General features: G+C 43.9%; 2 protein-coding genes across 4 annotated transcripts; one reads left to right on the top strand and one right to left on the bottom strand.

Annotated features, from left to right (window-relative positions):
• Nucleotides 1–88,584: 88,584 nt before the first annotated feature.
• On the top strand, nucleotides 88,585–101,678 carry EIF2S2 (eukaryotic translation initiation factor 2 subunit beta). Of its 2 annotated transcripts, none has more exons than XM_073681161.1 (9): nucleotides 88,585–88,788; nucleotides 94,925–95,105; nucleotides 95,978–96,078; nucleotides 97,530–97,665; nucleotides 97,758–97,858; nucleotides 98,582–98,730; nucleotides 98,828–98,884; nucleotides 99,931–100,016; nucleotides 101,182–101,678. In XM_073681161.1, exons 1-9 carry the CDS (start codon nucleotides 88,774–88,776, stop codon nucleotides 101,355–101,357), a joined length of 1,002 nt encoding a protein of 333 aa, XP_073537262.1. In that variant the 5' UTR covers nucleotides 88,585–88,773; the 3' UTR covers nucleotides 101,358–101,678. The 2 variants fall into 2 exon arrangements, with proteins under 2 accessions (XP_073537262.1, XP_073537261.1); XM_073681160.1 differs by lacking the exon at nucleotides 88,585–88,788 and adding an exon at nucleotides 88,820–89,035.
• Nucleotides 101,679–144,259: 42,581 nt separating this feature from the next.
• RALY (RALY heterogeneous nuclear ribonucleoprotein) lies at nucleotides 144,260–482,230 on the bottom strand. Of its 2 annotated transcripts, XM_073683763.1 has the most exons (10): nucleotides 482,089–482,230; nucleotides 347,614–347,685; nucleotides 239,001–239,270; nucleotides 174,108–174,180; nucleotides 169,912–169,959; nucleotides 157,048–157,208; nucleotides 156,850–156,960; nucleotides 150,090–150,238; nucleotides 148,171–148,210; nucleotides 144,260–147,153 (listed from the first exon to the last, which is right to left on the bottom strand). In XM_073683763.1, exons 3-9 carry the CDS (start codon nucleotides 239,254–239,256, stop codon nucleotides 148,175–148,177), a joined length of 834 nt encoding a protein of 277 aa, XP_073539864.1. In that variant the 5' UTR covers nucleotides 239,257–239,270; nucleotides 347,614–347,685; nucleotides 482,089–482,230; the 3' UTR covers nucleotides 144,260–147,153; nucleotides 148,171–148,174. The 2 variants fall into 2 exon arrangements, with proteins under 2 accessions (XP_073539864.1, XP_073539865.1); XM_073683764.1 differs by lacking the exon at nucleotides 169,912–169,959.
• Nucleotides 482,231–576,716: the final 94,486 nt, after the last annotated feature.

The raw sequence follows: 576,716 nt of genomic DNA, 5'->3' as shown, positions 1-576,716 counted from the left end.
GTCTATTTCTTTGTGATTCTCCTTGAGATGGTTCTACTCCTTCATTGGAGTCCAGCTGTGTTTAATTAAACTGACAGGACTTGATTTGGAAAGGCACACATCTGTCTATATAAGACCTCACAGCTCACAGTGCATGTCAGACCAAATGAGAATCATGAGCTCAAAGGAACTGCCCAAGGAGCTCAAAGACAGAATTGTGGCAAGGCACAGATCTGGCCAAGGTTACAAAAGAATTTCTGCATTACTCAAGGTTCCTAAGAGCACAGTGGCCTCCATAATCCTTAAATGGAAGAAGTTTGGGACCACCAAAAGTCTTCCTAGACCGGCCAGTCCAGCCAAATTGAGCAATCGTGGGAGAGGAGCCTTGTTGAGAGAGGTAAAGAAGAACCCCAAGATCACTGTGGCTGACCTCCAGAGATGCAATAGGGAGATGAGAGAAAGTTCCACAAAGTCAACTATCACTACAGCTCTCCACCAGTTTGACCTTTATGGCAGAGTGGCCCGACGGAAGCCTCTCCTCAGTGCAAGACATATGAAAGCCTGCATAGAGTTTGCTCAAAAACACACGAAGGACTCCCAGACTATGAGAACTAAGATTCTCTGGTCTGATGAGACGAAGATAGAACTTTTTGGTGATAACTCTAAGCGGTATGTGTGGAGAAAACCAGGCACTGCTCATCTCCTGCCCAATACAATCCCAACAGTGAAACATGCTGGTGGCAGCATCATGCTATGGGAATGTTTTTCAGCTGCAGGGACAGGACGACTGGTTGCAATTGAAGGAAACATGAATGCGGCCAAGTACAGAGATATCCTGGATGAAAACTTCTTCCAGAGTGGTCTAGACCTCAGACTTGGCCAAAGGTTTACCTTTCAACAAGACAATGACCTTTCAACAAGACAATGACCATAAGCACACACCTAAAATAACAAAGGAGTGGCTTCAGAACAACTCTGTGACCATTTTTGACTGGCCCAGCCAGAGCCGTGACCTAAACCCAATTGAGCATCTCTGGAGAGACCTGAAAATGGATGTCCACCAACGTTTACCATCCAACCTGACGGAACTGGAGAGGATTTGCAAGGAAGAATGGCAGAGGATCCCCAAATCCAGATGTGAAAAACTTGTTTCATCTTTCCCAAGAAGACTCATGGCTGTACTAGCTCAAAAGGGTGCTTCTACTCAATACTGAGCAAAGGATCTGAAGACTGTAACCATGTGATATTTCAGTTTTTCTTTTTTAATAAATTTGCAAACATTTCTACATTTCTGGGGTTTTTTCAGTCAAGATGGGGTGCAAAGTGTACTTTAATGAGAAAAAAAATCAACTTTTTTAAATTTACCAAATGGCTGCAATGAAACAAAGAGTGAAAAATTTAAAGGGGTCTGAATACTTTCAGTACCCACTGTAGTTCCTTTCTTGAGAATAGATGCAAGTTACATATAACTGTACATGGCAAGACCTTGAGGCATTAATAGATTCAGATGTGCAGGAAATGGGACAATCAAAAGAATATCTAGTTATTAGATATGGGGCTGAGTATTGACATTTGTTAGCATCAGGGGAAGAGTTCTGTAATGTCCTGCAGTGTTGGGGTCTAAAAAAGCAGAGAGAACAATCTGTAACCTTAAAAATGATAACTCAGGAGAAAGATGATAACTAGTGTTGAGCGATACCTTCCGATATCAGGAAATATCGTATCGGATTGGATCGGGCCGATACCCAAAAAGTATCGGATATCGCCGATTCCGATACCGGAAACCAATGCAAGTCAATGGGACACAAATATCGGAATGAAAATAAACCCTTTCCTTCCTTGTAGGCTAATTCTACATGAAGTAAAACAACTAAGAATAATGTAGAATGACATGAAAAGCCGGCAATTCATCAGCGCATACACCGGTACCCGACAATTTACAACAGAAAGAATAGAGCTTCACACATAGATTAGATAGATAGAAACATGTCAGTCACATATATATGAAGTACAGTGACAGTGTTGCTTACTGTACTTGTCATTTAGTGTAAAGGATTTATTTTAAAAAATATTAGTGTTTTCATGCACCGTCTCTTTAAAAAAGCCGGCCGGCAATTCAGCAGCGGTACCCGACAATTTATAACAGACAGAATAGAGCTTCACACATAGATTAGATAGATAGAAACATGTCAGTCACATATATATGAAGTACAGTGACAGTGTTGCTTACTGTACTTGTCATTTAGTGTAAAGGATTTATTTAAAAAAATATTAGTGTTTTCATGCACCGTCTCTTTAAAAAAGCCGGCCGGCAATTCAGCATCTGTACCCGACAATTTAGAATAGAAAGAATAGAGAATCATACATAGATTAGATAGATAGAAACATGTCAGTCACATATATATAAAGTACAGTGACAGTGTTCCTTACTGTACTTGTCATTTAGTGTAAAGGATTTATTTAAAAAAATATTAGTGTTTTCGTGCACCGTCTCTTTAAAAAAGCCGGCCGGCAATTCAGCATCTGTACCCGACAATTTAGAATAGAAAGAATAGAGAATCATACATAGATTAGATAGATAGAAACATGTCAGTCACATATATATGAAGTACAGTGACAGTGTTGATTACTGTACTTGTCATTTAGTGTTAAAAATAAAGGATTTATTTAAAAAAAAATTGGCGTGGGGTTCCCCTTAATTTTAGGCTCTAGCGGAGGTTAAGCAGACAGCTGGGGCAAATGTTTGAAGCCTGGGAAGGGGGTAATACCCACGGAGCTTCCCAGGCTACTAATATCAGCCCCCAGCTGAATACCTAGCCTTTACTAGCTATTAAAATGGGGGAACCCCCCCCAAAAAATAACGTGGGGTCGCCCCTAATTTAATAGCTAGCAAAGGCTAGGCAGACAGCTGGGGGCTGATTTTAATAGCCCAGGAAGGGTGCCATGAATATTGGCCCCCTCCCAGGCTAGAAACACCAGCCGTCAGCCGCCCCAGAAATGGCGCATCCATAGGATGCGCCAATTCTGGCACTTAGCCTCGCTCTTCCCACTGCCCTGTAGCGGTGGCAGTGGGGTAATAGGGTTGGGGTTGATGTCAGCTTATAATGCCAGCTGACATCAAGCCCAGGTTAGTAATGGAGAGGCGTCTATAAGACACCCCCATTACTAACCCCATAGTCAAAGTTAAAAAAAAAAAACACAAACACCCAGAATAAAGTCCTTTAATTGAAATAAAGACACAATTCTTTATTGTTCTAAATTAAACCATACTTACCATCACGCCCATTCCAGCTGAAGCCAACGATCTCCTGCAATAAAAGAAAAATAATAAAGCAACCTCATCCTTACCTTTCCATGGTTCCCACGACAGCTTCAGCTCTGCTACATCGAGATGACAGGCTGGACCGCAGCAGAACGCTGCCATCCAGCCTGTCATCCCGCAGACACTGAGAAGCGCAGGCATGCTTGCGCTCCTCAGTGTCTCTCTGTGACGTCATCCAGATGAGCCGAGTTCATGTCCAATGAACTCAGCTCACCTCATGCACGTCACTGACAGCGTGGGAAAATTCTCACGCTGAAGTGCTGAGTGCAGGAGAATTTTCCCACGCTGTCAGTGACGTGCATGAGGTGAGCTGAGTTCATTGGACATGACCTCGGCTCATCTGGATGCCGTCACAGCGAGACACTGAGGAGCACAAGCATGCCTGCGCTTCTCAGTGTCTGCGGGATGACAGGATGGATGGCAGCGTTCTCCTGCGGTCCAGCCTGTCATCTCGATGTAGCAGAGCTGAAGCTGTCGTGGGAGCCATGGAAAGGTAAGGATGAGGTTGCTTTATTATTTTACTTTTATTGCAGGAGATCGTTGGCTTCAGCTGGAATGGGCGTGATGGTAAGTATGGTTTAATTTAGAACAATAAAGAATTGTGTCTTTATTTCAATTAAAGGACTTTATTCTGGGTGTTTGTGTTTTTTTAAATACTTTAATAGAAATTCATGGTGGTCATGTCTAATATTGGCGTGACCCCATGAATTTCGGGCTTAGGGCCAGCTGATAATGCCAAGCTGGCCTTAACCCCTTTATTACCCAGTGAGCCACCGCACCAGGGCCCTGGATGAGTTGGGTACAGCGCCAGAAGATGGCGCTTCTATGAACGCGCCATTTTCTGGGGCGGCTGCGGACTGCAATTTGCAGCGGGGGTGGCCCAGAAAGCTTGGGTCTCCCTGCGCTGCGGATTCCAGCCCCCAGCTGCCTAGTTGTACCTGGCTGGACACAAAAATAGGGCGAAGCCCCCCGCATTTTTTTTTTTAATTATTTCATGAAATTCATGGAATAATTAAGAAAAAAAGGGCTTCCCTATATTGTTGTGTCCAACCAGGTACAAAGAGGCAGCTGGTGGTTGGGGGCAGCCCGTTCCTGCCTGCTGTACCTGGCTGGACACAAATATAGTGCGAAGCCCCACGTCAATTTTTTTTTAATTATTTCATGAAATAATTTTTTTAAAAAAGGGCTTCCCTATATTGTTGTGTCCGGCCAGGTACAAATAGGCAGCTGGTGGTTGGGGGCAGCCTGTTCCTGCCTGCTGTACCTGGCTGGACACAAATATAGGGCGAAGCCCCACATCAATTTTTTTTTAAATAAATCCTTTATTTTAACACTAAATGACATTTGAGGAGTTAATAAAGATGCAGTCCCTAAATTATTATTTATTTTTTAATTAATTTTTCCCAAAACTTTTGATGTGGGCTTCGCCATATTTTTGTATGCCAGCCAGGTACAGCATCCAGCTTCTATGAACGCGTCATTTTCCGGGGTGGCTGTGGACTGCAATTTTCAGCGGGGGGGGGGGGGGGGGGGGCAGAAAGCTTGGGCCTCCCTGCGCTGCAGATTCCATCCCCCAGCTGCCTAGTTGTACCTGGCTGGACACAAAAATAGAGAGAAGCTTCACGTTTTTTTTTTTTTTAATTATTTCATGAAATTCATGAAATAATTAAGAAAAAAGGGCTTCCCTATATTGTTGTGTCCAACCAGGTACAAATAGACAGCTGGTGGTTGGGGGCAGCCCGTTCCTGCCTGCTGTACCTGGCTGGACACAAATATAGGGCGAAGCCCCACGTCAATTTTTTTTAAATCATTTCAGGAAATTCATGAAATAATTAAAAAAAATTGATGTGGGGCTTCGCCCTATATTTGTGTCCAGTCAGGTACAGCAGGCAGGAACGGGCTGCCCCCAACCACCAGCTGCCTATTTGTACCTAGCCGGACACAACAATATAGGGAAGCCCTTTTTTTCTTAATTATTCCATGAATTTCATGAATTTAAAAAAAAAATACGTGGAGCTTCGCCCTATTTTTGTGTCCAGCCAGGTACAGCAGGCAGGAACAGGCTGCCCCCAACCACCAGCTGCCTATTTGTACCTGGCCGGACACAACAATATAGGGAAGCCCTTTTTTAAAAAAATTATTTCATGAAATAATTTAAAAAAAATTGACGTGGGGCTTCGCTCTGTTTTTGTGTCCAGCCAGGTACAACTAGGCAGCTGGGGGCTGGAATCTGCAGCGCAGGGAGGCCCAAGCTTTCTGGGCCCCACCCGCTGCAAATTGCAGTCCGCAGCCGCCCCGGAAAATGGCGCGTTTATAGAAGCGCCATCTTCTGGCGCTGTACCCAACTCATCCAGGGCCCTGGTGCGGTGGCTCACTGGGTAATAAAGGGGTTAAGGCCAGCTTGGCATTATCAGCTGGCCCTAAGCCCGAAATTCATGGGGTCACGCCAATATTAGACATGACCACCATGAATTTCTAGTAAAGTCTTTAAAAAAAACACAAACACCCAGAAAAAAGTCCTTTAATTAAAATAAACACACAATTCTTTATTGTTCTAAATTAAACCATACTTACAGTCACGCCCATTCCAGCTGAAGCCAACGATCTCCTGCAATAAAAGTAAAATAATAAAGCAACCTCATCCTTACCTTTCCATGGCTCCCACGACGGCTCCAGCTCTGCTACATCGAGATGACTGGCTGGACCGCAGCAGAACGCTGCCATCCAGCCTATCATCCCGCAGACACTGATAAGCGCAGGCATGCTTGCGCTCCTCAGTGTCTGGCTGTGACGGCATCCAGATGAGCCGAGGTCATGTCCAATGAACTCGGCGCACCTCATGCACGTCACTGACAGCGTGGGAAAATTCTCACGCTGAAGCGCTGAGTGCAGGAGAATTTTCCCACGCTGTCAGTGACGTGCATGAGGTGAGCTGAGTTCATTGGACATGACCTCGGCTCATCTGGATGCCGTCACAGCGAGACACTGAGGAGCGCAAACATGCCTGCGCTTCTCAGTGTCTGCGGGATGACAGGCTGGATGGCAGCGTTCTGCTACGGTCCAGCCTGTCATCTCGATGTAGCAGAGCTGAAGCTGTCGTGGGAACCATGGAAAGGTAAGGATCAGGTTGGTTTATTATTTTACTTTTATTGCAGGAGATCGTTGGCTTCAGCTGGAATGGGCGTGACTGTAAGTATGGTTTAATTTAGAACAATAAAGAATTGTGTGTTTATTTCAATTAAAGGACTTTTTTCTGGGTGTTTGTGTTTTTTTTAAATACTTTACTAGAAATTCATGGCGGTCATGTCTAATATTGGCGTGACCCCATGAATTTCGGGCTTAGGGCCAGCTGATAATGCCAAGCTGGCCTTAACCCCTTTATTACCCAGTGAGCCACCGCACCAGGGCCCTGTTTGAGTTGGGTACAGCGCCAGAAGATGGCGCTTCTATGAACGTGCCATTTTCTGGGGCGGCTGCGGACTGCAATTTGCAGCGGATGGGGCCCAGAAAGCTTGGGCCTCCCTGCGCTGCAGATTCCAGCCCCCAGCTGCCTAGTTGTACCTGGCTGGACACAAAAATAGGGCGAAGCGCCACACATTTTTTTTTTTAATTATTTCATGAAATTCATGGAATAATTAAGAAAAAAAGGGCTTCCCTATATTGTTGTGTCCGGCTAGGTACAAATAGGCAGCTGGTGGTTGGGGGCAGCCCGTTCCTGCCTGCTGTACCTGGCTGGACACAAATATAGTGCGAAGCCCCACGTCAATTTTTTTTTAATTATTTCATGAAATAATTTAAAAAAAAAGGGCTTCCCTATATTGTTGTGTCCGGCCAGGTACAAATAGGCAGCTGGTGGTTGGGGGCAGCCCGTTCCTGCCTGCTGTACCTGACTGGACACAAATATAGGGCGAAGCCCCACATAATTTTTTTTTAATTATTTCATGAATTTCCTGAAATAATTAAAAAAAAATTGACGTGGGGCTTCACACTATATTTGTGTCCAGCCAGGTACAGCAGGCAGGAACGGGCTGCCCCCAACCACCAGCTGCCTATTTGTACCTGGCCAGACACAACAATATAGGGAAGCCCTTTTTTTCTTAATTATTCCATGAATTTCATGAAATAATTAAAAAAAAAAAAACGTGGAGCTTCTCCCTATTTTTGTGTCCAGCCAGGTACAACTAGGCAGCTGGGGGCTGGAATCTGCAGCGCAGGGAGGCCCAAGCTTTCTGCCCCCCCCCCCCCGCTGAAAATTGCAGTCCGCGGCCGCCCCGGAAAATGGCGCGTTCATAGAAGCTGGATGCTGTACCTGGCTGGCATACAAAAATATGGCGAAGCCCACGTCAAAAGTTTTGGGAAAAATTAATTAAAAAATAAATAATAATTTAGGGACTGCATCTTTACTAACTCCTCAAATGTCATTTAGTGTTAAAATAAAGGATTTATTTTAAAAAAAAATGGCGTGGGATCCCCCATAATTTTAGTCTCTAGCGGAGGTTAAGCAGACGGCTGGGGCAGATGTTTGAAGCCTGGGAAGGGGGTAAAACCCACGGAGCTTCCCAGGCTACTAATATCAGCCCCCAGCTGAATACCTAGCCTTTACTAGCTATTAAAATGGGGGACCCCCCCCCAAAAAATGACGTGGGGTCCCCCCTATTTTAATAGCTAGCAAAGGCTAGGCAGACAGCTGGGGGCTGATATTAATAGCTCAGGAAGGGTGCCATGAATATTGGCCCCCTCCCAGGCTAGAAACACCAGCCGTCAGCCGCCCCAGAAATGGCGCATCCATAGGATGCGCCAATTCTGGCACTTAGCCTCGCTCTTCCACGCTGCCCTGGTGCGGTGGCAGGGGGTAATAGTGGTGGGGTTCATGTCAGCGCCAGCTGCCATGAAGCCCAGGTTAGTAATGATGGCCGTCTATATGACACCCCCATTACTAACCTACAAAGTGTTAAAAAGAAAAAACACACTACACCCAGAAAAAAATAATTTATTTGAAATAAAACACACCATTTTATTTAATTCTTAGTTTACTAAAAAAAAATAGTTACCTGTCCATGTTCCTGCGCTGATCTCCCATGCACAGCTGTCACATCTGGAGAAGGTGACAGCTGTGCATGGCTGCTGTAAGCTCACGCTGCCGGGAACACGTCCGCTCCCGGCAGCAGGAGCCACTGACTGAGGTCACCGGAGTGCATTCAGGCAGCGCAGCTCCGGAGACCTCCTTTACGGCACTGCTGTACCGTGGGAATTTCTCACGATACAGCAGTGCCGTAAAGGAGCTAACCGGAGCAGCGCTGCCTGAACTCCGGTGAACCCTTACGGCCCCGTCATTCTAGCGGCGGCAGCGGTTCAGAGCGGTCACATTCTATGTGGCTGCTCTAAACTGGAGATCTTCGTGGGACACTCGTGGACTACTACGGAGGGGTAAGGATAAGGTTGTGGTTTATTATTTTATATTTTATTACAGGAGATCGATGGCTTCGGGGAATTAGGTGTCTAGGTGAGTATAGGTGTATTTTTTTATTTTTTACTTTATTTTAGGTGGCGATCGGCGGGGACAGGTAATGTATGAACTAATTTCTTTTAGGTAACCACTGGCCACCAATGACATGTATCTAACATTTATTGGGGACACAGTAGGGCAATTTAAATAGCAGGATCAGGCTGATGGGAACTACTGCTCCCATCAAGCTGATCCTGCTGGCACGAGTGGACGGGGGACAGACATAGGCCGATGGGAGTAGTAGTGTCACATCGGCCTATGTCTGCCTGCACGCACAGACACCCCGCACACACACACCCCGCACACACACACCCCGCACACACACCCCGCACACACACACCCCGCACACACACCCCGCACACACACTAATCATGACGGGTCCGGGAGGTGAGGCTGACCTGTGCGGCCGTGGGAAAGTTCATGTGAGTTCATGCAATGCAGTCAAGCATGAACTCACATGAACCCTCTGAGGGCACCGCGGCGACTTCAAATGAACAGCTGATCGGCATCACCTGATACCTCAGCTGTTCATTTGAAATAACCGGCGGGAAAGCGCAGCACAGAACGGGAAAGCCGGCGGTGAAGTCTTTTCACTGCCGGCTTCCCCGCCCGGGTCCTTCACTCCTTGGTGCTGCGCTCCCCGCCCGGTCCTAATTTACGATTGGGATTGGAGGTGGTGAGGGGAGCGGAGGATCGGGGTGGGAGGCTGCGGGGAAGCAGTATGGGGCTGTGTGATTGTTTAAAAGCCGGCGGCTTTTTACCGCCCGCCGGCTTTTAAACAATCAGGAGAATTCTCCCACGCTGGGATGGCATTCTGATGACAGGCTGGATCGCAGCTGAGCGCTGCCACCCAGCTTGTCATCCTTCACAGACACTGCAGAGCGCAGGCATTATGGGAACTTCCGATTCCGGTATTCGATATTATAAAAGTATCGGAATTAAGTATCGGAATTCCGATACAGTGAATATCGGCCGATACCCGATATTTCAGTATCGGAATGCTCAACACTAATGATAACTGCTTTTGTGGATGGACTAAAGAAACCCATTAACGAGGGACTTGTGAAAGTGCACCCAGAGTAGAGAAGGAAGGACCAAAAAGACCATGTGTATTTAGCTAAAGGGTTAGAGCAGGAGTTGATTTAGGCTCATAAGACAAAGGGAGTGATGTCTAACCAAAGAGAAGAGGGGGAGAGAGGAATAGGGACTGAAAGCAGCAGCCCCTACTCACTTAGCAACCCCCACTTATTCAGCAGATAGCTGTGAATGATCCATTCTCACCTTAGAATTTTGGCAACTCAGTAGCTAGCATACATCCTATAATAGTTTCGAATTCTACTGGTCCTACCCCAATGGTTAAATTAACCGGTACAGGACCACCCACTGTACATAAACGTCGGCGCTGCCTGGGCTCTGTGCAGCGCCGACGTTTAAAAACGGTGGGTGGTCCCGCAGCGCTCAGGACCCCCAGGGCCCTGCAAGTGCTGCGGTTCCGGTGCAGAGCGATAGCTCTGACAGGGGACATCATCGGGACCTGATCCAATCAGGTCCCAATGATGTTAACCCTTTGCTATCTGAGAGTGGAGATAGTGAGAGGAGAGGTGAGAGGAGAGTCAACTTACCTCTCCGACGGCCCCCTGATATCTTTCAGGACCAGCCGTTGTTATGGCAGCTGGAGGTCACATGACCGCCTCCAGATCTGCCATATATGGTGTCCTGCTAGGCTCAGCCTGCAGCTGAAGCCTGGCAGGAGACACTGACTGTGAAACAGTCAGCAAAGATATCATGCAATGTAATACATGTCTATTACATTGCATGACATCAGTGATTAGAAAAATAAAAATTAATGTCCCATACAGGGACTAAGTAAAAATGTAAAAAAAAAGTCAAAAAAATGTTTTCAAACTGTTAAAAAAAAATCACAAAATAAATAAAAATAAATAAATAAAATATTAAACCAATAAATCCGTATATTTATGCAAAAACAAAAAAGTACACATATTTGGTATCGCCACGTCCGAACAACCCGATCTATAAAACTGTCACACTAATTAACTCCTTCTGTGCACACCGTAATAAAAATAAATAAAAAACGGAGCAAAAAACTATGCTTTTTCATCATATCGCCAAACAAAAAGTGGAAAAAAATGCGACCAAAAAGCAAAATGGAAATAAAAATGGTACCGCTGAAAACGTCATCTTGTTCCGCAAAAAAAAAAAGCCGCCATACAGCTCCATCAGCCGAAAAATAAAAAAGTTATAGCGCTCAGAATAATGCGATGCAAAAAATTTTTTTTTCTATAAAATTGTTTTATTGTGCAAAAGCGCTAAAACATAAAAAAAATATACAGTAAGTGTAGTATCGCTGTAAATGTACTGACCCGAAGAATAATGCTGCCTTATCACTTTTACCACACGCAGAACGGCATAAAAAAAACCTCAAAAAAAAATTCCTGAATTGTTGGTTTTTGTTAATTTTACCTCCCAAAAACCGGAATAGAAAGCGATCAAAAAATGGCACGTACCCAAAAATGGTACCAATAAAAATGTCAACTCGTCCCGCAAAAAACAAGCCATCACATGACTCTGTCGGCCGAAATATGGAAAAATTATAGCTCTCAAAATATGGCGATGCAAAAACTAGATTTTGCAAAAAAAAGCGTCTCTTAGTGTGTGACAGCTGTCAATCATAAAAACCCGATATAAATCTGGTATCTCTGTAATCGCACCGACCCAAAGAATAAAGTAATCTCATCACTTATACCGCACGAGGAACGGCGTAAAAAATAAATAAAACCAATTCTTCACCTGCTACTGATTTGTGAGTAAGGCTCTGCTCACATTTATCCTGCGCTCTGCGCTGAGCACTTACACCAGAGTTTCCATGTAAATCTCTGAAATACGTGATTCAGACGGAACCCATGACGGAAGATTCCCTGTGATGAGGCAGATATACGTAGGCCACTGTGGATGCCATCTGGCCTGTGATCCCACAGTGTCAGTTTTTTTAGTCGTGCATAAAAGTGCGGTTGGCCACAGTTTTGTGCACTTCAGAAAAAAAGGACACCGCTCAACAGAGGCCAGACGGAGTCCAGAGTAACTCTTCTGCCTCATTACAGTGAATGTATCCCGCAGGGGTTTCATCTGAATTACATCACTTGGAAATTTAGATGGAAAGCCCGATGCAAGTGCTTAGCCTAGAGCGCCGGATAAATGTTACGTAAAAGGTTCCCAATAAAAGGTTCAACTCAGTCCTCAAAAAAAGCTAGTCCCCACTCAGGTCCGTCATCTGTTAAAAATATTCCAAGTTACTGGTAGCAGAAAGGCTCTGGAAAAGCGAAATAGCCCTTGCCTCCCAAAAGAAATTCAGAAAATGTTGTGCTCCCAAATCCAAATGCCTATTCTACAATAATTTGTTCTCCAATTGTCAACTAGCGCTCCGTCCCGCCCAGATCTCGCCGTATGGCTAAGTGGTACGATACAGCCACATATGGGGTATTGCCACTTTTAGAAGAAATTGTGTGACACATTTTGGCACCATTTTTACCCATTGCCCTGTGTGAAAATGTAAAATCTGAGGGTAAAACATTTTTTTGTGGTAAAAATATAATTATGTTTTTTTCACTGCCCAATGGTATAAATTTAAAAATTGAAAAATACTCACTACTTCCCTAGATGAATTCCTTGAGAGGTGTAGTTTACAAAATGGGGTCACTTGTGGGGGTTTCTGCTGTTTCAGCATGTCAGCGACTCTTCAAATGTGACATGGTGTCTGCAACCTATCCCAGCCAACATAGCGCTCCTTTCTCTTCCGAACCCTGCCGTACACCAAAGCAGTGGTTTTCCCCCACATATGGGGTATCGGCGTACTCAGGAGAAATTGCACAACAAATTGCATGGTGCAATTTCTCCTGTTATCCTTATGATAATGCAAAATTAGGGAATGAAAAACATTTTTTGGGGGAAAAATGTGAAAATTTTATTTTTACAGCTCAATATTATAAACTTCTGTGAAGCACCTTGGGGTTCAAGGAGCTCACCACACATCTAGATAAGTTCCTTAAGGGGTCTAGTTTCCAAAATGGTGTCACTTGTGGGGGGTTTCCACTGTTTAGGCACATCAGGGGCTCTCCAAACGCAACATGGCGTCTGCTAATTATTCAAACAAATTTTACATTCAAAAAGTCTAATGGCGCTCCTTCTCTTCCGAACCCTGCAGTGCACCCAAACAGTGGTTTTCCCTCACATATGGGGTATCATGAGAAATTGCACTACAAATTGTGTATTCCATTTTTTCCTGTTACCCTTGTGAAAATAAAAAAATTGGGTCTAAAGTAACATTTTTGTGAAAAAAAAGTTAAATGTTCATTGTTTTCTTCCACGTTCCAAAAATTCCCGTGAAACACCTGAAGGGTTAATAAACTGCTTGAATGTGGTTTTGAGCACCTTGAAGGGTGCAGTTTTTAGAATGGTGTCACTTTTGGGTATTTTCTGTCATAAAGGCCCCTCAAAGTCACTTCAAATATTTTTGTAAATTTTGTTGGAAAAATGAGAAATCGCTGGTCAACTTTTAACCCTTATAGCTTCCTAACAAAAAAAAATTTGGGGTCCAAAATTGTGCTGATGTAAAGTAGACATGTGGGAAATGTTATTTATTAACTATTTTGTGTGACATATCTCTCTGATTTAAGGGCATGAAAATTCAAAGTTTGAAAATTGCAAAATTTTCAAAATTTTTGCCAAATTTCCGATTTTTTCACAAATAAACGCAAGTGATATCGAAGAAATTTTACCACTATCATGAAGTACAATATGTCACGAAAAAACATTCTCAGAATCAGGGGAATCCGTTGAAGCGTTCCAGAGTAATTACTTCATAAAGTGACAGTGGTCAGAATTGAAAGAATTGGCCCGGTCACGAAGGCAAAAACAGGCTCTGGCGCGAAGTGGTTAACTTTGCCTGGAGACAGAACTTAATAGATACTGGGGCAGACAAGTCTGTTATGAATGCAAATAATGTTTTTTTCTTCAGAAATCATCAAAGATTTCATTCCACGCATTTTACGATTATAGACTTGGCAAACGTATTCTTTTCCATGCCAATGCACCCAGACTGCAAGTATTTATTTGCTTTCATCCATGGTCATAAATAGCATACAATTATGGTGTTACCACAAGGTGCAAAAAATTCACAGACAATATATACTGCCGCAGTGTCCTCCTTTTGCAAAAATGGACTTCTCTGTGTCCGAAGGTTGTGTTGATTCAGAATGTGGATGATTTATTGATTTGTTGTCCTTATCATATTTCATATAACAAGTCATTTAGCTACTTTTGTGTTTACTGGCAGAACATGGATGTAAGTCCTCTAAAAGCCAACTACAGTTCTCTCAACATAAGAACATAAGGTAGTTTTAGGATTCTGTCTGGCACAAGGCAACAAACATCTCACAGAGAAAAGGAAGGTAGCAGCCTACATGGCCCTGAAACATAACATGACTCAGAACTAGTGATGAGTGAGCACTAAAATGCTCGGGTACTCGTTCGAGTCTAGTAAATTGGAATGCTCGAGTGCTCAGTCCGAGTAACGAGCCCAATGTAAGTCTATGGGAAACTCGAGCATTTTTCCGGCGGCTCCCCCCAGCGGTCTGCAGAGGGCCTAAAAATTGCCCAAATCGATGGGAACAGTGCTCCAATGATATGTGAACAGCATGGGGAAGACCCCTGGAAGCATTTCTGACTCCCAGGTCAATGCTGTCAACAACGTTGTCAGAGGTATTACGCCACTTTTACGGACTCACAATAAAACATACAAAAACGAAATCAAAATGGATTTTCCTGGGAAATATGTGAAGGAACATCCTTTCCAGGGTAATGACTTGTATATAAAGCAAAATAAATATACAAAAACAAAAATGCTCCTCCACACCTTGAGCTATGTTCACACATAGCGTTTTTGATGCGTTTTTTGCACTTTTGCATTGCTTTCAACCAAGACAAATGCATTCACCAGGAAATGTCATTTTAACATTTTACAACCTTATCTGGCCATGTGGTGTGTGACACATCATCAGACACATCCTGTTTCATTTACGGTGGAGGGACTCTGAAAGTCACAAAGCCTATTTTTATAGGGCCATCAGGCGGCCCTTACTATTCTTAAATTTAGTAGTGTGGCTTGTGGGGCATTGGCTGCATATTTGCGCTTGCGTTCCAAGGACTGGGGTAGGGACAACTGAACGCTGCCCTGGGACAAGGACGTGGACGTGCTTGCTAATGGTGCTAATTGAGCGTGTTCAACGACAGGTGCAGGGCGGGAGGCATCTTGGCATGCGCCATGGACAGGGGATTGGCTTGCACGCACAACAGCGGAACAAGCAGTTGTGTCACCCGCAGACACTGTTGCTAGACCCTGGGGTTCGGCCTACTTAGTCAGGTGCTTTGCTGCCATGTGCCTGATCATGCTGGTGGTAGTCAGGCTGCTAGTTTTTCTACCCCTGCAGATGCTTGCCCGGAAGGTGGTGCAAATGGCCTTTTTGGGGTTATCTGCAGAGTCTTTAAAAAGTAACCAGACTCAGGAAGACCTAACAGTTGTACTGGCAACTTCCGTTGCGTTGACGTAACGAGGAATGCTTTCCTGCCTTGTGTCTGGGGCTACCACACTGCTTCTTCCTGCCTGTTGAGGTGCTACGCCTGCCTCCCCCTGTGTGCTGCTGTCCTTGCTCTGTATGTCTCCCTGCCAGGTTGGGTCAGTTACTATATCATCCACCACCTCATCTTCCACTTCCACACCCTGGTCCCCCTCCTGACTTTCTGGCAATTGTGTCTCATGATCATCATCATCATCCACCTCTTGCGACAGTAATTGCACTTTCCCACGTCGCATTCGTGTAATTGTGGCAGCGCCAATATTTGGGCATCGCTACACGCGTTCTCCTCTTGATTCGCTTGAAGATGGCCGAATCTACAATGGAAAAGTGAACAGCTCTTCTAAGTGTCCAAGTGTGGGATCAGTTGTATCCGAGCACTCGGCATGGTGGGGGGAAGGAGGATCAGGGTGAGGAATATGCGGTCGAGACTCACGGCTACAGAAACTTGACCGTGTGGAAGACAGGGTGGTGGTGGTGGTGGCTAAGTGACTGGAAGCATTATCTGCTATCAAACCAACAACCTTTTGACACTGCTGTGTTCAGTAGTGGTGTTCTGCCATCCCCTAGTAACTGGGACAGGAAGATCGAGCGACAAGATGTGGGTGTTTGTTGTGGCACAATTTCAGCTTGCCCACGGCCACGTCCTCAGCCTCTGCATGCACCATCACTATCATGTCCACTTCCCAGTCCCTTGCCACGCACTTTGCCCATTTTTAATGGAGGACAATATTTTCCACGTTACAAGAAATGGCTGATTTTGGACGCAGTTATATGTGATACATCTGACAGAGAACCACAATTTTAAATAGTAGACCTGTAATTTACTAATATTATTCTACACAGAGCTAGTGTGAGTAGCTTGACCGACACACTGCAACGGAATGAAAATGGAAGAAATGTCTGATTTTGGAACAGTCTTATAGGTGATATGTCTGACAGAGAACTACAGCTTTAAATAGCAGGCCTGTAATTTACTAATACTATTTTTCACAGACATCTAATGTGAATAGCTTGACCGACACACTGCAACGAAATTAAAATGGAAGAAATGGCTGATTTTGGAACACTCTTATAGGTGTTATGTCTGACAGAGAACCACGGTTTTAAATAGCAGGCCTGTAATTTGCTAATACTATTCTTCACAGACACCTAGTGTGGGTAGCTTGACCGACACACTGCAATGAAATGAAAATTGAAGAAATGGCTGATTTTGGAACACTCTTATAGGTGTTATGTCTGATAGAGAACCACGGTTTTCAATAGCAGGCCTGTAATTTGCTAATACTATTCTTCACAGACACCTAGTGTGAATAGCTTGACTGACACACTGCAACAGAATGGAAATGGAAGAAATGTCTGATTTTGGAACAGTCTTATAGGTGATATGTATGACAGAGAACCAGAAAAGGAGGCCAATATTTTCCACGTTCAGTTTAAATTTCTGGGTTTTCATCTCTGAAATATAGAATAGATCTGGCTTTATTCTGCAGTGAGTACAAGCAAATGGAGCAGAAAAATGGTGCACTCTGGATTGCTTTTTAAGCAAATAACTAGGATTAAGATGAAAAAAAAAATTTGCCCTGGCCCCTGATATCTGGGGCTATGTGTACAAATATCTGTAATTATTATAGCAGCAGAAAGGACTTTCAATGGACCCTCTTGCGCTATATGCACTGCAGTCTGCCACATACACTGCCTGCCTGCCTAGCACTGATTATATGCAGCTGGATTAGTCCTCAGAAGGACTGTTAGTTCAGATGAATATATATATATATATATATATATATGTTATAGAATACCTATACTAACAGGACGTTCAATGGACCCTCTTGTGCTGTATCATGCACTGCAGTCTGCATCATACACTACCTGCCTGCCTATCTCCTGCTATCACCACTGAATATATGCATATGGATTAGTCCTCAAAAGGACTGTTAGTTCAATTGGATATATATGTATATATATATATGTTGTGGAATACCTATACTAACTATAAAGAAGCAAATCTCTCCCTGATGCAGCAGCACCTCTCCCTACTCAGCCTGATTCCGGAGTAGACTGTGACGAGCAAGGCGGCGCCAGGTCTTATATACACCTGATGAAGCTATGCGGCCAGCCAATCACTGTAATGCCCACAACCAACATGGCTATGGCATTACAGTCCATGGCAGGCAATGCCTTCATGTTCATTGATACGTTCGCTCATCACTACTCAGAACCTTTCTGGGTCTAGTGTCATACTGCAGACCATGAATATGCATCATGTCTCATGCAGCCACTGAATGATTGTCTGTCTTCAAACCTCTTCCATCTGACCCCAAAAATGTAACACATTTTTTTAGTATTTCACTCTATAGAACTCTTAATTACCTCTACGCTGGTCTTTGGTTAACCTAACCATTATAGACCATTTTATTTGTTCTGCACCAAGATGAACAGCCATGTCACTTCAGTAAATACTCAAAAACACGGCCGACAACATAGCACTGTGACTTATTATTCAGCCAGACTGGATCCCGCCTTCAAGGGTGTGCCCTCTTGTGTCAGAGTCATTTCTGTGGTTCAAGACATACTAGAAAAGGCCACAGAAGTAGTTTTTGATTACAGGGATACCCTTTACACTCAACAAGATATTCTTCAGTCAGGTGCAACCTAAACAGATTACAATGACTCTGCAACTTTGACTTCAATGTGCCCTTCTCACGCCCCCAAGTGTAGAAACAAACGATGCACAGTCTTGTTTCCAGTGATGCTTCTGCCACTGGATTTAAAAGGGGGAAAGATGTGGAAGGTGACTCATTTTTACAAAGGTGACTTATCTTTACAACCCTTAACAGAGGAGGAAATAGCAGACACACATACACATCAAGGTTGTATGGCTCTGATGGCAACAGGAAACGGCAGGGTTTGATCATGTCTCAAATGAGCCTATTTCTAACGAAGATTTTCAGTTTTTGTAGGTGGATCCAGATACCAAGATGCTGGTGATTCTACATTGGATATGCTGTGGTTACGCAACATGAGGTAATAAAAGATGAACCACTTCCTCCTCACCTATCAGCACAGGAGGCAGAGCTGAAGACACTCACTGAGGCGTGTAGAGTGGCAAAGGGTAAAGCAGCCAATGTGTATATAGACAATAGATCTTTACTAATGTCGAATGGTAAATCCATAGAAAATGTAGAGAGCATATGAACCCTGATGGAAGCTATCCTTTTAACAACTAAGCCTGGCATAATGAAGATATAAGCTCACACCAAAGCTGACCCCAATGATGCCAGGGAAAATGCTGGAGCAGACGCAACCACCAAGGAAGCAGCGAAGAGGCCGAGAGTCGAGAGTCTGGCACCAATACAGACCATGACCTCAGTGACACCTGTCACTCCTGATACTGAGACTGACAAGCCATAGACTGAATGCTTGCTTTCAGCTCTTTTCTCAATAAGATACACTCCAGGTAAAAAAAGAGGTTCCTTGGGAAAGCTGTAGGCGAAACACACATTTGGCATGTGGAAGTAACTGTGGGGTCAGAATTTATATTTAATTTTTCAAATTCATGTAATTTATGTACCTCATGTTCTTTATGTGATTTTATGTAAATAAAGTTTAGACTCTCTCCGGTTTACATCTATTTGCATGTTTATTAGTGATGAGTGAGCACTAAAATGCTCGGGTGCTCGTTGCTCAGGTCGAGCAAATCATAACACTTGAGTGCTCAACCCGAGTAAAGAGCCCAATGTAAGTCTATGGGAAACTTGAGCATTTTTCTGGCGGCCCCCCCTGGGGATCTGGAGGGGGCCAAAAAAATTGGTCAAATCGATGGAAACAGTGCTGCAATGACATGGGAACAGCATGGGAAAGACTCCTGGAAGCATCTCTGAGTCCCAGGTCACGGCTGTGAACAATATTGTCAGAGTATTATGCCACTTTCATGGACTGACAATATAACATACAAAAACTAAGCAAAAAAGGATTTTCCTGGAAAAAATGTTAAGAAACATTCTTTCCAGGGTAATGACTTATATATAAGGCAAAATAAATAACCAAAAACAAAAATGCTCCTCCACACCTTGGGCTAGAGTTTTTGATGCGTTTTTGCACTTTTGCATTTCTTTCAATGGTGAAAATACATTCAACAGTAAATGTAATTTTAGGCAGTGGTGTCACCCGCAGACACTATTTCTGGACCCTGGTGTTCGGCCCAACTAGTCGGGTGCTTTGCTGTCATGTGCCTGAGCATGCTGGTGGTGGTTAGGCTGGTAGTTTTGCTGCCCCTGCTGATGCTGGCATGGCAGATGTTGAAAATGGCCTTTTTAGGGTTAACTGGACAGTCTTTAAAAAAGTGCCAGACTTGGGAATACCTAATAGTTGGACTGGCAACTTCCCTGATATTGGTGTTTTGGGGAACAGTTACCCGCCTTTTGTCTGTGGCCACCCCACTGCTTCTTCCTGCCTGTTGTGGTTCTATGCCTCCCTCCCCCCTCTGTGCTGCTGTCCTCGCTATGCATGTCACCTTGCCAAGTTGGGTCAGTGATTTCATCATCCACGTACGCACCCTGGGCCTTTCGTGTGACCGTGGCTGCTCAAATATTTGGGCATCGCTGTATGCGTTCTCCCCTTTCCCCACTTGAAGCGGACCGAGCGAGAGGCCTGAATATACAAATGGAAAAGTGAACAGCTCTTCTGAGTGTCAAAGTGTGGGATCAGTTGTCTCCGGGAGCTCGGCTTGGTGGGAGGAAGGAGGATCAGGGTGAGGAATATGTGGTCCAGACTCATGGCTACTGAGACTGGACCGTGTGGAAGTGGTGGCAAACTGACTGGAAGCATTATCTGCTATCTAATCAACAACCTTTTCACACTGCTCTGGCTTCAAGAGTGGTGTTCCGCAGCCCCGTAGAAATTGGGACAGGAAGGTAGGTCGACATGCTGTCGGTGTTTGTTGTGCTCCCTCACCAGGCACAGTTTCATCTTGCCCATGGCCTCGGCCTCTGCGTGCGCCATCAGCATCACGTCCACTTACCCATCCCTTGACACGCGCCATGCCCATTTTAAATGGTGTACAATATTTTGCAGCTTGCAAAAAAAAGTCAGGATTTATACTGCAGCAGTTGATCATACCTGATGATCAATTCTTTTGCCCAGTGAGAGTATAGCGATGTTATTGGTCAGCGAACAAGTGTGAATATATTTTTGACACACAAGTAGCAGACTTTAAATGGACTATTATATTTTGGAGCTTGCAAAAAAAATCAGGATTAATACCGCAGTTGTTGATCATGTCTGATGACCAATTTTTTTGCCCAGTGACGGTATAGCGATGCTATTGGTCAGCGAACAAGTGTGAATATATTCTTGGCACGCAAGTAGCTCTCTGCAGGATGATCTTCTCCTGATGAACCATCAAACAACGGGGAAACGCGTCGAGGAGTTTGGAGGAATGATGGGGGCAACCTGAATACTTATATAAGATAAGTCCTATTTTTTGATCATGTCATTATCATGAAAAAGTATCTGGAATGGAGTATCAGTTTACCACATAAATGCAAATTGTGAGTGGGTTTAGCATTGCAAACTATAGGAATATTATACTGGAATATGTGAATATATTTGATTAAGGACTACTGGTATAAGGCTGCACCCTTGATATATAGATGTGATATATTGATGTAGCTTGGGAAATAATAGATATGCATTCATAAGCCCCATCTACAACAACCTTCTCCTGCTATTTTTAAGTTTAGTGACTTGTTGTGTATAGGCTGTTTTTGCCTAAGTTCACACCTATAAAATTACATATCCAGTAGTGGAAGACTATCGTCGTCAGCAATAAGGTGTGTAAAAAGAGACAAAATAATCATAAAAATAATCATGATAAATGAACAGTTCTACCTGCACTAGGTCACTTTTTATGGGCACTTGTTGTATGTTATATGTGTCAAGTATGACTATTAAAGATTACCTTTTAAGATAAATAGACAAAGGGTTTTTTGTGTTAGCCGGTACAATTATTCCCTTTTTACATGGAGTTAAGACTATGTGATCAGACTTTAAATGGAGCATAATATTTTGCAGCTTGTAAAAAATCAGGATTAATAAAGTAGTATTTGATCACATTTGATGACCAATTTTTTGTCCAGTCACGGTATAGCGATGCTATATTTTTGACACACAAGTAGCAGACTTTAAATGGACTATAATATTTCCATATTGCAAAAAAAACAGGATTAATACTGCAGTAATATTTGACCACCTGAGATGATGGACAAGTTTCTCTGCTTCCACAATACAGCAATGCTATTCAAATCAACCAAATTTGGCTGTATGCTGTTTACAAGCAAATGAAGCAGTAAAAATGGTGTATTATATTACTTTTCACCAAAATTAGCAGGGCTAAGAGCAAAAAGAATATTATCATCCCTGATATCTATGGCTATTGATAGGCGTTCCAGCAGCAGAAAGAATGTGCAATGGGACCTATTCTGTACTATACTAGCTCTCCACAAACTGTTGAACTAGTGCTATCAGCAGAATTTATATTTTCTTCAGAATTAGTCCTTAGAAGGACTGTTAGAGTAGATTTCCAATAGTGGTGTGGAATCTCTTTCTAAAATAACCGCCAATTCTCTCCCTGATGCAGCAGCACCTCTCCCTACTCTTGTCTTTGACAGGTATACTGTGACAAGCATAGGGTCCCAGGTCTTATATAGACCTGATGACACTGTGCGGCGAGCCAAACACTGTAATGCCACAACCAACCTGGCTACGGCATTACAGTGATTGGAAGACAATCCCTGCATGTTATTTGGCTGCTTAAAATGTGACCAACATGCGGAGCAGGGACTCGAGCTCCCATCTGAACATTTCAAAGTTACTCGCCGAGCACCGAGCATCTCGGGCACTGTGATGCTCAGGCAAGTAACAAATAGTGGCGAGCATGCTCGCTCATCACTAATACTTATCCATAACTTATTGTGAAACACTTGTAACTTTATTGTATGTATACTATACCACTTAGTCTATTATAATTATTAAAGGTGACCATTGACATTAACAATATTAGCTATTCTGATATTTATACACCGGAATGAGGACACTATTTATTCAGATTATTATTTATGTTTACTACTTAATGTAGACTCACATTTCTATGATGCATATATATGTGAGCATGTTCTGGATACATAAATATGTCATTTATATATATTTAGTTATGTTTACATCCCAGCATGCCGCAGGAATCTTCATTTGAGTGATAAATGTTTATCAATGTGTATGACTACATATATTATACTGTGATACCCGCCCCCCACAGACTGCTTTTTATCTTGTTGAAGTTTTACCTATCTATTTTTAATACATTTTGTGATTACCGTATTTTTCGGACCATAAGACGCACTTTTTCCCCCCCAAATTTGGAAGGAAAATGGGGGGTACGTCTTAGGGTCCGAACCTTACTTTACCGGTGGTGGTGGAGTGGGGATCGCAGGGTCCTCCGGCGGCAGCAGAAGTGACATGCGGCTGGAGCCGGGGTCTGAACCTATGCTGGAGTGGCTGGTGAAGCAGACGAGCCGGGGCCTGTGCCGGGCTGTGAACGGCGTCCGGCGGTGCGGCAGAGGAGCGTGTGAGGCTTCCGGTGGCCGCGGCCATCTTTCGGTAGCCGCGGTCATCTTCCTGAGGCCGTGATCTACAGGAAAATGGCAGGCAGAACCGGCGCATACGCCGACCGGGAGCTTCGGCGGCCATTTTCCTGTAGATCATGGCCTCAGGAAGATGGCTGCGGCCACCGGGAGCCGCACATGCTCCTCTGCCTCACCGCCGGACGCTGCTCACAGCCCGGTACAGGTCCCGGCTCCTCCGCCTCACCGCCAGACGATGCTCACAGCCTGGCACAGGCCCCAGCTCCTCTGCCTCACCGCCGGATGCTGCTCACAGCCCGGCACAGGCCCCGGCTCCTCTGCCTCACCGCTGGACGCCGCTTACAGCCAGACTTCAGACAGGCCCCAGACTTCAGACAGGCCCCTGCAGGGGACAGGCCCCAGCAGGTGACAGGCCCCAGACTTCAGACAGGCCCCAGCAGGTGACAGGCCTCAGCAGGTGACAGGCCCCAGCAGGTGACAGGCCCCAGACTTCAGACAGGCCCCAGCAGGTGACAGGCCCCAGACTTCAGACAGGCTCCAGACTTTAGACAGGCCCCAGCAGGTGACAGGCCCCAGTCAGAAACCGGCCCTGCAGCATTTCACCTCTTCTGCTGTCGCCGATGGGTTCCTGAGGCAGGGAGCAGAGGAGCCTGCGACCCTGCTGTACCACCACCGCAACTCACAGCTGCTGGAGCACCGGCTTCATGTATCCAGGGTCCGCAGCATTCCTCCACTTCCGCTGGGCCAGTTTCCTGAAGGACTCTGCCTCCTGTGACACCCGCTCCACCACCCCCCAGGTAAGATACCATACCTATTCAGACTATAAGACGGACCCCCATCTTATAAAAAATATTTTTTTCCTATTTTCCACCCCAAAATTTGGGGTGCGTCTTATGGTCCGGTGCGTCTTATAGTCTGAAAAATACGGTAATAAAAATTTCTGATTTTCTACTTATACATCTGGTTGTGTGTTATATTTATAGGTCTAAATATGCAGTGGATACACAGCGTTTATTGATTTGTTTATTCAGTGCTGACGTTGTACAAACAAGCTGCAGACAACAATCCCAGACCAAATGGTAAACCCCATCTTGTAGAAATGGGGATGGCAAATAAAATTGTAAGTATCATATTCATTTGACAGTTCATAACTCAGATGGGGATAAGCTAGTAGAGGCTAATGATTACCTAGATGACCAGATTTTTCAGGTCCTTGAAGTCCTAAATGCATTTGTTATACAAAAACAGCTAATTGTAGTCACTAATCAACACACTTTAGAGCTAGACTATCTGACTGCAAAAGAAAATGGGATGTGTCAAATAATAAGTCCTACATATTGTCCATATTGTCACTATATTTGCCTTATGGAAATCTCTAGGTGAGGGCTGATGTATAGAAAATAGTCAAAATAAGGGAGAAATGGTTACAGGAACACAATGCGAACAAAGACTCATGGGATGAAACATTCTTTTCCTGGAACCCAGTCAATTGGCTGATTCAAGATTCACGGTTCAAGAGTCTAAGCAGGTGGGTCTCAGAGATCACACAAATTTGGATGCAACTAGTATTGTTTTGTTTGTTGGTACAGGTGCATCTCACTAAATAAGAATATCATCAAAAAGTTCATTTATTTCATTATATAGAGTCATTCCAAACAGAGTGATCTATTTCAAGTGTTTATTTCTGTTAATTTTGATGATTATGGCTTACAATAATATGTGAGTTTCACATTTTGTATTGAAGAACTGAAATAAATTAACTTTTTGATGATATTCTAATTTAGTGAGATGCACCTGTATATGTAGCTGTAAAAGCGGAAAAGTGTGTTATACTCAAGGTTATCAAGTCCATGTGTAATGGAAACTTCAATGAACACCTTGTTGTATATTATGGACCAAAAACAAGAAGAGATCCATTATTGTGATACAATTATGTGTATTTAGGTAGGGACCTGAGGTGAAGCAGGTAGGAAAGACCTAGGATGCGGATTGCACGCTCCTATATACCTCCTGAAATACCCATAATTGGTCACAAAAGGAGGGGGAATGTGAGAGAACATATTCCATTTTGTCTCTGTATATCCATCTTGACTCATAAGTCCAGTTTCATGGTTATCAATAACTAACACTTCAGGATGGGGAAGCTTCACATTTCTATTCATGCCCTTAAATTCCTATTAGCTACTGTTAGAACTCTCCTGTTAGGTTTTTTCTATCTTGCTGGTCACATGACATTTTTTGCCTATTTAATTCTGCTCCGCCCTCCTGGCCTTGCTGGACTTCATTGTAATTTCTACTCTTAAGCTAGCCTGGTGCTTAGTTACCTTTCTCAGTCAGTTTAGCTAGGTCTTCGGACCTTTATGTTCTATGTTGTGTGTTTGTCTTTTACTGCTACAATTTCTGCTAGGAGGTGTCCAACTTTATCCTAGTCCCTAGTTCTTGTAGGGATCCCTCCCTTGCATCTATAGGTCTTTGTACAGACTAGCCGAGGACTTTAGCGGGTCTGATCGCAGGATCAGGTTCCCCGTTACATCGTAGGGATCTAGCTTAGTTCTATTGTAGGGACAGATCTCCTTTCTTTCCTTAGTGCTTGTAGCAGATCATAACAGTAAGTCCAGCCCAAAAATATCTCTAAGGAAAGACCTCCAGTTTCCATCATGGTGTCGGTTCAGGATTTGGCTCAACGCCTGCAGGGACTCTCTCTGGAGGTGGCCGAGCTCCAACAACACGTGAGTAGCTGTTCTGGAGCACATTTTGTGGAGCCAAAGGTACGTTTGCCTGATTTATTTTTTGGTGATCAATAATAATTTTTTTCCTTTAAAAATGCTTGTTTGTTGTATTTTCGTTTGAGACCCAGATCCTCTGGTGATGAATCACAGCGCATAGGGTTCATAATGTCACTTTTGCGCAAAGAACCTCAGGGATGGGCCTTTTCTCTCCAACCTAGTGATCCATGCTTTAGATCAGTGGATAGTTTTTTTTCTGCTTTGGGTTTGTTGTATGATGATCCTGATCGTGTCTCATCAGCTGAGACTGAATTGAGACGTTTGAGGCAGGGATCAGGTAATGTGGAAAAATATTGTTCTCACTTCCGTCGGTGATCTGCCCAGGTGGGGTGGAACGATTCAGCTTTGAAAAGTTTGTTTCTTGCGGGGCTAGGTGAAAGGGTTAAGGATTTGCTGATTGCTTATCCCACACCTGGAAACTTGCAGGAGGCAATGCAATTAGCTATACGGGTGGACAGGAGACTGCGTGCAAGGGTTAATGAGAGTAAATCCTCTGCCATGTCAGCTCCGAGTCTTGAGAGGGTCTGTACTGACATTGGAGAGCCGATGGAGATTGGGGCGATGGCACCCCGCTCTCAGGAAAAAGACCGCAGGTCTTCTGAAGGTTTGTACTTTTATTGCGGGAAATCTGACCATTTTATTAAGAACTGTGTGCTTCATATGAACAAAGAAAAAAAAAGGTCAGTTACGCCCGTATAGCCTGTTTAAATACTAAGGGGGTATTTCTTTCTACTACTACTGCTGCTCAGGAAGAATTAATTGAATTTCGGGTATTTGTGGATTGTGGTTCTACTCTGAATGTGATTGATGGGGGATTCTTGGAAAAACTTAAATTAAAACCTGTTATGTTCTGCTACCAGAGCTAAGGAAAGAGAGGAGATCTGTCCCTACGATAGAACTCAGCTTAATCCCTACGATGTAACAGGGAACCTGATCCTGCGATCAGACCTGCTAAAGTCCTAAGCTAGTCTGTACGGAGACCTATAGATGTGGGGAAGGAATCCCTACAAGTACTAAGGACTGGGAGGAATATGGGACACCTCCTAACAGAAATAGTAGCAGACAGACGAACAAACAAAATATATAGAACATAGAGGTCAGTAGACCAAGCAAACTAACAGAGCAAGACACAGAGCACAGGCTAGCTAGAAAGTAGATATACAATGAAGTCCAGCAAAGCCAGAAGGGCGGAGCAGGATTAAATAGGCCAACAAGGTCATGTGACCAGCAAAGGAAAAAAAACCTAAGAGCAAGGTTCTAACAGTACCCCCCCTTCTAAGAGGATCCTCCGGATCCCCTAGGACCAGGCTTATCAGGAAATCTCCTGTGAAACGCTCTGATAAGTCTGGACGCGGAAACATCATCCGACCTCACCCAAGAGTTATCCTCGGGACCGAAACCTTTCCAGGCCACAAGATACTGCAAACTACCTCTATACCGTCTAGAGTTAAGGATGCGAGAAATTTCATATTCCCCGTCCTCCACCACCGGAGGAACAGAGGCAGAGGCGTCACAATCCGATACAACAGCTTTTTTCAACAGAGAGACATGAAATACCGGATTAATTCTCCAGGAGGTAGGAACCTCCAACCTAACAGCAGATTGATTGACAACCTGAAGCACCTTAAAGGGCCCTACAAACTTGGGACCCAATTTCTTAGAAGGAATCCTCAACCGCAGATTCCTAGAGGACAACCAAACCATGTTACCAACAGCGAACAAAACCTTCTGTCGTTTCCTATCAAAGTAGTCTTTAGATTTTCTGTTGGCCTCCTGAAGATTACCACGCACATCCGTCCAAACTCTCTCCAAATCACCGGAAAAATTCTCCTCCTCAGGCACGGCAGATCCCAACTTGGAGAACGACCCAAACGACGGATGTCTCCCAGAACAACAAAAAAAAGGCGAACAACCAGCAGAAGAAGATGTATGATTGTTCAGAGCAAATTCAGCAAGTGGCAGAAACTCAGACCACCCCTCTTGATTGTCTGCCACAAAACAACGCAAGAACTGCTCAACATCCTGGTTTTTCCTTTCTGTCTGGCCATTAGATTCAGGATGATATCCGGACGAGAACGACAAATGAACTCCCAACCTATCACAAAAGGCACGCCAAAAACGAGCCACGAACTGAGGACCCCTATCAGAAACAATGTCAGTAGGAACGCCATGAAGTCTGACAATTTCCTTGACAAAGGCCTTAGCGAGAGTTTTAGCGCAGGGCAGTTTGACGAAAGGAACCAAGTGACACATCTTGCTAAAACGGTCCACGACCACCCAGATGACAGTAAAACCCTCAGAGGGGGGAAGGTCAGTTATAAAGTCCATAGCCAAATGTGTCCAATGAGCACTGGGAACCTCCAAAGGACAAAGCAACCCCGCAGCAGGAGTATGTGAGGACTTAGATCTAGCACATATAGTACATTGACGCACCCACTTAATGACTTCCTTCTGCCATCCAGGCCACCAAAAACTGCGACCCACCAGTCTCTTGGTCTCAGAGATTCCGGGATGACCTGCCAACCGAGATTCGTGACACTCAACAAACAAATCTCTCCTAAAGGTCCCAGGCACAAACAACCTCCCATGAGGAGTGTTAGAAGGGGCATTCTCCTGTGCTTTAAGAATCTCATTTTCCAAAACGGAGTCCAAAGCAGCTATCACAACACCTTCTTGTAAAATGTTCTCCTCTTTCTCAGCACCGACTATGGGAGAAAAACTGCGAGACAAGGCATCCGCCTTAACATTCTTAGTACCAGGGATGTAAGTAACGGAGAAATTAAACCGCGAGAAAAACAGTGCCCACCTAGCCTGACGGGCATTCAGGCGCTTGGCAGCATCAAGATATATCAGATTTTTATGATCCGTAAGAACCTGAACGGGAAATTCCGCACCTTCCAAGAAGTGGCGCCAGTGTTCAAATGCGAGTTTAATAGCCAATAATTCCCGATTACCAATATCGTAATTCAGTTCAGTCTCCGAAAATTTTTTTGAAAAAAAGGCACAGGGATGTAATCCATCCCCGTTATCCTGAGACAATACTGCGCCAACCCCCACAGAGGAATCATCAACCTCAACCAAAAACGGCCTAGTCACATCAGGCTGCATAAGGATGGGAGCAGAGGTGAACCTCTCCTTGAGATACACAAAAGCTTCAATGGCCTCAGAAGACCACTGAACCGCATCAGCACCTTTCCTGGTGAGATCAGTCAGAGGTTTGACAATACTAGAAAAATTTTTTATGAATTTTCTGTAGTAATTGGCGAAACCCAAAAACCTCTGTATCGATTTCAAACCAATAGGCCTAGGCCATTCCTGCACAGCCTGAACCTTAACCGGATCCATCTCAAAACCTTTGCTGGAGATAATGTAGCCCAAAAAACTAATTCTCTGTACAGCGAACTCACATTTCTCCAGCTTAGCAAAAAGCGAATTGTCCATTAATAACTGTAATACCTCACGCACGCTCCGCCAATGAGACTCCAGATCCGGCGAATAAATCAAAATGTCATCCAAATACACAACCACATTTTTGCCGATCAAAGGTCTAAGGATGTCATTAATCAGATTCTGAAAAAATGCAGGAGCATTAGTAAGACCAAAAGGCATAACCAGATTCTCAAAATGACCCACAGGAGTGTTAAAAGCAGTCTTCCATTCGTCACCCTCCTTCATGCGCAACAGATTGTATGCCCCCTTAAGGTCAATTTTAGAGAACCACTTGGCCCCCATTAACTGGTTAAACAGATCAGGAATCAATGGCAGTGGGTAAGGATTGCGTACAGTAATTTTGTTAATCTCACGAAAATCCAGACAAGGACGTAAACCGCCGTCCTTTTTTTTTACAAAAAAAAATCCAACCGCCACAGGAGACTTAGAGGGCCTAATGTGACCGGCGGCCAAACTTGTCTGTATGTATTCCTCCAAAGCCTTCCTCTCAGGAATAGTAAGGTTAAATAAACGACTTTTAGGAAGAGTCGCTCCAGGGACAAATTCAATAGAACAATCATAGTCTCTATGGGGAGGCAAAACCTGCGATTCCTTCTCAGAAAAAACTCTCCAAAAATCCTGAATAGGAACAGGCAATTCTCCCCTATCCAAAGCTGCAATACGCCCGTTACAACACTTGTCATAACATTTATGGCTCCAGGATTTAATTTCACTGGTAGACCAATCCAGTACAGGATTGTGAAATTTTAACCAGGGCAATCCCAATATTACTGGAGAAGGCAAGTTATTCAACACTACCAAATCCAATTTCTCATGGTGAACACCATTAATAGTGAGAGGAAATTCACAGACCTTGAGAGTAATATTCTTCAAAGGGGAACCATCCACAGAAACCACAGCAATGGGGGATGATAAAGGTTCAGGTTCTAAATTGAGTTTTTCCACGAATCCCCCATCAATTACATTCAGAGTAGACCCGCAATCAACAAACACCCGAAATTCCATTAATTTTTTCTGAGCAATCGTGGAAGCAGCTAAAAATATACCCTTGGAATTTAAACAGGCAATACGGGCGTGACTGACCATTTTTTTTTCTTTCTTCATACGAAGCTCACAGCCTTTAATGAAATGACCAGATTTTCCGCAATAGAAACACAAGCCTTCAGAAAATCGACGGTCTTTTTCTTGAGAGCGAGGTGCCACCGATCCAATCTCCATCGGTTCACCACTGTTAGTACACACATTCTCATAACCAGAAACTGACATAGCAGAGGATTTGCTCTCATTAACCCTAGCACGCAGTCTCCTATCCACCCGTATAGCTAATTGCATAGCCTGTTGCAAATCTTCAGGTGTAGGATAAGCAATTAGCAGGTCTTTAACCCTTTCACTGAGCCCAGCAAGAAATAGACTTTTCAGAGCAGAATCGTTCCACCCTGTTTGAGTAGACCAACGACGGAAATGAGTACAATATTTTTCCACATTACCTGATCCCTGTTTTAAACGTCTCAACTCAGTCTCAGCTGATGCGACACGGTCAGGATCATCATATAATAGTCCCAAAGCAGAAAAAAAACTATCCACTGATCTGAAGCATGTATCACTAGGTTGCAAAGAAAAGGCCCACTCCTGAGGCTCTTTGCGCAAAAGTGACATTATGAACCCTACGCGCTGGGATTCATCCCCAGAGGACTTAGGTCTCAAACGAAAATACAATAAGCAAGCATTTTTGAATGAAAAAAATTCTCGGTGTTCACCAAAAAATAAATCCGGCAAACATACCTTAGGCTCCAAGAAATGTGCTCCAGGACAGTTACTCACGTGCTGATGGAGCTCGGCCACCTCCAGAGAGAGTCCCTGCAGGCGATGAACCAAATCCTGAACCGACACCATGATGGAACAGAAAAATCTTTACTTAGAGAATTTGCTGGCTGGACTTACTGTTATGTTCTGCTACCAGAGCTAAGGAAAGAGAGGAGATCTGTCCCTACGATAGAACTCAGCTTAATCCCTACGATGTAACAGGGAACCTGATCCTGCGATCAGACCTGCTAAAGTCCTAAGCTAGTCTGTACGGAGACCTATAGATGTGGGGAAGGAATCCCTACAAGTACTAAGGACTGGGAGGAATATGGGACACCTCCTAACAGAAATAGTAGCAGACAGACGAACAAACAAAATATATAGAACATAGAGGTCAGTAGACCAAGCAAACTAACAGAGCAAGACACAGAGCACAGGCTAGCTAGAAAGTAGATATACAATGAAGTCCAGCAAAGCCAGAAGGGCGGAGCAGGATTAAATAGGCCAACAAGGTCATGTGACCAGCAAAGGAAAAAAAACCTAAGAGCAAGGTTCTAACAAAACCCAAGCCTTTGTCATCCCCTATTGCTGTGGTTTCTGTCGATGGCTCCCCCTTGAAGAGTGTTACTCACAAGGTCTGTGAATTTCCCCTCACTATTAATGGTATTCACCAAGAAAATTTGGATTTGGTAGTATTAAATAATTTGCCTTCTCCAGTAGTTTTGGGGTTACCCTGGTTAAAATTGCACAATCCTGTACTGGATTGGTCTACCAATGAAATTAAGTCCTGGAGCCCTAAGTGTTATGACAAGTGTTGTAACGGACGTATTGCTGTGGTGGAAAAAGGGAAATTACCTGTACCTATTCAGGATTTTTGGAGAGTTTTTTCTGAGGAGGAGTCACAAATTTTGCCTCCCCATAGAGACTATGATTGTACCATTGAATTTGTCCCTGGAGCGACTCTTCCTAAAAGTCGTTTATTTAATCTTACTATTCCTGAGAGAAAGGCTTTGGAGGAATACATACAGACGAGCTTGGCCGCTGGTCACATTAGGCCTTCCAAGTCTCCTGTGGCTGTTGGATTTTTCTTTTGTTAAAAAAAAGGACGGCGGTTTACGTCCTTGTCTGGATTTTCGTGAGATTAATAAAATTACTGTACGCAATCCTTACCCACTGCCATTGATTCCTGATGTGTTTAACCAGTTAGTGGGGGCCAAGTGGTTCTCTAAAATTGATCTCCGGGGGGCATACAATTTGTTGCGCATGAAGGAGGGTGATGAATGGAAGACTGCTTTTAACACTCCTGTGGGTCATTTTGAGAATCTGGTTATGCCTTTTGGTCTTACCAATGCTCCAGCATTTTTTCAGAATCTTATTAATGACATCCTTAGACCTTTGATCGGCAAAAATGTGGTTGTGTATTTGGATGACATTTTGATTTATTCACCGGATCTGGAGTCTCATTGGCGGAGCGTACGTGAGGTATTACAGTTATTAATTGACAATTCGCTTTTTGCTAAGCTGGAGAAATGTGAGTTCGCTGTACAGAGAATTAGTTTTTTGGGCTACATTATCTCCAGCGAGGGCTTTGAGATGGACCCGGTGAAAGTTCAAGCTGTGCAGGAATGGCCTAGGCCTATTGGTTTGAAATCGATACAGAGGTTTTTGGGTTTCGCCAATTATTACAGAAAATTCATTAAAAATGTTTCTATTATTGTCAAACCACTGACCGATCTCACCAGGAAAGGTGCTAATGCGGTTCAGTGGACTACTGAGGCCATTGAAGCTTTTGTGTTTCTAAAGGAGAGGTTCAGCTCTGCTCCCATCCTTATGCAGCCTGATGTGACTAAGCCGTTTTTGGTTGAGGTTGATGCTTCTTCGGTTGGGGTCGGTGCGGTGTTGTCTCAGAAAAACAAGGATGGAGTACATCCCTGTGCTTTTTTTTTTACAAAAATTTCTGAGACTGAACTTAATTAGTTACAATATTGGTAATCGGGAATTGCTGGCTATTAAACTCGCATTTGAACACTGGCGTCATCTCTTGGAAGGTGCTGAATTTCCCATTCAGGTTTTCACTGATCATAAAAATCTGATCTATCTTGATGCTGCCAAGCGCTTGAATGCCCGTCAGGCTAGGTGGGCACTTTTTTTCTCACGGTTTAATTTTTCCGTTACTTACATCCCGGGTACCAAGAATGTTAAAGCTGATGCTTTGTCTCGCAGCTTTTCTCCCATGGTCGGTGCTGAGGAGGGGAGCATTTTACAAGAAGGTGTTGTGATTGCTGCATTGGACTCCGTTTTGGAAGATGAGATTCTTAAAGCACAGGAGAATGCCCCATCTAACACTCCCCATGGGAGGTTGTTTGTGCCTAGGACCTTTAGGAGAGATTTGTTTGTTGAGTGTCATGAGTCTCGGTTGGCAGGTCATCCAGGAATTTCTGAGAACAAGAGACTTGTGGGTCGCAGTTTTTGGTGGCCTGGATGGCAGAAGGAAGTCATTAAGTGGGTGCGTCAATGTACGGTGTGTGCTAGATCTAAATCTTCACATACTCCTGCAGCGGGGTTGCTTTGCCCTCTGGAGGTTCCTAGTGCACCTTGAACACATCTGGCTATGGACTTTATTACTGCCCTGCGCTAAGACACTCACTAAGGCCTTTGTCAAGGAAATTGTCACACTACATGGCGTTCCTACTGACATTGTTTCGGATAGGGGACCTCAGTTCGTGGCTCGTTTTTGGCGTGCTTTTTGTGACAGGTTGGGAGTTCATTTGTCGTTTTCATCCGGATATCATCCTGAGTCTAATGGCCAGACAGAAAGGAAGAATCAGGATGTTGAGCAGTTCTTGCGTTGTTTTGTGGCAGACAATCAGGAGGGGTGGTCTGAGTTTCTGCCACTTGCTGAGTTTGTGACGCGCCCCCTGGGCCATGTTTGCGGAATACCCGGAGCCGGATCCGTTGGGGGTGGTAGTCCTCGTGGCGGTGACCCGGTCCGTGCCCAGGGTGTCAAACTAAGTGGCGATGTTTTTAGTGGCAGATGTGATATTGTTCGACTACGCCACCCGTTGAATGCGGTTACGAAACCGCCGCTGCAGGGCAGACCGCTGAGGCCGGTGGTACAGTTGTGCAGCGTGGGTAGTATAACCCCCAACGGGAGGGGTATGGCCTCAGGGCAGCGGACGTGGATGATGGGGATGGTAGAATTGCATGCAGGCACCAGGAACCACTCAGAGACGGTGCGGTGTAGTTCAGGGTCTTTACTGGTGACAAAGATAGACCCTCTCAGGAGTACTGGCTAGCGGTCGGGGTCTGGTCAGTCCGTGAGCAGACAGGATCTCCCCTGGCCAGGCGGAGTTGTAGGCCTCCCCAACTAACTGTACTCTTCTTGGCTACCTTGCTAGAAGCGGGTAAAAGTAGCCCACGTCCCTGAGTGTACCGTGTGGTGCTCACCCGTATGGCCGGTGACACGGGGTCTTCTGGTAGCCTCCGCTCCACGACGGCGGTGTTGGTCCCTTGCGTGTGACCGTGCCTTCGGGTTTCTTGGCCAGAGGACCTGAAATCCCCTGCCGGTCGGTTTCTGCTGCTGGGTATGGAACAGTCCCCACAGCCTCGGACTCCGTGTCCGGTGAGATCTCTTCAGCCAAGGCGAGCTATCTAGCTTCCAGCCTCTGGCACTCACTCCTGCTCCTACAGAGCTCCTGTTGTCACTTTCCCTGCAACTGCTCCACACCAGACCAGACTATGTCCCTGTCTGTGTTCTTTTCTAACCCCACCTCAGCCCCAGTTTTTTATAGGGGAAGTTCTTCCCCTCCCAGGACTGGGCAGGAGGTGTGGCATGCTTAGGATTCCTGACCAGGAGACCTCCCACCTGCTCACAGACGTAATATTGCTATTACTGTGGTAACCAGACCCCTGGGGTTCCACATTCCCCCCTAGTAAAATTTAGTACTCCGGGACTAAACATATTTTTTTGAAAACATAACAGGGTATAAACAGGAACAATACAATAAGGAAAAACATGTTAAAGTGGTCACGGCGTGTCCGCAACCGGGTGCAATTTTTGAAACAAAAAGGGTGTCCATTTCACCAAAGAACAGGGAGCTGTAACCAGGTAGGGGTCTGTCCTGCCCCGAGTCTTTAACAGTCTTAGTCCGTTCCTGGGTTACGCTCCAAACATATATACAATAGAGTTCTAGTAAATCCACAAAAGATACCTATAAAATAACTGGAAAAACATAATTATTTACAAGCAACAGTAAACAGGTAAATATTAATAAAACAGTCTAAACACTTTAGATCCTCCAACGTACGGGCAACTGGCCTCTAGTGGCCCTAGTAGACCTACGGAGCTTACTGACCGGTCCTGAGCTACAGGGTGTAGGAGCTGTCAAAGGTAAGCTGGGCAGCTGTCTACGGACTCTTTGGCTTATTAGGGGCACGGCAGGCTCACTATAAGCAGAGAGTCGATTCTCCTGGTCTGCTTGTGTGGGGTCTTCTGCCTCCTGGACCGGCTGCTCTTCCAGCTCTACCTGTCTTTCCGTAGGCACTTGGGATGCTGGCTGGAGGAAGGTGAGGACGGGTACCACAACAGCGCCATTTACTTGTGTCCAAGACCGAGGGAAGTCTCCGAGTACAGTACTGACCATCTCTTCCCTTTCCTCTGCGGGTCGAGGGTTTTCTTGATCTTCTTCAGGGTTTCGTAGTTGCTCGGGACACTTCTTCAGGTGATCTCGGGAGACAATGGCTGTGGTTTCTCCTCCATCCTTACTGATTGTGCAGATTTTTGGGTTTTCATGGCTTGATGGCAGTACGGTGTACGGGTCCTTCTCCCACTGGTCGTCCAACTTGTGGAGCCGTCTTTTCCTCTTCAAGACCTGCTCTCCAGGTACCAGGGGAACAGCGGGACCATGCTGGTTGTAAGTCTTCTCCTGTCTTTCTCTTGCTTGACAGAGACTTCGCTCAACGCTCTCCTGTACTTTCCGGTACTGCTGCTGCCTCTCTGTGTCCCAGTCTGCTTCTGGTGAAGTGTCCTCGGGTGTCAGGACTCCCATATCCAGATCAACAGGCAGCTTACCAGGTCTTGCTCTCATTAGGTAAGCCGGGGTACAATTGGTAGAACCTACAGGGATGTGGTTGTATAGGTCCACCAGATCAGGCAGTTTCTCAGGCCACAGACTGCGTTCTTCCAGGGGCAATGTTTTCAGAAGGTCTATCACCACCTGGTTCATCTTCTCGCAAAGTCCATTGGTTTGCGGATGAGAGGGTGTTGTTCTTATCTTCCGGCAGCCATACAGAGTGCAGAACTCCTGGAAGACTTCCGCTTCAAAGGCAGGTCCTTGGTCCGTCAGCACCTGCTCTGGGTATCCGTGTGGAAGGCAGAAGTGCTGCTGGAAGGCTCTAGCTGCTGTTTGAGCCGTTAAGTCCTTGATGGGGACTACAACCAACAACCGGGAGTAGTAATCCACGATGGTTAACGCACAGACGTAGCCACTTCTGCTGGGGGTCAGTTTTACATGGTCCAAGGCTACCAGTTCCAACGGCTGCCTGGTGACGATGGACTGCAGGGGAGTCTTCTGGCTGGCACGGTCCTTCCTTCTTAGGTTGCACGGGCCACAGTCTCTGCACCACCTCTCGATGGTTCCTCTCATGCCTACCCAGTGGAACCGCCCGCGCAGCAGGAACTCCAGCTTCTTCCATCCGAAGTGCCCAGCTCCGTCGTGGTATGCCTCCAGTACCATTGCCGCGTCTCTTCTTGGCACCACTACTTGCCAGACCAGTTCATGCGTCCGGGAGTTTACCATTCTGCGGCACAACTTCCCCTTGTAAAGGAACAGTCGACTCTTCTCAGCCCACAGTTGCTTGGTCTCCTCCGGAGCGTCTGGGTTAAGGCGGGCATCTGGCTGAGTCAGCATCTCCTTCACCAGTCGGACGGCGGGGTCACTGTCTTGAGTTTCTGCCCAGTTGTAATGAGGTAAGGGGTTGAACGTAGCGGATTGCTTACCCCTTACACGGTGGGAATACTGGGTAGTCCCATGACGGTGAAACGCGGGGAGTTCAACTTCTTCCAGTTCCCCTGGATCTTCCCCTACGTCCGGTAGGTTTGGCATTCTGGACAAGGCATCCGCGTTGGTATTGGAGCGTCCTGCCCGGTATTTGATCGTGAACTCATAGTTGGACAGGCGGGCCATCCATCTCTGCTCCAGGGCACCGAGTCTTGCAGTGTCCAGGTGTGTCAACGGGTTGTTATCCGTGTACACGGTGAACCGGGAAGAGGCGAGGTAGTGCTTAAAGCGTTCGGTGACTGCCCACACCACTGCCAGGAACTCTAGCTTGAATGAGCTGTAATTCTCAGGGTTTCTTTCGGTGGGTCGCAGTTTTCGGCTGGCGTAAGCAATTACCCGTTCTCTCCCCTGCTGGATCTGGGACAGTACGGCTCCCAGCCCGATGTTACTTGCGTCGGTGTAGAGGATAAAGGGCTGGCTGTAATCAGGGTACGCCAGGATTTCATCCCCCGTGAGGGCCATCTTCAGCTGGCGGAAGGACTCTTCTTCCAGCTTCTCCCATCTGAAGGGCGGCTTCTGGTTCTTGGCCTTCCTGGACTGGCCTATCAGGAGGTCCTGCATAGGAGCTGCCTTTTTGGTGAAACCGGGAATGAATCTTCGGTAGTAGCCTACCAACCCGAGGAACTGCCGCACTTCCTTTACGCTGGAGGGTCTTGGCCATTCCTTAATCGCGGTGATCTTATCAGGGTCGGGGGCCACTCCGTCAGCACTCACCACGTGTCCCAGGTACTGCACTTTTGGTTTTAGCAGGTGACACTTCGACGGTTTCACCTTCAGACCGTAGTTTGCCAGGGCTTCAAACACCTCCGCCAGGTGTTTCAGGTGGTCCTCGTAGGTTTTGGAATAAACTATAACATCGTCCAGGTACAGCAGGACCGTCTCAAAGTTCCGGTGTCCCAGACAGCATTCCATCAATCGTTGGAAGGTTCCTGGTGCGTTGCAGAGTCCGAACGGCATGCAGGTAAACTCGCTAAGTCCCATCGGGGTGGTGAATGCGGTCTTCTCCCGGTCCGCCTCTGCTACAGGAACCTGCCAGTACCCGCTAGTGAGATCCAAAGTGGAGAAGAAGTTAGCAGATTTTAAAGCAGCCAAAGACTCCTCTATCCTTGGTAAGGGGTACGCATCTTTGTGTGTGATACGGTTGATTTTCCGGTAATCTACACACATTCTCATAGTGTTGTCTTTCTTTTTAACCAAGACTAGTGGAGCTGCCCAGGGGCTACAGCTATCCCTGATTACCCCAGCCTCCTTCATGTCTCTAAGCATCCCCTTGGCGTGTTGGTAGTGTGCAGGGGGTACGGGTCGGTATCTCTCCTTTATGGGAGGATGGTCTCCCGTGGGGATGTGGTGTTCTACCCCCTTTACTCGCCCGAAGTCTAGCGCGTGTTTACTAAACACTCTCTCGTACTCTCGAACCACCTGATAGATTCCCTGTTTCTGGTGTGAGGGAGTGGAGTCAGTACCCAAATGCAGTTGCTGACACCAGTCCTCCATTTGTTGCTTAGAGCCGTTACCTTCCTCTGGATGAGATGGAGGCAAGGGTTCCACGGACTGTACAGAATTTTGGTTGATGGTATACAATTTGGCTAGCGTAGCATACCGGGGCAGGTACACTTCCCTCTTCCCGATATTTATTATGCGAACGGGCACCCTCCCATGGCGTACATCAACCACCCCCCGTGCTGTCAAAATGGTGGGCCTACTGTCTGAGTAGACGGGTTCTACCATTGCTTGGTAGTCTCTACCTCTGAGACCAATAGCTGCCCGGCACCAAATCATCATTTCACTTTTCGGGGGCATGGCAATAGGGAAAGGGTCACACATCCTCACGCTACCAATCTCACCACCGGAGAGTTCCACTTGTTGCCGTCGCATCAGTGCCCGGATCTCTTTTTGGAGCACTCGCTGCTGGCCGGAGCTGGCGTTCTTGGCAACCTGCTGTAAAATGAGAATCACCTCCGCAAGACAATTTTCAATCACATTAGTTCCTAGAGTTATCTTTGGGTGACTCTCGCGCTAGTCAATGTCTACAATGATCAGTCCCTGTGCTGCCAGTTCGACTTTACCGATTTTAATGGTCATCTCTTTAAATCCGATCTGTGGCACGGGCTGACCATTGCTGTCGATGATACTCAAGTCGTCGTCTGGGTGGCGGGTTATATCCGAGTCATTCCAGTACTGCTTGAAGAGCACGTACGGGATGGTGGTGACCTGTGACCCGGTGTCAAGTAGGGCACTCATAGGAATGCCATCCAGTACCACAGGCAAGACTGGACGTCCTCCCACGTATTTGTCACGCCAGTTCGATGGGCCTGGTGATCTTATTCCTAGGGGTTGGCCCTCTACCCCAGGTTGTGCCAGTTTAAAGGACAGTACCTTGCCATATGTCCTGGTTGATTGCAGCGGCGGCAGATGGGTTGTCCGTCCTCGTTGTATCGGTCGCTGGGTCTTCCTCTGGCCGGTGGGGTCCTCCTTGGTCGGCGCCACGGGATATCCTCCGGTCCGGATGCCAGCTGGATCTTCCCTGGAGTAGAAACCTGTAAAGACTGCACAGTTCGGGTTAGCGCGGCAACGCTTTTAGTTAGCTCTTGGACCTGATTGTGCAGGTCTGTAGCCGGGTCATTGTTTAAAGCCTGCGCATCAGCTCCCACAGGCCCTGCCGACAAGGGCGCCGCCTCCTGGTGGTAAGTGGTAGCGGGGCGTTTGTGGGTCACAGCGCCACCTGGTGCCGGTTCTCGGAGCACCCGGATGACTCTGTCCTTGAACTGTGCAAAGTCCAGATGAGGGTCCTGTAAGGCCATTACCCGCAACTGGGTTCGGTGGGCATTACAATGTAGACCCTCTATAAATTGTTCAGTCAACAGTTTGTCTTAGTTTCCCACGCCGTCAGGGTCGGCCTGCTTAATGGCTCTCAGGGCCTCTTGTAGGTTTAGCGCATAGTCCCTTATATTCTCATGTGCTCGCTGCTTGCACCCGTAGAATCTAAGCTTGATCTCGGCTGAGGTACGGGTATCAAAGGTGTCCTTCAGCCGGGCTAGTATCTCTGCGACAGTCCTCCTCTTCCCAAGTGGCCAGGACTTTACCTCCCTTTGGGCTGCCCCTGTTAATTGAGCCACCAGGATGCTCACTTTTTGCTCTTCTGTGAGGGGGTACACCTGGAAGAGGCTATCCAGCCTTTCTCTGAAGTCATTTAGGGTATGTGACTCCCCTGAGTACTGGGGTAGCCAGGCTGCCCCCGGGATATAGGGCATGGTGAAAGGCATGACCGCCGCAGCGGTGGTGCTGGCGGTGGCAGTGAAGCTCTCCTCCGTATCCGACATCCTCCTCCCCCCTAGTGGACCGTGGCCTACCTTGCGATGATCCTCTTCCGTAGGCCGGGGCTCCGCAGTGGATCGTCAGGGTTGAGGACCTTCCGTCGCGCTCCTGTGACGTCGGCGTCTGCTGGGCTCCTTCCAGGACCTTACGCAACGTCCGGACGTGAGGCGGGGCTTCAGTTCTCGTGCGCTTTCGGAGTCCACGCCCCTCTTCTTCCCGCGCGGCGTCCTCAAGATGGCGTCCAATGGCGGGAAGACTCCACGGATGGCGGGAAGAAGGCAAAAGATGGCGTCGGATGGCGGGAAAACTCCACGGATTGCGGGATGAAGGCAAAAGATGGCGTCGGATGGAGGGAATCTTCACCACAGGTAAGTTTAACAGTCTTTTTTCAGGCACGCAGTACCCGGTGGTTGCGGGCACGAAATCCTGCCGACTACGCCAAATGTTGACGCGCCCCCTGGGCCATGTTTGGGGAATACCCGGAGCCGGATCCGTTGGGGGTGGTAGTCCTCGTGGCGGTGACCCGGTCCGTGCCCAGGGTGTCAAACTAAGTGGAGATGTTTTTAGTGGCAGATGTGATATTGTTCGACTACGCCACCCGTTGAATGCGGTTACGAAACCGCCGCTGCAGGGCAGACCGCTGAGGCCGGTGGTACAGTTGTGCAGCGTGGGTAGTATAACCCCCAACGGGAGGGGTATGGCCTCAGGGCAGCGGACGTGGATGATGGGGATGGTAGAATTGCACGCAGGCACCAGGAACCACTCAGAGACGGTGCGGTGTAGTTCAGGGTCTTTACTGGTGACAAAGATGGAGTACTGGCTAGCGGTCGGGGTCTGGTCAGTCCGTGAGCAGACAGGATCTCCCCTGGCCAGGCGGAGTTGTAGGCCTCCCCAACTAACTGTACTCTTCTTGGCTACCTTGCTAGAAGCGGGTAAAAGTAGCCCACGTCCCTGAGTGTACCGTGTGGTGCTCACCCGTATGGCCGGTGACTTGGGGTCTTCTGGTAGCCTCCGCTCCACGACGGCGGTGCTGGTCCCTTGCGTGTGACCGTGCCTTCGGGTTTCTTGGCCAGAGGACCTGAAATCCCCTGCCGGTCGGTTTCTGCTGCTGGGTATGGAACAGTCCCCACAGCCTCGGACTCCGTGTCCGGTGAGATCTCTTCAGCCAAGGCGAGCTATCTAGCTTCCAGCCTCTGGCACTCACTCCTGCTCCTACAGAGCTCCTGTTGTCACTTTCCCTGCAACTGCTCCACACCAGACCAGACTATGTCTCTGTCTGTGTTCTTTTCTAACCCCACCTCAGCCCCAGTTTTTATAGGGGAAGTTCTTCCCCTCCCAGGACTGGGCAGGAGGTGTGGCATGCTTAGGATTCCTGACCAGGAGACCTCCCACCTGCTCACAGACGTAATATTGCTATTACTGTGGTAACCAGACCCCTGGGGTTCCACATTTGCTCTTAACAACCATACATCCTCTTCTGCTGGTTGTTCGCCTTTTTTTTGTTGTTCTGGGAGACATCCGTCTTTTGGGTCATTCTCCAAATTGGTATCGGCTGTGCCTGAGGAGGAGAGTTTTTCCGGTGATTTGGAGAGAGTTTGGATGGATGTGCGTGGTAATCTTCAGGAGGCTAACAAAAAATCTAAGAGGTACTTTGATAGGAAACGGCAAGAGGTTTTGTTTGCTATTGGTGACATGGTTTTGGTTGTCCTCTAAGAATCTGCGGTTGAGGATTCCTTCTAAAAAATTGGGTCCCAAGTTTGAAGGGCCCTTTAAGGTGCTTCAGGTAGTTAACCAATCTGCTGTTAGGTTGGAGGTTCCTACCTCCTGGAAGATTAATCCGGTGTTTCATGTTTCTCTGTTGAAAAGAGCTTATGTGTCGGATGGAGACGCCTCTGCCACTGTTCCTCCGGTGGTGGAGGACGGAGAATACGAAATTTCCCGCATCCTAAATTCTAGACGGTATAGAGGGAGTTTGCAGTATCTCGTCGCTTGGAAGGGTTTCGGACCCGAGGATAACTCATGGGTGAGGGCGGATAATGTTTCTGCTTCCAGACTTGTCAGAGCATTTCACAAGAGGTTTCCTGATAAGCCTGGGCCTAGGGGATCCGGAGGATCCTCATAGAAGAGGGGGTACTGTTAGAACTCTCCTGTTAGGCTTTTTCTATCTTGCTGGTCACATGACCTTTTTTGCCTATTTAGTCCTGCTCCGCCCTCCTGGCCTTGCTGGACTTCATTGTAATTTCTACTCTTAAGTTAGCCTGGTGCTTATTTACCTTTCTCAGTCAGTTTAGCTAGGTCTTCGGACCTTTATGTTCTATGTTGTGTGTTTGTCTTTTACTGCTACAATTTCTGCTAGGAGGTGTCCAACTTTATCCCAGTCTCTAGTTCTTGTAGGGATCCCTCCCTTGCATCTATAGGTCTTCGTACAGACTAGCCGAGGACTTTAGCGGGTCTGATCGCAGGATCAGGTTCCCTGTTACATCGTAGTGATCTAGCTTAGTTCTATTGTAGGGACAGATCTCCTTTCTTTCCTTAGTGCTTGTAGCAGATCATAACAGTTACATATTTCGGCAGTAAGTTTTCTTTGTTTGCGACACTATTTTTACACCATACTAAGGTTGTGCTCTATTGATTTTTTGAGATCTTGAAACATTCTTTAATATATGGAATTCAAAAGGCATAGAAGAAAGTGGATTTCGTTTGCACACATATCTATATAAGTGATAATCAGATGACCACATTGTACATGTACTTCATTGGATAGATATACGTTTGCACACATATCTATATAAGTGATAATCAGGTGACCACATTGTACATGTACTTCATTGGATAGATATACTCTTACTGTCTCACAGCTCATGTACAATGTGGTCCTGTGACATGTCAACATGATCATATTGTTACATGCTATTAATATAAATGCATACAAGATATACTCTTAATTTTCAATTTAGTTATTGTTAACATTGGATCCCAATTGGTCTTGACGACTATTGCTGCACAGAGAAATTTATTTTTGTATGTACTTATCCTTTGACAAAGAATATTAGATTTCAGGAAGTTTTAGTTCATGAAATTACAAAAGCTTCAACGGTACGGAAAAAAGGGACAAAACTTTTTTTAGCAACTAGGCTGTGAAATCAAACAACTCTACAGTGTTCTCTATGACTTGGTCATCACACCGGAGGGAGGAACATGGCATCAGAGAACAGAAGAATAATTCTACTGAGAAGTAAATTGTAAAGTTTTAACTTTCTGTTTTCACAGTTTAAACTTTATTACAAACATTTGGATCCTAGACAATCTATTTGACCTACTAACAAACTAGTCCATTTGTGATTTCAGCTAGGCTTATTGTGCCCTCTTCTGTATTCAAGTGAAATTACAGCCATATTATTTGCTGGATCTATATGAAACATTAGATTTGGTTGTATTTGAATGTAGAAATCAGCAAATTTAATAACACATTTCAAATGAGTCAATGACTTCACTAATGTTCTCTTCTAAAAAAAAATAATGCAATGCATTCAATTACAATTCTAAGTTGTTTTTTTTATATACATTAGGTCTTGTATACACAAACAAGTTTACCAGGAAATATGCTTCATGTCCTTGTGTTGAATCTTTACCGGTACAATTTTTACATTAAAAAAACTTCACACATGAGTTACTAATATCATAATAATGTAAGTTTGAACCAAAACAGGGTCAGAGTACGAAGCCGCGGTCAGGGGCGGATAGCTCAGACAGGATGATTATACAAGACATACTAAAATAAATGGAAGCCAAAAAGCCCATATAGAAAAAAGAATATAAACTTTATTAGAATAAGAAAAAATCAAGTTAAAATTATAAAGGGAGACAAAGTGTCATGGTTCTGGGTTCGAACCATTGTGCCTGTGCTTTGCGGTTAGTTTCTCTGTGCACCGAGCCACAGCAGATACACCTGTTCTTTGGGTGTTTAGTTTCTGTTATCCTTGCTTCAGGCTTTTTAGGGTAAGAGGTGTTTTCAATTACTCATTTGTCTGTCTGATCACCTTTAGGGTTTATCACTCTGCTGTTTATGTTCTTTACCCTGCACTTACCGTCTGTTTCTCTTTAGGAAATAGGCGACATATTCTCTAACAGTACGTACTTAATCCTTTATTTTGTGGTTTGTTTTACTCACTCTGGGATCTCTTTCTGTTTCATCACACTTTCTCTTCTGTGTGTAATTTGAACTTTGCTCTGCCCTCCAATTCTTTAGGAGGAACGTGAAGCACTCGACGGCCTTTCAGGCAGCATAGGTGCGAGTTGCCATCATCTAGTCTGTGGTTAGGGCTATCTCAGCTCCAGCAGGAACCACTAGGGACTGCAAAGTCAGTATCTCTAGTTTGTACAGAAACCGAAAGGGTCAGTTGCAGTTTTAGTGAGTTACCTATTTTCCCGAAGGAGTTGGTATGCTATCATAACACTAAGACAACAGAAATCCTTTTGCTCCAGGATGATGGTGTATATACATAGGTGTAATCATATATGCATGCATACAAAAGGATGAAAACCAGTATGTCTGATGAGCTCAGTGGCCCATATATGAGGATACATACATATAAATCAATCAATATCTAATGGTGGTGAGATCTATAAAATAGAAAGTGCAAGGGCATAAATAAATGGTCCAAGTGGACCTAGGATTCATCCACAAAAAGATATTAAAAATACCATAGAAGTATAATTGTTAGTACAACCAGTCCATTTGGATTTCAATAATATTAGAACATAGTATAAAAAATAAGAAGATAATGCCCTCTGGTGGTCAATTTGCAAAAACATGCATGATAATAAAAAATATATATAATAACCTGTACAAAAGCCTGGAGGGTAGGGAACCAAGACCCTGGCACGTGTTTCGAGAAAGATTCTTCTTTGGGGTGTGTGAAGAACGATTAAACAAGCAGGGTTGGTAACAGAAAGGTCAGAATACAACACCTTGACAGAGCAGTAGCGCAAATGGCAACTAGAAGTTAAGATCAGGCAAGGAGTGGAGGGAGGAGCTGCCTAATATATCCCCATGCTGGCAGAGGAAGCGGAACTCTGCAAGACACAGAAGGGTTAAATTCTTCCAGAGTCTAGCCACATCTTCCTATAGCCGGGTGGAGACAACAGGAAGATGCGGCAGTGCTGCGAGTGCTGCAAGAGCCAACTCAGCGAGACGACCTGACTTGAGGAGAAGCAGAGTGATGACCGCAGTGAGTAGGACGACGCTGAAAACGTGTGTGAATTACTGACATGACAGTGTGATTGACAGGTCTCTAAATATGGGAGAGACCTGTCAATAAGCCTTAGCAGCCAGTACTATTCTTATCTCTGCCTACAGTCCCTGGACTTATTCTGAAAGGGGTTATCAGGGACTTTAAGTATTTTTTGCTATGGGTATAAGTAGGAGCATGCATAGAAATTGTGGGACCCAATAGTGAAAGTCGTGCCATCCCCCAAAAGAAAAACAAAATAAATAAATTATGAAGCTAGGTCATAGAGGAGCATATCTCAAAACTTTGCAGCCCTTACAAAGTAATTTTGCTCATATTAAAGCACTGAGAAGATATGTGAGTTATCGACATGACAATATCCCTCCCTTACACCCACTTCTTTTTTTTTACCAGAAACCTCTCAAGAATAGAAGGGGCGCAGATGTTTTCAGCAGGCTCCCAAGATCTCTACTCAGGACCAAAACCCCTCCAATTGACGAAATAGAAGGTCCTCCCCTGAACCTTTTTGGAATCGAGAATGGCTTTCACCTCAAACACATCCGAAGGAACCTCAAGAACAGACATAGAGGACGGAGTATTGGGTCTAGAGGAAGCGATTCAAGACTAGTGTTGAGCGAATTAGTTCGGCATTTCAAATTTGGGTTTGTGTTCGGGGTCCCGACTTGTTCGCACAAAAAAATCGGCTCCGCCCATGAACATCCCTGATTTGCCATGCTGTCACGCAGATAACATCATAAGTAACGAATGTTGCGTCAATGTCGCAATAGCAGTGACCTCTTTTGTTATATATGTGGAGATTATACCCTTAAAGCCCAGAAAAGGAGTATAACTGCAGTTGTTAAGAAGGTGTATCAGTTATATTTTGGATGCAAAATTGGTGACCAAGACAGAGCATGGGTTCCTCATATATGCTGCTCATCTTGCGCTACGAGTTTGACGTCTTGGCTGAAGGGTGTGCAAGCATTGATGCCGTTTGCCATTCCAATGATCTGGAGGGAGCAGAAGGACCATATAAACAATTTTTATTTCTGCATGACAAATGTATCCGGTTTTTCTTCTAAGAAGAGGAGGTCTATTGAATATTCCAATCTAGCTTCTGCAATTAGATGAAAGTCGGCCAGTTCCAAAACCACCGCCGGTGTGGAGGATAGAAGATGACAATGAAATGAAGGTTGATTCATTAGAGATGGAAGCTGCTGCTGATTGAGATTTCGAACCATCAATATCAACTGCTCCACGTTTAATATCTCAAGCAAGACTCAACGATCTGGTCAGAGATTTGGGTTTATCAAAGAGTCAGGCAGAATTTCTTGGATCAAGGTTGCAAGGAATCTGTTGCAGCCAGGTACAAAAATGTCAGCATTTCGCCGTCGTCATGAAGATTTAACCAAATATTTCAGTCAAGCTGATAGTCTCTGTAGCATCGGCGTCCCTGCCCTCTGTTAGGCAGGGACGCCGTCCCTCTCACCTCCGCGCTCCTCACATGGGCCCCTCCAGCGCTCCTGTCTCTGTCGGCGCAGCGGCGTCCCTGCCCCATGTCAGACAGGGACACCGTCTCTCTCGCCCCCGGCTCCTGGCGCGGCTCCTCCCTGCGCTCCGTTCCCTGCTGTGGCCGGCGCGCGTTCTTCCTCCAGCAGAGTGCTTATGGCGCGCGTGCGCGCGCGCACTCCCCCCCTCTTAAAGGGACAGTGGGCGTCTTCCTAAAGAGTCCCCGGCCAATGGCCAGAGGACTTCCCACATTTAAGGCACCTCCTCCAAAATGGAGGTGCCCGAGCAAAGTTGTTTGCACTGTGTCTGATCTGTGCTTCAGCCCTCAGGTCCCGCTGCTAGCCTGACTTCTCGTCCTGCCTGCCAGCCTGTTATCTGCCAGTTACCTGCCGAGCCTGCCAGCCTGCTCACCTGGTGCGCTCACCTGTTACCTGCCTGTTACCTGCCTTGGCTATCTGTCCGCTCACCTGGGAGCATCCGCCTGCCCTGCCTGTCAGACCGCTCACCTGGGAGCGTCCACCAGTTACCTGCCTGTTACCTGCCTCGTCTGTCAGACCGCTCACCTGGGAGCGTCCACCAGTTACCTGCCTGTTACCTGCCTCGTCTGTCAGACCGCTCACCTGGGAGCGTCCAACAGTTACCTGCCTTTTACCTGTCTCGTCTGTCTGCCTGCTCACCTGGGAGCGTCCACCAGTTACCTGCCTGTTTCCTGCCAGCCTGCCTGGAGACCCTGCCGTCACTTGCTGTGACCACCTTCCTGGTAAACCTAAAGACTGCTACTTGCCCTGCTTTCTCGAACTGTGACCACCTGTCGGCTACCAGAGACTTCCGCCTGCTTGCCGTGTCCATCCGCCATACCGGTCAGTCCCAGCCATCTGACCCGTGGGAGCCACCTGCTCTCTTACAAGGTCGTCCCCAGAGTAGCATCTGGTCTCTCAGCCCGGATCCTCCCTGGTCACGGTGTCGTTAGCTGCCGTACGACCAGGGTCGGTTCGGGTGGATACTTAGTCACGCCCCTCTGGTTCCCTCCTTGCACCTTGGCACAGAGGTTCCACCACCTGGACCCGTAACAATCTCACTTTTTGCAGTGATATTACTGGATTGTTTTCTGTCCTTGGAGTTGACCATCACCCAAGGGAATATCTACTGTTCATTGATTCATCGGTCTTAAGTTTGAAGGCTGTCTTGCTACACAATGGCAATGTCTACCCTTCGATACCTATCGAAGAACAGGTTGAAAGTCTTCTACAGGCTTACAAGTCAATGAAGTGAAACATGTCACTTAAAATACATTTCCTTCATTCACACATTGATTTTTTCCCACCAAACCTCGGCACTGTAAATGATGAACATGGTGAAAGGTTTCATCAATACATTTTCCAGATGTTGAAAAGGTACCAGGGGAGGTGGAGTCCCTCGATGCTGGGTGACTATTGTTGGAATCTTGTCCGTGAATCATCGGACAGTGATTATAAACGAAAATCAATTGCAAAACATTTCTAAACTTGATTGCTGTTGCTGACTTTTGCATTCGGAATATCACATGCCGCTACGAATTTGACAGTATTCAATGCATACATATAATTGCATTTTTCTCAAAAATCTTAGGGCACTCTTCAATTTATCATTGTAATGTTTCAGTGTAGAGTCAGAACATGAAAGGGAGGAGATTATGGCCAATGATGACTGCAAGTTTCTGTGTGTTAATAGCATGTACATTTCTATAAGTATCGAAAGTGGGGGTGTCCTGAGCAGGGTGTCAGTTCTTGACAGAGAATGAAAGTAGGTGGTGGTCAGAGAGCGGGAGAGGGGAGTTAGTAAAATCATTCACTGAGCAAAGCCGGGAGATCAGGTCCAACATATTTCGTATTTATGTGTAGGAGTTAGTAAGCTGTGAAAGGCTGAAGGAGGAGGTTACAGATAAAAGGTGAGGGGCAGATGGTGAGAGGGGATCACTAATGGAGATGTTAAAGTCCCCCATAATGAGAGTGGGGATGTTACAGGATAGAAAATGTGGAAGCCTGATGGCATACACTTCTATCAGTAGGAACAAAAGTCTAACATGGAGGGATGTCTTTAAAGTGAACAGGAGCAGTTTCAACAATCCTATCCAGGTTAATGTGATGTGTTGCCTCTTCAGAATCAGACACGTCAAAAAGATTGAGATAAGGCATCCACTTTAACATTCTTCTCCACGGGACAGAAGTGCCACTCAAAGTCAAAACGGGCGAAGAAGACTGCCCACCTGTCTTGACAAGGATTGATTTAACCATTGGGTGGATTGCAGAAAGGTCAAATTTTTATGGTCCGTATATAGTGTTACCAGAGAGCTGGTACCTTTCAGTAGATGTCGCCATTCTTCAAGCACTGTCTTAATGGCCAGTAGTTCATAATCCCGAATAATATAGTCTCGCTCGGCCGGTGAAAACAGTTTGGAGAAAAAAAAAACACAAGAGACAGACTTCCCCAAAGAAGTTCTTTGCAGACGAACTCCCCCAGCACCAATAGAGGAAGCATCCACTTACTGGGTAAACTGCTTGTCAGGATCGTGGTGGTGCAGCACCGGAGCGCTCACAAAGCCCTCTTTCAGGTGCTGGAAGGCAGATACGGCAATTCAGGCTAGATTCTAATATTATCCCCCTTCTTGGTTAAGGCAGAGATGGGTGCCATGAGGGACGAAACATGCAGAATAAATTGTCTGCAGAAGTTGGCGAAACCCATGAACAGCTGGATGGTCCCTAAGTCTTGGGGACAAAGCCAGGAGAGATCAGCAGAAACCTTCTCAGGATCCATTTTGAGACTCTGGCTGGAAACAATGTAGCCAAGGAAAGGCAAGGAGGGTTTTCCAAAGACACATTTGGACAACTTGACAAACAAATTGTTCTCCCGTAGATGCTGCAGAACCTGATGGACGTGCCTTCTCTGGGAAGGTTGATCAGGAGAGAAAATAAGGATGTCATCCAAATACACAACCACGGAAACATAGAGAAGGGCCCAGAAGATGTCATTAACGAATTCCTGAAACATGGCGGGCACATTGCACAGAATGGCATGACGAGACACTCGTAGTGACCGTACGGGGGTTAAAGGCCGTCTTCCATTCGTCGCCCTTGCAGATCCAATTCAAACTATAAGCCCCTTATATATCCAATTTGGTGAAAATCTTTGCCTTATGGATTTTGTCAGATAGTTCAGAAATCAAAGGCATGGGATACTGGTTCTTTATGGTTATTTTGTTCAGGCCCCGATAGTCAATACAGGGACATAGGTAACCATGCTTCTTTGTGACAAAGAAGAAGACGGCACCAGCAGAAGAGGAGCTAAAGATGAATTGTCACAGGTGTGTCAGATGTGATAGACTACCCTGTAGTTGGTTGCAGGATATTTCTACGTTTGGCATTACAGACATCTTCTTAGAGGCTGTCTCTCTAGGACCCAGCGGTTACCACCCTCTGGCTAATTAACACCCTGCCTGGGTGTATAAATACCTGCTGTGTTTCGGAGGGAGTTGCCGGCGATATTCATTACTCTTAGTGAAGACTTCAGCAAGAGCAGTACTTCCTCCTCTTTGGTGTTTGAGGACGTGTGTGCATATGTCTGGAGTCGTCTACACTGTGTTCCAAATTATTATGCAAATAATATTTTCTCAGATTTTCCCAAATTACCTATATGAATTGCAGTCATTGTAATTTTCCAGTCAAATAACTATTAGAGTACAATTGAAAGGTTTTTGTACAAACTGCCTATGATAACAGTATATTTTTAAAAAAATAAAAAACTCAAACTGCACTCAAAATGCATGTTCCAAATTATTATGCACAGCAGAGTTTTCAACCTTTTCATTTTAATAAAGAACAAAAAAATGGTCATTTTTGAAATTATAAGCATTAGCAGGTTATTACAAACTGAAATCAAACAGTTTTCAACTCAAAACTTTATTCTAGGTGATGTTACATTTGCACATAGGACCCCTTGTTCGAAAGGAGCTTCTGAACTCTCTCGTCCATTGAATTTGTCAGGTTTTGGATGGTTTCTGCTTCAATTGTTTTGCATGAGGACAGAATACCCTCCCAGAGCTGTTGCTTAGATGTGAACTGCTTCCCACCATCATAGACACTCCTTTTGATGATGCTCCAGAGGTTCTCAATGGGGTTGAGGTCAGGGGAGCATGGGTGCCACACCATAAGTTTGTCCCCTTTTATGCCCATAGCAGCCAGAGATGCAGATGTGTTATGTGCAGCATGAGACGGGGCATTATCATGCATGAAAATGATCTTGCTGCGGAATGCACGGTTCTTCTTCTTGAACCATGGAAGGAAGTGCTGTTTGAGAAACTCAACATACATTATGGAGTTCATCTTTACCCCTTCAGAGATCCTAAAAGGGCCGACAATCTCTCTCCCCATGATTCCAGCCCAAAACATTACTCAACCTCCTCCATGTTAGCGCCGTAGCTGTGTTTGCATGGGGTGTCCATCAACCAGCTATCCTCCACTCCATCCATCTGGACCATCGAGATAATTTCATGCATGATAATGCCCTGTCTCATGCTGCACATAACACATCTGCATCTCGGGCTGCTATGGGCATAAAAGGGGACAAACTTATGGTGTGGCACCCATGCTCCCCTGACCTCAACCCCATTGAGAACCTCTGGAGCATCATCAAAAGGAGTGTCTATGATGGCAGGAGGCAGTTCACATCTAAGCAACAGCTCTGGGAGGGTATTCTGTCCTCATGCAAAACAATTAAAGCAGAAACCATCTAAAACCAGACAAATTCAATGGACAAGAGAGTTCAGAAGCTCCTTTCGAACAAGGGGTCTTATGTGCAAATGTAACATCACCTAGAATAAAGTTTTGAGTTGAAAACTGTTTGATTTCAGTTTGTAATAACCTGCTAATGCTTATAATTTCAAAAATGACCATTTTTTTGTTCTTTATTAAAATGAAAAGGTTGAAAACTCTGCTGCGCATAATAATTTGGAACATGCATTTTGAGTGCAGTTTGAGTTTTTTATTTTTTTAAAAATATACTGTTATCATAGGCAGTTTGTACAAAAACCTTTCAAGTGTAGTCTAATAGTTATTTGACTGGAAAATTACAATGACTGCAATTCATATAGGTAATTTGGGAAAATCTGAGAAAATATTATTTGCATAATAATTTGGAACACAGTGTAAAAGCTAAGAAATTTCCCATTTGTCCTTCCTTTTCGTCTTTAGAGTTCAGTGGAGATCGACTAGTGCTCATCTACTCCCTTCCCTAGCCTGAGTCTAACGTCCGGGACAGACAGGGCGAGGAACTCGTGCGGCGATTGGTTAAGAGCAAATATAAGGTCGATAGTTGAGGCAGGGTGACGCTAGACCAGACTAGTAGGTCTCCACTCCCCACTTTCCCTCTTCCCTCTGTGTTGCACTAAGTCTTTCCCACACCTTGTGTGACATGAATCCCTTGGCTAAGTTCTCGTGGATGTATTCTAACATGGCCCGAGTCTCTGGTAGAGATAGGGGATACACCCAGCCCAGGATTGGAGAGGTGCAAAAATGAAGATCGATGGGACAATCGTAAGGTCAATGGGGTGGCAAGTAGAGATGAGCGTTGTTCTACTCGAACTGTTCGCCAATCTCAAATTCGAGCTGTTTTGGGCGGTGTTCGAGCCGTTCGGCGAACACGAACAATTTGAGAAAAATTCGGCTGTTCGAGGTTATGTTCGATAACTGTTCGTGCACCAAAATCATAACTGGATTTTTTCTCAGTAATGATGAAAATTAATGTTAATACGCAGTTTGAGTGTACAGCGGGGTGGGGGGAGGGGCAGGGGATGGATCTCTGCAGGAACAATGAAGATCTCCATTTTTTTTTCTCTTTCCCGCATTTACAGTGGGGAGGTGCAATCTGTCAGCCTATCAGCAGCGCACACACGGAGCGAAGTGCTTTTTTTCACACAAGCAAGGGCATGTGTCATTGGCAGTGTATGTCACATGTCCTTGCCCTATAAGACCAAGCCATTTTCCCCGTCGCCACCATTTTCTCACTGCTGCAGCTGCGTGTTAGACGGCACCGCTGTTGCTGTGTGCGCTATACCTTGTGAATTTCAAGCCAATTTTCGCACAAATATACAGATAGCTTGGGAGTAGGGAATAGTTGTGATTGCAGTCCTTTTAAGGACTAGGTTACAGCATTTCCTACGACTTTTATCAGGCAGGTCTGTGCTCTTAAATAGATAGGTTGTGGGAGTAAAGACTAATTGTAATTGGAGTCCTTTTCAGGACTAGGTTACATCAGTTCCTATCAGTTTTTGCCAGGCAGGTCTGTGCCAGTGCTGTGCAAGTTTTTTTCACAGCATTTGGCAGAATCTAGCAAAGCTAATCCTTTTTGGCCTATTGCAGAGTGTGTTAGTCAGTGGAGTAGCCTATCTGTGTTGCAAGATATACCACCTGTGTATAGAATACCAATTTTTTTACTGCACCTAGTGAAGTAAAATCTTTTGGGCATAGCATCATTCTATTAGTCCATCTATACTGACCTCCATCAGGTTGCAAACTGAATCAAATTTTTTTCTGCATCTAGCTCTGAAAAAATATTTGGCCTTCTAGCAGTGTGTCGGACTTTCTCTATTAGTCCATCTATACTGACCTCCATCAGGTTGCAAATTCAAAATAATTTTTATCTGCATCGACAGTACCTCTGAAAAAATATTTGGGCTTCTAGCTGTGTGTGGGACTTGTTGTATTAGTCCATCTATACTGACCTCCATCAGGTTGCAAACTGAATATATATTTTTCTGCATCTACCTCTGAAAAAATATTGGGCTTCTAGCTGTGTGTGGGACTTGTTGTATTAGTCCATCTATACTGACCTCCATCAGGTTGCAAACTGAATATATTTTTTTCTGCATCTACCTCTGAAAAAATATTGGGCTTCTAGATGTGTGTGGGACTTGTTGTATTAGTCCATCTATACTGACCTCCATCAGGTTGCAAACTGAATATAATTTTTTTCTGCAGCTAGCTCTGAAAAAATATTTGGCCTTCTAGTAGTGTGTCGGACTTTCTCTATTAGTCCATCTATACTGACCTCCATCAGGTTGCAAATTAAAAATAATTTTTATCTGCATCTACAGTACCTCTGAAAAAATATTTGGCCTTCTAGCAGTGTGTCGGACTTTCTCTATTAGTCCATCTATACTGACCTCCATCAGGTTGCAAATTCAAAATAATTTTTATCTGCATCTACAGTACCTCTGAAAAAATATTTGGGCTTCTAGCTGTGTGTGGGACTTGTTGTATTAGTCCATCTATACTGACCTCCATCAGGTTGCAAACTGAATATATTTTTTTCTGCATCTACCTCTGAAAAAATATTGGGCTTCTAGCTGTGTGTGGGACTTGTTGTATTAGTCCATCTATACTGACCTCCATCAGGTTGAAAACTGAATATATTTTTTTCTGCATCTACCTCTGAAAAAATATTGGGCTTCTAGCTGTGTGTGGGACTTGTTGTATTAGTCCATCTATACTGACCTCCATCAGGTTGCAAACTGAATATAATTTTTTTCTGCATCTAGCTCTGAAAAAATATTTGGCCTTCTAGTAGTGTGTCGGACTTTCTCTATTAGTCCATCTATACTGACCTCCATCAGGTTGCAAATTAAAAATAATTTTTATCTGCATCTACAGTACCTCTGAAAAAATATTTGGCCTTCTAGCAGTGTGTCGGACTTTCTCTATTAGTCCATCTATACTGACCTCCATCAGGTTGCAAATTCAAAATAATTTTTATCTGCATCTACAGTACCTCTGAAAAAATATTTGGGCTTCTAGCTGTGTGTGGGACTTGTTGTATTAGTCCATCTATACTGACCTCCATCAGGTTGCAAACTGAATATATTTTTTTCTGCATCTACCTCTGAAAAAATATTGGGCTTCTAGCTGTGTGTGGGACTTGTTGTATTAGTCCATCTATACTGACCTCCATCAGGTTGAAAACTGAATATATTTTTTTCTGCATCTACCTCTGAAAAAATATTGGGCTTCTAGCTGTGTGTGGGACTTGTTGTATTAGTCCATCTATACTGACCTCCATCAGGTTGCAAACTGAATATAATTTTTTTCTGCATCTAGCTCTGAAAAAATATTTGGCCTTCTAGTAGTGTGTCGGACTTTCTCTATTAGTCCATCTATACTGACCTCCATCAGGTTGCAAATTAAAAATAATTTTTATCTGCATCTACAGTACCTCTGAAAAAATATTTGGCCTTCTAGCAGTGTGTCGGACTTTCTCTATTAGTCCATCTATACTGACCTCCATCAGGTTGCAAACTGAATATATTTTTTTCTGCATCTACCTCTGAAAAAATATTGGGCTTCTAGCTGTGTGTGGGACTTGTTGTATTAGTCCATCTATACTGACCTCCATCAGGTTGCAAATTGAATATAATTTTTTTCTGCATCTAACCCAGCCAATAGTTTTGGCCTAATACCACAGTTTGGCCACTCAGCTCTGCTCGGTTACCATCCATTGTTTTTTTGTGCAAACAACTCCAGAGTTGTGAATTAATTAACCACCAAAATGAGTGGAAAAAGGCCTGCTGCTGGTGGAAAGGGGAATAGGCGTGTTGGGAAGGGGAAAAAAGGTTGTGTCCGTGGGGTAGGTGTTAAAGTAACATCTGCAGAAGAAAGACCATCTTCCAGCCAAACTAAAATGTCTACTTCTTTTAGCGGACAATGTGATAAGATCCCTTTCTTACGGCCACGCCAATCGCTACAAATTCCAGATGAGGCACAAAAACAGCAGGTGCTTCAACGGATATCAAGTGCTCCTTTAAGTGGGCTCTCCTCCACATCAACTTCAACATCACAAATACTCCAGTCCTCAAAGGTGTCACCCAAATCGCACTTGCTTCCTCACAGCTCCCAAATCTCCAGCTGCCCGTCTGAGTATGAGGTAGAACAGATGGTTGAGTCTGCAGAGCTGTTTACTCATACTATAGCCTGGGAATCAGAGGTCGACTCCAGCGCTTCTGTGAATCCAGACGAGGAAATGATCTGCACTGATGCCCAGAATCTTTATGAGTCGGATCCAGGACCAGACGCAGAAGGTTCTGACCATAATGTAGACCCTCATTCCCAAACTGTAACTCCTGTTGGTGGAGACAATGAGGAAGACGATGATAAGACTCAAATACCTGATTGGAGCGACAACTTTAGTTTTTTGTCAGGGCAGGAACAGGTTGGCTCTGAGGACGACGGGTGTGATAACACACAGGGTGATGATGATGAGGTTGGAGATCCCACTTACTGTCAACCCACAGTCAGCCAAGAGATGAGGTCAGCAGAGGAGGTGGAGGAAGATGCTAGTGACGACGAGGTCAGGTTGCGCCTTCCTGGACAGAGACGTAGTACTGGAAGCACGTCAACAACTGCATCCTCAAACACAACTCTGCCTCTCACCACAAGTCGTGGTGGCTCTTCAGGTCGCATGGGTGCTAAGCCTTGCATAGCCTGGGCATTTTTTCAGATCGATAAAGATGACCCAACTCGTGTTATCTGTAACATTTGTCAGCAAAAGCTAAGTAGAGGCCAAAAAATACATAGTTTGAGTACTTCATGCATGAACCGGCACATGGACATGAAGCATAAGTTGCAGTGGGAAGCTCAGTGTGCTACAATGCGGCCTAGCCGGCCGGGCCAACCACCGTCTGCCATATCTTGTGCATCCGCGGCCTCTTCATCCTCTGTGACTGGGGGGACAGCAGTCACACCTGTTTTGGGGCGCAGACCTGCCACCTCTTTACCCGCAACAGCCAGCGTGATTGGCAGGTCATCATTTTCTTTGGAGGTGGTAACACCAGCTGGTGTTGAGCGCTGTCCGACATCGATAGCACCACCTTTGGATCAAGGCAACCTAACATGTCCGCCTGCATCTTCCTCACAGACCGGCAGTTTGCCGGGGACACCCTTATCAACCCCGTCTAAGCACAATAGCCAGCCCTCGGTCCCTCAGATGTGGACAAGTAAAAGACCATTTCCTCCTAGCCATGAGAAAGCTAAGAGGTTGAATTTCACCATCTGCAAGCTCTTGGCTACAGAAATGCTGCCTTTCCGCCTGGTGGACACAGAGGATTTTCGAGACCTTATGTCCGTCGCAGTGCCCCAGTACCAGATGCCCAGTCGGCACTACTTCTCAAAGAAAGGTGTGCCTGCGCTCCACCAGCATGTCGCACACAACATCACCGCTTCTTTGAGAAACTCTGTGTGTGACAGGGTGCATTTCACCACAGACACTTGGACGAGTAGGCATGGACAGGGGCGTTACATGTCGCTGACTGGGCACTGGGTAACTATGGTGACAGCAGGACAAGGGGCTGCTGTCCAAGTCTTGCCGTCCCCACGAGTTGTGCGTCAATCCTCTTTATGTCAAAGTTCCTCCACTGCTTCTGCCTCCTCAACCTCCTCTCGGTCTTCCACCTGCACCCAAAGCCTGTCTGGTCATGCCACAAGCTTTCTAACTGCGCAGAAGGGATCCTGCACACCTCCTTACTATGCTGGCAGTAGGGCTCAACGTCATCAGGCGGTTTTTACATTGAAATGTCTGGGAAATGTGAGTCACACAGCTGAGGAGTTGTGGTCAGCTCTGGAGAACCAATTTCATGAATGGTTGTCTCCACTGGACCTGAAACCAGGGAAGGCTGTGTGCGACAATGCTGCAAACCTGGGTGCGGCCCTTCGCCGGGGCAATGTCACACACGTGCCTTGTATGGCTCACGTGTTGAACCTGGTTGTCCAGCAATTTTTAGCCCACTATCCCAGACTAGATGGCCTTCTGCAGAGGGCACGGTCGCTGTGTGCTCACTTCCGCCGTTCGCATCCCGCAGCTCAGCGACTTACATCTCTACAGAAGTCGTTGGGCCTGCCACTTCACCGGCTAAAATGCGATGTGCCTACCCGGTGGAATTCAACTCTGCACATGTTGCAGCGACTGTGGCAGCACCGACAAGCCCTGGTGCAATACGTTCTGACGTATAGCCTGGGCCAACGAGATTCAGAGGTGGGGCAAATCACGCTGGAGGAGTGGTCTCAGATCAGGGACCTATGCACCCTTCTGCACAGTTTTGAAATGGCGACGAAGATGTTTAGTGCTGACGATGCCATTATCAGCATGACTATTCCGGTGATTTACATGCTGGAGCACATGTTAAACAGAATTCGGAGTCAGGTGGTGGCACAAGAGGAGGTGGAGGAAGTAGAGGAGGAGGAGTTGTATGCGGAAGGGCTAACATCTGCAAGGTCTAGACGGTCGGCAGCACCAAGGCGGCAGGCATGTGAGGGTGGGGGAGATGGTTTTACCAGGGCGCATGGTAGCAGCCAAACTAGTGAGGAAGGTGCAGGAGCCCAGGAAGAAGTGGAGGACGAACTGATGGAAGACTCATCAGATGAGGGAGACCTTGATCACATTTCTGTTGTGCGAGGTTGGGGGGAGAGGACAGAGGAAGGAAGCATGATTGTTACCTCGCCACCAACACAACAGGGACTTGGTGCTCCTGGATGCGCAACACACATGAGTGCCTTCTTGCTGCACTACCTGCAACATAACCCTCGAATTGTGAGAATTAGAAATAATCCTGACTACTGGGTTGCCACACTGTTAGATCCCCGGTACAAAAGTAAATTTGCAGAAATTATTCCTGCCATAGAAAGGGATGCACGCATGCAGGAGTATCAGCAGAGACTGTTGCAGAATCTTACATGTGCTTTTCCACAAAATACCAGTGGTGCACGTAGTGAATCTCACAGTTCCAACTTGCCAACCGTGGGACCGTCAAGTGTTCAGCACTCAAACCGTAACAGAACCACAGTATCTGCTGGTAACATCAATTTTGCGGAATCATTTCACTACTTTTTTAGCCCATCCTTTGCAAGGCCACAGGAGACAAGAAGTCTGACACATAGTCAACGCCTAGAGACGATGGTACAGGAGTATCTCCAAGTAAACATTGAAGCCACGACTGTGTCACTGGACCCTTGCTCTTTTTGGGCTTCCAATCTGGATAAATGGCCGGAGCTAGCCACTTACGCCTTGGAGATCTTGTCATGCCCCGCAGCCAGCGTTCTGTCTGAACGTGTGTTCAGCGCTGCTGGTGGTGTGCTGACAGATAAGCGCACGCGGTTCTCCACTGATAATGTAGACAGACTCACGTTCATAAAGATGAACAAATCATGGATCCGAAACGACTTTTCTACCCCTGTGTCATCCTGGGGAGAGTAAAAGCTTGATGATTGGTTAAAATCACCCTACCAACCGTTTTAAGCTTTCAAATTACTAATCATGTTTATCTGTATCTTGACTGGAAAATAATTTGGGCTTTGTAGCAGTGTGCAGCACTGATCCTATTAGGCCATCTATAATAAGCTCCACCAGATTTAAAATTAAAAATAATTTTTAGCTGCATCTAGCCCGGAAAATAATTTTGGGGCTCCGAGATGCGCAAGACACCTAAGTGCCTTCTTGCTGCACTACCTGCAGCATGACCCTCATATTGTCAGAATTCGAAGTAATCATGACTACTGGGTTGCCACACTCTTAGATCCCCCAAACTTTTCGATCAACCTTTTCATTTTAATAAAGACCAAAAAAATGGTCATTTTTGAAATTATAAGCATTAGCAGGTTGTTAGAAACTGAAATCAAACAGTTTTCAACTCAAAACTTTATTCTAGGTGATGTTACATTTTCACATAGGACCCCTTGTTCGAAAGGAGCTTCTGAACTCTCTCGTCCATTGAATTTGTCAGGTTTTGGATGGTTTCTGCTTCAATTGTTTTGCATGAGGACAGAATACCCTCCCAGAGCTGTTGCTTAGATGTGAACTGCCTCCCGCCATCATAGACACTCCTCTTAATGATGCTCCAAAGGTTCTGAATGGGGTAGAGGTCAGGGGAGCATGAGAGTCACACCATAAGTTTGTCCCCTTTTATGCCCATATCAGCCAGAGATGCAGATGTTTTATGTGCAGCATGAGATGGTGCATTATCATGCAGAAAAATGATCTTGCTGTGAAATACACGGTTCTTCTTCTTGAACCATGGCAGGAAGTGCTGTTTGAGAAAATCCACATACATTATGGAGTTCATCTTTAGCGCCTTCAGGGATCCTAAAGGGGCCGACAATCTCTCTCCCCATGATTCCAACCCAAAACATTACTCCACCTCCTCCTTGTTGGCGCTGTAGCCGTGTTTGCGTGGGGTGTCCATCAACCAGCCATCCTCCACTCCATCCATCTGGACCATCGAGCGCTGCACGGCACTCATCCGTGAACAAAACAGTTTTGAAATCAGTCTTCATGTAATGTTTGGCCCACTGGAGCCGTTTCTGCTTGTGTGAAGTGGATAGAGGAGGTCAACAGGATGGCATATGCACAGCTGCAAACCTCTGAAGGACCCTGCATCTTGTTGTTCGGGGGACGTTGGAGGCACCAGCAGCTTCAAAAACTTGTCTGCTGCTATGACAAGGCTTTCTTGCCGCTGCTCTTTTAACTTGACGTAATTGCCTGTAGGAAAGAGTCCTCAATTTGCCCTTATCAGCACGCACACGTGTGTACTGTGAATCAGCTACATACTTCTTGATTGCCAAGACACTTCATCCTGATCATCGCACAATGTTGATTGTAGTCATGCCTTGACCTAAACACTCCACAATTTGTTGCTTCTCAGCAGCAGACACATCCTTTTTCTTTCCCATTTTGGCAGAAAATGTAGGCTGCTTAATAATGTGAGAGAGCCTTCTTAAGTAGTCTTGCCTTTCATTGGACACACCTGCCAAACTAATTAGCACAGGTGTCTGCAATTGCTTACAGTGATATAAAGAGCCCTGACACACATCACCATCAATGAGTTTAACTGACAAACAAACAAATTCTTCCCTTATCACTCCTAAACACTTTTTGCATAATAATTTGGAACGCAGTGTACATGTGCTTTTCCACAAAACACCAGTGGTTCACGTAGTGAATCTTACAGTTCTAACTTGCCAACCGTGGTCTGTATGGAATTGTTCAATAAAGGGCCCAAAATTAAGATAACATAGATGGGAGAGGTCTCTATGAATAGGAATTCCTAAGTATTTGATACCCTGTGAGGGCCAGGCAAAGGGAAAGTTGGACTGGATGGAATCCTATATGGATTTGGGGAGGGAGACATCGAGGGCCTCAGACTTCGCTGCAATGATTTTAAAATTTTACCATGTAACAAAGTGATCTATTTCAGCCATAACAGCAGGGATGGATATATGTGATTGAGTGATATATACTAGGACATCATCAGCAAATAGAGAGCACTTGTACTCGGTGCCTCCCACCTCAATCCACCTAATATTGGGGTTATGGCGAATTGATGAGAGCAGGTGCTCCGTCACTAGGATGTATAAGAGAGGGGACAGAGGACATCCCTGCCTTGTCCCATTGGTGATTGTGAAAGGTGATGAAAATGTTCTGACGCACCCCCTGGGCCTTGGGACACCCGGAGCCGGACCCTTTTTGGTGGATGCTGGTGGTTGTAGTCTTCGTGGCGGCGACCCGGTTCCGTGGCTCAGGGCGGTCAAACCAGTGGCGGAACTATTTATGTGCTTTTGATGTTTAAATGTCCGACTACGCCACCCGTGGATTGCGGTCAGAGTGAACCACCGCTACAGGGCAGACCGCTGAGGCTGGTGTTGTGGGTGCAGCAGAGCGTAGCATAACTCCCCACGGGAGGAGTATAGCCTCAGGGCAGTGTATGCGGAGGATGGGGGTGATGGTGCAGGGCAGCAGCAGTAACGACACGGAGTCAGTGATGCAGTCCAGGGCCTTTACTCACAGTTCTTATTATCCAGACCACGTCGGCAGGTAACGGCTGCCCACGTCATACTGTGCTCACCAGATGAGGGGCTCAGACAACTCCCAGATAACTTTGGAGCACTTCACAGGACCCCCTTTGTGTGTCCTTTGTCTGGCCTTTCTTACCAACACTTCTGTCCGGCTGCCTCGGGCCTCCTCTTGGTAAACTTGGCGCCAGTTTCCCTGACCCTATGTGGTGCCTTCCTAGCGGGTGTAGCGAGGGGCTGCGCCACATAAAATGTCAGAGCCTCCGGTTTCTAGCTGAGGGTCGTTTCCTGCCTCCACTAGTTCGGGGACCGGTCTCCCCCTTTGGCCTGACCCCTCCACGCAGGTGGATTCGGGCGTGCGGTGGCGACTCGCCCGTCCGCACCCCTGGGATCCCTTCATTCCTCGTTCCTGGAGCCTTTTCCGCTCCTCTTCCTTCCTTCTCCCTCTTCCAGGCCTGGGCCTCTGTTACTAGGCCCGCCTCCGGAGCAGAGCTCATGCAGAGCCCCTGCTCCCTGCCACTTCTGCTCAGACTTCTCTGCACTGAACTAAGATGGTGCCCACCTTTTATACTCCCTTCTCAATGCACCCAGGAACTGCTTCCTCCCTGCTCCTGCACTACAGGGTTCCCCTTCCTCAGTGTTCCCTCCCCCCACTCCAGCCAGGGACAGGGACTGTCGTGCCCATCTCAGGGGCATATTGGTCGCCCTGCCCCACGGCAATGTGGTGTAATGCATGCAGGTGTCGGGTCCTGATCCACACTCCATCCTTACCTGAGAGTGAGATATCACACCTCTGGGTGAGGTGCAATACGTCTGTAGCAACCGAGCCCTCAGGGTGCTACAGTTCCATTTATCTTCAGCCTAGGTGACGTATTGCGATACAGGGCCGTGATTTTGGCTATAAAAGGGTCCCCTAGACCCCTACCCCAAGCTTTTTAAGAGAATCATATATGGCGTGCCAGGAGACTCTATGGAATGCTTTCTCAGCATCCAACGAGAGTATCTAATTACAAATTTTTAACTGCATCTAGCCCAGGAAATACTTTGTGCCTAGTAGCAGTGTCTGCTAGTCAGCGGATTATCCCGGCTGTTAAGCAAGCTACACCACCTGTAGTTTAGACACTTAATTTTTTCAAAGGAAATGCTTCGGGACCATGGGATACTTAGTGAAGAGCATCAGGAGGCACCCCAAGGCATAGGGGCTGGGACTGGCAGTAGGATGCCTTGCGGTGGACAGCCGAGCTCGATCCTTATAAAAGCTTTTTAACTGCAGCAGCTTTAGTGGACGCTACTGGAGCTGGAATTACCGCGGCTGCTGGCATGAGACTTGCCCTCCAATAGATCCTTGTAAATGGATTTAAAGTGTATTCATTCAAATTAGAGAGACAATTTAAATTAAAAAGCTTAGAGCTGCCTCCACCACAGGGGGGCTCGCTCGACCCACCAGCGGACAGGCACCAGTATTGGGAGAGGGGGGCTGGCCGTCAGGGTTCACCGCGGCTCTGGCACAAACCCGGCGACACGGAGGTGGCACGGGCAGGAGCGGACTGGCCGTGTCGGCTTCTCACTTTTTGGATTTTAGAAGGGCATGACATGCCTATATCTGTGTCTCCCCCTCCTTTTACTCCTCCACCTCTTTTATTTTCGCATGACTATATGTACTTGTCACTTTTCCATGTGTTAGTTATGTCTTCTGAGCAGTTTGTCAGCTTTTGGACACCTTTGAAGGTGTTTTCTATGTGTTTCTATGTGTTTTTGTTTGCCTGCCATTGGTTTTAACGGTGTTCAAAGGTGTTCGACGAACAGTTCGACGAACAGTTCGGCGAACACACGGGTGTTCGACGAACCGAACCGAACTCGAACACTACGGGGGTGGCTCAACACTAGTGGCAAGACCTTTGCCTTCTTCTTACAAAAGACGTCTGCAAAGACTCGATAATCAGTGGACAGAGAAGAAATGTTTGCAGATACAGAAGGCGAAGACTTTGGCAAGACCTTAAAAGGCAGTTGGTAGCACACAATGGTCCTCACTGAAGCATCTGGCCAGTGGATCAGTTAACAACTGGAGCGTGTAAACGCAACCATAAAGGCCCAGAAGAACAGTTTACGGAATTTTGGTAGCATGTGTAATGGCCTCCAGGTAAGATGCTAGATCTGTCAAGGTGTTGTATTGTTCTGACCTTCTTGTTACCGACGTGGCTTGTTTAATCGTCCTGTCTGACCTCTCGCTTCTGAACTCTGATCCTGTGCTGCATGCCATGACCCCGGACTGTCTGACCACATTTCTGCCTTGGCCCTCTGCACCTTGTGTGCTACCTCTGACCTCTTCTGTGAGCTACTGCGGGACCGGGGACTGCCCTAGAGAGGCACCTGGTGGCTACCCTAAAAGCCAAGCCTATCCTCACAATCAAAGGAATTAGTGAAAACCAGGTAACAACTTGGGAGTGGAGGGAGGACTGCCTAATATATCCTTTGCTAGCAGGGGATAGGCTAGGGAAGCAGAACTATTCAAGACACAGCAGGGTTAAATTCTTGCAGATTCTGGCTGCACCTCACTATATCCGGGTGGAGACAACAAGAAGATGCAGCAGTGCTGAGAGTGCTGCAAGAGGTAACTCTGAAACAGCGTGACACGAAGAGAAACAGAGCGGAGACCGCAGTGAGTAGGATGGCGTTGAGAAGGTTTGAGTGTTACCAGCATGAGTGATTGACAGGTCTCTAAATATGGGAGAGACCTGTCAATAAGCCTCACCAGCATTGGGAAGAGCCAGCTGGGGGCGGTGCGATATTAATTTTGTCTCTGCCTATAGACCCTGGTCTTATCCTGAAAGGGGCTATCAGGGACTTTGCTTTTTTTTGCTATAGATCTAATTAGGAGCATACATACAAAAAAAACATGGGGCCCTATAGCAAAAGACCTACCACCCACCCAAAGAAAAACAAAATAAATAAAACGTGAAGCAAGGTCACAGAAGAGCATATCTTAAAAATTTGCAGCCCTTACCAAGTGATTTTGCACATATTTAAGCCCCTTATTGTTCCCATGCATTAAGATACCACTTTCATGGTCCCCCATAAATTATGATGTCAACAAAAGTGCCCCTCAAACACAGTATGATACCCCAACAGTGATGAAAATTATGATATCCCCACCGTGCCCAGACACAGTATGATGCCCAACAGTGACCGCAACACAGTATGATGGATCCCACACATAGTATGACCGCTCCCACATAGTATGCTAGTCCTTCAAACAATATAATGGCCCCATATAGCCCTCCAAACAGTATAATGCCTATCAAATAGCCTTCAAAATTGTATAATTGCCTTCACATAGCCCTCCAAACAGTATAATGGCCCCAACAGAACCCAACAAACAATATAATTCCCCCTGCATAGCCATTCAAACAGTATAATGCTGCCCACATAGCCCTCTAAACAGTATAATGGCCCCTACATAGCCCACCATTCAGTATGATCAACAAACATAGTCTTCCAAACAGTATAATGGCCCCACATAGCCCTCCAAACAGTAATAGCCCCACATAGCTTTCCAAACAGTACAATATCCCCCACATAGCCCTCCAAAAGCTATAATGGCCCCACATAGCCCACCACACAGTATGATTACCCCACATAGCCCTCAAACAGTATAGTGCCCCCCATAGAGTACTCAAAACAGTATAATGACACCCCACAAACCCACATAACCCTTAAAACAGTATAATGGGCAGCACATAGGCCTCCGAACAATATAATGGCCTTCCAAACAGTATAAGTATCCTAAATAGCCCTCCAAACAGTACAATGCCCCAAGCATAGCTTTCCAAACAGTAAAATACCTCCCACATAGTCCTCCAAATGCTATAATGGCCCCCACATAGCCCACCACACAGTATGATTACCCCACATAGCCCTCCAAACAGTATACTGGCCCCAACATAGCCATCAAAACAGTACAATGCCCCCACATAGCTTTCCAAATACTATAATGCCCCACATAGCACACCACACAGTATGATCCCCCAACATAGCCTCCAAACAGTATAATGCCCCCACCCACATAGTCTTCAAAACCGTATAATGGCACCTCACATAACCCTTAAAACAGCATAATGGCCCCCACACAGGCCTCCGAACAATATAGAGACCTTTAAAACATTATACTGACCCTACACAGCCCTCTAAACAGTATACTGGCCCCCTTTAGCCCTCCAAACCGTAAAATGCCCCCATATAGTTCTCCAAATGGTATAAAGGCACCCACATAGCCCACCATACAGTATAATCACCCCAATGAGTACAATGTACTCAATGATTATTAAATGAAAAAACAGAAAACTACTCACCTCTCTGCTGCTCCAGTCTTTGCAGCGTATGTTCTGAAGCTCCATACAGCGGGCAAAATGTAATGACGTCATCGCGCCTGCTGTGCTGAGATGTTAGCTCTCAGATACACAGGAAGAATGATAGAGGAGGGAGATGATGGCTCTCTGTTCTACCAGTGCTTTCAGCTGATGCTGGGCAAGGGGTGGGCCGGCACTGAGCCAACCCAACTTACAGGCCACAATGCGGCCACATGGTCAGCCACTAATAGCGATATGTCATTGGGCCAAGAACCTACCAGCAGGTAGTTGCTAACTATTTGCCTGTTCTGCCCTTCGACAAACTCACCCGGCTCAGGTTTAGATTCTCCTGTTTCCTTTGCTCTCACGTTCACAGAGCAGTTCTTTCTCTTCTGCTCTGCTTTGTTGACGGGGCATCACTGCCAGTGTCATGCTGACAGCCAGCTTCCCGCAGAAGGAAAATTGGAAGAGAAGAAGCTACTCTTTTGATGTGAAATCACTGGAAGCGGGAGAATTGCCAGTACATGATCATTAGCAATTACTTGCTGGTAAATACTTATCCCCATTGCAAATAACCCCAAAGTCCAGGATAACCCCTTTAAACTTTATTTTCTCTGAAACACGTTTCAGAGAAAAATGTACTTGGCTACAATCATGCATCTAGGCTCTGATTCATGCTGCCTGTGGTTTGGGAACCATGATTCAGATGTCAGGTTCACTTTAGGAGATCAAAATCATGTATAGAGATGAGCGAACCTGTGGATGTTCGGGTTTGCCGAACATACAGTAAAATGTTTGGTTCGAACTTGACCTCGGACCCAAACCCAATACAAGTCAATGGGGACTCGAACTTCAGTGCTTTAGAATGGCTGTAAAATGATCATAATCAGGGCTACCGGGCTGCAAAACATAAATGGGGGTAAGAGCAGGACAACTGCCCAGCAAACAAATGTGGATAGGAAAATGACTTAATGGGGTTCTTTCACCATAGCAATCATGGTAAAATAATAACTAAAATAATAAGTAAATGAAAACCAGCTGCCGAATGTAACACGTGACATGTCAAATGATCTCCTTTGATATATCATGTGATAGGTTCTGTGAGTAATACACAGGTGCTTTGATGCACATCCAGAAATGGAAAACGACAGAGATACTGGCTAGCATAGCGCGCCATGCAAATTTTTCCCTTGTGTACAGCATCATATATGACATGGCGCTATATAAAATAGAGCATGTGAGGGAAATTAATTTTCCCAAGGGGCCACATGAGAGACCATGACTGTTGTGGAGGCCACACCAATAGGCTGAAATTAATTCTGCTCAATATTAACATAATATAACAAAATAATAATTGTACGACTTAATATTGAGCAGAATTAAGTATGTTGACATGCCCCTATACACAGTATGAGCCCCCACAATCAACAACCAAATCTGTCAACCTATGGGGCCCTTATACATATAAAACATAACAAAAAAAACCCTTAAAAAATTCTCTATTTAGTTAATATAAAAACCCAATACATGAAGACATAACTGCACACACATTTGCACAGAAAAACAGTGATTTAAAAAAAATCAGAAATGAGGGGAGACAGGGACTAGTTTTACCTTTCACAATTCCCTTTCTAACAGCGGAGTTTGACACCCTGGCACCCTAAGTTGAAAAAGTATTAAGCCCCCGATCCTCGTCAACTGCCCGCGTAGCCCTCTCACTACTCTAACTGACCAGGCATGCTCAATAGGTGATCAGACAATATGTAACGAACATATATAAATATATACATGTTTGTAAAACTGCGCACACACAAAACCTAATACTGTCCCTTAGCAGATGTACTATCTGTCCCTAGCACAAATAAAAAATAAGAATCTTGAACCAGGAGGAAAAGGTCCAAGTGGAGGAGGAGGTGGTTGGGGCTGTTTAGGTGGAAGACACGGAGTAGGTAGCCAACACAGTTTTTTATTTGGGGAGAAGGCCACAAATGAAACGACTGGCAAATAGAGTTGAAGACTGGCTGGGTGCGGCTGTTGTCTAGTCATCCAAAGGCATGGATAAGTCGTATGGGATCCACGCCTGGTTCATTTTAAGAAATGTTAGGTTACCCACATTGGATGTGGACATGCGGATGCATCTGTCTATAATGACTCCACCTTCCATGCTAAACACACGTTCTAACAGCACTTCCAAAGCATAAAGGACACGCTCAGGCCATGTGTTCAATTTGGAGACCCAGAAGTTAAATGGGCCAGACCCATCTGTTAGTACTTGGAGACATGTGGACAGGTAGTTTTCCACTATGTTGTTGTAATGCTGCCTCCTGCTAATACTTACCGTATCACATAGTGGTGTCAGATTTTGTGGCGTGCTCATAAAGTTTTGCCACATTTCGGCCATGGTAACCCTGCCTTCCGAGGTGCTGGTGGTGCCCCAGCTGCGTTGGAGACATCCTCCGCCTGTATCTTGTTGTTCCACTGAGCCCCCTCTGTCCGGTGGGAAAACCATTAGTAGTTTTTCTACTAGCATGTGCTTGTATTCACGCATTTTGCAATCCTTTTCCAGTGACGGAATTAATGATGGTACGTTGTCCTTGTAGCGGGGATCCATTGAGATGGCCACCCAGTAATCTCCACTGGTAACAATATGGGCAACTCGTTGGTCATTCCGCAGGCACTGCAGCATATATTGCCTCCTCCCCCGCCTCCTCATCATCCTCCCAAACTGTTCCCTGCCTGTACACTTGGGTACCTGGCCGATGTTGGGACAGGAACCCACCCTCTGAGCCCTGTGTGGTCAACAGACCTGATAAGGGTGTGAATTGGCTCTGCTCCTCCTGCTCCTCTTTCTCCTGTGCCACCACCTCATCCATCTTGGCCTGAATAGTTTTTTCCAGCAGGCATATAAATGGTATACACTGTGTTCCAAATTATTATGCAAATAATATTTTCTCAGATTTTCCCAAATTACCTATATGAATTGCAGTCATTGTAATTTTCCAGTCAAATAACTATTAGAGTACAATTGAAAGGTTTTTGTACAAACTGCCTATGATAACAGTATATTTTTAAAAAAATAAAAAACTCAAAATGCATGTTCCAAATTATTATGCACAGCAGAGTTTTCAACCTTTTCATTTTAATAAAGAACAAAAAAATGGTCATTTTTGAAATTATAAGCATTAGCAGGTTATTACAAACTGAAATCAAACAGTTTTCAACTCAAAACTTTATTCTAGGTGATGTTACATTTGCACATAGGACCCCTTGTTCGAAAGGAGCTTCTGAACTCTCTCGTCCATTGAATTTGTCAGGTTTTGGATGGTTTCTGCTTTAATTGTTTTGCATGAGGACAGAATACCCTCCCAGAGCTGTTGCTTAGATGTGAACTGCCTCCCGCCATCATAGACACTCCTTTTGATGATGCTTCAGAGGTTCTCAATGGGGTTGAGGTCAGAGGAGCATGGGTGCCACACCATAAGTTTGTCCCCTTTTATGCCCATAGCAGCCAGAGATGCAGATGTGTTATGTGCAGCATGAGACGGGGCATTATCATGCATGAAATGATCTCGATGGTCCAGATGGATGGAGTAGAGGATGGCTGGTTGATGGACACCCCATGCAAACACGGCTACGGCGCTAACAAGGAGGAGGCAGAGTAATGTTTTGGGCTGGAATCATGGGGAGAGAGATTGTCGGCCCTTTTAGGATCCCTGAAGGGGTAAAGATGAACTCCATAATGTATGTTGAGTTTCTCAAACAGCCCTTCCTTCCATGGTTCAAGAAGAAGAACCGTGCATTCCGCAGCAAGATCATTTTCATGCATGATAATGCCCCGTCTCATGCTGCACATAACACATCTGCATCTCTGGCTGCTATGGGCATAAAAGGGGACAAACTTATGGTGTGGCACCCATGCTCCCCTGACCTCAACCCCATTGAGAACCTCTGGAGCATCATCAAAAGGAGTGTCTATGATGGCGGGAGGCAGTTCACATCTAAGCAACAGCTCTGGGAGGGTATTCTGTCCTCATGCAAAACAATTGAAGCAGAAACCATCCAAAACCTGACAAATTCAATGGACGAGAGAGTTCAGAAGCTCCTTTCAAACAAGCGGTCCTATGTGCAAATGTAACATCACCTAGAATAAAGTTTTGAGCTGAAAACTGTTTGATTTCAGTTTGTAATAACCTGCCAATGCTTATAATTTCAAAAATGACCATTTTTTTGTTCTTTATTAAAATGAAAAGGTTGAAAACTCTGCTGTGCATAATAATTTGGAACATGCATTTTGAGTGCAGTTTGAGTTTTTTATTTTTTTAAAAATATACTGTTATCATAGGCAGTTTGTATAAAAACCTTTCAATTGTACTCTAATAGTTATTTGACTGGAAAATTACAATGACTGCAATTCATATAGGTAATTTGGAAAAATCTGAGAAAATATTATTTGCATAATAATTTGGAACACAGTGTAGTAACTCTGATGATGGCGTCATCAGCGCTGGCCATATTGGTGGAATATTTAAAGCAGCGCAACACGGCACACACGTCCCATATGGAGGCCCAGTCCAGTAATTGGTTGTGAGGTGGTGTTGTTATGCAGTACGAATCAGCCGTGCGTGCTGCAGCTGAAACTTCACTATAGCCTGCTGCTGCTCGCATAGTCTCTCCAGCATATGCAAGGTGGAGTTCCACCTTGTTGGTATGTCGCATATCAGCCGGTGAGCGGGAAGGCGCTGTGATGCTGTAGCGCAGACAAGAGAGCAGCAGCAGGGTAAGAACGCCAAAAGTGCACACACACTGCCCGCACTTTCAGCAGCAGCTCAGACATGTGTGGGTAGTTTTTCAGGAAGCTCTGCACCACTGAGTTGCGCACATGCGGCAGGCAAGGGATGTGCGGCTAGGCCCAGAGCAGCTATGAGATTACACAGGCAGCAATCAATCATCTGTCTGCAGTTTGATCTCAGTCCGTAACTCCTGCGCATTGTGGGATTTGTCCCCCAAACAGAGGAGTTTAAGAACAGCCTGCTGTCGTTTCCCCCTGATCTATTCAAGTTGGTGGTGCAGGTATTCCTTTGACCGAATGAGGAGGCAGTGGAGGAAGAAAAGTAGGAGGAGGAGGGAACCTGGATAAATGTCCAGCAATAGTAAGTGGTGGTAGGACATGAGGTAGAACGCCTTCCGCCTCTGTCCCAGCTGCCACTACATTTACTCAGTGGGCAGTTAGGGAGATGTAACATCCCTGGCCGTGCTTACTGGTCCACGTATTGGTAGTTATGTGGACCTTGCCACTGATGGTGGTGCACAGTGCACACCTTATTTGATCTGCAAAATGTTTGTGCAGGGCAGGGATGGCCCGCCGGGAAAAGTAATGGCAGATGGGAACAACGTACTGTGGGACAGCCACTGAAATAATTTTTTAAAACCACCAGCTGGAATCGCAGCATTTCAAAGGCCTGGAATTTGGTATCTCCTCTTTCTCTTGAGGATTTGGGGGATGGAAAGCTGAACACTTCCATGGGATGGTGTGGAAATGCTTGGTGACACTGATGGTGGTGATGCTGTTACATCCTCTAAATGTGGAGAGGCAGGTGGCCCTGTTGATCGTGAGTGGGAGGAAGATGCTGAGACAGCAGCAGAAGAGGTAGCAGGAGGAGGCTCAGATTTGTCATGGTTTTTAAGGTGTGTACTCCACTGCATCTCGTGCTTGGAATTCAGATGCTTCATCATACAGGTGGTGCTCAGGTTCAGAACATTTATGCCTCGCTTCAGGCTCTGACGTCACAGAGTGCAAACCACCTGTCGCTTGTCGGCAGCACATTCCCTGAAGAAATGCCACACAAGGGAGCTCTTTTGAACTGTCTATGGTGTGCTTATATTAGCGGAGCCATGGGCAGTGGCAGCTGATGTAGTGGCTAGGGGCTGCTCGCTGGGCCTTTGCATGCTGCTCTCTTTTTTGCTGTGCTCCTGCTCCCGGTCTCCTGCGCCGGTCCTGCTGCTGAAAGAAGAACAGAGAAGACTTTGGAAAGTCCATCTCTGATCTCCCCTCATCCACCCCAATTCCCCTCTTCCCACTCCCCACACATCCGTGCGCACATCCAGCAGCCGCCGAGTGTTGATCGGTGACATAGTTCACCAATCCACACTCGTGCCCGCTGTTCGCACCACATACAGTATTTCCTTTTTCCACACACTCTAAATAAAGTACTGACACACACTCTAAATAAAGTACTGACACACACGCACCACATACATAACAAAAAATGTCCCACTCATCCCAAACTCGCCATTCAGCGGAGGAGCCTCCGACACTGACAGTGAGGGCGAGGATCCCACATTTCTTTATTTTTCCGACTCCTCGTCGTCTTCCTCCTCCTCCTCTTCTTCCTATGGCTTCCTCCTCAGGTGCTGCTGGACCGCCCCGCAGTCGTCGCAGGAGAGAAGATGATCCAACGCCCCCCACTACTGATCCCATATGGACCTCGCCCCCCGAAAATTATGAGCCACTGATTCCTGACTTCGTGGCGGAATCAGGAATCAAGTTTGACATCACCAGCATCACACAAATAGACTTTTTCAAAGTCTTTTTCTCTGAGGATTTCGTAAACCTCATGGTGGGCCAAAGTAATTTATACGCTCATCAATTTTTGGAACAAAACCCCTCTTCATCATTTTCTAACTGGTCTCCTGTAGACGCAGTAGAAATGATGAGGTTTTGGGGCCCGGTCTTTCTTATGGGGATCCTGAAGAAGCCAGAACTTCGGCAATACTGGAGTGTTGACGTTTTGTATAACACTCCAGTGTTCCGAATGGTCATGATCCGGAGGCGTTTCAAGGCCATCCACAAGTTCTTGCATTACCAAGATAATATCAAAAGATCCCACCAGATGTTCTATTTGCTCCTGGTGGTAATTAGAAGTGACACAAATTAGTTTAAAAATAGTTTTTTATTTAGAAATATTTTTAAAATTATTAAATTAAAAATACAGAAAAAACGGTGCAGGAAAAAAGGTACAGGAGCTATAAATCACAGAATGTAAAAGCGACAATTTGTAAATATCAACAATTAGGCTGTGTGCCCACGTAGCGTTTTTCAAGCGTTTATGCTGCGGAATTTCCGCAGCGGAAACGCTTGTAAAACGCTAGGTAATCCGCACCCCATGGTCCCCAAGGGGATTCCGCATGTTCTATGCACATGCTGCGGATTTTTCCGCAGCGTTTATGCTGCGTACAAAAATCCGCAGCATGTCATTTAATTTTGCGGAAGTGCAGCGGAACTCCCGCCATTGACTTGCATTGAGACGCACAGAAACCGCGACTGTACATTTTTACAAGCGGCTTCTATGCGTCTCTATGTGCGGATGGTACCCAGTTCTGGAGGAGAGGAGACTCTCATCCAGACCTGGGTACCATTGTACCTGTAAAAAAAGAATAAAATAACAAATAAAGTTTATACTCACCTGTCCGGCGTCTTCTCTCTGAATGCCAGCAGCGCTGAAGGACCTTCGGTGACGTCACAGTCATGTGACCGCAGGCCCTTCACCGCTCTGTCTCGCGATATGCCGGCAGCCGGGAACCAGCCAGGAAGCAGCGCTGCAGCCACGCCGGGGCCGCGGGGGTGAGTATAGCTTTATTTGTTTTAATTTTTACGGTTCACACTGTATAAATCCACGCTGTTTGCATGGATTTATACAGTGTGACCTAGTTGTCAAGCACTTTCCAAGTGATGCTATCGCCTGGAAAGTGCTTGTCAATCTGCATGCGGAAACGCATGTGGATCCGCATGTATTCTGCAGGAAAAACGCATGCACAATCTGCATGCGTTTTTTTTCTGCCAGGGAGATGCAGAAATGCTGCAGAAATTTTCTGCTTCATTTCTGCATCGTGGGCACATAGCCTTAAAGTCCTGATTCGTAATAAATATGTATTTACCTAGACCTCCATTTGCACATTGCCCTTTAGCTTAAATTACTAATGCACAGTGCCCTAGACGCTATTAAGATGCTGTTTTATTGCTAGTCCTCCATGACCAGATACTATTTTGAAGCTCTAAGGCCATAAATTAAATCAGGGAGGTTGAATTTCATACAAATTAAGGTGCTAGTGCAATTGTAAAACAATATTAATCAATATACCTTATTGCATACTGCCCTATAGCCTCCAAATATAGTATACTTTCTCCAAGTTTTCCGTCCTTTGTAACAATAGGACCTTAATGAGGAGTCACATTATTTGGGCTCACAGGTGCATAAAACAATCTAAATATAAAGGTCAAGCTGCATATCAAAACCTACAGGTTATACCCTGCAGGTTTAACCAAGACCTATAGGCATTAACATCTCAGGCATGAAAGTCCTACTTAAATATTCCAAACATAATTAGAATCCAAGTTGTCATTTACCTGTTACAAATCGCTTATGCTGTCGGTGTGGGAGCCCCTGCACTCAGCCCCGACGTGCACGTTTCGCCCAGCTTCTTCAGGGGGCGTGTCTAACTGAGGGGCATGCTGGATTAAATACTGAGAACTGGCCAATGAAAATAGCCACGAATATGGTGTCATCTGTTGCCGGTCAAAAAGGCAGCCAATAGGAAAATTCAAAATGGATAGCATCACCTGTTGCTGGTATTCATGGCGCTTGCGTCGACTGATCAGAATGTATTCCGAAGAGGAGTCCGGAAGATCGGTCACAGGACCCAGTCACTCCACCCCTCCGTGCCCCGGGGCTAGGGAGGAAGGAGTGAAAAGCCTCTTAGGACCGCGATTACGGACCCCCTATACATCCGCAGTCAGGGCATGCACTCTCACCGCAACGCAACACTAGCCATTCCCAATCAATAATAAAAAAAAAAAATAATAATAATTTTACCACAGGATTTTCAACACTAAATTTGTATATTACAAAGTGATGTCTAATCATGGGAAATTCAGTAGATGAACATCCTCACTTTCATAGCCTTTTAAATCATGCAAAATTGACACTACAAATGCATGATAAACAATCATAAAGAGACCTGTCAATATGATGTAGCCATGATATGAATATCATGAAAAATATAATTAAAAGTGGAAATATATATTTAATGTAAATAGTGAAAAAATATATAGTGAAAATAATAAAAAAAAATTGAAATGTGAAAGGTTTTTACTCAGTTTTTGAACAAGTGGTGTTAAAAAGTGAAAATATATCATTGTAAAAATACCGGGTGTGTTGAATTCATACTACTTCATAATACTTGTGCCCCGAACACAAGGTGCACAATGTGATACTAATGTAAAATTAATTAATAATTAATGCTAGTGACACGAAGTGTATCTGTGTGATATGACACCAGTGTAAAAATATAATGTTTTTTTTTTTTTTTTTTCCTGGCAGGATAAGGATCTATCCGGCTATTAGAAAGACTTAATTTATCAATTAACCTGTCACACAAGTTGTTTCCATGGTTAGTCAACACCAGCCGTTTCTATTAGCTTACATAACAATGTCAAAGAAATACAGAAAAATACACATAAGACGACAAATCTTTCATAGGAGTCACTTTGCTGAATATAATCATAAGCATATCCAAGATATCTCTTAAAACCTTAATACAAGACAATGAGAATTGAATTGTCCATTTTTCTTATACATATGCGTAGAGAATTCCTGCTTTGAGACTCCTAATATGTCTTCTGTAATAAGTTTTGACAGTACGCCTTGAATGACCATCAAATGGAATTGACCAGTTCTATTAATGATGCTGAATGCTAAATATAAAGAAAACAAACAGTTAAAATCATAAAACAATAAAAACAACCCCTACATGAAACTAGCACCATAGGTGCGAAAAAATGCAGAAAATACAAAAAATGGCATATGTATATATACATATATTGCTATATATGGTGACCCAAATTATAAGAAGGCCCCAAAGGCGAGACTTTTATTTAGTCCTTGGGGAGCCAGGGCACCCAATTTAAATATCCACCTGCTCTCTCGTTTAGCCAATTTCTTGGTCAAATCACCACCCCTGAATCCCATAGTAACTAAATCTATGCCCTTTATTTTCAATGCGGCAGAATTGCATTTGTGAAATTTCTTGAAATGCTTGGGAATAGTTTTTAGAGTTGAATCATCTGTACATGTTTTTGCTTTTTCAATGTCCAATGTTCTCTAGTTCTTATTTTTAATTCACGGCTTGTAAGGCCAATGTAGATTTTTTTACAGGGGCATTCTGCCTGATAAATGACTCCCTTTGAGGAACATGTGATATGGTACCTAATTTCAAAATCTCTTGACCCATCAAAATGTATACATTTTTTTGCTTTCACCAAATTGGCGCAGGCTTTACACAAACCGCAGGGAAAAAATCCTTTTGGTCCCTCTGTTTTTTCCAATCCTTTTCGTTGTGGATCATAATGGCTATGTGTCAACACGTCACCCAAATTCCGTGACCGCTTAGCCACGATAGAAGGTTTTGATGGTAAGATTTGTTTTAAAATAGGATCTGTAAAAAGAATATTCCAGTGTTTCAAAACCATTTCTCTAAAACTGAACCACTGATTATGAAAATTGGTAATGAGGCGTACCTCACTATTTGCATCTATTTGTCTACTATTGGAATTAGTTTTATAAAGCAGCGAATTTCTTGAGGTACCTTTTGCTCTCAGATAGCCCCTTTTGATGCTTCTGCAGCTATATCCTCTTTCTTTAAATTGTGACAATTGTCTGGCCTGATGTTCAAATTCTGTAGTTTCAGAGCATATTCTCCTAACTCGTAGGAACTGCCCAATCGGAATGCCTTGGATAGTAGAACTCAAATGACTTGACGTGGCATGTAGCAGAGAATTTGTTGCTGTAGGTTTGTGATATAGGGTAGTAGTTAATCGTCCTGCAGGATCTGCTGAAACAAAGACATCCAAAAACTCAATTGATCTTCTGGACTTGTCAGTCAATTTGATGTTATAAATGTTCTTATTCAATTTTTCCATCAATTGATCCAACTCTACCACTGACCCCTCCCATATGAAGAGGACATCGTCCATAAAACGAATCCAGTTGTGGATTTGGCCCACTTCCTGGATTCGTTCCTCTTGGAAAAGTAATTCAAGCTAAAGGGCAATGTGCAAATGGAGGTCTAGGTAAATACGTATTTATTACGAATCAGGACTTTAATTGTTGATATTTACAAATTGTCGCTTTTACATTCTGTGATTTATAGCTCCTGTACCTTTTTTCCTGCACCCTTTTTTCTGTATTTTTAATTTAATAATTTTAAAAATATTTCTAAATAAAAAACTTTTTAAACTAATTTGTGTCACTTCTAATTACCACCAGGAGCAAATAGAACATCTGGTGGGATATTTTGATATTATGTTTGCATTTGAGAAGTGCCAATTCAGTGTTGCCAGGTATTGTGGTAAAAATAAGGACATTTTGATTAAATGATTGTATTTGACTGTTGTTAAACAGGGTCCGACAATTATGGATTTCAAGGCCAGAGAAAACACATGGCTGGCCAAAGCAACGGATATATTTAGAAGGGGTGCAGATGTGGGAATAAGTCACGTCCCCTCCTCCAATCATGAAAATTTGAGAAAATACAAAAATATGTTGTAGAAAAAAACAAAATTATGGTGGACAAAAACATCTCTTCAAAACTATGCAGAACAAAAAATTATACCAAGAGGTTTAAGAATACAAACGTATCCAACATTTGAGTTAGAAGATGATGCACTAATACAAAGATGGATCTCTGCAGCTAATACCTGCTCTCTGGAATTTATCGATATTATTAAAATACCTCTTCATTGAAAAAAATTGAGGATGAAATTGATATATCACAGAAAACCTTACAACAGGAAATGAGGGCAGAGAATTTTCAGGAAATGCTCCTAGGATTGGAAAAGGACTTTGAAAAATGGGAGAAGACTATAAGTTCCGATAAAGTAAAAAAATATGAGAGACATCTGAGTGATTTTCAGAATGATAAAATCTTCAGATGGCAGCTGAAAACAAATCCAGTCAAAAGGAGCCTCTCAAGAAGTTCCTCTATTCAATCCCTTACATCACATAGTGAGGATAATGGATCAGGCACTGAATTTGAACAGCGTCCTAGGACCAGACTGTATCAAAGGAAAAAAACATATGACAGGCCTTCTAAGAATTATCAAGAAGACAATCTGAAGGTAATAAACCTTTCAACTCACACTTTAACAACTACCCAAATAGCAGTGTTACAGAGAGGTTTAACCTTTTCTCCTTCATCCCAAATAGACACGTTCTCGGCGATAAAAGATTTGCATTTATTTGCAAGAAAATTGATTCTAAAAAAATTACATCAGAAAACTGATATTCTGGAAATGTTCGTAACTCATCAGGAGAGAGAAGCACTGAATACTTTACAGTCATTGATTGATGAAAACGCACCAAGTGTAAGTACGTTTCCTAACCATCTTATAAAACAAGTAAAAAAATTTCCCCCATTATCTCTAGTACCAGCGGTAGATACCTTTACCAAGATGGTTAGCAGAGAAATTGAGGATTTGGCCACAAATAATTGCAGTGGATCGAACCTCAATTTCCAGGAAAGACAGGCCTTGAAGGAGTTGGGACAATGGAATGACGTGGTTTTCAAGGAGGCGGACAAAGGCGGTAATATAGTAATCTGGCCTAATCAAAAATATGAAAATCAAGCAAACATCTTGTTAAATGACAAAAAATGTTATAAACAACTCACATTTAATCCCATGTCTAAATTCCATGATGAATTAATATTTATTTTGGAACAAGCCTTTGAAAACCACGTCATTCCTAAAAAACTCCTCGATGCCTGTAAGAAATTAAATCCACGACTGCCCACATTCTACCTCATTTACAAAGATCCACAAAAATGCACTGGATCCACCTGGGAGACCTATTGTCTCAGGCAATGAGGGATTATGTGAAATGGCATGTAAAGTGGTGGATTATTTCCTCAAACCATTGGTAAGTGAGTTGCCTTCCTACATACAAGACACCACGGCTGCATTGGGAAGGTTGGATGATATTTGTTTAAACCAAAATATGCTTCTAGTGACAGCTGACGTAGAAGCGTTATATACCTCCATAAAACATTCAGATGGTTTAAGAGCAGTGAGATGGTTTTTACAAAATAGTAATGTGGAGAAACCAATGATGGAATTAATTTTGACATTGTTGGAGTTTGTCTTAACTCACAATGTCTTCACTTTTAATAAAAAGATATTTTTGCAAATACAGGGAACAGCGATGGGGGCATCTTGTGCCCCCTCGTATGCAAATCTTTTTCTCGGTTTTTGGGAACGGGAAATATTCCAAGAGGAACGAATCCAGGAAGTGGGCCAAATCCACAACTGGATTCGTTTTATTGACAATGTCCTCTTCATATGGGAAGGGTCAGTGGTAGAGTTGGATCAATTGATGGAAAAATTGAATAAGAACATTTATAACATCAAATTGACTGACAAGTCCAGAAGATCAATTGAGTTTTTGGATGTCTTTGTTTCAGCAGATCCTGCAGGACGATTAACTACTACCCTATATCGCAAACCTACAGCAACAAATTCTCTGCTACATGCCACGTCAAGTCATTTGAGTTCTACTATCCAAGGCATTCCGATTGGGCAGTTCCTACGAGTTAGGAGAATATGCTCTGAAACTACAGAATTTGAACATCAGGCCAGACAATTGTCACAACGATTTAAAGAAAGAGGATATAGCTGCAGAAGCATCAAAAGGGGCTATCTGAGAGCAAAAGGTACCTCAAGAAATTCGCTGCTTTATAAAACTAATTCCAATAGTAGACAAATAGATGCAAATAGTGAGGTACGCCTCATTACCAATTTTCATAATCAGTGGTTCAGTTTTAGAGAAATGGTTTTGAAACACTGGAATATTCTTTTTACAGATCCTATTTTAAAACAAATCTTACCATCAAAACCTTCTATCGTGGCTAAGCGGTCACGGAATTTGGGTGACGTGTTGACACATAGCCATTATGATCCACAACGAAAAGGATTGGAAAAACCAGAGGGACCAAAAGGATTTTTTCCCTGCGGTTTGTGTAAAGCCTGCGCCAATTTGGTGAAAGCAAAAAAATTTATACATTTTGATGGGTTAAGAGATTTTGAAATTAGGTACCATATCACATGTTCCTCAAAGGGAGTCATTTATCAGGCAGAATGCCCCTGTAAAAAAAATCTACATTGGCCTTACAAGCCGTGAATTAAAAATAAGAACTAGAGAACATTGTTTGGACATTGAAAAAGCAAAAACATGTACAGATGATTCAACTCTAAAAACTATTCCCAAGCATTTCAAGAAATTTCACAAATGCAATTCTGCCGCATTAAAAATAAAGGGCATAGATTTAGTTACTATGGGATTCAGGGGTGGTGATTTGACCAAGAAATTGGCTAAACGAGAGAGCAGGTGGATATTTAAATTGGGTGCCCTGGCTCCCCAAGGACTAAATGAAAGTCTCGCCTTTGGGGCCTTCTTATAGTTTGGGTCACCATATATAGCAATATATGTATATATACATATACCATTTTTTGTATTTTCTGCATTTTTTCGCACCTATGGTGCTAGTTTCATGTAGGGGTTGCTTTTATTGTTTTATGATTTTAACTGTTTGTTTTCTTTATATTTAGCATTCAGCATCATTAATAGAACTGGTCAATTCCATTTGATGGTCATTCAAGGCGTACTGTCAAAACTTATTACAGAAGACATATTAGGAGTCTCAAAGCAGGAATTCTCTACGCATATGTATAAGAAAAATGGACAATTCAATTCTCATTGTCTTGTATTAAGGTTTTAAGAGATATCTTGGATATGCTTATGATTATATTCAGCAAAGTGACTCCTATGAAAGATTTGTCGTCTTATGTGTATTTTTCTGTATTTCTTTGACATTGTTATGTAAGCTAATAGAAACGGCTGGTGTTGACTAACCATGGAAACAACTTGTGTGACAGGTTAATTGATAAATTAAGTCTTTCTAATAGCCGGATAGATCCTTATCCTGCCAGGAAAAAAAAAAAAAAAACATTATATTTTTACACTGGTGTCATATCGCACAGATACACTTCGTGTCACTAGCATTAATTATTAATTCATTTTACATTAGTATCACATTGTGCACCTTGTGTTTGGGGCACAAGTATTATGAAGTAGTATGAATTCAACACACCCGGTATTTTTACAATGATATATTTTCACTTTTTAACACCACTTGTTCAAAAACTTAGTAAAAACCTTTCACATTTCAATTTTTTTTTTATTATTTTCATTATATATATTTTCACAATTTACATTAAATATATATTTCCACTTTTAATTATATTTTTCATGATATTCATATCATGGCTACATCATATTGACAGGTCTCTTTATGATTGTTTATCATGCATTTGTAGTGTCAATTTTGCATGATTTAAAAGGCTATGAAAGTGAGGATGTTCATCTACTGAATTTCCCATGATTAGACACCGCTTTGTAATATACAAATTTAGTGTTGAAAATCCTCTGGTTAATTTTTTTTTTTTTAAATTAATTTTTTTTTTAATTTATTTAATTTATTTTTATTATTGATTGGGAATGGCTAGTGTTGCGTTGCGGTGAGAGTGCATGCCCTGACTGCGGATGTATAGGGGGTCCGTAATCGCGGTCCTAAGAGGCTTTTCACTCCTTCCTCCCTAGCCCCGGGCCACAGAGGGGTGGAGTGACTGGGTCATGTGACCGATCTTCCGGACTCCTCTTCGGAATACATTCTGATCAGTCGACGCATGCGCCATGAATACCAGCAACAGGTGACGCTATCCATTTAGAATTTTCGTATTGGCTGCCTTTTTGACCGGCAACAGATGACGCCATATTCGTGGCTTTTTTCATTGGCCAGTTCTCAGTATTTAATCCAGCATGCCCCTCAGTTAGACACATCCCCCGAAGAAGCTGGGCGAAACGTGCACGTCGGGGCTGAGTGCAGGGGCTCCCACACCGACAGCATAAGCGATTTGTAACAGGTAAATGACAACTTGGATTCTAATTATGTTTGGAATATTTAAGTAGGACTTTCATGCCTGAGATGTTAATGCCTATAGGTCTTGGTTAAACCTGCAGGGTATAACCTGTAGGTTTTGATATGCAGCTTGACCTTTATATTTAGATTGTTTTATGCACCTGTGAGCCCAAATAATGTAACTCCTCATTAAGGTCCTATTGTTACAAAGGACGGAAAACTTGGGGAAAGTATACTATATTTGGAGGCTATAGGGCAGTATGCAACAAGGTATATTGATTAATATTGTTTTACAATTGCACTAGCACCTTAATTTGTATGAAATTCAACCTCCCTGATTTAATATATGGCCTTAGAGCTTCAAAATAGTATCTGGTCATGGAGGACTAGCAATAAAACAGCATCTTAATAGCGTCTAGGGCACTGTGCATTAGTAATTTAAGCTAAAGGGCAATGTGCAAATGGAGGTCTAGGTAAATACATATTTATTACGAATCAGGACTTTAATTGTTGATATTTCCAAATTGTCGCTTTTACATTCTGTGATTTATAGCTCCTGTACCTTTTTTCCTGCACCCTTTTTACTGTATTTTTAATTTAATAATTTTAAAAATATTTCTAAATAAAAAGCTATTTTTAAACTAATTTGTGTCACTTCTAATTACCACCAGGAGCAAATATAACATCTGGTGGGATCTTTTGATTATATCTTTACATTTGAGAAGCGCCAATTCAGTGTTGCCAGGTATTGTGGTAAAAATAAGGACATTTTGATTAAATTACCAAGATAATGCAAGGTGTCCTGTACGCGATGACCCGAACTTTGATAGTCTTTTCAAAGTTCGGCTGGTCATCGAACACTTCAACAAGTTTGCTGAAGTGTACGTGATCCAAAGGGACATCTGTGTTGATGAGTCCTTAATCGCTTTTAAGGGGCGGTTTGGATTCGGGCAGTATCTGCCCAGTAAGAGGGCCAGGTACGGAATCAAGCTGTATAAACTGTGTGTGAGTACCTCAGGGTACACTCACAAGTTTAGAGTTTAAGGAGGGAAGGACTCCCGGACTGAACCCCCTGAATGCTCCCCTGTTCTGGGAGTGAGTGGGAAAATTGTGTGGGACTTGGTGCACCCACTGCTGGATAAAGGTTATCACCTGTATGTGGATAACTCTTATACCAGTGTCCCTCTCTTCAAGTCCCTCTCTGCGCGACGTACCGCATCCTGCGGTACTGTCCGCAAAAATCAGAGAGGCCTCCCAAAGACCCTAATTGGGCAGCTGCTCAGAAGGGGTGAGAGCAGAGCCCAATGAAGCGACCACCGGCTGGTGGTCAAGTACAAGGACAAGAGCGATGTCCTTTTCTTGACCTCCATACATGGTGATGGCAGCACCCTCAGCACTGTACGAGGTTCCACTACACAGGTCGTCAAACCAGACTGTGTAGTGGGGTACAACAAGTATATGGGGGAGTTGATCTCTCTGATCAAGTCCTCCAGCCATACAGTGCTTTGAGAAAGGCCAAGGTATGGTATAAGAAGCTGGCCGTGCACATTGTACAGATGGCAATGCACAACGCTTTTCTTCTGTCACAATGTGTAGGCTAGACTTCTACGTCGTACCTTCACTTCCAGCAGACAGTTATCAAAGCCCTAATATTTGGCAGCGGTGACAGAGCGGGCCCCAGTACTTCTGGAACTGAAGGACCTCGAATTATACCACGCCAGCATTTCCCAGAGGAGATCCCTCACAGCGGAAAAAAAGGTAAGTCACAAAAGAGGTGCCGAGTATGTTATAGGGGAATACGCAAGGACAGCACTTATCAATGTGACACCTGCCCCGACAAACCTGGCCTGTGCATGAAAGACAGCTTCAAAAGGTACCATACTTCCATGGACTACTAAATTAATTTCTGACGTATGACAACCTGACGAACACTACACAGCTGACGTAGTGTTCGTCAGGTTGTCATACGTCAGTTGTGTAGTGTTCGTCAGGTTACCCTACACAAGTGACGTATGACACTACATTATAGAGTTCAAAAATCAGCTATCACTTCCAAAAAGGGGGCACTTGTTGGACATTATAAGTCAACATTATAATTTTCTGTGAAGCACCAGGGGGATCAATGGGCTCATCACACATTTAGATAAATTCATTGGGGGTCTAGTTTCCAAAAAGGGGACACTTATTTGGCATTTCCACTGTTTAGGCACATCAGGGGCTCTGAGAATGTGACATGACGCCCGCAGACCGTTCCATCAAAGTCTGCATTCAAAAGCATCACTCCTTCCCTTCCGAGCCCTGACATGCGCCCAAACAGTAGTTTTCTTCAACACATGGGGTATCAGCGTACTCAGGAGAAATTGCACAACAACTTTTGGTGTCCAATTTCTCCTAGTACCCTCGTGAAAATAAAAATATTGCGGCTAAAAGATCATTTTTGTGGGAAAAAAATGATTTTTTTTCACGGCTCTACGTCATAAACTTTTGCAAAACACTTGGGGGTTCAAAGTGCTCACCACACATCTAAATAAGTTCCTTAATGGGTCTAGTTTCCAAAATGGGGTCACTTGTGGGGGGTTTCCACTGTTTAGGCACATCACGGGCTCTCCAAACGCGACATGGGGTCCGCTGGTAATTCCAGCGAGTTTTACATTGAAAACGTCAATTGGCGCTCCTTCCCTTCCGATCCCTGCCGTGCGCCCAAACAATGGCTTTCCCCCACATATGAGGTATCAGCGTACTCAGGAGAAATTGCACAACAACTATTAGGGTCCAATTTCTCCTAGTACCCTCGTGAAAATAAAAATATTGCGGCTAAAATATTGTTTTGTGGAAAAAAAATGATTTTGGCTCTACGTCATAAACTTTTGCAAAACACTTGGGGGTTCAAAGAGCTCACCACACAACTAAATAAATTCCCTGAGGGGTATATTTTCCAAAATGGGGTCACTTGTGGGGGGTTTCCACTGCTTAGGCACATCAGGGGCTCTCCAAACGTGACATGGGGTCCACTGTCAATTCCAGCGAGTTTTGCATTGAAAACGTCAAATGGCGCTCCTTCCCTTCTGATCCCTGCCGTGCGCCCAAACAATGACTTTCCCCCACATATGAGGTATCAGCGTACTCAGGAGAAATTGCACAACAACTTTTGGGGTCCAATTTCTCCTAGTACCCTCGTGAAAATAAAAATATTGTGGTTAAAAGATCGTTTTTGTGGAAAAAAATGATTTTGGCTCTACGTCATAAACTTTTGCAAAACACTTGGGGGTTCAAAGTGCTCACCACACATCTAAATAAGTTCCTTAATGGGTCTAGTTTCCAAAATGGGGTCACTTGTGGCGGGTTTCCACTGTTTAGGCACATCAGGGGCTCTCCAAACGCGACATGGGGTCCGCTGGTAATTCCAGCGAGTTTCACATTGAAAACGTCAATTGGCGCTCATTCCTTTCCGAGCCGTGCCGTGTGCCCAAACAATGGCTTTCCCCCACATATGAGGCATCAGCTTACTCAGGAGAAATTGCACAACAACTTTTGGAATCCAATTTCTCCTAGTACCCTCGTAAAAATAAAAATATTGCGGCTAAAAGATCGTTTTTGTGGGAAAAAAAGTTGTTTTTTTTTCACGGCTCTACGTCATAAACCTTTGCAAAACACTTGGGGGTTCAAAGTGCTCACCACACATCTAAATAAATTCGCTGAGGGGTCTAGTTTCCAAAATGGGGTCACTTGTGGGGGGTTTCCACTGTTAAGTAACATCAGGGGCTCTCTAAACACGACATGGGGTCCGCTGTCAATTCCAGCGAGTTTTACATTGAAAACGTCAAATGGCGCTCCTTCCCTTCCGATCCCTGCCGTGCGCCCAAACAATGGCTTTCCCCCACATATGAGGTATCAGCGTACTCAGGAGAAATTGCACAACAACTTTTGGGGTCCAATTTCTCCTAGTACCCTCGTGAAAATAAAAATATTGCGGCTAAAATATTGTTTTGTGGAAAAAAAATGATTTTGGCTCTACGTCATAAACTTTTGCAAAACACTTGGGGGTTCAAAGTGCTCACCACACATCTAAATAAATTCCCTGAGGGGTATATTTTCCAAAATGGGGTCACTTGTGGGGGTTTCCACTGTTTAGGCACATCAGTGGGCTCTCCAAACACGACATGGGGTCCGCTGTCAATTTCAGCGAGTTTTGCATTGAAAACGTCAATTGGCGCTCCTTCCCTTCCGAGCCCTGCCGTACGCCCAAACAATGGCTTTCCCCCACATATGAGGTATCGGTGTACTCAATAGAAATTGCACAACATCTTTTGGGGTTCAATTTCTCATGGTACCCTTGTGAAAATATAAAAATTGGGGTCTGAAATAAAAATTTTGTGATAAAAAGTTAAATGTTTATTTTTTCCTTTCACGTTCAAGTAATTAGTGTGAAGCATGTGAAGGGTTAATACACTTCTTAAATGTGGTTTTGAGCACCTTGAGGGGTGCAGTTTTTAGAATGGTGTAATTTTTGGGTATTTTCTGTCATAAAGGCCCCTCAAAGTCACTTCAAATGTGATGTGGTCCCTAAAAAAAATGGTTTTGTAAATTTTGTTGTAAAAATGAGAAATCGCTGGTCAAATTTTAACCCTTATAGCTCCCTAACAAAAAAAAATGTTGGTTCCAAAATTGTGCTGATGTAAAGTAGACATGTGGGAAATGTTATTTATTAACTATTATGTGTGACATATCTCTCTGATTTAAGGGCATGAAAATTCAAAATTTGAAACTTTCGCCAAATTTCCGTTTTTTTTCACAAATAAATGCAAGTGATATCGAAGAAATTTTACCACTATAATGAAGAACAATTTGTCACGAAAAAATCTCAGCGTTCCAGAGTAATTACCTCATAAAGTGACAGTGGTCAGAATTCTCCCAGGTCCAGACCAAACTTTCTGGAGATCAGCAGTTCTGTAAGGTTTCTCCTGTCATCTATGGGAGATGACGCACTGAGGGTGCGGAGAACGGGTGCGGGGTGGGAGGCTGGTAGTGGAAAGATGGGCTCTATATTCTATAGAACGGACTGTGACAAAGGCAGAAAGGTTTAGTTGATGCTCCGCAAGGGCCACTACAATCGCCCTTTTCTGATGCCAACATCCAATGTGCCAAGCTTGTGACTGCGAAAGTAATAATAGAAGAAGTAAAGCAACCCCTGACAATGTCACCTACAGCCACAGGACTGTCCACCTTACTGACAGCACTAATGAGGGCAAGCTGGTAGCACTGGGATGGTGTGCTCAATAGGAGGGCAGAGGTCAGCTATACACAAAATAATCTGTCACTTAAACGTTGCCAGCTGTAATTCACCTGAGAGGTGGATGGGACAGAATCATTTACCACTACGGACAGTCACATTGCAATGTTGACGAAGGCAGCCGTGCTGAAACACGCATCGGGGTGGGCGGCATTGAGGAACGTGTTCTAGTCCATTGTGGCTGTAAGTATTCACTAGGACTTTTGCTATACTTTTTATGCTGCTGTTAGGAACTACTCCTTTGTTACTAAGGTATACTTTTTCTGGCTTTGACTTATACATACTTTTGCGTTGTAGATGGTGGATCGGTAATTACAGCCACTGGTATTCGTATCGTGGAAGTGGCGTATTTGCTATGTATTAACCATCTTTAAATTTACTGGATATGCACTTGCACCTTATTGAAATGACACACTGTGTTTGCACAGAGAGGTTCTTAACCATGGCAGCTTTATTTGCAATCATGCCTATTAGGTGTTTGCTCACCATTGGCGCTCCTCCATTGTATTATTAATTACTGTCTCTGTATCTGTGATTTTCATTTCTTAATTATCTTTATCAATAAAATATTTTTGTACATTTATTACTGGTTGGGACATTTATAGGAAGTTTTGTTCTCTATGTGTTTCTTATATATTTTCTGCTTCGTCAGTCCTTACTATATCTTTTTACATGTCTGTTATCAGGGTAATATTAGGGAGACATAGATTTATTTCTTACCCTGTTTTCTCTCTGATAGTGTTATTAATGTTACAGCAGAGGAGACTGAAGAACTACACTTCCCAGGTGGCATCGCGGCGTCGCAAGCTTTTTACATTATACTTGTCGCGGTGCTGATGACGTCAAGGTTCCCTGTACGCGTGCGCACAGGCGTGTGAATCGCTGAAGCTGATGTAAGAGTAGAGACCGGGTGAAGCGGGCATACAACGAGGCACAGCACGGCCGTGTATACACTGCCTATCTCCATACCGCAGCCGAGGCAGCACAGGGAATCGACGCCATCATGTCCGGAGACGAGGTGAGGAAAGCGGAAACACGAGGGCGCAGGACACGTGCGCTGCCGGGCGAAGGAGGGGAGGCCTGAGCCGTGCGGCATGGCAGAGCTGTGGTGAGGAGCGGCTCTGTGCTCCCCGCTCCTGGCAGTCTCTGCTCCCCAGGCGATGTGTAAATGTATGGCGATGAGGAGCCTACACGTCCTCAGTAGTGACTGCCGGCCCTACTATGCAGGGGGGAATAGCGCCACCTCCCGATCCAGCCCTGCTCAGGTATTACAGCACAGGTGTGGGGCGTAGGAAGGTTAATTGTGCTGCTATCACATCAGATCCTTTCCTATGTAGCCACTACACTAACAGGGGAGGAGACCCCTTTGGCTCTGGTTTCTGCCCGTTTACAAGCTGGCGAGGGTAGATGTGGCAGGTAGAGGGGGAGGTCTGATCCATAGATACAGGAGAGGTTTGTATATTAGTTTAGGCAACACATCCCCCAATCATGAGGACGGAATGTTATGGTCTCAGGGTATATGGCCAATGCCGAAAATGTCTGGGCCCATTTGTATATGGATGTAGTAGACACCCCTCTTAGCTAGAGAGGAGAGCCCCTGCAGAGGATGTCTCAGAAGACCCCACTTGTCCATAGATTATATGATCTACTGTGGAGGTCTCCTCACTTCACTAAAATCTCATCTATTGCACGTTCAGCTGAGTGCTTCCCGGCCGTCTATGGTGGAATCATAGACAATAAATGGAGTGAGCATGTGAGATCATCAATTCACTCAAATGGGATAGTCCAGTGCCGCGTTCTTGGAATTAGTGAGGGACCCAGTGATCTACAGAATACATAACTTGTAACCTTGGTACAACCCCTTAAAGAGGTTGTCCACTACTTTATCATTGATGGCTTATCCTTAGGAGAGGGCATCAGTGTCTGGTCGGGGTCCGACACCCAGCAACCCCGCCGATCAGATGCTGTCGGTGGCTGCGACTGCTGGTCGGAAGTACTCACTTGCCAAGCTGCTCCATCTTCTCCTAGTGGCTACAGCAGGGTACTACACATCTACCGTCTGTTCAAATTAATACATATCAAATCTGTAGGGTTCGGATGTGAAGTACCCTGCTACCGCCACTATTGAAAGACAGAGCAGCTCCGCAATCGAGCAGTTCCTGCTGCCGACACAGAGGGCAGCTGATCGGCGGGGGTGCCGGGTGACGGACTCCGACCGATCAGACATTGATGGCCTGTCCTACGGATAGGTCATCAATGAAAAAGTAGTGGACAAACTCTTTAAGTTCCAACCAATGGCTGCAATACTATGGCCTCAGACATGTGGCTTCAAGCGACCATATCTTTACATTACAGTTCAGAGAATAGTGGTTGGCATACAGGCACTATATGCCATGAGTACTCGCCTGCATTACAACCACTATGCTACCGTCCTCTAAGTCCGAATGGGACCGAAATGTGGACCCATCCTCATAAATCCTTATGCTGATGACAATACCATCTACATCTAAATGTACAGTGATTTGTTTTTCCCTGCACTCATGGTTGATATTTACCATTGAGCACCCAACAAACTGCCTCAGTGTGTTCATTGGGAAAGTGCGCGGTGGATGCTGGGCTGTGACACGAGGGAAACCCTGCCCACAGCCCATCAGTCAGTGGGGAGTGAGTCACCGAGTCACGCCCGGCTGCAGACGGGACTTGACGTGACATCAGCGGATGCCAAAGCCGGGTCACGTGATACCTGTGAGCGGTCGGCAATAAAGACCACACGTGGTATTTACAAAAAACGCTTATCTCCACCGTTTAAATACATTGGGGCATTTTATATAGTAGTGGACAACCTCTTTAAATGAATGACTAGTGTACAATGACCAGTATACTTTAAAGCAGCGTTTCTCAACTCCAGTCCTCCAGAGTCACCAACAGATCATGTTCATAGGATTTCCATAGTATTGCCCAGGGGATGGAATTATATGGGTAATACAAAGGAAATCTTGAAACCATGATTTGTTGGTGGCTCTTGAGGACTGAAGTTGGGGAACACTGCTTTATAGGGACTTCAACAGGAGATGCCCAAACCAAGGGCATCATGAATCGAACACCTGCTACGTTCCTGGCATAGAATTTCAGAGAAAATGTACCCAGCTATAATCATGCTACCTGTGGTTTGGCAAGCATGAATCTCGTCTCGGGTTCCCTTTAATAAATTCCTCCTCGCTCTCATACTACTGCAGAATGCCTGGAGTGATCAGACTCCGGGTTAGCAGTTCATTGTATTCATGAGGGGCGCCATTTCCAGTGATTGACCCCATTGTATACATGCAGATAAATGACACCCTGCCAATTATTTGTGAAGAGGATACTGCATCTGTATGTTTTCTCTTCTTAGTTACAAGCTTAACTGTTTGCCTTTTTGGCTAATAGATACAATTGGCCCCATACTATGACTGAGCCGCTGTAATCATGCCTATGAAGCAAAATGACAATTTACCAGGCTCAGTCACCAGTTTCTCACTGTCACATCAGTCACCTTCCTGTTGCACTTCATTGTGCAGCAGTGTCATCAGGCTTTGCTTGCACAGTGGATCTGCCTGCATCTAGTCTGTGGTGTCTGGCATTCTCCTTGTGTGGCCATGTATATTGAATATCAAATAAGGAAATCCTTTTTTTTCTTCTTTCTTTTGTACATTGTCTTAGTTTTTGGAGTTACTGCCCTTTGTTAAAGGGACTCTCACCAGACATTGGAATATGACATTTTGTTTCAGGTGTGATTATCTGATCATCTATCCATGTGTTATTCCAAGTATTTATACATATGCTGACATCTATTGGACATCGGGCTGTACTGCACACCAGACCATACAACTGCCTTCAGTGAAGCTCAATGTACTCACTAGAGGTGGAGGATGAGGCCTTATTCCCCTGCCAGTATTTGTAAACCAATGTCAGCAGTAGATCGTACAGAAAATTATCAATGGCAGATTCACTTCTCTTCTGGGTTTGGAGCCATTTGTGGTTTTAACACGCAGAACTGATAAAATGCTGACCTGTGGATAAGTTCTTGGGTTGAGACTCTACGGAAACATCTGCATTTGCATCTTGTGTGTGACTTAGTGAAAAAAAAGCTGAAGGCACCATGTTTAATTCAGTTTTTTTTTTTCCATTTTGCAATTTTCTTCTTCTTGCCGTGGTGATGTTATAAATAATGGTGATTGTGGCGCCATACACGCAGAATGTGCCACCTCTCATGCAGGTACAGGGCAGATTTGGGGCTGGTGATGGCACTCTCCATCTAAAGTTTTCACAGTCATAGTATTTTCAATGAAAATCTGCAGCTTATATCACGGACGGCAAAGTAGATGAGGTTTTAACAAGTGTCATCCACACATTGCGGAGTTTCACCCTTTGTATATAATGTAGAATCCTGTAATAGTGTGTGATTGCTGAAACAACTCCTGCCCCCATGATCCCTTACAGTTCGCAGCAGGGGTCCTGTGCACCATTTCCTCAGACCAGTGCTTACTTGGGGCAACGCTCCACCATATTGCCAATAAAACTACAGGCGTTTCCAAGGTACCGGGTATATTCCTCAAGAAAGCCTCTTTATGGCTATGTGCACACGAAGCGCTTTTGATGCGTTTACGCAGCGGTTTTCCCGCTGCAAAAACGCTTGTTAATAAGTCTGTCCGGTATAGCAATGGTAATGCAGATGTGCTGTGCACATGATGCGGAAATTTCCGCTCCGGATTCGTATTTCGTTAAAAACCGCAGCATGACCATTGTTTGGGCGTTTCCGCCGCAAATTCGCGCCCATTGACTTGCATTGAATCGCAGCAAACCCGCAGGTATAATATCTATACTTGGGATTTGCTGCGTTTCAATTAAATTCAAAGGCCGCGAATTCGCTGCGGAAACGCGGTGCGGATGGTACCCAGGTCGTGAGAGGAGGCTCCTCTCATCCGACCACCGCTCCAACTGATAACAGCGAGAGTGGTGTGGCTGGGAGGAGCAGTAGTCTGCTCTGCCCAGCCTGCGTGCCCGTAGTAAAAAGAAAAAAAAAAATTAAAAAAAAAACCTCATCTTCGCCTGTCCGGCGGCCCCCAGTGTCCTCCTGGTCCCCAGCAGCGATGCACTTCTGATATTAATAGCCAGGGAACATTGTTGGCTAATGGCTCCTTCCCCAGCTACTAATATCAGCCCCCAGCGGTCGGCTTTCCCTAATTTTAAGCTCTGTGCCCACGATCTGTACATAGCAGCGCTTTGGAAACATTTTTTGCTGCATCGAAAACGTTGCATTTACGGACCGTGCACACACAGCCTAAGACATAGAAAAGTTAAGAACTGTGATGTTTTGGCCACAATTGCCTTTTTTTTTCGAGCCATAAATTGGAAAGAGACAATTTTATAACTCGAACAAGGGCTTATGTGGCTGAGATGTCACAACTTTTAACTTTTTGATGTCTTGAACAATAAAGAAGCTTTCTTGAGGAATATACCCATAATCCTTTACCTTCTGAGAACAATCAGAAATTGTACATACTAGCGAATAATAAAGAAAAAACATTTACTCCAAGGTTTGCCCTGAAGCCTTCTCTTAGGGCAGGGGCACATGGGGTGAATATGTGGTGGTGAGTCCACTGCAGTATTTAGTCACTGCAGAGTTGTCCTGTGTGAATGGAAACTTATAGGTTTGGTGATTTGCCCACAATATTCATCTTAAAGAGTTTTTGAGGACAAAATTGAAAATTGAAAGTGTATTATTTACTAACCCATTTAATCGGGAGAGCCATTATTAGAAAAAAGGAATCCAATGTCCCATAACCATAGAATGGCTCCAGAAAATTGACGTTACAGTTATTGGTTTGGTTTAGTCTAGAAACAAGTGAGTTTGGCTTAAGAGAAATGTATCCCAGTAAATGTAGGCTTACCCAGCAGCAATTATTAGTATGTCAGCCCCCAGAGAGCCCGAGGTAGGATTGTCTCCTCATCCTGTCACCAGATCACCATAGAAGTGTTTATTTCCCTGCCTTGCTCTAGACAACTGTTTGACATGTGTGTACATACAAAGGAGAGACCTGTCAATCATCTGGAGTGGGGCGGAGAAAAGCCGGCCAGGGTTGTCATCAGACTAGTCAACTAGTTGGGTCTCTCCCAGTAGTCTTCAGCTGGCTTTTCAAACTATTGTAGTCTATGATATGCTGGAGCTTTTGAGAGAAAACTTGCTCTTTGGATGCAGCTTATTTTTGCTTTGTCCGATCACGCAGGTAAATCTGCATGTGTTCATTGAACACATGCGGAGTTACTGCACCCAATACATTCTATTGTGGAAATTTCTGTTACGGAGACTAGTGTCTCCGCAACAGAAATTGACATGCTGCTTCTCATAAAACCGTGCCCCTAGTTAGTTTACGCAGTGTCCGATAGAAGCACAGTGGGCATGGGATTTCTATAAATCTCATCCACTGTGCTTCTACTGAACAACGCAGCGGTTTGGACGCAGTGCAGGTGAGCTGCGTCCAAACTGCTGCCACTACGGATCGTGGGCACATACCCTAATTCATTCTGCCCGTGGTTTGGGCAGCATGAAGTTGACAGGATTTCTTGCATTTTGCACTTTATATTACCCCTGGTGTGACTTCCAAAAAATGTTATCTGCCCTAAAGCTTCATGTTAGATACATATCTGAGATCTCCTGAGCGAAGCTATCCACAGAGTTACTGCTCATGCCACATTGCCCGGACATTCTGTTTGTGTTGCTCGGGCTCTGTAGATGGTGGTCTCCTGGCCCGAGACAGTCACTGTTAAACTGGATGAATATATGTTGCACCAGGTTTATTAGCTTAATAAATTTGGCTCGACTTTCAGCTTTGTATGCCCCCAAATAATGTTCTCCAGTCATGTGATGTAGAAATACATTGTCTGTTATCCACTTGCAAAGTCTGAACAGGGTGTATTTCTGTATTACTAATCACATCACTGGAGTACATTTTCTGGCGCATAGGCAGCTGAAAGATGCTCCTACCCTGTTAAGCCAAGCATATTACTCCTGTGGGCCCTGGATCCTAATTACCATACTAAATGCCAGTCCTGATAAATTTCCCCTTTTGCTTTTTATATATAGAAATGATAAATTGATAAGTCTTGTCTTTTAGATGATATTCGACCCTACCATGACCAGAAAGAAAAAGAAGAAGAAGAAGCCCTTTATGTTGGATGAAGAAGGAGGTGAACAGCCCGTGGAGGAAACACAGGTTCCCGAAACAAAAGAAGTGGAGCCAGAACCCGTGGAAGAGAAGGAATTTGACCTGGATGAAGAGTCTTTTAGGAAAAAAGGTATTGTAAAGATATTTTATATACTGTGCTGGCCATCAGGCTAGAGACTGCACAGCTCTCCTGTCCATATAATGGCAGCTGATGGAGGAGCATGTGACCAGACCTGTCCATCATCCTCATCCAATAGAAACCAGCTATTCCTTATGATTGTTTTTCAGTTTGAGAAGACTGATGGACAAGTCTAGTCCCATACCACTCCATCAGCAGCCTACTTATGGACAGGAGAGCTATACATCTTGTGAGAAAGGAGGGCAACCTGAAATACGTATATAGTAGTAACTGCCACAAAATAATGTCCCAACACACTTGTTAAAATATAAAGTGACCCATCTCTTTAAGGTGACCACCCACAATTAGAGTTGAGCAAAAGGATTAACAGTACCTCTCTCCCCTCATCCCCCATATTCATAACATAAGCATCCATTTGTGCTAAAATTGGTGGCTTCAACTGATAATTGTCTGAGTGTGGCTAATAGGTTCACTTAACAGATATCCTACCTGACACCTTTAAGGGAATCTGTCAGTAGGATCAACACTCCTTACCCGTCTATATGGGCATGTAGGTCATAGGAAGCTGAATACAATAATACCTTGATATCTGCGATCTGATATCTTATTCCACGTTTTTCTTATATGTAAATGACCCCTTCCAGGCTATGGGCCGGACACTGATCTACCTGGGAATCTGTCTCCTAAGACTATTTTACATAAAGGGAGTGTTACCAGTGTGTTATGTAATGGTTACCAGTGTGAGACATGTTATGGCTGCTCTCACTGCAGAACTGTGCATGATTATAACTGACCATTTCAATTCTGTCTTATCCAAATCTTTTCACACTCATAGTAACTTGAGTCTATTATTCCTTTCCTAGATGCACCAGATGATCTGGATGATTTGAATTTCTTTAACCAGAAGAAAAAAAAGAAGAAAACTAAAAAGTTTGATCTGGATGAAGCAGAGGAAGGTGTTAAGGTACCTGGAAGTATTACTTGTATTTGTGTTATATGAACATTTATTTGGCAACTATATTGTAATTATTGAGATAGCATTATGTTTAATATTTATTTAATGTCTGTGCTGTCTGCAGCAGGCACCAAACACAGCTCAGCCCTCCTTGTCTCAGCTCTGTTTTGTGGACTAAGCTGAGTGCAGGACTCTTGAACTCTGCTGGAAGCTAGCTAACAGATCAGTGATGTATAAACCAAAATGCAGCTATGTAGATGGCTGAAGATAAAATCTTTCAGCCAGAACTGTGTACAGGACCATTCAGTGCACAGAAGAATAGACTATTCTAAAAGTAAATTACATTGTCAGTGTTTGTGGCAGACCTATGCTGCACTCTGCATGATTGACAAGGAGCACTGGAACTACAGTGGGATGACTGCAATGACTACTGAAGGGCATCCTTCAGGGGCATCCTTAGGAGATTGATGTGTGGAAGAGGGGGGCAGAGTTAAAAATTGTTAAATTACCACATTATGTGTTTGCAAATTGCCTCTTCAGAGGGGAAGACTTGAACTCTAGTGCCACCTATTGGAAGTAACAATCCTAAATTCAATATTGGCTCTTTAATGAGCCTTGTCATATGACTTGGGACAAACGCCAAATCAGAATCTCAATTTGCGGACACCTATTTTGGGGTGTTGGCCCTCTTCAGTGTAAAAGCATTAGATGCAATTTGACTGTATGAAAGGGAGATTTATGATTGATGCATAAGGGTTAACGTCTCTTGTGTAGAATGACATGCCAGTATAATGAACTTTACGGCCATGCAAGGCTCGTTAAAGGGTCGATATCTACTTTCACAAGGAGACATGTTGCCACTTTTGATAACTCCCTTAAACGCTGGACATTCTGTGGGTTAGGCTGGGAGGAGTGAGCGGCTGTACTATCATAATTAGTTGATAAATGTCATACGTCTATATAGTCTATCCATGGTGTCTCACCTATTAAGATGATTAGTCTTAAAGGGAATCTGTCCCCAGGTTTTTGCTACCTCATGTGAGAGTAGGAAAATGAACCCTAATTCCAACCATGTAACACTTAGTTTACTGGGTTTATCAGTTGTGACACAGTTCTTAGATGTAGAATGCAGTAGAGCTGAGAAAGCTAACCCCGCCCACAGCACAGCTTTATATGTATGTATGTATGTATGTGTATGTATGTCTGTCTATTGGCAGTGAGCTGCTTATCACAGGAGGGGGCGGAGTCAGTTGGCACGAGGCAGCTAGTCAGGGCAATGATAATCTCTTAGTGATAAAACCTTCATTGTAAGTAAACAGCACACAATCTAATAATTGACACATCATTGCATTCAGTGTTTTAACCTCATGCTGTCCTCAGATTACATAGCAATATCCTGCTGACAGATTCCCTTTTAAGTTCCACTTCAAATTAAAGCCTTCCTAATCTTTACTGCACAGAGTCTGAAGATCGAGTCTGACACTCAGGACGCCTCCGAGTCCCAAGAAGATGATTTGGAATTCATGTTAACAAAGAAGAAAAAAAAGAAAAATGTTAAATTCCCAGAGGTTGATGACAGCAATGAAAAAGATGAAGGTACGTACGTGTGGAGGTATTATCTGAAAACCTTCTTGTGACATGACTGCATGTAATATATGTTAGATGACATTTTGCTTTTCACAATACAGCCTTCGAAGAGGAAGACAATAAAAAAGATGATGGCATTTCCTTTAGTTCTCAGCATGGACCTGCTTGGGCTGGAACCGAAAGGGACTACACATACGATGAGGTGGGTGCTAGGTCACTGTATTCATAGAGGTGACTTTTGTTTTCGGAGTGAGAGGTTTGGCTTACCGACTCCACAGTCCTGATATTTATTTTACTCGCTTATATAGCGCCATTAATTCCACAGCGCTTCACAGACAATATCGGCACTGTACCCATTGGAGCTTACAATTTACATTCCATATCAGGAGTGTAGAAGGAAACCGGAAAAAACCCACGCAAACACGGGAAGAACATACAAACTCCTTGCAGATATTGTCCTTGGTGGGATTTGAACCCAGGATCTCAGTGCTGCAAGGTTTCCGTGCTAACCGCTGAGCCACTGTGCTGCTGAAAGCAAGGTACTCTGTAAATGGCACACCGCTGGAATCAGGATCTGTCTCTAAATTATACTGGCCTCAGATTGGATACTATGAACCTGGTGACAGATTCCCCTTGAACACCATGGATGTTGAACATTTTGTTCATCATTCAGGGTTCAATAGACTGTTTTCACACAGCAAATTAATAAAATGCAGCTAAGACATGGAGAAGACATAGTTTAAAGTAGTCATGCAAAGTACATGGTGCATGTGAAAATCACATTGTCAGTCCTCACAAACTCCTGTAGAGACACGGCCAAAGTTATAGAAACTACAGTAGGTTGCAAAGTATCTGAGAGCATACGTATTTTTTATATTGTGACGTTGACAGCATGTTCACTGACCACAAATTCTATTTCTTTCAGCTTCTTAACAGAGTTTTTAACATAATGCGGGAGAAAAATCCAGACATGGTAGCCGGAGAAAAAAGAAAATTTGTCATGAAGCCTCCCCAAGTAGTCAGAGTAGGCACAAAGAAAACTTCATTTGTGAACTTCACAGATATTTGCAAACTGTAAGTGCTTCATTTCTATCTATTCTATATATTGCATTATTTGCAGTCTCATTTTCAGTAGCCTTTATTAATTCTACGTATGTTTGACTGTTCTCAGATTACATCGTCAGCCGAAACATTTACTGGCTTTTCTATTAGCTGAATTGGGTACCAGGTATGTTTAGGATACGCACATCCTTCCTCCATGGTCTGCAGAGAAACAAATGTGATAAGATTTGAAGAGAAGCCCTCACGTCTTCTGAAATGTCTTGATTAGAAAATATTATTTTCTAACAATATTTTCTAAAATATTAATAACAATTCAGATGCACATTTTCTTATAGTTCTCTAAAATATATGAATAAACCCTAGTGTTACCATTCCACTTGTAAGTGAGGGTGACTACATGGCCTGACACTTTCCAAACTGTGCTGACATTGTCACTGTTTTAGGGACACACGTCAACAAAGGGAAAAGTAACCTATAGTTGATTTCTACATTTCCATGGGGAATAACATAGTGACACAGCAGAATTTTAAGAAAAGTTGCTCAAATCTTGTTACTTTATGGGCAAAACTAGAGTTTACTTACATGACTAGAGATGTGTCTGGAGAGAGATTCCCAATTTGAACCAAAATACTGGCATACTCGAAAATACATCAGAGGGCGGGGGGACTGCAATAAAATTGTGCCAAATTTTACGACTTTTTAAAAACTCTTAATCAGCCGAAAACATCTGGAATCGCTAAACTCTGCCCACAAAATGGGAGAAAAAAAAACAAGCGAGCGCATAAAATAAACTTAAAAAATGGCACAAATAGCAAAATGAATTGGGGTAAACAAAAAAAAAAAAAAGCGCAAAGGCAATGATGAATCGGGGCTTAAGACTTGTATTTGGGAGGGATTGTAGAGGGCCTCTCTCGCAACTAGAAGAACAACATTTTCATGACTCAGAACTAATCGTTTTGGTAACATACAGATAATGATCATTGTTGTCATATCATACAGTTACCATGACTCAGATTGGCACTTCCAGAACAATTGGCAAAATAAAGACCACCGTCACTTGTCAGTATTTTGCATCATGTAACCAGGAGTGGGTTCAAAACATGGAAGAGGTGGCCGAACCGTTTTAAAGTGGCTGGGATGATGATTAGTACATGCAAGTTTCTGCTAACTTATTTTTTAACACCTTGTTTGTTATGTTTCTCTTTTCTGCAGTGGCTCTATAGATGGTAACAACCAGTTAGTCATCAAGGGTCGATTCCAACAGAAACAGATAGAGAATGTCTTGAGAAGATATATTAGTAAGTGCTTTTTAATTACTGATTAATGTTCTGATTGCTTCCATCTAAATATAACACATTAAAGGATTTGTCTGGTCACAAAACTTTGATGGACTCTCATTGATCTGGAATCCGCAAAGACCAGCTCTCGATGTCCTCTCATTGGATAGAGCTGCACTGTGCATCTCCATTTCTTGTGCAGTGACCTCTGCCAGGTACTGCAGAACAGCTCCTATTCGAGAGGCAATCTGCAGTACATGGCAGCGGCCTAAGACAGTAGGAGGTGCTTTGTGGTACACAACGTTGGCCGCTACACATTGAATGCAGTGCAGCTCTGTTTAATGTGTTTACAAGCACCTATCAGTAGACCTTATAACAGCCGATCAGTGGGGTTGCTAGATGTTGAACCCCCACTGATATGATATTGATGACCTACGCTAAGGATTGTTCATCAATACCTTATGATTGGCCAAGCCCTTAAAACCTCTTCTTAATGCCGGTTTCCACATGCCTGGGCAATGCTCAGATCGAAATACCTAGTCCGCCAGTTGGGTCTCCTACCTGCCTAATAGGTGTATAAGAGTCCTTTGGCTCACTTCAGGAGAACCAATTGTCTGGCCAAATGTTCTTAGGATGGTCCATGTTTCACTGATGTTTGAAAACATCTTAACTGCCATGGACATTTATTAATTCACCAGTATTAGAAAAATGCTTAAAAAAAAGTTACACCTATCCACAGGTTGTGTGTGTTATTGTAGCCTTGGATCATATACTTGAGCAGCAATCTCAGACACAAAACTTGGACAGGTGTGCAGTCATTTTTGGGAGAAAGTAGCCATGTACTACTAATCACCGAGAACACCTTTGATGTAAATATCATGCATGCTCCGCCTGGTCCCTTTCTCCTCCTTTTTTTTTTTTTTTACCCAGCCATTTTGCTTAATACAGTGCAATTCTAATAACTTGGTGCGGATTATTCAGCATTCTGTCGTTTCCAATCAATGCGCCAGTTTTAAAGTTCCTGAATCCAATACAATTGCGCTTTTTGTTGTCTTTCTATTTAGACAGTTTTGTGACCTCCTTTGTAATGGTCTCAGCTATGCCCAGCAATTTGCACATTTGTATTCTGGAGCTATCATTTAAGTATGCATTTTTACTAACAAGTTATTTATTTTTTTTCTAACAGAGGAGTATGTGACATGTCACACTTGCCGGTCGCCGGACACCATCCTGCAGAAGGACACCAGGTTATATTTCCTGCAGTGTGAAACCTGCCATTCTCGCTGTTCTGTGGCTAGCATCAAAACTGGATTCCAGGCTGTCACAGGCAAGAGAGCACAGCTCCGCGCCAAAGCCAACTAGCCAGCCTGTCCACCCAGTTGGATTTTACAAGTGCTGTTTATGGATCCAGGGCACAACCTGACAGTCAGGGAGTGGTAACCCTTTATATTGTAAAGAATGATGTGAGACTGGGCAAGAAAATATTGGCTTAATTTTTTTCTGTTCTTGCGCAAAGAATTGCAAAATTTTGACAGTGAAGCTGATAATTTGATAATCGCGTCACTTACAGAAAATGTTTTACCAGCTGTGTTGAGAATAAATGGGAAGAATATGCATTTTTAACCAGACTTCTGTAAAATGCAAAAGTACATTAAAGTTATTATAACATTCACAGAACAATCACATTATATTTGTGTTCTTATATGTATGTGTTTTCTTCTGGTTAGGTGCTTTCTTCAAGTTGTAGATCTCAAGTGTCGTAAAAGGTCACTATTGTTTTAAACTAATTTTGTATTTATCAGTAGTGCAAATGAATATAGGAAACTTTATCAGAAAAATGTTCTTTCTCCAATTACAAGTCACTACTTTTCCACTCTCTCAACTCTCCCACCCTCCCTGAACTCAACATTGACACTGAAAACCGCTAAAATTCATCTAGAACAAAACAAGATACTGATAGCTTACTAAGGGATCAAATTACAGCTGTTTTCGGAGTTTGGAGTCCGTGTTTATTTCACTCCAGTACTGGATTCACAGCTACACTTCTTAGTATTGCTTCTTCATGCTGCTGCTTTTATGTCTGTGCTACAAACACAGGAGAGCAGGAATGTACAGTTAGGTCCATATATATTTGGACAGACAACATTTTTCTAATTTTTTTTTCTAGACATTACCACAATGAATTTTAAACAAAACAATTCAGATGCAGTTGAAGTTCAGATCAGCTTTCATTTGAGGGTATCCACATTAAAATTGGATGAAGGGTTTAGGAGTTTCAGCTCCTTAACATATGCCACCCTGTTTTTAAAGGGACCAAAAGTAATTGGACAATTGACTCCAAGGCTATTTCATGGACAGATGTGGGCAATCCCTTCGTTATGTCATTCTCAATTAAGCAGATAAAAGGCCTGGAGTTGATTTGAGGTGTGGTGCTTGCATTTGGAAGGTTTTGCTGTGAAGTAAACATGCGGTCAAAGGAGCTCTCCATGCAGGTGAAACAAGCCATCCTTAAGCTGCAAAAACAGAAAAAACCCATCCGAGAAATTGCTACAATATTAGGAGTGGCAAAATCTACAGTTTGGTACATCCTGAGAAAGAAAGCACTGGTGAACTCATCAATGCAAAAAGACCTGAGCCCCCACGGTCACTAGTGTTTATTGATGATGTGACACAGGACAGAAGCAGCTGAATGAATTCTGATGTATTCTAAGCCATACTGTGTGCTCAAATGCAGCCAAACTAATTGGTCGTCGTTTCATACTACAGATGGACAATGACCCAAAACATAAAACCAAAACAACCCAGGAGTTTATTAAAGCAAATTAGTGGAATATTCTTGAATGGCCAAGTCAGTCACCTGATCTCAACCCAATTGAGCATGCATTTCACTTGTTAAAGACTAAACTTCAGACAGAAAGGCCCACAAACCAACAGCAACTGAAAACCACCACAGTGAAGGCCTGGCAGAGCATCAAAAAGGAGGAAACACAGCGTCTGGTGATGTCCATGAGTTCAAGACTTCAGGCAGTCATTGCCAACAAAGGGTTTTCAACCAAGTACTAGAAATGAACATTTTATTTACAATTATTTAATCTGTCCAATTACTTTTGGTCCCTTTAAAAACAGGGTGGCACATGTTAAGGAGCTGAAACTCCTAAATCCTTCATCCAATTTTAATGTGGATACCCTCAAATGAAAACTGAAAGTCTGAACTTCAGCTGCATCTGAATTGCTTTGTTTAAAATTCATTGTGGTAATGTCTAGAACCAAAATTAGAAAAATGTTGTCTCTGTCCAAATATATATGGACCTAACTGTATCATGTCTGTGTATGGGAGACATCATAGCATCTAGACTCCATCCCCTGGCTCAGAGGTAGCTAAAAAGTAGAGTATGCAAGGAAAATCAATGAAGAATGCAGGATACAAGTCAAATAATGGGCAGAAATATTTTTCTTGTTAATAGCAATGGGGGACTCGCTACCATGGGTATAAGCCCTAACACTAGGTATAAAAAAATTAATAGATTCATCCAACAATTTGTGTCAGAAATCTAGTGTAAACCTGTTTGAAATGTGAAATTTTTGCACAAGTCGCTGCTTAAAAATGTTGAGAATTTTGGTGGTTTTATTTCAGCTCATCCAGCTTTTTCGAAAGTGGGTGTAACTTAGCAGGAAGTGCATGCCCAGGTGTGCACAGCAAATTCATCATAATTTACCCCTCATTTCTAATGTTGGCATGTGGCAGCTGAAGGCTCAGAAGATGCCTGGACCTCTTTTGGAGCGTTTTGACATCGTTCTTAAAAGAAAAAAAAACTGCTAGAGGTTTCTTCATTATTCAAAAGAGTGAAAAAATGACATTCATTCCATTTCTTCTATCCTGATGAACTGCTTAGCATTCCAATGCCCCGTATTATTATTAAGCCCTTCACAATCAGCTCCTAATCAAAGTGAGGTTTATACCCTCGAGACCCTTCCTCTGTAACAGCTGAGAAAGGGACATCTTTCCTTCTTTGGAGAGTCTTGGCTTGCATACTTGGACAATGGCTGGCTCAAGGAGGTAGTATCTCTGGTTTATCTGCCAAAACAGGTTCTTTCCCTTGGTCCCTCCGGGGTCTCCTAAATGTCCACCTGTCTTCCAAGCTGTTCATGTCCTCCAGCTTCAATGGATTTTTGCTCCTGCACCAGGGCTCAGGTTGCCTCTGGGTCCTGAACAGAGATCTTATTCCAACCTCATCAACCATTCCTAAACAGGGACATCTAAGTCAGACCCATCCTGGTTCTACAGAGGCACTACAACTTACTGTAGGTCCAAAATTTTCATATTGCATTCTGGCATTTGTGGTCTCTTCACTGAAACGAGGAGAACTGATAAGCACTGTGGACGCTCACAACATCTCCTTCCTCATTGACTGACTCTTATCTTTAAAGGGGTTGTCCACTACTAGGACAACCCCTTCTTGATCTAAATGTTTGACCCTGATAAAATAAAAAAGATTATACTCCCTTCCCGTGCCAGTGCCGTTCCAGCGATGTCTGCACTTGTGGTCCTGGGGCTCTCGTGCTGTGGATGGAACACGTGAGCCTGACGCCCAGTCAGTGCTGGGGTCACTGTCCTCGGCTTCGTACGAATTGAACATGAAGAGGAAGTCTTGGCTGCAGTATAAATAGATTCCAATAAAGGGGAATTATTGACTAGTGTGCGTAGACCCTTTAAAAGTATTATTTTAATTAGAATAAGATAAAAAAAACACAAGTGTACAGTGACCAAATCAAAAGCAATACTGCCTGATTTATAATATCTAATACTTGATTAGCATGATGAAGATTGTAAAAAATGTTTCGACCAATGTAATAGCCTGATAGATTTTAATGTAAACAGATAGGGTTAGCAATCAGAGGTGCAGGGAAATACTTGGACAATCATTTCAACTAATGCAATGGCTTTTTTAGCCTCTATGCATGGAAGTATAGCTAGCAAACATAGAGGATAAGAGCTATGTTAGTAAGATTGGACAATAGATATGAATAAGAGCATGTAAAAACATAGATACTTAAGTTAGACACTAGATTTGATAAAATGGTACCATCCCAGGTTATATCACAAAAAAATTGGCCTATTTGTCCCTAGGATGTTAGCTAGGCTGGCCCTGCCTAGCAGCGGAGGTTGGCACCTTAAAGATACGGGATTTGGCGCCCCCGTTCCATGATGACTTGCCCTCAATTGCCCTAGTTGTCCCTGCTAGGCACACAGATAAAATCCAATTCCAGACAACATTGGTACTATTCTAAGGCAAAGTACATCATAGAAAATATACAGGTGCATCTCACTAAATTAGAATATCATCAAAAAGTTCATTTATTTCAGTTCTTCAATACAAAAAGTGAAACTCATATATTATATCGAGTCATTACAATCAGAGTGATCTATTTCAAGTGTTTATTTCTGTTAATGTTGATGATTATGGCTTACAGCTAGTGTTGAGCGATACCTTCCGATATCAGGAAATATCGGATCGGATTGGATCGGACCGATACTCAAAAAGTATCGGATATCGCCGATTCCGATACCGGAAACCAATGCAAGTCAATTTGACACTAATATCGGAATGAAGATAAACCCTTTCTTTCCTTGTAGGTTAATTCTACATGAAGTAAAACAACTAAGAATAATGTAGAATGTATTACGCGAAAAGCCGGCAATTCATCAGCGGCATACACCGGTACCCGAAAATTTACAACAGAAAGAATAGAGCTTCACACATAGATTAGATAGATAGAAACATGTCAGTCACATATATATGAAGTACAGTGATAGTGTTGGTTACTGTACTTGTCATTTAGTGTAAAGGATTTATTTAAAAAAATAATAGTGTTTTCATGCACCGTCTCTTTAAAAAAGCCGGCCGGCAATTCAGCAGCGGTACCCGACAATTTATAACAGAAAGAATAGAGAATCACACATAGATTAGATAGATAGAAACATGTCAGTCACATATATAATAAGTACAGTGATAGTGTTGGTTACTGTACTTGTCATTTAGTGTAAAGGATTTATTTAAAAAAAATAATAGTGTTTTCATGCACCGTCTCTTTAAAAAAGCCGGCCGGCAATTCAGCATCTGTACCCGACAATTTAGAATAGAAGGAATAGAGAATCATACATAGATTAGATAGATAGAAACATGTCAGTCACATATATATGAAGTACAGTGATAGTGTTGATTACTGTACTTGTCATTTAGTGTTAAAATAAAGGATTTATTTTAAAAAAAATTGGGGTGGGGTTCCCCTTAATTTTAGCCTCTAGCGGAGGTTAAGCAGACGGCTGGGGCAGATGTTTGAAGCCTGGGAAGGGGGTAATACACACGGAGCTTCCCAGGCTACTAATATCAGCCCCCAGCTGAATACCTAGCCCTTACTAGCTATTAAAATGGGGGACCCCCCCCAAAAAATGACGTGGGGTCCCCCCTATTTTAATAGCTAGCAAAGGCTAGGCAGACAGCTGGGGGCTGATATTAATAGCCCAGGAAGGGAGCCATGAATATTGGCCCCCTCCCAGGCTAGAAACACCAGCCGTCAGCTGCCCCAGAAATGGCGCATCCATAGGATGCGCCAATTCTGGCACTTAGCCTCGCTCTTCCCACTGCCCTGTAGCGGTGGCAGTGGGGTAATAGGGCTGGGGTTGATGTCAGCTTATAATGCCAGCTGACATCAAGCCCAGGTTAGTAATGGAGAGGCGTCTATAAGACACCCCCATTACTAACCCCATAGTGAAAGTTAAAAAAAAAACACAAACACCCAGAATAAAGTCCTTTAATTGAAATAAACACACAATTCTTTATTGTTCTAAATTAAACCATACTTACCGTCACGCCCATTCCAGCTGAAGCCAATGATCTCCTGCAATAAAAGTAAAATAATAAACCAACATCATCCTTACCTTTCCATGGTTCCCACGACGGCTCCAGCTCTGCTACATCGAGATGACAGGCTGGACCGCAGCAGAACGCTGCCATCCAGCCTGTCATCCCGCGGACACTGAGAAGCGCAGGCATGCTTGCGCTCCTCAGTGTCTCTCTGTGACGGCATCCAGATGAGCCGACAATGAACTCGGCTCACCTCATGCACGTCACTGACAGCGTGGGAGAATTCTCACGCTGAAGCGCTGAGTGCAGGAGAATTTTCCCACGCTGTCAGTGACGTGCATGAGGTGAGGTCATGTCCAATGAACTCGGCTCACCTCATGCACGTCACTGACAGCGTGGGAGAATTCTCACGCTGAAGCGCTGAGTGCAGGAGAATTTCCCCACGCTGTCAGTGACGTGCATGAGGTGAGCTCATGTCCAATGAACTCAGCTCACTTCATGTACGTCACTGACAGCGTGGGAGAATTCTCACGCTGAAGCGCTGAGTGCAGGAGAATTTTCCCACGCTGTCAGTGACGTGCATGAGGTGAGCCGAGTTCATTGGACATGACCTCGGCTCATCTTTATGCCGTCACAGAGAGACACTAAGGAGCGCAAGCATGCCTGCGCTTCTCAGTGTCTGCGGGATGACAGGCTGGATGGCAGCGTTCTGCTGCGGTCCAGCCTGTCATGTGAATGTAGCAGAGCTGAAACTGTCGTGGGAACCATGGAAAGGTAAGGATGAGGTTGCTTTATTATTTTTCTTTTATTGCAGGAGATCGTTGGCTTCAGCTGGAATGGGCGTGATGGTAAGTATAGTTTAATTTAGAACAATAAAGAATTGTGTCTTTATTTCAATTAAAGGACTTTATTCTGGGTGTTGTGTTTTTTTTAAATACTTTACTAGAAATTCATGGTGGTCATGTCTAATATTGGCGTGACCCCATGAATTTCGGGCTTAGGGCCAGCTGATAATGCCAAGCTGGCCTTAACCCCTTTATTACCCAGTGAGCCACCGCACCAGGGCCCTGGATGAGTTGGGTACAGCGCCAGAAGATGGCGCTTCTATGAACGCGCCATTTTCTGGGGCGGCTGCGGACTGCAATTTGCAGCGGGTGGGGCCCAGAAAGCTTGGGCCTCCCTGCGCTGCGGATTCCAGCCCCCAGCTGCCTAGTTGTACCTGGCTGGACACAAAAATAGGGCGAAGCCCCACGTATTTTTTTTTTAAATTATTTCATGAAATTCATGAAATAATTAAGAAAAAAAGGGCTTCCCTATATTGTTGTGTCCGGCCAGGTACAAATAGGCAGCTGGTGGTTGGGGGCAGCCCGTTCCTGCCTGCTGTACCTGGCTGGACACAAATATAGTGCGAAGCTCCACGTCAATTTTTTTTTAATTATTTCATGAAATAATTTTTTAAAAAAAAGGGCTTCCCTATATTGTTGTGTCCGGCCAGGTACAAATAGGCAGCTGGTGGTTGGGGGCAGCCCTTTCCTGCCTGCTGTACCTGGCTGGACACAAATATAGGACGAAGCCCCACATCAATTTTTTTTTAATTATTTCATGAATTTCCTGAAATAATTAAAAAAAAATTGACGTGGGGCTTTGCACTATATTTGTGTCCAGCCAGGTACAGCAGGCAGGAACAGGCAGCCCCCAACCACCAGCTGCCTATTTGTACCTGGCCGGACACAACAATATAGGGAAGCCCTTTTTTTAAAAAATTACTTCATGAAATAATTAAAAAAACATTGACGTGGAGCTTCGCACTATATTTGGGTCCAGCCAGGTACAGCAGGCAGGAACGGGCTGCCCCCAACCACCAGCTGCCTATTTGTACCTGGCCGGACACAACAATATAGGGAAGCCCTTTTTTTCTTTATTATTTCATGAATTTCATGAAATAATTAAAAAAAAAAATACGTGGAGCTTCTCCCTATTTTTGTGTCCAGCCAGGTACAACTAGGCAGCTGGGGGCTGGAATCCGCAGCGCAGGAAGACCCAAGCTTTCTGGGCCCCCCCCTGCTGCAAATTGCAGTCCGCAGCCGCCCCGGAAAATGGCGCGTTCATAGAAGCTGGATGCTGTATCTGGCTGGCATACAAAAATATGGCAAAGCCCACGTCAACATTTTTGGGAAAAATTAATTAAAAAATAAATAATAATTTAGGGACTGCATCTTTATTAACTCATCAAATGTCATTTAGTGTTAAAATAAAGGATTTATTTAAAAAAAAATTGGCGTGGAATCCCCCATAATTTTAGTCTCTAGCGGAGGTTAAGCAGACGGCTGGGGAAGATGTTTGAAGCCTGGGAAGGGGGTAATACCCACGGATCTTCCCAGACTACTAATATCAGCCCCCAGCTGAATACCTAGCCTTTACTAGCTATTAAAATGGGGGACCCCCCCAAAAAAATGACGTGGGGTCCCCCCTATTTTAATAGCTAGCAAAGGCTAGGCAGACAGCTGGGGGCTGATATTAATAGCCCAGGAAGGGTGCCATGAATATTGGCCCCCTCCCAGGCTAGAAACACCAGCCGTCAGCCGCCCCAGAAATGGCGCATCCATAGGATGCGCCAATTCTGGCACTTAGCCTCGCTCTTCCACGCTGCCCTGGTGCGGTGGCAGGGGGTAATAGGGCTGGGGTTCATGTCAGCGCCAGCTGCCATGAAGCCCAGGTTAGTAATGATGGGCGTCTATAAGACACCCCCATTACTAACCTACAAAGTGTTAAAAAGAAAAAACACACTACACCCAGAAAAAAATAATTTATTTGAAATAAAACACACCATTTTATTTAATTCTTAGTTTACTAAAAAAAAATAGTTACCTGTCCACGTTCCTGCGCTGATCTCCCATGCAGAGCTGTCACATCTGGAGATGGCGACAGCTGTGCATGGCTGCTGTAAGCTCACGCTGCCGGGAACACGTCCGCTCCCGGCAGCGGGAGCCACTGACTGAGGTCACCGGAGTGCATTCAGGCAGCGCAGCTCCGGAGACCTCCTTTACGGCAGTGCTGTACCGTGGGAATTTCTCACGATACAGCAGGGCCGTAAAGGAGCTGACCGGAGCAGCGCTGCCTGAACTCCGGTGAACCCGCTTATGCAATGACGGGGCTGCTTTACGGCCCCGTCATTCTAGCGGCGGCAGCGGTTCAGAGCGGTCACATTCTATGTGGCTGCTCTAAACTGGAGATCATCGTGGGACACTCGTGGACTACTACGGAGGGGTAAGGATAAGGTTGTGGTTTATTATTTTATATTTTATTACAGGAGATCGATGGCTTCGGGGAATTAGGTGTCTAGGTGAGTATAGGTGTAGTTTTTTATTTTTTACTTTATTTTAGGTGGCGATCGGCGGGGACAGGTAATGTATGAACTAATTTCTTTTAGGTAACCACTGGCCACCAATGACATGTATTTAAAATTTATTGGGGACACAGTAGGGCAATTTATATAGCAGGATCAGGCTGATGGGAACTACTGCTCCCATCGAGCTGATCCTGCTGGCACGAGTGGACGGGGGACAGACATAGGCCGATGGGAGTAGTAGTGTCACATCGGCCTATGTCTGCCTGCACGCACACACCCGCACACATCACACAGACACCGCACACACCCGCACACATCGCACAGACACCGCGCACACCCGCACACACGCACAGACACCCACACACACCAATCATGACGGGTCTGGGAGGTGAGGCTGACCTGTGCGACCGTGGGAAAGTTCATGTGAGTTCATGCAATGCAGTCAAGCATGAACTCACATGAACCCTCTGAGGGCACCGCGGCGACTTCAAATGAACAGCTGATCGGCATCACCTGATACCTCACTGTTCATTTGAAATAACCGGCGGGAAAGCGCAGCACAGAACGGGAAAGCCGGCGGTGAAGTCTTTTCACTGCCGGCTTCCCCGCCCGGGTCCTTCGCTCCCCGCTCCTTGGTGCTGCGCTCCCCGCCCGCTCCTAACTTACGATCGGGATGGGAGGTGGCGAGGGGAGCGGAGGATCGGGGTGGGAGGCTGCGGGGAAGCAGTATGGGGCTGTGTGATTGTTTAAAAGCCGGCGGCTATTTACCGCCCGCCGGCTTTTAAACAATCAGGAGAATTCTCCCACGCTGGGATGGCATTCTGATGACAGGCTGGATCTCAGCTGAGCGCTGCCACCCAGCTTGTCATCGTTCAGAGACACTGCAGAGCGCAGGCATTATGGGAACTTCCGATTCCGGTATTCGATATTGTAAAAGTATCGGAATTAAGTATCGCAATTCCGATACCGCGAATATCGGCCGATACCCGATATTTCAGTATCGGAATGCTCAACACTACTTACAGCCAATGAAAACACAAAAGTCATTATCTCAGTAAATTAGAATACTTTATAACAACAGCTTGAAAAATGTTTTTAAAATCTGAAATGTTGGCCTAGTGAAATGTATGTTCAGTAAATGCACTCAGTACTTGGTCAGGGCTGCTTTTGCATAAATTACTGCATCAATGCGGCGTGGCATGGAGGCGATCAGCCTGTGGCACTGCTGAGGTGTTATGGAAGCCCAGGTTGCTTTGATAGCAGCCTTCAGCTCGTCTGCATTGTTGAGTCTGGTGTCTCTCATCTTCCTCTTGACAATGCCCTATAGTCTATGAAGTTAAGGTCAGGCGAGTTTGCTGGCCAATCAAGTACAGTGATACTGTTGTTTTTAAACCAGGTATTGGTACTTTTGGCAATGTGGACAAGGTGCCAAGTCCTGCTGGAGAATGAAATTTCCATCTCCAAAAAGCTTGTCAGCAGAGGGAAGCATGAAGTGCTCTAAAATTTCCGGGTAGACGGCTGCGCTGACTTTGGTCTTGATAAAACACAGTGAACCTACACCAGCAGATGACATGGCTCCCCAAACCATTACTGATTATGGAAACTTCACACTAGACCTCAAGCAGCTTGGATTGTGGGCCTCTCCACTCTTCCTTCAGACTCTGGGACCTTGATTTCCAAATGGAAATTGGATCTCTGGGACCTTGTGGAGTGTGTCAATGACTGCCTTCTAGACATCTGTCAAGTCAGCAGTCTTCCCCATGATTGTTAAGCCTACTGAAACAGACTAAGGGACCTTTCTAAATGCTTAGGAAGCCTTTGCAGGTGTTTTTTGTTAATTATTTTAATTTACTGAGATAATGACTTTTGTGTTTTCATTGGCTGTAAGCCATAATCATCAACATTAACAGAAATAAACACTGGAAATAGATCACTCTATTTGTAATGACTCTATATAATGAGTTTCACTTTTTGTATTGAAGAACTGAAATAAATTTACTTTTTGATATTCTAATTTAGTGAGATGCACCTGTATATAAATGTTACTTATCAATTTAGTCGGTTTTCCATGATGTCAATCTCTATATCTCATGCCTCGACGCGTTTCACCAGATGCTGGATCATCAGGAGGCCTAGACCAACACATAGAGAAGTAAGATAAAGTGCATTGTGATACAAGCCAGGGATGAGTATATAGGGGTTTATATATGGTTCTCTCTCATGGAGTATATTCCCATAATGGTAGAACGACTGGTATCTCCATAGGTCTTCACTGTTCCCAATCATACATTGCGCCTGTCCTGGAGAAGATTAACCTTTGGAGTGCATAATGGCGCTCTCCTTGTGTATGCACGTTAGCCCTAAAGTAATGGCGCTGAGTACACTCCATACTGGAACGCAAAGGATCCAGCACCACGCAGCTTCCGGTACGCTGTTCACCCAATGATGTGGGCGGAGATGACGTCCGGAGAATCTGGAAGTCGTCGTCATCATGGGTTCCAGGCTGGAATGCATAATATAACCTCCGGTGCGGTGATGGCATGATCTGGGCGGAAATGACTTCTGAAAAGACCGGAAATAGTCATCAGGCGGTCCGGGCTGGAAAGCAAGACTCGGGTCTGTAAAGGATGTAGAGGGGGCGTATGATCTGAGACGCATATCACCTGGTCATTGCGCTCCAGGATGGAGCGCAGATACTAGGTCAGCCCCTTATGCTGCATGTGGGGGTGGGGACACACAAATGCGTTCAGCCCCAAACGTAGGCCGGCTACTACCAATGTCTACGGTTCGGTCTGCGGCTGATCTGACTTCCTCTTCATATTCAATTCGATCAAAGGGGACAGTGACGCCAGCGCTGATTGGGTGCCAGGCTCACGTGTCACAACAACCGCACGAGAGCTCTGGCCGCGGGAGGTGAGTATAGGCTTTTTAATTTTATGGAGACAAAACATTTAGATCAAGAAGGGGTTGTCCTGGTAGTGGACAACCCCGTTGTCCGCTTGGTACCTTATTCTCTGATTGTTTTATTTATCTAAAACTGGTGCCTTCTCCCTATGACTCATGACAGCCCTCCACTTCCTCTGTTGCTTGTGGTCACACCTCCCTGATGATTATGTCCAATCTTGTTGGTTCTTGAATCTAAGCAGGGTCGGCGCTGGTTAGTACTTAAGTGGGGAATACTCCTGATTGAATCATGAAGAAAGATTCTGCAGTGGCTACTTTTCCAGCTTTGAAAGGCTTTCTGGGTATGATCTCTAGTACCAACATAGCTTATTTGTTCTTCACTCAGGATTGTCCTTGATCCTATTGGAAACTCCCATCTGCAGTTGCATGTTGATTCTGGCAAGATGGATCTTGTGAGGGCACATCCCAATGTCCTTTTTTTTAACTTCCCTACACTCAACTACCTTCCCAACACGCCACCCTCATTTCTGTAGAACAGGTCGGTGAACTCTTTGGGGTCTCTTATTCGGTGTCCCATACTAATCCATATGGATCTCCTCTAGAGGTTTAAGCCTAGCTGTGCTACAAAGCTAGTTTCCCTTTCCATTGGCTAGCGCTAACCTCTAATTCTAGTCTCTCAGGTTGGGAAACATAATTTTCTCAACTTGTTCCCCAGCGTCATTGATAGCAACTGCAGTGTCAAACCCGGATTGACCTTCCAGTGTTCCTTAGATGTTCCGGACTAGCCTCGCTCTTCAAGTCGCATGTGCTCTTTGGCCTCTTTTTTCAGAATCCTCTATTCCTTCTCTGCTTAGCTCAGTTACATTTCTAGAGTAGCCAGTGAGGCAGAGATTTTCAGTAAAAGGGTCTTTTGTGGTTCATTTTTCCAAGTTATATTTAATGGAGTTGTTCACTACTCGAACAGCCCCTTCTTAAATACTATATTCCCTACTGTAAAATAAAAATAAGATACCTTCAGCACTGATGCCCTTCCAACTATGTCTGTGTCAGGTAGAGATGAGCAGATCAATTCGTTGAGACTGGAGTCCAGCTAATCTCTTACCTATCGGCGTCCCTGGTGCAGCATTTGATTTGTCAGGGCTGGAGTGATGTCATCTATGCGAAGTGACTTGGATGCTGGACTGGAGTCCTGTGGATTGATCTGCTTATCTCTAGTGCCGGTCTACCAGGGCTCACGTGACATTGGTTGCAGTGTTCACATGGCATAATAAACAGCGGTCTCTAATAGGCTGCTTCACTCACACTTCCTTCAGACTATCCTCAGACATCCAAAGGAAGTGGGATAGCTTCTGTATGAGCAACCAGGTTTTCAACCCGTCAAGGGTTTTAGGATTTTGTCCTCGCAAGTTTTGTTTGAGTCTAGCCCTCAACTTTATCTCCCTGTAGGACAGTTTTCTGCAACTTACAGCCTCCTTCAGTGTTCTTGACCTTTTGCCAGGCTGGCCTACACTTCTTCATGAGCCCTGTACCCCCATCCCTTTCCAGTAACTTCTGTAATGTTGACATCTCTCCTTATTTTGTTTGCTCTTGGAATTCTTATTCAAGTTGCTCCGCTAAGCTTTTTCACAGACTCCATACCTGGAGAGTCACCTTTATTTGCAGGATCTCTACGCTCGCTGGACTCTCTTGCAGATTCTATTTTCCTATACGTCATCAGGACGAGGGGGGGGATGTCTTGTGTTGTCTGCCAACTCTTTCCTTTCACATCTATGAGGACAATGTCCTCCCATCTCTGTCTCTTCTCCTTCCCATTTTCAGCTATGTTCCCTGCACTGTCTGGACTGGTCAAGTATAGGTTACGAAAGCAGTCCGACATTCCAATTTTCTCTTTGTGATGATGGTGTCAGTGCTGGGTGCTGTTGGTGTCCACAATGACTCTTTCCAGTTATTTTGGTTTGCAATAGTGGAAGCCAACAGGTTCAGGGTTGTGTTTCCACATTTCCAACCATGCGGCTTCCATTCCCCACGTTGGCAGAGTTGTCATCTGGGCCTTAGTTCACACCTTTGCAAGTTTCTTCAGGTTTCCCAACACGACTTTGGCCAATGCTAGTTTGGATAGTAAGGTGTTATAAACCGCCATATGATAGGTGGTATGTTTTTTTGCTATTGTCCAGCCTCTGGGATTTCTCCAGGAAGTCCCACTGGATTGTGTCCCTGAATGATATTAATTAGAAAATTTAATTTCTGTACTTACCAAAACATCCTTTTCTCATTGAATATATTGGAGGACACAAATCCTACTTTATTATTCTGTATTACCATACCTGGGTCAGTTCTCATTGCTCATGGCCATCATTCTTTTTTCCGGGTTAAGGTCATGTTGGTCTTTTGCTTTTCAACTGCTTTTGGCACTAAACAAGCTGCCTCGTGTCTAAAGAGAGCGTATAGCCCACCAGGCAGAGCCAACACTTTTTTTTCTATCCAGTGTTACCGTCCTAGCAGCAAGGCATATACCCACTGTAATGTGTCCCCCAATGTATTCAGCAACAAGAAAGGGATTTTACTTTAAGTGCAAAAATCCAATAATTTCTAATGTACTCTCATGACACATCTGTACCTGGGAAGCAACAATTTTCTTGGTTTAACATCCACAAATGTACAATTTCTTTTTGTGAATAAGTGTTGCGACCTGCATTACACCACTTTAATTCAGTTTTTTTTTTATCAAACTGAAACAAAACGAATGTATCCTCACTTTATTGCAGTTTTCATTATAGTGTTAGAGAATTCTGCAGTATCTTGTACATGCGCCGTTTAATGAATTTTGTGCATCTTTCAGCTGCCACACGCCAATGTCAGAAAGGTGCTTTAGTCATGGACTGAAGTATACTTGTGTCTGACACTTTTGTGACAAAAATTAGACTTTTTTCTGTTTTTCACCCTTTTGAAAAAGTTAGCAGAGCTCAAATACAATTTGCAATGTTTTTGTGCATCTACGAGTTGTGCAAATATTTCATGACGTTTCCAACTAATCTGCACCAGAAATCTGGTATAAACTTATGAATTGGCCTCTTGCATTCCCTTATAGACTTTACAAATATCATTAGAATGCTCCTTGTTCTGTAGAGATCACTTCTCAGCTCATTAGCGTCATATATTGGATTGTAATGAACAGTGACACCTGTATATACACTCCTCTCAACATTGAAGTTGCAGCTCTGAGAAGGAAAAGTCATGAAATGATGTAAATCACAGGATGGTTAGACATGTTAACATTATTTCATCATTTGCATATAATTTACAAAATTTTCAAAACCTATTGATTTATTCAGTATCGCATATTAGCTCCACACACAGAAATACACACACACACCTTGGCATGTTCAATGATGTTATTAATATTTGTCTGAGGAATGTTCTGCCATACTGAATGCATTTGGCCACTCAAATCATCAAAATCCACTGCTGGCAGCTCCCTTTGCAATTGCTGACATAGGACTTCACTAGTGATGAGCAAGCATGCTCGTTACTCGAGATTTACGAGCATGCTCGGATGTTATGTTTGAGTCACTCCGTGCGTATGATTTGTGACTGTTTGACAGCTTTAATACATGTGAGGAATGTCTGTTTCTTAGGCACCTGGGATAGTCAGCAATTGCAAAGGGAGCTGACAGCAGCAGATATTGATGATTTAAGTGCCCGAGTGCATTCTGCGTGGCAGAACATTCCTTAGACAACAATTCATACCTGCATTGATTGTAAGTGCATGTATTTATTTTACTCACTTATATAGCGCCATTAACCCCTTTCTGACGTGGGGCGTACCAATATGTGTAACGACGCCGATCCCCTCACTGCTGCGGTCCTGTTCCGGCGTCCTCCAGCTCCCCTGCTGCTTCTGCCCGGGGTGCGTGCACCACACAAAGTTCCCAGGGCACTGTACTTAGGGCGCGCGCCCCCCCCCTCTTAAAGGGGCCGCATGCTCCGTCCTAAAGTGTCCCCGGCCAATGGCCCTAGGACTGCTCCTATATAAAGCACCTCCTCCAAAATGGAGATGCCTGTGCAAGGTTGTTGTTTGTGTGCTAACACTCTCCTCAGCCTGTCTATCAGCTGTGCCCGCCTGCCTGTCTATCAGCCGTGCCCGCCTGTCTTCCTGCCGTGCCCGCCTGCTTGCCTACCTGCATCACCTGCCTGTCTACCAGCCGTGCTCATCTGCTGTGCCTGTCAGCTTCAGCTATCAGACCCGTGGGAGTCGCCTGCTCTCACACAAGGTCAGTCCCAGAGTGGCACCTGGTTCACCTTCCCGGTCCCTCCTTGGTTCACGGAGTCGACTAAGCCGCCGTGTGGCCAGGGGTCGGTCCGGGCAGGCACTTAGTTACGCCCCTCTGGTCCCTCCTTGCATCACAGCACAAAGGTTCCACTACCCGGATCCGTAACAGTTTGCACAGGCCATGGAATCTGGTGGCTCCCAGGCTCCTTCACTCTCAGACCTGTACCAAGAGGTCTCTCCCCAGAGATCCCAACAGGATACTATCCTGTCCTATCTGTGAACAGTCAACTCCCGCCTGGATGCGTTGTCCACTCCTACTGTGTCCGCTTGTAACCGAGCGGCACCCGCTCTGGCGGCTCTTCAACCCAGTGGCACTGTGGCATCCGGCTTTGGACCCCGACTTTCTGCGCCTCCACGTTTTGGTGGTGACCCTGCCCTATGTCGGGGCTTCATAAATCAGTGCACGCTGCACTTTGAGCTCCTGGCACACCAGTTCACCTCTGACCAGGCCAAGGTGGCATTCATCATGTCTCACCTCACCAGAGAGGTGTTAGCGTGCTTAACCCTCTGTGGGAGAGAGGGGATCCTCTGGTGTCCGATCTCCAGGCCTTCCTCGCGGCTTTCCGGAAGGTGTTCGATGAGCCTGTACGAAAATCTTCGACTGCCTCCTCTCTTCTCTGACTCCACCAAGGGAGTCTCTCTGTGGGACAGCATGCCATGCGTTTTCGCACCCTCGCATCTGAACTTGCCTGGAACAATGAGAATCTGGTGTCCACCTTTTGGGAGGGCCTTTCTGGACGGATCAAGGATGAGCTAGCTGGTCGTGACATACCTCCCTCTCTGGACGACCTGGTGTCATTAGCTACCCGGATTGACAGCCATTTTCAGGAGCATTCTAAGGAGACGACCCGTGAGAGAAGACCCCTGCGCCTCGCACCAACCTTCCAAAGTCCAGTCTTTCAACCAGCATTCCCTCCGGTGTCTTCTCCAGAGTCTATGCAAATTGACCAAGTTAAGATGGTCAAGTCTTGCCAGGAGATCCGCTGCGCCGAGGGGAGTTGTTTCTACTGTGGCAGTATAGAACATCAGATCAGCTCCTGTCCGGTGAGACCGGGAAACTCCAGGTTCTAGGACCGCTCGGAGAGGTCGTCTTAGGCAATAGTTCTTCCTCTCCGCCCTTGACTCTGTCAGTTTCAGTTATCAGTGATGACTGTAATTTTCTGGTGACTGTAATTTTATATTCATATATTGTTCCATGTTGTATGTGATTTTTTATAATGTAAAATATAGGGGATTAGATAACAATATATCTTATTAAGTATTATGATTATAGGATTCGCAAGTTTTTATATTGCGAATCCTATCTATGAGAACCCTATTTGTTTTATTAGGTACTAATTTATAAAAATCCTGTATACTCTATTGGGCATAAATGAACTCAAGGGGTTAATATAGAGGTAACACTCTGTATTTAGCTCCGCCCCTCTGAAGTAATTGTATACCTGGTTAAATGTATATAAGGATCATTTGTTTGTTACTTGTCACACCTGATGAAGGTGGCCTTGTCCACCGAAACGCATTGTGTGTATTAATAAATCAGTCATTTTAGTTAATTTTTTGCCCTGTTATTGGTGCTCTGATACCTCTATTCACATTTACTGATTGCCTTTTCCCCCTGTTTGGGGTTTGGTAGAGCTGCCTCCATTTACCTGTTCATCCACCTGTGGGATGAAGTTAACTAAGAGTTATTACCCTGGTTTCCAAGCTGCGTTGCCCTAACCCCTCCGGAACAATTCCGGGAGTGTTGGTAAAGCTGGCTGTCCATCTCGGCGGTAAGCGCAACTAACCTGATCACGTGACCCGCTACCGTGAGATCAGGATCTGTGAACGCTGCTGAAAGCAGATGACAGCCACCAACAGAGCGGAGCTTGTGGAGCTTTACACTGGGGTTGTGCAGAGGTGCACAACTCCATAAGGTTAGTAGCCATTCCCACACCCCCCTACAAATTTTATCACTGAGTCACCCATTGCGCCCTGTTCTCTTTTTTTACATGTTGCTGCAGTCTAAGCATGGATGGTGTCACAGTATTGCTTTTATAGCAGCTGTTTTTATTAGGGAGAATAATCTGAACACGCAATGTGACTCGGAGAGTGCTATGTATGAACAATGCCTAGGATACTTCCATATTTTTATAACAGATTGACTATATGTCTTGGCTGACTGGGCATGATGGGTGGGAATCATGGTTTTGCAACATCTGGATTACCAAAGGTGGGAGTCCACAGTGTTATATGGTAGATTGGTAATGAGTTGAGCCAGCAGGTGGCAGCAGAGGTATTCTCAGCTCATCTACATCTAGTGATCTGTTGGATAAGAGTGGCATGCTGGAGGTAATTTATACTGGGGTATTGGCTATCACTATTTGTAGGCGCCTTACCTTTGCCCACTAACTAAGAATCAAATAACCTCAGGGAGGGAATTATTTATAAAATTCTGCAAAAAGAAAAAAAACACTAAAAACAATACATTTAATTAATCAATATTAAAACAATTTTATAGCATTAAAAAATAAAAGGAAATGGTATAATTAAAAGCACCACTGACAAATTACCTGTATGAGCATATTATACAAAAAATTAGGGGCATCAATAGGTATATCCAGATAGATGTGACAAGTACAGGGGTTCCGTAAAGAAAGGGATCCGATATATTAGCTATTGCTTACTCAATAAGTACTAAAAACAGGGAGAATAGTAGTATAATCTCCTTAATATACCTTATATCGTGACCCTGCCTGACAGTGGAAGGTGGCACCTTAAATGATACGATATGATGCCACCGCTCAATATACTCTTTCCCCGAGGACTCAGTCACCCGTCCGTGTTTAAATATAAACGTGAAAAATTGCTACCAGTGTCATCAGCATTTTGGATCAGTGTCATCAATGGTTTTCACAGATGGATAAATAAATAAAATAAATTACAAATCTTTTCCTATTCTTTAGAATGTTAAAAACGAACAACACACGGATGCCATCCTTGTGCTGTATTTATTTCTCATGGACGTATATGCTTGTATTGGCACTTTTCATCCGTGATACTGTAAAAAAAAAAACAACATCTCCATGAATTTTGCACAGTCATGTGAATAGCCCCATAAATTATGATGGGTATGTGTTGTATCCGTGAAAAAAAAACGGATAGAACACATATGTAGAAGACAGAAACATCAAATCTCTTGATCCTGGTGGACCATATACCGCACTAAATCTATTGCTAATGTGATGTCCCACAGACAATGGTATATTCAATAAACTGTGCCTCAATAATAGAAGTTATTAGACTATTCTACATATTTTCAAAAGAAACTTGTCAGGTTCAGTTATGAAATGAGCCATTTCTTAATGATTTTGACCTCCTGGGTGCCTTGATCGGGACACCATATTGTATCGCTTAGGTGCCAGCCTCTGCCATCAGGCAGTGTCAAAATATAGGGTTTTATAGGGATAGTTTTTACTAATATTCTCCCTGTTTTTAGTACCTCTTGACTGTGTAATATCTAACATATTGGGTACCTGGGTACATCTATAAGTGGTGCTTTTAATCATACCATTTTCTTTCTAGGTTCCATTGTATTTTTTACACTATAGAAATGGTTTTAATATTGATTCATTAAATGCATGGTTTTTAGTGATTTTTTTTTCGCATTGCACCTCGTCATTGAGCAGGGGTTGAAGGAGAGATACTAACGGAGGACATAATGAGAACAAACTGTGCCTTTTACAACAGTGTTCAAAATAAAGGAGATGGTTGTCTGCTATGGAAAGCATAGGTACTTTCTGTTACAATGGTTTTATGCACAACGCTCACTTTCAGTTTCTCATAATGTGTAAGATCTTCTCTTGCTGTCAGTCAGTGGAAGCACATCTGTCTGATATCCTGATGGTTGATATCCTGTCCTGGTTATGTCTAATAGACATGTGCAAGGTTTATAACAAGACATTTGAAAACCTTTTAAAATGGCTTTTGCCACAAAGCACTTTCACCACCCATCCACAGGATAGGTAATTAGTCTGATTGTTGTGGATCCCACCACTGTAACAGGGGTTCCCAAGCTTCCCCTCACCTGTTCCTCCTCACTGCGTGACCTGCATGACCATAGTGAAGAGAAATTTGATTTGATGGGTGGTCACACATGCTCACTGCTGATCTGTTTTGACGATGTAGCACTATGCTTAGCTTTATGCATCAGCCCTATAGACATTGTATGAACCGACATCACACATACAGGATCACAGGGACAAAAATATAGTGAATGCAGTGGGTACAGTTGCACATGTGCCCTGGAGCCCAGGGGTGGGGGTGGGGGGCAAAAGCTTCCTTTTCCTCACATTAGATAATCAATACCAACAAAGACTGAAGAGTTGGGGACCTGTTTGAAAGTTTACATTGGGACCCACAAGCTTCAAGTTAGACCACTGCTGGACCACCACTCCATTCAAACTCTTTACTGCAGTTTTGCAGTGCAAAGGAATGGGTGGTTTGGTACCCGAATTGTGCACTTGGAGATCGTTTCCAACTATAAGACAATTATCACCTTTCCTGAAGTATGGCACAGCCCTTTTAAGATTTCTCTATGTCAAAAAGTTGGGAAACACAGGTACAAAGACAAAAGTATCAGGACATGTCCACATTACATCTAAGGGAGCTTTTATCACCTCCCATTTTAAATCCATAGACATTACTATGAAGTTGTTCTGCCACTTTGCAGCAACAACAGCCTTCGTTCTGGTTGTGAAGCTTTCTGCAAGATTTTGGAGGCTGTCTGTGGGAATTTTTACCCATTCATCCATAAAAACATTTGTGTGGTCAGACACTGATGTTGGACATGGGGTCCAAGCCTACAATCTCCATTCTAATTCATACCAGGTGTTTGATGGGGTTGAAGTCAGGTCTCTGTGCGGTTAGTCAAGTTCTTCCACAACTAACTCACCTATTCATAACTTTATGGACCTTGATTTGTATACAGGGCACATTCATGCTGGAACAGAAAAAAAGCCTCCCCTAAACTGTTCCCAAAAATCGGAAGTATACAGTTGTTCAAAATGTCTTGATATGCTGAAGCTTTAAGATTTCCTTTCTTTGGAACTAAGGGACCTGGGTCGACCCCTGAAACCTCTCCTCTCCATAGCATTATCCCTCCACCACCAAGTTTTCCAGTTGGCACAACACAGGCAGGCAGATAACATTCTTATAGCATTTACCAAACAAATAGGCATCCATCAGACTGCCAGAGAAGTGTGATTCATCATCTCACACAGCACGTTTCCATTACTCCGAGTCCACTAGTGACATAATTTACACCACTCCATTTGTTGCGTGGTATTGCTCTTTGTGATGTAAGATGTGCATGAAGCTTCTCGGCCATGGGCACACACACAATGAAGCTCCCAACACATGGTTCTTACGCTGTTAATGTCAGATTTAGGCTGTGTGCCCACGTAGCGTTTTTCAAGCGTTTATGCTGCGGAATTTCCGCAGCAGAAACGCTTGTAAAACGCTAGGTAATCCGCACCCCATGGTCCCCAAGGGGATTCCGCATGTTCTATGCACATGCTGCGGATTTTTCCGCAGCGTTTATGCTGCATACAAAAATCCGCAGCATGTCATTTAATTTTGCGGAAGTGCAGCGGAACTCCCGCCATTGACTTGCATTGAGACGCATAGAAACCGCGACTGTACATTTTTACAAGCGGCTTCTATGCGTCTCTATGTGCGGATGGTACCCAGTTCTGGAGGAGAGGAGACTCTCATCCAGACCTGGGTACCATTGTGCCTGTAAAAAAAAGAATAAAATAACAAATAAAGTTTATATTCACCTGTCCGGCGGCTTCTCTCTGAATGCCGGCATCGCTTGAGGACCTGCGGTGACGTCACAGTCATGTGACCGCAGGCCCTTCACCGCTCTGTCTCGCGAGATGCCGGCAGCCAGGAACCAGACAGGAACGAGCGCTGCTGCACACACCGGGGCCTCGGGGGTGAGTATAGCTTTATTTGTTTTAATTTTTACAGTTCACACTGTATAAATCCATGCTGTTTGCATGGATTTATACAGTGTGACCTAGTTGTCAAGCACTTTCCAAGTGATGCTATCGCCTGGAAAGCGCTTGTCAATTTGCATGCAGAAACGCATGTGAATCCGCATGTGGATCCGCATGTATTCTGCAGGAAAAACGCATGCACAATCTGCATGCGTTTTTTTCTGCCAGGGAGATGCAGAAATGCTGCAGAAATTTTCTGCTTCATTTCTGCATCCTGGGCACATAGCCTAAGTTTGTAGCTATGCAGTTATGTGAGATGGTAATGAATAGATATTGTTGCAGTAACATACTCCGGCCACAAGAGGTCACTTTTGCCTCTTGAATAGACTATTGCAGACCTCATAGTGTTTTTCTGTTGCATGAGAGAGCTGACTGGAGTAGGATGATCCACTGCCACCCTGTAAGCTCAGAGTTCGCTGTGTTCCAGAAACTGACCAGAGTGCTGGAGAAACGTGTCCCTGTTCCCTTGTCGCCTGTTAGAGAGAAAAAATTACTTTGGGGGATGACTACGGTTGGATGCAGAGTTGGATTCCCCCCAAGGCATTTGCTGTAACATGGAGGGCCTCATACTAGCCCATCAGGCCAGGAGACAAGTCCATGATCCACTCCTCGGCCTCCCAGCTGAACAGCCAAATGGACAATCAGCCAGCCTCATCCGTGACCAGGTTACGGCTAGTAAGTCCTGAGCTCAGGCCTCACCACAGGGATCCTGGTGGGAACGTCCACACAGACTTAGAAAGAGTTTGGCGCCAAATGTAGATTTTCAGCTAGAGACATTGTTGGCTAGTAGGACTGTATAACCAGAGCTAAATACTCACCTCATTAGGGGGAACTTGTATACATATTGCCTAACAGAATTGTAATCTTAGAGAATTGTTAAGGTTGTGAATCTCTGCGCTGCACCACTGCAGGGATTGTATATTGCACCCATCTAATTACACTTTTGCCCTTGGTTAACCATAGTGTATCTTATAGAATGTCCTAGGCCTATCAGTTGTGCAGCACAGGGGTCCTAGCTAGTTCGAGACTTAAAAAAGGACCTTTTTAAATGCTTAGGAAGCCTTTGCATGTGTTTTTTGTTAATTATTCTAATTTACTGAGATAATGACTTTTGTGTTTTCGTTGGCTGTAAGCCATAATCATCAACATTAACAGAAATAAACACTTGAAATAGATCACTCTGTTTGTAATGACTCTATATAATATATGAGTTTCACTTTTTGTATTGAAGAACTGAAATAAATCTGCCCCGGCGACGGCCTGTGATTGGCGGCAGTGTGAAGTAAAATGGAATCTGCAGGGGATAAAAGAGTGGTGCCGCAGGGAGGATTATGTCTGACCCCCGGCGTCTCCTACCTGGAAGAGCTGCAGCATGTCACTTTGATGGATGCCCTGCTGGAGGCATTGCAGAGAAAGATGGGAGAAGATGGTGCCATGGCCTGCCTTCAGCGATGCCTGGAATCATCGCCAGGAGATGTCAGTCAGAGTACAATCTCCCCCACGCACACCTCCCCACTGCCTTATCACAATTGTCTAAAATATTGTCATCCTTAAAGGGTATGTTCTTTGACAGTTTAGATCAGTCAGGATCTGTTAGTCAATCCACCAGGGCCCCGGAGGTGGCCGATGTTTGGAGACACCTTGATGAGGGCTCAGAGGGGATTGAGGGGGAGCAAGAATGGGTGATAACGCCCATAGCGTCTGGGGTTAAAGGGGTGGGGGAGGCTTGTTACAATGAAGTCATTACATATGCAGTGTCTCCGCTAGGTTAGGTTATCACTTAGCGATGTCAATTAAGGAAAAAATATGGCACAATGAGATTGTAGACTTACTCTCATTGTTGCCAGCATCAAAGGAATTCTTAGCCAGAATAGAGAAGAAAGAGGATAATAGGCGCAGACCTATACCTAAATCATTTAATAACAGGCTACAAACCTTTTGCATCTATGCTAGTGTAATGGGGGAAAAGTTTCCCAGAAAATCCTCAGTTCTGTTCCAACATATAAAAATAGATAGAGACATATAAAAATGTTAGTGGCCTTAGCTGGTATTTGTGTGATGAAAATTTCAGGCAGAAATTAGCAATTTTCCCTTCTCTTAAGTGTGGGGGGGGGGTAAAAGATGTAGGACTATGGCTCAATTTAATGCTGCCAGCAAGCTGGGTGTGATCCAGAAGGCGGCCGCAGTCAGTTTTTAAGAAGGGTACCTGTTTTGCCTTTAATGACGTACAATGGAAATGGCCGAACTGATGTACAGTACAGACCAAAAGTTTGGACACACCTTCTCATTTAAAGATTTTTCTGTATTTTCATGACTATGAAAATTGTACATTCACACTGAAGGCATCAAAACTATGAATTAACACATGTGGAATTATATACTTAACAAAAAAGTGTGAAACAACTGAAAATATGTCTTATATTCTAGGTTCCTCAAAGTAGCCACCTTTTGCTTTGATGACTGCTTTGCACACTCTTGGCATTCTCTTGATGAGCTTCAAGAGGTAGTCACCGGAAATGGTCTTCCAACAATCTGGAAGGAGTTCCCAGAGATGCTTAGCACTTGTTGGCCCTTTTGCCTTCACTCTGCGGTCCAGCTCACCCCAAACCATCTTGATTGGGTTCAGGTCAGGTGACTTTGGAGGCCAGGTCATCTGGCGTAGCACCCCATCACTCTCACCATTGGTCAAATAGCCCTTACACAGCCTGGAGGTGTGTTTGGGGTCATTGTCCTGTTGAAAAATAAATGATGGTCCAACTAAACGCAAACCGGATGGAATAGCATGCCGCTGCAAGATGCTGTGGTAGCCATGCTCATTCAGTATGCCTTCAATTTTAAATAAATCCCCAACAGTGTCACCAGCAAAGCACCCCCACACCATCACACTTCCTCCTCCATGCTTCACGGTGGCATCCAGGCATGTAGAGTCCATCCGTTCACCTTTTCTGCATCGCACAAAGACACGGTGGTTGGAACCAAAGATCTCAAATTTGGACTCATCAGACTAAAGCACAGATTTCCACTGGTCTAATGTCCATTCCTTGTGTTCTTTAGCCCAAACAAGTCTCTTCTGCTTGTTGCCTGTCCTTAGCAGTGGTTTCCTAGAAGCTATTTTACCATGAAGGCCTGCTGCACAAAGTCTCCTCTTAACAGTTGTTGTAGAGATGTGTCTGCTGCTAGAACTCTGTGTGGCATTGACCTGGTCTCTAATCTGAGCTGCTCTTAACCTGCGATTTCTGAGGCTGGTGACTCGGATAAACTTATCCTCAGAAGCAGAGGTGACTCTTGGTCTTCCTTTCCTGGGGCGGTCCTCATGTGAGCCAGTTTCTTTGTGGCGCTTGATGGTTTTTGCAACTGCACTTGGGGACACTTTCAAAGTTTTCCCAATTTTTCGTACTGACTGACCTTTATTTCTTAAAGTAATGATGGCCACTCGTTTTTCTTTACTTAGCTGCTTTTTTCTTGCCAAAATACAAATTCTAACAGTCTATTCAGTAGCACTGCAGGTTGGCCAGATTACTAACTGAAAGTTTTGCAGAAGGTTTTGTTATTCATGCACAGGTGTGGGTTATTTATGGGTTAACAATCTAAAATCAGTGGAAGTACATTGAGAGGTGGTTTTAGCTAAGTTAGAGGGGTTGTCCGGTCAAAAGTGATAAGTCTGCAGTCACTCTGTATGACTGCAGACTTATGAGCCCCCCTAGTGCAAGCACTGTGTGCTGCGGGGATTCGCCGGTATGAGACCCCGGACCGGAGGCTATGTATAAGTTATACATACCCCAGGCCATTCAGCACCGCCTCGCTCAATACAAGTGTATGGAGAGCAAGGCCGCGCCCACTGGCCAGGGGTATGTATACCGCATACACAGCCTCCGGTCCCGAGTCTTATACCAGCGAATCCCCGCAGTGCACAGTGCCTGCTCTGGGGAGATTCATAAGTCTACAGTCACACAGAGTGATTGCAGACATCACTTTTGACTGGACAACCTCTTTAAGTAAGGAGATTAAGGCAGGAAGAGAGGCTGATCCATTTTTTGATCAGCCATTTACTGATTTTCGTTTGTCACCTCTGGGGGTAGCCCCAAAGAAAGAGACGGGCTCTTTCAGGTTAATCCATCACTTGTCGTACCCATTCAATACTTCACTGAATGATAGTATAGACAGTAAGCTAGTGCCAGTGTCGTATACATCATTTGATCAAGCAGTAGACATAATTAAAGGGTTTGGGCCTGGGGCACTGGTTGCTAAGGCTGATATTGAAGCGCATTTAGATTACTCCCTATTCGCCTGGATGGTTTTAACTCTTTAGCTTTTCAGTATAGAGGTTTCTTCTATGTAGATAAATGTCTTCCTATGGGGTGTTTAATATCTTGTGTTTACTTTGAGGCTTTTTCCGCTTTCATAGAATGGGTGGTGGCGATGCATTGTATGAAAGGTGGAGTCGCACATAATTTAGATGATTTTTTTATTTGTAGTACCTAGAGAGTCGGATGTGTGTAGTCAGTTATTGGGATCATTTCAGCAAATTTGCAGTGACTTTGGGATCCCATTAGCTGAGGATAAGACTGTTTTATCAGCCGCATGTATAGAGTATTTAGGGATTGTGATTGATACAGTTAAAGAGGAGTTTAGGTTACCGGAGGAAAAGTTAAAACATGTAGGAAAGCATTACCTGCAATATGTTTAACCCATTTACCACTTTGGGTTTTTCCGTTTTTCCGTTTTCATTTGTTGCTCCAGAGCCATACTTTTTTATTTTTCTGTCAATATGGCTTGTTTTTTGTGGGACAAGTTGTACTTTTGAACGACACCATTGGTTTTACCATATCGTGTACTGGAAAACAGGAAAAATTTAAAAGGACGGTGAAATTGCAAAAAAAAGTGCAATTCCACAATTGTTTTTTTATTTTTTTAACAATGTTTACTAAATGCTAAAACTGACCTGCCATTATGATTCCCCAGGTCATTAAGAGTTTGTAGATACCAAACATATATAGGTTCTTTTTTATTTAAGTGGTGAAAAAAAAATCCAAAGTTTGCAAAAAAAGAGTCACCGTTTTCCGAGACCCATAGCATCACTATTTTGCAGGATCTGGGACCGGGTGAGGGCTTATTTTTTGCGTGCCGAGCTGACTTTTTTTATAGATACCATTTTGGGGTATATGCGATCTTTTGATCGCCTGTTACGGCATTTTATTGCAATGTTGCGGCGACCAAAAAAATGTAATTTGTTTTGATTTTTTTTCTCGTTACGCCGTTTACCGTTTGGATTATTTTTATATATTGATAGATCGAGCTATTCTGACCACGGCAATACCAAATATGTGTACATTTGAATTTTTTTTATTGTTTTATTTTGAATGGGGTAAAAGGGGGGTGATTTGAACTTTTATATTTTTTTTACTTTCTTTTATATTTTTAAAAACTATTTTATTTTACTTTTTACCTGCTTCAATAGTCTCAATGGCAGACTAGAAGCTGCGATCATCTGATCGCTTGTCCTACACAAAGCAGGGCTTTAACCCTGCTGTGTGTAGCAAAAATACTCAGTATAGGTGAGGATTTAGGGGAATAATAAGCACATAGACGGGGATTGCTTGGCGTCCCCCGGACGCCAAGCCTGTACAAAATAGAATTGATTAAAGCGCTTTTCTCTGCAATCAAACCTCTACTATGGGCCATACAAGTATGTATAGATTTACTTTTCTATACCCTGTATGGCCATAGTAGAGGTCTGATTACTCCAAAGTGGTGACAGATTCCCTTTAAGGCAGTGGAGAATATGAATTTATTTACAGACGCGTCTGGATCCAGGGGTTTTGGCATCTTCTGCAATGGAAATTGGTGTGTGAATAGGTGGCATCGGGCCTGGGTAGAGAATGGGGTGACAAAGAATTTAGTTTTGCTAGAGCTTTTCCCAGTTTTGGGAGCTTTAGTCCTTTGGGACCCTTTAGTCTTTTGAGACCCATGTATTTTATTGTCATCAGATAATAAAGGTGTAGTGTTAGGTATAAATTGTCTGTTGTCACAGTGTAGTTTAGTTCTAAAATTGTTAAGACATTTAGTTTTGATTTGTTTAAAGCTGTGCATATTGAAGGTAAGAGTAATGTGATAGCTGATGCACTTTCTCGATTCCAGTTCACAAAGGTTCTTCAGTCTGATGCCAGGTGCCAACCGGTCAAGCGAAGATTGTCCGGAGTATTTATGGGGATTAATGTGGTCCTAGTGATGGATGGCCTAGACTTGGAGTGGCTATTTAGCAGCATGGGAGCGATGGTAAAACTTTTGTAAGGTCAGGAATTGGGATTGGTTGAAGAGCTTGGAGCAAGCTGCTTTGGCATTCTGTTTGATGTTATTTGATAATAGGCTTGCGTATTCTACATTGGTAAAAAAAAATTTCTTTCTTAAAATATTTGGAGGATGGGCATTGCATAGTTATTTCCTAGTAAAACAAATTTTAAAAGGTTACAAGAAGGATCATTGTGTCTGGGCTGGCAGGTGCCTTATTACTCCTGCTATTGGGTGTGCTACGAATTGGAGAGCTGGTGCCCAAGAACAAGCAAGGAAGTGACGGGTTGGTTTTTAAATATGTATTGGTTAATTTGCGTTACATAGTAATTCCCATAGCTAGATCCAAAACCAATACTTCTGGGAAGGGCATTAGTTTAAGACTAATGTGTTTCCCTGAAGCCCTGATATGTCCATTTTGTTTAACAAAAGAATACTTAGGTGTGCGGCCAGCAGGGGGCGAGCAGTTACTGCTGCACCTATCTGGCTTGCCTTTAACACAGTATCAATTTAGAAGTATTCTCAAAAAATGTCTGTTTCATTTGGGTTTAGGGGATAAATATTTCTCGACCCACTCATTTCGCATTGGGGCAGGAACAGAAGCTGCTAGGTTGGTACTGAGTGAAAAGGTAATAAACAGACTGGGGAGATGGGAGTTTAATTGTTATAAGTTGTATATTAGAAAATAATTTATCCTAATCTATTGTTTATATAGTTTTTACAAGATACACGGTCTGGATTCTGGTGCACTCATTCATCCATTGGGCAGAAAACAGGGCACAGCAGAGGTAGTCTCTTGATTGAGTTAAAGTATGTTGGTTAAGGATCCATGATCAGAGATGGGATGGCCTGATCAATCAGGTGATGATTAGTGATGAGCGAGCATGCTCGCTACTGCTCGGCGCTCACCCAAGCATCTCACTGCTCGAGATACTCGGCGCTCGCTGAGTATTTCCGGGGTTGCTCGGCGAGAGCTCGGGTCCCCTCCCTGCATGTTTGGTGCTCTTTAGAGCGCCAATCAACATGCAGGGATTGCCTGCCACTCATTGTAATGCCGCAGCCATGTTGGTTGTGGCATTACATTGATTGGCTGGCCGCACAGCATCATAAGGTCTATTTCAGACCTGGCACCGCTGTGCTCGTCACAGTCACTCCAGAATCAGGCAGAGTAGGGAGAGGTGCTGCTGCGTCAGGGAGAGATTTGCTTGTGTATTAGGCAGTGTAGGGAGAAAAGCCGTACATTACACATATCCATCTTAGCAAACAGTCCTTTTGAGGACTAACTAATCCATCTGCAGAGATATCAGGCAGGCAGGGTGTATATAGGCAGGCAGTGTATATAGCAGACTGCAGTGCATATAGCACAAGAGGCTCCATTCCAATTCTGCCTTCTGCTGCTGTTAGATATTTCTATACAAAGGCCCAGGTCTCAGGGGCCAGGAATACTTTTTTTTGGATCTTAATCCTCATTATTTGCTTAAAAAGCAATCCAGAGAGCACCGTTTTTCTGCGTCATTTGCTTGTTGGCACTGCAGAATACAGCCAGGTCCTTTCCATATTACAGCGCTAGAAATCCAGCTATTTGAAACTGTGTTTTCTCCATCAAACGGATCACATATACGTTGTCAGAAAATACTGCCATTTCTGGCCTCCATTAAAAATTTCCTTTAGTGTGTCAGTGAAGCAATTCACAGCAGTTTGCTGTTCAAACTACTTACCTACAGGCCAGGTATTTAAAACTCTCTTTTCTCCGTCAAACGGATCACATATAAATAAGCTCCTAACTCATTTGTAGTGAGCATGGAAGATACTGTCCTCCATTTAAAATGGGCAAGGCACGTGGCATGGGACGGGGAACTGGACATGATGGTAATCGTGCATGCAGAGGCCGAGGACAAGGCTGTGGGCAAGCTGAAATTGTGCCAAAACAAACACCCACATCTTCTCACCTGACCTTCCTGTACCAATTCCTAGGGGACTGCAGCACACCACTATTAAACCCAGAGCAGTGTCAAAAGGTTGTTGGTTGGATAGCAGATAATGCTTCCAGTCACTTAGCCACCACCACCCTGTCTTCCACACGGTCAAGTCTCAGTAGCCGTGAGTCTGGACCGCATATTCCTCACCCTGATCCTCCTTCCTCCCACCATGCTCAGTGTCCAGAGACAACTGATCCCACACTTGGACACTCTGAAGAGCTGTTCACTTTTCCATTTATAGATTCGGGCCTCTCGCCCGGTCCACTTAAAGCGGGGCAAGAGGAGATCGCGTGTTGCGATGCCCAAATATTTGAGCAGCGACGGTCACACTAAGACGACGGTGGGAAAGTGTCACAAGAGGTGGACGATGATGAGACACAATTGTCAGAAAGTCAGGAGGAGGAACAGGGTGCGGAAGTGGAAGACGAGGTGGTGGATGATATAGTAACTGACCCAACCTGACAGGAGGACATGCAGAGCGAGGACAGAAGCACACAGGGGGAGGGAGGCAGAGCACCCCAACAGGCAGGAAGAAGCAGTGTGGTGGCCGCAGACAGAAGGCAGGCAACCGTTTCCCGTAACACCAACATGAAGGAAGTTGCCAGTACAACTGTTAGGTCTTCCCGAGTCTGGTTGTTTTTTAAAGACTCTGCCGATAACCCCAAAAAGGCCATTTGCACCACCTGCCAGGCCAGCATCAGCAGGGTTGGCAAAACGACTAGCCTGACCACCACCAGCATGATCAGGCACAAGGCAGCAAAGCACCCGACTTTGTGGGCCGAACCCCAGGGTCCAGGAAGAGTGTCTGCATGTGGCACCATTGCTTCTTCCGCTGTTGTGCATGCAAGCCAATCCCCTGTCCATGGTGCATGCGAAGATGCCTCCTGCCCTGCACCTGTCGTTGCGCACTCTCAAGTACCAGCATCAGGAAGCACTTCCATGTCGTTGTCCCAGCACAGCGTTCAGTTGTCCATACCCCAGTCCTTGGAACGCAAGGGCAAATATGCAGCCAATGCCCCACAGGCCACACTACTAAATTCTCACATTTCACGACTGCTTGCGCTCGAAATGTTGCCTTTTAGGCTCGTGGAGACGGAAGCATTCCATAACCTGATGGCCGCGGCTGTCCCTCGGTACTCGTTCCCCAGCCGCCACTATTTGTCCCGTTGTGCCGTCCCCGCATTACACAAGCACGTGTCCCAAAACATTAGTCGTGCCCTCAACAACGCAGTTACCGGGAAAGTCCACCTAACCACGGACACGTTTTGCTGATGGCACACTGGGTTAACATAGTGGAAGCCGGGACCTAGTCGGACCTTGGGACAGAACACGTCCTCCCGACGCCAAGGATTGCAGGCCCTAGGTCAATCAGGGTTGCCCCCCCCGGTCTACAGCTCCTGCACCTCATCCTCCTCAGCCTCCTCCTCCTCTTCAGCCTCCATCTCCGAAATGACCACATCAGTCACAAGCTGGAAGTATTGCAGCACTGCCTCGGCCAAGCGGCTACAGGCTGTGCTGAAGCTAATATGCTTAGGTGACAAACCGCACAATGCTGAAGAGTTGTGGACAGCTCTGAAAGAACAGGCTGATCTGTGGCTCACACCGCTGAACCTACAGCCAGGCATGGTTGTGTGTGACAATGGCCGGAACCTGGTGGCGGCACTGAGGCGAGGCGAGCTCACACACGTACCATGCCTGGCCCATGTGCTTAACCTCGTGGTTCAGTGGTTTCTCAAATCCTACCCGGAGCTGCCGGATCTGCTTGTTAAAGTACGCTGCCTGTGTGCCCATTTTAGAAAGTCAGCTACAGCTTCCGCTGCCCTTGCCATGTTTCAGGAGTGTTTGCTGCTTCCGGCTAACAGACTGGTGTGTGATGTCCCCACGCATTGGAACTCTACACTGCAGATGTTGGGAAGGATTTGTGAGCAGAAGAGGGCAGTTGTTGAGTACCAGCATCAACTAGGCCGTCGGTATTCAGTTCAGACTCCACACATAAGACCTCAGGAGTGGACATGGATATCAGACATATGTACCATCCTCCAAAACTTTGAGGACTCCACCAAGATGGTGAGCGGCGATGACGCCATAATTAGCGTCACCATCCCACTTCTCTGTTTTCTTAAACGCTCTCTGCTCACAATCAAAGAGGATGCATTGCAGGCAGAGCACGATGAGATGGAGCAAGCAACCATACAGGGTGATTACACAGCCAAGCCTCATCTCATCCCAATGTGGATTGGGTGACAATGAGGAAGAGGAGGAGAGGGAAGGACAGGAGCTAGTTTCCTGCGTTATAGACGGTACTACCTGCACAGCTGTCATACCGTCTGTTCAGCGTGGATGGCCAGAGGACAGAGAGGAGGAGGAGAGCATGGTCAGTCATCCTCTTGGTGAGGACACGGACGTCTTGCCTGTTAGTAGTCTGGCACGCATGGCTGAGTTCATGTTACACTGCCTTTCCCATGACCCTCGCGTTCTCAAAATTTTGGGTGACAGTCATTACTGGTTGGTGACACTTCTATACCCACGCTACAAGGAGAACTTTATATCTCTTATTCCTGAGGCGGATAGGTCTACAAAAATGGGGCTGTACCAGAAGGCCCTTGCTGCGGAACTATTAAAAAAATTCCCATCTGAAAACGCTGGCAGGAGAGGGCACAAGGAAGGAGTATAGGCGAGAGAGACACAACTTCAATCCAGCAGAGGCAGGGGAACACTGTCAAAGTTCTGGGAGAGTTTTCTCAGACCCTCCCATCGCACGGGCCCTGAGGCGTGGGGTACTCTCACAAGTAGTGCAAAGTTTGGAAAGATGCTGAGGGAGTACCTTGCTGACCTTACCAACGTCCTCCGTGATTCCTCTGTGCCTTATAATTATTGGGTATCCAAGCTGGATACGTGGAATGAACTGGCTCTCTATGTCTTGGAGGTCCTGGCCTGCCCTGCCGCCAGCGTTTTATCAGAGCAGGTTTTTAGTGCCACTGGTGGAATTATAACTGATAAGCACATCCGCCTGTCAACTGAAAATGCTGACAGGCTGACTCTTATAAACATGAACAAGGGCTGGATTGGGCCTGACTTCTCAACACCACCGAATGATAGCAGCGTAACATAAACTCAAATCCAGTGTCTTTTCTTGGGAGGTGTATTCCTATGCACCATTTTCACACCCACACATGGGTATACGCTTCCTGATTTTGGCTATTTGCTCTTATCCTCCTCCTTCTCCTCATCCTCCACCACCATATCACCAGGGTGACCGTGGTCCGTGATGCAACACCCACATAATTTTTTAAAAGAGTGTTTATGATGCTCGTAAAAAAAATTTTTTATACAGTATGTTCATGTATACCCCCCAGGGGTAAATGTTTGTCAGCCTAGGGTATGCAGACTTACTGCATACCCTATAACTGTATAGCTGACTCTCTCCTTTCTAATGTGAATTTGTCGTTACTGTGGCCCTGCTCTATGTGTCTTTAATTTCTTAGTGGGGTTTTTCCTAAATTTGGTCAGCCGTTGGACTCACTGCATATCCTATAACTCTACAGCAGACTCTCTCCTTTCTAATGGGAACATGTCGTACTCGTTACTGTGGCCCTGCTCTATGTGTCTTTCAGAGTCCCTCCATCATCAATGAAACAGGATGTGTCTGATGATGTGTCACACACCACATTGCCAGATAAGGTTGTAAAATGTTAAAATGACATTTCCTGGTGAATGCATTTGCCTTAAAAAATAACGTAAAAAAAAAACAAAACAGTAGGAACTTTCTTTAGTATAAAAACAGAGTCGCCAATGTAACCTCAATGTAATCACATTGTTCAGCTCTTGCACCTCCTCCTCCATCTCCTAAATGACCACATCAGTCACAAGCTGAAAGCACTGCAGCACTGCCTTGGCCAAGCGGCAACAGGCTGTGCTGAAGATAACATTCTTAATGCTTAGGTGACAAACCGCCCAGTGCTGCAGAGTTGTTGAAACCTGTAACACAGCAGCTTTATCTGTGGCTCTCACCGCTGAACATACAGCCAGACATGGTCGTGTGTGACAATGGGCGGAAACTGGTGATGGAGAAATGACAGCCGGAGTAGATACGGTTTCCCTCTATGCCAGTCCTTTCACCGAGGTAAAGAATATGGCTGTGGGGAAATACAACTCCCACTGAGAAACTGTTTCAGATTGAAAAACATTGGGCCCACCAGAGGATTTGATTCTGAGGGTTCACCTTTCTCCCCTGCTCAAGAGCCCTATAGCAGCTGCAAAGTTAGCGCTATCATGAACTTTCCTGATGTAGAAGCCAGGGCACACCAGAGACGCAGTCCTGGCTAAGAAAAGTGTGTGGGAAGGTTCCCGGACACTCTATGGCTGCTTTTTTACTGAGGTGGAAACCCACGTAAACACGGGGAGAACATACAAAAACCTTGCAAGGCTTCAGTGCTAACCACTGATCCAATGTGCTGCAGTTCACCCTCTGATATCTAACAGGTTGGAGAAACTTGCACCTACTGCCACTCTATCTTCAGCTCCTTTGTGATAAACTAATGTATTTGGGCAGCCACTCAGTCTACCAAATAAAATTCCTGAGAAGGAAATTGGGGAAGGCTTCGCTACTGGTACTGGGGGCAGTGCTAATACCATGGCGTCGTACCATAGTTTACTGGAAATATTCCAGGCTGGTAGGAGGCAAGCAGATTCCCACAGAAAAGTTCCAGCAGTAATGTTCAGGGACCCACGCTTGAAGAAGGCGGAGACAACACTGGGAGAAACAGTGGCGGCTGGGGACCGAGTATGGACACCCGGCCGCCGCCGGCATGATGTTATGAAAAGCTTCCGCCTCCATGAGCCTAAAAGGCCACATTTCAAGTGAAGACAGCTTTAGAGGACTTCCTGGGAGAAATGACAGCTGGGTAGATATGGTTTCCCAAGTCCTTTCACCGAGCTAAAGAATATGGCTGTGGTGAAATACAACTCAGCAAAAAAAGCTGTGGATTGGCTCCGTACCGTCCCTGGCCACATTCACTTGACCACGTGTTTGTGGGTAGGTGGTCCTTCCCAGCAAGTTCACTAGGGAGGGCACGGGTAAGGTTGTGGGACCCGTGCTTGTGGAAGGCGGAGACGATACCGGGAGAAATAGTGGCGCCTGGGGACCGAGTATTGACACCTGGCCGCCGCCGGCGTGAGGCTGTGAAAAGCTTCCGCCTCCACGAGCCTAAAAGGCCACATTTCAAGTGCAAGCAGCTGCCCAGAAATCTGGCAGTTTAGTATTGCAGCCTGTGGGTGGGTGGGTGGCTGGCTGCATACTTGCGCTTGCATTCCAAGGAATGGGATAGGGACAACTGAACGCTGCACTGGGACAAGGACGTGGACTGTGATTGGTGCAAGTCTGTAAAGACAGGTGCATGACGGGAGGCATCTTCGCATGCGCCAAGGATCACTTATGATGGGCACACTTTTAGGCAGTGACCTGGGAGTCAGAGATGCTTCCAGAGGTCTTCCCCATGCTGTTCCCATGTCTTTTCAGCACTGTATGCATGTGTCTGATGATGTGTCACACACCACATGGCCAGATAAGGTTGTAAAATGTTAAAATGACATTTCCTGGTGAATGCATTTGTCTTGGTTGAAATCAATGCAAAAGTGCAAAAACGCATCAAAAACGCTACGTGTGAACATAGCCCAAGGTGTGGAGGAGTATTTTTGTTTTTGGTTATTTATTTTGCCTTATATACATGTCATTACCCTGGAAAAGATGTTTCTTAACATATTTCCCAGGAAAATCTATTTTGGTTTCGTTTTTGTATATTTTATTGTGAGTCCGTAAAAGTGGCATAATACTTTGACAACGTTGTTGACAGCAATGATCTGGGAGTCAGAGATGCTTCAAGGGGTTTTCCCCATACTGTTCCCATGTCATTTGGGCACTGTTCCCATCGATTTGGGCAATTTTTAGGCCCTCTGCAGAACGCCGTGGGGTAGCCGCCTGAAAAATGCTTGAGTTTCCCATAGACTTACATTGGTCTCGTTGCTCGGCTCGAGCACCTGAGTATTCCAATTTGCTCGACCCGAGCAACGAGTACCTGAGCATTTTAGTGCTCGCTCATCACTAGTGATGATGATGATTATTTGTACACCTTGGAGGAAACAACATTGAAAAAATGGGGACAGTAGAGTTATTATTTCAAATTAAGATAGGGTTGTCAGAGATCCGAAGGTGGTTTCCAAGCTTTAAGATCGTGTTTTCATAAATTATTCTTAGGTTATTCAGGGTTAAGTCAGTGAACTTTAAATATTGCAAAAAAAAAAGGAAATGTTTGAATAGGTTGATTTATAAGTTATTGCCATTAATTTGAGATTATTCATTTTGTCACATTGGCTTGGAAGGTGGGTTACCCGGCCTATATAGGGATGACTTGGTACATGTCAGGATATTAGTAATGATATTTTAAATCTAGATTTGCAAGCAATGGTGGATATAGCTCTTGGTGGGGTGAGGCCAAGCTTGCTTGGTTAGGCAAGATGGCCTGGTGGGGTTAGTCATTCAGGTATCTGAATGGACAGAATGGTTGTTGGTTAATGGGCTTGTGTTTTTGCTAAGCTGTGGTTATTGATGGTAAACTGTTGGATATAAAAGTTGTGTTTTGTATGATTATAAATTATAATTAAAGGCCGTGGCCAAATTTATCCACCCAAGTCAACTTGTCAGTATTTTTTATTTATGCGCTGTTTAGGTAAGACATAATTTATATATTGTGTAATGCCATTGGTTTTTGGACTGCACTGCTCGTGACAAGTTCACCTTAAAGGAACATTTTGAGCACAATTGATACTGGTAGAGTTATCCAAACAAGTGCAAGGGAACAGTTGTCCATAGCAACCAATCAGCAGACGGATCTAACTTTTTAGAATCCATATTTGAAATGAAAGAAGCATCCTGATTGGTTGCTATATGCGACTACACTACTTTTTTTTCTGCTAGTTTTGATAAATCACACATAGGCCAGTTTCAAACCTTCTCATTTCTACACTAGCCGGGGGTCTCCTGACCCAAATTAACTAATTTGAGACATGTGCACGGTTCTGACATTGTGGTTCATATACAGACAGTGACACATCATACTTCCCAAGTTTTACAGAACAGAAAGAGGGACAAACTACGCCGTGAGATTAGCACATTGCAGCAAATTTTGACCACACCCCTCGCCACCCACAAGCCACCCCCATTTACCATTTCTTTCTACCATGGCAAGAGGATAGGTGGCAGTGAGGGACATTCAGCAAACACCAGTTGATACTTACTCTATGTATTTTTTTTTTCTTTCCTTCATAGTTGTAGCAGCCATAACTTTTTCATTTTTACATAAGCTTCACTACATGAGGATTTCTTTTTTCGTGTCTGCCACGCTGCACGTTTTCTGCAGGAGAAGCTTTGCAATAGCAATCTTCTATGGTTATTGCATTTTTGCTCCATTTTTTAATCGATTTTTCCACTTGTTTGATGAGTTTTGAAGCAGCATTTTAATGTGCTTTTTTTACAGCACCGAAAAGCTTGGATTCTGTGTTTAAAAAAAGCAACTGCGTTTTTTCCATGTGTTTTTTTCACATAGAAGCCTATAAAGAGAAAAAAAGCATCAAAACCGCACAGTCCAGCGGAGTCTTTACATGTACAGTAAGTAGCAGTTGTAAATCATATCTGATTTGCTGGGACAGTAAAAAGGAGAAGAATTTTTGTGTCAAAAAATATAGCAGAAAAAAAGCAGCATTGAGGCTAAGTGCCCACGATGCAGTAATGCTCCGGATTTTTCCTGAGCGTTTCTGCATCTCCCTGGCAGAAAAAACGCATGCGGATTGTACATGCGGATTGTACATGCGGATTGTACATGCGTTTTTCCTGCCAAGGACATGCGGATGTGAAGCGTTCTTCACATGTGTTTCCGCATGCGGATTGACACGCGCTTTCCAGGCGATTTTAGCATCACTTGGAAAGTGCTTGTCAACTTGGTCACACTGTATAAATCCATGGAGCCGGCATGGATTTTATATAGTGTGACCGAAAGAATGTTTAAAAATAAAAAATAAATATATACTTACCTTCTGATGGCCCCCTGGAGTCTTTATTCGATGCGTCTCGGCTTGCCGGCAGCTCACGGTACACTGAAAGGACCGCAGGTCCTTGAGTCCACCTCGATCTGCCGGCAAGCCAAGACAAGCACACCGGGGGCCATCAGAAGGTAAGTATAATATTTATTTTTTATTTTATTCTTTTTTTTACAGTTTCTATGGTACCCGGGTCTGGAGGAGAGTCTCCTCTCCTCCACACCCGGGTACCATCCGCACATTGAAACGCATTGAATCCGCATGTACAGATCCAGTGATGCGGATTCCAAGCGTTCCAATGCAAGTCAATTTCCGCAGCATGTGCACAGCACATGCGGATTATCATTGGGGAACATGGCAGGCCTTCTACCAAGCGTTTTTTAAGCGTTTCTGCCACGGAATTGCTTAAAAAACACATCGTGGGCACACAGCCTTACACTACATGGGAACACGGCCTAAATGTCTAAGTAAAGTGGATGTGATTTCATGAAAACTGCGCCTCCTGTGCGTCTAAAGGCGCTGCTGAACTGTGCAGTTTGGGTGCATTTTTTCTCTTTTAAGTTTCTATGTGAAGCATGAAAAATCATGTAAAAAAATTACAGTTGTATTTTTAAGTGCAGAATCAAAGCTTTTCTGCAATATAAAAAAAAGCTTTAAAAATGTGTTTCAAATCTGCATCAAAACCATATCAAATAAGGGGGAAAATGCATTAAAGAAAAGCAGAAAAAATGCAATAATCAGGGAAGATTATTATTCTGTAGTGTGGTAAGGACACCTGCAGAAAACAAGCAGATAAAAAGCAGCAGAAAAAACGCAGCATTTATGCTACTTGTGAACACAGTCTCAGCATTACATTTTCATTACATTTTTTTATGCGTTTAATGGATAAAAAAATCAGGACATTTGTGTTATGACTGTGTTGTACTGGTTGTTATAATTACAGGGATACCACATATGTCCATGTTATTTGCTAATTTGTGATGTTTGTTTGTTTAAGTTTTTTAAAGTGCATTAAAAATGAAATTTTTGTTAATTATTTTCATTCCTTCTAGAGTACAGGCTTATAGAAATGCACTGATATCCAGTGAGTACGGAAAGTATTCAGACACTTTTTTGATAAATTTGCAAAAATTTCTACATTTCTGTTTTTTTTTCAGTCAAGATGGGGTGCAGAGTGTACTTTAATGAGAAAAAAATGAACTTTTTAGAATTTACCAAATGGCTGCAATGAAACAAAGAGTGAAAAATTGAAAGGGGTCTGAATACTTTCCATACCCACTGTATAAAGATGTACAGAATCTCTATGTATCAATACAATCTGCCTGTAATTTCAGAGCCTCCAATGCACATTCAAGAATAGAAAATGCTCCCACATGTCAGCGCAGGCTGTGGCTCTTAGCTTTTGCTACTATCTACAATGATGCATTGTGGAGGATTGAATTCTGATGACATCAAATCTCAAGAAAAATTGAATAATGTATCTGAGTTATAGATTAATGTGACTAGCTGCATAAATGTTCTATAGGCAAGGTTTCCAGAAAAATGCTTAAAGAGTTTGTCTGGCCTTAGGCTAGAAGTCTACAATCATGCTATGTGGCTGCCTACTTGTGTATCCTCACAGAGCGCGGTTTGCGTACTTCCGCCACATGTCCGGCCTTGCTCAATACACTTGCACTGTCTAGTTGGCATGTGACTGCATGTATGCAAATTGCACACTTGCGGAAACGTGCCTGTCGCTCTAAGCGCTGGTAATGGAGAATCCTCACAATGTGCATGTGAAGCGCCCAGGGGATGGGGACGACTCGGTACCCGGGCCTTTACCTAGTTTGGGGATGTCCCGGTGGTCGGCTCCCGGGCCCGTACCCTGGGGTCACTCTTGAAAAAGGGGATTGGAACTTGGATAAAATAAACAGTTTGTGACGCCACCTGTGGTACCTGGTAATGATTACCAGCACTGCTTCAGACCTCCGGGGGTGTTGGGATGGCAGCTGAGGTGTTTCTGCTCCCCACAGGTGGAGCGGGCCCCCGGGGCAGTGTGGAGCTTGGTGGTGGGTGGTGATGCTGGGGCTTGTAGTGCAGGCGGGATGGCGCAGCAGGAGTAACTGACAGAGACAGGGGATTCGCTTCAATACCTTTACTGGTGCTGATGTCAGGTACGGTCCAGGGTACTCAGTAGGATGGGTGCGCTTCAGGACTTCTCCCCAGTGAGCGGGTATAAGGCCTCCTGGTCCGTGTCTGCCTCTCTGTATGCTCCTGGCCAGCCTGCAACTGGGCCTAGCTTATGTGTCGTGCTGTTCCTTCACCTGTCGCTTGGTAGTGGGACCTTCTGCTGGCAACCACTATCCCTGGTCGCCGGGGCCTTCGTGATTCCTGCTCCTGTAATGGGTCTAGCTTCAGGTCTGCCAGGGACTTGTAGTCCTCCTGGAATGCCGGTGGTCCCTACTGGGTATAAAGGACCCTGTAGGCGCGGACCCAGTGTCCGGTTTGTATCTTTGGGGTGAGCCTAGGATGCTCCTCTGCCCCTTCAACTCCTCTCTCCTCTCCTCTTTGCCATCGGCAACACTCTAGGCTCTCACTGGCCAGACTAGCCCGCAGCTTGGGCCTAGCCTGGCTTTCAGCCACACAGACTTCAGGTTATCTGGTGCTGCAGCATCGTGTCACACTCACTGCTTCCCACGTGTCACACTCACTGCTTCCCACTGACTGACTTCCTGAACTCCACCCCCAGTATATATATACCTGACAGGGCTCCATCTAGTGGACTTGGGTGGAGGTGTCTGCATGTATTGAGGCCACTGGGGAGAATCCGTCTGTGCAACACCCAGGAGTTCTGTGACAGCCTGCGGCCGCAGGGCGTCACACATATTGTGAGGATTCACAAGTCTGCAGTCAGATAGAATTACTGAATACTTTTAGCCTAAGGCCAGACAACCGCTTTAAGGGTGTTGTCCACTTTATCTTTACTTTAACAAATATGTTGGGGACATGATTTTGTGGCACTTACTAATACATAATTCTTACAGGTTCCTCTCCTGTATTTATTAGTGCAGCCTTCTTTATAGACTGTACAGTTCTAATGTTCTCAAAAAGTCTCCTGATGGAGGAGCATGTGACCAACATGTCCATCAGGCTGCTGCAGTTGAAGGGCGCTCCATGGGGAAGTGTTTTTCAGTTGGAGGAGACTGATAGACATGTATGGTCACATGCTGCTCTATCAGCAGACATTTTGAGAATAAGAGAATTAATTGTACAGTCTATAACAGGGATGTCAAATTCAAATACATAGAGGGACAAAATTAAAAGCTTGGACAAAGTTGCGGGCCAACCTTGATATTTATTAAAACAAATTTCTACAATTGAGGAAGTTTTTCCTTATCATCAAACATAATAATGACAATTTTCATATGGAAAGAAACTTAAAGGTCTTGTCCCATGATCAAAATGCATTTTAATTAATAGATCTTATAATAAAATTAGCACATAATCACAAATGGGGCCTACTGGAAAAATATAATCTGTATGAGCAGTAAAAAGCATATGACCTAAGTCAAATACGTAATTACAAAGGATAAAAGACCTTGAATTAATTAATAATACAGATAATAAAGTATGATGCCAACAAAAGTGCCCCCCCAAACACAGCGTGATACCCCTACAGTAAATTCCTCTACAGTGTCCTCCACATGCATGTTATGATGACCCTACTGTACATCCCCCAGCAAAGTATGGTGACCTATCACAGTATGATGCCCCAACTGTGATCCCCACACAGACCTCCACTCAGAAAGCTGAGCCCCACATAGTCGTCCATACAGTATAATGGGCCCAACATAGTCCTCTATATGATATAATGGCCCCACATAGTCCTCCATATGGTATAATGGCCCCATATAGTCCTCCATACGGCACAATGGCCCCACATAGTCCTCCGTATCATATAATGGGCCCCACATAGTCCTTCATATGGCATAATGGGCCCCACATAGTCCTCCATACAGTATAATGCGCCCCACATAGTTCTCCATAGAGTATAATGGGCCCCACATAGTCCTCCATACAGTATAATGGGCCCCACGTAGTCCTCCATACAGTATAATGGCCCTACATAGTCCTCCATACAGTATAATGGCCCTACATAGTCCTCCGTACCATTTAATGGCCCCACATAGTCCTCCATGCAGTATAATGGAACCATATAATCCCCCATACATTATAATGGACCCACATGTGTGGTCTATAAGGAAGGCTGCACTAACAAGTGCAAGAGAAGAACCTGTAATAATTATGTAAGTACCACAAAATCATGTCCCCAACACGTTTGATAAAATAAAGATAAAATAGCCAAACCCTTTTTCTGGAGGTCTCTGATCAGTTTTGTGCCGATAGCTTTTCTGTTGGAATAATGAGCCACCAGACTTTAATTTTACAGGATCCTTTATTTACAGCATCAGATAGCACAGATTTTACACGCTTTCCTTACATAGACACAATAGATTTTACACACAAGTATATACTGTAGATCAGTGTGATCCTGGCCTTCTTCACCTGAGTTTGGTGATCGCCATCAGTTTTTATTATTGTTACTATGCACTCACTTCCCACGTCACAAGAAAGACCCATATTGTAACAGTACATTTATCTGTATTGAAATAAGGTATTTAAAAAAAGTTAGAAAACATTTTTATCTTTATCTGTAATTACATCCCTTATATGTACATACAGCAGCTTCTGCCCTCGTGTAAATTAGTGACACTCTGACTTCTACTAGACCAGTGACCAGTGCAAGATGAGGAGATCACCAGGAACCTACTAATTTTGACCCCTCAAAGGGGAAGCGGAAGTGAGAACGTGGCTCAAAGAACAGTACAGGGAATTTTTTGAGTGGATGAGCAGAACTAATACATGTCTATGTGATATATATTATATATGTTGCTAATCTCAGGTTATTTAGAACAGTTCAATTTATTCAAACTAGATTAGCCTCATTCAGACAAATCATATTAACATAATTGTTAGACTTCATTCACAGGCTTATATTCTTTACTTTTGGAATATGCCCTAAATGTGGAACCCGTGTTGCTCTATGGCACTGTTTGCAAATCTATATTTCTTATATAGTGAAATTTCTTTGTGAACGTCATATTTTTCAATATGCTGTATTTTTCCCACACAAATCAATGAGACATGCACATGGTATTTAAAGAAACATTCCCATTTTTTTTTCTTCTATATATAACTGCCCCCTGCCTGCTTGAATCTCACACTCTGTACTTCTATAGTCATACTTATTTCCATGTAGTTCAACCTCCGTCTTTCTTCCCTTCAGCCTCCATCTTGATTCCTAGCTCTCATCCTGTTTCGAATTCCTTTGTGCACTGCTATAAATCTCATATTGCATCAGCACAGCATCATATGGCGAGCTAGAGCTAGTAGCATGTATATCTGCTGGTATGACAATGTTATTATCCCCTTCCCTTTATTACATAGAGTAAATTATAAGTCTACATTAAGGGAGGCTGACCTGTGATCTCCTACATAATATCTGTGTGAAAGGAGCTGTGTAGTCATCATCATTACCTTTGATACAAGCTTATTCCCCCCCCCCCTCCAACCACTTCCCTGCCTGTGGAGCATGTCAGTGGTACATTCCAAGTAGCTGAATCATTTGAAACTTCTATTGGCTGACATGGTGAACCTCTTTAGAGAGCTTGAGAAGCCATGTAATTTCCTGGGTGTTATCATGACCTAACTGAAGTATTCCATGAATTTCCAGAAAGAAAGGTGCAAACTAAATAAGGGGATACTAGCTCAATTAAATATGGTGGGATACTAGTGACAAGATATATGAAAACAAGCAAACAGCTGAAGTGCTACTTTAAGATCTCAGGCAAATATAATACGTCTCCATACAACCGTCAAGTTAAACTAAGATGTATGTGAATGAAGGGTTCTGGTACGTGTGACTGGTTTGTATTGGCTTTGAAATTGCACTTTCATCCCGACTTTGAATGGATCCAGCATGCACCAGTCACTTCATTCATTTCATTCTCTATAATACCACCAGAGATAGCCAAGTGTGCTCTTGTATCTGCAGCAGTTCTACAGAGAAATAATGAAGCACTGTGACCACCACTTCATTCAAGCAATTTGTGCTGGTAAAACCTGTAGTGATCTATAAGTTATCACCGATCCTGTGGATGGGTAATCACTTCTTACAGGAGTATCCCTATAAAATACAGCTACCAGAAACTGTCCTTGTTACAATTCTGTCATAGACTCCATACAGAGTCTCATAGGATTCCCATTGGTGTGTATTACAGAGAGGTGGGCACTCTGTTTGCTACTGTATTCTAACTGTACGGGTACTGTTGTATCTTACTTTTCTAGGAGAATATCTGCATGAAGCCTCATTCAGACAGCCATAGTGAGACCATATCTTAACGTTTTTATTATACTTGCAACTCCAAGCCTAACCACGGAAGTAATGACATGAACCAACAGCATCATATACTGTATATAGTGTTGGTCATTAGATCTACTATTGGTGCTAGTCCGGCAATCTGAACGAGGCCTAATACAGCATTGGAACATAGATTTTTTGCACAACACAGATTTGTGATTCGGCCATGTGCATGTGACCTAAGGTGTCTCTGTTGTCATTTGATTCCAAATGTGCTTTACAGTGAACCTGCTGCTAGATTCCTAATTCTATTCCTTCTATCTCCTGCTAAAGTTGTGTATGTGGAGCACATTTAACAATTTTCTTGCTGCTGAATATGGATATATTCACATCTGAAATCCTGTTTTCATGCGATTTTGCAAAACGGAACTATTTTTACAGAATTTTGCGGTAATTGCAGCAATAAATTGTGACTTGACCACACTGTGTGAATATATCCAATCTTAGATGTGCTAAAACCAGTGACGGGTTAACTTTTTTTTACCATTTTCAACCCCAAGGCATTGTGACCTGTTGGATCCCTCTGCCTCAAGAGCGCCCCCTAGTTGATCCCCTGATGTAAAGAGCGTAGTCTGTTCTGTTCATATATCCGTCAGCATGGAGCATATTATTATAACATGGGAATGAAGGTCCAGTCTCTGGCTCTCCATTGGTTCAGATAAGGGTGAGTGCTTCCTTCATCAGACTGGTCACTGCTGTCTCATATTATAAAATGATAAATAATACTTCATGTTTTTACATCTTCTGAAAATCCAGCCAACACTCTGGTTTCTCAGGGAGGCAGAATATAGGAGTCCATATACAGAACCATAGCCATTACTCCTCGCAGATCACAAGCCGTCAGGTGCAGCTGCAAAGACAAAATAGAGATAGTTATATGTAGATAGCAAATAATAGTAAAATATTCACCATATTTCTTGTTTTCCAGGTAAACTCACTGAGTTACCTAAAAAATGGAATTCACAAAATTGTGGCATAAAGAGGCAATTTTTGAGGCTATTATCCAAAAATGGCAAAAGCATACTCCATACCTAAAAATGCCACTTTATTTATTATAGTTTATGACACTGATGAAGATAGTTGACTACTGAAAAAAAAACCTCCAAATGCCTCTATGAAAAAAAAAATATACACACAGAGGTAAAATATAGGCCCATAGCAGTCTGTGCCTCCATACTACAACCATGACCATGAACCATTAAGACGCATTCAAAAAGGTTAATTATGGCCCTTAAAGGACCACCAATGAGTGGTGGTTTAATGGCCTGTTTAGACAGGCCAACCACACTTTCATGTGATCGTATTGTGAACATAGGACATCATGTTCTCAGCAGCACATTTGCTTACACAGGGCGATGTGCTGCCAAAAACAATGATTTTTGAGCTTGCTTAAAAATCATCTCACCCAAACAAACGAGTATTTTGCTCATTTGTCGGGTGTTTGATGGACTGTTTAATATGGCCAATTATCCAAAAACAAGAGTTTCTAGGAAAGCTTGTTTCCGATTATCAGCCTATCTAAATGTGCCCTTAGACCCTTGAAAAACAGATGAGTTGGGATAAAGCTGGATGATTGCAGTTTATCACTTTATCTTAAATTTAGACTAATCAATAAATAGTTATTGCCCATCTAGAAAAGCATCTTGAGTGCACACACATCCTGCATAAGAGGTCCTTTATCTAAGTGGTGAAATTGACACTTTTTCTCTCTTGACACTAAGAAAATTAGATAGTATGTAGAAAATTGAGGAGTAGTATAAATGTTTTTCCATTTCACAGGTGTAGAGGTAGAAATAATCCAGGATAATTATCAGGTTATTAGGAATCAATTAAGTTTGAATGGCATTTAGAGGAATCGGCGCCTTACCTTGTTAGTGGAGAGATGAGTTTGTATAGTGGCTGTTCTCCTGTAAGACAAAGATGTGAAATCAGTGAGGACGACCTTCTGTACTCTGTGCCTACCATTAATTAACAATCTCGTTTATCCTGCAGATAATGCCTGGTTCGGGTCTTAGGTAAATGAAGACTACTTAGAGTGACTTTTTAGCCTCAGAATTTCAATGATGGTCAGATACCTAAGAGGTTTCTTCTTTGTGACAGATGGGATACATAATGAGCAAAATGGTAGTGACGGCATTAATGGTTACTGTATGTGCAGTCATGGCCAAAAGTTTTGAGAATGACACCAAAATTATATTTTCACATGATCTGCTGGTCTCTGGTTTTTATTAGTGTTTGTCTGATGTTTATATCACATACAGAAATATAATTGCAATCATATTATGAGTACCAATAGGTTATATTGACAGTTAGAATGAGTTAATGCAGCAAGTCAATATTTGCAGTGTTGCCCCTTCTTCTTCAAGACCTCTGTAATTCTCCCTGGCATGCTCTCAATCAACTTTTGGACCAAATCCTGACTGATAGCAGTCCATTCTTGCATAAACAATGCTTGCATTTTGCCAGAATTTGTTTGTTTTTGTTTGTCCGTCCGTCTCTTGATGATTGACCACAAGTTCTCAATGGGATTAAGATCTGGGGAGTTTCCAGGCCATGGACCCAAAATCTCTATGTTTTGTTCCATGAGCCATTTAGTTATCACCTTTGCTTTATGGCAAGGTGCTCCATCAAGGCCTTGTTGGGCACCAAACTGCTCTTGGACGGTTGGGAGAAGTTGCTCTTGGAGGACATTCTGGTACCATTCTTTATTCATGGCTGTGTTTTTAGGCAAGACTGTGAGTGAGCCGATTCCCTTGGCTGAGAAGCAACCCCACACATGAATGGTTTCAGGATGCTTTACAGTTGGCATGAGACAAGACAGGTGGTAGCGCTCACCTCTTCTTCTCCGAATAAGCTGTTTTCCAGATGTCCCAAACAATCGAAAAGGGGATTCATCAGAAAAAATGACTTTGCCCCAGTCCTCAGCAGTCCACTCCCTGTACCTTTTGCAGAATATCAGTCGGTCCCTGATGTTTTTTCTGGAGAGAAGTGGCTTCTTTGCTGCCCTCCTTGAAACCAGCCCTTGCTCAAAGAGTCTCCGCCTCACAGTGCGTGCAGAAGCACTCACACCAGCCTGCTGCCATTCCTGAGCAAGCTCGGCACTTCTGGTAGTCCGATCCCGCAGCTGAAACAGTTTTAAGATACGGTCCTGGCGCTTGCTGGTCTTTCTTGGGCGCCCAGGAGCCTTTTTGACAACAATGGAAGCTCTTTCCTTGAAGTTCTTGATGATGCGATAGATTGTTGACTGAGGTGCAGTCTTTGTAGCTGCGATACTCTTCCCTGTTAGGCCATTTTTGTGCAGTGCAATGATGGCTGCACGTGTTTCTTTAGAGATAACCATGGTTAACTGAAGAGAAACAATGATACCAAGAACCAGCCTCCTTTTAAAGTGTCCAGTGATGTCATTCTTACTTAATCATGACTGATTGATCGCCAGCCCTGTCCTCATCAACACCCACACCTGTGTTAATGGATCAATCACTAAAACAATGTTAGCTGCTCCTTTTAAGGCAGGACTGCAATGATGTTGAAATGTGTTTTGGGGGTTAAAGTTCATTTTCTGGGCAAATATTGACTTTGCAAGTACAGTAATTGCTGTTAAGCTGATCACTCTTTGACATTCAGGAGTATATGCAAATTGCCATTACAAAAAATGAAGCAGTAAACTTTGGAAAAATTACTATTTGTCTCATTCTCAATACTTTTGGCCATGACTGTACTTAGCGAACTTTCATCGGTTCATACATAGGGTCCCTGCTCGTCTTCTCTCTACAATGCAGTTCATACCAGGTCATCTGTGCAGTCATCATGTACAAGCTCTTCTCCTTCATCTCCATTAAGAGCCTCGTCTGTGACAGTGTCTCCCGCTTCTGAAGTGCTGTCATCTTGGGAGAATTCACTCCGGCTGCAGTCTGATTTCTTCCTTGATGCTATGGCTGGGATAATTGGCGGATGTTAGCATGTATTAAATATACAGAAAATAATTTAATTATCAGTTTTACACATTTATCATTACCAAGCTTCTACATAGAGACTGAGAACTAATTCTACACAATTGTGGCACATATAGCAGATGACAAGACTGAATTCAAGGCCTTGCATAAGTATTGACTCTCCTTTCCATGCCATGCTTACTGCTCAAAATCCTGCCACGTTGGATGCCAACGATCTATAAAGCCAATGGTATTAATGGCCACTATCCTATATCAGTGGTGACTGAGGTCAGATGTGATGCCTTGCAGCTTTCATGTTACTCTATGGGGAAAGGAGTTGGAAGTGATTCTCATATGGCTGCAAATCACTGTCAAACTGTGTCTTATTAACAAATAAATCATGATTCACTTTTGTGGCCTTTATCAAGGACATCTGTGTGGGTATTGGCCTTGTACATTGGTACTGGATCAAAATAAATCACATTTGCTACATATTCATCTTCATCTCAAGTTGTCAGTGCTGAGGTTATCGCTATATGTCTATAGGATAGTTGTCCTTTCCTCAAGCACGACTACTGTTGCTGGCTTCACCTTACGTGGATCTGAAAATGCCATGTGACATGAAGGTCCTTGCAAGTCCTTCAGTCTCTACCCAAATGGAGTGGTGGAGCAGGGATCTGACAACTCCTTGATCCACCATTATACAGTTGAAGAACGTACCCCCGACGTCCTGGCATTCTGGGACAGCTCCTAAAAATCAAGTAGTGTTCTACTGGATCTTGGACATTTAGGAGGTATGCTTCCTGATATAACATAAGAAATGCCACGGTGTTGAGGTAAGAAGAGGCAACTCATACTATCTTTCTAAATGCTGAGCGGCTGTCTTGACCTGGAAATAACCTATACCTGTACTGTCAAGCTATTTCAAGGTCAGCAGTCGAGCTTCTTACTGCACATGCTCACAAGAACTTGTCCTATTAATATTCTAACCGGGTTTTCTGTCAGTATATCAAGATGGCTGTCATTTATAACATATTAGTGATTACCTCCCTAGACAAAACAAATCTGATTTGCTAACTGAAGGTATTTAGAAATTCATAATGTCGTTTTCTTACTTTTTCATTTTTTTCTCCCTGGAGGACCACGTTACGATGGATGTGGTTACCCATAGTAAACAGAACTCAATACAACTAAAGACTGTGAAAAACCTCCTATATTATCATCAGCTTGAAGATGTAAATAAATATTCTGTTATCCAACATCCATATTTATAGCAGCACGTCAAGTAAAGGTATTTGTAGATTGAATAAGTAATAAACAGATAGCATACACTTCATTTTAAGAAAGCATTTTTTTCTTTGGGTTTGAACCTTTAAAGTAATTTGGCCCACACTTATGCCAAATTCAGATGTCCATGAAACACACTCTGAGCATGGACTGTGATGTACAGAATGATTGCAGGTCTTTTGACCGAAACTCAGCAGGATGATATATGCCTATAAGACTGTCAAGTTCCAGTCGGGAGAACTGCAGCTGGTCTGGACTGCACAGTTTGCATTTGGATTTTGTTCACAGGCGACAGAATTTGGCCTTTTTGGTGTATTTCAGTTCTCATCATAATATGTAACACAAACTTTTTGGTCAATACTGTCTGGTGTTGGATACATACTGTATACTGAAAACAGTGCTACCAGAAATCTTGCATTTGATTGAGCATACTGAGTATTCTTAGTTATTTTTTTAAATTTGCGATTCTGATTAGGCTTGTGCTAGCAAATATAATATATATACAGTACAGACCAAAAGTTTGGACACACCTTCTCATTTAAAGATTTTTCTGTATTTTCATGACTTTGAAAATTGTACATTCACACTGAAGGCATCAAAACTATGAATTAACACATGTGGAATTATATACTTAACAAAAAAGTGTGAAACAACTGAAAATATGTCTTATATTCTAGGTTCTTAAAAGTAGCCACCTTTTGCTTTGATGACTGCTTTGCACACTCTTGGCATTCTCTTGATGAGCTTCAAGAGGTAGTCACCGGAAATGGTTTTCACTTCACAGGTGTGCCATGTCAGGTTTAATAAATGGGATTTCTTGCCTTATAAATGGGGTTGGGACCATCAGTTGTGTTGTGCAGAAGTCAGGTGGATACACAGCTGATAGTCCTACTGAATAGACTGTTAGAATTTGTATTATGGCAAGAAAAAAGCAGCTAAGTAAAGAAAAACGAGTGGCCATCATTACTTTAAGAAATGAAGGCCAGTCAGTGCGAAAAATTGGGAAAACTTTGAAAGTGTCCCCAAGTGCAGTAGCAAAAACCATCAAGCACTACAAAGAAACTGGCTCACATGAGGACCGCCCCAGAAAAGGAAGACCAAGAGTCACCTCTGCTTCTGAGGATAAGTTTATCCGAGTCACCAGCCTCAGAAATCGCAGGTTATTAGCAGCTCAGATTAGAGACCAGGTCAATGCCCCACAGAGTTCTAGCAGCAGACACATCTCTACAACAACTGTTAAGAGGAGACTTTGTGCAGCAGGCCTTCGTGGTAAAATAGCTGCTAGGAAACCACTGCTAAGGACAGGCAACAAGCAGAAGAGACAAGTTTGGGCTAAAGAACACAAGGAATGGACATTAGACCAGTGGAAATCTGTGCTTTGGTCTGATGAGTCCAAATTTGAGATCTTTGGTTCCAACCACCGTGTCTTTGTGCGATGCAGAAAAGGTGAACGGATGGACTCTACATGCCTGGTTCCCACCGTGAAGCATGGAGTAGATGTGATGGTGTGGGGGTGCTTTGCTGGTGATACTGTTGGGGATTTAAGGCATACTGAACCAGCATGGCTACCACAGCATCTTGCAGAGGCATGCTATTTCATCCGGTTTGCGTTTAGTTGGACCATCATTTATTTTTCAACAGGACAATGACCCCAAACATACCTCCAGGCTGTGTAAGGGCTATTTGACCAAAAACGAGAGTGATGGGGTGCTACGCCAGATGACCTGGCCTCCACAGTCACCAGACCTGAACCCAATCGAGATGGTTTGGGCTGAGCTGGACCGCAGAGTGAAGGCAAAAGGGCCATCAAGTGCTAAGCATCTCTGGGAACTCCTTCAAGATTGTTGGAAGACCATTTCCAGTGACTACCTCTTGAAGCTCATCAAGAGAATGCCAAGAGTGTGCAAAGCAGTCATCAAAGCAAAAGGTGGCTACTTTGAAGAACCTAGAATATAAGACATATTTTCAGTTGTTTCACACTTTTTTGTTAAGTATATAATTCCACATGTGTTAATTCATAGTTTTGATGCCTTCAGTGTGAATGTACAAATTTCAAAGTCATGAAAATACAGAAAAATCTTTAAATGAGAAGGTGTGTCCAAACTTTTGGTCTGTACTGTATATATATACAGTTGTACTCAAAAGTTTACATACCCTGGCAAAATTTTTCCTTTTTTGGCCTTGTTTCAGAGAAAATGAATGATAACAAAAAAACTTTTTCTTCACTCATGGTTATTGGTTGGGTGAAGCCATTTATTGTCAAACTACTGTGTTTTCTCTTTTTAAATCTTAATGACAACCAAAAACATCCAAATGACCCTGCTCAAAAGTTCACATACCCTGGTGATTTTGGCCTGATAACATACACAGAATTTGACACAAATGGGTTTGAATGGCTACTAAAGGTAACATCCTCACCTGTGACCTGTTTGCTTGTAATCAATGTGTGTGCATAAAAGCTGAGTGAGTTTCTGGGATCCAGACAGACTCTTGCATCTTTCATCCAGCCACTGACATTTCTGGATTGTGAGTCATGGCGAAAGCAAAAGAATTGTCAATGGATATATGGGAAAAGGTAGTAGAACTGTATAACACAGGAAAGGGATGCAAAAAAATATCCAAGGAATTGATAATGCCAGTCAGCAGCATTCAAACTGTGATTAACAAATGAAAAATCAGGGGCTCTGTAAAAGCCAAACCATGGTCAAGTAGACCAAGAAATTTTGCGGCCACAACTGCCAGGAAAATTGTTCGGGATGCAATGAAAAACCCACAAATAACATCAGATGAAATTCAGGACTCTCTGAAAACTAGTGGTGTGGCTGTTTCAAGATGCACAATAAATAAGTACTTGAAGAAAAATGGGCTGCATGGTCGAGTCGCTAGAAGAAAGCTATTACTGCGCAAATGCCACAAAGTATCTCGCCTACAATATGCCAAACAGCACAGAGACAAGCCTCAAAACATCTAGGACAAGGTAATTTGGAGTGATGAGACCAAAATGGAACTTTTTGGCCACAACCATAAATGTTACATTTGGAGAGAGGTCAACAAGGCCTATGATGAAAGGAACACCATTCCTACTGTAAAGCATGGAGGTGGATCGCTGATGTTTTGGGGATTTGTGAGCTACAAAGGCACAGGATACTTGGTAAAAGTTGAAGGAAAGATGAATGCAGCACGTTATCAGCAAATACTGGAGGCAAATTTCCACTCATCAGCCCGGAAGCTGCGCATGGGATGTACTTGGACGTTCCAACATGACAACGATCCAAAACACAAGGCCTAGTCGACCTGTCATTGGCTACAGCAGAACAAAGTGAAGGTTCTGGAGTGGCCATCTCAGTCTCCTGACCTCAATATCATTGAGCCACTCTGGGGAGATCTCAAGCGCGCAGTTCATGCTAGACAGCCCAGGAATTTACAGGAACTGGAAGCTTTTTGCCAAGAAGAATGGGCAGCTTTACCATCTGAGAAAATAAAGAACCTCATCCACAACTACCACAAAAGACTTCAAGCTGTCATTGATGTTAGAGGGGGCAATACACGTTATTAAGAAATGGGGTATGTGAACTTTTGATCAGGGTCATTTGGATGTTTTTGGTTGTCATTAAGATTTAAAAAGAGAAAACACAGTAGTTTGACAATAAATGGCTTCACCCAACCAATAACCATGAGTGGAGAAAAAGTTTTTTTGTTATCATTCATATTCTCTGAAACAAGGCCAAGAAAGGAAAAATTCTGCCGGGGTTTGTAAACTTTTGAGCACAACTGTATTAGAAAAAATCACTTCTTTTCCTGAATTTATTATTATTTTTCAAAATTCTCAATTCATTAGTAAAATCTGTCTTTAGGGAATACAGACTTTCTCATGACTGAAATAGATGACAGTTGTTGCTCATAAAGCTCTATAGAGAGCTGTAACTGTCAATTCAGGTGAACCTCCCTTCTACATAGAACTTAATGAGCACCAACTGTCCCATCTTATCTCAGTAATGTCAAAATCTGTCTCTACTGAATACTAATTTTACAGATTTTACCCATGAATTGAGAGTGGAGGTGAAAGAAGCAGATTTCTCTGATAAGATATAATACAAAGTTGCTTATTTTCATGTGTACTTTTGATTTATGAAATAAAAATTAAAACAACCGTTACTCTTTAAAGAAATATTCACAAGTGGCAGATTTTTTTGTAGACATTTTTTGGGTCTTGCAGAAATCCATTTGCTTATCACTGATACAATCTCTTTCACATGAATAGAAATGATTTTTAGAAATGTCTTCAATAAATTTGCCTCTTGTGAATATTCTGTAAAATTACCACTGCAATCCAAATATGTAATGGATTCAAACCAAACAGGAAAAAGAGTGGTAATTCCCAGGCACTGCCACAGTGTGAAGACAAGGGTGTATGTTCTCTGGATCTTTCATCTTTCATACAACACATTTCGAAGTTGGGTTGACTCCTTCATTAGGTATATACCTGATGAAGGAGTCAACCCGACTCCGAAACATGCTGTGTCTTTTCCTCTTAGGTTTGAATACGTTTCTTCCCATCGACAGGGGTCAGGGCAGCAGCCTTTCATTCTTACGAGTACGGAATTGTGTCTGGTCACAATCCAGGCAGGTGAGCATATACAATCCTTTGCTCGCTGTGTCTTATATTGAGGGTAACATACTTGGAGCGCCTTCTCTCTTTTTCTTTTAAATATGTAATGGATCAACATACACTTAAAGGGCATCTGTCATCTAAACCATGCTTCCCTACCCACAAGCAGCATGAATCGGAGCTTGGCTGAATGATTGTAGCGAGGTACATTTCACTCTGAAATGCTCCAGTGTTTCAGACAAAATATAGTTAGAGGATACACCTGGGGACCATAGCCAGAGACCTGTCCGTCTTCGCCCAAGTACAGTGTTTCCCAGCGTCACTGCAAGTGGTTGATGGCTCTCTCCTTATGGTAAAGACCTGTCAATCACCTCTAGCAGTGCTGGGAAGAACCTGTCGAGGTGGCGCGAGACTAGTCTTGTCTCAAGCAATGTTAACTATATTTTCTCTGAAACGCTGAAGCATTTCAGAGATGCTTATACCTGGCTATAATCATAGAGTCAGGTACTAATTCTTGTAGAACATTATTTGGGCAGCATGATTAGAATGACAGGTTCCCTTTGGGACTAAATAAGAGGTGTATAGAACTAAAGACTTGAAGTCTCAGCCTAGTTTAGGGTCAGTGTCTATGGGGGAATGTGAAAAGTTGGAGAATTTGTTCGGCTGACAGCTTTTTAATGTGAAGCAGCAACTTGAGTCGGATTAACAACCTACCAACCTGCACACGGCTTCTCATCTGTAATCTGCTCCAGTCTTACCAAAAGAGCATCAATGTTGGTCTTAATCTGTGTGAGCTCTGACTTGATGGCCTGAATCTCATTGCTTCTTACTACAAACAGCAGGGGAAATGCAAAACAATGTCATTGTTGTTCAGCAGAACATTAAGCCATTTCCCAAGTCCTAAATCTGTACTTACACCTCAATTTAGCTGCATTTCTTGTGATGGCGGCTGATCTTGCTAACAATTTGACTGGAAGAGCTGATTTCACCCGTCGCACCAATGGCACTGTGACACGTGGACGCTTCACTGGCACTGCCCTAGGAGCAGGCGACACTCTTCCTCTATACTCAAACAACCTATGTGGAAGATAGATGAAATCAAATGAAATGACATAATTTCCATTTGTTAGGTTATGTTCACACTTTCAGCATTTTTTTCTGCAGCAAACCCTGATCTCTTGGCAGGAAAGAAGCTGTGGCAAAAATGCAGATTTTGCTGCATTTTGGTGTGTTTTTCAGGATCCTAAAGTTCAGCTTTGTTTCCACCACAGAAGCATGAACACAGGTCACCAATGCAAGACATATGTGAAACCATATTAACCAGAATTACAAATGTAACAGTGGGGGAGGTGAATTGTTTAGGAATAGTTTAACTAAGACACTGGCAATGCATTGAGTTTATAGAACACTATTTATTTTCACACTTTGCTCTGCCATTAAGTTGCTCAGGGATTGTTCAATTTCACACCTTCTTGTGCCACAGGTATTGTTCAATCTCACATTTCGGTCAGCCAATGTTTACTGTACATGCATCACTAATTTAATTAAACTGTCCTAATCCTAACTGCCATCTCAGGTGTCCAAGACAAGATGGTAAATTTGGGAAAATCACAAAAATAAATGAGTTTCATATACTGCTGAACTTGCTTTTTTTTCACTAAAAATGCAGCAAAACCTGATAGCTATGTTCACATTAGGCGTTTTTTCAGCATTTTTTCACCATTACTTTCAATGTGTGAAAAACAGTGAAAAAACGCTGACAGAAGTGACATGCTCTATTGTGCAAAAAAATATGCAAAGCACAAAAACACTGATGACACAAAACCAATGTGTGTGCATGAGATTTGTAAAGTCTCATAGACTTTGCTGGTACTGTAAAACGCAGCTGAAAATTTGCATAAAAAAAAGCATTAAAAACGTGATGAGAAAACGCCTAGTGTGAACATACCCTTAAGCAGTTATCTGTTTCTCGTGCACATTGTTCCTTGCAGACATTTTAGGTAGTAAAATCCTTTCCCCAATGTTCACTTTGTTTTTTCACATATATCCAGTTCTGAGAACATTTGTTAGGACTGAGAAGGTTTGTTAGGACTGTATTTATGCCGTGTACCTATCTCCCCTGAGGAACCCAGAAAGGGAGAAACGCATCAGGAGACACACGAAGAATATTGAAGGGTCATTTATTATAAGGGTCAGATGTGGACTGCCCTTGTCAGGGCGGGAGCAAGGGGTGCAAAGGGCCAAACTAGTATGTATAGGGTCTAGTAGGGCCTCCCTAATGTGTGTAAGTTAACCTGAATTGTTCGGCCTTATCATTTTTGTCCTTGTCTCCGTGATTTGTACCACCTGATGTAATTTGGGTACTAGTAATATGTGTTGGATTTTAATTGATATTTATTAAAAGTTAAAATTTATAATTCTCACTTAGTGCTAGTGGTTTCTGAAAAAAAACAGCACTCGGGTGACACATGGAAGACATTCATATCCTGTTCATTTTTTTCATGGACCTATTGATATAAATGGGCAAGTTTAATCTGTGAATTGGATCACAAATAGACAAATGTACGTTTTATTTTTGTGGGCTCTCGGTGTGCAAAAAAAACCCCAGACATGTGAACATGCCCATAGACTATAATGGATACGTGTTCAGTCTGTGAAAAATATGGAAATAACACGTATGTGAAAAACCAAGTCTGAATAAGGCCTTAGGCCAGAGTGTAGAGCGTATAGATTGGACGAGTGCTATCTGATGTTTTATTGGATAGCACTCGTACCAATGTCATCCAATGGGGCAGTGCTGATGACAGATTTTTTTCAATGACAGAATATTTCTGTGGAAAAAATTGCAGCATGCTGCAATTTCATTCTGAAACCAGAAGACACTCACCCATTCAAGTCTTTTTGCGTGGAAAACATCGTACTGCACTTGGATTACATCTGAATGCAGTATCATTTCCGCGGGCTCACACAATGGAAAAGATGGAGAAATTTTGTTCTCCATCTTCTCCTCACCTGTGCTACAGTTCTCTCATCTGAGAGAATCGGATCACACTATGCTAACACTTGGATCAGAGTTTGATCAAAGTGTCATTTGCATAATCGGCCCACTTCTCTCGGATGAGAGAATCTACAGTCGTTTGACGCTGGCCTTAGAGCGAGACTACAAGGGGCGGCTGGCCGCTCCTGCCCAAAACCCTATCCAGATACTAATTTTTAAGCTTTTTTCAGGCAGAAATCTCAGAAACACCTCAGGAAATTACATGTTGCTTCTATCTCCTTAATGAAAAAAATCATATGGGAAAAAAAGAGTACCGTAAGCACTATAGAAAACGTATTCAAAGAGTATTTGAAGCATTTTTTAAGTGCAGAATCTGCTTTAAAATCCTTATTGAAAGACTCAATGTGAACATACCCTTACTAGTGATGAGCGAGCACTAAAATGCTCGGGAACTCGTTGCTCGGGTCGAGCAAATTGGAATACTCGGGTGCTCAACCCGAGCAACGAACCCAATGTAAGTCTATGGGAAACTCGAGCATTTTTCAGGCAGCTCCCTCCAGCGGTCTGCAGAGGGCCTAAAAATTGCCCAAATCGATGGGAACAGTGCTCAAATGACATGGGGACAACATCGGGAAGACCCCAGGAAGCAATTCTGACTGCCAGATCACTGCTGTCAGCAACATGGGCAGAGTATTACGCCACTTTTACGGACTCACAATAAAACATACAAAAACGAAACAAAAATGGATTTTCTTGGGAAATATGTTAAGGAACATCCTTTCCAGGGTAATGACTTGTATATAAGGCAAAATAAATAACCAAAAACAAAAATACTCCCCCACAACTTGGGCTATGTTCACACATAGCGTTTTTGATGCGTTTTTGCACTTTTGCATTGCTTTCAACCAAGACAAATGCATTCACCAGGAAATGTCATTTTAACATTTTACAACCTTATCTGGCGATGTGGTGTGTGACACATCATCAGACACATGCATACAGTGCTGAAAAGACATGGGAACAGCATGGGGAAGACCTCTGGAAGCATCTCTGACTTCCAGTTCACTGCCTAAAAGTGTGCCCATCATAAGTGATCCATGGTGCATGCGAAGATGCCTCCCGCCATGCACCTGTCGTTGCAGACTTGCACCAATCACCATCCACGTCCATGTCCCACTGCAGCGTTCAGTTGTCCCTACCCCATTCCTTGGAATGCAAGCGCAAGTATGCAGGCAGCCACCCACCCACCCACAGGCTGCAATACTATACTGCCAAATTTTTGACAGCTGCTTGCACTTGAAATGTGGCCTTTTAGGCTCGTGGAGGCGGAAGCTTTTCACAACCTCATGCCGGCGGCGGCCGGGTGTCCATACTCGGTCCCCAGCCGCCGCTATATTTCCCGGTATCGCCTCCGCCTTCCACAAGCACGGATCCCACAACATTACCCGTGCCCTCCCCAGTGCACTTACTGGGAAGGACCGCCTAACCACAAACACGTTGACAGGTGAATGTGGCCAGGGACGGTACGGAGCCAGTCCACATCTTTTTTTACAGTGAGTTGTATTTCGCTCAGTGAAAGGACTGGTAAAGAGGGAAACCGTATGTACCCTGGGTGTCATTTCTCCCAGGAAGTCCTCTAATGCAGCTTGTTGCAGAAGCAATGGCAGCCCGTCCAATATCAACTCGCACTTGTCGGTGGTGCTTTGACACACAGACATCTTTCTTTGCACATTTAATTTCTTGAATACAGAGTTGGACAATGGCCTGATCTGTAATGCGGTTTAAGAAATAACATGCATAAGCATGGCCGATCCACATTAAAAAAGCAGCCATAGAGTGTCCGGGAACCTTCTGCCACACTTTTCTTAGCCAGGGCTGCTTCTCGGAAGGGTTGGACGGGCCCACCAGAGAACTCCTCCGGTGGGCCCTGGCTTCTCCTTCACAAGAGTTCATAGTGCCGTGGTGAGGCCATGATGATGATAGAGGCCACCATCTGCTTAGTTTTCTGTTACTTGGTATGCAAGTGCAAGTATGCAGCCAGCCACCCACCCACCCACAGGCCGCAACACTAAACTGCCAGATTTCTGGGCAGCTCTTTGCACTTGAAATATGGCCTTTTAAGCTTGTGGAGGCGGAAGCTTTTCACAACCTCATGTCCCGGTATCGCCTCCGCCTTCCACAAGCACGGGTCCCACAACATTACCCGTGCCCTCCCCAGTGCACTTACTGGGAAGGACCGCCTAACCACAAACACGTAGACAGGTGAATGTGGCCAGGGACGGTACGGAGCCAGTCCACAACTTTCTTTGCTAAGAGTTGTATTTAGCTCGGTGAAAGGCCTGGCATAGAGGGAAACCGTATGTATCCTGCGTGTCATTTCTCCCAGGAAGTCCTCTACAGCTGCTTGCACTTGAAATGTGGCCTGAATATTACTGCTGGTACTTTTCTGTGGGAATTTGCTTGCCTCCTACCAGCCTGGAATATTTCCAGCAAACTATGGTACGACGCCATGGTATTAGCACTGCCCCCAGTACCAGTAGCGAAGCCATCTCCAATTTCCTTCTCAGGAATTTTATTTGGTAGACTGAGAGCCTGCCCAAATATATTTTCTCACAAAGGAACTGAAGATAGAGTGGCAGTAGGTGCAAGTTTCTCTAGCCTGTTAGATAATAGAGGGTGAACTGCAGCACATTGGATCAGTGGTTAGCACTGAAGCCTTGCAGCGCTGGGATCCTGGGTTCAAATCCCAGCAAGGACAACATCTGCAAGGACTTTGTATGTTCTCCCTGTGTTTGTGTGTGTTTCCTCCTCAGTAAAAAAGCAGCCATAGAGTGTCCGGGAACCTTCCCACACACTTTTCTTAGCCAGGACTGCTTCTCGGCAGGGTTGCACGGTCCCACCAGAGAATCTTCTGATGTGCCTTGACTTCTACCTCAGGAGAGTTCATGATAGCGCTAACTTTGCTGCTGCTATGGGGCTGTTGAGCGGGTGAGAAAGATTAGCCCTCAGAATCAAATCCTTTGGTGGGCACAATGTTTTTCAATCTGAAACAGCTTCTCAGTGGGAGTTGTATTTCACCACAGCCATATTCTTTAGCTCGGTGAAAGGACTGGCATAGAAGGAAACCGTATCTACCCCGGCTGTCATTTCTCCGTCACCAGGTTCCGCCCATTGTCACACATGACCATGCCTGGCTGTATGTTCAGTGGTGAGAGCCACAGATCAGGCTGCTGTGTGGGCGGTTTATCAATTAAGCATTAAGCATGTTATCTTCGGCACAGCCTGTTGCCGCTTGGCCAAGGCAGTGCTGCAGTGCTGTCAGCTTGTGACTGATGTGGTCATTTCGGAGATGGAGGAGGAGGTGCATGTGGTGTGTGACACATCATCAGACACATCCTTTTTTATTTATGATGGAGGGACTCTGAAAGTCATAAAGCCTATTTTTATAGGGACATCATAAGGCCCTTGCTATTCTTAAAAGGCCAGCAGTCGGCCCTAGCTATTGTTAGAGAGCCATCAGCCGGCTATGCTTTGTTGTTCACATTATTAACAAGTGGGTCTCCTATACTGTTATTGCGTATCCAGTGACTGCAAGGGCTGCCAAAAATTTGGACGCAACCCAATACCCCTTTGAAGAAACATAGAGGAGGGTCTCAGTAAAAAAAATGTTCCCATTATAAAGGAGCAGGTCTCCTATAGTGGTAATGCCCATGCTGTGACTGCAAGGGCTGCTAAAATTTTGGAAAAACCCCACTAAGAATTTAAAGACACATAGAGCAGGGCCACAGTAACAAGGTACGACATGTTCCCATTAGAAAGGAGAGGGTCTGCTATACAGTTATAGGGTCATGGGAAAGGCAGCGTAACATAAACTCAGCCATGCGTGCCAGACTACTAACAGGCAAGACTTCCATATCCTCACCAAGAGGATGACTGACCATGCTCTCCTCCTCCTCCTCTCTGTCCTCTGGCCATCCACGCTGAACAGACGGTATGACAGCTGTGCAGGTAGTACCGTCTATAGTGCATGAAACTAGCTCCTGTCCTTCCTCCTCCTCCTCCTCTTCCTCATTGTCACCCAATCCACGTTGGGATGAGATGAGGCTTGGCTGTGTGTAATCACCCTGTATGGTTCCTTGCTCAATCTCATCGTGCTCCGCCTGCAATGCATCCTCTTTGATTGTGAGCAGAGAGCGTTTCAGAAGACAGAGAAGCGGGATGGTGACGCTATTTATGGAATCATTATGGCGTCATCGCCGCTCCCCATTATGGTGAAGTCCTCAAAGTTTTGGAGGATGGTACATATGTCTGACATCCATGTCCACTCCTGAGGTCTTATGTGTCGAGTCTGAACTGAATACCGACGGCCTTGTTGATGCTGGTACTCAACAACTGCCCTCTTTTGCTCACAAATCCTTCCCAACATCTGCAGTGTAGAGTTCCAATGCGTGGGGACATCACACACGAGTCTGTGAGCCGGAAGCTGCAAACGCTGCTGAAACACTGCAAGGGCGGCGGAAGCTGTAGCTGACTTTCTAAAATGGGCACACAGGCGGTGTACTTTAACAAGCATATCCGGCAGCTCCGGGTAGGATTTGAGAAACTGCTGAACCACGAGGTTAAGCACATGGGCCAGGCATGGTACGTGTGTGAGCTCGCCTCGCCTCAGAGCCGCCACCAGGTTCCGGCCATTGTCACACACGACCACGCCTGGCTGTAGGTTCAGCAGTGTGAGCCACAGATCTGCCTGCTCTTTCAGAGCTGTCCACAACTCTTCAGCATTGTGCGGTTTTTCACCTAAGCATATTAGCTTCAGCACAGCCTGTTGCCGCTTGGCCGAGGCAGTGCTGCAGTGCTTCCAGCTTGTGACTGATGTGGTCATTTCGGAGATGGAGGCTGAAGAGGAGGAGGAGGCTGAGGAGGATGAGGTGCAGGAGCTGTAGACCGTGGGGGCAACCCTGATTGACCTAGGGCCCGCAATCCTTGGCGTCGGGAGGACGTGTTCCGTCCCAAGTTCCGACTGGGTCCAGGCTTCCACGATGTTAACCCAGTGTGCCATCAGAGAGATGTACCATCCCTGCCCACAAGCACTTGTCCACGTGTCCGTGGTTAGGTGGACTTTACCGGTAACTGCGTTGTTGAGAGCATGGCTAATGTTTTGGGACACGTCCTTGTGTAATGCAGGGATGGCACACCGGGAGAAATAGTGGCGGCTGGGGACCGAGTACCGAGGGATGGCCGCCGCCATCAGGTTGCGAAATGCTTCCGTCTCCACGATCCTACAAGGCAACATTTCGAGCACAAGCAGTCGTGAAATGTGAGAATTTAGTAGTGTGGCCTGTGGGGCGTTGGCTGCATGTTTACGCTTGCGTTCCAAGGACTGGGGTATGGACAACTGAATGCTGCACTGGGACAAGGACATGGACGTGCTTCCTGATGCTGCTACTTGAGAGTGTGCAAAAACAGGTGCAGGGCAGGAGGATTCTTCGCATGCACCATGGACAGGGGATTGGCTTCATGCACAACAGCGGAAGAAGCAATGGTGCCACCCGCAGACACTGTTCCTGGACCCTGGGGTTCGGCCTACAAAGTCGGGTGCTTTGCTGCCATGTGCCTGATCATGCTGGTGGTGGTCAGGCTGGTCGTTTTGCCACCCCTGCTGATGCCGGCCTGGCAGGTGGTGCAAATGGCCTTTTTGGGGTTATTGGCAGTCTCTTTAAAAAACAACCATACTCGGGAAAACCTAACAGTTGTACTGGTAACTTCCTTCGTGTTGGTGTTACGGGAAACGGTTGCCTGCCTTCTCTCTGTGGCCACCACACTGCTTCTTCCTGCCTGTTGGGGTGCTCTGCCTCCCTCCCCCTGTGTGCTGCTGTCCTCGCTCTGCATGTCCTCTTGCCAGGTTGGGTCAATTACTATATCATCCACCACCTCGTCTTCCACTTCCGCACCCTGGTCCTCCTCCTGACTTTCTGGCAATTGTGTCTCATCATAATCCACTTCTTGTGACACTTTCCCACCGTCTCCTTTGTGTGACCGTGGCTGCTCAAATATTTGGGCATCGCTACATGCGATCTCCTCTTGCCCTGTTTCAAGTGGACTGGGCGAGAGGCCCGAATCTATAAATGGAAAAGTGAACAGCTCTTCAGAGTGTCCAAGTGTGGAATCAGTTGTCTCTGGGTACTCGGCATGGTGGGAGGAAGGAGGATCAGGGTGAGGAGTATGCGGTCCAGACTCACGGCTACAGAGACTTGACCGTGTGGAAGACAGGGTGGTGGTGGTGGCTAAGTGACTGGAAGCATTATCCATTATGCAACCAACAACCTTTTGACACTGCTCTGGGTTCAATAGTGGTGTGCTGCGGTCCCCTAGAAATTGGGATAGGAAGGTCAGGCGAGAAGATGTGGGTGTTTGTTGTGGCACAATTTCAGCTTGCCCACGGCCTTGTCCTCGGCCTCTGCATGCACTGTTACCATCACGTCCAGTTCCCCGTCCCTTGCCACGTGCCTTGCCCATTTTAAATGGAGGACAGTATCTTCCACGCTCACTACAAATGACTGAGTTTGGAGCAAACTTATATGTGATTCGTGTGATAGAGAAAACAGAGTTTTAAATACCTGGCCAGTAGGTAAGTAGTTTGAACAGCAAACGGCGGTGAATTGCTTCAATGACACACTAACGGAAATTTTTAATGGAGGCCAGAAATGGCAGTATTTTCTGACAATGTATATGTGATCCGTTTGACGGAGAAAATACAGTTTTAAATAGCTGGAATTCTAGCGCTGTAATATGGAAAGGACCTGGCTGTATTCTGCAGTACCAACAAGCAAATTGCGCAGAAAACAGAAAAACGGTGTTCTCTGGATTGCTTTTTAAGTAAATAATGAGGATTAAGATCCAAAGAAACGTATTCCTGGCCCCTGAGACCTGGGCCTTTGTATAGAAATATCTAACAGCAGCAGAAGGCAGAACTGGAATGGAGTCTCTTGTGCTATATGCACTGCAGTCTGCTATATACACTGCTTGCCTATACACCCTGCCTGCCTGATATCTCTGCAGATGGATTAGTCCTCAGAAGGACTGTTTGTTAAGATGGATATGTGTACTGTACAGTTTTTCTCCCTACACTGCGTAATACACAAGCAAATCTGTCCCTGACACAGCAGCACCTCTCCCAAAAAAAGCAAATGGCGCAGAAAAACGGTGTTCTCTGGATTGCTTTTTAAGCAAATAATGAGGATTAAGATCCAAAGAAAAGTATTCCTGGCCCCTGAGACCTGGGCCTTTGTATAGAAATATCTAACAGCAGCACAAGGCAGAATTGGAATGGAGCCTCTTGTGCTATATCCACTGCAGTCTGCTATATACACTGCCTACCTATATACCCTGCCTGCCTGATATCTCTGCAGATGGATTAGTCCTCAGAAGGACTGTTTGTTAAGCTGGATATGTGTAATGTACGTTTTTTCTCTCTACACTACCTAATACACGATCAAATCTCTCCCTGACACAGCAGCACCTCTCCCTACACTGTCTGATCCGGAGTGACTGTGACGAGCATGGCGGTGCCAGGTCTGATATAGACTTGATGACGCTGTGGGCCAGCCAATCACTGTAATGCCCACAACAAACATGGCTACGGCATTACAGTGCATGGCAGGCAATCCCTGCATGTTCATTGGCTCTCTAAAGAGTGCCAAACATGCAGGGAGGGGACCTGAGTTCCCGCCCGAGCAAACCGGAAATACTTGGCAAACGCCGCGCATCTTGAGCAGTGAGATGCTCGGGCGAGCACCGAGCAGTAGCGAGCATGCTCGCTCATCACTAACTCTTACTCAATAATCAGTAATGAGCTAGTAGGCGCATTTGTTTTTTTGCCTTGCTGATCTTTTACCAGTCAGCAGGGGGAGCTGTGACTCCACAGATATAGTGGATATTGATGTCTGCGCTAGCGAGCTGGAGTTTAAGGTGACTGTTGTGTAAATGACCATTTTGTAGATAAATTCTCTCAGTGTTCTCTTTTTTCCTCCACGTTTGGCACCCTTGGTTACTTAGAAAATTACATAGTGACTGACATATTTGTATATAAACTATTTAAAGACAAGGAAAGCGAACGTCATATCTTATACCTATGATACCATTTACACAAAGGTTCTGTTTGACTTGCTTTTACCTGATAGTTATCGAAGAGGTGTAAGGCCCCCTAAAGAGCTAGTTGGGGGGTTAAATGTATCCCCTAATTCTGTACTAATACAAACATCTAAAAATGCCCATTATACGCAAAACTAGTGGCATGTTCTATTTATATGCCTTCTACAAACATAGCAATGCCCCTAAATTGTCATTGTTATGATAGACGCGATCTGTCCAAAGGGGCAAAATAAGGTCTGAGGACTTATGGTCTCTGAGATATATGTCCTCAGATCCCCCAGGATGGAAAAAAAGATGGTGATGAAATTATTTCTCCTTTTAGAAATTCAGGTTAAATATTCAGATGAGATTTGATGAAATCTCATTCACCATGCTGATCCTGTAATACGCAACAGGTTTTCCACATGGAAATGCAGAGCGCAAAACCTGCTGCCTGAATTTCCCCACCTTGTTGTATAAACCTAATGGCATATTCTCGAATGACTCTGTGGTAGTCGGATACATTAGGAGGTGCCCGGGTGAGGAGGAATATAGGAGGGTGGTATTGGATTTTGTGGATTGGTGCCAGGCTAACTCTTTACAACTAAACATAAAGAAAACTAAGAAGCTGGTCAAGAAGTATAGCAGGAGAAACATGGATGTTCACCTGTCACTATTGCTGGTCAGGAAGTAGAGCAGGTCGAGAGTTCTAAATATTTGGGGGGTCCACTAAATGACGTCATGGCAGGTCCTTTTAGTTTACCGCGAGCTGCCAGCAAACCAGGACACATCGGATAAAGACTCCGGGGGCCATCAGAAGGTAAGTATATATTTATTTTTTATTTTTTACCATTCTTTCGGTCACACTATATAAATTCATGCCGGTTGCATGGATTTATATAGTGTGACCAAGTTATCAAGCACTTTCCAAGTGATGTTAGAATCGCTTGGAAAGCGCTTGATAACCCGCATGCGGAAATGCAAGTGAAGAACGCTTCACATCCGCATGTCCCTGGCAGGAAAACGCATGTACAATCCGCATGTACAATCCGCATGCGTTTTTTCTGCCAGGGAGATGCAGAAACGCTCAGGGAAAATCCGGAGCATTTCTGCATCATGGGCACATAGCCTTATAGAGATCTCATGACCGCTGTGCATTTTTTTATGTGACATAAACTGACCTGTGGTGCATGATTGAAATCGGCAACATGTGCGGGTATGCCGAGTTTCATGTGCGGATTTTCCCCATAGATGCATAAGATGTGGAAAATCTGGAGATAAAAGGCTCTGCAGAAACGCACTAAAAACACATGTAATCTGCACATGACTGTATCAATAAAGCTTTTTCAAAGCCAAATACCAGGAAGTATAAAAAAAAACTGCTTTATTTAAAACATGACATATCAAAGAGAGACAAAGAAATAAAATAAAACCACATGTAAAAAAAAAAATCAAAAGGGCAATGAAAAAAAATGCAAGTAACCTAATTTTCCTAATAAGTGCAATTCTGGAGAAAATCTGCAAAATCTAAAACTCAACAAATACTCATCGTGTGAAAGTAGCCTTAGGCTAGGATCAGACCAGCGTATTTTCTCTCATCCGAGAAAATCGGGCCTATTAGGCAAGTCACACTCTGATCAGAGTTTGATCTGAGTGTGATAGGATGAGGAAAAAAATGTCTCCATCTTCTCCATTCTGTGTCCAGGGAAATCGGATGATGTCATCTGAGTGCAGTCTGATGATTTCCACGGACTCATTGACTTGCATGGCTGAGTGCGATCCAACCTGGGCATGCAGCTATGTTTTCCTCTGACCAGCTCGGACCCCAAAGACTTCCAATGGTCCAAGAGTGATTCGATGTTTTGTCAGATCACACTCGGAACGAAAATACGGTCATGTGCACAAGCTCTTACAGTGCTAATAATGAACAGGATATAGATGTTATCCGTGTGCTGTCTGTGATTTTCACAAAACCATACACTTGTATAGGGGATTTTGATCTGTGACTTAGAAAAAAAACAGCATGTATCCCTGTTTTTTTGCGGACTACTCAGTCTGCAAAAAAACATGAACATTTAAATAGCCCCATAGACTATAATGGGTACGTGTTCTATCCGTGAAAAACACAGGCAGAGCACCTATGTCAAAAACAGATGGCTGAATGAGGAAGTACATAGTCATATAGGGTGAAAAACGACATAGGTCCATCAAGTTAAACGGCCTCCATGACCCCTTGCATGAGTTCCATTTTCCTATAACAGCACAGAAAAATATCTAATACTGCTGTAAGCAGTCTAAAATGCATGATCAGAGGTAAAATGGGGCTTTTTTGGAGACTCCAGTTCCTCCAAAATTATGGGACAGTAGATGTTATGACCTGCAGCTCACTTACAATTCCCACAATGCTCTTTGCGTTGATCCTAAATAAGATTAACACGTCCGGATAGATTTTGTGAGCTTTCTCTTTCTGGGCTGGTCGGAGGATTGAGCACATTAATGCCATCCCTCCTGTTGTGCTGCCTGACAATGTAGAGATGTGATTGCATTTTGTAGACTCTGATTTCTCCCCCCCCCCCCCACCGCTTCAATGCAATTCACACTGTGACGGGAGAACAAAAATAGGTCAGAGTGCATTCACGCAGCTTCACTCACCTCTCATAAAACTCATCTCTGTAGTAATCAAAGTCAAAATCGTAGCCGCTGTGGAGAGAGTAGAGAGAATTTTAAATTGCAAGCACACTGGGCCAGAAAGGCTTTTTTAGCCAGGTAGGGAGGCATGAGCATAAGTGTCTGCAAAGCAAAGTATCTCCTGCAGCCTACTTCATGTACACATTACCCCTATTTCCCAATGGATTCCCTCTGAGCCTTCCATCCAGTCAACTTCTGAACACTGCCCCTGGTATCAGCAGAAACCTAAATTACACATTAAAGATGTCATCTATATTTAACCTGTTGTCTGCTGGGAGACTCGTCTGCCATACTAGTCACATTTTCTACACATTGTGTGAAGCTGGGGAGAATACATTTCTCTTTTTCTATTCCCTCATCGAAGAACGCGTGTGCTACATTACAACATAGTTTCCTATGTTTTAAGATGGTAATAAAGAAAAGAAATAGAGATATTGTACTTTTCTCAATACCAATAGTGTACACAACAAGGCTGCATGAATTTTCTCAATCATGGTGTATGTTCACGCAGAGTTCACACAAGTGGATCCTCTTCAAAATCCACATTAAAAAAACTCTTCAAATACTTTTTTAATACTCTTTGATGTCAATTTTGAAGCATATCGAAATTGACATCAAAAGCTCAGAGTGAACATAGTCTTTTCACTGAATTATTGGCGTGAAAACTGAGCAGAAACTCGAGTTTTTGAGGAGTTTTGAGATTTGGAGGAGGTTTTTCCAGGAAGATTTCATTCATTCCTGAAAAATGCCCCAAAAAACGCCGCCAACAATAAATGTAATGCACAGCAATGTAAGGTAAACATTGCTGTGCACATACATGTTCAGCATTTTGTTATTCCTTTTAACAGCTTCAGGAGTGGATAAAAGAATATACATGTTCATTCTTTCTTAAAGAAGGCACAAAGGGAAAGTATGTTGGTGGCGGAACCACCACAAAAATGACAGGCTTTTCCTGAAGTGGTTTTGCACGATATCCTTGTAAAAGCTCCGGCGAAACGCGCGTTGGATCCAGGTCTCACGGGTCAGTACCAGCTTCAATATGTAACACATGCCTTATCCCTATTTACCATTCCCACTTTTATGTTATCTTGATATACATCTAGTACTGTGAGAAGTATACCAGCACTTGCACTTTATCACTATCTCACTTTATTACCTGCATACATAACACTTTAACATTTCATGTGGTATATTGGTTGATGTATTCATTTTGTGCATGTTTTCTCTTGGCATTATTGATACTTTCCTTTGTGTACCTCCTTTTTTCTTTTTTGTGATTCCTTTCCCTATCCTTTTTATTTTTTATTTTTAAAATTATCATTAATAAATGTTATATTTTATATTATATTTAGTTTATGTGTCCTATATATAGGTTTTATGGAGAAACTTGTCTAATAGAAGCTGTGTGCACATAGCCAGTTTCCACTCAGTTTCTGCTCCAAAAACTCCTTGCCTATGTACACACAGAGATTTTCAAGGAGTTTTTTTTAAAGCAGAGCTGAGCGGAAACTCTTTAAATCTCCATTTTAAATGCAAAACTCTTCAAAAACTAAGAGATTCTCCTGTTCCCTAAAATAAAACAAAAATCAGCAAAAAGATTCCATGTACAAATAGCTACTCAGTGGAAACTTCAAGTTTTGAGAAGTTTTGAAACTTGGAGGAGGATTTAGAGAGTTTTTACTTAAAAAATCTGCATTGCCATATAAAAACGTAAATTAAAAGCACGCTGAAAAAAGTGTTCAATTTCACTTTGAAACTACACTAAAAACACTTGTTTTTTCAAGACAAAGACAAAAAAACACTATAATGCCATGTTGAGTATTTGTTGTGCACATAACTGATTGTCAGAAGTCGTATCAGAGCACCCACTTTAGTGTATAGGGCCCGCAATGTGAGCTGTAACATTTTTAGCATTGCTTGTCTACATTGCAATGTTGCACTTGTATCTGTGCAGTCCGTATGTGACTACATATTGAATGCTAAGCGCCATACTTCTTTTACAAGCCCCTATTTGATCCCTGGTCTCCGCACAGCGAGATGTGGGTTACTGTAATGATGGTGTTTAACCAATTCTCCTTTGAAGTCATGTGTAATTTACATTCAAAGAGGCAAGATTTTACAACTTAATGGGATTGGGTTTAGATTTTTTTTTTTTTTTTTGCACCGAGGCCCCGATAAATCCTTGAATATGAGAAATCCAATAATTATTTTAATTGCCTCTGAAATTACTGCAAAACCGCTACAGATTTCTTTTATACTTTCAGTCTTACTAATTGGTTTTAAAAGATAATTGTGGCATGATAACCCTTTTAAAGCCAAAGGGAAATCTGAGTCCTTTGCAAATTGGGTTTTAGTGCTGTTTGTAGTATAGAATTCAGGGTTCAGTGTCAGCAACACTCGGCAGGGGCCACACATAGCCACAAGTGAAAGATCTCTTCTATGACATCCGGGTCATAATTACTAGATATGATGTTTTGATGTCTATCATATTACATTGACTGTAAAATTTTATGAGAAAATGTCAGCATACATAGTCTGAGATCAAAATAATGATCATCTTTTCTCATAGAATACTTTGGAATATGAAATGTCCATATTATTGTTAGGTACAAGGTACTTGACGAAAGCCCCCATCTGGTGCAGAAATACGTTGTACATTTTTAGCATATTTCAACCACAGCCGTAGTACAAATAATATATATGTCCCAAGAAACACAGAGAAATAAACTAACATCACTATATTAAATGTAGGGACGAATAAAAAAAAATACATCGTCAACATTATTCATAATATAATTAATAAAAGCATGATTAAGTATACAAACATGATAACACAAAGTCTCAAATCAATAAAGTGGGTAAAGGGTAGTAATGAATAAAAGAAAATACCCCAAACACGGACTATGCACCCATTATTAAAAGAAGGAGATAAAAAATTATTAGAGTGCAGTACAAAAAACGTTAAGAAGGGCTGAAAAATACACAAAGTACAAGGTATAGATATGATAGAAAGGCATAGAAGCAAGAGTTACCCCTAGAGAAAACAATACTACATGGAGAAACTGTTATAACAGGGAAAATGCCCCAGTATCTGAAGTTGGTTCTCTAAAAAATAACAATATTTTTTAATGTGAATAAAACAACCTGCTAAATAGCAAAATTAAGGTCAGTTGCTGGGACTTTCTTTATAGCAAGGCAACTTCCAATAGAGCATCACCTGTGACTGTTTAGAGGGAATCTGTCAGCAGGTTTTTACTATGTAATCTGAAGACAGCATGATGTAAGGGTTAAACACAGAATTCAAGGATGTGTCACTTATCAAGCTGAGTGTTGTTCTTTACTTACAATGAAGCTTTTATCACTAGGGAACAATAGCATAACTACCGGGAGGAGGGGGGTGCGGTCCCAGGACTCTGAGCGGCCCACCCAGAGCTACAAAGGTAACAACAATGAGTCTGAATCCAAATCCCATTGAACACCTATGGAGAGATCTTAAAATTGCTGTTGAGAGAAGGCGCCCTTCAAATATGAGAGACCCCGCAATTTGCAAAAGAAGAGTGGTGCAAAATTCCTGTTGGGAGGTGTAAGAAGCTTGTTGATGGTTATAGGAAGCGATTGATTACAGTTATTTATTCCAAAGGATGTGCATCCACATATTACGCTGGTGCCAACAATTTTGTCCAGCCCATTTTTGGAGCTGAGTGAAATTATGTCCAATTTTTTTAGTTGTTCCAATACACACAAAGATAATAAACGTGTGTATAACAAAACATGTGTAATTGCAATAATTTTCTGGGAGAAATACAACATTTTCTGGAATAATTTCAAGGGTACCAACACGTTCGTCCATGGCTGTATATCTGTTCCAAACATCTAAGAAAGTGAAATACTACAGCCACTTATAGCTGCATATATGTAATTTCCTCTTCATGTGCAGGGGAATAGGAAAGTGATCCTTGTGTGACAGGAGAGCCCCATGGCAGATCTTAACAAGGAATATTCATTACAGATTAGCAAAAATACCCTAAAGAATTTTGCAGTATATTTTCTTATTGAAAAATGGTCCATGCTTGGAGGATTGAAAATAAAATGAAGTAAGTAGACTTATCTATTATTATTTTATCAGGAATTATTCATTGGGATTTGCATTTATCTCTTACCTGTACAGTGCAGCCGTGGCACGTTTCAGGCCTTTGGGTCTGTTGGGCTTGGGCTCCCCCGCCATGTTGATATCTGTTAAGAGAATTAAGATATGTTGAATCTTCTAAAAGTCTTAATACGTTTACATTCATGAGAAAAAATAAGTACACCCTCTTCGAATTCTATGGCTTTATATATCAGGACATAAAAAACAACTGGTCCTTAGAAGATCTCAAATTAACCCATCATTATTTATGTAACAAAACGAGCCTAAGCTGCAGAAGCAGTGTGAGAAAAATTAAGTACACACCATAAATCAGTACCTTGTAGAACCACTTTAAGGCCACAGCCCCACTATCAGTATTTGGTCAGTATTTTTTCTCAAGAGTGGGAGCCAAAACCAGGAGTGGAACAATCAGAGAAAAGATATAATAGAAACAAGTCACCAATTCTGCATTTATCACCCACTCCTGGTTTTGGCTCCCGCTCCTGGGAAAAAATACTGACCGAATACTGATAGTGGGACTGTGGCCCTAGAAGCAATAACTTGAAACAATCATTTTGTGTATGAGTTTATCAGTCTCTCACTTCCTTCTTGAGGAATTTTAACTTTGCAAACTTTAACCATTCCACCCCCTCCTGTAATACATAGCCATCATCTGTCTATATCAACAGCGATTGGCGCTGGCTGGGATTGCTTATTTTAAATTTTTTAATGCTGCTGTGAATCACTGTCAGTGATATTTAAGTGCCACAATCAACAGTGTGCATGCTCACTGGTATCCACTGGCCCCCGATGTGATAGCGGGGAACCGACAGGTTATCATGGCTTGCTGAAGGTCCCCCTCTGTCGCCGGCATCTTAGTACTCTACTGAAGCTCAACTCACAGTAGAACACAATTTATGCTATACATTTATAGTAGATACATAATATAAGCAATCAAATGATTGCAGGCTAAAGTCCATTTGATGGACTAAAACATAAGATAAAATATAAAAAAAATGTTTTAAAGACTATAAAAATAAAAATCTAAAAGTTTAAATTACCCCCAATCCCAGTTTTAAAACAAAGAAATAACAAATGTAATAATATTAATCATAATAAACATAATTGATATTGCCTCATTACAGGTCCATCAAATTATAAATGATTTAAAACATACAAACACCAGATTAGCGTTTTTTTCAATCACTGCAGTTCTCTAAAATAATGTGATAAAACCAATCAGTATGTCATATGTAACCTAATATGGTATCAATGAAAACTACAGCTCGGCACACAAAAAACAAGCCACTGCACAGCTCCATCGATGGAAAAATGTAAAATGCTATGGGTCTCAAAAAAGGGCTACACAAACATTTTTTTATTTGTTTATTTACAATTTTTTACAAATTTCAGACTATTTTTTCTCTACTAAGATATATATATACAGTATATGTATTTTTATCGTAGGTACACTTTAGCTGTCAAAGACAGAATCTTAAAAAAAATCCAGAAAACACATTGTATGATTTTTACATAATTAATTTGTATTTTATTGCATGAAATAAGTATGTGACACAATAGAAAAATAGAACTTAATATTTGGTACAGAAACCTTTGTTTGCAATTACCGAGGTCAGACATTTGCTTTAGTTCTTGACCAAGTTTGCACACACTGCAGCAGGGATCTTGGCCCACTCCTCCATACAGATCATATAGATCTTCTCCAGATCTTTCAGGTTTCGGGGCTGTCGCTGGACAACATTGAGTTTCAGCTCCCTCCAAAGATTTCCTATTGGGTTCAGGTCTGGAGACTTGCTAGGCCTCTCCAAGACCTTGAAATTCTTCTTAGAAAGCCACTCCTTAGTTGTCTTGGCTGTGTGTTTCTGGTTACTGTCATGCTGGAAGACCCAGCCATGACCCTTCTTCAATGCTCTTACTGAGGGAAGGAGGTTGTTGGCAAAATCTCGCGATACATGACCCCATCCATCCTCCCTTCAATACGGTGCAGTCATCCTGTCCCCTTTGCAGAAAATTACCCCCAAATTATGATGTGTTCCCCACCATGCTTCACGGTAGGGACAGTGTTCTTGGGGTTGTACTCCTCATTCACGGCGAGTGGAGTTAATACCAAAAAGTTCTATTTTGGTCTCATCTGACCACATGACCTTCTCTCATGCCTCCTCTGGATTATCCAGATGGTCCTTGGTGAACTTCAAACAGGCCTGGACATATGCTGGTGTGAGCAGGGGGACCTTGCATGTCCTGCAAGATTTTAATCCATGACAGCGTAGTGTGTTACTAATGGTAATGTTTGAGACTGTGGTCCCAGCTCTCTTAAGGTCATTGACCAGGTCCTCTTGTTTAGTTCTGGGCTGATTCCTGACTTTTCCCAGAATCATCTTTACACCACGAGGCTAGATCTTACATTGGGCCCCAGACCGAGGAAGATTGACATTCATCTTGTGTCTTCCATTTTCTAATAATTGAGCCAACAGTCGTTGCCTTCTCACCAAACTGTTTACCTATTGTCCTGTAGCTCATCCCAGCCTTGTGCAAGTCTACAATTTTGTTCCTGGTGTCCTTAGACAGCTCTTTGATCTTGGCCATAGTGAAGAGGTTGGAGTTTGATTGATTGAGTGTGTGGACAGGTGTCTTTTGTAAAGGTAATGAGTTCAAACAGGTGCAATTAATACAGGTAATGAGTAGAGATGAGCGTTGTTCTACTCGAACTGTTCGCCAATCTCAAATTCGAGCTGTTTTGGGCGGTGTTCGAGCCGGTCGGCGAACACGAACAATTTGAGAAAAATTCGGCTGTTTGAGGTTATGTTCGATAACTGTTCGTGCACCAAAATCATAACTGGATTTTTTCTCAGTAATGATGAAAATTAATGTTAATACGCAGTTTGAGTGTACAGCGGGGCGGGGGGAGGGGCAGGGGATGGATCTCTGCAGGAACAATGAAGATCTCCATTTTTTTTTCTCTTTCCCGCATTTGCAGTGGGGAGGTGCAATCTGTCAGCCTATCAGCAGCGCACACACGGAGAGAAGTGCTTTTTTTCACACAAGCAAGGGCATGTGTGATTGGCAGTGTATGTCACATGTCCTTGCCCTATAAGACCAAGCCATTTTCCCTGTCGCCACCATTTTCTCACTGCTGCAGCTGCGTGTTAGACGGCACCGCTGTTGCTGTGTGCGCTATACCTTGTTAATTTCAAGCCAATTTTCGCACAAATATACAGATAGCTTGGGAGTAGGGAATAGTTGTGATTGCAGTCCTTTTAAGGACTAGGTTACAGCATTTCCTACGACTTTTATCAGGCAGGTCTGTGCTCTTAAATAGATAGATTGTGGGAGTAAAGACTAATTGTAATTGGAGTCCTTTTCAGGACTAGGTTACATCAGTTCCTATCAGTTTTTGCCAGGCAGGTCTGTGCCAGTGCTGTGCAAGTTTTTTTCACAGCATTTGGCTGAATCTAGCAAAGCTAATCCTTTTTGGCCTATTGCAGAGTGTGTTAGTCAGTGGAGTAGCCTATCTGTGTTGCAAGATATACCACCTGTGTATAGAATACCAATTTTTTTACTGCACCTAGTGAAGTAAAATCTTTTGGGCATAGCATCATTCTATTAGTCCATCTATACTGACCTCCATCAGGTTGCAAACTGAATATAATTTTTTTCTGCATCTAGCTCTGAAAAAATATTTGGGCTTCTAGCAGTGTGTGGGACTTGGTCTATTAGTCCATCTATACTGACCTCCATCAGGTTGCAAATTAAAAATAATTTTTTTCTTCATTTAGCTCTGAAAAAATATTTGGGCTTCTAGCAGTGTGTGGGACTTGTTCTATTAGTCCTTCTATACTGACCTCCAGCAGGTTGCAAATTGAATATAATTTTTTTCTGCATCTAGCTCTGAAAAAATATTTGGGCTTCTAGCGGTGTGTGGGACTTGGTCTATTAGTCCATCTATACTGACCTCCATCAGGTTGCAAATTAAAAATAATTTTTTTCTGCATCTAGCTCTGAAAAAATATTTGGGCTTCTAGCAGTGTGTGGGACTTGGTCTATTAGTCCATCTATACTGACCTCCATCAGGTTGCAAATTAAAAATAATTTTTTTCTTCATTTATCTCTGAAAAAATATTTGGGCTTCTAGCAGCGTGTGGGACTTGTTCTATTAGTCCATCTATACTGACCTCCATCAGGTTGCAAATTAAAAATAATTTTTTTCTGCATCTAGCTCTGAAAAAATATTTGGGCTTCTAGCAGTGTGTGGGACTTGGTCTATTAGTCCATCTATACTGACCTCCATCAGGTTGCAAATTAAAAATAATTTTTTTCTGCATCTAGCTCTGAAAAAATATTTGGGCTTCTAGCAGTGTGTGGGACTTGGTCTATTAGTCCATCTATACTGACCTCCATCACGTTGCAAATTAAAAATAATTTTTTTCTTCATTTAGCTCTGAAAAAATATTTGGGCTTCTAGCAGTGTGTGGGACTTGTTCTATTAGTCCTTCTATACTGACGTCCAGCAGGTTGCAAATTGAATATAATTTTTTTCTGCATCTAGCTCTGAAAAAATATTTGGGCTTCTAGCGGTGTGTGGGACTTGGTCTATTAGTCCATCTATACTGACCTCCATCAGGTTGCAAATTAAAAATAATTTTTTTCTGCATCTAACCCAGCCAATAGTTTTGGCCTAATACCACAGTTTGGCCACTCAGCTCTGCTCGGTTACCATCCATTGTTTTTTTGTGCAAACAACTCCAGAGTTGTGAATTAGTTAACCACCAAAATGAGTGGAAAAAGGCCTGCTGCTGGTGGAAAGGGGAATAGGCGTGTTGGGAAGGGGAAAAAAGGTTGTGTCCGTGGGGTAGGTGCAGAAGAAAGACCATCTTCCAGCCAAACTAAAATGTCTACTTCTTTTAGCGGACAATGTGATAAGATCCCTTTCTTACGGCCACGCCAATCGCTACAAATTCCAGATGAGGCACAAAAACAGCAGGTGCTTCAACGGATATCAAGTGCTCCTTTAAGTGGGCTCTCCTCCACATCAACTTCAACATCACAAATACTCCAGTCCTCAAAGGTGTCACCCAAATCGCACTTGCTTCCTCACAGCTCCCAAATCTCCAGCTGCCCGTCTGAGTATGAGGTAGAACAGATGGTTGAGTCTGCAGAGCTGTTTACTCATACTATAGCCTGGGAATCAGAGGTCGACTCCAGCGCTTCTGTGAATCCAGACGAGGAAATGATCTGCACTGATGCCCAGAATCTTTATGAGTCGGATCCAGGACCAGACGCAGAAGGTTCTGACCATAATGTAGACCCTCATTCCCAAACTGTAACTCCTGTTGGTGGAGACAATGAGGAAGACGATGATAAGACTCAAATACCTGATTGGAGCGACAACTTTAGTTTTTTGTCAGGGCAGGAACAGGTTGGCTCTGAGGACGACGGGTGTGATAACGCACAGGGTGATGATGATGAGGTCGGAGATCCCACTTACTGTCAACCCACAGTCAGCCAAGAGATGAGGTCAGCAGAGGAGGTGGAGGAAGATGCTAGTGACGACGAGGTCAGGTTGCGCCTTCCTGGACAGAGACGTAGTACTGGAAGCACGTCAACAACTGCATCCTCAAACACAACTCTGCCTCTCACCACAAGTCGTGGTGGCTCTTCAGGTCGCATGGGTGCTAAGCCTTGCATAGCCTGGGCATTTTTTCAGATCGATAAAGATGACCCAACTCGTGTTATCTGTAACATTTGTCAGCAAAAGCTAAGTAGAGGCCAAAAAATACATAGTTTGAGTACTTCATGCATGAACCGGCACATGGACATGAAGCATAAGTTGCAGTGGGAAGCTCAGTGTGCTACAATGCGGTCTAGCCGGCCGGGCCAACCACCGTCTGCCATATCTTGTGCATCCGCGGCCTCTTCATCCTCTGTGACTGGGGGGACAGCAGTCACACCTGTTTTGGGGCGCAGACCTGCCACCTCTTTACCCGCAACAGCCAGCGTGATTGGCAGGTCATCATTTTCTTTGGAGGTGGTAACACCAGCTGGTCTTGAGCGCTGTCCGACATCGATAGCACCACCTTTGGATCAAGGCAACCTAACATGTCCGCCTGCATCTTCCTCACAGACCGGCAGTTTGCCAGGGACACCCTTATCAACCCCATCTAAGCACAATAGCCAGCCCTCGGTCCCTCAGATGTGGACAAGTAAAAGACCATTTCCTCCTAGCCATGAGAAAGCTAAGAGGTTGAATTTCACCATCTGCAAGCTCTTGGCTACAGAAATGCTGCCTTTCCGCCTGGTGGACACAGAGGATTTTCGAGACCTTATGTCCGTCGCAGTGCCCCAGTACCAGATGCCCAGTCGGCACTACTTCTCAAAGAAAGGTGTGCCTGCGCTCCACCAGCATGTCGCACACAACATCACCGCTTCTTTGAGAAACTCTGTGTGTGACAGGGTGCATTTCACCACAGACACTTGGACGAGTAGGCATGGACAGGGGCGTTACATGTCGCTGACTGGGCACTGGGTAACTATGGTGACAGCAGGACAAGGGGCTGCTGTCCAAGTCTTGCCGTCCCCACGAGTTGTGCGTCAATCCTCTTTATGTCATTTTTCCTCCACTGCTTCTGCCTCCTCAACCTCCTCTCGGTCTTCCACCTGCACCCAAAGCCTGTCTGGTCATGCCACAAGCTTTCTAACTGCGCAGAAGGGATCCTGCACACCTCCTTACTATGCTGGCAGTAGGGCTCAACGTCATCAGGCGGTTTTTACATTGAAATGTCTGGGAAATGTGAGTCACACAGCTGAGGAGTTGTGGTCAGCTCTGGAGAACCAATTTCATGAATGGTTGTCTCCACTGGACCTGAAACCAGGGAAGGCCGTGTGCGACAATGCTGCAAACCTGGGTGCGGCCCTTCGCCGGGGCAATGTCACACACGTGCCTTGTATGGCTCACGTGTTGAACCTGGTTGTCCAGCAATTTTTAGCCCACTATCCCAGACTAGATGGCCTTCTGCAGAGGGCACGGTCGCTGTGTGCTCACGTCCGCCGTTCGCATCCCGCAGCTCAGCGACTTACATCTCTACAGAAGTCGTTGGGCCTGCCACTTCACCGGCTAAAATGCGATGTGCCTACCCGGTGGAATTCAACTCTGCACATGTTGCAGCGACTGTGGCAGCACCGACAAGCCCTGGTGCAATACGTTCTGACGTATAGCCTGGGCCAACGAGATTCAGAGGTGGGGCAAATCACGCTGGAGGAGTGGTCTCAGATCAGGGACCTATGCACCCTTCTGCACAGTTTTGAAATGGCGACGAAGATGTTTAGTGCTGACGATGCCATTATCAGCATGACTATTCCGGTGATTTACATGCTGGAGCACATGTTAAACAGAATTCGGAGTCAGGTGGTGGCACAAGAGGAGGTGGAGGAAGTAGAGGAGGAGGAGTTGTATGCGGAAGGGCTAACATCTGCAAGGTCCAGACGGTCGGCAGCACCAAGGCGGCAGGCATGTGAGGGTGGGGGAGATGATTTTACCAGGGCGCATGGTAGCAGCCAAACTAGTGAGGAAGGTGCAGGAGCCCAGGAAGAAGTGGAGGACGAACTGATGGAAGACTCATCAGATGAGGGAGACCTTGATCACATTTCTGTTGTGCGAGGTTGGGGGGAGAGGACAGAGGAAGGAAGCATGATTGCTACCTCACCACCAACACAACAGGGACTTGGTGCTCCTGGATGCGCAACACACATGAGTGCCTTCTTGCTGCACTACCTGCAACATGACCCTCGAATTGTGAGAATTAGAAATAATCCTGACTACTGGGTTGCCACACTGTTAGATCCCCGGTACAAAAGTAAATTTGCAGAAATTATTCCTGCCATAGAAAGGGATGCACGCATGCAGGAGTATCAGCAGAGACTGTTGCAGAATCTTACATGTGCTTTTCCACAAAATACCAGTGGTGCACGTAGTGAATCTCACAGTTCCAACTTGCCAACCATGGGACCGTCAAGTGTTCAGCACTCAAACCGTAACAGAACCACAGTATCTGCTGGTAACATCAATTTTGCGGAATCATTTCACCACTTTTTTAGCCCATCCTTTGCAAGGCCACAGGAGACAAGAAGTCTGACACATAGTCAACGCCTAGAGACGATGGTACAGGAGTATCTCCAAGTAAACATTGAAGCCACGACTGTGTCACTGGACCCTTGCTCTTTTTGGGCTTCCAATCTGGATAAATGGCCGGAGCTAGCCACTTACGCCTTGGAGATCTTGTCATGCCCCGCAGCCAGCGTTCTGTCTGAACGTGTGTTCAGCGCTGCTGGTGGTGTGCTGACAGATAAGCGCACGCGGCTCTCCACTGATAATGTAGACAGACTCACGTTCATAAAGATGAACAAATCATGGATCCGAAACGACTTTTCTACCCCTGTGTCATCCTGGGGAGAGTAAAAGCTTGATGATTGGTTAAAATCACCCTACCAACCGTTTTAAGCTTTCAAATTACTAATCATGTTTATCTGTATCTTGACTGGAAAATAATTTGGGCTTTGTAGCAGTGTGCAGCACTGATCCTATTAGGCCATCTATAATAAGCTTCACCAGATTTAAAATTAAAAATAATTTTTAGCTGCATCTAGCCCGGAAAATAATTTTGGGGCTCCGAGATGCGCAAGACACATAAGTGCCTTCTTGCTGCACTACCTGCAGCATGACCCTCATATTGTCAGAATTCGAAGTAATCATGACTACTGGGTTGCCACACTCTTAGATCCCCCAAACTTTTCGATCAACCTTTTCATTTTAATAAAGACCAAAAAAATGGTCATTTTTGAAATTATAAGCATTAGCAGGTTGTTAGAAACTGAAATCAAACAGTTTTCAACTCAAAACTTTATTCTAGGTGATGTTACATTTTCACATAGGACCCCTTGTTCGAAAGGAGCTTCTGAACTCTCTCGTCCATTGAATTTGTCAGGTTTTGGATGGTTTCTGCTTCAATTGTTTTGCATGAGGACAGAATACCCTCCCAGAGCTGTTGCTTAGATGTGAACTGCCTCCCGCCATCATAGACACTCCTTTTAATGATGCTCCAAAGGTTCTGAATGGGGTAGAGGTCAGGGGAGCATGGGGGTCACACCATAAGTTTGTCCCCTTTTATGCCCATATCAGCCAGAGATGCAGATGTTTTATGTGCAGCATGAGATGGTGCATTATCATGCAGAAAAATGATCTTGCTGTGAAATACACGGTTCTTCTTCTTGAACCATGGCAGGAAGTGCTGTTTGAGAAAATCCACATACATTATGGAGTTCATCTTTAGCGCCTTCAGGGATCCTAAAGGGGCCGACAATCTCTCTCCCCATGATTCCAGCCCAAAACATTACTCCACCTCCTCCTTGTTGGCGCTGTAGCCGTGTTTGCGTGGGGTGTCCATCAACCAGCCATCCTCCACTCCATTCATCTGGACCATCGAGCGCTGCACGGCACTCATCCGTGAACAAAACAGTTTTGAAATCAGTCTTCATGTAATGTTTGGCCCACTGGAGCCGTTTCTGCTTGTGTGAAGTGGATAGAGGAGGTCGACAGGATGGCATATGCACAGCTGCAAACCTCTGAAGGACCCTGCATCTTGTTGTTCGGGGGACGTTGGAGGCACAAGCAGCTTCAAAAACTTGTCTGCTGCTATGACAAGGCTTTTTTGCCGCTGCTGTTTCAACCTGACGTAATTGCCTGTAGGAAAGAGTGCTCAATTTGCCCTTATCAGCACGCACACGTGTGTACTGTGAATCAGCTACATACTTCTTGATTGCCAAGACACTTCATCCTGATCATCGCACAATGTTGATTGTAGTCATGCCTTGACCTAAACACTCCACAATTTGTTGCTTCTCAGCAGCCGACACATCCTTTTTCTTTCCCATTTTGGCAGAAAATGTAGGCTGCTTAATAATGTGAGAGAGCCTTCTTAAGTAGTCTTGCCTTTCATTGGACACACCTGCCAAACTAATTAGCACAGGTGTCTGCAATTGCTTACAGTGATATAAAGAGCCCTGACACACATCACCATCAATGAGTTTAACTGACAAACAAACAAATTCTTCCCTTATCACTCCTAAACACTTTTTGCATAATAATTTGGAACGCGGTGTACATGTGCTTTTCCACAAAACACCAGTGGTTCACGTAGTGAATCTTACAGTTCTAACTTGCCAACCGTGGTCTGTATGGAATTGTTCAATAAAGGGCCCAAAATTAAGATAACATAGATGGGAGAGGTCTCTATGAATAGGAATTCCTAAGTATTTGATACCCTGTGAGGGCCAGGCAAAGGGAAAGTTGGACTGGATGGAATCCTATATGGATTTAGGGAGGGAGACATCGAGGGCCTCAGACTTCGCTGCATTGATTTTAAAATTTTACCATGTAACAAAGTGATCTATTTCAGCCATAACAGCAGGGATGGATATATGTGATTGAGTGATATATACTAGGACATCATCAGCAAATAGAGAGCACTTGCACTCGGTGCCTCCCACCTCAATCCACCTAATATTGGGGTTATGGCGAATTGATGAGAGCAGGTGCTCCGTCACTAGGATGTATAAGAGAGGGGACAGAGGACATCCCTGCCTTGTCCAATTGGTGATTGTGAAAGGTGATGAAAATGTTCTGACGCACCCCCTGGGCCTTGGGACACCCGGAGCCGGACCCTTTTTGGTGGATGCTGGTGGTTGTAGTCTTCGTGGCGGCGATCCGGTTCCGTGGCTCAGGGCGGTCAAACCAGTGGCGGAACTATTTATGTGGTTTTGATGTTTAAATGTCCGACTACGCCACCCGTGGATTGCGGTCAGAGTGAACCGCCGCTACAGGGCAGACCGCTAAGGCTGGTGTTGTGGGTGCAGCAGAGCGTAGCATAACTCCCCACGGGAGGAGTATAGCCTCAGGGCAGTGTATGCGGAGGATGGGGGTGATGGTGCAGGGCAGCAGCAGTAACGACACGGAGTCAGTGATGCAGTTCAGGGCCTTTACTCACAGTTCTTATTATCCAGACCACGTCTGCAGGTAACGGCTGCCCACGTCGTACTGTGCTCACCAGGTGAGGGGCTCAGACAACTCCCAGATAACTTTGGAGCGCTTCACAGGACCCCCTTTGTGTGTCCTTTGTCTGGCCTTTCTTACCAACACTTCTGTCCGGCTGCCTCGGGCCTCCTCTTGGTAAACTTGGCGCCAGTTTCCCTGACCCTATGTGGTGCCTTCCTAGCTGGTGGAGCAAGGGGCTGCGCCACATAAAATGTCAGAGCCTCCGGTTTCTAGCTGAGGGTCGTTTCCTGCCTCCACTAGTTCGGGGACCGGTCTCCCCCTTTGGCCTGACCCCTCCACGCAGGTGGATTCGGGCGTGCGGTGGCGACTCGCCCGTCCGCACCCCTGGGATCCCTTCATTCCTCGTTCCTGGAGCCTTCTCCGCTCCTCTTCCTTCCTTCTCCCTCTTGCAGGCCTGGGCCTCTGTTACTAGGCCCGCCTCCGGAGCAGAGCTCATGCAGAGCCCCTGCTCCCTGCCACTTCTGCTCAGACTTCTCTGCACTGAACTAAGATGGTGCCCACCTTTTATACTCCCTTCTCAATGCACCCAGGAACTGCTTCCTCCCTGCTCCTGCACTGCAGGGTTCCCCTTCCTCAGTGTTCCCTCCCCCCACTCCAGCCAGGGACAGGGACTGTCGTGCCCATCTCAGGGGCATATTGGTCGCCCTGCCCCACGGCAATGTGGTGTAATGCATGCAGGTGTCGGGTCCTGATCCACACTCCATCCTTATCTGAGAGTGAGATATCACACCTCTGGGTGAGGTGCAATACGTCTGTAGCAACCGAGCCCTCGGTGCTACAGTTCCATTTATCTTCAGCCTAGGTGATGTATTGTGATACAGGGCCGTGATTTTGGCTATAAAAGGGTCCCCTAGACCCCTACCCCAAGCTTTTTAAGAGAATCATATATGGCGTGCCAGGAGACTCTATGGAATGCTTTCTCAGCATCCAACGAGAGTATCTACTTACAAATTTTTAACTGCATCTAGCCCAGGAAATACTTTGTGCCTAGTAGCAGTGTCTGCTAGTCAGCGGATTATCCCGGCTGTTAAGCAAGCTACACCACCTGTAGTTTGGACACTTAATTTTTTCAAAGGAAATGCTTCGGGACCACGGGATACTTAGTGAAGAGCATCAGGAGGCACCCCAAGGCATAGGGGCTGGGACTGGCACTAGGATGCCTTGCGGTGGACAGCCGAGCTCGATCCTTATAAAAGCTTTTTAACTGCAGCAGCTTTAGTGGACGCTACTGGAGCTGGAATTACGCGGCTGCTGGCATGAGACTTGCCCTCCAATAGATCCTTGTAAATGGATTTAAAGTGTATTCATTCAAATTAGAGGGACAATTTAAATTAAAAAGCTTAGAGCTGCCTCCACCACAGGGGGGCTCTCTCGACCCACCAGCGGACAGGCACCAGTATTGGGAGAGGGGGGCTGGCCGTCAGGGTTCACCGCGGCTCTGGCACAAACCCGGCGACACGGAGGTGGCACGGGCAGGAGCGGACTGGCCGTCTCGGCTTCTCACTTTTTGGATTTTAGAAGGGCATGACATGCCTATATCTGTGTCTCCCCCTCCTTTTACTCCTCCACCTCTTTTCTTTTCGCATGACTATATGTACTTGTCACTTTTCCATGTGTTAGTTGTGTCTTCTGAGCAGTTTGTCAGCTTTTGGACACCTTTGAAGGTGTTTTCTATGTGTTTCTATGTGTTTTTGTTTGCCTGCCATTGGTTTTAACGGTGTTCGAAGGTGTTCGACGAACAGTTCGACGAACAGTTCGGCGAACACACGGGTGTTCGACGAACCGAACCGAACTCGAACACTACGGGGGTGGCTCAACACTAGTAATGAGTGCAGAGTAGGAGGGCTTCTTAAAGAAAAACTATAAGGTCTGTGAGAGCCAGAATACTTGCTGGTTTGTAGGTGATCAAATACTTATTTCATGCAATAAAATCCAATTTAATTATTTAAACATCATATTTAAACATCAAAGCAAAAGGTGGCTACTTTGAAGAACCTAGAATATAAGACATATTTTCAGTTGTTTCACATGTTTTTGTTAAGTATATAATTCCACATGTGTTAATTCATAGTTTTGATGCCTTCAGTGTGAATGTACAATTTTCATAGTCAAGAAAATACAGAAAAATCTTTAAATGGCAAGGTGTGTCCAAACTTTTGGTCTGTACTGTATATGTATATAAACTATGCAAATTTGGTATTGGCATAATTGTACTGACCTGAAAAATTATATAGCCAGTCAATTTTTACTGCACAATGAATTCTGTAAAAGCAAAACCCGAAAAACAATGATGAAATTACATTTTTTTAAAAAATTTCACCCCATTTCAAATTCTTTTCCCGTTTCGCAGTAAGTGATACAGTAAAATGAATAAATAAATTCAAAACTACAACTTGTCCAGCAAAAATAAGTCCTCATATGACTATATCGACAGAAAAATAAAAAATGTTTTTTGGAAGAAGGGGAGAAAAAAATGAAATAATGAAAAATTGTCCAGTTTCAATGTGGTTAAATATAATATTTAAGTTTGATTTATTTCTTAATTATGTACATATAATTCCTAAAAAAAAATTATATCATTAATCCTTTGAGCATACAAGTGGATCCCACTGGCTCAGTAGTAGACAATGCCATATGGAGTTTCTAAGGAAGATTCCAATGGAGTTTATTTCCAAATAACTTAGCAGAGTATATCCTGATAATGATAGTCATGGGCTCTTGCCCCATTGTAAATTTATGGTGCAGGATTAAAGTTACTGCTTCTGCAAACTAGCAGGAGCATGTGGGGTCTCTAGCTCTCAGGAGACCACAGAAAAAAGTAATACCAACCTAGGTCTGGAACACCAATTAGTTCACAGAAAATTACAACCCAAAATATAAAACCTACCATATATTAGGTATACTTTTAAAACTTACAAATGCCACAGATATAAATAGGAATTAAAAGAAGTCTGTCACCCCCAAAATGGCAACTAAACTGTCTAAACATTTATGTAGGAAACTTAACCCCTATTTAAATCATACTTGGCATATATATTTTAACTTAATATTTATTTTAAAAAAACAACTTTTATTTGATATGAAAATGGGGGCGTTTCAGTGCACCTTTGGCGTGTCTTATACCTTGGTGCACCGTCACGCCCTCTTGTTTGCATAAGAGAGCTGATACCTTACAGTCATTTATATGTCTCCAAATGTGAGAGAGAATGCTGTGTTTCCTGTGTGCACCTGCACATTGACAATGGATGATCTCAACACGTGTCCATAGTGTCAGTGCGGCCGCACACACAAAGTAGCTGCGAGTGTGCTTCAATAACTGGTTCCTGCCTGCCTTAGACTGCCACTTGCTGCCATTTTGGGAGTGACAGACTCCTTTTTAATGTATATATTGGTAGCACTCACGAAATGCTTTGTAATCACACATACACACGTGGTCAAAATTGTTGGTACCCCTCGTTTAATGAAAGATAAACCCACAATGGTCACAGAAATAACTTGAATCTGACAAAAGTAATAATAAATTTAAAATCTATGAAAATAAACAAATGAAAGTCAGACATTGCTTTTCAACCCTGCTTCCACTGAATTAAAAAAAAAAAATTAAACTCATGAAATAGGCCTGGACAGAAATGATGGTACCCCTGAAAATAATGTGACAAAAGGGACATGTTAAATCAAGTTGTGTCCACTAATTAGCATCACAGGTGTCTACAATCTTGTAATCAGTCAGTGGGCCTGTATATAGGGCTACAGAAACTCACTGTGCTGTTTGGTGACATGGTGTGTACCACACTCAACATGGACCAGAGGAAGCAAAGGAAATAGTTGTCTCAGGAGATTAGAAAGAAAATTATAGACAAGCATGTTAAAGGTAAAGGTTATAAGACGATCTCCAAGCAGTTTGATGTTCCTGTGACTACAATTGCACATATTATTCAGAAATTTAAGTCCAGACTAGGAGGCCTCCACTCCCCTTTCCCTAGTGTCTGGGCTCCCTTTCCCTCTTCCCTCTGTCTTTCCCACACCCTGTGTGACAGCTTGGCAATCAGATGATCAGTTGGGGTCTGCCTGACATAGCAGACATAGCATAACAGAGCTGCTGTGTTTCAGCTCTGCTACTGTTTCATATCACTGTAATGGGTTATTTTCCCCTGTTACTTGGGAATGTATGGATGCGCCAGTTACAGTGGGAAAAATCGCTGTATAATCTCCTGGGGGACAAATTATGTAAAAAAGTTTCACATCACAACATCATGTTAAATACAAACAACATGCATAAAGAAAAATGAACAAAACACACAAAAAATTACTTTTTTCTACAGTTGCATCACAAAAAAATGTATATACACTCCAGAGTAATTTATATGTACCCCAAAACAATGCCCAAAATTAATACAATTTCTCCTACATAAAACAAGTCCTCATATAGCAACAACACGTCCACCTTGAACTGTCCTTCCACCTCTCCTCCTGCTCCCTCTTTGGCTGCTTACAATCTGGCTTGTGACAGCACCATTCCACTGAAACTGCTCAGATTAAAGTCACCTACTAACCGCCAAATCCAAGCGACACTACTCTGTCCTCCTCCTGCACCTGTCATCTGCCTGTGACACAGTGGACCATTCCCTCTTACTACAGACTCTCTCATCTCTTGGCATCACAGACTTGGCCCTATCTTGGATCTCCTCATACCTAACAGACAGGACATTTAGTGTCCCCCACTCACACACCTCCTCCTCATCTCGCCCCCTATCTGTCTGTGTCCCCCAAGGTTCAGTTCTAGGACCCCTGCTTTTCTCCTTCTACACCTTCAGCTCATAGACTCTCACAGCTTTTAGTATCACTTCTATGCTGATGACACACAGATCTACCTTTCTGGACCTGATATCACCTCCTTACTAACCAGAATCCCACAATGTCTGTCCGCTATTTCATCTTTCTTCTCTGCTAGATTTGTAAATCTTAACATGGATAAAACCAAATTCATCATCTTTCCACCATCTCATTCACCCCCCCCAACTGACCTATCCATCAAAGTCAATGGCTGCCCACTCTTCCCAGTCCCGCAAGTTTGCTGCCTCGGGGTAACCCTTGACTCTGATCTCTCCTTCAAACCTCATATCCAAGCCCTTTCCACTTCCTGACGACTCCAACTCAAAAATATCTCCCGGTTCCGCACATTCCTCAACCAAGAATCTGCAAAAACACTAGTGCATGGCCTCATCATCTCCCGCCTCTACTATTGCAACCTCCTGCTCTGTGGCCTCCCTTCTAACACTCTCACACCTCTCCAATCTATCTTAAACTCTGCTTCCCGACTGATTCACTTGTCACCCCCCTATTCCCCAGCTTCTCCCCTCTATCAATCACTGCACTGGCTCCCCATTGCCCAGAGACTCAAGTTCAAGACCCTAACCTTAGCATACAAAGCCATCCACAACCTGTCTCCTACATACATCTGTGACCTAGTCTCCCGGTGCTTACCTGCACACAGCCTCCGATCCTCACAAGATCTCCTTCTCTACTCCCCTCTTATCTCCTCTTCCCAAAATCACATACAAGATTTCTCCCATGCATCTCCCCTATTCTGGAACGCTCTACCCCAAGATATCAGACTCTCAACTACCATGGAAACCTTCAAAAGGAACCTGAAGACCTACCTTATCTGACAAGCCTACAACCTGAAATAACCCTCGCTCCACTGTGGCGCCCCTGAGGGTTCGGTCGCCACAGAGGTACTGCATCTCACCCAGAGGTGTGGTATCTCACTCTCAGGTAAGGAAGGAGTACAGCTCGGGACCCTAACACCTGCATCCAACACATACCCACAGTGGGGGTAGGGCGAGATTGCTCCTAAGGGAGAGCACAGTCCTGGGTCCCTAGCTGTTGGGAGGAGCTATGTAGTGGGTGTGGGTGGAGGAAGTAGCTAAGGGGAGCACATGAGAAGGAAGGTATAAATAGAGAAGCCATCTTGTTTAGTTGAGTTCAGTCTGAGGAGAGAGAGAGAACAGTCTACAGTGAGAGGAGTGGAGCAGGGCTCTGCAGGACCTCTGCTCAGGCAGAGGGCCTGAGGAAAGGCCCAGGACTGAAGGTGAGGAGCAGGAAGGGCTCCAGGAAAGGAAAAAGGGACCCCATGGGTACGGGCAGTGCTGGAGGCCACCCTTACGCCCAAATCCACCAGGAGGTGGAGGGGTCAGGCCACACAAAGAGGACCGGTCCCTCAACCAGCAGAGAACTTTATGACTCAACTAGAAACCGGAGGCTGCAGTATTTCAAGTCCTGCAGCCAACAGTCCATATCAGTCTCACCAAGAAGGTAGCTATAGAGGACCCAGGGGACGGAACAGATGTCGCCTGACAAGGCCCGCAGGTACCGGATTGGGACACTAGGTATGAGGTGCAGGGAGACGGCCAGAGAGAGGACACAGAAGGGGGTCCTGCTAAGTACTCCGGAGATACCTGAGGGTGGACCGAGCCCCTCCCTAAGTAAGCGCAGCACGACGAGGGATGTTACTTTGGTACCTGTAACTTGGACTGCAATAACCGTGAGTAAAGACCCTGAGGACTGCACTTCACTGTCTCCGTGATTATTGTCTGCACCATCACCCCTGCACTACAACGCCCAGCACAACCCATAACATCTACACTGCCCTGGAGCTAAGCTCTACCTGTGGAGAGCCACACCATTCCTGATGCAGTAACATCAGCTCCAGAGGACCTGCCCCGCAGCGGCGGCTCCCTTAGCCACATACCACAGGTGGCGTCACAAACTTTACACAATCACTATAAATTCTCTATCAATAACCCCTTTTTATTGACTGCCCTGGGTCACGGACGGGGTCACCGCCACTGTGACATCCCTCGGCATCTACCGGCCCAGCACCGGGTACCCCACGGCCCAGGGGGTGCGTCACCACCATACCGCTGCACGACCAGCTGTACCTTAACTACTGTATCCTCACCCATCCCTTGATTGTGAGCCCTAGCAGGTAGGGTCCTCTCTCCTTCTGTACCCATCAGTGACTCGTTTTTGTTCAAATTATTGTACTTGTTGTTTGCTATGCATACCCCTTTTCACATGTAAAGTGCTATGGAATTAATGGCGCTATAATAATAAATAATAATGATAATAATATAGCCACATTAGTAAAAAAAAAGTTAAAAGAGTTAGTGCTCATTTAGACATATGTAGGGACGGGACCTGGTGCCAATCCAGCAGGAGGAGATGAACATAGGTATATGATTTGGTTACTCGCTTTATTATTTGTCACTTGATTATATTTATATGACATTGGTCTAACTATCTGTCACGCAAGGTGTGGGAAAGACTTAGTGCAACACAAAGGGAAGAGTGAAAGAAATCTCAGACTCAAGGGAAAGGGGGGAGTGGAGACCTCCTGGCTGATAGAATATCACCCTGTCTCCCCTAACGTCCCCTAACACAGCAGGTATTTATACACGCAGGCCAGGGTGTTAATTAGCCAGAGGAAGGTAGTTGCTGGGTCTTAGAGACAGCCTCTATGAAGGTGTCTGTAATGGCAAATGTAGAGATCTCCTGCAACTAACTGCAGGGCGACTGTCTGTCACTTCTGACACACCTGTGACAATATCATATGCCTTTTGTCATCTTTTTCATCTATAATATTACAAACCTGTTCTATCTCCTTCTGCTGTTTGTGTCGCCTTAGTGACAGCTCACTGTACCTTTTTATGTTCTAATAAAGTTTGGATTTGATTGTACTTTCTGGCTATTGGAAAAAAAAAATTGTGAATTGGTTTACTAGGTACAAATCAGACACAGGCTTCGTAATTTCAGCCAAGTATGTTTTACTTTGTTGAGTTTCCGATAAAATATACGTTTAAAAACTGTTTAGGGACTATGGACATGATTCATTAAGACATTTTGGCATTTTGCATGCCATTCTTAATGAAGGGATTGCTAGTGTAAAATGTGCCTAATTCATAAATGGGGTGTTAAAATTCTGAAAGGGGTGTTCTCAAGTTTGAAAGTTATCTACTAGCCACGGGATAGGGGATAACTTTCCAATCACTGGGGGTCCCACTGATCCCAAAATTCTGAAAAGCCCCAGGTAATGGAATGTAGGTCAATTAAGAGCACTCGATTCATTCTTATAGGAGCTCCAAAGATCAGCCGCTCCCATTAAGGAGTAGTACTTTGCATGATCCTGGTGTTCGCCTCCACCAGAAATGATACCCCAATCAGGGACTGTAGTACTTTTAAGGCGGAATTTACTCCACTGAAATGTTATAAATTTTGACAAAGTGGCCGAGTGGGCTTCACCATACCCCATCCCACCCCAGCTCCACCAACCGTAGCAAAGCTGGCCAGAAATGGCTTAAAAACTCCAACATTTTGGCAACATTTCAATGAATGTTATTGAATTTTAAATTAACAGCTTGAAAGATCAGGCCCTATGTGTCTCAGATGACTAGCCCAAGGCCCGTCCCCAGTGGCTTCTCTATGTCCTAGACTGATCAAAGCAATTGGGATAGGCCATCAGGGACCAGTGTCAAACTAGTCATCTGAGACACATGGTCCCCAGCCAGCTTTTCATAGAATGTTTTCTATGATATATCGCACTACTCTAATTGATTGAGAGATCTCTCCCATGTGTTTACATAGGGAGAAACTTGTCAATCACCTTGAGTGGTGCTTGAAAAAGCTTGCCAGGTGTGACACCTGACTAGTCCTGTCTCTGCCTATGATCTCTGGACGAATCTTGACACTATATTTTCTCTGAAATGTGTTTCAAATAAAAAATATTCCCGATTGCAATCGTGCAGCAAGGCTCTGGTGGCTAACAACTTTATCTTCCAAAAGGTAGGGGAGAAAACAAGGGGATATGCTACTTTGGATCTTATCCTTATAAACAGGGAGGAAATGGTTGAGGAGGTAAAAGTGGCTGGGACCCTAGGAGGCAGCGATCATGCTATCATAGGCGGATTATAATGAGGTCAATCTGGGCTACCTCCCAGGGCCCGGGGCTGCCATGGGGCCCGGGGCTTCCAGGGGCCTGTGGCCAGATTGACCTCATTATAATGTGTGACAGGAGGGCCCGGGAGTCGGAAGATGGAATCTGCTCTGTAAAACTGCTGTGTCCGGCGGCTGCGGAGGATGACTCACCAGCTGCTGACTGTGTAAGTGCAGGAGAGGAGGCTTCGCCCACCTGCTCTGGCCTCCAGCAGAGCACAGAGCCAACTTACAGCATGGCCACTGCTCTCCCTGCCCCCTACCCGGGTCTGAATGCTACTGCTCCGCTCTTCCCCTCCTGCCCTGCAATTACACCGAGAACTCTGCAGTCGGACCCCAAGAGGAGGGGAGGCTGCCCCACAGAGAAGATGGAAGAACCTGCATAATGTACAGAAAGGGTAAGTCCATGTGCAGTGTGTGTGTGTGTATATATATATATATACATATATGTGTGTGTATGTATGTATATGTGTGTGTGTATGTATCTATATCTATGTATTTGTGGACCATCAGGGGGGCTCACTCGCTGTCGTGGCCCGGGCCGCTTACCTGGCTTCTGTGCAGGACCGCTGGCACTTCACCTGACATGGCCGTGAGCTGTGCGGCTGTGTCTGGTATTAATGACACGGCAGGGGAGACACTGCGCCTATAATTGTGCTTGTTTGTCGCCCCTGCCTCGCCATTACTACCAGACACAACCGCACAGCGCACGGCCATGTCAGGTGAAGTGCCGGCAATCAAGCAGCGCCAGAGGCCCTACACAGATGCTGTGGAAGCAGCCCAGGCCCCAACGGCGAGTGGGCCCCACTGAAAGCAGGGCCATGTCTGTGACACGCAGGTGGCCCTGCACTGAGACATGCCTAAGGAGCTGCTGGACAGGACAGTTTTATGTGTTTATAAGATATGTACGTATGCCTGTATGCATGTGTCTGTGCGCATATCTGCGTACCGTGTGCATGTGTGCGCATATCTGCGTATCGTGCGTGCGCACGTGTGCTGGCCCGGCCGCATCACAGCTAGAAGACACGGCCCTGTGCGCGGCAGTGTCTGCTAGCGTGACGTCATGCAGTGTGCCCTGCACTACTTCTTACCACCATAGAGGAGCTGGACGACTGGAGCCGAGCAGGGGGACGGTGAGTGATGTGTCAGTGTGTGCAGATATCATTGTGTGATATGTCTGTTTATATGTATTTTTGTGTTTCAAATGTGTTTATGGCTAAGAGCCCACGATGCAGAAATGCTGCATATTTTTTCCGCTTCTCCCTGACAGGAAAAACGCATGCAGATTTTACATGCGTTTTTCCCGCCAGGTAGAAGCGTTTGTCAAGCGTTTTTGCATGCATTTCTGCATGCGGGTTATCAAGCGCTTTTCCAAGCGATTTTATCATCACTTGGAAAAGTGCTTGACAACTTGGTCACACTATATAAATCCATGCAACCGGCATATATAGTGTGACCAAGTAATAGTTAAAAAAAAATAAAGATTATACTTACCTTCCAATGGCCCCCGGTCTCCTCAGCGATGCGTCCGGTGTGTCGGGCGGCTCACGGTGGTGAAAAGGACCTTTCATGACGTAATTTAGTCATGTGACAGGTCACGCGACAGCCGATGTCAGCTGTCGTGTGACCTGTCACTTGACTAAATGATGTCATGAAAGGTCCTTTCACACCACCGCGACGCATACAACAGACCGGATGTATCGCTGAGGAGACCGGGGGCCATCGGAAGGTAAGTATAATCTTTATTTTTTTTATTTTAAATTAGTTTTTTTTACAGGTACTATGGTACCCGGGTCTGGATGAGAGTCTCCTCTTCTCCAAACCCGGGTACCATCCGCACATTGAATCGCTTAATATCCGCATGTGCACATGTAGTCATGTGGATATTAAGAGATTCAATGCAAGTCAATGGCGGCAATTACGCTGCGTGTCCGCAAAATTAATGGACATGCTGCGGATTTTTCCGCAATGATTATCTGCATTGGAAATTTCCACAGCATGTGCAAAGCACATGCGGATTATCATTAGGGACCATGGGGCACGTATTACCAAGCGTTTTTTCAGCATTTTCGCTGCAGAAATTCCGTGGCAAAAATGCTTGAAAAACGCACAGTGGGCATGCTGCCTATGCGTGTATGTATTTGTCTTTGTATATGTCTGTATATGTTTGTTTGTGCGTGTGCGGCCTCCTGCTGTATCTGGGGGGCCACCGTGCGGCCTCCTGCTGTATCTGGGGGGGGCACCGTGCGGCCTCCTGCTGTATCTAGGGGGGGCCCCGTGCTGTATCAGGGGGGGAGCGCCGTGCGGCCTCCGGCTGTATCTGGGGGGGCACCGTGCGGCCTCCTGCTGTATCTGGGGGGAAGCGCCGTGCGGCCTCCGGCTATATCTGGGGGGGCGCCGTGCGGCCTCCGGCTGTATCTGGGGGGCGCCGTGCAGCCTCCAGCTGTATCTGGGAGGGCGCCGTGTGGCTTCCAGCGGTATCTGGGGGGGCGCCGTGTGGCCTCCTGCTGTGTATAGGAGGATTATGTGAAAGCTCATATTATACAGTATGAGACCCTACATACATAGGGGGATGTCATCATACTTAATTGTGCTCAATATTAAGTCATACAATTAATATAAAAAAATAATTATAATTAATATATTAATATTGTGCAGAATTAATTTCACATGAACTATCACATGATCTATCAAAGGGGGATCATGTGACAAGTCACGTGATACATCAGGTGTTTGTGTGTGGGGGGGGGGAGCCCATGCCATCTAAACTGCCCGGGGCCCTTGCTACTCTTAATCCACCCCTGCATACTATTATAGAATTTTGGATAACTAGAGGAGGAAGACATGTGAAGACTCAAACTTCAAGGTTAGATTTCAGTAAGGCAGATTTTAAGCGACTCAGAAAGAGAATAGGAGGGATCCAATGGCTGGATGTCCTTAAGGACAAAAATGTCCAGGAAGGATGGGAAATTTTTAAAAATGAGATTCTCAAAGCACAATCGTTAACAATCCCGAAAAGTAGGAAGAATGGGAAGCATTTAAGGAAACCAGGATGGATGAACACAGAACTTAAACACATGCTAAAAAGAAAGAAAGAAAGAAATGTTTATCAAATGGAAAGAGGAAGGCATATCTAAAGAAGATTATAATGCAGTCTGCAGATCCTGCAGGGCACGTATCAGGTTAGCTAAAGCTGACAATGAATTAAGGCTTGCAAGAGATGTCAAAAGCAATAAAAAAGGATTTTGGGGGTATGTCACAAGTAAAAGAAAAGTCAAAGATGCTATAGGATTTTTACAGGATGAAAATGGTGAAATCTTAAGAAAGGATGTTGAGAAGGCCGAACTTTTTAATTCCTATTTTGCATCTGTTTTCTCTCAGAAAGAAAATGTACCATCAACTGATCTTCACTGTCCTATTAAAGGAATAGAAGAATCCAAGTTATCTGTAAACAGAGAGATTGTGAGGGAATATTTAGCTAACATAAATGAGTTCAAGTCTCCAGGTCCAGATGAATTACACCCCAGAGTACTGAAGGAGATCGTAGAAGAAATTTTAGAATCACTCTCCATAATCTTTGAAAATTCTTGGAGAACAGGAGAAGTCCCAGAAGACTAGAGAAGAGCAAATGTTGTTCCTATCTTCAAAAAGGGGAAGAAGGTGGACCCAGGGAACTATAGGCCGGTGAGTCTGACTTCTATACCAGGAAAGATCTTTGAACAAATTATTAAACAACATGTATGTAAGTACCTGGATAAGAATGAAGTGATTAACCAGAGTCAGCATGGGTTTGTAACTAACAAGTCATGTCAGACTAACTTAATTTCCTTCTATGACAGAATCACTGACTGGATGGATCAGGGAAATGCTGTAGATATAGTACATCTTGACTTCAGCAAAGCATTTGACAAAGTATCTCACACCATCCTTATTGAAAAAATGACCAAGTATGGAATGGACAAGGCAACTGTTAGGTGGATTCAAAACTGGCTTAGTGATCGGACTCAAAGAGTGGTCGTAAATGTCTTCACATCTAGTTGGATGAATGTCTCAAGTGGGGTACCACAAGGCTCTGTCCTGGGACCTGTATTGTTCAACATCTTTATCAATGATTTAGATGAAGGAATTAAGGGTAAACTGATTAAATTTGCTGATGACACAAAGCTAGGAGGGATAGCTAATACTAGAGAAGAGAGAGAGAGGATTCAAAAAGACCTAAATAAACTGGAGCAGTGGGCAGTAACTAACAGTATGGTTTTTAACAGGGAAAAATGCAAAGTACTACATCTGGGCAATTAAAATAAAAAAGCATATACAAAATGGGAGGAATAGAGCTAAGCAAAAGTACATGTGAAAAAGACTTAGGTATACTAATAGATCATAGACTGAACATGAGTTAACAGTGTGATGCAGCAGCAAAAAAGGCAAATACAATTCTGGGATGTATTAACAGAAGCATACAGTCTAGATCACGTGAAGTCATTATCGGTCTTTACTCCTCTTTGGTCAGACCTCATCTGGAATACTGCGTCCAGTTTTGGGCACCACATTTTAAAAAAGACATCGACAAACTGGAGCAAGTTCAGAGAAGAGCGACCAGAATGGTGACCGGTCTGCAAACCATGTCCTATGAGGAACGGTTACAGGATTTGGGAATATTTAGCTTGCAAAAAAGAAGACTGAGAGGAGACTTAATAGCTGTCTACAAATATCTCAAGGGCTGTCACATTGTAGAAGGATCATCTTTATTCTCATTTGCACAAGGAAAGACTAGAAGCAATGGGATGAAACTGAATGGGAGGAGACACAGATTAGATATTAGAAAAAACTTTTTGACAGTGAGGGTGATCAATGAGTGGAACAGGCTGCCACGAGAGGTGGTGAGTTCCCCTTCAATGGACGTCTTCAAACAGAGGCTGGACAGATATCTGTCTGAGATGATTTAGTGAATCCTGCTTTGAGCAGGGGGTTGGACCAGATGACCCAGGAAGTCCCCTCCAACTCTACCATTCTATGATTCTATGATTGCACGTGGCTTGGGCACCATGAATCAGCTGACATGTTCCCTTTAAGAAGGACACACCAAATTGGTTCTTTATGAATAAGTCACTCTCAGCAACATTAAAGGACATTTCCTTTGATTTCCAGTTGCTCTCCACACATTGGCATTCATTGTGTAATGTTATAAATACTCTGTCTTCTGTTCTCATGATAATATCTCCAGTTCTGACCTTGCCATGGCCTCACTGATGTATTAGTCGCTGCTTGCTCCAGCCACTATCCTGCAAATCATGGCATGAAACTGACAACCAGCTCCACAACAGTAATGTGAGCATGGCAGTGTGTGCCAGCCCCAGGAGATCCTGCCATATATTATGCCAGGTGCTGCCAGGCCAGGGAGGGCAAGCATTTCATAGAGTGGAGAATCCTGCATTGCCTTGCAGAGACAGATTTAGAACATCCTTAGGAGTCGTTCTGAAGATTTACTGCTCTGTCCACAGCGACCAAGTCACAGTGTCAGTGACGTTTTATAATATTTGCTTGGCAGAAGCTAGAGGAGCTATAATCTGTCGGCTTTCCCTAACTGCTATGTGAGGAGTGAAATGTGCATAGAAATCGGAGAGGTTTTACAGTACCCAGCAGATGAAAAGAGACGAAAAATCTTGATGGTCTTTTAGCGCCAAATTACATGAGAGACCTTGAAGATGACAATCTTTGATAAACTAATACAAAGGACTTTATAATGAAGGTTACATTATGAAACAGAAGAAAATATTTCAAGAACCAAAAGCTTAAAGAGAACCTGCCATGCGATTCATGCTGCCCGAATAGTGGACAGCAAGAATCAGAGCCTGTCTGGACGACTGACAGCCAGACATATCAGTCTGGGAAACACTACCGCGTTTCTTAGAAAATATACTTTGAAGCTCCAACCAAGAACCATAGCTGGAGACGAGACTTGTCCAGCTCAGCCCTCGGTCAGCTCTTCCCAGTGCTTTAAAATGACAGGTTTCTCAATATGTACATATGAGGGAAAGACGTATCAATCACCTCTAGCAGTAAGGGCTTTTTCACACATCCTGATATTTCCGGTACTGGAAAAAACAGTACCAGAAATATCCGTGTCTGTGTGTCCGTGTGTACCTGTGTGGCATACATGTGACCTCCTCACTATAGCAAGGTTTACTGACAACTGAGGTTGAAGGTCTTGACAGCAAAGTTGGGACAATAATTTAATGGCACTTAGAGCTGCAGAAGATTTCACATGGCACATACAAAATAGAAGTAAAGCACTTGAAGTAAAAATCTTTTATAGACCTTAATGTACATGATCAGCCTTAAATTGGCTGTAGGCCATAATCATCAACATGACAGAAATAAACACTTGAAATAGATCACTCTGTTTGTAATGACTCTATATAATATATGAGTTTCACTGTTTGTATTGAAGAACTGAAATAAATTAACTTTTTGATGATATTCTAATTTAGTGAGATGCAGCTGTATATCTAATTCTGAGACTAGTTGGACATGTGGGTCCCTGCAGCTTCTCCCCACCCACTGCTCCGGAGTGACAGGAAACTCCATATACAAAATACGCACGGAGACACCTCTCACTACAGGGTAGCATAGGGCGGGGAGAAGCCACCGGGGATCCGCCTGTCCGAATAGTCTCTCTTGCGGCTCAGTCCCCAGGGGCTGTATGTTTACCTTTGAAACGCTGCAGCGTTTCAGAGTTACTGTACCTGGCTTTGATCATGCAGCCAGTGTCTGATACATGCTGCCCGTAGCTATCGGGCTTCCTTTAACCCCTTTACAACATTGGGATTTTCCGTTTTTGCAATATCGTTTTTTGCTCCCCTTGTTCCCAGAGCCATAAAGTTTTTTATTTTTTGGGCAATATGGCCGTGTGAGGGCTTATTTTTTGCGGGACGAGTTGTACTTTTAAACGCCATTACTAGTTTTACTATATAGTGTACTGGAAAATGGGAAAAAAATTCCAAGTGCGGTGAAATTGCAAAAAAATGCAATTCCACAGTTGTTTTTTTTTTCTTTCCACGTCCACTGGATGCTAAATCTGACATGCCATCATTATTCTCCAGGTCATTACGAGTTCGTAGACACCATACATACAGTGCCTACAAGTAGTATTCAACCCCCTGCAGATTTAGCTGGTTTGATAAGATGCAAATAAGTTAGAGCCTTCAAACTGCAAACGAGAGTAGGTTTTATGAACAGAAGCATAAATCTTACAAACCAAAAAGTTATGTTGCTCAGTTGAATTTTATTAAATTTTAAACATAAAAGTGTGGGTCAATTATTATTCAACCCCTATGTTTAATATTTTGTGGAATAACCCTTGTTTGCAATTACAGCTAATAATCGTCTTTTATAAGACCTGATCAGGCCGGCACAGGTCTGTGGAGTTATCTTGGCCCACTCCTCCATGCAGATCTTCTACAGGTTATCTAGGTTCTTTGAGTGTCTCATGTGGACTTTATTCTTGAGCTCCTTCCACAAGTTTTCAATTGGGTTAAGGTCAGGAGACTGACTAGGCCACTCCAACACCTTGACTTTTTCCCTCTTGAACCAGGCCTTGGTTTTCTTGGCTGTGTGCTTTGGGTCGTTGTCTTGTTGGAAGATGAAATTACGACCCATCTTAAGATCCTTGATGGAGGAGCGGAGGTTCTTGGCCAAAATCTTCAGGTAGGCCGTGCTATCCATCTTCCCATGGATGCGGACCAGATGGCCAGGCCCCTTGGCAGAGAAACAGCCCCACAGCATGATGCTGCCACCACCATGCTTGACTGTAGGGATGGTATTCTTGGGGTCGTATGCAGTGCCATCCAGTCTCCAAATGTCACGTGTGTGGTTGGCACCAAAGATCTCGATCTTGGTCTCATCAGACCATAGAACCTTGAACCAGTCTGTCTCAGAGTCCTCCAAGTGATCATGAGCAAACTGTAGACGAGCCTTGACATGACGCTTTGAAAGTAAAGGTACCTTACGGGCTCGTCTGAAACGGAGATCATTGCGGTGGAGTATGTTACTTATGGTATTGACTGAAACCAATGTCCCCACTGCCATGAGATCTTCCCGGAGCTCCTTCCTTGTTGTCCTTGGGTTAGCCTTGACTCTTCGGACAAGCCTGGCCTCGGCACGGGAGGACACTTTCAAAGGCTGTCCTGGCCGTGGAAGGCTAACAGTAGTTCCATAAGCCTTCCACTTACGGATGATGCTCCCAACAGTGGAGACAGGTAGGCCCAACTCCTTGGAAAGGGTTTTGTACCCCTTGCCAGCCTTGTGACCCTCCACGATCTTGTCTCTGATGGCCTTGGAATGCTCCTTTGTCTTTCCCATGTTGACCATGTCTGAGTGCTGTTCACAAGTTTGGGGAGGGTCTTAAATAGTCAGAAAAGGCTGGCAAAAGAGATCTTTAATCCACACATGTGAAGCTCATTATTCTTGGTGCCTGAACTACTTATTAATACTTTAGGGGGACCAAACAGAATTCTTGTGGTTTGAGGGGTTGAATAATAAATGACACTCTGAATTAACTTTTAACGTTTAAAAAAAAACAAAAAAAAAAACCCCAAAACAAAATTTGCTGCAGTGCATTTCCCACTTCCAGGCTGATCTACAGTACAAATGTCACAATGCCAAGTTAATTCCGCATGTGTCAACCAGCTAAATCTGCAGGGGGTTGAATACTACTTGTAGGCACTGTATATAGGTTCTTTTTTATTTAAGTGGTGAAAAAAAGATCCAAACTTTGCTAAAAAAAAAAAAATGGCGCCATTTTCCTGTAGCGTCTCCATTTTTCGAGATCTGGGGCCGGGTGAGGGCTTATTTTTTGCGCGCCGGGCTGACGTTTTTATTGATACCCTTTTGGGGTAGATACAATGTTTTGATCGCCCGTTATTGCATTTTATTGCAATGTTGCGGCGACCAAAAAAAATTAATTCTGGCGTTTGGAATTTTTTTCTTGTTACGCCGTTTACCGATCGGATTAATTATTTTTTTACATTGATAGATCAGGCGATTCTGAATGCAGTGATACCAAATATGTGTATGTGAGGTTTCTTTTTTATTATTTTATTTTGAATGGGGCAAAAGGGGGGTGATTTAAACTTTTATATTTTTTTAATTTTTTTTATATTTTTAAAAACATTTTATTTACACTTTTTGCTTGCTTCTATAGGCTCCATAGGAGACTAGAAGCAGCAACTGTCTGATCGCTTCTGCTACATAGAGGTGATGAGCAGATCACCTCTATGTAGCAGAAATGCTCCTGTACTATGAGCGCCGACCACTAGGTGGTGCTCATAGCGATCTTTACATGACAACCACTGGGGTCTGCTGCAGACCCTGGGTTGTCATGCCCACCCATCAGTGACCCGCGATCACGTGACGAGGTCACCGATGGGCGGGGTAAGTGACGCGCTTCCGACGCGGCACTGTTAAATGCCGCTGTCAGAGCTTGACTGTGGCATTTAACTGGTTCAGTGCATGCTCAGCGTCGGAGCCCGTGCTGAACTGGGGGTGATGGCCTGGGGCGTACTAATACGCCCCAGGCCAGTAAGGGGTTTTAATATATCCCACAACTTGAGAAATCTCATTGTCACAGGAAGATCAATATTTTTGTCAGTGCCTGAACAGTATAAAGCCCATGATTTCATAGATAATAACTAGAGCAGATACACAACATTTTTCACAGCATCTTTACATTTATTGGTCTCATGTTTGTGTTACAAATGTTGAATGTTCAGCTATTATTGCCTTTTAGCAATGTTTATCAGCATTCCTGAGCAAAGTACTTTCAACTTCTTCATAACCCCAAAAACACAGTTTTCATACACTGTGTTGCCTATTAAAAGCACATCATTAACATTTGACAAGTAGCCTTGGTGTACACATACCGCAAGTTGAGAACCTAGAGTTCGAAGCATAGACATCAAGAGTCTATGTAAGCCACTAATGCACATAAAAGTCATTGTCATATTATGTAAACCATTTCAGCAATCTAGTCATGTCCTTTAGATTTTTCTTCGTAAGAAATATCACCTTTAATTGGTGCACCAGGTCAGCCATTATATTAATATACTGAAGCTTACGTATTATATGCAGTTTGTATCAGAGATTGACATCTGCTAGAATATGTTCTGTACTATGTCTTGGACAGTACTATGCTATATCAATTATGGCGTAAAGACAATGGGGCCAATTTATTAAGAGTGGCGTTGCACACAGCATTCTTAATAAACAGACTCACTGGATTACGATCTGCCTAATTAAGCAGTGCATGCCACTTAATGAATCAGGAGTACATTTCCGGGGTAAGTTACACCACCACCATATTGTCCTAGCTGCTCAGAACTGGTGTGAAAACATCAAAAGTTGCAATAATAGTTATGCAACCTCTGAGTTGTGCAAAAATAAAGCAGTATATCCAAGTGTTTTACCCTCCATGCTAGAAATCGCTGGTATGAAGGATTATGTGATATTTGTTAGCAGCCACCAGATACCTAAGACTCTCATCCCTGCATTAGTCAGTTGCATTTGTAAGGCCACAGCCCCACTATCAGTATTTGGTCAGTATTTTTTTTCTCAGGAGTGGGAGCCAAAACGAGGTGAGGAACAATCAGAGAAAAGGTATAATAGAAACAAGTCACCAATTCTGCATTTATCACCCACTCCTGGTTTTGGCTCCCACTCCTGAGAAAAAATACTGACCGAATACTGATAGTGGGGCCGCGGCTTTAGACTGAATAGCAGGCTGGTTTAACTCATGTTGTTCATAAACCGTTCAGCCATTTGCCTCATGTATTTCTGTGTTACCTGTATACATGTACTGATACCTTGTTATTTCATTGCTCCTATTTTTGCTGAATACATTTACTAACGTTCAATAAACTGTATGGATTTCAGGAAATCGTCTTCTTATCGGACTACAGTAGATCGGTTTAGCCGCCTGTCAGACTACGCACACACCTCAGGGTAACAAGTAGGGAGGACAAAACAGTTGCCTCTGAGTACATTTCTGAGAAACTATCTTATAGACAGCTGATTAGCCATTCGGGACATGGTAGAAGAAAGAAGGAGGCCGTGGGACGGTAATTCAATTCGGAGATTGTTGCCTTGAATCCTGGGACAATTTGGAAAGACACAATTCATACAAATTTAATATAAGAGTTTGTTTTGTTATTGGATATTGTTATGCCAAAACAGAGGTGTCAAAAGCCATTTAAATATCTGTGAAGCTTTCTCAGTTTTATTATGGAAAAGAAGTTAAAGAGTAACCGTCATTTTCATTTTTATTTCATCAATAGTACACATGAAAATAAGAAACTTTGTAATATATCCTATCAGAGAAATCGGCTTCTTTCTCCAGGAGAGATCATTAATTCTCAAAATTCCCGATTCCTGGGAAAAATCTGTATTCAGTGAAGACAATATTCACTATTTACTAATATATGAGATGACAGTTAGTACTGAAGAGATTCTATGTAGATGGGAGGAGGTGTGTGGGGGGAGGTGGAGGTAGAGACAGCTCCTCCACCCCCCTCTGCGCTTCATAGAATCTTATCAGCTGCAACTGTCCATCGCATCTCCCAATATTGGGAAAAATTCTATTCACTGAATACAGATTTAGGCCACGGCCCCACTATCAGTATTTGGTCAGTATTCGAGCAGTATTTTTCTCAGGAGTGGGAGCCAAAACCAAGTGAGGAACAATCGGAGAAAAAGTATAATAGAAACAAGTCACCAATTCTGCATTTATCACCCACTCCTGGTTTTGTCTCCCACTCCTGAGAAAAAATACTGACCAAATACTGATAGTGGGGCTGTGGCCTTTACCTGTGAATTGAGAATTATAAGAGTGACAGATCAGTTTAGAAGGAGAAAGAAGCAGATTTCTCTGATAAGAAATATTACAAAGTTGCTTATTTTCACGTGTATTATTGATTTATGAAATAAAATTTCAAATGACGGTTACTCTTTAAGATTATGATAAGTAATCTGCTGCTAAAGCCTTGATTCATGAAGGTGTTCACGCCAGCATTCTTGCATAAAAAACCACAGAAGTTGTACAAGAATATTGCAACTTTCGGTGTTTTCACAACAGTCAATATGGGCAGAGCATTATTTATTTATTATACAACATCATATTTCGCAGCGCTTTACCTACATTATCATAGCTCTCCCCATTGGGGCTCACATTGTAAATTTCCTATCAGTATGTCTTTTGAGTGTGTTAGGAAACTATAGTACCCAAAGAAAACTCACGCAAAAATGGGGAGAACATGTAAACTGCTTACAGATGTTGGCCTTGATGGGATTTGAGCCCAGGACCCCAGCACTGCAAGGCTACAGTGCTAACCACTGAGACACCATGCTGGCCGGACAGGAATGGATGCAGCTACTCCCACCCATATAATTCAGGAGGAGTTATTCCACTTTAAGGTGAAGGCACATGCCAGTTAAGAGATGCACCTACTCCATTAGGTAGAGTATGTCTCTTAATGAATTACGCTCATCGTACTCCACTGATCCTGTTCATTAAGACGTAAAGAATCAGCCACTATGTGTCATATTTTCAATAAAATGTGCAACCATTTGTTAAACTAGAAAACAGCAAATTAATGCCATTGCTATGCTTTCACCAAGAAGATGAGAATATATCTGAAGGAAACCCACAGCAAAACAAAGATTGCATGCAAACATTATCTCAGCACCACAGAATATTTAGGATATTTTGACACGTTACGTTATTCTGACACTCGATCATTCTTGGCACTTGAAAATCTGCTTTATTTGTTCTGGAATCCTGACAAGACTTCGAGAAATATGTTTTTAATATTAAAAGAACTATTGTCTGCCTCTAACCTATTTTACCTACCTTCTGTATAACCACTAAATAATCAAGGGAGAACAAGGTGTTTATTGTCTAACAACAGAAGGAATGAGCTCAAATGGGCCTAACATAACTAAAATATCTCAAGATTCTCTTGCTCTTGACAACCAGTCATAAAAATAGTATGAAATATTCATTATTCAAGCTGAACTTTGGTTACGAGACCATTTATTCTCAGACATACAAGAGTCCCAATTAGTGTTGAGCCACCCCCGTAGTGTTCGAGTTCGGTTCGTCGAACACCCGTGTGTTCGCCGAACTGTTCGTCGAACTGTTCGTCGAACACCTTCGAACACCGTTAAAACCAATGGCAGGCAAACAAAAACACATAGAAACACATAGAAAACACCTTCAAAGGTGTCCAAAAGCTGACAAACTGCTCAGAAGACATAACTAACACATGGAAAAGTGACAAGTACATATAGTCATGCGAAAAGAAAAGAGGTGGAGGAGTAAAAGGAGGGGGAGACACAGATATAGGCATGTCATGCCCTTCTAAAATCCAAAAAGTGAGAAGCCGACACGTTCAGTCCGCTCCTGCCCGTGCCACCTCCATGTCGCCGGGTTTGTGCCAGAGCCGCGGTGAACCCTGATGGCCAGCCCCCCTCTCCCAATACTGGTGCCTGTCCGCTGGTGGGTCGAGCGAGCCCCCCTGTGGTGGAGGCAGCTCTAAGCTTTTTAATTTAAATTGTCTCTCTAATTTGAATGAATACACTTTAAATCCATTTACAAGGATCTATTGGAGGGCAAGTCTCATGCCAGCAGCCGCGTAATTCCAGCTCCAGTAGCGTCCACTAAAGCTGCTGCAGTTAAAAAGCTTTTATAAGGATCGAGCTCGGCTGTCCACCGCAAGGCATCCTACTGCCAGTCCCAGCCCCTATGCCTTGGGGTGCCTCCTGATGCTCTTCACTGAGTATCCCATGGTCCCGAAGCATTTCCTTTGAAAAAATTAAGTGTCTAAACTACAGGTGGTGTAGCTTGCTTAACAGCCGGGATAATCCGCTGACTAGCAGACACTGCTACTAGGCACAAAGTATTTCCTGGGCTAGATGCAGTTAAAAATTTGTAATTGGATACTCTCGTTGGATGCTGAGAAAGCATTCCATAGAGTCTCCTGGCACGCCATATATGATTCTCTTAAAAAGCTTGGGGTAGGGGTCTAGGGGACCCTTTTATAGCCAAAATCACGGCCCTGTATCACAATACGTCACCTAGGCTGAAGATAAATGGAACTGTAGCACCCTGAGGGCTCGGTTGCTACAGAGCTATTGCACCTCACCCAGAGGTGTGATATCTCACTCTCAGGTAAGGATGGAGTGTGGATCAGGACCCGACACCTGCATGCATTACACCACATTGCCGTGGGGCAGGGCGACCAATATGCCTCTGAGATGGGCACGACAGTCCCTGTCCCTGGCTGGAGTGGGGGGAGGGAACACTGAGGAAGGGGAACCCTGTAGTGCAGGAGCAGGGAGGAAGCAGTTCCTGGGTGCATTGAGAAGGGAGTATAAAAGGTGGGCATCATCTTAGTTCAGTGCAGAGAAGTCTGAGCAGAAGTGGCAGGGAGCAGGGGCTCTGCATGAGCTCTGCTCCGGAGGCGGGCCTAGTAACAGAGGCCCAGGACTGGAAGAGGGAGAAGGAAGGAAGAGGAGCGGAGAAGGCTCCAGGAACGAGGAATGAAGGGATCCCAGGGGTGCGGACGGGCGAGTCGCCACCGCACGCCCGAATCCACCTGCGTGGAGGGGTCAGGCCAAAGGGGGAGACCGGTCCCCGAAACTAGTGGAGGCAGGAAACGACCCTCAGCTAGAAACCGGAGGCTGTGACATTTTATGTGGCGCAGCCCCTCGCTACACCCGCTAGGAAGGCACCACATAGGGTCAGGGAAACTGGCGCCAAGTTTACCAAGAGGAGGCCCGAGGCAGCCGGACAGAAGGGTTGGTAAGAAAGGCCAGACAAAGGACACACAAAGGGGGTCCTGTGAAGCGCTCCAAAGTTATCTGGGAGTTGTCTGAGCCCCTCACCTGGTGAGCACAGTACGACGTGGGCAGCCGTTACCTGCAGACGTGGTCTGGATAATAAGAACTGTGAGTAAAGGCCCTGGACTGCATCACTGACTCCGTGTCGTTACTGCTGCTGCCCTGCACCATCACCCCCATCCTCCGCATACACTGCCCTGAGGCTATACTCCTCCCGTGGGGAATTGTGCTACGCTCTGCTGCACCCACAACACCAGCCTCAGCGGTCTGCCCTGCAGCGGCGGTTCACTCTGACCGCAATCCACGGGTGGCGTAGTCGGACATTTAAACATCAAAACCACATAAATAGTTCCGCCACTGGTTTGACCACCCTGAGCCACGGAACCGGGTCGCCGCCACAAAGACTACAACCACCAGCATCCACCAAAAAGGGTCCGGCTCCGGGTGTCCCAAGGCCCAGGGGGTGCATCAGAACATTTTCATCACCTTTCACAATCACCAATGGGACAAGGCAGGGATGTCCTCTGTCCCCTCTCTTATACATCCTAGTGACGGAGCACCTGCTCTCATCAATTCGCCATAACCCCAATATTAGGTGGATTGAGGTGGGAGGCACCGAGTACAAGTGCTCTCTATTTGCTGATGATGTCCTAGTATATATCACTCAATCACATATATCCATCCATGCTGTTATGGCTGAAATAGATCACTTTGTTACATGGTCAAATTTTAAAATCAATGCAGCGAAGTCTGAGGCCCTCGATGTCTCCCTCCCCAAATCCATATAGGATTCCATCCAGTCCAACTTTCCCTTTGCCTGGCCCTCACAGGGTATCAAATACTTAGGAATTCCTATTCATAGAGACCTCTCCCATCTATGTTATCTTAATTTTGGGCCCTTTATTGAACAACTCCATACAGACCACGGTTGGCAAGTTAGAACTGTAAGATTCACTACGTGAACCACTGGTGTTTTGTGGAAAAGCACATGTACACTGCGTTCCAAATTATTATGCAAAAAGTGTTTAGGAGTGATAAGGGAAGAATTTGTTTGTTTGTCAGTTAAACTCATTGATGGTGATGTGTGTCAGGGCTCTTTATATCACTGTAAGCAATTGCAGACACCTGTGCTAATTAGTTTGGCAGGTGTGTCCAATGAAAGGCAAGACTACTTAAGAAGGCTGTCTCACATTATTAAGCAGCCTACATTTTCTGCCAAAATGGGAAAGAAAAAGGATGTGTCGGCTGCTGAGAAGCAACAAATTGTGGAGTGTTTAGGTCAAGGCATGACTACAATCAACATTGTGCGATGATCAGGATGAAGTGTCTTGGCAATCAAGAAGTATGTAGCTGATTCACAGTACACACGTGTGTGTGCTGATAAGGGCAAATTGAGGACTCTTTCCTACAGGCAATTACGTCAGGTTGAAAGAGCAGCGGCAAAAAAGCCTTGTCATAGCAGCAGACAAGTTTTTGAAGCTGCTTGTGCCTCCAACGTCCCCCGAACAACAAGATGCAGGGTCCTTCAGAGGTTTGCAGCTGTGCATACGCCATCCTGTCGACCTCCTCTATCCACTTCACACAAGCAGAAACGGCTCCAGTGGGCCAAACATTACATGAAGACTGATTTCAAAACTGTTTTGTTCACGGATGAGTGCCGTGCAGCGCTCGATGGTCCAGATGGATGGAGTGGAGGATGGCTGGTTGATGGACACCCCACGCAAACACGGCTACAGCGCCAACAAGGAGGAGGTGGAGTAATGTTTTGGGCTGGAATCATGGGGAGAGAGATTGTCGGCCCCTTTAGGATCCCTGAAGGCGCTAAAGATGAACTCCATAATGTATGTGGATTTTCTCAAACAGCACTTCCTGCCATGGTTCAAGAAGAAGAACCGTGTATTTCACAGCAAGATCATTTTTCTGCATGATAATGCACCATCTCATGCTGCACATAAAACATCTGCATCTCTGGCTGATATGGGCATAAAAGGGGACAAACTTATGGTGTGACCCCCATGCTCCCCTGACCTGTACCCCATTCAGAACCTTTGGAGCATCATTAAAAGGAGTGTCTATGATGGCGGGATGCAGTTCACATCTAAGCAACAGCTCTGGGAGGGTATTCTGTCCTCATGCAAAACAATTGAAGCAGAAACCATCCAAAACCTGACAAATTCAATGGACGAGAGAGTTCAGAAGCTCCTTTCGAACAAGGGGTCCTATGTGAAAATGTAACATCACCTAGAATAAAGTTTTAAGTTGAAAACTGTTTGATTTCAGTTTCTAACGCTAAAGTTTTCTAATGCTTATAATTTCAAAAATGACCATTTTTTTGGTCTTTATTAAAATGAAAAGGTTGATCGAAAAGTTTGGGGGATCTAAGAGTGTGGCAACCCAGTAGTCATGATTACTTCGAATTCTGACAATATGAGGGTCATGCTGCAGGTAGTGCAGCAAGAAGGCACTTATGTGTCTTGCGCATCTCGGAGCCCCAAAATTATTTTCCGGGCTAGATGCAGCTAAAAATTATTATTAATTTTAAATCTGGTGAAGCTTTAGTATAGATGGCCTAATAGGATCAGTGCTGCACACTGCTACAAAGCCCAAATTATTTTCCAGTCAAGATACAGATAAACATGATTAGTAATTTTAAATCTGGTGGAGCTTATTATAGATGGCCTAATAGAATCAGTGCTGCACACTGCTACAAAGCCCAAATTATTTTCCAGCCAAGATACAGATAAACATGATTAGAAATTTGAAAGATTAAAACAGTTGGTAGGGTGATTTTAACCAATCATCAAGCTTTTACTCTCCCCAGGATGACACAGGGGTAGAAAAGTCGTTTCGGATCCATGATTTGTTCATCTTTATGAACGTGAGTCTGTCTACATTAGCAGTGGAGAGCCGCGTGCGCTTATCTGTCAGCACACCACCAGCAGCGCTGAACACACGTTCAGACAGAACGCTGGCTGCGGGGCATGACAAGATCTCCAAGGCGTAAGTGGCTAGCTCCGGCCATTTATCCAGATTGGAAGCCCAAAAAGAGCAAGGGTCCAGTGACACAGTCGTGGCTTCAATGTTTACTTGGAGATACTCCTGTACCATCGTCTCTAGGCGTTGACTATGTGTCAGACTTCTTGTCTCCTGTGGCCTTGCAAAGGATGGGCTAAAAAAGTGGTGAAATGATTCCGCAAAATTGATGCTACCAGCAGATACTGTGGTTCTGTTACGGTTTGAGTGCTGAACACTTGACGGTCCCACGGTTGGCAAGTTGGAACTGTGAGATTCACTACGTGCACCACTGGTATTTTGTGGAAAAGCACATGTAAGATTCTGCAACAGTCTCTGCTGATACTCCTGCATGCGTGCATCCCTTTCTATGGCAGGAATAATTTCTGCAAATTTACTTTTGTACCGGGGATCTAACAGTGTGGCAACCCAGTAGTCAGGATTATTTCTAATTCTCACAATTCGAGGGTCATGTTGCAGGTAGTGCAGCAAGAAGGCACTCATGTGTGTTGCGCATCCAGGAGCACCAAGTCCCTGTTGTGTTGGTGGCGAGGTAACAATCATGCTTCCTTCCTCTGTCCTCTCCCCCCAACCTCGCACAACAGAAATGTGATCAAGGTCTCCCTCATCTGATGAGTCTTCCATCAGTTCGTCCTCCACTTCTTCCTGGGCTCCTGCACCTTCCTCACTAGTTTGGCTGCTACCATGCGCCCTGGTAAAACCATCTCCCCCACACTCACATGCCTGCCGCCTTAGTGCTGCCGACCGTCTGGACCTTGCAGATGTTAGCCCTTCCGCATACAACTCCTCCTCCTCTACTTCCTCCACCTCCTCTTGTGCCACCACCTGACTCCGAATTCTGTTTAACATGTGCTCCAGCATGTAAATCACCGGAATAGTCATGCTGATAATGGCATCGTCAGCACTAAACATCTTCGTCGCCATTTCAAAACTGTGCAGAAGGGTGCATAGGTCCCTGATCTGAGACCACTCCTCCATCGTGATTTGCCCCACCTCTGAATCTCGTTGGCCCAGGCTATACGTCAGAACGTATTGCACCAGGGCTTGTCGGTGCTGCCACAGTCGCTGCAACATGTGCAGAGTTGAATTCCACCGGGTAGGCACATCACATTTTAGCCGGTGAAGTGGCAGGCCCAACGACTTCTGTAGAGATGTAAGTCGCTGAGCTGCGGGATGCGAACGGCGGAAGTGAGCACACAGCGACCGTGCCCTCTGCAGAAGGCCATCTAGTCTGGGATAGTGGGCTAAAAATTGCTGGACAACCAGGTTCAACACGTGAGCTATACAAGGCAAGTGTGTGACATTGCCCCGGCGAAGGGCCGCACCCAGGTTTGCAGCATTGTCGCACACGGCCTTCCCTGGTTTCAGGTCCAGTGGAGACAACCATTCATGAAATTGGTTCTCCAGAGCTGACCACACTCCTCAGCTGTGTGACTCACATTTCCCAGACATTTCAATGTAAAAACCGCCTGATGACGTTGAGCCCTACTGCCAGCATAGTAAGGAGGTGTGCAGGATCCCTTCTGCGCAGTTAGAAAGCTTGTGGCATGACCAGACAGGCTTTGGGTGGAAGACCGAGAGGAGGTTGAGGAGGCAGAAGCAGTGGAGGAACTTTGACATAAAGAGGATTGACGCACAACTCGTGGGGACGGCAAGACTTGGACAGCAGCCCCTTGTCCTGCTGTCACCATAGTTACCCAGTGCCCAGTCAGCGACATGTAACGCCCCTGTCCATGCCTACTCGTCCAAGTGTCTGTGGTGAAATGCACCCTGTCACACACAGAGTTTCTCAAAGAAGCGGTGATGTTGTGTGCGACATGCTGGTGGAGCGCAGGCACACCTTTCTTTGAGAAGTAGTGCCGACTGGGCATCTGGTACTGGGGCACTGCGACGGACATAAGGTCTCGAAAATCCTCTGTGTCCACCAGGCGGAAAGGCAGCATTTCTGTAGCCAAGAGCTTGCAGATGGTGAAATTCAACCTCTTAGCTTTCTCATGGCTAGGAGGAAATGGTCTTTTACTTGTCCACATCTGAGGGACCGAGGGCTGGCTATTGTGCTTAGACGGGGTTGATAAGGGTGTCCCCGGCAAACTCCGGTCTGTGAGGAAGATGCAGGCGGACATGTTAGGTTGCCTTGATCCAAAGGTGGTGCTATCGATGTCGGACAGCGCTCAACACCAGCTGGTGTTACCACCTCCAAAGAAAATGATGACCTGCCAGTCACGCTGGCTGTTGCGGGTAAAGAGGTGGCAGGTCTGCGCCCCAAAACAGGTGTGACTGCTGTCCCCCCAGTCACAGAGGATGAAGAGGCCGCGGATGCACAAGATATGGCAGACGGTGGTTGGCCCGGCCGGCTAGGCCGCATTGTAGCACACTGAGCTTCCCACTGCAACTTATGCTTCATGTCCATGTGCCGGTTCATGCATGAAGTACTCAAACTATGTATTTTTTGGCCTCTACTTAGCTTTTGCTGACAAATGTTACAGATAACACGAGTTGGGTCATCTTTATCGATCTGAAAAAATGCCCAGGCTATGCAAGGCTTAGCACCCATGCGACCTGAAGAGCCACCACGACTTGTGGTGAGAGGCAGAGTTGTGTTTGAGGATGCAGTTGTTGACGTGCTTCCAGTACTACGTCTCTGTCCAGGAAGGCGCAACCTGACCTCGTCGTCACTAGCATCTTCCTCCACCTCCTCTGCTGACCTCATCTCTTGGCTGACTGTGGGTTGACAGTAAGTGGGATCTCCAACCTCATCATCATCACCCTGTGCGTTATCACACCCGTCGTCCTCAGAGCCAACCTGTTCCTGCCCTGACAAAAAACTAAAGTTGTCGCTCCAATCAGGTATTTGAGTCTTATCATCGTCTTCCTCATTGTCTCCACCAACAGGAGTTACAGTTTGGGAATGAGGGTCTACATTATGGTCAGAACCTTCTGCGTCTGGTCCTGGATCCGACTCATAAAGATTCTGGGCATCAGTGCAGATCATTTCCTCGTCTGGGTTCACAGAAGCGCTGGAGTCAACCTCTGATTCCCAGGCTATAGTATGAGTAAACAGCTCTGTAGACTCAACCATCTGTTCTACCTCATACTCAGACGGGCAGCTGGAGATTTGGGAGCTGTGAGGAAGCAAGTGCGATTGGGGTGACACCTTTGAGGACTGGAGTATTTGTGAAGTTGAAGTTGATGTGGAGGAGAGCCCACTTAAAGGAGCACTTGATATCCGTTGAAGCACCTGCTGTTTTTGTGCCTCATCTGGAATTTGTAGCGATTGGCGTGGCCGTAAGAAAGGGATCTTATCATATTGTCCGCTAAAAGAAGTAGACACTTTAGTTTGGCTGGAAGATGGTCTTTCTTCTGCAGATGTTACTGTTGCTTTAACACCTACCCCACGGACACAACCTTTTTTCCCCTTCCCAACACGCGTATTCCCCTTTCCACCAGCAGCAGGCCTTTTTCCACTCATTTTTTTGGTTAACTAATTCACAACTCTGGAGTTGTTTGCACAAAAAAACAATGGATGGGAACCGAGCAGAGCTGAGTGGCCAAACTGTGGTATTAGGCCAAAACTATTGGCTGGGTTAGATGCAGAAAAAAATTATATTCAATTTGCAACCTGATGGAGGTCTGTATAGATGGATTAATAGAACAAGTCCCACACACAGCTAGAAGCCCAATATTTTTTAAGAGGTAGATGCAGAAAAAAATATATTCAGTTTGCAACCTGATGGAGGTCTGTATAGATGGATTAATAGAACAAGTCCCACACACAGCTAGAAGCCCAATATTTTTTCAGAGGTAGATGCAGAAAAAAATATATTCAGTTTGCAACCTGATGGAGGTCTGTATAGATGGATTAATAGAACAAGTCCCACACACAGCTAGAAGCCCAATATTTTTTCAGAGGTAGATGCAGAAAAAAATATATTCAGTTTGCAACCTGATGGACGTCTGTATAGATGGATTAATAGAACAAGTCCCACACACAGCTAGAAGCCCAATATTTTTTCAGAGGTAGATGCAGAAAAAAATATATTCAGTTTGCAACCTGATGGAGGTCTGTATAGATGGATTAATAGAACAAGTCCCACACACAGCTAGAAGCCCAATATTTTTTCAGAGGTAGATGCAGAAAAAAATATATTCAGTTTGCAACCTGATGGAGGTCTGTATAGATGGATTAATAGAACAAGTCCCACACACAGCTAGAAGCCCAATATTTTTTCAGAGGTAGATGCAGAAAAAAATATATTCAGTTTGCAACCTGATGGAGGTCTGTATAGATGGATTAATAGAACAAGTCCCACACACAGCTAGAAGCCCAATATTTTTTCAGAGGTAGATGCAGAAAAAATATATTCAGTTTGCAACCTGATGGAGGTCTGTATAGATGGATTAATAGAACAAGTCCCACACACTGCTAGAAGCCCAATATTTTTTCAGAGCTAGATGCAGAAAAAAATCATATTCAATTTGCAACCTGATGGAGGTCAGTATAGATGGACTAATAGAATGATGCTATGCCCAAAAGATTTTACTTCACTAGGTGCAGTAAAAAAATTGGTATTCTATACACAGGTGGTATATCTTGCAACACAGATAGGCTACTCCACTGACTTACACACTCTGCAATAGGCCAAAAAGGATTAGCTTTGCTAGATTCAGCCAAATGCTGTGAAAAAAACTTGCACAGCACTGGCACAGACCTGCCTGGCAAAAACTGATAGGAACTGATGTAACCTAGTCCTGAAAAGGACTCCAATTACAATTAGTCTTTACTCCCACAATCTATCTATTTAAGAGCACAGACCTGCCTGATAAAAGTCGTAAGAAATGCTGTAACCTAGTCCTTAAAAGGACTGCAATCACAACTATTCCCTACTCCCAAGCTATCTGTAGATTTGTGCGAAAATTGGCTTGAAATTAACAAGGTATAGCGCACACAGCAACAGCGGTGCCGTCTAACACGCAGCTGCAGCAGTGAGAAAATGGTGGCGACGGGGAAAATGGCTGGGTCTTATAGGGCAAGGACATGTGACATACACTGCCAATGACACATGCCCTTGTTTGTGTGAAAAAAAGCACTTCGCTCCGTGTGTGTGCTGCTGATAGGCTGACAGATTGCACCTCCCCACTGCAAATGCGGGAAAGAGAAAAAAAAATGGAGATCTTCATTGTTCCTGCAGAGATCCATCCCCTGCCCCTCCCCCCACCCCGCTGTACACTCAAACTGCGTATTAACATTAATTTTCATCATTACTGAGAAAAAATCCAGTTATGATTTTGGTGCACGAACAGTTATCGAACATAACCTCGAACAGCCGAATTTTTCTCAAATTGTTCGTGTTCGCCGAACGGCTCGAACACCGCCCAAAACAGCTCGAATTTGAGATTGGCGAACAGTTCGAGTAGAACAACGCTCATCTCTAGTCCCAATGTCTACTAAACATTCAGTTAAGACCACTGTATGGTCTGAGATGCAAGGAAAATTCTCTACAAGTAAGACCTCTTAGAGGCATTGGTAACTCCTGGAGGTGTGAATGCCTTCAAGCATAAAGAAGAAAATATGTTCACATCCACTTATTTCATATTTACAAAGTGACCTTAGCTGTTCACACATAATGTCACTTGTATCTGGAGGACACTTTGGCTGTACACACATTGAGGGACATTTGTTCAAGTACTTCTGAAGATAAATCTTTCATTCCCCTGCTCTACTTTTCACAGTGGACTTTTGGTTACGTGGATGTTTTTTCTAATAGTCTATAGGTTTTATAGCAAGTAAAATATCCCAGCACTTTCTCCCATAATCTCTTCTTTTCCCTTCATTCTATTTGGTCTCATATATAGAGAAATCTTCATTCTGGGTCTCCAAGGGTCAGCCATATCCTTTCTCCTCCTCGCTGCTGTGTGTGTGGGTGTAAGACAACTGGCTGCAGCAGAAGCCTTCAATCTCTGCTCTGTGTGCTAAAATATTACTAATCCCCATGCTCTAACAAAGGGGCTGAGGTCAATCCAACCACCCATGTGGAAACTAATCAGCCGGAGATTAACCCTTTAGTTCTCTGCAGAATTTCTAGAAGACTGACTGTTATAGGATCATACAGAAAATGCTGTTGGCTTACAAATTACTAACTAAATTTAAGAATTTAACCTTGATGACCTTTAACTAGCTGAGTTCTTTTAAAAAAATGTTACAAATCCATCAGCGCTCCAGCTTCTGTTTCTGATGGCTATTTTTGCTTTCCCTCTACTTTCTCTCAGTGATAACTTTAGCAGCACGATGGGGAATATATAAAGGCTTCCAAAACATGGCGAGGGAAGAAAGTTATTTAAGGAGGGCAGATAAAATGAGCTATAGATAGTGAGGAAAGGACATGAAGAGAAAATACATGCATGATTGAAGCTTTGCTGATATATAAGAAATGAAGACAGCAGAACACTGGATACACACAGATCTAACATCCAGCCTATATTACTGAGAAAGACACTCCCATAGGAGAAAAATCTAAAACTTGAAGCAGTGCATAAGCGGCATATCAAGGGCTCTGAAATAGAATGAAGTAATGAATTTTAAAATTAACTAATGGTAACCACTAACATATGTAGACACATTTTTCCATATCCTTTATGCCTCAAACAAAGAGTCCGTGCAGTTTAGTATTCTGTAGCCACATGCATTTAAAGGGAAGCCATCATCAGAAAATGACTTATTGTTAAAATCTGATTTTTATGTTACATATATTTAAAAAAAATGTTATATCATGATCTTTATTTAAAAAAAATCACTCTTGCAATTTTCACACTGGCAACTGGAGATTTTTTAGATTGTCTCTTCAGGAAGCAGGATTACAATAAAACATCTATACACATCTAATAACACAGGATCCACCAGTCACATTATGTGATATCACAGCTGATCCTGCTCCCCTCCCTTTACACAGACCTTTGCAAAGGCTCAATAGTTGCTTCAATACAAAAGATAGGGTCTGGGTCTGACTATTGTGGCCATATACATGTGTTGTTTCTTGAAACAACAGGGAGCCTCACTGGCCAGTGTGAACATTGCAAGATTTCTGTTTTTAATGCAGATTGTGATTTGTAAAAAAACATTATCAAAATAAAAATATATACAACTGGTGAAATAAGTATTGAACACATCACCATTTTTCTAAGTAAATATTCAGGTGCATCTCACTAAATTAAAATATCATCAAAAATATAATTTATTTCAGTTCTTTAATACAAAAAGTAAAACTCATATATTATATAGAGTCATTACAAACAGAGTGATCTATTTCAAGTGTTTATTTCTGTTAATGTTGATGATTATGGCTTACAGCCAATGAAAACACAAAAGTCATTATCTCAGTAAATTAGAATAATTAACAAAAAACACCTGCAAAGGCTTCCTAAGCATTTAAAAAGGTCCATTAGTCTGTTTCAGTAGGCTCCACAATCATGGGGAAGACTGCTGACTTGACAGATGTACAGAAGGCAGTCATTGACACTAAGTAAATACAAAGTAAATTTTGCATTTCATTTGGAAATAAAGGTCCCAGAGTATGGAGAAAGAGTGGAGAAGCACACAATCCAAGCTGCTTGAGGTCTAGTGTGAAGTTTCTGTAATCAGTGATGGTTTGGGGAGCCATGTTATCTGCTGGTGTAGGTCCACTGTGTTTTATCAAGATCAAAGTCAGCGCAGCCGTCTACCAGGAAATTTTAGAGCACTTCATGCTTCCCTCTGCTGACAAGCTTTTTGGAGATGGAAATTTCATTCTCCAGCAGGACTTGGCACCTGTCCACACTGCTAAAAGTACCAATATCTGGTTTAAAAACAACACCATCACTGTGCTTGATTGGCCAGCAAACTCTCCTGACCTTAACCCCATAGAGAATCTGTGGGGTATTGTCAAGAGGAAGATGAAAGACACCAGACCCAACAATGCAGACGAGCTGAAGGCTGCTATCAAAGCAACCTGGGCTTCCATAACACCTCAGCAGTGCCACAGGCTGATCACCTCCATGCCACGCCACATTGATGCAGTAATTGGTGCAAAAGTAGCCCTGACCAAGTATTGAGTGCATTTACTGAACATTAGTGTTGAGCCACCCCCGTAGTGTTCGAGTTCGGTTCGGTTCGTCGAACACCCGTGTGTTCGCCGAACTGTTCGTCGAACTGTTCGTCGAACACCTTCGAACACCGTTAAAACCAATGGCAGGCAAACAAAAACACATAGAAACACATAGAAAACACCTTCAAAGGTGTCCAAAAGCTGACAAACTGCTCAGAAGACACAACTAACACATGGAAAAGTGACAAGTACATATAGTCATGCGAAAACAAAAGAGGTGGAGGAGTAAAAGGAGGGGGAGACACAGATATAGGCATGTCATGCCCTTCTAAAATCCAAAAAGTGAGAAGCCGACACGGCCAGTCCGTTCCTGCCCGTGCCACCTCTGTGTCGCAGGGGTTTGTGCCAGAGCCGCGGTGGACCCTGACGGCCAGCCCCCCTATCCCAATACTGGTGCCTGTCTGCCGGTGGGTCGAGGCCCCCCACGGTGGGGGGGGAGTAACATCTGCAGAAGAAAGATCATCTTCCAGCCAAACTAAGATGTCGACTTCTTTTCGTGGACAATGTGATACGATCCCATTCTTACGGACACGCCCATCGCTACAAATTCTAAATGAGGCACAAAAACAGCAGGTGCTTCAACGGAAATCAAGTGCTCCTTCAAGTGGGCTCTCCATCACCTCAATTTCAACATCACAAATACTCCAGTCCTCAGAGGTGTCACCCCAATCGCACTTGCTTCCTCACAGCTCCCAAGTCTCCAGCTGCCCGTCTGAGTATGGGGTAGCACAGATGGTTGAGTCTGCACAGCTGTTTACTCATACTATAGCCTGGGAAACGGAGGTCTGCTCCAGAGCTTCTGTTAATCCAGATGAGGAAATGATCTGATCTGATGCCCAGAATCTTTATAAGTCGGATCCAGGACCAGATGAAGAAGGTTCTGAGCATAATGTAGACCCTTGTTCCCAAACTGTAACTCCTGTTGGTGGAGACAATGATGAAGACGATGATGAGACTCAAATACCTGATTGGAGCGACAACTTGACTTTTCGGTCAGGGCAGGAAGAGGTTGGCTCTGAGGACGACGGGTGTGATAACACACAGGGTGATGATGACGAGGTTGGAGATCCCACTTACTGTCAACCCACAGTCAGCCAGTCGATGAGGTCAGCAGAGGAGGTGGAGGAGGATGTGACTAGCCCTGGGGATGGGGATGACTCGGTACCCGGGCATTTGCCTGGCCTTGGGGATGTCGCGGTGGTCGGCTCCCTGGCCCGTACCCTGGGATCTCTCTTTAAAAGGGTGGATAATTGTTAATTTTATAAGAGTTCATGACGCCACCTGTGGTATCTGGTGACAAGCACCAGCGCTGCAGCAGTCCACTGAGGCCGGTGATAAGGCAGCTCGATGGTATAGCTCCCCACAGGTGGACCTAGGTCTCAGGGCAGCGTATGCAGGGGGAATGCAGGACAGGCGAGACCCAGCTGGGTCAGAGCAAGAACGGGAACGGACACGGTAGTCACTTCAGTACCTTTTACTGGTGGAAATTCAGGCACATCCCGGAGCACTGTAGGGTGAAGGGTGCATATCAGGATCCTCCCCAATGAGCGGGTGTAGGGCCTCCTGTTTCTTGCCTCTGCGTAGTAAGTTTCTGACCTGCCTGGAGCTAGGCCTAACTTTGTCTCTGTCCTGCGCTGGCTGACCTTGTGGTAGGGCCTTCTCTTGAAGTTCACGCTCCCAGTATGCGGGGCCTAAGCGTCTCCTGACTCTGTTACATATCAGCACCTTAGCGATCCTGGGACTTGTAGTTCTCCAGGGATTCCGGTTATGCCTTACTGGGTCATAGAGATACCGGTAAGCTTGGATCCTGTGTCCGGTAAATGCTTCGGGGTGAGCTGGTTAAGCTCCTCTGCCCCTTATGTACTAACTCGCCACTCGCCTTCGGCCTACTCTGGCCCTCACTAGGCTATACACACTAACGGCAGCTTGCCGCGCTTCACTGATCTTACGGCACCGGCACACCTTAAGCTCTATCTGGGCTCCCTGAATCTAGCAAGCAGGAGCCTCGCGCTCCACTGCTGAACTATTAACTGCGTTCTCTAGACTAGACTGAGCTCCACTGCAGACTGACCTCTCTTAGGCTTCTCTACTGCAGGAACTCTTCAGAGGAACTGAACTGCCTAGCTCCACCTTCCCTATTTATATCCCTAACGGGCTCCCTCTGCTGGTCTGAGGTGGAAGGTGGAGATGTGTGAATGTTTATGGGGGCCTCTTGTGGAGGATTCCATCAATGCACTCTTCTAGGATCTGTGATACCAAGCGCAGCGGGGCATCACAGATGCTATTGACGACGAGGTTAGGTTGCGCCTTCCTGAACAGAGACGGAGTACTGGAAGCACGTCAACAACTGCATCCTCAACCACAACTCTGCCTCTAACCACAAGTCGTAGTGGCTCTTCAGGTCACATGGGCTCTAAGCCTTGCATAGCCTGGGCATTTATTCAGATCGATAAGGATGAACCAACTCGTGTTATCTGTAATATTTGTCAGCAAAAGCTAAGTAGAGGCCAAAAAATACATAGTTTGAGTACTTCATGCATGTACCGTCACATGGATATGAAGCATAAGTTGCAGTGGGAAGCTCACTGTGCTACAATGCGGCCTAGCCGGCTGGGCCAACCACCGTCTGCCCCATCTTGTGCATCCGCAGCCTCTTCATCCTCTGTGACTGGGGGGACAGCAGTCACACATGTTTTTGGACGCAGACCTGCCACCTCTTTACCCGCAACAGCCAGTGTGATTGGCAGGTCGTCAGTTCATTGGGAAGTGGAAACACCTGCTAGTGTTGAGCGCTCTCCGACATCGAGAGCACCACCTTTGGATCAAGGCAACCTAACATGTCCGCCTGCATCTTCCTCACAGACCGGCAGTTTGCCGGGGACACCCTACTCAACACCGTCTAAGCACAACAGCCAGCCCTCGGTCCCTCAGATGTGGAAAAGTAAAAGACCATTTCCTCCTAGCCATGAGAAAGCTAAGAGGTTGAATTTCACCATCTGCAAGCTGTTGGCTACAGAAATGCTGCCTTTCCACCTGGAGGACACAGAGGATTTTCAAGACCTTATGTCCGTCACAGTGCCCCAGTACCAGATGCCCAGTCGGCACTACTTCTCAAAGAAAGGTGTGCCTGCGCTCCACTAGCATGTCGCACACAACATCACCGCTTCTTTGAGAAACTCTGTGTGTGACAGGGTGCACTTCACCACAGACACTTGGACGAGAAGGCATGGACAGGGGCGTTACATGTTGCTGACTGGGCACTGGGTAACTATGGTGACAGCAGGACAAGGGGCTGCTGTCCAAGTCTTACCGTCCCCACGAGTTGTGCGTCAATCCTCTTTATCTCGAAGTTCCTCCACTGCTTCTGCCTCCTCAACCTCCTCTCGGTCCTCCACCTGCACCCAAAGCCTGTCTGGTAATGCCACCTGCTTTCTAACTGCGCAGAAGGAATCCTGCACACCTCCTTACTATGCTGGCAGCAGGGCTCAACGGCATCAGTGTTTACTTTGAAATGTCTGGGAAATGTGAGTCACACAGCTGAGGAGTTGTTGTCAGCTCTGGAGACCCAGTTTCATGAAAGGTTGTCTCCACTGGACCTGCAACCAGGCAAGGCCATGTGCGACAATGCTGCAAACCTGGGTGCGGCACTTCGCCGGGGCAATGTCACACACGTGCCTTGTATGGCTCACGTGTTGAACCTGGTTGTCCAGCAATTTTTAGCCCACTATCCCGGACTAGATGGCCTTCTGCAGAGTGCACGGTCGCTGTGTGCTCACTTCCGCCGTTCGCATCCCGCAGTTCATCGACTTACATCTCTACAGAAGTCGTTGGGCCTGCCAGTTCACCGGCTGAAATGCGATGTGCCGACACGGTGGAATTCAACTCTGCACATGTTGCAGCGACTGTGGCAGCACCGACAAGCCCTGGTGCAATACGTTCTGACGTATAGCCTGGGCCAACGAGATCCAGAGGTGGGGCAAATCACGCTGCAGGAGTGGTCTCAGATCAGGGACCTATGAAGTTGACGCGCCCCCTGGGCCATGGGGTACCCTGAGCCGGGCCGGTAGACGCTGGGGGTTGTAGTCACTGTGGCGTTGACCCAGTCCGTGACCCAGGGCGGTCAATCCAAGGGTAATTTGTATATATGGATTTTATAATGTCTGACTACGCCACCTGTGGAGTGCGGCCAAAGGGGCCGTCGCTGCGGAACAGTCCTCTGAAGCTGGTGGTTTTGCAGCAACGGTATTATTACTCACCACAGGAAGAGTGTAGCTTCAGGGCAGTGTGGGTGGATGATGGTGGTTGTAGTGCAGGGAGTCAGTAATGAACACAAAGTCCGTGTGATGCCGTCTCAAGATATTACTCACAGTTGTTGTAGTCCAGATTACAGGTACCAGAGCAATCTCCCCCGTCGTGCTGTGCATACTCAGTTAGGGGCTCAGTCCACCCCCAGATAGCTCCGGAGTACTTAGCAGGACCCCCTTCTGTGTGTCCTTTCTCTGGCCTTCTCCCTGCACCTCACACCCAGTGACACTTCTATCCGGTATCCTCGGGCCTTGGCGGGTGACGTGTGTTCCGTCCCCTGGGTCCTATGTGGCTACCTTCTTAGTGAGACTGGTGTGGACTTTGGCCTGCAGTACATGAAATGCAGCAGCCTCCGGTTTCTAGTTGAGCCTTGCTGTTTCTCCGCTAGTTGAGGGACCGGTTCCCCTTATCTGGCCTGACCCCTCTACCTCCTGGTAGCAGCGGGAGTACGGGTGGCCTTCTGCACGGCCCGTAGCCGTAGGGTCCCTTCGGTTCCTGGAGCCTTCCAGCTCCCACTCCTCTCTTCTCTCCTTCAGTCCTGGTCCTCCCAGGCTAGGCCCGCCTCCGGAGCAGAGCTCATGCCTAGTCTCTGCTCCTGTCACTTTTCCTCCTCTGTCTGGCTTGCTCTTTCTAAGATAGCTTCCTATTTATACTCTCCTTGTCATGTGCTCCCCTAAGCTGCTCCCCTAAGCACCCACTACATAGGACCCTCAAACCAGCTAGGGACCTGGGACTGTGCTCTCTTTTAGGAGCAATCTCGCCCTACCCCCACTGCGGGTATGTGTTGGATGCAGGAGTCAGGGTCCCGAGCCATACGCCTTCCTTACCTGAGGGTGAGATACCACACCTCTGGGTGAGATGCAGTAACTCTGTGGCGACTGAACCCTCAGGGGCGCCACACACCCTTCTGCACAGTTTTGAAATGGTGACGAAGATGTTTAGTGCTGACGACGATGCCATTATCAGCATGACTATTCCGGTGATTTACATGCTGGAGCACACATTAAACAGAATTCAGAGTCAGGTGGTGGGACAAGAGGAGGTGGAGGAAGTAGAGGAGGAGTCGTATGCGGAAGGGATAACATCTCCAAGGTCCAGACGGTTGGCAGCACCAAGGCGGCAGGCATGGGAGGGTGGGGGAGAGGGATTAACCAGGGCGCATGGTAGCAGCCAAACTGTTGAGGAAGGTGCAGGAGCCGAGGAAGAAGTGGAGGATGAACTGGCGATGGGCATGGAAGACTCATCAGATGAGGGAGACCTTGATCACATTTCTGTTGTGCGAGGTTGGAGGGAGAGGGCAGAGGAAGGAAGCATGATTCTTACCTCGCTACCAACACAACAAGGACTTGGTACTTCTGGATGCGCAAGACACATGAGTGCCTTCTTGCTGCACTACCTGCAACATGAGCCCCGGATTGTCAGAATTCGAAGTAATCCCGACTACTGGGTTGCCACACTCTTAGATCCCCGGTACAAAAGTATATTTGCCGAAATAATTCCTGCCATAAAAAGGTATTGACGAATGCAGGAGTATCTGCAGACGCTGTTGCAGAATCTTACATGTGCTTTTCCACAAAACACCAGTGGTGCACGTAGTGAATCTCACAGTTCTAACTTGCCAACGGTGGGACTGTCGAGTCTTCATCACTCAAACAGTAACAGTAACACAGTATCTGCTGGTAACAGCAATTTTGTGGAATCGTTTCACCACTTTTTTAGACCATCCTTTGCAAGGCCACAGGAGACAAGAAGTCTGACACATAGTCAATGCCTAGAGAGGATGGTACAGGAGAATCTCTAAGTGAACATTAAAGCCATGACTGTGTCACTGGACCCTTGCTCATTTTGGTATTCCAATCTGGAATAATCGCCGGAGCTCGCCACTCACGCCTTGGAGATCTTGTCATGCCATGCAGCCAGCGTTCTCTCTGAACGTGTGTTCAGCGCTGCTGGTGGTGTGCTGACAGATAAGCGCACGCGGCTGTCCACTGAGAATGTAGACAGACTCACGTTCATAAAGATGAACAAATCATGGATTCGCAAGGACATTTCTACCCCTGTGTCATCCTTGGGAGACTAAAAGCTTGGGGATTTGGTAAAATCACCTCACCAACCGTTTTAAGCAACAGTGGGGCAATTGATGCCACTTAACCCTAGAACGCATGACCATAAAAATCTACACTTTCACATACCTGGGGCCCTTTAGGCCCGTGTGCAAATAACATGGAATAACTCAAACTCAAATGACAAACAACTCTATACATGAAGAATACCTAGAGTTTCAAAATTCTAACTAAAGTAATCTTGCAGAAAATAGAAAACAATTAACTGGGCGGGCCTGCAAGGCCACAGGTATGCGTTCTAGGGTTAAGTGGTGTCTGTGCCACAATTTTGGGAGTCCCCTTGCTGTGTCTTACGTGACGTTGGCATCGTCAATTCCAGGTGGGTTGGGTCGCACCCCCCCCTTTTAACTGTAAGAAACTACATACACTATGGCTTGGGGTAACACAGATGGTTGAGTCTGAAGAGCTGTTTACTCAGAGGTCTGCTCCAAATCTTCAGTGTCTGCTAGTCAGCGTAGAATTTTTAACTGCATCTAGCCTAGGCAATACTTTGGGCGTAGTAGCCCAGCTGCGAAGCAAGCTGCACCGCCTGTGTATCTAATAAGAATTTTTAAATGAATCTAGCCTAGGCAGACTGTGGGGACCCCCAACCAAACCCAGACGCTCAGCCCCCCTACCGCCCCCCTTTCATGGACAATACAATAATGTAACTCTTACAACTGGATGGGTGAGGATCGGTCACAGCTTTATTAACTCTTTATACTCATTCCATTAGAAAGGCATTTTATTTCTAAAATAATTCAGCTTGTTGCAGCATGCCCTGGGTCCCCACTCCGGCAAGTTGGCCAACAAGTGTAACTCTCCAACATGTCCTTTCTATTTCCAGGCCACGGAGGATCCAGCGTACTCGTATGCAGGACTCTGACCCGCACCCATCACTCTTAACGCTTGTTCCACTCCGTCCTGGAGTCCTGACAGGAATATGTCCAGTCCAATATCTATTAAGTGAACACCGTCGGGCCGTATGAGGCCTGCTTTATCTCCTTCCAGTTGTCGGTGTCGTATCACTACACCGCCTCTGTCTCTTCTAAATTTTGCCATCCGAATATTTATTACCCGCCTTGTCCATTCGATGGCCGTGATGTCTCGCGCACCTTGCCATACCGCTATCGGCACAATCTCTGACCATACTATAGCTAATTTTGTGAAAAATTCTCTGAAGCGCTCAGTGTCTAGTTTCATTATTGCCATTAGTTATGCGCTCTTGTGATGACCTAGTTTGTTTCCCCCGGCCTGTATAACTAAGATGACCGGACCTCTTGCCTCTCTCCCTACCTTGATTACCTCCATTAGTACCTGTGGCCATAGCAGGCCTCTAATACCTCTCCAGTTGAAATATGTGTTATGAAACTCTAATTTCCTCCCGCCTGGGCGGACTTTCGCCCTTTTTTGTGCCCAATATATATACGAGTGGCCTATCACTCACACTGTTGGCTTAGCATCACCTGTAAAAGAAACAAACCACGTTAGGATAACAAGTCCGGTCTTATGTATCTCGCCAAACACGTGGATCGCCATCTCCCTATCCTCTGAACTTCCGTTTCTGACAGTCCTGCTCTTGCTGCTTCCGTGGCCGCACCTATGCGGAATGAGTGTGCCCCGTAATCTTTGGGGTGGTTCCCTGCCGATGTTATGCATTTATTAAATATAGCTTGGAACAGGTATCTTGATAATGGCGTTCCATCAATGTGTGATAGGAAGAAATTACTTTGTGATCTGATGGTTAGATATGTTTTTACTATTGTTACCCGACTCAGTGTACACTTTGTGGGTTGTAGAAGTACCCAAGTACCCCTGCCCGCTGGAACCGTTTTCGATTAGTGTATGCGTAGACGTATTGCATTATTGGCTATGACTACGTCCTGGTGTAATAAGCCTCCACTGGTGGTAATTTTGGATTGAGGGACTAATTCGCTTATACATAGCGCCCCGAAGAAGGCAATCACAAATGCAGTAGACATTAGTGTTGCTTCAAATTGTGAGTGTCATGTTAATGGTGTTAGGGATATGATGTGAGAAATCAGTTTTAGTGACACGGGACGGGACGTCTACATTCCTGACTTAGCTGACCCATTTTCCACCCTTTTATGGATTGTCTGATGATGAATCTTTGTCACATCTCCCCAATTCAGTAGTTGGAAGTGAAATGCTACTCCGGTCAGACACCGCTGCGCTGACGCTCCTGATATGCCCCTCATCATTAGCTGGTGGAGAAATTCTATGGTGACTTGTGATCTGGCTTGTTCACATTGGTCAACCCGTCTGCCTGCTACTAGTCGTGTCCACTCTTCCCATGCCTTACCGTATGCTTGCCACGTTGACGGGGCAACTGACGCTCTGATTAATGGCATCAACTATTCGCCACTAGATCCCATAGGGAGGGTGGGCAACTGTTGCCCGATGGGTGGGCGTTGTGGAAGAGCTCTGTGAAAATCTGCCAATTGAATTGTTATAAAGCGTTAGCAGCAGCTTTATACCCCTCAGCATAGTGGCTAGCGCGGACCCATACATTGTGTTTTAGGCACAGGAATGCTAGCCTTCGTAGTAGGCCTAGCACTGGGAGAGACGATGATGCCATCTTATTAATGCAGTGCGCTAGGCTGGTGTTTTGTGTTATGAAGCGTATATTTTTGTTAGCCAGGCGCGCGCCCCATATTTCTATTGCTACCACTATTGGGAAAAATTATTTTCAGGGCTAGATGCAGCTAAAAATTATTATTAATTTCAAAGCTGGTGGAGCTTGGTATAGATGGCCTAATACAATGAGTCCCACACACTGCTAGAAGCCCAAATATTTTTTCAGAGCTAGATGCAGATAAAAATTATTTTTAATTTGCAACCTGATGGAGGTCAGTATAGATGAACTAATAGACCCAGTCCCACACACTGCTAGAAGCCCAAATATTTTTTCAGAGCTAGATGCAGAAAAAAATTATATTCAGTTTGCAACCTGATGGAGGTCAATATAGATGGACTAATACAACAAGTCCCACACACTGCTAGAAGCCCAAACTTTTTTTCTGAGGTAGATGCAGAAAAAAATGATATTCAGTTTGCAACCTGATGGAGGTCAGTATAGATGGACTAATAGAACAAGTCCCACACACAGCTAGAAGCCCAAATATTTTTTCAGAGCTAGATGCAGAAAAAAATATATTCAGTTTGCAACCTGATGGAGGTCAGTATAGATGGACTAGTACAACAAGTCCCACACACTGCTAGAAGCCCAAATTTTTTTTCTGAGGTAGATGCAGAAAAAAATGATATTCAGTTTGCAACCTGATGGAGGTCAGTATAGATGGACTAATAGAACAAGTCCCACACACAGCTAGAAGCCCAAATATTTTTTCAGAGGTACTGTAGATGCAGATAAAAATTATTTTTAATTTGCAACCTGATGGAGATCAGTATAGATGGACTAATAGACCAAGTCCCACACACTGCTAGAAGCCCAAACATTTTTTCAGAAGTAGATGCAGAAAAAAATGATATTCAATTTGCAACCTGATGGAGGTCAGTATAGATGGACTAATAGAACAAGTCCCACACACTGCTAGAAGCCCAAATATTTTTTCAGAGCTAGATGCAGAATAAAATTATATTGAATTTGCAACCTGGTGTAGGTTAGTATAGATGGACTAATAGAACAAGTCCCACACACTGCTAGAAGCCCAAATATTTTTTCAGAGCTAGATGCAGAAAAAAATGATATTCAATTTGCAACCTGATGGAGGTCAGTATAGATGGACTAATAGACCAAGTCCCACACACTGCTAGAAGCCCAAATACCTTTTCAGAGCTAGATGCAGATAAAAATTATTTTTAATTTGCAACCTGATGGAGATCAGTATAGAAGGACTAATAGACCAAGTCCCACACACTGCTAGAAGCCCAAATATTTTTTCAGAGCTAGATGCAGATAAAAATTATTTTTAATTTGCAACCTGATGGAGGTCAGTGTAGATGGACTAATAGACCAAGTCCCACACACTGCTAGAAGCCCAAATATTTTTTCAGAAGTAGATGCAGAAAAAAATTATATTCAATTTGCAACCTGATGGAGGTCAGTATAGATGGACTAATAGAACAAGTCCCACACACTGCTAGAAGCCCAAATTTTTTTTCTGAGGTAGATGCAGAAAAAAATGATATTCAGTTTGCAACCTGATGGAGGTCAGTATAGATGGACTAATAGAACAAGTCCCACACACAGCTAGAAGCCCAAATATTTTTTCAGAGCTAGATGCAGATAAAAATTATTTTTAATTTGCAACCTGATGGAGATCAGTATAGATGGACTAATAGACAAAGTCCCACACACTGCTAGAAGCCCAAACATTTTTTCAGAAGTAGATGCAGAAAAAAATGATATTCAATTTGCAACCTGATGGAGGTCAGTATAGATGGACTAATAGAACAAGTCCCACACACTGCTAGAAGGCCAAATATTTTTTCAGAGCTAGATGCAGATAAAAATTATTTTTAATTTGCAACCTGATGGAGATCAGTATAGATGGACTAATAGACCAAGTCCCACACACTGCTAGAAGCCCAAACATTTTTTCAGAAGTAGATGCAGAAAAAAATGATATTCAATTTGCAACCTGATGGAGGTCAGTATAGATGGACTAATAGAACAAGTCCCACACACTGCTAGAAGGCCAAATATTTTTTCAGAGGTAGATGCAGATAAAAATTATTTTTAATTTGCAGCCTGATGGAGGTCAGTATAGATGGACTAATAGAGAAAGTCCCACACACTGCTAGAAGGCCAAATATTTTTTCAGAGCTAGATGCAGACAAAAAAATATTTTTAATTTGCAACCTGATGGAGGTCAGTATAGATGGACTAATAGAGAAAGTCCCACACACTGCTAGAAGGCCAAATATTTTTTCAGAGCTAGATGCAGATATAAATTATTTTTAATTTGCAACCTGATGGAGGTCAGTATAGATGGACTAATAGAGAAAGTCCCACACACTGCTAGAAGGCCAAATATTTTTTCAGAGCTAGATGCAGAAAAAAATTATATTCAGTTTGCAACCTGATGGAGGTCAGTATAGATGGACTAATAGAACAAGTCCCACACACAGCTAGAAGCCCAAATATTTTTTCAGAGCTAGATGCAGATAAAAATTATTTTTAATTTGCAACCTGATGGAGATCAGTATAGATGGACTAATAGACCAAGTTCCACACACTGCTAGAAGCCCAAACATTTTTTCAGAAGTAGATGCAGAAAAAAATGATATTCAATTTGCAACCAGATGGAGGTCAGTATAGATGGACTAATAGAACAAGTCCCACACACTGCTAGAAGGCCAAATATTTTTTCAGAGGTAGATGCAGATAAAAATTATTTTTAATTTGCAGCCTGATGGAGGTCAGTATAGATGGACTAATAGAGAAAGTCCCACACACTGCTAGAAGGTCAAATATTTTTTCAGAGCTAGATGCAGACAAAAAATTATTTTTAATTTGCAACCTGATGGAGGTCAGTATAGATGGACTAATAGAGAAAGTCCCACACACTGCTAGAAGGCCAAATATTTTTTCAGAGCTAGATGCAGATATAAATTATTTTTAATTTGCAACCTGATGGAGGTCAGTATAGATGGACTAATAGAGAAAGTCCCACACACTGCTAGAAGGCCAAATATTTTTTCAGAGCTAGATGCAGAAAAAAATTATATTCAGTTTGCAACCTGATGGAGGTCAGTATAGATGGACTAATAGAACAAGTCCCACACACAGCTAGAAGGCCAAATATTTTTTCAGAGGTAGATGCAGATAAAAATTATTTTTAATTTGCAGCCTGATGGAGGTCAGTATAGATGGACTAATGGAGAAAGTCCCACACACTGCTAGAAGGCCAAATATTTTTTCAGAGCTAGATGCAGAAAAAAAATTATTTTGAATTTTGCAACGTGATGGAGGTCAGTATATATGGACTAATAGAACAAGTCCCACACACTGCTAGAAGGCCAAATATTTTTTCAGAGCTAGATGCAGAAAAAAATTATATTCAGTTTGCAACCTGATGGAGGTCAGTATAGATGGACTAATAGAACAAGTCCCACACACTGCTAGAAGCCCAAATATTTTTTCAGAGCTAGATGCAGAAAAAAATTATATTCAATTTGCAACCTGATGGAGGTCAGTATAGATGGACTAATAGAATGATGCTACGCCCAAAAGATTTTACTTCACTAGGTGCAGTAAAAAAATTGGTATTCTATACACAGGTGGTATGTCTTGCAACACAGATAGGCTACTCCACTGACTAACACACTCTGCAATAGGCCAAAAAGGATTAGCTTTGCTAGATTCAGCCAAATGCTGTGAAAAAAACTTGCACAGCACTGGCACAGACCTGCCTGGCAAAAACTGATAGGAACTGATGTAACCTAGTCCTGAAAAGGACTGCAATTACAATTAGTCTTTACTCCCACAATCTATCTATTTAAGAGTACAGACCTGCCTGATAAAAGTCGTAGGAAATGCTGTAACCTAGTCCTTAAAAGGACTGCAATCACAACTATTCCCTACTCCCAAGCTATCTGTAGATTTGTGCGAAAATTGGCTTGAAATTAACAAGGTATAGCGCACACATCAACAGCGGTGCCGTCTAACACGCAGCTGCAGCAGTGAGAAAATGGTGGCGACAGGGAAAATGGCTGGGTCTTATAGGGCAAGGACATGTGACATACACTGCCAATGACACATGCCCTTGCTTGTGTGAAAAAAAGCACTTCACTCTGTGTGTGCGCTGCTGATAGGCTGACAGATTGCACCTCCCCACTGTAAATGCGGGAAAGAGAAAAAAAAATGGAGTTCTTCATTATTCCTGCAGAGATCCATCCCCTGCCCCTCCCCCCACCCCGCTGTACACTCAAACTGCGTATTAACATTAATTTTCATCATTACTGAGAAAAAATCCAGTTATGATTTTGGTGCACGAACAGTTATCAAACATAACCTCGAACAGCCGAATTTTTCTCAAATCGTTCATGTTCGCCGAACGGCTCGAACACCGCCCAAAACAGCTCGAATTTGAGATTGGCGAACAGTTCGAGTAGAACAACGCTCATCTCTACTGAACATACATTTCAGTAGGCCAACATTTTGGATTTTAAAAGCATTTTTCAAGTTGTTGTTATAAAGTATTCTAATTTACTGAGATAATGACTTTTGTGTTTTCATTGGCTGTAAGCCATAATCATCAACATTAACAGAAATAAACACTTGAAATAGATCACTTTGTAATGACTCTATATAATATATGAGTTTCACTGTTTGTATTGACGAACTGAAGTAAATTAACTTTTTGATGATATTCTAATTTAGTGAGATGCACCTGTATTTCTAAAGGTGCTATTGACATGAAATTCTCACCAAATGTCGGTAACAACCCATCCAATCCACACAGGCAAAGAAATCAAACCATAAATATCCATAAATTAAGATACACTGACAACCAAAAGTGTAACAATGTTTTGAACTTTTGACTTTCAGCTCCATATCTCACCATCCGCTACTGCTTCGAACATGAGACTACCATCATTTTATAAACAATCATCTTGGCTATCTCATGCATAAATTTGACTTGAAATTATTTAGCATATGATTAGTTATGCAGATTATTGTCATGTCACTGCATTGTTACTGTTTTGTTCCTGGTAATGGAAAAATCTTTTTTCTTCCTGTATACTACAAATTACAACCTCACATTCCTTAATAACTCAGTGTGTTATTACATAGATTCCCAATTGAAAGGTCACTGGTTCAAATTGAAGAGAAGCCATGAAGAAGATTTCCCAAGAAAAGAGAAGCAGCAGCATATAGCTCATTGATAGCGGTCTCTCGGCCAAGAAAATTACCAAACTGCATCATGTGAGTGCCATGACAGTTGGAAGAATACGAAATAAAATCCATCCATCCATTCAAAAGCTAAAAGGTTAATGTGCAGGAAAAATATTGGAGTCAGCATGTCGGCTCATGACAAGGTCTATCAGTTCTGGAGCAACAAACACCGCAGTGGAGGTGGCTCGTATGCTTCGTAATAATGAGATCACAGACGTCCATGCAAGCACCGTGCGACGCACGTTACATAAGTATGGAATGGTGGCCAGGAAAAAGGTGAAGAAGCCTCGACTTCAATATCATAAGAAGCGTTGGCTGGAGTTTGCATAAAAGTATGAAAAGTGGACATTAGAAGATTGGAAACGGGTGATTTGGAGCGATGAGACAACATTCAAAAGACTAGGCTCATATGGGTGCAAATGGGTCTGGAAGAGACAAGGGAAAAACAGGCTAACGGATCGAGAAATTGAAGGAACTGTCAAGTTCGGTGGAGGAAGTCTGGTGATATGGTTTTTTTTTACAGCCAAAGGTGTTGGATTCTTGACCAGGATCAATGGTGGTCTCAATGCTGAGCTATATGTGAGTATCCTACAAGACAAGTTACTTCATTCACTCGAGTACTATGGGTATGAAAAGCATGACATAATTTCCAGCAGGATAACGGCCCAAAGCATACGTCGAGATTGGTGAAGAAATGGTTCAATGACAATGAAGTAGAGGTGTTGGATTGGCCCCCACAGTCCCCAGACCTCAACTCAATTAAACACTTTTGGCTAGAGTTGAAGAAAAAGCTGTAAACATACCCAAGTGAGTCGACCAGTATGCACCAACTTTGGGAACGTGTAGAAGAGACCTGGGATCAGATTTTGGTCAAGACATGCTTGAATCTGATTGAGAGCATGCCCAGAAGAATTCAGGCAGTGCTGAAAGCCAAAGGTGGATTTACAAATTACTAACAAAATAATAAAAATTAAAATTTCGATTTTTAGGAGCAAAACAGTAACAATGTAGTGACATGACAAGAATTTGCATAACTAATCATATGCTAAATAGTTGCAAGTCTAAGTTATGTATGAGATCGCCAAGATGATTGTCTATAAAATGATGGTAGTCGTATGTTCGAAGCAGTAGTGGATGGTAAGATATGAAGACTGAAAGTCAAAAGTTCAAAACATTGTTACCCTTTTCCTTGTCAGTGTATGTGTAATGCAAAATGACACAGGGAAAAAGTATTGAACATGCTTATTGAAATTTAATTAATACTTCATACAAAAGCCTTAGTTGGTGATCACAGCTTCAAGACACCTTCCGTATGGAGACAACTAGGCGCATGCATTGCATAGATGTGATTTTGACCTATTCTTCCACAAAAACACTGTGCAGCATCTGAAACAACGGATACTGGAAGCCTGTGCTAGCATTTCTTCTGCGGTGTTGCTATCAGTGTGTCAAGAGTGAGAGAAGAGCGTTGCATTGACAATCCAACACAATGGGCAGCACTTTGGACACTCTCTACCCCAACACATCAGACTCTCGCCGACCGTGGAAACCTTCAAAAGAAACCTGAAGACCTACCTCTTCCGACAAGCCTACAACCTGCAGTAACAACCACTGCACGACCAGCTCTACCCTCACCTAATGTATCCTCACCCATCCCTTCTAGTATGTGAGCCCTCGCGGGCAGGGTCCTCGCTCCTCCTGTACCAGTCGCTGACTCGTTTTGTTAAGATTATGTAAATGCTTTTGTTATGTATATCCCTATCACATGTAAAGCGCCATGGAATAAATGGCGCTATAATAATAAATAATAATAATAATAATAATTTTAGAAGAGGTCCTAAACGTGTAAAAAACTCATGAAAGAATAAAATTACGTTAAAACCAAGCACACCATTGTTTTTCTTATGAAATTCTCAATAAGTTTGATGTGTCACATGACCCTCTTCCTATTGAAAAAAATAAAGTTGGATCCAAAATGGCCGACTTCAAAATGGCTGCCATGGTCACCACCCATCTGGAAAAGTTTTTCCCCTACCATATACTAATGTGCCACAAACAGGAAGTTCCCATTTAATGTAGGTGTATCCATATAAATAGCCCGCCCTGTATAAATAAATATATATATATATATATACAGTTATATGAAAAAGTTTGGGCACCCCTATTAATCTTAAGCTTATTGTTTTATAAAAATTGGTGTTTTTGCAACAGCTATTTCAGTTTGATATATGTAATAACTGTTGGACACAGTAATGTTTCTGCCTTGAAATGAGGTTTATTGTACTAACAGAAAATGTGCAATCTGCATTCAAACAAAATTTGACAGGTGCATAAGTATGGGCACCTCACCAGAAAAGTGACATTAATATTTAGTAGATCCTCCTTTTGCAAAAATAACAGCCTCTAGTCGCTTCCTGTAGCTTTTAATGAGTTCCTGGATCCTGGATGAAGGTATTTTTGACCATTCCTCTTTACAAAACAATTCCAGTTCAGTTAAGTTTGATGGTCGCCGAGCATGGACAGCCCTCTTCAAATGATCCCACAGATGTTCAATGATATTCAGGTCTGGGGACTGGGATGGCCATTCCAGAACATTGTAATTGTTCCTCTGCATGAATGCCTGAGTAGATTTGGAGTGGTGTTTTGGATCATTGTCTTGCTGAAAGATCCATCCCCTGCGTACCTTCAACTTTATCACTGATTCTTGAACATTATTGTCAAGAATCTGCTGATACTGAGTGGAATCCATGCGTCCCTCAACTTTAACAAGATTCCCGGTGCCGGCATTGGCCACACAGCCCCAAAGCATGATGGAACCTCCACCAAATTTTACTGTGGGTAGCAAGTGTTTTTCTTGGAATGCTGTGGTTTCTTGCAGCCATGCATAACGTCTTTTTGTATGACCAAACAACTCAATCTTGGTTTCATCAGTCCACAGGACTTTCTTCCAAAAAGAAATTGGCTTCTCCAAATGTGCATACCTCAGCCGACTCTGTTTGTGGCGAGCTTGCAGAAACGGCTTCTTTCGCATCACTCTCCCATACAGCTTCTCCTTGGGCAAAGTGCGTTGTATAGTTGACCGATGCACAGTGACACCATCTGCAACAAGTTGATGCTGCAGCTCTCTGGAGGTGGTCTGAGGATTGTCCTTGACTGATCTCACCATTCTTCTTCTCTGTCTTTCTGATGTTTTTCTTGGCCTGCCACTTCTGGCCTTAACAAGAACTGTCCCTGTGTTCTTCCATTTCCTTACTATGTTCCTCACAGTGGAAACTGACAGGTTAAATCTCTGAGACAGCTTTTTGTGTCCTTCCCCTGAACAACTATGTTGAATAATCTTTGTTTTCAGATCATTTGACAGTTGTTTTGAAGAGCCCATGATGCAACTCTTCAGAGGAGATTCAAACAGGAGAACAACTTGCAAGTGGCCACTTTAAGTAGCTTTTCTCATGATTGCATACACCTGGCTCTGAAGTTCAATGCTCAATGAGGTTACAAAACCAAAAAAAGTGCTTTAGTAAGTCAGTAAAAAGTAGGTAGGAGTATTTAAAACAAGAAAATGATAAGGGTGCCCATACTTATGCACCTGTCAAATTTTGTTTGAATGCAGATTGCACATTTTCTGTTAGTACAATAAACCTCATTTCAAGGCAGAAACATTACTGTGTCCAACAATTATTACATATATCAAACTGAAATAGCTGTTGCAAAAACACCAATTTTTATAAAACATTAAGCTTAAGATTAATAGGGGGTGCCCAAACTTTTTCATATAACTGTATATATATTTATATATATATGCATTTAACATGAAAACCTGATTTAAACAATAGCTAGTTTTCTATTGATAGCTTCCTTTTAAAATTCCACTGTGTATTAAAACACTATGCTCCCCTAAATGGTCAATAATGTGGCTTCTAATAATGCATGATACACATTTTTTACCATCAGGTTCATACAGTATCTAACAGAAACAGCCTATGTTTGAAATTGGAGGTATACTTGGGTATGGTAGGGCTCCATAGACATTTTTAAATGTCATATTCAATTAGTTGGGTTGAGTGATGGGAAATAAGTTGATTATACAATTTCTAAATGGGTTGTCACTCTCCTGTTCAGCTATGTATTTACTGTACATACTGCTAAAAAATAGACTAGTGTAAACATGGGTTAATAATGGGTCCATGTTCACATAATCTCAGATAGAATTTGTAGTCAACAATTACCATTGACCTTAATGTTAGAAAAAAAGAGACTGGAGCATTTTGGGATCAGTTGGAGCCACATAGAAACTCATTAAGTCCATTCCTGGTCACTGGACTCAAAAGATTAATATCTTGACATAAGAGGAATCGTTAAGCAAATGAATGGACTATTGCACGTAGGACATATAAATTACAAGAAGAGCAGTGAGGCCATAATCCAATGTTGCACACAGCTTAGTTATCACACTTACCTAGTGTCTGTCCAGCCAGTACTCGTCCATTCTCCCCAAGAACAGCACCTCTTGCATGCCTCTCATTCAGATACTGTACAAAAGCATATCCTTTATGCACTGAGCAGCCAACTACGCGGCCATATTTAGAGAAGATGGACTCCACATCACTTTTCTTCACCACTGCTGTGTTTAGGTTGCCAATGAAGACTCTTGAATTCAGGGACTTGGGATCATTTTTGTTGGTGATGTTGCTTGTAGCGGCTTTCAGGGACATTTTCTCCCCGGAGGCTGAAAATACAATGAAAGCGATTTAGTGGCATAAAATGATTAAAAATATGTTCAGAATTATTTGAATCTGAAATCAGCAATTGGGGTCCTAATTTTATTACAGAGGGAGTTGTATAAAAACATTTAAATACACAAGTTGAAATACCTGCCACCAGCAGTGATGACCTTTTTTGGAAGACTGATTGGAAAATAAAAGTTCTAATCTAAGAAGCTATTAGAATTTGTATGACACCCTTTCCATATCATATTGAATTAAAGCAGCCCTATTACAAAATGTCTCAATGCAAACTGTATACATTGATGCATAGATTTTAGATTTGATGAGGTTGGTGCACTTGCTTTGAAAATCCATTTAAAAAAAGTTTATAATCCTGACATTTTTCAGATCATTTTATAAATTTAGCTGGACTCATAAAATCCTCATTTTAATATCAGGGGCTAAACGTAAATAAAAAAAAAGCATAGGACCACGTTCACACGTTCAGCATTCGGTCAGTATTTTACATCAGTATTTTGTAAGCCAAAACCAACAGTGGAACAGTCAGAGGAAAAGTATAATAGAAACAAGTGCACCAATTCTAAATTTTTCACCCAATCCTCGTTTTGGCTTACAAATACTGATGTAAAATACTGACCAAATTCTGAATGAGACATAAAGTATTATATAGATATTCTTATACGGCTTTTCAAAATAACAGCAATGACCTCATCAGTAGAGATGAGTGAACCCAACTTTAAAGTTCGGGGTTCTCCGAACACAGGAGAGAGAGTGAGAGAGAGAGAAATCCGCTCATCCCCTACTCATTAGGGATAATAGATCTACAGTATGTAGTAACGTATGCAGTTTATTATATTGTGACATCTGGGGACAGATCTGCTTTGTCCAGGATTAGAAAAAGAGATCTACTCTTGTCTTTGGGCTGTGTGTAGCATTGCGGCTCTGCTCTATTCGCTAAATTGAGGATGGGCTGCAATAAAAGACACACTCCATAGACATAATTGCCTCTTTGTCAAGGAAACAGAGTCTTCCTAGAAAATTCTTTTAAGGCCCCTTGCACACATTTGATTTTCTTATCCATTTCTTTTATATTATATTATTCTTTGGGATCCTATTTTTGGATCAAAATCACCCTTCCAAGTCTATGGGTTAGTGAAAAACTTGGACACCACAATGACAGCATCCTAGTTGCATCCGGTTTTCACTGACTGTTTGATAGAAAAAGCTTGAGAAACATCTATCATTTTTTTGCTATCTAGAAAAACTGACACCATGTCCAACGCTGATGAAGATATGATCCAAAAGACTTATGGAAATCAATCCGGTTTTTCACGCATGCAGATAAAGGAACCTGACGTGTGAAAAAGGGCTAAGTGATGCTATTTTCTCTGTATACATCTACCATTAGAGGTAGTATACTGCATATTGATTTATTATTGAGTTCAATATATAACTGTATGCAGGTGGCTCCTAAGCTCCCCCTACAGGTTACTTCAGGCAGAGAGAATTGTATTATTTATTCATTTTAAATGCCTTTCAATTAACCAGTAATTGACATATTCATGGACTTACATTGAAATAGGACACATGAAGGAAAAGTTTATCTTAGAGATATTGGTAGATTTTGATTACTGCAATTTTCTACCATAGTTAGTAAATATTGTATACTACAGAATTAGATTTTTTTCAGAAATTCCCATCAACACTTTGTATTACAGAACAGCAATTTTCTTTGCTAATCCTCAGAATTTTTGGTGGTCACTGTACCAGTATAAAGTGCAACCAGGTTATCTGGTCAAGATTCCACGTACTGTAAGTGCTACATATACCTCAAGTAGTCGATGTTAGAAATTACATAGTGTACAACAATTTTCTTCAACTGTACAATGTCTATATTACACATTGGTACATTTTCTGCATCATTTTCATGTAGTCATCTATCAATGTAAAAGAAGCAAATCTGAAAGATGTCACTTCTACTATACAGTAAGGAGCATGCATGGCTGCTTACATTGTTTATAAAGCGATAACTGGAAATGGAAATAAACATGTCATACTCTTCATGCTTTTACAAGACAATTAGTGAGATGGTTTAGAAGACTAAATTATCAAGCATCACTAAACATTCACATGAATTGTAGGAATGGACAAATTCAGGAGATAATTGAAAATTGTTCCTAAAAATTAGCATATGTGGGGTTTAAGAATAGATAGAGATCACAAATATGCTCTGGACTCTTGTCTTTTTGACATGGCTTTATTGTATTTATTCTAAGTGACAATAATACATTTTGTCAAAAACAGGACTGGATCTTTCCAGAAGAAAGAAAAAAAAAATCCTTAAAACTTGCATGGATCCAGTGCCCAAAAATATTCATGAATTTGTGAAGTACAACTACAACCCTTTAAAACAAGATGACATTGTTAAAATGTTGTTAAACAATGGCATTTGTTGAATTTTACTCTGTTGTTACCGTATATATAGTTTATTTGCATTACACTGTATGTACCAATAACTTCTACTTCTTCCCACTCCATCATGGGAGACTTTAGTATCCCCATCAATGATCCCCTCTCCCAATCTGCCTCTCATCTACTTTCTCTAACCTCCTCATTTGGCCTCTAACAGTTTACTAACTCTCTTACGCATGAAGACGGGAATACTAGGCTCTGCTTAGTGCACAATTTTACTAACTCCCCTCTCCCACTCTCAGACCACAACCTTCTTTCATTCTCTGTCCACAACTGTCTCCTCACCCGGGACACCCCCATTTACCACACTTATAGGAATACACGTACCATTAATACCCAGCAGCTTATGGACAATCTCCACACATCTTTAGGTCCCATCTCCTCCCACTCCTGTCCAGACTTAACATTGTCACACAACAATAGTACACTGCAGAGTATCCTAGGTGAAGCAGCACCTGCTACATGCAGAAAGACCCGACACAGACAACGGCAACCCTAACACACACTGCAAGCATGTTTTCTTCAGCGTTGCTCAAGGTGTGCTGAGCGTCAGTGGAGAAATATCGCTTTTAGCAGAGGATTTCATCCACTATAAATTCATGCTCAAAACTTATAACTCTGCCCTTCATCTGGCCAAACAGTCATACTTCACCACCCTCATCACTTCACAAGCAAACAATCCAAAACAACTTTTTGAAATCTTACACTCCCTACTGAGCGCTAAAGCACAGGCCACTTATGTCCCCCAAAAAATAACCATATTCATCAGGACATTTCTGTCCAATCCAATCTCCTCAGTGCCTGGATCCCCTTCATTGCTGAACGTCAAGCTCACTTGCCATCTTTGAGCCTGTTACAGAAGAAGAAGTTACTTGGCTCCCTGCTTCTTCTTGGCCTACAACTTGCACCAGTGACCCCATTCCCTCACATCTCCTGCTGTCTCTCTCACCGGTGGTCACCACTCACCTGACTAAAATATTTAACCTCTCTCTCTCTTTCTTCCGGTATCTTTCCCTCCTCATTTAAACACGCCATCATAACCCCTTTACTTAAAACACCATCCATCTACCAGAACTGCACTGCTAACTACAGACCTGTCTCTAATCTTCCCTTCATCTCTAAACTTCTGGAACGCTTGGTCCACTCCTACCTAATCCGCTATTTCTCAGATCACTCTCTTCTTGACCCTTTACAATCTGGTTTAAGCTCTTTATACTCTACTGAAACTGCACTCACTAAGGTCTCTAATGATCTACTAACAGCTAAATCCAAAGGTCACTGCTCCCTGCTTATTCTCCTGGATCTCTCTGCTGCATTTGACACAGTGAATCACCATCTCCTACTCACTGTGCTCTACTCTATTGGGCACAAGGACACCGTGCTCTCCTGGTTCTCTTCCTACTTCTCTGACCGCTCCTTCACTGAATCTTTTGCTGGCTCTTATTCCTTTCCTCGTCCTCTTACTATCGGGGTTCATCAGGGCTCAATCCTAGGCTCCCTCTTTTCTCTCTATATACACCAATCTATATCCAATCCCTTACTGTCACCTGCATCTTAAAAACATCTCCAGAATCCGACCTTTTCTCACCTTTGAAACTGCTAAAACTCTGACTGTCGCTCTTATTCACTCTCGTCTGGACTACGGTAACTCTCTATTGATCGGTCTCCCTCTAACCTAACTTTCTCCTCTCCAATAAGTCCTGAATGCGGCTGACAGGGTCGTATTTCTACTCAGAAGTCAATCATTTATCACTACTTCCCAATTATAATGTCACCACAATAAAAACCAGAATCCATCAAACTAGTTTTTATAGGAAGATGTCCAGCAAAATTTTAAAAGTTAAACAATTTTTATTTCAATTTATATTAAAACAAAATTAGATTAAAATGCAGGTACTTCCACTATCCAGCTTACTACCATTTACAGACTTATATCACAATCACAAATTTCTGCATAAATATACCACAGATTGATAATAATAATTATTAAATGCTTACATTCATTAAATTATATTAAATTATATTGCAACTATTCCAAAATTATAAGGTGCTAGTGCCACAAGGTTGCTCTGTAGGATTTTCCAGACATAATGCAAGATATTATAAACATCTCAATAATATAGCAGCAGTCCAATATATAAATATTGTAACATCCCTAGCGGCGTGCTGGCATGGCGTACCATTTCCCACCATGCAAGAATAACAACTTACCTATCAGTCCTGGCTGCACACTTTGCTCCATTACTTGCTGTGTGCATGTCTCTTGTCTGATTGCTTAGGGCGGCGGCACTGTTACTTCCTGATTCTTAAAGTTACAGTGTGCGCAGTCCTAATGCGTCCCCAGCCTATTGCTGTGAGTCACTGGATACTTAAACCCCCTCCACCCAGTAGGAGGTGCCTGAGCAACGCTTTCTTTCAGTGTGTTCAGTGCAACTGAGTTGCCAGGTCCTGTCCTGTATCTTGTCAGTTTCCGCCACCCTGGGGGCTGAGTACCCAGGCCCGTTACCTGTATCTATGACTTCTAGTCTGTTTCAGCCACCCTGGTGGCTGAGTTCCCAGGCCCGTTACCTGTATCTGTGACTTCTAGTCTGGTTCCGCCACCCTGGGGGCTGAGTACCCAGGCTCGTTCCTGTATCTTGTTCCAGGTTCAGTTCCTGTCTTAACTGTGTCCTTGCCCGTTACCTGTTTGTCTCTATGTCTGATTCTTCCCTTTTCCTGCAGTGTCTGAACCTGTACCTAACTCCAACTCGTTGCCTCTGTACTTCTGTTTGTGAGTTTTGTGTCCACTAGCTACTTCATTGCAAGTACCTTGTGTGTATCTGGTTCTGCTTGTCCCGTTTCCCTGCCTCCGTATCTACCTCATGTGTTCTAGCTATCTTCCTGTGTTTCCCAGTCTGTTCCATGTAAACAGAGCCCTGTCCTGTCTGCCTGCACCTGCGGTTCCGCTCTGCTCTGCTCCGCTTGTCCTCCACGTCTGTGGTTCCACTCTACTCTGCTCCGCTTGTCCTCCACACCTGTGGTTCTGCTCTGCTCCACTTGTCCTCTGTGCCTGTGGTTCTGCTTTGCTCCACTTGTCCTCTGTGCCTGCGGTTCTGCTCTGCTCCTCTTGTCCTCCACGCCTGCGGTTCTGCTCTGCTCCGCTTGTCCTCCACGCCTGCGGTTCTGCTCTGCTTGTCCTCCGCACCTGCGGTTCTGCTCTGCTCTGCTTGTACTCTGCGCCTGCGGTTCTGCTCTGCTCTGCTCCGCTTGTCCTGCGCGCCTGCGGCTCAGTTCTGCTCTGCTCCGCTTGTCCTCTGCGCCTGCGGTTCTGCTCTGCTCTGCTTGTCCTCCGCGCCTGCGGTTCTGTTCTGCTCTGCTCTGCTTGTCCTCCGCACCTGTGGTTCTGCTCTGCTCCACTTGTCCTCTGCACCTGCGGTTCTGCTCTGCTCTGCTTGTCCTCCGCGCCTGTGGCTCTGCTCTGCTTGTCCTCCGCACCTGTGACTCTGTTCCTGTATCCCAGTCTGTACTCATCCCTATCCAACCTGCTTTCCTACCTGCCAGTACCCGCCTGTCTGCATACCTGCCGTGCCTGCCAGTACCAGTCTGTCTGTATACCTGCCGTGCCTGCCAGTATCCACCTGTCTGCATACCAGCCGTGCCTGCCAGTATCCACCTGTCTGCATACCAGCCGTGCCTGCCAGTACCCACCTGTCTGCATACCAGCCTAACCTGCCCGTTCCTGCATTCCCCGTAGTGGGTCAACAGCTGTGACTGGGGTCTGACATGGAGTAGCACATGGGCCACCTCCCACGTCCCTCCTCGGACCACGGAGTCGATTAAGCCGCTGTGTGTTCGTGGTCGGATCTGGTGAGGCCCCTAGTCACGCCCCTCCAGGCACTCCTCGATTCGTGGCCCAGTGGGACCACTAACCACACTCATGCCAGTCAGTCCGGGCGTGAGCGTAACAAATATAAAGTGCAAGTGCCTGAGAATTGCTGATTAAAATGGTCTGTTATGTGCAATGTCTTGCATAATAAGTACTAGCAGCAGTTCTATATACAAATATGAGGTGCAAGTGCCAGGGAATTGCTGATAGAGATCTGTTATACGCAGTGTCTTATATGGTAAATGCTACAAGATCATATACTTATCCTCAGAGACTTATAATCCTAAGGTACATAATGATATAATTCTCAGTGTAATAATTAATTAAAGGAGCATACTTACAAGGTTTACAATGTCACTTTGTGCATGGTAGTGCTGATATTTAACCCGACGATGCCGTTTAACCTTGGGTTTCTTCCAAAAGGGGGCGTAAAAGGGGGGTTTGAAACTGCTAAAACTCTTACTGTCGCTCTTATTCATTCTCGTCTGTACTACTGTAATTCTCTATTGATCGGTCTCCCTCTAACCAAACTTTCTCCTCTCCAATCAGTCCTGAATGTGGCAGACAGGGTCGTATTTCTGTCCAGCTGCTTCACCAATGCCTCCACTTTGTGCCAGTCATTACACAGGTTGCCCATTTGCTACAGAATATAATATAAACTCATCGCTCTCACCCACAAAGCTCTCCACAGTTCTGCACCGCCTTATATCTCCTCTCTCATCTCTGTCTTTTGCCTACATGCTCCCTTTGTTCTGAAACTGAACTAAGACTAACATCCTCCATAATCCGAACCTCGCACCTCCGTCTCCAAGACTTCTCTTGTGCTGCGCCAGTTCTCTGGAATGCACTACTCCAGATGATCCAACTGATGCCTAGCCCCCATGTTTTTAAGCATGCTTTAATAACACATCTCTTTAAACAAGCCTATCACCTTAACTCACTAACCTAACTCTCCCCTGTTCCCTCCTTCTAAGGGTATGTGCCCACGTAGCAGATTTGATGCAGAGCATTTTTGCCTCTTTCTGGCAGAAAAAAACACATGCAGATTTACATGCGTCTTTTCTGCCAGAGAGAAGCGTTTTTTTCAGCGTTTTTACATGCGTTTTCGCATGCGTTTTTTCAAGCACTTTTCCAAGCGATTTTGAGCATCATTTGGAAAAGTGCTTGACAAGTTGGTCACACAATATAAATCCATGCAACCGACATGGATTTATATTGTTTGACCAACTTAGATACTTTAAATGCTGCATCTATAGTAAAAAAAAAAGTTACAAATACAAAAACCCTGTATACTCACCTCTCCGGTCTGCTCCTGGCGGCGTCCTCTCTCTTCGGTGTCCAGCGGTGTACTTGCAGGACCTGCGGTGACGTCATTTAATCAGCTGATGGTCACGCGACCATCACCTGACGTCAGTGGTCGCGTGACCATCAGCTGACTAAATGACGTCACCGCAGGTCCTGCAAGTACACCGCAGGACGTCGAAGAGAGAGGACGCCCCCGGGAGAAGACCGAAGACCGGAGAGGTGAGTATACAGGTTTTTTTTATTTTTAACTTTTTTATTTCTTTTTTTCACAGCGTGGTAGCCGGGATGAAGAGGAGTTGTAGTCTCCTTTTCATCCCGGGTACCATACGCACCGCGGTTATGCTGCAAATTCGCGGCCATTGAATTTAATTGAAGCGCAGCAAATCCACATATACTGGCGGGTTTGCTGCATTTCAATGTTCCTCAATGGCCACGAATTTGCAGCGTAATCACGGTAGAAATGGTCATGCTGCGTTTTGCAACGCAATGTGAATTCGGCGCGCTAATTAGCACATCATGTGCACAGCACATCCGAATTCACATAGCTTTGCATGGCAGACGGTTTTACAAGCATTTTCGCGGACGTAAAAACGCCGCAAAAACGCTACAAAAATGCTACGTGGGCATATGGCCTAAATATTATTCAGAATCTGCTCCCTCCTATTCATCTGTCTCCATACCCCTCATGCACACTATAACTGCACTTGATAATGGCACTTAAACATACAGACTTATGACTGGATCATGCAGCTTTATATGAAAATCCCTATATATTATAATTGCTGGACCTGAAATAACTTTTCACCTATTGTGTCCCCCCCATTTCCTTGTAGAATGTAAGCTTGCGAGCAGGGACCTCACTCCTACTGTAACGGTTTAAAATGTCTTACCTTGTATTGAATTTATTGTCTGTACATGTCACCGCTTAGTTGTAAAGTGCTGCGGAATATGTTGGTGCCATATAAATAAAAATTATTATTATTATTACTTCTTAATAGAGAAATACATGTTGATTTGCTCAGAGTGAAGTGTACTTTGATACACGCTATTTCTACTCAACCTGCTGTTTCAAATGTTCATTATCATTCTAACAAACATTCCATAAATTAATAGTACAAGCAAATGTAAGAAGGTTTACTTTATATCATCTACAGTCTCATTTGCATTTCAATTCAAGCACTGATTTCTCAGTAAGGAAGGAATGGACTGGTCATGTAAAGGTATTGTAGGACTTGTCTTTGAAAGAGCTAGATGCACATATAAATAGTTTGGGGCGTGATGTCCTGCTGACAGATTCCCTTTAATCACTATGGAGAGGGGAGGTAGAAGAGGAGGGAGGTGCAGGGAAAGGCACTGACATAGGCATAGACACATAGATAATTTTGCATCTTCTGGCAGGTGATTTATTTTACAGCTATACTGCTCAGTGCTGCTATATAATATCCACCTTGCTGCCCAAAGAAAGAAGAGCAGAAATCCTTTCTGTCATGTCAAACATCATAGCAGCTAGTCTCCACTCACTAGCTCTGAAACAAGTGAAATTAGAGATAGAGTCTTCAGATGAGAAAACTGATAACAATGCAGAATATAAGTAATCTAATAACCAAAAACAGTGTTTTCTGTCATTGCAACAACTGGGTGCAATTCAGCAAACGACGATACACTGACTGAACAGCTAGGTTCTGTCATACCTAGACTACAGTGGCATGTAAAAGTTTGGGCACCTCTTTGAAGATGAAATGATCTCTAAAAGGCCTAAAGTTGAAGATAATATATTTCCTTTGTATTTTGGGTAACAAAATATATACCTATATATATTCATATTTTTCATTTTAAAAAGTACAAAAATTAAAATGGGCCAATGCAAAAGTTTGGGCAACCTTGGAGATTTGTGTACTCAGATAACTTTGACCAAGGTTTCAGACCTTAATTACCCTGTTAGGTTATAGCTTGTTCACTATCATCAATAGGAAAAGTTAGGTGATTCAAACTTCCCAGCATTATAAAAACCTAGCTTCCTCTAACCTTGTGCCAAAAAACAGCAGCCATGGGGTCTTCTAAGCAGCTGCCTAGCACTCTGAAAATGAAAATGGTGGCCCACAAAGCTGGAGAAGGGTATAAAAGGATAGCAAAGCGTTTTCAAGTTGCTCTTTCCTCAGTTCAAAATGTAATTAAGAAATGGCAGTTAACAAGAACAGTGGAGGTCAAAATAAGGTCTGGAAGACCAAGCAAAATTTCAGTGAGAGCTGCTCGTAGAATTGCTAGAGGCAAATCAGAACCCCCGCTTGACTGCAAAAGAAATTCAGAAAGATTTAGCAGACTCTGGAGTTGTGGTACATTGTTCTACTGTTGAGAGACACCTGCACAAATATGGCCTTCATGGAAGAGTCAGCAAAAGAAAACCTCTCCTGCATCCTCATAAAATTTAACATCAGAATTATGCAAAAGAACATCTAAACAAGCCTGATTAATTTTGGAAACAAGTCCTGTGGACCAATGAGGTTAAAATAGAACTCTTTAGCCACAATCATCAAAGGTATGTGTGGAGAAAAAAGAGCGCAGAATTTCAGGAAAAGAACATCCCGCCAACCATTAAGCATGGGGGTGGATCAATCATGCTTTGGGATTGTGTTACAGCCAATGGCACGGGGAACATTTCACTGGCAGAGGGAAGAATGGATTCAATGAAATTTCAATTTCAACAAATGATTGATGTAAACATAACACCATCTGTAAAAAAGCTGAAGTTGAAAAGAGGATAGCTTCTACAAATGGATAATGAAACACACGTCAAAATCAACAATAGACTACCTCAAAAGGCAGAAGCTGAAAGTTTTTCAATGGCCCTCACAGCCCCCTGATCGGAGCATCATTGAAAATCTGTGATTAGACCTCAAAATAGCAAGGCAGAATGGATGAAAATCCCACAAACAAGAATTGAAAGTCTCTTGACTGGCTACAAAAAGTGTTTACAAGCTGTGATACTTTCAAAAGGGGGTGCTACTAAGTACTAACCATGCAGGGAGCCCAAACTTTTGCATTGGCCTATTTTCTATTTTTGTAAAATGTAAAAGATGAAAATATATATATTTTTGCCTACAATACAAAGGAAATATGTCATCTTTAACTTTACACCTTTTAGAGATCTTTTCGTCTTCAACTTGCTGAACATTTCAAATAGCAGTAATTTTTCCCAAACTTTTACATGCCACTGTATGTTCTTTCTTAGGCTACGGCCCCACTATCAGTATTTGATTAGTATTCGGTCAGTATTTTTTCTCAGGAGTGGGAGCCAAAAGCAGGAGTGGGTGATAAATTGGTGCACTTGTTTCTATTATACCTTTTCTCTGATTGTTCCTCACCTGGTTTTGGCTCCAACTCCTGAGAAAAAATACTGACCGAATACTGACCAAATACTGATAGTGGGATCATGGCCTTCAATCTCATGGACGTCTGAGTTAACATAATGGACCAGGGGCAAGAAGTGACCGAATTTTCTATGAGCATACTATTATGTCTAGCCTTCAATGTAATGTCAGAGAGGGCTCTGCTAAGAGGACCAGGTTATGCGCCACAAGCATGGAAAGCCGAACATTTGCCTAAATGAATCAGAATTGAATCAGTACCGACTTTCATTCACCTAGAGCTGATGCTGATGATTAAATTGGTAATGCCATATGCCTGCTTGCCTGTGCATTGTCTGTCTTCTACACCGCCTACTGCCACCAGTGCTGATGGCCTATGCTCACCTGGGCATCTATTCCCTGTCTATCACATCATCTATATGGTTGTACTGCTTCTGTTAGGGCTGACATTTCTGATCTTACACTACCACACATCTCGTTACCTGCCCTGTATTAATTCTCTACTGTGCAGCTTCTGCCACTGCCACCACAGAATCATGTCAGTCATACATCTCCTTTCTACCCACTGTATTTTACGGTCCTAGACTGTAATGATGATGCTAGGGTTGCCATTGCTGGCCCTTAACTGCCACACATCTACTTACCTACACTGTCTTAATTCTCTACCATGTTTTTCTGCCACTGCAGATCCACACCAGCCACACATCTCCTGACTGCTCATTGTGTTTTATAGCGCTTGACAGTACTGCTGTTACAGGCCCTACACTACCACACATCTCCTTATCTTCCTTGTCCTAATTGTCTATCATGTGTCTCTTGCTGTTGTCACTGCAGAGTCACATGAGCCACATATCTCCTAGTGGCCCCCTGTGTTCTATAGTGCTAGATAGTAATGATACTTAGAAATGTACTCTCTTATGGGTAGGCACATGAAATAGCTCCCAAAATAGGACTAACTTAATGACAAGCCATTGCTTTTTCACTTTGAAAACAGCTAGCCTGCTCCTGCTCACTAAAAAAGGGACACATTTTGGAATACTTAATAAAAAACTTTTGTAATTGCTTTTTCATGTTGTGAATAGCAAACCTGCTGTGGATCCCAAATTTTTTTCACTTGTAGTAGTGAAGCCATTACTTCTTCACTTTCAAAACAGTACACATGTTTGGTCTGCATAAAAAAGGTATATTTTTCTATGGATTGTGAAAAGGCTATCACTACTTCATTTAGCAAAAAAATAAGCTCTTGAAACTCCTCAATTTTACTCTTTCCGTGTTAAACAACCACAGATTTTTTTGTTTACCCCGACTGTATATAGACACCAGCAAAGTAAACAAAAAGATAATTTTTGGACTGTTTATACGGTTTACATAGCCTACAATACATGAAACTGCTATGTGTGGTTAAATAGGCTGCTACCGTATTTTTCGGACTAAAAGACGCACCGGACCATAAGACGCACCCCAAATTTTGGGGTGGAAAATAGGAAAAAAAATATTTTTTCTAAGATGGGGTCCGTCTTATAGTCTGATTAGGTATCTTACCTGGTGAGTGGTGGAGCAGGAGGCATGGTCCTTCAGGAGACCGGCCCGGCGGAAGTGGAGGAATGCTGCGGACCCTGGATACATGAAGCCGGTGCTCCAGCAGCTGTGAGTTGTGGTGATGGTGGAGCAGGATCACAGGTTCCTCTGTTCCCTGCCTCAGGAACCCAGTGGCAGCAAAAGAGGTGAGATGCCGGTGTCTGGCTGGGGCCTGTGGATCTGCTGGGGCCTGTGGACTTGCTGGGGCCTGTGGACTTGCTGGGGTCTGAGGACTTGCTGGGGCCTGGAGCCTGTGCACCTGCCTGGGGCCTGTGGACTTGCCGGGGCCTGGGGACCTGCGGACCTGCTGGGGCCTGCGGACCTGCTGGGGCCTGCGCACCTGCCTGGGGCCTGCGCACCTGCCTGGGACCTGGGCACCTGCCTGGGGCCTGCGCACCTGCGTGGGGCCTGGACCTGTGAGCAGCGTCCGGCAGTGAAGCATAGGAGCCGTGCCATGTGCCGGGCAGTGAGCGGCGTCCGGCGATGTGGCAGAGCAGCGTGCAGCTTCCGGTGGCCGCGGCCATCTTCCTGAGGCCGTGATCTACAGGAGCTCCCGATCAGTGCATGTGCCGGCTCAGGCGGCCATTTTTCCGTGGATCACGACCTCAGGAAGATGGCCGCGGCCACCGGAAGCCGCACACGCTGCTCTGCCGCACTGCTGGACACCGCTCACAGCCCGGCAGAGGCCACGGCTCCTCTGCCTCACCGCCGGACGCCACTCACAGCCCAGCACAGGCCTCAGCTCCTCTGGTTCACCACCCGACACCAGCCAGTCCAGCACAGGTACAGGCCCCGGCTCCAACTGCATCTCACCTCTGCCACCGCTGGAGCACCCTGCGATCCCCGCTCTACCACCTCCGGTAAAGTAACGTTCGGACCATAAGACGCACCCCCATTTTCCTTCCAAATTTTGGGGGAAAAAAGTGCATATTATAGTCCGAAAAATACGGTAATTACCACCAATTACTATCCATTTTTCCATAGCCAGCTAGGATGAGGTAATTGGACATTAACGCTGTGTTTGTATTACAGAACCAATACAGACCTAGTAGACTTGTGTTATGCACATATTTTACAGTCAATTAGAGGCTTTTCAATATTGCAATTCACTGCAAATTTATTCTGCCCAAATTATATTTTTGGGGAAAATTCTTCGAAGCCTGTGAATTCAAATTTCAAATGATTCACTCTTTTATAATTACAATTCTTCACTAGATTTGTTTAACAACGTGTAAATGTACAGGTTTTTATAAACTATGTAAAAGAGCCAGGCTGGTTGGGGCCCCATAACAGCCACCTGGGTACGTAACCCTTTATAAATCTCCATTGTGACCTATATTTACAATTTATGTAGTTAAATTTCAACTGCATCATAATTACACGATGTACAGTTGGGACTTGTGTACAGGCATGTTAAGGTGGGATCCTTAAAGTGTATCTGTCTCCAGGTTTCACCGTACAAACTGCATAGATTATGAAATTAAACTCTTAGACTTAATGACGCTAGGGTGCTTTTAACATCCATGTCATAATGGCAGATAAAAGGATGAGCATTTCTGCTAATTTTATAATGGGAAGAAAAACGTAAAAAGAAAAAAATTATGCAGCCATTCTGTTATGAATTTTCTAAGTACATATCAGCCTTATGTCTAAGAGATCTATTAAAGTATACAGTTTGTACTATGAAATTGTGTGACCGATCCTCTTTAAGATCCTCTACTTTGAAAAGGATTTGTTATTTTTGTCATTGATCCTATACATTGGAGTTTTTTGGATGTGTATTGACTCGCCCAGGGGGATACAGGGGGTTACTGGGTACCCGGGCCTTGACGTTCTGTGGGATATCACGGCAGTCGCCTCCCGGGCCCGTACCCTGGGGTCACTCTTTAAAAAGGGGGGGTTTTGTTAACAGTTTTTGTCTCGTAACGCCACCTGTGGTTCCCGGTAATGGGTACCGGTGCTGTGGCAGACCTCTGGAGCAGATGTTTAGGGCAGATGGGTTGGTGCGGCTCTCCACAGGCAGAGCACAGCTCCAGGGCAGTCTAGGTGCAGTTGGTGATGCTGGGCGTTGTAGTGCAGGATGGCAGCCTGGTAGAAATAACTGGCAGAGACAGTGGAGTGCAGTCATCTGAGTTTACTCACAGTTCTTTAGGTTCCTAAGGTACACTGTCCAGGTGTCAGCCTCCCGCGTCGCACTGCGTTTGCCAGGCAGGGGTTCAGCACTCCCTCAAGTATATCAGAAGCACTTAATGGGACCCCCTTTCTTCATGTTCCTTCTTTAGCCGACTTCCCGCGCTGGGTCTTCTCCCTCCTGCCCTGCACCCCACCACACAAAGTCCCGATCGGTACTCTGAGATCCCTCTGGGCAACTTGAAGTTCCCGGACCTACTTGGTGCCCTTCACGGTGGCTTAGGTGCGGTTGTAGCAACTGTACCATGTAAGTGCAGAAGCCTCCGGTTTTCCAGCCGAGAACTCGGCTAGCCCAGGGACTGGTTCCCTTCTTGCGGCCTGATCCCTCTGACACTTGGCAGATTCAGGCATACGGGTGCCGTCCTGCACTCGCCGTACCCCCTTCTGGTCTTGGATCCTTCCTCCCTGACTTCCTTCTCACTCCTGGGCCTCTCTTACCAGGCCCCACTGTGGAGCAGAGCTCCTAAAGAGACTCTGCTCCCCTGCTCTCCTCCTCTCTTGCTGCTCACTTACTAACTAGCTAACTCTAGATGGCTTCCTATATATATATATTCTCTAAGTGCTCCCCTGGTCTACGTCCTCCACCCACACCCACTACTGGTTCCCCCTCACTTTGGTTCCCCCCACTCCAGCCATGGATAGGGCAGCAGAAGAAGTGCATAATGCCTTTCCAGCCGGCCAGGAGTAGTGTAGTGTTGAGTGCAGGTGTTGGGGTCCCGGGAAGTACTCCATCCTTACTTGAGAGAAAGAGATGCCACACCTCTGGGTGAGGTTCAGTACCTCTGTAGCGACTAAACCCTCAGGGGCACCACAGTATCCTCCCGCTTTTTATGGTATAAGAGCTTTGACAGTAAATGTTGCGTTCCAGAATTTTAAAACTTAGAAACATTATTAGACAGATGTAATGTATAAGCTTGGTGTGGGGTAGGAGAGATACATAAGTAATTTGTGTAGATTTAGAGGCCTTAATAGTTATCGCCAATAAATATTGCGTAAACCCTTGCAATAAGGCACACCATGAAACATGCTATATTTTGTTATTTAGAGATCCCATATGGACCTTTGGTTAAGAAAAAACAAAACGTGGGTAACTGTGTACACTATGGGCATATAATAGACTGTGAATGACATACTATGGCTAGGCCATGTCCACAAGCTTTTTAAGGTGTTCCCTGTGAATGCACAGTACATTTTAGAAAAATATTTAGATTTGAAAGTCCTCAGTGGTTGATACCTTTTAATGGCTAACTGAAAAGATGGTAACAAGTTGCAAGAATTCAAGACTACTCAGGTCTCTTCATCAGGCATAGTATAACACAAAATCTGAAGAATCACATATTATACACAATAGGACACAGAAATAATGCAATAGATGAGACAGGTGACGTAAAGCAGAGCTATTACTATGGGAGAGAGATAAACAGCTCTGGCGGTAAATATTGGAGAAGTTCATAGATAAGGAGTGTAAAAGTTTTATTGTCCTGTGACTAAGGTCTGGTCCAGGGTTGTGATGACCCCACAGTTCTGAGGAGCATATTCCTTAGTTGATGTAGAATGACATAAATCCATGTGACACATTCATTCCTGTTCTGAAGGTGTCAAAGGTCACCATGAGGTTATATTCCCAAACTCTTCTTTCTCTCTGAGATTTGAAATTACCTTTTAATACCAAAAATGTAATCTCTGTGATGCTGTGATCAAGGAGACAAAAATGCTTGGTCACAGGTAGATCTATTCTTTTTTCTTTTATTGTGTGGCGATGAGAATTCTTCCTTGTCCTAAGTTTTTGCCGTCTCCACTACATACAGACCCCCAGTTGGACAGTATATTTTAGAAACCACTGATTACAGCTGCCAATTTTGATACTTAAACCATATGACTGCAGTGTTGTAATTGTCCGCTATACATTGTTGCTGAGGAATACAGTTGAAAAAGAAATGTAGGAAGTTTACCACTGTGTAAAAGAAAACAACTGAGATGGCCCCAAAGTATTTGTAGTGAAGGCTGCTGATTAAAACTTACTGAAAACTGTAATTGAGGTCTTGTGTGTCGGAGTGGCTCATGGCCTTGGAGGGATCATTATTTGTTTTTGGTAGATAAACATTTTCAGAATGTGACTTTTATTATTGCAGATTATAGGCTTCCTTCTCCATGATACTGTCAGCTTAATATGTTATAAATATTTTATATCACTGTATTATTGCAGATTAGTACACAGCCCTGATAAGACCTGCTTTATCCATGACTTGACTCCTCGTCCAGTACTTAGTGGGCTAGATGGCTGCAGCAAAGAGAATCTGCGCTGGCTTACAAAGAAAGACAATCTACCGTATTACATGGACTTTAGTGTGGGCAACCAAAAAAATCATGTAAATAATGAAAAACAGCCATATTGGTTGTCACTTTGAAAATTGGCTTTTCAGAAACTATTGTTCTTTTATTTTTTTATTAAACTTATTGACAAAACAAAGGTTGTCTTTTAGTTTCTGAGCTGCTAGTCCACAAGTGACAATACGGCTGCACTACAGTTAAATATAAATTAGACAATATCTCTTTAGGCAAAACTTTGCTCCTGCTCTATTTTCTAATTCACAAAAAAGACCATTTTTACATTTTGGGTACAAATTTTCTGTTAATGCAATTTTTTCTTCATCTTGCATATTTATTGGATGATGTTGGTCACACGGCCACTGATCAGAGTAGAGTCAGTGATCAGAACGTTTAAAGAGAACCTTTTACCAATTTTTTCAAGTTGAATTGGACATACAGTAATAGTGTCCAGTTGCTGCAGAGTGGATAAAACATTTTGTTTTTAGCTTTTGCCTCTCTATAGGATACCGATTGGTGGTTGAGATGCCTTTCACAGAAGTCTAGGAGGTAAAGTCTCACTTTGAGGAGAGCGTCAAGCTGGTGTAGGGAAAATGAAAAGCAAAGCAGTGCACCACACACTTTAGACATGTTTTTTTCCTAACGCAGGAATCTATAGAAAAATACCTGGAAAATGTTTTTTAAAATACTCAAACTTATCAAAACAAGTCAAAAGAAAACGCAATGTTTTGCTCACAGTTTACTTTTTTTTTAGTTTGGACTCTCACAAGCTTCATATAAAGCCCATGAACACGTCCCATCCACAAGTTTTTGAAAAAAATGATTGAAAGAAACTGGAAAACATAAGGAGATCAAACAAACTCCATACAGATGTTTCCCTCGGGGGGATTTGAATCTTGAATATCAGCGCCGCAAAGCAAAAGTGCTAACCAATCCATTGTCCTCATAGCTGGCAATTTGGGGCTCCTAAGCAAGAAGATTTAAAGCAAATATCAGTGTTAGTCAGACCAGGAGGTCTTAATGAAAGAATAAGGAATCAGCCAGGCTGGAGCACGTCAGTAAGGTGGTAGCTAGTGAGAGCTCACTTACTCCGTTCACAAGAGTGCAGCTAGGGTGCAGTGGCACAGCGTAACACATTGACCCTTGTGGCCCTGTATCAGGAAGATGTTTAGGGAGGCAGAAATAGATGTCTACCGAAATCCCCCCTTACACATACATACGGTAATGCTTGATGTAATGGCTAAATGTGATGTGAACTTGGGCTTCTGTATTACTTCATATGGTTTTAACCACAGATATAATAAAGTTGCATGCTTGAAAATATCACCAAAAAATACACTTTATCATGGAATGAACTGCTCTCGGGCATTTGTACTCCTTGCCTCAGTAATAAAGATAAGTCATTTACTGACCTCGGAATAGGCGAATATTGTTACTCTGAGCATGTGACAACCTTGTCATGACCGCGTTCTGCTTATTAAGGAAATTAAAACTGTTACAATGAGCAATTTATTAAAACAGAAAGGAAGGCAAATGATTAAATTTTGGGCTCAGTCTGAATGTGTCAGTCATCAATTAGGCATAAAAAACACTCGGTGAACTGATGGCTTGTTAAATGAAAATCATTTCCTGACAAGAGGCAAAGCTTTTAGAAATGTATTATTAAATCACCCAATTATGGGATTTCAACTGATGAATGAGAGACATTGATCTGTGCAGTGTGTGCCTGCAATATATCTGCAGTAGGAGGAGTACACAATACAATGTATTGAGCATGGATATGGGACATTTGGACATCTAGTTTATGGTATAAATAGACTTTATGAGGATACGCATTTTTGGGCGCTTTTATTAATGCAGACTTAATGTTGTTTTAAGTTTCAATGCACTTTATAAAATTATTGTACATACAAAGTACCTTCAAAAAAGGCAAAAATTGAAAAGTTAGCTTTTGACCGGATCTTTTGATCTCTGTATGCCACAGCTAAATCCTTCTCTGAGCCATTGCTTCCATGTGACATTGTCATGGGTACATTGGAAAAACTCTCTGTGCAAAGGGGAGCACCATAATGTTGTCACCAGGCCAGAAAACCACCGCCAGCTGGTATTGAAACTGGGTAATTGATGTTGGTAATCATTTTTTATTGGCACTGGCACAAGGCAGTAATTTTGCATAAGTCACGCAATCAAGTAATGTCCTATATGGATTGGGGAATGGGATTATATCAAGTTCAGAATTGGTGCCACCAGAGATTATAGCGCGCAAGGCAGCATAGATGGCAGGATCCTCACGTTAGCAGGTAGACATCTGCACGCTGCTCTCTAGGATTTATAAAATACTAACAGTAGAATGATACTTCTAGTATGAGAAAATTAGTCTGATATTATGTCGATATAGCTTGTACACTGTTCTGTGCCAGGTTTTTTATGTAGGGTCCTTTTTGCTAGCCATGGCAGTATGACGATATTTTATTGATATTTGTTACCTCCTGGTGGTAAATGGTAGCTAATTACCATGATTAATAATAAATATATTAATTAATCATTTTAAGGTTGAAGTGACATGGCACACTCCAAAATCACACCCCTTTTTATCCATGTATCCCTAGTCAGTGTTTTTGAATGGGATATGCAGTAAATTTAGAAAGAGCTGAGAAGATCCTCACAACACTACCTTACTGTAAATTCATGTTCATTTGCACGGGATACGTTGTGCCAAAATTGCTAAAACTCAGCAATTTTTAGTAACTATCCACAAAAGCGTTGCAGGATGGTAAGGCTGCCCCGTGCTCATTGTCAAAGGACTTGTGGAAGTTATGTAATTTGTACGGCCAGCTGTAGATCATCGCTAGATATTGATAATAGTTATGTGCCACATTCAGATCCTACTTTACTATTAATAATGATACAGTAAGCAAGGCCCCAACAAACAGCATTCATTATTGGTGAATATAACGTGTCTTATTTTCCTTTGAAGCTTCTACTTTTTTTTTTGGGCATCGGAAAAGCACTTCAGGTTTATGGCACCATGAGGTGGCTCTTGTGTGTCATCCAAGTCAGACTTGAAATGATAGTCATTTTTATATGCTGTTCATTACACGTTTGGCTCCCGTTAATGATTACCTTTTCCTCTTTACTCTAACAAGCTCTTAATGAGATCTTGGATTAAAGAAAAGTATTACTACTCAGCGGATTCTTTCTTGTTTATTTCAGACATTTATGACTAGATGCTTGCAATATATTCTCTATGAAATGCACAGGATGGTTAATGCATTGCTGCTCTTCATACACTAGCTTACACTGCAGTCAGCAGTGTGTTTAATGTAGATGTAATGTACATCTATATAGAACAACCAGTTTGCATTATATCACCTGCTTCAATGAAGTTTAGGGGTGCATACTGTAACTCCATATGACTATGGAATTCAAGGGACAAAAAAAAATCATGCAAAGTTTAATGGGTAAATGTAACTACATCACATGTATAAGCATTGAATTTTGAGGATCATTGCACTGTTGTTTCCAACATCAACAACTCATCCAAAATTAGACATTATTCCCTATAGTGCTCAGTGTAGATATGTGCCCTCGGAAGAAGCAAGGCAAAACGAGCGTCAGGGTGGAGAGACCCAGTACCTAGGACTCCCTATGTTACAGCGATTTCCTCTGTATAAGGTAATTTCACTTATTGACTCGGAATGCACAGTTTGTATAGTGGCTTTAGGCTTTGGCAGATTTTTTCTAAGGTGAAGTAAATTTATTCTATTGATAGACACAGAATATGTGATTTATTCACCCTTGGTTTCTGTGCTATGCTGTATACCTATCTGATCACTTCATGTTAAATACCAGGCCTTTACTGTGCCCCTTTCCGTGCGACAGCTCCTGTTATATTATTTTAATAAAAGGTTTTAATATATGATTAATAAACTTACATTGATTTTACACTTAATTCATGGTTCTCTTCTGTTCCTGAGTAAGATGGGCATATCTTAGGATTTTGGTTTTTATATATTTCACTGAAGCACCATGTTTAATTTATGAATTATAAGTATACGGACATTTTGATAAGTTATGTAAGAATATAGGCCTATATTATATCAGTAAATATCTGTGAAAGATTTTGACAAGTGATATGCTCATGTCTTAGATAATCCTAATAAGTGCTGAATGCTCACAGCACAAGACTGTATTACAACGTTTTGCGTTGTATGGCACCACAAGAAAGAAGCAGTGGATGAAGATGAAAATATCTCCATACGTCCAACAGTCAGGGGCGTAACTACAATGGTGCAGTGGTTGAAATCACATCTGGGCCCTGGAGACCAAAAAAGTCCCTTTGGCCCATATGAAAAGACCATTACTATTAAAGAACTGCAGTAATTGGAGGGCCGTTTGAAGCTTTTGCATTGGGGTCCACATGCTTCAAATTACGTCACTGACAGCAGCTACATACAAGGGAGCTATTTCCTTGTACATTGCATTAACATGTGTATGAGCCGCAAAGCAATATTGTTTGTCTTGTCACTGCATGACATAATGTGAAAGAGAAAGGCTTGTGGTGTGTAGACCTATAAGGGGATGACCTGAATGGTCATGCGCCTTTCCCCTCCCCCTGTGTGAAGATAACTTGTGTTTATAAAAGAATGTTTTATATTGTATAATGTCTGATGTGACAGATACAGGGTTAGTATAGGACAGGTATAGATAGAGTATTCGATTAGGAATGGGAAAGTGCAGCGGTAGACACTATAGGATAGGAAGCATTTGGTTATAAGTCAGGAAATAGTTAATGGGTTTAGGAGCTGCTCCAGTATGGGAGGAGCAGGTTGAGTGAACAACTGGGACACTTCCTGATCACAGGCAATTAGAGTCAGAGGGAGAGATGTGAGAGAGCAGTAGTTGAAGGTCCAGAGGGCACTAGGAGCACGGGCTGTCCAGAAGCAGAGAAATGTCAGCCAAAAACTCTTAAGCGGACATTCCCTTTGGGGCCTACGGTCCACAGAAGGCACAGAGAAACCTTCCCAAAAAGGGAAGTCAGACGGGGAATTGCATAGGGGAGTTGGTATGGGAATCTTAAAGCTGCAGAGCGTCTCAGAAACTAGAAGAAATGGAAGGGATAGCTCAGGACAAGCAAACCATGAACATCAATACGTGCTGTACAATGGACTTTGAACAAGGAAAAGTTTGTGCCCAATACTATGTGTTTCATTATGTTGAATTCGGACAACTTAACTCTGTTTAATAAAAAAGAACTTTACTTAAGTCCCCTAATGTGTGCGGCGGTTCCAAAAGTGGAAGAACTGAAGATATCAGAGACCTGAGTCCGAAAAGTGAGTGTTATGCACCACGCGCAGAGCACAGGAGAAATGGGACATTGTTCTTTTGTAGGGAGCCAGGGTGTAGGAACATAGCAGCCCTACGCCACCGCAACCACCCTGAGCCACTCACAGGCCCATCATAAAAAGGAGTCAATATCATCCGTTCTGATAACATTGTAAAACAGCTCTTGTAACATGGCAAAATGCCTTAAATGGGTTTCCCACGAATGAAAGTTGATTTTAATCAACAGATCTTGGAATAATAATACGTTTCTCAATTGGATGTGTTTAAATAAAATGTTCCTGTGCTGAGATAATCTTATAAATGTTCCCCTGTGTAATGGCTGTGTCTAACCATGTACAGAACATGTCAAAAATTATGTATAAACCAGGCTCAACTATTATACGTGGGTGCCAGGAACATAACGTGATCAACAGTCTATAATAAAGTTCCGGCACTCAAAAAATGATATCGAGAGTCAATAATATAACTTTCAGAGAGATCCTTTAATTGATTCTTCAATAAATGATTGAGATTCTTCAATAAATGATTGCCCAATTGCCCAACGTTTCAACCCCACCGGGGTTTTCATCAGGGGCTTCAGATCAACTAAGTGGTAGATTTCTATCTCATGTAAGTGAAGAACCCTCAGAGAATGGTATAGAGACCTGATGACATACCTCATACCTTTATTTCTAGCAGCATTAACCGTTTAGTGCCTGGATATCCTATACCATTCTCTGAGGGTTCTTCACTTACATGAGATAGAAATCTACCACTTAGTTGATCTGAAGCCCCTGATGAAAACCCCGGTGGGGTTGAAACGTTGGGCAATTGGGCAATCATTTATTGAAGAATCTCAATCATTTATTGAAGAATCAATTAAAGGATCTCTCTGAAAGTTATATTATTGACTCTCGATATCATTTTTTGAGTGCCGGAACTTTATTATAGCATGTACAGAACATGGTCTGATCATACCACATCTCAAGATGTTCGTGGGAAAACCCCTTTAAAAGACTGGCCTATATAAGTAGTCCACATGGACACTCCCAACAGATATTTCCTACAAAAACCATGGAGTCAAAGTCCGCAATCTTATGCAAAATTCAAAAAAGTTTACTAAATACAAAAATCAGGCATGAAAATCATAATATCAATATTAAAAATCAATTGCGAAGACACAGGTGTTTATGGCTGCTAATTACCCATGTTCTTACCCATGTTCAGCCTGTGTGGACCAGCGATGCCTAGTTCAGCCCATCATAAAAAAGAGGAGGCATCTTGACTTCTACACCCACTACCGTGCTTTTCCTTCACTTGACCTTGCGTTGATACTAAAGCCACCTCCTCTGCCTTGCACACATATTGTGCCATGGCACATCCTATATGCGTTAAGGAAATCACTTTTAATAGGGTACATTAAGGAAGGAATTTTGGAATCATAAATCCTCCTCCCCCCACATATCTAAGATCAATTTAAATTGACTCATGAATATATTGGGTTGTATTCACCATTCCGCTATCGTTCGCTCCCAATGCTCGTATGAATATTTTATGTGTGTGTTTATTGTCATTCATTCTAGTGCCTTTTTAATTTAATAAAATGAGTATATTCATGTCTGTATTCCTACACCTCAGTGCATTATACGAGTATTTATATGCAAGAAGGGAAATTGTTAACCCAATGATGTGAAACTCTGTGTTTATTTGGTCTTAGAGCCATATAACATATCATTGCTCTGGGTTTACCAGCTATACTGATGTAATGAGGTAGTATGCTACGGCTCCACCATATGCAATGATTATGTTTGCTGATGGCATCCAGCAATTTGCCTTTGTCCTGAATCTTATCTTAGGAATAAAAAAAACTGATTGTATTGAATAAAGAGCGCATTTATTGTTTACTGCTCTTTCCTTCCATTAAGTACGTTGCATGGGTATGTCTGAAAATAACATCAGTACTGCTCGTCTTTTCAGATCTGACACTTTCTGGAAGCCAAAAGGTTCAGCTTAACCTTCTCTCTAATCTCCATTTCAAAACAAAATATTGTAGACTACAATACCAGTCCAATTAACTAATAATAGGGCTGATTCAAGGTTTCCATAGTAACTGCTTCTCCATGGTGGAGTGAGGCCTACAGGCTTCATCTGTTTCCACAGTGACATAAATGAGCCTTGTCACTCTTTCACAATGTAGTTTTGTGGTGATATCGCAGCATAATTAATAGACAAGATAATTTGGTAATTACACTCATACCCATACAGCTTAATTATATGATATGCCTTACAGAAGACATGACATTGCCCTTCACTGGTGTAATGATTCTATTATACCTTAATATTTATTTAGCTCGGTTCCTTTTTAAGCTGTATGCATAGCATATATTTACAGTGCATGTTCAACGTATCCACTTCTGGTACAATCATGCAAAGTATGGGCTAGTGGAATGCCCCCCAAAAATATCCTTTTGTCATCTATTAGCCTGGTAAACTTCAGTGTTTCTTTTGTTTTCCTGTATAGAAAGATGCTTTCTACTGCACTTTCCTATCCAACGATCACTCAAAAATTTATACCGTCTGGTATAGGTCTTATTTTTTGGCGTAATGTGACATTTGTGGCAGCCATCTTTTGAATGTAACATTTGTAAAGCATAAATCTCTAAAATAAGTTGAGTAAAGTCTTTTTTAAAGTCTCATTTACGAGGGATTATTTTGGTCATACTTGCCAACTCTCCCAGAATATTTCCTTTAAGGGGTTCTCCAAGAATGGGAGAGGTTTTTATTTTTAGATTCTGTCTCTCACAGGTGAAGTGTACCTACTATATAAATTACAGACCTCTCCATTCTTAGGTGTGAAAACTTGCAAAATCGGCAGTGTATCAAATACTTATTTTCCTCACGGTATATGTTTTTACGATATAGTCTTCAGACAATAAACCATCCTGTCATGACTAGGATGGGCTGCAGTTTGAATTATGGGATGTGGGTCATTTTTTTCACATTCCTGGAGAACTCCAAATAAGGAGAGACAATTCCAGACTCCCAGAAAAGTGTCTGAAAGCATAGATTCACAGCAATTTTGCCAGAAAGCATAGATTTCGCAAACCTTTGTGTATATCGCAATCTAATAGCACATTCCGGATGGGTTAACAGGACAATGGAGCAGAGAAGGAATATGCATGGGGTGTGGCCTCGAAAATGCGTGTGGCAATAATTCAAATGCGCAAATCACCTAGAATACTTGGCAAGTATGATTTTGAGCCGTATTTTCAGCAGTGTTTGTAAGGAAAAGCCAAGAGTAGAATCTACACAGAAAATAATGTCTTGGACAATTTGCACCATTACCATGCTTTGGATCCATTTATGAATTTGGCAAATACTTTACTGATTTTGATATATGTGAAAATACAAAGAATTTTGAAAAAGGGATCACTTAAAATAATTAATTTTTATTGTACATGAAGCCAAAAACGACATTAAAACACTTAAAAAGCCAAATGGAGTTTAATTCTACCCTATCAATCCTTTCCTTTGATGAAGCTACATTTCCAGTGGCGAAACGTGTGGGCTATCGTTTTTCTTCCCTTATCGATGCATTCTTTACGGTCCAGGCTACCTTAGCAGGTTTTGTTTCATACATGAACAGACTCTTGCACTCCATTTATTGGTTGTGCTGGCAGTATGTACATTTTCTGACCCATAGTTTATATTTAGTTTTTTTCTCATATGCACTATTAGGATATTATTGGCTTGGCTATTATTCTACTGGGGTTAGGTGATTTTTACCATATATTTACCTCATGTGATATATATTATTTATTTGCATACTGTATGTTATGTCCATCAGGATTAGGTGATTTTTATACACACTCTCCTTATGTGACTTATATTGTCCATCTATACATTGTATTAATCTGCTGTATGTACTCGCTTTTTGACTAATCTTCATTGCTAGTTCCATATTATCATTGAACACGATTTATCTTTATTGCTATAGCTTTGCATATCCAGCACTAAGCATTTTAAGTCTTTTTACCAATTGTTTGCTATTGGTTAACCATGTGATTGTATGATAGGGCAGAATTAAACTCTTATGGGTTTATATGATCAGCCATTTGGCTTTTTAAGTGTTTATAATGTTGTCTTTGGGTTCATTTACAACAAACAATTATTTTAGGTGATCCTTTTTTCCATACTTCTCTTTATTTTCATGTAGTTTCTCTGGCATGATGCAGGTTGATCCCTTTGTATAGGGTGGTGCTCTCTATTATCCAGTTGTTTGATTTTAATCTATGCTAATTACAGTACTTTACATTATTAATACAATGCCATATTAACCTATAATAATTATATCATAGCATAAGTAATACTAATACTATCTATTATTATAGAATAAGTAATACAAACATTGTGGGTACTATTATTAGGCGATTGAGTATATTTACTACATCGTCATTTTTATACATATTTTCCAACTCCAATATGTATAAAGTTGAATGCTTATTGGATGAAGCAGATCAGATGTCGTGTATTTGTGTAAAAAGTGAGGATTTGGCCAGAGGATATCAACACTCTTTAGAAAGGAAATTTTAGGCAGCTTGTTTTCCCACAGACAAAATAGCCCCCCCCCTCCAAAAAAAGAGAGATTTAACCCTTTCATGTCCAAAAAGAAATTTAACTCCTTCACGACCGATGACGTATAGGTACATCATCGATCGTATCCCTGCCTTTGATGCGGGCTCCGGCGCAGAGCCCACATCTTTCACTACACATGACAGCGGATCTGATCCGCTGTCATGTGCCTCTAACAGCTGCGATCCACCCACGGCTGTTAACAAGTTAAATGCCGCTGTCAATCTCTGACAGCAGCATTTAACATGCGCTGGCCAGAAGCAGGTCACAAGACCCGTCTATCGGCGCTCCTGTCTCGTGATCGCGGGGTACAAATGGGTTGTCATGACAGCTGGGGGTCTGCAGAAGACCCCGTGCCTATAATTGTAAATTTCCTTTGAGCGCTGACCCATTTTCCTGTTTTCCAGTATGCCATATGGTAAATGTAATGGTGTCATTCAAAAGTACAACTTATCCTGCAAAAAACAAGCCCTCATACGGCTACATTGACAGAAAAATAAAAAAGTTATGGCTCTTGGAAGAAGTGGAAGAAAAAACTAAAACGAAAAATCGCCCGGGGGTGAAAGGATTAACTGACTCAGTGGAGGTTGGCATCCTATTAAATAATCGTAATCCACATAGGTGGACCCTCCAAGCCCCTAGCTATCCCTATCATATGCTCCTGAACATTGACCATGCTGCTATCCCTGAGTGTTGCCTATCCAGCATCAGTGAAGAGCAGGAAGACTCAAGCTAGTCGAATCCAGTCAGCTTCAGAAAGGTGCAAGCATGCTCTAAGGTGTAGAGCCTTCAAGCAGAGCACATTCCAACTGGCCAGTCAGTAACCTATGCAATGAAATGTACACTATAGAATTAAAAATCTCTCTATTCTTCACAATGGAGAGGATTTTAAGAGGTAAATTACAAAGTTTCTTGTTTCAGAAGCACATTGCAATTTTAACCTTTCAAAATTTTGAAGACAATCCCATTAAAACATCGAAGGTCTAGCTGTAGCAACTAGTGTTGAGCCACCCCCGTAGTGTTCGAGTTCGGTTCGGTTCGTCGAACACCCGTGTGTTCGCCGAACTGTTCGTCGAACTGTTCGTCGAACACCTTCGAACACCGTTAAAACCAATGGCAGGCAAACAAAAACACATAGAAACACATAGAAAACACCTTCAAAGGTGTCCAAAAGCTGACAAACTGCTCAGAAGACACAACTAACACATGGAAAAGTGACAAGTACATATAGTCATGCGAAAAGAAAAGAGGTGGAGGAGTAAAAGGAGGGGGAGACACAGATATAGGCATGTCATGCCCTTCTAAAATCCAAAAAGTGAGAAGCCGAGACGGCCAGTCCGCTCCTGCCCGTGCCACCTCCGTGTCGCCGGGTTTGTGCCAGAGCCGCGGTGAACCCTGACGGCCAGCCCCCTCTCCCAATACTGGTGCCTGTCCGCTGGTGGGTCGAGAGAGGCCCCCTGTGGTGGAGGCAGCTCTAAGCTTTTTAATTTAAATTGTCCCTCTAATTTAAATGAATACACTTTAAATCCATTTACAAGGATCTATTGGAGGGCAAGTCTCATGCCAGCAGCCGCGTAATTCCAGCTCCAGTAGCGTCCACTAAAGCTGCTGCAGTTAAAAAGCTTTTATAAGGATCGAGCTCGGCTGTCCACCGCAAGGCATCCTAGTGCCAGTCCCAGCCCCTATGCCTTGGGGTGCCTCCTGATGCTCTTCACTAAGTATCCCGTGGTCCCGAAGCATTTCCTTTGAAAAAATTAAGTGTCCAAACTACAGGTGGTGTAGCTTGCTTAACAGCCGGGATAATCCGCTGACTAGCAGACACTGCTACTAGGCACAAAGTATTTCCTGGGCTAGATGCAGTTAAAAATTTGTAAGTAGATACTCTCGTTGGATGCTGAGAAAGCATTCCATAGAGTCTCCTGGCACGCCATATATGATTCTCTTAAAAAGCTTGAGGTAGGGGTCTAGGGGACCCTTTTATAGCCAAAATCACGGCCCTGTATCACAATACGTCACCTAGGCTGAAGATAAATGGAACTGTAGCACCGAGGGCTCGGTTGCTACAGACGTATTGCACCTCACCCAGAGGTGTGATATCTCACTCTCAGATAAGGATGGAGTGTGGATCAGGACCCGACACCTGCATGCATTACACCACATTGCCGTGGGGCAGGGCGACCAATATGCCCCTGAGATGGGCACGACAGTCCCTGTCCCTGGCTGGAGTGGGGGGAGGGAACACTGAGGAAGGGGAACCCTGCAGTGCAGGAGCAGGGAGGAAGCAGTTCCTGGGTGCATTGAGAAGGGAGTATAAAAGGTGGGCACCATCTTAGTTCAGTGCAGAGAAGTCTGAGCAGAAGTGGCAGGGAGCAGGGGCTCTGCATGAGCTCTGCTCCGGAGGCGGGCCTAGTAACAGAGGCCCAGGCCTGCAAGAGGGAGAAGGAAGGAAGAGGAGCGGAGAAGGCTCCAGGAACGAGGAATGAAGGGATCCCAGGGGTGCGGACGGGCGAGTCGCCACCGCACGCCCGAATCCACCTGCGTGGAGGGGTCAGGCCAAAGGGGGAGACCGGTCCCCGAACTAGTGGAGGCAGGAAACGACCCTCAGCTAGAAACCGGAGGCTCTGACATTTTATGTGGCGCAGCCCCTTGCTCCACCCGCTAGGAAGGCACCACATAGGGTCAGGGAAACTGGCGCCAAGTTTACCAAGAGGAGGCCCGAGGCAGCCGGACAGAAGTGTTGGTAAGAAAGGCCAGACAAAGGACACACAAAGGGGGTCCTGTGAAGCGCTCCAAAGTTATCTGGGAGTTGTCTGAGCCCCTCACCTGGTGAGCACAGTACGACGTGGGCAGCCGTTACCTGCAGACGTGGTCTGGATAATAAGAACTGTGAGTAAAGGCCCTGAACTGCATCACTGACTCCGTGTCGTTACTGCTGCTGCCCTGCACCATCACCCCCATCCTCCGCATACACTGCCCTGAGGCTATACTCCTCCCGTGGGGAGTTATGCTACGCTCTGCTGCACCCACAACACCAGCCTTAGCGGTCTGCCCTGTAGCGGCGGTTCACTCTGACCGCAATCCACGGGTGGCGTAGTCAGACATTTAAACATCAAAACCACATAAATAGTTCCGCCACTGGTTTGACCGCCCTGAGCCACGGAACCGGATCGCCGCCACGAAGACTACAACCACCAGCATCCACCAAAAAGGGTCCGGCTCCGGGTGTCCCAAGGCCCAGGGGGTGCGTCAGAACATTTTCATCACCTTTCACAATCACCAATAGGACAAGGCAGGGATGTCCTCTGTCCCCTCTCTTATACATCCTAGTGACGGAGCACCTGCTCTCATCAATTCGCCATAACCCCAATATTAGGTGGATTGAGGTGGGAGGCACCGAGTACAAGTGCTCTCTATTTGCTGATGATGTCCTAGTATATATCACTCAATCACATATATCCATCCCTGCTGTTATGGCTGAAATAGATCACTTTGTTACATGGTAAAATTTTAAAATCAATGCAGCGAAGTCTGAGGCCCTCGATGTCTCCCTCCCTAAATCCATATAGGATTCCATCCAGTCCAACTTTCCCTTTGCCTGGCCCTCACAGGGTATCAAATACTTAGGAATTCCTATTCATAGAGACCTCTCCCATCTATGTTATCTTAATTTTGGGCCCTTTATTGAACAATTCCATACAGACCACGGTTGGCAAGTTAGAACTGTAAGATTCACTACGTGAACCACTGGTGTTTTGTGGAAAAGCACATGTACACCGCGTTCCAAATTATTATGCAAAAAGTGTTTAGGAGTGATAAGGGAAGAATTTGTTTGTTTGTCAGTTAAACTCATTGATGGTGATGTGTGTCAGGGCTCTTTATATCACTGTAAGCAATTGCAGACACCTGTGCTAATTAGTTTGGCAGGTGTGTCCAATGAAAGGCAAGACTACTTAAGAAGGCTCTCTCACATCATTAAGCAGCCTACATTTTCTGCCAAAATGGGAAAGAAAAAGGATGTGTCGGCTGCTGAGAAGCAACAAATTGTGGAGTGTTTAGGTCAAGGCATGACTACAATCAACATTGTGCGATGATCAGGATGAAGTGTCTTGGCAATCAAGAAGTATGTAGCTGATTCACAGTACACACGTGTGCGTGCTGATAAGGGCAAATTGAGGACTCTTTCCTACAGGCAATTACGTCAGGTTGAAAGAGCAGCGGCAAAAAAGCCTTGTCATAGCAGCAGACAAGTTTTTGAAGCTGCTTGTGCCTCCAACGTCCCCCGAACAACAAGATGCAGGGTCCTTCAGAGGTTTGCAGCTGTGCATACGCCATCCTGTCGACCTCCTCTATCCACTTCACACAAGCAGAAACGGCTCCAGTGGGCCAAACATTACATGAAGACTGATTTCAAAACTGTTTTGTTCACGGATGAGTGCCGTGCAGCGCTCGATGGTCCAGATGAATGGAGTGGAGGATGGCTGGTTGATGGACACCCCACGCAAACACGGCTACAGCGCTAACAAGGAGGAGGTGGAGTAATGTTTTGGGCTGGAATCATGGGGAGAGAGATTGTCGGCCCCTTTAGGATCCCTGAAGGCGCTAAAGATGAACTCCATAATGTATGTGGATTTTCTCAAACAGCACTTCCTGCCATGGTTCAAGAAGAAGAACCGTGTATTTCACAGCAAGATCATTTTTCTGTATGATAATGCACCATCTCATGCTGCACATAAAACATCTGCATCTCTGGCTGATATGGGCATAAAAGGGGACAAACTTATGGTGTGACCCCCATGCTCCCCTGACCTCTACCCCATTCAGAACCTTTGGAGCATCATTAAAAGGAGTGTCTATGATGGCGGGAGGCAGTTCACATCTAAGCAACAGCTCTGGGAGGGTATTCTGTCCTCATGCAAAACAATTGAAGCAGAAACCATCCAAAACCTGACAAATTCAATGGACGAGAGAGTTCAGAAGCTCCTTTCGAACAAGGGGTCCTATGTGAAAATGTAACATCACCTAGAATAAAGTTTTGAGTTGAAAACTGTTTGATTTCAGTTTCTAACAACCTGCTAATGCTTATAATTTCAAAAATGACCATTTTTTTGGTCTTTATTAAAATGAAAAGGTTGATCGAAAAGTTTGGGGGATCTAAGAGTGTGGCAACCCAGTAGTCATGATTACTTCGAATTCTGACAATATGAGGGTCATGCTGCAGGTAGTGCAGCAAGAAGGCACTTATGTGTCTTGCGCATCTCGGAGCCCCAAAATTATTTTCCGGGCTAGATGCAGCTAAAAATTATTTTTAATTTTAAATCTGGTGAAGCTTATTATAGATGGCCTAATAGGATCAGTGCTGCACACTGCTACAAAGCCCAAATTATTTTCCAGTCAAGATACAGATAAACATGATTAGTAATTTGAAAGCTTAAAACGGTTGGTAGGGTGATTTTAACCAATCATCAAGCTTTTACTCTCCCCAGGATGACACAGGGGTAGAAAAGTCGTTTCGGATCCATGATTTGTTCATCTTTATGAACGTGAGTCTGTCTACATTATCAGTGGAGAGCCGCGTGCGCTTATCTGTCAGCACACCACCAGCAGCGCTGAACACACGTTCAGACAGAACGCTGGCTGCGGGGCATGACAAGATCTCCAAGGCGTAAGTGGCTAGCTCCGGCCATTTATCCAGATTGGAAGCCCAAAAAGAGCAAGGGTCCAGTGACACAGTCGTGGCTTCAATGTTTACTTGGAGATACTCCTGTACCATCGTCTCTAGGCGTTAACTATGTGTCAGACTTCTTGTCTCCTGTGGCCTTGCAAAGGATGGGCTAAAAAAGTGGTGAAATGATTCCGCAAAATTGATGTTACCAGCAGATACTGTGGTTCTGTTACGGTTTGAGTGCTGAACACTTGACGGTCCCACGGTTGGCAAGTTGGAACTGTGAGATTCACTACGTGCACCACTGGTATTTTGTGGAAAAGCACATGTAAGATTCTGCAACAGTCTCTGCTGATACTCCTGCATGCGTGCATCCCTTTCTATGGCAGGAATAATTTCTGCAAATTTACTTTTGTACCGGGGATCTAACAGTGTGGCAACCCAGTAGTCAGGATTATTTCTAATTCTCACAATTCGAGGGTCATGTTGCAGGTAGTGCAGCAAGAAGGCACTCATGTGTGTTGCGCATCCAGGAGCACCAAGTCCCTGTTGTGTTGGTGGCGAGGTAGCAATCATGCTTCCTTCCTCTGTCCTCTCCCCCCAACCTCGCACAACAGAAATGTGATCAAGGTCTCCCTCATCTGATGAGTCTTCCATCAGTTCGTCCTCCACTTCTTCCTGGGCTCCTGCACCTTCCTCACTAGTTTGGCTGCTACCATGCGCCCTGGTAAAATCATCTCCCCCACCCTCACATGCCTGCCGCCTTGGTGCTGCCGACCGTCTGGACCTTGCAGATGTTAGCCCTTCCGCATACAACTCCTCCTCCTCTACTTCCTCCACCTCCTCTTGTGCCACCACCTGACTCCGAATTCTGTTTAACATGTGCTCCAGCATGTAAATCACCGGAATAGTCATGCTGATAATGGCATCGTCAGCACTAAACATCTTCGTCGCCATTTCAAAACTGTGCAGAAGGGTGCATAGGTCCCTGATCTGAGACCACTCCTCCAGCGTGATTTGCCCCACCTCTGAATCTCGTTGGCCCAGGCTATACGTCAGAACGTATTGCACCAGGGCTTGTCGGTGCTGCCACAGTCGCTGCAACATGTGCAGAGTTGAATTCCACCGGGTAGGCACATCGCATTTTAGCCGGTGAAGTGGCAGGCCCAACGACTTCTGTAGAGATGTAAGTCACTGAGCTGCGGGATGCGAACGGCGGAAGTGAGCACACAGCGACCGTGCCCTCTGCAGAAGGCCATCTAGTCTGGGATAGTGGGCTAAAAATTGCTGGACAACCAGGTTCAACACGTGAGCCATACAAGGCACGTGTGTGACATTGCCCCGGCGAAGGGCCGCACCCAGGTTTGCAGCATTGTCGCACACGGCCTTCCCTGGTTTCAGGTCCAGTGGAGACAACCATTCATGAAATTGGTTCTCCAGAGCTGACCACAACTCCTCAGCTGTGTGACTCACATTTCCCAGACATTTCAATGTAAAAACCGCCTGATGACGTTGAGCCCTACTGCCAGCATAGTAAGGAGGTGTGCAGGATCCCTTCTGCGCAGTTAGAAAGCTTGTGGCATGACCAGACAGGCTTTGGGTGCAGGTGGAAGACCGAGAGGAGGTTGAGGAGGCAGAAGCAGTGGAGGAAAAATGACATAAAGAGGATTGACGCACAACTCGTGGGGACGGCAAGACTTGGACAGCAGCCCCTTGTCCTGCTGTCACCATAGTTACCCAGTGCCCAGTCAGCGACATGTAACGCCCCTGTCCATGCCTACTCGTCCAAGTGTCTGTGGTGAAATGCACCCTGTCACACACAGAGTTTCTCAAAGAAGCGGTGATGTTGTGTGCGACATGCTGGTGGAGCGCAGGCACACCTTTCTTTGAGAAGTAGTGCCGACTGGGCATCTGGTACTGGGGCACTGCGACGGACATAAGGTCTCGAAAATCCTCTGTGTCCACCAGGCGGAAAGGCAGCATTTCTGTAGCCAAGAGCTTGCAGATGGTGAAATTCAACCTCTTAGCTTTCTCATGGCTAGGAGGAAATGGTCTTTTACTTGTCCACATCTGAGGGACCGAGGGCTGGCTATTGTGCTTAGACGGGGTTGATAAGGGTGTCCCCGGCAAACTGACGGTCTGTGAGGAAGATGCAGGCGGACATGTTAGGTTGCCTTGATCCAAAGGTGGTGCTATCGATGTCGGACAGCGCTCAAGACCAGCTGGTGTTACCACCTCCAAAGAAAATGATGACCTGCCAATCACGCTGGCTGTTGCGGGTAAAGAGGTGGCAGGTCTGCGCCCCAAAACAGGTGTGACTGCTGTCCCCCCAGTCACAGAGGATGAAGAGGCCGCGGATGCACAAGATATGGCAGACGGTGGTTGGCCCGGCCGGCTAGACCGCATTGTAGCACACTGAGCTTCCCACTGCAACTTATGCTTCATGTCCATGTGCCGGTTCATGCATGAAGTACTCAAACTATGTATTTTTTGGCCTCTACTTAGCTTTTGCTGACAAATGTTACAGATAACACGAGTTGGGTCATCTTTATCGATCTGAAAAAATGCCCAGGCTATGCAAGGCTTAGCACCCATGCGACCTGAAGAGCCACCACGACTTGTGGTGAGAGGCAGAGTTGTGTTTGAGGATGCAGTTGTTGACGTGCTTCCAGTACTACGTCTCTGTCCAGGAAGGCGCAACCTGACCTCGTCGTCACTAGCATCTTCCTCCACCTCCTCTGCTGACCTCATCTCTTGGCTGACTGTGGGTTGACAGTAAGTGGGATCTCCGACCTCATCATCATCACCCTGTGCGTTATCACACCCGTCGTCCTCAGAGCCAACCTGTTCCTGCCCTGACAAAAAACTAAAGTTGTCGCTCCAATCAGGTATTTGAGTCTTATCATCGTCTTCCTCATTGTCTCCACCAACAGGAGTTACAGTTTGGGAATGAGGGTCTACATTATGGTCAGAACCTTCTGCGTCTGGTCCTGGATCCGACTCATAAAGATTCTGGGCATCAGTGCAGATCATTTCCTCGTCTGGATTCACAGAAGCGCTGGAGTCGACCTCTGATTCCCAGGCTATAGTATGAGTAAACAGCTCTGCAGACTCAACCATCTGTTCTACCTCATACTCAGACGGGCAGCTGGAGATTTGGGTGACACCTTTGAGGACTGGAGTATTTGTGATGTTGAAGTTGATGTGGAGGAGAGCCCACTTAAAGGAGCACTTGATATCCGTTGAAGCACCTGCTGTTTTTGTGCCTCATCTCGAATTTGTAGCGATTGGCGTGGCCGTAAGAAAGGGATCTTATCACATTGTCCGCTAAAAGAAGTAGACATTTTAGTTTGGCTGGAAGATGGTCTTTCTTCTGCACCTACCCCACGGACACAACCTTTTTTCCCCTTCCCAACACGCCTATTCCCCTTTCCACCAGCAGCAGGCCTTTTTCCACTCATTTTGGTGGTTAACTAATTCACAACTCTGGAGTTGTTTGCACAAAAAAACAATGGATGGTAACCGAGCAGAGCTGAGTGGCCAAACTGTGGTATTAGGCCAAAACTATTGGCTGGGTTAGATGCAGAAAAAAATTATTTTTAATTTGCAACCTGATGGAGGTCAGTATAGATGGACTAATAGACCAAGTCCCACACACCGCTAGAAGCCCAAATATTTTTTCAGAGCTAGATGCAGAAATTTTTTTTATTCAATTTGCAACCTGATGGAGGTCAGTATAGATGGACTAATAGACCAAGTCCCACACACTGCTAGAAGCCCAAATAATTTTTCAGAGCTAGATGCAGAAAAAAATTATTTTTAATTTGCAACCTGATGGAGGTCAGTATACATGGACTAATAGAACAAGTCCCACACGCTGCTAGAAGCCCAAATATTTTTTCAGAGATAAATGAAGAAAAAAATTATTTTTAATTTGCAACCTGATGGAGGTCAGTATAGATGGACTAATAGACCAAGTCCCACACACTGCTAGAAGCCCAAATATTTTTTCAGAGCTAGATGCAGAAAAAAATTATTTTTAATTTGCAACCTGATGGAGGTCAGTATAGATGGACTAATAGAACAAGTCCCACACGCTGCTAGAAGCCCAAATATTTTTTCAGAGATAAATGAAGAAAAAAATTATTTTTAATTTGCAACCTGATGGAGGTCAGTATAGATGGACTAATAGACCAAGTCCCACACACTGCTAGAAGCCCAAATATTTTTTCAGAGCTAGATGCAGAAAAAAATTATTTTTAATTTGCAACCTGATGGAGGTCAGTATACATGGACTAATAGAACAAGTCCCACACGCTGCTAGAAGCCCAAATATTTTTTCAGAGATAAATGAAGAAAAAAATTATTTTTAATTTGCAACCTGATGGAGGTCAGTATAGATGGACTAATAGACCAAGTCCCACACACTGCTAGAAGCCCAAATATTTTTTCAGAGCTAGATGCAGAAAAAAATTATTTTTAATTTGCAACCTGATGGAGGTCAGTATAGATGGACTAATAGAACAAGTCCCACACGCTGCTAGAAGCCCAAATATTTTTTCAGAGATAAATGAAGAAAAAAATTATTTTTAATTTGCAACCTGATGGAGGTCAGTATAGATGGACTAATAGACCAAGTCCCACACACTGCTAGAAGCCCAAATATTTTTTCAGAGCTAGATGCAGAAAAAAATTATTTTTAATTTGCAACCTGATGGAGGTCAGTATAGATGGACTAATAGACCAAGTCCCACACACCGCTAGAAGCCCAAATATTTTTTCAGAGCTAGATGCAGAAATTTTTTTTATTCAATTTGCAACCTGATGGAGGTCAGTATAGATGGACTAATAGACCAAGTCCCACACACTGCTAGAAGCCCAAATATTTTTTCAGAGCTAGATGCAGAAAAAAATTATTTTTAATTTGCAACCTGATGGAGGTCAGTATAGATGGACTAATAGAACAAGTCCCACACGCTGCTAGAAGCCCAAATATTTTTTCAGAGATAAATGAAGAAAAAAATTATTTTTAATTTGCAACCTGATGGAGGTCAGTATAGATGGACTAATAGACCAAGTCCCACACACTGCTAGAAGCCCAAATATTTTTTCAGAGCTAGATGCAGAAAAAAATTATTTTTAATTTGCAACCTGATGGAGGTCAGTATAGATGGACTAATAGACCAAGTCCCACACACCGCTAGAAGCCCAAATATTTTTTCAGAGCTAGATGCAGAAAAAAATTATATTCAATTTGCAACCGGCTGGAGGTCAGTATAGAAGGACTAATAGAACAAGTCCCACACACTGCTAGAAGCCCAAATATTTTTTCAGAGCTAAATGAAGAAAAAAATTATTTTTAATTTGCAACCTGATGGAGGTCAGTATAGATGGACTAATAGACCAAGTCCCACACACTGCTAGAAACCCAAATATTTTTTCAGAGCTAGATGCAGAAAAAAATTATATTCAGTTTGCAACCTGATGGAGGTCAGTATAGATGGACTAATAGAATGATGCTATGCCCAAAAGATTTTACTTCACTAGGTGCAGTAAAAAAATTGGTATTCTATACACAGGTGGTATATCTTGCAACACAGATAGGCTACTCCACTGACTAACACACTCTGCAATAGGCCAAAAAGGATTAGCTTTGCTAGATTCAGCCAAATGCTGTGAAAAAAACTTGCACAGCACTGGCACAGACCTGCCTGGCAAAAACTGATAGGAACTGATGTAACCTAGTCCTGAAAAGGACTCCAATTACAATTAGTCTTTACTCCCACAATCTATCTATTTAAGAGCACAGACCTGCCTGATAAAAGTCGTAGGAAATGCTGTAACCTAGTCCTTAAAAGGACTGCAATCACAACTATTCCCTACTCCCAAGCTATCTGTATATTTGTGCGAAAATTGGCTTGAAATTAACAAGGTATAGCGCACACAGCAACAGCGGTGCCGTCTAACACGCAGCTGCAGCAGTGAGAAAATGGTGGCGACGGGGAAAATGGCTTGGTCTTATAGGGCAAGGACATGTGACATACACTGCCAATCACACATGCCCTTGCTTGTGTGAAAAAAAGCACTTCGCTCCGTGTGTGCGCTGCTGATAGGCTGACAGATTGCACCTCCCCACTGCAAATGCGGGAAAGAGAAAAAAAAATGGAGATCTTCATTGTTCCTGCAGAGATCCATCCCCTGCCCCTCCCCCCGCCCCGCTGTACACTCAAACTGCGTATTAACATTAATTTTCATCATTACTGAGAAAAAATCCAGTTATGATTTTGGTGCACGAACAGTTATCGAACATAACCTCGAACAGCCGAATTTTTCTCAAATTGTTCGTGTTCGCCGATCGGCTCGAACACCGCCCAAAACAGCTCGAATTTGAGATTGGCGAACAGTTCGAGTAGAACAACGCTCATCTCTAGTAGCAACCACAACATTGACACAAAAATGAGTAAATGGGGCTTTAGACAACCTATTGCTATATATGGGCATTAAGTGAGTATTGCGGAATTGAATTTGTAGAGAACAGGGGATACAATCTACATAAAATAAATCACAAAGTATTGATGTGCACTTACATTCTCCTAAGTATGATATCAGCATTTTCCTGAATAAATAGCTCAAACCAGACTATTGTTGTCATTGGGCTATGTGGGTATTTTACAGTGGCAATATAGCTATAGCAGGTCCAGGAGTTAGTTTCACCCAGGCCCAGGAGCTTAGGATGTCCCGAAAGGTCACTTTGCCCCTGATAATTAGGGCCCTGTTGGAGATTTTTCCTTTGGCTCCACGAACTTCAAATCATGCTATCCGCAAAGAGTGCTGCAATTTCAGCTCTGGCGGATTCATTGCACAATGTAATACATGGTTTCCTATTTAGCAAAATGGGCATTAAGTAATACCACATTTTCCTGCAGTGGCTGCACAGTTACCCTCTGCCCAGTGGATTGACACAAGATTTTGTTTAGCGACAGTATATGTAGAAACCAGATCACCCTCTCCCTATTTACACTCTTTCTTCCAATTCTCAGATTAATTAACATACATACTGTAGCTCCTGCTTTATTTTCTTAAAAGTATTCTACAGAACTTGCTTTAAAAAGAGAAAGGGAACTTCATAAAGTCCAAAGAAATAAATTAGCACCTTTTACCAACTTGTCAACTAGTAAAATTTGTATTATCAACAAATGTGCCTTAATAGTGCACTATAAAAGAAACAATGATTTTTTTCATTTGATGTGAAAATGTATAATATATATAATACTGGCCAAAATATTGGGCAAAACATGTTCACACCTCAAAATAAAATTGCTGTTAATTCTATTAATAATTAAGTGTGCAAAATGACCATTTTATCATGCAATAAAATAAGAGCAATTATTATGCAATTACATTAGCAATAAAATGATAAGCACATAAAATTAGGATTCATCCAACGTATTATAATTTTATTAATAGCATGCAGTACAATGAACAATTAATACTATGGGATAAAGTTGTGAGCCGCACATTAAAAAATCTTAGAATAAAATATTATCACTACTTTCCAATAAAATTAGCATTATTAATATGAGAAAACACTTTGCAATAAAATTACATTAAATATAGAGTCATTTCATGAAAATTAACACTAATGTAATGAAAGTGTGCACTTAATGTAATAATAATAGTATAAATATACAAAATCAAATCAGCACTAACGATGCTTTCCTATGAGTCATTACCACTGCAATGAACACCTCCCATTCTGCTGGACTCAGTGTGATGCGTGACACGTCCTAGTGTTGTCCATTTTTTTTCTTGGTCAGCACACTGACAATTCATCAAGACCAGCAATTCTTTCGCCTGTCTTGATGAGGGAGCGTTATGGAGTCAGACGCTCTTAAATCTTTAAAAGGTGCACGCCCCAGCTCCATCTCCACCCAGCCAGGAGAAACTGGGGTGAAAATGTCACAAGTTGCAACATTTTTACACAACTACAAGTTGCTCAAAAATTTGGCAACTTTTCAAAACAATTTACGCTATAATTCTGGCAAAAATTGCTTTAAAGAGGTGGTCCGAATTCAAAATGTATTTTTATTCTAAATACCTATCTATTTGATGCCATAATCAAATCTATTTTCTAATATACTTGATTTAAAAAATCCCTATTCTTTCCTAACTACACTATCTAACAGCTTTTCTCTTTTTTTTCTGTTTCCTTTTTGATGACGCTTCATTTGAGAATCCCAGTGCATGCTGAGATACTCAAACAAAGCATCATCAGTGGGCATAGATGTGCACAATGACTGCGTGCTCTCTGTTGCTAGCTCAGAACAGCAATAAGGGCATGCAGAGACCAGCGCCGCCCCTGCAAGTGAGTGACATCACTTACGGGGGAGGTGCTGGTGTCTGCACGCCGGGTAATCTGACAATGTGCTCTACTGCTTGCTCATTACTGCTGATCTGAGCCGGCAGCAGAGAGTGCGCTGTCATTGTGCACATAGCACAGGGACCAGACCAGCCCCTGAAACAAGTGTCACTGATGACACTTCGTTTCAGGGAGGGGGCAGAGGCTGTGGCAGTGACTGTGATTCTCAAATGAAGCATCATTAAAAAGGAAGCAAAAAAGAAAGAAAGAAAAGCTGTTGTATAGTGTAGTTAGGAAAGAATATGGAAATTTTAATTCAACTATATTAGAAAATAGTAGGAAGTAGATGAGAACTTCCTCTTCCTCTCACTATTGGGGTTCCTCATGGTTCAGTCCTTGGCCCTCTTTTCTTCTCTCTCCACACAGCCCCAATTGGACAGACCATCAGCAAATTTGGTTTGCAGTAGCATCTTTATGCTGATGACGCACAACTATACACCTCATACCCTGACCTTACCCCCGCTGTACTACAGAACACCAGTGACTGTCTGGCCGCAGTTTCTAACATCATGTTCGCTTTCTACCTGAAACTCAACCTCCCCAAAACTGAACTTCTTCTGCTCCCGCCATCTACTCACCTCTCTAAATCTGACATCTCTCTCTCCGTGTGTGGCACCACAATAACACCGAGCCAGCTGGTGCAATGTCTGGGCTTTGTGTTTGACACCAATCTTTCCTTCACCTTCCATATACAATCTCTTGCCCGCTCTTGTTGCTTGCACCTGAAGAACATCTGTAGAATCCGCCCCTTTCTCACCTTGGAAACAACAAAAACCCTCACTGTTGCCCTGATCCACTCCCGCCTTGACTACTGTAACTCTCTATTAATTGGCCTCCCCCTCACTCGACTTTCCCCCCTCCAGTCGATCCTTAATGCTGCAGCCAGGGTCATCTACTTGGCTAACCGTTATTCAGACTCCTCCGCTCTGTGCCAGTCATTGCACTGGCTGCCCATGAATTATAGGATCCAATTTAAATTACTTGTTCTCACCCACAAAGCTCTCCACAATGTGGCACCCCCCTACATCTCTTCCCTCATTTCTGTTTATCGGCCTACCCGTTCTCTATGCTCCGCAAGCAACTTTCGACTAACATCCGCACTAATCCGTACCTCCCACTCCCGGCTTCAAGACTTCTCCCGAGCTGCACCTATTCTTTGGAATGCTCTACCCCAAGAAATTAGGATGAACCACAACTTACACAGTTTTAGGCGCTCCCTAAAAACTCATCTGTTTAGGGCGACCTATCACCTTCCCTAATCAAAGTCCTTTTATCTTCTTATAGCCCATCCCTTATTTCTCTAAACATAAGTCTCCACCGAGCCCAAAAGCCCTACAGATACTGGTTGGTGATGAGCTCATGCAGCCTTTATCTATCCCTCATCCCCTCAAGATGGCTGGACCATCCTTGTAAATAAGCCATTGTACTTTGTGTCACCCCCACCTCATTGAAGATATTAAGCTCTTACGAGCAGGGTCGTCATTATTTTTGCTATAATTATTGTACTATCTTTAGCTATGTTACATATGACTGTTGTATATGAACCTGTGAATTGTTAAGCGCTGCGGAATATGTCGGCGCTATATAAATAAAGATTATTATTATTATGAGAAAAACTCCAGTACCTTCTCCGTATCCATCACAAGAGATGTAAAGTTAACCTTACGCGTTTTGAACCAAACAGGGGTTCTTAATCATAGGTTATATTGCTATGGTTAAAAGACATATATATATATATATATATATATATATATATATATATATACATACATATGGACTGAAAACAAAAGAGAAAATAGGGTGGAGACAACAACGAACAGGAAGTTCATTAGTGAATGAAAATCCTCGGATAATTGCTCAGTAATATGCATAAATTAAACTTATGTGCATGGTATGCTGGCAAATTATGTACACCATTAGAAAAAAATATCAAAAAATGTACATTAGATCATTGCGAAAATTGAGACCATTGGGAATGAGAGAGTTAAGTTTAAGAATCCATGAGGCTTCTCTGGCTAGGAGAAGCTTGCCTCTGTCTCCTCCATGTATTTGTCTTTGCACCTTGTCTATACCAATAACCTTAAGTTGGAAAATCGCCACAGTGAAAATCAGCAAAATGTTTGCTGAGCCCTGACATGGAGGACTCACTGCATTAGGATTCAGAGTCCTCCAGTAACATGCTCTGCCATGCGTCTTTTGTGCATGCGGCTAGTTGCAACCCACATACAATTTTTTGCAAGATGTGCACAGAGCTTGATAAATGACATATGTACTAGAACAATTAATAAAGTGCTTAATATTAGAAAATAGTTTAGATTATGGCATCAAATACAGTAGATAGAGATTAAGGATTAAAATTAATTTGGATTTCGGACCACCCCTTTAATGAGTCTGGGCCAAAGAATTAAATTGATCCATACACACATCAGTTTTAAAAATGGATCCATATCTTTTGTCAGGGAATGTCCTATTCTCATCCGTTTTGCAGAAACGGCCATTATAATCTATGGGGATTTGTGTAAAACAAATGACGCCCTGAAGACAGACTTTGTAATTCAGACTTCAATCTGAGTTTTCATCCATCCAAACGGGAGCAACCAGGATGACATCTGAGAAAACAAATCAGTCCGTTTCTCTCTGATGGTAACACTCATGAATGTGTGAATATAGCTGTATTCTGTGCTTGACTTTATGCACCAAGCTGCCAACTTCCATTTTACTAGACCCATGATTTCTTTTTTCCCCATTTCATCTGCTTTTAATGATGTACAATACAAAGTTATATTGTGGTACCGTGTTAGCCAGAAAAATCAATGTAAATACTTTTATGTCCAAAAATGACAAAAGTATTCTAGGAGTGATACCTTTATTGGCTAACCAGATCTGCTTTTAATGGAATTCATCAGTTCTGCCAGGAATCCGACAGTTTTCTTCTAATGGGGTAGAACACTACAGCAAGCTAAACTGTACTGATGACCATCAAAACTCAGTGTACTCCTGATAGAAAGCATGAATGCAGTTATGAACAGTGCCTTATAAAGCCACCCATTCATTTAAATGGGCACCATGTAATACTACAAGGGAAATGAGTATCCACATGGATCTATTGCCAGTGATAACTGGAAGTTAGAAAATTTAGATATGTATTTACCAATAGTATTTTCTGGCATAGGGTTATATCAATATATATGGAAGATATTATAATACTTTTTGCCTTCATTACAGATCCAGCCAAAAATACCAGTAACATATTGGACGCCATGATAGAACCCCAACAGAATCCATTAGAATCAATAGAATCCATTGTGCTCTGCTGATTACCATCATATGACAGAACAGAAAACTGGAAATGTTTAGCGCAGATGTGAACCTAGCCTAACATAGGTACTGCTGCAATGATGTATGCCTTATTATAGAAAGACTGAAGCATGTAATGTTAAGTGATTTTTCTGACACATGCATTGGTTTGTTCTGTATTATATCTATCTCTTTCTTGCATAACTGGGAATCATTTCAAGCTGGTAACTTTAAATTACTTCTATGTTGTCACATATGGATTTTTCCTCAAGCATCCAACTTTCAAAGGCTTGAGTCTGTTAACCTGAAGCTATACAGCCAGCAGTTCTGAGTCACCGTGTTTGCAGTTATGCGCTTGGTGAAGCATCAGGCTACGCAGGTGCTGGTTAACGGAGACTGCTTCAGTGATGTGCAGCTGCCTGCAAACAGGCACAAGTGCCGGGTGTACACTTGGCTGCACTTGTGCTATCTAGCTCTGCCAGTTGCTTGTTTAGTTTAGACTCTTTTTATCTTTTATCATTTTTTTGCTGATATTTGAGCCTTTAGGTGTAGGAAAATTGCAACAGAGATATAATTCAATATAAAATATTAGCATATAGATTTTTTTACATTAAAATAATGACGCGCCCCTGGGCCTACTGTGTCGCGCAGCGTCTCGCGCAGCGTCTCGCGCACGGGGGCTTACCCGGAACCGGATCAGATGAGGGTTGTAGTCTCCGAGTGGCGGGGACCCGGTCCGTGCCCAGGGAGTCAAACTCAGTGTGTGGCAGTCTTGATAGGTGTTATTTGAGTGTCGACTACGCCACCCGTTGATTTGCAGCTATGGAGCTGCCGCTGCAGGGCAGACCGCTGAGGCCGGTGTAGAATTGTGCAGCGTGATAGTATAACCCCCAACGGGAGGGGTATGGCCTCAGGGCAGCCGACGTGGAAGATGGGGGTAGCAGGAACCACTCAGAGACGGTGCGGTGTAATTCAGGGTCTTTACTGGTAACAACGATAGACCCTCCCGGAGTACTTGCTAGCGAACGGGGCCTGGTCAGTCCTTGAGCAGATGGGATCTCCCCTGGCCAGGCGGAGTTGTAGGCCTCCCAAACTGACTGTACTCTTCTGGCTACCTTGCTAGAAGCGGATATAAGTAGCCCACGTCCCTGAGTGTGCCGTGTGGTGCTCACCCGTATGGCCGGTGACTCGGGGCCTTCTAATGGCTTCCGCTCCACGATGGCGGTGCTGGTCCCACGCGTGTGACCTTGCCTTCGGGTTTCTGGGCCTGAGGACCTGAAATCCCCTGCCGGTCGGCTTCTGCTGCTGGGTAAGAGTTAGTCCCCACAGCCTCGGACGCCGGGTCCGGTTAGAAAGCTTCTCAGTCAGGGCGAGCTCTGCAGCTGCCAGCCCCTGACTCGTAGTAGTATTGCTCCCACTGAGCTTCTGCTGTTTCTTCCTATGACTGTTTCTCGTCTCTACTCTCCTTGACTCCTAACCCTGCCTCAGCCCCGGGTTTATATAGGGGAAGTCCTTCCCCTCCCAAGACTGGGCAGGAGGTGTGGCATGCACAGGATCCCTGACCAAAGGACCTCCCACCTGCTCTCAGACATAACATTACATTACTGTGGAAACCAGACCCCTGGGGTGCCACAATAACAGTATATTGACATTCTTTGAAAAGAAAATGCTGTTCTTTTCCGACTATAAAATACACCTGACTATAAGAAGCAACTAAGCATTAGACATCAAAAATATGTCATACCAATTTAAGCTTCTCTGGTGTCCTATGCTTTCCAAATTAAAAGCGGAATTAATAATGGGCAAAGGAACCCAAATACAAATAGAGAAAAACTAAGAATAGACTCTTTGAATTCTGTCGGTTTATGTATCAGAACATAATAAAAACATCTGTTAGGTATTAGCTAACATTAGTTAAATACAGCGGTGCTTGAAAATTTGTGAACCCTTCAAAATTTTTCATATTTCTGCATAAATTTGACTTATGGTCAAAACTTTAAAGGGAATCTGTCAGCAGGTTTTTGCTACCTCATCTGAGAGCAGAATGATATAGGCAAAGAGACCCTGAATCCAATGGTGTATCACTTAGATTACTGGGTGCAGTGGTTCTGACACAACCAGAGTTTTTAGATTTAGCAATGCAGCAGAGCTGAAAAAGCTAACCCCGTCCACACCAGGCTCGGTATATACAATGTCCATAGACAGTGAACTGCTTATCACAGGAGGAGGCAGAGTAAAACTATCTGTCCTGTGCAAATCAGATCTGACAGTCATAATGCCTTAGTGATAAAATCTTTACTGTAAGTAAGCAATAGCACACAGCGTGATAAGTGACACATCCCTGAATTCTGTGTTTTAACCCCTACCTCATGCTGTCCTCAAATAATTATAGCAAACACCTGCTGACAGAATCCCTTTAAGTTTATTATTTTTTGACTATTCTGTTATAGAACAACTTGTGTGCTTTGGGTCGTTGTCTTGCTGCGTGACCCACGTTCTTGTGTGAGCAGCAAAACAGACCCAAACCATGAAACTATTACCACTGTGTTTAACAAATCGTATAAGGTTTTTATGCTGTAAAACAATGTTTTTTTTCCTTCAAACATAAAGCTTTTCATTTAAACCAAAGAGTTTTATTTTGATCTCTTCTGTCTACATAATATTATTCCATTAGTGTTTCAGCTTATGCAGGTCATTTTTAGCAAACTGTAAAAGGGCAGCAATTTTTTTTCTCTGAGTAGTTGCTTTCTCCTTGCAATCCTGCCATGAACACGATTCTTGTTAAGTGTCCTCTTGATGGTGGACTCATGAACAATGTTTTACAATTGCAATCTCTTGCAATGTTTTTTAAATTTATCTAATAAATACGTTGTTTAGGGGAATATGTTAATGGCCTCAGGAACAATAACAATAGTTAATGTGTAGAGAAAGGCCTTTTGTTGCTTAGAGGTTACCTTGAGTTTCTTTGTGACTACACAGACTACTATAATTCTTGCTCTTGAAATAATCTTTGCTAGTGGGCCACTCAATTGGGGGGTAATAATGGCCTTGAATTTCCTCCATTTGTACACAATCTGTCTGACTGTGGATTGGTGGAGTCCAATCACTTTAGAGATTTTTTTTCAACCTTTTCCAATCTGATGACCATCAACAACTCTTCTTCTGAGGTGCTCAGAAATCTCCTTTGTTTGTGCCACGATACACATCTACAAACATGTTGTAAAGATCAGACTTTGATAGATGTCTGTCCTTTAAGTAAAACAGATTGCCCACACACACCTGATTCCCATCCCATTAATTGAAAACACCAAACCTTCAAATTATCTGCTAATCTTAAGGTTCACATACTTTTGCTACTAACAGACATGTAATATTCCAACATGCTCCTCAATAAAAAATGAGAAACTTTTATTTTTTGTCTCATTTGTTTGATTTTGTTATCTTTATGCGTTTTTAGGACTTGAGTGCAAATTGTCACTTCAGAGAGGAAGAGAACTAGAACTCTAGTGCCACCTATAGGAAGTAGCAATCCTAAAAGTCAATATCGACCCTTTAATGAGCCTTGCACATGACTTAGGATAAAAGCCAGAACCAAAAACTCAATTTGCAGACACTGTCTTTCAGGATACTGCCCCTCATCAGTGCAAAGTGTGAGTTCTGGTTTGGCTGGGTGAGAGGCGTCAGACCGGTATCCAAGGGGTAACGTTTCTACTTGCGGAGAGTGACATGTTAAGCATGTCAAGGTGAGGAGACTTTTTAAGCCGCAATGTTCCTCTGGGAAATATGCAAATTGCCACCTATAGGAACAAAATCTAATGAAGTTTTAGCTTAAATTTAGAAAGAAATGTGGAAAATTTTTTAAGGGTTCACAAACTTTTAAGCACCACTCTACAACCTCAGATGAATAACAGCACTTGACAAATTGTACTATATCACTATTTATTTATCAAAAACTAGCCAAAAATGTAGAAGCTTTGTGTAAAAATTTTAGCATACCCTTACTGATCCACTAAGAATTAAGAGGGTAACTAGCAGAAAGGTGCTGCTAATCAAATACCCCTGACTGATTGTTCATGAAAAAGTGTTAACACCTCTATAAAAGCAGAAAATTTGGTAGTTTGCTGGTCTAAAGAATTTAAATATGTGTTAACATAATGACTAGGTGGAAATAAATCAACATTGATTTTAAATAATCAATTGTTGTTGTGTATCAATCTGGTAAGGGAATAATGTCATCATTACCAAACAACTTGGAGCCCATCAGTCTACAGTTCAAATGTAGACCGCTCCCAGCACATAGCACCGGGTGTCAGCTTTGACAATCAGCTGACACTCGGCAGCGATCGCGCCTGCACAGCCTATGTGCGGGCGCGATCCCAAAGACGTACTAATACGTATCAGGCTCTTAAAGCCCAGGGCGCAGATACGTATTAGTACATCTTGGGCTTTAAAGGGATTAATTCTTTCTTAGTCTGCATACACATGCATGTACCATTCATTAGTAAACTTCAAGGCATACACAACGCTGGCACACATTGCAGCACATGCAACATCAGTGTCAGGGGTAGGATGTTCTTTGTGGGCAGTGTTAGTTCACTTTGTGCTCCCAGTCTGCTGCCATGATAAATGCAGCTGTCACTGTGTCTCCTATGCAACAGAGTTGTATTGCCTCCTATCAGCAATTGCAGTGTCTCCTATGTGATGTATACATCAAATTCTCAGTATATCCTCTGTGATGTATACAGCAGTCTCAGTGTCCCTATGTGATGTATGTACAGCAGTCTTAGTGTACCTTATGTGATGTATATACACTAGTCTCCTATTTCATGTATATACAGTAGTCTCAGTGTCTCCTATGTGATCTAGTTGATGATTTTGTATGGCCCACCAATGAGGGCAGAAAAAAGGTTCTCCACCCTTGCCTTAAAACAATATTGTTAAGAAGACTGAGAAAAATTCCATTATATTGATGTCAGAAACTGATAGTCATAGAATATTTACTTAATGTTATTGCTGCTAAAGATTGTTCTACAATCTATTGATTCATGTGTGTACTTAATTTTTAAAACACTGGTTCTGCATTTTGACCTACTTTTTGCTAAATAAATAAATGACACTTTGTAATTTCTAACTTGTTGTTGATGAGAGATTGTAATTATCTATTTTTTTTTATTATGTCCTGATATGTAAAACCATAGAATTCAGAGGAGGTGTATTCATTTTTTTTTTCTCCATGACTTTACGTTGTCAAGCAAACATACAGACAGTGGTTGTGACAACAGTTTGAGCTGTTATTTTCTAGGATAATAACAACAAATTATACCTTTCTACTTTTCACAGCCTGGTAAAGAGCAAATCATCATAACTATCATATAAAAAACTTATAAGAAAAAAGAAAAAATGTGTCACTTAACTTTTTCTTAAGTCCTTTTTAAAAAAAAAAAAAAAAAATTAAAACATGGTTGCACAAGTGAATGGAACACACTATGGAAGACGTTGATTCAAGGACCCGTTGATGCGCAGTGAGGCACAAAACGGCCGTCGTCCATAGCATGTTCCACTCACTCCTGTAACCATGTTTTAACTCTTTTTTTTGAATGAAGAGGACTTTTAAGGGATGGTGAGTGCCACCTTTTATCTTTCTTATAAGTTTCCTACATTTGGTCTAATTTTGGTGTGGCACCTGGGATCCCGCTTGTTTGGAAGCTCTATCCCATTGAGTCTTGTTGGGAAATGAAGGTGTGCACATGTTGCCATATCTTCTCACCTGAAATAACTATCATATACATGACAAACCATGCAGAAACTAACAGACCATCTACTGTACATTGAGAGAATGTACTGGTTGTCATCTGATCTGCTACATCCCCACTCACAGAACATGAAGATCTTTGTCCCATATCTTAATGAGCTAGACCTCATGAAAAATGGCAACTGTCACCTTAGGTACAATGTTTGTAATTTGGTTAGTGTAGCTCTGGAACATCATTGTACTCGGGCATAGAACCTTTCTCACAAACTGTATGGATCGATCACTGCACGTGATGCACCATGGACCATCACTGCACCATACTGTTTGGCCATGGATCAGCCTTACTTCGTAGTACAGTTGGCTATTTTGACTGTGCTCTCGAACCATTAATCTACTAATTACTATGCAAGCTCTGCACAAAGCGGTCACGGGGGTCTGATGCTCCTGGAAGACCCTGACTTTTCACTATAAGGCACAAGGACAGTTTACTGGTTTAGTTATATATTCTATTGCTAAAAAAGTTTGTCTGGATAATATTTTAGTAAAAAAATCTAAAATAGTTCAGATTTTTCCAAATGTCATAGTACCATAAATATATTATTGATTATATCATATATTATAGTTAAAGGGGTAGTCTTATAAAGACAATAACTTTCAAAATGCTCTATTAGGGTGTATGAACATTGAGAGGTGGTCTCACTCACGTTCTCCCTCCTTTCTAAGTTAATACGGTGTCATAGAAAACTGAATGGCTTTCCCTTTAGTAGGCCAGAACTGTCCTTGTATCATTTGGCCAACTATTCATTTGAATGGCCAGCGTGTAATGTTATGATACTGATGCTGGTAAACAGATGGCATAATGATCCGAGCTCCATCTACACCAATCCCTTTTAATTCTGTTGCAGCCTTTCCATGCATGACCTTTGCTTCCTTTGAAACCATGTTGACCCAATAGTCTTCTATTTTGTATTGGACTGGATTACATTCGACCTGCCGGAGGAAATTATTCTTAGAGCCTAACATCGAGCTGCTCTTAACATTACAGACAATGTTGTAGGGACTTATTTGTTATTTTTATTAGTCAAAACAGAGTACAATACAATGTTTATAAAGATTGTATCTACTAACATCTGCTACGCTGCACTGTCTGTTGTAAAGGTTATATTACCTGTTGACCTTAAGGACATTGTTATGGCAGATCGTGTTATATTGCTAGAACTTGTATGATAATCTTTTTCTTAAAGGGTACTTATTATTTAACCCAAACCACAGTAAAATATGGTCTCACTGCCCTCATGTTCCATAACAAGTTTAAACTGCTTTTTGTGCATATATCAGCCTAATATGTCCAAGAAATGTCCCTATTCTAATACTCTGAAACTTGCCAGCCATACTTTTTTTTATGTACCAGCATGTGTATAATACTGTATTTAAAGAAGTACTCCCAATATTTTTTTTATTAGCTAAACCTTTGCAAATGTACGAGGGTCAGTCAATAAGTAATGCCTCCTATTTTTTTTCTCCTTAAATAAGGTAGTTATGTTAAATATTCGAATTTGGCACAATTCCTCACACCTTCTTCTCCAATCCACAGCAATTGCAACTTCCTGCACCAACAGGTGGCAGGACTGTATCCGTTTGCAAAATGGCTGACATCGATGTTCGTATTAGACAACGTTCTGTGATTGAATTCTTGCATGCAGAAGGTGAAACACCTATTTGAATTTATGAGAGACTGAAAAATGTGTACGGTGATGCAACAATGGATGTCAGTACTGTTAGACGATGGGTTCCTCGCTGTAACACAGCTGAAGGGCCATCACCGTTGGCTGACAAAATGCGGAGTGGCAGGCCAGTAACCGCAGTGACTCCAAGCAACATTCAGCAAGTCGATGACATCATTCGTGGTGACCGCCGGGTGACTACAGATGAATTGTGTGGCATTATCTGCCTCAGTAAAGGCCGTGTGAAGAAAATTATTGGACAACTGGGATACAGAAAAGTTTGTGCACGGTGGGTCCCAAGAATGCTTTTTACCATGATGGAATACATGCCCTTGTTAAACGGTGGACCAAGACTCTGGAGATGGATGGAGATTATATTGAAAAGTGACAAATTAATCGTTAATGTTGTGGTTTTCAACCTATGTAATTGCATTTGAATTTCTTGGCAATTAAAAGGAGAAAAAAAAATAGGAGGCATTACTTATTGACTGAACCTCGTATATGTATTGTAGTGTAAGTGCAGTATTATACTCACAGATTGCCATCTTCCCTGGTTTGTAGCACTGCTCCGGCTCTTTCTGTGTCACGTGATGGCTATTCCATCTTGTCAGCGCACATTGGGGTCTATATGTGAATCGGAAGTCACTTTTATAATGTATGTCTACAGAGCATCAGTGTCACAATGGTGTAGGGACTTTGGGCGCTAACCAGGTCCTTAGAATTATTGGTGCCATAGTCTATTTCTGTCCCCCTTATTACTCCTGAATGTGGAGACGCCGGGTTCTCGTGCTTGCTACGCTCCTATATCTACCCTGTTCTGTCCCCTCCCCCACCCAGGGTAGTGGGAATCTGAAGTTTATAGAAACTGTCACGCCAGGTGTGGGAAAGACTTAGTGCAACACAAAGGGAAGAGGGAAAGGGAGCCCAGACACTAGGGAAAGGGGGAAGTGGAGACCTCTTAGTCTGGTCTAGTGTCACCATGTCTCAACTACTGCTTCTATATTTCCAGCAATCACTGCAAGCATGCCTCGTCCTGTCTTTCCCTGGCGTATGGCTAAGGCTAGGGATGGGAGGAGATGAGCACTAGTCGATCTCCACTAAACTCTATATACAACGGTAGACAAACAGGGGGAGAATGCTTAGCTTTAGACAACTCAAGACAAATGCGAACTCGGCCTCAAGCTCCAGAGAGGACGAAGTACTGCTCTTGCTAAGCCTTCACAAGTAGAAATGAATATAGCCTGCACCTCCCTCTCAGACACAACCAGGTATATATACACCCAGGCCAGGGAGCTAATTACCAGAGGGAGGTAGCCACTAGGTCCTAGAGACAGCCTCTCATCTAAGAAGATGTCTGTAATGCCAGACGTAGCGATCTCCTGCAACCAACTGCAGGGCAACTGTCTGTCACCTCTGACACACCCATGACAGAAACACACTAGCCAGACAAATAAGGGAAGACTGACAGGAATAAATGAAAATATCAACCATACAAAATACACACACTAAACAACAGAGTGGGACACAGGAGAGTTAAAGGAAGGTGAAACCAAATAGGAGAGGATGAGGATGTGCACATAGACAAAACTCCAAGCAGCAATCTCCAGAACAATCTCCAAACACTAACTCCAACCACAAACTACACCACCAATTCCAGAACCAGGCAGTAAGAACTAACACTGGCAAAGTGCCAGAGACGAGCATGTATAGCAGAAGGAAGTGGCCAATACTGAACAGCTGAGACAATCAAAGTAAGAAAGCTCCAGGAGCTTCAACTGAACAGATTAACCCTTACACTGCTAGCAAGGAAAAAACCCGTACTGTTTAATACAATGGTGAAGTACCTCTAACCAGTGCAGGAGTTTGTCAAACTGGACACCGTGGTCTTCTGGCCCAGACTTTTGTGGTATCCCTGTAACAATCAGCAGGGTTTCATATGCTTAAACTGTAAAGCAACTTCCAGCTCAGACATAGACCACAGTGTGAGTCAGCAAGACGGAATAGAAGTCATGTGAACTAGAAAAGAGCCGGAGCGGCACTGGAAACCAGAGAAGATGGTGATCAGTAAGTATATTACCAGAAATACACTATACTACATATACTGTACATTTAGACATTTTTAGGTAATAAAATAATTATTGGGAGTGCTTCTGTAAGGCTGCATATTCCCTGAACAATCTGGGGGAAATTCATCAAACCATGCATAGGAAAATTCTGGCTTATAAAAGTAATGACTGATAGATTCACTATAATTTATGCCTGAAATTACTGCTGCGTTTCAATGCTGGCATACATTTCTTTTTTTGCTGTGTACGGAGAGCCCAAAGATGCACCAAATTTATTTTGGAAGGTGAACCTATTACAAAGTTTGGCGCATCATACTCCTGAAGGACTTTGATGAAGACTGGCATATCAAGCGCCACTCTTGAAGAATTCCTTCCTATGCGTATATGCATTCTTATTCTGCCTTCAATATGTAAAGATTTCACTTCACTTCTGCCTCCAGAGGTTTTGAATATCAACATGAAAGTTTTATTTTTGTGCCTATTCTTTTTTCAAGAATAAAAGGACTAAATTTAAAAAAAAGCTATGCACTGTACAAAACAAGGTGGATAAGGATAATTTATTTTATTGCACATTTTATTATGGCAGATTGGTTAAGTAACATGTGAAATTGTGCCAGACTTGCATACAGACAGATAGAAAATAGAGTAAAGCTAGTTGATGTGCATTCATTCACTTTAAACCCCACTGTCAATCAATTGGAGGTCCTGATACTCTGACCACAGATTGGATAAGGTTTCAAGGAATGTTTCTGACATCTCCGTCTCTTAATAAAGAGCTCTGAAAAGGTGGTAAGAAACATGGTTTGTCTGCCTGCCAGCATGGCTAGGGCACATAGGGTGAGGAGGTGAATCATGAGATGTGACACACTGATAATTCAAAGAATCAAAATAATTGAAACTACATGAAATGGGCACTGCAATACAAATAGAAACACAGGGTGCCGCAATGTGACCCATGATAGACGCACCTACGATTGAAAATTGTAAAAAATCCAAATTCATGCCATATATTATTAAATTATATATAACTATATAGTGCATAAGTGGTTAAAAGTGCACTTTTAAAGTAGGTTTTTCTCTGAAACGTCACAGAATTTCAGAGTCAAACATGTCTGGCTGAGATCATACAGCCAGTGTCTATTACTGCCACGGATGGGCAGCATGTATCAGGTATCAGGTTCACTTTAATGAAGTAATCAGGATCTTTCACGAACAACATCAGTCTTGTCCATGGGCTGTGTCTGGAATTGCAGGTGAGGCTTATTAAAATGCCAAAAATTGCATTTTTTTATGTAGACCTGGACAACCCCTTTAAATCACACAAATGCCATGTCTGATACAGAATAAAAAATGTACGTAGAACCGTCATCATGTAGAACTGTCTAACTTTTGTAAAACCTCATATGTTTTTGATCAAAATGTTCTGATTCTGGAAATCATTTACTTTAAAGTGTTTTAATAATTTAGTATATGAAGATGATATTTATTTTCTGATCATTTCTGCATTGGAGCCTCCATCACAGATTCAGCCAGAATTCTTGTACAACATAGTGCCACATACTGTGCTATTTTGTCTGGTAACAGGAAGGATATCATGACAGAAACCAGACAGACCCCATTATAGTCAATTGAGTCCATTGTGCAACTTTGGTGTCCATCAAGTGATTGACATAGCATTTCCATTAAATTCATTGTTCCTATGATTGAGCTGAATCACTGAATTACAAATGTTAAGGTTAGCCTTAAAGGAGTTGTCCTATGAACAATGTACATTTCAATTAATAGATCTTGCAATAATAATAAGTTCCACAATTGGATGTGTTAAAAAATGTTCATTTACTGAGATAATCTTATAAATATGTCCCTGCATGTATTATTATTTTCTGTGTCCGACAATGCAGAGCTGCACTAGTTATAGTTAGTACATACCACTGCTCCAGGGGAGGATGCAAATGTCACTTATGTTAAGTGAGTATACAGATGAAACAGTAGAGATGAGCGTTGTTCTACTCGAACTGTTCGCCAATCTCAAATTCGAGCTGTTTTGGGCGGTGTTCGAGCCGTTCGGCGAACACGAACAATTTGAGAAAAATTCGGCTGTTCGAGGTTATGTTCGATAACTGTTCGTGCACCAAAATCATAACTGGATTTTTTCTCAGTAATGATGAAAATTAATGTTAATACGCAGTTTGAGCATACAGCGGGGCGGGGGGAGGGGCAGGGGATGGATCTCTGCAGGAACAATGAAGATCTCCATTTTTTTTTCTCTTTCCCGCATTTGCAGTGGGGAGGTGCAATCTGTCAGCCTATCAGCAGCGCACACACGGAGCGAAGTGCTTTTTTTCACACAAGCAAGGGCATGTGTGATTGGCAGTGTATGTCACATGTCCTTGCCCTATAAGACCAAGCCATTTTCCCCGTCGCCACCATTTTCTCACTGCTGCAGCTGCGTGTTAGACGGCACCGCTGTTGCTGTGTGCGCTATACCTTGTTAATTTCAAGCCAATTTTCGCACAAATATACAGATAGCTTGGGAGTAGGGAATAGTTGTGATTGCAGTCCTTTTAAGGACTAGGTTACAGCATTTCCTACGACTTTTATCAGGCAGGTCTGTGCTCTTAAATAGATAGATTGTGGGAGTAAAGACTAATTGTAATTGGAGTCCTTTTCAGGACTAGGTTACATCAGTTCCTATCAGTTTTTGCCAGGCAGGTCTGTGCCAGTGCTGTGCAAGTTTTTTTCACAGCATTTGGCTGAATCTAGCAAAGCTAATCCTTTTTGGCCTATTGCAGAGTGTGTTAGTCAGTGGAGTAGCCTATCTGTGTTGCAAGATATACCACCTGTGTATAGAATACCAATTTTTTTACTGCACCTAGTGAAGTAAAATCTTTTGGGCATAGCATCATTCTATTAGTCCATCTATACTGACCTCCATCAGGTTGCAAACTGAATATAATTTTTTTCTGCATCTAGCTCTGAAAAAATATTTGGGCTTCTAGCAGTGTGTGGGACTTGGTCTATTAGTCCATCTATACTGACCTCCATCAGGTTGCAAATTAAAAATAATTTTTTTCTTCATTTAGCTCTGAAAAAATATTTGGGCTTCTAGCAGTGTGTGGGACTTGTTCTATTAGTCCTTCTATACTGACCTCCAGCAGGTTGCAAATTGAATATAATTTTTTTCTGCATCTAGCTCTGAAAAAATATTTGGGCTTCTAGCGGTGTGTGGGACTTGGTCTATTAGTCCATCTATACTGACCTCCATCAGGTTGCAAATTAAAAATAATTTTTTTCTGCATCTAGCTCTGAAAAAATATTTGGGTTTCTAGCAGTGTGTGGGACTTGGTCTATTAGTCCATCTATACTGACCTCCATCAGGTTGCAAATTAAAAATAATTTTTTTCTTCATTTATCTCTGAAAAAATATTTGAGCTTCTAGCAGCGTGTGGGACTTGTTCTATTAGTCCATCTATACTGACCTCCATCAGGTTGCAAATTAAAAATAATTTTTTTCTGCATCTAGCTCTGAAAAAATATTTGGGCTTCTAGCAGTGTGTGGGACTTGGTCTATTAGTCCATCTATACTGACCTCCATCAGGTTGCAAATTAAAAATAATTTTTTTCTGCATCTAGCTCTGAAAAAATATTTGGGCTTCTAGCAGTGTGTGGGACTTGGTCTATTAGTCCATCTATACTGACCTCCATCAGGTTGCAAATTGAATAAAAAAATTTTCTGCATCTAGCTCTGAAAAAATATTTGGGCTTCTAGCGGTGTGTGGGACTTGGTCTATTAGTCCATCTATACTGACCTCCATCAGGTTGCAAATTAAAAATAATTTTTTTCTGCATCTAGCTCTGAAAAAATATTTGGGCTTCTAGCAGTGTGTGGGACTTGGTCTATTAGTCCATCTATACTGACCTCCATCAGGTTGCAAATTAAAAATAATTTTTTTCTTCATTTAGCTCTGAAAAAATATTTGGGCTTCTAGCAGTGTGTGGGACTTGTTCTATTAGTCCTTCTATACTGACGTCCAGCAGGTTGCAAATTGAATATAATTTTTTTCTGCATCTAGCTCTGAAAAAATATTTGGGCTTCTAGCGGTGTGTGGGACTTGGTCTATTAGTCCATCTATACTGACCTCCATCAGGTTGCAAATTAAAAATAATTTTTTTCTGCATCTAGCTCTGAAAAAATATTTGGGCTTCTAGCAGTGTGTGGGACTTGGTCTATTAGTCCATCTATACTGACCTCCATCAGGTTGCAAATTAAAAATAATTTTTTTCTGCATCTAGCTCTGAAAAAATATTTGGGCTTCTAGCAGTGTGTGGGACTTGGTCTATTAGTCTATCTATACTGACCTCCATCAGGTTGCAAATTAAAAATAATTTTTTTCTTCATTTAGCTCTGAAAAAATATTTGGGCTTCTAGCAGTGTGTGGGACTTGTTCTATTAGTCCTTCTATACTGACCTCCAGCAGGTTGCAAATTGAATATAATTTTTTTCTGCATCTAGCTCTGAAAAAATATTTGGGCTTCTAGCGGTGTGTGGGACTTGGTCTATTAGTCCATCTATACTGACCTCCATCAGGTTGCAAATTAAAAATAATTTTTTTCTGCATCTAGCTCTGAAAAAATATTTGGGCTTCTAGCGGTGTGTGGGACTTGGTCTATTAGTCCATCTATACTGACCTCCATCAGGTTGCAAATTAAAAATAATTTTTTTCTGCATCTAGCTCTGAAAAAATACTTGGGCTTCAAGCAGTGTGTGGGACTTGGTCTATTAGTCCATCTATACTGACCTCCATCAGGTTGCAAATTGAATAAAAAAAATTTCTGCATCTAGCTCTGAAAAAATATTTGGGCTTCTAGCGGTGTGTGGGACTTGGTCTATTAGTCCATCTATACTGACCTCCATCAGGTTGCAAATTAAAAATATTTTTTTTCTGCATCTAACCCAGCCAATAGTTTTGGCCTAATACCACAGTTTGGCCACTCAGCTCTGCTCGGTTCCCATCCATTGTTTTTTTGTGCAAACAACTCCAGAGTTGTGAATTAGTTAACCACCAAAATGAGTGGAAAAAGGCCTGCTGCTGGTGGAAAGGGGAATAGGCGTGTTGGGAAGGGGAAAAAAGGTTGTGTCCGTGGGGTAGGTGCAGAAGAAAGACCATCTTCCAGCCAAACTAAAATGTCTACTTCTTTTAGTGGACAATGTGATAAGATCCCTTTCTTACGGCCACGCCAATCGCTACAAATTCCAGATGAGGCACAAAAACAGCAGGTGCTTCAACGGATATCAAGTGCTCCTTTAAGTGGGCTCTCCTCCACATCAACTTCAACATCACAAATACTCCAGTCCTCAAAGGTGTCACCCAAATCGCACTTGCTTCCTCACAGCTCCCAAATCTCCAGCTGCCCGTCTGAGTATGAGGTAGAACAGATGGTTGAGTCTGCAGAGCTGTTTACTCATACTATAGCCTGGGAATCAGAGGTCGACTCCAGCGCTTCTGTGAATCCAGACGAGGAAATGATCTGCACTGATGCCCAGAATCTTTATGAGTCGGATCCAGGACCAGACGCAGAAGGTTCTGACCATAATGTAGACCCTCATTCCCAAACTGTAACTCCTGTTGGTGGAGACAATGAGGAAGACGATGATAAGACTCAAATACCTGATTGGAGCGACAACTTTAGTTTTTTGTCAGGGCAGGAACAGGTTGGCTCTGAGGACGACGGGTGTGATAACGCACAGGGTGATGATGATGAGGTCGGAGATCCCACTTACTGTCAACCCACAGTCAGCCAAGAGATGAGGTCAGCAGAGGAGGTGGAGGAAGATGCTAGTGACGACGAGGTCAGGTTGCGCCTTCCTGGACAGAGACGTAGTACTGGAAGCACGTCAACAACTGCATCCTCAAACACAACTCTGCCTCTCACCACAAGTCGTGGTGGCTCTTCAGGTCGCATGGGTGCTAAGCCTTGCATAGCCTGGGCATTTTTTCAGATCGATAAAGATGACCCATCTCGTGTTATCTGTAACATTTGTCAGCAAAAGCTAAGTAGAGGCCAAAAAATACATAGTTTGAGTACTTCATGCATGAACCGGCACATGGACATGAAGCATAAGTTGCAGTGGGAAGCTCAGTGTGCTACAATGCGGTCTAGCCGGCCGGGCCAACCACCGTCTGCCATATCTTGTGCATCCGCGGCCTCTTCATCCTCTGTGACTGGGGGGACAGCAGTCACACCTGTTTTGGGGCGCAGACCTGCCACCTCTTTACCCGCAACAGCCAGCGTGATTGGCAGGTCATCATTTTCTTTGGAGGTGGTAACACCAGCTGGTCTTGAGCGCTGTCCGACATCGATAGCACCACCTTTGGATCAAGGCAACCTAACATGTCCGCCTGCATCTTCCTCACAGACCGGCAGTTTGCTGGGGACACCCTTATCAACCCCGTCTAAGCACAATAGCCAGCCCTCGGTCCCTCAGATGTGGACAAGTAAAAGACCATTTCCTCCTAGCCATGAGAAAGCTAAGAGGTTGAATTTCACCATCTGCAAGCTCTTGGCTACAGAAATGCTGCCTTTCCGCCTGGTGGACACAGAGGATTTTCGAGACCTTATGTCCGTCGCAGTGCCCCAGTACCAGATGCCCAGTCGGCACTACTTCTCAAAGAAAGGTGTGCCTGCGCTCCACCAGCATGTCGCACACAACATCACCGCTTCTTTGAGAAACTCTGTGTGTGACAGGGTGCATTTCACCACAGACATTTGGACGAGTAGGCATGGACAGGGGCGTTACATGTCGCTGACTGGGCACTGGGTAACTATGGTGACAGCAGGACAAGGGGCTGCTGTCCAAGTCTTGCCGTCCCCACGAGTTGTGCGTCAATCCTCTTTATGTCATTTTTCCTCCACTGCTTCTGCCTCCTCAACCTCCTCTCGGTCTTCCACCTGCACCCAAAGCCTGTCTGGTCATGCCACAAGCTTTCTAACTGCGCAGAAGGGATCCTGCACACCTCCTTACTATGCTGGCAGTAGGGCTCAACGTCATCAGGCGGTTTTTACATTGAAATGTCTGGGAAATGTGAGTCACACAGCTGAGGAGTTGTGGTCAGCTCTGGAGAACCAATTTCATGAATGGTTGTCTCCACTGGACCTGAAACCAGGGAAGGCCGTGTGCGACAATGCTGCAAACCTGGGTGCGGCCCTTCGCCGGGGCAATGTCACACACGTGCCTTGTATGGCTCACGTGTTGAACCTGGTTGTCCAGCAATTTTTAGCCCACTATCCCAGACTAGATGGCCTTCTGCAGAGGGCACGGTCGCTGTGTGCTCACTTCCGCCGTTCGCATCCCGCAGCTCAGCGACTTACATCTCTACAGAAGTCGTTGGGCCTGCCACTTCACCGGCTAAAATGCGATGTGCCTACCCGGTGGAATTCAACTCTGCACATGTTGCAGCGACTGTGGCAGCACCGACAAGCCCTGGTGCAATACGTTCTGACGTATAGCCTGGGCCAACGAGATTCAGAGGTGGGGCAAATCACGCTGGAGGAGTGGTCTCAGATCAGGGACCTATGCACCCTTCTGCACAGTTTTGAAATGGCGACGAAGATGTTTAGTGCTGACGATGCCATTATCAGCATGACTATTCCGGTGATTTACATGCTGGAGCACATGTTAAACAGAATTCGGAGTCAGGTGGTGGCACAAGAGGAGGTGGAGGAAGTAGAGGAGGAGGAGTTGTATGCGGAAGGGCTAACATCTGCAAGGTCCAGACGGTCGGCAGCACCAGGGCGGCAGGCATGTGAGGGTGGGGGAGATGATTTTACCAGGGCGCATGGTAGCAGCCAAACTAGTGAGGAAGGTGCAGGAGCCCAGGAAGAAGTGGAGGACGAACTGATGGAAGACTCATCAGATGAGGGAGACCTTGATCACATTTCTGTTGTGCGAGGTTGGGGGGAGAGGACAGAGGAAGGAAGCATGATTGTTACCTCGCCACCAACACAACAGGGACTTGGTGCTCCTGGATGCGCAACACACATGAGTGCCTTCTTGCTGCACTACCTGCAACATGACCCTCGAATTGTGAGAATTAGAAATAATCCTGACTACTGGGTTGCCACACTGTTAGATCCCCGGTACAAAAGTAAATTTGCAGAAATTATTCCTGCCATAGAAAGGGATGCACGCATGCAGGAGTATCAGCAGAGACTGTTGCAGAATCTTACATGTGCTTTTCCACAAAATACCAGTGGTGCACGTAGTGAATCTCACAGTTCCAACTTGCCAACCGTGGGACCGTCAAGTGTTCAGCACTCAAACCGTAACAGAACCACAGTATCTGCTGGTAACATCAATTTTGCGGAATCATTTCACCACTTTTTTAAACCATCCTTTGCAAGGCCACAGGAGACAAGAAGTCTGACACATAGTCAACGCCTAGAGACGATGGTACAGGAGTATCTCCAAGTAAACACTGAAGCCACGACTGTGTCACTGGACCCTTGCTCTTTTTGGGCTTCCAATCTGGATAAATGGCCGGAGCTAGCCACTTACGCCTTGGAGATCTTGTCATGCCCCGCAGCCAGCGTTCTGTCTGAACGTGTGTTCAGCGCTGCTGGTGGTGTGCTGACAGATAAGCGCACGCGGCTCTCCACTGATAATGTAGACAGACTCACGTTCATAAAGATGAACAAATCATGGATCCGAAACGACTTTTCTACCCCTGTGTCATCCTGGGGAGAGTAAAAGCTTGATGATTGGTTAAAATCACCCTACCAACCGTTTTAAGCTTTCAAATTACTAATCATGTTTATCTGTATCTTGACTGGAAAATAATTTGGGCTTTGTAGCAGTGTGCAGCACTGATCCTATTAGGCCATCTATAATAAGCTTCACCAGATTTAAAATTAAAAATAATTTTTAGCTGCATCTAGCCCGGAAAATAATTTTGGGGCTCCGAGATGCGCAAGACACATAAGTGCCTTCTTGCTGCACTACCTGCAGCATGACCCTCATATTGTCAGAATTCGAAGTAATCATGACTACTGGGTTGCCACACTCTTAGATCCCCCAAACTTTTCGATCAACCTTTTCATTTTAATAAAGACCAAAAAAATGGTCATTTTTGAAATTATAAGCATTAGCAGGTTGTTAGAAACTGAAATCAAACAGTTTTCAACTCAAAACTTTATTCTAGGTGATGTTACATTTTCACATAGGACCCCTTGTTCGAAAGGAGCTTCTGAACTCTCTCGTCCATTGAATTTGTCAGGTTTTGGATGGTTTCTGCTTCAATTGTTTTGCATGAGGACAGAATACCCTCCCAGAGCTGTTGCTTAGATGTGAACTGCCTCCCGCCATCATAGACACTCCTTTTAATGATGCTCCAAAGGTTCTGAATGGGGTAGAGGTCAGGGGAGCATGGGGGTCACACCATAAGTTTGTCCCCTTTTATGCCCATATCAGCCAGAGATGCAGATGTTTTATGTGCAGCATGAGATGGTGCATTATCATGCAGAAAAATGATCTTGCTGTGAAATACACGGTTCTTCTTCTTGAACCATGGCAGGAAGTGCTGTTTGAGAAAATCCACATACATTATGGAGTTCATCTTTAGCGCCTTCAGGGATCCTAAAGGGGCCGACAATCTCTCTCCCCATGATTCCAGCCCAAAACATTACTCCACCTCCTCCTTGTTGGCGCTGTAGCCGTGTTTGCGTGGGGTGTCCATCAACCAGCCATCCTCCACTCCATTCATCTGGACCATCGAGCGCTGCACGGCACTCATCCGTGAACAAAACAGTTTTGAAATCAGTCTTCATGTAATGTTTGGCCCACTGGAGCCGTTTCTGCTTGTGTGAAGTGGATAGAGGAGGTCGACAGGATGGCGTATGCACAGCTGCAAACCTCTGAAGGACCCTGCATCTTGTTGTTCGGGGGACGTTGGAGGCACAAGCAGCTTCAAAAACTTGTCTGCTGCTATGACAAGGCTTTTTTGCCGCTGCTCTTTCAACCTGACGTAATTGCCTGTAGGAAAGAGTCCTCAATTTGCCCTTATCAGCACGCACACGTGTGTACTGTGAATCAGCTACATACTTCTTGATTGCCAAGACACTTCATCCTGATCATCGCACAATGTTGATTGTAGTCATGCCTTGACCTAAACACTCCACAATTTGTTGCTTCTCAGCAGCCGACACATCCTTTTTCTTTCCCATTTTGGCAGAAAATGTAGGCTGCTTAATAATGTGAGAGAGCCTTCTTAAGTAGTCTTGCCTTTCATTGGACACACCTGCCAAACTAATTAGCACAGGTGTCTGCAATTGCTTACAGTGATATAAAGAGCCCTGACACACATCACCATCAATGAGTTTAACTGACAAACAAACAAATTCTTCCCTTATCACTCCTAAACACTTTTTGCATAATAATTTGGAACGCGGTGTACATGTGCTTTTCCACAAAACACCAGTGGTTCACGTAGTGAATCTTACAGTTCTAACTTGCCAACCGTGGTCTGTATGGAATTGTTCAATAAAGGGCCCAAAATTAAGATAACATAGATGGGAGAGGTCTCTATGAATAGGAATTCCTAAGTATTTGATACCCTGTGAGGGCCAGGCAAAGGGAAAGTTGGACTGGATGGAATCCTATATGGATTTAGGGAGGGAGACATCGAGGGCCTCAGACTTCGCTGCATTGATTTTAAAATTTTACCATGTAACAAAGTGATCTATTTCAGCCATAACAGCAGGGATGGATATATGTGATTGAGTGATATATACTAGGACATCATCAGCAAATAGAGAGCACTTGTACTCGGTGCCTCCCACCTCAATCCACCTAATATTGGGGTTATGGCGAATTGATGAGAGCAGGTGCTCCGTCACTAGGATGTATAAGAGAGGGGACAGAGGACATCCCTGCCTTGTCCCATTGGTGATTGTGAAAGGTGATGAAAATGTTCTGACGCACCCCCTGGGCCTTGGGACACCCGGAGCCGGACCCTTTTTGGTGGATGCTGGTGGTTGTAGTCTTCGTGGCGGCGATCCGGTTCCGTGGCTCAGGGCGGTCAAACCAGTGGCGGAACTATTTATGTGGTTTTGATGTTTAAATGTCCGACTACGCCACCCGTGGATTGCGGTCAGAGTGAACCGCCGCTACAGGGCAGACCGCTAAGGCTGGTGTTGTGGGTGCAGCAGAGCGTAGCATAACTCCCCACGGGAGGAGTATAGCCTCAGGGCAGTGTATGCGGAGGATGGGGGTGATGGTGCAGGGCAGCAGCAGTAACGACCCGGAGTCAGTGATGCAGTTCAGGGCCTTTACTCACAGTTCTTATTATCCAGACCACGTCTGCAGGTAACGGCTGCCCACGTCGTACTGTGCTCACCAGGTGAGGGGCTCAGACAACTCCCAGATAACTTTGGAGCGCTTCACAGGACCCCCTTTGTGTGTCCTTTGTCTGGCCTTTCTTACCAACACTTCTGTCCGGCTGCCTCGGGCCTCCTCTTGGTAAACTTGGCGCCAGTTTCCCTGACCCTATGTGGTGCCTTCCTAGCGGGTGGAGCAAGGGGCTGCGCCACATAAAATGTCAGAGCCTCCGGTTTCTAGCTGAGGGTCGTTTCCTGCCTCCACTAGTTCGGGGACCGGTCTCCCCCTTTGGCCTGACCCCTCCACGCAGGTGGATTCGGGCGTGCGGTGGCGACTCGCCCGTCCGCACCCCTGGGATCCCTTCATTCCTCGTTCCTGGAGCCTTCTCCGCTCCTCTTCCTTCCTTCTCGCTCTTGCAGGCCTGGGCCTCTGTTACTAGGCCCGCCTCCGGAGCAGAGCTCATGCAGAGCCCCTGCTCCCTGCCACTTCTGCTCAGACTTCTCTGCACTGAACTAAGATGGTGCCCACCTTTTATACTCCCTTCTCAATGCACCCAGGAACTGCTTCCTCCCTGCTCCTGCACTGCAGGGTTCCCCTTCCTCAGTGTTCCCTCCCCCCACTCCAGCCAGGGACAGGGACTGTCGTGCCCATCTCAGGGGCATATTGGTCGCCCTGCCCCACGGCAATGTGGTGTAATGCATGCAGGTGTCGGGTCCTGATCCACACTCCATCCTTATCTGAGAGTGAGATATCACACCTCTGGGTGAGGTGCAATACGTCTGTAGCAACCGAGCCCTCGGTGCTACAGTTCCATTTATCTTCAGCCTAGGTGACGTATTGTGATACAGGGCCGTGATTTTGGCTATAAAAGGGTCCCCTAGACCCCTACCCCAAGCTTTTTAAGAGAATCATATATGGCGTGCCAGGAGACTCTATGGAATGCTTTCTCAGCATCCAACGAGAGTATCTACTTACAAATTTTTAACTGCATCTAGCCCAGGAAATACTTTGTGCCTAGTAGCAGTGTCTGCTAGTCAGCGGATTATCCCGGCTGTTAAGCAAGCTACACCACCTGTAGTTTGGACACTTAATTTTTTCAAAGGAAATGCTTCGGGACCACGGGATACTTAGTGAAGAGCATCAGGAGGCACCCCAAGGCATAGGGGCTGGGACTGGCACTAGGATGCCTTGCGGTGGACAGCCGAGCTCGATCCTTATAAAAGCTTTTTAACTGCAGCAGCTTTAGTGGACGCTACTGGAGCTGGAATTACGCGGCTGCTGGCATGAGACTTGCCCTCCAATAGATCCTTGTAAATGGATTTAAAGTGTATTCATTCAAATTAGAGGGACAATTTAAATTAAAAAGCTTAGAGCTGCCTCCACCACAGGGGGGCTCTCTCGACCCACCAGCGGACAGGCACCAGTATTGGGAGAGGGGGGCTGGCCGTCAGGGTTCACCGCGGCTCTGGCACAAACCCGGCGACACGGAGGTGGCACGGGCAGGAGCGGACTGGCCGTCTCGGCTTCTCACTTTTTGGATTTTAGAAGGGCATGACATGCCTATATCTGTGTCTCCCCCTCCTTTTACTCCTCCACCTCTTTTCTTTTCGCATGACTATATGTACTTGTCACTTTTCCATGTGTTAGTTGTGTCTTCTGAGCAGTTTGTCAGCTTTTGGACACCTTTGAAGGTGTTTTCTATGTGTTTCTATGTGTTTTTGTTTGCCTGCCATTGGTTTTAACGGTGTTCGAAGGTGTTCGACGAACAGTTCGACGAACAGTTCGACGAACAGTTCGGCGAACACACGGGTGTTCGACGAACCGAACCGAACTCGAACACTACGGGGGTGGCTCAACACTATGAAACAGCAGTGGGTTTATAGCTGTTTGTATAAGGGAACACATTTCACTGCCTGTCTGTTTTATCACAGTAGTGAGTGTTTCTGCCACATCACCAGTCCTGCGACCTCATCATAAATCATGTCAATGACATTGGTCTCTGGAGCTCCTGCATTACTGACTAGATTTATGGTGAGCTCATAGGGTTGGAGATGTAGCAGAAACACTTGCTCCTGTGATAAAACACGCGGGGAAATGTATTACTTGAGAAAGTAGCAGCTGCAAGCCCCTACTGTTTTGTCTGTATGCTCACTTATCAAGTGTCTTGTGCTTCTTCCCTTCTGTAGCTCTGCATGGTCGAACTTGGCAAATAACGGTATATAGCAGGGACACATTTATAAGATTATCTCAGGACAGGAATATTTGTTTTTAATCACATCCAATTGTAGAACTCATTTTTATTCCAAGATCCATTGATTAAAATGTACTTTGATCATGGAACAACTCCTTTAGGTTATTGCTCATGTTTTGCTTACTTTCATACTTCTTAAAAATTTCATTGATAATCATAATTAATGATTGATGTTTGAAGTAAATAAAAAGTTATCTTTGAGTATTAAATGTCTCAAAAAGCCAACATTTTCTACAATGGCCTCTAAGTGTTAATGCCTTCTCCCTTCCTTCACTTCTAATAGCATCTGGTCCTCGTACTAGATGATAAAGTGTACGCTGTCTCTGAATGATTTAATGGGTCGCTCGCTGTGGTTTGCTGAGCTGTGCAGGCAGATCGCTGTATTTTTCCGGCAGCTAGATTAAATCATGGAGAGGCGAGAACAGATCCATCTCTAACAAGCTGGATACAAAAACCATAATTACACATCGCAATTTGTTTTTTACAACTCTAAATTGAACACTTGTTGATGCAATGAAATTTGTGTGTGTAAAAATCCTCGGTTATTAGTGACTCCAGGTGCCCGCTCATCAACTAGAGTTTCCTAAATGGCTTTTAAGCCACTATCACTTCTCTCCAAATTTGTTTTTAATCTGCGCGTTGTCAATGATGTTTAGAAATCCCCGTTCATAACTGTCCGGTAACATTATGCCATAGGAATCCTGTTATTTGGATCAAAGTGCTGCATGTACATGTTAAAAGGAACCTGTCACATTTTATATGTAGTCCGCTCTATGGAAACTAAGCAGAATTATACATAGGCTTGTTGGAAAAGGTTCTACTGTATATACAGTAACTTATATTTTTTTTCATTGAAATCCCCAGTGTCTGTATGCATGCCCATGTGGGCGGTGCTAGTAGTGATTGACAGTTATCTTTGCATGTACACTCAAACTGGGAAGACTGTCAATTGCTGAGTAGGACCGCCCACTGGACTCATATTCATGCAAACACCATGGATTGATATACCTATATAGCCTCTATATCTTATATGTAAATGAGCTTGTAAGATCTGTGGGCTGGACGGGATTTCCCTGAGAATCTGCCTCTAGAGCTTTTTTATACAAAAGGAGGAGTTACCGCTGTGATGTGTGATGGCTGTTCTACTCTTCTGATCTCACTGTAGAGCTGGGTGTAGTGATGAGCGAGCATGCTCGCCACTGCTCGGTACTCGCCCGAGCATCTCAGTACTTGAGATGCTCGGAGCTCGCCGAGTACTTGCGCGATGCTCGGGTCCCCGTCCTGCATGTTTGGCGCTATTTAGAGCACCAATCATGCAGGGATTGTCTGCCACTCACTGTAACGTCATGGCCATAGTGGTTGTGGCATTACAGTGATTGCCCAAATCGATGGGAACAGTGCTCACAGTGAAACATGAAAAGCCGGCATACACCGGTACCCGACAATTTAGAACAGAAAGAATAGAGCATCACACATAGATTAGATTGATAGAAACATGTCAGTCACATATATAATAAGTACAGTGACAGGGTTGGTTACTGTGCTTGTGATTTAGTGTTAAAATAAAGGATTTATTAAAAAAATAATAATAGTGTTTTCATGCACCCGTCTCTTTAAAAAAGCCAGCTGGCAATTCATCAGCGGCATACATCGGTACCTGACAATTTAGAACAGAAAGAATAGAATATCACACATAGATTAGATACATAGAAACATGTCAGTCACATATATAAGAAGTACAGTGACAGTGTTGGTTACTGTACTTGTCATTTAGTGTTAATATAAAGGATTTATTAAAAAAAAAATTGGCGTGGGTTCCCCGTAATTTTAGTCTCTAGCGGAGGTTAAGCAGACGGCTGGGGCAGATGTTTGAAGCCTGGGAAGGGGGTAATACCCACGGAGCTTCCCAGGCTACTAATATCAGCCCCCAGCTGAATACCTAGCCTTTACTAGCTATTAAAATTGGAGACCCCAAAAAAAAATGACGTGGGGTCCCCCCTATTTTAATAGCTAGCAATGGCTAGGCAGACAGCTGGGGGCTGATATTAATAGCCCAGTAAGGGTGCCATGAATATTGGCCCCCTCCCAGGCTAGAAACACCAGCCGTCAGCCGCCCCAGAAATGGCGCATCTGTAGGATGCGCCAATTCTGGCACTTAGCCTTGCTCTTCCCACTGCCCTGTAGCGGTGGCAGTGGGGTAATAGGGTTTCCGCTTAAGCAGGAGAATTCTCCCACGCTGGGACGGCATTGAGATGGCAGGCGGGGTGGTAGCAGAGCTCTCCCATCCAGCATGCCATCCTTCAGAGACACTGAGGAGCGCAGGCATGCTTGCCCTCTGCAGTGTCTCTGAAGAATGACAAGCTGGATGGCAGCATTCTGCTACCATCCAGCCTGCCATCTCAATGCCGTCCCAGCGTGGGAGAATTTTCCTGCTCAAGCGGTGACGTCATTTGCCGGCACCGCATGCGCAGGAGAATTCTCCCACGCTGTCAGTGACGTGCATGAGGTGAGCTGAATTCATTATACATGAACTCGGCTCATCTGGATGCCGTCACAGCCAGACACTGAGGAGCTTCACTGAGGAGCTTCTCAGTGTCTGCGGCATGGCAAGCTGGATGGCAGCGTTCTGCTGCGATCCAGCCTGTCATGTCAATGTAGCAGAGCTGGAGCCGTCCTGGGAACCATGGAAAGGTAAGGATGAGGTTGGTTTATTATTTTACTTTTATTGCAGGAGATTGTTGGCTTCAGCTGGAATGGGAGTGACGGTAAGTAGAGTTTAATTTAGAACATTAAAGAATTGTGTCTTTATTTCAATTAAAGAACTTTATTCTGGGTGTTTGTGTTTTTTTTAACTTTCACTATGGGGTTAGTAATGGGAGTATCTTATAGATGCCTCTCCATTACTAACCTGGGCTTGATGTCAGCTGGCATTATAAGCTGACAGCAACCCCAACCCTATTACCCCACTGCCACCGCTACAGGGCAGTGGGAAGAGCGAGGCTAAGTGCCAGAATTGGCGCATCCTATGGATGCGCCATTTCTGGGGCGGCTGACGGCTGGTGTTTCTAGCCTGGGAGGGGGCCAATATTCATGGCACCCTTCCTGGGCTATTAATATCAGCCCCCAGCTGTCTCCCTAGCCATTGCTAGCTATTAAAATAGGGGGGACCCCACGTCATTTTTTTTTTGGGTCCCCCATTTTAATAGCTAGTAAAGGCTAGGTATTCAGCTGGGGGCTGATATTAGTAGCCTGGGAAGCTCCGTGGGTATTACCCCCTTCCCAGGCTTCAAACATCTGCCCCAGCCGTCTGCTTAACCTCCGCTAGAGACTAAAATTACGGGGAACCCTACGAAATTTTTTTTTTTAATAAATCCTTTATTTTAACACTAAATGACAAGTACAGTAACCAACACTGTCACTGTACTTAATATACAGTGTAACGGGTCTGGGAGGCGGAACCTCTGAGCTACTATACAAGGGGGCGGTCCTTGTAAGGGAGCGGGTGGCGACCAGGGAAGACGGGCAGGAAGTCACAGCAAGTGACCGGGACAGTCTCTGAATGAACGGGCAGATGGTCACGGCAAGTGACCGGGGCAGTCTCTGAATGAACGGGCAGATGGTCACGGCAAGTGACCGGGGCAGTCTCTGGATGAACGGGCAGATGGTCACGGCAAGTGACCGGGGCAGTCTCTGGATGAACGGGCAGATGGTCACGGCAAGTGACCGGGGCAGTCTCTGGGTAAAGGGTTGGTACGACCTGTGGCGGCTGATGATAGACGTGAGCTCCCAGGTGAGCAGGCGAGAGTCTCTGGATGAACGGGTGGTCACAGCATGTGACGGCGGAGCCTCCAGGAAGACCAACAGACAGGCGGCAGATGAGCGCTCCCAGGTGAGCGGGCAGAAGTCTCTGGACAGGCGGGTGGTCACAGCACGTGACAGCAGAGCCTCCAGGTAGGCTAGCAGACAGGCAGCAGATGAGCGCTCCCAGGTGAGCGGGCAGGAGTCACTGGACAGGCAGGTGGTCACAGCACGTGACGGCGGAGCCTCCAGGTAGGCTAGCAGGCAGGTAGCAGATGTGTGCTCCCAGGTGAGCAGGCAAGCTGGTCCATAGACAGACTGACAGGAGTTGGAAGGCAGACCGTCGGACCTCAGGCAAGCAGGCAGGTGGCTGAAGTGCGCTCCCAGGTGAGCGGACAGGCTGGTCCTTAGACAGACTGACAGGAGTAGTAAGGCAGACCGTCGGACCTCAGACTAGCAGGCAGGTAGCAGATAATCAGGCAGGAATAAGACAGCAAGCTGGCAGGAATCTGGCAGGTATCTGGCAGGTAACTGGCAACGGGACCTGAGGGCTGAAGCAGAGTAGTGAACAGTGCAACAACATTGCTCGGGCACCTCCATTTTGGAGGAGGTGCCTTATATATGGTGAAGTCCTCCGGCCATTGGCCGGGGACTCCTTAGGACGGCGCGCGCGGCCCCTTTAAGAGGGAGGGAGAGCGCGCGCGCGCGCCCTAAGCACAGTGGCCGGGAAGGAGCGCGCGCTGCCAGCAGAGCGGGAGGAGGACGCCGGGCACGGAGCAGAGAGGTGAGGGGAACAGCGTCCCTGCCTAGCAGAGGGCAGGGACGCCGGCGCTACAGTACCCCCCCCCCTTTAGGCCCCCCCTTTTTTAGGCCAGACAGAAATTTAGCTAGGATAAGAGGGGCATGGATGTTCTCCCGGGGCTCCCACGTTCTCTCCTCAGGACCAAACCCCTTCCAATCTACTAGAAAAAAGGTCTTTCCTCTTACCCTTTTGGTGGCAAGAATGTTCTCTACCTCAAACTCGTCCTCAGCAGAAACCGGAGCAGGAGGCGTACCTGTAGACTTGGAAAAAGAGTTAAGTACCACAGGTTTGAGGAGAGATACATGGAAGGAGTTAGAGATCCGTAAGTTGGCCGGGAGTTTCAATTTATAGGCCACCGGGTTGATCTGACTGATGACCTCCAGAGGACCGATGAACCGAGGCCCTAACTTGTATGAAGGTATCTTGAGTCGGACATATTTAGATGAGAGCCAGACTTTATCTCCAGGACGGAATTGTGGAGGATCCAGGCGTTTTTTGTCAGCGTGTCTTTTCATCCGTTCGGACGACTGAAGGAGTGCGGATCGGGTACTCTCCCAAATGGAGGAAAATTTGCTAACGAGAGATTCCGCAGCCGGGTTGTCCACAGAGGTGGAGACAGGAAAAGGAATCCGAGGATGCTGACCGAAGACTACAAAAAACGGGGATTTGGAGGAGGATTCGCTCTCGTGATTGTTATAAGAGAACTCGGCCCATGGTAGGAGATCCACCCAGTCTGAATGATGGGCATTAACGAAGTGCCGGAGGTAACTGGTCAGGTTCTGATTGATCCGCTCCACTTGACCATTGGACTGTGGGTGGTAAGCGGAAGAGAAGTCCAGGGTGACGTCTAGCAGTTTACAAGTGGCTCTCCAGAAACGTGAGGTGAACTGTACCCCACGATCCGACACGATGTGGAGGGGCAGGCCATGAAGACGGAAGATGTGGCGGATAAAGTCTTTAGCCAGCTCGGGTGCAGACGGGAGGGCTGGCAGGGGAATAAAGTGAGCCATCTTGGAAAAGCGATCAGCGACCACCCAAATGACCGTACAACCGGCGGAGACGGGGAGATCAGTTATGAAGTCCATAGCAATATGCTGCCAGGGAGCAGCAGGCACAGGAAGCGGAAGGAGGAGACCGGCTGGCAAGTGTCTCGGGACTTTGTTGCGGGCGCAGGACACACAGGCAGAAACAAAGTCTATTACGTCCTTGTGCAGGGTAGGCCACCAGTAGTGCCGGGCAATAAGCTGGAGGGTCTTTTTCTGACCGGCGTGGCCAGCTAGTTTAGACGAATGGCCCCAGTGTAGGATCTTCTTCCGATCAGGTACTGAAACAAACGTCTTACCGGGAGGGAGACGATTTAGACTCACGGGAGCCACCTGCATTACTCTGGCGGGATCGATGATATGTTTAGGTTCTTCCTCGAGATCGGACACCAGAAAGGATCGGGACAAGGCGTCTGCTTTGACGTTTTTGTCAGCCGGGCGAAAATGAAGAACAAAATCAAAGCGAGCAAAAAACAAGGACCACCGGGCTTGGCGTGGGTTAAGTCTCTGGGCATGCTGGAGGTAAGCCAAGTTCTTGTGGTCAGTGTAAATTATTACCGGGTGAAGAGCCCCCTCGAGTAGGTAACGCCACTCCTCCAACGCCAGCTTGATGGCCAATAACTCTCGGTCTCCTATGGAATAGTTGCGCTCAGAAGAGGAGAAGAGTTTAGAGAAGAAGCCACAAGTTACCATTCTCCCGGAAGATGATTTTTGGGTAAGTACCGCTCCGGCTCCAGAGGAGGAGGCGTCAACTTCCAGGAAGAACTGCTTGTTGCCGTCCGGGCGATGCAGCACCGGGGCGGAAGAGAAGGCCTGTTTTAGGGAAAGAAAGGCCTCCTCTGCTTCGGGCGGCCACTCTTTGGGATTAGTACCCTTACGGGTGAGTGCGGAAATTGGGGCAGTCCGGGAAGAGAAGTGTGGTATGAAGAGGCGGTAGTAGTTAGCGAAGCCCAGGAATCGCTGAATGGCCTTCAACCCCTCCGGTCGAGGCCATTTCTTGATGGCAGACAGTTTCTCTGGATCCATTCGTAGGCCGGTCTGAGAAATAATGTAGCCCAAAAACGGAAGCGAGGTCTGCTCAAAGAGGCACTTCTCGTATTTAGCGAAGAGGTGATTCTGCCTGAGCCTGAGCAGGACCTGACGAACGTCCCTCCGGTGAGTCTGGAGATCCGGAGAGAAGACCAAGATGTCGTCCAGGTACACCACTACGCAGGAGTAGAGAAGGTCCCGGAAGATGTCATTGACCAACTCTTGAAAGACGGCAGGAGCGTTACAGAGACCAAAGGGCATTACCAGATATTCATAGTGGCCGTCCCGGGTGTTGAATGCCGTCTTCCATTCATCCCCCTGACGGATACGAACCAGGTTGTACGCCCCACGAAGGTCCAGTTTGGTGAAGATTCTAGCCCCCCTCAGACGATCAAATAACTCCGGAATGAGCGGAAGGGGGTACTTATTCTTCACCGTGATCTGGTTAAGGCCTCTATAGTCTATACAGGGACGGAGAGAGCCGTCCTTCTTTTTGACGAAAAAGAAGCCTGCTCCCGCCGGGGAGGTAGATTTCCAGATGAATCCCCTGGCCAGATTCTCCTCAATATATTCGGACATTGACCGGGTCTCAGCAGCGGATAATGGATAAATACGCCCACGGGGAGGAGTAGTACCAGGTAACAGGTCGATAGGGCAGTCGTATGGTCTATGAGGGGGTAGTGTCTCTGCTTCCTTTTTATTAAAGACATCAGCATAAGACCAATAAGGAATCGGAAGTCCAGGTAGATTAGCTGGGGTAGGAGAAGGACGGACGGGATGGACGGGAACCAGACAGGTCTTATGGCAGTCCTGTCCCCAGCGAAGGACTTCTCCGGTCTGCCAGTCAAGCACGGGTGCATGTCTCTGGAGCCAAGGTAGGCCTAGCAAGAGGGCGTGGGAGAGTCCAGGCAGAACATGAAAGGAGATACTCTCAGAATGCAGCATTCCCACCTGCAGAGTAATGGATTCGGTGATGAGTTGGATGGGGCGTGGTAAGAGGCCCCCATCCACGGCAGCAACAGACAAGGGTACAGCCAGAGGTTTGGTGGGGATGCGGTATTTCTCTACCAGGGACTGTGAAATAAGATTCCCGGCTGCTCCAGAGTCAAGTTGGGCTAGTTCGAAATAACGGTTCTCCCCGCAGACGATTGAGACTGACAACAGCAGAGATGGAGAGGATTTATTCTTGTCTAGGTCGACCTCTCTGAGCGAACCTAGACACAGGCGTTTCCCGACCTCTCCGGGCAGGTACGGATCCGGTGCTCCTTACTGCCACAGTAGAAGCAGCTCCCCTCGGCACGGCGTAAGTCCTGACGGGTTTTGACCATCTTGGTCTGGTCGACCTGCATAGGCTCAGGAGAGTGTACCTGGGTAGAGACGGAGGGAGTGATGGGTTTCTGAAAAGTAGGAGCTAGACGTGGTAACCTCCTCTCACGGGTGACCTCTTTGGCACGCTCCTGGAACCATAGGTCAATCCGGGTGGCAAGAGTTATTAGGTCATCGAGAGTGGTAGGGATGTCCCGACCGGCAAGTTCATCTTTAATACGGCCGGACAGACCCTCCCAGAAGACGGATACCAGAGCGTCGTTATCCCAGGCCAGCTCCGAGGCAAGGGTACGGAACCGTATGGCATATTGGCCCACGGTGAGACTTCCCTGACGGAGGCGTAGCAGTGATGATGCGGATGAGGTCTTCCGTCCGGGTTCGTCGAAGACTTTCCGGAAAGCCGTGAGAAAAGCAGGCAAGTTGGACACCAGGGGGTCTCCTCTCTCCCATAGAGGATTTAGCCAGGCCAGGGCCTCCCCGGTGAGATGGGACATGATGAATGCAATTTTGGCTCGGTCGGAGTTAAACTGGTGGGACAATAGTTCAAAGTGCAGGGTGCACTGATTTATGAAGCCCCGAGCCTGGGCGGAGTCGCCTCCGAAGCGAGGAGGTGCAGAAAGCCGGGGTCCGGGGTAGGATACCATGGTATTAGTGGGCAGCGGAGCTGCCGGATTGCGAGACATGGCACTGGCGGAGGTTGCTGGTGGAGCAGAGTGTCCAGGCGAGTATTGACATTCCGCAGGTGACCCAGGATGGACTCCTGTTGGGACCTTTGACGGGACAGTTCATGACACAGGTCCGAGAGCGAGGGAGCTTGGGTGCCACCGGGTTCCATGGCCCGAGCAAACTGTAACGGGTCTGGGAGGCGGAACCTCTGAGCTACTATACAAGGGGGCGGTCCTTGTAAGGGAGCGGGTGGCGACCAGGGAAGACGGGCAGGAAGTCACAGCAAGTGACCGGGGCAGTCTCTGAATGAACGGGCAGATGGTCACGGCAAGTGACCGGGGCAGTCTCTGAATGAACGGGCAGATGGTCACGGCAAGTGACCGGGGCAGTCTCTGGATGAACGGGCAGATGGTCACGGCAAGTGACCGGGGCAGTCTCTGGATGAACGGGCAGATGGTCACGGCAAGTGACCGGGGCAGTCTCTGGGTAAAGGGTTGGTACGACCTGTGGCGGCTGATGATAGACGTGAGCTCCCAGGTGAGCAGGCGAGAGTCTCTGGATGAACGGGTGGTCACAGCATGTGACGGCGGAGCCTCCAGGAAGACCAACAGACAGGCGGCAGATGAGCGCTCCCAGGTGAGCGGGCAGAAGTCTCTGGACAGGCGGGTGGTCACAGCACGTGACGGCAGAGCCTCCAGGTAGGCTAGCAGACAGGCAGCAGATGAGCGCTCCCAGGTGAGCGGGCAGGAGTCACTGGACAGGCAGGTGGTCACAGCACGTGACGGCGGAGCCTCCAGGTAGGCTAGCAGGCAGGTAGCAGATGTGTGCTCCCAGGTGAGCAGGCAAGCTGGTCCATAGACAGACTGACAGGAGTTGGAAGGCAGACCGTCGGACCTCAGGCAAGCAGGCAGGTGGCTGAAGTGCGCTCCCAGGTGAGCGGACAGGCTGGTCCTTAGACAGACTGACAGGAGTAGTAAGGCAGACCGTCGGACCTCAGACTAGCAGGCAGGTAGCAGATAATCAGGCAGGAATAAGACAGCAAGCTGGCAGGAATCTGGCAGGTATCTGGCAGGTAACTGGCACCGGGACCTGAGGGCTGAAGCAGAGTAGTGAACAGTGCAACAACATTGCTCGGGCACCTCCATTTTGGAGGAGGTGCCTTATATATGGTGAAGTCCTCCGGCCATTGGCCGGGGACTCCTTAGGACGGCGCGCGCGGCCCCTTTAAGAGGGAGGGAGAGCGCGCGCGCCCTAAGCACAGTGGCCGGGAAGGAGCGCGCACTGCCAGCAGAGCGGGAGGAAGGCGCCGGGCACGGAGCAGAGAGGTGAGGGGAACAGCGTCCCTGCCTAGCAGAGGGCAGGGACGCCGGCGCTACATACAGTATATGTGACTGACATGTTTCTATCTATCTAATCTATGTGTGATGCTCTATTCTTTCTGTTCTGAATTGTCTGGTACCGATGTATGCCGCTGATGAATTGCCAGCAGGCTTTTTTAAAGAGACAAAAACACTATTATTTTTTTTTTAATAAATCCTTTATTTTAACACTAAATGACAAGTACAGTAACCAACACTGTCACTGTACTTATTATATATGTGACTGACATGTTTCTATCTATCTAATCTATGTGTGATGCTCTATTCTTTCTGTTCTAAATTGTCGGGTACCGGTGTATGCCGCTGATGAATTGCCGGCCGGCTTTTTTAAAGAGACGGGTGCATGAAAATCGGAGGGCACTAGTATGTTCCAAGTGCCCTGCTATGTTTTTCATGCACCCTCCTATATACCCTGCCTGCCTGTCTGCCTATATATTCTGCCTGCCTGACGTTTAATTGAGCACTGTTCCCATCGATTTGGGCAATTTTTGACCTTCTGCAGACCACTGGGGGGGATCGCCAGAAAAATGCTCGAGTTTCCCATAGACTTACATTGGGCTCGTTGCTCGGGTTGTGCACCCGAGTATTCCAATGTGCTCGACCCGAGCTTCGAGCACCCAAGCATTTTAGTGCTCGCTCATCACTAGCTGGGTTTGATTATCACTGACACATCTGCAGGTTTCTCTTAAAGCTTCAGCTTCCATATTACAGGGTTGCAATATTGTTATAATACAGCAGAGCTGTGAGAGCTGCAGCTGCTAACGTGTTTGTTATGAGACAAAGTTCAGTTCTACTTTTCTTTGTTAGTTCCATGTCTCACACTGGTTATTCCCCCTTTTATTTAAAATAATCTCTGGACGCAGATTCTCATGCAAATCATTGTCCATCCCATAGCCCTGAACAGCTCATTTACATATAAGAAAAACAGGAAAACATGGATTTTTCAGGAATAAGACATCGGATCCCAAATAACAAGGTATCATTTTATTCAGCTTCTCATGACCTACATGCCCACTGATAAATTCCCTTTTAACAGTGCTTACAAGTTTCATCCAGGCATCACAATGTCATGAGTGAAAAGCACTTGAGCTGCCAAATACATCTAGATATATTACTCTTGCCATTCAATGAAGCTGTTCTAAACATTAGTCACATATTTAAAAAATTAGGATGCATTTATAGGATTTTACCGCTTATGCTCCTCTTAAACACTGTTGTGATGGATCTTTTGCAGAGGAACTTTAAAAAAAGAATAATAGATGAAAAAAACTTTTGTTGTATGATTTCTCCTCCCAGAGATCAGCTGGGAAAACTAGCAGCTAGTGTTCAATTTCCCTGCAGCACCACCACAGGGGAAATTAAGCACTACACATGCCTCATTGTAATCACCATGGCGTCATAGGAATGCATGGATATGTCAGGTCCTCCAGAACAATAGATAGTCTTTTTTAGCCTCTTTCTGCTTTGGCTAATAAATGAAGGTCTAGAAGCAAACTCTGCTACCTTAAAGCTCCTAATATGGTATTTAAAAACTGTATTTTGTAAACCGAACTGGATTATTAGCCACATATGAGTTATAAACCATGTTACCTTAAGTTGCATTCATATGAACAGTTTGTTATGCATCAGTCTTGACAGAGTTAACGAGTTTGTCCATTACTTTATCATTGATGACCTATCCTTGGAATAGGTTATGAATGTCTGATCAGTCGGGGTCCCACCCCCAACACCCCTGCCGATCAACTGTTCTCGGCCAGAAGACGAAGCAGCTCTGCAATGAAGCATTTCCATGCGGCGGCCACCGCCGACAGAGAACAGCTGATCGGCAGGGGAGTTGGGTGTGGGACCCTGATCAATCAGACATTGATGACCTATCCTTAGGATAAGTCATCAATGATAAAGTAGAGGACAACCTCTTTAACATCAGGTTAGACATCAATCTTGGACAAGATTTTTTAAATTCTATATTGAGAAGTTCTGACCTAACTGAGGTGTAGCCTCAACTTGGGCCCCCATCTTTATCCCAGAGTTTATAATCACTACAAAGAACATCTCTCACTCTGGAGGATCCATTGCTTTTGTGCTTTATACATATGGCGACCACCCATTATCTATCATTTTTAGACATTTAAAATAGAAATGGGTTTTATGACGCAAACAACCTTATTAAATTTTAACAAGGTTCCAATGTAGATTTTTCTTTGATAGACAATACTTTAGGACATAGTAGTACCATGTAACAATGTAATGATAATAATATACTAATAATAATATTTCTATTTCTATAGCATCAGTATACGCTGTAGCACTCTACAATTTAGAGGGGAAATGTACAGATAATAATGACATTACAGAGTAACACATAATACTACAATTTAAACAAGAGGAGTGAGGGCCCTGCTCTCAAGAGCTTACAATCTATAAGGAAATAGGGGTGATACAAAAGGTAAAATGAGCTTGTATCGTATGGTCCTGCCATCTTTATAATAAAGATAGGTGTTCATATAAAGCTGCAGGAGCCGGTCACCAGTCAGCATCTGTATATGTCCTTGTACAAAGTGCTACTGAGTGCATGGGTGGTGTGGGAACAGATGCTAAAAAGAACCAGATACTACGGGAAATGTATATCTTTGTTCCATGTTAGCCACTAGATAGAAAAATGGTATCAACCACTGAGGACTCTCAAATCTTAATATATTTCTAAGGAAAATGTAGGAAGGGAGAACTGAGACCAGGTAGATTAGTGAGGTATGGTGTTAGACATGTCTATAGTGTCTATGTATCTTCAGGGCACTCTTAAAACTGTAGATAGTAGGCATTAACCTCTTCTCCCTTTTAACATCTCCTTCTTCCAAGAGTCATAACTTTTTATTTTTGTATCAACATGGCTGCATGAGGGCTTGTTTTTTTTGCGGGACAAGCTATACTTTTAAATGACACCATTCATTTTATCATGTGATGCACTTGAAAGCAGGAAAAAAATCCAAGTGAGTCGAAATTGCAAAAAAAAGCGCAATTTTGCAATTGATTTTTGTTTTTTATTTACAGTGTTCAATATATGGTAAAACTTACCTGGCAATATGATTCTCTTTGTCAGTTTAATCATGGGGGTACCAAACATGCCCATATATTATCACATTCCGAAACCCGCAAAGCTTTCAGTTTTTGGTCAATGGAGCTGTGTGAGGGCTTTGTTTAGTGTCAATGTTTTAATTGATACAATTTTGGGGTATATCAGATGTTTTGATTGCCTCTTATTGCAATTTTTGTGTATTGTGGTGGCCGAAAAGACGCAATTCTGGCATTTTGATTTTTTTGCCATTACAGAGATTGAAGATTAGGTTAATTAATTTCATGTTTTCAGAGATCGGATGTAACAATGCCATGTATGTGCATTTTTTTTAAAACAAAATCTATTTCTTTATTTTTTTATGGGGAAAAAGTGGGACAATTGGAACTTTTATATACCGTATATATTTTTTCACATTTACAAAAACATATTTTTTTTTACTTTTCCCTGTATTTGTTAGACTCCTTAAGGGACATGAATATGTGATCGACTACAGTACTGCTGTGTATAGCACAGTTCATGGTCTCCTATGAACACGAGCCAGAAGCTGATGCTCACAAAAGAACCATCATGACAACAGGCATGGGGATCTTCAGCAGACCCCCGCCCTTCATGGCAACCCTTCGGCGTCCTGCGATTGTGTCACAAGGGCACCAATGGGCTCTTTGAACAGCACACCTCCCTGCTGGTGCACTGTAAATGTCACTGTTATAAAGTGATAGTTGCATTTAACAGGTTAACAGCTGTGCGTGGAGCTCCTCGCATGTCTGTTAGAGGCAAATGATTGCTGAATATCACAGCCATCATATGCCGGAAAAGATGTGGACTCAGCTTGTGAGCTTCAAAGATAGGGTGCCACAATAGGATGTAATCATACACTCTATTGCAGCAAGGGGTTGACCGGATTGTCTGGGTTAGTATATTCCATAGGGAAGAGAAAAGTCTTGGAGATGGGAATGAGAGGTTTGGATTAGGAGGATGCTAATCTTAGATCATTAGCAGAAAAGAAAGCACAGGCAGGGTGATGAAGAATATTTTCTTCCAAAATAAAGAATGCCCCTTTACAAGGTCTTGAGTTCCGAAATTGTTAAAAAAAAATCTAATTAACTGTTGCTTAGTTCAATATCCTGCTTGAAAAACTGGGTTTTAAGCAAAAGTGGACTAGCCAACATTGTAGACCTCATTGTCTCCTATACTCTTTGGAATGAAAATGTTTGCAGTTACATTAACATGTAAGGGCAGAACATGAATAACTAATCAACCTTGTTTATGGACAAGCTTGGAAAGCTATAGTTTCATAAAGTTCCCAGACCATTCTGGTTGTAAGTCACCCTTTCCCAACACAGATGAAACTTGAAATAGACTAAAGAGAATTGTTGACAACTTCTTATACCAGGACAGAACATAAGGTCTTGTAGTTACTGGTGATGTGTTCTTAAATTCTTCTATATAACCTAGTCTGGTTTTACACTTTTCCCTTGCAAATAAATGTTCTCACACATTTAGCTGAAACCAGATCTTGCTAAAGAAGCAAATAGCTAAACCCTCATAAAAGCCAACTTAGGTCTTGGAAATAACTAAACTGCTTTGAGCCAGTTGATATTTACTGACATTTAATATTTACCTCACTTTATCTTGCTTTTTACCAGTTCACTTTTTTGACTGATTTTGTTTCCCACTTGATGTTCTCTTTGACCTTTCTGCTCACAAGAGGTTCCGTAAATTCAGACAAAAACCAGGTAACATCTGCTGAGCTTCACAAAACAACAAAGCTACTCAAAAGCAAGAGTAAAACTTGGCTTGGCAATAATAGTATATGCTTCTGACAGCTCTGGTTATTATTCTTATGAAATGATCTTTGCCATGCACGATGGGATTGTTCCATCGTCTCCTAGTGAGCACTAATGAGCCGTCTTGACTCATTGGTGTTTTTGGCCAGTTTCAATACTGCCATGAGGTTGAGCGTTGAGGTCACTTTCTAGTCCAGGAGTCTATGTTGCCCATACACATACTAAAGATCTCTCCATTTCCCCTTGCCATATTTACTCTAACTTTAGTAGCATAAGCTATGTCCATGTAACGTGTTCTTTTGAGATATTTCAGTCGTCGGATAGGTGGTAGAAAAAAAAATAATCATATGGGAGTAGTTATTTATATTATTTAATTGTACTTCTTAAAAAAAATATCTGCACTGCTTTGAGAATTGGCTTTCCTTTATGCATCTATTTTTTATAAATTTGTAACCTCTGGTCTTGTGACGGTAGAGCCTGAACGTCATTAATCTAATATTGCCTAGAAAGACAATTGCCATGTTTTCTGGCAATCTTGGACACTACTAAAGTCCTAAAACAGACATATTTTTGTTTTTGTTTTGCTTTTCCAAGAAAGCGTTAAGTAGAGAGACTTTTTTCTCCCATAACACCAAGCATCTCCCATCTGCTGGCGGCTCATTTGTACCTTTAATTAAAACAAAAGCAGCCTTTGCTGAAGTTAATTACATTTTGGCAGAGGTTTCCTGGCTGTGGTGTTTGAAGTGTGCACTTCTTTGAATTGCAATCTGTTTGGGCTACCAGACCTGTGCCAGGTAGAAAAGTAGGTGGGCATTGTCCTGGTTAAAGAAAAATAATGAAATCTTTTTGGGGCCACAATATACAGAAAAGGCTTACATAATAGATTTCATCCCTTTCTTCTGACCTTTCCTAAACCAGAATTACATTACATAAAAGATCAAGGATGTTCGTCTTATGTTTTAACTGGGGAAGAAATGTTTGTTGTGGGAGAATTGTTCAAGTTTATTTCCCTTTAGAAAGATGCTGAGATTAGAATAGCAATTAGTTTGCTAAAATACCACTGGCTCCTGATGCCAAAATCATGTGGCTAGCTGATAAGGTCATTATTTTATTTAGCAGCTAATGTTAAGCATAGGTTATTTGGAAGCAATTAAAAAATATTTCCATTTTTTTTATTTTTTAGACGTAATATATTTTTAAAAATCCTCCCACTAAAAAACACATACGTTTATGATGGCTTTGTAAATGAATGTATGAAATACTCAGTCTTACAAAGCCATCATAAACGTATGATCAAGGATCAACAGTGTTTAATGGGAATCTCTCACCAGGTTTTTGCTACCCCCCATCTGAGAGAAGAATTGTGTAGAGGCAGAGACCCTGATTCCAGCGATGTATCACTCATTGTACTGAGTGCTGTAGTTTTTATTAAACACTATTTTATCAGTTCTCTGAATATTGAGCTCTGTATAACCCCGCCCACAACACTGATTGGTGGCTTTTTGTGTACGCTTTGAATACGCAGAAAGATGCCTATCAGCGGTGGGGGGCGTGGTTGGACTACCTGGTAGCAGGCCAAGTAGTCCTCTAGTGATAATCTCCTGCTGATAAAACAGTGATTTTATAAAAATTACACTAAGCAGACCAGTATTTTATATATCACTAGAATCAGGATCTCTGTCTCTACATTATGCTGCTCTCATATTAGATAGCAAAAACCAGGTAACAGATTCCCTTTAATTGACGTTTAGTATGTGTGGTGTTCTATCAAAGCTTAATACAAAACTATGAATATCAATACATAATAGGAGTTAGATGTAAAACGAAATGAAATGTGATTAAAAAATAAATGTCTCAAAGATCGCAATTTTTAGAATTTTTTTTACAAAGCTAACGAGTCATATTATATTTTACACGTTGCAGCTAAATAGATATTGGATTATATTAGTCTTGAATTAGTAAAATATTGGATGTAGTATGCTTTAAATTAGAAAACAGGCATGTAAAGGATGATGGCATTGATCATACAAGCAGATCAGTGGGAAATCTAGGTGATAACAAGATTCTAAGGAGCCAGGAATGATGTTCATCATTGGCATCGATACAATTAACCCAAGGCACTAGTACGAGTAAGCACAATGATAACCTGACTCTTGAGATTTGGCCTGCTTTGTATTGGTGTGTCTTAATGCAATGATTCCTTTAATTAATTTAATTACTTGATTACTTCGGTTTCCTATTTTCCTCTTAGAGCATAAGACAACTCCCTCTTTTTTCCAATCTGGCTACTGCCTTCAACCCAAGTCCCTTTCCTCTAGGCCATGATTAGTTATAATCATAAATAGTGGAACAGCACAACGCTAAGAAGACGGTACATAATTGGTTGAAAAGGAGTTGTCTATCTGATGAGGTTATGTCTTCTATAGGAATCTGGAGATCATGGCATGAGAATTGTGCTTCATCATTGGATTTGATCATTTTATCATGAGCATTAATGACAAAGAAAATTATTTTTTCTCTAAGATCAATTCACAACCTTTCATATTTCATTCAGGTGGTAAGTTTTTAATTATACACAAATTGTAGCAACTAAAAGAGGAGTAATTCCACTTGACCACCATTTCACAGGCTCTGAACATATGTTTATTATGCTGTATGGTAAAAGATACTTTTCTAGAGGAGAATGCCTCCAAGGAATAATGAAGTTCCTTGTTGAAGAACCATACAATGGCACATGGAATGCCTGCAGGCCCATAATACACAACCATAACAAGTTTGTTATAACCCAGAAGATCCAGAGTCCCTCCATATTTTCTTTTCCAACCCACAAAATAAAGGCTATAAATGGTTCAAAAGACATAAAAATGAATGTGCCCATTAAAATAAGTAGGGGGTACAGTATGCATTTTACATATCTTTAAATAATATGTGATTTGAATCATCAACACTGGCGTATGGAACGACAATCTTGATGAAGTGTACGCTGTAATAAGATGTGCCAAATGCATAAACAGGAATGCGGCTCTTAATAATTTTGGTGCACCTTTCAACTGCCGTGCGCCACCTCCAGTAATGTATTCCAGTCGGGGGCGGGTGTACAATCCCGTCATCATTTTTGCCACTTTTCAAAAAAAGGTCTGGAGTAAAAATTCCAAAAATCACAATTTTTTTTTGCAGAAGTTGGAGTTACACAAAAACTTTGCATCATTTCATGCAGTTTTATACCAGGAAACAGTCAAAATCTCCTTGATAATTCAGGGTTTGTTTCGGTGCCAAAGGATTCATTTTCTAAACCATTATCTAATTCTCACAAAACTTTGTTTCAAGTAGCCTCATTTCTCCACAGATTTACTATACTCACACGATAATATGCTGTTTTCAACTTCAACTTAAACCAATCTCAATTTAGCTGTGCGTCACCAGGTACCCCAATAATCAATTGTCCAACACAGGGAGGAGACACACACGATGAATGTGTAGAATACATATAAATACATGTTTTTTTGTATGAATTAAATATATGGCTTTTAACAGAAGAATACAATGCTAGATATTACTTGTATTCTCCTACTAATCCTTGTGGCACAGCAAGCCTTCCATGCAATGGATCTCCTCATTGGTTAGCTGACTTATTATCTCCTTTTTTCCTTTTTCTCTATGTCCCCCTTGCGTCTTTATTGATGGAGGTGTGTTTTAGCCTTCGGAGTGAATAAACAGTTGTGTTAGGTCGGGTGGACCAGGAACTAGCGCGTTTCAGGCATGAAATGGCTGTTGTTTTCCATCAGCCTCCTCGCTGTATTTTAATGCTCTTGAAATAAAGTTTGCTGAATTCTTACATACTGGTGAGCGCCGAAATTTATCTTCTTTTATGTGATAGCAATTATTTTATTGTGCACAAGTCCTCTAAGAGAAACTGGAATAGCCTCTATGGTAAAGAAAAAAAAAAGAAAAATATTGGACTGTTTTTTATATACTTATTATAAACTATATACTAATAAAGGAAAAGGGAGAATTACTTTAAAGTAGAAAAACACCACCCAGACAGAATTAAATTCCTGCTTGATATAACCTATCTCCATGTTGAGACATTTGGAATATAATACACCCAAATAGTACATCCAAAAACTTCCCTGCTTTCTTGCTGATAGAACACTGATTTAAATGAAACAGCAACATACAGCCTAGTAGGTGATACATCACTGGAATCAGGGTCTCTACCCATACATCATGCTGCTCTCAGATTATATAACAACATTTGCTGACAAATTCCCTTTAAAGGGAACTGGTTATGTAAAATAACACTATTAACATGCAGATACTGTATATGGTTAATCTACAGGTTAATAAAGTTCTAACACCATGCGGTGCCTGCCCTAATCCTGAGCCGACTGTCAGTCAGTGTCGAGGGTGCGGTTACAGCCACCGCTCTCTATACACAAAGCGGTGACTGAAACCGTACTGTTCCATCCCTCGGACTGAAAGCGGAATGCCGCCGGGGGAATAAAGTTAATTTCCTTGCAACAGCAGGGTTCTCTGTGTCGGCGCTGCACAATGTCACAACACTGATAACCTGCAAATAAACCCCATATCTGCAGGTTAATAGTGTTATTTTACACGACAGGATCCCTTTAACTACTTTATCTTGCATGTTAGTAGTCCTCTTGCAGAATCTGGTAACTGTGTCTGTAAAATCGAGTCATGTTTATGGATGTCCCATTTTTTTTATTATTTTTTATTTTTCTTTACCTTGCTATTATTCAGAATAATAAAACTATATTTAAATTCTTCATCACTATTTGTATTTTTTTTAATAATTCACCTATTTCAGCACGCTCCACCAGTAACTTGCTCTATTTTCATCACATTATCATTATTTAAACAAATATTTGTTTCAAGATGGGCGTATTCATCATCAATTTTAAAGCAATTTGTTTTTATCCTCCATTTAGAATATTTTTTTTTTTATCCACGCTAGACAATATCAGCTTAAGAATTCATAACAGCTGCACTAAAGAAGAAGGTTTTTCTCATTTCATTTTCTACAAAAATTTGAGATTTGACCATATTGTGACTGATGGATTCCATAAAAATGATATTCCAGTTAAATTACTGGCTAAAATTCAGACAGACAAAACCCCGCGATTCCTTGCCTCAGCACTGCAATAGTCTCTTGTGCCTCGAGGCACCTAATGCATATATCGTTAACATTTTAAAATGGCTGTTATAGAGAGATTGTTGCTGAGAATAGATCTCGCTATGAGATTTCTGGAAATAAAAGTGGCATATTTGAATCCATCAGTCTATGTTGCTGCAAGGAACCAACATCAGCAATCCTGCCAACTGGCGAGACGATACATATCTGGGAATGAGCGCTGGCCATGGCCCAGACAAATAAACTACTCACTACACAAGTTGCCTATGCAAATCAGTCTCATTATGTAAATTAAGCATGCGGGATGCCTAATCGAGTCCTGTGACAGGGATATTTCCCGCTGTGACCGAACTGTGTTTGTGTTTGCCAAGGACACGTACAAAGTGGATCACGGTGACACAACCTTAGGCACTCACACCTTCCGAAAACTGTAACTCTCGCGTTGCCGCTGTAGCCACTTTTGGCTTTCATAAAATCTGTGTGTGTAAACCAAAGCAAAGTTGTCTTCAAGTACAACTACCACATTCTCTGGCAATTTTTTAATGGTTGCTGCTAGTGGTTCCTCCACGTCATGTAGGCTATACTGAGGATGATGCCTGATAGCGTCAAGTAAGGGAAAATGAAAAGCATGTTCTTGTCTTCCTTGAGTGCATGATCAGGTAGCTTTTGAGGCCATTTATTCCTTCACTCTTCACCAATACAAAGATAAGAGAGCCTATAGAGACAAGGTGCTTCTGTACAAAAACTAGACATAGGACCTTGTTTTCCAACTCATTTGATGACCCTTTGTTGCTAATGATAGAGAACCTCATGGCACTCCTGAAAAGGCCTTACTGGTGTGTCAACCCACATGAAATTATGCGACATAGTTCGGCATGAATATAATCTTTTACAAACAGTAGGGAGCTCTTTTTTAAGAATGCAATAACCCCTACTTGCTTGCAGTGCACATGTACAGTCGCATATATCTTGTGTTTCTCAACGTCTTAAACAGGTTGTCCACTACACAGACAACCTCTTCTCAGTAATTATATTCTTCCCGGGTAAAATAATAATAGCTATTCTCAGCTCCTGTGCGGGCGCTGTTCCAGTGATGGCAGGAGGTCTCGTGATATTTTTATGATTATGCGTAAGTTTTAAGATAAACCATACAACCTATGAGTATGTGTCAGCCAAAAAAATCAACTATGGGATTTCTTATCATGGTTTTTATGGAAGAAAAGTAAAGTCTATATATTTTTAATGGGCTGGATCGGGCTTTCTTTAACTTGTGCTTTACAGTGTTGATTTGGGATCCTGTGTATGGACAGTGCAGGTGAGCTGATTAACCAATTTATGTTTATTATATTCACATGAATGGATAGGTTTCGTCTTGAACTTTGATATTGATGGCCTTTACTTTCGGCCATCAATACAAGATCAATATTTGACTCCCGACACATCATCTGATCAGCAGATTGAAAGGGCCGATGCACTCTGGGGGATAAATTAACATGGAAAGATATTTACAGTCTCCAGGACGTAACAGAGTACAGTTAATAACATGGGAGCAATGTATAGTTACTACACTAACACTATTATCAAGTTGTTCTTCTGCAGTGTTGTCCAGAGCAAGAAAACAATCCCTATCAGAGAGTCAATCTCTAGCAGATGACTATATTCCTTATTTTAACCTTTTCATGACAAATGACGTAAACTTGCATCATATGCCGGCTCCCTGACTTTGATGCAGGCTCGCACACTGAGCTGCATCTTTCCCCACACACGACAGCTGATTTAATCAGCCATCATGTGCCTCTAACAGACACGGATGAAGTGGAGTTCCGTCCACGGTTGTTAACCTATTAAATCCCGCTGTCAATCTCTGATAGCGGCATTTATCATTCACCAACTGGGGCACGAGCCGTTCCACAGTCCAATCGGCATGCCCGTAACGTGACAGCACCGACGGGTTGTCATGACATCCAAGGGTCTGCTGAAGACCCCCATGCCTGTCATTACCATCCTCCCGTGAAAGCCAGCCTGAGGCTTGCGTTCATGAGAAATCGTGATTTTAGCTATACATAGAAGTGCTTATGCACTGCTATGTATAGCACAAGCAATCAGATCATCGCAGCTTCAAGTCCCCTAAGGGGACTACTAAATCCAGTAAAAAGTGAAAAACAAAAATTTTTAGAAATATGAAAAAAATAAATAAATACATAAAAAGTTCAAATAATTCCCATTTTGCCTCATGAAAAATAAAACATTAAAAAAAAATGCACATATTTGGTATCGCTGCATTCGTAAACGTCCAATTAAAATAAATTAATCCAATCGGTAAACAGCGTAGCAGAAAAAAAAATCAAAACTCCAGAATTACGTTTTTTTGGCCTATGCATCATTGCAATGAAATGCAATAAGAGGCAATAAAAAACATTGTATCAACCCCCAAATGGTATCAATAAAAATGTCAGCCTAGGGCGCAAAAAGTAAGCCCTCGCTCAGCCCCATATCCTGACCAATGTAAATGTTACAGGTCTCGGAAAATGGCGACAAAAGCAAAAATTTGTTTTCTTACAAATTTCTGAATTATTTTCACCACTTAAATAAAAATAAAAAGCTATACGTGTTTTGTATCTGCATACTCATACTGACCTGAAGAATCATATTGCCAGGTCAGTTTTACAACACAGTCAACATGGTAAATATAAAAACCCCAAATAATTGTGAAATTGCACTTTTTTTGCAATTTCAACACACTTCGATTTTTTTACCACTTTATAGTACACTAAGTGATAAAATAAGTAGGTCTATTCTAAAATACAGCTCATTCTGCAAAAAATCACGAAAATGTTATAGCTCTTTGAAGAAGAGGATGAAAATATGAAAACGAGAAACAGAAAATGGTCATGGCATTAAAGGGTTAAGGAGAAAAATTCCTTCCTCACTGCAATCAGAATAAATTGAAATTACACAACTATTTTAGGGTGCAGTTGCAACACTCATTAGAAATAAAAAAAAATGCTGTCATGTCAGTGAGCCACAATCGTTTATGACTAACACTAAACTGAATGCTGGAAAAGTCAGTTGCGTTTTGCAATCTGTGATGAAAAATCCATCAAGCTTGGATTTTCGCGACTTTTGCATTGCAGTTGCATGTCGTATATAGTATACAGTGGGGAAATTAATTATTTGATACACTGCTGATTTTGCAAGTTTTTCCACCTACAAAGAATGGAGAGGTCTGTAATTTTTATCGTAGGTACACTTCAACTGCGAGAGACAGAATCTAAAAAAAAAAAACAGAAAATCACATTGTATGATTATTAAATAATTAAATTGAATTTTATTGCATGAAATAAGTATTTGATTACCTATCAACCAGCAAGAATTCTGGTTCTCACAGATCTGTTAGTTTTTCTTTAAGAAGTCTTCCTACTCTGCACTCATTACCTGTATTAATTGCACCTGTTTGACCTCGTTACCTGCATAAAAAACACCAGTCCACACACTCAATTAATAACACTCCAACCTTTCCACCATGGCTAAGACCAAGGCGCTGTCTAAGGATACAAGGGACAAAATTCTAGACCTGCACAAGACTGCGATGGGCTACAAGACAATAAGCAAACAGCTTGTTGAGAAGGCAAGAACTGCTGGCACAACTATTAAAAATCTAAGAAACACAAGATGACTGTCAGTCTTCCTCGGTCTGGTGCTCCATGCACGATCTCACCTCATGGGGTAAGGATGATAAGGTGAGGAATCAGGAAAGGTAAAGTAAGGTCAGGAATCAGCCCCGAGTCTTCATCCCAACCGTAACCCACCTCTTCAACCTGTCAATAACAACTGGTGTCTTCCCCTCATGCTTCAAACATGCCTCGATCACACCCTTCCTTAAAAAGCCCTCCCTTGACACATCTTCTCTGTCTAGCTATCGCCCCATATCACTTCTACAGTCTGCCTCAATACTACTGGAACAACATGTCCATCTTGAACTGTCCTCCCACCTTTTCTCCTGCTCCCTCTTCGACCGCTTACAATCTGGCTTCTGACCACACTATTCCACTGAAACTGCCCTGACTTAAGTCATCAACTACCTATTAACCGCCAAATTCAAGCGACACTACTCTGTCCTCCTCTTCCTGGACTTGTCATCTGCCTTCGACACAGTGGACCATTCTCTCTTACTACAGACTCTCTCATCTCTTGGCATCAGACTTGGCCCTATCTTGGATCTCTACCTAACAAACCGGACATTCAGCATCTTCCACTCACACACCACCCTCATCTCGCCCCCTATCTGTCGGTTTCCCCCAAGGCTCAGTTTTAGGCCCCCTTCTCTTCTCCATGTACACCTTTGGCTTCAGACAGCTCATAGAGTCTCACAGCTTTCAGTATCACCTCTATACAGATCTACCTCTCTGGACCTGATATCACCTCCTTACTAATCAGAATCCCAAAATGTCTATCCGCTATTTCACCTTTCTTCTCTGCTAGATTTCTAAAACATAACATGGATAAAACTGAATTCATCATCTTTCCACCATCTCACTCAACCCCTCCAACTGACTCTGATCTCTCCTTCAAACCTCATATCAAAGTCCTTTCCACTTCCTGCCGACTCCAACTCAAAAATATTTCCCATATCCGCACATTCCTCAACCATGAGTCTGTAAAAACACTAGTGCATGCCCTCATCATCTCCCACCATGACTACTGCAACCTCCTGCTCTGTAGCCTCCCTTCTAACATTCTCGCACCCCTCCAATCTATCCTAAACTCTGCTGCCCGACTAATCCACTTGTCACCCCGCTATTACCCAGCCTCTCCCCTCTGTCAATCCCTGCATTGGCTCCCCATTGTCCAAGAGACTCAAGTTCAAGACCCTAACCTTGGCATACAAAGCCATCCACAACCTGCCTCCTACATATATCTGTGACTTAGTCTCCCGGTATTTACCTGAACGCAGCCTCCGATTCTCACAAGATCTCCTTCTCTACTCCATGTTATCTCCTCTTCCCACAATTGCATACAAGATTTCTCCCACCGTGAAGCATGGAGGAGGAGGTGTGATGGTGTGGGGTTGCTTTGCTGGTGACACTGTTGGGGATTTATTCAAAACTGAAGGCATACTGAACCAGCATGGCTACCACATCATCTTGCAGTGGCATGCTATTCCATCCGGATTGCGTTTAGTTGGACCATCATTTATTTTTCAACAGGACAATGACCCCAAACACACCTCCAGGCTGTGTAAGGGCTATTTGACCAAGAAGGAGAGTGATGGGGTGCTACGCCAGATGACCTGGCCTCCACAGTCACCAGACCTGAACCCAATCGAGATGGTTTGGGGTGAGCTGGACCGCAGAGTAAAGGCAAAAGGGCCAACAAGTGCTAAGCATCTCTGGGAACTCCTTCAAGATTGTTGGAAGACCATTTCTGGTGACTACCTCTTGAAGCTCATCAAGAGAATGCCAAGAGTGTGCAAAGCAGTCATCAAAGCAAAAGGTGGCTACTTTGAAGTACCTAGAATATAAGACATATTTTCAGTTGTTTCACACTTTTTTGTTAAGTATATAATTCCACATGTGTTAATTCATAGTTTTGATGCCTTCAGTGTGAATGTACAATTTTCATAGTCATGAAAATACAGAAAAATCTTTAAATGAGAAGGTGTGTCCAAACTTTTGGTCTGTAGTGTACATGGGAGGACCTGGTCAATGACCTGAAGAGAGCTGGGACCACAGTCTCAAACATTACTGTTAGTAACACACAACACCATCATGGATTAAAATCCTGCAGGACACGCAAGATCCCCCTGCTCATGCCAGCACATGTCCAAACCCATTTGAAGTTCGCCAATGACCATCTGGATGATCCAGAGGAGGCATGGGAGAATGATATGTGGTCAGATGAGACCAAAATAGAACTTTTTGGTATCAACACCACTCACCGTGTTTGGAGGAAGAAGAAGGATGAGTACAACCCCAAGAACACCATCCCTACTGTCAAGCATGGTGGGAGAAACAACATACTTTGGGGGATGCTTTTCTGAAAAGGAGACAGGATGACTGTACCTAAGGAGTGTCTCTGTAAGAAGCATTTCAAGGTCCTGGAGTGACATAACCAGTCTCCAGACCTGAAACCAATAGAAAATCTTTGGAGGGAGCTCAAACTCAATTTTGCCCAATGACAGCCCTGAAACCTTAAAGATCTGGAGAAGATCTTTATGGAGGAGTGGCTGCAGTGTGTTCAAACTTGGTCAATCACTACAGGAAATGTCTGACCTGTAACTGCAAACTAAGGTTTCGATCCAAATATTAAGTTCTGTTTTTCTATCAAATAATTATTTCCTGTATTAAAATGCAATTTAATTTTGTAAAAATCATACAATGTGATTTTCTGGGTTTTTTTTAGATTCTGTCTCTCACAGTTGAAGTGTGCCTACGATAAAAATTACAGACCTCTCCATTCTTTGTCAGTGGGAAAACTTGCAAAATTGGCAGTATATCAAATACTTATTTTCCCCACTGTATACAGCATATAGTAATGTGACAATCATTAACTGTGATTCTGTAATGTCTCCTTGTATTGGAGTTGCACAAGCAAAGTCTTTGTGTTGTCCATTATACCGGGATCTACAACCAATATTCAGTAATCTAGTACTTATAATAACGTGTAATATTATTATGTTTGAGTCATGCATCCAGGCTTCTTAAATTTTATATAGGCCTTCAACATTACAATAGAGCTTTCTTTAACTTCCTCTGCCTTTTTTGAAGATCAGAGGACTCTCATCATCCTCTCCCAGTCTATACAGCAAAGCCGAAAAATTAACTACGGAAAACAGCAAGTATAATTATATTGTGACTGCTGTACTGGGAAGTGGAAAGACTGAAATATTTTAAAGATCTTTTTTAGTGAGTGGTAACAAACCAAAAACAACCCTAACCTTGAATATCCAAAGAAAATGTGGTATCCATCTCCAAGTAAAAACATGCGTTTAATTAGTCCATGTTAAAAATTACATCTGTGACAAAGTACGCCAGATCGTTCGAAACGCGTAGCACTGTCCACATACCCCCCATACCCTTTCCTCATGGATGTAATTTTTATCATGGACTAATTAAACTCATGTTTTTACTTGTAGCTGGATGCCACATTTTCTTTGGCTAATCATCACGTTTTGATCAGAATGTTTTTCCGTGCTCCATTCATGAACCACACAGGTGAGCTGGCTTTACTTTTTTCTTATGTACTTAAAACCTTGAAACCTTTTCAGCCTATATAAAGTCTACAAATTGATCATTAGTTTGTTAGATTACTAACGTATTCCAATTAGCTCCTCTGCCACAATGCCATGGTTGCCACAGTCTGCCTCAATCCCATGGTTGCCACAATCTGCCACAATCCCATTGCTGCACAATCATATGGTTACCATAATCTGCCACAATCCCATGGTTTCCACAATCTGCCACAATCCCATTGTTGCCACAATCTACCACAATCCCATTGTTGCCACAATCTGCAACAATCCCATTGTTGCCACAATCTGCCTCAATCCCTTGGTTGCCACAATCTGCCTCAATCCCATGGTTGCCACAATCAGCAACAATACCATTGTTGCCACAATCTGCCTCAATTCCTTGGTTGCCACAGTCTGCCTCAATCCCATGGTTGCCACAATCTGCCACAATCCCATGGTTGCCACAATCTGCCACAATCTACCACAATCCCATTGTTGCCACAATCTGCAACAATACCATTGTTGCCACAATCTGCCTCAATCCCTTGGTTGCCACAATCTGCCTCAATTCCATGGTTGCCACAATCTGCCACAATCCCATGGTTGCCACAATCTGCCACAATCACATTGTTGCCACAATCTGCCACAATCACATTGTTGCCACAATCTGCCACAATCCCAATCCCATTGTTGCCACAGTCTGCCACAATCCCATTGTTGTCACCATCTGCCTCAATCCTATGGTTGCCACAATCCCATTGTTGCCACAATCTGCCACAATCCCATGGTTGCCACTTGGGTCCCAGGTTGCTGTCACTGCTCTTCTGATCCTGTGCATGACACATAACAGTGTTTCCGAAGCAGTTAGTAGAATGGGCTGACTGATTTCTAAGTTTAAAATAAAATACTCATTGGCTTTAAAACTCTTCGAAGCACCACTCCAGCGTTTTTATTTTTTTTTTCAGCTCTGGAGTGGTGCTACTAAACTAAGATCCGTGCTACTAAACTAAGATCCCTGTCCTGTCTTATACTTACCTGCCGCTGGCTTCACCTTTTTTCTGAGCTGCGCCATCTTCTGAACACAGCTTCTGACTGGCCGGAAGTCAGAAGTTAAGTCACATTCTCTCAATGCAAGACGATGAGAGCCAGAATGAGGCTCACATTGACTAGTATTGAGTTGTGACCTCCAGCTTGCTTCATAAAACACTTTAGTGATCTGCCAAGTCAAAAAAAGGCTGGAAACCGAGTAAAGTGGCGGTGATAGAAGGTGAAGATGGCAGTGGATAAGTATCAGACTAGGTGCAGGGGCCTTACATTGGAAGCACCACTCCAGCGCTGTAGTAAAAAAAACGCTGGAGTGGTGCTTTAAATATAATTTTGTAATAAAAACCAGATTTCAATGATATGTCATTTCCTAGGCTTCTGACTATAAGACTGAAAGGTCATTCAGCAGGAAAATGTCATATCCAATAAGTCAGTATAATAAAATAATTTTATTCTTCTTAAAGAGTACCTATCATCAATCACTCAAGCAGTAACAAAACCACGCAGAAGGGTCCCTAATGTCCCCCAAAAGGGCCTACCTTTTGCTTTTGGGATGTGAAATTATAGCAGGTAGAGTGGGATTCCACAACCCTCCATGGCTGCTCTCGTAGTAAAAGAGTAAAAGAGCCAGATCTTGTGAGATCTATCTCTTTGCACCGAGTTCTACCAAGTACTTTTCAAAGCTAATACCAAATGGTAACATTATTAGAGGGGTGAGCAGGTGGTAACAGCTTAGTAAAGTACACAGCCGTTCTTGGTAAGTGAAATGAGTGAGATCTCCCTCTTTCACTGCAAAAGCAAACATGGAGGGTTGTGGGATTTCGCTCTGCATGCCAGGATCCCACAACCTGGATGTTCGAGCCCAATTTTTGCTAGAAAGTTGACACTTTCGGGAGAAATTAGGGACCCTTCTAGCCGGATTTGTTTCTAAATGATATTTAGACAAATCACAAATCTGGGACTGCCCTAAAGCTGCTCTTTAGATAAGATTTTAATAAATTATGTTTACTGTCTTTTAAGAAATTCCCATGCAATTTATTGATAATTAAAATTACACGTTAAATATATATTTTTTTTACTAATATTTAATGGTATTATGTATATTATTCTTGTTATAAATTTGACACTATGCAATTTTTTTATTTTAACTGTTGTTACAATTGCTCTATATATGTTCTGCGGTGCTCTCTAAAACTGAACATGATAAATCTACCTTAGTAAAATGGAAGCCAAAATGCTGTACAACGCCTTCATCATTTCTCCTCTCATTTACGAGCAGTATCATTAGTCTCCCAATACTTCACACCCCCTCCATGGACATACAGTTCCATATCCTTTGTTTGCCGTAATGATGGATGGGTTTGGGGTTTCTCATCCATCGAATGGGCAGGTTCATTTAGGCAGGGGTACTGTTTTGGGGTAGGCTGTTCTTATTTTTCCCTGCTCCCTCTGGGTTGTACAGACCGATGTACTTGATTAAAAAAATGTTCTTCTCTCTTTTGTTCAGAGATCGATATTTTCATCATTACCACTCTCACTTTTCTTTAAAAAAACCCTCATCTGTACACGGTGCTGAGGGGAAAAGGTTACAGAGAGAGTATAAAAGGTGGCTGTACTGTTTGTCCAAGTTTACTGGCCTCATAGATTTGTCAAAAAGATACATGTTGTAGCTTTAGACCATTCACAGTGACATAGGTACTCAGGTTGGTTTTGTACTGAGCTTTTTGTACATTTATATCTCATTGATGTCCTTGATTTGCGAGGATAGTGACAATCGCTCTGTGTGATGTTCATTTAATGAAGCATATAAGCATGCTTAAAGCTGGGTAAAAAAATTGAAACCAAAAAGTTTAGAGTAATTTTTCATAGAACACAATAAACCTGAGACACTTTTTTTTTTAAATCCCATGTCATAATCATTGACTGTCATAGAAATTGGTCAAATACAGTATTAGTATATCAGAAGTTTAAGGAATAGTCAAAGCTTGGTCAATTTGTTTTATTCGTTTTTTCATATAATGGGAAGATTGAACCCCTTTACTGCACCTGGGATTCAGGAACACAGTCATGCTTTGGTTTTTATCTGGTATGCCTAGTACAACCTCTGCCCAGGTCTTCAGATTCATTTTGTTATGTATATTTAATTCAAGTAAATAATTCCTAAAGTATGTTAAAAAATATAATGGTGATTTAGGAGCTCCCATCATCAACATCATCATCATCACCCATATGATGCATGTTCTTTTACTTAAAAGGAGGATGCCAACACAAAATGACTGTTCAAATCAGTCACTCGGTGCTTCCTTGACATGGCCAAGGAGTTCAGTGCACCTTCCCACATACTTATTTTCTATCTACATTGCCTTGAAAAAGTATTCGTACCCCATTAACTTTTTCACATGTATTATGTTACACCCATAAACTTAAATGTATTTTATCGGGGTTTTATGTGCTATACCAACACATAAGTAGCAAGCACTTGTGAAGTGTAAAGGAAATGATACATGGTTTTCTAATTATTGTAATAATATAAACTGTGAAGTGGATTTGTATTCAGACCCCTGTAGTCTGATACCCCTAAAAAAACCTGCCTGACCAATTGTCTCAAGAAGTCACATAATTGGTAAATTGAGTCCACCTGTGTATAATTGATTCTCTGTATAACTACAGCTGTTCTGTGAGGGCCTCAGAGGTTTGTTTGAGAACATTAGTGATCAATCAGTATCATGAAAACAAAGGAACACACCAGACAGGTCAGGGATAAAGTTTTGGAGAAGAGTAAAGCAGGATTAGGTTATACAAAAATAACCCAAGCTCTGAACATCACACAGAGCACTGTTCAATCCATCATCCAAAAATGGAAGGAGTATGGCACAACTGCAAACCTATCAAAACATGGCCATCCATCTGTCATCCCAAGCAAGTAGAGCAATAATTGAAGAAACAGCCAAGAGGCACATGGTCACTCTGGAGGAGCTGCAGAGATCCACAGCACAGGTGGGATAATCTGTCCACAAGACAATTTATTAGTCGTATACACCACAAATCTGGTCTTTATGGAAGAGTGGCAAAAAATAAGCCATTTTAAAAGCAAGCCATCAGAATTCTCATTTGCAGTTTGCAAAAAGGCATGTAGGGAACACAGTTAGCATGTGGAAGAAGGTGTTTTAGATGGAGCTAAACACTAGTGATGGGCGAGCACTAAAATGCTCGGGTGCTCGTTGCTCGGGTCGAGCACATTGGAATACTCGAGTGCTCGACCCGAGCAACGAGCCCAATGTAAGTCTATGGGAAACTTGAGCATTTTTCAGACGGCTCCCCCCGGAGGTCTGCAGAAAATTGCCCAAATTGATGGGTATAGTGCTCTAATGATATGGGGACAGCATGGGGAAGACCCCTGGAAGCATTTCTGACTCACAGGTCACTTCTGTCAACAACGTTGTCAGAAGTATTACGCCACTTTTACGGACTCACAATAAATCATCCTAAAACAAAACCAAAATGCATTTCCCTGGGAAATATGTTAAGGAGCATCCTTTCCAGGGTAATGACTTGTATATAAAGCAAAATAAATAATCAAAAGCAAAAACGCTCCTCCACACCTTGGGCTATGTTCAAACATAGCGTTTTTGATGCATTTTTTTCACTTTTGCATTGCTTTCAACCGTGACAAATGCATTCACCAGGAAATGTCATTTTAAAATTTCACAACCTTATCTGGCCTTGTGGTGTGTGAGATATCATCAGACACATCGTGCTTCATTTATGAAGGAGGGACTCTGAAAGTCACAAAGCCTATTTTTATAGGGCTATCAGGCGGCCTTTACTATTCTTAAAGGGCCAGCAGTCGGCCCTCACTATTCTTAGAGAGCCATCAGCCGGCTATGTTTTATTGTTCCCATTACTAAAGAGTGGGTCTACTATACTGATATTGCGTATGCAGTGAGTGGCAGGGTTGCTCAAAATTTGGACGTACCCCAATACCACTTTGAAAATTTGGAGGCACCCCAATACCCCTTTGAAGAGACTTAAAGGAGGGCCTCCTAAAAACAATGCTCCCATTATTAGGAAGTAGGTCTTCCATTGTGTTTGCCTATGCAGTGAATGCAAGGGTTGCCAAAAATTTGGAGGCACTCCAATGCCCCTTGGAAGAGACGTGGAGGTCAGAGGGCCTCCTGAAAACAATGTTCCCATTATTAGGAAGTAGGCCTCTCATTGTGTTTGCCTATGCAGTGAATGCAAGGGTTGCCCAAAATTCGGAGGCACTCCAATGCCCCTTGGAAGAGACGTGGAGGAGGGCTTCATAAAAAAATGTTCCCATTAGAAAGGAGTGGGTCTACTATACTTGTAAAGCCCATGCACTAAGTGTATGAGCTGACAAACATTTACCCCTGGGGGGTATACATGAACATAGTGTATACATTTTTTATGGGCATCATAAACACCCTTTAAAAAAATTATGTGAGTGTTGGATCACGGTCACCCTGGTGATATGGTGGTGGAGGATGAGGATGAGGAGAAGGAGGAGGACAATAGCAAATAGTCAAAATCAGAAAGCGTATACCCATGTGTGGGTGTGAAGAGGTGCATGGGAATACACCTCCCATAAAAAGACACTGGATTTGAGTTTATGTTACTCTGCTATCATTCGGTGGTGTTGAGAAGTCTGGCCCAATACAGCCCTTGTTCATTTTTATAAGAGTTAGCATGTCAGCATTTTCAGTTGACAGGCAGATGCGCTTATCAGTTATAATTCCACCAGCGGCACTATAAACCCGCTCTGATAAAATGCTGGTGGCAGGGCAAGCCAGGACCTCCAAGGCATAGAGAGCCAGTTCATTCCACGTATCCAGCTTGGATACCCAATAATTATAAGGCACAGAGGAATCACGGACGATGTTGGTACGGTCGGCAAGGTACTCCCTCAGCATCTTCTCAAACATTGCACTCCTTGTGAGAGTACCCCGCGCCTCAGGGCTTGTGCGATGGGAGAGGCTGAGAAAATTCACCCAGTACTTTGACCGTGTTCCCCTGCCTCTGCTGGATTGAAGTTGTGTCTCTCTCGCCTGTACTCCTTGGTTGTCCAATGAACTGTGAGTTCTGACGCCAGCATTTTCAGATGGGAATTTTTTTAATAGTTCCGCAACAAAGGCCTTCTGGTACAGCCCCATTTTTGTAGACCTGTCCGCCTCAGGAATAAGAGATATAAAGTTTTCCTTATAGTGTGGGTCTAGAATTGTCACCAACCAGCAATGACTGTCACCCAAAATTTTGAGAATGCGAGGGTCATGGGAAAGGCAACGTAACATAAACTCAGCCATGCGTGCCAGACTGTTGACAGGCAAGACTTCCGTGTCCTCACCAAGAGGATGACTGACCATGCTTTCCTCCTCCTCCTCCTTTCTGTCCTCTGGCCATCCACGCTGAACAGTCGGCATGACAGCTGTGCAGGTAGTACTGTCTATAGCGCATGAAACTAGCTCCAATTCTTCTTCCTCCTCCTCCTCTTCCTCTTTGTCACCCAATCCACCTTGGGATGAGATGAGGCTGGGCTGTGTGTAATCACCCTGTATGGTTCCTTGCTCCATCTCATCGTGCTCCGCCTGCAATGCATCCTCTTTGATTGCAGAGAAGCGGGATGGTGACGCTAATTATGGCATCATCGCCGCTCACCATCTTGGTGGAGTCCTCAAAGTTTTGGAGGATGGTACATGGTACATACAGTACAGACCAAAAGTTTGGACACACCTTCTCATTTAAAGATTTTTCTGTATTTTCATGACTATGAAAATTGTACATTCACACTGAAGGCATCAAACCTATGAATTAACACATGTGGAATTATATACTTAACAAAAAAGTGTGAAACAACTGAAAATATGTCTTATATTCTAGATTCTTCAAAGTAGCCACCTTTTGCTTTGATGACTGCTTTGCACACTCTTGGCATTCTCTTGATGAGCTTCAAGAGGTAGTCACCGGAAATGGTTTTCACTTCACAGGTGTGCCCTGTTAGGTTTAATAAGTGGGATTTCTTGCCTTATAAATGGGGTTGGGACCATCGGTTGTGTTGTGCAGAAGTCAGGTAGATACACAGCTGATAGTCCTACTGAATAGACTGTTAGAATTTGTATTATGGCAAGAAAAAAGCAGCTAAGTAAGGAAAAACGAGTGGCCATCATTACTTTAAGAAATGAAGGTCAGTCAGTCCGAAAAATTGGGAAAACTTTGAAAGTGTCCCCAAGTGCAGTTGCAAAAACCATCAAGCGCTACAAAGAAACTGGCTCACATGAGGACCGCCCCAGGAAAGGTAGACCAAGAGTCACCTCTGCTTCTGAGGATAAGTTTATCCGAGTCACCAGCCTCAGAAATCGCAGGTTAACAGCAGCTCAGATTAGAGACCAGGTCAATGCCACACAGAGTTCTAGCAGCAGACACATCTCTTCAACAACTGTTAAGAGGAGACTTTGTGCAGCAGGCCTTCATGGTAAAATAGCTGCTAGGAAACCACTGCTAAGGACAGGCAATAAGCAGAAGAGACTTGTTTGGGCTAAAGAACACAAGGAATGGACATTAGACCAGTGGAAATCTGTGCTTTGGTCTGATGAGTCCAAATTTGAGATCTTTGGTTCCAACCACCGTGTCTTTGTGCGACGCAGAAAAGGTGAACGCATGGACTCTACATGCCTGGTTCCCACCGTGAAGCATGGAGGAGGAGGTGTGATGGTGTGGGGGTGCTTTGCTGGTGACACTGTTGGGGATTTATTCAAAATTGAAGGCATACTGAACCAGCATGGCTACCACAGCATCTTGCAGCGGCATGCTATTCCATCCGGTTTGCGTTTAGTTGGACCATCTTTTATTTTTCAACAGGACAATGACCCCAAACACACCTCCAGGCTGTGTAAGGGCTATTTGACCAAGAAGGAGAGTGATGGGGTGCTACGCCAGATGACCTGGCCTCCACAGTCACCAGACCTGAACCCAATAGAGATGGTTTGGGGTGAGGTGGACCGCAGAGTGAAGGCAAAAGGGCCAACAAGTGCTAAGCATCTCTGGGAATTCCTTCAAGATTGTTGGAAGACCATTTGTGGTGACTACCTCTTGAAGCTCATCAAGAGAATGCCAAGAATGTGCAAAGCAGTCATCAAAGCAAAAAGTGGCTACTTTGAAGAACCTAGAATATAGGACATATTTTTAGTTGTTTCACACTTTTTTGTTAAGTATATAATTCCACATGTGTTAATTCATAGTTTTGATGCCTTCAGTGTGAATGTACAATTTTCAAAGTCGTGAAAATACAGAAAAATCTTTAAATGAGAAGGTGTGTACAAACTTTTGGTCTGTACTGTATGTCTGACATCCATGTCCACTCCTGAGGTCTTATGTGTGGAGTCTGGACTGAATACCGACGGCCTTGTTGATGCTGGTACTCAACAACTTGCCCTCTTCTGCTCACAAATCCTTCCCAACATCTGCACTGTAGAGTTCCAACGCATGGGGACATCACACACCAGTCTGTGAGCCGGAAGCTGCAAACACTGCTGAAACACGGCAAGGGCGGCGGAAGCAGTAGGTGAGTCTCTTAAATGGGCACACAGGCAGCGTACTTTAACAAGCAGATCCGGCAGCTCCAGGTAGGGTTTGAGAAACCGCTGAACCACGAGGTTAAGCACATGGGCCAGGCATGGTACATGTGTGAGCTCGCCTCACCTCAGAGCCGCCACCAGGTTCCGGCCATTGTCACACACGACCATGCCTGGCTGTAGGTTCAGCAGTGTGAGCCACAGATCTGCCTGCTCTTTCAGAGCTATCCACAACTCTTCAGCATTGTGCGGTTTGTCACCTAAGCATATTAGCTTCAGCACAGCCTGTGGCGGCTTGGCCGAGGCAGTGCTGCAGTGCTTCCAGCTTGTGACTGATGTGGTCATTTCGGAGATGGAGGCTGAAGAGGAGGAGGAGGCTGAGGAGGATGAGGTGCAGGAGCTGTAGACTGTGAGGGCAACCCTGATTGACCTAGGGCCCGCAATCCTTGGTGTCAGGAGGACGTGTTCCGTCCCAAGGTCCGACTGGGTCCTGGCTTCCGCTATGTTAACCCAGTGTGCCGTCAGCGAGATGTACCGTCCCTGCACACAAGCACTTGTCCACGTGTCTGTGTTTAGGTGGACTTTCCGAGAACCGCTTTGTTGAGTGCACGGCTAATGTTTTGGGACACGTGCTTGTGTAATGCGGGGACGGCACACCGGGAAAAATAGTGGCGGCTGGGGACCGAGTACCGAGGGACTGCCACCGCCATCAGGTTGGCCTGTGGGGCGTTGGCTGCGTATTTGCGTTTGCGTTCTAAGGACTGTGGTATGGACAACTGAACGCTGCGCTTGGACAAGGACATGGACATGCTTCCTGATGCTGCTACTTGAGAGTGTGCAACGACAGGTGCAGGGCAGGAGGCATCTTCGCATGCACCATGGACAGGGGATTGGCTTGCATGCACAACAGCGGAAGAAGCAATGGTGCCACCCGCAGACAGTGTTCCTGGACCCTGGATTTTGGCCCACAAAGTCGGGTGCTCTGCTGCCATGTGCCTGATCATGCTGGTGGTGGTCAGGCTGGTCGTTTTGCCACCCCTTCTTATGCTGGTCTGGCAGGTGGTGCAAATGGCCTTTTGGGGGTTATCCGCAGAGTCTTTAAAAAACAACCAGACTCGGGAAGATTTAACAGTTGTACTGGCAACTGTTGGTGTTACGGGGAACGGTTGCCTGCCTTCTGTCTGCGGCCACCACACTGCTTCTTCCTGCCTGTTGGGGTGCTCTGTCTCCCTCCCCCTGTGTGCTGCTCTCCTCGTTCTGCATGTCCTCCTGCCAGGGTGGGTCAGTTACTATATCATCCACCACCTCGTCTTCCACTTCCACACCCTGGTCCTCCTCCTGACTTTCTGGAAATTGTGTCTCATCATTGTCCACCTCTTGTGACAATTTCCCACCATCGCCTTCATGTGACCGTGGCTGCTCAAATATTTGGGCATCGCTATATGCAATCGCCTCTTGCCCCGCTTCAAGTGGACCGGGCGAGAGGCCCGAATCTATCTATGGAAAAGTGAACAGCTCTTCAGAGTGTCCAAGTGTGGGATCAGTTGTCTCCGGGCACTCGGCATGGTGGGAGGAAGGAGGATCAGGGTGAGGAATATGCGGTCCAGACTCACGGCTACTGAGACTTGACCATGTGGAAGACAGGGTGGTGGTGATGGTGGCTGCGTGACTGGAAGCATTATCCGCTATCCAACCAACAACCTTTTGACACTGCTCTGGGTTCAATAGTGGTGTGCTGCGGTCCCCTAGGAATTGGGACAGGAAGGTCGGGCGAAAAGATGTGGGTGTTTGTTGTGGCTTAATTTCAGCTTGCCCACTGCCTCGGCCTCTGCATGCACCATCACCATCACGTCCAGTTCTCCGTCCCTTGCCAGGCTCCTTGATAATTTTAAATGGAGGACAATATCTTCCACGCTCACTACAAATGGCTGAATTTGGAGCAAAGTTATATGTAATCCGTGTGATGGAGAAACCACAGTTTTAAATACCTGCCCTGTAGATAACTATTTTGAACAGCAAACCGGTGCCAAAAACTTTGCTGACACACTGAAAGAAAATTTGAATGAAGGTGAAAAATAGCAGTATTTTCAGCGCAATTATATGTGAATGTGATCCGTGTGACGGAGAAACCACAGTTTTATATACCTGATCTCTAGGTAACTATTTTGAACAGCAAACTGGTGTCAAAACTTTGCTGACACACTGAAAAAAAATTAGAATGGAGGTCAAAAATGGCGGAATTTTCAGAAAACGTATATGTGATCCGTGTGACGGACAAACCACAGTTTTAAATACCTGACCTGTAGGTAACTGTTTTGAACAGCAAACCGGTGTCAAAAACTTTGCTGACACACTGAAAAAAATTAGAATGGAGGCCAAAAATGGCAGTATTTTCAGCCCAATTATATGTGATCCGTGTGACGGACAAACCACAGTTTTAAATAGCTGGATTTTTAGCGCTGTAATATGGAAAGGACCATATTGGTACTGTATTCTGCAGTGCCAACAAACAAATGGCGCAGAAAAACGGTGTTCTCTGGATTGCTTTTTAAGCAAATAATGAGGATTAAGATCCCAAAAAAATTATTCCTGGCCCCTGAGACCTGGGCCTTTGTCTAGAAATATCTAACAGCAGTAGGAGGCAGAACTGGAATGGAGCCTCTTGTGCTATATGCACTGAAGTCTGCTATATACACTGCCTGCCTGCCTATATACACTGCCTGCCCAATATCTCTGCAGATGGATTAGTCCTCAGAAGGACTGTTTGTTGAGATGGATATGCGTAATGTACTTGTTTTCTCCCTACACTACCTAATACACAACCAAATCTCTCCCTTGATCAGCAGCACCTCTCCCTACACAGCCTGATTGCGGAGTAGATTGACGATCACAGCGGCGCCAGGTCTGATATAGACCTGATGAAGCTGTGCGGCCGGAGAAAACCAGAGGTTGCAAAAGACTTGAGACTGGGGCGTAGATTCACCTTCCATTAGGACAACAACCCTAAACATACTGCTAGAGCTACACTACATGGTTTAGATCAAAGCATATTCATGTGTGTGAGTGGCCCAGTCACAATCCAGAGGTAAATCCCATTGAGGAACTGTGACAAGATTTGAAAATTGCTGTTCACAGATGCCTCCATCCAAATTCACTGATCTAAAGCTGCTGTAGTTTGCAAAGAAAAATGGGCAAAAATTTCAGCCTCTAGATGTGCAAAGCTGGTAGAGACATACCCCAAAAGACTTGTAGCAGTAATTGCAGCGAAAGGTGGTCCTACACAGTATTGACTCAGGGGGGCTGAATACAAATGCATGTCACAATTTTCAGATTTATATTTTTGAAATAATTAGAAAACCATGTATCATTTCCTTTATTATTTACAAATACTTGCTACTTAGTGTTGATATATCACATAAAATTCCAATGAAATACATTTAAGTTTGTGCGTATAATGTGAAAACATATGGAAAAGTTTACGGGGTATAAATATGTATCCAAGGCACTATATCTTCTAAATCATCTCCCTTGATGGACAGTAGATGGAGTAGAAGTAGGTGTTTAGCATGTTTAGAAAAGCTTATGATTGTTCTCCCTAATGCACTAAACAACACAATGATGTCATAGTATAAGAATACTGTACAAAATGATGTCACAGTATAAGAAGAATGAACACAGTGTTTTCACAGTACAAGGAAAATTCACTTAGTGATGTAATAATAGTAAAATAATGTATAAAGTGATGTCACATTACAACAATAATGCACATAGTGATGTAATAATAGTGAGATAATGCAGTTATGTCACATTTCATGTATAATGAACATAGTGATGTCACATTACAGCTACAATGCACATAGTGATGTCACATTACAGGGATAATGCAGAGTAATGGAATAAGATTAAGGTAATGTGCATGGTGATATCACAGTATAAAGATAATGCACACTGTGATGTCAGAGTATTGGCATAATATACACAGTGGTGTCACAGTCCATGGATAATCTAGATAGTTATGTTACAACAGAGGAATTATACAAAAATTATGTCACATGCAGGTTTAATTCGTACATGATGTTACATAACTGGAACAATGCAAAAAGTAATGCCACAAATGTAATAATCCATGTAGGGGTAACCATGGAGCAATATTAAATTTTTGATGTTTTTCACCATTTATTCTCCTTTTGTCTGAGCAGTAATGGGCACCATTTTTTGTTTGGCCCAAAGCACATGCCATGCCTGCTAATCTGGTAGTTACGCCATTCACCCATCTATATTGGTACTCCCAAAAGACTTATTTATGATAAATTATAATTATGCATTATATGTTGTGCGATAGATGTTACTGATATGTTTGTTTCTATTGAGTGCACATGGAATTGCAAACTTAAAAGATTGAATTATATGAGCATCTGGCAATTACCCGGGGACATTGAATCTTGATTAATGAGCAACCAAACCCAAATGTAATGCTCCCTGACACTGCCGTCAGTTGATTTGATGCTTGTTGTTCATGCCACTTGCTAAATTTCTCCTCATAAAGAACCTGATTTATGACCTACAATGAATCACGAAGCCACTTGGATGCGCGCATATACCCTGGTCCATAACATGCTTATTTTCAAATCTAACCTAGTAAAGCCTACGGGGTTCGGGTCTTGTCTGTTATTTAGCTCCATTCAATAGAAGAAGCTTTAGGGACAGCGGTACGTTGCTGGTAATCACAAATTTGGCGACGTTACTGCTTTTATGAAATCTGTGTCGCCCTAGGCAAAGGCCACTTCTGACAGTGAATGGAATATGCCATATGTTCGCTCTTACCTGGTATGGATTGTCTGCTGACAAATGCAGGAAACTGTTTGATCTGAAGACACAGCAGATTTCTTAGGACACCTGTAGATAGAAGAAAAAAAATGCCTTTTTAGAAAAAAGGTGTCCTTAAGAGGAACTAGGAGAATATCTTGTGGTCTGATTTTTTTTTTCTTATTATATTACTAAAGCGGCAGCATTCAGTGAAAGACAGGTTCATTGTATGAATGTATTAATATTATTTCTAGCCATTGTGTCCTCTATCATCAAAGAGGTCAGGGTAAAATAAGCTCTCAACTCTTCTCAGCTGGATGGGATCATTGAATGGACATCAAAAAGAGATGATATGGAGGCCCTCTAGGTCTCAAAGGTGTTATATGACCTAGCAGGTTGTCCATCGAGCCCTTACTACATTAAGGCTATGTATGCAGCATACGGAATATGTAGAGGAGATTGAAAAAGATCTGCCCATAGCAAAAGTCTAAATTGTTCCACTTTCCTGATACTGGTTCAACTCATTCCTGTTCTTTAGATAAGAAGACCTGACTCTTGTTCGCCTCCCACCTCCTTTTCATATATACCCCTATGGACAGAAGGGTAGCTTTGAATGTTTCCCCCACTCTTCTAGTTAATGTTGCTCATATGAAGAGGAGATGTTCTGCTCGGGTTCTTATTTCTCTCGGAAAAGAGGTATAAGGCCAGCCTGAGTTTGGTGTTCCACAGTATTCTCAATTACACATGAATTCTATTTTTCAGGGATCTTTTGCTGAAAATTACATGGCCTCTTAGAAGATTCGGATACCTGGTTTGACTTGATTTTTAAAAAAATTGGTTTGTTTTTTTAATACTGAGGTTTTCTCATAGCCGAACACTTACAGCATGTGTAGATTATGAGTGGTGTACGAGGAAAAAATGGACCCCATACACAAGACTGTAATGGACCTCACATTATGCTCCTGAGTGTTTGCTTCACACTCCACATCCTTTACCATAATTTCATAATGCTAAACCGATTCAACATTTGCATTTTAAAGGTGACCTTGACGAGAATGTCTCTATTGAAGGATCACTCTATTTAGACAATGTCATTGTCATGATCAAAAAGATCAAAAGGGTCATGATCAAAATAGATCAGGTAAATAAGGTGTAGGAAATGGAATATCATCCATATCCCCAAGTAGATCTTTAAAGGAGCTGTCCAGGGTTTTCATAAAAGTCTGTTGTCACTCTATGTGACTGCAGACTTGTGAATCCTCACAGAGCACGCTGTAAGCTACGTATGTCTGCAGCCACATAGAGTGATAAGCCCACACAACCCCTTTAAGCCTTAAGGTGCATTTACACGGAACAATTATCATGAACGAGTGTTCTTAAAAGGATTTTGTCACCAGGTGCTTGATACACCATATGAAAGCAGCATGATATGGGACAGAGACCCTGATTACAGCGTTGTATCACTTACTGGGCTGCTTGCTGTACTTTTGCTAAAATCCCTGTTTTATCTGCTACCAGTTCTCTGAATGTTAAGCTCTGTATAACCCCGCCCACACCACTGATTGGCAGCTTTCTGTGGAAACTGTGCATAGGCAGAAAGATGACAATCAGTGTTGGGGGTGTGGTTTTACAGAACGCATGAATATGAAGGATAACAAGTCATCAGGTTTACTAATCCACTAATGAAAATCTCCTGCTGATAAAACAGTGATTTTATCAAAACTACAGGAAGCAGACTAATAAGCGACGCATCACTGTGATCAACGTCTCTATTTCTCCATTACGTTGCTCTCAGATTAGATGGCAAAACTCTAGTGACAGATTCCCTTTAAATATGCTCATTTCTCAATAATCTTTCAGTGTAAAGAGGATGCCGATCCCCCAATGAATGAGCAAAATGCTCATTCATGGAATGAAGTAATCTTTTGTTCAGTACAAAAGATCATCATTCTCGGCTGTGTAGACAGGACCAGCTCTGCCAAAAACAATGTCATCCTATGGGCAATGAATTATCTATTACGGATTGTTCAGTCCACATTGTTTACTGTGATTTTCCTGTGTAAGCAGAGTATTAAAGCACCACTCCAGCAGGTTTGTTTTCAGTGCTGGAGTGGTGCTTCTAATCTAAGGTCCCTGACTGTAGTCTTATACTTACCCCCCGCTGTCTTCACCTTCTATCGGTGCCGTTCCGGTCCTGCGCTGCCATATTGTGACTGCAGATCCTATCTGGGCGGGAGTCGTAAGTAATGGTCACAAGCTCTTAATGCAAGTATATGAATGAAAGCCAGTACGAGGGTCTCATAGACTGCATTGAAAAGTGACCTCTGGCTCAACCCAGCAAACATTGGAGCGATCCGGAAGGTCACAAACTGCTGGAGACCGACGAGACCACCGAGAGAAGGTGAAGACGGAGGCTGGTAAGTATAAGACTATGGGCAGAGATCTTAGATTAGCAACACCACTCCAGTGCTGCAATAAAAAATACGCTGGAGTGGTGCTGTAGGCGACCACTGATGGATAAATGTTTATCAACTCGTTGATCATTTAGTGCAGAGGTGGGGAACCTTAGGCCGGCAGGCCGTTTACGGCCTAGGTGACCTTTTATACGGCCCTGGGCAGATTCCCAGGGACCGCAATGCTTGGGCTGACACCTGTATTTTGCCGACCGCCTGCCCATTAATTTATTCTTGCTCTGTGAGTAGACACATGCAGTTTTCACTACTGAACGCTCAGGCGCATGCAATGAAAGATTATGTCCTGACACCACTGCCAGCATCAGGACGTACTCTGTGAGTGGAGTTATGGAGCAATTTGTACGGCCCCCGAAGGATGGTATAAATATCCAAATGACCCTTGGCAGAAAAAAAGATTAGTACGGACCCTTAGTTTAGGTAAATTACTGTATAGAGTTAGTGAATATTGATCAATAGCATTCTTGATCATGGGTAATCATCTCAGAAGAGCCATGACCTTTAGCCACAATCCCCAAACACCAAGGCCACAACATTCCTGGGGAACACAACCTGTTCTCCATTTATATAAGAATGTGTATCTAACCGTAGCCTTAAAAGTTCAGACAAATCCGATACAGACGTACATACACAATTATGGTTCATACACTTCTATTTCTGTCCTATCGGCGTAAGCAGCTTTCAGCATCACAGAGAGGTCTCTGGCACTTGTCTGACAAGTTGCATCTGATCTGACATTAGAATTAGAATCTATCCAGTGAATCTTTGCTCCTCTGGGGCAGAGGTTATAACAAGTTACTAAACACATCCCACAGGACCTACCTACACTGGGGAACATAATGGAGGTGAACCTATTCAAGTTAATAGCAGAAGTCATTCCTTGCAGTTATTATATTGGTAGGTTAGAAAGCATTCATTCTGGTAAAGATACTATAGAGGTGTAGGTGGCAACTTATTCTATGCATTTCAGGAATTCTGAGGTTACAGGTAGGTGTTATGTGGATTATTTTTATTTAACAGAATATATTATTGAAGCAACTTCAAAGAAGCAGCAATTCTTTACTAAAATGATGTTATTGGAAATACTCCCGTGAGATGTAGGCGTCTATTGATTTGTGCTCACGAACAAAGAAGACAAAGTAAGCTGCAGTTTATAGTTGTATGAGAGTACAACATATTTTTTAATTGATTATGATGGATCTTATGTATTTTGATTGCTCTAAAATGAATACAAGCTCAAAATAATTCCCTATACAGGGATATAAACCAATGTCCCAATTCAATATTTGGGGGCTGCTAGGCAATGGCATTTTCCAGCCAGAAATTACTTTTTTCTTCTAGATGTACAGCAGCACTAGAGGTGCCTGAAAGTACCTTCCCCTCTCCACTTCACACCCAATCTCAAGTAATATGCATATTTAGCAACAATTTAGAACATTTCTAATGTGCTTTGCTATCGGCCCTACCAGAGTCAGACTGGGGTGCCCTGGGCCGACTTATAAAATGGATTCTGGGGACCCAACAAAGGTAAATGCAAATACAACCTGACCCCCATTACAAGGAATCTGTCACCCCCTGGGAGATATCAGACCTCTACTATGGCCATACAGGGTATAGAATAGTAAATCTATACTTACCTGTATGGCCCATAGCAGAGGTCTGATTGCAGAGAAAAGCACTTTAATCAATTCTTTTTTCCACAGGCTTGGTGTCCGGGGGACGCTAAGCAATCCCTGCCTATCTGCTTATTATTCTCCTAAATCCCCACCTCTCTGCTTAATTATCATATTCCTTCCCTCCCCTGTATGTCACAGGGCCCTGTGACAGGCCCTGTGACGTGCACTGTGCTCCCTGACTTCCGGGCATGCACAAAGCACCGCTCACATAGAGCGCGGTTTGCTTCATCCCGGCCCCGTCTCTCCCTGCTCTGCGCCGCAGGGTTCTAAGGTGCAAACGCCGGGACGTCACTGTCACTTTCCAGCGCCTGCGCAATAGAAACCTGCGGCGCAGTGCAGCAAGACTATGTTCTGTTCCTGCAGGGGATCTGCAACACAAAGTAGTAAAACACTATTCCCATCTCCTTTGGCTCTTGAGCCAATGCAATTGGAAATGCATCTCTATCCATTCAGTTTTATGGGGGTTTCAAAAATATTTCCAACACATGTGAATGAATAGAGTTGTCCTGCTTAGGCTCTTCTACATTCACAGCAAGATGGGGCTCCATTCTCCAACTAACAGAGGGTGCCATAAAATACTGACATGGGAATACTTCTTTAAATCCAGGCATTGCTCAACATACAGATGCCAATATGCCTGAATGCCAGTTAGTCAACCTGCCCTATTCCTAAACCATTGATGATCAACCTACCAGATGTGCACTATTATATTAAATGCCCCATGCCCTCCATTTGCAATAGAACTATGGCCCTACTGGTGACTTACTATCGATTATAGTCTATGGGATATCCAAAAATGGCCAACCAAGCATGCTCTGTTTCTTTATCTCAATTCTGCTACTATGAAAAGCAATGGCACCTTCCCAAACATACATAAATTTCTTCAAGAATTACAACACATGTGCACAAGTATTGGGACATACCTCTTTATCATTACATTTAGTTCATTTAGTCCCATTACAACATTTGAATAAAATCCAGTCCCCAGCCATGCAGTCTGCCTTTATACACATTTGTGGCAGAACTCATTATTTTATATTTTAGGAACCACAGCAAAGAAGTGGCAGATGATGTGGTGTTACAGAGCAGGGTCTCCAAGTGTTGAGGTGCATTGTGCATAAAAGACCCTAATGCTTTGTTGACTCAATAACTGCAGAGTCCAAACCTCATCTGTCATTCATATCAGTGCAAAGACTATGAACGCAGAAGTTCATGACATGAGTTTACACTTCTCTATCTCAATCTATATCTGATGAATGAATCTGTTTTTGGTGAAGGCCAGGAGAACTGCATGACGCAAATTGTAATTTTTGTTGGAGGGGGAATAATTCTATGGGATTGTTCTTCTGAGGTTGGCATAAGCACCTTAGCTTCAGTGACAGGAAATCTTAAATCTTCAGCATATTAAGACATTTTGGACAATTGTAGCTTCCAATTTTGGGGGAATTGTTGGCGAAAGACTCTTTTCTGTTCCTGCATGACTGTGCCCCAGTGGACAAAACAAGGTCCATAAAGGCATGGTTAGGTAAGTTTGGTGTGAAAGAACTTGACTGGCCACCATATAGTCCTTATCTCAACCTCATCCAACACCTTGGGGACAAACTAGAATGGAGAGTGTCAGCCAGGACCTCTTGTCCAACATTAGTGTCTCTCCACATGAATGCTCATATGGATGAATGGGCAGATTCCTGCAGACGCACTTCAAAATCTAGGATGGGATGTCGTAAAAGCTCCTGTAGGTGTAATGTAATACCTTAGTCCATACATTGTATGTACCTTAAAAATGTTAGAGTAATGGGTCTATTCTATATCACCATAAATAGCGCCTCCATTGTCTAATATTGCAGCTCCGTCTAAAAATTGCTAGCTGCAATATCAGGAACTTTCAGATGGACAGCGGTGGTGCTGTTCCTGAAGTAATGCACTTTTCTAATCCCAAATAATCTATTTACGAAACTAGTAACTACATAATTTTAAGATGACGTACCACTTTAGATATTTTTGCTGGATTTCTGTTGTCAGATAATGAGAGTAATGTGGAAGGGATGGAAGCTTTTTAGTTACTACTCTATATAAATCTCATAATTGCTATTTACACAGTAATCTCATAAAGTTTTCGCAAAAGTGCAGTTTCACAGTAACACAAAAGCATCTCGCTATAATTCCTGACATTAGCTGTTTACGTGAAGGAAGCATTTCTCTTAGCTTTTCCATATTAACCATTCCTGCTATATAATCTACATACACAAAGAGAGCAAGAAAAATCTCTGCTAATGGAAGTGGAGTAGATTCTTCCATTACTCTCCGTCCTACCTTTGTATGGTAACCTACATCAGCGAATATTTTATGTCAAGGCTGCTCGTCTGGTGCCTAGCGTCTAGCCATTCAATAACTGGAATCCAATGCAATAGATGCGTGTTTTTCTAAGATGAGTGGGTGATATATGTCGATAGGTTATTGACTGTCGTCATCGGATAGCACAGAAGAAAATAGTGGCGCTGTACCCCCTGAACGCTGAGTGTTTTTTTCCTGGATTCTTGTAGTCATTATTGCCGAAATGCCAACAATATCGTTGTAGTGACTTCAGAGAGATCTAGAACTGCTGCTCTATATTATGAAGAGAGATGGATATTGACTAGCGCTTATAGATAAGTGCTGCCAGGCAGTGAGCGGCCTCCGATAATCATGCGATATGAAGAGGGATCTTCCCTTTGTCTGCTAACGCATCACAGCAGTGGAAGATGGATGAGCAGGAAATATCTGAAGACCAGCTGGGTCCAGAGCTCTATCACCAAACGCAAACACTAATTAATCCCTTGTGTAATCACTTGTCCAGCTCATTAATCAACTTCCCCAAAGATCCTCCTAAAAAAAGCACTAAAGGGTGTTTGAGATGTGTGCAAAGCAAAGCTGCCATGTAAATAACCCTTCAAGAGACCCGACAACAGAAAATTATTACGCTTCATTCTTAGGGTCACTAAATGCAGCTTTATGGTTCTGTACATTGTTGGTAACAGCTTGAAATCACTAAAGTACTTGCTGTAATTATGGAACATTGTACTGATGTCTCTAATTCAAGAAAAGAAGAAAGCGAAAGATGTGGATCTGCCCAAACCACACCTGACTTAACCAAAGGAGTTACATTTCTTTGGAACCAAACAAGCCTGGGGATATCTGGGGGGATGGTTGTTATCATTTGAAGCTTTGAATATACTATAGCATATAAAGTGTGCATTATGAAGCCCCCCTAAGGCTACATACAAATCAAGGTCTGATTGGCACTTGTGGCTGAGCTTGTGGCGCTCAGCGGTATGGAGTAATCCAATTCTTAGGGCTCGTTCAAACTCAGAGTTTGAGCTGAGTGTCATTAGCATAATCAGCCCGATTCTCTCACATGAGAGAATAGTGTGACCCCGGCCTTATAGTAAGAAGAAAACTATGGCACACTGATATGTGCAATTGTCATGTATCGTTTGTTATGTGTGAATACAAAATTAGGGCAGCCAAGGTTTCGGTCTATCCAAGACCTTGATCACAGCCTGACTCCTAATTGCGCTGTGACTAGTCTGACAGACGTATTATGAACCTGTCTTATATAGAGCCTATTAGACTGTCAATAAAAATCTACGGGCCCATACAGTACCAATATGCATCACAAATACACAAGGAGCCACGAGATTAATAAGCAATCTACTGCAGTTAAGAATTACTGTCCCACAAAGAGTTACTACATGACGATTAAAGGAGTTGTTCTTGGTTGGGAGCAAAAGGACCTGCATTTTTTTTTTTCAACAGATAACATCACCCCTGTCCATCCACTAAATGAGTAGGAGCAATGCAAGATATGACCCATGGACAAGAGTAGCGCAGTTTGTGGAATTAAAAAGCAGATTATATTATTTATCCTAGAAAACCATGTGTCCTTCTGGAATAGAAGTGCAGTACATAACATATTAGGTACATGATTAAGCAGCTATTCATAAACAGCCATGGGCAGCTTAGAAATTCTATGTAAGCTAGTAGACTATATGAGACTGTTTCCTACGGGTAGGCTAGGTCCCTATAAAGACCAAGCTTGCCTTTCCTTTCATAGGCATTTCTATCCCTTACTGTCGTTTTGAATCCCTTTTTACACCCATTGCTCTCCCATGATTCTACCCCATAACATTGCCGCTCTGCATCTCATATATGAAATGTGCCCCCAAATCTGAGGTCTGAATTTCATAGCTTCTGAAAGCTCAGCCCTATTTCTTCTCCTGTGTCCCCAGGCGATGATGCAGATAGGGCCTCGGTGACATTTCTGGTGTCTGCAGGTGGGAAGTCTGGGCTCTGTCTGACTGATTCTGGCTCTTGTTTCTTCCCATCTGACATGACATTAATTGCTGTTAAATATTCTTATCTCCTTCACACAGCTCCCTTTGCAGAAAGGTCAGCTGCTTACAGGAGAACGGAGCTGCCTATCTGTCAGCACTTCATTTCATTTCTCCAAATCCCAGCATGCTAAGGTAAAATACTTTTGGTTATATACTGCCTTTTTGGGATCACAGCCGTTCTGCTCCTATATGTTCTTAGTGTCCCACATCACCTATTGTTCCATAAATCTATTTACGTTGATTTTTTTTATCTACGTGTGGCACAATGTAGTGAATTGCAGCATGTAATGCATCAGTGGCATTGGGAATCACAATTAGGGGAGTAAAGAGGGAGCAGTTACATCCGTTTTCCTTGTGCCTTAAGGATTCTAATGTTTCCTTTTTCACAAAATGAGAAACTGAATATCAAAAATTTGGATCTTTTTGGATGATCATGATATGATGTTGCAATCCAGGGTGTTCAATTGCAGAAGTAGGGTTTATTCCGCCATCCCATAAACAACAACATTTCGACCCGGTGTGGGTCTTTATCAAGTATAAAGTTGAACACTCTGGAATGGACGCTGTCTTCTTTTCTTATATACCATTATACCTCCAAGTGGGTTCCTTGGGGACTTTGGACGTGCGTCCCTCACAGTGAGTGCTGCCAGCCACTACTCTTTCTTGGATGGTGATGTTGCAATCCATCATAACAATCTTCGTGTCACGTGCCACATGTGGACATATAGACCTAGCTTTGTAAATGCCACATAGTACTGGATGGGGTCTTATTACAGATTTGGGGCACAAGTTTGGTCAAGTTTTCCTCTTGATAGATGGTTTAGTTAATATGGCATTAATGTCCATTTATAAACAACACTTATATCTAGCTCCAATGATATGGCTTCTGGGAAAACTGATTTAAAAGCTGAAAACCTGTTCAGATGTAGTCCTGCTGCTAGCAAAGAGGTGAATGCAATAAATCCTGTCTAGGAAATGCTTGAGAAAGCTAAACTCAGACTGATACATTTTGCCTACACCACTGAATATTGATACATTGCAAACAACTACAGTATGTCGGCTTTGATGCTGCTGCCTAACTTGATTACCTCTCAGCTGTAAAGCCCCCCATGCACATTAGACTAACCCACCGATATCAATAGGTTCAGCAAACAGTATCAGATGTATGGGAGCCTCAAACAGATCAGGGAAGTTAAAGGGGCTGTGCGACTGCAGACTTATGAATCCCCCCAGCGCACGCATTGTGCGCTGCGGGGATTCGCCGGTTTCTGACCGGGGAACAGCGGGTACGTATGTGTTATACATACTCCCGGCCAGTGTTCGTGGGCACGCTGCCTGCCAAATGATCGGCTGAGTATTATGGAGTAGCGAATATGAAGTTGTTTTTCTGTCTTTAAATGTGAACATTAAAGTTTGCATCCACTGACAGAAAGCAGAGATTTTGGAAATGGTGAACAATTAAAATACAAAGGGGTATATTCGTCAATACTGTCTAACTTTTAAAAAGACTTAAAGGGAAACTCACAGTGTATTACTGCTGCCCAAACCACAGGCAGAATGAGTCCGGCTGCAGTATTACAGCCATGTATGTCATTTATGTAAACTGGCCGGGGATTATATGTCGCTGATGACTAGTCCAAGTTTTTCTCTATATACACATACATAGACCTGTCAGTCTAGGGGAACAAGGGGGGAGAAGCTGCCAGGGACCTGCTTTAGACTACTAATCCAAGGCAAATAGTCCTTGGCGTCTTTTAAAAGTATGTCATCTCTGAAACTCATTCCAGAATAATAATGATGATTTTTGCATTATAATATAACAATTTAGCTTTAATTAAAAATTTTAAATATTAGAAATGTTTTCGTCCACTTTTGCTACCAGGACATGCCTTTTATACATTTATTACAGCTGTATATGATCTAAAATATAGAACTGGATGATAGCAAGTGAACACTATCTTAACCCCCCACCCAAAATAATGCTGATCATTTGGCTGAAAAAGGCTCCTGAAATAAAGCCCTTCTTACCATTGCATTGAACTGTTAGGAGTCATGTACATGTCACTCACTCCCTAATGTAGATGGAGCTTGTCCTGAGGACACTTTCTCTCTAAAAGCACAATACATATTTGTAAGCAGTCTTCCGGTCAGGCCATTTAAATTGATCCTTAAAAAAGAACAGTATCAAATGGGTAGAGACTGTATCACTGCACATCAGGATGAATGCATTATGGGTTTACAATAAGTAACTTTTTTATTGTCACGCTCATTCTAAATGGCAGTTAAACCAAAAATTTGTTATTATGTAATGAGCAGTTCTTGAAACTTCAGAGTTTCTCCAGATCTTATCAACACATAATAGGTGCTGGCATAATATAATGCCTTGTTCTTCCCAACACGTGGATATTTTCTATAGATCATGATGTCCCTCTCCCAGGGGAATGGTGTTGAAAACCACTGATTTTAGATTACATATCCTCTCCTACTAGCTCGTCTGATATAATAGAACTATAGAATACGAATCCATCTGCAGATTCCATCCAACATTGCCTAGGATCTTAGCTTTCTTGCATAGCTCTATGAATGATTTGCCAAGTGATGGTAAACAATCCTTTATGCTTCACTGGAGGGTTGATCTGAATGCCACGTTATCACTTCAACGTGGGCACCATGATGTCACTATGTTAATCCCACCATAGACAACATCTGTAGGGAGTTTGTATGTTCTGCCCGTGTTTGCGTGGGTTTCCTCCGGGTTTTCTGGATTCCTCTCACACTCCAAAGACAAACTGATAGGGAATTTAGATTGAGAGCCCCAATCGAGACAGTCAAAAATGCTGGATAATGCCAATGGTTGCGTCATACAGCAGCATTAAAAGAGTCGCAACAACTTCTGGAAAGTACTGGTTGCATACTGCATGTGACAACAATCTCTCAGATGGAAGCCTTTTCTTACAAAGAAAAGCATCCAAACCTGACTATTGTTATGATCTGCAACATAAACTAGGGAAAGAAGGGGAGAGCTGTCCCTACAGTAAGACTAAGCTGAGTCCCTACATTGTAGCGGGCGACCTGTTCCTTGTGAACAGACCCGCCTTCGTCCTCGGCTAGTCTGAGCGGAGACCTATAGAGAAACGAAGGGGTCCCTAAAAGAACTAAGGACTGGGGCAAAAATGGGACACCTCCTAACAGAAGTTGTTGCAGAGCAAAAGATAAACTGATAAAAGTACTTGAGGTCCAGAGGACCAAGCACACTAGAGATAGATAGGCACAAAAGCACCTGGCTAGAAAGACAGTCAAAACAACACTGAAGTCCAGCATGGCCAGAAGGGCAGAGCTGGAATATATAGGAAGATGGTCACGTGACCGCAAAACACAAGATAGAAACAAAAACAAACAGGAGGGTTCTAACAACTATGTTTTACCAAAGCCTACATGCCAAAAGCATGTGGGAAACCATGTTTTGGTTTGATAACACAATGGTATAACTTTTTGGCTATGATTCCAAAAGGTATGTTTGGCACAAAGCCAACACTGCACATCACCAAAAGAACACCATACCCACAGTGAAATGTGGTGGATGCAGCATTATACATTGGGGCTGTTTCTGTGACAGCTAGAGCTGGGGCTTTAGTCAAGGTAGAAGGAATCATGAGCATTTCTAAATAAGAGTCAATTTTGCATGAAAACCTTCAAGCCTCTGCTAAAAAGCTGAAGATGAAGAGGAATTTCACCTATCAGCAAGACAACCATCATAAACATACCACCAAGATCAAATTTTTAGAATGGCCCAGCTAGAGCCGACATCTGAATCCAATCGAAAATTTGTGAGTTGACCTGAAGAGTAGATGCCCTCACAACCTGAGAGATTTGGAGCGGTATTGCAAGGAAGAGTGGGAAAAGATTTCCAGTTCTAGATGTGCCATGCTGATATACTCCTACTCAAAAAGACTGAAAAAGACTGAATGCTGTCATAAATTCAACGGGTGCTTTCACAAAGTATTAGTTTAATTGTAAAGTGCTATGGAATATGGTGGTGCTTTAAAGATAAAATTATTATTAAGGGTGTGCATATTTATCGTCTTATTTAAGTTTTTCATTTTTCTTTTCCCATCCAAAAAGATTTCAGTTTGTATTTCAATTGATTGTGTCAACAGGTGTGTGCAGACTTTTTATATGCACTGTAATCAAGCATACTAAATAATTAATATTTAGAAAAATAACTGGCAGTTCTCATTGATACCTGTTTTCTTTAAACATCTATAGTATATTATTAGCTTATAAACCCCAATAAATACTACTTGAAACATACAGATTATGATGTCAATCCTTATGCATACCTCTAGACTGGTTGTTTCCAGCCTGTGGTTCTCTAACTGAAATTCCTAGCATGTCATGACAGCTAGAACCATAACATTATGTAGCTTAAAGAAGCACTCTTCCCATCAAAGTTTTTACCCTCTTAGTATATTGTAATCATCATATTATATGGGTCTGTGTACTTACAATTGCTCATTTTATTTTTCTACCCAGTTAATTCTTCTCTTTTCTCTCCTCTATATAGAAACAGAAAATCTATTTTCCCTGCATAAATAATTACCCAGATGCTCTCTCCTCCTTCTGTCAGGGACTTTTGCAGTGACTCATGACTCATGCAGGGAAAAGAGACTTCCTTTTTCTACATAGAGCTTAGAAGTATTTAGCTAATCAGTGATTATGTGATCGTCATAGACATAATGGACATAATGGACAAGAGAAGAATTAGCTGGGTAGAAAGGCAAAATGACCAATTGTAAGTACATAGTGCTATATAATATGATGACTGCAATATATTAATAGGATAAAAACTTTGATGGGTGGAGTGCTTCTTTAGTAGCAACTAGAAAATCCACCTTTTCAATCCATAGTTCTAGACAGTCAAGATTAGTAAAAGGCCATGAACACGAATTGCAGTTGATTTCAATTTGCACCATGTAATAAGGTGCTTCATTTTGTCTAATGTGATCCTGTTCTTGCTGAGGGATTTCCACACAAGTTATTGCTGATTGCTGGGGGCAACATCATCCTCATAAAGTCAGCTTCTCTGGGCACTTTGAGTAACAGTACCATAGCTATACTCGGTGCAGAGGTAGAAGTATCTCCTGGGTCCTGGAGTCTGAGGGGACCCAAAGCCCCCTCTGCCACATAAGAAGACAATAATAATAATACTGTCATTTAGTAGGTGGGAAACTTGTTAAAGATTTTGCATTAGGGCCCATGAGTTTGGAGTTAAGTCTTTGTGTGGAGGCATTAAAGGTTAAGAGAACCACATAAATGTACTCAGTTGGCAGCTCTTTTTGCTTTTTGTCAATATTCTTTTGAGTCGACAGTGATTCCTACACCTTTCTGTAAATTTGAAAGCAGTTTGGAGTCCCCACTGTGAAACATATGAGGCAATGACCTCAATCATTGGAGGCTGGTGTCTCCCTGCTGGATCTCCATACACTAAATTCCTAATGAAATCTAACCAGCAAAAAGAATATGACTAGAAAACCTGACACTTGTCCTAGTTGCAAAAAATATCCCATTGTAATACAATTTCATGGAACATGGCCTTTGAGCTCAAAGATTCATAGTTTATCTGAGGTGAATTTCTGATAAGATGTACCTGTTATTAAGGATGAATTTGCAGATTAAGTTGTTGAGTGTGTACATAAGAAATAATACTATTTATGACATTTATTTGGCATTTATCAACTGTTTTCACGACTGCCGCCTTTATTTCTAATTGTAATTTTTTTCTGAGCTCCAGAGTAGGCATAGATTAACTGCTATGATTTCTTCCAAATACAGCACATAACACAGAATATCCTGCTCCCCTGTTTCTCCCTCCATGCAGCATTGAATACATTATACAGCACAACTGAGCAGTGTTACTGTGAATCCAGCACTGGGGCTAGATGGAACAATCATGTTAATCTGTAGCTGCCTCACTGAGGCTCTTTTTCTTTTTGCATTTTTGCAGCTGCTCTCTCATCCTCTTATCTTCATGAACTATGGGCAGTAGCTAGAATCTGATCTTTTAGTGAGCTGATAATCTGTCTTCATCTTTGCCTCTCTGAATACTAATTTTATTAGTGATTTACGAGTGAGTGATCAGTGCAGCAGGCAAGATGAAGAAGGTAGGAATCTGATTACTGAAAAAAGCATAGTTCTCTAACAAGATGACAAAGTTTCCAATTTGTACTATTGATTTATAGAAAATATTGAAATTATAAACTTGATGTGATATGCAGAAGTAGTGTTGTTGCTTTAAAAGCATTCAGCAACCATTAGAAGTAACACAAGCACATGAGACAGGAAGTGTTGTGCTCCAGAAGCATCCAGCAACTAGAGGGGTTAACTCAGTCACAGGAGAAGGGAAGTGTTTTAGCAGAGCCCCAGGGGGATTGTGGGGAAGTTGTATACTGTCTGGCTGGAGCTGAAGAGAAAGGTGGTGTGTGTGTTCTGCATCTCACAGAAGCGCCCCTGCAAGTGAAAAGGATTCAAGTCAGGAGTGAAGCTAAGCACAGGTCAAGTAGAGTTCCTGAACTAGCAGTACAGAGTATTGTCAAGCAGAAAGATAAGGACTGTAAGAAATGGTGTCACAGGAATCATCTCCCTCAGCACACACTCCCCCCTCCTCCATCTCACTGTGCTGTAAAGAATGCTGTGTTCATTAATGTGCCTTTGCATTAGAACTGTGCTGTCCTGTACTACTGGGAAGACTGTGAACTGTTGTGCTACTAAGGAAACTGTACTGTTTGTCACTGGAGCCTGTTGCTCATAAGACTTAACTTGCATTGGCTGTGCAGCTTCTTATCAAATGCTACTGTTCTACTGTTTATGAGGACTCTTGTGAAGTGTGTCTGGTCAGCAAGTGAAACAACCTATGTGCCTGTGCCTGAGGGTCAATACCCCTGTGTGCCTGAGAGAAGCTGCAGCACATGGTCTATGGTCACCCTCAGTAATGATTCCCCCAGCATTCCAAAGAATTCATGTAACCTGCCTCGCCCCTATCTGAACCTAGCAACGTGCGTGTAACATTGACCCTCTTGGTAAGGCAGAAAGTAATTAAGAGGTTATGAAGAAGCTGACCTCAAAGTAGAGGATGGTTTGGTCACCGCACTTGGATTTTTTCCCATTTTCCAGTACACTATATGGTAAAATCAATGGTGTAGTTGAAAAGTACAACTCACCCCACCAAAAACAAGCCCTTACTCGGCCATATTGATGGAAAATTAAAAACGTTATGGCTCTGGGAAGAAGTGTAGCAAAAAACTAAAGCACAAAAATGGAAAATTGCAAGGTGGTGAAGGGGTTAAAGCCCGAAGTTCAAGGTAAGTTTTTTTTTAAAGGTGTTGTCTTACATTTGATAATAGATTATACTTAAGAAGTAGGGATGAGCGGACCCGTGGAAGTTCAGGTTCTGGTACCCCACCCAAACTTGAATCTGAACCCGAACCCCATTGAAAACAACGTGGACTCAAATTTTGGGCCTGAAAAATTCTCTCCCTCTCTCTCCTCCCGGACTTCCCCGGAACTCTGAACATTAAAACAAACTTCCAGGAGAAGTCCGAGTTCGAAATTTAGCACCGGACGCTACGATCCCCAAACTTTTAAATTCGGGTTCGCTCATCTCTATTAAGAAGCACTCCACCCATCAAAGTTTTATCATGTTAATATATTGCAATCATCATATTATATAGCACTGTGTACTTACAATTGCTCATTTTGCCTTTCTACCCAGTTATTCTCTTTTCTCAGCTCTATGTAGAAACAGGAAGTCTCTTTTCTCTGCATTTATCATTCCCCTCTTCAACTCCTGACCCAGCTGCTCCCCCCCAGGGACTTTTGCAGTGATGACTCCTGCAGGGAAAATTGACCTCCTATTTCAACACAGAGCTTAGAGGAATTTAGCTAATCAGTCTTTAATCACGTGATGTCATAGACCTAATGGAAAAGAGAAGAATTAACTGGGGGAAAGGCAAAATCAGCAATTGTAAGTACACAGTGCCATATAATATGATGACTGCATTAAATTAAGAGGGTAACTTTTTTGATGGAAGGAGTGCTTCTTTAAAAAAAACAAAACCTGTCACCCTAGTCCAGGGGTTGTGTCTGATATTGCAGATCAGCCCCATTTATTTGAATGCAACTGAGCTGCAACACCAGACACAGCCCATGAATAGATGTGGCGCTGTTTCTGGGGGAAAAAAATTGCCTAATTTCCCAAAATTTCTTTAATGACCTTTCTTAAATATAGATAGATTGACTACAATGATAGTAACATCAGTCCCCTGTAGCCTTTCCTTTACTATAGATGCTTTGAGACATAGAACTGCTTGTGTGTATTTTATGAGCATCTGCCAAATGTGTAAAGACGACTTGTGTGAGGATGTGGATGTAGTCTAGATAGACCCTATAACATTGATTTATTCTGTCATGATTCACCTCCCGGCAGCTGATATGAAAGCTTTCCATTATTTGGAACTACACTTTAAATACCATCCTTCCCTCTTTTTAAGGCATTTGTTTTAATCTGACCTGTATTTATTGACCTGAGGGTATAATATGCTTTTATATTCTCTTTTCTGGAGATATTATAAAGTGTCCATCTTCATTTTTGTTCTGTCCAGTGCACATAGAACTGTAAACAGGAAGACGTTTTCTGCTTTGTTATAAATACGTTGCATTCATTCCTCCTGGGGATCAGGATTGTCTGTTATTGTAGTTCCACCTTAGAGTAGAAAAAGAATATATCCCTCCCCTTTTTCTGCAGAAAAGAAGCTGTGTTTTCCAGGACAGACCAAAGCTATGAGATTTCAGACACCTCATGCACACGCAGCTTTTTTGTTTTCCTAAACGAATTTCAGAACTGCAGCGTTTTTAAAAATCTGCAGAATGTCAATTTATTTTCAGCATTTTTGCAGTGTTTTTTCACCAATAGAAATCAATGAGAAAGTGCAAAAATACAGCATACCATTTGTGCTGCGTTTTTGCAATGTTTTTTTGCAGAGTTTTTGGTGAATAAAGCTAACTTTATTAACATATATTCTAGACAAATCACACATGTATCCACCAAAAAATGCAGAAAAAATGCAGCAGAAATACAACTATATGATGTTTTTTATACACACCGAACTACTGACATGAGTTAAGGTTTTGGCTACAGAAAAAAACGTTTCCAAACCGCCACATGTGAACATACCCTAATGCTTATTTCCCCTGTGGTGGTGCTGCAAAGAAACTGAACACTTGTAGTGTTTCCCAACAGCTGATTGTTGGGGATTCCAATAGGTTGACACAAAAAAACTAGTTTGTGATGGCAACAAAGGGACTAAGGCCACGGCCCCACTATCAGTATTCGGTCAGTATTATTTCCCAGGAGTGGGAGCCAAAACCAGGAGAGGAATAATCAGAGAAAAGGTAGAATAGAAACAAGTCACCAATTCTGTATTTATCACCCACTCCTGGTTTTATCTTCCACTCCTGAGAAAAAATACTGACCGAATACTGACCAAATACTGATAGTGGGGCGGTGGCCTTAAGGCTACAGTCAGACAGTTGTAGATTCTCTCATCCATGAATATTATGGCAGATTATGCTAATGGCACTGTGATCAAACTTTGATCAGAGTGTCAACATAGCGTGATCCGATTCTCTTGGTTGAGAAATCCGTAGCACACTGTGAGGAGGAGATGGAGAACAAAATGACTCCATCGTCTCCATTAGGTAAGTCAGCGGAAATCGGACTGCACTCATATGTCATCCGAGTGCAGTCCCATGTTTTCCACACACCCACAGACTTGATTGGCATCCAATTTCAAAGAGAATCCGTCAGTGAAAAAAATCAGCCATCATCACTGCCCCATAGAATAACATTGGTCTGAGTACTGTCTGATAAAAAAATCGAATAGCACTTATCCGATGTATGCGCTAGTGTGAGCGAGCCCTTGCAGAGATTGTTTCTTGATTTCTCTTCTCACTTTGCTTTTGCCTTTGAATATTATTGGAATGTATAGTATTAGTTCCATTCTTCTAGTGCTAAACTACAGAACTGGTGATATTTGCATTTCAGACTGAAATGATAGTGGAATTAAAGGGGTTGTGCAATGCGTATTTTGTATCAAACAGCTCTGACTTGTTTGACAAAAATATAAGAAGAGATTCTCATTCACACTGATTTATTGCAGCTTTTCCGAAGCCACTGGTCGAAACTCTACCCTGGAAATGGGCATAAATGCCTTAATAACTAATCATTGGCCGAGGTGGGTCCAGCTGTGGTGCGTGACTGGCTAAGCAGGTACTTTCTGCCACAACGTAGAGACCAATGAAGACCAGGGGCTGTAGCTGTGGGGGAGGGGGAGTATCACTTTTATTTTTTTTAACCAGTCTTAATTCTTTTTAAATTGATTCACCCTTTTAATAAATAGGGATGTATTTTGTTTTTATTTAGGTGTATTTTAGATTAAATAAGTTGCAATTCAGACCTTTTGTAGTCAATTTACACAACTTAAAAGCAACTAAAATAAAAATAAAAGAAACTGCGTTAATAACTGTGATTAAAAAATATCCTACCATTTTGTGACTACAGTCACTGGGCTGACTCATGTGTCTCCATTGTTACGGACTCCAAAGAAACCCGGTGTGGTATTCTGTTATAATCATCCTTCTGATCCTTCCATCTGTTCCACTTCTTCCTATCTACAAATTATTTACTGGTGATGAGTCTGATTGCAGGACCAGACTACACAAGGTTATTTGTAGTCTGTAACCATTGGTGACACATAGAAACTGCATAGGAGCTTTAGACACAAAATTGAAGCATACTTTTAATTAAGACTATTGTAGAGCTGCTTTTTTAATTTAGATGATTTAGAATGGAAAAATGAACATAGCCTTTAAAATTGCCCAATCACATAAATTGTGTATCTGCCACGTAAACACTCTCCATAATAAACATGCAGACAGCTTGTTTGGTGCTGATTATTTCTAAGAAAAATTAGGGATCAGGCAATCTAAAATCCAAATTTTTCAAACTTCGTTTCCATTGATATTTGCCATCACTTTGTCCACATACAGTAGATTCTCTTTGACGCCAAGAGCAAATATCTAATGTCACAATGTGGCGCCTCTGCGGGCTCAGTCACCACAGAGGTACTGCATCTCACCCAGAGGTGTGGTATCTCACTCTCAGGTAAAGAAGGAGTACAGCTAGGGACCCTAACACCTGCATCCAACACATACCCGCAGTGGGGGCAGGGCAAGATTGCTCCTAAGGGAGAGCACTGTCCTGGGTCCCTAGCTGAGGGGAGGTGCTATGTAGTGGGTGTGGGTGGAGGAAGTAGCTTAGGGGAGCACATGAAGGAAGGTATAAATAGAGAAGCCATCTTAGAAAGACAAGCCAGTCAGAGGAGAAGTGGAAGGAGCAGAGGCTCTGCAGGAGCTCTGCTCAGGAGGAGGGACTGAGGAGAGGCCCAGGACTGAAGGAGAGGAGAGAGGAGCAGGAAGGGCTCCAGGAACAAGGAGGCTACCCGTACGCCCGAATCTACCAGGAGGTGGAGTGGTCAGGCCACACAAAGGGGACCGGTCCCTCAACTAGCAGAGCAATTTATGTCTCAACTAGAAACCGGAGGCTGCAGTATTTCAAGTCCTGCAGCCAACAGTCCATATCAGTCTCACCAAGAAGGTAGCTATAGAGGACCCAGGGGACGGAACAGACGTCGCCCGACAAGGCCCGCAGGTACCAGATTGGGACACTTGGTATGAGGTGCAGGGAAACGGCCAGAGACAGAACACAGAGAAGGGGGTCCCGCTAAGTACTCCGGAGATACCTGGGGGTGAACTGACCCCCTCCCTGAGTAAGCGCAGCACGACAAGGGAAGTTACACTGGTACCTGTAACTTGGACTGCAATAACCGTGAGTAAATACCCTGAGGACTGCACTTCACTGTCTCCGTGATTATTGTCTGCGCCATCACCCCTGCACTACAAGGCCCAGCATCACCTATAACATCTACCACATTCCCTGCCCTGGAGCTAAGCTCTACCTGTGGAGAGCCACACCAGCTTTGCTGCACTAACATCAGCTCCAGAGGACCTGCTCCGCTGCGGCGGCTCCCTTTAGCAGCATACCACAGGTGGCGTCACGAACTTTGTACATAAAAACTATAAAATCCCCCGTTTTTACTGACCGCTCTGGGTCACGGACCGGGTCACCGCCACTGTGACATCTCCCCTAGCAACGACCGGCCCGGCACCGAGTACCCCACGGCCCAGGGGGCGCCTCAACAACACTTTGTATTTATACTAATATGAGACTCATATCCTCAACCTCAAAGCATCACTGTAAGCCTTGTAGTTGAATCTAGAAATGATGCAACTCATAGGTCATCCTCTAAGTCTATACAATCGCTGTCAAACCGGTGACCCCAGCACAAGTGACATCTGAGCTTAACCGTTGCTTTGACATGTATAGTACCCCCATAAAACGGGGAATTTGTAAATGGTATTTCTTTGCTGTTTTAGTAGAGCAGAGATGCCTCAGAGCATCTGTGTTTTCATGCCGTGATAAAAATAACTTGTAGATCTGAAATCTACACTAGAAAACAACCTGCTCTTCGCTTGCGTTAAACCATTTTATATAACACATCTACACTGAACTGCACTGACGTAAGAACATTTTTTCTTGAACTCCTGTGAAACCAAACTATATAGATCTATGAACTTACAGACAGATATGTAGAATTTCCTATAGAGAAGTTAAAGGGATGTTCACTATTGGAAATCAGAAAGCTCCACTCTTCATCATAGGTTGTGTTTAGCATTGCAGTTCATCATTATCCTTTAAAAGGGTTATCCAGGACTATTTAATTTTTTACTATGGGACTAAGAACTTACAGGCAGGTAGTTTCTAACTACCTGCCTGTTGTACCTGGTGCCGATCTTGGCCAGAGCAGTCACAGACCGCTCCTGCCAGTGATTCTGCAGCTTCCGTTGACATGTCGACTTCTCTTCTGCTCTGCTCTGTTGATGAGGTGTGACTGTCCAGGTTATGCTGATTGACATCGGCTCCCAGCTACCTAACTGCGGAGAGCCAGCTGTCAATGAACTTGACATCAGCAGTCAAGCTCCATTGATAGAGCAGCCCGGAAGAAAAAGAGCTGCTCTATTGTAAGAAAGTGTACAATGGAAGAGGAGATTCCCCAGCATTGTGCACCATTTGTGATCGATGACTGTGTAGTGCCCCGAGGGTTCAGCCGCTACAGGGGTATTGCACCTCTGCCAGAAGTGTGGTATTCCACCCCCGGATAAGGATGGAGTATGGACCAGGGCTCAGTTAGCTGCATACAGCACACACACCCCATTTCCGAGGGACAGCTCAACGGTGCTCCCACTAGACAGAAGTGCAGGCACGACCGACTATGTCCCTGGCTGGAGTGGGGAGGGGGGTGGAATACCCAGTGCTGTAGGGGCAGCTAGGGGTTGGTTCCTGAGCGTATGAAGGAGCGCATTGGTTGCTGGTCACCTGGGCTCATGGTCAGAGGGAGGTATAAAAGGTGGGCACCATCTTAGATCTGGGTTCAGTCTGTTCAGTCAGTGAGAGGAGAAGCCCGGGAGTGGAGGCTGTGTTGGAGCTCCACTCAGGAGCGGGCCTAGAGAGAGGCCGAGGAAGAGAGAGTGGAAGAGAGAGAGAGAGGAGGTGAAAGGGAGCTGTGATTATGTCTCATCCCAGCTCCACGAGAAAGGAACAGAAAGGAACAGGAATGAACAGAAAAGGAGAAGAAGAGACAGAGAAACAGAAGGGCTCAGGAACAAGAAGGTGGAAGGGACCCTAAGAACCCACGAGAATACAGGGTGAAGGGTCAGGCAGATTAAGGGTGCCAGATCCCAAGTTGGTGGAGGAGAAACTACCCTGAGCCAAAGACCGGAGGCTGTGAAAATTTATTGGTGCAGCACCTCATCAAACCTGCTAGGAAGGCACCATATAGGACAGCGGAGAACGGGGCCCACATTTACCCGCACAAGTCCGCGGCAGCTGGACAAAAGTGGGTCACTGGTGAGGAAGGCCAGAGAAAGGAAAGAAGGGGGTCCTGTGCCATATTCCTGAGCAGCCTGGGAGTTGACCGAGCCCCTCAGCTGGTGGACGCAGCACGGCTCGGGCGGTCACTACCTGTACAGAAGTGACCCGGAGTACCTGAACTGTGAGTAAAAGACATTGGACTGCAGTACGTTGTCTGTGTGCTCTTTCGCTCCTCCAGCACTAACGGTACTGGGACTCTCACCACCATCACTCCCACCATCCACTACACTGCCCTGGGGCTGCACTCTTCCCGTGGGGAGTCACACCATCCAAGCTGCATACATCATCGGCCCCAGAGGTCTGCCCTGCAGCGGCGGTTCCTAATAACCGCAATCCATGGGTGGCGTAGTCGGACATTATCTAAAACATCTAAAAGACTGCCACTGGTCTGACCACCCTGAGCCACGGGACCAGGTCGCCACTACTACCCCCATCGTCACCCTATTGCCCGGTTCCGAGTGCCCCACGGCCCAGGGGGCGATTCAGCTTTGGCGTAGTCGGCAGGATTTCGTGCCCGCTAACAACGGGTACTGCGCGCCTGAAAAGAGACTGTTTCACTGTACTAAAGATGGCGCCCGCCCCAGAAGAACGAGCGCCATAATGTGCGCGCCAAAAGACCACAGGAGGCCGCCTCCCGTCGTGGGCCAGGTCCCAGAATGGCGCCAAAGAAGGAGCCCGCCCCCAACAGCCATGAACGCGGCTGTGGAGATGTCCATCAAAGAGGGGGGGCTGCCCCTGAGAGTGATTGTCAGCAGAACGCCCCAGGACCACCCCCCATGGGGGTGGAAAGAGGAGAAAGCTGTGGGGCAGGGGGTGGTCTGGATCAGTCTGGCCAGACCACACCCGGAGATAGAGACAGGAACCAGCTCCAGCGCCCTGGCGCGTGGCCTGCTGCAGGCCGAATCCCCATGCAGCTTCACGGAGCTGCTAGCACACCTCCCCAAGGAAGACCCTGAGTATGTGCGGGCGGCGCTGGAGGAGCTGGACCGGAGGATGGTCCGGGCGCAGCGGGACGTGATTGCCGGGTGGAAGGAAGAGATGGCCTGGTGGGCTGTGATCCAGCAGCAGGAGGCGCCTCCGGCACCCAGCAGCACGCCTGCCTCCGAGGGCGGTGAAAACAGAATGGAGGCCGAGGACGACGCTGCAGAAGAGGCAAGTAAGGCGGACGCCCTTGCCCCGGGTCCTGACACCGTAGCCGTACCTCTGGATCCCGCCGTGGAGCCAGAAGTCCCGGGAGCCGCTGCAGCTTCCACGCGCCCGCCGCAAACACCTAGGCCGCAAGCCACGAGCACAGTCGCTGAACCACGTCCCCCGTCGTGTCCTCTGACCCCGGGCGCAGTAAGAAGTGGCCCGCTCCAGGCCCGGTCGCAAGGCCTGATCTCCCCAGGGGCCTCCCAACCGCGTGCGCCCCCGGTCTCGAAACCACCACCCTTGGGCACGGACCTGTATGCTCAATTGGCAGGTCCAGAGGAGGAGCAGGCACGGCGTCGGAAGAGGGAGCAGCTGCAGGCCCGAAGCGCGGAGGAGAAGACGCTCACCCGCCGGAACCCCCATGCAGCACGCGGTCCTAAAACACCTGGGACCGTGGTGAAGTTCCACCTGAAGAAAGGGTGGGGGTTCATTCGGGACTCTGCCACCGCCACAGACATCCATGTTGACAGGAGGGATGTGGAGGGTCACCTGCCAGAGGGCCATCCGGAACGGGATCTGTTTCTAGGAGACTTGGTGTCCTACACCAGACACCGAGGCCTAAAGGGATGGTATGCCCTTCATGTCCAGCGGATAAAAGAGGAACAGCACTACTCAGATCCAGAGTACCGAGAGGGCCCGGACAGGCCTGAAGATTATGAGGAGCAAGGAGCAGCTGGAGGGTATCGCTACCAGTGAATAGTGGCATACCAGCGTAAATAGTTACCCGTCAGGGTACAAAGAACTGTTTTGGAACTTTTTCCAGAGTAAAGTGTGGTCCCCGTTGGGACTGTTATGGAACTGTTGACTGCGTGAAAGTTATCCCCTATATCACCTGCCCGGCTGAGGACTGTGAGCAGCCATTCCCCTCCCCCCTTTCCAACCGGCCGAGGACTGGGAACGGCCAATCCCCTGTAAATAGTTGCGCCTCCTAAAGCGCCCCCTACTGGTTTTATAAAGAGACTGCAACGTCTACCTCAAGATAAATCTGCTGGACTGTTGCACCTTTAAGAGGGAAGAACACCTGGTCACAAGTTGCACCGCCGCCAGGATCCAAGAATGTGTTTTGAAAATGTTTTCTTGCAAATGTTTTATATGAAAAGTTTTTATATGCTGCTAAATAGTGTTGTGAATGTTTTCTATAGTGTTTATATGTCAAAAGAGTTCCAGAAGTATTAGTATGTGTTTTATAATAGTGTGACAAGAAAAGAAAAGTGTTTCCCATAAAGGGAACTGAACTGTGTTGCCTGTTTTCTGATGTGAAAAGTTTTAAAAAGTTTGCATGTCCTGTACTTAACTGTTTTTGCTCTTTTCCAGCCCGAGGACGTGCTGTGGTTTACCAGGGGGGAATGTAGTGCCCCGAGGGTTCGGCCGCTACAGGGGTATTGCACCAGAGGTGTGGTATTCCACTCCTGGGTAAGGATGGAGTATTGACCAGGGCTCAGTTAGCTGCATACAGCACACACACCGCATTTCCGAGGGACAGCTCAACGGTGCTCCCACTAGACAGAAGTGCAGGCACGACCTACTATGTCCCTGGCTGGAGTGGGGAGGGGGGTGGAATACCCAGTGCTGTAGGGGCAGATAGGGGTTGGTTCCTGAGCGTAGGAAGGAGCCCATTGGTTGCTGGTCACCTGGGCTCATGGTCAGAGGGAGGTATAAAAGGTGGGCACAATCTTAGATCTGGGTTCAGTCTGTTCAGTCAGTGAGAGAAGCCCGGGAGTGGAGGCTCTGTAGGAGCTCCACTCAGGAGCGGGCCTAGAGCGAGGCCGAGGAAGAGAGAGTGGAAGAGAGAGAGAGAGGAGGTGAAAGGGAGCTGTGATTACGTCTCATCCCAGCTCCACGAGAAAGGAACAGAAAGGAACAGGAAGGAACAGAAAAGGAGAAGAAGAGACAGAGAAACAGAAGGGCTCAGGAACAAGAAGGTGGAAGGGACCCTAAGAACCCACGAGAATACAGGGTGAAGGGTCCGGCAGATTAAGGGTGCCGGATCCCAAGTTGGTGGAGGAGAAACTACCCTCAGCCAAAGACCGGACGTCGTGATCATTTATTGGTGCGACACCTCATCAAACCTGCTAGGAAGGCAACATATAGGACAGAGGAGAACGGGGCCCACGTTTACCCGCACAAGTCCGCGGCAGCTGGACAAAAGTGGGTCACTGGTGAGGCAGGCCAGAGAAAGGAAAGAAGGGGGTCCTGTGCCATATTCCTGAGCTGCCTGGGAGTTGACCGAGCCCCTCACCTGGTGGACGCAGCACGGCTCGGGCGGTCACTACCTGTACGGAAGTGACCCGGAGTACCTGAACTGTGAGTAAAAGACATTGGACTGCAGTACGATGTCTGTGTGCTCTTTCGCTCCTCCAGCACTAACGGTACTGGGACTCTCACCACCATCACTCCCACCATCCACTACACTGCCCTGGGGCCGCACTCTTCCCGTGGGGAGTCACACCATCCCAGCTGCATACATCATCGGCCCCAGCGGTCTGCCCTGCAGCGGCGGTTCCTAATAACCGCAATCCACGGGTGGCGTAGTCGGACATTATCTAAAATATCTAAAAGACTGCCACTGGTCTGACCACCCTGAGCCACGGGACCGGGTCGCCACTACTACCCCCATCGTCTCCCTATTGCCCGGTTCCGAGTGCCCCACGGCCCAGGGGGCGAGTCAACTGCAAACTACTGCTTAAACGGAACCCTGTTGAATCAGAAGAAAGAGGAAGTATTGTGGGAAGAATGGGTTCAAAAGAAGCACCAGGTCAGGTGACATCTCTGACACAGCTCCCTGATATAAAAGACCAGACTGACAAGGCGGGAAGTAGTTTGGCGCCAATTAGTGAGACCAGCAGGATGTGTGCTGAGAGGGATGCCACGGCCGACTCACTAGTACGAGCCCGGGGGCATCATGCGTCAGCTAATGGGACCCAGATGACGGTTAAGACCCGTGAGCCAGACTATATCTGTTAAAACCTGAAGTCTAGCCCTGCACCGGTCAAGATCCATGACCTAGACTACACCTATCAAGACCCGAAGCCCAGCTCTCATCTGTCCTGGCATGAAAGATGACTGTCGTAGGTCAAGCACCGAAGACCGAGTGTGGACTCCGCGTTGGTGATCGGGAGGCACTACTGAGCTGGGCCATTACTTCCAATGCTGACATACGATACAGGGTTCAGTTAGGAGCAGTGCAGCAGACGGGACGGGGACTGACCAGTGTGAAGAGGGCCAGAAAGCTTTAGTTTACTTTGTTAGAAAGACTTGCAGCCTACCAGGAAAAAACAGTGACCCCACCTTGTTAGAGTCTGCAACCTGAGTAGAACCACGTTAATGACACCCTTATCTCCGTAAACGTAGCACCCATTAGGAATCATCTAGATATGGTGGACGAATTCTGCTGTATGAGTTATATTGTGTTTTGTATCAGCTTTGCCAATATTGTATTCTGACATATTCTGTTCTCACACTATTCATTTCCTATTCAAAATTATCCCCCCCCCCTATATCTGTGTTAAAAAAATTAATTAAGTCTGTTACTTCTACCCTGACTTTATCTGCGTGTTGTATCCCAGTAACCTCCTTAGACTGTTACCGTGGAGCAGCTGAATCTCTGGCAGGAGCGTAAAGAAAAGGCAGGTAGTTGCCTCTGTTAGTATCTACAGTGGGGAAAATAAGTATTTGATAAACTGACGATTTTGCAACTTTTTCCACCTACAAAGAATAGAGAGGTCTGTAATTTTTATTGTAGGTACACTTCAACTGTGAGAGACAAAATCTAAAAAAAAATCCAGAAAATCACATTGTATGATTTTTAAATAATTAAATTGCATTTTATTGCATGAAATAAGTATTTGGTCACCTACCAACCAGCAAGATTTCTTGCTCTTATAGACCTGTTAGTTTTTCTTTCAGAAGTTCTCCTACTTTGCACTCATTACCTGTATTAATTGCACCTGTTTGAACTTGTTACCTGCATAAAGACACCTGTCCACACACTCAATCAATCACATTCCAACCTCTCCACAATGGCCAAGACCAAAGAGGTGTCTAAGGACACAAGGGACAAAATTGTAGACCTGCACAAGGCTGGGATGGGCTACAGGACAATAGGCAAGCAGCTTGGTGAGAAGGCAACAACTTTTGACACCATTATTAGAAAATGGAAGAAACACAAGATGACTGTCAATCTTCCTTGGTCTAGGGCTCCATGCAAGATCTCGCCTCGTGGGTTTAAGGATGATTCTGAGAAAGGTCAGGAATCAGCCCAGAACTGCACAAGAGGACCTGGTCAATGACCTTAAGATGCTGGGACCACAGTCTCAAACATTACCGTTAGTAACACACTATGCTGTCATGGATTAAAATCCTGCAGGGCACGCAAGGTCCCCCTATTCACACCAGCACTTGTCCAGGCCCATTTGAAGCTCAATAATGACCATCTGGATGATCCAGAGGAGGCATGGGAAAAGGTTATGCAGTCAGATGAGACCAAAATAGAACTTTTTGGTATCAACTCCACTCGCCGTGTTTGGAGTAAGAAGAAGGATGAGTACAACCCCAAAAACACCGTCCCAACTGTGAAGCATGGTGGGGGAAACATACTTTGGGGGTGTCTTTCTGTAAAGGAAACAGGACGACTGCATCGTATTGAAGGGAGAATGGATGGGGTCATGTATAGCGACATTTTGGCCAACAACCTCCTTCCCTCAGTAAGAGCATTGAAGATGGGTCGTGGCTGGGTCGTCTAGCATGACAATGACCCAAAACACACAGCCAGGGCAACTAAAGAGTGGCTCTGTAAGAAGCATTTCAAGGTCCTGGAGTGGCCTAGCCAGTCTCCAGACCTGAACCCAATAGAAAATTTTTGGAGGGAGCTGAAACTCAATGTTGCCCAGCGACAACCCTGAAACCTGAAAGATCTGGAGAAGATTTGTATGGAGGAGTGGGCCAAAATCCCATCAAAAACGTCTGACCTCTGTAATTGCAAACAAAGTTTCTTTACCAAATATTAAATTCTGTTTTTCTATTGTCTCAAATACTTATTTCATGCAATAAAATGCAAATTAATTAAGTAAAAACATACAACTTTTTTTCAAGATTCTGTCTTTCACAGTTGAGGTGTACGTACGATAAAAATTACAGACCTCTCCATTCTTTGTAGGTGGGAAAACTTGCAAAATCCGCAGTGTATCAAATACTTGTTTTCCCCACTGTACCTGCTTGTTAGTTTTTAGGCCCATAGTAAGAAAAATAAAATAGTCCTGTGCAACCCCTTTAAGTGAATGAGTCTAAGCTGCAATACCAGGCACAGTTTATGAATGAGAGTGGAGTTATTTCCGGAAAATAAAGAAAACTGTTTTTTCTAATCCCAGCCAATCCCTTCTAGTACTATGTAGATTTTGATCTTTTGGTTCATGGTGTGTTTCTTTCTTGTGATGGTTCTTTAGGTCATAGATAATGGTTGACCCAAAATAAAAGGAACACTAAACACTGAAAATGCAAGCAATATTAAAAATATCCCAGCATCTCCTTCTTTTCCTTGATCGTATTTTGTATCATGTAACAATAAGAACTGAAAAATATAAAAGAAATCTTCTCTGCGTGTTTCAGACGCCAAGTTATCTTCCCCTCCTGACTGTCCTGTGTGTGGCTCTGAGACAACTGGCTGCAGCAGACATCTCCCAGGGTGACATGTCTGCGCTCGGACAAAATATGTGCAAAAGAGGAATGATTTCACAAAGCCACCAGCCTAAAATGGAACTGATCGGCAGGAGATGAACCACTTAGCTCTCTACAGGATTTCTACAAGACTGACTGTTTTGGCATCATGCAGAAAATACTGCAGCATACCAAACAGTGAGGGAAATTACATTTTTCATTTTAAAAAAGGACCTGTCATTACACTGTGTTCCATATTATTATGCAAATAATATTTTCTCAGATTTTCCCAAATTACCTATATGAATTGCAGTCATTGTAATTTTCCAGTCAAATAACTATTAGAGTACAATTGAAAGGTTTTTGTACAAACTGCCTATGATAACAGTATATTTTTAAAAAAATAAAAAACTGAAACTGCACTCAAAATGCATGTTCCAAATTATTATGCACAGCAGAGTTTTCAACCTTTTAATTTTAATAAAGAACAAAAAAATGGTCATTTTAGAAATTATAAGCATTAGCAGGTTATTAGAAACTGAAATCAAACAGTTTTCAACTCAAAACTTTATTTTAGGTAATGTTACATTTGCACATAGGACCCCTTGTTCGAAAGGAGCTTTTGAACTCTCTCGTCCATTGAATTTGTCCGGTTTTGGATGGTTTCTGCTTTAATTGTTTTGCATGAGGACAGAATACCCTCCCAGAGCTGTTGCTTAGATGTGAACTGCCTCCCGCCATCATAGACACTCCTTTTGATGATGCTCCAGAGGTTCTCAATGGGGTTGAGGTCAAGGGAGCATGGGTGCCACACCATAAGTTTGTCCCCTTTTATGCACATAGCAGCCAGAGATGCAGATGTGTTATGTGCAGCATGAGACGGGGCATTATCATGCATGAAATGATCTCGATGGTCCAGATGGATGGAGTGGAGGATGGCTGGTTGATGGACACCCCATGCAAACACAGCTACGGCGCTAACATGGAGGAGGTTGAGTAATGTTTTGGGCTGGAATCATGGGGAGAGAGATTGTCGGCCCTTTTAGGATCCCTGAAGGGGTAAAGATGAACTCCATAATGTATGTTGAGTTTCTCAAACAGCACTTCCTTCCATGGTTCAAGAAGAAGAACCGTGTATTCCGCAGCAAGATCATTTTCATGCATGATAATGCCCCGTCTCATGCTGCACATAACACATCTGCATCTCTGGCTGCTATGTGCATAAAAGGGGACAAACTTATGGTGTGACCCCCATGCTCCCCTGACCTCAACCCCATTGAGAACCTCTGGAGCATCATCAAAAGGAGTGTCTATGATGGCGGGAGGCAGTTCACATCTAAGCAACAGCTCTGGGAGGGTATTCTGTCCTCATGCAAAACAATTAAAGCAGAAACCATCCAAAACCTGACAAATTCAATGGACGAGAGAGTTCAGAAGCTCCTTTCGAACAAGCGGTCCTATGTGCAAATGTAATATCACCTAGAATAAAGTTTTGAGTTGAAAACTGTTTGATTTCAGTTTGTAATAACCTGCTAATGCTTATAATTTCAAAAATGACCATTTTTTTGTTCTTTATTAAAATGAAAAGGTTGAAAACTCTGCTGTGCATAATAATTTGGAACATGCATTTTGAGTGCAGTTTGAGTTTTTTATTTTTTTAAAAATATGCTGTTATCATAGGCAGTTTGTACAAAAACCTTTCAATTGTACTCTAATAGTTATTTAACTGGAAAATTACAATGACTGCAATTCATATAGGTAATTTGGGAAAATCTGGGAAAATATTATTTGCATAATAATTTGGAACACAGTATAGGTTAAAAGTAGTCATTTTTTGCTGTTGTTTTAATTTTGCGGCTTTCTAGAGTATTTGATTTTTTTTAAAATCCTCTATACTGTTCCAGAGATTTGGTCCTTTTTATTTTGTGCTTATTTCTATGGTCTTTTTTAAGGGGTCGTCTCTCACAGGATTCTCTGGGCCATGCCTATAAGCAGCTCTGCATAATTACCCTGTGAGCAATGACACCCTTGGTAAATGCTATACAAGTTAGCACAAAATAAAAACTCTGGAACCTCATGTTGATTAAAAAAAATAAAGAATAAAAAATGTAATACTCAGGGAATAAAATAGGAGCAAGATTTGCCACTATTGACCTGGTGACAGGTCCTCTTTAAACAATCATTTCAAGGTTTAGCATTTCAACCGGATTTGTCAGCAGATTTCACAATAAAAACTGCATAAATTATTAAATAAATCTCTTTCTCTTAGACCTGATGAGGTTGGTGTACTTACTTTGAACCTATATGTCAGAATGGCTCTTTAAGGCTGCGTGCCCACTATGCATCTTTCAAGCGTTTTTGCCGAGGTATTTCTGCTGCGAAAACGCTTAAAAAACGCTTGGTAATACGTGCCCCATGGTCGCCAATGATAATTCGCTGAAATTTCCGCTGCAGATTATCATTGCGGAAAAATCCTTAGCATGTCCATTATTTTTGCCGAAACGCGGCGTAATTGCTGCCATTGACTTGCATTGAATCGCATAATATCCACATGACATGTGCACATGCGGATATTAACCCCTTCAGGACCCAGCCTATTTTGACCCTAAAGACCTTGGCATTTTTGTCAATTCTGACCAGTGTCCCTTTACGAAGTAAAAACTCTCGAACACTTCAACGGATCCTAGCGATTCTGAGATTGTTTTTTCGTGACATATTGGGCTTCATGTTAGTATTAAATTTAGGTCGATAATATTTGCGTTTATTTGTGAAAAAATCAAAAATATGGGAAAAAATTTGAAAATTTTGCAATTTTCAAATTTTGAAATTTTATTCTACTAAACCAGAGAGTGATGTGACACAAAATAGTTAATAAATAACATTTCCCACATGCCTACTTTACATCAGCACAATTTTGGAAAAAAAAAAAATTTTGGTAGGAAGTTTGAAGGGTTCAAAGTTCATAAGCAATTTATCTTTTTTCCAGCAAAATTTACAAAACCATTTTTTTATGACCACATCACATTTGAAGTCCCTTTGAGGGGTCTTTATGACAGAATACACCCAAAAGTGACACCATTCCAAAAACTGCACCCCTCAAGCTACTCAAAACTACATTCAAGAAGATTATTAACCCTTCAGGTTCATCACAGGAACTAAAGCCACATGGAAGAAAAAAATGAACATTTTTATTTTTCTAACAAAAATATTCTTTTAGCCTAAATTTTTTAATTTTCACATAGGTAACAGGATAAAATGCATCCTAAAATTTGTTGGTCAATTTCTCCTGAGTACACTGATACCTCATATGTGGTCATAAACCACTGTTTGGGCACACGGCAGGGCTCAGAAGGGAAGGAGCGCCATTTTACTTTTTGAATGGAAAATTAGCTCCAAAAGTCAAATTGCGCTCCTTCTCTTCTGAGCCCTGCCATGCGCCCAAACAGTGGTTTATGACCACATATGAGGTATCAGTGTACTCAGGAGAAATTGATCAACACATTTTATGATGCATTTTATCCTGTTACCCATGTGAAAATTAAAAAATTTAGGCTAAAAAAAAATTTTTGTGAAAAAAAGTACTTTTTTGTTTTCACAGATCATTTTGTGAAGCACCTGGGGGTTCCAAGTGCTCACTATGCATCTAGATAGGTGCCTTTGGGGGTCTAGTTTCCAAAATGGGGTCACTTGTGGGGGAGCTCCACTTTTTAGGCACATTAGGGGCTCTCCAAACGCAACATGGTGTCCGCTAACAATTTGAGCCGATTTTCCATTCAATTTGTTTGCGGACACCATGTCGCGTTTGGAGAGCCGCTGTGTGCCCAAACATTGGAGCTCACCTACAAATGACCCCATTTTGGAAACTAGACCCCCCCCAAGGCACCTATCTAGATGCATAGTGAGCACTTGGAACCCCCAGATCCTTCACAAATTAATCCGTAAAAATCAAAAAAGTGTTTTTTTTTCCACTTTTTCATTTTTATGAATCAATTTGTGAAGCACCTGGGGGTTCCAAGTGCTCACTATGCATCTAGATAGGTGCCTTGGGGGGTCTAGTTTCCAAAATGGGGTCACTTGTGGGGGAGCTCCAATGTTTGGGCACACAGCGGCTCTCCAAAAGCATCATGGTGTCCGCTACAAATTGTCGACTCAAATTGTTAGAAGACACCATGTTGTTTTTGGAGAGCCGCTGTGTGCCCAAACATTGGAGCTCCCCCACAAGTGACCCCATTTTGGAAACTAGACCCCCCAAGGCACCTATCTAGATGCATAGTGAGCACTTGGAACCCCCAGGTCCTTCACAAATTAATCCGTAAAAATAAAAAAGTGTTTTTTTTTCCACTTTTTCATTTTTATGAATCAATTTGTGAAGCACCTGGGGGTTCCAAGTGCTCACTATGCATCTAGATAGGTGCCTTGGGTGGTCTAATTTCCAAAATGGGGTCACTTGTGGGGGAGCTCCAATGTTTGGGCACACAGCGGCTCTCCAAATGCAACATGGTGTCCGCTAACAAATTGTCGGCTCAAATTGTTAGAAGACACCATGTTGCGTTTGGAGAGCCGCTGTGTGCCCAAACATTGGAGCTCCCCCACAAGTGACCCCATTTTGGAAACTAGACCCCCCAAGGCACCTATCTAGATGCATAGTGAGCACTTGGGACTCCCATGTCCTTAGCAAATTAATCCGTAAAAATAAAAAAGTGTTTTTTTTTTCACTTTTTCATTTTTATCAATCAATTTGTGAAGCACCTGGGGGTTCCAAGAGCTCACTATGCATCTATATAGGTGCCTTGGGGGGTCTAGTTTCCAAAATGGGGTCACTTGTTGGGGAGCTCCAATGTTTGGGCACACAGGGACATGGTTCCAATTTGTTAGCGGACACCATTGTGTAGTGCATGTCAGGTTGGTGTGCGGTGTGGTATATTGTAGTGCATACACCACACACACACACAATCTCATACACTACAACACACACACACACCAACCTGACATAGCCTCCTCAGCTGAGTACGCCCTAGACTGGGATGAACGGGACGGGCGGGACATTTTGTGTGCTTTGTGCGTGTGTAAAAAAAAAAAAAATCAAAACTTTATTATAGTGTGAGTGTACGTGTGTGTGCTTGGTGTAACCTTCTGCAGTCACGTGTGGGGGCAGTCAGGCGTAGGGGGCGGTCAGGCGTAGGGGCCGGTCAGGCGTAGGGGGCAGTCAGGAGTAGGGGGCAGTCAGGAGTAGGGGGCAGTCAGGAGTAGGGGGCAGTCAGGCGTAGTGGCCGGTCAGGAGTAGGGGGCGGTCAGGAGTAGGGGCCGGTCAGGCGTAGGGGCCGGTCAGGCGTAGGGGGCGGTCAGGCGTAAGGGGCGGTCAGGAGTAGGGGGCGGTCAGACGTATGGGGCGGTCAGACGTAAAAGGGGGCTGAGGAGATGGAGCAGCCAGCAGCAGCAGCAAGGGGGGTGATCACTGGGGCAGGAGCCGGCAGCAGCAAGGGGGGGTAGGAGGTCGGCAGCATCGGGGGGTGATTACTGGGGCAGAAAGGGGAGCAGGAGCCGGCAGGAGCAGGGGGGTGATTACTGGGTTTGCGTGGGGGGGGTGATTATTGGGAGGTGGGGGGTGATATCACTGGGACTGGGGGATGGTGGGTGTGATCACAGGAGCAGGGCATTTACACTGAGCTTGCTGCTGCTGTGATCACAGTCCACCGGCTGTCAGAAGGAGAGCAGCAGCCGGTGGATGAAGACGTGGGAGAGGGAGCAGAGGGAGCGGAGGTCGGGGTGCAGGTATGAAAGTGGAGGCGGGGGTGGGGGTGGAGGGGGGGGTCGGGGGGATTGGGGGCAATACTACCTGCTGATCAGCGGCGGCGGCGGCAGACGTGATCCACAGGGTCCACAGCAGGGGGTCTGCAGCAGGGGGTCCGCAGCAGGGGGTCCGCAGCAGGGGGTCCGCAGCAGGGGGTCTGCAGCAGGGGGTCCGCAGCAGACAATCCAGGGTTGGGAAGGTGCTGGGAGGTTTCAGCCATCCCTCCATATCTGATTGGGGCTAGTATCCATGTGACGCTAGCCCCCCAATCAGATCTGGGGGGAGGGGGGGGACAGAGGTGACACTCCCCCCAGCCAATGGCTGATGCTGTAAGCATCAGGCAATGCACAGATTTAAATATTACACCAATTTTCATTGGTGAAATATTTAATTCATACCGATTGGCAGTTTCACTAAAAGTGAAAATGAAACAGCCAATCGGAGGGGTCCCAGGCACGGGGGGGTTAATCCACCCACCGGGGGGTCGACTTCAGGATGTCCAGTTGCAGTAGCAACTGTGACACCTGAGCGACCCCGCTCGCAGGCGCTGCAGGGGCTCTTTCCCTCCATGTCACAGACGGTGTGACACAGGTCGGGAAGGAACTGTTTTCCATGTCACAAACGGTGTGACACGGGTCGGGAAGGGGTTAAGCGATTCAATGTGCGGATGGTACCCGGGTTTGGAGAAGAGGAGACTCTCCTCCGGACCCGGGTACCATAGTACCTGTTAAAAAAATCACCTTTTGATGGCCCCTGGTCTCCTGTATGGTGCGTCCTGGCTCCCCGGCGGCTCGCGATGGTGTAAAAGGAACTTCCATGACGTCATTTAGTCATATGACGTCGTCGGTCGCGTGACCTGTCACATGACTAAATGACATCATGGAAGGTCCTTTAACACCATTGCAAGCCACCGGGGAGCCAGGACGCACCAGGGAGAGAAGACCGGGGGCCATCAGAAGGTGAGTATAATGTTTTTTTTGTTTTTTTTTACCATTTTTATTCTTTTTTTAACTATTAACTTGGTCACACTATATAAATTCATGCCGGTTGCATGGATTTATGTAGTGTGACCAAGTTGTCAAGCACTTTTCCAAGTGATGCTAAAATCGCTTGGAAAAGCGCTTGATAACCCGCATGCAGAGATGCATGCAAAAACGCTTGACAAACGCTTCTACCTGGCAGGAAAAACGCATGTAAAATCTGCACGCGTTTTTCCTGCCAGGGAGATGCAGAAAAAGTCAGCAGCATTTCTGCATCGTGGGCACATAGCCTAAGCCTCATATTAAAATATGGATAAAATCATGTTAATATTAGGCAAAGGAAACTTTAACAAAGGATTATACAGCTATTCGTTCATACATTTTCAAGGTAAGTGTACCAGCCTCGTCAGGTGTAATGGATCGGTTTGGTAATATTTGCAGTTTGTATTGTAACATCTGGTGACAGATTCGCTGTAAGCTCAAGGTGGATTTCCTCAGGCTATTTTTCCTGATTTCATCCAAAACGGGGAAAAATAGTTGCTACAGGTAGTCATATTGGTAGCAGATGATTGTCCGTAACAATAACATTATATTGGAAGACAGATGAGTCATTGTGAGATGGCCTAATATCTAGTAATGGACATGCAAAAACGTAGCCAAATCAAGTGCCAAAAAAGATCCATTTTGTTAATATGTGCTTCTTAACGTTTTAACTGAAATGTCGGTTCCTATTAGCCGCTGTGTCTTTGGTGGCGACAGGAAATCCCCATGATGTAGCATTGTTCAACCCCTCCAGTTCCAGCAGATGAACCAGTGCCATGTGTTTTGCAGTGTGCATATTTCAAGACTACTGATGGCAATCTGCATGGATACAAGTAATTACTGCAATTTAATTACCCTGCTGCACAGCTAATGAGCACACTGGAACTAATTGCTGTGCAGCTCTGGTAATTGGAATTGTGCAGCTAATTGCAGTTTTCACTGCCTCTTGGTTAACACTTTATGTACCATTGTGTAAAAACAAGCTTCTTTCAATACAAGAGGGACAGAGAATTCTTAGCAGCAGATTTGCCCTTCTGTGTCGATAATAGTAGAACATATCCATCAAGCATTATTACTGACACTGTCTGGTTTTATTTTCAGTGTATTACAGATGTTGTAACTAAATTTGGTGACATTTTTTAGGCCTCTAAATTTCCTGCATATCTGTGGGGTCTGGGTTCTGAGAAAGAAAATTGAATCCGCGCTTATGTTAGTGCTCATGCTAAGTCAGGAGTTGTGCACTTTTGTTGCTTAAAGGGGTTGTCCGGTTCAAATCGATAAGTCTGCAGTCACTGTGTGTGACTGCAGACTTATGAATCCCCCCAGGGTACACACTGTGCGCGTTGGAGATTCACCGCTTTCTGAGCCAGGACCGGAGGGTATGTATGAGTTATACATACTCCCGGCCAGTGGGCACAGCCTCACTTCCATACACTTGTATAGAGCAAGGCCGCCCCCTCTAGTCGGCCATGCCCACTGGACTGCCACCTTACTAGTCGGGTACAGCCTTGCTCCACGCAAGTGTATGGAGCGAGGCCAAGATGGGCCCTGGCTGGGAGTATGTATAACTCATACGTACCCTCCAGTCCCAGATTAATCTTGCCTGACAAAGGAGCCTCTGTGCTCTGAAAGCTTGCATATATATATATATATATTTTTTATTTATTTATTTTTTTCTGGTTAGCCAATAAAGGTATCACTCCGAGAATACTTTTCTTATTTTTGTCATAAAAGTATTTACATCAATTTTTCTGGCTAACACGGTACCACAATATAACTTTGTATTGTACATCAATGTGAGTTGCGGAAATGTCAGGCAATCTTGAGCAGCTGAGATGCAGCGCTCTTGTCTAGTATAGCCTTACTGATTATTGTATATGGCATATGGCAAACGGCATGCTGAAGGCTTACTTATATATTTAATGGATAAAAAGATCTTTCAACTAGAAAGTTCAGTTTTTATTTTAGGTATCCTGGCCATTATTGATTGTACATAATGTTCTTTTGATTATGCATATTATCACATTAATATAGGCAAAAATAAAGTATTAAAGCCACATAAACATTCAAAGAAAATCAAGTAGCAGTTTCCATGGCAACATGACCCAGCAGGTCATAAAACAACAAAGATCTTGGCCTAAGAGAAAACTGTGCTAAAGATCCTTCCAAGAAACCATTCATGTCTTAGATTTCTGACATAGACAACAAGCCTGGTAATTTTCTGGCATGTATGCATTTCCATGGACTGACATAGACAAGCATTACTTAAAGGGGTTGTCCATTACTTTAAAACACATTCTGAATGGAACAAGGGTTGTGGGGGAAAAAAAATCAATACATACCTGCCAGACCAACAAAACTTTTCACTAGTCCATACAATGTGCCCACCGTTCTAATACCTACTCCTCCTTTTGGCTCGAGGTAACACATGGCTACCGAAGCCAATCAGTGGTCTTGTTGGGCTGTAACCTTCAAATTCTATTGACGTTGTAAGATACAGACTCTTTTTTGGCTTCGACAGAATGTGAAGGCTGCAGCAGTCATATGATATCCCCCACCATAAGAAGAAGAAGCCAGAGTACCAGTGTGATACCCAGTGTGGAGTATGGAGGAGTGGTGCCGGTCCAGTAGTGGAGTACCAATTTTTTTCCCACAACTGTAGGTTCATTTAGAATATTTTTTCAAGTATTGAACAAGTAAGAAAAGGAAACAACTTTAAGAAGAACAACTTTTAAGAAAACAACAAAAACATGTAGACTCTGATTCATTATGACTGGCATTGTAAACTGGAGTGGTGGAGTAAGAGAAGCCTGATTTATTAAGAAATGCACACCATTTAAAGAATCAGGCGTATCTTAGAGTTGGCAAACATCTTCGTGCTTTTTGCCAATATCATCACTGGCAAAAGGTGCTCCACATCTGGTCAGGAATAAGATACCAGTCCGCACTTTTGTGAAGCTGGCTGTAACTGCTGTGAAAATGGCAAAAATTGCTACTTTTTTGCAGCTTCACGTTCCCCTAATATTTTGTGACTTTTCATAATGTTTTATGCCAGAAAACTGATGTAAACAATTTGATGAATCAGCCCCATAATTTCTATATTTTCAATACACTGAAAATATCCAAGATATACACCTATCATATCCTTATGTGAAGCATACAGATGCTCTCATTTACTTTAGTATCATCTTATTTAATCTTGTCATCTTCTTTTGAGACCATTATAGACGGTTGTGCCTAGTAGTTTCATTTTTTACTTCTCTCAAATTAAAGTTTAAAGTTATTGTCCAAGACTTAAAGTGGGTTTACAATGGCCGATTTATGGCATTAAACGACTGCCAATCGGCTACATATTTGTTGATTGGTGGTTGCTTAATAGCTTGTTGAGCGATGCAGGTCGCATCTCCCATCAGCACAGAATGTTCTGTAACAGTTCTGTGCATATAGGCTGCTATTGTTCATGGCAGCACGTGCCATGTGTATACAAGACAATGTGCTGCAGGGAACGATGATTTTTTTAAGCTAGCCAAAATATCATTTCACCCAATGAAAAAGCGTTTTATCATTTGTAGGTGATCAGCTGCCTATCTAAACTACACGGTTATCAGGAAGAAGCATTACCAATAATTGTAAAGGAAAAATATATCTTTGTACCGTTAGCCAGTAGTTAGAAAAATATAAAAATTTGAGAGTCCTCATTGGTAGATACCTTTTATTGGCTAACTGAAAAGATGGTAACAAATGGCAAGCTTTCAAGACTATTCAGGTCTCTTCATCAGGCTTTTAATTGTGTTATTCTATGCCCGATGAAGAGACCTGATTAGTCTCGAAAGCTTGCAATTTGTTACCATCTTTTCAGTTAGCCATTTAAACGTATCTCAAATGCGAATATTTTTTAATAATTGTAAATGCATTCTAAGACATTGATGATCTTTTGCCTAAGATAGGTCATAATTATCAGATAGTGTGGGTCCAACTTCTGACACCTGTACCAATCAGCTCTTTTTGCTCCTGCAGTAACCAGATATACAGTGATTAGAGCCAGAAAAGCTGAGTTCCATACTCTATATAGTGGCTGTTCTAAGGTAAATTGGAGCTAAGTTGAAGTACCCAAGAACGGCCACTACACAGTGTTAGAGCTGTGGGGTCTTGGCTGCATACACCGTTTACTTCTGACCATTGTGTGATCTGCAAAAAGTTGATTGATCCAAAATATATGATAATAAAGACATATACTAAAGATGGGTCATTAATATCTAAGCTTTGGACAACCCCTTTATTTTATTAATACATTTATTCTTTTGAATACTTTTTATTTAAATGGAAATATTACTGTGTAAGACAGTTAAGCATTACATTCCCTTTATAAAGGGTAGTCTTCTTCAACAGATATATTTCTTGCATAATGTTGAGAATTGGTTAAAAAAAATACTCTCCTCACTGATCCCTCACCCTTTCTGCTCCAGTGCTTCCGGGAGGAACCACAATGAGACCAGTAGGTGACCGGGTGCACTGAGGATCGATGAGGTATCAATTATTTTCATACCATTTTGAGTCTTTTTTAATGCTTGTGAAAGTAGAAACCCTCAAGAGACTATTGAATTCATGAGAGACAGCTCAGTTGTTTGAAGAACAATTTCTTTATTGTTTCTTTACTATTACTCTGTACATGTAATATGCATACAATGTATATTTGTAGGCACCACAATGCTAATCGAAGGGACAGACAGGAGGGAATAAAAGGGAGTGGTTTTGTACAGAATGTGGATGATTTGTATGTGATGTCAAGACATGATGCAATTGGCCTACAGTAAGTCTGGAGATTGTCAATTAGAGTTGTACTGTTGAGATTCAAACAAGCGTTGGGTTGCTCATTGTGAGGACATAAGTAGGCTGTAGGCAATAGTTGCTTGTTTGCTGCAGAAGAAGTAGACTGGTACTTGGAGAGTATAACGCTGGGTCTGTGGCCCACTTAAAATGGCCTTGGGACCCATAATGTGAGAAAAAGTTATATCACATAGCAAAAAGCTGTTGGTACTATTCCCTCTAAGCTGTGCACTCTAGAATAGAAAGCAAATAGCTAAAGCAACATATTAATGAAGATTAACAAGCCCAATCACTGCTAATTCTGCTGCTGTCTAATAAGAGGTTTTCCATGGAGTTTGTTTATTTCTGTTAGATGCATACAAGCTTCCAAAAGGAGTTAAATGACCTTCCATTCTCCAAGGACCTGGTTTGGTTATTTACTAGAGATGAGAGAATTGAGTTCTTGATGAATTTTAGGAAATTTGCAGGCCCTGAAATATTTTCGATTCTCACAAATCATCAAAAGAACGCCAGCCATTTTACACATTGCAGAAGATCACATCAGACACAGAAGGCTCACGTGATCTTAGGCTCAGCCACACAAGCTTCCCTATAAAGTTTTGCAGCTATCACCTCACATGGTATAGTGCATCCAATAATGGGGGTTTATTAAAGTCTGCAAGTAAACCAAGGCAGGGAATGCAGCAGCCATTATATGGTGATTAAGGATAGTGTGATAGGATATCAGATTTCACAGCTAAGCAGAAAAGAAAAGCAGAAAAACTCCTAAAACATTATATAAATACTCTAGACAGTAATGTGTTGTACAAATGCAACACTGTAGAGGATGAGTGTAGTAGTCTGTGAATAATACAGAGATGCAATCGATAATTTGAAAAAGAGATAGGAGTGCCACCAGTTGTAGTAACACTTAGTGTGATTATTTGATTATATAGTGTAGCTGGCATTTATCTTGCTGCATTTAAATTATTCATTTTTTTCTTCATCCTTAATGCACTAGAAAGCAGTGCCAAGCCTGTATAATATTTTTGTCAGAAATAAAAAACTGAAATCAGTGACTGTACTGAGCGTTTTCATTTCTTGCACAATTCTTTTTCTGAAGCCGTAATAATTGTTTTTTAAAATACAGAATTTCACATCCGTATACACCAAATAATAGTCCAATTTGACACTTGTATACACCACAGCAATAAGCAAAACTGTGACCTGTTACTACTGGGTTACCATTCCTTTATATGGTGAGGTCACTTTGATGTTACTAATCCTTTGTGGGTGTTATAGAGCTCAAATGGGCTTCAACGCAGTCTTAGGTATCCTTCGTAGCGTTACACTCATCCTTTCTGGGCAACTAGAGGCTTAAATGTAATGCAATTTGCAAATTGCTGAGTGAATTCAAATTTCAAAAGATTCCATCATCTCTGTTATTTACTATTAATATGTTCCTGAAATTAACATAAGGGTTCAGCTACAGTACAAAACGGAGATTTATTAAACCTGGTAAATGTATTAAAAAATGTGCTGTAAATTTCTCCTTTTTGTTTCCTACAATTCCAATGTAAATAAAAAAAATATGGTCACTGCATCATCCAAATGATCTAGGAATATCCTTGCTGCTAGACAAAGGTTTTTCTTTTCGTGAGTCATTCTGTTCGCCTAGGGACTGGAGTTTCTAATTAAATAAATATGAGGCATCTGAAAATCTCCATTTTCTGTGATTATTTTCTCCTGGAAATGCACTGATATGTACAGTATGGTCTGCTAACATCAATCTGTTCTTCTTGTCAGGTGAGGGCAGTGGATATCCTAATGCTATTTACTCAGGACATCAGATATAATTGATGATGACACATAATGGTGCTGGAGCTGACGGAGAAGATTGAGCCTCACTATGATAATAGACTTGTGTCATGTGTATATAGCAAATCATGCCAGGGCAAACTAACAGTAGAGTATGGAATCTTTAATACTTAATTAAAAACCATGCAGCGTAAAAGACTCGGTCAGCATGGCTGACTATAAGAAATCATAGCCTTCTTTATTTTAGTATTTAATCTTTTCCAAGTCTAAAATCATTTGAAAAAAATGTCAAACTTTTCTAAACAATGGTGGGCCTAGATAAACCCACTTTAAAATGAAAATAAAAAGGCAAACACATCAGTAATCCATACCTGACAGATGTATTTTTGACATTTTGTTGCCCATCTGTAGAAAAATTAATTCTAAAAAACATAGGTAAATGTCAGGGTAAAAGACTATGCTCACACTAGACAAACTTCTCCTTTAACAGTAGGCTCTGGTACTAAATATTATCAGATCCCTATCACTACCAGCTAGGATGTAAGTGACAGAATGACAGCACTGTTTTACTGCTTGAGCCAAGATAAGCTGCTTTCACGCATTAAATGAAACAATATAACAAGTAGGCTGTAAATTAATTCTCCTACACTGGCAAAATGGATAAAATGGTGTTATTAAAGATAACCTGTCACCACCACTGGCAGGTCTGTTTTACTAATATTCTTCATGAAATTGCAATTTTGGAGTATGTTTTTTTTAAACTGCATTATGATATTACTCAGTTATTTCTCCTAGAAATGTATGAATCGATTAACACCTGAGTGTTCGGGCAGGTGCGGACGACCATTTTTTCTCCATCTAAGGAAATCGGTTTGATTATACTAATCTGACTCTGATCAGAGATTTTCTCAGAGGTGGAGAGAAAAGAAAAAGTTTCTCCACCTTCTCCATTATGTCAGTCCGTGAAAATTGGACCGCACTTGGACGTCTGAGTGAGGTCCGATTTTTTTCACGGACCCATAGACTGGGCAAGTGACATCTGACTTTTAGTGGCAAACTGTGCATGATGCGATTTTTTTCCTTGGACCATTCAGTAGAATATCATGGGTATGAGTGGTATCCATCAAAACTACAGATAGCACTCACTCAAGTTATACGATCATCTGCACGAGTCTTTACCAGTTGCAGGTGTGTTCATATACAGTCTACAGTGTGTTCATAAACCGTTCAATCGGTGCTGACCATAGCAAAGTATAAAAAAGCAAAAAAAAGAAGGATATACAGTGGTGGCCAAAAGTATTGGCACCCCTGCAATTCTGTCAGATAATACTCAGTTTCTTCATGAAAATGATTGCAATCACAAATTCTTTGGTATTATTATCTTCATTTAATTTGCTTGCAAGGAAAAAACACAAAAATAATTGTACTGAAGCCAAATTGGATATAATTCCACACCAAACCTAAAAAAGGGGGTGGACAAAAGTATTGGCACTGTTTGAAAAATCATGTGATGCTTCTCTAATTCGTGTAATTAACAGTACCTGTAACTTACCTGTGGCACCTAACAGGTGTTGGCAATAACTAAATCACACTTGCAGCCAGTTAACATGGATTAAAGTTGACTCAACCTCTGTCCTGTGTCCTTGTGTGTACCACATTGAGCATGGAGAAAAGAAAGAAGACCAAAGAACTGTCTGAGGACTTGAGAAACCAAATTGTGAGGAAGCATGAGCAATCTCAAGGCTACAAGTCCATCTCCAAAGACCTGAATGTTCCTGTGTCTTCCGTGCGCAGTGTCATCAAGAAGTTTAAAGCCCATGGCACTGTGGCTAACCTCCATAGATGTGGACGGAAAAGAAAAATTGACGAGAGATTTCAATGCAAGATTGTGCGGATGGTGGATAAAGAACCTCGACTAACATCCAAACAAGTTCAAGCTGCCCTGCAGTCCGAGGGTACAGCAGTGTCAACCCGGCGTCTGAATGAAAAGGGTCTGTATGGTAGGATACCCAGGAAGACCCCACTTCTTACCCCGAAACATAAAAAGGCCAGGCTGGAGTTTGCCAAAACTTACCTGAGAAAGCCTAAAACGTTTTGGAAGAATGTTCTCTGGTCAGATGAGACAAAAGTAGAGCTTTTTGGGAAAAAGCATCAACATAGAGTGTACAGGAAAAAAAAGAGGCATTCAAAGAAAAGAACATGGTCCCTACAGTCAAACATGGCGGAGGTTGCCTGATGTTTTGGGGTTGCTTTGCTGCCTCTGGCACTGGACTGCTTGACCGTGTGCATAGCATTATGAACTCTGAAGACTACCAACAAATTTTGCAGCATAATATAGGGCCCAGTGTGAGAAAGCTGGGTTTCCCTCAGAGATCACGGGTCTTCCAGCAGGACAATGACTCAAAACACACTTCCAAAAGCACTATAAAATGGTTTGAGAGAAAGCACTGGAGACTTCTAAGGTGGACAGCAATGAGTCCAGACCTGAATCCCATAGAACACCTGTGGAGAGATCTCAAAATGGCAGTTTGGAGAAGGCACCCTTCAAATATCAGGAACCTGGAGCAGTTTGCCAAAGAAGAATGGTCTACAATTCCAGCAGAGCATTGTAAGAAACTCATTGATGGTTACCGGAAGCGGTTGTTCGCAGTTATTTTGGCTAAAGGTTGTGCAACCAAGTATTAGGCTGAGGGTGCCAATACTTTTGTCTGGTCCATTTTTGGAGTTTTTTGTGAAATGATCAATGATTTGATTTTTGCTTCATTCTCTTTTGTGTTTTTTCCTTGCAAGCAAATTAAATGAAGATAATAAAACCAAAGAATTTGTGATTGCAATCATTTTCAGGAAGAAACTGAGTATTATCTGACAGAATTGCAGGGGTGCCAATACTTTTGGCCACCACTTTACCTCACCAGTGTAATTCCTTAGGCGCCCCACTCACGCACAATGCAAGGAACCTGCAGCTCGCAGGTGAAACTAAAAAGCGGAAGGAAGCATCCAGTATCCTGGGAGACTCCAAAAGGCAATCCAACACATGTGTGAGTAAAATTTCTTATTTATTGATTGAAATACGACAAAAAAAATCAAGGCTACAGTGCCATAGTGCCATGTATAAGAACTGTACTGTTCGAAATGCGTAAGTTTCACCTTTTGCTTAATATGTCACTGTAGCCATTATTTGTTTTTGTCCTATTTTAACTAATAGATAAGGAATATTATTCACTCATGTGCTGGATTACGTTTTGGAGTCTCCAGAATTCTGGATGCTTCCTCCCTCTTCATAGCAAACTATGTAGGTACACAAGCAAACTATGTAGGTACACATCCCATTGACAAGGTGAATGGTAATTCCCCGTTGTCAATTTATTAATAGATATCCACGATGAATCACAAGAACCACACAATGCTGAGTTATGAAAATAAGTATGGTACTCAACAACTGTTATTTGATTGGGAATGCAAGTGATCTATATATCAGAAATGTTAACAGGCCCTTTAAATGCCCACTTCAAGCGTTTCTAGTTAATTGAATGAACACACAAGCAGACACTTATGAAATGCAAAGAAACATACTACATTACAACAAAGGACCACTACAATATCATTGATACAACACATCTTATAGGCAATGTTAAAGCACTAAATTTAATGGACAGGTATGTTTTTACCATCAGGCAACGTAATCAATATCTTACTGCAACTTTAAGAAATATAATTTCTTGCATTGTGATATATGCATTTGCTACCTTTAAATGTTGTGCATAATAAATTTACTCATTGAAAATTAACACGCCGTGCATTACTATACATGCATTGGTTTGTGGATGTGTTGACATATTTTATGTTGGTTAGAGGGGGACGTTTTATTTTTTTTTTCCTGGCGGCCTTTTCTGCAGATCAGAAGAGGTTGTGCTTTGCAATACGCTTGCTTTCTGATGCTGATGTCGGTAGACAGCAGGATACACAGTCTGTGGGAGACACAAACTCTCCATGTCAGGCCCTGCAGGGTGTCTGAGACACAGCAGAAAATTCTAGAGTGAAGCTCCAGAGAATGGGGTGGGGGCTTTCATGCTAAGAAGAAATTTCTTTCATGTGGGGGCAAAAAGCGATGTTCTTTTGATGTTAAAGAAGGACATGTTCTGTTATCCTAAAACTGCCTATTCAATTTCTTTTCATTGCTTTGTAGAAATGTCTTCCCCACAAAAGATCTGTTATTTAGGCTTTTATATCTCCGCAACGTGTTCTGAAAGTACTGTACATGTTTCAAGAATATGCCTAATTCAAAGTAGCAGAGAAATCACCGCTGATCTCCCAATGCCCACATTAAAACAATCTTGAACTTTAAGTAAGGTTCTAGTCGGAATAGTTCTTAGTTCTCCTTCCTTTTTTAAGTATTCTCAGAAAATAGGTTCTCTTACAGTCCACTTTACCTATACGAGGAAAGTGCAGAGAGCCTACAAAACCAACTCAAAGCATCGTTCTTTATCCAGAGTCCTAAAAACTCTCCTCACTCTTCAATGGATTCTGCTACTGTTCTAATGGTTTCTAATTTTACTCTTGGCAGATAATCCCATGTGGGGGAACACTTCAAAATCTCTCCGAACATCCTCTGTTAAGAAAATGCTAGGAGTGTCCAGTAGTTATTTCCGTCTTTGGATCCATTTTGGGATTGTAAAAACAGAAATAAAGTCATCCAGTACAGGACAGAAATTACCCAAAATGCCTTCTATTTGGCTGCAATCCAGGTGCAATTTAGATAGACCAAAAAGAAGGGGAGGAAAGAAGGGAGGAAAAGATGAAAACGAAAAAACAGAATTTGGCCCCGTCGTGAAGGTGTTAAAGGGGGAAAAGAGGGCTAATTCAAATTTTTATGTTTTTTTTAATTTCTTTCATACCTTTAAATGCTTTTTTTCATGTTTTAATTTATTTTTTAGTCCCCTCAAGGAATTTGAGCAATGCAATTGTATTGTAGTATATAGACAAATTGACGTACTCCGATGAAAGTCATACACAGGCTGGGCTTCAAAGGAGGTAAAAGATGGCAGCCATGGGCGGCCTCCAGCAGGCCACAGGCTACCATGACAACATATCAGACCCTTGTAATAGCATTATGATGGGCTGATGGGAGCTGACGCATGCAAACACTGGTAAAAGCGATATTCAAATGCATTTGATGTATTTAAATATTTAAACAGCAGTAGTCGACGCACGCTTTGGCTGCTGCTGTTGTAGGAAGATGTTAGTTGTGTGTCACAGCTATCAACTGCCCAATATGATGCGGGCTCATCTCCTGCGGCTGTTCCATACATAGGAACCTGAAATAAGACGTACCAGTATATCATATTTCAGGAAGAGGTTAACACGGGATCAATTACAAACAGATGACAAATGGACATGTGAACAGAGCCTTACATGTTTGGTTAGTCAGGCCAGGTGACTATAATCTAACATGTATGGCAGCCTTAAAGAGTACATTTTTATTTTATAAATCAATAATACACATGAAAATAAGCAACTTTATAATGTATTTCATCAGAGAAATTTGCTTCTTTCTCTACCAAAATTGATCAGTCATTATCAAAATCCTAAATTCTGAGATAAAATCTGTATTCAGTGAAGACAAATGAAAACAAATTTTTCTACTCTGCACCCGTGTCTGTGGGAGTAATGTGCCTAAAAACAAATTTTCCTACTCTGCATCAGTATCCATGGTAATAATGTGCGTTAAAACATTTTTTTCTAATCTGCACCCGTATCTGTGGGAGTAATGTGTCTAAAAACAAATGTTGCTACTCTGCACCCGTGTCTGTGGGAGTCATGTGCATAAAAACTAATTTTGCTTCTTTGCACCCGTGTATGTGAGAGTAATGTGCCTAAAAGCAAAGTTTTCTACTCTGCACACGTGTCTGTGGGAGTAATGTGCCTAAAAACGAATTTTGCTTCTCTGCACCCATGTCTGTGAGATTAATGTGCCTAAAAACAATTTTTTCTACTCTGCACGCATGTCTGTGGGAGTAATGTGCGTAAAAAAAATGTTCTACTCTGTACTCGGGTCTGTGGGAGTAATGTGTGTAAAAAAAATTTTTCTACTCTACATCTGTAGCGCCCCGAGGGTTCGGTCGCTACAGAGGTATTGCACCTCAACCAGAGGTGTGATATCCCACTCCCGGGTAAGGATGGTGTGTGGACCAGGGCTCAGGTAGCTGCATGCATCACACACACCCCATTTCCGGGGGACAGCTCAACGGTGCTCCCATTAGTACAGTAATGCAGGCACGACAGAACATGTCCCTGGCTGGAGTGGGGAGGGGGGAGGAAAACCCAGTTATGTAGGAGCAGGAGGGGACGGTTTCTGGGCATAGGTAGGAGCTCATTGGTTGCTGGTCACCTGAGCTCACACACTAGGGGAAGGTATATAAGGTGGGCACCATCTTAGTTCTGGGTTGAGTACAGTGCAGAGAGAGGAGAAGTACAGCCAGAGAGGGCTGACAGGGAGCTGTGGCTCAGTCTGGGCCCAGCTCCACGAGACAGACCTAGGAGGAAGGCCAGAGCCAGCAGAAAGGAACAGAAACAGAAAGGAACAGCAAAGAAAGAGAAGTACCCAAAGTGTAGAAGGGCCCAGAGACACGAAAGCAGAAGGAACCCTAAGGACCCAGGAGATTGCGGGTGACGGGTTGGCAGAACAGGGTACCGGATCCCAAGTTGGTGGAGGCGACTAATCCTTAACCAAGGATCGGCGGTCGTGACCATTTACTGGTGCGACTCCTCACTACACCTACTAGAAAGGCACACCACATAGGGTCAGGGAAGTGGACACCCAGTCCTCCCAGGAGAAGACCCGAGGCAGCTGGACAGAAGTAGTGTCACTGGTGGGGCACGGCTGACGAAAGGATAGAAGGGAGTCCTGTGCCACACTCCGGAATTGCCTGGTGGTTGATCGAGCCCCCTGCCTGGTGGACGCAGCACGGCTCGGGCGGTCCTATCTGTGCACAAGTGACCTGGATGAGAACTGTGAGTAAAGAACCTGAACTGCAACACCTTGTCTCTGTGCTTTCTCACCGCGTCAGCACTACTAGTACTGGGACGCCCCACACCACAACCACCATCATCGCTCCACATTGCCCTAAGGCTAAACTCTTCCCGTGGGGAGTCATACCACACTCTGCTGCCCTTACAACATCAGCCTCAGAGGTCGGTTCGGCAGCGGCGGTTCTTATTGACCGCAATCCACGGGTGGCGTAGTCAGACATTAAACCACAAAAACCCTATAAAGACTGCCACTGGTTTGACCACCCTGAGCTACGGGACCGGGTCGCCGCCACGGTGACTACAACCCACAGCATCCCACAAAAGGCCCGGTTCCGGGTTCCCCACGCGGCCCAGGGGGCGCGTCACATCCACGTCTGTAGGAATAATGTGTGTAAAACTTTTTTTTTTTACTCTGCACCCATGTCTGTGGGAACAGTGTGCCCAAAAACCTGTGTGTGTACTCTGCACGTGTCTCTGTGGGCGTACTGTGAAAAAGCCTCTGTGGGGGTACTCTGCAAAAAAGCCTTTGTATGTGTACCCTGCAAAACTGTCTTGTTGGGGGTACTCACAAAACAGCGTGTGTAGGCTGTACTCTGCAAAACACCCTCGCTGTTTTGTGGGGGTTTTATTTCAATTTGGGGAGGGCCCAACACATTAGGAATGGCAAATAGAGCAAACAAACTGTGGTGGAGTGTAACAATGGCTGGGTGCAGCTGGTGTACTTCTCTATTCAGCCAAATCTATGGACAAGTCCTGTGTGATCCACTCCTGGTTCCTGCTAAACACACATTACAGCAGTACACTTGCCACAGGGCAGGCCAGCACCTTCAAGGCTTAAAGGCTAATTTGGAGACCCAGAAGTTAAATGTGACAGACCCATCACTCGGCATGTGGAGACGTGTCAACATATACTCTTCCACCATGTTGTTGAAACTGTCATGCTCCAGGTTTCGATCCCTTGAGCTTGTGTTCTGTGGTTGGCTTCTCTTTCTGCCAAGCCACAGGAGACACACCTTTTCTATGGGTATTTCGGTTCTGTTTTCTGGCTGCAATCTGTCTAACTTAACAAAGGTATTTTCATTTGTCCGCCTATCACCTTTTAGGTGCAGCTTTATATTCTGTCCCCCAGTAGGCATTTCCTGCTGGTGATAGATTTATTTAGATGTTCTGACATTCTGTTTGGAGCCAGTCTGTGTGCTTTCAGCTAAGGATTTTTGCCTTGGTGTTTCTTTGCTATTCTTTGCATCTATCTTCTGTTCATCTTTAGTAAGTAGACTGTATATTTGTTAACAGTAATTGCTTTATTCTTTGTTTTGCATTTTGTTATTTACTTTACTCACTTTAACAACTTTCCTTTGTTCAGCACACTTCTCCTCTTGTAGTTAATTCACACTCTGCTCTGCCCTCCGGTTCTTTAGGAGGGACCTGAAGTAACTCGACGGCTATTTACGCAGGTTAGGCTCGAGTAGCCATCGCCTAGTTCTGTGGTTAGGTGTATCTCTGTACCTGCAGGCACCATTAATGACTGCAGTGTCAGGATATCTAGTCTGTACAGGAACCGGCAAGGTCAGTTGCATTTCTTTACTGTATAACCTATTAATCCAGAGTGAGTTGCTACACAAGCATAACAAAAATGCAGCCATGTTCATGGAGTACTCGAAGAAGTGCAACATGGCATGCAAGTCCCACATGGAGGCCCACTCGTTGGTCGTGGAGTGATGTTCTGCAGGGCGACTCAGAGCTCCAACTCCAGTATCACATGCTGCTGCTCGCACAGTCTCTCCAGCATATACAAGATGGAGTTCTTGTGGGTACTTCACATATGAGGCGGTGTGTTGGAAGGCAGAAGTGATGCTACAGCACAGACAAGTGTGCAGCAGTGGGGTTAGAATGCCGAAAAAGTGCGTACAGACGGCCTGCACTTTCAGCAGCAGCTCTGACATCTGTGTAATTTTTAACGAAGCTCTGCACCACCAAATTCAGCACATGCACCAGGCATGTGCATCAAACCCGATAGGCCCAGATCTGGTACGAGATTTTGCCTGTTATCGCACACCACCAGGCTGGGCTTGAGGTTCAGCGGTACCAACCACTCATCTGTCTGTTCTTTAAACCCCGTCCAAAGCTCCTGCACAGTGTGGGATTTTTCCCCCAAACAGATGAGTTTCAGAACAGCCTGCTGCTGTTCCACCCTGGCATTGCTAAAGTTGGTGGAGCAGATGTTACTCTGACTGGATGAGAAGGCGTTGGAAGAAGTGGAGGAGGAGGAGGCAAAATGGACAGAGATACATCCAAAAAACATCCAGCAAATCTGCCCTTAACTCTGATGCCTGACTAATCCACCTCTGTCCTCGCTACTCCTCCACTTCTCCCCTTTGTAAATCCCTTCATTGGCTCCCAATTCCGCAACATATCCACTTCAAGCTACAACAACTGACCTACAAAGCCATCCATAATCTGTCTCCTCCATATATCTCTGAACTAATCTCCAGATATCTCCCACCACGTATTCTCCGGTTTTCCCAAGACCTCCTTCTTTCTCCTCCACAATCATACGTTCCTCATCCAATCTCTTCCATAGCTGCTGCAACCCCAAACCTACTGTCTCCTTCCCCATTATCCTGTAGAATATAAGGCCACAAGGGTCCTGTATTATGATCTGCTACAGAGACTAAGGAAAGACAGGAGATCTGTCCCTACAATAGAACTAAACTAGATCCCTACGATGTAACGGGGAACCTGATCCTGCGATCAGACCCGCTAAAGTCCTCGGCTAGTCTGTACGAAGACCTATAGATGTGAGGGAGGAATCCCTACAAGAACTAGGGACTGGGAAAAGTTGGACACCTCCTAGCAGAAATCGTAGCAGTCAAAGACAAACACACAACAAAAAGTAAAGAGGTCAGAAGACCTAGCAAAACTAACAGAGAATGGCAACAGAGCACCAAGCTAGCTCAACAGTAGTAAATACAAATGAAGTCCAGCAATGCCAGGAGGGCGGAGCCGGATTAAATAGGCAAAACTGGTCATGTGACCAGCAAACTAAAAAAAACCTAACAGGAGAGTTGTAACATCCTGTCCCCTCTATACCTGTCTGTCACTGTTAGTTTGTTAATTGTAATTTCTATTTGTGTTTTGTATGTAACCCCCCTCCTCATGTACAGCACCATAGAATCAATGGTGCTCTAAAAATAAATAATAATAATAATCCCCCACATGATGTTCCACCCAGTCTTCACCCCTGCCCTACTTGATGGTCTACACACAGCAGAAAGTCGCAAGAGTTGGCACCTGTGTTTCGTCATCATCAGAGATGTGGTGCAGTGGTCTGCTGACCATTTGCACTACCCTTCCCATGTACTCATCTTCAAACAGAACAAGTAGTTGGTCATCAGTGCACTCAATCTCTTCCACTTGTGGGGCAGGGCCAGGTGGATGGCCCACGGAACCACAGCTAGTAGAGTCATCAAAAAGCAGAAGTGACTGCTGCATGACTTGGGGCTCAGACTGCATGCATGATTTGCAAGGGGGTGAGGTGGAAGTCTGATGGCCATGGGCCGCAGATGCAAAATGTGCGCTTTCAGCAGGAGATCATGTGGAAGACAAAGTGAAGGAACTGATGGCACTCTCAGCCAAACAATCTAAAACCACCTCTACTTGTTCTGGCTTCACTATTCATCCAGCGGTACTCAGGCCTAAGAAATTATGCAGAACATTCTAGAGGACTAGAAAAAGGTGTTTAATTTGGGAGTGTAGCAAGCACAGATCGACCACGTCCTATCTCTCTCTGTAGCAGCTACACCACCATCAGCAGCAACACAGCCATGTCCCCTATTTGATGCTCTCCTCATTCTTTTCATCCTAGAAAAGTGCAGCGTATTACACGGCATGTATACAGAGAGAGAGTGGTGAGCAGATTATTATGCTACCTGTATGCAGAGTGCCCCCACAGAGTCTGTTTTCAGAGTACAACCCCAAAAAACAATAGCATAAAAACAGTGTTGGCTACTTCCGCCTCGGTCTCTTCCATCTGCTCCGCCACGTCCACCTCCACCTCCTCCCCCCCTTGGACCTCCGCCTCCTGGTTCAAGATTATAATTTCTAATTTTTTTTTTATTCTTTTATTTTAAATCGTCCTGCTCTTACCCCCATTTTGCTTCCTTTGGCAGCCCCTTAGCAGTTACTATGACCATTTTACAGCCATTTTAAAGCATCGGTATTTGGGTCTCCGTTTACTGGATTTGGGTCTGGGGTCAAGTTTGGATACTGAACTGAACTTTGGATGATAGTTCAGACGAACCCGAACATAAATGGGTTCGCTCAACCCTAGTTACTGATGTGTTTTTGTTGCAATTTTCCTAAAATGTTGTAATATCATTGCCTTTTATCATGTATTTGAAAATCAATGCAAAAATTGCATCGGTAGCGCATCGTGTGTGCATCTTAAGGCTTGATACATAAAAACCCTTATATGTAGTCCGATTCTGTTGTCTCCAATTTCATAGTCCTTCCCTTCTTGTCAATCTATAGACTTTATGTACAATGTATTTACTGTAGATGTCTGTCGGCAATACAACCCATAACAGAAACCATACTATGAGCAAAGTCTAACATAGGGAGCACTCTCTGGTAACTTTGTGGATATAACCAACACTAATGTGTTTGATAGCTGACAATGAGTAAATAGCAAGCACTGCAGGGAGCTCCTAGAAAAGGAATAATGCCATTTTTCATGGGTTTAAACAAAATTTGTTGGATGGGTGGAACTGCACATAGGTGCAAGATGGAAAAAAAGCTACTATGTCCTTTCAATGGTTTGCAGATATGATATCATATTGTTAATCAGATTCTCTGACTTCTAACATTTCTAATCATACACGGTACACTTATTCTTTTAAACAGAGAGGGTCACCTTTTTAAAGTATCTCTTTGTGAAAATGATATTAGTCAGTCCATCCCACCTAAATCAGCTGTTTAGATTGACTTTGTCTAGTGTATATACTGCAAGCTTATTAGTGAAGCATGACACACCAGCTAATATTATTGGAATGAAATTGTCTCAGGGTAAGTCCACATATTCACCAATGAGTATTTTCCAAGAAATGGTTAAGAGGGACTTTTGAATTAACACATGAATCAATGAGGAACAGCAAGAGAAAAGACTAGTGACTAGTGATGAGCGAGCACTAAAATGCTCGGGTACTCGTTGCTCAGGTCAAGCAAATTGGAAGGCTCGGGTGCTCGACCCGAGCAACGAGCCCAATGTAAGTCTATGGGAAACCCGAGCATTTTTCAGGTGGCTCCCCCCGGAGGTCTGCAGAGGGCCTAAAAATTGCCCAAATCGATGGGAACAGTGCTCAAATGACATAGGAACATCATGGCGAAGACCCCTGGAAGCATTACTGCTGTCAACAATGTTGTCAGAGTATTACGCCACTTTTACGGACTCACAATAAAACATACAAAAACGAAACCAAAATGGATTTTCCTGGCAAATATGTTAAGGAACATCCTTTCCAGGGTAATAATTCATACAGAAAAAAATGACGTATGAGAACATTATTTACCAAAATACACAATTTTTATTAGTACAAATGCATTAAAAACATACAAATTGGCATAGATATATTGATGGTAAGCTATAATTAGGATACCAAAGACTGAGCAATCACATGTAGAAGAGATTAGGAATCGCTAAGTGGAGCAGACAGAACTAAGGGTATGCCAAACAAATCCCCTATTCCAACTATAGGCATGTAATGTGTTTGAGCTCCATTCAGATGTTAAAGTGCACAGTGCATAGGTAATTAGTAAGGACACAAGTCCATTTAACACATAGAGGTAGATAAGGAAGTAACACTACTCACATGTGTATTTGGTCAGTCCAGGTACTGTCACCCCTACGCGCGTTTTGGCTCTGTGCCTTCTTCTGGGGATGCATTTGTATTAATAAAAATTGTGTATTTTGGTAAATAATGTTCTCATACGTCATTTTTTTCTGTATGAATTGCTATTATAGACGTTGAACTGAGCTGCGCTGTCCTATTGTAGAGAACTGTTTGTATATGTGACCCTGGTGGTCAATTAATTTGTTTCTTTTCAGGGTAATGACTTGTATATAAGGCAAAATAAATAACCAAAAACAAAAATGCTCCTCCACACCTTGGGCTATGTTCACACGTAGCGTTTTTGATGCGTTTTTGCACTTTTGCATTGCTTTCAACCAAGACAAATGCATTCACCGGGAAATGTCATTTTAACATTTTACAACCTTATCTGGCAATGTGGTGTGTGAAACATCATCAGACACATCCTGATTTATTTATGATGGAGGGACTCTGAAAGTCATAAAGCCTATTTTTATAGGGCCATCAGAAGGCCCTTACTATTCTTAAAAGGCCAGCAGTCGGCCCTCGCTATTGTTAGAGAGCCATCAGCTGGCTATGCTTTGTTGTTCCCATTATTAACAAGTGGGTCTCCTATACTGTTATTGCGTATCCAGTGACTGCAAGGGCTGCCAAAAATTTGGACGCAACCCAATACCCCTTTGAAGAGACATAGAGGAGGGTCTCAGTAAAAAAAATGTTCCCATTATAAAGGAGCGGGTCTCCTATAGTGGTAATGCCCATGCTGTGATTGCAAGGGCTGCCAAAATATGACACATAGAGCAGGACCACAGTAATGACAAATTCCATTTAGAAAGGAGAGAGTGTGCTATACAGTTATAGGGTATGTAGTGAGTCTAACGGCTGACCAATTTTAGGAAAAATCCCACTAAGAATTTAAAGACACATAGAGCAGGCCCACAATAACGACAAATTCCATTTAGAAAGGAGAGAGTCTGCTATACAGTTATAGGGTATGTAGTGAGTCCAACGGCTGACCAATTTTAGGAAAAACCCCACTAAAAATTTAAAGACACACAGAGAAGGGCCACGGTAACAAATACGACATGTTCCCAATTAGAAAGGAGAGGGTCTGCTATACAGTTATAGGGTATGCAGTGAGTCCAACGGCTGACCAAATTTAGGAAAAACCCCACTAAGAAATTAAAGACATATAGAGCAGGGCCACAGTAACGAGGTACGATATGTTCCCATTACAAAGGAGAGAGTCTGCTATACAGTTATAGGGTATGCAGTGAGTTCAACGGCTGACCAATTTTAAGAAAAACCCCAGTAAGAAATTAAAGACACATAGAGCAGGGCCACAGTAATGACAAATTCCATTTAGAAAGGAGAGAGTCTGCTATACAGTTATAGGGTATGCAGTGAGTCCAACGGCTGACCAAATTTAGGAAAAACCCCACGAAGAAATTAAATGCACATAGAGCAGGGCCACAGTAAAGACAAATTCCCAATAGAAAGGACTGGGTCTGCTTTACAGTTATAGGGTATGCAGTGAGTCCAACGACTGACCAATTTTAGGAAAAACCCCACTAAGAATTTAAAGACACATAGAGCAGGGCCACAGTAACAACAAATTCCATTTGGAAAGGAGAGAGTCTGCTATACAGTTATAGGGTATGCAGTGAGTCCAACGGCTGACAAAATTTAGGAAAAACCCCACTGCGAAATTAAAGACATATAGAGCAGGGCCACAGTAACGAGGTACGACATGTTCCCATTAGAAAGAAGAGAGTCTGCTATACAGTTATAGGGTATGCAGTGAGTCCAACGATTAACCAATTTTAGGAAAAACCCCAGTAAGAAATTAAAGACACATAGAGCAGGGCCACAGTAACGAGGTACGACGTGTTCCCATTAGAAAGGAGAGAGTCTGCTATAAAGTTATAGGGTATGCAGTGTGTCCAAAGGCTGACCAATTTTAGGAAAAACCCCACTAAGAATTTAAAGACACATAGAGCAGGGCAACAGCAATGACAAATTCCATTTAAAAAGGAGAGAGTCTGCTATACAGTTATAGGGTATGCAGTGAGTCCAACGGCTGACCAATTTTAGGAAAACCCCACTAAGAATTTAAAGACACACAGAGCAGGGCCACAGTAACAAGTACAACATGTTCCCATGAGAAAGGAGAGGGTCTGATATACAGTGATAGGGTATGCAGTGAGTCCAACGGCTGACCAATTTTAGGAAAAACCCCACTAAGAATTTAAAGACAAATAGAGCAGGGCCACAGTAACAAGGTACGACATGTTCCCATTAGAAAGGAGAGGGTCTGCTATACAGTTATAAGGTATGCAATGAGTCCAACGGCTGACGAATTTGAGGAAAAACCCCACTAAGAATTTAAAGACACATAGAGCAGGGCCACAGTAACGACAAATTCCATTTAGAAAGGATAGCCTGCTATACAGTTATAAGGTATGCAGTGAGTCCAACGGCTGACCAATTTTAGGAAAAACTATACTAAGAATTTAAAGACACACAGAGCTGGGCCACAGTAACAAGTGCGACATGTTCCCATTAGAAAGGAGAGGGTCTGCTATACAGTTATAGGGTATGCAGTGAGTCCAACGGCTGACCAAATTTAGGAAAAACCCCACTAGGAATTTAAAGACACATAGAGCAGGGTCACAGTAACAAGGTATGACATTTTTCCATTAGAAAGGAGAGGGTCTGCTATACAGTTATAGGGTATGCAGTGAGTCCAACGGCTGACCAAAATTAGTAAAAACCCCACTAAGAAATTAAAGACACATAGAGCAGGGCCACAGTAACGACAAATTCCATTTATAAAGGAGAGGGTCTGCTATACAGTTATAGGGTATGCAGTGAGTCCAACGGCTGACCAATTTTAGGAAAAACCCCACTAAGAATTTAAAGACATACGGAGCAGGGTCACAGTAACAAGTACGACATGTTCCCATTAGAAAGGAGAGAGTCTGCTATACAGTTATAGGGTATGCAGTGAGTCCAACGGCTGACCAATTTTAGGAAAAACCTCACTAAGAATTTAAAGACACATGGAGCAGGGCCACAGTAACAATGTACGACATGTTCCCATTAGAAAGGAGAGGGTCTGCTATACAGTTATAGGGTATGCAGTGAGTCCAACAGCTGACCAAATTTAGGAAAAACCCCAGTAAGAAATTAAAGACACATAGAGCAGGGTCACAGTAATGACAAATTCCCATTAGAATGGAGAGGGTCTGCTATACAGCTATAGGGTATGCAGTGAGTCCAATGGCTGACCAAATTTAGGAAAACCCCCACTAACAATTTAAAGAGACATAGATCAGGGCCACAGTAACTACAAATTCCCATTAGAAAGGAGAGAGTCTCCCATAGTGTTGGCCTATGCAGTGAATGCAAGGGCTGCCAAAAATTTGGAGGCACTTCAATGCCCTTTGGAATAGACGTGGAGGAGGGCCTCATGAAATAATGTTCCCATTAGAAAGGAGCGGGCATCCTATACTTATAATGCCCATGCACTAAGTGTATGGGCTGACAAACATTTACCCCTGGGGGGGTATACATGAACATACCGTATAAAAATTTTTTTTTATGGGCAACATAAACACCTTTTAAAAAAATTATGTGGGTGTTGCGTCACGGACCACGGTCACCCTGGTGATATGGTGGTGGAGGATGAGGAGAAGGAGGAGGACAAGAGCAAATAGCCAAAATCAGGAAGCGTATACCCATGTGCGGATGTGAAAAGGTGCATGGGAATACACCTCCCAAGAAAAGACACTGGATTTGAGTTTATGTTACGCTGCCATCATTCGGTGGTGTTGAGAAGTCTGGCCCAATACAGCCCTTGTTCATTTTTATAAGAGTCAGCCTGTCAGCATTTTCAGTTGACAGGCGGATTGCGCTTATCAATTATAATTCCACCAGCGGCACTAAAAACCCGCTCTGATAAAACGCTGGCGCAGGGCATAGAGAGCCAGTTCATTCCACGTATGCAGCTTGGATACCCAATAATTATAAGGCACAGCGGAATCACGGAGGGCGTTGGTACGGTCGGCAAGGTACTCCCTCAGCATCTTCCCAAACTTTGCACTCCTTGTGAGAGTACCCCGCGCCTCAGGGCCTGTGCGATGGGAGGGGCTGAGAAAACTCTTCCAAAACTTTGACAGTGTTCCCCTGCCTCTGCTGGATTGAAGTTGTGTCTCTCTCGCCTGTACTCCTTGGTTGTCCAACGAAGTGTGTCGTCTGCCGCCAGCGTTTTCAGATGGGAATTTTTTTAATAGTTCCGCAACAAGGGACTTCTGGTACAGCCCCATTTTTGTAGACCTGTCCGCCCCAGGAATAAGAGATATGAAATTCTCCTTGTAGCGTGGGTCTAGAAGTGTCACCAACCAGTAATGACTGTCACCCAAAATTTTGAGAATGCGAGGATCATGGGAAAGGCAGCGTAACATATACTCAGCCATGCGTGCCAGACTACTAACAGGCAAGACGTCCGTGTCCTCACCAAGAGGATGACTGACCATGCTCTCCTCCTCCTCCTCTCTGTCCTCTGGCCATCCACACTGAACAGACGGTATGACAGCTGTGCAGGTAGTACCGTCTATAGTGCATGAAACGAGCTCCTGTCCTTCCTCTTCCTCCTCTTCCTCATTGTCACCCAATCCACGTTGGGATGAGATGAGGCTTGCCTGTGTGTAATCACCCTGTATGGTTCCTTGCTCCATCTCATTGTGCTCCGCCTGCAATGCATCCTCTTTGATTGTGAGCAGAGAGCGTTTCAGAAGACAGAGAAGCGGGATTGTGATGCTAATTATGGCGTCATCGCCACTCACCATCTTGGTGGAGTCCTCAAAGTTTTGGAGGATGGTACATATGTCTGACATCTATGTCCACTCCTGAGGTCTTATGTGTGGAGTCTGAACTGAATACCGACGGCCTTGTTGATGCTGGTACTCAACAACTGCCCTCTTCTGCTCACAAATCCTTCCCAACCTCTGCAGTGTAGAGTTCCAACACGTGGGAACATCACACACCAGTCTGTGAGCTGGAAGCTGCAAACGCTGCTGAAACACGGCAAGGGCGGCGGAAGCTGTAGCTGACTCACCAAAATGGGTTCACAGGCGGCGTACTTTAACAAGCAGATCGGGCAACTCTAGGTAGTATTTGAGAAACCACTGAACCACGAGGTTAAGCACATGGGCCAGGCATGGTACGTGTATGAGCTTGCCTCGTCTCAGAGCCGCCACCAGGTTCCGGCCATTGTCACACACGACCATGCCTGGCTGTAGGTTCAGCGGTGTGAGCCACAGATCTGCCTGCTCTTTCAGAGCTGTCCACAATTCTTCAGCATTGTGTGGTTTGTCACCTAAGCATATTAGCTTTAGCACAACCTGTTGCTGCTTGGCCGAAGCAGTGTTGCAGTGCTTCCAGCTTGTGACTGATGTGATCATTTCGGAGATGGAGGCTGAAGAGGAGGAGGAGGCTGAGGAGGATGAGGTGCAGGAGCTGTAGCCCGCTGGGGCAACCCTGATTGACCTAGGGCCTGCAATCCCTGGCGTCGGGAGGACGTGTTCCGTCCCAAGGTCCGACTGGGTCCCGGTTTCCACTATGTTAACCCAGTGTGCCGTCAGCGAGATGTACCGTTCCTGCTCACAAGCACTTGTCCACATGTCCGTGGTTATGTGGACTCCCCTGGTAACTGCGTTGTTGAGGGCACGGCTAATGTTTTGGGACACGTGCTTGTGTAATGCGGGGACGCACATCGGGAGAAATAATGGCGGCTGGGGACCGAGTACCGAGGGATGGCCGCCGCCATCAGATTGCAGAATGCTTCCGTCTCCACGAGCCTAAAAGGCAACATTTCGAGCGCAAGCAGTCGTGAAATGTGAGAATTTAGTAGTGTGGCCAGTGGGGTCGTGGCTGCATATTTGCGCTTGCGTTACAAGGACTGGGGTATGCACAACTGAACGCTGCGCTGGGACAAGGACATGGACGTGCTTCCTGATGCTGCTACTTGAGAGTGCACAGCGACAGGTGCAGGGCAGGAGGCATCTTTGCATGCACCATGGACAGGGGATTGGCTTGCATGCACAACAGCGGAAGAAGCAATAGTGCCACCTGCAGACACTGTTCCTGGACCCTGGCGTTCGGCCCACAAAGTCGAGTGCTTTGCTGCCATGTGCCTGATCATGCTGGTCGTGGTCAGGCTGGTCGTTTTGCCACCCCTGCTGATGCTGGCCTGGCAGGTGGTTCAAATGGCCTTTTTGGGGTTATCAGCAGAGTCTTTAAAAAACAACCAGACTCGGGAAGATTTAACAGTTGTACTGGCAACTTCCTTCGTGTTGGTGTTACGGGGAACGGTTGCCTGCCTTCTGTCTGCGGCCACCACACTGCTTCTTCCTGCCTGCTGGGGTGCTCTGCCTCCCTCCCCCTGTGTGCTGCTGCCCCCGCTCTGCATGTCCTCCTGCTATGTTGGTTCAGTTACTATATCATCCACCACCTCGTCTTCCACTTCCGCACCCTGGTCCTCCTCCTTACTTTCTGGCAATTGTATCTCATCATTGTCCACCTCTTGTGACACTTTCCCACCATTGCCTTCGTGTGACCGTGGCTGCTCAAATATTTGGGCATTGCTACACGCGATCTCCTCTTGCCTGAATTTATAAATGGAAAAGTGAACAGCTCTTCAGACTGTCCAAGTGTGGGATCATTTGTCTCCGGGCACTCGGCATGGTGGGAGGAACGAGGAACAGGGTGAGGAATATGCGGTCCAGACTCATGGCTACTGAGACTTGACCGTGTGGACGACAGGGTGGTGGTGGTGGTGGCTAAGTGACTGGAAGCATTATCCGCTATCCAACCAACAACCTTTTGACACTGCTCTGGGTTCAATAGTGGTGTGCTGCAGTCCCCTAGAAATTGGGACAGGAAGGTCAGGCAAGAAGATGTGGGTGTTTGTTGTGGCACAATTTCAGCTTGCCCACGCCTTGTCCTCGGCCTCTGCATGCACCATTACCATCACGTCCATGTCCCCGTCCCTTGCCACGTGCCTTGCCCATTTTAAGTGGAGGACAGTATCTTCCACGCTCACTACAAATGACTGAGTTTGGAGCGAACTTATATGTGATCCGTGTGATGGAGAAAACAGAGTTTTAAATACCTGGCCTGTAGGTAAGTAGTTTGAACAGCAAACTGCTGTGAATTGCTTCACTGACGCACTGAAAGAAATTTTTAATGGAGGCCAGAAATGTCAGTATTTTCTGACAACATATATGTGATCCGTGTGAGGGAGAAAACAGGGTTTTAACTCACGCCAAGCAACCCCGAAAATACTCGGCGAGCGCCGAGCATCTCGAGCAGTGAGATGCTCGGGCCGAGCATCTCGAGCAGTGAGATGCTCGGGCGAGCGCCGAGCAGTAGAGAGCATGCTCGCTCATCACTAGTAGTGACCCAACACTAAGATCTATTAGTCCCAGCTCTGAGGTATACTGATTGATCATTTATGATCATTGTGAAGACATGGGGGTCTCTCGTAGGCAGAATACTACTCTGACAACACAGGGTGAGGGTAAAACAGTGCAGCAATACTTTATGGAACCACCGAACAGACAATAAACATATAGAACAGTACCGGCAAATACCCAAGATGGTGCAAAATTACAGAGTCTCACCCTTCTGCTGACTCGCCAGGATTAAAGCCGCTGCGACTTGGGGGCTTTCAGGGCCAACTACCCCCACCAGTGGCACCCCGCTTTTGGTGGGCACCCACAGAGAGAAGGTAATGACAAGCTGAGGAAGCTGACAGTCCATTGAGGTATGTGACCAGGTGACCGGAAGGTCCCAACCTAGCTACCCCAAACATATCCATGGGTTACTGGTGACTGGACAGTCCCAAAGTGGCTACTCCAAACATATCCATGGGTTCCAGCTGACCGGAGTGTCCCAACCTGGCTATACCAAACATCTCCATGGGATCAAGTGACCAGAGGGTCCCAACCTGGTTTCCCCAAATGTATCCCTGGGGTAGATGACTGGAGGGTCATAATCTTGGCTTCTCCAAATGTATCCATTGGATCAGGTGACCGGATGTTCCCAACCTGGCTTCTCCAAATATATCTATGGGGCCAGGTGTTCAAAGGGTCACAATCCTGGCTTTTCCAAACGTATCCATGGTTACAGTGATGGTCAATGGAGCATATCTGTGTTCTTCCAGCTGGAGTCGTGGTCCCCTAGGCTGAAATCCTGTAGAGTCAAATCTGTGTCTCTTTTGATGGAGCCATGTGTCCTGGTTGCTGTCCTCAAGAGTCTCTCTTGGCTATGATTTTGTAAAAGTCCCTCTCATCATCCACAGGTCAGGGAAGGAGGTGGTAGGGCCTCATCTCTCATTGTTTGAGCATTTAATTAATTTGCATAGTTTGTACTCCATAGCTCTGCAGGTCAACAAGCCACAAGGACTTGTACAATGGTAATACATATTAGCAAATATCATTGCTCAATGACCCTGTGTCCCAGTCTTGCAAAGTTAGCAGACAATAAGTTGCAGTAAATATCAACTCAAGTGTCAACTAGTGTTGAGCCACCCCCGTAGTGTTCGGGTTCGGTTCGGTTCGTCGAACACCGGGATGTTCGAGGAACTGTTCGTCGAACTGTTCGTCGAACACCTTAGAACACCGTCGAACACCGTTAAAACCAATGGCAGGCAAACAAAAACACATAGAAACACATAGAAAACACCTGCAAAGGTGTCCAAAAGCTGACAAACTGCTCAGAAGACACTCTCTTTAAAAAAGCCGGCCGGCAAATTCAGCAGCGGCATACACCGGTACCCGACAATTTAGACAAGAAGGAATAGAGCATCACACATAGATTAGATAGATAGAAACATGTCAGTCACACATATAAGAAGCACAGTGACAGTGTTGGTTACTGCACTTGTCATTTAGTGTAAAGGATTTATTAAAAAAAATATTAGTGTTTTCATGCACCGTCTCTTTAAAAAACCCGCCGGCAATTCAGCATCTGTACCCGACAATTTAGAACAGAAAGAATAGAGCTTCACACATAGATTAGATAGATAGAAACATGTCAGTCACATATATAATAAGTACAGTGATAGTGTTGCTTACTGTACTTGTCATTTAGTGTAAAGGATTTATTTAAAAAAATAATAGTGTTTTCATGCACTGTCTCTTTAAAAAAGCCGGCCGGCAATTCAGCATCTGTACCCGACAATTTAGAACAGAAAGAATAGAGCTTCACACATAGATTAGATAGATAGAAACATGTCAGTCACATATATATGAAGTACAGTGATAGTGTTGGTTACTGTACTTGTCATTTAGTATTAAAATAAAGGATTTATTATTAAAAAAATTGGCGTGGGGTTCCCCTTAATTTTAGGCTCTAGCGGAGGTTAAGCAGACGGCTGGGGCAGATGTTTGAAGCCTGGGAAGGGGGTAATACCCACGGAGCTTCCCAGGCTACTAATATCAGCCCCCAGCTGAATACATAGCCTTTACTAGCTATTAAAATGGGGGACCCCCCAAAAAAAATGACGTGGGGTCCCCCCTAATTTAATAGCTAGCAAAGGCTAGGCAGACAGCTGGGAGCTGATATTAATAGCCCAGGAAGGGAGCCATGAATATTGGCCCCCTCCCAGGCTAGAAACACCAGCCGTCAGCCGCCCCAGAAATGGCGCATTCATAGGATGCGCCAATTCTGGCACTTAGCCTCGCTCTTCCACGCTGCCCTGGTGCGGTGGCAGGGGGTAATAGGGTTGGGGTTGATGTCAGCTTATAATGCCAGCTGACATCAAGCCCAGGTTAGTAATGGAGAGGCGTCTATAAGACACCCCCATTACTAACCCCATAGTCAAAGTTAAAAAAAACACAAACACCCAGAATAAAGTCCTTTAATTGAAATAAAGACACAATCCTTTATTGTTCTAAATTAAACCATACTTACCATCACGCCCATTCCAGCTGAAGCCAACGATCTCCTGCAATAAAAGAAAAATAATAAAGCAACCTCATCCTTACCTTTCCATGGTTCCCACGACAGCTTCAGCTCTGCTACATCGAGATGACAGGCTGGACCGCAGCAGAACGCTGCCATCCAGCCTGTCATCCCGCAGACACTGAGAAGTGCAGGCTTGCTTGCGCTGCTCAGCGTCTCTCTGTGACGACATCCAGATGAGCCGAGTTCATGTCCAATGAACTCGGCTCACCTCATGCACGTCACTGACAGCGTGGGAAAATTCTCACGCTGAAGCGCTGATTGCAGGAGAATTTTCCCACGCTGTCAGTGACGTGCAGGAGGTGAGCTGAGTTCATTGGACATGAGCTCACCTCATGCACATCACTGACAGCGTGGGAGAATTCTCCTGCACTCAGCACTTCAGCGTGAGAATTTTCCCACGCTGTCAGTGACGTGCATGAGGTGAGCCGAGTTCATTGGACATGACCTCGGCTCATCTGGATGCCGTCACAGCGAGACAGTGAGGAGCGCAAGCATGCCTGCGCTTCTCAGTGTCTGCGGGATGACAGACTGGATGGCAGCGTTCTGCTGCGTTCCAGCCAGTCATCTCGATGTAGCAGAGCTGAAGCTGTCGTGGGAACCATGGAAAGGTAAGGATGAGGTTGGTTTATTATTTTTCTTTTATTGCAGGAGATCGTTGGCTTCAGCTGGAATGGGTGTGATGGTAAGTATGGTTTAATTTAGAACAATAAAGAATTGTGTCTTTATTTCAATTAAAGGACTTTATTCTGGGTGTTGTGTTTTTTTTAAATACTTTACTAGAAATTCATGGCGGTCATGTCTAATACTGGCGTGACCCCATGAATTTTGAGCTTGGGGCCAGCTGATAATACCAAGCTGGCCCTAACCCCTTTATTACCCAGTGAGCCACCGCACCAGGGCCCTGGATGAGTTGGGTACAGCGCCAGAAGATGGCGCATCTATGAACGCGCCATTTTCCGGGGTGGCTGCGGACTGCAATTTGTAGCGGGGGGGGGCCCAGAAAGCTTGGGCCTCCCTGCGCTGCGGATTCCAGCCCCCAGCTGCCTAGTTGTACCTGGCTGGACACAAAAATAGGGCGAAGCCCCACGTACTTTTTTTTTAATTATTTCATGAAATTCATGAAATAATTAAGAAAAAAAGGCCTTCCCTATATTGTTGTGTCCGGCCAGGTACAAATAGGCAGCTGGTGGTTGGGGGCAGCCCGTTCCTGCCTGCTGTACCTGGCTGGACACAAATATAGTGCGAAGCCCCACTTCAATTTTTTTTAATTATTTCATGAAATTCATGAAATAATTAAGAAAAAAAGGGCTTCCCTATATTGTTGTGTCCGGCCAGGTACAAATAGGCAGCTGGTGGATGGGGGCAGCCCGTTCCTGCCTGCTGTACCTGGCTGGACACAAATATAGTGCGAAGCCCCACTTCAATTTTTTTAAATTATTTCAGGAAATTCATGAAATAATTTAAAAAAAATTGACGTGGGGCTTCGCACTATATTTGTGTCCAGCCAGGTACAGCAGGCAGGAACGGGCTGCCCCCAACCACCAGCTGCCTATTTGTACCTGGCCGGACACAACAATATAGGGAAGCCCTTTTTTTCTTAATTATTTCATGAAATAATTTAAAGAAAATTGACGTGGGGCTTCGCCCTGTTTTTGTGTCCAGCCAGGTACAACTAGGCAGCTGGGGGCTGGAATCCGCAGCGCAGGGAGGCCCAAGCTTTCTGGGCCACCCCCGCTGCAAATTGCAGTCCGCAGCCACCCCGGAAAATGGCGCGTTCATAGAAGCGCCATCTTCTGGCGCTGTACCCAACTCATCCAGGGCCCTGATGCGGTGGCTCACTGGGTAATAAAGGGGTTAGGGCCAGCTTGGCATTATCAGCTTGCCCTAAGCCCGAAATTCATGGGGTCACGCCAATATTAGACATGACCACCATGAATTTCTAGTAAAGTATTTAAAAAAAACACTACACCCAGAAAAAAGTCCTTTAATTGAAATAAACACACAATTCTTTATTGTTCTAAATTAAACCATACTTACCATCACGCCCATTCCAGCTGAAGCCAACGATCTCCTGAAATAAAAGAAAAATAATAAAGCAACATCATCCTTACCTTTCCATGGTTCCCATGACAGCTTCAGCTCTGCTACATCGAGATGACAGGCTGGACCGCAGCAGAACGCTGCCATCCAGTCTGTCATCCCGCAGACACTGAGAAGCGCAGGCTTGCCTGCGCTCCACAGTGTCTCTCTGTGAGGGCATCCAGATGAGCCGAGTTAATGTCCAATGAACTCGGCTCACCTCATGCACGTCACTGACAGCGTGGGAAAATTCTCCTGCACTCAGCGCTTCAGCGTGGGAGAATTCTCACACTGAAGCGCTGAGTGCAGGAGAATTCTCCCACGCTGTCAGTGACGTGCAGGAGGTGAGCTGAGTTCATTGGACATGAGCTCACCTTATGCACGTCACTGACAGCGTGGGAAAATTCTCCTGCACTCAGCGCTTCAGCGTGGGAGAATTCTCACACTGAAGCGCTGAGTGCAGGAGAATTCTCCCACGCTGTCAGTGACGTGCAGGAGGTGAGCTGAGTTCATTGGACATGAGCTCACCTTATGCACGTCACTGACAGCGTGGGAGAATTCTCCTGCACTCACCGCTTCAGCGTGAGAATTTTCCCACGCTGTCAGTGACGTGCATGAGGTGAGCCGAGTTCATTGGACATGAACTCGGCTCATCTGGATGTCGTCACAGAGAGACGCTGAGCAGCGCAAGCAAGCCTGCGCTTCTCAGTGTCTGCGGGATGAGAGGCTGGATAGCAGCGTTCTGCTGCGGTCCAGCCTGTCATCTCGATGTAGCAGAGCTGAAGCTGTCGTGGGAACCATGGAAAGGTAAGGATGAGGTTGCTTTATTATTTTTCTTTTATTGCAGGAGATCGTTGGCTTCAGCTGGAATGGGCGTGACGGTAAGTATGGTTTAATTTAGAACAATAAAGGATTGTGTCTTTATTTCAATTAAAGGACTTAATTCTGGGTGTTTGTGTTTTTTTTAACTTTGACTATGGGGTTAGTAATGGGGGTGTCTTATAGACGCCTCTCCATTACTAACCTGGGCTTGATGTCAGCTGGCATTATAAGCTGACATCAACCCCAACCCTATTACCCCCTGCCACCGCACCAGGGCAGCGTGGAAGAGCGAGGCTAAGTGCCAGAATTGGCGCATCCTATGAATGCGCCATTTCTGGGGCGGCTGACGGCTGGTGTTTCTAGCCTGGGAGGGGGCCAATATTCATGGCTCCCTTCCTGGGCTATTAATATCAGCCCCCAGCTGTCTGCCTAGCCTTTGCTAGCTATTAAATTAGGGGGGACCCCACGTCATTTTTTTTGGGGGGTCCCCCATTTTAATAGCTAGTAAAGGCTATGTATTCAGCTGGGGGCTGATATTAGTAGCCTGGGAAGCTCCGTGGGTATTACCCCCTTCCCAGGCTTCAAACATCTGCCCCAGCCGTCTGCTTAACCTCCGCTAGAGCCTAAAATTAAGGGGAACCCCACGCCAATTTTTTTAATAATAAATCCTTTATTTTAATACTAAATGACAAGTACAGTAACCAACACTATCACTGTACTTCATATATATGTGACTGACATGTTTCTATCTATCTAATCTATGTGTGAAGCTCTATTCTGTCTGTTATAAATTGTCGGGTACAGATGCTGAATTGCCGGCCGGCTTTTTTAAAGAGACGGTGCATGAAAACACTATTATTTTTTTTGATAAATCCTTTACGCTAAATGACAAGTACAGTAAGCAGCACTTTCACTGTACTTCGTATATATGTGGCTGACATGTTTCTATCTATCTAATCTATGTGTGAAGCTCTATTCTGTCTGTTATAAATTGTCGGGTACCGCTGCTGAATTGCCGGCCGGCTTTTTTAAAGAGACGGTGCATGAAAACACTATTATTTTTTTTGATAAATCCTTTACGCTAAATGACAAGTACAGTAAGCAGCACTTTCACTGTACTTCGTATATATGTGGCTGACATGTTTCTATCTATCTAATCTATGTGTGAAGCTCTATTCTTTCGGTTCTAAATTGTCGGGTACAGGTGTATGCCGCTGCTGAATTGCCGGCTTTTCATGTTTCACTGTTGGCACTGTTCCCATCGATTTGGGCAATCACTGTAATGCCACAACCACCATGGCTGTGGCATTACAGTGAGTGGCAGACAATCCCTGCATGATTGGTGCTCTAAATAGCGCCAGACATGCAGGACACGCTTTTGGTGCACGAACAGTTATCGAACATAACCTCGAACAGCCGAATTTTTTGCAAATCGTTCGGGTTCGTCGAACAACTCGAACACCGCCCAAAACAGCTCGAATTTGAGATTGGCGAACAGTTCTAGTCGAACACCGCTCATCTCTAGTGTCAACATCCATGCTTATACAAATAACAGTCTGTGTTTCATGGCCTACTGAATTTGTCTGGATAATTAAGATTACACTGGACAATAATTTACTCAAATTCCTGATTATTGGCCAGTATAAACAGGTTGCCCACCACAGGACATGTGCACAAAACGCTTGTTTATGGGGTGAAATGATTTTTAATCTTGCCCAAAAATTATCTTTCTCTGCAGCAAATTTTCCTGTGTAAGCAAGACATGTGCTGCCCAGAGCAATGATGTATGTGCACAGAACGAATGTATTAATGATTGTTCTGTGTGCATGCAGGTGTTGTCGGTCTGTCTAAATAATCCATTAAATGACAGCTGATTGGCTTCTATGTAGCCAATTGGCAGTCGTTTATGGGCTACGGTATACCATTTTAAATGCAGTCTAGCACTTCTAGCTTATTAGAAAAACCTGAGCATTAGGGAGTTAACTAAGACAGGGCATTTAAATTCCTAAATCAGCAGCATGCTGTGAAGACAGAACTTCAGAGACACAGAGGCTGAGTTTGTATTATTGAAATGTACATGCCCCAGGCTACAGGAGGATTGTTACATAGTGGTGTGTGTCTGAAGCACAGAGTGTTTGTCACCAGACGCATTTTAGTTTTCTACTTTGGAACACGAGAACATCTGAGCTGATCTAAGGTTCCATATCACATTATTGTGCATGACTCATAGGCAGGCATATAAATGATATCTAACCTTTGACTGCTAAGCTCTCTCTTGTTTGCGAGAGAGTAGAATACAAATTGACGCAGCACTGTCGGTTGTCAAGGCTTTTCTTATGTTAAGCAATCCATTGTTGTGGTATTTTAGAGTCACTTTATCACAAGCTTCAAATTGGCATTAACCATAGTACAACATCACCCTTCAGCTATCAGGTTTTGTGTTCTTTACAACACTCAGAAGAATTATTGCATGCGGCTGGCTTCCAAATTTCATTTCAAGTGGCATGAATTTCTCGGTTTTACTAACCATTGTATTTTTATGTGTTTCTTTCAATGTCAGTAATTTAACAGTGGACATTGATGTAATAGGGATCAATGATCCCAGGGGTCATGTAATATTTTTGTTGCACTGTTGTGAGACCATTAAAAAAAAAAAACAGTATAAAGTACTTGTGGTTGTAGCTGACATCTGCATGACCTAAAATATTATTCACTTTTCCAAACCATGTTGTTTTAGAGATTTGGAAAAATACAATACTGTGAGAAAGTTTAGGCAGGTACTGATAAAAATGCTGCAAAGGTAAGAATGTTTTAAAAAAATAGAAGTGTTAGTAGTTTATTGTTTTATCAGTTAACAAAACGCAAAATGAACGAACAAAAGACAAATATGAATCAAATGAAAATTTGATATGACCACCTATAACCTTTAAAATAGCATAAATTCTTCCAAGTATACTTGCAGAGACTCGGGATTTTTGTAGGATGACAGTGAGGTGCATGAGTAACAAATTATACCAAACAGATGATAATGATCATCATATTCATATGTAGGTGTAAATACAGTCATTAACCTAAACTGAAACAGCTATATATGAGACTTAAAACTGGGTGAGGAACAGCCAAACTCAAGTTGAGGTTGTGGAAGACAGTTTGATGTCAGAGAATATAGATCATGGCATGATTAGGCACAGCAACAAGATATAAGGTAATTATACTGCATCGGCAAGATCTCTCCCAGGCAAAGATTTCAAAAAGCAGACTGGGGTTTCAAGATGTGCTGTTCAAGCTCTTAGGAAGAAGCACCAAAAAATGGGCAACATTGAGGACTGTAGACTTAGTGGTCAATGAAGGGGACTTAGTGCAGCGGATGAAAGACACATCATGCTTACTTCCCTTTGAAATGGGAAGATGTCCAGCAGTGGCATCAGCCCGGAACCAGCTAGTGGAACTCAACTACACCCTTTTACAGTTCTGAGAAGTCTGGCCTGAAGTTGTTTTCATAGAAGAATTGCAGCCAAAAAAGCCCTACCTTCAACATGGAGACAAGGCCAAGAACTCAACTATGCACAAAAACATTGGAATTGGTGTGCATAACAATGGTAACAGCTGCTCTGAATTGATGAATCAAAATGTGAAATATTTGGCTGTAACAGAAGGGAACAACATAATAATGAGAGTCTGCAAGCAAAAGTGAAGCATGGTGGAGGTTACTTGCAAATTTGGGCCTGCATTTCAGCAAATGGGGTTGGGAATTTGGTCAGGATTAACTGTGTTTTCAATTCTAAGAAATTCAGGCAGATACTTATCCATCATGCAATGCCCCATTTGTAAGGCGTATGATTGCCTCCAAATCTTATTTTGCAGCCGGACACTGACCCCAAACATACAGCTAATGTCATTATGAACTATATTGAGAGTAAGGCCACGGCTCCACTATCAGTATTTGGTCAGTCTTTGGTCAGTGTTTTTTCTCAGGAGTGGGAGCCAAAACCAGGTGTGGGTGATAAATGCTGAATTGGTGACTTGTTTCTATTATACCTTTTCTCTGATTGTTCCTCACCTGGTTTTGGCTCACACTCCTGAGAAAAAATACTGACCGAATACTGACCAAATAATGATAGTGGGGCCATGGCCTAAAAAAGAATAAGGAGTCCTGGAAGTGATGATATAGCCCCCACAAAGTCCTGATCTCAACATCATCAAGTCTGTCTGGATTTACGTCTGTCTGGGATTACATCAAGATACAGATGAGTTTGCAAAAGCCTACATCCACAGAAGACCTGTGGTTAATTTTCCCAAAAATGTCTGGAACAACCTCCATGCTGTATTCCTTAAATAACTTAGTGGAAGTTAGACAAATTTATGCTGTTTTGAAGACAAAGGGTGGTCACACCAAATATTAACTTGATTCACATGTTTCTTCCCTTCATTTTCTTTCCATTTTGTTATTTTATAAAAATAAACCTTTAATACCTGCCTAAAACGTTTGCACAGTACTATATTTTTTCTTTCGCTACAAAAAATATATATCTGTAATGGATAGAGAAAAGCATAGTTTGGTTACACACAAACTAGAGATCATCAAATTTTTTTAAATTAAAATTTGCCAGGTTTGTCAAATTTTTCCCCAAAATTTGATTCACAATAACCGATTTGCTGTAAATTGCAATACTGCATAGACTCCAATTGCCTTGAAAAGATGTGTGTAACATTCTAATGTCTCCTTTGACTGTTTACAACCCATTTCAAGCTCTTTAACACAAACTCAGCAATAGAGATGTCAATGTAACCTCACCATGGAAACGGATGGTAACCTGTAGTAATTAACAGCCCATTTAATAACACAGTGCACTGACAGACTTATGTTTTTTTAAATAAAAAAAATGTTCTTATCATTTGTGATAAGACAGACTATTCTTTGCAGAACACTAAAAGAAACTGCTGGGGTTGCTGACAGAGGTAACATCATCCTGCTGTGCCTTGGACAAGAGATGGGCCATATATTGCATAACAACCCTCCATTTCCTCCCCACTAATATGCTTGCTGCAAGCAAAAGAGGCCAGGATGTCTGATGTGAATGGTATGCTTCTGCTGCAACTAGCAGCTCCCACATTCTTAGCCATCATATGCGTTTTTCTTTTCTTTTACACTACCTCGTCTGTGGCCATTGCCATTTTTTATTTTACCATACATTTTGTACAGCATGATAATTAACTTTTTACAAGCAACATTTGCCAAAAAGAAACTTATAAGAAATGCTGGGTTGATACACAAATGTGGCAGCAGTGTATTGTTTACAGCTGCCAAATGTGACTAATAAAATAGGTGTGCAAAAACAGACATGCACATTTAAATGTCTACATTTTTTAAACCTTTTTTTCGATTTTTTTTTTAACAAAATTCAAACTCCTTTTCCCAAAATGATGAGACAAGAGATAATAGGTAAGTACACATACAAGAAGTCAGCACATGAAGAAGGGAACTCTATTGGTGCGGCATGTACAGACATAATATTTTACTAGCAAAACAGATGTGCAAAAAGAAATTTGTTTGTGACATGCACACTTTGTAAGGTAGGCAATCACAGTTAAATGTCTGGGCTTTGGTGAATTTGTTTGTATTTTTAAAAAATAATTATTCCCCATCACAAAAAGGATTGCCCAAGAAATGCAAAAACTCAGTACAGCCTCATATGCCTAACAAGCACATTGCCATACGGATTTTTTTATTCTTTTTAATTTTTTTTATTCTGCAAAAAATACTGAGCAGCCTTGCTGCTGCTTTACAGTGCATTCTGAATAATGAAAAAAATGTGTCATTGTAATTCAAATGTAGCAGAACATATACAATATACACCAAATAACCGATTTAACATTGAGTCTGTTACTGCTGCTTCTAGAATTTTTCTTATCTCTCCATCCCCCTATCAAATGCATCTCTGTATTATTCACAGATTAGCACACTCATCTTCTTCACTGCTGCAGTTATACCAAACATGACTGTCTGGAGCATTTATCCAGTGGTGTAAGACTTTCCATCTCTGCAAAGCATTATAGGAAAGCCTGTGTGGTCTCGCTTAAGGTCATGTCAGCCTTCTTTGGTTGATGCAATCTTCTGCAATGAGTAAAAAGTCAGTGGGCATATTTTGGCAATTTGCTTGAATTAAATTACAAATTATTCGAATTCACCGGACCTGCACATTTTTTTAAAATTTGACTCAAATTCGATTAGCATTTAATCAATTTGATCAGCTGTTTTGCTGATCACTTGACCCTACTTTGCAGTTCTAATAATGCCAACATGGCCATGAGTACGTAGGACAGACAACTACTTAAAGAGGAGCAGTTAGTTTTATAGACAGGTCTATCTTAGCAAATACTTATATTCCTATAAATATCACAATACTTGCGCATCGTTAGTTAAGCCTGTATTGTGCTGTTAATCTGTTATTTTAATAAAAAATTATGGATAAATTAACAACTAAGTGTTATTATTAAACTTGACAAAGGGGATGCACCGGACTGCATGTGCTATGTAAATGTGCGGTCTACTTTGTTTCGCACCTGGGCCTTATAATCTTAATTGCTCCACCCTATATATATTTATATATATATATATATATATATATATATATTTATATATATATATATATATGTTTATTCCCCTACCTCAGCACTCCCTGAGTAAGCATTGGCAAAACGCATGTTGGAGGTTGTGGTGGAGGATGAGTGGGGCTTATGGACGATCTGGGTCTGTAGCCCTTTATTATCTTATCAGTGTTCTTGTATATTACTCAACTGATATGGCCTTCTTCTACATCATGAATTTATATTGCATTTTTTATTGCATTATAGATTGATAATCGTGTTATTATGCACTTTCACTTTATTTATCCATGTACATTTTCTTCTTTATGAGATCATCCATTAATTTAATTTACATATTACATGTATATTGACGGACTTATAGCACTTGCACTTTTTGTACATATAAATTTGTTTTTATTATATAGTTTGCAATGATGCAGAAATTTGTAGGACATTTCACATTGTTTATATCTCTTTATATTATATATAGTTTCACTATCCGTGCGCTGTACTCCTCCACCTCTATTTTTTTTTTTTTTTACATAGTTACATAGGTTGAATAAAGACCTAGGTCCATCAAGTTCAACCTTCCTCCACCAATTATACATTTTGTCACTAATTTAACTGTAACCCACAATGTTATGTGTATCGAGGAAATCGTCCAGCCCTTTTTTAAAAGCTATTATAGTATCTGCTGTCGGGCTTTCCACAGTTCGACTGCTCTGACTGTAGAGAACCCTTTCCTATTTAGCTGCCCGAATCGTCTTTCTTCCACCTGTAATGAGTGCCCCCTGGTCCTTAGTATGGTCTTTGGAAGGAATAAGTCATGTGCCAGTACTTTGTACTGACCACACATATATTTATACATGTAAATGAGATCTCCTCTGAGACGTCTTTTTTCTAAGCTAAACAAGCCCAACATTTCCAACCTCTCATCATATGAGAGACCTTCCATCCCTTGGAATGATCTAGTTGCCCACCTCTGAACTGACTCTAACTCCTGAATATCCAATGTCTTGTCTTCATTGTTTTAATTATTTTGTACTGTCCATTTTATATTTAATAAAGATTAATTTCATTAATTCTGATCTGGATCTGAATTTATGTAGGTGTTTCCAGTGTAGAGACAGTGTTCTATGTGGTTATACCTTATTGTCAATTTATTCATATATTTGTAGAAGGAATAATGGAACAACAGCACAGTACAAAGTTCTAAGAAAAAATTCTGCTGAATTAGTATTCCATATAGAATACCCAAGTGTAATAAAACAGACGTAACAAGAGCCGAGGAAGACTCTGTAAAAGGTGTATCCCTAGCAAACTGTGGAAGTGCATGAATGAAAACTGTGATGGCACTATGTTAACAAAGGATAAAGGGGTAACTCCCTCTAGAAAGATGGCCGAAGGGTTATGGAATAGAACAAAGGAGGGGGATAAACTCCAGATCCTTTGGTCCTGGATGGTAAAATGTGGCACCATAATGGGGAGCTGTTTTGGTCTTTGTATACATCTTTGTACACAGCTCAGTTGGTATATGACCCTATACAGTAATGACATTTTGAACAGTATTATTTTATTTTAATTGACATCTTCTGTGCCACAAGCTAAGTCTCAGTGAGGCCAGTAATCTAATCCTAATTTATAGAATGAATTTGAATGCATATTGTTTTGGTCTATGAGATTTTGGCTTCATGTGTCAACAATTTTCAACTTAACAGGTTAGAGGATTTGTTTATTCAGTTTTTTTTTTTTTAAGTATAATGTTTTATACGAACATGTATTTTGAAATTGTGCATAATAGTATTTTGTTATAACCTTAGATGTAAAATGCAGGGTTATCCATCTTATTTATTAATATAAAAGTACAAACTTGGAACATTTTTTTGACCTGCAATAAGAACCTAACAATTTTATGCTGCCTCACTGAATTAAAGGGCGAGACCAGTTTTTCTTTCACAAAAAAAAGCTTATCTGAATTAAAGAAAATGTCCATGGAATGTTACAAACTATCAAATGAATCTACATTCATCAGTTCAATCCACTTTGGTGGTCTCTACCCAGAATAGAAGTGATGACATCATAAGAATCATAAGACACAAAAGACACCAAAAATCAAAGAGACACATTAAAAAACATCTATCTGCACATCCAAGTACATAAACTAATCGATTGACTTTATCATATCAGCTTATTTAACAAAAATTAAAATACAAGGACAAAGATGAAGATGAAAAAAAAACTAAACCTGTTAATCAACACCATCAGTGCAAATAAGTAATGGCATTATGTATCTACTCTCCCCAAAGGTAATGGATGAGGGCCAAAGAACATGGGTCATCCCTTATGCAGGCCCTGCAACCTATAATATGAAACAGTCATAATGGGATATACAAAAATTCTCAGCAAACACTACAATACTGTACAATATTAGAGTAGGAATAAGCCACCACAAATATGCAAAACAGTTCAAAGTGTAAGTATGAATAAATATACATACAAAATGTAAACACAATGTCATAGAAAAGAATTAAAATCCATACGAGATCTCTGGAGAGGGGACATATCAACCTCACATTGAACATATTGTATAGGATTAATTACTAACACTTCAACCTCCATTGAAGTAGAACTCCACATTTAACATATGGGATTAATGATAACTGGGAAGAGAAAAACTAATTATAACTAGGAAGTGAGAGAGTGAGCTAACACTTCAACCTCCATTGAAGTAGAGACCTCCTACAGTGACCACAGCAGAGAATTGCTTTGAGAAAAAGACAGCAAGTCTGAAATGTGTTTAATCAGAGGCATAGAAGTACCTTTCCCAGGGATAGAGCTTCCTCTGATCAAAGAAATGTTATGAGACTTTTTGTCTCCGGTGTCCAGATGTGAATATTGGGGTTTTACATCAATCCGATATTTATGGGTGATATATTTTTGGTATTGTAGTGAAAGAACGAATATCACACATTCAATCACATCACTGTAGGACCATTAGAACCCCTCCAACTTAATATTGATCCAATGAATGGTGCTATATATGTCATGTTTCATCTCTATAAAAAATAAAATCACTATAGGAAACATGACAACGATATCTACCACCTGGGACCTCCAGGGACGAAGATGTCCTAGTTTAGTAAATTTCTTTCATTATTCCTTTTTATTTCATGTAATTGTATACATCGTATTGTTTAGTTCCCATTGTGTACCATCTTTGTATATTTTTTATAAATGCTGCCTACCGTTCTGGATTAAATATATAATTGTTCTGTAAACCGCACCCCTGAAGCCATATGCTACCTGTAACGGGTGTACAATCAACCTGTATAAACTGTGGGTGGTGGCAGCTAGTAGTGGTTCCTTTTTGTTATTGTGCAGTTGTCAGTGACTGTACTGGGGTATATATATTCCTTGAGCTAGAATCGGAGGTGTATATACCATACATTCAGTAAGTTCGCCAATAATCGGCCTAGTAGTAGAAGCAGCCAAGGTTGCGTCCATTCCTTATCAGTCAATTGCGTAAAAACCCTAGAGGCAGCAGAGTTGCGTTCTCCTGACAAACTGGTGCCACTGGTGTGATTTGTGTGATCTCTTCGTTGTCATCTGTGACAAACTAGTAACAGCGGTGGGATCTGCATGACCCCGGCTGTTATTCTTGACAATTGGTGGCAGTGGTGGGATCTGTGGGACCTCCCCGGTGTCATCTCTGACAAAGTGGTAACAATGGTGGGATATACATGGCTCTCCCGGTTATTATCCATGATACACCCCAACTGCAATGTATCAGTGTAACAATGGGAACACTAGCTGTAAATGAGCATAAGGCACAATGCAAAAGAGGTAGTGCAAAAAGGCCCTTTCCTGACACACCTGGGTCTTTTCACCCCCCAACTCTTACATAAATAGTTATTTTTTATATAGCCTATTTTTACATTGTCCCCTTATTCTCATTTACAACTAGAATTCCCATTGTCTTACTGGGATACGTTTTTATCAGCTGGTTTGCTTCTATTTTGTATGTATATTTATTCATAATTGAGCTTTGAATTTTTTCTATATTTGTTTTAGCTATTCCTACACTAGTAAAGTAGCATTTGTTTAATTTTTTGTATATTCCATTATTGCTGCTTTATTTTATATCCTGTTGCATAACAAGATTAAGTTTGTATAATCTTTATCTTGTATTTGAACTTTTGTTAAATAAAGTTGATGTATTAGTTCATATACTTGGGTATGCGCATAGCTGTTTTTCATGCCTCTTTAGTTTTTGGTGTCCATATATACAATATATACAGTACAGACCAAAAGTTTGGACACACCTTCTCATTTAAAGATTTTTCTGTATTTTCATGACTATGAAAATTGTACATTCACACTGAAGGCATCAAAACTATGAATTAACACATGTGGAATTATATACTTAACAAAAAGTTGTGAAACAACTGAAAATATGTCTTATATTCTAGGTTCTTCAAAGTAGCCACCTTTTGCTTTGATGACTGCTTTGCACACTCTTGGCATTCTCTTGATGAGCTTCAAGAGGTAGTCACCAGAAATGGTTTTCACTTCACAGGTGTGCCCTGTCAGGTTTAATAAGTGGGATTTCTTGCCTTATAAATGGGGTTGAGACCATCAGTTGTCTTGTGCAGAAGTCTGGTGGATACACAGCTGATAGTCCTACTGAATAGACTGTTCGCTGCTTTTTTCTTGCCATAATACAAATTCTAAGTAAAGAAAAATGAGTGGCCATCATTACTTTAAGAAATGAAGGTCAGTCAGTCCGAAAAATTGGGCAAACTTTGAAAGTGTCCCCAAGTGCAGTTGCAAAAACCATCAAGCGCTACAAAGAAACTGTCTCACATGAGGACCGCCCCAGGAAAGGGAGACCAAGAGTCACCTTGGCTTCTGAGGATAAGTTTTATCCAAGTCACCAGCCTCAGAAATCGCAGGTTAACAGCAGCTCAGATTAGAAACCAGGTCAATGCTACACAGAGTTCTAGCAGCAGACACATCTCTACAACAACTGTTAAGAGGAGACTTTGTGCAGCAGGCCTTCATGGTAAAATAGCTGCTAGGAAACCACAGCTAAGGACAGGCAACAAGCAGAAGAGACTTGTTTGGGCTAAAGAACACAAGAAATGGACATTAGACCAGTGGAAATCTGTGCTTTGGTCTGATGAGTCCAAATTTGAGATCTTTGGTTCCAACCACCGTGTCTTTGTGCGATGCAGAAAAGGTGAACGGATGGACTCTACATGCCTAGTTCCCACCGTGAAGCATGGAGGAGGAGGTGTGATGGTGTGGGGGTGCTTTGCTGGTGACACTGTTGGGGATTTATTCAAAATTGAAGGCATACTAAACCAGCATGGCTACCACAGCATCTTGCAGCGGCATGCTATTCCATCCGGTTTGCGTTTAGTTGGACCATCATTTATTTTTCAACAGGACAATGACCCCAAACACACCTCCAGGCTGTATAAGGGCTATTTGACCAAGAACGAAAGTGATGGGGTGCTACGCCAGATGACCTGGCCTCCACAGTCACTAGACCTGAACCCAATCGAGATGGTTTGGGGTGAGCTGGACCGCAGAGTGAAGGCAAAAGGGCCAACAAGTGCTAAGCTTCTCTGGGAACTCCTTCAAGATTGTTGGAAGACCATTTCCGGTGACTACCTCTTGAAGCTCATCAAGAGAATGCCAAGAGTGTGCAAAGCAGTCATCAAAGCAAAAGGTGGCTACTTTGAAGAACCTAGAATATAAGACATATTTTCAGTTGTTTCACACCTTTTTGTTAAGTATATAATTCCACATGTGCTAATTCATAGTTTTGATGCCTTCAGTGTGAATGTACAATTTTCATAGTCATGAAAATACAGAAAAATCTTTAAATGAGAAGGTGTGTCCAAACTTTTGGTCTGTACTGTACAGACCAAAAGTTTGGACGCACCTTCTCATTTAAAGATTTTTCTGTATTTTCATGACTTTGAAAATTGTACAATCACACTGAAGGCATCAAAACTATGTATTAACACATGTGGAATTCTACACTTAACAAACAAGTGTGAAACAACTGAAAATATGTCTTATATTCTAGGTTCTTCAAAGTAGCCACCTTTTGCTTTGATGACTGCTTTGCACACTCTTGGCATTCTCTATAGGCGGGCAATGGAGTTATATTATGGTTAAATATGGACATCATAGCGAGAAGACCATGTCAAACATGTCTGCATATTGGCCAACACAGGGTGATGACTTCCCCATGTGATGACTGTGGCTACAAAATCTGCTCCTATTTTTAAACAATTCAAAATAATATGCAAGTTTGGGAAATTAAAAATGATGACACCTGTACTTTGTGGATTTAAGGAAACAAACTCATGTTATGGCCTGGGACTATAAACTATTTAATAAACAGTAAATCTTTTCTGGCGGTAAGTTAGGTGGGTCACTCCATAGCTCCACAGGAAGTGTCTGCTCAGTGATCGCACAATTTTTAGGCATAGAGGAAGTTGGGTACACCTGCTTATTAGATTTTTGCAGTTTTACTCTCCATTAAAAAAATAATTAAAACTTTTGTTGTACCTAGTTTTTAACCTATGCATCTAGTAAAGATTTTCCATAATCATTATGACATTGAGCTTTGTGTATAATCTGCACAGTAAGCACAGACAGCGGTCTTAAAGTAGTAAAGTGTAAGTGCTGACTCTTCCTTTTTCATGGTATTTAAAGTTACTTTGGTCGTATAGTTGCTCTTTAATTAAAAAGCCTGTTAACATGACCTGCAGTTTTTTCACTCCAAATTGGTTCTAGCAACCGTTATCATATTGTGTGGCACAGGCATAAAACAAATATTCAGCAGCTAATTTTAATATCTGATCTCCATTTACTGAATGTTATTGTACACAGTGTTCTCTTTGAAAGAACTTTCATTAATTCTGAGTGTTCAAAAAAAGCAGCAGAAGAGGTTGGAATGGGATTTTACTAGATGAGAACCAGTACAATAATATTAGTTAATGGGGTTTTCCAATTTTGGCAAGTTAGGGTTCCGACTACTAGGAGTATCAATGATCCCGGAACCCAGAAAATGGGTCTCTGCGGAGCCTCGTCTTGAATAGAGCAGAGATGTGCATGCTCAGCCTTCGATCCGTTCATTGTCAATGGGACTGCTGGAAATAACCAAGTGCTGTATTCTCCTATGTAAGGGGATAACCTGCAATTTTGGGAAAACACTTTTAAAGACATTATAAAGGAGCTTTTGTGAAATAATACGTCTCAGTATTTTTCCCCTAAAACCTCCTAATTAGGTATATGATGTAGTGCAGATATATTAAAATACATCACTGCTCCATTCCTCCTCTGGCCTATGTGACCTGAAAACAGTCTAACCTGCCCACAAAAGCGTTTATGTTTGGGGCTGAAGTCACTTTCTCCATGTAAGACTATGAAGCCTTACTTTGTTTCTCATAGACTTGCATTGGAAAAGAAGCATCTTCCCACACAACGTGAGCCGGCAAAGCTGAAGAGCATGGGCCAGAAGAGGAAACTTAAAAAAATGGCAATCGGTAAGTATTTTAATGCACATGCAGTACATCACATATGTGGCGCCCCTGCGGGTTCAGTCGCCACAGAGGTACTGCCTCTCACCCAGAGGTGTGGTACCCCACTCTCAGATAAGGATGGAGTACTGAACGGGACCCACACATTTGCATCCATTACACTTCAGGAGGGAAGGGCGAGATTGCTCCTAAGGGAGAGCACAGTCCCTGGTCCCTAGCTGGAGGGCCGAACCATGTAGTGGGTATGGGTGGAGGAAGAAGGACAGGGGAGCACTTCAGAAGGAGAGTATAAAAAGGGGAACCATCTTGAAAGGACAGATCAGTCTGAGAGGAGAAGTAGTGGGAGCAGGAGCTCTGTAGGAGCTCTGCTCAGGAGGAGAGGAGGAAGGAGCGGGCCTAGTTGAGAGGCCCTGGCTTGACTGAGGGAAGAGGATGGGAGCAGAGGAAGGCTCCAGGAGTGAAGGGATCCCAGGGGCACGGGAAGTGCGGATGCCACCCGTGCGCCCGAATCTACCAAGACATGGAGGGATCAGGCCGCAGAGGGGACCGGCCCCTAAACTAGTGGAGGACTACAAGGCTCAGCTAGGAAACCGGAGGCTTCTGCACTTTCAGGGTGTAGTTGCTCACAGCCGCAGCTAAATCACCGAAAAGGTAGCACACAGGATTCAGGGAACTGCAGGTTGCCCGTCAAGATCCGAGGTTACCGGCTTAGGACACTGGTTGTGAGGCGCAGGGCAGGAGGGTGAGAGCCAGCGCAGGAAGACAACTGAGGAAGGCACACAGAATGGGTTCCCGTTAAGTGCTCTTGAATTACCTGAGGGATTGCTGAACCCCTGCCTTGGTAAACAGAGGACGACGTGGGAGGTTACCCTAATCCTGGTAACCTGGAGTTCAACAACTGTGAGTAAACCTTGAAGACTGCACCCCACTGTGTCCTAGAATTATTATCTGCGCCATCCCCTGCACCACACTGCACATCTACCTCACTAATCATCACAGCACCGCCCTGGAGCTTAGCTCTATCTGTGGAGAGCTGAACCAACTCTGCTCCACCACCAACAGTTCCAGAGAATCTGCACCACAGCGGCGGCTCCATATAGCCGCATACCACAGGTGGCGTCATGACCATTAAACTATAAAGACTATAATCCCCTTTATACTAACCCCCCTTTTATTGACTGCCCTGGGTCACGGACTGGGTCACCGCCACTGTGACATCCCCCAGCATCGACCGGCCCGGCTACCGAGTACCCCACGGCCCAGGGGGCGCGTCACATACATAATTAGGAAGGCAGGCATGGCACAGGGTTAATGTCTAATTGTCAGGGCTAATAACTAATATTGAAAATGATGGTGATTAGACCAGGCAAAAGGATATAGTCACCTTTGAAGAAAAGTTGCTGAGACAGTAAACTTGTGCAAACTTTACTGTTTATTCAAGCAAGCAGACGAACGTAATGGTTACAACTTCAGTGAGCCACAAAAGCTTATAGTACTGACAAAGAGGAACAATGCTTAAACAGTCTGTAGTAACAATAACAGTACTCACTTTAGGGCAGACATTCTGTAGGTGTCACCCTTTTAGATGTGAGGACAGACCATTCTCCAATAGAGTTGAGCAAAACAATTTGCAGGAACCTAGTCCAGCAGCCATATCAGCAGTACATGGCCACTGGACCAGAACACTGAGAATCTGTGACATCCCCAGCGCCTCTTTTGATTAGCATTCTGCTACGAAGTCATTATGTTGCTGTGGTCAACTAAGCAGAAGAAGCATTGGGGATGTTGCATTTGGAAGGAGGTTCACAGTGTTCTGGCCTGGTGGCCGTGGACTACTAATGTGGCCGCTGGATTAGGTTCCTGGAATAGATTCCTGGGAATATTTTTGCTCAACCTTACTAGCTTCTCAATCAGAATGCAAGATATTCTGCTCTCCAACTACCATGGAAATCTAACTCATGGAGACTATGCTCTCTAACAGCTCAACCCTTGCCTTGACTAGAGATGAGCGTTGTTCTACTCGATTTGTTCGCCAATCTCAAATTCGAGCTGTTTTGGGCGGTGTTCGAGCCGTTCGGCGAACACGAACAATTTGAGAAAAATTCGGCTGTTCGAGGTTATGTTCGATAACTGTTCGTGCACCAAAATCATAACTGGATTTTTTCTCAGTAATGATGAAAATTAATGTTAATACGCAGTTTGAGTGTACAGCGGGGTGGGGGGAGGGGCAGGGGATGGATCTCTGCAGGAATAATGAAGATCTCCATTTTTTTTTCTCTTTCCCGCATTTACAGTGGGGAGGTGCAATCTGTCAGCCTATCAGCAGTGCACACACGGAGCGAAGTGCTTTTTTCACACAAGCAAGGGCATGTGTCATTGGCAGTGTATGTCACATGTCCTTGCCCTATAAGACCAAGCCATTTTCCCCGTCGCCACCATTTTCTCACTGCTGCAGCTGCGTGTTAGACGGCACCGCTGTTGCTGTGTGCGCTATACCTTGTTAATTTCAAGCCAATTTTCGCACAAATCTACAGATAGCTTGGGAGTAGGGAATAGTTGTGATTGCAGTCCTTTTAAGGACTAGGTTACAGCATTTCCTAAGACTTTTATCAGGCAGGTCTGTGCTCTTAAATAGATAGATTGTGGGAGTAAAGACTAATTGTAATTGCAGTCCTTTTCAGGACTAGGTTACATCAGTTCCTATCAGTTTTTGCCAGGCAGGTCTGTGCCAGTGCTGTGCAAGTTCTTTTCACAGCATTTGGCTGAATCTAGCAAAGCTAATCCTTTTTGGCCTATTGCAGAGTGTGTTAGTCAGTGGAGTAGCCTATCTGTGTTGCAAGATATACCACCTGTGTATAGAATACCAATTTTTTTACTGCACCTAGTGAAGTAAAATCTTTTGGGCATAGCATCATTCTATTAGTCCATCTATACTGACCTCCATCAGGTTGAAAATTGAATATAATTTTTTTCTGCATCTAGCTCTGAAAAAATATTTGGGCTTCTAGCAGTGTGTGGGACTTGTTCTATTAGTCCATCTATACTGACCTCCATCAGGTTGCAAACTGAATATAATTTTTTTCTGCATCTAGCTCTGAAAAAATATTTGGCCTTCTAGCAGTGTGTGGGACTTTCTCTATTAGTCCATCTATACTGACCTCCATCAGGTTGCAAACTGAATATATTTTTTTTCTGCATATACCTCTGAAAAAATATTGGGCTTCTAGCTGTGTGTGGGACTTGTTCTATTAATCCATCTATACAGACCTACATCAGGTTGCAAACTGAATATAATTTTTTTCTGCATCTACCTCTGAAAAAATATTTGGGCTTCTAGCAGTGTGTGGGACTTGTTCTATTAGTCCATCTATACTGACCTCCATCAGGTTGCAAACTGAATATATTTTTTTTCTGCATCTACCTCTGAAAAAATATTGGGCTTCTAGCTGTGTGTGGGACTTGTTCTATTAATCCATCTATACAGACCTCCATCAGGTTGCAAACTGAATATAATTTTTTTCTGCATCTACCTCTGAAAAAATATTTGGGCTTCTAGCTGTGTGTGGGACTTGTTCTATTAGTCCATCTATACTGACCTCCATCAGGTTGCAAACTGAAAATAATTTTTTGTCTGCATCTAGCTCTGAAAAAATATTTGGCCTTCTAGCAGTGTGTGGGACTTTCTCTATTAGTCCATCTATACTGACCTCCATCAGGTTGCAAATTAAAAATAATTTTTATCTGCATCTACCTCTGAAAAAATATTTGGGCTTCTAGCTGTGTGTGGGACTTGTTCTATTAGTCCATCTATACTGACCTCCATCAGGTTGCAAACTGAATATAATTTTTTTCTGCGTCTAGCTCTGAAAAAATATTTGGCCTTCTAGCAGTGTGTGGGACTTTCTCTATTAGTCCATCTATACTGACCTCCATCAGGTTGCAAATTAAAAATAATTTTTATCTGCATCCAGCTCTGAAAAAATATTTGGCCTACTAGCAGTGTGTGGGACTTTCTCTATTAGTCCATCTATACTGACCTCCATCAGGTTGCAAATTAAAAATAATTTTTATCTGCATCCAGCTCAGAAAAAATATTTGGCCTTCTAGCAGTGAGTGGGACTTTCTCTATTAGTCCATCTATACTGACCTCCATCAGGTTGCAAATTAAAAATAATTTTTTGTCTGCATCTAGCTCTGAAAAAATATTTGGCCTTCTAGCAGTGTGTGGGACTTTCTCTATTAGTCCATCTATACTGACCTCCATCAGGTTGCAAACTGAATATATTTTTTTTCTGCATCTACCTCTGAAAAAATATTGGGCTTCTAGGTGTGTGTGGGACTTGTTCTATTAATCCATCTATACAGACCTCCATCAGGTTGCAAACTGAATATAATTTTTTTCTGCATCTACCTCTGAAAAAATATTTGGGCTTCTAGCTGTGTGTGGGACTTGTTCTATTAGTCCATCTATACTGACCTCCATCAGGTTGCAAACTGAAAATAATTTTTTGTCTGCATCTAGCTCTGAAAAAATATTTGGCCTTCTAGCAGTGTGTGGGACTTTCTCTATTAGTCCATCTATACTGACCTCCATCAGGTTGCAAATTAAAAATAATTTTTATCTGCATCCAGGTCTGAAAAAATATTTGGCCTTCTAGCAGTGTCTGGGACTTTCTCTATTAGTCCATCTATACTGACCTCCATCAGGTTGCAAATTAAAAATAATTTTTATCTGCATCCAGGTCTGAAAAAATATTTGGCCTTCTAGCAGTGTGTGGGACTTTCTCTATTAGTCCATCTATACTGACCTCCATCAGGTTGCAAATTAAAAATAATTTTTATCTGCATCCAGGTCTGAAAAAATATTTGGCCTTCTAGCAGTGTGTGGGACTTTCTCTATTAGTCCATCTATACTGACCTCCATCAGGTTGCAAATTAAAAATAATTTTTATCTGCATCCCGCTCTGAAAAAATATTTGGCCTTCTAGCAGTGTGTGGGACTTTCTCTATTAGTCCATCTATACTGACCTCCATCAGGTTGCAAATTAAAAATAATTTTTTGTCTGCATCTAGCTCTGAAAAAATATTTGGCCTTCTAGCAGTGTGTAGGACTTTCTCTATTAGTCCATCTATACTGACCTCCATCAGGTTGCAAACTGCATATATTTTTTTTCTGCATCTACCTCTGAAAAAATATTGGGCTTCTAGCTGTGTGTGGGACTTGTTCTATTAATCCATCTATACAGACCTCCATCAGGTTGCAAACTGAATATAATTTTTTTCTGCATCTACCTCTGAAAAAATATTTGGGCTTCTAGCAGTGTGTGGGACTTGCTCTATTAGTCCATCTATACTGACCTCCATCAGGTTGCAAACTGAATATATTTTTTTTCTGCATCTACCTCTGAAAAAATATTGGGCTTCTAGCTGTGTGTGGGACTTGTTCTATTAATCCATCTATATAGACCTCCATCAGGTTGCAAACTGAATATAATTTTTTTCTGCATCTACCTCTGAAAAAATATTTGGGCTTCTAGCTGTGTGTGGGACTTGTTCTATTAGTCCATCTATACTGACCTCCATCAGGTTGCAAACTGAAAATAATTTTTTGTCTGCATCTAGCTCTGAAAAAATATTTGGCCTTCTAGCAGTGTGTGGGACTTTCTCTATTAGTCCATCTATACTGACCTCCATCAGGTTGCAAATTAAAAATAATTTTTATCTGCATCTACCTCTGAAAAAATATTTGGGCTTCTAGCTGTGTGTGGGACTTGTTCTATTAGTCCATCTATACTGACCTCCATCAGGTTGCAAACTGAATATAATTTTTTTCTGCGTCTAGCTCTGAAAAAATATTTGGCCTTCTAGCAGTGTGTGGGACTTTCTCTATTAGTCCATCTATACTGATCTCCATCAGATTGCAAATAAAAAATAATTTTTATCTGCATGCAGCTCTGAAAAAATATTTTGCCTACTAGCAGTGTGTGGGACTTTCTCTATTAGTCCATCTATACTGACCTCCATCAGGTTGCAAATTAAAAATAATTTTTATCTGCATCCAGCTCTGAAAAAATATTTGGCCTTCTAGCAGTGTGTGGGACTTTCTCTATTAGTCCATCTATACTGACCTCCATCAGGTTGCAAATTAAAAATAATTTTTTGTCTGCATCTAGCTCTGAAAAAATATTTGGCCTTCTAGCAGTGTGTGGGACTTTCTCTATTAGTCCATCTATACTGACCTCCATCAGGTTGCAAACTGAATATATTTTTTTCTGCATCTACCTCTGAAAAAATATTGGGCTTCTAGCTGTGTGTGGGACTTGTTCTATTAATCCATCTATACAGACCTCCATCAGGTTGCAAACTGAATATAATTTTTTTCTGCATCTACCTCTGAAAAAATATTTGGGCTTCTAGCTGTGTGTGGGACTTGTTCTATTAGTCCATCTATACTGACCTCCATCAGGTTGCAAATTAAAAATAATTTTTATCTGCATCCAGGTCTGAAAAAATATTTGGCCTTCTAGCAGTGTGTGGGACTTTCTCTATTAGTCCATCTATACTGACCTCCATCAGGTTGCAAATTAAAAATAATTTTTATCTGCATCCAGGTCTGAAAAAATATTTGGCCTTCTAGCAGTGTGTGGGACTTTCTCTATTAGTCCATCTATACTGACCTCCATCAGGTTGCAAATTAAAAATAACTTTTATCTGCATCCAGCTCTGAAAAAATATTTGGCCTTCTAGCAGTGTGTGGGACTTTCTCTATTAGTCCATCTATACTGACCTCCATCAGGTTGCAAATTAAAAATAATTTTTTGTCTGCATCTAGCTCTGAAAAAATATTTGGCCTTCTAGCAGTGTGTGGGACTTTCTCTATTAGTCCATCTATACTGACCTCCATCAGGTTGCAAACTGAATATATTTTTTTTCTGCATCTACCTCTGAAAAAATATTGGGTTTCTAGCTGTGTGTGGGACTTGTTCTATTAATCCATCTATACAGACCTCCATCAGGTTGCAAACTGAATATAATTTTTTTCTGCATCTACCTCTGAAAAAATATTTGGGCTTCTAGCAGTGTGTGGGACTTGTTCTATTAGTCCATCTATACTGACCTCCATCAGGTTGCAAACTGAATATATTTTTTTTCTGCATCTACCTCTGAAAAAATATTGGGCTTCTAGCTGTGTGTGGGACTTGTTCTATTAATCCATCTATATAGACCTCCATCAGGTTGCAAACTGAATATAATTTTTTTCTGCATCTACCTCTGAAAAAATATTTGGGCTTCTAGCTGTGTGTGGGACTTGTTCTATTAGTCCATCTATACTGACCTCCATCAGGTTGCAAACTGAAAATAATTTTTTGTCTGCATCTAGCTCTGAAAAAATATTTGGCCTTCTAGCAGTGTGTGGGACTTTCTCTATTAGTCCATCTATACTGACCTCCATCAGGTTGCAAATTAAAAATAATTTTTATCTGCATCTACCTCTGAAAAAATATTTGGGCTTCTAGCTGTATGTGGGACTTGTTCTATTAGTCCATCTATACTGACCTCCATCAGGTTGCAAACTGAATATAATTTTTTTCTGCGTCTAGCTCTGAAAAAATATTTGGCCTTCTAGCAGTGTGTGGGACTTTCTCTATTAGTCCATCTATACTGATCTCCATCAGATTGCAAATAAAAAATAATTTTTATCTGCATGCAGCTCTGAAAAAATATTTTGCCTACTAGCAGTGTGTGGGACTTTCTCTATTAGTCCATCTATACTGACCTCCATCAGGTTGCAAATTAAAAATAATTTTTATCTGCATCCAGCTCTGAAAAAATATTTGGCCTTCTAGCAGTGTGTGGGACTTTCTCTATTAGTCCATCTATACTGACCTCCATCAGGTTGCAAATTAAAAATAATTTTTTGTCTGCATCTAGCTCTGAAAAAATATTTGGCCTTCTAGCAGTGTGTGGGACTTTCTCTATTAGTCCATCTATACTGACCTCCATCAGGTTGCAAACTGAATATATTTTTTTCTGCATCTACCTCTGAAAAAATATTGGGCTTCTAGCTGTGTGTGGGACTTGTTCTATTAATCCATCTATACAGACCTCCATCAGGTTGCAAACTGAATATAATTTTTTTCTGCATCTACCTCTGAAAAAATATTTGGGCTTCTAGCTGTGTGTGGGACTTGTTCTATTAGTCCATCTATACTGACCTCCATCAGGTTGCAAACTGAAAATAATTTTTTGTCTGCATCTAGCTCTGAAAAAATATTTGGCCTTCTAGCAGTGTGTGGGACTTTCTCTATTCGTCCATCTATACTGACCTCCATCAGGTTGCAAATTAAAAATAATTTTTATCTGCATCCAGCTCTGAAAAAATATTTGGCCTTCTAGCAGTGTGTGGGACTTTCTCTATTAGTCCATCTATACTGACCTCCATCAGGTTGCAAATTAAAAATAATTTTTTGTCTGCATCTAGCTCTGAAAAAATATTTGGCCTTCTAGCAGTGTGTGGGACTTTCTCTATTAGTCCATCTATACTGACCTCCATCAGGTTGCAAACTGAATATATTTTTTTCTGCATCTACCTCTGAAAAAATATTGGGCTTCTAGCTGTGTGTGGGACTTGTTCTATTAATCCATCTATACAGACCTCCATCAGGTTGCAAACTGAATATAATTTTTTTCTGCATCTACCTCTGAAAAAATATTTGGGCTTCTAGCTGTGTGTGGGACTTGTTCTATTAGTCCATCTATACTGACCTCCATCAGGTTGCAAATTAAAAATAATTTTTATCTGCATCCAGGTCTGAAAAAATATTTGGCCTTCTAGCAGTGTGTGGGACTTTCTCTATTAGTCCATCTATACTGACCTCCATCAGGTTGCAAATTAAAAATAATTTTTATCTGCATCCAGGTCTGAAAAAATATTTGGCCTTCTAGCAGTGTGTGGGACTTTCTCTATTAGTCCATCTATACTGACCTCCATCAGGTTGCAAATTAAAAATAATTTTTATCTGCATCCAGCTCTGAAAAAATATTTGGCCTTCTAGCAGTGTGTGGGACTTTCTCTATTAGTCCATCTATACTGACCTCCATCAGGTTGCAAATTAAAAATAATTTTTTGTCTGCATCTAGCTCTGAAAAAATATTTGGCCTTCTAGCAGTGTGTGGGACTTTCTCTATTAGTCCATCTATACTGACCTCCATCAGGTTGCAAACTGAATATATTTTTTTTCTGCATCTACCTCTGAAAAAATATTGGGCTTCTAGCTGTGTGTGGGACTTGTTCTATTAATCCATCTATACAGACCTCCATCAGGTTGCAAACTGAATATAATTTTTTTCTGCATCTACCTCTGAAAAAATATTTGGGCTTCTAGCAGTGTGTGGGACTTGTTCTATTATTCCATCTATACTGACCTCCATCAGGTTGCAAACTGAATATATTTTTTTTCTGCATCTACCTCTGAAAAAATATTGGGCTTCTAGCTGTGTGTGGGACTTGTTCTATTAATCCATCTATATAGACCTCCATCAGGTTGCAAACTGAATATAATTTTTTTCTGCATCTACCTCTGAAAAAATATTTGGGCTTCTAGCTGTGTGTGGGACTTGTTCTATTAGTCCATCTATACTGACCTCCATCAGGTTGCAAACTGAAAATAATTTTTTGTCTGCATCTAGCTCTGAAAAAATATTTGGCCTTCTAGCAGTGTGTGGGACTTTCTCTATTAGTCCATCTATACTGACCTCCATCAGGTTGCAAATTAAAAATAATTTTTATCTGCATCTACCTCTGAAAAAATATTTGGGCTTCTAGCTGTATGTGGGACTTGTTCTATTAGTCCATCTATACTGACCTCCATCAGGTTGCAAACTGAATATAATTTTTTTCTGCGTCTAGCTCTGAAAAAATATTTGGCCTTCTAGCAGTGTGTGGGACTTTCTCTATTAGTCCATCTATACTGATCTCCATCAGATTGCAAATAAAAAATAATTTTTATCTGCATGCAGCTCTGAAAAAATATTTTGCCTACTAGCAGTGTGTGGGACTTTCTCTATTAGTCCATCTATACTGACCTCCATCAGGTTGCAAATTAAAAATAATTTTTTTCTGCATCCAGCTCTGAAAAAATATTTGGCCTTCTAGCAGTGTGTGGGACTTTCTCTATTAGTCCATCTATACTGACCTCCATCAGGTTGCAAATTAAAAATAATTTTTTGTCTGCATCTAGCTCTGAAAAAATATTTGGCCTTCTAGCAGTGTGTGGGACTTTCTCTATTAGTCCATCTATACTGACCTCCATCAGGTTGCAAACTGAATATATTTTTTTTCTGCATCTACCTCTGAAAAAATATTGGGCTTCTAGCTGTGTGTGGGACTTGTTCTATTAATCCATCTATATAGACCTCCATCAGGTTGCAAACTGAATATAATTTTTTTCTGCATCTACCTCTGAAAAAATATTTGGGCTTCTAGCTGTGTGTGGGACTTGTTCTATTAGTCCATCTATACTGACCTCCATCAGGTTGCAAACTGAAAATAATTTTTTGTCTGCATCTAGCTCTGAAAAAATATTTGGCCTTCTAGCAGTGTGTGGGACTTTCTCTATTAGTCCATCTATACTGACCTCCATCAGGTTGCAAATTAAAAATAATTTTTATCTGCATCTACCTCTGAAAAAATATTTGGGCTTCTAGCTGTATGTGGGACTTGTTCTATTAGTCCATCTATACTGACCTCCATCAGGTTGCAAACTGAATATAATTTTTTTCTGCGTCTAGCTCTGAAAAAATATTTGGCCTTCTAGCAGTGTGTGGGACTTTCTCTATTAGTCCATCTATACTGATCTCCATCAGATTGAAAATAAAAATTAATTTTTATCTGCATGCAGCTCTGAAAAAATATTTTGCCTACTAGCAGTGTGTGGGACTTTCTCTATTAGTCCATCTATACTGACCTCCATCAGGTTGCAAATTAAAAATAATTTTTATCTGCATCCAGCTCTGAAAAAATATTTGGCCTTCTAGCAGTGTGTGGGACTTTCTCTATTAGTCCATCTATACTGACCTCCATCAGGTTGCAAATTAAAAATAATTTTTTGTCTGCATCTAGCTCTGAAAAAATATTTGGCCTTCTAGCAGTGTGTGGGACTTTCTCTATTAGTCCATCTATACTGACCTCCATCAGGTTGCAAACTGAATATATTTTTTTCTGCATCTACCTCTGAAAAAATATTGGGCTTCTAGCTGTGTGTGGGACTTGTTCTATTAATCCATCTATACAGACCTCCATCAGGTTGCAAACTGAATATAATTTTTTTCTGCATCTACCTCTGAAAAAATATTTGGGCCTCTAGCTGTGTGTGGGACTTGTTCTATTAGTCCATCTATACTGACCTCCATCAGGTTGCAAACTGAAAATAATTTTTTGTCTGCATCTAGCTCTGAAAAAATATTTGGCCTTCTAGCAGTGTGTGGGACTTTCCCTATTAGTCCATCTATACTGACCTCCATCAGGTTGCAAATTAAAAATAATTTTTATCTGCATCCAGCTCTGAAAAAATATTTGGCCTTCTAGCAGTGTGTGGGACTTTCTCTATTAGTCCATCTATACTGACCTCCATCAGGTTGCAAATTAAAAATAATTTTTTGTCTGCATCTAGCTCTGAAAAAATATTTGGCCTTCTAGCAGTGTGTGGGACTTTCTCTATTAGTCCATCTATACTGACCTCCATCAGGTTGCAAACTGAATATATTTTTTTCTGCATCTACCTCTGAAAAAATATTGGGCTTCTAGCTGTGTGTGGGACTTGTTCTATTAATCCATCTGTACAGACCTCCATCAGGTTGCAAACTGAATATAATTTTTTTCTGCATCTACCTCTGAAAAAATATTTGGGCTTCTAGCTGTGTGTGGGACTTGTTCTATTAGTCCATCTATACTGACCTCCATCAGGTTGCAAATTAAAAATAATTTTTATCTGCATCCAGGTCTGAAAAAATATTTGGCCTTCTAGCAGTGTGTGGGACTTTCTCTATTAGTCCATCTATACTGACCTCCATCAGGTTGCAAATTAAAAATAATTTTTATCTGCATCCAGGTCTGAAAAAATATTTGGCCTTCTAGCAGTGTGTGGGACTTTCTCTATTAGTCCATCTATACTGACCTCCATCAGGTTGCAAATTAAAAATAATTTTTTGTCTGCATCTAGCTCTGAAAAAATATTTGGCCTTCTAGCAGTGTGTGGGACTTTCTCTATTAGTCCATCTATACTGACCTCCATCAGGTTGCAAACTGAATATATTTTTTTTCTGCATCTACCTCTGAAAAAATATTGGGCTTCTAGCTGTGTGTGGGACTTGTTCTATTAATCCATCTATACAGACCTCCATCAGGTTGCAAACTGAATATAATTTTTTTCTGCATCTACCTCTGAAAAAATATTTGGGCTTCTAGCAGTGTGTGGGACTTGTTCTATTAGTCCATCTATACTGACCTCCATCAGGTTGCAAACTGAATATATTTTTTTTCTGCATCTACCTCTGAAAAAATATTGGGCTTCTAGCTGTGTGTGGGACTTGTTCTATTAATCCATCTATATAGACCTCCATCAGGTTGCAAACTGAATATAATTTTTTTCTGCATCTACCTCTGAAAAAATATTTGGGCTTCTAGCTGTGTGTGGGACTTGTTCTATTAGTCCATCTATACTGACCTCCATCAGGTTGCAAACTGAAAATAATTTTTTGTCTGCATCTAGCTCTGAAAAAATATTTGGCCTTCTAGCAGTGTGTGGGACTTTCTCTATTAGTCCATCTATACTGACCTCCATCAGGTTGCAAATTAAAAATAATTTTTATCTGCATCTACCTCTGAAAAAATATTTGGGCTTCTAGCTGTATGTGGGACTTGTTCTATTAGTCCATCTATACTGACCTCCATCAGGTTGCAAACTGAATATAATTTTTTTCTGCGTCTAGCTCTGAAAAAATATTTGGCCTTCTAGCAGTGTGTGGGACTTTCTCTATTAGTCCATCTATACTGATCTCCATCAGATTGCAAATAAAAAATAATTTTTATCTGCATGCAGCTCTGAAAAAATATTTTGCCTACTAGCAGTGTGTGGGACTTTCTCTATTAGTCCATCTATACTGACCTCCATCAGGTTGCAAATTAAAAATAATTTTTTTCTGCATCCAGCTCTGAAAAAATATTTGGCCTTCTAGCAGTGTGTGGGACTTTCTCTATTAGTCCATCTATACTGACCTCCATCAGGTTGCAAATTAAAAATAATTTTTTGTCTGCATCTAGCTCTGAAAAAATATTTGGCCTTCTAGCAGTGTGTGGGACTTTCTCTATTAGTCCATCTATACTGACCTCCATCAGGTTGCAAACTGAATATATTTTTTTCTGCATCTACCTCTGAAAAAATATTAGGCTTCTAGCTGTGTGTGGGATTGTTCTATTAATCCATCTATACAGACCTCCATCAGGTTGCAAACTGAATATAATTTTTTTCTGCATCTACCTCTGAAAAAATATTTGGGCTTCTAGCTGTGTGTGGGACTTGTTCTATTAGTCCATCTATACTGACCTCCATCAGGTTGCAAACTGAAAATAATTTTTTGTCTGCATCTAGCTCTGAAAAAATATTTGGCCTTCTAGCAGTGTGTGGGACTTTCTCTATTAGTCCATCTATACTGACCTCCATCAGGTTGCAAATTAAAAATAATTTTTATCTGCATCCAGCTCTGAAAAAATATTTGGCCTTCTAGCAGTGTGTGGAACTTTCTCTATTAGTCCATCTATACTGACCTCCATCAGGTTGCAAATTAAAAATAATTTTTATCTGCATCCAACTCTGAAAAAATATTTAGCCTTCTAGCAGTGTGTGGGACTTTCTCTATTAGTCCATCTATACTGACCTCCATCAGGTTGCAAATTAAAAATAATTTTTTGTCTGCATCTAGCTCTGAAAAAATATTTGGCCTTCTAGCAGTGTGTGGGACTTTCTCTATTAGTCCATCTATACTGACCTCCATCAGGGTGCAAACTGAATATATTTTTTTTCTGCATCTACCTCTGAAAAAATATTGGGCTTCTAGCTGTGTGTGGGACTTGTTCTATTAATCCATCTATACAGACCTCCATCAGGTTGCAAACTGAATATAATTTTTTTCTGCATCTACCTCTGAAAAAATATTTGGGCTTCTAGCAGTGTGTGGGACTTGTTCTATTAGTCCATCTATACTGACCTCCATCAGGTTGCAAACTGAATATATTTTTTTTCTGCATCTACCTCTGAAAAAATATTGGGCTTCTAGCTGTGTGTGGGACTTGTTCTATTAATCCATCTATACAGACCTCCATCAGGTTGCAAACTGAATATAATTTTTTTCTGCATCTACCTCTGAAAAAATATTTGGGCTTCTAGCTGTGTGTGGGACTTGTTCTATTAATCCATCTATACTGACCTCCATCAGGTTGCAAACTGAAAATAATTTTTTGTCTGCATCTAGCTCTGAAAAAATATTTGGCCTTCTAGCAGTGTGTGGGACTTTCTCTATTAGTCCATTTATACTGACCTCCATCAGGTTGCAAATTAAAAATAATTTTTATCTGCATCTACCTCTGAAAAAATATTTGGGCTTCTAGCTGTGTGTGGGACTTGTTCTATTAGTCCATCTATACTGACCTCCATCAGGTTGCAAACTGAATATAATTTTTTTCTGCGTCTAGCTCTGAAAAAATATTTGGCCTTCTAGCAGTGTGTGGGACTTTCTCTATTAGTCCATCTATACTGACCTCCATCAGGTTGCAAATTAAAAATAATTTTTATCTGCATCCAGCTCTGAAAAAATATTTGGCCTACTAGCAGTGTGTGGGACTTTCTCTATTAGTCCATCTATACTGACCTCCATCAGGTTGCAAATTAAAAATAATTTTTATCTGCATCCAGCTCTGAAAAAATATTTGGCCTTCTAGCAGTGTGTGGGACTTTCTCTATTAGTCCATCTATACTGACCTCCATCAGGTTCAAATTAAAAATAATTTTTTGTCTGCATCTAGCTCTGAAAAAATATTTGGCCTTCTAGCAGTGTGTGGGACTTTCTCTATTAGTCCATCTATACTGACCTCCATCAGGTTGCAAACTGAATATATTTTTTTTCTGCATCTACCTCTGAAAAAATATTGGGCTTCTAGCTGTGTGTGGGACTTGTTCTATTAATCCATCTATACAGACCTCCATCAGGTTGCAAACTGAATATAATTTTTTTCTGCATCTACCTCTGAAAAAATATGTGGGCTTCTAGCTGTGTGTGGGACTTGTTCTATTAGTCCATCTATACTGACCTCCATCAGGTTGCAAACTGAAAATAATTTTTTGTCTGCATCTAGCTCTGAAAAAATATTTGGCCTTCTAGCAGTGTGTGGGACTTTCTCTATTAGTCCATCTATACTGACCTCCATCAGGTTGCAAATTAAAAATAATTTTTTTCTGCATCCAGCTCTGAAAAAATATTTAGCCTTCTAGCAGTGTGTGGGACATTCTCTATTAGTCCATCTATACTGACCTCCATCAGGTTGCAAATTAAAAATAATTTTTTGTCTGCATCTAGCTCTGAAAAAATATTTGGCCTTCTAGCAGTGTGTGGGACTTTCTCTATTAGTCCATCTATACTGACCTCCATCAGGGTGCAAACTGAATATATTTTTTTTCTGCATCTACCTCTGAAAAAATATTGGGCTTCTAGCTGTGTGTGGGACTTGTTCTATTAATCCATCTATACAGACCTCCATCAGGTTGCAAATTAAAAATAATTTTTATCTGCATCTACCTCTGAAAAAATATTTGGGCTTCTAGCTGTGTGTGGGACTTGTTCTATTAATCCATCTATACTGACCTCCATCAGGTTGCAAACTGAATATAATTTTTTTCTGCGTCTAGCTCTGAAAAAATATTTGGCCTTCTAGCAGTGTGTGGGACTTTCTCTATTAGTCCATCTATACTGACCTCCATCAGGTTGCAAATTAAAAATAATTTTTATCTGCATCCAGCTCTGAAAAAATATTTGGCCTACTAGCAGTGTGTGGGACTTTCTCTATTAGTCCATCTATACTGACCTCCATCAGGTTGCAAATTAAAAATAATTTTTATCTGCATCCAGCTCTGAAAAAATATTTGGCCTTCTAGCAGTGTGTGGGACTTTCTCTATTAGTCCATCTATACTGACCTCCATCAGGTTGCAAATTAAAAATAATTTTTTGTCTGCATCTAGCTCTGAAAAAATATTTGGCCTTCTAGCAGTGTGTGGGACTTTCTCTATTAGTCCATCTATACTGACCTCCATCAGGTAGCAAACTGAATATATTTTTTTTCTGCATCTACCTCTGAAAAAATATTGGGCTTCTAGCTGTGTGTGGGACTTGTTCTATTAATCCATCTATACAGACCTCCATCAGGTTGCAAACTGAATATAATTTTTTTCTGCATCTACCTCTGAAAAAATATTTGGGCTTCTAGCTGTGTGTGGGACTTGTTCTATTAGTCCATCTATACTGACCTCCATCAGGTTGCAAACTGAAAATAATTTTTTGTCTGCATCTAGCTCTGAAAAAATATTTGGCCTTCTAGCAGTGTGTGGGACTTTCTCTATTAGTCCATCTATACTGACCTCCATCAGGTTGCAAATTAAAAATAATTTTTATCTGCATCCAGCTCTGAAAAAATATTTGGCCTTCTAGCAGTGTGTGGGACTTTCTCTATTAGTCCATCTATACTGACCTCCATCAGGTTGCAAACTGAATATATTTTTTTTCTGCATCTACCTCTGAAAAAACATTGGGCTTCTAGCTGTGTGTGGGACTTGTTCTATTAATCCATCTATACAGACCTCCATCAGGTTGCAAACGGAATATAATTTTTTTCTGCATCTACCTCTGAAAAAATATTTGGGCTTCTAGCTGTGTGTGGGACTTGTTCTATTAGTCCATCTATACTGACCTCCATCAGGTTGCAAACTGAAAATAATTTTTTGTCTGCATCTAGCTCTGAAAAAATATTTGGCCTTCTAGCAGTGTGTGGGACTTTCTCTATTAGTCCATCTATACTGACCTCCATCAGGTTGCAAATTAAAAATAATTTTTATCTGCATCCAGCTCTGAAAAAATATTTGGCCTTCTAGCAGTGTGTGGGACTTTCTCTATTAGTCCATCTATACTGACCTCCATCAGGTTGCAAATTAAAAATAATTTTTATCTGCATCTGCCTCTGAAAAAATATTTGGGCTTCTAGCTGTGTGTGGGACTTGTTCTATTAGTCCATCTATACTGACCTCCATCAGGTTGCAAACTGAATATAATTTTTTTCTGCGTCTAGCTCTGAAAAAATATTTGGCCTTCTAGCAGTGTGTGGGACTTTCTCTATTAGTCCATCTATACTGACCTCCATCAGGTTGCAAATTAAAAATAATTTTTATCTGCATCCAGCTCTGAAAAAATATTTGGCCTACTAGCAGTGTGTGGGACTTTCTCTATTAGTCCATCTATACTGACCTCCATCAGGTTGCAAATTAAAAATAATTTTTATCTGCATCCAGCTCTGAAAAAATATTTGGCCTTCTAGCAGTGTGTGGGACTTTCTCTATTAGTCCATCTATACTGACCTCCATCAGGTTGTAAATTAAAAATAATTTTTTGTCTGCATCTAGCTCTGAAAAAATATTTGGCCTTCTAGCAGTGTGTGGGACTTTCTCTATTAGTCCATCTATACTGACCTCTATCAGGTAGCAAACTGAATATATTTTTTTTCTGCATCTACCTCTGAAAAAATATTGGGCTTCTAGCTGTGTGTGGGACTTGTTCTATTAATCCATCTATACAGACCTCCATCAGGTTGCAAACTGAATATAATTTTTTTCTGCATCTACCTCTGAAAAAATATTTGGGCTTCTAGCAGTGTGTGGGACTTGTTCTATTAGTCCATCTATACTGACCTCCATCAGGTTGCAAACTGAAAATAATTTTTTGTCTGCATCTAGCTCTGAAAAAATATTTGGCCTTCTAGCAGTGTGTGGGACTTTCTCTATTAGTCCATCTATACTGACCTCCATCAGGTTGCAAATTAAAAATAATTTTTATCTGCGTCCAGCTCTGAAAAAATATTTGGCCTTCTAGCAGTGCGTGGGACTTTCTCTATTAGTCCATCTATACTGACCTCCATCAGGTTGCAAATTAAAAATAATTTTTTGTCTGCATCTAGCTCTGAAAAAATATTTGGCCTTCTAGCAGTGTGTGGGACTTTCTCTATTAGTCCATCTATACTGACCTCCATCAGGTTGCAAACTGAATATATTTTTTTTCTGCATCTACCTCTGAAAAAATATTGGGCCTCTAGCTGTGTGTGGGACTTGTTCTATTAATCCATCTATACAGACCTCCATCAGGTTGCAAACTGAATATAATTTTTTTCTGCATCTACCTCTGAAAAAATATTTGGGCTTCTAGCTCTGTGTGGGACTTGTTCTATTAGTCCATCTATACTGACCTCCATCAGGTTGCAAACTGAAAATAATTTTTTGTCTGCATCTAGCTCTGAAAAAATATTTGGCCTTCTAGCAGTGTGTGGGACTTTCTCTATTAGTCCATCTATACTGACCTCCATCAGGTTGCAAATTAAAAATAATTTTTATCTGCATCCAGCTCTGAAAAAATATTTGGCCTTCTAGCAGTGTGTGGGACTTTCTCTATTAGTCCATCTATACTGACCTCCATCAGGTTGCAAACTGAATATATTTTTTTTCTGCATCTACCTCTGAAAAAACATTGGGCTTCTAGCTGTGTGTGGGACTTGTTCTATTAACACTAGAACTACTGATGGAGTCATTTTGACTCCTTTCGTTTTTTATTTCTCTTCTGTGACTACATTTTTCAGAATTCCGGCTTGAAACTCGGTGACTTTTCCTCAAATATGATGTGAAAAAAGATTTTGTGAGAATAAATAATTTTGGTGAAAAATTTGCGCGTTTTTTTCAAAATTTACCAAGAACTACTGAAGGGAGTCATTTTGACTCCCTACTATATTTTGAGGTCCTTTTGTCACTAAATGTTGCTATAAAGTTTTGTGCATAATTTTTTCACTCTGTCTTATTTACCCTGATGTTCATATAGATGTAGTTCAATTTACATGTCAACTTTTCACATTTTCCTTGTGTTTTACCTGCTTGTATTACTGTGTAATGCTGAATAAAATAGCTTGTTTACTCTAGGCTCTTATCTTATGCTAATGAAGGGTGGTGTTTTTCTAAGGTCCTAGCAGGAGACAGTATTCTGGATAGCAACTTTACTTTCAGTTCAGCTGAAGAGACAAAGAGAACAGACGCAGACATACGAGCTCTGAAGACTCATACAGGTATGAATTGTTATGAAATAGTTTAGCTGTCTGTCAACTGATTCAGCCCACCTACTTTTGAAGGTGGCAGAACAGTTATTATTTCTTTTAGTTTTCATTTCATTTCTATTTTTCAGCAGGGAACTATATAGAATTATGGAATTTGTGAGGAATATGGAGAGAAGAGGTTTGATAAAGCCTCAGGATATTCTGGCTACTTTGCAATCCATACCGGAGGATGAATCGGAATCCGAATTGCAGGAACATGTATTTGATTCTGACAGTGATGAAGATTTCATTCCTCAGAACATATCAAGTGAATCTGAAGACTCAGAAGGAACAAATCCAGAAGGTAAGTAGTTATGTGTATTTATTTGTTCTTCCACACACTGAGTTAGGGCCTGTGCACACTAGCAGAATTCTGGCTGAATAGCCATCTGGATATTCTTGCCGCAATACAGGCCGTACCTGCCCGCTCATGCCTGAAGCTCCGCTCCGAACCCCGGGCTGGAGCCGCTGTCAGGGACAGAGCAGCGCTTGCTTACGCGCGAGCACGGCTCCGTCCCAGACAGCGGCTCCAGCCCGGGGTTCGGAGAGGAGCTTCAGGTATGAAACTCCGCTCTGTACCTGAGCGGGCAGGTACGGGCCGGATTGTGGTGAGAATATCCGGTCGGATATTCCGCCGCTAATCCAGCCAGTGTGCACGGACCCTTACAAAACAAAAATTCTAAATATTCATCAACTTTTTTACAGATATTCCAAGCACATCAACTGGGGATCGGGCTCATGCAGTTATGTTGCCTCGTGACCATCCTCCTGGTCGTGGACAGAAAAAATCAGCAAAACGTCCCAGAAATGAAAGAACAACAGATAACGATGGCGGCGAAGGTAATGCAACAACAAACACCAGAGAAGGCGAATCTGAAGGAATACTAGTTTCAGCGGATGGTATTCAATGGAAACCTGTTGAAATTGGAGAACACTTGCCTGGTAGGCGTGACAGCCAAAATATTCTTCGAGAAGCACCTGGCCCTACAGGATACGCCAGAAGAAATATCATTATCGATAGTCCTTTGAGCGCATGGCGTTTATTTTTTGATTCATATATATTGACACATATAAAGAACTGTACGCTTGCAGAAGCATGCAGGAACAATAATTTACAGTTTACTCTATCTGATGAGGAGCTAGATGCATTCATTGCGATATTCTATGCTCGTGGAATATCTGGCACAAACCGTCACTCGATTAGCAGTATTTGGTGTAATGACTGGGGAATACCGTTTTGCAAAGCGACAATGTCTAGGGACCGCTTTGTTGAAATTATGAGGTTTCTCAGATTTGATGAGAAATCTACTCGATCGGAGAGACTGCAAACGGACAAGTTTGCTCTATTTTCTACTGTGTGGGACAGGTTTATTGAAAATTGTATTGCGTGTTACAAACCTGGCCCATACATAACGGTGGATGAGCAACTTTTCCCAAGCAAAACTAGGTGTCCATTCACGCAGTACATGCCTTCCAAACCAGATAAATATGGCCACAAATATTGGCTAGCTGTTGATAAGAGGAGCAAATATCTGGCAAATGGCTTCCCTTATCTAGGCAAAGATGACACACGCCGTGCTGAGGACCGTTTAGCTGACCATGTGGTAATGAAGTTATTGGACCCGTTTTTGAAAAAAGGTCGCAATGTTACAACCGATAATTATTTTACTTCAGTAGAATTAGCTAAACAGCTAAAAAGCAAAGGAACAACCATCGTGGGAACACTGAACAAGATAAGGCGAGAAGTGCCTAAAGAAATAAAATCCATGAAAGAGGAATTGTACAACACTAAAGTGTTTAGAAATGAAGACAATTTTACACTTACAGTATATCAAGGAAAGCCCAACAAAAATGTTGTCATTTTGAGTTCCGTCCATCCAGATGTTGTTGTTGCGTCTGATTCCGCTAAAAAAACTCCAGAAACGGTAAAGTTTTACAATGAAACAAAATATGGAGTAGATGTAGTGGATCAGATGGCACGAAAATATACCACACGAACATGCACAAGGAGATGGCCTGTTCATGCATTTGAAAATGCCTTAGACTTTGCGGGTATAAATGCATGGATAATATTCAAGGAGATTACCCACCAAAAAATGTCACGCAAGGCATTTTTGAAAACGCTTGTGAGAGAGTTGAGTGGTCCTTATGTCACAGATAGGGAAAAGGGTTCCACGTCCCAAGTTTCTACATGCTCAGAAGTGATGGTTCAAACAAAATTTTGCCAGATCAAAGAAAAGTGCAAGAAAAATAGATCTGTCGGAAATTGTAAGACTTGTGGTAAGTCTTTGTGTGGGCAATGTACTGCCATAAATCAAAGGCAATGCCTAAAATGCGAAACACCAAATGTTTAGAAGGTGAATTCTGCGCCATATTTTCATTTTTATGCTCCTCCACCTACATTTTCTCTGCTTTTTGTTCTTCAGTTGTTGTTTATATGTGTGCACTTGAATAAAAAAAAATGTTTGAAAAACGTCTATTATAATTATTGTTATTTTCTGTAGAAAAATAAGAAAAGCAGAAAAAAAACAATCAAAAGCATTACTGTTGGATCTCACAATAATAATACATTACAAAAAATATAATTATTAATAAATAACCACAAATGAAACTCTAAAAATAAACGAAAACAAGCAAGGAGTCAAAATGACTCCTTTCAGTAGTTCTAGGCGGGGTCACGAGTCCAGTAGTCCTAGTGTTAATCCATCTATACAGACCTCCATCAGGTTGCAAACTGAATATAATTTTTTTCTGCATCTACCTCTGAAAAAATATTTGGGCTTCTAGCAGTGTGTGGGACTTTCTCTATTAGTCCATCTATACTGACCTCCATCAGGTTGCAAATTAAAAATAATTTTTATCTGCATCCAGCTCTGAAAAAATATTTGGCCTTCTAGCAGTGTGTGGGACTTTCTCTATTAGTCCATCTATACTGACCTCCATCAGGTTGCAAATTAAAAATAATTTTTATCTGCATCCAGCTCTGAAAAAATATTTGGCCTTCTAGCAGTGTGTGGGACTTTCTCTATTAGTCCATCTATACTGACCTCCATCAGGTTGCAAACTGAATATATTTTTTTTCTGCATCTACCTCTGAAAAAATATTTGGGCTTCTAGCTTTGTGTGGGACTTTCTCTATTAGTCCATCTATACTGACCTCCATCAGGTTGCAAATTGAATATAATTTTTTTCTGCATCTAACCCAGCCAATAGTTTTGGCCTAATACCACAGTTTGGCCACTCAGCTCTGCTCGGTTCCCATCCATTGTTTCTTTGTGCAAACAACTCCAGAGTTGTGAATTAGTTAACCACCAAAATGAGTGGAAAAAGGCCTGCTGCTGGTGGAAAGGGGAATAGGCGTGTTGGGAAGGGGAAAAAAGGTTGTGTCCGTGGGGTAGGTGTTAAAGCAACAGTAACATCTGCAGAAGAAAGACCATCTTCCAGCCAAACTAAAATGTCTACTTCTTTTAGCGGACAATGTGATAAGATCCCTTTCTTACGGCCTCGCCAATCGCTACAAATTCCAGATGAGGCACAAAAACAGCAGGTGCTTCAACGGATATCAAGTGCTCCTTTAAGTGGGCTCTCCTCCACATCAACTTCAACATTACAAATACTCCAGTCCTCAAAGGTGTCACCCCAATCGCACTTGCTTCCTCACAGCTCCCAAATCTCCAGCTGCCCGTCTGAGTATGAGGTAGAACAGATGGTTGAGTCTGCAGAGCTGTTTACTCATACTATAGCCTGGGAATCAGAGGTCGACTCCAGTGCTTCTGTGAATCCAGACGAGGAAATGATCTGCACTGATGCCCAGAATCTTTATGAATCGGATCCAGGACCAGACGCAGAAGGTTCTGACCATAATGTAGACCCTCATTCCCAAACTGTAACTCCTGTTGGTGGAGACAATGAGGAAGACGATGATGAGACTCAAATACCTGATTGGAGCGACAACTTTAGTTTTTTGTCAGGGCAGGAACAGGTTGGCTCTGAGGACGACGGGTGTGATAACGCACAGGGTGATGATGATGAGGTTGGAGATCCCACTTACTGTCAACCCACAGTCAGCCAAGAGATGAGGTCAGCAGAGGAGGTGGAGGAAGATGCTAGTGACGACGAGGTCAGGTTGCGCCTTCCTGGACAGAGACGTAGTACTGGAAGCACGTCAACAACTGCATCCTCAAACACAACTCTGCCTCTCACCACAAGTCGTGGTGGCTCTTCAGGTCGCATGGGTGCTAAGCCTTGCATAGCCTGGGCATTTTTTCAGATCGATAAAGATGACCCAACTCGTGTTATCTGTAACATTTGTCAGCAAAAGCTAAGTAGAGGCCAAAAAATACATAGTTTGAGTACTTCATGCATGAACCGGCACATGGACATGAAGCATAAGTTGCAGTGGGAAGCTCAGTGTGCTACAATGCGGCCTAGCCGGCCGGGCCAACCACCGTCTGCCATATCTTGTGCATCCGCGGCCTCTTCATCCTCTGTGACTGGGGGGACAGCAGTCACACCTGTTTTGGGGCGCAGACCTGCCACCTCTTTACCCGCAACAGCCAGCGTGATTGGCCGGTCATCATTTTCTATGGAGGTGGTAACACCAGCTGGTGTTGAGCGCTGTCCGACATCGATAGCACCACCTTTGGATCAAGGCAACCTAACATGTCCGCCTGCATCTTCCTCACAGACCGGCAGTTTGCCGGGGACACCCTTATCAACCCCGTCTAAGCACAATAGCCAGCCCTCGGTCCCACAGATGTGGACAAGTAAAAGATCATTTCCTCCAAGCCATGAGGAAGCTAAGAGGTTGAATTTCACCATCTGCAAGCTCTTGGCTACAGAAATGCTGCCTTTCCGCCTGGTGGACACAGAGGATTTTCGAGACCTTATGTCCGTCGCAGTGCCCCAGTACCAGATGCCCAGTCGGCACTACTTCTCAAAGAAAGGTGTGCCTGCGCTCCACCAGCATGTCGCACACAACATCACCGCTTCTTTGAGAAACTCTGTGTGTGACAGGGTGCATTTCACCACAGACACTTGGACGAGTAGGCATGGACAGGGGCGTTACATGTCGCTGACTGGGCACTGGGTAACTATGGTGACAGCAGGACAAGGGGCTGCTGTCCAAGTCTTGCCGTCCCCACGAGTTGTGCGTCAATCCTCTTTATGTCAAAGTTCCTCCACTGCTTCTGCCTCCTCAACCTCCTCTCGGTCTTCCACCTGCACCCAAAGCCTGTCTGGTCATGCCACAAGCTTTCTAACTGCGCAGAAGGGATCCTGCACACCTCCTTACTATGCTGGCAGTAGGGCTCAACGTCATCAGGTGGTTTTTACTTTGAAATGTCTGGGAAATGTGAGTCACACAGCTGAGGAGTTGTGGTCAGCTCTGGAGAACCAATTTCATGAATGGTTGTCTCCACTGGACCTGAAACCAGGGAAGGCCGTGTGCGACAATGCTGCAAACCTGGGTGCGGCCCTTTGCCGAGGCAATGTCACACACGTGCCTTGTATGGCTCACGTGTTGAACCTGGTTGTCCAGAAATTTTTAGCCCACTATCCCAGACTAGATGGCCTTCTGCAGAGGGCACGGTCGCTGTGTGCTCACTTCCGCCGTTCGCATCCCGCAGCTCAGCGACTTACATCTCTACAGAAGTCGTTGGGCCTGCCACTTTACCGGCTAAAATGCAATGTGCCTACCCGGTGGAATTCAACTCTGCACATGTTGCAGCGACTGTGGCAGCACCGACAAGCCCTGGTGCAATACGTTCTGACGTATAGCCTGGGCCAACGAGATCCGGAGGTGGGGCAAATCACGCTGGAGGAGTGGTCTCAGATCAGGGACCTATGCACCCTTCTGCATAGTTTTGAAATGGCGACGAAGATGTTTAGTGCTGACGATGCCATTATCAGCATGACTATTCCGGTGATTTACATGCTGGAGCACATGTTAAACAGAATTCGGAGTCAGGTGGTGGCACAAGAGGAGGTGGAGGAAGTAGAGGAGGAGGAGTTGTATGCAGAAGGGCTAACATCTGCAAGGTCCAGACGGTCAGCAGCACCAAGGCGGCAGGCATGTGAGGGTGGGGGAGATGGTTTTACCAGGGCGCATGGTAGCAGCCAAACTAGTGAGGAAGGTGCAGGAGCCCAGGAAAAAGTGGAGGACGAACTGATGGAAGACTCATCAGATGAGGGAGACCTTGATCACATTTCTGTTGTGCGAGGTTGGGGGGAGAGGACAGAGGAAGGAAGCATGATTGCTACCTCGCCACCAACACAACAGGGACTTGGTGCTCCTGGATGCGCAACACACATGAGTGCCTTCTTGCTGCACTACCTGCAACATGACCCTCGAATTGTGAGAATTAGAAATAATCCTGACTACTGGGTTGCCACACTGTTAGATCCCCGGTACAAAAGTAAATTTGCAGAAATTATTCCTGCCATAGAAAGGGATGCACGCATGCAGGAGTATCAGCAGAGACTGTTGCAGAATCTTACATGTGCTTTTCCACAAAACACCAGTGGTGCACGTAGTGAATCTCACAGTTCCAACTTGCCAACCGTGGGACCGTCAAGTGTTCAGCACTCAAACCGTAACAGAACCACAGTATCTGCTGGTAACATCAATTTTGCGGAATCATTTCACCACTTTTTTAGCCCATCCTTTGCAAGGCCACAGGAGACAAGAAGTCTGACACATAGTCAACGCCTAGAGACGATGGTACAGGAGTATCTCCAAGTAAACATTGAAGCCATGACTGTGTCACTGGATCCTTGCTCTTTTTGGGCTTCCAATCTGGATAAATGGCCGGAGCTTGCCACTTACGCCTTGGAGATCTTGTCATGCCCCGCAGCCAGCGTTCTGTCTGAACGTGTGTTCAGCGCTGCTGGTGGTGTGCTGACAGATAAGCGCATGCGGCTCTCCACTGATAATGTAGACAGACTCACGTTCATAAAGATGAACAAATCATGGATCCGAAACGACTTTTCTACCCCTGTGTCATCCTGGGGAGAGTAAAAGCTTGATGATTGGTTAAAATCACCCTACCAACCGTTTTAAGCTTTCAAATTACTAATCATGTTTATCTGTATCTTGACTGGAAAATAATTTGGGCTTTGTAGCAGTGTGCAGCACTGATCCTATTAGCCCATCTATACTAAGCTCCACCAGATTTAAAATGAATAATAATTTTTAGCTGCATCTAGCCCGGAAAATAATTTTGGGGCTCCGAGATGCGCAAGACACATAAGTGCCTTCTTGCTGCACTACCTGCAACATGACCCTCATATTGTCAGAATTCGAAGTAATCATGACTACTGGGTTGCCACACTCTTAGATCCCCCAAACTTTTCGATCAACCTTTTCATTTTAATAAAGACCAAAAAAATGGTCATTTTTGAAATTATAAGCATTAGCAGGTTATTAGAAACTGAAATCAAACAGTTTTGAACTCAAAACTTTATTCTAGGTGATGTTACATTTTCACATAGGACCCCTTGTTCGAAAGGAGCTTCTGAACTGTCTCGTCCATTGAATTTGTCAGGCTTTGGATGGTTTCTGCTTCAATTGTTTTGCATGAGGACAGAATACCCTCCCAGAGCTGTTGCTTAGATGTGAACTGCCTCCCGCCATCATAGACACTCCTTTTGATGATGCTCCAGAGGTTCTGAATGGGGTAGAGGTCAGGGGAGCATGGGGGTCACACCATAAGTTTGTCCCCTTTTATGCCCATATCAGCCAGAGATGCAGATGTTTTATGTGCAGCATGAGATGGTGCATTATCATGCAAAAAAATGATCTTGCTGTGAAATACATGGTTCTTCTTCTTGAACCATGGCAGGAAGTGCTGTTTGAGAAAATCCACATACATTATGGAGTTCATCTTTAGCGCCTTCAGGGATCCTAAATCTCTCTCCCCATGATTCCAGCCCAAACCATTACTCCACCTCCTCCTTGTTGGCGCTGTAGCCGTGTTTGCGTGGGGTGTCCATCAACCAGCCATCCTCCACTCCATCCATCTGGACCATCGAGCGCTGCACGGCACTCATCCGTGAACAAAACAGTTTTGAAATCAGTCTTCATGTAATGTTTGGCCCACTGGAGCCGTTTCTGCTTGTGTGAAGTGGATAGAGGAGGTCGACAGGATGGCATATGCACAGCTGCAAACCTCTGAAGGACCCTGCATCTTGTTGTTCGGGGGACGTTGGAGGCACCAGCAGCTTCAAAAACTTGTCTGCTGCTATGACAAGGCTTTTTTGCCGCTGCTCTTTTAACCTGACGTAATTGCCTGTAGGAAAGAGTCCTCAATTTGCCCTTATCAGCACGCACACGTGTGTACTGTGAATCAGCTACATACTTCTTGATTGCCAAGACACTTCATCCTGATCATCGCACAATGTTGATTGTAGTCATGCCTTGACCTAAACACTCCACAATTTGTTGCTTCTCAGCAGCCGACACATCCTTTTTCTTTCCCATTTTGGCAGAAAATGTAGGCTGCTTAATAATGTGAGACAGCCTTCTTAAGTAGTCTTGCCTTTCATTGGACACACCTGCCAAACTAATTAGCACAGGTGTCTGCAATTGCTTACAGTGATATAAAGAGCCCTGACACACATCACCATCAATGAGTTTAACTGACAAACAAACAAATTCTTCCCTTATCACTCCTAAACACTTTTTTCATAATAATTTGGAACACAGTGTACATGTGCTTTTCCACAAAACACCAGTGGTTCACGTAGTGAATCTTACAGTTCTAACTTGCCAACCGTGGTCTGTATGGAGTTGTTCAATAAAGGGCCCAAAATTAAGATAACATAGATGGGAGAGGTCTCTATGAATAGGAATTCCTAAGTATTTGATACCCTGTGAGGGCCAGGCAAAGGGAAAGTTGGACTGGATGGAATCCTATATGGATTTGGGGAGGGAGACATCGAGGGCCTCAGACTTCGCTGCATTGATTTTAAAATTTGACCATGTAACAAAGTGATCTATTTCAGCCATAACAGCATGGATGGATATATGTGATTGAGTGATATATACTAGTACATCATCAGCACATAGAGAGCACTTGTACTCGGTGCCTCCCACCTCAATCCACCTAATATTGGGGTTATGGCGAATTGATGAGAGCAGGTGCTCCGTCACTAGGATGTATAAGAGAGGGGACAGAGGACATCCCTGCCTTGTCCCATTGGTGATTGTGAAAGGTGATGAAAATGTTCTGATGCACCCCCTGGGCCTTGGGACACCCAGAGCCGGACCCTTTTTGGTGGATGCTGGTGGTTGTAGTCTTCGTGGCAGCGACCCGGTTCCGTGGCTCAGGGTGGTCAAACCAGTGGCGGAACTATTTATGTGTTTTTGATGTTTAAATGTCCGACTACGCCACCCGTGGATTGCGGTCAGAGTGAACCGCCGCTGCAGGGCAGACCGCTGAGGCTGGTGTGGGTGCAGCAGAGCGTAGCATAACTCCCCACGGGAGGAGTATAGCCTCAGGGCAGTGTATGCGGAGGATGGGGGTGATGGTGCAGGGCAGCAGCAGTAACGACACGGAGTCAGTGATGCAGTCCAGGGCCTTTACTCACAGTTCTTATTATCCAGACCACGTCTGCAGGTAACGGCTGCCCACGTCGTACTGTGCTCACCAGGTGAGGGGCTCAGACAACTCCCAGATAACTTTGGAGCGCTTCACAGGACCCCCTTTGTGTGTCCTTTGTCTGGCCTTTCTTACCAACCCTTCTGTCCGGCTGCCTCGGGCCTCCTCTTGGTAAACTTGGCGCCAGTTTCCCTGACCCTATGTGCTGCCCTCCTAGCGGGTGTAGCGAGGGGCTGCGCCACATAAAATGTCACAGCCTCCGGTTTCTAGCTGAGGGTCGTTTCCTGCCTCCACTAGTTTCGGGGACCGGTCTCCCCCTTTGGCCTGACCCCTCCATGCAGGTGGATTCGGGCGTGCGGTGGCGACTCGCCCGTCCGCACCCCTGGGATCCCTTCGTTCCTGGAGCCTTCTCCGCTCCTCTTCCTTCCTTCTCCCTCTTCCAGGCCTGGGCCTCTGTTACTAGGCCCGCCTCCGGAGCAGAGCTCATGCAGAGCCCCTGCTCCCTGCCACTTCTGCTCAGACTTCTCTGCACTGAACTAAGATGGTGCCCACCTTTTATACTCCCTTCTCAATGCACCCAGGAACTGCTTCCTCCCTGCTCCTGCACTACAGGGTTCCCCTTCCTCAGTGTTCCCTCACCCCACTCCAGCCAGGGACAGGGACTGTTGTGCCCATCTCAGGGGCATATTGGTCGCCCTGCCCCACGGCAATGTGGTGTAATGCATGCAGGTGTCGGGTCCTGATCCACACTCCATCCTTACCTGAGAGTGAGATATCACACCTCTGGGTTAGGTGCAATACCTCTGTAGCAACTGAGCCCTCAGGGTGCTACAGTTCCATTTATCTTCAGCCTAGGTGACGTATTGCGATACAGGGCCGTGATTTTGGCTATAAAAGGGTCCCCTAGACCCCTACCCCAAGCTTTTTAAGAGAATCATATATGGCGTGCCAGGAGACTCTATGGAATGCTTTCTCAGCATCCAACGAGAGTATCTAATTACAAATTTTTAACTGCATCTAGCCCAGGAAATACTTTGTGCCTAGTAGCAGTGTCTGCTAGTCAGCGGATTATCCCGGCTGTTAAGCAAGCTACACCACCTGTAGTTTGGACACTTAATTTTTTCAAAGAAAATGCTTCGGGACCATGGGATACTCAGTGAAGAGCATCAGGAGGCACCCCAAGGCATAGGGGCTGGGACTGGCAGTAGGATGCCTTGCGGTGGACAGCCGAGCTCGATCCTTATAAAAGCTTTTTAACTACAGCAGCTTTAGTGGACGCTACTGGAGCTGGAATTACGCGGCTGCTGGCATGAGACTTGCCCTCCAATAGATCCTTGTAAATGGATTTAAAGTGTATTCATTCAAATTAGAGAGACAATTTAAATTAAAAAGCTTAGAGCTGCCTCCACCACAGGGGGGCTCGCTCGACCCACCAGCGGACAGGCACCAGTATTGGGAGAGGGGGGCTGGCCGTCAGGGTTCACCGCGGCTCTGGCACAAACCCGGCGACACGGAGGTGGCACGGGCAGGAGCGGACTGAACGTGTCAGCTTCTCACTTTTTGGATTTTAGAAGGGCATGACATGCCTATATCTGTGTCTCCCCCTCCTTTTACTCCTCCACCTCTTTTCTTTTCTCATGACTATATGTACTTGTCACTTTTCCATGTGTTAGTTGTGTCTTCTGAGCAGTTTGTCAGCTTTTGGACACCTTTGAAGGTGTTTTCTATGTGTTTCTATGTGTTTTTGTTTGCCTGCCATTGGTTTTAACGGTGTTCGAAGGTGTTCGACGAACAGTTCGGCGAACACACGGGTGTTCGACGAACCGAACCGAACTCGAACACTACGGGGGTGGCTCAACACTAGCCTTGACTCAGTACAGATCTTCTGCTGCCTTTGTAGTCAAGATTCCAGCAGTTCTCTAGATGCATATCTTTTCAGGAAGAGGGGTCATGTTATACTAACAAGCATCTTAAATGCACCAAACTAGGAACACATACTGTTTGCAGGCTCTTTGCTTTAAAGTCTGCAAGCATTGCTCTGAAGCTGGACAGATTTTTGGATCTGGACAGCTACAGTGTCCCTGTGCTTTGACCATTCTGCAAAGGCAAAGCTGCCTATGATAGCAGTATGAGAGAGTCATCAGTTCGGACCAGCGGTATAACCAAGCCGCTGGTTCAAACTGTTAATCTTCACGATCTCACCACCCCCTGCAACCATGAAGCTGGGAGGCAGAGGAGCAAAACCAAAAACAGGTTTTGTGGGTAGCGAAGTTTGTTCTCCATTGCAGTGGACCACTTACCTAACCAAGTGTTTGGGCAGATAGAAGCCATTTACTCCCCTAGAAGCTTCCTACTGACCTTCAGTTTGGTGAAAACTTAGTGATATATTGTGCTCAACGTCTTAAAGGGTTATTCCTCCAAAAATCAAGTTATCCCTATCTCATTACTGGGAGTATGACCATTGGGACCTCAAGCAGACCGGAAATCTGGGCTTTGGAACCCAAGAACAGGGCAGTGCAGCCTCTTAACTAAATGGAATGGAGGTGCGCTTACTTGATGTCCACTCCATTCAATGTCTATGGGACTGCCAACTACAGCACTTGGTTATTTTTGGCATTCAAGCAATCTCATGGAAAATGAATCTAGTGGATGCCAAGAATGTGCACCTCCACTCCATTCAGAACAGGGCTTCAGCGAGTTCCAAACACCAGATCTCAGGATCTTTGTGGGTCCAAGTGGTCGAACCACCAGCAATCAACAAGTTATCCCCTTTCCAATGGATAGGGGATAATTTGTTTTTACTTTGGAATAATCCTTTAAGGGTGACTTCTATCATTGGACTTATCACAGTGAATCAGATTAAATTGGATTTTATCCTTTAAGTGTCCACCACTCTCTTAAGGATATTCATACTTTGATGACGTCATGGACCCTCTACCTTTTTTATTATTAGTAGTCTTATTATTAATATAATTATATATTTTTTTCCACTGGAATGTGTTATGTATTATGTGTCTGCATTAATCATGTTGTTTATTACCCATTCTTCATTTGATAATAACCTTTGAAATGCAAATGAAGGTGCGTCACATGATTGATCATTATTAGATAAAAGGGCAGTTCATGGGGTAAAGTGAAAATTGGTTCTTATTGAGAAGCATTACCCATTATAAAGCTTATTTAATTAATTCAAAGTAAAGTATCTATTAAGATGTCTATTAGAGGATTGATTTGAAATATGTATTAAGATAATAGCTCCAGAGCAGCATATTACATTTTTAATTGCTGTCATGCTACTGTAATCTTATATTGTATTATGTTAGCTTTCTGTAGTTTCAGTGGAGAGTAGCTTTACATCTGTGTATGTATAAGGATTAATTAATAACTGCACAATTTACATTAGCTCACATTCCAAAACTCACAAGTGCTTGTCTCTTACTTTTTATTTCTCGTCATTTAGTTTTATGTTTATGTATTGCTATGAAAGAGAGAAGCGAAGAGTTAAACATTTTTTACTCCATTCAATCTCCAATATGTAAACCAGCCAGATTCATAAATCCTAAATTTTGCGAATAAAGAATAAAAAGTAAATTTTTTTTGCCTCTTTCCAGGATTTCTGTAATTAGTTCAGTAGTTGATGCTGAAAACATAAAAGAGATGGTATAAATGCAGCAAATTTCTCTGTATTTGTGCAACGTATAGCGGGGTGGTAGCCGTGGGTGAGGTACTTATGCTTCATGCCTCGGGATGCTACATGTAAATGGGGGTCCTGGCTGGGTGTGTGGACTTTAGCTATGGTGGCGATTAGTGTTGAGAGAGTAGGTTTCATTAACCCTTTCGGCGAGCACGCTTGGGTGCTCGCCGAGTATTTTGGCGTGCTCGGCATTTCTTTTACTGTCGCCGCAGCTGCACATGTCATGGCTGTTAGACAGTTGTGACACATGTAGAGATTGCCTGTTCCCTTTCTCTCCCTACTCCGACTCCGGACTATGACTTACTTCTTCTATAACTCTTTCTCTACTCTGTTCTGGGTCTCGCTATTGGCTGGCTCATGCTCCTCTCACCAGAGGGACACCCACTGCATGCAGTTCTGCCAACTAATTAGACCCGAGGTCTGCTTTTGCTGCAAGGTCATCCTTATGTAAAGTCCTGAAAAGAAAATCTCTGCTGTCCCCTCACTTAGATTCCCCCTTCACTCTGGGCTAGTCGTCTACCATTAACTTCATCTCTCCCTATCAACTACCTGTGGCTGGGCAGAACATAGCTTCATGACGAACAACACAACTTACTAAACATACTACACATCATAACGTATTACAGCTATATACATGTCTTCAAGGGGGAATATGGACAACACCTCCACTTCCTTGCGCTTGAATATATCTCCAGCAGTCCCATAGCCAAAGAATGAAGTAGGGTGAACTAGTGGGACCATTGTTCCACTTATAACAAACAGGCAATCCCTGCATGTGTTACAGCTGTCTAACAGTGGTGACACATGCTGCCGTGGCGGCTTGAGCATAGATGCCCAGCAAGCCGAAAATACTCAGGTTAACCGAGCATGCGAGCGCAACACTAGTCTTCATAATTCTGTATTGTGAATTTTAGTGGACAGACTTCCAGCAATCAACAATTAATCACATATTGCCTTAAATCTGCACTATGTAAATACACCTCTCTGGTAAAGTGACATAATAGACAACAAGATATAATGAGACAAAGGGTGAGCTCACTCAGCCACTTTCCTATTCAGCTTAGACATTAAAGGTGTTGTCATTTTTCCAAAATGCTGAAAATAGGAAAAAAGTCATATTTACTTTACTGACCCCCCACAACTCCCATTTTGACACAGTCCTGGCCCTCCGCTATTCTTTACTGCTGGCTACAACAATGACATCCCATTACAGGGACCTGTGACCCCTGCTTCTAATTACTGGCAGAAGAGGTGGCCCACAAAAGCCATTGACTGGCTGCTGTGGTCACATATCTCTGTGACAGGACACCCTCAGTGTAGCCATAAGTTAAAGGTAAATATCTGCACAGAATCAGGCAGCCATGGAATGGAATCGTTGGGGATTAGTAATGTCTGTGATTATGTTTGTCTTTTTTTTATTTTTTTTAAAAACCAGCATTTCTAGCATTTTGAAAAAAAATGCCTCCCCAAACTATTTCTCTCTCTTTTCTCCTGGAACTCCAAACACTAAAACGCATTTCTGGGAGAAGTCTGTGTTTAGAGTTCAGCACTGTACACCGGTACGAACCCCTAACTTTACAGTTTGGGGTTCATATCTCTAACCACTACTGGTTTAGGGTTGGCTTTGAATCTAAGAAAATTTTGAAGTGTAGATGAATCACTTTTTTCCCTCTGGGTCTCTACCATACATTTTATGTTAGCACTAGAAATGAGTGGATCAATTCACGGAGGATCGAGTTTGAGTCGAATTTCCTGAAATTCGCCTCTTCACTCTAATTCGAACATTTTGAGATTTGATTTGTGGTTGGCAAAAAAACTTGCTTGGCACTATTTCCCACACTGCTGAAATATCAGAGAGTGGGATAACGTCATTTTGAGTTGGGTTGAGTTGAGTTTGAGTGGGCTTTTCCATAATGACCTGCAGCTATGACATGTTACAGATTATCACACCTTTTACAGTGGTGGTCAGTATCTGGGTCATCAGAGATCAGTGGTTCCCAGTGGATCACAGCTTGTACGGCAGAGTCGTTTTCCCATTTACAGTGTCACTGGGTAAGTCTATCTCTCCTGTAAAGTGTAAGCTCTTGTGATCAGTGGGGTCCTCTCTCTTTCTTTCTTCCTCTCTCTTTATCACTTTTTTAGAACGTAAGCTCTTATGATCAGTGAGGCCCTTTCTCTCTCTCCTGTAGAGTATAAGCTCTTATGATCAGTGGGGTCCTCTCTCTTTCTCACTTCTGTAGAGTGTAAGCTCTTATGGTCAGCAAGGTCCTGTCTCTGTCTCGCGTATCAAGTGTAAGCCCTCTCCCCCCCCCCATATATTTTACAAGGAATTCTAAGCTTTCCAGTGTTGAAATCCACACAAATTTATTCACCGCAAATGTAATTTTGGGGGAAAATTTGAATTTCAAAAGATCCGCTCATCTCTAATTAGTTCCTCCATACCACAAATTCCCTAAATCAAACATGTTTTAAATGTTTACATTTTTTATTTTAAATATGAATAGCTTTTGGTCATGATGATAAAATGGGGAAAATGTACGAGTCATCTCTTTTTTTTTAAAAAAAAGTTGCAGTTTTTATTCTAAACAGCACCACTCTTGTCTATGTGGCTGTGTCTGGTATTGCATATAATCCCCATTCAAAGTGATTTGGACCGAGCAGTAACTGTCACTAGATCTGGAAAAAAATAATATTTCTTGCAAACCCGTTTAGCACCATCATTTCCATATGAAACATGATGGACACGTTGTGATGTTTGGAGCAAGCTCCACTTGTTAAGACCTGCTGTCCTTAGTATTATTCTCATCTATCTTCTAGACCTCTTGCATAGCATATTTAGGCTACTACCATCGAGACATAGAGACTAAGTTATTCAAGTAGTTTTAAATGTCACATTTTATTCCTAACATTAAAAATGCAACTTGACTGCCAACCAACTGCAAATTAGTCTGTGGTCCCTAAGAATTTATGAGTACAAAATAAACTTCTGACTTCAGGTGACATCAATCCGACCTGGCAAAAGCCAAAGTATCAAACATTCTGGAAAAATCGTACATGTTTGGAGAAGTAGATATAATTACTATCTCATTTTTTTAAGTTAGAAATCCACTCGCATGCAACATTACCTTTTTTTCGCTGGAGATTGCTTATGCTCTGGTGGTCTTCCCAGTTATGTTTTCAAGAGGTTGGCATATGACTGCTCCAGCCAATTGGTAGTCACAGTAGTCACGTGCCATATTATTGGTATCATGGCACTATATTGAGCACTGATTCCAGGTTAGTAGCCATAATACTTGTTAAAAGGCTATGCAACAATGGGAGATAAGCTTCATTCAGAGATAAGGCACTGTTAGTGATAGTTACTCTGAATGTAGAAGGTAAAGCCCCCGTCTCACATAGCGAGATCGCTGCTGTGTCACGGTTTTGGTGACGCAACAGCGACCTCACCAGCGATGTCGCTATATGTGACACTTTGCAACGATCAGGCCCCTGCTGTGAGGTCGCTGATCGCTGCAAAGTGTCCTGGACCATTTTTTGGTCGTTGCTCTCCCGCTGGTCAGCACACATCGCTGTGTGTGACCCGCGGGAGCAGCGATCAGGCTGGTAACTATGGTAAACATCGGGTTACTAGGGGCACACGCGCACCTAGTAACCCGTTGTTTATCATGGTTACGAGCCTGCTAAAGTGAGCGGTAACCTCCCGCTCACCGTAGCAGAGTGGTAACCATGATAAACAACGGGTTACTAGGAGCGCGTGTGCCCCTAGTAACCCGATGTTTACCATAGTTACCAGCCTGCTCCTGCTTCAGCAGGCTCGTAATCAGGAGCAGGACATCGTGGAAAGATTCTTTCCACGATGTCGCTGCTCCCCTGATCGTTGGTGAGCCTGCCTGTTTGACAGCTCACCAGCGACCACATAGCGACGCAGCAACGATCCCTGACAGGTCGTATCGTTGTCGGGATCGTTGCAGCATCGCTAAGTGTGACGGGGCCTTAAGAGTCGGAAAATACAAGGAAAGAAGGAAAACGTAGGGGAATAAAATGAACACAGCGTTTTCATTTTTTGAGAAGGGCCCCTATTAGAAGTTTGATTATAGAGCCCCAAGAATATTTGTTATTTCCCTGAAAGTCATAGTATTATGCATTTGTAGGATGACTGAAGAATTGCCAATTGTGTTAAAGTGGAATTGGGAAAGATTTAGAAGGTATAAATGAAGAATTGAATAGAATTATATTGGATACCCTTAGTTCCTTTCTTCTTGGTTTCACAGCTCATTTGGCTTTTATTCAAGACTAAGGGTTAAGAATATCTGTTACGCTCAGGATCAGCAAACAAACTCAAGGTCAGGGAGACTTTCAACCTAAGTGACCCTGTCGTTGACAATACTTCTTCCAAGCACTAAGTATCTAATCACTGTCATATATAATAAGCCGGCTGCCTCTGACACATTGAGTTTCAGCAAGATGGGACTGACAGGACAAAGCAGAGCTAGGGACATCGAGAAGGAATGCAGGGAATATGATGAGTGACAACCTTTTATGTGGAGGATGTTCTATAAAAAATTACCAAGGACCACCAGGCCTTTATTATTTGTTTAGAATTTGTAACCTACAAACAGAAGGGATAAACAAAAAAAATCCTGTAGGTGACCATGACCTAGAAAGATGCCCAAAAATGCTGTACTGAAGGGAATGTGGATGCAGACTTGCTAAAGTGTCAGAATATAGATTGTTCTCCTATTTTGCAAAAGTCCAAAAAACTCAAAGGTGTTAGTTATCCACAAAGACAAGAGTCCATGACCCTCTGCCAAGGAGTGGGGAGATCCATCCAACTATACATGCCTTGTTCTGATGAGGAACGTAAATTTAATTCAGTGGCACAGCCTGATCTGATATCTGGGATAATGTTTATAGTAATTCTCCACCGTAATTTCAGAATTCTGTGATATTTTTTTTAAATAGTGTTTGCAGGTCCATTTTTACTCATACTGACATCCAAATCCCTCTTATAGATTAGCTTATATAATTCTTCTTTCCTGATGCCATCATTAAAGAGACATTAGACTCAATAATTAAAGAATAAGCAATCCTATTTATCACATGGTCTAATATAGGCAATTGAGATGTCAATACCCTGAACTTGACAGAAAAGATTGATCAGGATAAATCAAATCAAAGTATAAAACCACATGGGACCTAAACGTGTTGTCCACTGCTTAGCTATTGATGACACATCCTTTGATGGGTCATCAATATCAGTTTGGTGGGCAGGGTCGGACTGGGACTTAAAATCAGCCCTGGCATTTGAGACCGCACAGGCCCTCTTGCTATAAAGGGAATGTGATATTCTCAGAATATATAACACATTTAAAGAATATAAACTGCTGTGAAGCCAGAATACCACTATGTGAAATTTAATATGAATGAACCTGCCAGATTAGATAAATCTATTTACCTGCAGATATAGGAATAATCTCCAGGTTAATAGCACTATGAAGGTGCCCAGCCACTGTACTGAAAGTGCGGCAACCAGGACAAAATACATTTGATTTCTCCAGGAGCCTCCGACTTTCAGTGATGCAGGTTTGCCCTGGCAATTACAGTGACCACTCACAGCACTGAGAGCGGCAGCTGCAAGCACACCCCGGCACTTTGACTGACAGCCGTCTCTGCACTGATGCACAGCTGGCTGGCAGTCAAGGAAAGAACGCAGCAAGGAGGGATCAGGCCCACCCACGAAAGTGACCTCACTATCGAAAGCAGGTCTGGTCTCTGCTCTCCCCATTCTCTCCCTTACAATGCACACTAACAGTATACTTCGTTTCCGGACTAATCCTCCTCTCGTTGTGTAAGCACAACGCGCTGTGGGAGTGGGTGACATGATTTTCAAAAGCGACTTTACCTCCTGCTCTTTGCAAACTTTGCAGCTGGCTGTATCCAGCGTCACTGATGCCTCCTGGCAGTGCGTCAATGAAGTCTGGGTATGTACACCCGACTTCATCGCATGTTCTTAGGGAAGTAGAAAAATGTCCACATATACAAAATTCAGTAGTGATGCTGGTTTAGGGGGCAAGGGTAGCAGTCAGATTCCCTTTAATGTGTATTGGGGGCTTTATGAGCAGGACTCTGTGGCACAGCTTCACAGATTTACACTTGTATTGGGGAAGCGGTGCTCACTAGATGGCCATGCCAACTAGATGGGGCCGGCCTCACTATACACTTGTGTTGATCAAAGCCATGCCCACTAGTTTCTGCCTGGGCGTATGCATATCACATACCTGACTGCTGTTTCTGGGGCAGAGAATGGTGAATCCTCGCAGCACACAGTGCGTGAACTGGGAGGATTCAAAAGTCTGCAGTCACACAGAGTGACTGCAGACTTATCATTTTAGGCCGGACAACCCCTTTAAGCTGACTGGCTACATCGACATCATCCCCTCCTTCCTCCTTCATATACTTAATGCGGCTAGGAAAAAGCAGAGGTCAGGTCACCACATGAGTTAATCCCTGCACAGCGCAAGAATCTAATTAGAAAAAATAAGGCGCCAGTGGGAAGGTTTACATGTGCGTCCATGGAGTGAAGGAGCGGTCCACAGTTGGCACCGGCCCATCTGGCATTTGCCAGAATTGCCAGATGGCCAGTCTGGCCCTGTTGGTGGGGTCCAACCCCCGGCACCCACACTGATCAGATGTTACTAAATCAACTCCAACCAGGTGGGAACAATGTATGGAGCCAGGACAGCACAGCTCTGTTCATTATGTAGTGCCGTCTTCAAGTACTACAGTTGCACTTATTTTTTCTTACATAGGAGCTGAGCTGTGGTACTCAGAAACAGCCACTGCACAGTGTACGGAGCTTCAGTTTACTAGCTCTGTACATTGTTTGATATTGATGACCTATTCTAAGGATAGTTCATCAATATCACACTCCTGAACAACAAATTTAATTTGCAATAGAAAAAAATCAGTTGCGGATTTCACCATGACTAGACTATTATAAACGTAAGATGTAAAAATAAGAAAATCCTTATGCTCTGCTTATTGCTCACCTCTCCAGCTCCTCCGCTCCTCGCGGTCACCTGTCTGTTGTCATTGCATCTTCGGATTGCCACCACTCGCAATTAAATCCCATGGCTTCTCACGGTGGGATTTCTGGCTCCGATGGTGCCTGGGGGGGTTCTGCACAAGCGCGTGCAAGGTCATCAAAGTCGAAAGTTCTGGCCCAGTGTAAGAGGCCCAGGGATTTCAGCATGTGTGGAGGCAATCTGATGAGGACCGGACAGGTGATGTGGAGGGGTGAGCATTTTGCTGAATCCGTGGTGAAGCAAATTGCAAAAAAGCCGCATTTTGTCGAATGTAGATTTTTTCGATAAGTTGGAATTTATTGGCTCTTCTGTACACATATTTTACCCCATTTACTGAGCAAGGTCAAAGCTTAGCTGTAATTGGTTGCAATGAGCACAGTTCTCATAAATGAAGCCAATATTATTTTCTGCCATGTTGATGAGTAATAGTGCAACTTGTGGGGTACTCCTCAACAAAGCACATGGACATAGCTCCTCACCTCTGTTCTATGTAGAAATAGGGTGTATATTTTATTAGGCCGGCGTCACACTACCGTATAACACGGCCGAGAGCAATGCAATAAAACACCGCATAGCCCTCGGCCCAGTGTTATACTATGAGGCTGCTCAGATCAGCGATTATTTTCTAATGCCGATTCGGCATGAGAGAACAATGGCAGCATGCTGCGATTTGCAACGAGACTCGGCTCACTATTCTATGGGTTCGTCTGAAACATCGGACTGCAGTCGAATGTCATCCCAGTGCAGTCCAATAAACATCGAGGTTTGGCCATAGAGGAGATGGAGAAATTACTTTCTCTGTCTCCTCCACACCTGTGCTGAGATTCTTTCATGCGAGTGGATCGGAGCACAGTAGCATGAAACTCAGCTCCCGCTCGCAGCTGAGTTTGAGCCGAGTGTCATTAGCATATCGCATCCGATGTCATACGCTAGTCTGTTTCCAGCCTTACATGAATAGTATATAGTACGACAGGTCGCATTCACCTTTTCCAAAATGGAAAGTTTATGAATGCTGGAAAATCAGGTGTGAGGCTTGTTGTTATTAAAAACAAGGCGGGATGAACAATATGCGACACCTTTAAGAATCCACATACACAGTAGACTAAAGTTGTCCCAGCTCACCGATTTTGGCATTATTGGCTGACAGTCTGTGTATGGGGGCCTTCTGACATTCACACGTTGAGTATTTGGTAAGTTCTTCACCTCAAACACATTTTCCAAATATCACATATTGTGAGTATACATAGAGGTAGGAGAGTTAAAGAGTAACCAAATTTTAGTTTCTTTAATTATTTTTTTTTTAGAAATCAGTAGAACAAAAAAGAAAAAAGACCTTGGTGCATCAAGTTCAACCTTCCTCCCCCAGTTGTTCATTTTGTCACTAATTTAACTGTAGACCACAATGTTATGTGTATCGAGGAAATCATCCAGCCCTTTTTGAACGCTGTTATAGTGTCGGCCATCACTACCTCTTATAGTAGGGCATTCCACAGTCCGACTGCTCTGACTGTAAAGAAACCTTTCCTATTAAGCTGCCGGAATCACCTCTTTTCCCCAGTCCCGTAATGAGTGCCCCCTGGTCCTTAGTATGGTCTTTGGAAGGAATAAGTCATGTGTCCTTTGTACTGACCACACATTTATTTATATATGTAAATGAGATCTCCTCTGAGACGTCTTTTATCTAACCTAAACAAGCGCAACTTTTCCAACCTCTCATCATATGAGAAGCCTTCCATCCCTTGTAATAATCTAGTTGCCCGCCTTTGAACTGACTCTAACTCCTGAATATCCTGTTCAAAATGTGGAGCCCAAAACTGGATCCCGTATTCCAGATGTGGCCTCACCAGTGATTTATAAAGGGCCAACAGTACATTGGGATCGTGGGATTTTTTCTCTCTTTTTATGCATCCTAAAATCTTGTTTGCTTTTGCGGCAGCTGCTTGACATTGAGTTCTGCTGCTCAGCTTACTTGTAACCAGAATACCCAAGTCCTTCTCCTGTTCTGTAGTCCCAAGTATACTCCCATTTAATGTATATGCAGCAATAGGATTACTTCGTCCTAGGTGCATTACTCTACATTTATCTACATTAAACCTCATCTGCCAAGTGTTTGCCCATTCAGTCATCTTATCCAGATCGGTCTGCAATATTGTAAAGTCAAGATTGGATTTTAGTATCCTACATAGTTTGGCGTTGTCAGCAAAGACTGACACTTTACTCTCAATCCCATCCCCAAGGTCATTAATAAAAAGGTTAAAAAGAATCAGTCCTATCACAGATCCCTGTGGCACCCCACTGCTGACTATATCCCATTTAGAGAATGTACCATTTATGACGACTCTTTGTTTAGCCAATTCCTTACCCATCTGCATATAGTTCCCCCAAGTCCTTGCTTCTGTTGCTTCAGTATAAGGCTGCAATGTGGTACAGTATCAAATACCTTTGCAAAGTCCAGAACATGTGAAAATAAGAAAGATTGTAATATATCTAATTAGAAAAATCTGCTTCTGTCTCCTCTTGAATTGATCATTCCTTCTCAAAATTCTCAATTAGTAAAATCTGTCCTCAGTGAATTCAGATTTTACAATTAATGAGATGGCAGATGACAGTTGGTGCTCATAGAGTTCAATGGAGGACTGTAACTGTAATTTCAGGGGAACTTGCAGCAGAATGTCTGTGTTTGCCTCCAGCTCCTACTCCCTCATTAGAATTTTAAAAGCATGAACTTTCATCTCCTCTTCCATTAATGGAAAAATCGGACTTCACTGAAATCAAATTTTACAGATTTTACCCATGAATTGAAAGTTAAAGATCAATCCAAGAGGAGAATTCAGCAGATTTCTCTGATACGATATATTACAGAGTTGCTTATTTTCATGTGTGCTATTAATGTATGAAATAAAAATTAAAATGATGGCTACTATTTACACTATGCCTCATTGAAAGCATTCATATTCAACAGCATTCAACAGGGCCACCGTTTTATTTCCAGCAAAGGACGATCTATCTCCACTTCATTATGCTGTACTATAACCAAGTCTGGTAAATAAGATATTTCGAGTTTGAGTTTAATTTAGCAGAAATCCAATGCTAATATACCACGGAGTACTCTTCTAATGTGCATATGTGCTTCCACTTCAAAAGAAACTGTCATAAAATATCTCTCAGCAGCAATTCTGTCCATTATTTACATGTCAGAGATAGACATCTGTTGTATGCCGTAGAGTACCATTAAGCTTATGTCTTAGCACATCGCAATACCGTGTCCCCTTTGGGTATTTGATTTCCTTTTCAAGGCATTCATTAACTACTAATTATAGGAAACCAACCAATATGAATTCTTCAATGGAATTAAACAGAATTCTATTCCTCATCTTCAACAGTAGAAAGGCTAGGGGGCTGGTATTAGTCCTAGTTAAAGGACATTTAAAGCATTTTGAAGCTTTTTGAAGCTTTTTTTTTAAGCTTTTTTCACTGTTTTCAGAACATTAACAATAAGAACATGGAAGAGTCCAGGAGCTATTTGGTGAGCTGCATATCCTGCTACATGTTCACAGACTTGCCAGTGGAAAAGCCAGACTTCACATGCCAGAAATGCAAGCTTGTGTCCCTGTTGGAGGAAAAGTTGCGAAATCTAGAAGAGAGGTTAACTACCTTGAAAATCATTAAGGAAGGTGAAGAGTTCTTAGACAGAGCAGAATTATCTCTTCATGATTCAGAAAGAGAAGAAATTCGAACTGCACCTGACGAAACAGAGGAATGGAAGCATGTGACCCACAGAAGCAGGAGGATCGAGAGGCAGTCAGCACCCATACTGCTCAGGAACCAGTACCAGGCTCTCACACAGGAGAACCATGAAGAAATACAGCAAGATAAGACTTTGCCAGCAATGAATAACCTTGTAAGCCCTCAGAATCCTCCTGGATGGAGAAAGAAGAATGTTGTGAAGAAAAAACGGAGAGTGGTGGTCATGGGGGATTCCCTGTTAAGAGGAACAGAGGCCGCTATCTGCAGACCAGACATAACCTCAAGAGAAATGTGCTGTCTTCCAGGAGCAAAAATTAAAGATGTGTCTGACAGGATATCAAGACTCTTCAGACCTACAGATCACTACCCATTCCTGCTAATACATGTGGGGACAAATGACACCGCAAGAAAGGACCTGGAAACCATCTGCAGTGACTTTGAAGACTTAGGCAAGAAAGTGAAAGAATTGGGAGCGCAGGTGGTCTTCTCATCCATCCTCCCAGTGGATGGCCATGGAACAATGAGGTGGAATAAGATTCTACAGGTGAACAACTGGCTACGTCGATGGTGCCGTCAACAAGGATTTGGATTTCTGGATCACGGAATGAATTACCTATACGATGGACTACTTGCTAGAGATGGGGTGCACCTTACGAAGACTGGAAAACATGTATTTGGAAGTCGCCTTGCTACACTCATCAGAAGAGCTTTAAACTAGAACAATGTGGGAAGGGAAGCAAAAGGCCAGAAAAAGCCATACAGCTGACAAATACTATTGAGATCTCTGCTACTGGAAGTGGAAAAGAAGAACAAAGACAAAAAAATCTAAATAATAAAAATATGGGAGGAAGAGAAACCAATCACAAACTAAAATGTTTTTATACAAATGCACAAAGCATGGGCAACAAACAAGGAGAATTGGAACTACTAATGCAGGAAAAGGAATATGATGTCATTGGAATCACTGAAACTTGGTGGGACGATACACATGATTGGAATAAAAGGCTAAAAGGATACAACTTATTTGCAAGAAACAGACTTGATAAACGAGGAGGAGGTGTTGCATTGTATGTTAGAAAAGCGTATATCTGCACAGAGATTGAAGCTTCAGAGACTGGGAGTTCTGTGGAAACTGTTTGGGTAAGAATACAAGGAGAGAACAACGGAAAGGACACCATTGTAGGCATTTACTACAGGCCACCTGGGCAAGCTGAAGATATGGATGAACTCTTTATGTATCAAATGACCAAGTTCTCCAAAAAATATGACGTAGTGGTCATGGGAGATTTCAACTATCCAGACATTTGTTGGGAATCTCTCTCAAGTAAAACTAACAGGTCAAGCAAATTCTTATCCTCTCTTGCTGACAACTTTATCTTCCAAAAGGTAGGGGAGAAAACAAGGGGATCTGCTACTTTGGATCTAATTCTTATAAACAGGGAGGAAATGGTTGAGGAGCGATCATGCTATTATAGAATTTTGGATAACTAGAGGAGGAAGACATGTGAAGACTCAAACTTCAAGGTTAGATTTTAGAAAGGCAGATTTTAAGAGACTCAGAAAGAGAATAGGAGGGATCCAATGGCTGGATGTCCTTAAGGACAAAAATGTCCAGGAAGGATGGGAAATTTTTAAAAATGAGATTCTCAAAGCACAATCGTTAACAATCCCGAAAAGTAGGAAAAATGGGAAGCATTTAAGGAAACCAGGATGGATGAACACAGAACTTAAACACATGCTAAAAAGAAAGAAAGAAATGTTTATTAAATGGAAAGAGGGAGGCATATCTAAAGAAGATTATAATGCAGTCTGCAGATCCTGTAGGGCACGTATCAGGTTAGCTAAAGCTGACAATGAATTAAGGCTTGCAAGAGATGTCAAAAGCAATAAAAAAGGATTTTGGGGGTATGTCAAAAGTAAAAGAAAAGTCAAAGATGCTATAGGATTTTTACAGGATTTTTACAGGATGAAAATGGAGAAATGGTAAGAGAGGATGTTGAGAAGGCCGAACTTTTTAATTCCTATTTTGCATCTGTTTTCTCTCAGAAAGAAAATGTAACATCAACTGATCTTCACTGTCCTTTTAAAGGAATAGAGGAATCCAAGTTATCAGTAAACAGAGAGATTGTGAGGGAATATTTAGCTAACATAAATGAGTTCAAGTCTCCAGGTCCAGATGAATTACACCCCAGAGTACTGAAGGAGATTGTAGAAGAAATTTTAGAACCACTCTCCATAATCTTTGAAAATTCTTGGAGAACAGGAGAAGTCCCAGAAGACTGGAGAAGAGCAAATGTTGTTCCTATCTTCAAAAAGGGGAAGAAGGTGGACCCAGGGAACTATAGGCCGGTGAGTCTGACTTCTATACCAGGAAAGATCTTTGAACAAATGATTAAACAACATGTATGTAAGTACATGGATAAGAATGAAGTGATTAACCAGAGTCAGCATGGGTTTGTAACTAACAAGTCATGTCAGACTAACTTAATTTCCTTCTATGACAGAATCACTGACTGGGTGGATCAGGGAAATGCTGTAGATATAGTATATCTTGACTTCAGCAAAGCATTTGACAAAGTATCTCACATCATCCTTATTGAAAAAATGACCAAGTATGCAATGGACCAGGCAACTGTTAGGTGGATTCATAACTGGCTTAGTGATCGGACTCAAAGGGTGGTTGTAAATGGCTTCACATCCAGCTGTATGAATGTCTCAAGTGGGGTACCACAGGGCTCCGTCCTGGGACCTGTATTGTTCAACATCTTTATCAATGATTTAGATGAAGGAATTGAGGGTAAACTGATTAAATTTGCTGATGACACAAAGCTAGGAGGGATAGCTAATACTAGTGAAGAGAGAGAGAGGATTCAAAAAGACCTAAATAAACTGGAGCAGTGGGCAGCAACCAACAGAATGGTTTTTAACAGGGAAAAATGCAAAGTACTACATCTGGGCAATAAAAATGAAAAAAGCATATACAGAATGGGAGGAATAGAGCTAAGCAACAGTACATGTGAAAAAGACTTAGGTATACTAATAGATCATAGACTGAACATGAGTCAACAGTGTGATGCAGCAGCAAAAAAGGCAAATACAATTCTGGGATGTATTAACAGAAGCATACAGTCTAGATCACGTGAAGTCATTATCGGTCTTTACTCCTCTTTGGTCAGACCTCATCTGGAATACTGTGTACAGTTTTGGGCACCACATTTTAAAAAAGACATAGACAAACTGGAGCAAGTTCAGAGAAGAGCGACCAGAATGGTGACTGGTCTGCAAACCATGTCCTATGAGGAACGGTTGCAGGATTTGGGAATGTTTAGCTTGCAAAAAAGAAGACTGAGAGGAGACTTAATAGCTGTCTACAAATATGTCAAGGGCTGTCACATTGTAGAAGGATCATCTTTATTCTCATTTGCACAAGGAAAGACTAGAAGCAATGGGATGAAACTAAATGGGAGGAGACACAGATTAGATATTAGAAAAAACTTTTTGACAGTTAGGGTGATTAATGAGTGGAACAGGCTGCCACGAGAGGTTGTGAGTTCCCCTTCAATGGACGTCTTCAAACAGAGGCTGGACAGACATCTGTTTGAGATGATCTAGTGAATCCTGCTTTGAGCAGGGGGTTGGACCAGATGACCCAGGAGGTCCCTTCCAACTCTACCATTCTATGATTCTATGATTCTATGATTCTATGACATAAGTATGAGCTAATTGCTTATAACCAACTATATTCAACCTTTTATTTTTTCAGTTAATCTTTAGAAAATGAAAGCAGCAACCTATATGCCCCAATGCAAAATCTGCACCATGGTCGCTACCTGACATGAGCCATTTATAATACTAATATTTCTAACTTGTCAAAGGAGCTTTTCAGCTTCCACTAGGTGCGACTGCTATGAACCTGCCTTGGAGATCTCCTCCACTTTTCATTAATTTTATAAATTTTCCCAATGTGTTTTCCTAGGAAGAGCTGTTCGAAATAACATGTAACAGAGCTTCAAATGGTGATCCAATTACTTGAACATTCATACCTCTGTATAATTTTACTACATTCTAATCAATAAATGTGTTATTTGTTATATACGCCTGATAGGATGATAAATTTGTTAAAAGGAAATATATAAATAGTTGTATAGCTATAAAAATTGAAAAAAAAAACTCTATTAAGTCCAATTGATTTGCTCATCCAATAGTTATATAGAATGTCCTTCAATATATATCTATCATGCTAGACACTTATGGCCTGATTCATCAAGACCGACATTGTTCACGCCGGTCTTGATGAAGGGGCGTGCTGGAGTCAGATGCTCCTGATTCATGAAGAGGCGTATGCATGAATCAAGAACACATGGTGAGTGGTATACACCTCTGTGTCCGCCTCACCACAACTCCTACTCCAGCCCCTCCTGGAGTAAGATTTGTGGTTTAGAAAACACCGCTGCTCGTCATGAATTTGATGAGTGTCTGTTGCCACATTCCGACTCCATTGGCTTGGAGAGACTGAAGACTCCAGAAGTCACAAAGTTTAATTTCAGCACATAGTTGTGCCTAAATTGTATGACTTTTCAAAAGGTTTTACACAACCATTCTGGCGTGAAAGCTTTGATGAATCGGGTCCTTAAAGCGCAACAAATGTGACTAGCTGGGAAAGGACATGGAGTGAAACTGCAAAAATTTTAGTTCAAATTAATGCCTCCAAGTACGCTACTCAATAGGTGCTGTAGAGTTAGTCAAAAGTGCATAAATATGCACTAAATTTATCATGGAATATAAGCCACTGTGATAAATTTGGAGACACAGGTCCATCAAGTCCAATCTACGTTCCTACAAAAAACCCTATGAGTTAGTTGTAAATTGCTTCATGGAGGGAAATTCCTTCTTAGCTTCCAAATATGGCAAACAGCTAATCCCTAGATCAATAACCCATCTCTACAAATCTAACGCCTATAAGTTTTGATAATAAATCTTATAAGAAAGGCATTCAGTAGCCTCTTGAACACCTTCAGCAAATCAATGCTCCCAACTTAATGACCTGTGAGGTTGCCTTGTTTTGGCAGGTGGGCTCACACAATTTGATCAAAATGTATGGTAAGAAACTGAAATGTTTAAGAAAAAGTACATAAAGCAGTATTGCAATATAAAATACTAAAATGTTATATTTTGCGCATACCTTAGTGTCTATAGGGTGCTATTGCATGTTTGTATTTGCTTGCTCTTGAATTACAGTCACAGCATATTTGTACCTGCACACTAACAAAGTATACAGTAAAGGAGGTGCCAACTAACTTATTCTTTTGCAGCTTTGACAGCAAATAATTCTTGTCTATGATGGTAAAACCTAACCATGGGTTGAAATCCAGGACACCAACTCCATATAATTTACATGTTCACTTTTTTTTTTATATGGGTCCAAAATAGATCCACTACTTTGGATTGTCCGCATGTTTCAAAAATTTTGATCATATTCTGAAACTACCAACACCTTAATATTTTGCATAATTTATAGCTACAATTTTAAGTTTTTGCCATTTTCTCTATGAAATACTTTTTGTCTTTCCTGTCCATTATAACGGGGAGGGCCTATATTTCACAAATTTCAGGATGTTTTATACACATGGGCTCCATATAGTGTGAGCTACTTTATGCTTTATTACAACAGGAAGCAGGTGTAATATCAGTCCCTGAAACCCAGTAGGAATAGGTTTTAATATAATGGGAACAGAACTACTCAGTTCTTAGAGCAATAATCCCTGGTGCCCACATTATGTGATTAATTACTCAATACTCTGCTGATATTTCCAACTCATAAAGTTCCTAACTAAATAATTATGATCATGAGTTTCTGGGAACGAGGGAAAACACAGGGGACGGTGATCATGATAGCTTATCACACGCTAGAGCAACTGTCCTTAAGACACATCAATCTTCTACCCCCACTGGGGGCAGCCATTTTGTTGGCAGGGTCAATGCTTATGAAGTTGCTCATATGAGTAGTCAAATCAGTGAGGAATGAGCCTATGTATGTATGGAGGACTTCTACACAGAGCCTTGATCTGGGTTCTGTTTTTAACCATTAGATATTATTACATTAATGGGATTTAATCAGTGCTTTGGGTTTGGTAACATCCTATGCAGTAATTTATAAGGCTTCCCCCAAATTGTGTCCAAGGAACAAAAGCATACCTTGTGCACCAAGCCATACCAAATAGTGACCAAATGACACCGACCGACAGCTGTATCTTGAGCACAAATTGCGGGATTAGGGTGTATTCTTCAGATGTTCAGGTCATTATGGCTAGTGATGTCCCCATTAATGGTGACAATGGTGGCAAGTTACTTATCCCTAAACTTGGTTCAATATTCAAGCTTAGGCCACGTTCACACGTTCAGTATTTTACATCAGAAAAAATCAGGAGTGGAACAATCAGTGGAAAAGTATAATAGAAACTTGTCACCACTCCTGGTTTTGGCTTACAAATACTGATGGAAAATACTGACCAAATACGGAACGTGGGAACGCGGTTTAATTAATATTTCCATGTTTCATAGTAAACATATAATTTTAAATGTTTTCAGTGTAATTGTCCTGGCTTGAATATTGCAATAAAAAGTTTAGTTGACTGTAGATGAATGAAATATGCTCAGCCTACACCCTTATATACTGCTACATGGGATTACAGGTACACAGCGCCAAGGTGAACTTCCCAATGCCTCCTGTTCATTTCTGCCATTTTTTCATTTTCTCCCTTATCACGCCCACATTCTTAATTGGTGCTCAGATGGAGAGAAAAGAGCAACATAAATCCAATTACCTGCTTAGTACTAGGATGGACCTAGCAAGATGTGACAAGTAGAGACCCTGATACTGATGCGACACTACGTACCACACTTTACATGCTTGTAGCAATGGTCAAATTGAAATATTTGCATCTCAGACACCATTTAAATGAAGTACATTGGACATGCATTGCTTTACAACACTATGTTAAAATAAGGTGAGAGTGATATAAATGTGTAGATGCTTTTATCCCATTGCCAGCAAGGTAGGGTATTGTAGTGATAATTCAATGAGAGGCATTTCTACAGTACAGAACTCCTATATAATGACTGAATTACCGGTAAATACTGGGAGAATTATCCTTGGTATTTCCTCTATCCCACTAGGTAATGCTATTAGTTTGGCATATTTCTGGATTAAATCTCTCAAAGTGTAAACATCTATCCACAAAAAACAGCAACGTCAAAGCTCGAACCGCACTTGATCATACAAAAAAAATTCACAATAACCTCAGAAATCTCAAATATATGCAAAAATCCATACAAAAGCGCTATCTGTTTAATGTATCATTTATTGCAATTCTCACCAATGGTTTAACAATACAATTATTAATAACATTTGTTCTATAATTTGTCGGACTTAACCCTTAGCATTTGAGAAAAGACTATAATTTGAGTGCTGATCTTTGCAATGAAGGCCTGTATATATCACCAGATGTGTCCATTCAACATTGTCAATGTTCCGGTGATAATAGATATAAATTATGTGAAAATCAACTTGGTGTCACAAAGAAAAAAATATATATATCACATTGGTAAGTCACATGTATTCACACAAATACATTTACTTATAATTGTTCAGAAAAAAAAATAAAACAATTATAATTCCATTTTTTTTTCCAAGCAAGATCAAAAATCTTAAAAGAAAAAAAAAGAAAAGAAGAATAAAGCAAAGAAAAGAAAACAAGACGGCAGTAAAGAAAAAAAAAATCAAACAGAGAAGATTTTAACAATATTCATATATTCTAAAAATATAAGAAAATAAAGAATGAGCCCATAATTATGTAGGAAATGGAAGGAAAAATCCTTTTTTTTTTCTTTCTAGCAGGAACAAACCAAAAATTCAGAGCCTAAAAGTTGTGACATTCATCAGAATACAGTACACAGCAAAATGGGTTGATTTTTGTCCAATTTTTCAGAGAAAAAAAAAAGAAAAAGAAAAGAATGTAAAAAGGGAAAAAAAGTACTCACCAAGCAAGAAAATGTCAGAGGTAAAAAGGTCACAAGAAGAAGAGAGTTAATAGAAGGAAGGTAGGAGGAGAGCAGGAGTAAGTGTGGAAAAGGGCAGATGCTCAGATACAATGTATCAGCTGCTGTACCAGTCTGGATACAAAGTAACAGCATCAAGGGACTACAGGCTGCATACTACCCACTGGATCAAACCATTGCTCTGACAGGGGGGTGTTGTGACATCCAGGGCACTCTAAGCCACTAGTAATCAAGGCTGTCAATGCTTGATGTTATGTCTATACACTACAGAGGTTTTATACAATTATTCTCAGTGCCACATTACTTAATGAGGAGTAACTATACATGCCATGGTTCCCCTTTTCATCCCTCACACCCCTGCTCCTTGCTTTTGTCATGGTCAAGTCCAGTTGATGCCTTATTAAATAGCTGGAGCTGTATAATGTTGAGCTTCAGATGAGAAAGGAGGGGGAGAGAGGTGGATCTGCTTGTGTGAGCTGTCTGTGCATGATTAATCAAGACAAAATAACACTATTTGTATGCCTGTTAGACTTGGGTTCATTTGTGTGTCTGTGGGCATGTGCGCGCCTGTGTACTTAATGCAGGAATACCAATGAATGCATATAGTCACACAGAAGAATAATCGCTAAGTGCTCGGTACAGTGGGGACTCGTGTATCAATGGTGGTGTTTGTGAGACACGTTTTCCATCATGATCTTGGTGGCTGCGGCATATGTAAATGGTGGTATAATATTCATGCATTGGGCACAATTCAGACAGAAGTAAGAAACCTGTATGATCAACTTTTAGGTGTTTGTTTAGTTTGTTTTTAGTTTCTGGGTAATGCTGTATACAGGTTGGTAAATATTTTCCAAAAGTCAATTGTAATAAATAATGTAAGCCAATTGATCTTTTCCAAAACAGCTACATGGATTTGCATACATGACTATACCAAATGAGCTTTACTATAGTGGAATATCTACTTTGTTCTGCACTTCCTTGTGACATGATGGCCCCGATTTGTTAAAGAAGCACTCCCATCAAAAAATTTATATCATAGAATGTTAGAGTTGGAAGGGACCTCCAGGGTCATCATGTCCAACCCCCTGCTCAATGCAGGATTCACTAAACCATCTCAGACATAACTCTGTCCAGCCTCTGTTTGAAGACTTCCATTGAAGGAGAGCTCACCACCTCTCCTAATATATTGCAGTCATCATATTATATAGCACTGTGTACTTACAGTTGCTGATTTTGTCCTTCTACCCAGTTAATTCTTCTGTTTTCCATTCGGTCTATGACATCACATGATTAAAAACTGACTAGCTGAATCCTTCTAAGCTCTATGTAGAAAAAAGAGGTAAATTTTCCCTGTATGACTCACAAGTCACTGCAAAAGTCACTTGCAGGAGGAGGAGACTGCAGTTGGGTCAGGAGTTGAAGAGGGGAATGATAAATGCAGGGACAAGAGACTTCCTATTTCTACATAGAGCAGAGAAAAGAGAATTAGCTGGGTAGAAAGGCAAAATGAGCAATTGTAAGTACACAGTGCTATATAAGGATAAACACTTTGATGGGGGGAGTGCTTCTTTAAATAACTTTTTATATATGTAATTCTAATAAAATACGTATTTTTTAACTAGAAACTCTTTTCTTGCTTTTGTATTAAATTCTTCTTTTGGAGTGGCTAATAGTCATCATTGAAATGGCTATGTGCTTTTCATTTTGATTCAATGACCAAATTTATAAGCTAAATATGTACCCGTTGGATTTATTGTTCCTAATGAAGGAGCGCAATGGAATAGGAGGTGTCTGACTGATTAAGAGACACACGCCACTTAATAAATCAGGTGCATCTTACAAGTGGTGGGCATCTCCGTGCGTTCGTCTGAATTCCTTCTCCAGTCAAGAATTGGAGTAAGATTTCTGGAGTAAGGTATGCCACACCTGATCATGAATTAGATGGGCAGGAGTTACTAAGCCCCTGTCGCACCAATGCTGCGGAGCTGCCCGGAACTGGGGTAAAAAAGTCAAGTCACAGTGTTTTTGACCAACTTCATGTTGTACAAAAAATTTTGTGCCTCTACAGAGTGTTTTACACCAATTTTCTGGGGGTAAATACTTTGTCATATCGGTCCCTATATGTTTGTTCGGTGGTGGTTTTGTATGTATTTCATGAGTTGCCATATACCCACCAAAAACAGGGACTGAAAAGTTACCTATCTGTATATGGAGAAGAGTATAAACTTTTCTATGGTTAACCTTTTACTCCATTAGTCCAGAACATTACTAGCAAGAAAGACTGGTTCTTGAGCAGAAACTCATACAAAGCAAATAAAACTCACAAAGACCACAGAGATCTTCACAAGTGAAGTTTGCGCATCCATATAGAGACCATATGATAAAAACAAATTAATGTAGTTGTTTGCATAAGGTCTATAACAGTCTTCCAGCCTTATACATCTACTATTGTTATCTCTCTTTTATAAGAAATGTTGATTTGATTAGTACATCAGCCGATCCCAGTTATTGCTTTGAAAGAGAGTTGACAAAATATAGGCTGCCTATATAAGTGACCACATAGGATTAAAGATGATTAATCAATTTAATGCAAATCAAATTAGAGTTGAATTTTATGAAATTCGCAGATCCAGGTGAATTCAAACAATTTGCTATTCGATTAGCACAAGATAGGAAGAGATATCTCTAAAACATTGCACAAATACTCCAGACAGTAATGTATTATACAACTGCAGCACTGAAGAAGACGAGAATAGTAGTCTGGGAATATTAAAGAGATTCATTTGAAAGGGGAAGAGAGAGAGAGAGAGAGAAAAGGTCCTAGGAGCAGTGTCAGACTTAATGTAATTGATCAGTGATACGGTGTAGATGGCATCTGTCCTAGTGTATTTGATTCACAATTACACATTTTTTCTTTATTCATAATGCACTAGAAAGCAGAAGCAAGAGAGCACAATAGTTTTTCCGGAAAAAGAAAATTGAAATCAGTGTCAGACAGTGGATTTGATTATCTGGAGTGACTGTACTGAGTTATTGCATTTCTTGTAGGTGGCACTAGCGTTCTAGTCCTCTTCCTCTCTGAAGAGACAATTTGCATTTCTTGTGCAATTGTTTTTGTGAAGGAGGGTAATAATTGTTTTTTTAAAAATACAAAAAAAGCCCAGATATTTAACTGTGATTGTCTACCTCATTCAATGCGTGTGTCACAAACAATTTTTTTTTTTTCGCATCTGTTTTACTAGTCAAATTTTACATCTGTACAGGACATACTACTAAAGGACCCTGTTGCAGTTCCTGGCTTTTTAGTTGCTTAACATTTCTAATTTTGTCACTTTTGAGATGTGTGTTGAACAAATTGAAAATACATGTAAAATAATATACACCATTACCTGTGCATGACTGATTTTGCACACCTGTTTTAGTCAAGTTTGACAACCATACACACCACACATATAATGCGGCATGCTGACACATTTTGCTTTCTGTACATGTATCTATCTAGCTAGTGTGGCACCCTGCTATTACAGGTACCACAGGACCCAAAAGGGTGCATGGACGTACTTCTCCTCAAGAGGCCCTCATTACATAACAGACACCTCCACCCTTCCACCTCATACCACCAGAGGAAGCCTGTTAGGGATATATATACTGGAGGGTGGAGTTAGGCAGTCAGAGTGTGCTGGCACAGAGATCAGTGAAGGAGCAGCACGTCTGCTGCTGTGTTGAGGGCCCCGATTGTGGCCGAGACAAGGAGAGGAGAGAGAAGTTAAGGGGGCAGAGGAGCATCTGAAGCTCACCCCAGGACACAAGCCGGACACCGGGCCTGCGCCTACAGGGTCCTCTACACCCAGTAGGGACAACCGGCATACCAAGAGGATTCCAGATCCCTGGTCAACCTGAAGCTACCATCATTTTACAGAACTAGGAACCACGAAGGCCCCAGAGTCCAGGGATAGTGATAGCTGGAGAAAAGTTCTATTACCAAGCAGACAGGTGAGAGAGTGAAACAGCATAGAAGCTAGGCCTAGTTCCAGGCGGGCCAGAAGCTTTAGAGAAAGGAAGAAACGGACCAGGAGGCCCAATACCCGCTCACTGAGGAGAGTCCAGAAGTGCACCCTTCCTACTAGGTAGCCTGGACCACACCTGCCATTACACCAGTAAGGGTACTGAAGCGAATCCCCTGTGTGCGTGTCCGTCATTCCCCCTGACCCAACCGGGCTTCCTCTCACCTGCATCCCTTCCATCAACTCTGCCCCGGCGGACCGCTCCGCCTGTGGGGAGCAGAAACATCCCAGCTGCCATCCCATCACCCCCGGAGGTCTGCAGCAGCGCCGGTACTCTTTACCGGGAACCACAGGTGGCGTCACGAGACAAAACTGTTATCAAACCCAGTTTTAAAGAGTGACCTCAGGGTACGGGCCCGGGAGCCGACTGCCGTAACATCCCACAGAAGGTCAAGGCCCGGGTACCGAGTTTCCCCCATATCCCCCTGGGCGCGTCACTTTCTTATAATAGCCTTTCTGGCAAAGGTTGAATTATTGGGGTTGAAAAGATTGTTAAAAGTTAACTATAGTGTTTTAAAAAATGTACTTTGAAAAAAAAAGTGTCAATGGCAATGGATGGGTTAGGGCAAAAGAAAAAAAATATCAAGGTTAAGAATGTGGGAGCTGCTAAAAGAAGAAGCACTACAATCAGCAACACTGGCAGCAGCCATCCAGGCAATAATACTACCAAAAACGGTCTAAAATTGATCTCCATTGCCTTGGCGGCAAGTGTGTTAGTGGGGAGGAAGCGAAGGGAGTTATGGAATGTATGGCATATTACTAGTCTCAATCACAGCAAGATGATGTTACCTCTAGCAGCGACACTATCAGTTTGATTCACTGAATTGAATTGTCTGGCAGATCATAAATGACTAAATGAGATCATTTTGGGATCATTTCTTAATTAAAAGGAAAAAAAAAGTATGTCACTAGTGGAATAATTCCACTATATTTTTTGATCTACTAGACATGAGTCCTATTTTAATCACCAAATATACCTCAGATAAACAGATCTCCTTTTTTATACAGGCAATTAATGATGCAGTATTCTCAGGAGTAATGTACAGTGACTGGTGCAAGAGTAGTAGCTGCAAACAGGCTGAAAAGATCAAAGTAGGTTCCCAATTATGGTGTTGGATTTTAACACCCACGAGAGGAGGGTATGGTGGTTGTATTTCCATTCATTCAGCCAACCCTTTAATTGCTAACAATGCAGTTTATCTGGAGAAAAGAGCACTTAACAGCATTTTGGTATGCCTCTATATCAAATCTGTGGTGGTCCCAGACCCAGCATTCCCACCGATCAGCTGTTACCAGCTCCATCAGCTAAAAGCTGTAAACAGTATATGGAGCATAATTTAGTGATAACGAATTTATCATTGGCGGAGAAAGGTTGAACTTGATGGACCTTGGTCTTTTTTCAAACTATGTAACTATGAGTGGAAAACCTTCAAAAACAGCTGATTTGTAGTACCTGGCTTTGGCCACTAAAGAATGTGATGGAGCTGCTGTGTTCTGCAGTTGCTGCTGGTAACAGTTGATCGGTGGGGAGGCTAAGTGGCGGACTGCCACTGATCTGAAATTAATGCTAATGCTAAGGTAAGGTCAGTAGTAGAAAGGAAAACAGATTTCACAATAAAAACTGAATACAATATTAAATAGATCTTTTAGACCTGATTAATCTGGTGTACTTACTTTGAAACTCTAATAGTTATAAAATTCTTAATAAACGAATATCCCCCAATATTCAAATCAGCATTATATGAATCGGAATCTCGATGGACTTATAAAATGCTCATTTAAATAATAATATTATTATGCAGTCAATTTGACATTGAATTTCAAAGTAAGTACACCAGCCTTTTAAGGTCTAAGAGATTGATTTAATAATGTACACTATTCCATGTACTGATAATAGTAAAGATTTCAGTATTAGGTAGAATAGTTAGTACAATGTACCAGGTATACACAAGTTTATACACTCTCCATTCATTTAGAGAAGATACTACATTTCTTGGCTGTAGAATTATGCCTTGTCATTCCAGGGACCTTAGGTAGGTGACTCCACAGCACATACTCAAGGTTGTTCCTTCTCTCCTAAGAGATGAGGATATAATATCCGGGGGATAAACACATTTTTTTCCTAAATGAAACCCTGTATATTTCAGGTCCCACAGGCCACCAATGCGTGAAATGCAATCCGCGATCATTACTATAAACCTCCCTAGAAGATGATCAGTATTTTATATTGACACAAATATTATATTTTACTGGAAAATACTAAAAATATGAGTAGTACTATGTATGCTTGATGTGTTCTGTACATTATAACTGACATCTTATATCTCTGGGCCTTTATAAGGGAGCAGAGAAATCTGATTGATATGAACACAAGTCAGTCCTACATTTCCTGTAATATTAAACTCCTTATCCTCTGCCAACCTGTGTTCTCAGTGTGTATCCAAAATGGATCGAAACTTGGTATCTTAAAGTATGGCTGCCTGCTGGAGTACAGACACACTGATTTACCTGTCTTCATATTAAAATGAAAATACTACTTGACGTTCCGCTGCTCTTCAATTTTCTCTAGAAGTTCACTTGATATTCTTACTTCTATGAGCTGACTTTCAGTGTCCATGCAGAGAAGAACCTAAGGTAAGTTCTACTGATATTTAAGACGATGGGGACAAATGAATGGGGACCCTGCTCTGTATGAAATGACTAGAAAACCACACATTTATCTCTTTGGTACATTCTTCCTTGCTAAATTGGCTTCATGGGCTTCATTAGCATAAAAAAAGGGACAGTTTTGGTTTTTTTTCAGAACCAGCAACTCTTTATCCATGGCCAATGTATTAAAGGGAATATGGCGGCAGGTTTTTTGGTATGTAATCTGAAAGCAGCACGAATTAGGGACACAGACCCAGATTCCATCGAGGTATCACTTAGTTTACTGGGTGCAGCAGTTATTTTAGAGTTACAATTTTCTTTACTGCACATCTAGCAGAGCTTAGTTGTTGTGCTATGTATATGTGGCACCCCAGGGGTCTGGTTTCCACAGTAACAGCAATGTTATGTCTGAGAGCAGGTGGGAGGTCTCTTGGTCAGGGATCCTGTGCATGCCACACCTCCTGCCCAGTCCAGGGAGGGGAAGAACTTCCCCTATATAAACCTAGGGCTGAGGCAGGGTTAGGGAGTAGAGAAGAAGTAGAGACAGAGAAGAGAAGCAGATATAGGAAAAGAACATCAGGAGCTCTGTGGGAGCAGTGCTATAAGGAGTCAGGGGCTGGCAGCTGCAGAGCTCGCCCTGACTGAGAAGCTATCACCGGACCCGGAGTCCGAGGCTGTGGGGACTAATCTTTACCCAGCAGCAGAAACCGCCCGGCAGGGGATTTCAGGTCCTCTGGCCAAGAAACCCGAAGGCACTGTCACACGCGTGGGACCAGCACCGCCGTCGTGGAGCGGACGCCACTAGAAGGCCCCGAGTCACCGGCCATACGGGTGAGCACCACACGGTACACTCAGGGACGTGGGCTACTTATACCCGCCTCTAGCAAGGTAGCCAGAAGAGTACAGTCAGTTTGGGAGGCCTACAACTCCGCCTGGCCAGGGGAGATCCCATCTGCTCAAGGACTGACCAGGCCCCGATCGCTAGCCAGTACTCCGGGAGGGTCTATCTTTATCACCAGTAAAGACCCTGAATTACACCGCATCGTCTCTGAGTGATTCCTGCTACCCCATCATCCACGTCGGCTGCCCTGAGGCCATACCCCTCCCGTTGGGGGTGATACTATCACGCTGCACAATCCTACCACCGGCCTCAGCGGTCTGCCCTGCAGCGGCAGCTCCTTCGCTGCATTCAACGGGTGGCGTAGTCGTCCAACATCTACCGCTAATACAGCGCCACTTAGTCTGACTCCCTGGGCACGGACCGGGTCACCACCACGAGACTACAACCCTCAACAGATCCGGCTCCGGGTAAGCTCCCGCGTGCGCAACGCTGCGCGACACAGGCCCAGGGGTGCGTCAACTTTTGGCGTAGTCGGCAGGATTTCGTGCCCGCAACCACCGGGTACTGCGTGCCTGAAAAAGACTGTTCAAACTTACCAGTGGTGAAGATTCCCGCCATCCGGCGCCATCTTCTGTCTTCTTCCCGCCATCCGCGAAGTTTTCCCGCCATCCGGCGCCATCTTCTGCCTTCTTCCCGCCATCCGTGGAGTTTTCCCGCCGTTGGACGCCATCTTGAAGACGCCGCGCGGGAAGAAGAGGGGCGTGGACTCCGAAAGCGCGCGAGAACTGAAGCTCCGCCTCACGTCCGGACGTTGCGTAAGGTCCTGGAAGGAGCCCAGCAGACGCCGACGTCACAGGAGCGCGACGGAAGGTCCTCAACCCTGACGATCCACTGCGGAGCCGCGGCCTACGGAAGAGGATCATCGCAAGGTAGGCCACGGTCCACTAGGGGGGAGAAGGATGTCGGATACGGAGGAGAGCTTCACCGCTTCAACCCCCGCCAGCGCCACCGCTGTTGCGGTCATGCCTTTCACCATGCCCTATATCCCGGGGGCAGCCTGGCTACCCCAGTACTCAGGGGAGTCACATACCCTGCATGACTTTAGAGAAAAGCTGGATAGCCTCTTCCAGGTGTATCCCCTCACAGAGGAGCAAAAAGTAAGCATCCTGGTGGCCCAATTAACCGGGGCAGCCCAAAGAGAGGTAAAGTCCTGGCCACCTGGGAGGAGGACTGTCGCAGAGATACTAACCCGGCTGAGGGACACCTTTGATACCCGCACCTCAGCCGAGATCAAGCTTAGATTCTACGGGTGCAAACAGCGGGCACATGAGAGTATAAGGGACTATGCCCTGAACCTACAAGAGGCCCTGAGAGCCATTAAGCAGACCGACCCTGACGGCGTGGGAGACGAGGACAGGCTGTTGACTGAACAATTTATAGAGGGTTTATATTGCAATGCCCACCGAACCCAGTTGCGGGCAATGGCCTTACAGGACCCTCATCTGGGATTTGCACAGTTCAAGGACAGAGCCATCCGGGTGCTCCGAGAACCAGCACCAGGTGGCGTTGTGACCCACAGACGCCCCACTACCACTTACCACCAGGAGGCGGCGCTCCCTTGTCGGCAGGGCCTGTGGGAGCTGATGCGCAGGCTTTGAACAATGACCCGGCTCCAGACCTGCACCATCAGGTCCAAGAGCTAGCTAAAAGCGTTGCTGCGCTAACCCGAACTGTGCAGTCTTTACAGGTTTCCACTCCAGGGAAGATCCAGCTGGCATCCGGACCGGAGGACATCCCGTGGCGTCGACCAAGGAGGACCCCACCGGCCAGAGGAAGACCCAGCGACCGATACAACGAGGACGGACAACCCATCTGACGCCGCTGCAATCAACCCAGACATATGGCAAGGTACTGTCCTTTAAACTGGCACAACCTGGGGTAGAGGGCCAACCCCCAGGAAAAAGATCATCAGGCCCATCGAACTGGCGCGACAGATATGTGGGAGGACGTCCAGTCTTGCCTGTGGTACTGGATGGCATCCCTATGAGTGCCCTATTGGACACCGGGTCACAGGTCACCACTATCCCGTACGTGCTCTTCAAGCAGTACTGGAATGACTCGGATATCACCCGCTACCCTGACGACGACTTGAGTATCATCGCCAGCAATGGTCAGCCCGTGCCACAGATTGGATTTAAAGAGGTGACCATTAAAATCGGTAGAGTCGAACTGGCAGCACAGGGACTGATCATTGTAGACATTGATAAACACGAGAGTCACCCAAAGATAACTCTAGGAACTAATGTAATTGAAAATTGTCTTGCAGAGGTGATTTTCCTTTTACAACAGGTTGCCAAGAACGCCAGCTCCGGCCAGCAGCGAGTGCTCCAGAAAGAGATCCGGGCACTGATGCGACGGCAACAGATAGAACTCTCCGGTGGTGAGATTGGTAGCGTAAGAATGTGTGACCCTTTCCCTATTGCCATGCCCCCAAAAAGTGAAATGATGATTTGGTGCCGGGCAGCTATTGGTCTGAGAGGTAGAGATTACCAGGCAATGGTAGAACCAGTTTACTCAGACAGTAGGCCCACCATTTTGACAGCACGGGGGGTGGTCAATGTACGCCATGGGAGGGTGCCCGTTCGCATAATAAATATCGGGAAGAGGGAAGTGTACCTGCCCCGGTATGCCACGCTAGCCAAATTGTATACCATCAATCAAAATTCCATACAGTCCGTGGAGCCCTTGCCTCCATCTTCCCCGGAGGAAGGTAACGGCTCTAAGGAAACAATGGAGGACTGGTGTCAGCAACTACATTTGGGTACTGACTCCACTCCCTCACACCAGAAACAGGGAGTCTATCGGGTGGTTCAAGAGTACGAGAGAGTGTTTAGTAAACACCCGTTAGACTTCGGGCGAGTCAAAGGGGTAGAACACCACATCCCCACGGGAGACCATCTTCCCATAAAAGAGAGGTATCGACCCGTACCCCCTGCACACTACCAACACGCCAAGGGGATGCTTAGGGACATGAAGGAGGCTGGGGTGATCAGGGATAGCTGTAGCCCCTGGGCAGCTCCACTAGTCTTAGTCAAAAAGAAAGACAACACCATGAGGATGTGTGTAGATTACCGGAAAATTAACCGTATCACACACAAGGATGCGTACCCCTTACCAAGGATAGAGGAGTCTTTGGCTGCTTTAAGATCTGCTAACTTCTTCTCTACCTTGGATCTCACCAGCGGGTACTGGCAGGTTCCTGTAGCAGAGGCGGACCGGGAGAAGACCGCATTCACCACCCCGATGGGACTTAGCGAGTTTACCTGCATGCCGTTCGGACTCTGCAACGCACCGGGAACCTTCCAACGATTAATGGAGTGCTGTCTGGGCCACAGAAACTTCGAGACGGTCCTGTTGTACCTGGACGATGTCATCGTATATTCCAAGACTTATGAGGACCACCTGAAACACCTGGCGGAAGTGTTCGAAGCTCTGGCAAGCTACGGCTTAAAGGTAAAACCCTCCAAGTGTCACCTCTTGAAACCAAAGGTGCAGTACCTGGGACACGTGGTGAGCGCTGACGGAGTGGCTCCCGACCCTGATAAGATCACCGCAATTAAGGAATGGCCAAGTCCCTCCAGTGTAAAGGAAGTGCGGCAGTTCCTCGGGTTGGTAGGCTATTACCGCAGATTCATCCCCGGTTTCACCAAAAAGGCAGCTCCTATGCAGGACCTCCTGATAGGCCAGTCCCGGAAGGCCAAGAACCAGAAGCCGCCCTTCAAATGGGAGAAGTTAGAAGAAGAGTCCTTCCGCCAGCTGAAGATGGCCCTCACGGGGGATGAAATCCTGGCGTACCCTGATTACAGCCAGCCCTTTATCCTCTACACCGACGCAAGTAACATCGGGCTAGGAGCCGTACTGTCCCAGATCCAGCAGGGGAAAGAACGAGTAATCGCTTACGCTAGCCGAAAACTGCGACCCACCGAAAGAAACCCTGAGAATTACAGCTCATTTAAGCTAGAGTTCCTGGCAGTGGTGTGGGCAGTCACCGAACGCTTTAAGCACTACCTCGCTTCTTCCCGGTTCACCGTGTACACGGATAACAACCCGTTGACACACCTGGACACGGCAAGACTCGGTGCCCTAGAGCAGAGATGGATGGCCCGTCTGTCCAACTACGAGTTCACAATCAAATACCGGGCAGGACGCTCCAATACCAACGCGGACGCCCTGTCCAGGATGCCAAACCTACCGGACGTAGGAGAAGATCCAGAGGGACTGGAAGAAGTCGAACTCCCCGCGTTCCACCGTCATGGGACTATCCAGTATTCCCATCGGGTAAGGAGTAAGCAAGCCGCTACGTTTAACCCCTTGCCTCACTACAACTGGGAGGAAACGCAAGACAGTGATCCTGCCGTCCGGCTGGTGAAGGAGATGCTGACTCGGCCAGAGGCTCGCCTTGACCCAGACGCTCCGGAGGAAGCCAAGCAACTGTGGGCTGAGAAGAGTCGACTGTTCCTTTACAAGGGGAAGTTGTGCCGCAGAATGGTTAACTCCCGGACGCATGAACTAATCTGGCAAGTAGTGGTGCCACGGAGAGACGCAGCCATGGTGATGGAAGCATACTACGACGGGGCTGGACACTTCGGATGGAAGAAGCTGGAGTTCCTGCTGCGTGGGCAGTTCCACTGGGTAGGCATGAGGGGAACCATCGAGAGGTGGTGCAGAGACTGTGGCCCGTGCAACCTAAGAAGGAAGGACCGTGCCAGCCAGAAGACTCCCCTGCAGTCCATCGTCACCCGGCAGCCGTTGGAACTGGTAGCCTTGGATCATGTAAAACTGACCTCAAGCAGAAGTGGCTACGTCTACGCGTTAACCATTGTGGATCATTACTCCCGGTTCTTGGTTGTCGTCCCCGTTAAGGACTTAACGGCTCAAACAGCAGCTAGAGCCTTCCAGCAGCACTTCTGCCGCCCACACGGGTTCCCGGACCAAGTGCTGACGGACCAGGGACCTGCCTTTGAAGCGGAGGTCTTCCAGGAATTCTGCAATCTGTATGGCTGCCGGAAGATAAGGACGACACCCTATCATCTGCAAACTAATGGACTTTGTGAGAAAATGAACCAGGTGGTAATGGATCTCCTGAAAACGTTGCCCCTGGAAGAACGCAGTCTGTGGCCTGAGAAGCTGCCCGATCTGGTGGACCTATACAACCACATCCCGGTAGGTTCCACCAACTGTACCCCGGCTTACCTAATGAGGGCGAGACCTGGTAAGTTACCTGTTGACCTGGAAATGGGAGTCCTGACACCCGAGGACACTTCACCAGAGGCAGACTGGGACACAGAGAGGCAGCAGCAGTACCGGAAAGTACAGGAGAGGGTGGAGCGAAGTCTCTGTCAGGCTAGGGAAAGACAAGAGAAAACTTACAACCAGTATGCTCCCGCTGTTCCCCTGGTACCCGGAGAGCAGGTCTTGAAGAGGAAAAGACGGCTCCACAAGTTGGACGACCAGTGGGAGAAGGACTCGTACACCGTACTGCCCTCAAGCCACGAGAACCCGAAAGTCTGTACCATCAGTAAAGACGGAGGGGAGACCATAGCCATTGTATCCCGGGATCACCTGAAGAAGTGTCCTGAACAGCTACGGAACCCTGAAGAGGAACAAGAAGACCATCGACCCGTAGAGGAAAGGGAAGATATGGTTAGTACTGTGCTCGGAGACTTCCCTCGGTCCTGGACTCAAGTCAATGGTGCAGTTGTGGTACCCGTCCTCACGTTCCTCCAACCAGCATCCCAAGTGCCTACGGAGCAACAGGTAGAGCTGGAAGAGCAGCCGGTCCAGGAGGCAGAAGACTCCATACAAGCAGAACAGGAGGATCAACCCTCTGCTTATAGTGAGCCTGCCGTACCCCTAGTGAGCCAAAGAGCCGGTAGACAGCTGCCCAGTTTACCCTTGACAGCTCCTACACCCTGTAGTTCAGGGCTAGACAGTCAGCTCCGTAGGTCCACTAGGGCCACTAGAGGCCAGTTACCCGCACGTTGGAGGATTTGAAGTGTATAAACTGTTTTATTTGTGGTTACCTGTTTTTCTTGTTGCTTGTGTATAATTATGTGTTTCTAGTTATTTATAGGAGTCCTTGGTGGATTTACCGGGAATCCTTGTACATGGTTGGAGCGTAACCTAGGAATGGACTAAAGACTGTTAAGGACTCGGGGCAGGACAGACCCCTACCTGGTTACGTCTCCCTGTTTTGGTGAAATGGACACCTTGCTTTTCTTCAAAAACTGCACCCGGTTGCGGACACGCCGCAACCATCTTTATGTGTTTTTCTTATTGTATTATTATTGTTTATACCTTGTTATGTTTTTCTAAAAATATGTTTAGTCCCGGAGTACTAAATTTCACTAGGGGGGAATGTGGCACCCCAGGGGTCTGGTTTCCACAGTAACAGCAATGTTATGTCTGAGAGCAGGTGGGAGGTCTCTTGGTCAGGGATCCTGTGCATGCCACACCTCCTGCCCAGTCCTGGGAGGGGAAGAACTTCCCCTATATAAACCTAGGGCTGAGGCAGGGTTAGGGAGTAGAGAAGAAGTAGAGACAGAGAAGAGAAGCAGATATAGGAAAAGAACATCAGGAGCTCTGTGGGAGCAGTGCTATAAGGAGTCAGGGGCTGGCAGCTGCAGAGCTCGCCCTGACTGAGAAGCTATCACCGGACCCGGAGTCCGAGGCTGTGGGGACTAATCTTTACCCAGCAGCAGAAACCGCCCGGCAGGGGATTTCAGGTCCTCTGGCCAAGAAACCCGAAGGCACGGTCACACGCGTGGGACCAGCACCGCCGTCGTGGAGCGGACGCCACTAGAAGGCCCCGAGTCACCGGCCATACGGGTGAGCACCACACGGTACACTCAGGGACGTGGGCTACTTATACCCGCCTCTAGCAAGGTAGCCAGAAGAGTACAGTCAGTTTGGGAGGCCTACAACTCCGCCTGGCCAGGGGAGATCCCATCTGCTCAAGGACTGACCAGGCCCCGATCGCTAGCCAGTACTCCGGGAGGGTCTATCTTTATCACCAGTAAAGACCCTGAATTACACCGCATCGTCTCTGAGTGATTCCTGCTACCCCATCATCCACGTCGGCTGCCCTGAGGCCATACCCCTCCCGTTGGGGGTGATACTATCACGCTGCACAATCCTACCACCGGCCTCAGCGGTCTGCCCTGCAGCGGCAGCTCCTTCGCTGCATTCAACGGGTGGCGTAGTCGTCCAACATCTACCGCTAATACAGCGCCACTTAGTCTGACTCCCTGGGCACGGACCGGGTCACCGCCGCGAGACTACAACCCTCAACAGATCCGGCTCCGGGTAAGCTCCCGCGTGCGCAACGCTGCGCGACACAGGCCCAGGGGTGCGTCATATAACCCTGCTCACACTTCAGCTTTCTGTGGACATTGTATAGTTACGGAGAGCAGCTAATCAGTGTTGGGGGTGTGGTTTGATTATGATGCACATGGACAGTTGTCCTGCAGTGATAATCTCCTGCTAATAAAACACTGATTGTATTGAAACAGCAAATCACCGCCCAGTAAGTGACACATCAATGTAATCAGGATCTCTGCTCCTACATTATGGTGCTCTCAGATTACATAGTAAAAACCTGGTGACAGATTTCCTTTAAATTGCAGCTCAGTTTCATTTACTGAAATAGCAGTGAGTTACCACACCAGAAAAACATTCAAAAAGGTAAAACCTACAGCAAAGTCCACTGTTTAGTAATTTTGAGAAAGGGAATATTAACCCCTTTACGACATAGGGCGTATTAGTACGTATCTGTGCCCTGTGCCTTATGGGCCTGATACGTATTAATACGCCCTGGCGATTTCGCCCGCACACAAGCGGTGCGGGCGCGATCGCCGCCGGGTGTCAGCTGATTGTCACAGCTGACACCTGGTGCTATGTGCAGGGAGCGGTCCCGCACCGCTCCCGGCACATTAACCCCCGCAATGCTGCGATCGAAGTCGATCGCAGCATTGCGGTGGCTAAGGGGAGGTGATCGGTATACTCACCTCCTCTTCCGGCCTCCAGCGCTGTCTTCTGCGGCTTCCAGGATGTTGCCATGATGACCCGATGTCGTCATGACAACATCCGGGTCACCAGACAGCAGGAAGATTTTTTGGACATGCGCAGTGCATTTCCAAACTATCTTCTCCCTGTCCAGCGCTGACAGCCTGCATGGCACAGGGATGGTGCTCCATTGCTGTGCCATGCAGGCGATCAGAGTAAAAAAAAGTGAAAGTCCCGTAGTGGGACAAAGTAATAAAGTAAAAAACTGTCAGAAAGTGAAAAAAAAAAAAAAAAAAATAGTAAAAATATTTAAGAAAAAATAATCCACCAAAAATAAAAATATAATGTACCCATCAATAAATATTATTATGAAAAAAAAACAAAAAAAACAATAAAAGTACACATATTTGGTATCGCCGCGTCCGGAACGACCTGACCTATAAAACTGTCCCACTAGTTAACCCCTTCAGTGAACACGGTAAAAAAAATAAAATAAAATCTAAGCAAAAAACAATGCTTTATCACCATACCACCAAACAAAAAATGGAATAGCACACGATCAAAAAGACAAATATAAATAAAAATGGTACCGCAGAAAACGTCATCTCGTCCCGCAAAAAACAAGCTGCCATTCAGCTCTATCAGCCAGAAAATAAAAAAGTTATAGCTCTCAGAATAAAGCGATGCTAAAAAATTATTTTTTCTATAAAATTGCTTTTATTGTGTAAAAGCGCCAAAACATAGAAAAACGATATAAATGTGGCACCGCTGTAAACGTATTGACCCGAAGAATAAAGCTGCCTTATCAATTTTACCACACGCGGAACAGAATAAAAAAAAAAAAAAAACAATTCCTGAATTGTTGGTTTTTGTTTTTTCTGCCTCCCAATAATCGGAATAGAAAGCGATCAAAAAATGTCACGTGCCTGAAAATGGCACCAATAAAAACGTCAACTCATCCCGCAAAAAAAAAGCCATCACATGACTCTGTCTGCCAAAATCTGGAAAAATTATAGCTCTCAAAATATGACGATGCAAAAACTAGATTTTACAAAAAATGCGTCTTTTAGTGTGTGACAGCTGTCAATCATAAAAACCTGATATGAATCTGGTATCGCTTGAATCGTACCGACCCGAAGAATAAAGTCGTCTAATCACTTATACCGCACGAGGAAAGGCGTTAAAAATAAACTCTCGGGTTAGGGTTGTGCTAGGGTTAGGGTTGGGCTAGGGTTAGGGCTGGGGTTGGGGTTAGGGTTGGGGTTAGAGTTGTGATGGGGTTGGGATTTTTTTCAAAAGTAAGAAAAAAGATGACGATATGGCGACTAGTGTTGAGCGCAAGTGCTCGCTACTTAAGTTTGCATCGGGTGCTCGGGTATGCATTGAGTATCGTGGGTATTTGAGTGACATGCTCGAGTCTCCGCCCCATATGCTTTGCGGCCAAAAAAACTTTGCGGGGATTGCCTGCCATGCACGAACGATCCCCGCATGTTTTTTTTTGGGTGTCTAATAACCGTGAAACATGCGGGGCAGGGACTCAAGCATGTCACTCGAGCAAACGCAGTACATGGTGCATACCTGAGTACCTGATGCAAACTCAAGTAGCGAGCACTTGCACTCAAGACTAATGACAACTTATTCAATATGATGACCTAATGTTATCAAATTCTGTGTCGTACCTCTGGGTTCAAAATGTTCACTATACCCCTTGATAAAATCCTTGAGGGGTCTAGTTTCCAAAATGGGGTCACTTGTGGGGGGTTTCCACTGTTTAGGCACATCAGGGGCTCTCCAAACGCGACATGGTGTCCGCTAACAAATTGAATGGAAAATCGGCTCAAATTGTTAGCGGACACCATGTTACGTTTGGAGAGCCCGTGTGTGCCTAAAGATTGGAGCTCCCCCACAAGTGACCACATTTTGGAAACTAGACTCCCTAATGCACCTATCTAGATGCATAGTGAGCACTTGGAACCCCCAGGTGCTTCACAAATTGATTCGTAAAAATGAAAAAGTGGAAAAAAAAACACTTTTTTATTTTTACGGATTAATTTGTGAAGCAGCAGGGGGTTCCAAGTGCTCACTATGCATCTAGATAGGTGCCTTGGGGGGTCTAGTTTCCAAAATGGGGTCACTTGTGGGGGAGCTCCAATGTTTAGACACACAGGGGCTCTTCAAACGCGACATGGTTCCAATTTGTTAGCGGACACCATGTCGCGTTTGGTGGCCAGCAATGAGTCCAGACCTTAATCCCATAAAACACCTGTGGAGAGATCTCAAAATGGCAGTTTGGAGAAGGCACCCTTCAAATATCAGGGACCTGGAGCAGTTTGCCAAAGAAGAATGGTCTACAATTCCAGCAGAGCATTGTAAGAAACTCATTGATGGTTACCGGAAGCTGTTGTTCGCAGTTATTTTGGCTAAAGGTTGTGCAACCAAGTATTAGGCTGAGGGTGCCAATACTTTTGTCTGGCCCATTTTTAGAGTTTTGTGTGAAATGATCAATGATTTGATTTTTGCTTCATTCTCTTTTGTGTTTTTTCCTTGCAAGCAAATTAAATGAAGATAATAATACCAAAGAATTTGTGATTGCAATTATTTTCAGGAAGAAACTGAGTATTATCTGACAGAATTGCAGGTGTGCCAATACTTTTGGCCACCACTGTATATGAGGGTTATTGTGGCGTCCTGCTGCGAATTGGTGCCACATATCCCAGAGGGGTGCATGAACGGATTCCTCCACAAGAGGCCCTCATAGCATTCACACACCTCCACCTTCCACCTCAGACCAGCAGAGGGAGCCCGTTAGGGATATATAAAGGGAAGGTGGAGCTAGGCATCTCAGTCTAGTCTGCAGTCTGGAGTCAACAGTCTGTGAAATGGTCAGTCTGTTGGGAGGAGCTCCTGCAGAAGCTAGCCTGCAGTGGAGCTCAGTCAGTTCAGTCCAGACTCAGAGAGCTCGAGTTAGTGAGCCTAGGGCGTGCCAACGCCAAAAGAGCGGTGAAGAGTAGCGAGGCCTACTGCCCGTGTGAAGCCTAGCGAGGGCCCCGAGCGTGGCCGAAGGCAAGTGGAAAGAGAGTATCATAGGGGGCAGAGGAGCTTAACCAGCTCACCCCAAAACCATATACCGGACAACGGATCCGCGTCTGCAGGGATCCCTTACGCCCAGCAGAAACAACCGGAACCCCTGGCGAACTATATGTCCCAGGAACACCAAAAGCTGACTGTTATACCAGGGTCAGGAGTCACGGAGGCCCAAGAGACCGGGGAGTGTAATCTCCAACAGAAGGCCCCACCACCAGGTCAGCCGGTGCAAGACAGAGACGAAGTTAGGCCTAGCTCCAGGCAGGTCAGAAACTTATCAAGGAAAGGCAAGGAACAGGAGGCCCCACACCCGCTCACTGGGGAGAGTCCTGATATGCACCCTTCACCCTACAGTGCCCTGGATCGTGCCTGAAACACCACCAGTAAAGGTACTGAAGTGAACTCCGGTATGCGTGCCTATTCTTCTATCCTTCCTCTGACCCGGCTGGGTCCCCTCTGTCCTAAATCCCTTCTCCTACGCTGCCCTGAGGCCCCGCTCCACCTGTGGGGAGCCGCACCAACTAAGCTGCCTGAACACCGGCCTCAGAGGACTGTCGCAGCGCTGGTGATCCTCACCAGACACCACAGGTGGCGTCACGAACATTTCCTATCCCATATAACTTTCCCCCTTCTTTTAAGAGTGACCCCAGGGTACGGGCCCGGGAGCCGACCACCGCGACATCCCCCAACACTAACAGCAAGGCCCGGGCGCTGAGTCATCCCCATCCCCTGGGCGCCTCATTTCAATATGCAATCATCATAATGATCAGATCATGTCAGTCAGTCATGTGATCATAGAGTATAAGCTCCTCATTATTATTGAGAATGTACGATAAATACTTAGAAATACTTATCTTCTAAAGAGAGACACTACAGTTATCCACTTTAATGGAACTCGGAGCTAATGTTCGGTGGCCTTATACCCCCTTAGGTGATGTGGCAGGAAGGAAATGGCCCTGATGGTATTAGGAATGTCTGTTAATTATTTATGAAGTTCTAAAATTATTTTTACAGCAGTTCAGTGGAGTCTGGCTATTCTGCTTCTATACAAACATCTATTATTTGTTTTTTTCTTCATTTTCTCTGTAAAGGGCCAGGTTTTTCTGGATCATCTGATAGGAGCCTGATGTAGGAAAAGAGACCCTGATTCCAACAATATATCACTTAGTTTACTGGGTGTAGCGGTTCTGACACAATCAGGGTTGTTAGATGTAGCATGAAGCAGAGCTGAGAAAGCTAACCCCGCCCACACCAGCCTCTCTATGTACATTGTCTACTGACAGTCAGCTGCTTCACACAGGAGGGGGCAGAATTAGTTGAATTTAGTGCTTAACTCCTACCTCATGCTGTCCTCAGATTACATAGGAACTGACAGATTCTCCTTAAAACAAATCTGTCAGTAGGATCAACCCTCCTAAGATGTCAATACGGGAATGTAGGTCATAGGAAGTTGAATAATGTGATACCTTGATATCTGTGATCTGATGTCTTATTCCAGGGGAATCCATGTTTTTGTTATATGTAAATGAGCTGTGTAGATCTATGGGCCAGACACTGATCTGCATGAGAATCTGCCTCCAGAGATTATTTTAAAGTAATACCCACCCTTCCCAGGTCTAGCATTGCCTCTCTGTTAGTGCTCTGTTCTTTGTTGACAGGCTGCCATCATGAATGCAGCAGATGTGACTGCTGCAACCAATCACTGTGCTCAGCGACCTGTGCTTTCTACATCAGCAGAGCCACTTAGCCCTGTGATTAGCTGTAGCAGTCACATGCACTGTAGTCATGATGTCACTGATGCAGCCTGTCAGCAGAGACTGAGGCATCGGCGGAGAGGCAGTGTTGGACCTGAGGAGAGTGAATAAGGGTGTGTGTGCTATTTTCTCCCTCTGCAGTACCACAGCTAAATAAGAGTTAAACCCAGACACGCCCTTTAATTATGCAGTAGGACTTAAAGGAGTTGTGTAAAGCCCCCATACGTACATACGGTACAAAGTCATCTGAACCTGACGATTGCAGTGGGCCCAATTGATCATCTAACGTGTGTGGGGGCCTCCTGACTTCTCCAACAGATAATGTTAGAGGAGATAAGGATCTGGCTATTGAAATTCAGTTGTCTAATCCTTTCCTTTTCAGGGGAGATAAGTCACTGAAAAAACTGTCTGAAGTCTCATCTCAGCTTAGTTTATGTGTATATGGGGGTCGGAAGGGATGTTTGTTCTGCACATAGCTTTTTCATGTGTTTGGCCAGCTGAAAAAGAATTTGTCTTCCGAAAATAACCTGATAGTTAAAATGTCTTTTTATTCTGAAAAATGTTAAAATGTTTTTAATTACTTTTCATATCACTATATCTACAGTATATATATTTTTTTAAAGAAAATCCACTTTCACATAGGCCACTAAACCTAATATAAGACTCCCACTTCCTATCCTTCATATGGACAATAGACTAAGTCAGGCTCTATTTCTTTGTATAGAAGTATAAATTGGACCTGAAACATTACCTATTGCAAATGGCGGATCCTGCATTATGAGAGAAAAAGAGAGGGAGAGAAAGAGGTGTTACCTTTCATTGTAATGCTGTATGTAATGAATCAGACTTCTAATAAGTCATCTGTACAGAACAGAAAGTATCTGTTAGGCCACGTTCACACGTTCAGTATTTGGTCAGTATTTCACATCAGTATGTGTAAGCCAAAACCAGGAGTCGGTGATAAATACAGAAGTGGTGACGTGTTTCTATTATACTTTTCCTCAGACTGTCCCACTCCTGGTTTTGGCTTACACATACTGAGGTAAAATACTGACTAAATACTGACCGTGTGCACGTGGACTTAGGCCTCATTCACATGTCTGTGATTAAACATGTATGTGAAAAAATGGTACATATGTCATGGCAGCATAAGACCCATTTCCCTTTAAAGTGGATAAGATAAATTAAAAGACACAATACACCTTTATTGTGGATTAAATTAGGCTGTGATGTATTTATTAAGAGTTACTAAATTTTTAATAAATAAAATAAATATACCACAATAAATACAAATATAATATTAGAAACTTTCTTAAAACCAGATGACAATAAAACCAACAACCAACTCCACCCAGCAAAAGCTGGGCGGTTATCCCTGTAATAAAACCTCCCCGACAAAATAACTTCATAAGGGAGGGCGGGAGGGTGTCTTGTTATCTTCGTCCGACGGTGAAAGCCAGCTGACATACGGACCTGGTATTAAATACAGCATGAATTTCCCGCACTTTTGTATTCCACCAATCAGCTTCTTGGAAAAAGACCGCTCAAAATAGCTGCCACAAACCAGTGTAAACCTGCTCGTGCCCTTGCACAGCTGACCTCAATAATCTTTGACCTAGAATATGACTAGAAAAGTATATCAGCCAAAGATAAATACATTAACACAGGTTTAATAAATTATGATTAAAGAAGTTGTGCACTACTTTATATTATTCCCCCAATGTATCCCCCCGGGACCCCTAAGACTTATTGTAAATACCTTCTGCTGTTGATAATGCCTGTGAGCGGCGCTATCCTTGGCCGCTCACAGGCATCACGTGACCCCGCGCCAACGTTACGTCAAGTGAGGCGTGACTGAGCACTGGGGTCCCCGTGGTGTCTGCTGGGTTGTGGGAGGGGTTACCCCGTGTGTCACATCCAGCATCCACCTCGCACTTTCCCAATGAATGGGGAGAGGCAGAGTGCGCGGTGGATGCCGGGTGTGACGCGGAGGGGGGTGACCCCACCGACCCCACCCACAGCCGAGCATCCACCTGGAACCAGGAAGAAAAAGACCCCCGGCTGATGCCAGCACTTGTCGTGACATCAGCGGATGTCAGAGCCGGCTGCAGCCGGGGGTCACGTGATGCCTGTGAGCGGCCACCGATAGTACCGCTCACAGGCATTATCTGCAACGTAAGCTAATTACAAAAATCCTTAGGGACCCCGGGGGGATACATTGGGGGGGAGTAATCTAAAGTAGTGGACAACCCCTTTAAATAATTAAGGGTCTGTACGACCATGTATCCCCCATTTTATGAATGGTGGGCTCCTTATCAGTGTTGTGCTTCAGTGTGTCTGTTTTTATTATCAGTGTGTCATTAGTGTATCGTCAATGGTGTTCGTTTTTACCATCAGTGTGTCATCAGTGTAAGGTCAGTGTGTCTGTTTTTACCAGCTATATGCCATCAGTGTGTCACCCATGTGAACAGTTTTTACCATCAGTGTATCATCCGTGTGTCATCGGTGTGCCTGTTTTCACCATCAGTGTGTCACCCGTGTGTCCGTTTTCACCATCAGTGTGTCATCCGTGTGTCCGTTTTTACCATCAGTGGGTCATCAGTGTGTCATCCGTGAGTCATCTGTGTGCCTGTTTTTACTATCAGTGTGTCATCCGTTTGTCCGTTTTTGTCATCAGTGTGTCATCAGTGTGTCATCTGTGTGCCTGTTTTAACCATCAGTGTGTCATCCATGTGTCCATTTTTGTCATCAGTGTGTCATCTGTGTGCCCATTTTTAACATCAGTGTGTCATCCGTGTGTCATCTGTGTACCTGGTTTTACCATCAGTGTGTCATCCGTGTGTCCTTTTTTGTCATCAGTGTGTCATCAGTGTGTCATCTGTGTACCTGTTTTTACCATCAGTGTGTCATCCGTGTGTCATCTGTGTACCTGTTTTTACCATCAGTGTGTCATCTGTGTGCCCGTTTTCACCATCAGTGTGTCACCCGTGTGTCCGTTTTTACCATCAGTGTGTCATCCATGTGTCCGTTTTTACCATCAGTGTGTCATCTGTGTACCTGTTTTTACCATCAGTGTGTCATCTCTGTGTCCGTTTTTGTCATCAGTGTGTCATCAGTGTGTCATCAGTGTGTCATCTGTGTACTTGTTTTTACCATCAGTGTGTCATCCGTGTGTCATCTGTGTACCTGTTTTTACCATCAGTGTGTCATCCGTGTGTCATCTGTGTACCTGTTTTCACCATCAGTGTGTCATCCATGTGTCTTGTTTTTACCATCAGTGTGTCATCCATGTGTCTTGTTTTTACCATCAGTGTGTCATCCATGTGTCTTGTTTTCACCATCAATGTGTCATCCGTGTGTCTGGTTTCCATCAGTATGTCATCCATGTGTCTTGTTTTCACCATCAGTGTGTCATCCGTGTGTCTGGTTTCCATCAGTATGTCATCCATGTGTCTTGTTTTCACCATCAGTGTGTCATCCGTGTGTCTGGTTTCCATCAGTATGTCATCCATGTGTCTTGTTTTCACCATCAGTGTGTCATCCGTGTGTCTGGTTTCCATCAGTATGTCATCCGTGTGTCTGTTTTCACCATCAGTGTGTCATCCATGTGTCCTTTTTCACCATCAGTGTGTCATCCGTGTGTCTTGTTTTCACCATCAGTGTGTCATCCGTGTGTCTTGTTTTCACCATCAGTGTGTCATCCGTGTGTCTTGTTTTCACCATCAGTGTGTCATCCGTGTGTCTTGTTTTCACCATCAGTGTGTCATCCGTGTATCTGTTTTTACCATCAGTATGTCATCCGTGTGTCATCTGTGTACCTGTTTTCACCATCAGTGTGTCATCCATGTGTCTTGTTTTTACCATCAGTGTGTCATCCATGTGTCTTGTTTTTACCATCAGTGTGTCATCCATGTGTCTTGTTTTCACCATCAGTGTGTCATCCGTGTGTCTGGTTTCCATCAGTATGTCATCCATGTGTCTTGTTTTCACCATCAGTGTGTCATCCGTGTGTCTGGTTTCCATCAGTATGTCATCCGTGTGTCTGTTTTCACCATCAGTGTGTCATCCATGTGTCCTTTTTCACCATCAGTGTGTCATCCGTGTGTCTTGTTTTTACCATCAGTGTGTCATCCATGTGTCTTGTTTTCACCATCAGTGTGTCATCCGTGTGTCTGGTTTCCATCAGTATGTCATCCATGTGTCTTGTTTTCACCATCAGTGTGTCATCCGTGTGTCTGGTTACCATCAGTGTGTCATCCGTGTGTCTGTTTTCACCATCAGTGTGTCATCAGTGTGTCTGTTTTCACCATCAGTGTGTCATCCATGTGTCCTTTTTCACCATCAGTGTGTCATCCGTGTGTCTTGTTTTCACCATCAGTGTGTCATCCGTGTGTCTTGTTTTCACCATCAGTAGGTCATCCGTGTATCTGTTTTCACCATCAGTGTGTCATCCATGTGTCTTGTTTTTACTATCAGTGTGTCATCCATGTGTCTTGTTTTTACCATCAGTGTCATCAGTGTTTTTCACTCATGGGTAAATAAATAAATTACAAAGCTTTTCCTATACTTTGCAATGTTAAACATGGACAGCACGTGGATGACACACACATGTTATTTGTGTGATAGACATGTTATTTACAGACTCATTGACTTGTATTGGCCCATGTCATCAGTGCTGCCGGAAAATAATGGACATGGCTCCGTGTGGTTTGCGCAGACTCACAGTCCGTGAGTCTGATTATAATGGGTACCTGTTGTATCTGTGACAAAAAAAAAAGGGATACACAACACGTAGGTGCAACATGGAAGTCTGAATGAGGCCTTAAATTAGGTCTACTGCCCAGTGTGCGAATTGTAAGAGTTCTGTTTTTTATAGAGAGATCTGGAAAACTGAAAAGAACATTATCAAAAAAAATGAAGAAAAAAACTGCATTAAACATAAAATCTTAATCTAAACAGTAGGTCATTTTCTAAAGACACATTTTCTTTAAGACCCATATGGGTGTCCAATGATAATTCCTGTTGGGTCATACCTCAAGTATGACATAACAAAAGCCTATGTACTTTACTGAAATGTATTATAGTTAAAAATAGATGATTGAAAGATTAAGGGCCCGATTCATCAAAGCTTATAGGATTCTCCCTGAGTGGAGGAAGGTTTCTGGTGTGGCACATGGAGGCTCACGACACTCGTCAGGTGCTCCAGATTCATGAAGAGGTGTGCACCTCTTCATGAATCAGGCTCGTCTGTCTCCAGCACGCCCCCTCATCAAGTCTTGATGAATCGAGCCCAAAGTTCCCAAGTTTGGGATTAAAAAGTTAAAATTAAATAAATGTAGCAGAAAAATATAGTCTTACGTGACAATGAAGAAGAAAACATTTTCATAAATACATTTTTTATTAAGTAAATATTCCCAAAAGAAATAAGAAGATGTGAACATATTTGGTATTATATATCTATAACAACCTGTGCTATAAAGATAACATGTTATTATTAATAAATTATGTAAAAAATAGACACATTTCTTGTTTAATGCATTTAGCCATTATTAAAAAAAAGAAAAAAAAAGCCTGAAAGGTCTACAACATATTCCAACAAGAACCATCTTATAGATACAATAAAAATTGAAAAATGATGTTATAAATGTCCTAATTCTAAGACATAAAAACTTACATTTTTTCTCATCCTTAAGGCCAAAATTGTCCTTGTCCTCAAGGGGTCATCAACATAATTTGATCTTAGTCAAATCTGACTTCATGATATACTTACTGTATATTTTTAGTTCCGCATTTACTGTAAGCATAATTTGCAAAGAGACAAGTTGACTAATTATCCTTTCTCTTTATTTATAATGACTCCATGTTAAATACACAAAATAAGCAAATCCCAAGTAATTGATGATGGAACTTCCTGAGACACTAGGTGATCTCTAATTCTCTTCTAAGGGGTCAGCACTGAGATGACTGAAATTACCGGACGTCCTGTGCATTTCTCCTTTTTTATCTTTCCCTTTTCCTGGCAGGACACGTGGATAAATGTCTCTGTTTTCTTTTGGCGAAGGAAAAAAAGAGGACTTCCACCTAAAACTTACAAATGGTCATATACTAGTAGTGTAAATCAGTATTTACTAGCAGAGATATTGGCAATACAGATAAGTGGAGCAATCTGTGGAGGATCGAGTTTGAGTTGAATTTCCTGAAATTCGTGGCTTCAAGCAAATTTGAACATTATGTAATTCGATTCTCGGTTTACAAAAAAATTATTCCCCCTCACTATTTTCCACACTGCTGAAGTATCTGAGAGTGGGCTATCCTCATTTTGCATGACCGCACAGGCTTCGCCATAATGCCCTACAGCTATGACATGTTACAGATTATCATATGTTGTACAGTGGTGGTCAGTTCCTGGGCCATCAGACATCAGTGTTTCCTCCCAGTGCAGCACAGTTTGAATGGCAGAGTTATTTTTCATCTCCAGATTAACAGGTTAAGTCTCTCTCTCCTGTAGAGTGTAAGCTCCTATGGTCAACAGAAACCTCTCTCTCTTTCCTGTAGAGTGTAAGCTCTTATGATCAACAGGATCCTCTCTCTTTTGTAGAGTGTAAGCTCTTATGGTCAACAGGGTCTTCTCTTTCCTGTAGAGTGTAAGCTCTTATGGTCAGCGGGGGTCCTTTCTTTTTTTCAACTGTAGAGTATAAGCAGGCTCATTTGGAAAGCGGAGTCCTCTCTCTTCTTTGCAGAGTGTAAGCTCTTCTGCTCAGCGGGTTCCTTTCTCTCTCCTATCTCACACGTGTATTTTCTGATCGATTACAAGCTTTTCAGTATTGAGATTTGTGTGAGTTTCTTCACCGCATCTCAAATTTTGGGAGAAAATTTGGCAAAGTCGGCATATGCACATTTCAAAAGATTCCTTCATCTCTAGTTAAAAACCTTTCACTTTTTTATTGGAGATTTTAAAGACTGATTGACCTTTGATTATTTAACCATTAAGAGGTGTCATTATTTTGCTCTGAGGCTCATTGGGCATGTCGACATTGGATGAGATTAGGACTGAAGAGTTTGTGCCCTGATATGAAGAGATAATTTTGGGGGAAAATTCAGAAAAGTCGGCGAGTTCGAATTTCAAAAGATTCACTTGTCTCTAACTGACATTTTTCTATTCAGTTATGGCAACCATATTTACAAAATCAGGAAGTGCAGCCAAATCCCCCAAAATTAATATAAAGTGCACTGTTCCAGGAAATGGTACTCGTATGTAAAAGCCATGGTGGCATTGTACTCATTGCTGGATGATCAGTCAGTGTCCTTAAGCTTGGCCATCCTCTATTCTAATTTGGAGGGATTTTCTAAGCATACACCATCATTGTTAAGATCCTGGCTAACCACCTTAATTGTTAAAGTAAAGTGTAATTGTAATTTCAAAAACATCATGTCATAGTGATGGGAGCCCAAGTACAGAGATCACCACCTAATGCTGAAACAGAGGAGGAGATGCAAAGATAGAGGACTAAACAGAAGGTCTGGGGTATCTGTCTTCAGTTTCAGGGGAGAAAAAAGGACTTCTACTCCTTCATTTTAGTCACTGGAGTGTTTCTCAGCACCCAGAGTCTAATAACAAAACCTTCGACAAGGTGACCTTTGTAAGTGATAATGAGCACAGTTACTGACATAAATTGCACTACACACAAAATATTTGCATAGACTTGAAAAAGTGTAGGGGATTAGCCAAGCCACTACAATATCACTGACCATATTGCAAATGACCCATAATAGGCACCTTGTTTTATTTCAAGATATATAGTAAGCAACTTTTTGTGTTTGGTCGTGTAAGCATTGTCTTTGGGCAACATAATGACAATGGACCCCATCACCACTGCATAACCATGTACTGGCCAAACAAAAAAATATTGTTATTGTAACATCCAAATCCAAACTTGCCCTTACTACCTCTGCATCTGTTTCTAATCAGTGTCACACTTTGATTGCGGACAAGGCAGGGTTACACATCAGTTCTGTTTAGTGATTTCTGAGACTTGTGCTGCCATCCAAGCAGGGTATCTTATGGGTTAATACCTTAACATTGTACATCTAAATAGCTTCTTACTTTGAGCCTTGGGTGGGGCCACATTTTTGTAAACTTCCTGCAGCCTGCCTTTGTTGCCAGTTATAGTTTACAACTACCCTGGTCTAATGCATATCTAGTCCTAGTATTCCATATTTTTTGGTGTTTAGTTCTTGAACTTTGCTTGTATTCTGACTACCCAACTATTTCTCGATTTTGTCAATGACTTTGATCTTCTGGAAACGACCCAGCATTATGACCCTTCTTTCTGTCAGATCGATCAACGTTCCAGCAGCCACTCTATGAGCATAACCAAAGGGGTCCTAGGTATGTCTAGGTCCCAGCATAACAATTAAAAGATGGCGGTCAGGATAGCCTGAGCAAAACTTCTCCCTGGTGGCCCTATTAAATGTCTTCTTCCCTTTCAATTAAGTTTTTACCCCAAGCTACAGTTTGCTATAAAACAATAAATCAAGCTATACTCACCTTCCCCAGGTCTACCGGCAAGTCTCTGCCAGTGCTCCCAATGCCTGGCATTGGCTGTGGCGCTTATGTCATGTCAACAGTGCAGCAGACAATGAGTCAGCTGAGCGGCTCTGAAGGGGGCATTCAATCTACAATGGCACAACCACTGAGCTCACTGATTGGCTGTTTCACTGTCAAGGTGTCAGCATTGATGTCAGACATGCCAATGCCAGACATCGGGAGCAGAAGTGGAGACACACTGGTGGACCTGGGTGAAGGTGAGTTCTGTGCCGTTTGTTGTTTTCTAATAAATTGCAGCTAGGGTAGAAACTTAATTGAAAGTGAACAACCCCTGTAAGAGCTGTAAAGCTACCATGAACACAGCTCCCTCACAGCTATTGTATGAGAGTGCTATCTTGTTCACATGTAGCTGAATTTATTTCTAAGAACCAGATTTTTCTAACAATGCCATATCTCACAGCACAAAAAAGGATCTGCATGTTGAAATCTAACATGCCTGATGTTTTACCGTAACATTTGCGGTTGGACATATCAGATTGTCTGTACTTTATTTTTATCCATATTGCCACGGATCCTCTATGCCCAGTAGACCCTAGCATCTTCCGACATCACCCTTGTGCTAATACAGACCCTTGGACAATACAGTGCATTCTGTATTGGACTAAGTATATTACTGCGTGTCATATTGCTACAAATGAGTGGGCAACATGAACACACATCCAAAGAGGTATCATTTGCATTAAATAGATTTCTCGTATTTTCATATTTGATTACCATACTCCATATGCACTATATTATAGGTTATTTTTTGGCTTGAAATCAAATATACGGTATATATATATATATGTTACTGAGATTACAATAGAGACAATATTAGGAAATTGTATGAGTTCATTACTACTCCATTATCTTTGTTTTTATCTGCATTAGATACATGGAATTTATACTTTCTTTATTCGGAGTATACGTACGCGTCTATGCTCTCTGTCAACATATTTTTTTAGCCCTCCCCACTTCCTTTAAGCCTCTTGCTGCCTTTATGTCATTTCAGACTCCAGCCAGTATCTCTTTTACGTTTTTAAGTTTTCTATACCCTGCTTATCAATGTTATGCTCACATTTCTTATTGTTGTACGCAACAATTGGATTTATAGGTTTGTAAGGAAACACGATCTGTGTCCACACACAAAGCATAGCCCTGTGATGATGATGGCTTTGTGGTATCTCTGTACTATTGTTGCTTGGTGCTTTGCCTGCTTTGCACACCGCAGATCGGCTTTGTGTTGGAATATTGAATTCTTTTATTCTCAATTCTTAAATCTGCGCTTTTCTACAGGCTGAAATTATTGGTGCTTTTTTAAAATAATTACATTTAAGTGAATATTGGATGGTTCATCTCTTCCATCTTCCTCTTCTATGTCCATTATCTATCATCTTCATTCCTTCCTCTTGAAGTCTCCTGTGTCATTTTTCACTGCTTGTTTATCCATCTCTGTCTCTTTCTAGCTTTCCTCCTCCCTTTTTGCTGTTACCTCTCCTTTTCGTTTCTCTCGGTTTCCCCGACTCTTCTCTCACACGTCCACCTCCATCTCTCCCATGCCTTTAATCTGTCTGTCTGTTTATCTTCTTAGAGACAGAGAAGGGAGAAGGGAAGGTCCCAGGGAGAGAAAAATGAACGCATTACAGCTTCATTAAATTCTCTTATTACTGACACGTGGTCTGCCTGTTTTACAGGTATGAGCTTTGCCTTCTCCACTGCAGCAAAAGGCCTATAGCCAATTATATTGCACTCTATTCTAGCTGGCAGCTAGGCAGTTAAAATATACTCTAGCATATAGATAGAGCTGAATAAGTCTTTCAACTCTTTATAGCTGCAGTATGGCATGGTCTATCGGAAGCTTTATTACAGAAGTATTTTCCTGTAAAAGCATCGCTTATAGGGGAGAAGATCTACAAAGTACATTGTCATACGGAGCCACCATATAGTGGAACACTAAATGCCTATGCCTCCATAATATAGAGCCGTTGACTACATGTGCTACTGTACAGGTTTAGAAGGTCCAGCGCTAATGGATGAGTATGTGGTGCTGAATCGAGATGATATCTGAGAGATTTGGCATAATTGTTTGCCAAATTGTATTAGGCTTGACCAGTCGTGCATGTTTATAAATGAGATTGTCACATTTACCACACATCAAAAACTGTGGGGCAATTTTCGAGGATGAAAAATGATTTTCTTTTGGTAAATAATTAGTTTTGTAAGATAGAACGGGTGTGTTAGATAGGTTATCTCAACCTCTTAAATGGTTAAAATTGCAAAGTGCTTGTGAAAACAAGCAACCTTGCAATTCACCTCTTATTAAAAATCCACTCTGTTCCATTTTTAATTCTACAATTTACTGCTTGTTACCTAGGTTACTGACCACCCTGCAGTCCCAGAATAGTCGGTTACCTAGGCAAAGGCAAAGAAAGCGCGCCAATTTCAGACTATGCTTTATAGCCTGTAAGTGCCACTTTGATATTAATCTGATCAGCTTCAGTCCCCCCATACTTCTCCAATGCTACAGAGGCAAAGTCACTGGTCTGGACTGTCAATCTTCTGGAACTCTTGAGGATGGATCAGCACATTACTTTAAGAGGAGGTAAGGCTAAGTGCACATTGCATCTGTGCACTTACCCTACAGAATACATCGGAAGCTTTTCCCGATATATACATTCCCATAGGATATGTCTGCATATCATTTGTTTTACTGAAAGCGCAGCAGTTTGCATTTTCCTATACACAGGGCCACTGCAAAGAAACATATACTGTGAAGTATATGTTTTTTTTACAATGGATCCCCATGGTGGGCTGTTTCCAAGGCATGCATCCCGACTGTGGCCATTGCTGGGCTCATATCTCCTGATTATATGCAACCGACAGTGTAGGCACAGGGGTGACATGTACCTAGCCTCAAAGTCATGCTTTTCCTTTATATAATATTGTATGCAATTTAAGAAAAATGTATTGCCACAATGTTGCTGCAATGTGTGCACCATGTTACTTTGTGGCCCCACTTAGTATGTGCACATTCCCCATGATGTGTGTAGGGCTAGTGGATCGCTGTGTGGGGTGTTGCCAGGATGGGCACTAGAAGAAACTAGTGGGCACTAGAAACTATTTCCTTACTGTCAACTTGCTGGAGGAGGTTCCAGCAACAGAGCTTTCCTGTGATGTTATGGGGACAGTGACGCTGGTAGGTGGCGGCAAAGAGAAGTTTATGAAAACATTGTTTTGGTTCTGCAGTGAGATTGTGTTAGGTGCCAGAGGACCATACTCACAGTTTTGAAACAGAGTAGACCTGAGCACAATCACCAGAGAAAGTGTAACTAAAAGCAAGTAATAGAGAGCCTGAGCGGAACAGTGCAAGGAGGTCCCTGAATAGCTGCCGTGAGACAATCAGTGTAAGCTGAGGACAGACCCCAAAGATCCTGAGGGACAGAGAGATTCACAGCAGGGCTGGAGTTTTGTCACCATGGATATTCATGACAGTTAAAGTTTTAGAGCCGATGCTGGATCAGTGTGATCTGAAGACAGAGTAGCCCAAAGTTAGAGAAGATGTGGGAGACCAGCAGATAGTGAGGGACAGGCTGATATGAGACCAAGAGAGACCCGTGTGGATCTAAAACCTGTAGTGAGAGGACTAGGGACGTTCTGAGGTATAGTATGGAGTTTATATGCTCTCCCTGTGTGTGCATGGGTTTCCTCCGAGTTCTCCAGTTTACTTCCACATTTCAAAGACACACTGATAGGGAATTTGTATTGTGAGCCCCAATGGGGACAGTGCTGATAATGTCTGTAAAGCGCTATGGAATTAATGGCGCTATATAAGTGAGTAAAATAAATAAATAGTAACAAACCGACTAGGCTCTTTGAAGAAAGCCAAGAAAGTAAACTCTCCTTCTGTGACCAATTGGAGTTCAAGTTTTGCAGTGTAAGCTACAAGATTAAGTTAACCAATGTAAATCTACTGCTGCTTCTACTACTGCACAATGAGTGATGCTTAAGGAGATAGTACTGTAGCACCCTGAGGATTCGGCTGCTACAGGGGTATTGCACCTCAACCCAGAGGTGTGATATTCCACTCCCGGGTAAGGAAGGAGTGTGGAACTGAGCTCAGATAGACTGCATGCACTACATACATCCCATTCCAGAGGAGCAGGCCGACGGCACTCCCACTTAGAAATGTGCAGGTGCGACCGAGCCTGTTCCTGGCTGGAGTGGGAGGGGGGAGGAACATCCCATGTAGTGTAGGGGCAGATAGGGGGAGCAGTCTGGGTAGTGGTAGGAGCTCATTGGGTGCTGGTCACCTGAGCTCACACATAGAGGGATATATAAGGAGGGCACCAACTAGGATCAGGGTCAGACGCAGAGAGTAAGTCAGATGCAGAGGACAAGCCTGCAGAAAGAGAGAGAAAGAAACAACAGCCCTGGAGAGAGAGTGGAGTGCAGAAAGACCCAGAGGGGGGACAAAGAAGGGACCCAAGAACCCAAATAAGAACACCGGGTGAGGAGTCAGCAGAAGGGTACCGGAACCCAAGCTGGTGGGGGCAAAGACATTCCCCAGCCAGAGACCGGAGACCGTGGGCAGTGTCTGTCACGGTCACCCACTACATTCACCCTGAAGGCACACCACATGGAGGGTCAGGGAACCTGAGGCCAAAGGTTGCCCAACAGAAGGCCCGAGGGAGCTGGATTTAGGTGAATCACTGGTGGGGACGGCTGAAGTAAGGACAGAGGGAGAGCTCAGGGCCACGCTCCGGACTTGTTTGGGGGTTGGCCGGATCCAGGACCTGGTGGACGCAGCACGGCTCGGGAGGTCACTTGGAGCTAGAGTGACCAGGAACATCTGCAGTAAGTAAAGACCCTTAACTGCACTACCCGAGTCTGTCATCATTACCGGCTGCACCGCACCACCACAACCCCCATCCTCTGCGCCTGTCCCCTCTGAGGCTATACCCCTCCCGTTGGGGGTTATCCCACCAAGCTGCGCATCCACCATCAGCCTCAGCGGACCCTGCTGCAGCGGCGGCCACAGTGACCGCATCACAACGGGTGGCGTAGTCGACACAACGAACTTTAATAACATCAGTAAAGACTGCCACATAACCCTGAGCTTGACGCCCTGGGCACGGGACCGGGTCACAGCCGCTCGGAGACTACAACCCCCCATCTGATCCGGTGCCGGGTATTCCCCTCAAAAAGGAATATGTCCCAGGGGGCGCGTCAACTTTGGCGTAGTCGGCAGGATTACGTGCCCGCAACACCCGGGTACTGCGTGCCTGAAGAAAAGTGCAAGTTTACCTCAGAAAGAAGACTCCTGCCGGTTCCGGAGGGTCCACGCCATCGGACTCCATCACCAGTCGTTTCCCGCCGATTGTCCGCCATTTCCAGCTTGTTCCCGCCATCTGCAGAGTTTCCCGCCACTGGGCGACGCTTCCCGCCAAAACCGCAGATTTCCCGCCTTGGAAGAGCAGCGGACGCCATTATGGGCGTGCCAAAGGAGGGCAAGAGGCCACCTCCCATCGTGGGCCAGGACAGAAAATGGCGCCAAAAGTGGAAACCGCCCCCACCAACAGAGACTGTGATGCTGGAGGTGTCTGTCAGCGTGAAAGAACTACCCCTGGAGCTGACAGTCACCGAGTTGCCCCGGGACCGCCCTCGAAGTGGGAGGAGACGAAAGAAAAGAGCAAAGATGGGTGCCGCTTGGAGCAGTCTAGAACGAGCGCACCCGGAGGCAAGGTGTCCAGAGCGAGAGCACCCGGAGTCGAGAAGAGAAAGAGTAGACCCGGGAATGGAGCGGCAGCAGAGCAGCACCGACCCGATGGTCAGGAGCCTGCTGGAGTCAACAACCCCGCTAGGCTTAGCGGAGATCCTGGCGCAGCTTCCCCGAGATCGGGAGTGCGCGCGGAGTGCCCTGGAGGGCCTCGCGGGAAGGATGGCCCGAGTGCAGAGGGAGATCCTGGCGGAGTGGGGCCGGGAGATGGCCCAGCAAGCTGGAATCCGTCCACGGAACCCGCTCCCTTGGAAGAAGACACCGACTACCTCTGCGGATGACGCGGGAGGACCCAAGGCCGGAGACGGCGCAGAAGAGGGAGCGAGACGTATGGCAGCAGGTAAGGGGGACGCCTATACCCCATACCGGAAGACCACCCACCTGCCCCAGCTCCCCGTCGCAGAGCCTGAAAGTCCCCCTGCCGTACCCGAGATCGCCATGACACCGCCACCGACTAGGCCCCGACCGGAAGCCGCCGTCGCGACCCCAGTGACGTCACGCGTCGTGACCCGGAGCGTGGCGCAGGAAGAAGAGCCTCCGGCCTGGTCACAGGGCCTAGCGTTTCCGGGCGCCGCATCCAAAGCAGAGCCATCTACCTCCGCGGAGCCTCCGGCCTGGTCGCAAGGCCAGGTAACCCAGGGCGCCGCCGTCCTAACGGTGCCCTTCACCTTCCAGGTGCCCCAGGCCTGGCCGCAAGGCCTGGGCAACCCGGGCGCCATCACCACCGCGCCCGCGCCCGCAATACCAAGGGTGCCACACCTGGGGGAGGACCTCTTCGGCCAGCTCACATGGCCGGACGGACGGCCCTTCATCTGGCCCGAAGGGTACCCTGAGCTAAAGCGGCAGCAAAGACTAGGGCCCTTGTGTGAGCCCCTGATCCCGGCTCCAAAGCCCGTGACTCGGGTCTCGCCTCCACTCGAGGAAGCCCAGTTCGTGTGGGACCCCACGGGAGAAGATTTGATGGGGTTCACCGGAGAGACTCGGGCAGCTGCAGCAGAGCGTACCGAGTGTTGCCGTCAACAGCTGGCAGAGTTTAAGAGAGAGCGGGAGGAGAGGCGGGCCAGAGAGCAATGGGCCCGGACCCGCAGCGCGGAGCAAAAGAGTCGGACCAGAAGGGACCCCCGTGCAGCAGATCGTCCCCGTACCATCGGGACGGTAATAAAGTTTAATGCGCAGCATGGGTGGGGCTTCATAAAGGACCGGAACACCATGGGTGACGTCTTCGTTACCCGACGGGATGTCGAGTCTCACCTGCCAGAGGGTCACAAAGGCCGTGACCTCTACGTCGGTGACGAGGTAACGTTCACCCGGCACAAGTGTGCCAAGGGACCTTACGCCCTCCACGTGCATCGCCTGACAGAGGAGGAGTTGCGGTGTAGGGAGGAGGAGCCAGAAGACCCGGACGGGTTCAAGGCTAGAAGGTACTATGACTGAAATAGTACAAAGGGATGTAAATAGTTACCCGTCGGGGTACACAAGTAACCGTGGCTGCTTTAAAGTTTAGTCCCCGTTGGGACCAGTGAACAGTTTAACCCGTGTGTCCCCTACCCAAACCAGGCTGAGGACTGTGAGCAGCCATCCCATTCCCTTTACTTGGCCGGGGACTGAGAACGGCCAAATTCCCCTGTATATAGTTGCGCTTCCTAAGGCGCCCCCTACTGGTTTTATAAGGAACTGCTTTTCAAAAGACTGTCGCACTTTACCTGGTCACGAGTTGCACGGTGACCAGAGGAGGAGGAAAGAAAGAGACGACGAGAATGTTTATATAAAAAGTTTTATATATATATAATGTTTATATGTTTTATATGTTTATAAAAATTTGTATGTTTTGGTGTTTTTGTCTTTGCAGCCCGAGGACGTGCTGTGGTTTACCAGGGGGGAATGTAGCACCCTGAGGATTCGGCTGCTACAGGGGTATTGCACCTCAACCCAGAGGTGTGATATTCCACTCCCGGGTAAGGAAGGAGTGTGGAACTGAGCTCAGATAGACTGCATGCACTACATACATCCCATTCCAGAGGAGCAGGCCGACGGCACTCCCACTTAGAAATGTGCAGGTGCGACCGAGCCTGTTCCTGGCTGGAGTGGGAGGGGGGAGGAACATCCCATGTAGTGTAGGGGCAGATAGGGGGAGCAGTCTGGGTAGTGGTAGGAGCTCATTGGGTGCTGGTCACCTGAGCTCACACATAGAGGGATATATAAGGAGGGCACCAACTAGGATCAGGGTCAGACGCAGAGAGTAAGTCAGATGCAGAGGACAAGCCTGCAGAAAGAGAGAGAAAGAAACAACAGCCCTGGAGAGAGAGTGGAGTGCAGAAAGACCCAGAGGGGGGACAAAGAAGGGACCCAAGAACCCAAATAAGAACACCGGGTGAGGAGTCAGCAGAAGGGTACCGGAACCCAAGCTGGTGGGGGCAAAGACATTCCCCAGCCAGAGACCGGAGACCGTGGGCAGTGTCTGTCACGGTCACCCACTACATTCACCCTGAAGGCACACCACATGGAGGGTCAGGGAACCTGAGGCCAAAGGTTGCCCAACAGAAGGCCCGAGGGAGCTGGATTTAGGTGAATCACTGGTGGGGACGGCTGAAGTAAGGACAGAGGGAGAGCTCAGGGCCACGCTCCGGACTTGTTTGGGGGTTGGCCGGATCCAGGACCTGGTGGACGCAGCACGGCTCGGGAGGTCACTTGGAGCTAGAGTGACCAGGAACATCTGCAGTAAGTAAAGACCCTTAACTGCACTACCCGAGTCTGTCATCATTACCGGCTGCACCGCACCACCACAACCCCCATCCTCTGCGCCTGTCCCCTCTGAGGCTATACCCCTCCCGTTGGGGGTTATCCCACCAAGCTGCGCATCCACCATCAGCCTCAGCGGACCCTGCTGCAGCGGCGGCCACAGTGACCGCATCACAACGGGTGGCGTAGTCGACACAACGAACTTTAATAACATCAGTAAAGACTGCCACATAACCCTGAGCTTGACGCCCTGGGCACGGGACCGGGTCACAGCCGCTCGGAGACTACAACCCCCCATCTGATCCGGTGCCGGGTATTCCCCTCAAAAAGGAATATGTCCCAGGGGGCGCGTCAGTACCTCGTCCTTATAAAAAGGACTTGCACTGAGATTATTTGGGCCACTCCGTAGCCAGGACTGCACTCCTGTTGCATAGTGTTGAATGAGGTGCACTGCAAGCTAACAGCTGACATCTATACAAAGTGGCTGGTACAACCCTGCTTAAAATGCATGGGTGGAGTGGGATGTGGCATGTAGTAGATGGGAAAAGTCCAAAAGTTAGTTTGGGTATATCTCGACTCCTGTGAACCTGCTCATAAATTATTGTGCCACCTTTGGAGAAAAAAAGTTATTTTCATCAACAGCAAACATTTAGGGCCATTTTACATAGGAGTCCACACTATCCTTCTATGATCCGACTGGATGAAACGTGGGGATCTCTATTGTTAGATCAGGGAGGTTTTGGTCTTCTCTCTGGAACATCAGCAGCCTGAGCATATGGCGAGAATATGAGAAGCCTAAGAATATGATGGCCTAAGCTATTACCTAGGAAAAAAGTACCTACATCATGTCTGACAGCAGTTAGTGGCTATATCCATCCTACAAATCTATTGAACTAATGCTTTAAATCATGTTCCCTGCTTGGTCTCTTAAGGCTCTTTTAAGGTAGATAATACAACTTCTAACCTCCCTACCTTTTGTATTACTCATACTGGTTAACAATCTGTACAAAGTGGCCATCAGTCGTCACAAAGACAGCTCCATTAACAAACAAGCCACCCTCCTTCTCCAGCCTGAAGGGTTAATTACCCAACACATGTAGCAGAACTGCACCCGTCAATTTCAATCCACTCAAATCATTCCGCGCAGGGAGCACCCAGAAAGGTTCCTTCATTAGCGAAAATGTCACAGATCCCTCGGAATGAATCTTTTTTTCCCCCGCTCGTCCGTTTCTTCTCTCTTAATCTCCTTCTGCACGAGCGATCCAGATCATAACGAGGAGGTTTAATTAAGGTGGTTAAGCCTACTTTCCTTCTGGAGTGGCTTTTGTTCTATTCATTTTCCTCTGGGAATGCAATAAACTTTCTTTTCTTGTCACCTTAAACCTTTCACTGCTGAAGTAATTTGAAATCAACATTGGGCTGAATGCATTTTTGCTGCTTGACATTTAAAACTGTGCACAATGCAAATGCATGTTAGTGATCAGCTATCCCACAGTAAGAAAACTAGTTTACAAATACATGGGGCGACGATCGCAGTCGGACACAGACTTGGTGCCATGGGTAAGCTTTAGCCTTAGTGCCCACGATGCAGAAATGAAGCAGAAATTTTCCTGAGCATTTCTGCATCTCCTTGGCAGAAAAACGCATGCGTTTTTTACTTGCGTTTTTTGACGCGTATTTGCATGCGTATTTGCCATGCGTTTTTCCAATGCATTGTATAGGCAAATACGCATGCAGAAACGCACAAGAATTGGTCATGTCCTTATTTTATCTGCGCAGAAAAATACGGACCATGTGCACAGAACTTGCAGAATGTCATAGGAAGTCATGGGACAAGGTATGCAATGCGTTTCTGGAGCATTTACGTGCTGCAAATACGCACCAAAATACGCACCAAAAACGCATCGTGGGCACACAGCCTTAGGCTGTGTGCCCACGTAGCATTTTTCAAGCGTATATGCTGCAGAATTTCCGCAGCGTAAACGCTTGAAAAACGCATGTATATCCGCACCCCATGGTCCCCAATGGGATTCCGCAAGTTCTATGCACATGCTGCGGATTTTTCCGCAGCGTTTATGCCGCGTTCAAAAATCCGCAGCATGTCATTTAATTTTGCGTTTCCGCAAGCGGAATTGCCTTTGTCCAATGCATAAAAAACGCAAAGCAATTCCGCATGTGGAAAACGCGTGATAAACGCGCGAAAAATGCGCGATAAACGCGTGCGAAATTCCGCATGCGTTTGACGCGCCCCCTGGGCCGTGTGCAAGGGATACCCGGAGCCGGATCTCGATGGGGGTAGTAGTCCTTGTGGCGGTGACCCGGTCCGTGCCCAGGGTGTCAAACTAAGTGGCAGTCTATGGCAGTAGATGTTAATTTGATCGACTACGCCACCCGTTGAGTGCGGCTTTGAAGCCGCCGCTGCAGAGCAGTCCGCTGAGGCCGGTGGTATATGTGCAGCAGTGATGGTTTAACCCCCAACGGGAGGGGTATGGCCTCAGGGCAGCAGGTGTGGATGATGGGTGTAGTTATGTTGTAGAAAGGAGAGTCAGAGACTTGAGGTGTAGTTTCAGGGTTTTTACTCACAGGTGTTCTCTCAGTCACTCTGGCCTTGAGTGACCACCCGAGCCGTGCTGCGTCCACCAGGTCCTGGACTCGGCCAACCCCCAGGCAGTCCGGAGCGTGGTCCTGAGCTTCCCTGTCTCTCTCTCTTCCTCCTGGCCGTTCCCACCAGGGATCCACCTTTGGCCGGCTCCCTCGGGTCTCTTGGTGGTCAAACCTCCTCTGGGTTCCCTGACCCTATGCTTGGTGTGCCTTTCTGGTGGATTTGGTGAGGGTCGTGGCAAATCTTGACCACGACCTCCGGTTTCTGGCTGAGGATTAGTGGCCTCCACCAGTTCGGGTTCCGGTACCCGTGTCCGCCAACCCTTCACCCTTCCTGGTCTGGTTCTGGGTTCTTGGGGTTCCCTCTGTCTTTCTCTCTGGGTCCTTCTTACTCCTCTCTCTCTCTCTCTCTGCAGGCCTTGCTCTGGAGCTGGGCCCAGCCGGAGCCACAGCTCCCTGTCAGCCCTCCTGGCTGAGCTCCTCTGCACTCCACTCCCCTACTACAAGACAAGACCCTGTCCTAAGATGGTGCCCACCTTATATACTCCCTCTATGTGTGAACCCAGGTGACCAGCACCCAATGGGCTCCTAGCTTTACCCAGACTACTCCCCCTATCTGCCCCTACACTACTGGGATGTTCCACCCCCCTCCCACTCCAGCCAGGGACAGACGCTGTCGTACCTGCACATATACTGGTGGGAGTACCGTAGTTCTGTCCCCCGGAAATGGGATGTATGTAGTGCATGCAGCCTACTAAGCTCAGTTCCACACTCCATCCTTACCCGGGAGTGGGATACCACACCTCTGGCTTGAGGTGTAATACCCCTGTAGCAGCCGAATCCTCAGGGTGCTACATTCCCCCCTGGTAAATCACAGCACGTCCTCAGGCTGTAAAAGAATAAAATATCCAAAAACATACAATTTTTTTTCAAAACATCCATAACCATATAAAACACTATATATATTATCAGCAGCATAAAACTCTTCATATAAAACTTTTCATTATAAACATTCTTGTTCCTCCGGCCACGGTGCAACTTGTGACCGGGTAAAGTGCAACAGTCTCTTCTGGAAAAAACACAGTTCCTTATAAAACCAGTAGGGGGCGCTTTAGAAAGCGCAACTATATACAAGGGGAGGTGGCCGCTCTCAGTCCTCGGCCAGTGGGATGAGGAAAGAATGACCGCTCTCAGTCCTCGGCCAGTGGGATAAAGGGACATACGGGTAACAGTTTAATTTGCTGGTCCCAGCGGGGACTATAATGGTAACAGTTCCTGTACCCTGACGGGTAACTATTTTACAGTTCCATTTACCGTACTTTAGTAGCGGCGTCCTCCTAATACTTCCTCCGTGTACCCTTCAGACCCGTCCGGGTCCTCTTGCTCCTCCTGACACCTCAGCTCTTCCTCTGTCAGCCGGTGTACATGAAGGGCATAGGGTCCTTTGGCACATTGGTGCCGGGTAAAGGTGACCTCATCACCCAGGTAAAGGTCACGACCTCTGTGTCCCTCCGGTAGGTGGGACTCGACATCTCTTCTGGTCACGAAGACGTCGCCGGGGGTGTGATGATCTCTGATGACGCCCCAACCGTGCTGCAGTTGGAATTTAATTACAGTCCCGGTGGCACGGGGACCGTGGGCTGCACGGGGGTTCCTTCGGGTCCGGCTCTTTTGTTCTGCACTCTTTACTTGCAGCCGCTCCTCGCGGACCCGCCTCTCTCGTCGTTCCCGGTCGAAAACCTCTAATTGCTGCCGGCAGCACTCTGCTCGCTGGGCTGCGGCCGCCCGGGTCTCTTGAGTGAACCCGATGAGGTCTCCTCCAGCGGGGTCCCACGCAAACTGCGCTTCCTCCAACGAGAGTGGGGTGATCTTGGCGGGCGCCGGAGCCGGGATCAGGGGCTCATCCAGGGGTCTTTCTTTCCGGAGTCGGGGATGGTGGTACTCCGGTGGCCACACAAAGGGCTGCCCATCCGGGCAAGTGTGCTGGGCAAACAAGTCCTCACCCAGGTGCGGCACAGTGGAAGTTGAGGGCGCGGTGGTGGTAGCGGCGCCCAGGTTTACCAGGCCTTGCGACCAGGCTTGGGGCACCCTGAACGTAAAGGGCACCGTGAAGACGGCGGCGCCCGGGGTTACTTGACCTTGCGACCAGGCCGGTGGCTCAGTGGAGGTAGAGGGCGCTGTTGGTACTGCGGCGCCCGGGGGCACTCGGCCTTGCGACCAGGCCGGTGGCGTCTCCTGCTTGGCCGCGCTCAGGGTTGAGGCGCGTGACATCACAGGGGGCGTGGCCGCGGCTTCTGTTTGAGGCCTAGTCGGGAGCGGTGACGGTGCAACGACGGGCACGGCAGGGGAAATTTCGGGCTCTGCGACGGGGAGCTGGGGCAGGCTCACGGCTTCTCGGCTCGGGGTAGTGACGTCCCCTTTACCTGCCTCCGTTTCTTTAGCTCCTTCCTCGGCGTCGTCTCCGGCCTTGATTCCTCCTGCACCATCCTCAGAGGCGGTCTGACTCCTCGTCTCGGGTGGCGTGCTCTGTTGGCGGGTTCCAGCCTGCAGGGCCATCTCTCTGCTCCACTCCGTCAGCGTTTCTCGCTGCACCTGGGCCATCCTCCGTGCGAGTCCCTCCAGCGCGGTCTGTGCACGCTCCCGGTCTCGGGGGAGCTGTGCCAGGATCCCCACCAGGTCTTGTGGGGTGGTAGCTTGCAACAGGCTCCTGACCACAGGGTCGGTGCTGCCTGACTCTCCCTCCATCTCCGGGTACGGCTTCTCCAGACTCCTCTCCAGACTCCTCCAGGCTACACCCATCTTCTCTCTTTTGTTCTTGGTCCGCCCATACTGAGGGTGGTCCCGGGGCAACTTGGTGATTGTCAGTTCCAGGGGCAGTCCCCTCACGCTGATGGACATCTCAAGCATCACAGTCTCTGCTGGTGGGGGCGGTTTCCGCTTTTGGCGCCATTCTTGGTCCTGGCCCACGATGGGAGGTGGCCTCTTGCCACCCTCTGGCACGCCCATAATGGCGTCCGCTCTGCCAGGGCGGGAAATCTTCTGAAATGGCGGGAATCTTCTCCCAGTGGCGGGAAACTCCGTGGATGGCGGGAATCTTCACCGATTGCGGGAAAACCTCACGGATGGTAAGTTTTAAAAGTCTCTTTTTCAGGCACGCAGTACCCGGTGGTTGCGGGCACGAAATCCTGCCGACTACGCCAAAAGTTGACGCGCCCCCTGGGCCGTGTGCAAGGGATACCCGGAGCCGGATCTCGATGGGGGTAGTAGTCCTTGTGGCGGTGACCCAGTCCGTGCCCAGGGTGTCAAACTAAGTGGCAGTCTATGGCAGTAGATGTTAATTTGATCGACTACGCCACCCGTTGAGTGCGGCTTTGAAGCCGCCGCTGCAGAGCAGTCCGCTGAGGCCGGTGGTATATGTGCAGCAGTGATGGTATAACCCCCAACGGGAGGGGTATGGCCTCAGGGCAGCAGGTGTGGATGATGGGTGTAGTTATGTTGTAGAAAGGAGAGTCAGAGACTTGAGGTGCAGTTTCAGGGTTTTTACTCAAAGGTGTTCTCTCAGTCACTCTGGCCTTGAGTGACCACCCGAGCCGTGCTGCGTCCACCAGGTCCTGGACTCGGCCAACCCCCAGGCAGTCCGGAGCGTGGTCCTGAGCTTCCCTGCCTCTCTCTCTTCCTCCTGGCCGTTCCCACCAGGGATCCACCTTTGGCCGGCTCCCTCGGGTCTCTTGGTGGTCAAACCTCCTCTGGGTTCCCTGACCCTATGCTTGGTGTGCCTTTCTGGTGGATTTGGTGAGGGTCGTGGCAAATCTTGACCACGACCTCCGGTTTCTGGCTGAGGATTAGTGGCCTCCACCAGTTCGGGTTCCGGTACCCGTGTCCGCCAACCCTTCACCCTTCCTGCTCTGGTTCTGGGTTCTTGGGGTTCCCTCTGTCTTTCTCTCTGGGTCCTTCTTACTCCTCTCTCTCTCTCTCTGCAGGCCTTGCTCTGGAGCTGGGCCCAGCCGGAGCCACAGCTCCCTGTCAGCCCTCCTGGCTGAGCTCCTCTGCACTCCACTCCCCTACTACAAGACAAGACCCTGTCCTAAGATGGTGCCCACCTTATATACTCCCTCTATGTGTGAACCCAGGTGACCAGCACCCAATGGGCTCCTAGCTTTACCCAGACTACTCCCCCTATCTGCCCCTACACTACTGGGATGTTCCACCCCCCTCCCACTCCAGCCAGGGACAGACACTGTCATACCTGCACATATACTGGTGGGAGTACCGTAGTTCTGTCCCCCGGAAATGGGATGTATGTAGTGCATGCAGCCTACTAAGCTGAGTTCCACACTCCATCCTTACCCGGGAGTGGAATACCACACCTCTGGCTTGAGGTGTAATACCCCTGTAGCAGCCGAATCCTCAGGGTGCTACACGTTTTTCCGGGAGAGGACTTGCATTTATGCAGCAGAAATTTTCTGCTTCATAAATGCAACGTGGGCACATAGCCTCATCCTTCTTAAACAACTTTTTGAGAGTATTTTGGTCTGGTACTATCACTTTTATATGTACCATATGTCCACTCAGTGTACATACGTCCTATGGGGTACCTCTATCTCTCTAGTTGTCTAGGATGAACTTACGTATAGGAAATACTAAGACACTGTTTTTTGTCATTTTGTTATCTTTATGATCTATGTGGCATATCTATGGACTGTGCCCTTCTGTGATTTTCACATATCTTCACCTTATACCAATTGACTATTTTACTGTTTTAATATACAGGACAGACCAAAAGTTTGGACACACCTTCTTATTTAAAGATTTTTTGTATTTTCATGACTTTGAAAATTGTACATTCACACTAAAAACATCAAAACTATGAATTAACACATGTGGAATTATATACTTAACAAAAAAGTGTGAAACAACTCAAAATATGTCTTATATTCTAGGTTCTTCAAAGTAGCCACATTTTGCTTTGATGACTGCTTTGCACACTCTTGGCATTCTCTTGATGAGCTTCAAGAGGTAGTCACTGGAAATGGTCTTCCAACAATCTTGAAGGAGTTCCCGGAGATGCTTAGCACTTGTTGGCCCTTTTGCCTTCATTCTGCGGTCCAGCTCACCCCAAACCATCTCAATTGGGTTCAGGTCTGGTGATTGTGGAGGCCAGGTCATCTGGCGTAGCACCCCATCACTCTACCTCTTGGTCAAATAGCCCTTACACAGCATGGAGGTGTGTTTGGGGTCATTGTCCTGTTGAAAAATAAATGATGGTCCAACTAAACGCAAACCGGATGGAATAGCATGCTGCTGTAAGATGCTGTGGTAGCCATGCTGGTTCAGTATGCCTTCAATTTTGAATAAATCCCCAACAGTGTCACCAGCAAAGCACCCCCACACCATCACACCTCCTCCTCCATGCTTCACGGTGGGAACAAGGCATGTAGAGTCCATCCGTTCACCTTTTCTGCGTCGCACAAAGACACGGTGGTTGGAACCAAAGATCTCAAATTTGGACTCATCAGACCAAAGCACAGATTTCCACTGGTCTAATGTCCATTCCTTGTGTTCTTTAGTCCAAATAAGTCTCTTCTGCTTGTTGCCTGTCCTTAGCAGTGGTTTCCTAGCAGCTATTTTACCATGAAGGCCTGCTGCACAAAGTCTCCTCTTAACAGTTGTTGAAGAGATGTGTCTGCTGCTAGAACTCTGTGTGGCATTGACCTGGTCTCTAATCTGAGCTGCTGTTAACCTGTGATTTCTGAGGCTGGTGACTCGGATAAACTTATCCTCAGAAGCAGAGGTGACTCTTGGCTTCCTTTCCTGGGGCGGTCCTCATGTGAGCCAGTTTCTTCGTAGCGTTTGATGGTTTTTGCAACTGCACTTGGGGACACATTCAAAGTTTGCCCAATTTTTCGAACTGACTGACCTTCATTTCTTAAAGTAATGATGGCCACTCGTTTTTCTTTACTTAACTGCTTTTTTCTTGCCATAATACAAATTCGAACAGTTTATTCAGTAGGACTATCAGCTGTGTATCCACCTGACTTCTGCACAACACAACTGATGGTCCCAACCCCATTTATAAGGCAAGAAATCCCACTTATTAAACCTGACAGGGCACACCTGTGAAGTGAAAACCATTTCCGGTGACTACCTCTTGAAGCTCATCAAGAGAATGCCAAGAGTGTGCAAAGCAGTCATCAAAGCAAAAGGTGGCTATTTTGAAGAATCTAGAATATAAGGCATATTTTCAGTTGTTTCACACTTTTTTGTTAAGTATATAATTCCACATGTGTTAATTCATAGTTTTGATGCCTTCAGTGTGAATGTACAATTTTCAAAGTCATGAAAATACAGAAAAATCTTTTAATGAGGTGTGTCCAAACTTTTGGTCTGTACTGTAATTCTAATAAAATTTATATTTTTTACTTTACTCTGAGTTTACTATTTGTCTTTGGGGTTGACTAATCAGATTTATAGGTTGATAAATACAGTATGACAGTCTAAAGGGGCATTTATTCTGCAAAATAATCGTGAACGAGTGTGGTTAAAAATGCTCGTTTCATGATTATCTTGTCGTGTAAACAGGCTGCCGATCACCCAATGAACGAGCAAAAAAAATCATTGTTCTCAGTGGTGCATCGCTTTGTCTAAACAGGACTCAAGCTGCTGCTGAGAACCATAGCCACCTATGCGCACTGAGCGATCTAGTATAGTGTGCATCGTCTGCTTTGGACTGCCTGTGTAAACAAGCATTTAAATGGCCGCCAAATGGAAAAAGTTTATATCATATCATGTTGCCGGTAGGTCCTTGAAAACAGACTTTAACAGGTACGTTTAAAAATATATCAATAGCAGATCCAAAATGATGAATTACCAAAAACGAACAAAAAAATCAATCCTGAATAAATCATATTATGTTTGTGAATGGCTAAAGGGGTTGACGCTCATCTGTATAAGTAAAAGAAGGTAACTTTAGCATCCAATAATGATTGAATTGCTTTGTTAAAACATTAAAAATACAGAAATAGCAGAAACATTTGAACCCTCTTGTATAGATCTGGGTCTTTAAAAAGATATTATATGCTGAAACTACATTCTTTTACTTAGATTTTACTTGCAAAAAGGGATCATCATACATTTGATGTTCTTACATACACATAGCAATGATGCTTAATGCTGCCTCAACATCACTACTACTCATCTGTGAAAAGCTGGACATAGGTACAGTTAAAACCAATTACTCAACTTGGAAACCCCTTCACAGTGAAAATTCTTACATGCAACATGACCGTGTACGGCCAACCCGGGTTCCATTGTTCACATTCCCCCTCCCCTTTTCACCCATGCCAAATAAAACACTGCACCTGTAATTTTCTCTTTGGATAAATTTGGCCACAGCAGCCGTTTTATTAACAAGCAACAATATTAAACATATAAACATTATAATAACAAGGGTAGGGTTCTTGGAGTTAAAAAATTGATCTGGCAAAAAACAAACAGTACTTGAACCACCATGTTACCCTCAGCCGTACCACACCAGCTCAAGGGCACCAAAAGCTCCCAGGGTAAAACCCCGTCCAGAGCCCCCAAAACCAAAATGCCAGATCACCCCACTTAATCAAGCCAATCCTGTAACTTGATAATCTCCTTTTTACCGACACTGCCATGCCAACTCCAAGAACCCCAACCCCCCTGCCACAAACGAACAGCCCTGACCACCTCAGGCTCGTGAGCGCCCCAACACCGCCAAAGCCCTTTCAATCCCCCCCTGTATGGCCAGTGCCCTTAAATCGATGCCTATATCATTCAAATGCACACCATCCTTTGCCCAAAATTCTCCAACTCCCGCTTCCAGATCAAGATGTTGTACGCATACTCCCCCATTCCTGTTAACAAAAGCTGATATGGCTCTGTTCAACTTTATACGTGCCCTATTAATTCCCTTCAATGATCTGGCCTCCCTCCATGTTTTTCTGGGCACCACCTCAGACCAAACAGTCAGCACCTCAGGAAACGATGTCCATAGCCTTAAAAGATCAATTTTAATGTCCCTCATCAATTCCCTGACCGGTCGAGCCCCCAAATCATTCCCTCCCATGTGCAGCACTAAAATATCCGGTGCCCGATCCAAACGAGCTGCTTTATGGAACTCTGGCAGTACCCTAAGTCATAGGTCAGCATATGGTCAGCAATAACATGCATGCCAAAACCCTCTGGTTTGTTGCTAGTAGTCAGATAGACAAATGGAGAAAGATGCTGTAGACACGAGTGTAAGCAGAACTCACTTTTAAGAATCATTTCCACGGGGCTTTAGAGAAATTCCTTTTTGAGCTATATGCTGGTGTAGTTTGTGCCAGGTTGAGGAGACCAGCCCTTCTGTATGACTGGACATGGATTGGCACTATAGAGCAGAGCATACTGTAGAGACTTATTCCTCTGAGTGAAGAGTACATTCATTGACAAAACAAAGATTACCCACAATAAGGGGGAGAGAATTTGCAAGAGATGAGCAAATTGATTTGAGGAGAATCAAATTCATTTTGAATTTAAAAGAAGTATAGATTTGCAAGAATTTTAATTGTTTGTGATTTAATTCGCTCAAATCAAGCAATATAATGGCTAGCTGGAAGCCATTTTACTTGATTGTTTTTAGGGCTGGGAAGGGGTTGAAAAATTAAAATATTATACTCACCAGTCCTGGCGCCACAGCTTTCCACCTGATTCTCTGCTGGCTTGCTTCCTCCAGTCTTCTCCTCCATATTTATTCTTTGGTTCCTTCGACATTGACTAAGTTTCAAGTTATGTTATGATGTTTTGGGGCAATGCAGGTCATGACATAGTACGAGGCCTAGTGAGTGCCAAAGGCGCTGAAAAGGAAAGACTCAAGACAAAAGACTGGATCTGGAGGAGGAAGCAAACCAGTGGAGAACTAGAGCTGTGATGAGAGGATAGGTGAAGTTTTAGGGGAGTGTAATATTTTTTATTTTTAACCCCTCCTTTTATTATATTTTGGGGTCTAAAGAAACCACACAGCATAATAAATGGCTTCTATTGGCAATTCAGTATTAAACAAATAAATATGACACAAATCGAAATTCAAGCAAATCTGGCTATTTGAAGTTCAGCAAATTCACTCATCTCTAGGATTTCCCACAGCAGAGTACAGCATATAGCCTCATTCTTGACTCTGATTATTGCCACACAAGAGGAGTGTGAGTGCTGATGCTAGAGATGGCTGGAAGCTGGTGGCTTCTTGTGTGGAACTATGATTTAGTAACTGAAAGAGTAGGTTGCAAGAGTGAGATAGTTTTTAGACAAGCTACTACAGTGCAATGCTGCCCAGAGGGGTGACCATGAGCAGAACTCTGACAAACACATTTTGTGCTGTGCTGCATTGTGAGAGATACTAAGATTGATCTAAGAAGGGGAAGAAGGTGCTGCTGAGGAGCTTGCAAGAATAAGAAGTGCTAGTAAAGTGTCACAATTACAAATGCTGCAAATACCAGTAAAGCATTGAAAGTACCATTAAGTAGACCTAATGTCTACATATTCAAGTCTTGTAATTCATATAAGATTCTTAACCCCTTAGTGATCACCAATATGCCTTAAAACTGACCTGAGATATAAGTGAATAGCATTCCTCGATGAGTGAAAATGCAGCAGCTGTCAGCTATATACTATAGCTGATACCCTGCTGCATCAGTCACGATTGGTTTTGGCACAGACCATGGCCATTTAACCCCTTAGATGCTGCTGTCAATAGTGACTACGGCATCTAAATGGTTGACAGAGTGTGGGGGCTCCCTCTTTAACCCCATCAGTACCCTGAGATCATAATTGTGTTGTCATGATGGTTGCTATGACAATTTATGGCTAAATAATGGCCTTAGAGTCTGCCGGCTATAGTGGACTGCAGAGAAGTTAGTAACATTAAGGAGGTAAAAATAAAATTTTTCATTCCTTTCATGCACTTTGCATTAATTTCTGAAAAGCACCTGAAGGAGTAATAAACTACCTGATAGTGGTTTTGAATATGTTGAGAGGTGCCATTTTTAAAATGGTGGTTTTCCAATATATAGGTCCCCCAAAGTCACTTCAAAACTGAATAGATCCCTAAAAAAATAAGTTTTGTAAATTTCCTTGAAAAAATGATACATTATCGCTACAATTTTAAAGCTTCTAACATCCTAACAAAATAATAGGACATTTTACTGATGGTGCTGATGTAGATGTAAAGCAGACATGAGGTAAATGTTATTTATTAACTTTTTGTGTGGTATGACTATCTGAATTAAAAGGATAATCATTCAGAGTTTGAAAATTGCTCATTTTTAGAGACTTTTATCAAATTTCTTATAAATAACATATCAACCTAAATTTACCATTAACATAAAGTACAGTTATATGAAAAAGTTTGGGCACCCCTATTAATCTTAAGCTTAATGTTTTATAAAAATTGGTGTTTTTGCAACAGCTATTTTAGTTTGATACATGTAATAACTGTTGGACACAGTAATGTTTCTGCCTTGAAATGAGGTTTATTATACTAGCAGAAAATGTGCAATCTGCATTCAAACAAAATTTGAAATTTGCATAAGTATGGGCACCCTTATCATTTTCTTGTTTTAAATACTCCTACCTACTTTTTACTGACTTACTAAAGCACTTTTTTTGGTTTTGTAACCTCATTGAGCTTTGAACGTCATAGCCAGGTGTATGCAATCATGAGAAAAGCTACTTAAAGTGGCCACTTGCAAGTTGTTCTCCTGTTTGAATCTCCTCTGAAGAGTGGCATCATGGGCTCCTCGAAACAACTGTCAAATGATCTGAAAACAAAGATTATTCATGATAGTTGTTCAGGGGAAGGATACAAAAAGCTGTCTCAGAGATTTAACCTGTCAGTTTCCACTGTGAGGAACATAGTAAGGAAATGGAACAACACAGGGACAGTTCTTGTTAAGGCCAGAAGTGGCAAGCCAAGAAAAACATCAGAAAGGCAGAGAAGAAGAATGGTGAGATCAGTCAAGGACAATCCTCAGACCACCTCCAGAGAGCTGCAGCATCAACTTGCTGCACATGGTGTCACTGTGCATCGGTCAACTATACAACGCACTTTGCACAAGGAGAAGCTGTATGGGAGAGTGATGCGAAAGAAGCCGTTTCTGCAAGCACGCCACAAACAGAGTCGGCTGAGGTATGCAAAAGCACATTTGGAGAAGCCAATTTCTTTTTGGAAGAAGGTCCTGTGGACTGATGAAACCAAGATTGAGTTGTTTGGTCATACAAAAAGGCGTTATGCATAGCGGCAAATAAACACAGCATTCCAAGAAAAACACTTGCTACCCACAGTAAAATTTGGTGGAGGTTCCATCATGCTTTGGGGCTGTGTGGCCAATGCCGGCACCGGGAATCTTGTTAAAGTTTAGGGACGCATGGATTCCACTCAGTATCAGCAGATTCTTGACAATAATGTTCAAGAATCAGTGACAAAGTTGAAGTTACTCAGGGGATGGATCTTTCAGCAAGACAATGATCCAAAACACCGCTCCAAATCTACTCAGGCATTCATACAGAGGAACAATTACAATGTTCTGGAATGGCCATCCCAGTCCCCAGACCTGAATATCATTGAACATCTGTGGGATCATTTGAAGAGGGCTGTCCATGCTCGGCGACCATCAAACTTAACTGAACTGGAATTGTTTTGTAAAGAGGAATGGTCAAAAATACCTTCATCCAGGATCCAGGAACTCATTAAAAGCTACAGGAAGCGACTAGAGGCTGTTATTTTTGCAAAAGGAGGATCTACTAAATATTAATGTCACTTTTCTGGTGAGGTGCCCATACTTATGCACCTGTCAAATTTTGTTTGAATGCAGATTGCACATTTTCTGTTAGTACAATAAACCTTATTTCAAGGCAAAAACATTACTGTGTCCAACAGTTATTACATATATCAAACTGAAATAGCTGTTGCAAAAACACCAATTTTTATAAAACAATAAGCTTAAGATTAATAGGGGTGCCCAAACTTTTTCATATAACTGTATAATGTGTCATGAAAAAACATTCTCAAAATCACTGGAATATATTGAAACATTGCAGAGTTATTTCCACATAAATTTACATTGGTCAATTTTGAAAAATTTGGTCTGATCACTAAGGGGTTAAACGACCAAGCACTTTGCATCATTAAGGAATCTGTAACCATCAAGCTTATTGACTGTTCATGAGTAAAGTTGTTCTTGAACTGTCTCCTGTTTATACTGGCAGTCCTTCTGCCATCTTAGACTAAGAAACTATTTTGTCACCAAAGGCATTGTATACACACTTTTAAAGGGACATACATGTTGTATTGGTACTGGTAAGAGCTATGGAACAGAAGCTCAAGACAAAAGAAGCCATGTCCATCATTAGCTTAAAGATCATTGTCTAGACTGATACAACGTAACAATCCCTTAGCTGTATTATGAGTTCTTCGTCATCACTGGTTTATAACCAGTTAGAATCTGGGAAGAACACATTCTATGTTGTTAAAATGCATAGCTTTTATTTATTAACGGCCAGGAATGCCTGTGTTAAGCGGGATGTTCCATCCTCCTTAGTTGGCCTCTTTTAATTATTTCACATCCAACTAACAAAACTTAAGACACTACCCAAGTATCTGCGTATGTTTACTGAGCTTTACTAATGTACACAGAAAAATAAGCATTAAGTGCAAGCTTATACAATTCTAATGCCAAAGAAATGTACATAATGACAAAAAATAAGCAAATGCACATAGACTAATAACTAGAATCATTATATACAATTCGCTATATACACTGATCTCAGAGCAAAGCAAATTAACGAGATCTCCTTAATAAGAGCACATGAGTAGCACTGACTGCATCCTTGGAAAGAATATCTTGGGCTCTGGGATTCACAAGGTTTGAGATACTTAAAGGATCAAGGATTGAAAATTTAAAGATTTACATATCTCTATTCCTGGAGATAATGACTTGAAAAATGTGTAGAATTTACACATCTATAAAGTATAAAGACATGGTAAAGTCACTAAAATTACTAAGAACTTACCAAAAGTTCCAGGGTATAAATGTGTTATCTAAACATTTTTCTTCGGTGCAAGTCAAAGTTCAGTCACTAACTTTGTGTTTTTAAGGACACCTACACTTTTAGCGTATGTGCACACGGTCGGTATTGGCAGCGCTTTGAATGCAGTATACTTTATGCTGCGTCCAAAGCGCTGCACACAGGTGAATCTGCATTTGTTCATTGAACCATGCGGATTTACCACATCCTATACATTACAGTTATCTAATTTCTCTTGCAGAGACTAGCGACTCCGCAAGAGAAATTGCCATGCTGTGGTCTGGAAAGACGCGCCGCATGTCAGTGTCCATGGGTGATTCACAGGTGCCCAGATATGCATAGTGGAAATGGTATTTCTTGAAATCCCATCCACTATGCTGTAACATCTGGCCGCTGCGGATTGCACGCAGAGCAAATGCACTTCGTCCAATCCCCAGCGTTTACTGATCGTGTCCACATACCCTTATATATCTTTTGACATGTAAAAATCTTTTGACATGTTGAATTGTCAGAAGATCTCATTGGTGAAGCCTGTGCCCTGTGACCCCCACAATTGATAGAAAGAATTGTCTGTGGTGCTCCTCCAAAGTGTAGTGCACCTTTGTATTATTGGAGATCCAGGAATCTGGAATCTCTCATAAACAGAAGTAGGACATTATATGGATAACAAGGCTGCAGATCTGCCACTCTTTTGGGTTGGTAGGGTTAAGTTTTCAAGTGATTTGCATAATAATTTTATTCTTCTCTTTCATTGTATAAATGAAAGTTTTTGATTTCTTTATTGTTTGATAACTTCATTGTATGAACTACATAAATATAGTCATGAAGGTATTTGGCATGTCATAGCATAGGTAATTAACTGGAAAATAAATATTTGGCCTATGTGTAATGAAACATAAAGCTATACCCCTGGATTTTCCATTAGACAAAAAGGGCTTCTTCCTATAGGAGTCTATTTGACCATAGCTGTGGATACCGCTCATATACATCTGTGCTTTCCTTTCCTAACATGTTTTACCCTGGGCAATTCGTTTACTGATGAAGTTGTGGTGTATAGATCGAAACATCTAATTTCATATTAGAGTTGGAAGGGATCTCCAGGGTCATCGTGTCTAAACTCCTGCTCAATGCAGGATTCACAAAACCATCTCAGACAGATGTCTGTCCAGCCTGTGTTTGAAGACTTTCATTGAAGGAAAACTCACCACCTCTCGTGGCCCCCTGTTCCACTCATTGATCACCCTCACTGTCAAAAAGTTTTTTCTAATATCTAATCTGTATCTTCTCCCATTCAGTTTCATCCCATTGCTTCTAGTCTTTCTTTGTGCAAATGAGAATAAGGATGATCCCTCTACGGTGTGACAGCCCTTGAGATAATTGTAGACAGCTATTAAGTCTCCTCTCAGTCTTCCTTTTTGCAAGCTAAACATTCCCAGATCCCTTAACCTTTCCTCGTGGGCCATTGTTTTCAGACCGGTCACCATTCTGGTCGCTCCTCTCTGAACTTTCACATGTGCTGTTGTTTAGCCTTGTTCCTCCCATTCTGTAAATGCTTTTTTTCATTTTTCTTGCCCAGATGTAGGATTTTGCATTTCTCCCTGTTAAAAACCATTTTGTTAGCTGTTGCCCACAGTTCCAATTTGTTTAGATCTTTTTGAATCCTCTCTTCTCTAGTATTAGCTATCCTTCCTAGTGTGATGCTCTCAGCCCTCCCTGGGAAATGGGGTTACTCGGAGCTGGGTCAGCTGTTGGGAGTTGCAGTCATGGCCCGGACCCGGTCCATGCCCAGGGCTGTCACATAAAAGATTTAATGGGCTTTCAGGGTTGAGTGGTATTTTCCGATTACGCCACCTACGGTTTCCGGTGATAGACACCAGCGCTGCTTCAGTCCACTGAGGCCGGTGTTTAAAGGCAGCTTAGATGGGACAGCTCCCCGCAGGTGGAGCAGGCCTCAGGGCAGTGAGATGAAGGAATGGTGGGTGCAGTGCCGCGCAGGAAATAACAGGCTGAAGCGCGGTGTGAAGTCATCCAGGGATTTTACTCACATCAAAATGAACTTTAGCCACAAAGCTTCCCTCTGCTCCTCGCGGCGTACTGCGGCCACCGGGAAGGGAGTCCAGCACTTTCCAGGTAGATCAGGAGCACCTGTCGAGACCCCTCTGGTTGTGTGTTCCTCTCCTTGGTGAGTTCTCCCACTAAGTCTTCTCCTGACTGTATGTGTGATTAGAACTAGGTGTAAGGCCGGGTCCCACTGTATAAACGCAGGTAGAGAGGTACAGGTGGCGTATGCCCCTCCGTCTGTATCCCTCCTGGGATCCACTAAGCCTCCGGGCTTTTCTGACTGAGACGTAAAGTAACAGAGTCAGATATCGGGGGCCGGTCACCCCTCTTGCAGCAGGAGTACCTCTGACTAGGCCAGAATAAGAAATACAGGTGGCGTGTGCCGCTCCGTCCGTCATCCCCTGGGATCCTTTTGCCTGTGGAGCTCATCTCCTCTGCTCCCCTCCAGGCCTTCTTAGGTAGGGACCGTGACCGGGTAGAGACAGCGGTTAACTGTAACCCGCTCCTCGTCTCAAGGCCAGAGAACGAGGACCGTGTATCTTCAGTTAGCTGCAGGTTCTAACAGAAAGCCACATTCAGTGATGAAGATCACAATCAAAGACCTTGAACCTAAGATGGCCATAGTTTAACCCCTTTACAGCCCATGACGTATTAATACGCGACTGTGCCCTGGGACTTAAGAGCCTGACCCGTATTAGTACGTCATGGCGATTGCGCGCGCACACAGGCTGTGCGGCCGCGATCGCCGCCGGGTGTCAGCTGATTGTCACAGCTGACACCCGGTACTATGTGCAGGGAGCAGTCTCGCACCGCTCCCGGCACATTAACCCCTGCAATGCTGCGATCGAAGTCGATCGCAGCATTGCGGAGGCAAGGGGAGGTGATCGCAATACTCACCTCCTCTTCCGGCCTCCTGTCTGCCGCGGCTTCCCAGGTGTTGCCATGACGACCCGATGTCGTCATGACAACATCCGGGTCACCAGGCAGCAGGAACATTGTTCGGTCATGCGCAGTGCACGACCAAACAATCTTCTCACTGTGCAGTGCTGACTGCCTGCATAGCACAGGGATGGTGCTCCATCCCTATGCTATGCAGGCGATCAGAATAAAAAAAGTGAAAGTCCCACAGTGGGACAAAGTAAAAAAGTGTAAAAACTCTCAGAAAGTGAAAAAAAAAAATAAAAAAAGTTGTAAAAATATTTAAAAAAAACGAAAAAAAATAATCCACCAAAAATAAAAATATAATGTACCCATCAATAAATATTATTATGAAAAAAAGCAAACAAACAATAAAAGTACACATATTTGGTATTGCCGCGTCCGGAACGACCTGACCTATAAAACTGTCCCACTAGTTAACCCCTTCAGTGAACACGGTAAAAAAAATAAAACGAAATAAAAAACGAAGCAAAAAACAATGTTTTATCACCATACCGCCAAACAAAAAATGGAATAACACGCGATCAAAAAGACAAATATAAATAAAAATGGTACTGCTGAAAACGTCATCTTGTCCCGCAAAAAACAAGCCACAATACAGCTCCATCATCCGAAAAATCAAAAAGTTAGCAACATGGTGTCCGCTAACAATTTGAGCCGATTTTCCATTCAATTTGTTAGCGGACACCATGTCGCGTTTGGAGAGTCCCTGTGTGCCTAAACATTGGAGCTCCCCCACAAGTGACCGCATTTTGGAAACTAGACCCCAAAAGGCACCTATCTAAATGCATAGTGAGCACTTGGAACCCCCAGGTGCTTCACAAATTGATTCGTAAAAATGAAAAAGTGGAAAAAAAAAAAATACTTTTTAATTTTTATGGATTAATTTGTGAAGCACCTCGGGGTTCAAAATGCTCACCACCCATCTAGATAAGTTCCCAGGGGGGTCTAGTTTCCAAGATGCAGTCACTTGTGGGAGGTTTCCACTGTTTAGGCACATCAGGGGCTCTCCAAACGCAACATGGCGTCCGCTAATTATTCAAGCAAATTTTACAATCGAAAATTCAAATGGCGCTCCTTCCCTTCCGAGCCCTGCTGTGCGCCCAAACAGTGGTTTTTCCCCACATATGGGGTATCTGCGTGCCCACGGGAAATTGCACAACAAATTTTGGGGTCCATTTTTTCCTGTTAACCCTGCAAAAATAAAAAAAATTGGGTCTAAAATACCATTTTTGTGAAAAAAGTTAAATGTTCATTTTTTTCTTCCACATTCCAAAAATTCCTGTGAAGCACCTGAAGGGTTAATAAAGCTCTTGATTGTGGTTTTGAGCACCTTGAGGGGTGCAGTTTTTAGAATGGTGTCACTTTTGGGTATTTTCTGTCATAAAGACCCCTCAAAGTGACTTCAAATGTGATGTGGTCCCTAGAAAAATGGTTTTGTAAATTTTGTTGGAAAAATGAGAAATCACTGGTCAACTTTTAACCCTTAAAGCTCCATAACAAAAAAAAATTTTGGTTCCAAAATTGTGCTGATGTAAAGTAAACATGTGGGAAATGTTATTTATTAAGTATTTTGTGTGACATATCTCTCTGATTTAAGGGCATAAAAATTAAAATTTTGAAAATTGCTAAATTTTCTAAATTTTTGCCAAATTTCCGTTTTTTTCACAAATAAACGCAAGTGATATCAAACAAATTTTACCACAATCATGAAGTACGATATGTCCCGAAAAAACATTCTCGGAATCAGGGGGATCCGTTGAAGCATTCCAGAGTAATTACCTCATAAAGTGACAGTGGTCAGAATTGTAAAAATTGGCCTGGTCATTAACGTGCAAACCACCTTGGGTTGTAAAGGGGTTAATATGAATGAATAAGTGTAACCTAAAAGTGTGTCCTCCACGCTCACCCACTACATGGTTCCTCCTATCTTTGGTACCCCCCATCTCCTCTATCCCGGGCCGGGGCAGCACCCTGGTGCATTTAAGCCCCCTACAGGACAGGAGTGGTGTAGTGTTGAATGGTGAAGTAGGGTCCTGAGAAGTGCTCCATCCTTTCCCGGAAGAGGAGGTACCACACCTCATCTGAGGTGCAGTACCCCTGTGGCGACTGAAGCCTCAGGGGTGCCACACTAGCTTTGTTTGATTGCAGCCACTTAATAAGAAACTCTACAATCAATCATTCATCTGAGTGCCAAGTTTAATATTTTACCATTTAAACATTTTACCATACTCTGGAAAATGGTGTTTGGTACTTGGACTTAGGCCACTTTATAGTTCAGTGTTGCAGTGACATGGAGTGTAAGCTGTAAAAGGCAATATTAAAATTAATGTGACTTGATCATATCTGGTAAGAGTTTTGGTATCTATTTGGATCTAATGCATCTAGAGTCATGATCAAAAGTTTTGAGACTGATACAAATTATGGTTTTCACAAAATGTATTGCTTCCGTGTTTTTAGATATTTCCATGGTTACTGAAGTAAATTATAAGTATTCCATACATTTTTACACTTTTATTGACAAATACATTACGTTTACGCAATGGCTAAATATTTACAGTGCTGACTATTATTTTTGAAGACTTCTGCAATTGCTTCTGGGCCAAACCCTGACTGAGGGGTTTTTCTCTGAAGAAGTCTCCTTCAAACAGTTTGGGACACATGGAAGCATGATTGTCCATAGAAGAGCAGGTGAGTGCTAAAATGAGTCCTGTGTCATGTCAACAGAAAAGTATCCTGAGACCATTCATGTCTGGGGTAGTTTTTTTTATCAAAAGAAGGATTGGGCTCCTGCACAATTTTGCCTAACAACACTGCCATGATTAAAGAACGGTACTTAAACCGCCTCCAAGAGCAACTTCGTGCAACAATCTAGGAACAATTGGTAATGATGAACTATGATTTCTCCAGCATGATGGAGCAACATGTCACAAGGCAAGAGTGACAACTAAGTGGCTTGATGAACAAAAAACATGAAATATTGAGTTCATCGCCTTTAAACTCCACAGATCTCAATCCCATTGTGAACCAATAGTCAATCCTCCAGAAACTGGGGGAAAAACAAAAACATAGAAATTGTGAAAAACTCCAAGAACTGATTATTCAAGAATGGTTTGACTTGACATCAGCTTATTTGGGCTCAAAAGTAGAGATGAGCGGTGTTCGACTCGAACTGTTCGCCAATCTCAAATTCGAGCTGTTTTGGGCGGTGTTCGAGCCGTTTGGCGAACACGAACAATTTGAAAAAAATTTGGCTGTTCGAGGTTATGTTCGATAACTGTTCGTGCACCAAAATCATAACTGGATTTTTTCTCAGTAATGCTGAAAATTAATGTTAATACGCAGTTTGAGCATACAGCGGGGCGGGGGGAGGGGCAGGGGATGGATCTCTGCAGAAATAATGAAGATCTCCATTTTTTTTTCTCTTTCCCGCATTTACAGTGGGGAAGTGAAATCTGTCAGCCTATCAGCAGCGCACACACGGAGCAAACTGCTTTTTTTCACACAAGCAAGGGCATGTGTCATTGGCAGTGTATGTCACATGTCCTTGCCCTATAAGACCCAGCCATTTTCCCCGTCGCCACCATTTTCTCACTGCTGCAGCTGCGTGTTAGACGGCACCGCTGTTGCTGTGTGCGCTATACTTTGTTAATTTGAAGCCAATTTTCGCACAAATCTACAGATAGCTTGGGAGTAGGGAATAGTTGTGATTGCAGTCCTTTTAAGGACTATGTTGCATAATTTCCTACGACTTTTATCAGGCAGGTCTGTGCTCTTAAATAGATAGGTTGGGAGTAAAGACTAATTGTAATTGCAGTCCTTTTCAGGGCTAGGTTACATCAGTTCCTACCACTTTTATCAGGCAGGTCTGTGCTCTTAAATAGATAGGTTGGGAGTAAAGACTAATTGTAATTGCAGTCCTTTTCAGGGCTAGGTTACATCAGTTCCTATAACTTTTTGCCAGGCAGGTCTGTGCCAGTGCTGTGCAAGTTTTTTTCACAGCATTTGGCTTAATCTAGCAAAGCAAATCCTTTTTGTCCTCTTGCAGTGTGTGTTAGTCAGTGGAGAAGCCTATCTGTGTTGCAAGCTACACCACCTGTGTATAGAATGCAATTTTTTTTACTGCACCTGGTGAAGTAAAACCTTTTGGGCATAGCATCATTCTATTAGTCCATCTATACTGACCTCCATCAGGTTGCAAATTCAAAATAATTTTTATCTGCATCTAGCTCTGAAAAAATATTTGGGCTTCGGCTTGTAGCAGTGTGTGGGACTTGTTCTATTAGTCCATCTATACTAACCTCCAGCAGGTTGCAAATTCAAAATAATTTTTATCTGCATCTAGCTCTGAAAAAATATTTGGGCTTCGGCTTGTAGCAGTGTGTGGGACTTGTTCTATTAGTCCATCTATACCAGGGGTCCTCAAACTTTTTAAACAGGGGGCCAGTTCACGGTCCCTCAGACCATTGGAGGGCCGGAATATAGTTTTTAAAAAAAACTATGAACAAATTCCTATGCACACTGCACATATCTTATTTTGAAGTAAAAAAAACAATACAGGAACAAATACAATATTTAAAATGAAGAACAAGTAAAGTTAAATTAACCGGTATTTCAATAGGTATGTAACTGTACCCAATAGGCAGCATAGGTCCCCAATAGGCAGGTAAATGTACCCAATAGGCAGCATAGGTCCCCAATAGGCAGGTAAATATCCCCAATAGGCAGGTAAATATCCCCAATAGGCAGCAAAGGTCCCCAATAGGCAGCATAGGTCCCCAATAGGCAGCATAGGTCCTCAATGGGGCAGGTAAATGTTCCCAATAGGCAGGCTGTTTCCCCCTTATAATGCCATATGCAGGCTGTTCCCCCCCTTGTAATGCCCCATGCAGGCTGTTCCCCCCTTATAATGCCCCATGCTGGATGCCACCCCCCATATAATGCCCCATGCAGGATGTCCCTTTCTCACACCATATAATGCCCCATGCAAGATATCACTCCCCTGTCTTTATAATGCCCCATGCAGGATGTCCCTTTCCCCCCGATATAATGCCCCATGCAGGATGTCACCCCCCATATCATGCCCCATGCAGGATGTCACCCCCCATATAATGCCCCATGCAGGATGTCACCCCCCCATATAATGCCCCATGCAGGATATCACTCCCCTGTCTTTATAATGCCCCATGCAGCATGTCACCCCCCCATATAATGCAGCATGTCACCCCCCCATATAATGCCCCATGCAGCATGTCACCCCCCCATATAATGCCCCATGCAGCATGTCACCCCCCACATAATGCCCCATGCAGCATGTCACCCCCCCATATAATGCCCCATGACGCATGTCACCCCCCCATATAATGCCACATGCAGGATGTCACCCCCCCACATTATGTCCCATGCAGCATGTCACCCCCCCATATTATGCCCCATGCAGCATGTCACCCCCCATATAATGCCCCATGCAGGATGTCACCCCCCATATAATGCCCCATGCAGGATATCACTCCCCTGTCTTTATAATGCCCCATGCAGCATGTCACCCCCCATATAATGCCCCATGCAGCATGTCACCCCCTACATAATGCCCCATGCAGCATGTCACCCCCCATATAATGCCCCATGCAGCATGCTGCATGTCACCCCCCCATATTATGCCCCATGCAGCATGTCACCCCACCCCCCATATTATGCCCCATGCAGGATGTCCCTTTCCCCCCATATCATGCCCCATGCAGGATGTCACCCCCCATATCATACCCCATGCAGGATGTCACCCTCCATATAATGACCTATGCCTCCATACATTAAAAAAAATAAAAATCCAATACTCACCTCACTTCTCACTTGCTGCCGCTGCTCTGGTCTTCAGCGTCGCGGCGGCGTTGTCCCGCTCTGCGCTGCCTGTGACAGCACTCGGGAGGGTGCGGTGTAAAGACGTCACCGCGCCCTCTGACCTGAGAAGTCACAGGAAGCGCAGAGCAGGAAGACAGCGGATCTGCGGAGGCACGGGGAGAGGTAAGTATCCGCCTGCCGGGGCCCTGAGCAAGCGGGGGGAAGGGCAGGCAATGGCACCGCTGTCCTCTCCTCCGCCCATAGCCCGGCGGGCCCGATGAAAGTCCTACGCGGGTCGCATGTGGCCCGCGGGCCGTAGTTTGAGGACCCCTGATCTATACTAACTTCCAGCAGCTTGCAAATTCAATATAATTTTTTTCTGCATCTAGCTCTGAAAAAATATTTCGGCTTCGGCTTGTAGCAGTGTGTGGGACTTGTTCTATTAGTCCATCTATACTAACCTCCAGCAGGTTGCAAATTCAATATAATTTTTTTCTGCATCTAGCTCTGAAAAAATATTTCGGCTTGTAGCAGTGTGTGGGACTTGTTCTATTAGTCCATCTATACTAACCTCCAGCAGGTTGCAAATTCAAAATAATTTTTATCTGCATCTAGCTCTGAAAAAATATTTGGGCTTCGGCTTGTAGCAGTGTGTGGGACTTGTTTTATTAGTCCATCTATACTAACCTCCATCAGGTTGCAAATTCAATATAATTTTTTTCTGCGTCTAGCTCTGAAAAAATATTTTGGCTTGTAGCAGTGTGTGGGACTTGTTCGGACTTGTTCTATTAGTCCAGCTATACTAACCTACACCAGGTTGCAAATTCAATCTAATTTTTATCTGCATCTAACCCAGCCAATACTTTTGGGCTAATACCACAGTTTGGCCACTCAGCTCTGCTCGGTTCCCATCCATTGTTTTTTGTGCAAACAACTCCAGAGTTGTGAATTAGTTAACCACCAAAATGAGTGGAAAAAGGCCTGCTGCTGGTGGAAAGGGGAATAGGCGTGTTGGGAAGGGAAAAAAAGGTTGTGTCCGTGGGGTAGGTGTTAAAGCAACAGTAACATCTGCAGAAGAAAGACCATCTTCCAGCCAAACTAAGATGTCTACTTCTCTTAGCGGACAATGTGATGAGATCCCTTTCTTACGGCCACGCCAATCGCTACAAATTCCAGATGAAGCACAAAACAGCAGGTGCTTCAACGGATATCAAGTGCTCCTTTAAGTGGGTTCTCCTCAACCTCAACTTCAACATCACAAATACTCCAGTCCTCAGAGTTGTCACCCCAATCGCACTTGCTTCCTCACAGCTCCCAAGTCTCCAGCTGCCCGTCTGAGTATGGGGTAGAACAGATGGTTGAGTCTGCAGAGCTGTTTACTCATATATAGCCTGGGAATCAGAGGTCGGCTCCACAGCTTCTGTGAATCCAGGCGAGGAAATGATCTGCACTGATGCCCAGAATCTTTATGAGTCGGATCCAGGACCAGACGCAGAAGGTTCTGATCATAATGTAGACCCTCGTTCCCAAACTGTAACTCCTGTTGGTGGAGACAATGAGGAAGATGATGATGAGACTCAAATACCTGATTGGAGCGACAACTTTAGTTTTTTGTCAGGACAGGAAGAGGTTGGCTCTGAGGACGACGGGTGTGATAACACACAGGGTGATGATGACGAGGTTGGAGATTCCACTTACTGTCAACCCACAGTCAGCCAAAAGATGAGGTCAGCAGAGGAGGTGGAGGAGGATGCTAGTGACGACGAGGTCAGGTTGCGCCTTCCTGGACAGAGACGTAGTACTGGAAGCACGTCAACAACTGCATCCTCAAACACAACTCTGCCTCTGACCACAAGTCGTGGTGGCTCTTCAGGTCGCATGGGTGCTAAGCCTAGCATAGCCTGGGCATTTTTTCAGATCGATAAAGATGACCCAACTCGTGTTATCTGTAATATTTGTCAGCAAAAGCTAAGTAGAGGCAAAAAAATACATAGTTTGAGTACTTCATGCATGAACCGGCACATGGATATGAAGCATAAGTTGCAGTGGGAAGCTCACTGTGCTACAATGCGGCCTAGCCGGCCGGGCCAACCACCGTCTGCCACATCTTGTGCATCCGCGACCTCTTCATCCTCTGTGACTGGGGGGACAGCAGTCACACCTGTTTTGGGACGCAGACCTGCCACCTCTTTACCCGCAACAGCCAGCGTGATTGGCAGGTCATCATTTTCTTTGGAGGTGGAAACACCAGCTGGTGTTGAGCGCTGTCCGACATCGATAGCACCACCTTTGGATCAAGGCAACCTAACATGTCCGCCTGCATCTTCCTCACAGACTGGCAGTTTGCCGGGGACACCCTTCTCAGCCCCGTCTAAGCACAACAGCCAGCCCTCGGTCCCTCAGATGTGGATAAGTAAAAGACCATTTGCTCCTAGCCATGAGAAAGCTAAGAGGTTGAATTTCACCATCTGCAAGCTCTTGGCTACAGAAATGCTTCCTTTCCGCCTGGTGGACACAGAGGATTTTCGAGACCTTATGTCCATCGCAGTGCCCCAGTACCAGATGCCTAATCGGCACTACTTCTCAAAGAAAGGTGTGCTTTCGCTCCACCAGCATATCGCACACAACATCACCGCTTCTTTGAGAAACTCTGTGTGTGACAGGGTGCATTTCACCACAGACACTTGGACGAGTAGGCATGGACAGGGGCGTTACATGTCACTGACTGGGCACTGGGTAACTATGGTGACAGCAGGACAAGGGGCTGCTGTCCAAGTCTTGCCGTCCCCACGAGTTGTGCGTCAATCCTCTTTATCTCGAAGTTCCTCCACTGCTTCTGCCTCCTCAACCTCCTCTCGGTCCTCCACCTGCACCCAAAGCCTGTCTGGTCATGCCACAAGCATTCTAACTGCGCAGAAAGGATCCTGCACACCTCTTTACTATGCTGGCAGCAGGGCTCAACGTCATCAGGCGGTTTTTACTTTGAAATGTCTGGGAAATGTGAGTCACACAGCTGAGGAGTTGTGGTCAGCTCTGGAGAACCAGTTTCATGAATGGTTGTCTCCACTGGACCTGAAACCAGGGAAGCTCGTGTGCGACAATGCTGCAAACCTCGGTGCGGCCCTTCGCTGGGGCAATGTTACACACGTGCCTTGTATGGCCCACGTGTTGAACCTGGTTGTCCAGCAATTTTTAGCCTACTATCCCGGACTAGATGGCCTTCTGCAGAGGGCAGGGTCGCTGTGTGCTCACTTCCGCCGTTCGCATCCCGCAGCTCAGCGACTTACATCTCTACAGAAGTTGTTGGGCCTGCCACTTCACCGGCTAAAATGCGATGTGCCTACCCGGTGGAATTCAACTCTGCACATGTTGCAGCGACTGTGGCAGCCCCGACAAGCTCTGGTGCAATACGTTGTGACGTATAGCCTGGGCCAACGAGATCCAGAGGTGGGGCAAATCACGCTGGAGGAGTGGTCTCAGATCAGGGACCTATGCACCCTTCTGCACAGTTTTGAAATGGCGACGAAGATGTTTAGTGCTGACGATGCCATTATCAGCATGACTATTCCGGTGATTTACATGCTGGAGCACATGTTAAACAGAATTCGGAGTCAGGTGGTGGCACAAGAGGAGGTGGAGGAAGTAGAGGAGTTGTATGCGGAAGGGCTAACATCTGCAAGGTCCAGACGGTCGGCAGCACCAAGGCGGCAGGCATGTGAGGGTGGGGGAGATGGTTTTACCAGGGCGCATGGTAGCAGCCAAACTAGTGAGGAAGGTGCAGGAGCCCAGGAAGAAGTGGAGGACGAACTGATGGAAGACTCATCAGATGAGGGAGACCTTGATCACATTTCTGTTGTGCGAGGTTGGGGGGAGAGGGCAGAGGAAGGAAGCATGATTGTTACCTCGCCACCAACACAACAGGGACTTGGTGCTCCTGGATGCGCAAGACACATGAGTGCCTTCTTGCTGCACTACCTGCAACATGACCCTCGAATTGTGAGAATTAGAAATAATCCTGACTACTGGGTTGCCACACTGTTAGATCCCCGGTACAACAGTAAATTTGCAGAAATTATTCTGCCATAGAAAGAGATGCACTCATTCCGGAGTATCAGCAGAGACTGTTGCAGAATCTTACATGTGCTTTTCCACAAAACACTAGTGGTGCACGTAGTGAATCTCACAGTTCCAACTTGCCAACCATGGGACCGTCAAGTGTTCAGCACTCAAAACGTAACAGAAACACAGTATCTGCTGGTAACATCAATTTTGCGAAATCATTTCACCACTTTTTTAGCCCATCCTTTGTAAGGCCACAGGAGACAAGAAGTCTGACACATAGTCAACGCCTAGAGACGATGGTACAGGAGTATCTCCAAGTAAACATTGAAGCCATGACTGTATCACTGGACCCTTGCTCTTTTTGGGCTTCCAATCTGGATAAATGGCCGGAGCTCGCCACTTACGCCTTGGAGATCTTGTCATGCCCCGCAGCCAGTGTTCTGTCTGAACGTGTGTTCAGCGCTGCTGGTGGTGTGCTGACAGATAATCGCACGCGGCTCTCCACTGATAATGTAGACAGACTCACGTTCATAAAGATGAACAAATCTTGGATCCGAAACGACTTTTCTACCCCTGTGTCATCCTGAGGAGAGTAAAAGCTTGATGATTTGTTAAAATCACCTCACCAACCGTTTTAAGCTTTCAAATTGCTAATCATGTTTATCTGTATCTTGGCTGGAAAATAATTTGGGCCTTGTAGCAGTGTGCAGTACTGATTCTGTTAGGCCATCTATACTAAACTCCACCAGATTTAAAATTACTAATCATGTTTATCTGTATCTTGGCTGGAAAATAATTTGGGCTTTGTAGCAGTTTGCAGGACTGATTCTATACTAAGCTCCACCATCTTTCAAATTAATAATAATTTTTAGCTGCATCTAGCCCGGAAAATAATTTTGGGGCTCCTAGATGCGCAAGACACATGAGTGCCTTCTTGCTGCACTACCTGCAACATGACCCTCAGATTGTCAGAATTTGAAGTAATCCTGACTACTAGGTTGCCACACTCTTAGATCCCCCACACTCTTCGATCAACCTTTTCATTTTAATAAAGAACAAAAAAATGGTCATTTTTGAAATTATAAGCATTAGCAGGTTATTAGAAACTGAAATCAAACAGTTTTCAACTTAAAACTTTATTCTAGGTGATGTTACATTTGCACATAGGACCCCTTGTTCGAAAGGAGCTTCTGAACTCTCTCGTCCATTGAATTTGTCAGGTTTTGGATGGTTTCTGCTTCAATTGTTTTGCATGAGGACAGAATACCCTCCCAGAGCTGTTGCTTAGATGTGAACTGCCTCCCTCCATCATAGACACTCCTTTTGATGATGCTCCAGAGGTTCTGAATGGGGTTGAGGTGAGGGGAGCATGGGGGTCACACCATAAGTTTGTCCCCTTTTATGCCCATATCAGCCAGAGATGCAGATGTGTTATGTGCAGCATGAGACGGTGCATTATCATGCATGAAAATGATCTTGCTGCGGAATACACGGTTCTTCTTCTTGAACCATGGCAGGAAGTGCTGTTTGAGAAACTCCACATACATTATGGAGTTCATCTTTACCCCTTCAGGGATCCTAAAGGGGCCGACAATCTCTCTCCTCATGATTCCAGCCCAAAACATTACTCCACTTCCTCCTTGTTGGCGCCATAGCCGTGTTTGCATGGGGTGTCCATCAACCAGCCATCCTCCACTCCATCCATCTGGACCATCGAGCGTTGCACGGCACTCATCGGTGAACAAAACAGTTTTGAAGTCAGTCTTCATGTATTGTTTGGCCCACTGGAGCCATTTCTGCTTGTGTACAGTGGATAGAGGAGGTTGACTGGATGGCTTACGCACAGCTGCAAACCTCTGAAGAACTCTGCATCTTGTTGTTCGGGGGACGTTGGAGGCACCAGCAGCTTCAAAAACTTGTCTGCTGCTATGACAAGGCTTTTTTGCCGCTGCTCTTTTAACCTGACCTAATTGCCTGTAGGAAAGAGTCCTCAATTTTCCCTTATCAGCACGCACACGTGTGTACTGTGAATCAGCTACATACAGTACTTCTTGATTGTGCGATGATCAGGATGAAGTGTCTTGGCAATGTTGATTGTAGTCATGCCTTGACCTAAACACTCCACAATTTGTTGCTTCTCAGCAGCCGACACATCCTTTTTCTTTCCCATTTTGGCAGAAAATGTAGGCTGCTTAATAATGTGGGACAGCCTTCTTAAGTAGTCTTGCCTTTCATTGGACACACCTGCCAAACTAATTAGCACAGGTGTCTGCAATTGCTTACAGTGATATCAAGAGCCCTGACACACATCACCATCAATGAGTTTAACTGACAAACAAAAAAATTCTTACCTTATCACTCCTAAACACTTTTTGCATAATAATTTGGAACACAGTGTACATGTGCTTTTCCACAAAACACCAGTGGTTCACGTAGTGAATCTTACAGTTCTAACTTGCCAACCATGGTCTGTATGGAGTTGTTCAATAAAGGGCCCAAAATTAAGATAACATAGACGGGAGAGGTCTCTATGAATATGAATTCCTAAGTATTTGATACCCTGTGAGGGCCAGGCAAAGGGAAAGTTGGACTGGATGGAATCCTGTATGGATTTGGGGAGGGAGACATCGAGGGCCTCAGACTTCGCTGCATTGATTTTAAAATTTGACCATGTAACAAAGTGATCTATTTCAGCCATAACAGCAGGGATGGATATATGTGATTGAGTGATATATACTAGGACATCATCAGCAAATGCAGAGCACTTGTACTCGGTGCCTCCCACCTCAATCCACCTAATATTGGGGTTATGGCGAATTGATGAGAGCAGGTGCTCCGTCACTAGGATGTATAAGAGAGGGGACAGAGGACATCCCTGCCTTGTCCCATTGGTGATTATGAAAGGTGATGAAAATGTTCCATTTATCTTCAGCCTAGGTGACGTATTGCGAAACAGGGCCGTGATTTTGGCTATAAAAGGGTCCCCTAGACCTCTACCCCAAGCTTTTTAAGAGAATAATATATGGCGTGCCAGGAGACTCTATGGAATGCTTTCTCCGCATCCAACGAGAGTATCTAATTACAAATTTTTAACTGCATCTAGCCCAGGAAATACTTTGTGCCTAGTAGCAGTGTCTGCTAGTCAGCGGATTATCCCAGCTGTTAAGCTAGCTACACCACCTGTAGTTTGGACACTTAATTTTTTCAAAGGAAATGGTTCAGGCCCCTGGGACACTCAGTGAAGAGCATCGGGGAGGCACCCCAAGGCATAGGGGCTGGGACTGGCGGTAGGACGCCTTGCGGTGGACCGCCGAGCTCGATCCTTATAAAGCTTTTTAACTGCAGCAGCTTTAGTGGACGCTACTGGAGCTGGAATTATGCGGCTGCTGGCATGAGACTTGCCCTTCAATAGATCCTTGTAAAAGGATTTAAAGTGTACTCATTCAAATTAGAGAGACAATTTAAATTAAAAAGATTAGACCTGCCTCCACCGCAGGGGGGCTCACTCGACCCACCAGCGGACAGGCACCAGTATTGGGAGAGGGGGGCTGGCCGTCAGGGTCCACCGCGGCTCTGGCACAAAGCCGGCGACACGGAGGTCGCACGGGCAGGAACGGACTGGCCGTGTCGGCTTCGCACTTTTTTGGTTTTAGAAGGGCATGACATGCCTATGTGTGTGTCTCCCCCTCCTTTTACTCCTCCACCTCTTTTCTTTTCGCATGACTACATGTACTTGTCACTTTTCCATGTGTTAGTTGTGTCTTCTGAGCAGTTTGTCAGCTTTTGGACACCTTTGAAGGTGTTTTCTATGTGTTTCTCTGTGTTTTTGTTTGCCTGCCATTGGTTTTAACGTTGTTCAAAGGTGTTCGACGAACAGTTCGGCGAACATGCGGGTGTTCGACGAACCGAACCGATCTCGAACACTACGGGGGTGGCTCAACACTACTCAGAAGCTGATATCCAGCAGCCAGGGCGAATTGCAGAAGCCTTGAAATATAAGGGTGAACACTGTAAATATTGAGCCTTTGCAAAAACTTGATGTATTTGTTAATAAAAGTTTAAAAATGTATGAAATGCTTAAAATGGTATATGTACACATAAAGTATTTGTATGTTTTTTTATTTTTCCACTTGTGTTTTTTTCCTATTCATTTCAATGGATAAAAAATGCTAGAAAAATGCTGAAAGAATTGACATACTACAGATTTGAAAAAAGGCTTTGATGGTTCACATCCGCAAGAAAAAAATAAGCATCAAATGCTCCAGATTTCACAAATCTAATTCACTTTGTTTCTACTATAAAATGCAGCAATTTTTACCCTTGAAAAAATGCGCAGAAAAAAAAATATATGAAAAATGCAGCATGTGAACAAGCTTTAATTGTACCTCAGTATATTATAGAAACATCTGAAGGGTATGTGCACACGATGCGGATTTGAAGCAGAAATTTCTTGAGCGTTTTTGCTTCTCTTTAGCAGAAACAAAACGCATGCGGATTTACATGCGTTTTTGACGCGTTTTTACATGCTTTTTTTAAGCGGTTTTTGAACATCACTGAATGATGCTAAATAAAGTTATTTGGTGGGACATTGCTTAAGCCCTTGGATTACCATAAAACTGGGGTGAGGATATTGGTTCATTTAATTGATTAAAGAATGGGTCTCTTGTATTGACTTCCCCCCTGGACCGTGGGGCACTCGGAACCGGGCTTCAGGGCAATGATGGGAGTAGTAGTGGCAACCCGATCCCGTGGCTAAGGGTGGTCAGACCAAATACAGTGACAGTCTATTTTTAGAGCTATGAAATGTCCGACTACGCCACCCGTGGATTGCGGCTATTATGAACCGCCACTGCAAGGCAGTCCACTGAGGCTGATGGTGTGTGCAGCTGAGATAGTATAACTCCCCACGGGAAGAGTGTAGCCTCAGGGCAGTGTAGTAGGATGCTGGGGGTGATGGTGCAGACGCAGCATAAATCACACAGAGTCAGTGATGAAGTCCAGGGTCTTTTACTCACAGTTGTTATTCGAGTCACTTCTGCCGGCAATGACTGCCCGAGCCGTGCTGCGTCCACCAGGTGAGGAGCTCGGTCAACCCCCAGGCAATTCAGGAGTATAGCACAGGACCCCCTTTTATCCTTTCTCTGGCCTCTCGTGCCCCACCAGTGACCACACTTCTGTCCAGCTGCCTCGGGCCTTCTCTTCGTGAAACCTGTCGCCGGTTTCCCTGACGCTATGTGGTGCCTTCCTAGTGGGTGTAGCAGGGGGTCGCACCAATAGATGATCATGACCTCCGGTCTTTGGCTGAGGGATAATTTACCTCCACCAACTTGGGAATCCGGTACCCTTCTGTGGCCTGACCCTTCACCCGATATCTCGTGGGTTCTTAGGGTCCCTTCTGCCTTTTTGTTTCTGGATCCTTTCTACTCCTCTTTCTCTCCACCTTTCTTCCTTCCTTCTCCTTCTTCTCTTCTCCTCTCTGGCTCCGGCCTTCACCCTAGGCCTGCCTCGTGGAGCTGAGCTCAGGCTGAGCCACAGCTCCCTGTCAGCCCTCTCTGGCTGAACTCCTTCTCTGACTGAACTGACTGAACTGTCTCCTAAGATGGCCCCCACCTTTTTATCTGCTTCACTGTGTCTGAGCTCAGGTGACCTGCAACCAATGAGCTCCTTCCTATGCTCAAGAAACCGTCCTCTTCTGCTCCTACATCACTGGGTTCTCTCCCCCCTCCCCACTCCAGCTAGGGACATGGTCAGTTGTGCCTGCAATAAATGGGAGCATCTGCGAACTGTCCCCCGGAAATGAGGAGTGTGTGTATGCAGCTAACTGAGCCCTGGTCCATACTCCATCCTTGCCTGGGAGTGGAATATCACACCTCTGGTTGAGGTGCAATACCCCTGTAGCAACCGAACCCTCGGGGTGCTACATTCCCCCCTGGTAAACCACAGCACGTCCTCGGGCTGGAAAAGAGCAAAAACATTTGATTTACAAGACATGCAAAACTTTTTCAAAACTTTTACATTAGAAAACGGCCAGCATTATTCAACTTCCCTTTATGGAAAACACTTTCTCTTTACTAAACATTTTACTGCATTTTTAATATTACCCGAACTCTTTTGTCATATATCATATAAAACATTTTAGTAAATTCTCTTCTTCACTGGCCACTGTGCAACTTACGACCAGGTGTCCATTTTTCTATTAAGTGCAAAACTTCAGCAAACTTTCAGACATGAGGGACTCTTTGTCCGGAGGTAGGTGTTGCAGTACTTTTATAAAACCAGTAGGGGGTGCTTTAAGAAGCGCAACTATCTACAGGGATAGGCCGCTCCCAGTCCTCGGCTGGTTGGGAAAGTTGAATGGCTGCTCTCAGTCCTCAGCCAGGTAGGGAAGAGGGATGGCTGCTCTCAGTCCTCAGCCAGGTAACAGTTCAATCAGGATCAACTTTATATCACACATCAACTTTATATCACACAAACAGTTCCTTTTACCCTGACAGGCAACTATGTACACAGGTACTCTGCCACTCACTAGTAGCGGTGTCCTCCAGACGCTCCTTCTTCCTCCTCATATTGCTCTTCAGACCCGTCCAGGTCCTCTTGGTATTCGGGTTCTGATTCAGGGTGCTGCTCCTCTTTAATCCGCTGGACATGAAGGGAATACCATCCCTTTAGGCCTCGGTGTCGGGTGTAGGACACCAAGTCTCCTGGAAGCAGATCTCGTTCCGGATGGCCCTCTGGCAGGTGGCTCTCCACATCTCTCCGGGTAACGAACACATCGGTGTCCGTAGTCGGGTCCCGGATGAAACCCCATCCTTGCACTTGTTGGAACTTGACGACGGTCCCGATGATTCTGGGACCTCGTGCAGCCTGGTGGTCTCGCCGGACACGCATCTTCTGCTCCGCGCTCCGGGCGTGTAGCTGTTCCTGCCTCTGTCGCCGCGCTCGCCTCTCTTGTTCAAACTGCGCCACCTGTCGGTTACAGAACTCCCGTCAGCGGGCTGCGCCCGCCCGCGTCTCCTGTGAGAACCCCATGAGGTCTTCTCCTGTCGGGTCCCACCCATACTGGACGTCTTCAATCGGGGGCTGGGGAACTTCCACGGGCTCCGGAGCGGGTATGAGTGGATGAAGTAGGGCTCCGGCCTCCGCGGACGGGCCTCCCCTTTGCCGAGGATTAACCCACCCGGATGGCCAGATAAAGGGCTCCCCATCCGGACCCGTATGTTGGGCGTACTGGCCGCGCCCAGAGGTGGTGGTACTGGGGCCGGGGATGCTATCGGGCGAGCGGCGCCTGGGGGCCTCGAGCCTTGCGACCAGGCCCGAGGCGAATTGCTTCCGGTCACGACCGGGGTCAGAGGGCACGACGGGGGGCGTGGTTCAGCGACGGTGCTCGTGGCTTGCGGCCTAGGTGTTTGCGGCGGGAGCGTGGAAGCTGCAGCGGCTCCCAGGACTTCTGGCTCCGTGACGGGATCCAGCGGTAAGGCTACGGTGTCAGGACCTGGGGCGGGGGCGTCCGCCTTACTTGCCTCCTCTGCAGTGTCGTCCTCAGTCTCCGGTCTCCTCTCTCCGTCCTCGGGGGCAGGCACGCTGCTGGGTGCTGGCAGTGTCTCTTGCTGCCGGGCCACGACCCGCCGGGCCATTTCCTCTTTCCACCCGGCGATGACGTCCCTCTGCGCTCGGACCATCCTCCGGTCCAGCTCCTCCAGCGCAGTCCGCAGGAACTCAGGGTCTTCTGCGGGGAGCTGAGCCATCAGCTCCGTGAGGCTGTACGGGGCCGCCTCGGCCTGCAGCAGGCCGCTTGCCAGGGTGCTGGACTTGATGCTCCTCTCTATCTCCGGGTGTGGTTTGGCGAAACTGATCCAAACCACACCCTGCCCCGCAGATTTCTTCTCTTTCCGCCCTGTTGGGGGTGGTCCTGGGGCAATCTGCTGACAATCAATCTCAGAGGCAGCCCCCCCACCTTGATGGACTTCTCTACAGCCGCACTCATGGCTGTTGGGGGTGGGCTCCTTCTTTGGCGCCATTCTGGGACCTGGCCCACGATGGGAGGTGGCTTCCTGTTGTCTTTTGGCGTGCACATTATGGCGTCCGTTCTTCTGGCGCGGGCGCCATTTTTTTTAATACAGTGAAACAGTCTCTTTTCAGGCACGCAATACCCGTTTGTGGCGGGTTGGTCACAATCCTGCCGACTACGCCAAAGCTGACTCGCCCCCTGGGCCGTGGGGCACTCGGAACCGGGCTTCAGGGCAATGATGGGAGTAGTAGTAGCAACCCGATCCCGTGGCTCAGGGTGGTCAGACCAAGTGCTGTGGCCAACTATTTGTAGGGTTTTGAATGTCCGACTACGCCACCCGTGGATTGCGGCAATTATGAACCGCCGCTGCAAGGCAGTCCACTGAAGCTGATGGTGTGTGCAGCTGAGATAGTATAACTCCCCACGGGAAGAGTGTAGCCTCATGGCAGTGTAGTAGGATGCTGGGGGTGATGGTGCAGACGCAGCATACATCACACAGAGTCAGTGATGCAGTCTAGGGTCTTTTACTCACAGTTGTTATCTGAGTCACTTCTGCCGGCAATGACTGCCCGAGCCGTGCTGCGTCCACCAGGTGAGGAGCTCGGTCAACCCCCAGGCAATTCAGGAGTATGGCACAGGACCCCCTTTTATCCTTTCTCTGGCCTCTCGTGCCCCACCAGTGACCACACTTCTGTCCAGCTGCCTCGGGCCTTCTCTTGGTGAAACCTGTCGCCGGTTTCCCTGACCCTATATGGTACCTTCCTAGTGGGTGTAGCAGGGGGTCGCACCAATAGATGATCACGACCTCCGGTCTTTGGCTGAGGGATAATTTACCTCCACCAACTTGGGAATCCGGAACCCTTCTGCGGCCTGACCCTTCACCCGATATCTCGTGGGTTCTTAGGGTCCCTTCTGTCTTCTTGTTTCTGGAGCCTTTCTACTCCTCTTTCTCTCCACCTTTCTTCCTTCCTTCTCCTTCTTCTCTTCTCCTCTCTGGCTCCGTCCTTCACCCTAGGCCTGCCTCGTGGAGCTGAGCTCAGGCTGAGCCACAGCTCCCTGTCAGCCCTCTCTGGCTGAACTCCTTCTCTGACTGAACTGACTGAACTGTCTCCTAAGATGGCCCCCACCTTTTTATCTGCTTCACTGTGTCTGAGCTCAGGTGACCTGCAACCAATGAGCTCCTTCCTATGCTCCAGAAACCGTCCCCTTCTGCTCCTACATCACTGGGTTCTCTCCCCCCTCCCCACTCCAGCCAGGGACATGGTCAGTTGTGCCTGCAATAAATGGGAGCATCTGCGAACTGTCCCCCGGAAATGAGGAGTGTGTGTATGCAGCTAACTGAGCCCTGGTCCATACTCCATCCTTACCTGGGAGTGGAATATCACACCTCTGGTTGAGGTGCAATACCCCTGTAGCAACCGAACCCTCGGGGCGCTACAGTATTTCAAATAAAGTGTTTACACTGTGTCTGTGTGTTTATTTACTTTGTTTGGTCATGAAAAGGTCAAACCTTGACATCACCAAACAAAAGAGCTGGGTGTCAGCTAGTCCCATTCACTTAATCTTCATTAGCTATTCATGTAATTTATGCGACTGCTTTGAGCTGTTTTTTTTTTGGTCTGGGAAGGTGCCATTAGGCAAACATTTCCCTGGCCATAATTAACATCCCACAACTGGTTCGTTAGCCGCTACGTCCCCCAATCAGCACTCAGCAGCGATTTGGACACATCGTATTTATGTTGTGTCCAAAACGTGGTGTTCTAATGCCACACTTTTGTTGTCGGTAAATGTGAGTCCACCGCATATAATGACACTTCAATCGGTCAAAATCTACAGTGGAGACTAGTGTTTCCGCTACAGAAATTGACATGCTGCAGGTGAGTTTGGGTACGTGGCCACGATCAGGAGCAGGTTTGTAAACAGCGTCCAGATGTTACAGCATAGTGGATGGGATCTCTAGAAATCCCACGTCCGCTGTGTGTGCATCACAGGCTGCAAATCACCCGTGGACACTGACAATCAGCGCGTCTTTCAGGACCGCAGCATGTCAATTTCTCATGCGGAGTCGCTAGTCTCCACTAGGCATGAGCGAACATTCCAATGTTCGGTTCGGAAAAGTTTGCCAAACAAATTGATAATCGCCAAATTTATTCGCCGAATGTTCGTCGAACATATCCGAATCCCATAACAGTCAATGGGGGGACCAAAAAAATGCATATACAACACCGAGAAACGGGACCAAAAGCTGCCAAAACACATTAAATTAGGTGTAGACACCAGGGAAGTGCCATCAATTGACCCAGAGTACAAGTACTATAATTATTATTACTGTGACAGCGACATTTATTCAGTTGCGCTTTACATGTCAAAAGCGGTCACCGACTGGAACAACAGGAGAGTGGATCCTGCCTGGGAGGGTGCACTGTCATGGACGTGGTGTGTGGAACCACTATGCCACGGACCCCGAAGAGCCTGGAGGGGCGTGACTAAGCGAGCATCGGACTGTTCACTTGAGCCTCTGATATTAAGGTTAGACTTGGCTCCCAATGAACGCCAGGTGCCACTCCAGGACAGACCAAAGGATGCACAGCAGCTGGACCCAGTAGGACCGACTAGATGGTGCAGCAGGCACAGTCTGTATCAGGAGTGCAGCTGGCAGAGTCTGTATCAGGAGTGCAGCAGGCAGAGTCTGTATCAGGAGTGCAGCAGGCAGAGTCTGTAGCAGGAGTGCAGCAGGCAGAGTCTGTATCAGGAATGTAGCAGGCAGAGTCTGTATCAGGAGTGCAGCAGGCAGAGTCTGCAGTGCTGAGAGAGGGCAGAGGACGGTGAAACGGACAAACCGATAGACCGTGAGTGAGGTGCACGCGGATATGTTACGGTGGATTGAGAAACGTGTGGTGTGCTTAGAGAAACAAACACAGCAGGCATGTCCGCTTCACTTACAGCTGATGGGCTGTCACTCAGCCAAACTGCAGCGGGTATACAGCTGGTTCTGTCGGACATCGGCGTGACACAACTTGGCGAGGTAACACAGGAAGAGTAAGAAGCAGCGGATGCGTTTGATGGGGCAGCTGAAGGTTGTTGAGGTGCGCTGGTCCGCATTTCAGTGCGGTAAGATTCCTAGCGTAAAGAATGTTGTTTGAGCATGTGAACGTTCATGCATGTAGTAGTCAAATTCTTGAATTTTTTCCATCTACTGAGTTTTTTATCGCAATGTTTGCAGATAACGTGAGTTGGCTCATCCTTTGCAGTGATAAAAAAGGCCCATGCTAGGCAACCCTTGCTTCCCCTGCGAGCTGCAGACCCATGACCGCTGCTGGCCACAGTGCTCCTTGTGCTTGCATCACTCCGTGTCTGCATCGTAGGGTGAAATGTAACCTCCTCACCTTCCTCCTCAACCTCCTCAGATGAGCTACTCGGCTGCGTGACTCTGGGTTCACACCAAGTAGGATCTTCAACCTCGTCATCATCCAATGTGTTATCCCATTCCTCGCCCTCAGAGTGACCCCTCTCCTCATGTTGCCCTGACCGCACAGTACAGTCCGCATAAGCCTCAGGTATCTGAGTCTCATCGGCATCACCTCCCTCCCCTGCAGTTAACGTCTGGTGACGAGGTTCAGGAACCTGCTCGGACCCTACTTCGTCCTGCCCCGAATCCAAGCTAAAAAAATTTTGGGCATCGGTGCAGATGCTTTCCTCCCCTTGACTCTGTGACTGTTTGGAGTACACTTCTGATGCCCATGGTGTAGAATGGGTGAAGAGTTCTACAGACTCGCCCATCTGTGGTTTGCTACAGTCAGTTGGGCAGTTGGCCATTTGTGACGCGGGGGGAAGCATGGGTAATTGGGGTGCCACCTCTGTGGACTGTGCTGCGTGTGATGTTGACGTGGAGGAAGAAGAGGAGAGGGCACTGGAAGCAGAGCTTGCCATCCACTGGAGCACCTGCTCTTTCTGGGTCTTCTCAACAAGGCGTATCGCTGTGCGGCTGCCAAAGGAATGGAGTGCAGTAAGCCGTCCACTAACATAAGTTGCCAGTTGTCTTTGGATAGGACCTGTTTGTGTTGGTTCACTAGTGCTTTCACTAACATTACCACGTATCCCACGTACACCTTGAACACCAAGCCTATTCCCTCTTCCACCACGCCCTCTCTTTTTCCCACTCATGTTGGTCAGATACAGTGGCAGGAGCACGCAATTAACTAAAGAAAAATACGTTTTTTTCCTGTGCAATAGCTCAGCACACACCTGAATTTCAGCAATACTAAATGACATGGTAAGATATGGCCTGCCGTATAACGTTACTAATAGTGTTGAGCCACCCCCGTAGTGTTCGAGTTCGGTTCGGTTCGTCGAACACCCGTGTGTTCGCCGAACTGTTCGTCGAACTGTTCGTCGAACACCTTCGAACACCGTTAAAACCAATGGCAGGCAAACAAAAACACATAGAAACACATAGAAAACACCTTCAAAGGTGTCCAAAAGCTGACAAACTGCTCAGAAGACACAACTAACACATGGAAAAGTGACAAGTACATATAGTCATGCGAAAAGAAAAGAGGTGGAGGAGTAAAAGGAGAGGGAGACACAAATATAGGCATGTCATGCCCTTCTAAAATCCAAAAAGTGAGAAGCCGACACGTTCAGTCCGCTCCTGCCCGTGCCACCTCCGTGTCGCCGGGTTTGTGCCAGAGCCGCGGTGAACCTTGACGGCCAGCCCCCCTCTCCCAATACTGGTGCCTGTCCGCTGGTGGGTCGAGCGAGCCCCCCTGTGGTGGAGGCAGCTCTAAGCTTTTTAATTTAAATTGTCTCTCTAATTTGAATGAATACACTTTAAATCCATTTACAAGGATCTATTGGAGGGCAAGTCTCATGCCAGCAGCCGCGGTAATTCCAGCTCCAGTAGCGTCCACTAAAGCTGCTGCAGTTAAAAAGCTTTTATAAGGATCGAGCTCGGCTGTCCACCGCAAGGCATCCTACTGCCAGTCCCAGCCCCTATGCCTTGGGGTGCCTCCTGATGCTCTTCACTAAGTATCCCATGGTCCCGAAGCATTTCCTTTGAAAAAATTAAGTGTCTAAACTACAGGTGGTGTAGCTTGCTTAACAGCCGGGATAATCCGCTGACTAGCAGACACTGCTACTAGGCACAAAGTATTTCCTGGGCTAGATGCAGTTAAAAATTTGTAATTAGATACTCTCGTTGGATGCTGAGAAAGCATTCCATAGAGTCTCCTGGCACGCCATATATGATTCTCTTAAAAAGCTTGGGGTAGGGGTCTAGGGGACCCTTTTATAGCCAAAATCACGGCCCTGTATCGCAATACGTCACCTAGGCTGAAGATAAATGGAACTGTAGCACCCTGAGGGCTCGGTTGCTACAGACGTATTGCACCTCACCCAGAGGTGTGATATCTCACTCTCAGGTAAGGATGGAGTGTGGATCAGGACCCGACACCTGCATGCATTACACCACATTGCCGTGGGGCAGGGCGACCAATATGCCCCTGAGATGGGCACGACAGTCCCTTTCCCTGGCTGGAGTGGGGGGAGGGAACACTGAGGAAGGGGAACCCTGTAGTGCAGGAGCAGGGAGGAAGCAGTTCCTGGGTGCATTGAGAAGGGAGTATAAAAGGTGGGCACCATCTTAGTTCAGTGCAGAGAAGTCTGAGCAGAAGTGGCAGGGAGCAGGGGCTCTGCATGAGCTCTGCTCCGGAGGCGGGCCTAGTAACAGAGGCCCAGGCCTGGAAGAGGGAGAAGGAAGGAAGAGGAGCGGAGAAGGCTCCAGGAACGAGGAATGAAGGGATCCCAGGGGTGCGCACGGGCGAGTCGCCACCGCACGCCCGAATCCACCTGCGTGGAGGGGTCAGGCCAAAGGGGGAGACCGGTCCCCGAACTAGTGGAGGCAGGAAACGACCCTCAGCTAGAAACCGGAGGCTCTGACATTTTATGTGGCGCAGCCCCTCGCTACACCCGCTAGGAAGGCACCACATAGGGTCAGGGAAACTGGCGCCAAGTTTACCAAGAGGAGGCCCGAGGCAGCCGGACAGAAGTGTTGGTAAGAAAGGCCAGACAAAGGACACACAAAGGGGGTCCTGTGAAGTGCTCCAAAGTTATCTGGGAGTTGTCTGAGCCCCTCACCTGGTGAGCACAGTACGACGTGGGCAGCCGTTACCTGCAGACGTGGTCTGGATAATAAGAACTGTGAGTAAAGGCCCTGGACTGCATCACTGACTCCGTGTCGTTACTGCTGCTGCCCTGCACCATCACCCCCATCCTCCGCATACACTGCCCTGAGGCTATACTCCTCCCGTGGGGAGTTATGCTACGCTCTGCTGCACCCACAACACCAGCCTCAGCGGTCTGCCCTGTAGCGGCGGTTCACTCTGACCGCAATCCACGGGTGGCGTAGTCGGACATTTAAACATCAAAACCACATAAATAGTTCCGCCACTGGTTTGACCGCCCTGAGCCACGGAACCGGGTCGCCGCCACGAAGACTACAACCACCAGCATCCACCAAAAAGGGTCCGGCTCCGGGTGTCCCAAGGCCCAGGGGGTGCGTCAGAACATTTTCATCACCTTTCACAATCACCAATGGGACAAGGCAGGGATGTCCTCTGTCCCCTCTCTTATACATCCTAGTGACGGAGCACCTGCTCTCATCAATTCGCCATAACCCCAATATTAGGTGGATTGAGGTGGGAGGCACCGAGTACAAGTGCTCTCTATTTGCTGATGATGTCCTAGTATATATCACTCAATCACCCTATATCCATCCCTGCTGTTATGGCTGAAATAGATCACTTTGTTACATGGTAAAATTTTAAAATCAATGCAGCGAAGTCTGAGGCCCTCGATGTCTCCCTCCCCAAATCCATATAGGATTCCATCCAGTCCAACTTTCCCTTTGCCTGGCCCTCACAGGGTATCAAATACTTAGGAATTCCTATTCATAGAGACCTCTCCCATCTATGTTATCTTAATTTTGGGCCCTTTATTGAACAATTCCATACAGACCACGGTTGGCAAGTTAGAACTGTAAGATTCACTACGTGAACCACTGGTGTTTTGTGGAAAAGCACATGTACACTGCGTTCCAAATTATTATGCAAAAAGTGTTTAGGAGTGATAAGGGAAGAATTTGTTTGTTTGTCAGTTAAACTCATTGATGGTGATGTGTGTCAGGGCTCTTTATATCACTGTAAGCAATTGCAGACACCTGTGCTAATTAGTTTGGCAGGTGTGTCCAATGAAAGGCAAGACTACTTAAGAAGGCTCTCTCACATTATTAAGCAGCCTACATTTTCTGCCAAAATGGGAAAGAAAAAGGATGTGTCGGCTGCTGAGAAGCAACAAATTGTGGAGTGTTTAGGTCAAGGCATGACTACAATCAACATTGTGCGATGATCAGGATGAAGTGTCTTGGCAATCAAGAAGTATGTAGCTGATTCACAGTACACACGTGTGCATGCTGATAAGGGCAAATTGAGGACTCTTTCCTACAGGCAATTACGTCAGGTTGAAAGAGCAGCGGCAAAAAAGCCTTGTCATAGCAGCAGACAAGTTTTTGAAGCTGCTTGTGCCTCCAACGTCCCCCGAACAACAAGATGCAGGGTCCTTCAGAGGTTTGCAGCTGTGCATACGCCATCCTGTCGACCTCCTCTATCCACTTCACACAAGCAGAAACGGCTCCAGTGGGCCAAACATTACATGAAGACTGATTTCAAAACTGTTTTGTTCACGGATGAGTGCCGTGCAGCGCTCGATGGTCCAGATGGATGGAGTGGAGGATGGCTGGTTGATGGACACCCCACGCAAACACGGCTACAGCGCCAACAAGGAGGAGGTGGAGTAATGTTTTGGGCTGGAATCATGGGGAGAGAGATTGTCGGCCCCTTTAGGATCCCTGAAGGCGCTAAAGATGAACTCCATAATGTATGTGGATTTTCTCAAACAGCACTTCCTGCCATGGTTCAAGAAGAAGAACCGTGTATTTCACAGCAAGATCATTTTTCTGCATGATAATGCACCATCTCATGCTGCACATAAAACATCTGCATCTCTGGCTGATATGGGCATAAAAGGGGACAAACTTATGGTGTGACCCCCATGCTCCCCTGACCTCTACCCCATTCAGAACCTTTGGAGCATCATTAAAAGGAGTGTCTATGATGGCGGGAGGCAGTTCACATCTAAGCAACAGCTCTGGGAGGGTATTCTGTCCTCATGCAAAACAATTGAAGCAGAAACCATCCAAAACCTGACAAATTCAATGGATGAGAGAGTTCAGAAGCTCCTTTCGAACAAGGGGTCCTATGTGAAAATGTAACATCACCTAGAATAAAGTTTTGAGTTGAAAACTGTTTGATTTCAGTTTCTAACAACCTGCTAATGCTTATAATTTCAAAAATGACCATTTTTTTGGTCTTTATTAAAATGAAAAGGTTGATCGAAAAGTTTGGGGGATCTAAGAGTGTGGCAACCCAGTAGTCATGATTACTTCGAATTCTGACAATATGAGGGTCATGCTGCAGGTAGTGCAGCAAGAAGGCACTTATGTGTCTTGCGCATCTCGGAGCCCCAAAATTATTTTCCGGGCTAGATGCAGCTAAAAATTATTTTTAATTTTAAATCTGGTGGAGCTTATTATAGATGGCCTAATAGGATCAGTGCTGCACACTGCTACAAAGCCCAAATTATTTTCCAGTCAAGATACAGATAAACATGATTAGTAATTTGAAAGCTTAAAACGGTTGGTAGGGTGATTTTAACCAATCATCAAGCTTTTACTCTCCCCAGGATGACACAGGGGTAGAAAAGTCGTTTCGGATCCATGATTTGTTCATCTTTATGAACGTGAGTCTGTCTACATTATCAGTGGAGAGCCGCGTGCGCTTATCTGTCAGCACACCACCAGCAGCGCTGAACACACGTTCAGACAGAACGCTGGCTGCGGGGCATGACAAGATCTCCAAGGCGTAAGTGGCTAGCTCCGGCCATTTATCCAGATTGGAAGCCCAAAAAGAGCAAGGGTCCAGTGACACAGTCGTGGCTTCAATGTTTACTAGGAGATACTCCTGTACCATCGTCTCTAGGCGTTGACTATGTGTCAGACTTCTTGTCTCCTGTGACCTTGCAAAGGATGGGCTAAAAAAGTGGTGAAATGATTCCGAAAAATTGATGTTACCAGCAGATACTGTGGTTCTGTTACGGTTTGAGTGCTGAACACTTGACGGTCCCACGGTTGGCAAGTTGGAACTGTGAGATTCACTACGTGCACCACTGGTGTTTTGTGGAAAAGCACATGTAAGATTCTGCAACAGTCTCTGCTGATACTCCTGCATGCGTGCATCCCTTTCTATGGCAGGAATAATTTCGGCAAATTTACTTTTGTACCGGGGATCTAACAGTGTGGCAACCCAGTAGTCAGGATTATTTCTAATTCTCACAATTCGAGGGTCATGTTGCAGGTAGTGCAGCAAGAAGGCACTCATGTGTGTTGCGCATCCAGGAGCACCAAGTCCCTGTTGTGTTGGTGGCGAGGTAACAATCATGCTTCCTTCCTCTGTCCTCTCCCCCCAACCTCGCACAACAGAAATGTGATCAAGGTCTCCCTCATCTGATGAGTCTTCCATCAGTTCGTCCTCCACTTCTTCCTGGGCTCCTGCACCTTCCTCACTAGTTTGGCTGCTACCATGCGCCCTGGTAAAACCATCTCCCCCACCCTCTCCCCCACCCTCACATGCCTGCCGCCTTGGTGCTGCCGACCGTCTGGACCTTGCAGATGTTAGCCCTTCCGCATACAACTCCTCCTCCTCTACTTCCTCCACCTCCTCTTGTGCCACCACCTGACTCCGAATTCTGTTTAACATGTGCTCCAGCATGTAAATCACCGGAATAGTCATGCTGATAATGGCATCATCAGCACTAAACATCTTCATCGCCATTTCAAAACTGTGCAGAAGGGTGCATAGGTCCCTGATCTGAGACCACTCCTCCAGCGTGATTTGCCCCACCTCTGGATCTCGTTGGCCCAGGCTATACGTCAGAACGTATTGCAACCAGGGCTTGTCGGTGCTGCCACAGTCGCTGCAACATGTGCAGAGTTGAATTCCACCGGGTAGGCACATCGCATTTTAGCCGGTGAAGTGGCAGGCCCAACGACTTCTGTAGAGATGTAAGTCTCTGAGCTGCGGGATGCGAACGGCGGAAGTGAGCACACAGCGACCGTGCCCTCTGCAGAAGGCCATCTAGTCTGGGATAGTGGGCTAAAAATTGCTGGACAACCAGGTTCAACACGTGAGCCATACAAGGCACGTGTGTGACATTGCCCCGGCGAAGGGCCGCACCCAGGTTTGCAGCATTGTCGCACACGGCCTTCCCTGGTTTCAGGTCCAGTGGAGACAGCGATTCATGAAATTGGTTCTCCAGAGCTGACCACAACTCCTCAGCTGTGTGACTCACATTTCCCAGACATTTCAAAGTAAAAACCGCCTGATGACGTTGAGCCCTACTGCCAGCATAGTAAGGAGGTGTGCAGGATCCCTTCTGCGCAGTTAGAAAGCTTGTGGCATGACCAGACAGGCTTTGGGTGCAGGTGGAAGACCAAGAGGAGGTTGAGGAGGCAGAAGCAGTGGAGGAACTTTGACATAAAGAGGATTGACGCACAACTCGTGGGGACGGCAAGACTTGGACAGCAGCCCCTTGTCCTGCTGTCACCATAGTTACGCAGTGCCCAGTCAGCGACATGTAACGCCCCTGTCCATGCCTACTCATCCAAGTGTCTGTGGTGAAATGCACCCTGTCACACACAGAGTTTCTCAAAGAAGCGGTGATGTTGTATGCGGCATGCTGGTGGAGCGCAGGCACACCTTTCTTTGAGAAGTAGTGCCGACTGGGCATCTGGTACTGGGGCACTGCGACGGACATAAGGTCTCGAAAATCCTCTGTGTCCACCAGGCGGAAAGGCAGCATTTCTGTAGCCAAGAGCTTGCAGATGGTGAAATTCAACCTCTTAGCTTTCTCATGGCTAGGAGGAAATGGTCTTTTACTTGTCCACATCTGAGGGACCGAGGGCTGGCTATTGTGCTTAGACGGGGTTGATAAGGGTGTCCCCGGCAAACTGCCGGTCTGTGAGGAAGATGCAGGCGGACATGTTAGGTTGCCTTGATCCAAAGGTGGTGCTATCGATGTCGGACAGCGCTCAACACCAGCTGGTGTTACCACCTCCAAAGAAAATGATGACCTGCCAATCACGCTGGCTGTTGCGGGTAAAGAGGTGGCAGGTCTGCGCCCCAAAACAGGTGTGACTGCTGTCCCCCCAGTCACAGAGGATGAAGAGGCCGCGGATGCACAAGATATGGCAGACGGTGGTTGGCCCGGCCGGCTAGGCCGCATTGTAGCACACTGAGCTTCCCACTGCAACTTATGCTTCATGTCCATGTGCCGGTTCATGCATGAAGTACTCAAACTATGTATTTTTTGGCCTCTACTTAGCTTTTGCTGACAAATGTTACAGATAACACGAGTTGGGTCATCTTTATCGATCTGAAAAAATGCCCAGGCTATGCAAGGCTTAGCACCCATGCGACCTGAAGAGCCACCACGACTTGTGGTGAGAGGCAGAGTTGTGTTTGAGGATGCAGTTGTTGACGTGCTTCCAGTACTACGTCTCTGTCCAGGAAGGCGCAACCTGACCTCGTCGTCACTAGCATCTTCCTCCACCTCCTCTGCTGACCTCATCTCTTGGCTGACTGTGGGTTGACAGTAAGTGGGATCTCCAACCTCATCATCATCACCCTGTGTGTTATCACACCCGTCGTCCTCAGAGCCAACCTGTTCCTGCCCTGACCAAAAACTAAAGTTGTCGCTCCAATCAGGTATTTGAGTCTTATCATCGTCTTCCTCATTGTCTCCACCAACAGGAGTTACAGTTTGGGAATGAGGGTCTACATTATGGTCAGAACCTTCTGCGTCTGGTCCTGGATCCGACTCATAAAGATTCTGGGCATCAGTGCAGATCATTTCCTCGTCTGGATTCACAGAAGCGCTGGAGTCGACCTCTGATTCCCAGGCTATAGTATGAGTAAACAGCTCTGCAGACTCAACCATCTGTTCTACCTCATACTCAGACGGGCAGCTGGAGATTTGGGAGCTGTGAGGAAGCAAGTGCGATTTGGGTGACACCTTTGAGGACTGGAGTATTTGTAATGTTGAAGTTGATGTGGAGGAGAGCCCACTTAAAGGAGCACTTGATATCCGTTGAAGCACCTGCTGTTTTTGTGCCTCATCTGGAATTTGTAGCGATTGGCGTGGCCGTAAGAAAGGGATCTTATCACATTGTCCGCTAAAAGAAGTAGACATTTTAGTTTGGCTGGAAGATGGTCTTTCTTCTGCAGATGTTACTGTTGCTTTAACACCTACCCCACGGACACAACCTTTTTTCCCCTTCCCAACACGCCTATTCCCCTTTCCACCAGCAGCAGTCCTTTTTCCACTCATTTTGGTGGTTAACTAATTCACAACTCTGGAGTTGTTTGCACAAAAAAACAATGGATGGTAACCGAGCAGAGCTGAGTGGCCAAACTGTGGTATTAGGCCAAAACTATTGGCTGGGTTAGATGCAGAAAAAAATTATATTCAATTTGCAACCTGATGGAGGTCAGTATAGATGGACTAATAGAGAAAGTCCGACACACTGCTAGAAGGCCAAATATTTTTTCAGAGCTAGATGCAGAAAAAAATTATATTCAGTTTGCAACCTGATGGAGGTCTGTATAGATGGATTAATAGAACAAGACCCACACACAGCTACAAGCCCAATATTTTTTCAGAGGTAGATGCAGAAAAAAATATATTCAGTTTGCAACCTGATGGAGGTCAGTATAGATGGACTAATACAACAAGTCCCACACACAGCTAGAAGCCCAATATTTTTTCAGAGGTAGATGCAGAAAAAAATATATTCAGTTTGCAACCTGATGGAGGTCAGTATAGATGGACTAATACAACAAGTCCCACACACAGCTAGAAGCCCAAATATTTTTTCAGAGGTACTGTAGATGCAGATAAAAATTATTTTTAATTTGCAACCTGATGGAGGTCAGTATAGATGGACTAATAGAGAAAGTCCGACACACTGCTAGAAGGCCAAATATTTTTTCAGAGCTAGATGCAGAAAAAAATTAGATTCAGTTTGCAACCTGATGGAGGTCAGTATAGATGGACTAACAGAGAAAGTCCCACACACTGCTAGAAGGCCAAATATTTTTTCAGAGCTAGATGCATACAAAAAATTATTTTGAATTTGCAACCTGATGGAGGTCAGTATAGGTGGACTAATAGAACAAGTCCCACACACTGCTAGAAGGCCAAATATTTTTTCAGAGCTAGATGCAGAAAACAATTATATTCAGTTTGCAACCTGATGGAGGTCTGTATAGATGGATTAATAGAACAAGACCCACACACAGCTAGAAGCCCAATATTTTTTCAGAGGTAGATGCAGAAAAAAATATATTCAGTTTGCAACCTGATGGAGGTCAGTATAGATGGACTAATACAACAAGTCCCACACACAGCTAGAAGCCCAAATATTTTTTCAGAGGTACTGTAGATGCAGATAAAAATTATTTTTAATTTGCAACCTGATGGAGGTCAGTATAGATGGACTAATAGAGAAAGTCCGACACACTGCTAGAAGGCCAAATATTTTTTCAGAGCTAGATGCAGAAAAAAATTAGATTCAGTTTGCAACCTGATGGAGGTCTGTATAGATGGATTAATAGAACAAGACCCACACACAGCTAGAAGCCCAATATTTTTTCAGAGGTAGATGCAGAAAAAAATATATTCAGTTTGCAACCTGATGGAGGTCAGTATAGATGGACTAATACAACAAGTCCCACACACAGCTAGAAGCCCAATATTTTTTCAGAGGTAGATGCAGAAAAAAATATATTCAGTTTGCAACCTGATGGAGGTCAGTATAGATGGACTAATACAACAAGTCCCACACACAGCTAGAAGCCCAAATATTTTTTCAGAGGTACTGTAGATGCAGATAAAAATTATTTTTAATTTGCAACCTGATGGAGGTCAGTATAGATGGACTAATAGAGAAAGTCCGACACACTGCTAGAAGGCCAAATATTTTTTCAGAGCTAGATGCAGAAAAAAATTAGATTCAGTTTGCAACCTGATGGAGGTCTGTATAGATGGATTAATAGAACAAGACCCACACACAGCTAGAAGCCCAATATTTTTTCAGAGGTAGATGTAGAAAAAAATATATTCAGTTTGCAACCTGATGGAGGTCAGTATAGGTGGACTAATACAACAAGTCCCACACACAGCTAGAAGCCCAATATTTTTTCAGAGGTAGATGCAGAAAAAAATATATTCAGTTTGCAACCTGATGGAGGTCAGTATAGATGGACTAATACAACAAGTCCCACACACAGCTAGAAGCCCAAATATTTTTTCAGAGGTACTGTAGATGCAGATAAAAATTATTTTTAATTTGCAACCTGATGGAGGTCAGTATAGATGGACTAATAGAGAAAGTCCGACACACTACTAGAAGGCCAAATATTTTTTCAGAGCTAGATGCATACAAAAAATTATTTTGAATTTGCAACCTGATGGAGGTCAGTATAGGTGGACTAATAGAACAAGTCCCACACACTGCTAGAAGGCGAAATATTTTTTCAGAGCTAGATGTAGAAAAAAATTATATTCAGTTTGCAACCTGATGGAGGTCTGTATAGATGGATTAATAGAACAAGATCCACACACAGCTAGAAGCCCAATATTTTTTCAGAGGTAGATGCAGAAAAAAATATATTCAGTTTGCAACCTGATGGAAGTCAGTATAGATGGACTAATACAACAAGTCCCACACACAGCTAGAAGCCCAATATTTTTTCAGAGGTAGATGCAGAAAAAAATATATTCAGTTTGCAACCCGATGGAGGTCAGTATAGATGGACTAATACAACAAGTCCCACACACAGCTAGAAGCCCAAATATTTTTTCAGAGGTACTGTAGATGCAGATAAAAATTATTTTTAATTTGCAACCTGATGGAGGTCAGTATAGATGGACTAATAGAGAAAGTCCGACACACTACTAGAAGGCCAAATATTTTTTCAGAGCTAGATGCAGAAAAAAATTATATTCAGTTTGCAACCTGATGGAGGTCAGTATAGATGGATTAATAGAACAAGACCCACACACAGCTAGAAGCCAAATATTTTTTCAGAGCTAGATGCAGAAAAAAATTAGATTCAGTTTGCAACCTGATGGAGGTCAGTATAGATGGACTAATAGAATGATGCTATGCCCAAAAGATTTTACTTCACTAGGTGCAGTAAAAAAATTGGTATTCTATACACAGGTGGTATATCTTGCAACACAGATAGGCTACTCCACTGACTAACACACTCTGCAATAGGCCAAAAAGGATTAGCTTTGCTAGATTCAGCCAAATGCTGTGAAAAAAACTTGCACAGCACTGGCACAGACCTACCTGGCAAAAACTGATAGGAACTGATGTAACCTAGTCCTGAAAAGGACTCCAATTACAATTAGTCTTTACTCCCACAACCTATCTATTTAAGAGCACAGACCTGCCTGATAAAAGTCATAGGAAATGCTGTAACCTAGTCCTTAAAAGGACTGCAATCACAACTATTCCCTACTCCCAAGCTATCTGTATATTTGTGCGAAAATTGGCTTGAAATTAACAAGGTATAGCACACACAGCAACAGCGGTGCCGTCTAACACGCAGCTGCAGCAGTGAGAAAATGGTGGCGACGGGGAAAATGGCTTGGTCTTATAGGGCAAGGACATGTGACATACACTGCCAATGACACATGCCCTTGCTTGTGTGAAAAAAAGCACTTCGCTCCGTGTGTGCGCTGCTAATAGGCTGACAGATTGCACCTCCCCACTGTAAATGCGGGAAAGAGAAAAAAAAATGGAGATCTTCATTGTTCCTGCAGAGATCCATCCCCTGCCCCTCCCCCCACCCCGCTGTACACTCAAACTGCGTATTAACATTAATTTTCATCATTACTGAGAAAAAATCCAGTTATTATTTTGGTGCACGAACAGTTATCGAACATAACCTCGAACAGCCGAATTTTTCTCAAATCGTTCGTGTTCGCCGAACGGCTCGAACACCGCCCAAAACAGCTCGAATTTGAGATTGGCGAACAGTTCGAGTAGAACAACGCTCATCTCTAGTTACTAACGGACAAAAGAAATTTGTTAGTGTGCATGAGGCCGATAAAACCTACGAGATATTCTCCAAACAATTTGAAACTGAGATGTCCCCTGCTGTATTACTTTAGGAACAGAAGAAAAAAAATTTTTGAATGTGGATGAGGCCAGAATGACATAGAATATATGCTCCAAAATATTTCAAACTCAGATCTACCCAGCTGTACCACTTTACTCAGAGCCAAAAATATTTTTGGGTTACTCTGCATAAGCTCTGCGTCCAGCTGACTTTGACCGCCACTGACGTAGTAGCTGGCTTATAGCACTGTATGACTTTTGGCACAGGAAAAAATATTTTTTGAACTGGGCGTAGCAAGAGAAATTTTTTTATTTTTTTTTTTACTCTGAAACCACCTGAACTTCAACTCCACTAAAATAGTATCTGACACTAAAAAAAACTTTAGTGCACACAGCTTTCAGTATCACAATAGCAACAGAAAAAAAAAACAGATTTTGTGCTCTGCAATAAGAAGCTCTGCAGACTGTGTAGAGCACAATTTCAACCCCACTAAATGAAAAGGTGCACTGCGCTTGCTTGATCACATTAGCAAGTACAAAAAAAGATTCAAGGTATACTGAGACATAGAGCTCTATACTAGCGGTGCACAGCACTATTGTATGGCATGGGCCCTCTGTTTCTGTCAGAATCTCAGTAATAGCACAAGAACACCAAAAATGTGCTGCACCAGCGGTTGCAGAGGTACACAGGCCAGGAATTATCTACACTATTTGACTACCACACAAGCGCCCATCTATCTAGCTAATATCCTTCATTACACAGGAGAACACTGAGCTGCGTCTGTCTCCAGCAGTGACATAGATATAATGGCCGCTTTTTATATTCAGAGGACATGTGATTTCTGCAGCCAATTGCAGAAGCCCTTATGTCTGGACAGTGTAGATGCATCCTGCGCTATGATTGGTCGCGCTTTCCTCAGTTAAAGTTACCGCCCACAGGAAAAAAAAAACAGTGCGCCGCTGATCTGACTTGTTCTAAGCTCTCCACAGCCCCCACAGTCACCTGGCACATGTCACCGCTCATCATACACTTGCACTATGCTAACAAAACTATTCAAAACGTCGTGGTTGCCCTGTATTCACAGTCCCGTGCAAATTCGTCAAACTTTTCAGATTTTAAAAAATTTGCTTCCCTTTGTGATCACAAATCCGAATGTGCCATATTTGTGCCAAATTTGAAACTTTCGAACATTTGCCGAACAAATTCACTCAACACTAGTCTCCACAACAGAAATTTGACCACTAGAAAGTATTGAATGCGGTAATTCGCATAATTTAGTGAACACATGTGGATTTACCTGCGTTCAATAGAATGCAACGTTTATTACGCAGCAAAAATTTGTGTCCAAAACGCTGCCACATGTTAATTATGGGCGCAGAGCCTAAAATTTTTTTAAAAAACGGCGTGGACTCCAGCGTCATTTTTATAACCAGCAGAGGGAAAGCCGACCGCTGTGGGCTGATATTACATAGTTACATAGTTTATAAGGCCGAAAAAAGACAAGCGTCCATCCAGTTCAGCCTATTTCTTGTGCACTGCAGCTATTCCGCAGCGTTGATCCAGGGGAAGGCAAAAAAAACCCATGCGGTATAGGCCAATTTACATCATTGAGGAAAAATTCCCTTCCCGACTCCAATCTGGCAGTCAGATTAAATCCCTGAATAAATTAACTGTCACTAAGCATAAGATGTAATTTTATTGTTCTCAAGAAAGGCGTCCAGCCCTCTCTTGAACTCATTAAGTGAGTTGGACATCACCACTTCCTCTCCCAGAGAGTTCCAAAGTCTCACGGCTCTGACCGTAAAGAATCCCCTTCTATGCTGGTGCAGGAACCTCCTTTCCTCCAGATGCATAGTGTGCCCCCTCGTCTTTGTCACCATCCTTGGTATAAACAGGTCATGGGAGAGATCTCTGTACTGTTTATGAGGTCTCCCCTAAGCCTTCTCTTTTCCAACGTAAATAGGCCTAATTTTGACAACCTCTCTGGGTATTCTAGTCACTCCATTCCCTTTATTACCTTAGTCGCCCTCCTTTGTACCCTCTCTAGCTCCAATATGTCTTTCCTGAGCACCGGAGCCCAGAACTGTGCACAATATTCTAAGTGCGGCCTTACCAGCGCTTTATACAGAGGAAGAACAATGTTCTCATCATATGCCCCTATTCCTCTTCTGATGCATGCCCTGACTCTATTTGCCTTACACTGCTGCCTGACACTGGGCACTCCAATTTAATTTGCTGTTAACCAAGACGCCCAGGTCCTTCTCCATGTCAGATTTCCCCAACGGTTTCCCATTTAATATGTATGGGTGACTGCTGTTTTTCTTTCCCATGTGCATGACCTTACATTTATCGGCATTGAACCCCATTTGCCATTTTTTGGCCCAACTCCCCAATTTATCTAAATCCTCCTGTAGCTGTGCCCTATCCTCATCTGTATTAACTACTTTACAAAGTTTAGTATCATCTGCAAATATTGCTATTTTACTATGCAACCTTTCCACTAGATCATTAATAAATATATTAAATAATATAGGGCCCAAGACAGACCCTTGAGGCACCCCGCTAGTAACCCTGACACACCCTGAGCTTACTCCATTGATAACTAGTGTTGAGCCACCCCCGTAGTGTTCGAGTTCGGTTCGGTTCGTCGAACTGTTCGTCGAACACCTTCGAACACCGTTAAAACCAATGGCAGGCAAACAAAAACACATAGAAACACATAGAAAACACCTTCAAAGGTGTCCAAAAGCTGACAAACTGCTCAGAAGACATAACTAACACATGGAAAAGTGACAAGTACATATAGTCATGCGAAAATAAAAGAGGTGGAGGAGTAAAAGGAGGGGGAGAAACAGATATAGGCATGTCATGCCCTTCTAAAATCCAAAAAGTGAGAAGCCGACACGGCCAGTCCGCTCCTGCCCGTGCCACCTCCGTGTCGCCGGGTTTGTGCCAGAGCCGCGGTGAACCCTGACGGCCAGCCCCCCTCTCCCAATACTGGTGCCTGTCCGCTGGTGGGTCGAGCGAGCCCCCCTGTGGTGGAGGCAGCTCTAAGCTTTTTAATTTAAATTGTCTAATTTGAATGAATACACTTTAAATCCATTTACAAGGATCTATTGGAGGGCAAATCTCATGCCAGCAGCCGCGGTAATTCCAGCTCCAGTAGCGTCCACTAAAGCTGCTGCAGTTAAAAAGCTTTTATAAGGATCGAGCTCGGCTGTCCACCGCAAGGCATCCTACTGCCAGTCCCAGCCCCTATGCCTTGGGGTGCCTCCTGATGCTCTTCACTAAGTATCCCATGGTCCCGAAGCATTTCCTTTGAAAAAATTAAGTGTCTAAACTACAGGTGGTGCAGCTTGCTTAACAGCCGGGATAATCCGCTGACTAGCAGACACTGCTACTAGGCACAAAGTATTTCCTGGGCTAGATGCAGTTAAAAATTTGTAATTAGATACTCTCGTTGGATGCTGAGAAAGCATTCCATAGAGTCTCCTGGCACGCCATATATGATTCTCTTAAAAAGCTTGGGGTAGGGGTCTAGGGGACCCTTTTATAGCCAAAATCACGGCCCTGTATCGCAATACGTCACCTAGGCTGAAGATAAATGGAACTGTAGCACCCTGAGGGCTCGGTTGCTACAGACGTATTGCACCTCACCCAGAGGTGTGATATCTCACTCTCAGGTAAGGATGGAGTGTGGATCAGGACCCGACACCTGCATGCATTACACCACATTGCCGTGGGGCAGGGCGACCAATATGCCCCTGAGATGGGCACGACAGTCCCTGTCCCTGGCTGGAGTGGGGGGAGGGAACACTGAGGAAGGGGAACCCTGTAGTGCAGGAGCAGGGAGGAAGCAGTTCCTGGGTGCATTGAGAAGGGAGTATAAAAGGTGGGCACCATCTTAGTTCAGTGCAGAGAAGTCTGAGCAGAAGTGGCAGGGAGCAGGGGCTCTGCATGAGCTCTGCTCCGGAGGCGGGCCTAGTAACAGAGGCCCAGGCCTGGAAGAGGGAGAAGGAAGGAAGAGGAGCGGAGAAGGCTCCAGGAACGAGGAATGAAGGGATCCCAGGGGTGCGGACGGGCGAGTCGCCACCGCACGCCCGAATCCACCTGCGTGGAGGGGTCAGGCCAAAGGGGGAGACCGGTCCCCGAACTA

The sequence above is a fragment of the Phyllobates terribilis genome, unplaced genomic scaffold (assembly GCF_046119375.1).
Source record: "Phyllobates terribilis strain yellow unplaced genomic scaffold, ASM4611937v1 Scaffold_5__5_contigs__length_657084704, whole genome shotgun sequence".
In the NCBI taxonomy this organism is placed as follows: Eukaryota; Metazoa; Chordata; class Amphibia; order Anura; family Dendrobatidae; genus Phyllobates; species Phyllobates terribilis.
Note: the sequence above shows the minus strand (reverse complement) of the source record. Positions and strands in the feature narration are given on the sequence as shown.

Coding starts and splice junctions, on each gene's coding strand:
- EIF2S2 (XM_073681160.1), top strand. CDS start 88,931: ATGTGTAAATGTATGGCGATGAGGAGCCTACACGTCCTCAGTAGTGAC. Junction 97,859..98,581: donor GGGACTACACATACGATGAG/GTGGGTGCTAGG, acceptor TATTTCTTTCAG/CTTCTTAACAGAGTTTTTAA. Junction 100,017..101,181: donor TGTCTTGAGAAGATATATTA/GTAAGTGCTTTT, acceptor TTTTTCTAACAG/AGGAGTATGTGACATGTCAC.
- RALY (XM_073683763.1), bottom strand. CDS start 239,256: ATGTCCCTGAAAGCCGCTACAAGCAACATCACCAACAAAAATGATCCC. Junction 150,239..156,849: donor AGATGAGAAGCCGTGTGCAG/GTTGGTAGGTTG, acceptor CAATTATCCCAG/CCATAGCATCAAGGAAGAAA. Junction 148,211..150,089: donor ATGACTGCACAGATGACCTG/GTATGAACTGCA, acceptor TTTGTCTTACAG/GAGAACAGCCACTATACAAA.